We start from the raw sequence: 576,716 nt of genomic DNA, 5'->3' as shown, positions 1-576,716 counted from the left end.
AGCCCAGTCTGCCCTGCATCCCCATAACACAGCTCACACTGCCCTGTGTCCCCATAACACAGCTCACACTGCCCTGTGTCTCCATAATACAGCTCACACTGCCCTGCGTCCCCATAACACACCTCACACTGCCCTGCATCTCCATAACACAGCTCACACAGCCCTATGTCTACATAACACAGCTCACACTGCCCTGCGTCCCCATAACACAGCTCACACGGCCCTGTGTCCCCATAACACAGCACACACTGTCCTATGTCTCCATAACACAGCTCACACTGACCTCCATTCCCATAACACAGCTCACACTGCCCTGCATCTCCATAACACTGCACACACTGCTCTATGTCTCCATAACACAGCACACACTGTCCTGCATCCCCATAACACAGCTCACACTGCCCTGTGTCCCCATCACCCAGCTCACAGTGCCCTGTGTCCCCATCACCCAGCTCACACTGCCCTGTGTCCCCATCACACAGCTGAAACTGATCTGTGTTCCCATAACACAGCTCACACTGCCCTGCATCTCCATAACACAGCTCACACTGCCCTGTGTCCCCATCACCCAGCTCACACTGCCCTGTGTCCCCATTACACAGCCCAGTCTGCCCTGCATCCCCATAACACAGCTCACACTGCCCTGTGTCCCCATAACACAGCTCACACTGCCCTGTGTCTCCATAATACAGCTCACACTGCCCTGCGTCCCCATAACACACCTCACACTGCCCTGCATCTCCATAACACAGCTCACACGGCCCTATGTCTACATAACACAGCTCACACTGCCCTGCGTCCCCATAACACAGCTCACACGGCCCTGTGTCCCCATAACACAGCACACACTGTCCTATGTCTCCATAACACAGCTCACACTGACCTGCATTCCCATAACACAGCTCACACTGCCCTGCATCTCCATAACACTGCACACACTGCTCTATGTCTCCATAACACAGCACACACTGTCCTGCATCCCCATAACACGGCTCACACTGCCCTGTGTCCCCATCACCCAGCTCACAGTGCCCTGTGTCCCCATCACCCAGCTCACACTGCCCTGTGTCCCCATCACACAGCTGAAACTGATCTGTGTTCCCATAACACAGCTCACACTGCCCTGCATCTCCATAACACAGCTCACACTGCCCTGTGTCCCCATCACCCAGCTCACACTGCCCTGTGTCCCCATCACACAGCTTAAACTGATCTGTGTTCCCATAACACAGCTCACACTGCCCTGCATCTCCATAACACAGCTCACACTGCCCTGCGTCCCCATAACACAGCTCACACTGCACTGTGACCCCATATCACGGCTCACAGGCCCAGTCTCCCCATTACACAGCCCACTCTGCCCTGTGTCCCCATAACACAGCTCACACTTCCCTGTTTCTTCATCACACAGCACTGATTACCCTGTGTCTTCATAACACAGCTCACACTGCACTCGGTTCCCATAACACAGCTCACACTGACATGTGTCCCCATCACATTGCTCACACTGCCCTGCATCTCCATAACACAGCTCACATTGCCCTGTGTCCCCATAACACATCTTACACTGCCCTCTGTCCCCATAACACTGTTCACACAGCCCTGTGTCCCCATAACACAGCTCACACTGCCCTGTGTCCCCATAACACAGCTGACACTGCACTCTGTCCCCATAACACAGCTCACACTGCCCTGCGTCCCCATAACACAGCACACACTGCCCTCTGTCCCCATAACACAGCTCACACTGCCCTGCATCTCCATAACACAGCTCACATTGTCCTGTGACCCCATAACACATCTTACACTGACGTCTGTCCCCATAACACTGTTCACACAGACCTGTGTCCCCATAACACAGCTTAAACTGATCTGTGTTCCCATAACACAGCTCACACTGCCCTGCATCTCCACAACACAACTCACACGGCCCTATGTCTACATAACACAGCTCACACTGCCTTGCGTTCCCATCACACAGCTCACACTGCCCTGTGTCCCCATTACACAGCCCAGTCTGCCCTGCATCCCCATAACACAGCTCACACTGCCCTGTGTCCTCATAACACAGCTCACACTGCCCTGTGTCTCCATAATACAGCTCACACTGCCCTGCGTCCCCATAACACACCTCACACTGCCCTGCATCTCCATAACACAGCTCACACGGCCCTATGTCTACATAACACAGCTCACACTGCCCTGCGTCCCCATAACACAGCTCACACTGCCCTGTGTCTCCATAACACAGCTCACACTGACCTGCATTCCCATAACACAGCTCACACTGCCCTGCATCTCCATAACACTGCACACACTGCTCTATGTCTCCATAACACAGCACACACTGTCCTGCATCCCCATAACACAGCTCACACTGCCCTGTGTCCCCATCACCCAGCTCACACTGCCCTGTGTCCCCATCACCCAGCTCACACTGCCCTGTGTCCCCATCGCCCAGCTCACACTGCCCTGTGTCCCCATCACACAGCTTAAACTGATCTGTGTTCCCATAACACAGCTCACACTGCCCTGCATCTCCATAACACAGCTCACACTGCCCTGTGTCCCCATCACCCAGCTCACACTGCCCTGTGTCCCCATCACACAGCTTAAACTGATCTGTGTTCCCACAACACAGCTCACACTGCCCTGCGTCCCCATAACACAGCTCACACGGCCCTATGTCGCCATACCACGGCTCACAGGCCCAGCCTCCCCATTACACAGCCCACTCTGCCCTGTGTCCCCATAACACAGCTCACACTGCACTCGGTTCCCATAACACAGCTCACACTGACATGTGTCCCCATCACATTGCTCACACTGCCCTGCATCTCCATAACAGCACACACTGCCCTGTTTCCCAACAACACAGCTAACACTGCCCTACGTTTCTATACCGCAGCTCACACTGCCCTGTGTTCCCATCACACAGCATACACTGCCCGGCATCCCCATAACACAGCTCACACGGCCCTGTATCCCATAACGCAGCTCACACTGCCCTGCATCTCCATAACACAGCTCACACTGCCCTGTGCCTCCATAAAACAGCTCACGCTGCCCTGCGTCCCCAAAACACAGCTCACACCGTCCTGTGTCTCCATAATACAGCTCACACTGCCCTGCGTCCCCATAACACAGCTCACACTGCCCTGCGTCTCCATAACACAGCTCACACTGTCCTGTGTCTCCATAACACAGCTCACGCTGCCCTGCGTCCCCAAAGCACAGCTCACACTGTCCTGTGTCTCCATAATACAGCTCACACTGCCCTGCGTCCCCATAACACAGCTCACACTGCCCTGCGTCTCCATAACACAGCTCACACTGCCCTGTGTCCCCATAACACAGCACTGATTGCCCTGTGTCTTCATAACACAGCTCACACTGCACTCGGTTCCCATAACACAGCTCACACTGACCTGTGTCCCCATCACATAGCTCACACTGCCCTGTGTCCGCATAACACAACTCACACTGCCCTGCTTTATCATAACACAACTCACACTGCCCTGTGTCCCCATAACACAGCTCACACAGCCCTGTGTCCCCATAACACAGCTCACACTGCCCTTGGCCCCATAACACAGTTCACACAGCCCTGCATCTTCATAACACAGCTCACACTGCCCTGAGTCCCCATAACACAGCTCACTCTGTCCTGAGTCCCCATAACACAGCTCACACTGCCCTACATTCCCATAACGCATCTTACACTGCCCTGTGTTCCCATCACACAGCATACACTGCCCGAAATACCCATAACACAGCTCACACGGCCCTGTATCCCCATAACACAGCTCACACTGCCCTGTGTCCCATAACACAGCACACACTGCCCTGTGTCCCTATAACACAGCTCACGCTGCCCTGTGTCTCCATAACACAGCTCACACTGCCCTCTGTCCCCATAACACAGCACATACTGCCCTGTGTCCCTATAACACAGCTCACACTGCCCTGTGTCTACATAACACAGCTCACACTGCCCTGCATCCCCATAACACAGCTCACACGGCCCAGTGTCCTCATAACACAGCTCACACTGCGCTGCGTCTCCATAACACAGCTCACACTGCCCTGAATTCCCATAACACAGCTCACACTGCCCTGTATCCCCATAACACAGCTCACAATGCCCTTTTTCTCCATAACACATCTCACACTGCCCTGTGTCCCCATAACACAGCACATACTGCCCTGTGTTCGTATAACACAGCTCACACTGCCCTGCGTTCCCATAACACAGCTCACACTGCCCTGCGTCCCCATAACACAGCTCAAACTGCCCTGCATCCCCATAACACAGCTCACACTGCCCAGTGTCCTCATAACACAGCTCACACTGCGCTGTGTCCCCATAACATAGCACTCACTGCCCTGTGTCCCCATAACACAGCTCACACGGCCCTATGTCCCCATAACGCAGCTCGCACTGCTCTGTGTCCCCATAACATAGCACTCACTGCCCTGTGTCCCCATAACACAGCTCACACTGCCCTGTGTCCCCATAACACAGCTCACAATGCCCTGTGACCCCATAACGCAGCTCACACTGCCCTGTGTCCCCATAACACAGCTCACACTGCCCTGTGCCTTCATAACACAGCTCACACTCCCTTGCGTTCCCATAACACAGCTCACACTGCCCTGTGTCCCCATAACACAGCTCACACTGCCCTGTGTCCCCATAACACAGCTCACACTGCCCTATGTCCCCATAACGCAGCACTCACTGCCCTGTGTCCCCATAACACAGCTCACACGGCCCTATGTCCCCATAACGCAGATCAGACTGACATGTGTCTCCATAACACAGCTCACACTGCCCTGTGTCTCCAAATCACAGCACACACTGCTCTGTGTCCCCATAACACAGCTCATATTGCCGTGTCTCCATAACACAGCTCACACTGCCCTGTGTCCCCATAACACAGCTCACACTGCCCTGCATCTCCATAACACAGCTCACACTGCCCTGTGTCCCCATAACACAGCTCACAATGCCCTTTTTCTCCATAACACATCTCACACTGCCCTGTGTCCCCATAACACAACACATACTGCCCTGTGTCGCTATAACACAGCTCACACTGCCCTGTGTCTCCATAACACAGCTCACACTGCCCTGCGTCTCCGTAACATAGCACACACTGCTCTGTGTCCCCATCACAAAGCCCACTCTGCCCTGTGTCCCCATAACACAGCTCACACTGCCCTGTGTCTCCATAACACAGCTCACACTGCCCTGCGTCTCCATAACTTGGAAAAAATGCTCTGTGTCCCCATCACACAGCCCACTCTGCCCTGTGTCCCCATAACACAGCACACACTGCCCTGTGTCTCCATAACACTGCTCACACGGCCCTGTGTCCCCATAACACAGCTCATGCTGCTCTGTGTCCCCATAACATGGCACACACTGCCCTGTGTCTCCATAACACAGCTCACACTGCTCTGTGTCCCCATAACACGGCACACGCTGCCCTGTGTCCCCATAACACTGCTCACACTGCCCTGTCTCCCTATAACACAGCTCACACTGCCCTGTGTCCCCATAACACAGACCATTACACAGGCAATGAAGCAATGGTAGGTTGACAGAACCTTGGGTCACAAAGGATGTGGAACATCTAGTCAAGAAGAACAAGGTCGCTTGCTTAAGATTGAGGAGGCAAGGATCAGACAGGGCTTTAGAGGGTGACGAGGTAACCAGGAAGGAACTGAAGAATGGACTTTGGAGAGCTAGAAGGGGGCATGAAAAAGGTTTAGCAGGTAGGATTAAGGAAAATCCTAAGACATTCTACACTTATGTGAGGGACAAGAGGACGACCAGAGTGAGGGTAAGGCCGCTTAGGGATAGTGGTGCGAACTTGTGCCTGGAGTCGGAGGAAGTAGGAGTGGTCCTTAATGAATACTTTGCTTCAGTATTCACTACTGAGAGGTGCCTTGACGTTTCTGTGTGAAAGAGGCTGATATGCTGGTCCAGATTGATGTTTGGAAGGAGGATGTGCTGAAAACTTTGAAAAACATAAAGACAAATAAACCGCCTGGACCAGACGGGATATATCCAAGGTAACTACAGGAAACAAGGGAAGAGACTGTTGTGCCTTTGGCAATGATCTTTGCACCCTCACTGTCCACTGGAGTCGTACCAGATGATTGGAGGGTGGCAAATATTATTCCGTTGTTTAAGAAAAGGAATAGCGATAATTTTGGGAATTACAGATCAGTCAGTTTTACGTTAATGGTGGCCAAATTATTGAAGAGGATTCTGAGAGACAGGATTTATGATTACTTGGAAAAGCATAGTTTGATTGGAGATAGTCAGCATGGCTTTGTGAGGGGCAGGTCATGCTTCACAAACCTTATTGAAGTCTTTGAGGAGCACATTGATGGAGGTAGAGCAGTGGATGTGGAGTATATGGTTGATAAGGTTCCCCATTGTAGACTCAGTTAGAAAGTAAGGAGGCATGAGAATGCATGGAAACCTATCTGCCTGGATACAGAATTGGTTGGCCCATAGAAGACAAAGGGTGGTGATAGATGGAAAATATTTAGCCTGAAGGTTGGTGACCAGTGGTGTTCCACAAGGGTCAGTTCTGGGACCTCTGATCTTTGTGATTTTTATAAATAGAACATACAGCAGTCCAGCACAGTACAGGCCCTTCAGCCATCAATGTTGCACCGACCTGTGGAATCAATCTGAAGCCTATCTATCCTACACTATTCCATTCTTGTCCACATGCCTACCCAATGACCATTTAAATGCCCTTAAAATTAGCGAGTCTACTACTGTTGCAGGCAGTGCATTCCACGGCCCTACTACTCTCTGAGTAAAGAAACTACCTCTGACATCTGTCCTATATCTACCACCCCTCAATTTAAAACTATGTCCCCTTGTACTAGCCATCACCACCCGAGGAAAAAGGCTTCACTGTCCACCCTATCTAATTCTCCGATTATCTTATATGTCTCAATTAAGTCGCCTCTCAACCTTCTTCTCTGTAATGAAAATAGTCTCACATCTCCCATCCTTCCCTCCATACCAGACAGCATTCGAGTAAATCTCCTCTCAACCCTTTCCAAAGCTTTCACATCCTTCCTATAATGTGGTGATCAGATCTGTGGCTGCACCAGAGTTTTGTACAGCTGCAGCATGATCTCATGGTTCTGAAATTCAATCCCTCTACCGATAAGTGCTAACACACCATGTGACTTCTTAACAACCATAACAACCTGGATGGCAACTTTCAAGGAATTATGTATCTGGACACAGATCTCTTTGCTCACCTACTCTACCAAGAATCAAACTATTAGTCCAGTACTCTGCATTCCTGTTACTCCAAACTGAATCACCTCACATTTTTCCGCATTAAATTCCATTTACCACCTCTCAGCCCAGCTCTGCAACTTATCTATGTCTCTCTGTAACCTATAACATTCTTTGTCATTATCCACAACTCCACTGACCTTAGTGTCATCCACAAAATCCTCTATATCTTTGGAACTATTCGGAGGCTCATAGACAACTCCTAATTGGGTAACCTCTCCTTTCCTGTTTCTAATCTCAGCCCATACTACCTCAGTAGATGAGTCCCCAAATGTTATTTCTGCCACCATAATTTTGTCCTTGACTAACAGTGCTACACCTCTCCCTCTTTTATCATTTTCTCTGTTCTTACTGAAACATCTAAATCCCAGGACCATTCCTGTCCCTGCTTTATCCATCTCTCTGAAATGGCCACAACATTGAAATCTCAGGTACCAACCCATGCTGCAAGTTCACCCACCTTACTCCGGATGCTCCTGGCGTTAAAGTCGACATGCTTCAAACCAACTCCTTGCTTGCCGGTGCCTTTTTGAAACCTTAGTTCTGACTTCACTACTCTCATCCTCCGTATACTCTAACTACAATTTCAGTTCCCATCCCCCTGCTGAATTAGTTTAAACCCATCCGAAGAGCATTAACAAATTTCTCCCCCAGGTTATTGGTACCCCTTTGGTTCAGGTGAAGGCCATCCTGTTTGTAGAGGTTCCACCTACCCCAGAAAGGGCCCCAATTATCCAGGAATCCAAAACCCTCCCTCCTGCACCATCCCTGTAGCCGCGTGTTCAATTCCTCTTTCTCCATACCCTCACCTTGCTAGCACGTGGCACAGACAACAAACCAGAGATAACAACTCTGCTTGTTCTAGCTCTAAGCTTCCACTCTAGCTCCCTGAATTTCTGCCTTAAATTCCCATCCTTTCTCCTCCTTCTGTCATTGGTGCCTATGTGGACCACGGCTTGGGGCTGCTTCCCCTCCATTCAAGGATCCTGAAAACACGATCAGAGACATCACAAAACCTGGCACCTGGGACACAACACACCAACTGTGAGTCTCTCTTGTTCCCACAGAACCTCCTCTCTGTCCCCCTAACTATGGAGTCCCCGATAACTAATGCTCTTTTCCTCTTCCACCTTCCCAACTGAGCAACAGGGACAGACTCTGTGCCCCATGGCTTACCCCTGATAAGCTTATGCTGTCCCCCCCAACAGTATCCAAAATGGCATAGTATTTGTCGAGGGGAACGTCCACACAGGATCCCTGCACTGCCTGCCAGTTCTCTTTCCGTCCCCTGATGGTAACCTTCTTCTTTTACCTGAGGCATGACTACCTTCCTGTAACTCCTCTCAATAACCCCCTCTGCCTCCTGAATGATCCAAATTTCATCCAGCTCCAGCTCTCGTTCCCTAACGTGGTTTTCGAGGAGCTGGAGGTGGGTGCACTTCCCACAGATGCAGTCAGTAGGAACAGTAGTGGTGACCCTTACCTCCCACATTCTGCAGGAGGAACATTCAACTGCCCTAACCTCCATTCCCACTATTCTAAATTTCCAACGAGACTCCCGGAAAACCAAAACAAAAAGAAACCAGTCACCTTAACAATCCAGTGCACAGAACCCTGTTTTCTTTGGTTAAGGGAGGAGGATGGGTGGGAGACTGTACCCAAGTCGTGTTTCGGGTAAAGCAACCACCCAAGTATAAAGCCTCACTTACCCAGCATTCCCGTGTCCGCTCCTGCTCAGTGTGTGCTCCAGCTATACATGAGGTAAACCTTCATAGCTTTTAAAATTGACCTTCCTGTCGGGCCTCTGGTCCTCGTTGTCACCCCTCCCACTCCAACTGCCGCCCAAAAAAGTGAAGAACTGACTTGGATGAGGAAGTGGAAGGGTGGGTTAGTTCGTTTTCTGATGGTTGGTGGAGAGGTAGATAGTGCGGAGGAGTGTTGTAGGTCGCAATGGGACATTGACAGGATGCAGAGCTGGGCTGGTAAGTGGCAGATGGAGTTGCAACCTGGAAAAGTGTGGAAGGTCAAATTTGAATGCAGAATACAGGGTTAAAGGCAGGATTATTGGTAGAGTGGAGGAACAGAGGGATCTTGGGTCCATGTCCTTAGATCCCTCAAAGTTACCCCTATGGTTGATAGGGTTGTTAAGAAGGCGTTTGGTGTGTTGGCTTTCATTAGCAGGGGGACTGAGTTTAAGAGCCATGCGGTTATGCTGCAGCTCTATAGAGGCCTGGTTAGACCACACTTGGAATATTGTTCTGGTCGACTCATTATTGGAAGGATGTGGAAGCTTTAGAGAGAGTACAGAGGAGATTTACCAGGATGTTGCCGGGACTGGAGGGCATGTCTCATGAAGAAAGGTTGAGGGAGCTAGGGGTTTTCTCAATGGAGCGAAGAAGGATGAGGGATGGCTTGATTGAGGTGTACAAGATGATGAGAGGCACAGATAGAGTGGATAACCAGAGACTTTTTCCCAAGGTGAAAATGTCTTATCACGAGGGGGCACAATTTTAAGGTAACTGGCGGAAGGTTTAGGGGAGATGTCAGAGGTAGGTTCTTTACACAGAAAGTGGTGGGTGTATGGAATGCACTGCCAGCGGTGGTAGTAGAGTCAGATACATTAGGGACATTTAAGCGACTCTTGGATAGGCACATGATTGATAGTAAAATGAAGGGTATGTAGGTTCGTCTGATCTTAGAGTAGGATAAAATGCCAGCTGGACAGTGAGGGCCGAAGGGGATGTACTTGCTGTACTGTTCTATGTTCTATCTCTTCATCTTCCTTCTCAGAGACTGCTTTCCCAGCTCTTCAGAGCTCATTACATCTCCCTCTTTGCCTGTTCGAATTGTGCTAGGAATATGCAGAATACTCCCTTTGAACTGTACTCCAAACTGCCTTCTCCCCAGACTGATTCAAGCGTTGAAACGTCACCTTCAGCAGGTCGACCAGGTGCTCCATGGTGGCCCTGGTGGAAGAATGGGCTGAAGTTTACCTCCTTTGGTTTCAGTCAGGGAATTGCATAAGAAAGTCATCAACCAATGGTTGCAGAAGATAACCTTTGGCTCCCAGTAACCTTGTAAGGCATCCAGCCCTTGACAAGGAACAGGAATATGAGAGTTCTCAAGGAGGTGGACATCATGGCAGCTTTCAAGGTACCTGGCACAGGCTTCGAAGATGACTTGTACGTTGATGGGGTGAAATCCTTTTCAGTTCATTAAGCCATCATGTTGGGATATGGTGCTCTCATTGCAAAGTGTGTGCGGTCCATGTCATCTGGGGAACCAGCTATGTTGGGAAAGGCACTGCCCAGGCTGCAGCACTGATCTCATCACAGGGAAATGAAATGAAACAACATGATCTGACACAAATTGGATTGGTAACAGCCTTGTAAAATTTGGGTGTTGAAAGTTGTGAGATCCCACTCTAGGCTTCTGTGGATCTTTGAAAGCAGCTACTTATATTAAAGTTGCAAGTTCCAGTCCAGCAGGTGGCATAGTCTGTGAAAGTGTCCAGGTACACCCTCAGTGTGTGGTTTCACTCTGTCAAACATGCCTGGAGGGAATGGCATTGCAGACATTAGATGCTAGGCCTCTTGTACCTCCTCCACATCCTGCAACTTCTTCATGTGAGGGCTGTTTGGAATCTGCTGGAAGTTGCTATTGGTCCTGGCCTTGCCAGCGTACCTGTTTCTTGTCAATGTCTCTGCACCATTGTTGCATTGCAGAGCAACAGTGACAGTAATCCCTGCTGTGGCTGGATGCTGTGACTAAGCCTGTGGAATTCACTACCACAGACACCTTAAAATATTGTAGGAAGGAATTGGATATAGCAATTGTGGCTGGAGATATCAAAGGACATAAGGAGGCACCATGGCTCAGTAATTAGCACTGCTGCCTCAGCGCCAAGGTCCTGGGTTCAATTCCAGCCTCAGACGACTGTCTGTGTGGAGTTTGCACATTCTCCCTGTGTCTGCGTGGGTTTCCTCCCACAGTCCAAAGATTAGATGGTTTGATCATGTTAATTTACCATAGTGTCCAGGGATGGCTCGGCTGTCTCCCTTGACATGACTGAGGATTATGAGATTTGGCCATTTGGTTGATGCATATACAATGTGTTTGCCACATTAAGTGTTATGATATGCTGCAGGCATGAGATTGACACTGCATGGTGCCATACGGTAATATATCCATTGCCTTGACTGATCACTGCTGACAATTTTGACAGCCTTCCTGGCTAAGCAGCAAAGCAAGGCAAGGCCAAGATGTTGAGAGCTTCCAAGAAGGTGCAGAGTCAATGACTGGTAAGTAAACAAGCAAGGAGCTTGAGGTGGAACCTGGTCACATCCATGGCATGGAAAGTGAGGGGTATCCAGTATGCATGCGTCCAGTGAGTGGGGGTTAGGGTGCGAGGAAATCAGACGAGGGCTTAGGGTATGTAGCGAGAAATGGTAGATCCATTGATCTAGTGGCTCTTGGGAGTCAGGGAGTGAGGGATGTCAGTTCAGATCTGATCGGCAGGGGAGGTGGGTCAGGATCTTGGAAAGTCAGGAGATGTCAGGTCAGGTCAAGTGGTGGTAGTGGTGGAGTCCAGACAGGCTCTGGGGCAGGGTTGAGGTGGAGTTGCAGGACAGATTGGGGACCTGCAGGGTATGTGTAAGGTGTCTGGGATGGAATATGGCCTACGGGGAATCAGTTGGGAACTGTGTGGCAGTTGAAGGGATGGGGAAGCTGAGAGACTGTCAGGTCCATGGGTGGATGGAGGTGAGTCAGGTCATGGGGGTACTGGGTGTTTGTGGGACTTCGGGAGGTATGGTGTCAGATGCATGAGAGACAGTAGGGTACCAAGTGGATGAGAGAGATATAAAGTGTCTGGAGCACGAGGGATTAAGAGTGCCCAGTGAATTGACAAGATTGCCAGACTGCTGAGGGTGAGATAAAGGTGACAGGCAAGTGGCAAGATAGGGTGGGTTAGGTGAGTGGAGGTACAAGTGCCAGTTTGGTGGAGTCATGGTGGCAGGTTTAAGTGAGTGAGAGCTGAGGTTAGGTTTGAGGATGTGGCACTCAGGGCTATCATTACTTGTCTAGTTGGGCGTTGTGTCATAGGGATTGGGGAGGGATATTGGGGAAGGGGGACTGCTGTAGGGATTGTCAGATTAGGTCTAGCCAGGAGGAGTGTTAATGGGATTGGGTGAGGGTGTCAGTTCAGATCAGGGAGAGCAGTCAGAGATGCTGAATTGGAGGGGGAGGTGGTGCAGTTAAGGGTAGTCAGAGAGAGGATCAGGTCAGTGGGTTGTTGAGGGTCATATTGGGGAGGATGTTCCCTCTGAGGGGAAAGGGTATTGTTAAGTGTCCATGCAATTTTGTGAGAGGTGTTGGATTGAATCAAGGAACAAGGTAGGAGTTTGGTTGACCATGCAAGGAGGTCAAAGGGTAGTCTGTGGGATATGGGGGAAAGAGGGTGGGGGGGGGTGATGGTCACTGGTAAATCAAGAGTCAGTTTAGTGGTTGACCAGGAGTTACAGTAAGTCTTAATTCTGCAAACCTTTTCTGGCTAACTTCAGGTAAATCAGTTAGAACACTTCAAAGTCTCTGACTTTAACTCAAATTTGGGGCTTTATCAAAGGCTCCAAGTGCCAATAAATTATTCATTGGATATTTAAACTCCTCAGACTATTCCAGCGAAGTTATATTGGGATATCTGCATGGTACTGACATGCTACTCCAGCCACACTGCTGCAATGGTTATCCTCTCCTGGTAGATCTGGGCTAATGTACTTGACGTAAAACAGCAACTGGGAGTGTAGTGGTATTTAGTATTTTCTGGGATTATCTTGTAGAATTTAATAGAGTGATTATAAAACCCATATTAGTAACAGTTTTTCCTGAGCCTTGAGGTGACCTACCTTTTACTCCCCCTCAGTGAGTGCCGGTTTCATATTCAGCTTCTTATCCATTTTCCTGAAGCCCTGCAGCACAATTGCTTCCTAAATATCTTTCCAGCACATGGCTGATTCTTTTAAATGTGCTGGAGGGATCTTAAAGTTGCACAGGAAGTGGAGTATAAAATAGGAATGTTCTGCTACTGTTATACAGCACATTGGTAAGACCATATCCAGAGTACTGCAATGAAAACAGAAATTGCTGGAGAAACTCAGCAGGTCTAGCAGCATCTACGGAGAGCAGACAGAACTGAAGAAGGGTTATTGGACCCAAAACATTAATTCTGTTTTCTCTCCATTGATGTTGCCAGACCTGCTGAGTTTCTCCAGAGATTTCTATTTTTGTTCTTTAAGTCCAGCATTCGCAGATTTTTGTTTTATTCCAGAGTATTGTGTGCTATTTTGGTCACTTTATTTAAAAATAATATAAATGTATTAAGAGCAATTTAGAGAAAGTTCATTGAACTAAATCCTGGCATTGAGTGGATTATCTTATGGGGAAATGTTAGACAAGTTGCAGTTGAATTCATTAGAAATTAGAAGAAATTGGAAAGAGATCACTTCAAAATCTATATGATTCTGGGGTATTTGACCAGATAGATGCTGGGAGGATGTTTTCCTTTGTGGGAGATTAGAATTAATGATCCCAGTTTAAAAATTAGGAGTCTCAGATTTAAGGTAAAATAAGAGAACTGCTTTCTCTCAGAGTAGATCTCTCTATTCCCAGAAAATGGTGCACATGGGTTAATTGAATTTTTTAATGGCAGAGATAGATAAATGGTTGGAGTTCAAGGCTATGTAGACAGGCTGAGGCTACAATTAGATTGACTGTGGTTTTATTAAACAATGGAGCAGCTTAAGGGACCTGCCCTGCTCCTAATTTTTGTTTGTACATTCCTATCCAGATTTCTGCATTAAATTAGAAAGCTAATCAGCTCATGCACACAAACTACTCAAAAATATTACAGATCAAGAAGTAGATACTTTTGATTAGTTATTGAAGCTGCATATGTTGTGCTTTTTATCTTCATTCTCAAGATTTAGGCATTTTTTGGCCAGGCCAGCATTGATTGTCCATCCCCAATTACCCTTGTGAATGTGGTGGTGAGCTGCCTTCTTAAACTCTGCTGCCTCTGTGTTGTTAGGCGATAGTTCGAGGGTTCTAACACAGTGATGTGGAAGGAGCGATCAATGACAATTCTGAACAATGTCTTCAAGAGGATTGTGGAGGTGATGGTGTTCCCGTGCACCTTCTGACCTTAGTCTTTCAGAATACTGATGTGTTTTTAAGGATGCTTAGGAAAGACCATAGCGAGGAAAAGCAGGTTTTAGGTTGATTGGTAGGATGTTAGAAAGTAAGGCTATGAATACTTTCCTTTAAGTTTTACTAAATTTTCCTACACCTACAGATTACTGAATCATACAACAGTGCTTCTAAAAAGATCTAGATTTGTTCCTGAAAAAGCAGAACACATACAGTTGTAAATTGTGGGATGCAAAAGAGTTCTGCTTGAACACCTTAGGGAATTCAGGAATGATTTCCTGGAGATTTTGTTAAAGTGGGCCTTTTCATTTCCTTATTTTAATTTACTGGGTGACTGTACAATTAGGGAACTGAGTCAGTTGTGTAGGTACAACATATCTGAGTAGGGCAGGCTTGATGAATGGATTTTTATCTATCCTTATCTCATGTGTTTGGATACCAAGGATTTGGATATTTATTTTCTTCATCTGTGGCCTTATTCAGTACTGATGTCGACTTTAATCACCTATGCATCTGCACACCAAGGTCAGTTTTTAAAATATTACCATCATCCTGTCACTATTCTTATTTCCAAAACATATTGTTTTGCATGTCTCTATTTTGATTTCCATTACCATCCATCTTGCCATCTGATCTGTGCCATTCTGCAGTTTTTCATAATCGTGACAAAATCTTACCACCTCACAAACGATGTCATCTGCAAATTTCAGTCCCATACCCTTGATTTCCAAATCAAAATATTTATATCTTAAGAAAATTAGAATGAGACCAACATGAATTTCTAAGGAGCGACACTCACATTTCCAATCCAAGGAATTTCCTTTCATTTTGCATTCTTTCCTCCCACCATCTCTCTACTCAATGTAGTATCACAACAAATCAGCTTGAGAAATATTTTTGAATTTCACGTCATCAGTTTCATCATTAAACACTTCCATGTTCTATACATCAAAGGCTGACAGTAAGACAAAGCCTCTCCTAGTCAAAAGGTATGGTGCTGGAAAAGAGCAGCCGGTGAGGCAGCATCTGAGGAGCAGGAAAGTCGACATTTAGTGCATTAGCTCTTCATTAGGACGATGGAGAGCTTATGCTTGAAGTATCAATTCTCCTACTGCGAGGACGCTGCCTGACCAGCTGTGCTTTTCCAGCACCACACCTTTTAATTCTGATCTCCAGCATCTGTAGTCCTCACTTTTCGAAATGCAGAACTCCAATGATACTGGTGTGAAATTGTGTGCCAATTAATGCTGAGTTATTCTTGTAAACTCTTACCCACATCCTACTGCTATGTGACTTTCCAAACTAATTTTATTTGGGTTGCTTCTAACTGACAGAAGGTGCAGACTTTTGTTCTCTTAATATCAGCTTCAAAAATAAACATTATTTACAAAAATCTTCCCTACTGTGCCACCTTGTCTCTCGCCATCTGTTTGTTTCTAATAATAAATTATCTTGTTCATTTTGATTTGTTGCACCACAATCTGGAATGAATGATTCGGATCAATAACTTTGTTCATCTTCGTTTCAGAGGTTGTACCTTGAACAATCTTTGCATTCTGAAACAGAGTTCATTCTGATCGTAGCCACTTGCACAAACATTTGAGATGTGGGAAGCTATTTGTGACCGTGATTGACAATTGTACTGCAACACGATGACAACAGCCCACATCCAACAGTTGGGATATGCCTGATTGATTCATTTCCTTTGATAGTGCTGCCCCACAATTGATTCCAGTTACTGGATTTGCTGTCTGACTCTTCCAGCCCTGATTCCATGGCTTCAATAACAGTGTCTTTTCCAAAGCCATGATTTGGAGATGCCGGTGTTGGACTGGGGTGTACAAAGTTAAAAATCACGCAACACCAGGTTGTAGTTCAACAGGTTTAATTGGAAGCACTCTAGCTTACGGAGCATCGCACTACCACCTGATGAAGGAGCGATGTTCCGAAAGGTAATGTGCTTCCAATTAAACCTGTTGGGCTGTAACCTGGTGTTGTGTGATTTTTAACTTTTCCAAAGCCAACTTATTCCTCAGCAAGCTGCTAATTGCTTGCATTCTACAAGGTGGGGTGTGTTCCCTATATATCTGACACTAGACTCCTGACCCAACAGCTCTACCCAGAATTCAACAATGGCAGGAGATTCCCAGGAGAGCATGGGCATCATTTTGGGATGTCCTCAATTATCCCTGAGGAGGTTAAACATATTGGATGACTCATAGGAGTCCCTGGCTTGTAACTGACGAAAGTGAAGGAGCTTTGTTTGGTTAGTAGAGTGGACAGCTTTGGTCGTTTTGTTTAAGGAAGGATGTAAATACATTAGATACAATTCAAAGAATGTCCCTTGAGGCTGCTCTGCAATTGGATAAGATCTTAGCTAATCTGATTGCTGACTCAACTCTATATGCCAACCCCCATACCCTTTGACTTTGTTGTGACACAATCGATCAACCATTTTCTTAAAATTATTCAATGATACCACACCCCACCATCTTGACTGCTGACCGGGGAAGAGAATTCCAAAGGCTTGTGACTCTCGTAGAATCAGGAAACTTCACGTGGTAGGGAAGGAGAGATCCCATTCAGAGTGAGACACAGCCCGAGTGAGTAGATAGTTCAGGGAATTTGAGGCAATGTGGTGTTGTCTAGATCCTCCTTAACAAGTTAGACAACTCTGACCAGAATATTATGAATGAATTTGCTCAGGTGTCCTACGATACCGAAGGAGTCAAATCAATACAAACACAAGCCCATGCCAATGCAAAATAGTCCCAACTTTATTAGGAACAAAGTTACAACAATATTTAATACTAAACACACTATCTCCAATCTTATTTGGCCTATTAAGGTTCCAATACTTCCCGTGTCTCTTGCACATTTATGCAGTCACTCTCTCTCTCTGGCTCTGTCTCTGGGTCTGCAAAGCTGCTTTCTTCCTCTATCTCTGGATGGTCAGCTGATCTCTGCCTGTTGCCATGCAGGTCTCCTCGGAAGGCCTGAGGCGATTCATGTGAGAGGTTTGCAGGTGAACCCTGGTTTTATACCTTTTAGATGGTTTTCTATATTTCTGGCCAATCAGGGAGACACACCTAATAGTTTGAAGTAGTGCCAATCATTTAGATGGCATGCTGCTGTTAGTTACTTTGTGTACCAAAGATGCCTTTCCATCTGCTCTGTCCTTGGTTTTGTGGATAAATTGTTGGGGTTATGACTGTCCAGGATAACTACTGCCTTTGACATTATTCTGATGTGATTAGCACCTAGTTGCTGGCTTGCACCAATTCTGGTGTGTGGGTCTTTGTGATTTCAGAGTCTTACTTGACCAATATACTCAGCATCCCATGCTGTTTGGTCAAGTTAGCAATCTATCTGCGCTTTTTTTTTGGCTCATAGTTTGTAAGTTTTTTTTCAAACAGGATAAGTTGAAGTCAGGATGAGGAGCCCAGCACAAAAGAGTGATGTCACATTCATTAATGATAGCTACTAATTTGATGAAAGATTACTTTCAAATTGAAAGTAAATATGGAAAATATTTACAGACTACAAATTAAAACACCATATTGAAATTTTCAAACAGATTAAGAACTAAGTACTTAAGATAGAGAGGCCAGGTGATGTGTTGCTACTGAATGATGTGGGAGCTGTGGTTCCTAGTGACTATATCTGTAACAATCTTGGTTGCTTGAGGAATTCCGGCTCAGGGTTGATGAGCTGGAGTCTGTGCTTCAAACACTGCGAAACATCAAGGAGGGAGACAATTACCTGGATGCTGTGTTTCAGGAGACAGTCACATCACTTCGATTAAATACCTCAAATTCAGCCTGTTGTCAGGGACAGGACTGTATCACTACGAGCGAGGCAAGAAGAGGGATCCAGGAGGTAGTGCTGGAGGAGCCTCAGCCCTTGAGCTTGTCTAAAAGGTTTGAGATTCGTGGTCCCTGTGTGGAATCTGTAGGGAGGATGAGCAAACTGACCACAGCACCACAGTGCCAGGAGACATTCAAGACGTGGGAGAAAAGCACTCAATTTCTATTTGAATGGCTTTCTGGGCTATTTCAGGGCTCAGCAACAGTAAACCACATTTAATGTGACCCTGAGCTGACCTTGAGGAACCATGAGGGAAAGAGCTGGAATCGTTCACAACAATTCTTCAGATCAGTACAAGAGCTTAAAGATTAAATTGAGAGAACAAGCTGCATAAGCTTGGCAGGTATTCACTTGAGTTTATAAGATTGATGGCTGATCTAATCTCAGTGGTTAAAATGTTAAATGTGTTTGATATGATCAATGCAGAAAAACTGTATCCTCTGATGGGATACTCGAGAATCTTAAAATTCACACTAGGTTATTCCGGAGGGAAATTGGAAAGCGCTTTTTCATGAGAAGGGAGTAGTAATCTGTAATTCTTTCCCACAAAACACTGTGTTTACAGAGATAATTGGAACTTTCGTGACTAAGATCAATAGATATCAACTGATGGGGAACAATAGAGAAGTAAATGGAGTTCAATTATAGATCAATTATGATCTAATTGAATGGTGAAACATCAAGGCACTGAATAGTTTATTTGTGTTACTGTGTTCCATGAATTAAAACACACTAACTTGATTACCTTTGCTGTAATTCTTTTGTTGCTTGCTAATATAGAGTCATAAAGATCAGGTTGTAAGTTCGCTCGCTGAGCTGGTTGGTTTGTTCTCAGACATTTCATCACTATGTTGGGTAACATTGTCAGTGAGCCTCCGATGAAGCGCTGGTGTTCTGTCCTGTTTGCTATTGACATGCCTTAGTCTGTTAAGGTACAGGAATTCCTGTCTGTGTCTCTGTTTGGCTTGTCCTAGAATGGATGTGGGGTCCCAGTTGAAGTAGGGACCTTCTTCATCTATATGTAAGGATACTTGTGATAGCTGATCATGACTTTGGGGGCTAGTTGGTGCTCGTATATCCTGGTGGCTAGTTTCCTACCTGTCTGTCTGATGTAGTGCTTGTTGCAGTCCTTGCCGGGTATTTGTATATGACGTTCATTCTGCTGGTTGTTGGTATAGGGTCCTTTGGGTTCATCAGTAGCTATTTCAGTGTGTTGGTAGGTTCGTGGGCTACCATGACGCCAAGAGATCGGAGTACTCTGGTAGTCATTTCCAAGATGTCTTTGATGTATAAAGTTAAAAATCACACAACACCAGGTTATAGTCCAACAGGTTTAACTGGAAGCACACTAGCTTTCGGAGCGACATATTGTTCAACATATTGTCTAGCTATCACCCATTGTTAACAGCTAACCCGAGAATGCAACTTTAAAAAAAAGGTTTTGTGATTTACACATGAAGTCAGTGAAACTATCATGATATTCTAACAGATGAAAGGCTTAACAGACAATCAATTTTTCAATGTATAATTTCAGTTACATCACACTGTAAATTTTTGCTATAAATTCTGTGTTATGATCGAACCCTCCACAATCACCTGATGAAGGACCGTCGCTCTGAAAGCTAGTGTGCTTCCAATTAAACCTGGTGTTGTGTGATTTTTAACTTTGTACACCCCAGTCCAACACCGGCATCTCCAAATCTTTGATGTATGGTAGTGTGGCTAGAGTCTCTGGGCATGTTGTGTCTTCCTGTTTGGATTTGTTGTTTAAGAATTGGTGGGACTGTGTTTATTGGGTATCTGCTGTTCTTGAATATGCTGTATAGGTATTTTTCTTCTGCTGCTCATAGTTTCTGGGTGCTGCAGTGTGTTGTGGCCCATTTAAATAATATCCTGATGGAGCTCTGTTTGTGGATGTTGGGATGATTGCTTCTGTAGTTAATTATCTGGTCTGTGTGTGTTGCTTCCCTGTAGATGCTGGTCCACAGTTCTCCATTGACTGTTCTTTCCACTGTAACATCGAGGAAGGGGAGTCTGTTGTTTGCTTCCTCTTTGCTGAAATTTATGCAGGTAAGGATGTTGTTAATGATACTGTAGATTTCATCGAATTTGTTCCATTTTGTGATGACAAAGATGTCATCCACATAGTGGACACAAAGCTTGGGTTGGGTTGTGGGGAGGGCTGTTCATACTAGCCTCTGTATTACTGCTTCTGCTAAGAATCCTGATATTGGTGATCCCATGGATGACCTGTTGATTTGTTTGTAGGTCTTGTCATTGAAGGTCATAAAGATCTACAGCAAAGAAAAAGGCCATTCGATCCATCGAGTCTGCATCAGTCAAAAACAACACTCTATCTATTCTAATCGCATTTCCAGCTCTTAGCCTATAGCCTTGTATGCCTTGGCATCACAAATGCACACTTAAAACTTACATGCTATAAGGGTTTCCATCCCTCCCACCTTTGCAGGTAATGAGATCCAGATTCCCATCACTTTCTGAGTTGAAACCAGTTCCCTAATTTCCCTTCAAAACTTACTACCCTTAACTTTGAATCAATGTCCCTGGTCATTGATCCCTCCACCAAGGGGGACTGTTTTTTTCTGTCTAACCAGTCCATGTCTCTCATCATTGCAATTATAACCCACCTCAATCTGGTCTGCTGTAAGAAAACAACGCCAGTCTATCCAATCTCTTTATAATTAGAACTCTCTAACCCAGAAAACATCCTGGTCAAATCTCCTCTGTACTCTGTCCAGTGCTATCACATCCGTCCTATAATGTGGATTCCAGAACTGAACACAATACTCTACACTAACACATACTACAGTTCCAGCATAACCCCCCTGCCTGTTAACTCTATGCCTCTGTGCCATTGCAACAACTGCATGTAAAAGACACAGGTTCGATTAGCTTAGTACAGTAATGTTCATTTTTGTTTTTGTGAGTTTAATTTGATGTCATGGAGCATAACAAATTGGTAAAGAAACTGCTGTTCATAACAGTAAGACAAACAAACAACTTCCTCTAATATTTAGCATCAGGAATCAAGTTGTTTAAAAATAGCAACATCCTCTGTCTTCCTGTTTATTAAACACAGATCCTTTGATCAGCAGGTTTATGTTTATCCAGCATGTTTTTCGGCCAACATAAAAGATTGTTTCCATTTGGTATTTTCTTTGATAGTCTTGGTAAAATAATCAGAAAATCTAGAAGGTTCCAGGACAGAAATGAGGCATTAAGTCTCTCCAGTACGATGCAATGTTTTCTTCATGTAAGCCTCATTGCATTCTTTAGCTCACTCCCTATACATTTTCATTAATTTTTCACTGGTCAGAAAAACTTACCGTTCCCTTTCCACATTCACGCACTGCTGAAGATGACCATTAACTATTGACCCCAGGGAGAGAGTGGAAGTAAATAGAGTTGATTCTTACAAATACAATTCAGATTACTTTCTTTTAGAAAATAACGTTTTGAGACAAGGTACAAGCCAAATTGAGACATATATGATGAGTGTATTGTGCTTGCAAGGAACAGGTGACTTCCGTCCCATGGTTCCTAATCTCTCCATCTCACTGAGGTTTTCTTTGCTCATAACTTCTCTGTTGGAGACAAATTGGAATAGATAATTGCCCTGATTTGTCAGGAACTCAATGATCATTATATCATGCTGCCATCAAGTTAGTTGAAAGCAAATAAATGGAACTTGGCTTTTTTTCATTAATCAATTCCTGTGTTTCTATCTATTGTTTAATAAAGCTGCACCTGAACATTAAAAAATTGAATTGCTTTGATAAACTGAAAAGACTGAAATCAAAATTACAGTGAGAACTATTTAGATTTGAAATTTTCACAAAGACATTTGATCTCCAATGTTATATTGGGTTGATCTCAAACTACAAGTTCTTGTGTCATTGTGCAAGAATCCCTGTGGTTATCAACAAAGCTTGACCTTAAAATCATCAAAACTCATGGAAACAATCCAGAATGAAATTGCTCAATCATAACAACATGCTCTCAAATCACCAGTTTCAGTTCATGCTAAGAGAATAAAGAATTGGTGAGGCTCATGATATGATATCCAGAAATGGAACTGTTACCATTAACAGGCAGCATGTCAGATTTGTAATGCTTGAACATCAGAGAAGCTTCAGGTAAACTGCAGAATCTTGCTTATGAATGGGCTCATGGCAGTGCAGATCAGCAAATAGAATAAATACACAATTTTACATTTCAGTTTAAAATCCTAAAAGGCTCACACAGAAATTCTCTTCCCCAAACATTTCTTGGCAGGTTTATCTTACAAGAATGACCAGGATTCCTGCATCAAACCAGTTTGTTATCGTCACCAATGGGTTCAGTTGTAACAATGTGAACAGCTTTTTGAAGATCAGAGTTTGTGCTGTGGATGGAAATGAGGACATACAGAGGAACCATTTGCGGACATTGGGAGAATGTGCAAATTCCACACAGACAAACACCCAAGGGTGGAATTGAACCTGGGTCCCTGGTGCTGTGAGGCAGCAGTGTTAACCACTGAACCACTGTGCCACCCCACTTTTCTGATTTACAGATACAGTAATAAACCAGAGATGGCCAGATTATAAATTTTTAAGAGGCTCTATTTGCCTGTTCCACGGTTGAGTTGGATGTTAACATTCTTTGACCCTAAATTTGACAGAACTCTGATTGGTGCATGTGAGGTGATTCTGGCAAAGCTACAGCCATGCAGTGTGGACAAGTCTGAGAAATGTAACTTCTCAAATGGAGAACAGCAGAAAGCTCTTTGGTTTTATGGCCACGCTCCTCCTTTGATTAAAACTATCAAAACGGTACAGTCAGCAGTTACTAAACACCTTCCATATCCACCCATGACATAGTTGCCAACTTTTACAGACTTTTTCTGCATGGTTACTTTTGCCACAAAGCCCAGTGGCTACAACAGCATTTATAATTTATGTATAAATGCTGTTATATAATTTATGATTTATAATTTATATATATAATTTATATATAATGCTGCATATAATTTCTAAGGTGGCACGGTGGCTCAGTGGTTAGCACTGCTGCCTCATAGCATGAGAGTGCCAGGTTCGATTCCAGCCTCGGGCGACTGTGTGGAGTTTGCACATTCTCCCCGTGTCTGCGGGGGTTTCCTCTGGGTATTCCTGTTTCCTCCCACAGTCCAAAAATGTGCAGGTCAGGTAAATTGGCCATTCTAAATTGCCCATAGTGTTAGGTGCATTAGTCAGAGGGAAATGGGTCTGGGTGGGTTACTCTTCGGAGGGTCGGTGTGGACTTGTTGGGCCGAAGGGCGTGTTTCCACACTGTAGGGAATCTAATCTAATCTATAAACGTTCTTTAATTCATGCCAATCACACAATCTGGAAATGGTTTTACAAGGTATATTAAATGGCAAGGTGTTATGAAAATAATACAGCCTGATTCCCAGGCTCTGACTACCTTGAGAGCCTGCTTTGACCTAAGAAAACAGCACAACGTGTTTCCAATCCATGGATCAAACAGCTCCAGACCTCTATACGATCAAGTAGCTGCTGAAGCCCTCCTTCACAGAGAAAGACTTTGTGCTGAAGGGGAAATTGGTTGCATTCCCAGTCAGTAATTAACCATACTCTGGAAAGGGCCATCTTTCCATTACAAAAAGACAATTGGCCACGTACAGGTCAGGAAGCACCAGTCCAGCAGCAAAGTGCAAGCTAAGGCAATGGGACAAACCTGCATGTATAAAACCTTGACTTTTTGGTGAAGCCACACTTTTTGATGTTTGCCCTGTTTATAATTTCTTCTGCTTTTTCTTTCACTCTCCACGCAAACCCAAAAATGGGCAATCTTTGATTGCAATATCTGGGCTGTTGGCAAGTAGTCACCATGATCCTTTTTCTCATTCAAACATAGAAACAACTTTAGGATTTCCCTGTAATTTATTACTGCTATAAAATTTTCAAATTAAACACAAAGATATTGGCCAGTTAAATAATTTTAAAATATTCCAACTGCATGGCAGAGCCACCTGGTGTTTGTGAAGCATTTTGGAACATTACTATGAAAGGAAAAATAAAGGATGATATAAATGCAACTATTCCTTTCATTCTTGGTTGATGGTATTTTGGACACAGCTACTTTGTTGAGGTTGCACAGCTGCAGAGTAGCCATTCAATGCAAAATGTTTAAATATATTTGGACAGATTCCTGTTATTGTGCATCTGAATAGTGAGCAGCATAAGACTACTGGCCTGACTGAGACCATCTATCTGGTTGTGGGTATAATGTCTCAGTGTGGATTCAGGGAATAGAAAGTATGTGCAGTTCTCAAGAAGACAAATCTTTCACATAGGAACCTATGCATTAAGATATTTCAGCATCAGCTTGAGAACAGAGTGAAGTTATTTGCTGCAGTGATGTTCCTGACACTTTAATGTAACTGTAAGGTTTTTAATTCAGTTAATTAAATTTTGAATAAAATGTCATAAATTATTAAATGAAACTAACAATTGTCCAATACCTTTTTGAAATCACAGAGTTGTTAAAATACAGAAGGAGGCCGTTCAGCCCTTTGTCTCTGCACCCTCTCTGAGCATTTTAATTTACTGTCAATCTCCTGCCTTTTCTCTATCACCTCGTATATTATTTTAGTTAAACTATCACCTAATTCTGTCTTGAATGTCTCAATTGAACCTTCTTCCAACACACTGTCAGATATCCTAACTACTCACTGTGTAAAAAAAAAATCTCGGCCCACATTTCAAAATACTATAAATTGTGCTATCCTTATGTGGTCTGGCCTTGCTGTGATTCCAGATGGACAGCAACATGATTGAACTCCTCTCCACAATGGCTTAGCAAGTCACTCAGTTGTACTAAGCTTTGACAGCAAAGGTAATTTAATGTAAATCTAAATGGTTCACCTGGAATTGACCTCAGTCTTGGAAATGACAACCATGCACAACTTGCCCAGTTGACCATGCAAAGTCTTCTACATTTCCATCTAGAGATTTGTGCCAAGACTGGGAGTTTTGACCCATAGACCAGTCAAGCAAAACGCTGACATAGCCATACACAATTGCATCATACCTCAGCTTCCTCCATCATAATCCCACCACAGGTAGAAGGCAGCACAGTGATCATGAAGGAGCTCTCTGGCAGTTCTCAACTTTAACACTGAACCTTATCAAATCTCATGACATCAAGTCAAACTTGGCAAGAAAACCTCTTGCTGATGCCACCTTGTTAATTTCTTTAATTAATGTTTGTTCAGGTGACTGTTAATTTTGACCCTGTATATCACTCACCACCAAGGTTAAACTGACTGAACTATAATGGCTGGGTTTATCCTTACTTTCTTTTCTGAACAGTGGTGAAACATTTGCAATTCTCCAGTCCTCTAGAACCATTTCTGTATCTTAAAAAATTAAGATTACAGTCAGTGCCTGGACAATTTTCATCCTCTCTTCCCTCAACCACTTCAGATGCATCCCATCTGATCTGATGAACTTTTTGTTGAGTCAAGATTAGAGTGGTGCTGGAAAAGCACAGCAGGTCAGGCAGCATCCGAGAAGCAGGAAAATCGATGTTTCGGGCAAAAGCCCTTCATCAGGAATTAAGGTTCCTGATGAAGAGCTTTTGCTTGAAACATCAATGTCATAGGGAGACAAATAAAGCTTCATAGTCAGTTTTAACAATGGGCTTCATTTTCCTGGCCCCATGGAACCAAGTTCTCAGGAAGGTAGGGAAAAACCTGGTCAGGTTCCCCAAAACTGTTCGTCCACTGGTGGACTTGTTCTGCTGCTAGTGGGATCAGAAGCCCATTCCTCAAAGTTAGGTAACTAATAGCTCCAATTATGGCTTGTGACATTGGTGTGCCCCCACCTGATTACAGACAAAACCTGAATACTGCATGGAACAGCATAGCAGAGGGCTATCAAACAGTGAAAATCATTCCAGTGATAGGGTTTCTTCCCCCACATCGATGACTCTAACTCCTGTTGGCCTTTTTTATTTTAATGTGTTCAGCAAACATTAGAGTGCCTCCATTTTGTAGTGTCTTCATGCCTGCTTACCTTTTGTTGCACCTCCCTCTCCTTGTGGGGCCGCTGCTCATCTGGTCTCCTCACAAGGTCTCAACCATCTTCAGTTCAATGGTGAACATGCAAGTAGCTCATGTATTATTGCTGGTCTGTTAATCCGGATACCACGGTAATGGTCTGGGGACCTGGATTTGCTATGGCGGATTGTGGAGTTTAAATTCAATAAAAGTCTGGAATTAAGAGTCTAATGATGACAATGAATCCATTGTCAATTGTCAGGTTCACTAATGACCTTTAGGGAAGGAAACTGCCATCCATACCTTTTCTGGCCTACACATGACTCCAGATCCAAAGCAAAGTGGTTGACTCTTAACTGCCCTCTGGGCAATAAACGCTGGCCTAGCCAAGTGAACCCCTCATCCTGTGAACGAATGAAAAAAGCTGTGTAAAGTTGGTCTGAAACCATGTGTGAGTTCATGACCCACATCTGATATTGACATTGGGTTGTTATGTCTATGGAAAGATTTAGTCCATTTGAAATATTAACATCCTCTAATACTTCAGATGAAACAAAATGAAAATCAAGCAATTTTCTGGATCCATTCTCTGATGTTAGTAAGCTACAATAAGAAATAAGTACAAGGCCCAACTCAAATATTGAGACACATCATGTTCATTCTCTGTTGTAGGGGACTCTCACTGCAATTTATTCTTCAATTAACTGAATCTTATCCATTCTCATCCACAGCCTATTTCATATGCAAACGCTAACTATTCTGTAACTACAATGATGTGATTGTAGAGGTGAACCTAATTAATCCAATGACATCATTGAATATCCTCCTTCTGTTACAAAAAAAGGATAGACTTAGTTCTAATAAACATAAAGTTCACATATAATAAAAGTTGGGCATAAAATGAAAATGGAAAATGAAAAATCTTCCCATAGCTTACCGGAAAAGGCTGAATTGCTATTACAGACAACTGACAAACAGAATTTGATACTGAACCACATTAACACAGATGTATTAGCACAAAGCTCACTCAATGAGTAGATTTTAAAGGAAGGAGGAGAGAGTGGTGGGGAGAATTAAAGAAGTAATTCTGAATTTTAGGGCTCAGACAGATGAAGGCATAGCAACCAGTGATGGAATAATTAAAATCAAAGCCCATAACCAGAGCTCTTGGAAGGTTGTGGAACTGGGTAGGTTAGGAGATAGGGAGGGTAAGAGACTGTAAGTGAATTTGAACTCAAAGATGAGAATGTTAAAATCAAATTAGGCCAGTAGTCAATGTAGTCAATAAACACAACAACGATGGAGGAACTGGACTAGTGGGAGTTAGAATCCAAACAGCAGAGTTTTGGATGAGCTGTACTTTGTGACCATGACCAGCTTGGTATTAAAAGAACTGAGACTGGAAGTAATAAAAGATAGATATAATACAAAATCCCAGGCTGATTCCTGGGATGGCAGGAATGATGCATGAAAAAGACTGGATCAGTTAGGACTATATTCATTCGCGTTTAGAAGAATGAAGCGGGATATTACAAAAACCTATCAAATTGTAACAGAACAAGATGGTGCAAACACAGGAAGGAAGTTCCTGATGACCAGGTAGTCCAGAACCAAAGATCACAGTCTAAGAATATAGGGGAGGCCAGTTAGGACTGAGACGGAGAGAAATTCCTTTGCAAAGCAAGTTGAAAACCTTTGGAATTTTCTGCCACAGAAGATGTTTGAGGCCAAAACAATGAATGTCTTAAAGAAGGATTTGGGTTTAGTTCGTGGTGCTAAACGGATCCAAGGATATGGGTTGGAAGCAGCAACAGGGGACCACGTTTGATAATTGGCCATGAAAATATTGAAAGGTAGAGCAGGCCTGAAGGGTTGAGAAACCTTCCATTTTCTATGTTTCAATGGATGGGGATTTCAGCAGCAAATGAGCTGAGGCAGATATTAACTAAAGCACTGAAGTAGACTGTTTTGTTGATGGAGAGGATTCACTGATGGAAGCTTAGGGTCCAATAAGGATTTCAAGCAAACAGGTTCAGCCTTAGACAATATCCAGGAAATGGGATTTCAGTGATGGAGATTGTTGCAGCATCTGAAGACAATGGCTTCCACGTTTGAAATATTTATTTGGATGAACTGTCTGCTCATCAAATACTGAATGTCAGGCAAATAGCCCTAAAAATAGTGACCAAAGCCATCTTGATTCAGTCCCAACTATGATTTTTAAAAACCATCAGCTGATCTCAAAATCTCTGTCTTTCTCAGCTAGGAAGCCCAGCTTCAAATTCCACCTGCTCCACTGATGCGTGATAACATCACTGAACAGTATGATTAAACAATTTCCAACACCTCTACCTTCATTACATCTATGAGCAATGATGAGAAAACATATCTGATTGCTTCTGCAAGATTATTGCCCAGCCAGCCAGCTGATCTGATCAAAGCCCAATCTCTATGGTGCTTGTACCTTCTGCCCTGAATCAACCTTTGGCTCTGACTCTTGTCCAACAAACTCTAGCAGAGTCAACACTGGTGGGCCCCCTTAGGATGCAGGACTGTAATATTCAGGACTGTCATCTTATTCATAGATAACTCCAGGAATTTGTCTCCATCTCAGTCCTAAATGGCCTCCCCTATATTCTTAGACTGTGGTCTTTGGTTCTGGACTTCCTGGTCATCAGGAACATCCTTCTTGTGTCTGCACCATCTTGTTCTGTTACAATTGCCGGTAACGCTGGCTGAATGTGGCAAACGAAACATAACCTGGTTTGAATGAAACCAAACAATTAATCTTTTTCAAATGTTATTGGCCTTTAGGTTGACAAGTGAAATTTAATTTAATTTAATCCAATGGCTAAAGAAACTTTTCTCCCTCCAAAGAATAAAATTAATCATAAATTCAGGTCAGGGTTTGAAGGCTACTAAAGAATGAATTGATTTTATTATCTTTTAATTAGTTATTCTTAGTCACATAGTGATTCATTTATATACCACTGGCACAAAATGCATAGGGCTTGATTCTCTATACAGGATACAGAGTGAGGAGCAATCAAGGATTACATGTAGCTTGGAGTTTGTCTCTGGTGAACTGCATTAGAAAGCCGCAGTGACTGATGTGCTTATGTTAATTTTTTTTTTCTTTTTAGCCGTGTTGCTGTGTCGTTGTGAATCTTGCAGAAAGATGATTTAACAACTGCAAATGCAAAGTGACCTGGACAATGATATTTTGACAATTATCAATACTGTGGACAGTGCAGTTCCAGATCATAATGAACTCACAATTCAATTCTGTCAGATTGAAACCTTAAGATGCTGTTTAGCAGCAAAAAAATGCATATTGCAAAGACAAATTGCTAGATAATAAATATACACATTTTTCATTAAATAAAGTAGAATAAATATAAGCAATCACATTTGTTTGGAAGGTCAGATTTTATCCGGAGGTTTAACTGTAAGGAAAAGGAGAAAAGGCAATCACAAGAATTGATAAATAAATCATTTTAAAGTGTGGAAGTGTATTTGGGTGATGCTACCAATTAGTCTAGAAAAGCAAATAACATTGATGCTGAAAACATGAAATAAAGTCAGAAAATAATCCACAAGCCTGACAGAATCTGTGGAGAGAGTTAACATTTCAAATCCAACATGACTTCATTTGAACCGAAAAAGAGGTAGAAATGTGATGTGTTTGATGTTGCTGGAAAAGTGGAAGGGTCAGGTATATCAAAAAGGTTGGTCATATGGGGAGAGAGAGCAGAAGAGATGAAGTCACAAGTATATCATGGAATAAGAGGCAAAGGGAATGACAATAGTTGCCAATAAAGAAACAAAGCATTGGTTAGAGTAAGTGTTAATGGCAGAATGAAAGCGAACTGTGTGCGAAAGCAAAAAAAAGGAAATAATATTCAAACCAGCATTTGAGGAAAAAACAAAATATAGACTTCACTTTATGAAGTTGTTGAGACCAGAAAGCTGTAAAATACCTGATCAGGAGATCAGGAGTTCTTCACTGCTAGGCTTCACTGGAACATTTCAACAGACTAAGGACAGATATGTAGACATGAGAATTGAAATTGCAAGCAATGAGAAGATCGGTGTTCCATGTGCTGGCTTTAATGGTTTCTGCCTTCATGCCTCAGTACAGAAAGCAACTACATTAGAAGTCAGATGGCTATTGAAGCCATAGTGTACAAGCTACAGTTTACAAATGCATTTGTAAAAAAGACAAAAGAAATTGCACATACTGTCATTTTCAAACGCAAGTTACTCAAAAAACATGGTCTATGAAGAATGATCACTTATTAATGAAAGTTCTTTGTTCATTCTTGTCTATCTCATGTTCCTCCATGTGCATTACATGCATAAACTTTAAGTGATTTCAGGGGTTCTAGTGGAATGCATATAGTTTGTTGTTGGCTGTTAATCTGGTATCTGCTTGCTCCTGGGATGATTTTGTTTCTACACAAAATGTCATTATAGTGGCAAGTGTTGCTGCTATAATATATGCTGATGTCAATCCCATTGTCTTGTTGGGAAACTTTGGGATTGATGGTCATTTATGTATTCAGTGCAGCTGGTGACATTACATTTCCATTGTAGCTATCTGCAGTGAAGCAGCAGTTTCTTCAGCTCGTTGTATTTCTCACAGTTGCATTGATATTGCTCGTCATTCACATGCACCATGTATAATCAAGATGACAACTTCACACAGGTCCCAAGTTACCAAGTGTGCTGACTTTTGATGATAGCGTTGAATATTTGCATTCTGACTGGCTCTCCAACTCTTTTTTTTCATTCATTAATGGGGTAAGGGCATTGCTGACTAGGTCAGCATTTAATATCCATCTATAGCTCACAGCTCGAGCAACGATTTGGCAATTTAATCAAAGTGAAATTTGACATTCTGTCATTTTCCACTGTGATTTTGACACTGACTGCTACCCATTTTTTCTATTGGAAAGGTCATTTGGATGCAGTATGACATTAGTTATTGGATTAAACTAATCAGTGCTTTCAACTGGTGTCATTCTCCGGTGTAGTTTTGCCATGTATACAATCTTTTAATGATGCCTTTGGTGATGTTTCCTCACACCTCAGCCTCTCTATTTGTTGGGGATAGTGCGGAGATGTGTATTGTACTGAATTTCCCAATCATTTACAACGCACCTGAATTCATCACTTTGAATTGAAGATCAATATCACTCAACACAATGACTTGAATGCAGTAATGACTGAAGTGTGCTTTTCTGGTATTTTACAATCTCACTGGTGGTCATGACATCAATCTAGTCTGAATAATAATTACAAACTGTACACAGGCTCAGCTGATCATCCATCTCATTGCTCAAGTTTAGCAAGTAGAGCATTTATTTTGCCTGTCTCAGACTGGACTGGACTCGTTGATGGTTTGCATGGATATGCTTCCCATCTCTTTTCTCATCTCCTTAGGTATAGTGGCTCTTCTTGCTTTGCACAAAATCTTGCCTTGGATAATCACTTCATCTCTATAAGTTAACATTCACTTATAGCAACAGATATCACTTGACTGTTTCTGGCCATTCTTTCATCATTGCTTTCTGCAGCACTTGGGAGGTTACATCCTTTGTTTGTCCAGGTTCCTTGTTTCACTCTTGGTTACATCAAGATTTTGCCATGAAGACTGGAAGAAGTTCCAACCTAATCTCAACTCACGTTTGATCTCCAATATTCAAGTCTAAATCATTTATATAAACCACAAACCCAGGCCATGCTAAATTTCTCATCATGTGAAAGGATATGCAGGCTAGATGGATTAGCCATGGGAAATGCAGGGTTACAGGAATAAGGTAGGAGGCTAGGTCTGGGTGGGTGCTCTTTGGAGGGTTGGTGTAGATTTGATGGGCCGAATTGCCTGCTTCTACATTATAGGAATTCTATGACTCTATGAAACAACAAAGGCCATAACACTGATCCCTGGACACAAGCTTCCAGTCAACAGAATACCCTCAACCATCACCTTCTACTTCCTGCCATTCAGCGAACTGTGGATCTAATTTGCTAAATTTCCCTTGATCCCTCTTACCTGCACTATCAGTTTCCTATGTAGACCCTGAACAAAAGCCTTGCTGAATTTCAAATAGACTGCATCAAATGCATTACCCTAATTACACATCTTGTCACCTTTTCAAAAAAAATCAATCAAGTTGGTCAGACATGACTCCCTTAACAGAACCATGTGACTGCTGTGCCCAGTTTTGGTTGCCCAGTTATTAGGACAATATTATTAAGCTGGAGAGAGTTCAGAAAATATTAACCAGAATGCTACTGGGTGTGGAAAGTTTGAGTTATAAAGAAAGTCTGGATAAGCTGGGACTTTTTTCACAGAAGTGAAGGAGGTTGAGAGGCAACCTGATAGAAGTTTATAAAATAATGAGAGGTATAATAAGGAGTTAATGAAAGTTGTCTTTTCCCTAGGATGTGGGATTTCATGACTAGGAGACATTTTTTAAAGGTGAGAGGAGACAATTTTAAAAATGGCATGAGAGGCAATTGTTTTACAAAAAGAGTGGTTTGTGTGTGGAATGAACTTCCTGAGGAAGTGATGGATACAGGTACAATTACAGCATTTAAAAAAACATTTGGATAACCACATGAATAGGAAAGGTTTGGAGGGATATGGACCAGGAGCAGGCAGATGGGATGAGACTAGTTTAGTTCGAGATTATGTTTGAAATAGACTGTTTGAACCGAAGGGTCTGTTTCCATACTGTGCGACACTATGATTCTTGTTTAATCCCCGCCTCTCCAAATCCACAATAACTCTCTCTTACAGAATTGGTTTCAATAGTTTCTCCACTACCTAGGTCAGACTGACTGACCTGCAGTGTCCTGGTTTTATCCCATCGTCCTTTCTTGAATAACGTACATATTGGCTATCCTCCAGCTCCCCTGCACCTCTCCTGTGGCTAGAGAGAAATTGAAAGTTTTTGCCAGCATCCTCGGTATTTCCTCTCTTGCCTCACTCAACAGCCTGGGATACATTTCTTCTGGCCCTGGAGATTTAGCTACTTTTAAACCTGATAGACCATGAAGAGCCTCTTCTCTGTCTTTGTTAATGTCTTTAATTATATCACAATCATTCTCCCTGAATTATATACCCATATCATCCCCCTTCACCAGTGAACACCAACACGCAATTGTTGTGATCCATGTTAGGACAAACAACATAGGCAAGACTAGGAAAGAGGACCTGTTTAGGGTTCTATCAGGAACTAGGAATCAAATTAAATAACAGATCCTCAAGGGTTATAATCTCCAGATTGCTGCCAGAGCCATGTGCAAATTGGCATAGGGGCATGAAAATAAGGGAAGTAAACACATGGCTAAAGGAGTAGTGTGGGAAAGAGGGGTTCCTTTTCATGGTGCACTGGTGTTACAAGATGGGGTTAACCCCTCTGCTAATTTAAACCAGCAACACAGGTAAGATTTAACCCATGCTGCAACCTGTTACAATTTGAGAGGCAAAGAACTATCCCAAAAGTCACTATTTAAAGTAAAAATTAACAACTTAATTCTTTAGGTCTAACAGAGAATATTAGCTAACAACTATTTACAATTCCTTTCTTTTAAACCTATCTTTTACCTCCCCCTTTACAATACTAGTTTAAAAAAATCCAGAATACAATTTACAAAATGAAACACATTTCAAAACCAGTCAGCTTTGCCAAGTTTCCTCGATAGATTTTTCCATCTGAATCTTCAGGATTTTGCTTCACAGGTCTTTGATAGATAAAGGTACCTTTTAGAGAGCCATTCTGCTGGCAATCTGTACTAGTTGGTGGCTTGCTGCTCTGGCTAACTGTCCAAAATGTCTGATATTTATACTCCGAAACATCCGGATCATTTCATTGGTTTTAATATTATCAAAATACTAAATTCAAACCTGATTGGAATTTGGTATCTTGAAGCATAATTTAAACTGATTGGCTGATTTTGAATTTGTTTTTGTCTCATAGCAACCCAGCTACTGCTAGCTGTTCAACCAAATATACATTTTAAAATTTCTAGTACTGTGTGTGCTTACTAAGTCCTTGCTAGCCTTTCAACTCTCTTAAAGGTACAGTACACCTCCAATTTCATAACACTGGCATCAGCATTGGAACAGGAGGGATCTGTGCCGTTGGGACGGTCTCTACATAGAACATAGAACATAGAACAATACAATACCTGAACCAAGCTGGGACAAGTGTTCTCGAGAAAAGGGTAAGCAGGGTGGTCACTAGGACTTTAAACTAGAAAGTGAGGGGGAGGGGTGGTAGCGGGCACAGCATAAAACTCCAATGGGAAGCAAAGCTGCAAGTTAACATCTGTGAGGGTGGATTCAACTGCATTGAAAAATATGAAAAAAAAATTAAACGAAAGGAGAACTCAGGAGAGGTTATTAAAGTCTCCATCAGACAAAACAGGACAAAGTGTTTGGGAAGGGTTAGGAATCAAACTTCAAACACATTGGATAAATGAATAACAATGAGAAGAGGGACGATTAGTACAGGACTGAAGGTGTTGTATCTGAATGTGCACTGTATATGAGTTAAGGTAAATGAGCTTGTGGCACAGATCGAAGTTGATAGGTATGATGTGGTGGGCATCATTGGGGCGTGGCTACAGGGGAATCAGGACTGGGAGCTAAATATCCAAGGATAGATATCCTATTGAAAAGACAGGCAGGTGGGCAGAGAGGGTGGGGTTGCCTTGCTAATGAAAATTGAAATTAAATCAATAGCAATAAATGAAGTAGGGTCAGCTGATGTAGAATCTGTGTGGGTAGAGGTGAGGAACTGCAAAGGTAAAAAACCATAATGGGGCCTCCAAACAAAGTCAGGATTTAGGGCATAACATACACAAAGAAATAGAAAAGACATACAAGAAAGGCAAGGTTACAGTGATCATGGGGGATTTCAACATGCAGGTGGACTGGGAAAATCAGGTGGTAGTGGATCACAAAGAAAGGAATTTGTGGAATGTCTATAACATGGCTGTTTGGAGAGGCTTGTGGTACAGGCCACTAGGGAACAGGCAAAACTGGATTTAATGTTGTGCAACGAGATAGAACATAGAACATAGAACAGTACAGCACAGAACAGGCCCTTCAGCCCACGATGTTGAGCCGGCCATTGATCCTCATGTAGCACCTTCAACTTTCTGTGACCATATGCATGTCCAGCAGTCTCTTAAATGTCCCCAATGACCTTGCTTCCACAACTGCTGCTGGCAACGCATTCCATGCGCTCACAACTCTCTGCGTAAAGAACCCGCCTCTGACATCCCCTCTGTACTTTCCTCCAACTAGCTTAAAACTATGACCCCTTGTGTTAGCCATTTCTGCCGTGGGAAATAGTAGACTTGATGAAGAAGCTTAAGGTGAAGGAACCCTTAGGAGGCAGTGACCATAATATGTTGGGATTTATTGTGCAGTTTGAGAGGGAGAAGGTGGAATCAAATATTACACTTGAATAAAGGCAACTACAGAGGCATGAGGGAGGAGCTGACCAGAATTGGCTGTAAGAAGAACCAAGGAGGAAAGACAGTGGGACAGCAATGGCAGGAATTTCTGTGAGTAATTCAAGAGATGCAGCAAAAATTCATCCTGAGGAAAAAGAAGTATGGTAAAGAGAGGATGAGGCAACCATAGCTGACAGGGCAAGTCAGGGACAGAAGAAAAGCAAAGGAAAAACATACAATGTGGCAAAGAGTAGTTGGAAGTCAGCGGATTGGAGGGAGTGCCATGCTACAAAGACCAACGGAAGACAATGAAGAAAGAAATAAGGAGGGAGAAGATTAAATATGAAGGGAAGCCAGCCAGTATTATTAGGAAAGATTGCATGGGTTTCTTTAGATATATAAAGGGCAAAAGAGAGGCTAAAGTGGACATTGAGCTGCTGGAAAATGATGCTGGAGAGATAGTAATGGGGGACAAAGAAATAGCTGAGGAACTGAATTAATACCTTGCATCAGTCTTCACAGTAGAAGACACTAGCAATATCCCAAAAGTTCAAGAGAACGTGGGGCAGAGATGAGTACAGAGACCATCACCAAGTAGAAGGTGCTAGAAAAACTGAAAGGTCTGAAAGTAGATAAATCACCTGGACCAGATGGGCCACACCTGAGAGTTCTGAAGGAGAGAGCTGAAGAGATAGTTGAGCCTTTAGTAGTGATTTCTCAGGGATCACTGCAGTCAGGGAGAATTCCAGAGGACTGGAAAATCATTAATGTAACCCCCTGTTTAAGAAGGGAGCAAGGCAAAAGACCGGAAATTATAGGCTGATTACCCTGACCTCAGTCATTGGTCAAATTTTGGAGTCCATTGTGAAGGGTGAGATTTCTGAATACTTGGAAGCGCAAGGTAAAATAGGACCAAATCAGCATGGTTTCCTCAAGGGGAGGTCATGCCTGACAAATCTGTTGGAACTCTTTGAGGAGATAATGAATAGGTTAGACCAAGGTGATCTAATGGATGTTATCTATATAGACTTCCAGAAGGCCTTTGATAAGGTGCCATACAGGAGGCTTCTGAGTAAGATAAGGTTAGAGGCCAGGTACTGGCATAGATAGAAGCTTAGCTGTCTGGCAGAAGGCAAAGAGTGGGGAGAAAAGGCTCCTTCTCAGGATAGAAGGTGGTGACTAGTGGTGTTCTCAAATGTCAGTGTTGGGACCACAAATTTTCACTTTATACATTAATGATCAGAATGAAGGAACTGAGGGCATTATGAACAAGTTTGCAGATGATACAAAGACAAGTGTAGTGGCTGGTAGTTTTGAGAAGGCGGGAAGGCTGCAGAAAGTTTTGGACAGGTTAGGAGAGTGGGCAAAAATGTGGCAGATGGAATACAAAGTGGGAAAGTGTGAAGTCATGCACTTTTGTGGAAAGAATAGAGGCATGGACTGTTTTCTAAATGGGGAGAAAATGCATAAATCTGAAGTGCAAAGGGACTTGGGAGTTCTAGTCCAGGATTCTCTTAAAGTAAACTTCAGGTTGAGTCAGTACTTAGGTAAGCATATAAAATGCTGTCATTCATCTTGAGAGGACTAGAATATAAAAGCAGGGATGTACTTCTGAAGCTTTATAAGGCTCTGGTCAGACCACATTTAAAATATTGTGAGCAACTTTGGGTCCCACACCGAAGGCCCTGGGGTGGTCCAGAGGAGGTTCACGAGAATGATCCTAGGAATGAAAGGCTTAACAAATGAGGAAAGTTTGAGGACTCTGGGAATATACCCTATGGAGGTTAGAAGGATGAGGGGGGATCTGATTGAAACTTTCAGAATACTGAACAGCCTGGGCAGAGTGGATGTTGGGAAGATGTTTCCAATAGTAGGGGAGACTAGGACCTGAGTGCATAGCCTAAGAAGAAAGGGAAGACCACTTAGAACAGAGATAAGGAGAAATTTCTTTAGCTAGAGAGAGGGGAATCTGTAGAATTCGTTGCCACAGAAGGCTGTGGAGGCCGGGTCATTGAGTATATATAAGATAGATAAGTTCTTGATTGCCAAGGGGATCAAAGGTTACAGGGAGAAAGCAGGAAAATGGAATTGAAAAACCTATCAGTTATGATTAAATAATCAGAGCAGACTCAATGGGCTGAATAACCGAATTTCTGATCCCATGTCTTATGGTCTTAAAATATTGATTGTACCCTACCTACTTTCTCCAGCTTCATCCACAAATTACCACTGTGGTCTTTAATTGTCTTACCATTACCCATATATCCTTTTACCATGAATGTATTTACAAAATGACCAATGCTGGGGGTACACTACAGGCCTCCCAACAGCCAGCAGGAGATAGAGGAGAGAATATGTGGAAAGATGTAAAAACAGCACGGTTGTTGTGGTGGGCGATTTTAACTTCCCCTTTATTGACTGGGACTCACTGTGTACTCAGGGCTTGGATGGAGCAGTATTTGGCACATTACATGAACCTTGGATGACCAGGGATATTATAACTGGAGTCAGAAAGAATAAGGAAGCATATGTAAGGGAAAAGAAAATGGGAACTGATGAAACCCTTGAAGTATATAAAGAAAGTAGGAAAGAACTTAAGCAAGGAATTAGAAGGGCTAAAAGGGGTCATAGAGTCATAGAGTTATAGAGATGTACAGCATGGAAACAGACCCTTCGGTCCAACCCGTCCATACCGACCAGATATCCCAACCCAATCTAGTCCCACCTGCCAGCACTCGGCCCATATCCCTCCAAACCCTTCCTATTCATATACCCATCCAAATGCCTCTTAAATGTTGCAATTATACCAGCCTCCACCACTTCCTCTGGCAGCTCATTCCATACATGTACCACCCACTGCGTGAAAAGGTTGCCCCTTAGGTCTCTTTTATATCTTTCCCCTCTTACCCTAAACCTATGCCCTCTAGTTCTGAACTCTCTGACCCAAGGGAAAAGACTTTGTCTATTTATCCTATCCATGCCCCTCATAATTTTGTAAACCTCTATAAGGTCACCCCTCAGCCTCCGACGCTCCAGGGAAAACAGCCCCAGCCTGTTCAGCCTCTCCCTGTAGCTCAGATCCTCCAACCCTGGCAACATCCTTGTAAATCTTTTCTGAACCCTTTCAAGTTTCACAACATCTTTCCGATAGGAAGGAGACCAGAATTGCACATAATATTCCAACAGTGGCCTAACCAATGTCCTGTACAGCCACAACACGACCTCCCAACTCCTGTACTCAATACTCTGACCAATAAAGGAAAGCATACCAAACGCCTTCTTCACTATCCTATCTACCTGCGATTCCACTTTCAAGGAGCTATGAACCTGCACTCCAAGGTCTCTTTGTTCAGCAACACTCACTAGGACCTTACCATTAAGTATATAAGTCCTGCTCAGATTTGCTTTCCCAAAATGCAGTACCTCACATTTATCTGAATTAAACTCCATCTGCCACTTCTCAGTCCATTGGCCCATCTGGTCCAGATCCTGTTGTAATCTGAGGTAACCCTCTTCACTGTCCACTACGTTTCCAATTTTGGTGTCATCTGCAAACTTACTAATTGTACCTCTTATGCTTGCATCCAAATCATTTATGAAAATGACAAAAGGTCGAGGGCCCAGCACCGATCCTTGTGGTACTCCACTGGTCACAGGCCTCCAGTCTGAAAAACAACCCTCCACCACCGCTGTCTTCTCCTTTGAGCCAGTTCTGTATCCAAATGGGGTCAGTTCTCCCTGTATTCCATGGGTCATGAAATGTCATTAACAAACAGGATTAAGGCGAATCCCAAGGCTGTTGTCCCACTGTTTCCGAAGCATAGCAGGAATAATCCTGGAAATTACAGGTCTGTGAGTCTCAGTTCGGTGGTAGGGAAATTATTAAAAAGGATTCTCAGACACAAGGTCTATAAGCATTTAGGAAAAAATGCACTTATTAATAATAGACAGCCTTGGTTTGTGTGACATTGTCTTAGAATCCCTACAATATGGAAGCAAGCCATTCGGCTCATCAAGTCAACACCCGACCTTCTGAAGAACATCCAACCCAGGCCCACCCTCATTCTATGCCTGTAACCCTACATTTACCGTGACTAATCTAACTAGCCTGTACATCCCTGAACACTGTGGACAATTTAGCATGGCCAATCCACCTGATATGTGCATCTTTGAACTGTGGGAGGAAACCAGAGTGCCCAGAGGAAACCCACACAGACATGGGAAGAATGTGCCAATACAGACAGTCACCTGAGGGAGGAATCAAACCCAGCTAGTGGTGCTGTGAAGCAGCAGTGCTAACCCCTGAGCCACCATACCACCCTGACTGCATCATTACACCAAGGAGAAGGTGCTAGAAAAGCTGAAAAATCTGAAGGCAAATAAATCACTCACATCTGATGGACTATATCCGAGGATTCTAAAGGAGGTATCTGAAGGAATTGGAAAGGATCACCATTAACATTGATCATTCAGGAATCACTGGAGTCTTTTTTTTTATTTCAAAAATATACTTTATTCATAAATGATTTGATGGTCTGTACATTGGATCATGCCATCCATATGTCCATATTTACAAACACAGATTCGACTTTATTCTTGTCCTTTACAATCCTGTGCATTTTTTCAATCTTGTATATATACATATATTTGGCTGAGGCATCAGCAGAGCCCAAAAAAACGTCTGTATGGGCCCCCTGTTCTTCTTTCGGCAGGCCGATCTTACACAGTGGTCTTTCCCCACCGCGCCTTGGCGGCAGCTGCCCCAAGCTTCAGCGCGTCCCTCAACACGTAGTCTTGGACCTTGGAATGTGCCAGTCTGCAACACTCGGTCGGGGTCAACTCCTTCAGCTGGAAGATCAACAGGTTTCGGACCGCCCAGAGAGCGTCCTTCACCGAGTTGATGATCCTCCAGGCGCAGTTAATGTTCGTCTCGGTGTGAGTCCCGGGGAACAGGCCGTAGAGCACGGAGTCCCGCGTCACGGCGCTGCTCGGGACGAACCTCGACAAGCACCACTGCATTCCTCTCCAGACTTCCTCTGCATAGGCACATTCCAGAAGGAGGTGTGTGACAGTCTCGTCCCCCCCGCAGCCACTTCGAGGGCAGCGTGCGGTGCGGCAGAGAGTCCGGGCGTGCATAAAGGATCTCACAGGCAGAGCCCTTCTCACCACCAGCCAAGCCACGTCTTGGTGCTTGTTGGAAAGTTCTGGCGATGAGGCATTCTGCCAAATGGCTTTGACAGTCTGCTCAGGGAACCGCTCGACAGGATCCGCCCTCTCCTTTTCCCGAAGGGTCTCAAGGACACTACGTGCTGACCACTTCCTGATGGACTTGTGGTCAAAGGTGTTTTTCCTCATAAATTTCTCCACGAAGGACAGGTGATACGGAACGGTCCAACTACTCGGAGCGTTCCGCGGCAGCGAGGCCAGGCCCATCCTTCGCAACACCGGGGACAGGTAGAACCTCAGTACGTAGTGACACTTGGTGTTTGCGTACCGGGGATCCACGCACAGCTTGATGCAGCAACACACAAAGGTGGCCATCAGGGTGAGGGTGGCATTGGGCGTGTTTTTTCCCCCATTGCACCGGTCTTTGTACATAGAGTCTCTTCGGACCCGGTCCATCTTTGATCTCCAAATGAATTGGAAGATGGCCCGGGTGACTGCGGCGGCACAGGTCCTGGGGATAGGCCAGACCTGTGCCACATATAGCAATACTGAGAGTACCTCACACCTGATGACCAGGTTTTTTCCCGCGATGGAGAGCGACCGTTGCCCCCATCTGCCTAGTTTCTGTCTCATCTTCCTGATCCGCTCCTCCCAGGTCTTGGCGCACGCCCCAGCCCCCCCGAACCAAATACCCAGCACCTTCAGGTGGTCAGTCCTGACGGTGAAGGGGATAGAGGATTGGTCGGCCCAGTTCCCGAAGAGCATGGCCTCGCTCTTGCCTCGGTTTACCTTGGCCCCCGAGGCCCGTTCGAACTGGTCGCAGATGCACACGAGTCTGTGCACGGACAGCGGATCTGAGCAGAAAACAGCGACGTCATCCATGTACAGGGAGGCCTTAACCTGCAGGCCCCCGCTGCCAGGAATAGTCACCCCTCTCAGGCTCGCATCCTTCCTGATGGATTCGGCAAATGGCTCTATGCAACACACAAACAAGGCGGGTGAGAGGGGGCATCCCTGCCTGACTCCAGATCTTACAGGGAAGCTATCTGATTCCCACCCATTGATTGAGACTGCACTGACAATGTTGGTGTAGAGCAGTCTGATCCAATTTCCGATTCCCTCCCCAAAGCCCATTTTGGAGAGGACATCCCTCATATATGTATGCGATATCCTGTCAAAGGCTTTCTCCTGGTCAAGGCTGATGAAGCAGGTGTCCACCCCCCTGTCCTGCACGTAGGCGATCGTATCCCTGAGGAGTGCGAGACTCTCAGAGATCTTCCTGCCCGGTACAGCACAGGTTTGGTCCGGGTGGATCACCGATCCCAGAGCAGACCTGACCCGGTTGGCGATGACCTTTGACAGGATTTTGTAGTCTGCATTTAACAGTGAGATCGGTCTCCAATTTCTAATTTCCTCCCTCTCCCCCTTCCGCTTGTAGACGAGGGTGATGATGCCTTTCCTCATGGATTCACTCATGGTACCTGCCCGGAGCATACTGACATACACCTCCAGCAGGTCCTGGCCGATCAAGTCCCAAAGAGCGGAATAAACCTCGACCGGTAAGCCGTCGCTTCCGGGAGTTTTATTCTTTTCGAAGGACTCGAGGGCCTTGGTCAGTTCATCCAGAGATAGCGGCTGGTCCAGCCTCTCTCGTGTTCCGTCATCTAGGACCTCCGTGATAGAGGACAGGAACGACTGGGAGGCCGCGCTGTCGGTCGGCTTCGAGTCATACAGGCTGGCGTAGAAGGATTTGCTGATCCTCATGACGTCAGCCTGAGATGACGTTACCGAGCCATCTTCTTTCTTCAGGCTGCTGAGCACGGAGCTCTCTTTGTGCACCTTCTGGAAGAAGAAACGTGAGCACGTCTCGTCCTGCTCCACCGAGCGGACCCTGGACCGGAAGATTATCCTGGAGGCCTCCGAGGCAAAGAGCGAGGCTTGCTGGCCCTTCACCTCCTTGAGGTCCTCCGTGACATCCACCCCCATCGTCTGCAGCAGGAGCAGGTTCTGCATACTTTCCTGGAGCTGGGACAGTTTTCCCCGCCTCTCTCTCGCCTCCTGGACACCTTTGAGGATAAAGAACCTCTTGATGTTCCCTTTTACCGTTTCCCACCAGTCCGCTGGAGACTCAAAGAGGGGCTTCACGGTTCTCCAACCTGCGTAATCCCTCTTGAGCTCTTCGATGTTTCCCGGGGTCAACAGCTTAGTGTTCAGTTTCCACGTTCCCTTGCCCGCCCGCTGTTCGTCCTGTAGGTGACAGTCGGCCAGCAGGAGGCAGTGGTCAGAGAAGAACACCGGCTTGACGTCGGTGGATCTGACCGAGAGCGTTCGGGACACAAACAGGTAATCACTGGAGTCAGGGAGGGATCCAGAGGCCTTGAAAATGGCTAATGTAACACTTCTGTTTAAGGGAGGGAGGTAGAAGAGAGGATGCCATAGGTTGGTTAGCCTGACCTTGGTCATTGGTAACGTTTTAGAGTCCATTATTAACAATGAAATTGCAGAGTATTTAAAAGTACATGGTAAAATAGGGCTGAATCAGTATGGTTTCCTCAAGGGGATGTCATCCCTGACAAATCTGTTGAATTCTTTGAGGAGGTAATGAGCAGGTTAGACAAAGGTGAGCCAGTGGATGCAATCTATGTAGATTTCCACCTTTTGATAAGGTACCACACAGGAGGCTGCTAAATAAGGTAAGATGGTGTTAAGGGCAAGATACTGGTCCAGATACAGGGTTGGCTGACTGGCAGAAGTCAAAAAATGGGGATAAGGGGGTCTTTTACAGGATGACAGTTCATTAATAGTGGAGTTCCACAGGTGTCCGAGTTGAGCCCACACCATTCACCTTATACATTAATGACCTAGAGAAAGGAACTGACAGCATTGCTGCTAAATTTGCAGACGACACAAAGATAGGTGGAGGGACGAGTAATGTTGCAGAGGTGAGGGGGCTGCAGAAGGATTTGTACAGGCCAAGAAGAAACAGATGGAATACAATGTAGAAAGGTGTGGGGTTATACATTTTGGTAGGAAGAATAGACAATTTCCTAAACAGGGAAAAGTTTCAGAAATCTGAAGTGCAAAAGCACTTGGGAGTCTTAGTACAGCATTCCCTGAAGGTTCAGTTTACAGTTAGGAAGTCAAATGCAATGTTGACATTCATTTCAAGCGAGCTAGAATGCAAGAACAAAGATGTATTGCTGAGACTGTATAAGGCTCTGGTCCCACTGCATTTGGAATATTGTGAGCAGTTTTGGGCCCTGTATCTAAGGAAAGATGAGTTGACATTGGAAGAGGTTCAGGGGAGGTTTACAAGAATGATCCCAGGGATGAGGGCCCTGGCATATAAGGAGTAGTTGAGGACTCTGGGTTTGTACTTGATGGAATTCAGAAGACTAAGGGGAATCTGATTGAAACTTAGAGAATACTGAGAGGCCTGGATAGAGTGGACATGGAGATGATGTTTCCACAAATATGAGAGACCAGGACCTGGGGCAGAGCCTCAGAGTGAACGACAACCATTTGGAACTGAGATGAGGAAGATTTTCCTTAGTGAGAGGGTTTTGAATCTGTTGGACCCATTGCCGCAGAGGGTTATGGAGGCCAAATCGTTGAGTGCATTTAAGACAAAGATAGATAGGTTCTTGATTAGCAAGGGGTTCACAGGTTACAGAGAGCAGGCAGGATAATAGGATTGAGATACTTAGCTATAATCAAATGGTAGAGCAGACTAAATGGGATGAATGGCCTAATTCTGCTCCTATATCTTATTGTTTTATGGCCTATGTGCTGGGAATGGTATTGTCATTATCTCTCCTCCTCACTTTGTTCTGTCAAATGGTCTTCCAGAATATATTGTTTGTACTTTAAAACCAAGCTTTTTAGAGAGTCATGTTAAATCTGTGTACTCACTGGCTGCTCTCTCATAACTGAGGGGACAGAAACCACACAAATCTTCCCTCCCGCATGACAACAATCAACAAGCAAACATTGAACCTGGACGAAGTATAAGAATTCAAGACTTTTTAATGAACACATGGGTTCATGCAAAGATGTGTCCAAACTCAATGCTCAACATGGTCACAAACAATAATCTTATAGCAAAACAAATGACACATTTAAGTTGTACACGACCAACTGTCCATCATACTGGAAGATACCTTAAATATCATGGAAAACATAATTATGCACCTACAACAAATGATGCACATCCATCTTGATGACAGACAGTACTCTGCAGAGTGAAGTTACACTGTCAAATTGTCTTAAAGTATAAAGCACAGGTACAGAATAGATTGAATATTATAGGGGTCTGAGTGGCATGGGTTATGGTGGGATTTCTGGCAGAATCAAACCAGAAGTCCGATGAGGCCGCTCTCGACATCAAGAGCATCTCGCTACATCTTTTGTGCTTTTATCTTGGAGCAATGTGAGTTTCTCATGAGGCAGTGGTGAGTTCCCAATGAAGGGGATAATTGCTTGTTTAATGCCTTATTAGGAGCCCATTTCCACATTAATATTCAGCATGTTACCTCAGAAAATACATCAAACAAACTAGACATTGAGAAGACTTGACACAGAAATCAGAGTGGAATTAGGCTCATTGCTTGCTCTGAAGGACCTCTATGTTGCTGAGCAACAAACAGTATCTCAGGCACGATCCACAAGCATTAGCCACATGCTCACTTCATCCACAGACAATGGTATTTGGCATTTGCAAAGCCCTCAGGACCATCATTGCATTTCTCCAATACACTGTCAGGCAGCTCACGAAATCCAGATTTGCATTGCAGGGCACACCAGTGACTCGCACTGAAAGGCTATAGCTGGGATTCTTTGAGCATACCATCAGAGACCCAGCTCAAGAATTGGACCAGACTGCATCTTAGGGCTGCTTTATTGATCTCTTACAACCCTCTCACTTTCTGCCAACCTGCAAGCTCACACCTTACATTCCATGCCCTGCCAAGCCAATTTGCATTGTCACACAATCAGGAAGCTTGCCTTGTTGGTCAGCAGCCCTCTGTCTAGTACATACATCTTGCTGTTATGACAGTGTGTGCTGTTGTCAATCTCACAGCAGCAGCATATGCCAAGCAGGTTATTTAGATGCAGAGTCTAGAGACAAGGGCAAAAAGGGTGTCAGCTGAAACCCCTTGCCCTGGGAACACTTTGTTCCTCTTGTTCCCACATGCTGGAGCAGGCTGTCAGCACAGATACTGATTCATGGAGCAATATGTAAGGCAATGCCTCATGCTGGAATGGTTACATTTGGAGCTAGAAAGGTCAAGCTGCCATGGTCTTATCAGATCATAGGGCTGTTCTGTCATTAGACAGAGGTGACTGGTGATGGTTTAACCTGAGGGTCACCGCGCCTCAAGCGAGGGGAATAGTTGAGAAGGAAAGTCCTTCTTGGTAACCTTAGCTGGTGTGCTCTGCATTGCAAACTAGCCATCCAACCAAGTGAGTGAACTAATCCCTCTTTGGAGGTAGACAGAGACAAAACTCACCAGGTATAAGGTGAAAAATTTGTTGTTTATAAAATATGTACAATGCATTGCCATCTATACACCCAAAGAGACTTTGATCATTTTTCTTCCTCTCCCTGTCACTGTGTGGTCACGTACTCTGTGGGGTGTAGCTGGGGTGGAGGGTGCCTGCATAACAATGAAACCCATTGGGCCTGGAGCTTTGGTTGGGTAACCCCAAGATCTGGATGAAACAGATGTGCCAAGGCTGACTTGCCAGATCCAAGTGGGCCTGCCCTGGTGTGAACTTCCAACGATTGCAGGAGGGCACACTGGGTGAAGGTGGGATTGGGGGACCAGAATTGCCCTGACAAGATTCTCCTGAGGGGGCCTGATTGTGGTCCCTCTTCCAGCTGGGTTCCTCTTGACACCATCCTGTCTCTGTGTGTGGAAGGGGTACCTGGAGTGGGCTCTGTCAACCTCTCTATGGAGGCAACATTACTCACTGTGTTGCCGCAGCCTCTGGCAAAGGGGACCAATGTTTCTGCTGCTCCAGGCCCTCCCTGTGTGTGTCCCTGATTACCCACACCACAAGCTCTTCTCCTAGTTGGGGCTGAGCAAGGGCCTGGTCTCCAGCATTCCTCTGAGTTCCAGCAGCATGGAGCATTTCTCCCTCTGCCAACTGCAGAGAGGTGGCAGTTCACCGGATACCCACAGTTTTGAGGCTGAACGCTCCCAATGAGGTAAGCTGGTGGGCGGTGCAGGATGCAGCCTTCCTAATGCTCCCTCGGAGACCACGTTTCCCTTGTCCACAGTGATCAAGGATGGAGCTGGTGGGCATGCTGGTAGCAGCTAAAAGACAAAAGAGAGAGAAGGGGTCACTGTCAGTAGTTCAAAATAATGTCTAATGAATGACACTGAGAGTGGGGTAACTGGGAGAGATGCAGTAACATGATGTCTGGTACTTATTGCTTGGTGGGACATGGATATTTTAACACTCTCATTGGTGGTGTGGGGAGGGATCCCGGTCTTCTCTTGCAAGGACTAAAATTCTCTCCTTGTATGGAATGAGGAAACTAATGTCAGGCACCCCTTCATCCATGGCTATCTCTGCTCTGTTATGAACTATCTACTCCTGCGATGACAACACTGAAGAAACTGAATAAGATGAAAGTTGGTGGTGCAGCTATTAGTCCTGGTACAGGAGGACACAAGGTGATTAGATTAGATTAGATTCCCTTTGTATGGAAACAGGCCTTTTGGCTCAACAAGTCCACACCAATCCTCTGAAGCATAACCCACCCCAACCCTATATTTACCACTGCCTAATGCACCTAACACCACACACAATTTAGCATGGCCAATTCACCTGATGTGCTAAGGTGTTCCAAGCAACTGAATAGGGCATGCAGAGTCAGAGCTATGGGAGGTCAGAATCGAGGTTGAGGGAGGGTAAAGGAAGATGTTGCAGGCAGAGCGTGAACATTGGTAGGAGATATTTGCAGTAGCACTGAACATGTGAGTAGGAGGTAGCAGGGAGGAGAGCATGGCACTTACTCCTGGGACCCTGCAGGCCATTGCTCTGCACTGCAGAGACAGCATACCAACATGGCTGGAAGCCTCAGACCAGGCTGCTATGGTCTGGTGGCTTGGCCACCTCTGCTAGTCCTTTGGAAAGAGAACTCCTGTCTTTTATGATACGCCCTCTCCCACGTCCTCCAGGTTCCTATTGGAGAATTGCAGCGTCATTTTCCCCTTCTCCAACATCGGCGAGGATTGTCCTTGGTCAAGCAGGGTAGTTTCAAAATACCAGTGCTCCCGCCTTTTAAAAATAGAGTCATAGAGATGTACAGCACGGAAACAGACCCTTCAGTCCAACCCGTCCATGCCGACCAGATATCCCAACCCAATCTAGTCCCACCTGCCAGCACAAGGCTCATATCCCTCCAAACCTTTCCTATTCACATATCCACCAAGTGCCTTTTAAATGTTGCAATTGTATTAACCTCTACCACTTCCTCTGGCACCTCATTCCATATGCGTACCACACTCTGCATGAAAATGTTGCCCCTTAGGTCTCTTTTATAACTTTCCCTTCTCACCTTAAACGTTTGCCCTCTAGTTCTGGACTCCCTGACCCCAGGGAAAGACATTGTCTATTTATCCTGTCCATGCCCCCCATGATTTTGTAAACTTCTATAAGGTCACCTCTCAGCCTCTGATGCTCCAGGGAAAGCAGCCCCAGCCTGTACAGCCTCTCCCTGTAGCTCATATCCTCCAACCCTGGCAACATCCTTGTAAATCTTTTCTGAATCCTTTTAAGTTTCACAACATCTTTCCGATAGGAAGGAGACCAGAATTGCACGCAATATTCCAACAGTGGCCTAACCAATGTCCTGTACAGCCGCAACATGACCTCCCAACTCTGACCAATAAAGGAAAGCATACCAAACTCCTCCTTCACTATCCTATCTACCTGTGACTCCACTTTCACGGAGCTATGCACCTACACTCCAAGGTCTCTTTGTTCAGCAACACTCCCTATGACCTTACCATTACGTGTATAAGTCCTGCTAAGATTTGCTTTCCCAAAATGCAGCACCTCACATTCATCTGAATTAAACTCCATCTGCCACTTCTCAGCCCATTGGCCCGTCTGATCAAGATCATGTTGTAATCTGAGGTAACCTTCTTTGCTGTCCACTACACCTCATCTGCAAATTTACTAACTACACCTCTTATGCTCACATTCAAATCACTTATATAAATGGTGAAAAGTAGAGGACCCAGCACCGATCCTTGTGGCATTCCACTGGTCATAGGCCTCCAATCTGAAAAACAACCCTCCACCACCACCCTCTGTCTTCTACCTTCAAACCAGTTCTGAATCCAAACGGCCAGTTCTCCCTGTATTCAGTGAGATCTAACCTTGCTCATCAGTCTCCCATGGGGAACGTTGTCGAACGCCTTACTGAAGTCCATATAGATCACGTCCACCACTTTAACCTCATCAATCCTTTTTGTTACTTCTTCAAAAAACACAATCAAGTTTATGAGACATGATTTCCCACACATAAAGCTGTGTTGACTATCCTAATCAGTCCTTGCCTTTCCAAATACATGTACATCCTGTCCCTCAGGATTCCCTCCAACAACTTGCCCACCACTGCCTCAGGCTCACTGGTCTATAGTTCCCTGGCTTGTCCTTATCACCCTTCTTAAACAGTGGCACCACTTTTGCAAACCTCCAGTCTTCCGGCACCTCACCTGTGACTATTGATGATACAAATATCTATGTAAGAGGCCCAGCAATCACTTCCCTAGCTTTCCACAGAGTTCTAGGGTACCCCTGATCAAGTCCTGGGGATTTATCTACTTTTATGCTTTTCAAGACATCCAGCTCATCCTCCTTTGTAATATGGACATTTTCAAGATGTCACCATCTATTTCCCTACAGTCTATATCTTCCATGTTCTTTTCCATAGTAAATACTGATAGCTGATGCTGGTCTTTTGGCGGATATTCACTGAGTGGTGAGTTATTCTGGGAACAGCATCTGGTAAGATGTGGTGAGAATTTGATGTAACAGATAATGAGGGATGGGGCATGTAGTTAATGAGAAAACCCAACTGTCCTCACAGTGAAAAGTTCTCAAAAACTCAGTGCAACTTCTGAGAACTGTTTCCATTCATTAAAGGGCAAAGAAGGACATATTATTACACAAATTAGTTAACAGATAAGTCATATATCACAATATTTGATGTTACAGTATAAAGGAACCTTTGTCACCTTTAGTCATTCTATATCTGCATAATGGGATCTACAGAATAGATACATTGCAGTGTGCAGTCATTGCAGCCATTTATGTGTAGTGTTTACAGTCATGTAACATAGTTAGAGTACAAATAAGCATAGACCAAGACTACCTGGAAGTCTGAAATATTGTAGCATTGCAAAACAGTGTTGTGAACAAATTTTAAGATATCTGACTCAACAAGAATTTGTGATATGTGGTTTATGGGCCAAGATTCAAAAATACCACTAGCAACCAGGAGAACAGACACTAGTGTATATCCTTGTTATGTATTCTGGTTTGTATATGTTAGGTATATGACATTGTCCCTTTAATAGATGAGCCACATGAGTACTGGTGCATCATCAGCCAGGTTGCAGGCTTGTTCAGACTTGTTTTGTGCTTTTACAGAGTGCCAGTTTGTAGAATAAAAACCTCCCTCCAGGACTGTAGCAAACAATGTGTATGTGCATTCTTTAGTTCTGACTGGAGCCTAATAACTGCTCAGTATAGAATAGGCCTGCATGCCAGTGGGAAGTGTAAGCCACGTCAGAGAAGGCTCAAGGATTCCTTGTAACTTACTTGGTTAATTTTGAAAACATTCCTTCTCTTAGGCGCCTCGTTTTAACTCCCAGTAGGTTTAAAAGGGAAACAATCAAAGCTCACGTAGATCTCATTTCCAGTTCAAACAGAACATTGAGCTCAGATGACATCATCAGAGCTTGACTTGCAAACTACAGAGGTCCCCACCAATTTAGTGCCTGAAGTCATAGAAATACACAACATAGAACAGCACGGCACAGCACAGGAATAGGTGTTTAGGCCCACAATGTTGTGCCTAACCTTGTCCCTTCTGCCTGACCTTGGTCCATATCCCTCCATTCCTGCGGATTCATGTGCTTATCAAAAAGTCCCTTAGATGCCCCTTTTGTATCTGCCATAAATCCTAGAGTGGAAAAACCCAGTATGAAACCTCTATAAAACCAAATCAAAATCACCTGGTTATATAACATAGTTAAAACACAAGTAACTGGAGAAGGGTAAGCCAGGTCAGGGAAGGCTCAAGGTTTTCTGTTGAATCATTTAGTTAATTTTGCCCATAAGAGGGAAGGCAGCAAGCAACGTTTATTTGGGGGGTGGTGGGGTAGCTCTTTTTTGTACTTTTTACACTGTCTTTTTCTTCATTGACTTTGCACTTGCACTTACATTCTCAATAAAATATCTTTCAAATTCTTAAATAACTACTGTAAACGATGTAATTCTTAAATGAGTGCCACAATTGATGTTGCCAAATGCGCATAAATACAAAATCCCATCCATGTAACTTTTATATCTAGTTTATTAGACCCCAGTAAAACATAAAGAATCTATCTGGGCATGATCTGCAACGTGATGGGCACCTTGACCATATGACTGACACAATGGCCAGTATTACTGGTGCAATGACCAGTGTTCCTGGTTTCAAGACCAGTATTCCCCTTTAGCCTCAATTCCCATGGTACAGGTCTTTGACTAGTTCAACACTATCGTTTTCCCATCTGGGATTGAAAATTGTTTTCAGCACCATTGAAGCAGGAAGGTAGTAGTGAATTGTCTCATCCTCCCCCACGACATCTGATTATTGCTACTTAATGCGAGAGCAAAAATCAAGCCAAAATTAATGAGAGGTTTAGAGGATAAAATTTCTTAATTAAGTAGCAAAAGGTTAAAAGTTGCAGCAACTGAAGCATGAACAGCTTGTGAACACAAACACTCAAGGGGAAACTGCTGATCTGCAGAAAAGCAATTTTTAGACCATGCATGATTAGTATTGATCATCAAGTCAGTCATTCAAGTCACGGAATATTGGACTAGAGCCTTTCTATATTCACTGTGATCGCAGTGAGTCAAGCTAATTACCTCGGCTGGAAATATCCCTGCGTTATGTTTGATGACTGTTAATGAAATCCTCAGAAGGACAGCAGAAAATGGATTGTGAGAACTGTAAGGGCATTGAATTTAAAAATTAGAAATAATAAGTATTAATACAGCACCATGTCTCACCCTCATGATAACTCAAAATGACTTATAGCTAATGAATTTTCGAAGTGTTATTTATACTATTACAGACATAAAGGACATAATCCTCCACTTCTGTGTCCAACAGAGGTGATCTTGATTTTCTTTTCAAACGTATTTCCCTTTTGAAATAAATCAGGGTTTGTTATCCCAAATCTTGTTTGTGAAGATCACTTTTAAAACAGTGCACTGCAATTTTTTAATGCAAGAGGTTTAGAATCATAGAATTCCAACCGTGCCGGAAGCAGACTACTCAGCCCATTGAGTCCACGCTGCCCCTCCGAAGAGCATCCCACCCCCTATCCCTGTAACTGGACATTTACCATGGCCAATGCCCCTAACATGTAAACCCCCGGACATTACAGGCAATTTAACATGGCAAACCACCTAACCTGCCCATCTTTGGATTGTGGGAGGAAACAGATGCCGAGACAGGGAGAATGTGCAAAGACAATTGTTCAAGGGTGGAATTGAACCCAGGACCCTTGCACTGTGAGGCAGTGGTGCGAATGCATGTGCCGTGCAATTACTGATGTATTCAAAACCCAGGAAGTGTGAGTGGACAGGAGGAACACAACTACACACTCCCACATAAGCTTACAAAGAAGTATGAAAGAAAAATGGAAAGGAAAGAAGGTACAATTATGAATTACATAAAAATCAAAGGTATTGGCATTAATTCTTGTAAAGCAGAGGCCAGTAAGTAAACGTTCCGTGAATTCTTACAGTTGACTGGTCTGACAGAATTCCTTTTCACAGGAATTTGGATGCAGGTGGATGCAGTTGAAGGCACAGCAATATGATTCTTGTAGGCTGGAATTAGTTTGCATTTTAGGGAAAATACAATATTCACCCTGGAAGCCAGGTTTTCAGAGAGTTTGGGACAAAAGGTCGGCTTTTAGCTAATATTAGAGCTGCTTGGCTGTTTTCTGCCCTGAAGATAAAAGCAGACTGAGAAAAAGAGGTCAAAGTTGTGTTCAGGCTCCTTGATGCAATCTTGGTGTTAAGGACTCCTACCATACCTCTGGAATTGAGTTATATTGCCCAAGTTTGAACCGAGGTTGTAGAAAGGTCAGGAGCTGAGTGGTCATGGCAGAACCGAATTGAGCGTCAGTGAGTAGGTTATTGCTCTGTTGATGACCTGTTTCATCATTTTCCTGGGTAGACTGCTGGGATTGTAATTCTCTGGTTTGGATTTGTCCTGCATTTGTGCATAGGAAAATCCTGGGCAATTTCTGACATTGTCAGGTAGATGTCAATGTTGTAACTGTACTGGAAGAGTTTGGCTCAAGGTGCAGCAAGTTTGGAGCACAAGTCTTCATTATTATTGTTGCAATGTTGTCATGGCCCAAAGTCTTTGCAGTATCCAGTCCCTTCAACTGTTCCTGTCTATCATGGGGAGTGAATCAAATTGACTGAAGAAATTTGCTGGAGACCTCTGAAGGAGGCCAAGATAGCAATAAGAAATAGGAACTTGGTTAGGCTGTTCGGCCCCTCAAGCTTGCTCCATCATTCAATAGGATCCGGCTGATCCAACTCATGTCAACTTTTCGGCCTTTACCCCATAACCCTTGATTTCTCTACTGATCAAGAACCTATCTATGTCAACCTTAATTATACTCAAGGACTCCTGCCCCCACAGCTGTATGCGACAAGGAACTCCAAAGATTTACAACTCTCCGATAGAAGACATTCCTCCTCACCTCAGTCCTAAATTGATGCCCTTTTATCCGAAGATTGTGCCCTCTGATCCTAGACTCTTCCATGAGGGGGATCATCCTCTCAGCATTTTCCTTGTCAAGCCTCTAATGAATCCACTCACCACGATTGTTGCAAATATTTCTACCTTATCTTGTGTGCTGATCTTCTGGAGTTTCTTATGATTGAAGATGGGGACACTTGTGAAACCTCTTCCTCCAGTGAGTTGATTAATTACCTGCCACTGTGCATGGCTGGATGTGGCAAGACTGCAATTCTTTACTTTCTTCCATTAGAAATTACTTAACCCTGTCTATCACTTGCTGCAGATGCTGTTTAATTTGCAAGTAGTGCTGAAGAGAACTTGGCCTTGTGTAGCTTCTTTGTCAGCCACTTTGTGAGCCTGAATGATAAACTTAAATTGTTTGTTAGTTTCTGGGATTTTCCATATTATTCATTGAGTGCTGCTCAATTGAAGAATCACTTCTAATGTTGGACCTTTGAGTTTTGCAAAATCAGGCTGCTTGACTACAGTCAAAAGCCTGCCTGTTGTGAACTGCAGAAGCTGTCTGGGCAAGCAGTTATTGCTCATCAGTAATGTTGACCAGAGGGCAGTTAAAAATGCTGTGAGCCTGGAGTCACACGTGGACCTGACCAGGTAAAGATGGCAGCTTCCTTCCCTAAAGGACCTGAGTAAACCAGATGTTTTTTCCAACAATCGAAAACAGCTTCAAGATCATCTTTAGATTCTTAATTTCAGATTATTATTGGATTCAAATTCCACCATCTGCCATTGTGGGATTCAAGTCCAGGTCCCCAGAATATTACCTGGATCCATAGATTAATAGTCAAGTTGAAAATATCACGAGGCCATTATCTCTCCAGGGGCTGCTCTCTCATTAAACAGAGAAGACTGGTGGTTGTTTAGCTTGAGGGTCCTTCATGGTAACCTCAACCATTGAGCCAACGCTGTTGTCAGCACTCTGCATCACCAACCAGTTACTGGATTAGTGGTGCTGGAAGAGCACAGCAGTTCAGGCAGCATCCAACGAGCAGTGAAATCAACGTTTCGGGCAAAAGCCCTTCATCAGGAACTTGCCCGAAACATCGATTTCGCTGCTCGTTGGATGCTGCCTGAACTGCTGTGCTCTTCCAGCACCACTAATCCAGTATTTGGTTTTCAGCATCTGCAGTCATTGTTTTTACCATCACCAACCAGTTGTCCAGACAACTGAGCTAACTGACCTTTGAAATATGTGATCAATATATTGGCCTCTGTCAAAAGTGAAAAAACATGTTCTGATCCTTCCAGTTCTGAAGAAGAGTCATACTGGACTCGAGACATTAACCATTTCTTTCTGTGCAGATGCTGCCAGACCTGCTGCATTTCTCCAACATTCTCTGTGTTTGTTTCAGATTTCAGCCGTATGTTGCTTTTATTTGAGTATTTAATTTACTGCTGTTTCAGAAATGCCCACCTTGAAAACTTCTGCTTGTCTCTCCAACAGGATTTCTATTCTAATCTATTGGCTTGTTCATCTCCATTATTTGCTATCTCCCTCCGACAGTTAGATAAAGTGTTTTTTTTAAACTTGCTTTCACCTCTTCAGTGATAGTCCAACTTACTTTGCAGGGATTCCGACTGAAGTTCCATCCTTCATGTTTCAAACCCACCCAGGAATACAGGAATTTCAGACACATACAAAACTCCTCAGACAGTTGTTTTGTGGCATCGTCTGTCCACACTCAGTGTCATACAGCCACATACACATAAGTCCATCTTTCTCTCCTGCAGCACCACCTCACACCATCTCAAAGCAGTTCCAGGCTTCATTTTCATTTCATTCTTTGTCTCATTTGATGCTTTCATAAGAAATGTTTCCTCTTCCTTTCAGGTGTTAAGGAACATAAGCTCCAAAACCTTAGCTGCTGAGGTCGCATAAGCTCCGTCTGGATCGCATTTGAAATATTGTGAGCAGTTTTGGGTCCCATGTCTAAGGAAAGATGTGCTGGCCTTGAAGGGGGATCCAGACAAGATCACAACAATTATCACAGGGATGAAGGCTTGTCATATGAGGAGCACCTGAGGATTTTGGGTCTGTGCTCTCTGGAATTTAGAAGGATGGGGAGGAAATCTGATTGCAAGTTTCAATCGCACGGTGGCACAGTGGTTAGCACTGCTGCCTCACAGCGCCAGAGACCTGAGTTCAATTCCCGCCTCAGGCGACTGACTGTGTGGAGTTTGCACGTTCTCCCCGTGTCTGCGTGGGTTTCCTCCGGGTGCTCCGGTTTCCTCCCACAGTCCAAAGATGTGCAGGTCAGGTGAATTGGCCTTGCTAAATTGTCCGTAGTGTTAGGTAAAAGGGGTGAATGTAGGGGAATAGGTGGGTTGCTCTTCAGCGGATCGGTGTGGACTTGTTGGGCCGAAGGGCCTGTTTCCACACTGTAAGTAATCTAATCTAAAAACAAGTTAGAGAATATTGAGAGGCCTGGATAGTGCTTTGGACCAGGCCAGACCCCACCCCCCAAACATTTTAAGAAAATTGCCCAGACCCTAACATTTCTAATTGTTTTAAGCAGATGTAAGGTGTATATTCCAGGAGTGATGCAGCAGGTCAAAGCACTCAGTTTTAAACAAAACAGTTTATTTTACAAACTACCAAATGAAACATGAACAAAAGAGAACATAATTTGAATAACTTAACCTATCTGAAAACCCAACCGACTCATCACAACTTAATAATGCTGTTTCAATTTCCTGCAACATCCCCATAAACACACCTCTTGACAAAAAAGGTAAATTTAAACCCAAGTTCTTGAGGAGAGACGTTAGAGAAAATCAGCATAGAACCTCTTTTCACAACCCTGCAGCTGTTTCTCTAGGTCCCCAGCTAAAAGATAAACCAGACTAGAAACATCCCTGAACTGGGAGAACTGGCCACTTCCCTTTCATTGTACAATGTTTGATAAAAAAAACCTAAAAGATCTTTCCCTGATTGTTGTCTTGGGCAGTATCTGTTAGCCATTAGCAAAGCCACTTATCCCTGACAAATCAGAACCTCTGCTTTTTACAACTCCTCTTGAAAAAAAACCAACAACATAATCTTGTTAAAGAAGCAACATCGTCACAATAGAGTGTATGTTTAGAAGATGTTTCCACTAGCAGGAGACACTAGGACCTGAGGGCACAGCCTCGGAGTGAGGGGATGATGCTTTCGAACAGAGTAGAGGAGGAATTTCTTCAATCAGAGGGTGGTTAATCTGTGGAAGTTATTGCTACAAAGGGCTGCAGAAACCAACTCATTGAGTGTCCTTAAGACAGAAGTAGACAGTTTCTTGATTTATAAGGAGCTGAAAATGTGTTGCTGGAAAAGCGCAGCAGGTCAGGCAGCATCCAAGGAACAGGAGAATCGATGTCTCGGGCATAAGACCTTCTTCAGGATTTATAAGGAGATCAAGGATTACATATCAACCATGATTGAATGGTAGAGCAGACTCGATGGATTGAATGACCTGATTGAGCAGATATGTTTTATGGTCTTATGTTCTAAGGGCACTGATGAATCGGTGAATCTTTCTTCCCCCGCCTTCCTTTCAACTTCATTTCCTTATCGAATTGCCCCTTTCATGTGTATAGACTACACTTTGTAACCTTGCCCTCTCTAATGTTGAAACATTTGTGTTCAGCAAAGAACTTAGCTTTATCTCGTTATGTTCTAACCTCAATGAATTTCATGCACAGCATGAAGCTTAGTTCTTCTGTCATCTTTGCCTCTGCACCCACTTCCTTGGACAAGAGTCCTCTCCATTCCACACTGACCCTTTCACTGTCTCCAATACTCGCCCCACCACCTGGACCCCTCTCTCTGGCCATTTATTGACACTTGATCTTTTCATTGAGAACCTTAGTCTCTCTGCACCCCTTACCTCACTCTAACCTGTCTCACTCTGAACTTGTTGCACCTTGTTCCCTCAGGTCCAGTACTGCCCTTGTTATTAAACCTGCTGGTAAGGGTGGTGCTTTTGTTGCATAGTGTGCTGATCTCCACCTGGCAGAGGCTGAGCACCAACTCTCGAACGCTTCCTGTTCTCTCCCCCAGATCACATTCCTAGCATTGATCATCAGGCTGAGGTTTCCAGAACAGTCACAAACCTCACCTCCCCTCTACAACTTCCTGTCTCATAGTCCCACAATCCCACACAGACTGCTTCTATCTCCTTCCCAAAATTCATAAATGGAACTGCCCAGGCAGACTCATTATTTCAGTCTGTCCTGCCCCACTGAAAGTAGTTTTTATATCTTGACTCTATTTTACCCCCTTGTTCAACCCCCTCCCACTTACATTAATGATTCTTCTGACACTTTATATTAGTTCACAAGTTCCAGTTTTCTGGTCAAAGCCAACTTCTCTTCTCCACTGATGTGCAAACCATGAAGCGCTTTAGGGAACATCTCCGGGACACCCGCACCAATCAACCCCAACGCCCTGTGGCCGAATATTTCAACTCTCCCCCTCACTCTGCCGAGGACATGCAGGTCCTGGGCCTCCTCCACTGCCACTCCCTCACCACCGGCACCTCATCGTGCACATCGGAACACTTCAACCCCAGAACATCAATGTGAACTTCACCAGTTTCCTCATTTTCCCTCCCCCCACCTTACCCCAGTTCCAACCTTCCAGCTCATCACCATCCTCATGACCTGTCCTACCTGCCAGTCTTCCTTCCCACCTATCCGCTCCACCCTCCTCTCCAACCTATCACCTTCACCCCCACCTCCATCTACCTATTGCACTCTCAGCTACCTCCTCCCCAGCCCCACCCCTCTCCCGTTTATCTCTCCACCCCGGAGCTCCCAGCCTCATTCCTGATGAAGGACTTTTGCCCGAAACGTCGATTTTCCTGCTCCTAGGATGCTGCCTGAACTGTTGTGCTTTTCCAGCATCACTCTAATCTTGACTCTGATCTCTAGCATCTGCAGTCCTCACTTTCGCCCAATCCCTGTACATGTCCATCTCCCCATCACAATAGTCTGAAGACTGACCTTGAAACCAGGCCAGAGCATCCCTCATCCACCACTATCCTCCTTCATCTGCCTGAGCTTGTCTCACTTTGAACAACATCTTCTGCAGCTTATTCAATTTTCTCCAAGTCAATAGTTGTGGCCATTGGTACCTGTATGGATTATAGTTATACCTGACTCTTTATGTAATATGTTGAACATTCTTTGTTCTAGTCCTGTGTGGACTCCCCCACACACAACCTTTCCATAAAATCAATGATGTCTTTGCTGCTGCTTTCCAGTCTCATCTGAACTGGAAAGTTTCACCAGTTTTGCTTCCAATTTTCATCCTTCACCTGGTCCACCTCTGACTCTTTCCTTCCCCTCTTTGCCTTCACTGTTTCCATTGCTGAGGATAGGCTGTCCACCAAAATCCATTGCTCCCACAGTCACCTCAACTACACCTCCTCACACCCTGCTTCCTGCAGGGATTCCATTCCATTCTCCCAGTTTTTCCATCTCCATGTTGTATCATTCTGATGATGCCATCTTCCACCAGCTGCCTCCATGACTTTCTTTTTCCTCAACGGTAGATTCCCCTCTGTTCGGATTGACAGGGCCTTTAGCTACATTTAACCCACTGCTCCACTTCAGCCATACCCAATTGTCTTCTCCCCAGAACAATTATAAGGTTCCCTTTCTCCTTATTTGAACTTCATTAGTCTCCACATTCAAAGGATTACCCTGAGCCATTTCTGCCAGTAGAATGCCACCACGAAACATGCATTCCCCTCTGTTCCACTACCAACATCCTGCAGGGAATATTCCCTCTGTAATACTCTAGTGAGATTAGATTAGATTAGATTAGATTACTTACAGTGTGGAAACAGGCCCTTCGGCCCAACAAGTCCACACTGCCCCGCCGAAGCGCAACCCACCCATACCCCTACATCTACCCCTTACCTAACACTACGGGCAATTTAGTATGGCCAATTCACCTGACCTGCACATCTTTGGAGTGTGGGAGGAAACCGGAGCACCCGGAGGAAACCCACGCAGACACGGGGAGAACGTGCAAACTCCACACAGAGAGTCGCCTGAGGCGGGAATTGAACCCGGGTCTCTGGCGCTGTGAGGCAGCAGTGCTAACCACTGTGCCACCGTGCCGCCCACCGTACTCCTCCATAACTCCAATTCTTCCTCATTCCTCCATGGCACTTCCCATGAAATTGCAGATGATATAATATCTTTCCTCCTTCACCTCCTCCATTCTCACTGTCCAAGGCCCCAAACACTCCTCCCATTTGGTGCAGCATTTTCCTTGTACTTCTTTCAATTTAATCTACTTCATTTGCTGCTTACAATGTGGCCTCCTTTACATTGGTGAGACCAAACATAGATTGGGTGACCACTTTGCAGGGCACCTCCACACTAAATGAAATACCCTGACCACCCAATTGCTTGCAATTCCAATAAACCACCATGCTAAAATTTCTGTCAGGGGATTACTGCCATATTCTAATGAAATACAACACAAACTTTAGAAACAAAAAACACCTCATTCTCCAGTGAGGCACTTTACAGTCCCAAGGGCCATTGAGTTCCACAACTTCAGAAAGTGACCGGATTAGCTGTGCTCACCATTATTCTTATTTTTAGTCCATCCCTGTGCTCACTCGCATAGCCTTGTCTTGTTTGTGTGTTGCCTACTTTGCTCTTAGTAGATAGGAAACCTTCTCTTTCTTTCATATCGTACTTTATACTCATTTTACATTTCTTTTTTTGATTTCTCCACCATTAAAAACCTTTTGCCTTTTGCACTGTGCCACAACATCATCTGCCCTTCTGCTCCTCCCCATCGCTGTCAAAAGTATGTGTAAAAGAAGATTTTCTAATGCCTTTCACTAGTGAAAAAGGGTCATACTTGACTCAAAACATTAATCTTTTTTTTCTCTCTATGGATGCTGCCAGACCTGCTGAATTTCTCCAGCATTCTCTGTGTTTGTTTCACACTTCCAACATCTGCATTATTTTGCTTTTATTCAAGTGTAATAAATTAAGCCAGGTAAATGAATATTCAACTCCTTGAATATTCAAACCAATTAAAGAAGCAATGCCAGTATTAAACAGTAACAAAATAATTACCGTTCAGTGTTCTGCATCCTTCAGGTGAAAAGGCCCTCAAAGTTTTTTAAAAACAATTCAACTGGAAAGAATGATCAATAACTAATACAGTAAACATTGTGGAAAATGGAAACATACCTCAGGAGGACGTAAACTGACTGATGAAATGAAGGATACATGACAGATGAAATTTAATGTAGAAAAATGTGAAGTGATACTGTTGTTGGAAATAATGAGGAGAGGCATTGTGAACCCATACTACAAGGAATGTAGTCTTTGAAGGCTACTGGGCATGTTGAGAAGACTGTTTAAATAAAGTGTATGGGACTTCTTAATTTATTAGAAGAGGCTGAGGGTGAAATGGTTTTAGATTAGATTCCCAACAGTGTGGAAACAGGCCCTTCAGCCCAACAAGTCCACATTGACCCTCCAAAGAGGCACGGCACGGTGGCACAATGGTTAGCACTGCTGCCTCACCGCGCCAGAGACCTGGGTTCAATTCCCGCCTCAGGTGACTCTTTGAGTGGAGTTTGCACATTCTCCCCGTGTCTGTGTGGGTGCTCCGGTTTCCTCCCACAATCCGAAAATGTGCAGGTTAGGTGAATTGGCCATGCTAAATTGCCCGTAATGTTAGGTGAAGGGGTAAATGTAGGGGAATGGGTCTGGGCAGGTTGCGCTTCGGCGGGTCGGTGTGGACTTGTTAGGCCGAAGGGCCTGTTTCCACACTGTAAGTAATCTCATAAAGAGCACTCACCCAGACTCATTTCTCAACATTTACCCCTGACTAATGCAATGGGCAATTTAGCATGGCCAATTCACCTGGCCTGCACATGTTTGGACAGTGGGAGGAAATCCACACGTACATAGGGGGAATGTGCAAACTCCATGCAGACGGTCGCTCAAGGCGGGAATCAAACCCGGGTCCCTGGTGCGGTGAGGCAGTAGTGCTAACCACTGGGACAAAATGCCACCCCTGTTCTGTTCTTTAAACTTTCTTAAAGCATTAGGATTATATTTAGGATCCAATCGATTGGAGACTGTGGTCTTATTCGCCTGCACAATCTTCCTGGAGGCAGGCAGTATATATTGTAAAGTTGTGTTCACCAACAAATCAGGGGCAGGAGATGCACTGCAGTGATAGAGATCAGAGAATATGAGGTGATGGCTGGTGGTGCCAGTCCCATTGTAAAGGTCCTATATTCCACCGCTTCCACGCACTGACCCAAAGCTTGGATCTCTTGCTCATAGTTTGTCAGCAAGGCAATAATCGGTTCCAGCACCGTTTTGACTTTTTTCATGGAGCTTTGCAAACTCTGTGAGTAGATGCTGCTGCTACACCAAACGTAAAGGCGCTGCCATGGAAGTCGAAGCAGCAGCTGCGGGTCCACCCAACACAGTAGGGGAGTGGTCTGCCTGCTGCACTCCCCTAGCTCCCTTCCCTTCATTTCAACTCCAAAACTTCCAAATCCTAATTTGAAGGGGTTCTAGTGGTCTACCTATTTTAGACAAAAGAATTTCTTCAGTGGCGATTAAAGGGGGATGGGTAGGAGCCCACCCTGTCTGGAGTATGGCACAGAGGCCAACACAGCAGACTTCTCAGACTGCCGCCATCTTGAATCCAGACTGCTCATTTGTTATCTCAAAATTAAAATGTCATGCTGATCCTATTGCATAATGACTACCTACCCTTCCGTCTTTTGTTTGTGGATGAGCTGTAGATAAAGTACGAGAGTAGTCAGGAGTGGTTGCGAGGGTTGTTTGGTGCCTCTAGCCCCTCAGCAAGATAATAGACTCTTCAATAAATGGTTGCTAACTACTGAAATGAATGTATTGACCAATTGCCCAACGTTGCTGGGTGCATTGCACTATGGGCAGCACGGTGGCACAGTGGTTAGCACTGCTGCGCCAGAGTGCCGAGACCCGGGTTCTATTTCCGCTTCAGGCAATGTTGTGGAGTTTTGCACATTCTCCCTGTGTCTGCATCGATTTCCTCCGAGTGCAGGAAGATATGCCAAACATTTCTAAAACATTTGTGAGGCCTCATGTACTGTATTCGAATGTGGGCAACACACTTTTGGATAGATGCCCAGATCTTTGAAAGGTTGATGAAGAGATTAATCAGAATGATTTGAGGGATGAGGGAAGTCATTGTTCTGGAGGGAATCTAGGATTGTTCTGAGAGCAGAGATGACAATGAGGATATTTGATAGAGGTGCTCAAAATCACAAATTTCTCCGAAATTTGCTGCCAGCACCCTTGTGAAATCACCAATTTATCCCTTCATCTGGATTAGTCACCTGATAAAACATGTATAAAAACATTGGTTTAGATTTTCCATTTTACTACCAGAACACAGGACAGTGAATTAACTTGGTTAATTCATTTCCATTTTTAATGCATGTTTTGCACCCTCAATGTTCCCTTGCTGGAAATCTCGAAGTGACAGGGGCCATTCGAAGACTCACATTCACTTCCATCATTCTCGCTCCTGACATTTTCAAGACTGCCCAACACGAAGTGCAATCAGAATGGAAAATCCAGCATTTGTCTCTGATATTCTTCCTAGCATTTGGGTACCACACAAATCTGTTTTACTGTTTCCTTGAGTTTGTCAATCCCAGAGTCCTTTATGAATTCTGTCATCACTCTCATTCCATGTTGTGAGGTAGCCACCTACCACTGGCCAGTAAGAAGTTATTTAACACTTAATTCTTCTCAGAAAGTGCAATATTTGCTCAATCATCGGGGGCATGTTAAAAGAAAACTTAGATCAGAACTCTTTAGCAATCCAGACAATGATTTGTAATCATCTCATTTTCAAGTGAACCTAACTGCTCATTCATCGATTTTCTGGTCTCAAAAACCACAAGATTTATTTTACATTGAAAACCAATATCTTATTGTGTCTTTATCTGAATTTTGGTTTGATAATTGGTGTAAACAGTCTGTCATTAAAATGAAAGACTCCAACCCATAAAGAGAATGTGACAGAAGGCCAAGCTCAGACAAGGCCATATTCTTCAACATGGCAATGGAATTTCTGAGAATCCAAAATTACATCTATAAAGACCACATCTTTTTACTGTTTTTTAATTTATGGATTGTAGAAAATGATAATTGCTTTAACCAAGAAAACTGTGTATGGAAATGTTGCAGTTTTAAAACAATTTACTGGAACTCGTTGTAAGTTGTATTTACACTGTTGCTTTAGCACTGTATGTGATCTGGTCAGCTTTGCCCAAAGACAGTTTGCAATAGTTTTTTTTCAATCATGTGCGAACAATGTGGCAGCACAAAGCCTCAGACTATTTTTAAAAAGTTCTCTCTCTGTCCTGGCAGAGAATTAACAAAAAATTAGATGATAGCTAGCTAGCTATTCTTAATCACCATGTGCCAATCAGCTGCTGCCTATAACTAGGGACTGAGAGGTTGAACCATTGGTTTGTCAACCACCCTGCATCTTCAGTAAAGAACTGAAAGGACTTGGAACAAAAAAAGATCAGAGATCAGATGGGCTTGGAAGAAACTAAAGGACACCTCGTTGAATCTTGTGGATTGGTGTTATTGAACTATGTTCCCTCATGTTTTTTTTCCCTCTCCCCCCAAAATATCTGCTTTTTTGTTGTACCTGTCTGCACATGCATGTAGGAGCTTAAGGGACAGTTAAAGTTACAGTGTTATAAAATTATCATCATATTTTGTTTACTAGAAATTAGAATTGTTTTATTTGTAATGTTCACTTGTTCACTGATTTTCTTTTATTTTCTCATTGTCACATGTATTGAGATACAGTGAAAAGTATTGTTTTACATGCTATCCAGGCAAATCATAACTTACATAAGTACATCAGCAGAATAGAACAGAATGCAGAATATAGTGTTACAGCAACAGAGAAGATGCAGAGAGAGATCAACTTTAATATATGAGAGGTCAATTTAAAAGTCTGATAACAGCAGGGAAGAAACTGATTTTGGTTCATGTTTCCAAACTTCTGTATCTTCTGCCTGATGGAAGAGAGTATAACCGAGTGGAAGGGTCTTTTATTATGTTGGCTGCTTTCCCAAGAAAGTATTGACAGAGTCAATGGATAGAAGGCTGGTTTGTGTGATGGACTGTACTCCATTCACAACTCTCTGTAATTGCTTGTAATAGACAGAGCTGTTGCCATACCAAGCTGTGATGCATCTGGATAGGATGTTTTGTATGGCGTATCCATAAAACTTCATTGTGGACATGCTGAATTTCCTTAGCCTTTCTTAACCGGAGCACCAATTTTGGATAGATCCGGACAGACTGTTGGTAAGCTTTACTCCTAGGAATTTGAAGATCTTGACCATCTCCACCTCAACATGATTAGTACAGATAGGGCTGCCCACAGGAAAGAAGAAAGAGGTGTCTTTTGTTGTCATGGCGATGCTGATGAAGGGGGCTGTGGAGATGGATCTCAAGATAATCTGAGGTGCTAGAAGCTGGAGAAGGTGTGGAAGTGATGTGGAATGAGTGACATGACGATTATATCCAACATTTTTCTGCCCATGGATCTTTAATACCGCCAAAAGTTCCTCTTCAAGCAAAGGCAACTGGGATTGGTGGAAGGAGTTGCTTCATTTAAATTGGATCTCTGTAGCAGGTACAGCAGCTGGTGAGAAACAGACCAGGCTTCTGCTATAATATAAGGTTTAGACTTGCAGCACTATGTGAAGGATACTATATTAGTTTATTCCAGCATACAAAGTTAGACTAACTTTGATGGGCTTTGTTGTAGACATGTTTGTCTTATTCTGGTGAGTGTTATACAGATGCACAGAAAGAGGTGATAACTGTACATCTCCATTGTCAGAAGTTAAAACCATTTCAGGCAACCACAGGACTACAGGTGTTTTGAACAATGCTTTCAATGAAACTAAATATAGTTTAATGTACCATTTCAAATTTAACAAGCAGTAAACATGGATCTCGGGCTGTCAGATCTTCAATCACCTAAAGCTAGCTATTTCCATAGCACATCAGATTTGTGTGGGTAAGCCCTCATATCAGAGGCAATGGTTGAATTAAATTATCACTAGACTGTTTATCCAGAGACCAGATAAAGTTCTATGGACCTGGGTTCAAATCCTACCACGGCAGATGGTGGAATTTGAATCCAATAAAATCTAGAATTTAGACTCTAATGATGGTCATGAATTCACTGTTGATTGTCAGGAGAAATCCATCTGGTTCACTAATATTCTTTAGGAAAGAAATCTGTCATCCTCACCTGGCCTGGCCTACGTGTGACTCCACACCCATAGAAATGTTGTCACTCTTAACTGCCCGCTGGGCAATTAGGGATGAGCAATAAATGCTGGCCCAGCCAGTGCTGCTCACATCCTATAAATGAATGAAAAGGAAGATAAGACCTCTGTCACAGGAATGTAGGAATCCTCTAACTGGAGCTAAGAGGTATTGGGTCAGCTCTGACAGGCAAGAACGTTTTGGTCAGCCTGAGAGTTAGAAGTTTCAGATTGTGGTCATTAACTCTCAGCAGAACTGGCAAAGGGTCTAGGAGGGATATTGACTAGGCTTGGGACCAGACAGCCTTTCCTGTAAAGGTAATACGTGATAGAAGCAGATGTGAGATATATTCAGCCACTTCTACTGGACTCCCATCCTGGGTAGATGCAGAGCAATGGCAGGAAGGGGAAGGCATCAACAGCAGCAAGTAAGCTAGTCCCCAGCTGAGCAGGCTAAGGAAGGGTGCTGAATGCAGTGGCAGCAGGATCCTACCTCAAACCAGGGTCAATCATAGGCCAGACTTGTCAGAACCATATCCAGGTGTTGAAGAACCAGTGTCAACAAAGACTATGGCCATTAAGGGACACAGTTATTGATCTATGTGTCATGTTGCACACAAGCTGCAACCAATTGGAGTCAGATGACACCTAATGCCAGTGGCAGTGAAAATTACCACTGTGTTGAACTGCTGGCTCCTTTCAGGGGTCCTCTAGGGATAGTTATAGGGTCCTCTAATACCCAAACGCCAGATACTATGCCACCTGAGATCACCCATGTCACCACATGCCCCTCATCAGCCCAATACACTCATGTACCGGCCCATGCCATTCAAATCCCCATGCCACCCCATGTGACCTGCATGCTCCCAGGTATCCTGGCTGGCCAGCCACCCAATATGCACTGTGTATAGTCCATAGCATCTATACAATAGCAATGGGAAATATTACATAATCACTGAGCAAATTAATCTGCTAACAATTTGATAAAACTTTGAATTCAAAGACACTACCAAGTGTCAAAGAACAAAAAACCCTACTCCTTTACAAGAAACAACTGTAATCCTTTAAGTGCCTTTTTGTTTTACAAACAAACAAAATCCCACAAATGTTTTGAAACCCAGCCAGGCATTCATAAAGGAAATAAGTGTCATATCTAAAGTTTCCAGTTACATTACCTGAAATTTGCACAACAGATAGTCTCCTTTTTCCACTTGAAAGCAGAGTGCCTGTCAATTCACGGAGACAAGGAACTGAGTAAAATGTTTCTTTCAATTTTAAAAATCAGGTTTTTAAACAGATAAAGCTGTCAGTAAACTTAAATCACAGCATAGCCATGACAGGCAGAAGTTGACAGGACTTTCCTTTCACATTTTAGTGCATAGTGACACTTTTGACATTTGGAAAGTTGCAATGATGCATGACAACAATTATGCAATGCTGATTAATGTAAGGGTTAACTTGACCTTTGTGAAAAATCCCTATGATGGATCATTGCTTTAAAACACAGTTAAATTATAATGAAGTGTCTAATAGTGACATTTGAATGTGTCAAGCCATTTATAATAACCTTTCAAAATGTCCCTGGCTCCTCTGCAGTCTTCCCCCATCAGTCACAATTATTCAAGGAATTACATTTTTTTTTCAGGTCTGACAGAGACTGTACCAGCACATGAAAATACATTTCTCCTGCAGTTCCATTAATGGGGACCACAACTTTAACAAGGTGTATACGTGTTTCAACCAAGGCTTTTCCAAGACAGCACAATATGGTGTAGGGTTGAGAAGGTAAAGGAAAATCTCTATTTCGGCCAAAAACTACAAAATTTCATGGCTTAGGCATTTCTGCATTTCGATGCTTTTTCTTTTGACTTCTTGGAAATGTGTCAATTTTATGATTAATCCATCTCCTCTTTGGAGGCCTCAGATCATTCAGTTACTATAATTTTTTATTCCACCTGGACTAGATTGCATTTTAGCTTGAAGTTTGCCCTTCTCCAGTTAAATATTTTAACAAGTGAATGTATATTTTACTGTTCCATAACAGCACTGAAGGGGGGTGATAAACCGCCCCGTGTTTACCGTGGAGCAAGGCCCACATCGGGAGAGCCAGCAGTATCCATTTTTAAAGCAAACAATATTCATTTTAAAACAGCAGCTGCCAGCCCGACCACATGATCGGGAGAAGGGGGCCCAAAGACAGATCCGAATACACACCGGACCAGACACTAGTCAGGACTCCAGACAATGGTCATGACTCACAGATCGAAACCCACCTTATAATCTCGTCAAGGTTCCAACTGACACACACCCATAACCTGATCATGCAAAACAGTCCTACACAAAAGGCAAACACCAAACGAACAGGATGAATCTAACAGACACTTTGGAAGTAACAAAGGGGGGTGCTAGCCTCCAGCCCTCACGGAGAGACAAGCAGATAGCACCCGGACCCATTTACGTAAAGATAAACAGCACACCTTTTGTGTATGCTGCCAACTCTCCGAGGACGGCAGGAAGCTGGACATTCACACATACTCCAGCCATGATTGCCACCATTCACACTCATTCATACCCAATCTCCTACATCCTGACTCATGAAGTATATAACTTGTAACATCGCGCGGGGAACGGGAGAGCAATCGAGATTCGGACCTCGGTTGGTCTCCGCCAGCGTTAAACACTTTAATAAAATTACCAATTGTCGAACCGCACTCTGGGCTCGGACTGAGATCATTTCATCCGCGCTAACAATTGGGGGCTCGTCCGGGATGATGACGGCTGCTGGATCTCTGCGAAGGCTCTGGGTGAGTATCTTTACTCTTTTACCTCTCCCGTAAAAGTTCCCCAGAGCCCCGCAAGGGACTCTGCTGCCGGCCGTTATCCGAACCTGTGAACAGAGTGGGTCCGGCAGTCAGGTAACGATAGAGTACTCTGTAAGAGTATGTGTGTGTGTGTGTGTGTGTGAGTTATCCTCCGCGGGTGGGCGATTGGGATTGCGAAGCACTGGTAAAGGTGTGCATGAGACCGTTTTGATTTTCGTTTACTGTCATTTATTGTTGACGTGTTCTCGTAACTGATGGACTGAATTTCCCTGGACCGACGAATTTAGGCATGAGACCCCGACAGACTGACCCCCTGTGTAAAACACCGACAAACAAAGCCTTCCTGGAAAACCTCTGCGGTGGGAGTTTAGGGGATCCCATTGTATGTTGAGCCCGGTTTTTATTTTGGCACCATTCCTTGAGTCTGCGGTAGGGTCTGGAAGGCCTACGCGTGCGACAAGACGGGAAGTCCTCCAAACCAGCCCGACGAGCGGGGCCTCTGGGCCAAGCTTTCGCCCATTGCCTCCACAGTCCCGGGTGGTGGCCTCTGTGGGATTAGCGAGGAGAGGTCTGAGTTCACGCCCCCCCCCCCCCCCACACACACACACACACGGGCCCCTGGTTCACGCCCGGTGCTGGCGGGTACACACGGCCGCTGAACTTCAGACGGTGAGAGAAAGACTCACGGGGTTTTTTTTTAGGTTGCGTGCCCTGGTACAGGCCCGCGCCTCACCCTTTTTATTTCATTTTTTTTAGTGGTCTGCGCTCACGTCGTTCCTCCCCCTTGCACACGGGCCCCTGGTTCACGCCTGGTGTTCGCTGGGCACGCACGGTCATTGCGCGTTAGGCAGTGAGAGTGAGACTCACAGTAACCCGGGGTCGCGCGATCAGGTATCCACACGCGCCCCGTTTGTACCTAACCCACACCTGCCTTCGTCGACCCGGGGGCTAGGGTCCGATTTCAGGGAGTGGGCTCCCCGACTGGGAGGTGAATAAGTTAGCGCCAGTTAAATCTCTTGCGCTCCCATGCTGGTAGTGTTATTATTTCTAAGTCTTCTTTCCATTAGGCCCGCTGTGCCCCCCCCCGCATGGCAGGCAATTTAGAATGGGGGCCAGAAGGCTCCCTTACTTGTTTCATAGCCGACGAGAATAAAAAGGTCATCAAGGCTATGCTCCGATCGGGCTGGCGGCCCGCCGACCCACTGGATGCCCAGCGGGAGTGGTGGGTCCATCGGAAAAGGGATAGATACGAGAAAGCCTGCATTCTTGTGCTTCAGGCACGTGTTAGACTCGCTAGCAAGGTCCAACTATACGTGCAAGATAAGCAGAAACAGGCCTCAGAACACATCGAAGCCCAGGCGCTTGCCAACCGTACGATCCTACTGACATTATCTGAGCCTCCAAGCGCCCCGCCGTCCCCCACCTGGGACTGGGAGGGGCTCGTGGACAATACAGGCCCCCGGGAATCACATGCGAGTCTAGCTCGCGCCGCCCCGGTTAAAGTTGAATATACCCCCGGGGGTGGGGAGAAGGGGAAACCAGCATCCCAAACCCACAACCCCCGCCTTAAAATGACATATGTCTCCTTAACCCCGGGTGATACCATGAAACTCCTGGACAGGCTCCCCACCCTCAAGCCCCGCCCCAACAATGCTGAATTTTGGCAGAGGCTTAGGGAGAGGCAGATTTGCCACAACCTCCACAATAGGGACGTGGCCGGTCTGGTCCGGACCAAACTCCCGGAGAACCTGTGGTCCAGGTTCCGACCTGTGCACCAGAATGGGTCCTGGTGCGCCGACCTCAGCGACAGCCGTCGCGAACAGGAGGCCGCCCTTGCGGACTTTAAGGCCGATGTCAGCGAGGCTCTCCGCCACACGCCGGTCGACTGGAACGCCATTGTGGCCGTCACCCAGAAACCCGGCGAGGGTGCTCAGGAATATGGGGCCCGTAAGTTCGAGGCCTTCCAGGCGCATAGCGGGATCCCCGATGCTGACAGGCAGAACCCCGCATTTATCCAACTATATAAGGACGGGTTAGGCCCCACACACCAGGCTGTCCTCTGGACAGGCCTGGTACCCTCCGTCTCTTTCACGGAGCTCGAGAATTGGGCCATGTCCCTCGATAACCAAGCCCCGGCCACCGTTGCGACACTTTCGACACCCTGCTACCGCTGCAGACAGACGGGTCACTACAAGTCTAACTGCCCGCTCTCCTTCCGACGCCCCGGAAACCCCGACTTGGGAGAGGGCAGCCCCGGCCAGGGCAGGGAAAGCCCGGGTCAGCACCAGGGCCGTTCCCCATCGCGGCATGCCCACCGTTGGCGCCCCTCACACGAACAAGGAACAAGGAACCCAGCGAACAAGGAACCCCCAAGCAGGGAACCAACGGCGACCCACGGCCGCAAAAACCCCACGAACCCCGCAGCCCTAGCCTGAAGCCTTCCCCCCCCCCCCCCCGACTGGGACCAGCTCAGTCGCGGGCAGCGGCTTGAGCTCTTACAGCTACTCGCCCGGCGTAAGGACTGAGTAGCGTCGGCCCCCGCCGAGGGAGCCGACCCCCGTATCTGGGTTTCTGCATCGCTTGGGGGCCGCCAATGCAACATTTTGATAGATACGGGGGCGTCAGTCTCCCTCACCGACCTCGACCTCCCTTCCATCTATCACTCCATTTCCATCACGGGGGTTGGGGGAAGCTCGGTTGTGGCCCGCCGTAGCGAGGCCATCCTTCTGGAGATCGATGACATTCTACTCCCCGTCCACTCCTGGGTTTGCCCGAACTTGGAAGGGACGATCCTGGGCATTGACCTGCTGGGCGAACTGGGAGCGGTGGTGGACGCGTTCTACCGGCGCCTCCTATGGATGTCCCGCAAATCCCATAAGAGCGCCCTTGAGCGTAGATGGGTCCCCACTAGATCGGTCGCTGCACTCGCGCCCTGCGTCCCTATCACCCGGGACTGAACCGGAGACGGTGCCTTTGGAACAGTCTGCCAGTTGGTCCCGGAGGTCTGGGCCACGAGCAAGCAGGACTGTGGCTTTGTCCGTTCCCTTCCCGAGCGGATACTCGGACCTGTACACCCCCCGCACCGACAGTACCTGATCAAACCCGAGGAGATCATTGTGGCCGAACTCACCAGCCACGGTGTCTTGTGACCCGCGGTGTCCACTACCAACTCCCCCATATGGCCAGTCCGTAAGTCGGATGGGAGCTATCGGCTCACCATCGATTATACGGTACTCAACCGGGTCACACCTAAAGAGCACCCCATTGTTGCCAGCCCGTCCACCATCTTTAACGGCCTAGAGCCTTCCCACCGGGTCTTTACGGTCCTGGACGTGGCAAACGGCTTCTGGTCCATCCCGCTGCACTGTGACTCTCAGGACAAGTTTGCCTTCACGCTGCGAGACAGGCAATACACATGGACCCGGCTGCCACAAGGCTTTCACAACAGCCCCAACGTTTTCCACAGGGTCATGAGTCGGACCCTCGAGGAAATGCGACCTATCCCCTTACTCTAGCACCCTTTTACAGTACGTGGATGACCTCCTGATCGCGTCCACGGACGCGCGCTCACACCTGGTAGCCCTGACCACTGTCCTGCGCACCCTCGCCTGGGCAGGTTTTAGAATCAGCCCCACAAAGGCCCAGATCGGCCTGGCCACAGTCTGATACCTGGGCCACGACATTAGCCAGGGTAGCAAGACCCTGCCTCCCGATGGTAAACCGGCCATCGCCGACATGTCACGGCCGGACACGGTCAGGGGTATCCGCCGCGTTATGGGCCTTTTCAACTACTGCCGCTCCTTCATAGTGCATTTCGCCACCATCGCTGAGCCCTTCCAGCGCCTGGTGAAGGGGGGTAGGCCCGGGGCAGAGAGGGTGGAGTGGGGCCCCGAGCAAGATGATGCCTACTACAAGCTAAAAGCCCACCTCCTCAGTGCCCCGGCCCTGCGCCTTCCAGACCTCTCTAAGCCCTTTCATGTCTTTCATAGCCTGGAAGTTGGGTTCCATCGCGCCGTGGTCTCCCAACTCTCCGGGGACCGCATGAAGCCCGTAGGTTACTACTCTACTAAGGAGTCCCTGGTCGTGAGGGGGATGCACCGCTGCGTGGCCGCACTTGACTGCGCCGCGTGGGCGGTCTGTGTGTGCGAGCCGGTCACCATGTCCGGTCAGATCATCCTGCACACCGGACACACTATAGTGGAGCTCCTGAATACAGGATGCCTCCGAACCATCTCTGACGCCCGTAGGGCAACCTGGGAGGCAGTCCTCCTCCCCCGGGACCATTCCATTAGAATAGTTAGGGACACGGGAATGAACCCCGCAGATGGGATTATAACTGTAGGGGAACCTCACCACTGCCAAGCCGTCATGGATTCGGCTGAGGAGGACTACGTTGCCGATAGTCCTATCTCGGACCCCGACCTGGTCCTATACGTTGACGGCTCACGCCGGTTGGTTGAGGATTCCTACCGGACGGGTTGGGCAGTGGTCGACGACACGGGGGCCACCCGAGAACAGGGGACATGAGACGGCGATACCTCAGCCCAAGTCGCAGAGCTGGTCGCCCTCACGGCAGCGCTCCGCATGGGAGCGGGCAAGCGGGTGAATATTTTCACCGACAGCCAGTACGCTTTTGGGGTAGTCCATGACTACATGACAGCATGGAGCCACCGGGGTTTTGTCACGGCCAGCGGCGGCCAGATAAAACACGAGAACACAGTCCGTGACTTAGTGGCGGCAGCGCGCCTTCCCCGCTCGCCGCCGTTGTAAAAATCAAGGCGCACCAGCGGGCCACCACCGCCGAACAGTTAGAGAACCATTGGGCTGACCAGGCCGCCAAAGCTGCCGCAGGTCCCCCTCTACCCCCCGTACGCGCTGCGCCTGTGAATGAAGTCCGGCACGTTAACTTCCTGGACGTCCAGAATGGCGCTCAGCCTGAGGAAAGGGAAGACTGGAGGGCAAGGGGCGCGATCCCCGACCCCGATGGGGTATGGCACCGCAAAGGCAAGGTAGTGGCCCCCGCAGCAATCAGAACAACCCTGATACAACTACATCACGAGCCTGACGTGCCAAGCACTGCCGCCGGTGCATTGCCTGCGCCCAACATAACCCAGGGAGGCCCTTGCGCATTCCTATGGCCCACCAACCACGGCCCAAGGGGCCCTGGGAGAACCTCCAGGTCGACTTCACAGGACCCTTGCCCGCCAGCCGCAGCAAGAAGTACTGCCTGGTCATAGTCGACCACTTCACACGCTGGGTAGAGGCTTTCCCAACACGGGACTGCACACCAGCCACTGTGGCCAGAATTCTGGCATTCGACATCTTTCCGCGATGGGGGGTCCCCCTCCAGATTGACTCAGACCAGGGAACACATTTCATGGGACGCGCGATGAAACTGGCCTGCTGCCTCCTGGGTATCAGGCAGTGCTTCCATGTCCCCTTCCACCCCCAGAGTTCGGGCATGGTCGAACGCATGAACCGGACCCTCAAAGTGGCGATGGCCGAGACCGGTCAGGGCTGGGTGGACGTCCTGTGCTGCATTCTGATGCACCTTAGAGCCACCCGGGGCCGTTCCACTGGCCTCACTCCCTTCAAACTAATGACGGGCAGGGTCATGCGACTACCCGAGACCGTCATCGAAGGGGGTGAGGACATGGCCCCACTTAGGGATAGGATGGCCCATTACATCAGACAGCTAGACGCACAGTTGCGGGCCCTCAGACAGACCGCCTGCGATCAACAGGACATCAGGGACCAAACGAAACAGCAGCAACAACCGCCTCCCCAACCCCTCCCGGGCGTTGGGGACAAAGTCCTGGTCCAGGCCGCCCCCGACCGGCCCGGCTTCGCCCCTCAGTGACTGGGGCCGCACGAGATCATCCTCACCAGCGACACCTGCGCCTGCATCGATATGAAGGGGAAGGGCAGGTGGAAACATTGGTCCCAACTTAAACCTTTCCCCCAGGGCCCGACTGGACGGACGACAAAGACTTAGTCTGTGGTCCCCGTCCCTAACCACACGGGGCCAATGTGTGGAGTGGCCGGAACATCGGCCCAGCCACCTGACTGGCAGCCACCACCGACTTATTCCCCTGCTCATCCGCACTCCCTCGACACGCCTGATGAGATTTTAACATTTTCTCCCCTGACAGCAACAGTGGTCCGGAGGAGGTTGGCGGGGGGGGGGGGGGGAGGGGGCCGCAGAACACATGTACGTTTACCGATCATACACCCTGACGAGGGTGTCTCTCTCTCTCTCTCCCTTTCTCTTTTCTTTCACAGATCATGTCCCACCGGTGCACCGTCCTCCACCTCCTCCTCGCCATAGGACTTGTACCCTATTCCTCCGGAGCTTCAGACAACTTCTACCGCCATGGCGTTGCCTTCAACTCATCCAGTGCCATCTGCATCCCTGCGAGGGATAAGCCTGACGAGGTTGACACATTTTTTAACGCCTGGCTGGAGGTCCTCCCGGACATACAGACAATCTGCCTACTCTGCACGTCGGGGCGCGCCCCACAACCAACCTGCCTACGACGTGCAGAGGCTATGGACCTGGGGGGGGGGGCATGTTCGGAACGATGTGCGCTATGCCAGACGACCTCACTTCGGCCCCGGCCTTCGACGCATTCGCGATGCGGGACCTGTCCGTTTGCGGTTACTATGAACCTCCGTGATTTCTCTGTATTTGTGTTTCTCGCCCCCCCCAACCACACCACCAACAACCACGACTCCCGAGATACTACCATGCCCCTCTCTGAGGCCGGGGCCCACGGGGGGACCGGTATTATGGGAGGAGGGGGAAGTCCTTTATCATAACGTCCGACACAAGGTCGTGCCTGTGCTGGTCAATATATCGGGCATCCGGGTACCGGAATATTGCACAGCACAGGTACGCAGCCTATACACCATGATGGGAACAGAGGTGATAGAGAGGGCTATAGATGCCATGGGGGCAACCCACTATCGAACCGACATACACAACACACAATGACACAGACGGGACATTATCAGTGACACCCTCACAGGACTCAACACAGGAACATCCGTGGTAAACACCCTAGATATCCAGGGCCTTAACGAGAAAATCGAACAGCTAAAAGGGGTGATGAGAGACCTGTTAGCGAGATCCCTCACACACCAGGCAGAACAGGCATTTCTGGGGGAAGACGGAGCACACCTTCAGCTCGACGGCATTGCAGTCCTGGAGACACATGCCCACACCATCAACCGCCTTATTGATCAGGAAAGGGAGAATACGGCTCACATTCAGGAGGGGCAGCTGTGCCATGCGTATGGTCTGTGGATGGTAGCCCAGATCCGACACAACCTGGATCAGATACAAAGGGGGGAGGTGCCCGACTGGATCGATAGCACCAAACTGGCCTCACTCGCAGGATGCTCCGGGCCACTTGATAGCCGGACCCTGAAGGGAATGACCCGGGTGTACCCGGTGATTCCCAACTGTGAGGTCAGTGAGGCAACGGGAGTCGGGATGGTCCTCCTGATCCCAGTGGTCACCCCAGGGTCTGGGCCATTTCCCCTGTTCCACATCGAAAACATTGGAGTAATACGGGAAAACACCTCCCTCAAATATATTTTGCCACACGACAAAGCCATCTCCTGAGACGCCGCAGTGTACGGGGTGCCGCTTGCAGGCTGCAAACAGCGAGGGGCAATCACAATCTGCCCCCACCCCTTACGGCGGAGTGAAACAGCGGAATGCGGGTTCAACCGTACACAGGGCTGCACCCTTGAGATCGAACCCACGGGCCCCCACTTCACTAGGGTGGGGTATGGTGGTAGGGGACAATATTGTATCTCTACCCTTGAAATGTCCTTCTGGTTCAACGGACTGCAATGCCCCATTCCCCAGCACGAGTTCTGCTTCACCCCTAGGCGCCAAGTGACGATTGGACAAGCCCATATCTCGGAGGTCCAACGTCGGGACCCCGAGTCTATACAGGCCGCCGACGAATTCAGGAACACCCTTAGGGAGTACCAGGAGCCCGGACAAGCCCCCATCCCACATTTGGCCGAGGTCTTGCGGGAACTTAGGACACGGGTGGGACACTCAGTAAAGCTATACCATCAATTACAAGCCCATATCAACGACCTAGAGGAGGATGCAGAGACAACTCTGCAGACCCAGGGCTGGGCCCAGAGGGTTTGGAACTGGGGCCTAAATGTCAACATACACCCCTGGGTCAGAATCATCTCCCATGTCACCGTGGGGGTACAGTTACTGGTAGCTCTGGCGTGGCTCCTGGTGGCATGTCACTCATGCCGCCAACATAAGAAACGAAAGGCCAGAAAGGCCATGCTTCACGCCATGGACTCCTGGCGAGCAATCAGACACCACGAGCTCACGGGGCTCAAACTAATGTAACCATCTCCCGGGACTATCCAAAGGCCCCATGACTGCAGCATGACGGCCGGCGGAATGTACCGGGCAGGGTAACAGCTTTTAAGATGTCGGCTTCGGGGGTGTGGACGTGGCCAACCTCTTGCCGAAAGGGGGGACTGAAGGGGGGTGATAAACCGCCCCGTGTTTACCATGGAGCAAGGCCCACATCGGGAGAGCCAGCAGTATCCATTTTAAAGCAAACAGTATTCATTCTAAAACAGCAGCTGCCAGCCCGACCACATGATTGGGAGAAGGGGGCCCAAAGACAGATCCGAATACACACCGGACCAGACACTAGTCAGGACTCCAGACAATGGTCATGACTCACAGATCGAAACCCACCTTATAATCTCGTCAAGGTTCCAACTGACACACACCCATAACCTGATCATGCAAAACAGTCCTACACAAAAGGCAAACACCAAACGAACAGGATGAATCTAACAGACACTTTGGAAGTAACAAAGGGGGGTGCTAGCCTCCAGCCCTCACGGAGAGACAAGCAGATAGCACCCGGACCCATTTACGTAAAGGTAAACAGCACACCTTTTGTGTATGCTGCTGACTCTCCGAGGACGGCAGGAAGCTGGACATTCACACATACTCCAGCCATGATTGCCACCATTCACACTCATTCATACCCAATCTCCTACATCCTGACTCATGAATTATATAACTTGTAACATCGCGCGGGGAACGGAAGAGCGATCGAGATTCGGACCTCGGTTGGTCTCCGCCAGCGTTAAACACTTTAATAAAGTTACCGATTGTCGAACCGCACTCTGGGCTCGGACTGAGATCACTTCATCCGCGCTAACAGCACTAAACCTGATAATATTGTTTTCACTGGTCATAAATGTTTTCTCACATATTTGAAACATGTTCCAATTGCCCCATTTCTTTCCCCAGAAGTAGATGGTCTGTTTCTTCAGTAGTCTGCAAACACTACTTGATCTTGAACACCTTTCAGGAATTTTCACCCTACCTTTGCCAGTTCACTTTAAGATAAATGAATTCCCCAACTATCACTACTCTATGGGTCTTGCACCATTCTGTAATTTGTCTGAAAATACATTTCCCTATAGCCTTCCTCTTGCTTGATAGCCTATAATATGTAACTCATTACATAATAGCTGATTTATTCTTCCATAATTCTAACCAAATGGACTCTGTCTTTGGTCCTTCAATTATAACATTGTTATCATGTTCTATAATAGCTTTTTGGCTGCACTGTTATCCGCCCTCATGCAAAATTATGCATCGCCATTCACCTTCATAAACTCTTATATCCCCTAAGCCAAACTATAGCACTTTCATGCCAATGAAATTGTATGGAGACAAAAATACTGCGGATGCTGGATTCCAGTGTAGACAAGCGAGGCTGGAAGAATGCAGCAAACCATGCAGCATCAGGAGGTAGAGAAGTCAATGTTTCAGATGTAACCCTTCTTCAGGACTGGGGGAAGGCGTAGTGTGAGCTGCAGATAAAGGGGTGGGGGGTGCAGGGTGGTGAGGTGAGGATAGGTGAAGACAGGTAGAGGGTATGATCTAGTTGGTCGATGGGAGGAATGAATCTGGTTGGTGGTTGGAAGGAAGGGTTGATCAGAGGAATGGAAGGGAAAGGGAGGAGCTGGGAAGGGAGTTAGATTATAGGCTGCCCAAGTGGAATCTGGTGTTGTTCCTCCAATTTGCTGTTTGATTCATTGTGGCAATGGATGAGGCCAAGAATGGTCATGTTGGAAAGGGAGTGGGAAGGGGAATTAAAATCGACGGTGACTAGGAGGTCAGCTGGAGGGTCCAGCTGAGATACTTGGCAAAAAATGCCCTTAGTTTATGTTTGGTATCCCTGATGTAGAGAAGACCACACTGCGTGCACTGAGTACAGTAAACTAGGTTGGAGGAGAGGCGGGTGAAACTCTGTCTCACCTGGAAGGACTGTTTGGGGCCCTGGACGGAGGGGAGGGGCATGTGTGCCATCAAGTTTTGCATCTTTTCTGGTTGCAGGGGAAGGCACCTGGGGGTTTGGGGAGGTTGGTGGGGAGAGTGGTGCGAACCAAAGATTGGCGAAGGGAACAGTCTTTGCAGAAGGCGGAGAGGGGTGGGAAGGGGAAGATGTTCTTCGTGGTCCAGGTCTAGTTGGAGTTGGCAAAAGTGTTTAAGGATAAAGCATTGGATACAGAGACTTGTGGGGTGGTAGGTGAGAACAAGGGGGACCCTGCCTTTATTGTATAGAACCAGTAAACGTTATGGTGACATTAGGATGTGTAAAAACATGCTTTAAAAAAGTCATTATCTAACAACTTGCCATTGTATTGAAAAAGTCCTTTCATTACAGGGCAATAAAAATGTCAATCATCTGCTTTTAAAGTATTAATAGCAGAAACTGTACACACAGTTTATTTTGGAGTTTAGGTGCTCAAACACATTCATTCTCAGCCAATAATGCATACCAAAGCTTTATGAGACATTGCAAATCAATGAACATGAGCAGAGCTTGGCATGGGGACATAAGGGAACATAGAGAGTGGAGCATGGCCTGGTTAGGTAGGGGTAGGGAGGGGATGCATGAGGGGCATGGATGGAGCCTGGAGCCTTACTTTTTTTTAATTATAACTGGGATGGTATCCAGCAGCACTGAAGCGAGCCTTTTAAACAATACACCTCAATCTTAAACAGTCTACCCAGAGGCTACGACTAATCTTTTACTGTGGTTGACTGGCATGATTACAACTCCCACCCCATAATCCGACCACCATCACCACCACTGGCAATGAAGGTCTGTTTTGCTGGTACTTTCCCCTGAACTGCGTGTACAAAATTGAAAATTTTCACTTTTGCCATGCAATCCAAAAATGAAAATTCAGGCCAGTAAGTTCGCATCCATACCTCTGAGTTAGATTTCTGTTCTTATGACTTTATCATAGTCTCACATGACAATTTGTGCTTGCAGCTAACCAATCTAGTTCAGTATGCACCATTAATTTACACATAAACAAACTCCAAAGCAATTTTTGTCTGCTTCTCATTTCATCTCCCCCATCCTATCCTAATTCATCCAACTTATGAACTAGATTTTACTGCAGTGTTATTTTCCTCTGTCATTTCTTTTTGCACCTTGTTTCTCCTTTTTAATATTTCAACACAGTCCCCAGATCCTGCTAAACTAATTGGAGCCCACCATAATCACTAACTAAACTTCTAGCAATCAGACTGGTGCTAGGTTTGTTAAAGTGCAGTCCATCCACTGTTAGCTGATCCTTCCTGCTCTAAAAATAACCTCAATGCCCAAGACCTTCCTCCTGTACCATTTCTTTAGTTTTTATATGCACCAAACAAAGAAATAGTGTTGTCAGTGGTCCTCAAGGAGACCATGGCTTTGAACATTCCACAGGCAACAGCAGTTTTATCCAGGTCAGCTCGCACATTATTCTGAATTTCCTAATTCTACAGGATCAGCAATGTGAGAAGGTTGTATAATTCCACTAAATTACAGGAAGTGATTGATGTCAGTCATATGGCTTCGATGCATAGTCAGCAGAAGAGCAGAGCTAAAAGTGACAAGACCACGAATACCAGGAAAAAGGCTGTGGGTAGTGAGAAGTGATCATATGACCCAGGCAGGAAGGAGATTGTTCACAGACAATGAGAGAAAATAATGGTGCATTTGACACAATATTTCATTTCGCAACTAATGAAATGTCGGCTTGAACTGCAGATTAAATCATGACAAGCCCGTGATGCAGAGTAGCTATATGGTATAGACTTTGGTTTTGTGTTGTCAGCTGTATGGAAGCTGCTGTATTAGTACTTTTGTAGGTTGAATACATAATTAAAGCACACAATACAAGTGATAATGGACAAATTAATTATTTGCAACAATGAGCACATACCTGGAGGTTCTTGTTCATTCAGGCTGTGATAAAGTTTTGAAAACAATAAATGTTGGAGATCACAACGTCCATGGAGATAGAGCAAGGTAAGCTTGAGTCTAGATCACTCTTCATCAGAGCTGAAGCAAAATGTGGAGGGGACAGTTTGGAGGGGGAGGGTATTGGGGACTGGGGGTAGTGGGTGTAGGGTGCCAGTGAAGAAAACATCTTGATAGTTCAGATTAAATAATCAGAATGTGAGAATGGTAGAACAATAGAATGTCACCGGCCAGACCTGAAAGGACAGTAACTGGGATATCAAGCTAAAAGAAAGGGAAGAAATGTTCACAATTTTAAAGGTGTTGAACTCAATATTAAGTCCAAAAGGCTGTAAAGTACCTAGTCTGAAGATGAGATGTTGTTCTTCCAGTTTGTGCTGTGATTTACTGGAACACTGCAGCATGCTGAGGATAGATATGTGGGCATGTGAGCAGGATGCTGTGTTAAAATGACTGGCTATGGGAAGATCGGGGTCCTACATTCCACCCTGGACCCCATCTTGTCAGTTATTAAGTCTTGTTTAGTTGCCTGCTCCCAATTCTGCCTTGGCATCCTACATCTTATCTTTGAATTATTTGGGTATTTTTGAATAGTGAAAACACCTCATTTTACTTAGTATGAGTTAAAATCACATGGTCCCAAGTATCGGTGGTATCCGAAGGGGGATACCCACTGGATAATTTTGTCCCAATTGGATAAAAATGTGTCCCTGTCAGTGGAATCAGGATGCTGTGGTTATTGATTAGTGTGGACCTGTGCCTAAGAAAACCTGAAACTAGCTTGAATTACAGACCTTCACTGAATTCTTCATAACTCTCAGGATAATCCTACAGCCTCTGTGCACCAGCACCATAACAGGCCATATGCATTATATAGGCCAGAAGCCTAAAATTTTCTACACAACAAAGTCCCATAAGTCACATTGTAATAATGACCTTATAATCTGGTTTTGCGGTACTAATTAAGGAATAAATATTGGCAAAAAATAACTTGCATTTACTTCCTGTATATAGCATCTTCAACATAACATAATGACTCAGGGCACTGCGCTGCAGAAGGGGATATTAGAGATGGTACTTAAACATTTGGTTAAGAGTTTGTAGAAGTGTCTTAAAGTACGAAAGAGAGATGGAGAGGTTAAAGAAAGAAATTCTAGAGTTTGGGCCACAGGCAGCTGAAGGCACGGCTACCGATAGTGAAGTGATTAAAATTGGGAATGTTGAAACAAACCAGAATTAGAAGAGGGTAGCTAGCTCAGATGGTTGTAGTGTTGGCAGGAAATTACTGAGATCGGGAAAGGCAAGGTCATGCAGGGACTGGCAAGCAAGAATGAAAATTTTAAAATCAAAGTGTTACTAAACTGGGAAACAATGCAAATCAACAAGTACATGGGTAATAGGTGAATAGCACAAGTTAGCATACAGGCAGCAGAATTTTGGATTGATATAAATTTATTGAACATTTGTGGCTGCTAGGAGTAGTCCACTTTTAAGTAATAAACACAAAATGAGGGAGTCGGCATAATGTGAGCTATGGCATAAAGTAATATTATGATCCAGGGAGAAGGATAGAATCAGTAGCTAGGAAACAAAACTAACAAAAATCTAATAACATCAACAGCCTCTGTTTTAAGGACTCAATGTTGTAGCGATTTTTGCTCCTCCTCTATGCAGAGAGCTCTGTTCCAGTTGCCTGGCTCCCAGTTTTTTTTTAGATTAGATTAGATTACCTACAGTGTGGAAACAGGCTCTTCGCCCCAACAAGTCCACACTGCCCCGCCGAAGCGCAACCCACCCATACCCCTACGTCTACCCCTTACCTACACTACGGACAATTTAGGATGGCCAAGTCACCTGACCTGCACGTTTTTGGACTGTGGGAGGAAACCGGAGCACACCCACGCAGACACGGGGAGAATGTGCAAACTCCACACAGTCAGTCGCCTGAGGCGGGAATTGAACCCGGGTCTCTGGCGCTGTGAGGCAGCAGTGCTAACCACTGTGCCACCATGCCGCCCATAAATCCTTTTCTCAATCTCCTCCACTTCTGCACAACCCTCTTAAGGAATCATCAAAGTAGGCAGCACAAAGGAAACAAATTTGTTCAGCATGCTGCAGCCAGTTCTGAAAAAGCTTTCCAATTAGTTCCATTCCTCTGTACTGTAATAAGTCAGCAGAGGCTGGTATTCAGTAACCAAGTCACCCTTTATTTACACGTGCATAGTACTTGACACTCCGGTTCAGCTTCCTCAGAGCCAGCTCTCCGAGTGAAAGGACCCTCTGACACTCCTGTTTATATCTGTCAGCTAAGGCTCCCTGATTGGACCAGGTTAACAGCCCCACTCAGGGAGCTCATATACTCTGGCTGACCTTATTACAGTTACGCCATGTACTTCCCCTATTTCACAACAATTTCTTTCTCCTTAGGTATAAAGTTAATTCCTTTGTGAATGTTTCTACTGAATCTGTTTCTATCCACATTTCAGGCAATGGTCACAACAACTTCCTCCTCTCCCATCATCTTAATTTGCAAGATGTTTAAAATCTATGTTCGTTTGTTATTGACTCTCTCCTTAAAGGAATACTCATCAAAAATTCTCATAATTTTCAGCACCTCCATTGAATCTTCCACAACCTTCTCTATTTTAAGGAGATCAATCCAAACATTTTATTCCTCACCCTTCTGTGAAGAGCCTTGGTAAATTAGCCTGCATTATAAGCTCACATTATAAATTGAAGTTGTTGTAGTGTATACAAAATTTACAGACAATATTGAAGATATAGGGCTAATTTTCACTCACCAGCTCGGTAGTAATCTGATGTAGTGGAACACCTGCCTATTGTCGAGCCCACACAATTCTCATCCCATTAATTAATTTGTGATACTCATAGTATCACAAACTACTAATAAGCCAATGCATCTTTGCAAGAAACAGCTTCCGTCAGTGTAAAACTTTCAGTGGAAGATCATAACTAGATTGCTTCTTCATCTTTTACCATGTACACCAGTTTCCTGTTTTTTTTCCCCAGTGTATATTGCTTTACATTATGTCCATCGCTTTGCCACAATTCCAGTGCACACTGGTTAGCATCTGATAATACATGGTGATTGGGACAAGTCTTGTAATGTACGTAGTCTGAGTTCATGTACCCACTGCCTCAAAGTCAAAAAGATTGATATATATTCAAAATATATTTTTTGTTTAAATATAGTGGTTGTGAGAGGTATTATGGTGTCGTTGTTGTGTTCCAATCTCTGGGTCAAAAGATCAGAGAAAATTACTTGCAGATGCTGGAGTCTGTACTAAAAATAACAAATGCTGGAGGTCACAGCAACTCATACAGCATCTATGGAGAGACAGCAAGCTAACGTTTCAAGTCTAGATGACTAATAAGTGTCATTTATACTCGAAACATTAGCTTTCTCTAACTCCATGGATGCCATCTGACCCGCCCACACCTCCAACATTTGTTGTTTTCAGTCTGGGTCAAAAGATCTGGGTTCATGGAGAAAGCAAGGACTGCAGATGCTGGAGATCAGACTCGAAAGGTGTGGCGCTGGAAAAGCACAGCAGGTCAGACAGCATCTGAGGAGAGTTGATGTTTCAGGCATAAGCCCTTCATCAGGAATGTTTAGGTTTCCTGGTGACATTTCCAAACAGGTTTCTTTTTCACAGCATTTGGGAGATCTTCACAGGTTATCTTCTTGGCTGGGAAATAGTGGTTAGAATAGAAGCCTAGAAGAGGAAGGGAGAAAACTAGCAAGGTTAGATATTAAAGGAGACATATTTCAAATGCCCTGAATTGGAATTTTGTTTAATATTACTACACTGACTTTTATCAAGTTGGATTTGCTGGTTGTGCCCTGAGTGGTAACCGTAATTTCAAATGCAAATGAGATTGATTAATTTTAGAAAAATGCAAGATAAAGTATATGAAATATTTCAGACAAGATGTGGTAACTTGGACGAAAAAGATGACTTTGGACTTACATTTCCCTCTGCTGACAGTTTTCTTTGCCTCATTTCTGGGTATGCTGTAGCCTGATGATTAGAAATTGATCACTGGGATTACTCAGCGATTCAATTGCTGTTGTGTCATGTGACTACCAGGATGGTGGAAGATAAAGTGGAGCAATATTATTCTATTTTTGTTTAATAATTCCTCTGTTTAGTCTTTTAATGATAACAATTCAGAACAAGTCTCCACAAGCAAATTTTCTGTACCTGTCTGCAATATCAAAACCAAACTCTGTTATGTATGGTCAGTATTTCACAGATACCCATGGGTTCTGATCTGAGCTAATGTTCTTTAATTAAAATCAGCAGAGTGAGGTGTTTTGTTTCCTTGGATCTGATTGCTAGCAGCATGCTCAGTAACTACCAGAGTAGATTAGATTCCCTACAGTGCGGAAACAGGCCCTTTGGCCCAACAAGTCCACACCGACCGTCCAAAGAGTAACTCACTCAGACAGATTCCCCTACAGTTACCCCTGACTAATGCACATAACAATACGAGCAACTTATCATGGGCAATTCACCTAACCTGCACATCTTTGGACTGTGGGAGGGAACCAGAGCATTTGGAAGAAACCCACGCAGACACAGGGAGAATGTGCAAACTTTGCACAGACAGTTGCCCAAGGCAGGAATTGAACCCAAGCCCCTGGCACTGTGAGGCAGCAGTGCTAACCACTGAGCCACTGTGCTGCCCTAAAGCCAGGTGAAGGAATAACTCAGTCTCTCATCTAAATATTAATTAATATAATGGAATTAAGGATCTGTTTAAGAAGGGTGGTAAGGAAAAGCCAGGGAACTATAGACCAGTGAGACCATTGGTGATGGGCAGGTTGTTGGAGGGAATCCTGAGGGACAGGATGTACATGTATCTGGAAAGGCAAGGACTGATTAGGGATAGTCAACATGGCTTTGTGCATGGGAAATCATGTCTCACAAACTTGATTGAGTTTTTTGAAGAAGTAACAAAGAGGATTGATGAGGACAGATGTGATCTATATGGACTTCAGTAAGGCATTCGACAAGGTTCCCCATGGGAGACTGATTAGCCAAGGTTAGATCTCACGGAATACAGGGAGAACTAGCCATTTGGATACAGAACTGGCTCAAAGGTAGAAGACAGAGGGTGGTGGTGGAAGGTTGTTCTTTAGACTGGAGGCCTGTGACCAGTGGAGTGCCACAAGGATCAGTGCTGGGTTCACTACTTCTTGTCATTTATATAAATGATTTGGATGTGAGTAAAAGAGGTATAATTCTTACGCTTGAAGCCTGAGCGACACGGTGGCTCAGTGGTTAGTACTGCTACCTCACAGCGCTAGGGACCTGGGTTCAATTCCCACCTAAGGCAATTGTCTGTGTGGCGTTTGCACATTGTCTGCGTGGATTTCCTCCGGGTGCTCCGATTTCCTTCCACAGTCCAAAGATGGTCAGGTTAGGTGAATTGGCCATGCTAAATTGCCTGTAGTTTTAGGTGAAGGGGTAAATGTAGGCGAATGGGTTTGGGTGGGTTGCAGTCCGGCGTGTCGGTGTGGACTTGTTGGGCCAAAGGGCCTGTTTCCACACTGTAAGTAATCTAATCTAATCATGACACCAAAATTGGAGGTGTAGTGGACAGCAAAGAAGGTTACTGCAGATTACAACAGGATGTGGACCAGATGGACTAATGGGCTAAGAAATGGCAGATGGAGTTTAATTCAGATAAATGTGAGGTGCTGCATTTTGGGAAAGTAAATCTTAGCAGGACTTATACACTTAATGGTAAGGTCCTAGGGAATTTTGCTGAACAAAGAAATCTTGGAGTGCAGGTTGATAGCTCCTTGAAAGTGGAATCGTAGGTAGATGGGATCGTGAAGAAGGCATTTGGTATGCTTTTGCTTATTGGTCAGAGTATTGAGTACAGGAGTTGGGAGGTCATGTTGCGGCTGTACAGGACATTGGTTAGACCACTGTTGGAATATTGCGTGCAATTCTGGTCTCCTTCCTATTGGAAAGATGTTGTGAAACTTGATAGGGTTCAGAAAAGATTTACAAGGATGTTGCCAGGGTTGGAGGATTTGAGCTATAGGGAGAAGCTAAACATGCTGGGGCTGTTTTCCCTGGAGCGTCAGAGGCTGAGGGTAGGGGGCATGGATAGGATAAATAGACAAAGTCTTTTCCCTGGGGTCGGGGAGTCCAGAACTAGAGGGCATAGGTTTAGGGTGAGAGGGGAAAGATAGAAAAGAGACCTAAGGGGTAACTTTTTCACGCAAAGGGTAGCACATGTATGGAATGAGCTGACAGAGGAAGTGGTGGAGGCTAGTACAATTGCAACATTTGAAAGTCATTTGGATGGATATATGAGTAGGAAGGGTTTGGAGGGATATGGGCCAGGTGCTGGCAGGTGGGACTAGATTGGGTTGGGATATCTGGTCAGCATGGACGGGTTAGACCGAAGGGTCTGTTTCCATGCTGTACATCTCTATGACTCTCTGGCTCTATCTGCTCAATTTTTAACCTTCTGGTTGATCCTTATTATGAGATTTATGTATCACCAGTATTGAAATGGGTAGCACTCCCACTTGTGAATCAGTAAGTTTTAATAGAGTCCTGTAATATAAATACTGTGGAGAGAGAGTGATGCCAATAGCTTGGATTCAATTTCAGCAGTAGCTGAGGTTACAAAGAAGAATATTTTTTCAACCTCTCCTGAGCAATGAACAACTAATATGTTAAGCGTTGGAATAAATCTTTAATCATCACTGTTGAGGGGACCTTTCGGTTAGTGACACCGGTGGGGGTGGGGGTGTGGGGGTGTGTGTGTGTGGGGGGGAAGGGGGGCGAGGGGGGCAAGGCAGCTGGCAGTCAATCAAATTTGAATGAATGACTGGATGATTCAAAATGGAAGTTGGGTATGTCAAGGCTTTAAGTATGTTATTTCCCACTACTGTTGGTCTGTTTGCTGGATGCCGGATTCAAGAGCAACTAGGGATGGCCAAAAATTCCCAGGCAGCAATGCCCATGTCCCATGAGTGAATAAACTAAAAATAACTTTCTGTTACCTTTAAGTAGTTAGTCCATCTCAACAGTTTGCACACTTTCCATCCACCATCATGGGAAATGGGGTGATGGTCAGTAAACTGTTCTGTGCCACAATTTCTGACACATAAGAATACTCTTGTTGCTCTCAGATGGCAAACTGAGGATCAGAAAACCAGATAAGCTTTAACTAATGCCTTTTCCATCAATAATGCCTTTTCCATCAACTTTCCTGGTTGAACTTTGACATTATAGTAAAGTACCACTCAAGCTTGTTTGATTTTGTTAAACATAGAGCCATCAAGTCATCCAACACGGACAAAGTGTCTTTGGTCCAACTTGTACATACCAACCAGTTTTCCTAAACTGAACTAGTCCCATTAGCTCATGTTTTATCCCCAAATCCCTGTAAACTTTTCCTATCCATGTAGCTGTCCAAATGCCTTTACAATGTTGCAATTGTACCTGCCTCTAGCACTTCCTTTGGCAGCTGATACCATATGCGTACAACCTTTGTGTGAAAATGATTTGGAGTATTCTAACAGATGAAAGGCTTAACAGACAATCAATTTTTCAATATATAATTTCAGTTACATCACACTGTAAACTTGTGCTATAAATTCTGTGTTAGGATTGAGCCCTCCACTATCAGCTGATAAAAGAGCGTCACTCCGAAAGCTAGTGTGTTTCCAATTAAACCTGTTGGACTATAATCTGGTGTTGTGTGATTTTTAACTTTGTGTGAAAAAGTTGTCCTTCAGGTCCCTTTTCAATCCTCCCCCTCCTACCTTAAATCTGTGCCCTCTAGTTTTGGACTTTGCTACTCTGGGGAAAAGACCTTGGCAATTCACCTTATCTATGCCTCTCACAATTTTATCAACCTCCACAAGGTCATTGGGTTGGAGGGAACAGGAGAGAATAGGAACAGCTGAGGGGATGCAGTCATTCTCTTGCCATTACAAAGGCCGTACACTGAAACAGAATAGGGGGTGGGGTGGAGTACTGTTTGCAACACAGCTGCATAACATAGTTGATCAAAATGTTGTTGGCTAATCTCTGTATAACTGTGAGCACAATTTCCACTTGGAATTTCTATTTTCTGTCAGAAAGACCAATGAATGTCAAATAAGGTTAATTTTTCATTCTCACAAACTGCTGGATCCTGATACCATGGTAACAGTTAATGTTAATGGACCTCAAAGCAGCTTTAATCCCAGGAGTCAGAAACAAGTTCAGTCCTCTGATTGGTGAAGCCATCTCAATATGACGCTTGGTCTGCAGTCGAATGAAGAAATAAATGGCATGGAAGAAGTGGAGTCATCTATACGCCAGCACCTTAAATACAAATTAGTATTCTGTCAATAAATCACTTTAAGCCCTTAAGAAAAATGCAAATTTTACCATGAAAAGAATACAAAAGAAGTGACTGGTGTGCATACAAATGTAATTTATTCTCAATCACGTGTGAAATCCATTAATCAAGAGCTTTATCTCTATTTCTAAGTAATTATTTTGAAGAACTAATTTCTTCAGGAGTTTATTAAACATTTTATACTGGAATAATTAATGTTTAACTATAGCAGCTGCCCTCCCCACCAACACCTCTCTCCCCACTCCCCTCACCACCAACCTGGCATCAACCACTTCCCATCATTCATAGGTGTTAATTACAAAGGAAATACTTACCATGTATCAAACATGTTGATTACTCCAGACAGTTCAATAAATTCTTCCACTGTATTTGGCCATTGAAAAGTGAGAGTGGAATTCAATGCAACATGGGTTGATTGGGATGAGGAGCAAAAGAAGTATTGCAGGAAAAGCTGGGAAACCCATGAAAGAGAAAGGAGTGGAAGGATGCTCTGACATATGAAAATCAAAAGACTTTGGGTCGGTGAAGGCTCATGTGAAGCATCAACACCGGTGTATGCCTCTTTAGCCAAGTGATCTAGTTCCATGCAGTTAGCTGTATGAAATTAAGATTGAAAAAAAAATACAAATAGATACAAACATGTGGAATGGGCATATAAGTGACAAATAAATTTAATGTAGATAATTGTGAGGTGGTTTAATTTGATGGGAAGGAGAAGGAGGCCTCAGTGGGGTAAGTTGAAGTATAAAGGGATGTAGGGCCACAGAATAGCAAATTGTTCAAAATGGCATTGGATGTAAATTTTCAGGACTGAAAAAATTAAAAGCTTAAAAGATTAAATTAAAAATTAGCAAGATGGAGACCCAAAATGGTGCTGAAATTCTTCTGGCCATTCAGTGAGGTCCATTGTACTCTTGGAAGGATATCAGAGCAGGCATTTCCATGCACACAACAGCAGCATGTACAGTTTATAGATCATGATATCACTCAGTTTCACTCAGGTATTATAGCACAGAAGGATGCCATTTGGTCCAATTAATTTCACCAGCTTTCTACAGAAATTCTGCCCTATTTTTCTGCTCTTTCCTCATAATCTGGCATGTTCATTTCCTCTCAAGTTCCTCACCCCCTCATCAAAATTCCCACCAAAGGCAGCAAGTTCCAGGCCATTATCACTTATATTATATCCACCTCCATGCATCTCTTTCTCACATTTTAAATCTGTTCTTGTCAGCTACTAGGAACAGGTTTACTTTGCCTCCCTTATCTAAACCTGTTTTAAGTTTGGACACCTCTATCAATCTCCCCCTCAATCTCCTTTGCTCCAAGAATAACTGAGCTTCTCCAAGCCAACCTTGTAACCAAAATCCCTCATTGCTGGAACCATCTTTGTTAAATCTCTTTTGTGCCCTGTGAAGAACCCTCACTTCATCTTGCCTAAAGTATAGTGGCCCAGAAATAGATGGATTAGACCTTACTGTGGCTTAAATCAGATATAACTGATTCAGCATATCTTCACTGCTTTTGTACTGGATTCAGCCACTAGTATACATTTTCTTCTTACATTTTAGTTATCTGAATTTTCTGAGTTGAGGGAGACGGTGGAAAAGTTAGAACTGTTCTTATTGGATCAGAAAAGTCAAGAGATTACCTAATAAGAAGTTTTCAAGATGTAGTTTTAGTTGAGTGTAGAGATAAAGCAATTTCCTCTGGTGAGTGGGGCAAAAAGTGAGATCATATATTTCATATCTTGAATACTGTTGATTAGAGAGACATGTTGCTGAAGCTTCTGTCTCACATTCATCACAAAAAATTCAAGAATGCCAAATTTCAGACCATCATAATAATTGCAGGTGGAAAGATTATTGATTGGTTGACAAGTTTGGAAAAAGATCCGGAAAAAATGAGAATAGTATTTTTTTCACCTAGAAGGTTCTTAGGATTTTGAATGCTTTACCTGAAAAAAAGAAATTGGACAGATAATTGCAGAAGAGGAGATTACAGAATTACAAAAGATAGAAGTGGCACAAAGCAAAACAGCTCTTTTGAAGAGGCCTCGTTGTCTTTTATTGAGCTTAAGGTTTTTAGGAAGTGTAGTTTACTTCCAATTGTAACCCTTACATTCATTTTTTTCTTAATTTCTTCCATCTTCTTTTGAGAACCAATATTTCTGCTCAATGTTCCTCATTTCTACTGGGCACATAGCATTTCTTGAACTCTGGCAGTGATGTAATGTTAATGTAATGTTAATGATGTAATAGTGAAATAAAACTAATCAGCTCTGACTTTTCATCCAGAGAACATCAACAGTACTTATAGTTTCTCCAGATGTAATTGACTGCAATAACATTTATAAGGATCAGCTTTGCTCAGCTGGTGACACAGTCAATTCTGAACTAGCTCTACATTGTATAAACATTTGTTTGGTTTTCTGTGAAATTCTTATCACACTCAAGGTTAATTAGCAACTACTATCAATTGTGGGATCACATCTAATGTTGAACACTGCTTTACATTTGGTTGTTTTTCTGCCTACCTCACAAATTAGTAATTTGATATATGAATTTTTGTGGTGATGTGATGTCAGATTTCCATGAATGATTATTGTACATGACCTTATAGGTAAGTTGTGATCTTTTCAGGACTCAGCTTGACTCCATAAATTGTGTAAAGTACCTGTATTCGGATGTACTAACATCTGGCCAACTTTATGGTGCATTGCTCTCAATTCCAGCTTTCTTGGTTCTCTCCCTGGCTTCAAGCCAATGGTGGTCATGATTTTCCTCAACTACGTCACAGTTTTGGATAAGCTAACTACTCTTTTGCACCCTGTCCACCTTCTATTAAAACATAGCCTGTTCATTTTAGGGCCAAAAGATAAATGCAGGAGTTTACAATGACTGAAGAGTATTTTAATGTTGTCAACAGTGAAAGTTCCTCATAAAGCTTCACTTTTCAGTATCTGTTTCTGGCCTCAAGTTTGCTGAACACTTCTACCACTGCTAGTATTTGAATGGGTTAATGATTTTTCTATATTGCATAAGATCTTTGAAATTTAGGAAAATTCTGAGCTTTCGTTTGGCTCCTGCCTCACCACAAATGGAACTTACCCATTTTGTGGGCTCTATCAATTCTTTTTCTTTCAATTCTTGGAGTTATTTTTCTATCTTTCCTTTCAATTTGATCAGTACTTTATGTGGATATGAATAATTGGTTTCTTCTTTGGATCAATTGTGATATGGTACTCACACCTTTAAAGCATCCAACTGTCAGGGTAAAACTGTCTATAGGCATTCTTGCTTCTGATTGGAGGATGCACTGATGGGAAGGTGATGGCCTAGTGGTATTATCCTTGGACTATCAACCCAGATGATGTCTGGGGACCTGGTTCAAATCCTGTCACAGAAGCTGGTGGAATTTGAATTCAATAAAAATATCTGGAATTAGAAGTCTAATGACAACCATGAATCCATTGTTGGAAAAACCCATCTTGTTCACTAATGCCCTTTAGGGAAGAAAACTGCCATCCTTAACTGGTCTGGCTTACTTGTGACTCCAGACACATGGCAAAATAGGGATGGGCAATAAATGCTACCTAGTCAGTGACACCCTTGTGAATGAATAAAGAGTTCTACCTTCAACCCTCAATGACATATCCTTCATTTTATTGTTGACTCTCATGGCTGCAACTCTTTACAATTGTTCATCTACAGGATAGCAAGATTATCTCTTTCAGCAATGTTCACACTGTCTGTGTATCCCTCTGTTTTGGATTGTTCCTGATTGTTGTATCTCATTTCCTCTGTATGCAGAATGTCATTCTGTGGTTTAGAGCATCTTATTTTAGTATCTATTTTCCTTCAAAATTTCAGTAATGATCTTCTGTTATAGACTGAGCAGGATCATGTTATTGTGTATCTGTGCTCTCACATCAATCTTCAGATTTAGTTTTCATTTTCTTTCTGATTCAAATGTCTGTCTAAATTTCTTTTCTTTGGGATGTATCACATCCACACATTTTGTGCAGTTGCATTCTTCCAATGCTTATTTTGTCTACAAACTCACCATCAACCAAAAACATGGATATTTTGGTTTCTTATTCTGCTTGTGGTAACGTGATCATTTTTAAAATTTGTTCTTTCCATACTTTTCAAGTGATTGGGCTTTCTAGAAGATCTGTGGTTTGTTCTGTTTGTAAGACATTTCTTTATGTCTATGAACAAATATGGTTGTTCACAGATCTTTCTCTCTGAATGGTGTGAATTCCTTTGCTGTTTCACTACATTGACCTTGCTACCTTTCTCTCGGCTAAATTTAAAATTAACTTTTTGGGAGTCAGCATCTCAGTTCTATTTGTGGCTTCATGTGGACTAGTAGCTTGTGGTATTGATTGTCTTTTCCAATGAGACATGTTTGTACGCTAGGCTGTACAGAGCAACAAAATGAGCTATTTTACCAACTACTTATCCATTTCCAGGAATTTACACTTGCTGGCTACATTGTTTAGTTTTGTTGAGAAATTACCAATGGGCTCACTTGGTTCCTGACTCAGGCTGTGAAATTTGTCTTGATGGACCTGCTGAGTTGATTTTTTTCCTGGAGGTATGCACTGAACCTCTCAAAAATGTCTTTTAGGATTTCACTATGATCTTCACTGATCTCTTGGTGACTAAACTCATCTAACATTCTGGAAAATCTCAGCAGGTCTGGCAGCATCTGTAAGGAGAGAAAAGAGCTGACGTTTTGAGTCTAACTGACCCTCCGTACAGATGCTGCCAGACCTGCTGAGATTTTCCAGCATTTTCTCTTTTGGTTTCAGATTCCAGCATCGCAGTAATTTGCTTTTATCATCTAATATTCTGTCCATAAATGTAGTTCACCATTTCCTCTCCACAAATATTTTAGAAAACTTCTAATATCAGTGCTTCTCAAAGCTTTGACTTCTGGCAAAAAGCACTTCACAACCAGTAAAACTGAAAAATAAAGGTACTGGAGCTCCACGTTTTGGTATTCAAGCTGAGCAGTATCATTTCCTAGTTGTAATGTCACATCATCAGGAAGCTGTTCTTCATACAAGTCACTCAGCTGCTCTAATTCAGGTTGACTTTTTTTTCTGAATTGAATTCAGCATTGTCATAACTGAAAACTTTTACTTACAGACACACTTGTTGCCACCCTGTTGTATCTTGCGGTTGCCAGAAGTTGTACTTAAGGAAGATATTCCTGGGAATACATCCACGGAAGTTATTTGAGTGGATCACCTTATTGGAATTGTACTATAGACCCCGCAATAGTCAGTGGGAAATTGAGAAACAAATTTGTAAGAGGAACTCAGTTATCTGTAACAATAATAGGGCGGTTTTGGTAGGGGATTTTAACTTTCTAGACATGGACTGGAGCTGCCATAGTGTTAAGGGCTTGGATGAAGAGGAATTTGTGAAATGCGTACGAGAAAATTTTCTGATTTAGCGAGTGGATGTACCTATTAGGAAAGGTGCAAAACCTAACCTAGTCTTGGGAAATAAGGCAGGGCAGGTGACTGAAGTTTGGGGCCAATGACCATAATTCTATTAGTTTTAAAATGGTGATGGAAAATGATAGGCTGGACCTAAAAGTTGAAGCTCTAAATTGAAGGAAAGCCAATGTTGATGATATTGGGCAAGAACTTTCATAAGTTGACTGTGAGCGGATATTCGCAGGTAAATGGACGGTTGAAAATTGGGAAGCCTTCAAAAATGAAATAACCAGAGTCCAAAGGCAGTATGTCCCTGTTTGGGTGAAGGGCAAGGCTGGTAGGTATAGGCAATGCTGGATGACTAGAGAAATTGAGGTTTTTATCAAGAAAAAGTAAGCATATGTCAAGTATGGACAGCAGAGATTAAGTGAATCCTTAGAAGAGTATAAAGGCAGTAGGAGTGGACTGAAGAGGGAAATCAGGAGGGTAAAAAGGGGATACAAGATAGTTTTGGGGTTAAGGAAAATCCAAAGGGAATCTACAAATATATTTAAGGACAAAAGGGTAACTCGGGAGAGAAAACAGTCCCTTAAAGATCACCAAGGTAACCTATGTGTGGAACCATGAATATTTTGCAACAATATTTACTGTGGAGAATGATATGGAAAATTAAGAATGTAGGGAAATAAATAGCAACATTTTGAAAAATGTCCACATTGCAGAGCAGGAGGTGCTGAATATCTTAAAAAGCGTAAAGGTGGATAAATCCCTGGGACCTGACCAGGTGTACCATAGAATTTTGCGGGAAGCTAGGGAAATGATTGCTGGCCCTCTTGCTGAGATACTTGTATCACTGATAGCCGCAGGTGACGTGCTGGAGGTTGGCTAACATGGTGCCATTATTTAACAAAGATGGTGAGGAAAATCCAGGGAACTATAGACCAGTGAGCCTAACATCAGTCATGGATAAGTGGATGTAAGCTTGCTCGCTGAGCTGGAAGGTTTGTTTTCAGATGTTTCGTCACCATACTAGGTAACATCATCAGTGAGCATCCGGTGAAGCACTGGTGTTAGTGACCTGCTTTCTATTTATGTGTTTAGGTTTCCTTGGGTTGGTGATGCCATTTCCTGTGGTGATGTCATATCCTGTTCTTTTTCTCAGGCTGTGGTAAATGGGGTCCAATGGTATGTAACTTGTTGGAGGGAATCCTGAGTGATAGGATTTACGTGTCTTTGGAAAGGCGAGGACTGATTAGGGACAGTCAACATGGCTTTGTGGATGGGAAATTGTGTCTCACTAAAATGATTTGAGTTTTTTTGAAGAAGTAAAAAAGAGCACTGATGAAGGCAGAGTGGTGGATGTGATCTGCATGGACTTCAGGAAGGCATTCAACAAGGTTCCTCATGGTAGACTGATTAGAAGGTGGAATACAGGGAATATGAGCCATTTGGATACAGGACTGATTCAAAGGTAGGAGGCAGAGGATGGTGATGGAGTTTTACTTTTCAGACTGGAGACCTGTGACCAGTGGTATGCCACAAGGATCAATGCTGGGTACAATGCTTTTCATCATTTATATAAATGATTTGGATGTGAACATAGGAGGTGGAGTATTAAGTTTGCAGATGACACCAAAATTGCAGGTGTAGTTGAAAGCAAAGAAGGTTAACTCAGAGTACAATGGGATCTTGTTCAGATTGGCCAGTGGGCTGGGAAGTGGCAGATGGAATTTAATTTAGATAAGTGTGAGGTGCTGCATTTTGGAAGGGCAAATCAGGAAAAGGCAAATCAGGGCAGGACTTATATAGTTAACGCTGAAAATGTGTTGCTGGAAAAGCGCAGCAGGTCAGGCAGCATCCAAGGAACAGGAGAATCGACGTTTCGGGCATAAGCCCTTCTTCAGGAATGCCCGAAACGTCGATTCTCCTGTTCCTTGGATGCTGCCTGACCTGCTGCGCTTTTCCAGCAACACATTTTCAGCTCTGATCTCCAGCATCTGCAATCCTCATTTTCTCCTCCTTATATAGTTAACGATAAGGTCATGGGGAGTGTTGAACAAAGAGACCTTGGAGTGCAAAGTTCCTTGACAGTGAGTCACAGTTAGATAGGATAGTGAAGGTGTTTAGTATGCTTGCCTTTATTGGTTAGTGCATTGAGTTGGAAGGTCACTATGTGGCTGTAAGTGACATTAGTTAGGCCACTTTTGGAATAATGTGTGCAATTCTGGTCTCCCTGCTATATGAAGGATGCTGTGAAGCTTGAAAGGGTTCTGAAAAGATTTACAAGGATGTTACCAGGGTTGGGGTTGTCAGGAAGAAGCTGAATAGGCTGGGGCTGTTTTCTCCAGAGTGGTGGAGGAGTCCAATATTAGATGGCATGTGTTTAAGGTAGAGGGGTAAGATTGAAAAGGAACCTGAAGGGCAACTTTTTCATAGAGAATGATGTGTGTATGAAATGAGCTGCCAGAGGAAGTGGTGGAGGCTGATACAATGACAACATTTAAAGGGCATTTGGATGGGTATATGAATGTGAAGAGTTTAGATGGAAATGTGCCAAATGGCACTAGACTTGTCTAAGATATCTGGTTGACATGGACGAGTTGAACCAAAAGATCTGTTTCCATGCAGTACACCTCTGTGACTCTAAGTCCCAAATAGTTAGACATTTCCCCAGAGACATTATTGATATTGAATATTTCTCCATGTGCTGTGTGATCATAAGATCCCTACCGTGTGTTCCAGGAAGCAAGTCCACACCGCACCACCCCACCCCCCCCCCCGCAAACCTGTTGAGGATCCCACCAAATCCATTGCACTACCTTTTCCCTGCACCTCTGCATGTCTTGTGGGTAATTCCAATAGTCAGCACATCCCTGGACACTATGGGCAATTAATGGCTAACCCATAGGGCATCATGGTGACTCAGTGGTTAGCACTGCTGCCTCATAGTGCTAGGGACCCAGGTTCAATTCCAGCCTTGGGCGACTGTGTGGAGTTTGCACACTCTGTGTCTACGTGGGTTTCCTCCCATGGTCCAAAGATGTGCAGGCCAGGTGAATTGGCTATTCTGGATTGCCCATAGTGTTAGGTGCATTAGTCAAAGGGGAAATGGGTCTGGGTGGGTTACTCTTCAGAGGGTCAGTGTGGACTTGTTGGGCCAAAGGGCCTGTTTCCACACTATAGGGAATCTAATCTAATCCACCAACGACAGTGTTGTTTTGATACGGTGGTAGTGATCTGCTATTCTGGATACGTGCACCTAGCTAACTTATTTCTAAATCCTTTTGGAATCACTTATTCTGATGTATTATTGATCAGTCCAACAATCATTTCTTTCCCAAGGATGATATTTTTATCAATAAGAAGAAAAAAATGTTGAAAGAGAATTTGTTATCATACAGAATACTACCCCAGAATACTAACATTCACCCTCTGCTGGGGACAATCTGGAACGACTGGAACCAGATTCCCCCTCCCCCAGAGGGGACAATGCTGATCCATCTTCCCCTGGGAGACAATCCCAATCTCCATCCCTGACAGGACAATCCAGATACCCCTCCCCCGGGAAAATAATCCATATTCCCCTCTCCCTGGGGGACAATCCAGATTCTCCTCCCCCACTGGGGTCACTCCTGAAAATCTGCTCCCCTCAGAAATCACCCTCCTTCCCTGGAGAAACAATCCAGAAGCCCCCTCTCCCGGGAAAACAATCCAGATTCCGCTTCTCCCGGGGGGACAATCTTGATCCATCGTCCCATGGGGGACAATCCCAGTTCACCTCTCCTAGGAGGACAATCCAGATCTCCCCCTCCTTCACCACACCACCCCCCCATGGGGACAATTCACATACCCCTCCCCCTATGGGGACAACCTAGATACCCCTGCCCCCATGGGGACAATCCAGACACCCCTCACCCACCCCCATGGGGACAATTCAGATACCCCTGCCCCCATGGGGACAATCCAGACACCCCTCACCCACCCCCATGGGGACAATTCAGATACCCCTGCCCCCATGGGGACAATTCAGATACCCCTCTCCCACCCCCCATGGGGACAATTCAGATACCCCTCTCCCACCCCCCATGGGGACAATTCAGATACCCCTCTCCCACCCCCCATGGGGACAATTCAGATACCCCTCTCCCACCCCCCATGGGGACAATTCAGATACCCCTCTCCCACCCCCCATGGGGACAATTCAGATACCCCTCTCCCACCCCCCATGGGGACAATTCAGATACCCCTCTCCCACCCCCCATGGGGACAATTCAGATACCCCTCTCCCACCCCCCATGGGGACAATTCAGATACCCCTCTCCCACCCCCCATGGGGACAATTCAGATACCCCTCTCCTACCCCCCAGAACAATCCAGATCCCCTTCCCCTGGGGAACACTCCTGAAAACACCCTCCTCCCCAGGGAACATTCCAGATTTCCCCCTCCCATCCCCATCCCAGGAACAATCCAGAATTTCCCCCTCCCGCTCAGGGAACAATCTCGGCCGCCCCTGCCCCCGAGAACAGTCCAGACGCCCCCTCCCCCCACTACCACCCCGCAGCCCCGCCCACTCCGATCCGGGTCCTGGCGGCAGCTCCGCGGCTGCGCAGTGCACGCTGCTTATTGTGCTGGCTTTGGCCATGGCCGCCGAGATGAGCTCTGAGGTTCCCGAACCGGTGGCTCTGACAGCACCGAGTAACCCTGTGACACCTGGACCCGGGCAGGTGAGGGTGATCGGAGCAGTGCCTGCCCGCGGAGGGAAGCGGCGCTCGGGGTAAGACCTTTAAACGTACCCCCGGCTTCAGCTCCATTTAAACCCAGGAGCGGGCATAGCGGCGGTAACTGAGGGATTGGTGCTGGAGTAACCAGGGGAGGAGCCAGGGTAACTAGAGGTGGAGCTAATGTAACTAGAGGCGGAGCCAGTGTAACTAGAGGTGAAGGTTAAGGGAACCAAACCCATGTTGACCAGTGAGGGCCCTGGTAACTATGGGCGGGACGAGCCTGGGTAACTCGTGGGGGGCCATGGTAACGAGGGCGGGCCTATGATAACTTGGGTGGTGCTGGGTAACTAAGGGAGGAGCCAGGGTAACTGGGGGGCGGGGCTTCAGCGATTGGTGCGGTGCTGGTAAAGAGGTTCGAAGGGCTGGTAACCAAGGGTGGTTCAAGTCAATGGGAAGGGCCTGGCAATGTGGGTATGTTCAGGTTTGATGCAAGTGTCTGGGGTGTTTGGTAAGTGGGCCCATAACCAAGTGGGATATGAGAGTGTCTGTGGAAAGGAGCCAGGGTCATTGGACTAGTATTATGGATAAGGTAAAAGTATTATGGATAGTTAAGGTTAACTGAGAGAGGAGTCACAGTGGTTACAGCTGCAGTAGGATTATATCTTGTAGATGGAACGTTGAGGCAACCTGTTTGGAAAGGGACGTTTGGTGACTAGTTGGACACTTTGTAAGGGACATCAAGGTTCAACAACAAGACTGTGAGAAGTAGAGTGGTAACCACAAGGTGGGCCCTGTTATTGAACAAAAGTAAATAAGTTCTGTTATCTCTGATCCCTTTCCTTAGATTGGAAGTTTGTGTATGGCATTCCATTACTAAGGGAAAGTGAAAGGGGAAAACCAAGGAATGATAGAACATTTAGTTGATAGTGGATAAGGGAATGCCTATTAATAATATTCATTTGGATTCCTCGGTTACATTTGTTAATGCCCTCCATAAGGAACTGAAACATTAAAGTTGAAACTCATGAAATTGAAAGCAAATTATTGATCTGGTTAGAAATTTGGTTTAGTGGCCAGAGGCAGAGAATATGGATAATAGGGCAGGTACTTTTATTATTAGAATGCAGTGTTTCCCAAAGATCAATAAAAAGCCACACATCTAAATTTGTCAATGATGTAAAGGTAGGTGGCATTCCAAGCAATGTACATAGTACCAAATTATTACAAGAGGTATTGATAAATTAAGTGTAGGGGAAAAGCTGTAGACAAATATGATTTAATCTATTTAGATCTAAAATTGGTGAAGAGAATCATTTTGAAATTGTGAAAAGGTTAAAAACAGTAGAGGTCCAAAAGGAACTGGGAATCCAAGTATATATGCTATTAAGTCATCACAATAATGAATAAAACTAATGATACACTGGTTTTTCTAACTATAGGACTAGAATTACAATGGGCTAAAAATTATGCTTCATCTATATAAAACCCCATGTTGTGGAGGTGCTAGTGTTAGACTGGGGTGGACAAAATTAAAAATCTCACAACACCACGTTATATCCAACAGGTTTATTTGGAAGTACTAGCTTTCAGAGCACTGCTCCTTCATCAAGTAACTAGTGGGGCTGGATCATAAGGTACAGGAGTTGTAGCAAAAGATCACTGTGTCATGCAATTGAAACAATATATTGAACAAACCTGTTAAATCTTTCATCTTTTAGAATGGGTTGCAGGTTTCATTTGTGGTTCTGGAAAAACACAGCTGGTCAGGCAGCATCCAAGAAGCAGGAGAATCGAAGTTTCAAGCATAAGCTCTTCATCAGGAACATTCCTCATGAAGAGCTTATGCTCAAAACGTCGACTCTCTTACTCTTTGGATACTGCCTGACCGGCTGTGCTTTTCCAGCACCACACTTTTTGACTCTGATTTCCAGCATCTGCAGTCTTCACTTTCTCTCTGCAGGTTTCAGTTCATTCATATGTAAAACCCAGAACTTCTTTTAAGTCACATTCTCGAGATAACTTAAGGTTTTGTAGAAAAAAGTCACAGCTTAGCCACTGTATTAAACGCATAAGGCTAGAGTCTGTCTGTATCCCAATCTTGAGTCAGACTGGTTCTATTTATAAATTCTGACTTTGGAAAATGTTATACGTATTGACTGCCTGTGGGTTGTGTGCCTTTTGAGCAAAAGTAGGATGCATTTGCAAATACAATTCTGTAAATGCTAATTCACCCCATGGGTGTCTGTGTGTGTCTGTGTGTGTGTGCGCGCGCTGCAGTGGGGTCACCTGTAGTGTGACATGAACCCAAGGTCCCGGTTGAGGCCATCCTCATGAGTACCAAATTTGGCTATCAGCCTCTGCTCGCCAAATCTGTGCTGTTGCATATCCTGAAGTCCGCCTTGGAGGATGATCACCCAAAAATCCGAGGCCAAATGTCCTGACCGCTGAAGTGTTCCCCCACTGGGAACAATCCCTGTCTGGCGATTGTTGTGCGGTATCCATTCATTCGTTGTTGTAGCATCTGCTTGGTCTCACCAATCTATCATGCCTCAGGGCATTCTTGCCTACAGCATATGAGATATACAAAGTTGGCCGAGTCACATGAGTACCTGACTTGTATATGGTGGGTGCTGTCCCCATGTGTAGTGGTGGTGTCCGGATTGACATTCTGACATGCCTTGCAGCGGTTGCCATGACAAGTTTGTACGGTGTTGTGGTCGATGTTGTTCTGATGGCCGGGCAGTTTGCTGCGAGCATTAGTCTATTTAAGATTTGGTGGTTTTTTTCAAAAGGCGAAAAGTGGAGGCTTAGGGAAGGTCTTGGGAAGGTGCTCACCGTCATCGGTAATGTGTTGCCGGCTGTGGAGAACATGGTGTAGTTTCTCTGCTCCCAGGAAGTACTGGACAACGAAGGGTACCTTATCGGTTGCATCCCATGTCTGTCTCCTGAGGAGGTCATTGCAGTTTCTCACTGACTCAAGATTGGCATTCGGATTAATCCCACACTTTAATACATTGTCTGAGCTGAGATGTCATTTTTTTTATTAAACCTTAAATTATCTTCAGAATGTGACTTAAAAGAAGTTCTGGGGTTTGCATATTAATGAACTGAAACATGCAACCCGTTCTAAAAGATGAAAGACTTACCGTATATAATCAGGTAAAAGTTGATCTTGTATAAAAGTCAACCCCTTAATTTTGGCCATATGTTTCATGTTTACAGCCCCTCAAAACTAGTGCCTGTGTAATAGTCGGCCCTACAAACTGAACCTTTAAAAATGGTCTAAACAATTCAACTTTTACACAAGTATATACGGTAACAGCATTCTAGGTTTGTTCAATATATTGTTTCTATTGCATGACACTGTGAACTTTTGCTATAAATTCTGCGTCTTGTGATCCTGCCCCACTAGTTACCTGATGAAGGAGCAGTGCTCTGAAAGTTAGTACTTCCAAATAACCTGGTGTTGTGATTTTTAATTATACAGAACCCAGTCAAGACCACATCTGAGGGATGGTGAGCTGGTCTAGATGCCATACTGTAAGAAGAGTAGACAGTGTAAAAAATTATTTTAATAAATTTGTTTGGACATGTTATGACACTCCTCCATTACAGATGGGACTTGATCTTGGACATTCTGGCACAGAGGCAGGGGCACTACCACTGTATGACAAAACTGTTAAGGAAGTGTTGACCAGAATGGTACCTGAATTGCTAGGGTTAAATTATGGGAGAAAAAGTAGGGCTGTATCAGTTGAAATTTAGATGTAAGCGATGACTTCATCAAAGTTTTTAAATTATTAAAACAAACAAATTGTATGGATATAGAGAAACTGTTTTCACTAATTGGCAATTCTCGGGCAAGAAGGTGTATTTAAAAAATTAGAGCCAAATGTTTCAAGTCTAAAATAAGAAATACCACTGTTCAAAAATATGTTTTATTTGCAGATTTTAAGAGAGATAAAATGAATAGGAAGGTAACCAAGCAAATTCAGTGACTAGAACCAATTTTATTTTAGCCACAAGTCATTGAGGCAACTTATAAATAAGGTACAGTCAAACTAACAAAAGATCCATCGTTATTTATGTTTTGAATTCGCATCTCATTACAGGAGAAAGGGTTGCTGATCGGTTGTCAAATGACTAATTTTCTGAGTTTTTCCCATGAAGAAAGCAATGGGGAACAGTAGACTCCTAGGTCATTCATAAGCTTTTTGTTTTGCAGAGATTGAGTACATTATGAATATGCAATTAATAAGATCAACTGATTATCTTAAATTAGTGGCAGGATTGTTCAACAAGTGTTTCCCAATTGCATCTTACAGTAGGTGTTTTGTCTTGAGTTTTGCAACTGTCATTTGGTGAGTATTGTTTATATCTAATTATGAACAACTAAATTGCCACTTTATTCGCTCAACTAATTGCTACAATACGTACCTGGCATTACACTTTCAATATATTGTCCGTTTGAATGGTTGGAAGGTTGGACTGGTGGCAACATCCTGTTACAGGAAAATATCTCTTACATAGTTGAAGCTAAACTTTTTGAGCATTTACCCTTGAGCATTAATGAGCTCCCTTTTTCTCCTGTTGTATGAGTTGTTCAAAATTGATGGTTGGAAATTTGGCATTCTTCCACTTGTCCTTTTTCATTGCAAGACAAAAATCTTTGGCAACATGTCTATTTTCGATCATGGTATTTAATTTCTGAATATGTTGAATTCTCATTTGACTCCATTGACAAAGTGCATGTCATTTAAGAAGCAGTATTTTATTTTGAAGTACTCAATATGTGAGGTTTACAGGGATGATGTATTCCTCACCCAGGTTTTAGCTTTGTTCTGGAAGTTTGCTGGTTACCTAATGAGCATTTTTCCATTCATTCATACATTAACTGTAATTAATTTCACACTGTTTTGTGTTTTTGTGGAAGGATGCTGCTGTCCTGTCAAGTGTCATGCTTTTGTTCTTGTAGTGAGTTTGTTTTTGAGTTACAGAATGTGCTTCACTCCAAGTATTACTGATATTCCATAATTGATTTGAAAGATTTATTTCCATATTTACTTCTGCTAAGTTTGTGCTGTCATGTGTTTAGGAAAAACAACCACAATTTTAGAGCTAAAGATTTCTCAATACTCTGTACAAGAAAACTGAGTTCCATACATATGAAATCCATTATCTTTTCACCTTTGAATCTCTTCAGTGACCTGCACCCAGGGATTAACAGTCATTCTAATGATTTTACTGCTATGCATTAAGTGTCGCCAGGTGTTCTGTTCCATCATTTTAGGAAGATTGAGACTGTCAAAGGGATTGTAGTTTTGACCGACTCAAATGGCTATCAAGATTTTAAAAATATCTCAAAGTAATAAGGTACAGGATAAAAATCATTCATGTCCTATCCTGTTGAAACTCTTTTTGTCTATTAACAATATCTCTGACGCTATCGCAGAAATGGTATTGAATTCTGTGCCCCTTAGAAACCCATGAAACTGAATATTTTGGATAGTTCGTTTTACATTGAATGTGCAAGCTCATGTACTTTGTGCGAGAGAGTCAAACATCCTGAAAGGGAGCCTGTGAGCAGACAGTGCTTTATTTTTCTTGTATGTTTGTCTTGGGCATTTTTGTGCTTCAGAATTAACGTGCTTCCCTGTGCTTTGAGTAATCACTTTTTTTAAAATTTACGGGATGATGGCCTTGCTGGCTAGGCAGCATTTATTGCCCATGTCTAATTGCCTAGAGGGCAGTTAGGAGTCAACCATGTTTCTGTGGGTCTGGAATCACATTCAGACCAGATCAGGTAAGGATTTCAGTTTCCTTCCCTAAAGCACATTAGTGAACCAGATGGGTTTTTCCAACAATCGGCAATGGATTCATGGGCAGATTCATGGTCATCATTAAACTTTTAATTCCAGATTTTTTTTATTGAATTCAAATTCCACCATTTGCCATGATAGGACTCGAACCCAGGTTCCCCAGAATATCTACTGGGTCTCTGGTTAACAGTCCAATGATAATATTACTAGGCCATTCCTTGCTGTAGTATATTCTTTTTGTGACCTGTAGAAAGCACGTGGGTGAGAATAATTGGTTTAGTTTTAACAAAATCAGCTTTTTGCACAAGTATTTTATTAAGCTTTGTTTTTCATCACTTTTGTCATCCAGCCTTTTGAGCACATTGAGCTGCTGTCTTGAACCACTGGTGAAGTTATAGCAACACTGCTGTGAGAGAGAAAGTTCAAGGATTTTGACAGCGGTGTAGTTACCAGTCAGGATGGCATGTAACTTGGAGAGGAGCTTGCTAGTTGGGTTTAGAAGATGCTGTTTGGAGAGTCCTTGCAAGTTATTGCAACTATGTTATGGAGGACAAACACAGGCACTCAAAATAGAATGGGCCAGTAGGTGAATTTATTTTCAATATTCCCAAAAAGCCTGGGAAAATTCAAACATGGGGCCAGTCAGTCAGAGAAAATTTGCTGGTAGAATGGGCAATATTGGTGAGGAGGGGCTCTTCCTATCATGTGTTCGGTTCTCTCTCATGCTTACTGAAATAGGTTCATAGTGAGCCTTTTGCTGGGATGCATTTTTATCAAGGAATCTAGGACTGGGAGACATCGTCAGGAATTGAGTCTATTAGGTTGTCATGAGGATGTGGGATGTGGTGAGCTGGTAGTGTGTCAGTGTGAAAATGTTGCTAAAGGGAGAGAGTGAGGAATGTGATTGCAAGGAAATGGAGGAGCAATGCAGTGATTTCAGTGAAGAAAAGTCTATTGGAGGGGTGAGGGTGGTATTGCAGAAGTCTTCAAAGAGGGGAATGCTGCAAGCCTGTGGAGGAGATACATGGTCTGTCAAGCTTGATTGACTGTGTCATGAAACTTGAAAGGGTTCAGAAAAGATCACTTCCCTAGTTTCTCACAGAGTTCTACGGTACACCTGATTAGATCCTGGGGATTTATCCACTTTTATGCATTTCAAGACATCCAGCACTACTACTTCTGTAATATGGACATTTTTCAAGATGTCACCATCTATTTCCCTACATTCTATATCTTCCATGTCCTTTTCCACAGTAAGCACTGATGCAAAATACTTGTTTAGTATCTTCCTCCATCCCATGTGGCTCCACACAAAGGCTGTCATGCTGATCTTTGAGGGGCCCTATTCTCTCCCTTGTTACCCTTTTGTTGTTAATGTATTTGTAAAATCCCTTTGGATTCTCCTTAATCCTATTTGCCAAAGCTATCTCATGTCCCCTTTTTGTCCTCTATATTTCCCCCTTAAGTATACTCCTACTGCCTTTATACTCTTATAAGTATTCACTCAATCTATCCTGTCTATATCTAACATGATATGTTTCCTTCTTTTTCTTAACTAAACCCTCAATTTCTTTAATCATCCAGCATTCCCTACACCTACCAGCCTTTCCTTTCACCCTTTCAGGAATATACTGTCTGTGGACTCTTGTTATCTCATTTCTGAAGGCTTCCATTTTCCAGCCGTCCCTTTACCTGAGAACATCTGCCCCCAATCAGCTTTTGAAAGTTGTTGCCTAATACCGAATTCTTCTAATTCTACTCCTACATGAGTCCAGATACTGTATATCAACACGTACAGGAATTATTGTTGTTTCATGACTGCACCATCTGATAGGATGAGATAAGAATGAATACGGAGCTCATGAAAATCAAAGCATTCCTCTTGAAAACATCTCAAGAAGAATTCTCAAAAAAAAACTGTGCCCTAGTACACACTACTATCACTTTGCATCAGTGGTGAAAGTGGTAAATGTTTAAGGTGGCAAGTGGGGAAAAGGCAGGGGATTGGCATTAACTTAAAATGCTGATAGCTAGTGAAAACGTGATAGTCAGAATTGCTTCCTTTTGCATTGTAACAATTCTGAGATATGTTCAAGTGGCTGTTATGTCCTGGATGTTTTAAAGCTTCTTGAATCTTGCTGCACTCATCCAGGCAAGTAGAAAGTTTTCCATCACACTCCTTAATAGTGCCCAGGTTTGAGAGTTAGGCAATTGGTTATTTATTGAAGTGTTCCAAATCTCTGATCTACTCTTGTACTCTAAAAATATTTGTAATACTAGCCCAATTAAGTTCCTGGCCATGCGTAACTCATAAGATGTTGTTGGTGGGGGATTCCGTGATGGCGATGCCTTTTAATGTAATATTGCCTCGGTTAGATACACTCTTGTTGAAGGTGGTCTTTGCTTGGCACTTGTATGATGTGTATGTTCCTTGCCATTGTTCAGGACTTGCTGGATTAGGCATGGACTGTTGCAGGTTTTGAGGAGTTGCAAGTGGTGTTGAAAGATTACAAATATGAATGAATGTTCCCTCTTCTGACCTTGGAAATAAAGTTATTGAAGGAACTGAAGGTGTTAAAGCCTTCGAGACTACTCTGAATAAACTCCGAAAGTGTTATGTTGGGGCTGAAATAATAGAAATAATTGTGGTGTAGGGACTTGTCCCTTCCAATACCTATTGATTTGGATTTTGTTAAAAGATATTAACAGAGTAAGCAAATGAGATAAGATGTGGGAAATGAAGTATAACGTGAAAAATGTGAAATTGTTTGTTTGTCAGGAAGTTTAAAAAAGTACATTATTAAATGGTGGGAGAATGCACAGGGATATAATTGTCCTTGTACATGAATTGTAAAAGGTTAGTATGCAGAAAAACCAATAGAATTTATTGTGAGGGAATTGAATGCAAAAATAGGGGACTGTTTCAGCTATACAGGGGACCTTTTAAGGAAGGATGTGATTGTGCAGAATTAGTTTTTTTTAGATTCCCTACAGTGTGGAAACAGGCCCTGCGGCTCAACAAGTCCACACCTACCCTCTGAAGAGTAACCCACCCAGACCATTTCCCTCTGACTAATGCACCGAACAGTATGGGCAGTTTAGCATGGCCAATTCACCTGACCTGCACATTTTTTGGACTGTGGGAGGAAACTGGAGCATCCAGAGGAAACCCACGCAGATACAGGGAGAATGTGCAAACTCCACACAGATTGTTGCCCGAGGCTGAAATCAAACCTGGGATGCTGGTGCTGTGAGGCAGCAGTGCATACCGCTGAGCTCACTGTGCTACCCAAAAGGTTTGGAAAGGGTTACGAAACTAGTACCTGAAATGGTCGACTAATGATGAAAAATCAGATAGACTTAGCTTATTTCTGCTGGAGTTCAGAAGAGTAAGGGGTGACTTGACTGAAACATGAAATCTTGACAGGTTAGATGTGGAAAGGATAGTACCTCTTATGAGAGAGCTTGGAGTTAGGTGTCACTGTTCAAAAATCGCTCAATTAAAACAAAGATAAAATGATACATTTTCTGAAGATTGAAAGTTTTTGAACTCTCTTGAGAGGCCTTGAATATTTTTAAAGCAGAGTTAGATTAGATTACTTACAGTGTGGAAACAGGCCCTTCGGCCCAACAAGTCCACACCACCCCGCCGAAGCACAACCCACCCATACCCCTACATTTACCCCTTACCTAACACTACGGGCAATTTAGCACGGCCAATTCACCTGACCACATCTTTGGACTGTGGGAGGAAACCGGAGCACCTGGAGGAAACCCACGCAGACACGGGAGAATGTGCAAACTCCACACAGACAGTCACTCAAGGTGGGAATTAAACCCGGGTCTCTGGTGCTGTGAGGCAGCTGTGCTAACCACCGTGCCACCCTCTAGATTCCTGTTAATCAAGGAGGTGAAAGTTTAGTAGGAATTTGAGGTTACAAGCAGATCGGCTATTATCTTATTAAATGGTGTAGCAAGCTTGAGATGTCAAATGGTCTCCTCCTCCATTGATAATTTGTATAAATAAATACTACTTGATGTCACACTTAGGGTGTATCTAGTAGAGTTGATGATGGGGAGCCAGTAAATGTGGTTTATTTTGACTTTGAAAAGGCTTTCAAAAAAATCCCACATGAGTGTGTATGTGTGTGTAAAATTAAAGCACATGGGATTGGGGTTAGTTTATTGAGAGGGATAGCAAACGATTGGTAGACAGGGAACAGAGTAGGAATGTAAAACGTCTTTTTCAGAATGGCAGGCTGTGACTAGTGGAGTACTGCAGGGGTCAGTGTTAGGACAAAGAAGGCATTTAGCATGCTTGCCTTCATTGCTCAGATCTTTGACTATAGGAATGAGGCAACATGTTGACGTTGTACTAGATGTTGGTGAGGCCTCTTCTAGAGTACTGTATGCAGTTCTGGGCGCCGTGCTATAGGAAGGATATTATTAAATTGGAAAAGGTTCAGAAAAGATTGACAAGAATGTTTCTGGGAATGGAGGGTTTGTGTTATAAAAATAGACTGGTATGTAGGTGGTTGAGGGGTGACTTTATAGAATTTATAAAATCACAAAGAGCATAGAAAAGATGAATAGCCAAGGATCTTTACCTTAAGATGGGGGAAGTTCAAAACTTATAAATAAGGTGCAAGGACAAAGTTTAAAAAAAAAACTTCCACAGAAACGGACTCTACAAACACATAAAGGACAAAAGAGCAATTAGGGAGAGAATAGGATTCCTTAAAGATCAGTAAGACATCCTATGTATGGAACGGCAGGAGATGGGGGAGATACTAAATGAGTATTTTGCATCAGTGTTTACTGTGGAGAAGGATATGGAAGATAAAGAATGTTGGGAAATAAATAACGACATTTTGATAAATGTCCATATTACAGACGAGGTGGTGCTAGATATCTTAAAATACATAAAGGTGAATAAATCCCTGGGACCTGACCAGGTGCACCCTAGCACTCTGTGGGAAGCTAGGGAAGTGATTGCTGGCCCCTTGGGTGGCACGGTGGCACAGTGGTTAGCACTGCTGCCTCACAGTGCCAGAGACCGTGGTTCAATTCCTGCCTCAGGCGACTGTCTGTGTGGAGTTTGTACATTCTCCCTGTGTCTGCGTGGGTTTCCTCCGGGTGCTCTGGTTTCCTCCCACGGTACAAAAATGTGCAGGTTAGGTGAATTGCCCATGCTAAATTGCCCATAGTGTTAGGTAAAGGGGTAAATGTTGGGGAATGGGTCTGAGTGGGTTGTGCTTCGATGGGTCGGTGTGGACTTGTTGGGCCGAAGGGCCTGTTTCCACACTAAGTAATCTAACCAATCATCAATAGCCACAGATGAGGTGCCAGAAAATGGAAGTGCCACTATTTAAAAAAGATGGTGAGGAAAAGCCAGGGAACTAAAGACCTGTCAGCCTGATGTCGGTGGTTGGCAAGCTGTTGGAGGGAATCCTGAGGAACAGAATTTACATGTATTTGGAAAGGCAAGGACTGATTAGGGATAGTCAGCATGGCTTTGTGCATGGGAAATCATGTCTCTCTAATTTGATTGAGTTTTTTGAAGAATTAACAAAGAGGGTTGATGTGATATGTAGGGACTTCTGTAAGGCATTTGATAAGGTTCCTCACGATAGACTGGTTAGCAAGGTTGGATCACATGGAATATGCCTTGAATGTAGAAGACAGGGTGGTGGTGGAGGATTGCTTTTCAGATTGGAGAACTGTGACCAGCGGTTTGCTACAAGGATTGTTGCTGGGTCCACTGCTTTTCATCATTTATATAAATGATTTGGATGTGAACATAGGAGGTATGATTAGTAAGTTTGCAGATGACACCAAAATTAGAGGGTTAGTGGACAATGAAGAAGGTTACCTCAGTATAAAGGAACCTTGATCAGTTGGGCCAATGGGCAGAGGAATAGCAGATGGAACTTAATTTAGATAAATGTGAGCTGCTGCATTTTGGAAAGGCAAATCAGGGCAGGACTTATAGACTGGGGAAAAAGTGAGGACAGCAGATGCTGGAGAATCAGAGTCGAAGAGTGTGGTGCTGGAAAAGCACAACAGGTCAGGCAGCACCCGAGGAGCAGGAGAGTCGATGTTTTAAAGACCTTGGAGTACAAATTCACAGTTCCTTGAAAGTTGAGTCACAGGTAGATAGAGTAGTGAAGAAGGTGTTTGGTCAGCTTGCTTTTATTGTCACTGCATTGAGTGTAGGAGTTGGGAGGTCATGTTATGGCTGTACAGGATGTAGGTTAGGCCACTTTTGGAATATTGCATTCAATTCTGGTCTCCCTGTTATAGGATGTTGTGAAACTTGGAAGAGTTCAGAAAAGGTTTACAAGGCTGTCAGGATTGGAGAGGCTGAATAGGCTTGGGACTATTTTCCCTGGACTATCTGATCTGAGGGATGATCTTATAGCAGTTTATAAAATCATGAAGGGCATGGATAGGGTAAATAGACAAGGTCTTTTCCCTGGCGTGGGAGTCCAAAAGTAGAGGACATAGGTTTAAGGTGAGAGGGGAAAGATTTAAGAAGGAGCTAATGCCAACTTTTTACGCAGAGGGTTGTGGGTGGATGGAATGAGTTGCTTGAGGAAGTGGTGGAATAAGGTACAATTACATCATTTTAAAAGGCATATGGATGATTATGTGAATAGAAGGGTTTAGAGGGATATGGGCCAAATGCTGGCAAAGATTAATTTAGGATGTCTGGTTGGCATGGATGGGTTGGATCGAAGGGTCTGTTTTCAAACTGTATAACTCTATGACAGTTGTTAAGTTAACTGGCCGATAGTTATGTGCTATTTTCTGTCTCCCTCCCACTATTTGACAGTTTTCTGATTATCTGGGAATATTCCAGAATCAAAGGAGTCTTGAAAGATTACTACCAATGCCTCACTGTCTGTGTAGCTGCTGCTTTTGTAAGCCTGGTCTACAACTCATCCCATCCAGGAGACTAATCGACCCTTAACCCCATTAGTTTCATGAGCTTTTTTTTCTCATATTAGGTATTGTTTATTCTCTCGCCACTGCCCTGTCCTTAGGGCCCCTTGATGATTTTTTAACTTTTGGAATGCTGTTACTGTCCCCTAAATGAAAACTAATTGGTAATAGTTATTCTTCTTTGCCATTTCTTGGTTCCCCAATATTATTTTCCTGACCTTGTAATCTCAGGGTCCATCTTCATTTTGGCCCCTCTCTCTCATATGTAAAGAAGCTCTTGCAATATAATTTGCTGGTTTGACTTCATTGTATATTTCTACCTTTTCTGTGATGTTTAGTTGATTTTTGAAATTTTTGCAATGTTCTGGTTTATCAATTAACTTTATCACATTGTTTGTTTTCTCTTTCAATTTGGTAGCAACCCCTTGGTCAACAATGGTTGTCTTATGTCCTTCATAGAATCCTTATTCAGGGAACAGTTCTACTTTGAGTGATAGAATAATGAAATTCTCTTCGACAAATGGCAGTTTATGGTAGGTCAATTGTATGATTTAAATCTGAACACGATAGTTTTTGTTATCCAGGAAAATAGGGCAAAAGCTGGTGTGTGAAGTCAGTTTGCAGGCCAACTATGATCTTTATATTAGTGGAATACACTTGATGGACTAAATAGCCTCATCCTGATACTATACCTTCTCATTTGCTGAGAAATTAATCACTGATGTTTTCCTGCAGTAGAGCATTTGAAATTCTGCACAAAGCATTCAGAGGATGGTAAATGTCTGGTTGTGGGCTATTCCTGTACATATGTTCTGTCATGTTAATAGATCGGAACCCAGTATTACTTAATGTCATAACTGGGGTGAGTACGCATGTAGTCATGCCCAATGTTTCACAAGTCTCACAATGTATAAAGCCCCAATTGCTCAGCTTGGTAGTCTAATTTGCCTGACTGACTGCTATCCAAGGCAAAAGGTTTTGTCATTTACAGCAAATATTTCCAGCTATTGTAATGCAACAAGTCACAGAGAAAATGTAGGATTTCAAATTTACTACTACCCGCCATAAAATATACCCTCTTTAAACCCCTAAATATGTACTCGTCATTCATGATTAGGACTGAAAATGATTGGTTTGACACCAATATTATGGATGGAAATAGGGGAAGCAAAATTTTGAAGCTCAAAGTGCAGATTTCAATGATGAATTAAATCATGTTCCTCTTGACTTCAGCACTGATAACACAATGCTATTCGTCAAGTGATAGTTAGTCTTCACTTCGATTGTTGATGTTGTAGACCTAGGCCTTTTCTTATTAGAATGCTTTCTTTTATTTTCCTTTCGTTTTTTTTCCCAACATTGAGGAGGAGAAAAATATTGATTCTTTCAGCTCGCACCCTCTGGCTGTCTCTACTCTCTTTGTATGTGCAACTTTGATTGAGCTGCAGTTTATAAACTGAGCATGATCAGGCAGAACGTCTTTAGTGTAAAAAAGTCTCTTTACCTTTCTGTATTTCTGATTATGCTTTGGGAAAAGAACTGTTTTCAAAACCAAAGTTTGCTGAAGAATTACTGCAATTTATAAAATCAGGTAACCTGACTTTAAGTATTGTTTACACTGCTAATGGTCCAGGTAATTTGAAGATGATCTGGAGCCAAGGGCTGTGTACAAATAGAAATTCAGCTGGCAATGAGGAGCTGATTGGTCTGTGGACTAGTGACCAGTTATTGATTATGAAGGTCTTCTCCCTGCTGATAATTATGGGATCGGTTCCCAGGTAGCTGAAATGTTTGGGGCTATGATCAGGTTAGGAGAAGCCATCAAGGACATGATCTGTCTCTGTTTTCTGTAGTATAAAAACACTTTAAGTCTACAGTTGCTATTAGCTGTGACTTTTAATTAATTTTAAAGATTTTTATAAGTGTGAACCAGACACCCTATGTCTCCTGCAAATAAGTGAAAGCGTGTGGAGAAGGAAGATCATAAAGCAGCATTCTGATAAGCATAAGAATCATCTCAGCGCATTCTGGGAACAGAGACCATTGCATGGCTTTCCCAATCTCTCTGTGCCCATGGCACCTATGCTATTTTCCTTTTGTGTCTATCGATATGTGTGAAAAGGGGAGTTTATAAGGTGGGTTAAAGTTTTAACCAAGTGAGTAAAATGCTGACAGTTCATAATTGTCTACCTGTGGCTTGAGTCTGTTGATTACATTTGATAATTTTTGTTAAGTACAGTAACCTGGTTTGTGCTTTCTGTCAACCTGGATCTAAAAGACAGATCAATTCAAGAATTCTTCATGCTCTCAGCAATCTTCAACTTCTGTGATAATGCAAGGACTAGGATTGTACTGAGGTGGTGTGTAACAAAGTTTGGGGGCTTATCTGAGATTTATTTGAGACAGAAGTAACAAGGATTTCGGGTGTGGTTTTGTTAAGTAACACAGGTGAAAAATAACACCATGTTCTGTACTGCATTTAAGACATGACACTGGTAAGAGCAAAGGCTTTCCTGCAGTTGGCACAGTTGTTCCCGTCACTGTTAAGAGGACTTTCAAAGACCAGGTTGATTGAATTGGTGGGTAAACTGGAGGTGGAATTGCATAACATAGCTAAAAAGGCAAGGACAATTGAGGACATGCATGGCACTTGAGGTTAGAGGAGATGTGAAAGAGGCTAGGTATCCTGTCGTGAAACATCAAAGCCGGATGATATTCCGTCGTAGGTGAGGCAGTGAAGAAATGAGGCTAGCAGGAATAGAAAAGAGAATTAAGGGAATGGAAATGAGCAAACTAGAATTTGAACTGCAAGAGGGAGGAGGTTTCAGAAGATGCAAGTTGAAACAGAAGGCATCGGATATTGATTCAGGCCCTGGAGTGAAAATTCAAATTATAAATTTAAGTCCAAGAAGGAGAGGTTTAAGTATGCACGGGTGGTACCAAAATTTGAGCAAAAGGATGTGGAAGCATGGAGTCATTTGAGAAAATTGAGAGACAAATTAATTGGAGGAAAAAGAGGACTGGACATTGCTCATGCAGAGTAAGTTGACAAGGAACAGCACAGGAAGTGTATGCTTCACTTACAGAGGAGGTTGCCTAGGATTACAGCATTATAAAGAAAACAGTATTGGCTGCATTAGATTTAGTGCCTGAGGCATACAGGCAACAGTTCTAGAATTTAAGGGAGTGGGCTGGGCAAAAGTATATTGACTTTGAAATAGTTAAACAAAGTAATTTTGACAGGCAGATGTGACCACTAGTAGCTGAAATTGCAAATGAAGCTCTTAAGAGAATAATCTCTCTCAAATTTACTATTTGCATAATAAGCACCCTTTATCACTGCCTGTCTAGCAGCTACAACCCTTTGGTCCTCAATAATGACTGACAATTATTAACTGAATTCCGACAACTGGAACCTTTTTATCACCCTTCTCATAACTTTGAAAGAAGTAGAAAATGGGGAGTGAAATAAATGTGAATAGCTAAGGTAAGGAATGTATAGCTGGGAATGTCCCAAGGCCCCCTCATTTTAGAAGGAAAGTACGAAGGGTAGAGATGAAAATTGGAAGCTGAGGTGTTTCCATTGTAGCAAGATGGGTCATGTTCATTCTGGAACTTGAGAGGGAAACTCTGGGTAGGGGTGCATAATGGAACTGGTGTGAAAAGGCAATGCAGAAATATGAGTATCAGATGAAGGTTAAAAAATACTGAGTACAGAAGAAGTACAGAAGGGTAGGTGAGAGATATAAAGGATTTTTATCAAAGGGGAAAATAATTCCTTTTCCTTTTAAAGGAAGCATCCAAACCCATAACAGGGGCTACTCAAACTTTCTTGCTGGAAAACAAGTAATTTTCTCTGGGGAGCAATGTAATCCAAAGTGTGAGTAAATAGGGTAGATGGAGCATATATCCAGATCGAATGTACAAAGTCTAATTGGAACATGACTTGTCTGAACTCCATGGTGTGAAAGTGTAATGGGAATGAGAATGTATATAGAGTATAAGCAGGCAGGGAAAGAGTTAAGTTCTGAGTTTTGTGAAACAAGGGGTTCAGCTGAGCATGACTCAGATCAGTTAAGAACTTACAGTTAACAATGGGCTACTGGAGGCAAGGGTAATGTGTTAACAAGGCGGAAAAGCATTCATTATGTAGAACCATTTAACAATATTGGAAGCATTCAGTGTGTAAGGTCAGTTAATGAGGTGCAAAGTATTCATTATGTGAAGCCGCTTAAGGTTAAGAAGACTCATTATGTAACAGCAGCTGGCTTAATCTTTACTATCAATGCTCACTGATTGTAACGGTCACCCAATCAATAAGTATGTTGCTTAACCTGGATGCTCTTACCTGTAAAATGACTGTAATTCACTAAGAAACTGCTGTTCCAAGGAAGACCGCAAACTCGTGTCTCTGTGCACATGGGCAATCGTTCTCTCTCCATCCAGGGCCTGGAATAAAGATGAAGGAGGTAAATCTATACAGTGTCTCTAAGTGTTTTGCTTTGACTGAGGGGGGGGTAAATGGGACAACAATATTGACGTAGTCGGCAGGATCCAAACGGATAGTCACGATCAGACTGTGTTAGCAGCTGTCTGGAGCATTGGTGTCTTGAAATGGATGGGCCCACAAGGTAAGATTTTAAATTTTGGTCCCTTTCGATATTCTTATATGCCAGGAATGGTCCCCTCGCTTGATTGCTCTCTATTCTCTGGATTCCTTGAATGGTAATTCGTTCAGTCGAGAGACACAGTTTCACAAGCACGCTAGCAGGCAGAGGTTCGAGTCTTCTGTGCTGCATTGGGGGGAGGGGGGTGTGATTGAGGTTAGAGTCCTTCGCGTGGGACTGGGGTTCGAGTCCCCTGAGGTGGGTTTGATTTGAGGTTTAAGTTCTCCGCACTGTGCTACAGTTTGAACTCTGTGTTTAAGCGAGGCTTAAGCTCTCTCTGTTTCCTTGGGGTTTGAGCCTCCGTGAGGAGTCAAGTGAGAAAGGAGTTAAAAGTCCTCGAGTGGAGAAATTTGAGGCTCTGCGAGTCTTTGTTCAGGGATGGAGAGTGTGGCTTGGATTGCCATGTGGCCTGCTGCAAGGGCTTTCTCGTTTTAGAAGTGTAATTTCAGTGAGAGGATGGAAAAATATAAATAAAAGAGAAATGCTAAAATTAGGGTTGTACTAATACTTGGGTCAAAAAAGGCAGTTTCAATGTAAATTGTGCCATGCTGTGAGTGTTCGATGTTTAAATATTTTGGTTTGTTAAAATACTGGTTCAGAAAATCCCCTTAAGTAACTGTTTTGCCTTATTAGAATCAGAATCTCAATTCAGTGTGTTTTTTGGGCTATGTAATGGGTCAGATTTTGTTTTTACTTTGAAATTGTACAACATTATGTCCTTCTTAAATTTATCAAACTTGTCACCTGAAAGCAAATTGATCGAGTGCCTTGAGCCCCTGATTTGATTGAAATTCTACCATGCCTGTTTAAAAAAAACTGTTGGGTCAGTGGTCCTGCTTTAGCCAGATGAGAATATTGTATTAAAAAAATCTTTGTGTTTTTAATGCAGAGCATTCACAAAAAGAAGAGTGCATTTTAGTTTTGATGTTTAAGATTGTAGAGGATATTAGAACTGGAGGCTGAGCTGTTTCAGTTCTGTTAATTATTGGTAAGACTTCATTGGTCCCCTTCATATTGCAAATTCAAAGAATGTTGATCTCTCCCAAAGTTGACACTGTAATTCTGACTCTTTTATTTGGGAAGCTTCATTTGGAGAACATTATTATAAAATACTCTGCACTTGTTTCCCACGAATACTTGAGATCTAAATCTGAACTGAAACTGCCTCTTGAATTGCTAAAGTGCAGGAAACATTTTGTTTTCTTGCTGTTCCAGACTTCTGAAATACTTTTTCTGACAGCTATCACATTAGCTAAAAATTAATTTGTTAAAGGAAAGTAATTTTTGAATAACCTGAATGGGGGACCCCCGACGGTTTGGTTTTAGCACCATTGTTGTTGATAATTGACTGAATTGTTTAGGCAGTACAATATAGAAGTTTATGGATTGTATGGAACTTAATAATGTCATAAATATTGAGCAGAGTAACAGTTTTCAAGACGACTGAGAATGTTGAAATAGGCAGACACAACTTAGCGTAGTTAAATGTGTGACTGTCTTCATACTGATAACCACCTTGGCAAGGAAGAAATGAGAGAAGAAATGCAGAGATACTTTCAGCAGCTAACATCGTTTCTAGAGTTTCTCCATTTACAGGTAAAGCATGCCTTCGGACCACTGCCTCCTCAAACTGATCCAACGGATTCAATCAGCACGCCAGTTGTAGAGATGTACAGCACGGAAACAGACCCTTCAGTCCAACCCGTCCATGCCGACCAGGTATCCCAACCCAATCTAGTCCCACTTGCCAGCACCCAGCCCATATCCCTCCAAACCCATCCAAATGCCTTTTAAATGTTGCAATTGTGCCATTTTCTCTGGCAGATCGTTCAACACACGTACCACCCTCTTTGTGAAAAAGTTACCCCTTAGGTCGCTCTTATATCTTTCCCCTCTCACCCTAAATCTATGCCCTCTGGTTCTGGACTCCCCCACCCCAGGGAAAAGACTTTGTCTATTTATCCGATCCATACCCCTCATAATTTTATAAACCTCTATAAGATTAACCTTCAGCCTCTGGTGCTCCAGGGAAAACACCCCCAGCCTGTTCAGCCTCTCCCTATAGCTTAAATCCTCCAACCCTGGCAACATCCTTGTAAATCTTTTCTGAACCCTTTCAAGAGTGGCACAGTGGTTAGCACTGCTGCCTTACAGCGCCAGAGACCCGGGTTCAATTCCGACTGTGTGGAGTTCGCACATTCTCCCCGTGTCTGCGTGGGTTTCCTCCGGATGCTCCGGTTTCCTCCCACAGTCCAAAAATGTGCGGGTGAGGTGAATTGGCCATGCTAAATTGCCCATAGTGTTAGGTGAAGGGATAAATGTAGGGGAATGGGTCTGGGTGGGTTGCGCTTCGGCGGGTCGAAGGGCCTGTTTCCACACTGTAAGTAATCTAATCTAATCTAAAGTTTCACAACATCTTTCCGATAGGAAAGAGACCATAATTGCACACAATATTCCAACAGTGGCCCTCCAGCTCAGCACTGTCCTCGTGACCTGTCCTACCTGTCAATCTCCCTTCCCACCTATCTGCTCCACCCTCCTCTCTCTCTGACCTATCACCTCCATCACCACCCCCATTCACCTATTGTACTCCTTGCTACCTTCTCCCCGACACCCTCCCCCCCCCCCCCCCAGCCCAATTTATCTCTCCACCCTGGAGGCTTCCTGCCTCTACTGCTGATGAAGGACTTTTGCCCGAAACGTCGATTTTCCTGCTCCTTGGATGCTGCCTGACCTGCTGTGCTTTTCCAGCACCACTCTGATCTAATCTCTGGTTTCCAGCATCTGCAGTCCTCACTTTTGCCTAACCAATGTCCTATGCAGCCGCAACATGACCTCCCAACTCCTGTACTCGATATTCTGACCAATAAAGGAAAGCATACCAAACGCCGCCTTCACTATCCTATCTACCTGCGACTCCACTTTCAAGGAACTATGAACCTGCACTCCAAGGTCTCTTTGTTCAGCAACACTCCCTAGGACCTTACCATTAAGTGTATAAGTCCTGCTAAGATTTGCTTTCCCAAAATGCAGCACCTTGCATTTATCTGAATTAAACTCCACCTGCCACTTCTCAGCCCATTGGCCCAGCTGATCAAGAACCCCTGTTGGAATCTGAGATAACCTTCTTCGCTGTCCACTACACCTCCAATTTTGGTGTCATCAGCAAATTTACTAACTGTACCTCTTGTGCTCTAATCCAAATCATTTATATAAATGACGAAAAGTAGAGGTAAAGCACCGATCCTTGTGGCACTCCACTGGTCACAGGCCTCCAGTCTGAAAAGCAACCCTCCACCGCCATCCTCTGTCTTCTACCTTTGAGCCAATTCTGTTTCCAAATAGCTAGTTCTCCCTGTATTCCGTGAGATCTAACCTTGCTAACCAGTCTCCCATGGGGAACTTTGTCGAACGCCTTACTGAAGTCCATATAGATCACATCTACTGCTCTGCCCCCATCAGCCCATTTTGTTAATTCTTCAAAAAACTCAATCAAGTTTGTGAGACATGATTTCCCACACACAAAGCCATGTTGACTATCCCTAGTCAGTCCTTGCCTTTCCAAATACATGTACGTCCTGTCCCTCAGGATTCCCTCCAACAACTTGTCCACCACCGAGGTCAGGCTCACTGGTCTATAGTTCCCTGGCTTGTCCTTACCGCCCTTCTTAAACAGTGGCACCATGTTAACGAACCTCCAGTCTTCCAGCACCTCACCTGTGACTATCGATGATACAAATATCTCAGCAAGAGGCCCAGCAATCATTTCTCTAGCTTCCCACAGAGTTCTAGGGTAAACCTGATCAGGTCCTGGGGATTTATCCACCTTTGAGTTTCAAGACATCCAACAATTCCTCCTCTGTAATATGGATATTTTTCAAGGTGTCACTATGTATTTCCCTACAGTCTATCTTCCATATCCTTTTCCACAGTAAATACTGATGCAAAATACTCATTTAGTATCTTCCCCCATTTTCTGCAGCTCCAAAAAAGGCCGCAGGTCTTTGAGGGGCCCTATTGTCTCCCTAGTTACTCTTTTGTCCTTGATGTATTTGTAAAAACCCTTTGGATTTTCCTCAATTCTATTTGCCAAAGCTGTTTCATGTCCCCTTTTTGTCCTGCTGATTTCCCTCTGAAGTATACTCCTACTGCCTTTATACTCTTCACTCAATCTATCCTGTCTATACCTGACATATGCTTCTTTCTTTTCCTTAACTAAACCCTTAATTTCTTTAGTCATCCAGCATTCCCTAGACCTAACCAGCTTTTCCTTTCACCCTAACAAGAATATACTTTCTCTGGACTCTCGTTATCTCATTTCTGAAAGCTTCCCATTTTCCAATTTAAGGGATATGAAGGTTCATTGATCAACCTAACATCAGAACAGTCAGTTGGCTTTGTTACATTTAACAGCAGAGCGGGAGCTGAAGCAGCCAAGAATGCTGCGTTCACCGTGCCTGCTGCTGCACGCTCAGATGTGCTGGTATCCTCTATCTGAAGCATCTCCAGAACGATGGAAGTCTCGTCAGTTTTGTGGAGTATTTAACTGCCCTTATCCAAGAATTCAGATTTCTCTGTGGGGTGATGCACCAGGACAGACTGAATTTTGTTGTCAGGTTGGACTTTATTGAAGGAGATTTTCGATAACTGGCTTGTTTCCACTTAATTTGGAGGGGATGGAGTAGTCACTAAGGACTGTGGATTTAAGAACTTTTACTGTGAATTTTTTTCTACATGGGAGGATTCTTCAAATTTTGGTTATTACAAAAAGTAATTTTTGTTGTTATAATCATTGTATGCTGTGTGTCAATAACTTGCTGTTTTATACAAGCTGGTAGTGCCATCTTGGTGGTTATCATGAAATGATAAAAGGAGGGAATGTGAATGTGTATAGGGTATGAGTAGGTAGGGAAAGAGAACTTTTGAGAAACAAGAGGTTCAACTGAGCTTCACTCTGATCAGATAAGAACAGTGGGGTGCTGGAGGCAAGGGTAATGGGTTAACAAGGTGGAAAAGCATTCATTATGTAGAGCCATTTAACAATATTGGAAGCATTCAGTATGGAATAGTAGTAGAGGAAAGTTAAGAAATTACCCATGGATAGAGTTGATTTATTCCTGGTGAATGATCGAGCCTATAACCACAAAGTCCAGTTCAAGGTAAAATGATGGAATAGTTTCCAAAACAGGTTTTCATATTTTTTTCATTGTGACCTGAGCAATGGCTAAACAAAGTCCATCACCTGGGGTTCACGGTAGTAATACAGCAAGCAGGTACCTAACATTTTATTTAAGAATGAAGACCGTTCAAAAGAAATGTTTGGCATGTTTTTATTAATTGAGGCTCAGGAAGTAGCTCCAGAGTTAAATGAGTTGGTACAGATAGTTCATACTGAATGTGAAACTGTTGGAATTCCAAAGTGTTTTTATTATCAAAAGCATTGTTCTGAAGTGAAGACATCCTTTAGACCCCCAGATGAAGAACAAAATACAGTAACCTCTTCCATGCTTTCTCTCAATCTGCTAAAAGATAGGTAAATTGGGGAATTCTGTACATTCTTTTAAAAACCTTTTGTATTGACTCTGATTAGGTTTCCTGAAGGAGAATAGCTCCTACCCTAAATGTCACTCGCACTGATAACTAGAATTAGAATTACAATCTTATAGTATAGAAACAGGCCATTCAGTCCAACAAGATTACTTTAAGTGCTTGAAGCTGCAAGCGCACGTTTGCTTGTTGAATTGGCCTTCAACTTTTCAAAAACTGCTTGGCATTTGTCACTTTATACTACCTTTGATTTTTTTTTGTCAGCAGCATAGCTACGGTATTGAAGTTTGGTGCAATATCTTGGTAGACCCCACACATATCCAAAATCATCATTTCCCATTTGTTGTGGAAATGGGGAATTGTGCTACTGCTTCTACTTCTGCAGTCCTGGGTAGTATGCATCCTTAACTAACTAAGTATCCTAAGCAGGCCACTTAAGCTTACTGCGCTCATTCTTCATGAAATTTGACTAGTAGGTTAGCTGACCAAATTTCCTGCAAGAGGGCTTCCAGTTGTTCTAATTGCATTTTCCTGTGTGACTCTGTACACTCAGATGATCTAGATACATGACACAATTCAATAAACCTATCACAATCTGCTCATCAGCTATGAAAGGTGGCTGGGGCATTTTACAGTCCAAGTGATATGACATTGGTATAAAATATCTGCACCTATGAATGTGTAGATTCCTTTGCACAGGTAAAGGGGGAGGACCTCTACCAGTACCCCTTGAATAAATCCTGGTAACATAAACTGTTTACCTACTCTGTCAGTACAATATTCCAGCCAGGATATCCAGCTATGATCACTGTGTTAGTATTTTAGTAGTCAGTATAGGGCTTTGTGGTGCCATCCAGCTTGGGCATGAGCGCACCTGGAGGTTATAGCTGTTGCTGTCAGACTTTATTAATTGGTGCTTCAGCACATATGTGGTTAATCTCCTCTTGAATCTTGGATAGCGTCTTGGCTGCTCTGCATCTAAATGAGCAAATAAAGAGTCTAAGTTTGCTAGTATTTCTGTATTGGTAAGCCAGGTAGTAGCATGTTCACAGTGCGCCTCGCCAATGTCTCCCTCCAAGTCATCCCTGCTGCTCCCCACATTCTCTAGCATGGTGGCAGTGAGTCAAACTTCTGGCTGTCTGTCCCCTTCTCGATGCTTGTATTGCTTTATCTTGTTGACGTGTCAGAGTATTTGCTTTTTTCCCCAGTCTGGGGTCTCAGTCAGATAATTCACTTCCAAGCTTCTTGGTCACTCTGTATGGGCTACTGAACCTGGACTTAAAGGGTTCACCTATTGTTGGTAGAAGCACTAACACACAGTCTCCTGGCTGAAAGGTTTGGACTGTGGCGTGTTTATCAGACTTTCATTTCATCACTGAGTTTTGGTCAATCACAGGTCAATCCTGACATGGGGTCAACCTCACATGACCAATCATGCTGGAAATGTGAGGATCCCAATGAAGCCCAAATTTCAGGGTACTGCCTGTTTAAGTCTGTGAAAATGAAGTGCCACAAAAGAATTAGGTTTTATGATAGAATTAGGTTTTATTGTCACATGTACTCAAGTACAGAAGGACACTGAAAAGCCTACTATGCTGCCTGTCATGACACCATCTTAAGTACCTGGGTATAAATCTTAGCGACAAAAATAGGAATCAAGAGGAAAAAATGTTGCATTGCCGTGGTGATTCATTGTATGAGTTAGAAATAAGACATAGTCAAAAAGGTGAACATTACAGTCAGATAAACATCACAGATATGATGTGGAGGTGTGGTGTTGGAATGGGAAGAACAAAGTAAAAAAATCACATAATGCCAGGTTACAGTCCAACAGGTTTATTTGGAAGTACAAGCTTTTGGAGCGCTGCTTTTTCAGGATGCTAGATTAGGTTTGTTCAATATATCACATCAGTGTATGACACTCTGATCTTTTACTATAAATTCTGTGTCCTATGATCCTATTCCAGCTACCTGATGAAGGAGCAGTGCTCTGAAACCTTGTACTTCCGAATAAATTCGTTGGACTATAATCTGGTGTTGTGATTTTTAACTTAGATAAATATTACATTGTGGTTGATCAATGCAGGGGCTTTCACGTGTGGTCTGACTGGCCTTGCAAGCCGCTGACTGCCTGTGCTGGACCCCAGTCCAACAACCATCCCAGCTACGTTCCATGCCTCCAGCCCGCTCCACTTTTGGCTCTCAGCTGCTGCACATTAACGTCAGCAGTTTGTCTCCGGTTGTGGCTATACACCTTTCTCGATCACCAGCTTTCAGTCTTGATTCAAGGGTGTGGTGCTAGAAAACCACAACAGGTCAGGCAGCATCTAAGGAGCAGGAGAATCGATGTTTCTGGCATAAGCCCTTCATTCCTGATGAAACGCTTATGCCCGAAACATTGATTCTCTTGCTCCTCGGATGCTGCCTGACCTGTTGTGCTTTTCCAGCACCACACTCTCGACTCTGATCGCCAGCATCTGCAGTCTCTCTTTCTTCCTGAAAGCTTGTGATACCATCCTCTAGAAACCCAAAGGGCCACGATGTTTTGGTGCTGAAAATCACAGTCCAGTATGAGGATGATAACAAGGCACTAGAGCAGAAATAGGAAGAAAATCTCAAGTATACACCTTGGATCAGTGATGACAGAATTGACTGGAGCTGAAATACTTTGGCTGTGCACTGATCGCAAGAAGCTAATAGCCATAGCTTATTTTACAGCCTCATGAGATTCATAAAAATTCAAAGATGCAAATCACTTGCCTAGCGGATCTCATGATTAATGATATTGCTGATGGTTGAAATGTTGCAGGTCTTTATTACCAGGTAAGACGGTGAGAAATAATTGAAGATTGTTGTGCTGGAAAAACACAGCTGATCAGGGAGCATCCAAGGAGCAGGAGATTCAATGTTTCGAGCATAAACCCTCTTTCCTGATGAAGGGCCTATGCCTGAAATATCGACTCTCCTGCTCCTTGAAGCTGCCTGACTGGCTGTGCTTTTCCAGCACCACACTCTCCAATGTGGGGCAAAGACAATTGAAGTCATCCAAAGATGACTTGTGGGCGGCACGGTGGCACAGTGGTTAGCACTGCTGCCTCACAGCGCCAGAGACCCGGGTTCAATTCCCGCCTCAGGCAACTGACTGTGTGGAGTTTGCACATTCTCCCCGTGTCTGCGTGGGTTTCCTCCGGGTGCTCCGGTTTCCTCCCACAATCATAAAGATGTGCAGGTCAGGTGAATTGGCCATCCTAAATTGCCCATAGTGTAGGTAAGGGGTAGATGTAGGGTTATGGGTGGGTTGCGCTTCGGCGGGGCGGTGTGGACTTGTTGGGCCGAAGGGCCTGTTTCCACACTGTAAGTAATCTAATCTAAAAGTAATCTAATCTAAAACTCTGATCTCCAGCATCTGCAGTCCTCACTTTCTCCAAGCTGAGAAATAATCACCCAGCTCATAGCTGGCAATGGCTAACACTGGCCCTCTGTGCAGGGGTACAGTGTTTTGTCTGAGGTAAGGTGGTGTATGCATTTACATGGGATGCAAATATGGTGGCCAATTCAATGTGGTATCTAACCCCAGTCCTCTGCTCATCATTGATGAGATTTCGCTAATAGAAGTATGTCCCCAGCATTGACAAGTAAGATAAAAACTTTGTGTTGGAAAATAGCCTCTTTGATTACGAAGTAGTAAGTGATACTTTCCTCAGGCAAGTAAATTTTGAGTGCTTTCCCTGAAGGTTACTCTGCAATAGATAGGAGCAATATTGGGCCACTTTAACTGCTGTGCCACTGCTGAAAAGAAATAAGGAAAGCTTCTACCTCTGCCACCTCAGACTAAGAGATTCAGTATGCAAACTGAGTTGTTGCCTCTAAGCTATTGAAGTCTTCAGTAACGATCCTTCTCCTCAGCTGAAGCTGTCTTAGTTTTAACTTCCTTTCGTGTCATTTCTCTCCTCTCCTCTTCATCCCACCCCTCTGTTTCTTTCTTGTTTCGTTTCTTTTTTTTCATTAATTTCTAATATCTTCAGCTCCAATTTTAATCTGTTTCCACTACTTTATCTGCTTCATTGCCCTCTGTTTCCATCTATTTAAAACTTCAGGTTTTTTGGTGTTACGGCTCTCTCTTTTATAAATTTTGTTTTAAAACTGGGTACTAGGAACTGTGAGCTGAAGATGACATTGGGCTTGTATGAAAAGGAAAACAGACCAAATAAGCTGTTGTTTATTTGTGATACCAGGCCTTAAAGTTAATTGCAGGCTGGTTCCTGATTAGATGGTTCTGCAGATGCTTTGTCATTACTGTGTTTGTTTGTCTGTCTTTTGTGTGAATGGGGCTGAAAACTAAAGTTAAACAAAAAAAACCCACGGATTCTGGAGGTCAGAAGTAAAAGACAAGAATTGCTGGAAAAACTCAGCAGGTCTGGCAGCATGTGTGGAGAGAAAGCAGAGTCGATGTTTTAGGTCGAGGTGTTTAGAACTGATTGTAGCTAGAAAAAGATTAGTATATATATTGAAGATAGAGCGCGGGGAGGAATAAACTATAGGTGGAGATGGAGCCCGGAGAGAGAGACAGAGAGAAACAGTTGGGCAGACGAAGGAGTGGGTAAAGGTCTAAGAATAAATAGCTGCTAAAGGGGACCAATTATGGTAGACAATGGGTTGTTTGTGGTAGCCTCCTCTAGCTTATCTCTCCATGCTTCAGGCTCACTGCCTTTATTCCTGATGAAGGGCCTTTGCCCGAAACGTTGATTTCGCTGCTTGTTGGATGCTGCCTGAACTGCTGTGCTCTTCCAGCACCACTAATCCAGTGTTTGTGGTAGCAGTCCATGTGATGACAAGGCCTGGCGTGTGAAGGGTCAGGGAAGGACTGCAGTGCTCCAGTGAAGCTCAGTGTAAGCTGGAAGAACGGCACTTCATTTTCTGCTGGGAACCTTGCAGCCTTCTGGATGTGATTTCAAGCTCAACAATTTTCAGACTTGAGGCACCTTCTCCTCTGTCCTTACCCCCAAACCCCATACACCAGGCCTTGTCATCACATGGACTGCCACTGGAAATGACCTATCATCAGCTACTGAAGGTCCCTATTAGCAGCTATTTGTACTCCCAAGGTGACCTTTGAAGTCAAATTCTAACTCTGCTTTCTCTCCAGGGATGCTATCTGACCCATTGAATTTTTCCAGCAATTTTGGTTTCTGTTTGTGAAAACTAAAGCTGTTCAGTTTAAAACATAATCAATTAAATTTGTTGTTTAATTTTTGCTCTTCTAGAATTATTGTTATGGAGTCATCGAGATGTACAGCATGGAAACAGACCCTTTGGTTCAACTCGTCCATGCTGACCAGATATCCTAAGTAAATCTAGTCTCATTTGCCAGCACTTGGTCCATATCCCTCTAGACCTTTCTTATTCATGTACCCATCCAGATGTCTTTCAAATGCTTTAATTGTTGTTGTGCATACAATGCTAAGATTTTTTGTTTCAGCTACAAACCAGTGTCTGGAATTCATTATTCCGAGTCTGGGATAGATTATTCTGAAGTCTAGTTAGGGACTATTGGGGTCAATTCTGAGGGTCTCTGAAGTTTTTAATTTTTACTGTGTTTGCGCATAGAGGTAGAAAGGCCGATTTTAGTTTGGCTCTTCGTCTCTATGTCGTAACACTGGCTTTTGGGTGAAATTCTAATCCAAAAGCCTTGCTAAATTATTTTAACCGTTTAAATCCTCGAAAGTACATTTACCAATTCTGCTAGGAACATTTTAGCTTTGAATATAGATGTTTCTATATTGTAGTAATGTAAACTCAAAACAATGTTTTCCTTTGAAATTGGTTTCAAAGTGACAATTGATGAGAATTATTTTGTTTTGTATGTGGATTAAAATCACAGGAAGAGCCCCAAATTTGTTTCAGTTAGACCCGGGTGAAGTTCTTAATTTGTATTGATTTAAGACAGCGTACCCCAAACTGTTAAGCCCCTGGGTGATGAGGACTAAATGTGAGAAGAATTAGTAAAAGAACGCACATACACATATACACACAGATTAGAAATAAGGGGTGTTTCCAGAAAGGTGAAACTTTAAAAAAAGGATGGATGGGTCAGTCACTATTGTTTATGAATGGCAGACTATTAAATTTTATGGTTGCTGCAAGTGGAGGCTCCCCGAAACATTGATTTTGGTAGTTGGGCAGCTGATTTTTGACCTTGGTTTTGTAGGCCGATTGATGTTCCTTTGTCTTGAGCCTAAGAGTTCTGCACCTCTTCTCAGTGCTTACAAGTCAGAGTATGTTGGATACTCTCCATTTGCCTGGATGAGTGTAGCTCCAACAACAATTTAAGCTGGACACCATGTAGGATATTGTTGCATGCTTAATTGACAGCCCATCCACCAACTTTCCCTTCACACCAGTGTACAGTGGCAGCAGTGTGTACCAGTTATAAGATGTCACCAAGGTTCCTCCAACAGTACTTTCCAAATTTGTTACCTCTACCAGCCAGAAAGATAAGGGCAACAGATGCATGTGGAGCAGTACCAGTAGTAAATTTTCTGCCGAATCACATGCACTATATTGCTGTTCCTTGACTATTTGAGTCCCTTTCTAACAGTAGTATGGATGTTCCTACACTCCAAAGACTGCAGCTTTTCAAGAAGGCAAACTTATCACCTTCTGTCAAGGTCACTTTTGGATGGACAATAAATGCTGCCCTAGCCAGTGACATCCACCATCCAATGAAGGAGCGAAAAGAATACTTCTGACTTTAGACCGACCGTGAAGGAGAAACATCCTATCTACACCAACTCTGTCACGTCCTGTAAGAACTTTGCAAGTTTCAGTTTGCACTGCCTTGATTCCCAAAGTGACAGTTAAAATCTCATTTCATGAAAGCAGAATTTGACTTTGCAGGTAGGTTTCAATGCAGAGAAGTATGAGATGATGCATTTTGGTAGGAAGAATATTAAGGACATAAGAAATGGGAGCAGAAGTAGGTCATTCTGTCCCTCAAACCTGCTCTGCCATTTAATAAGATCTTGGCTGATCTTTTTGTGGACTCAGTTCTGCTTACCTACCACCTCGTCATAACCTTTAATTTCTTTACTGTTCAAAAATCTATCCTTACCTTAAAAACATGCAATGTGGTAGCCTGAATTGCTTTACTGGGTACGGAATTCCACAGATTCACAACACTTTGGGTGAAGAAATACTGCTTCAACCCAGTCTTAAAGCTGCTTCCCCTGATTTTGAGGCTATAACCCCTAGTTCTAGTTTCACCTGCTTTTTATCTGTTCCCTTCATAACTTTATATGTTTCTAAAAGATCCTCACTTATTCTTCTAAATTCCAATGAGTACAGTCCCAGTCTACTCAATCTGTCCATATAAGCCAACTTTCCTGAACTCTGAAATCAACCTGGTGAATCTCCTCTACACCCCTCCACTGCCAGTACATTCTTTCTCAAGTAAGGAGTACTCCAGGCAGGTGTGGCCTCACCAGCACCCTATAAGGCTGCAGCATAACCTCCCTAATTTTAAACACCATCTCTCTAGCAAGCAAGGACAATATTCCACTTGCTGTCTTAATTACCTGCTGCACCTGCAAACCAATCTTTTGTGATTCATGTTTGAGGATTCATGCTGCAATTTTTCACTATTTACAATAAATAATAGTCAATTCTGCAATTACTCCTATGAAATTGGGTAACTTCACATTTACCAACATTGCACTCCATCTGCCAGACCCTTGCCCATTTACAACCTACTTCTATCTCTCTGCAGACTTTGCTCTACCACTCATGTTGGTGTCATCTGTGAACTTTGACACACTACCCAACTCAAAATCATCTATATAAATTGTAAACAATTGCATTCCTAACACTGATCCCGAGGCACATAATTAGCCAATGATCTCCAACCAGTAAATCACCCACTTATCCCCACTATTGACTTTGTTAGTTAGTTATCCATGCTAATACGTGACTCATAATGCTGTGAACCTTTATCTTATGCAGCAGCCTTTTGTGCGGCATCTGATCGAATGCCGCCATGCAATTCAGATACACCACATCCACTAGCTCCCCATTGTCCACCGCACACTGTGTGGAGTTTGCACATTCTCCCTCTGCCTGCATGGGTTTCCTCTGGGTGCTCCGGTTTCGTCCCACAGACCAAAGATGTACAGGCCAAGTGAATTGGCGCGCTAAATTGTCCATTTTGCTCGGTGTGTTAGTCAGGAGGAAATGGGTCTGGGTGGGTTACTCTTCAGAGGGTCGGTGTGGACTGGTTGGGCTGAAGGGCCTGTTTCCGCACTGTGGGGAATCTTTTTTAAAAAATTCAGTAAATTAGTTAAACATGACCTATCATGTAGCCATGTTGCATCTGCCCAATGAGTCAATTTCTACACCGGATGCCTCATTAATTCTTCCTTGATAGATTTGAGGATCTTCCCCACTACATTGGGTTAAACTAATGGGCCTATAATTACCCACTTGTTGTCCACCTTTTTTTTAAACAGTGGTGTCATATTTAGTGTTTTCCAATCTGACGGAACCGCTCTAGAGTCCATCAAAATTTGGCCAATTACCACGAGCACATTTGCTATTTCCCCACCTCTTTTAGTACCCTGGGACGCATTTCATCAGGGCCAGGAGACTAATCTACCTTTAGCCTCATTTGCTTGCCTGACACAACCTCTTTAGTGATGATTGTTTCTAGATCTTCACTTGCCATAACCTCTTTGACATCAATTACTTGTCAATGGCATGTTATTTGTCTCTTTTACTGTGAAGGCCATCACAAAATACCTGTTCAATCCCTTGGCCATATTCTCATTTCCCTTCCTTTAAAGGGTCAATGTTTCCATTGGCCACTATTTTTTTTTTGTTTTCCATAGAATCCCTACAGTATGGAAACAGGCCCTTTTGCCCCACAAATCCACACCAATCCTCCGAAGAGTAACCCACCCCCCCCACCCTATATCCACCCCTGACATTAATACACCTAACCTACGCATCCCTGAACACTATTGGTCATGCTAAATTGTCCATTCACCTAACCTGCAAACTTTTGCTGTCTGTTTTCATATTCTGAGCTAGTTTACTTAATAATCTCTTGCCTTTCCTTATAGCTTTTCTCATGACTTTCTGTTGACCTTTCAAGATTTCCCAATCTTTACTTTGCATAAATTAGTCATTTCCATACATAATTCCATTATTGTTACCAATCTGATTTACCATAGAAGTGAGATAATGCTCATATGTAAGCTGGAGAACTGTTATGATATTTAGCTGCTACAGTTGAAATTTCTTTACTTTAATTGCTTCTACTGTTAAATTACTTGTTTGGACAAATGATGAAAAACCTCCAAATCCAGATAAATGCAACTTGTTTTTAAGTGCCCGAGTGTGTGTAGGTTTCTAAATTTGAAGGTTGCAACAAGAAAGAGATTTGCAGCTTTAACAGATGCCACTTGGACTCCAAGGTAGCTGATGTAGTATAGATATATGTATCCCACTGTGTATCTATTCCAGAAACCTCATTTGGTGCATCTTTCAAGATACTAAGAAATGATGTGGTGCCAATCTATAGAAAAAGTACAAAAAATAACTGTTATTTTGCACCCTCTGGTGGTTGGACAAGCACTAACATTAGTGGAACCATGCAGCAGCTCCAGAACCTGTCAGTTCTCTGTTTGGGATACCCAAGTAAACCTGTTTTCTAAACAAATTTCCAAACTCCAAGTAAAAAAAAAATTTCAGAAAATGGTTTGAATCACAATTGACATTTCAATTTGTAGTTGATAAATTTGGTAACCAAGTTTAATTTTTTTTTGCATCCACTGAATTATAGCCAGTAGTGATGAAAAAGATTGATTCTCTATCTATGCAGAATAAATCTGTGGCCTGTTAATCTTGACATTTTGCTGTAATTCTGATGTCAGAAGCGAAAGGCCTATTCTGTTCATTGATCTTTGCATTAACTAGTCTTCTCTTCAATTTATCAAAATCTTGGCAGCCAGTGCACAATCATGTCCCTGCTTAACGAAAGTCACCTTCTGAGCTTGCTTCATGTTTGCTGACAGTGCACTATCTCAAATATGACTTTTATACATTGCAACAATGAGAGCTTTGCTAAATAAAAATATAATCTGCGTTTTTCAGGTATGTGGTTTTTGATTTGGTTGGGATCAGAAATCAAATTAAAGAGGAAAAGCTGTTCTTAGATTTGTATTGTATGCTGGGGACCAGGATCATGAAGTAAAGGTCAAATTATTGATTTTTGCCAGGAATGAACAAAATCTGTGCTTGGCATGTAAACCTACTTCGAAATCAGTATAACTGAAATGGAATTTTAATGGACTCATCAGCATTCTGGTAGTAATGTTCAGAATTGTGCTCCTGAACTGGCTGCACGCAGACTCAAGCGTTTCCGGTACAGCTACAATGCTGCCATCTACCTGACATTGTAAAATTGCCCAGATATAGCTGTTTGCAAAAAAAAAAGGATAAATCCAATCCAGTGAAATACCACCCCATCACTATACGCTCAATTATCAGTTAAGTGATGGAAGGTGTCAATGATAGTGCTATTGAGGAGCAGCGTCATCACATTGATTGTGACATTGATTCCTAGTTCCAGATGCCACTGCCATATACAGACCTTGGAGGGCTGCACAGTTGGAAAGAAAATTAGATGCTGTTGAATAGTACTTGCTAATCAATAAACTGTTTCTTGACATTCAATTTGGAAGCTTTGTTTATTTTACTGTGGCACAATGATGTCTGGAATTGCTGGAGATCAGAGTTGAGTGTGTTGCTGGAAAAGCACAGCCAGTCAGGCAGCCTACGAGGAGCAGGAAAACCGATGGCTCCAACCTGAAACACTGATTTTCCTGCTGCTTGGAGTTATCTGACCTGCTGTGCTTTTCTAGCAATACACTCTCAACTCTACTTTACTGGGACCACTGGGCTTAAGACCTCATCACAGTCCTGGTCAAAATGTGGACAAAAGAGTTGAATTCCAGAAGTGAGTGAAAGAATTCCCTTCCCAGCAAGGCAGCATTTGACCTGAATGTGGCACTATGGAAATTAAGTAAAATTGAAGATAATGGGGATGAAGTGGAAAACTCTACACTGTTTGGAATCATACCGTGCATAAAGAAAAATGGTTGTGACTGTTAGAGACCAAACAACCCCCCCCCCCCCCCCCCAACACACACACACACACACACACACACACACACACACACACATTCCCCCACCCCTACTGTTTTATCAATGGTCTTCACTTCTTCATAAAATTAGAAGTGGGGATATATGTTAATTTCAGTGTTTGGTTCTATTTGTAACTTTTTAGCTAACGTTTTTTTTATTAGTTCACTAGATATGGGTCAGCATTTTACTGTCCATTCCAATTGCTAAGACACATGGTGGAGCTTTCTGCCTTATCCAGTCCTTATGTTACGTACAATGCTGCTAGGAAGGAAGTTTCATGATTTTGATCTCTCAACAGTAAAGGAGCAGCTATTATAGTTCTAGGTCAGGATGATGTATGGCTTGATATATGGAGGAGAATGTGTAGGAGTTTGATGCATTTAGGCAAGACTAATTCTAGAGCGAATTATACAATGAACGGAAGAGCCTTGGGAACAGTTGATGGGCAGAGAGATCTGGGAGTGCACGTCCATTGTACCCTGAATGGGATAGGTGGATAGAGTGGTTAAGAAGGCATTTAGTATGCTTGCCTTCATTGGACGGGGTATTGAGTATAAGAGCTGGCAAGTCATGTTAACATTGTACAATACATTGGTTCGGCTGCATTTAGAATACTGTGTACAGTTTTGGTCACCACATTATCAAAAGGATGTGGACGCTTTGGAGAGGGTGCAGAGAAGGTTTATGAGGATGTTGCCTGGTATGGAAGGTGCTAGCTATGAAGAAAGGTTGAGCAGGTTAGGTTTATTTTCATGAGGAAAAAGGAGATTGAAGTTGAGGTTTACAAAATCATGAAGGGTATAGACAGGGTGGATAGAGACAAGCTTTTTCCCAGGGTGAAGGATTCAATAATGAGAGGTCACGCTTTGAAGGTGAGAGGTGGAAGGTGTAAGGGGATACATGCGGCAAGTACTTCACACAGAGGGTGGTGGGCGTTTGGAACGCGTTACCAGCAGAGGTGGTAGAGGCAGGCATGGTAGATTCATTTAAGATGCGTCTGGACAGATGCATGAGTAGGTGGGGAGCAGAGGGATACAGATGCTTAGGAATTGACCGAGAGGTTTAGACAGTACATTTGGACCAGCTCAGGCTTGGAGGCCGAAGGGCCTGTTCCTGACTGTAAATTTTCTTTGTTCTTCATTGTTCTTTAAGATGGCAGAGATCATGGATTTGGATTATGCTGACAAAAGAGCCTTAGTAACTTACTGCATCTTTTAGATGGTTCACAATGCTGTCACTGTTTGAGGGATAGGTGTGTTGATCAAGCAGGCTGCTTTGCCCTGAATCGTTTGTGGTATTTGGGTATTGTCCTGAATACCTGAATGATAAAATGCAGAATATGTTGGAGAATCAACATTGGTTGACAGTTATACCTTCTCACTGATGCTCAATTTCAGTTCAGCCAATGCCACTTCTCCCCTGATCTCATTACGACCAATAATAACTTGGACAAAATGAGTTGAAATCTGGAAATGAGGTGAGGGCGACTGCTCATGATTTTGAGGCAATATTTGACCAAGTGCAATATCAAGGAACCCTAGCAAATGGATTCAGTGGGAATTAAAACTCTCTGCTGGTTGGAGTAAAATTTCACACAAAGGAAGATGGTATTAAGAAGTGGGTTTCTGAAACCCAGGAATTAAATGAAATGCATGTTCAACTATGTTAAAGCCAAATTTCTTTCTCTTGCTTTCTTTTGGATTTTTTCTCTCTCTCCCATTCTTTCTGTTTCTTTTTCTTTTTTTCTTGCTCTCACTCTTTCATTTCACTGTCTCTCTCTGGGACCTTTGTGCTTTTTCTCAAGTATAGTTCTCCAAATTAGTTTGTGCTGACCGTGTGGTTTGGTCTCATGCGGTGTGGGAATCTGGTTTATGAATAGTATTCTCGGCAAACTATGTTCCTGATGAAGGGCTTTTGCCTGAAACGTTGATTCTCCTGCTGTTCGGATGCTGCCTGACCTGCTGTGCTTTTCCAGCACCACTCTCTTGACTCTGATTGCCAGCATCTGCAGTCCTCACTTTCTTTAAAAGTGTCAACTGAACATTTAATGACACTAATGTCATTACATGCATTTAACAGTTCAAGTTATATGGATAATTTAGGTTTTTAAACACTTTATTTGGCATTATAAAAATTATCAAACGTTTGAATATCTAATATCTATAATCCTATTTTATGTGAAAGGATTCCAAGTTTGTGAATATGTTATTTCTTCTTTTTTTCCAGTACACATTCAGACTGTGGATTATTTTTCAAGACTAGTATTTTAAATAATAGAATTGAACATGATTATTTTAAGATCACATTATCTGGTCAATGATTTAAAAAACGTTTTTCTGTTGGGGGTCTTGTTTGGTGTTTGTGCTCATGATGCTGAAGGTTTGAGAACTGTTGGTTATTTCATTACTTGTATTTAAAATGTTTTATTGAAATGTGCAACAGATTTTCATTGCCTTGTAAGTAATTGATTTTTTAAAACTGTAGAATGTTAATTTACTCATGCTTCTCCAAGCATGACCTCTTTAAAATGCTGAACATGGCAAAGTGCAAGCTGGTGGACAAAATCATAATCACTTGCTAAGTTTTCATTGCTCTATTAGGGGGGGGAAAAAGTGCAAGGTCAGAGTGGAGCTGTTTGCTGTTGCAGGATTTTACTACTATTCACAACTCTTCAGGTACTGAAGCAGTCTGTGCTTGCATGCTGCAAAACCAGGATAACATTCAGGTTTGGGCTGATAAGTGGCATGCAACATTCATGCAGTAACAGCAGTAGCAGTCTCCAACAAATTACCGTTGCTGAATTTCTTGCCTTCACTATCCTGGGTGCTATCATTGACAATGATGGTACATATCCATTCAAGCCTGTCAGCCTGCTTTGATCCCTTGCAATTCCCACTGTTTAAACAGTCCCTGGCAGATCCCATCGCCCTCACTCGACACTCATCCCTGGAACATCTGAATAACAAGGATATCTACATCTGGCTTCTACTCATTGACTATAGCTTTGCCTTCAACATTATAATTCCAATCAAACTACTCTCCAAACTCTGAGTCCTATATCTCTGCTGCTGCCTTTACCTCTGGATCATTGACTTTCTGACTCACAGACGGCAATCAGTGAGAACAGGCAACAGCACCTCCTCCACGACAATCCTCAACACCAGTGAACCGCAAGGCTGTGTACTAAGCCCCTTTCTATGCTCCCTGCGTACTCATAACCTTGTGGCTAAATTGCATTCTAATGCCATCTACAAGTTTGCTGACAATACCATCGTTGTAGGTTGGATCTCAAACAATACCGAAACAAAATACAGGAAAGAGAGAGAGTGTATGGTGGTTTGGTGTAAACATAAAAATCTGTCATCTTCAATGGCAACAAAATGAAAGAGCTGGTCATTGACATCAGGAAGCAAGGTGGAGGGCAGCTCCTCTGTACGTCAATGAAGATGGTCAAGAGCATCAAGCTCTTAGGAGAGATGATCGCCAACAATCTGACCCACATTAATGCAACGATCAAGAAAAAACAACAATGCCGTTACCTCCTCAGAACGCTAAGGAAATTTGGCATGTCCATAAAGACTGCGAACAATTTTTACAGATGCTTTGTAGAAAGTATTCTATCTGGGTCCATCATGGCCTGGTATGGTAACTGTTCTGGATTAGTGGTGCTGGAAGAGCACAGCAGTTCAGGCAGCATCCGAGGAGCAGCGAAATCAATGTTTTGGGCAAAAGCCCTTCATCAGGAATAAAGGCAGTGCACCTGAAGCGTGGAGAGATAAGCTAGAGGAGAGTGGGGGTGGGGAGAAAGTAGCGTAGAGTACAATAGGTGAGTGGGGAGGGGATGAAGGTGATAGGTCAGAGAGGAGAGGGTGGAGTGGATAGGTGGAAAAGAAGATAGGCAGGACAAGTCATGGGACAGTGCTGAGCTGGAAGTTTGGAACTGGGGTGAGGTGGGGGAAGGGGAAATGAGGAAACTGTTGAAGTCCACATTGACGCCCTGGGGTTGAAGTGTTCTGAGGCAGAAGATGAGGTGTTCTTCCTCCAGGCGTCCGGTGGTGAGGGAGGCCCAGGACCTCCATGTCCTCAGCAGAGTGGGAGGGGGGAGTTGAAATGTTGGGCCACAGGGCAGTGTGGTTGATTGGTGCGAGTGTCCCGGAGATGTTCCCTAAAGTGCTCTGCTAGGAGGTGCCCAGTCTCCCGATGCGGTCTCCTCTCCATTGGGGAGCAACAGATACAATAAATGATATTAGTGGATGTGCAAGTAAAACTTTTGGATGTGGAAGGCTCCTTTAGGACCTTGGATAGAGGTGAGGGAGGAGGTGTGGGCGCAGGTTTTACAGTTCCTGCAGTGGCAGGGGAAAGTGCCAGGATGGGAGGGTGGATTGTAGAGGGCCTTGGACCTGACCAGGTAGTCACGGAGGGAACGGTCTTTGCGGAAGGCGGAAAGGGGTGGGGAGGGAAATATATCCTTGGTGGTGGGGTCTTGTTGGAGGTGGCGGAAATGTCGGTGATTTGGTTTATGCGAAGGTTGGTAGGGTGGAAGGTGAGCATCACGGGCGTTCTGTCCTTGTTACGGTTGGAGGGGTGGGGTCTGAGGGCGGAGGTGCGGGATGTGGACGAGATGCGTTGGAGGGCATCTTTAACCATGTGGGAAGGGAAATTGTGGTCTCTAAAGAAGGAGGCCATCTGGTGTGTTCTGTGGTGGAACTGGTCCTCCTGGGAGCAGATGCGGCGGAGGCGGAGGAATTGGGAATACGGGATGGCATTTTTGCAGCAGATAGGGTGGGAAGAGGTATAATCCAGGTAGCTGTGGGAGTCGGTGGGTTTGTAAAAAATGTCAGTGTCAAGTCGGTCATCATTAATGGAGATGGAGAGGTCCAGGAAGGGGAGGAAGGTGTCAGAGATGGTCCAGGTAAATTTAAGGTCAGGGTGGAATGTGTTGGGGAAGTGTCTGGACTTGTCCTACCAGCCTATCTTCTTTTCTACCTATCCACTCCACCCTCTCCTCTCTGACCTATCACCTTCATCCCCTCCCCCACTCACCCATTGTACTCTATGCTACTTTCTCCCCACCCCCACCCTCCTCTCGCCTATCTCTCCACGCTTCAGGCTCACTGCCTTTATTCCTGATGAAGGGCTTTTGCCCTAAACATCGATTTCGAAGCTCCTTGGATGCTGCCTGAACTGCTGTGCTCTTCCAGCACCACTAATCCAAAATCTGGTTTCCGGCATCTGCAGTCATTGTTTTTACCTCCATGGTAACTGTTCCGCGTAGAACCATAAGAAACTGCAAGAGTTGTGAACACAGCCAAGTCCATCTCACAAACCAGCCTTCCATCCATTGACTCCATCTATACTTCTTGCTGCCTCGGAAAGGCAGCCAACTTAATCAAAGATTCCTCCCACCCCTGTTATAGAGTCTTTCAACCTCTTCTGTCAGGCAGAAGATACAGAAGCTTAAAGACACGCAACAACAGATTCAAGAACAGCTTCTTCTCTACTGTCATTAGACTTCTGAATGCACCTTGCAAATTTTGAATTTAATGTTGACCACGCTCATTGTGCACTTTCTCTGGTACCATAACATTGTATTCCTCACTCTGTTCTTTTACGCTATGTACTTTGTATGGTAAGATCCGCCTGTACTGCATGCAAAATAAAACTTTTCACTATCTAGATATATGTAGTAACCATAATAAATCAAATCAAAAATTGACTAGAAACATATTGGGATCCAGGTACTTTAATTGCAGGAGCAGGGCAGAGCTGTGAATTCTACAGTGGATTCAACTCTCCTTCTGATTTCAAAAAACCTATCCACCATCTACAGATCATAAGTCAGCAGTATGATAGAATGCATTAGATGAGTGCAGCTCCAAAACTCTTATGAAACTTAACATTCAAAATAAAGCAACCTGCACTGCAAACATTCGGTCGCTCTACCAATTGCAGTGTTATGCAACACTTACAAGAAGCAGCTAATCACCAAAGCTGCTTTGGTGCCTTCCAATCGTATGATCTGTTACTATGTAGGAAAGCAAGGGAGCAGGTCACTAGGAACAGCATCACGTGCAAGTTTTTCTTCAAGCCATAAAGCTTGAAACCCACACAGACATGGGGAGAACATGCAAACTCAACATACAGTCGCCTGAAGCCAGAATCCAATATACCAGATAGGTGATTCCAGTCCTGGAATATGCTAGCTCTGTCTGGGATCCTTATAGGGCAAGAGATGCAAAGACAATTGAAGTCATCCAAAGATGACTTGTGGGCGGCATGGTGGCACAGTAGTTAGCACTGCTGCCTCACAGCGCCAGAGACCCGGGTTCAATTCCCGCCTCAGGCGACTGACTGTGTGGAGTTTGCACGTTCTCCCCGTGTCTGCGTGGGTTTCCTCCGGGTGCTCCGGTTTCCTCCCACAGTCACAAAAATGTGCAGGCCAGGTGAATTGGCCATGCTAAATTGCCCGTAGCGTTAAGTAAGGGGTAAATGTAGGGGTATGCGTGGGTTGCGCTTCGACGGGTCGGTGTGGACTTGTTGGGCCGAAAGGCCTGTTTCCACACTGTAATGTACTGTAATCTAATCTAATATAATCTAATCTAAACTTGCTGCGGGGTTCTGCATGAATCACTATGGGAAATACTCAAGTGTCACATCCCGTGATTGAATATTTGGAATGGGAAACACTACAGTAAAGGAGGAAGACAACTGGATTCTTCATGTTACTTAAAGGCTGTGGTGAATTGACAGAAGAAAGTACTTGGTGTCCTTCAGCAATGTCATAATACAAAGTAGTCATCTGCACAAACTGCAAAGACCACCGCTTTTCAAGACAGCGGATTGATAATCTTCTTACAAGGACAAATCCAAATTGAAACCAGCTGCCAAAGAAAATAGTCTCCGCCATATTACTTGAAACCTTTATGGCCTGCCTCTAGATTATTTCAATTTAAAAATTTCATTTCAGGATTACAATTTTGGCAGGTCATACCTGCTATCTATAGGAACTTTGGCAGAATGTGGATATTTATCTGTGATGCTGACGCAACTAAAGCAAGACCATAGACTACAGTGGCTCAAAAGGTTGGTTCATCACCAAATTCTTAAGGGCAGTTTTGTCTGTGGTGTCCACTTTCCATGAACAAATTGCAAAACTTACAAATGTCACATGCGTGCTCAATGGCTACAAAAATCACACTCATGTAAAACATATTTCTATTTGCATTTATTTAGAGTTTTGACATTTCTCAGTTCAAGATATGTTATGTTCGCTGAAATATGCGTTTCAAATTGAGAACATTAAGCCTGGCATGACTGAAATTGCACAGTGAGAAATGGTAACAATAGTATAAAATGGCAATTTTTTTACCACTTCATTCATTGGATGAAGGTGTTGCTGGCTAGGCAGCATTTATTGCCCATCCCTAATTACCCAGAGGGCAGTTAAGAGTCAACCACGTTGTTGTGGGTCTGGGGTCACATGTAATGCTCTTTAGGGAAGGAAACTGCCACCCTTACCTGGTCTGGCCTACATGTGACTCCAGACCCACAACAATGTGGTTGACTTTCAATAATTAGGGATGGGCAGTAAATGCTACCAAGCCAGTGATGCTTTCATCCTGTGAATGAATTAAAAAAAAAGTGTAAAATGGCATTTCTGTTATCTATCCAATACCTGGTGATTAGGTATGTTGCAAGTTTTTGCTTTATTTATTAAAGATCAAAAATGTTGATTAAAATATATTTTTCCTTAGACTGGAATTTGATGATGAAGATGGAGAAGGGCCTAGCAAATTTTCAAGGTAAGTGAATTGAAATTTGGGGCTTTGAAGTATTTTCCATGCATTGACTGATGCTCATTGCTACTTACATTTTGGCCAGTATTACTTTTATTTGTTTTAAAATAGCAAGTTCTGTTTTATATGACATAGCCTCTTTTGTCACAAACACTGAGTCATTTGAATAAAATAAAAGTGTAATGATTGTTAATACATAATGATTTGCCAAACTTTTGGCAATATTCCTCAGCAGCATTTGGGTGGTTAAACTAGCACATTTGTCTATAGTTTGAGCTCCTGAAATGAAATTCCATAATCAAGAAAGTCGAAAGAATCTGCAGCATGGTAAATGATGAAGAAATGATTTAGTAAACCTCAAAGTGGCATCACGTGAAAGACAATGATTACTCTAAATCAGAAGAAATGTGATGACTTAAAAGTTGGGAATGTGGGCTGCTGATGACCCCTAAATTGTCAGATTAGCATTCATTTCTATTTATCCCTCAGTTCCTTTTTTCTGGGGAAGGTCACTTTTTGCCTACCTCATCAATCCTGAAGATGAAAATTTGCACTTGCACAATAAGTGATTCACAGTAGTGGATGATGAGTGAATGCAGGGGAAAAAAAAGGATTGGAATAAAGACAGAAAAAGATTTATGAAAACAGATAGAGAAACCTTGGAGCATGTTGAAAATGGCAATCTTGGTTGTTCTCTTGAGTATTAACAAAAATCTTAATTGATGAACAATAGCAGTTTTCATTTATAGAACATTTGTATCATTCTAAACTGACCCAGGACGACTCAGGAGCAATGTCAAGCAAAATTTGACACTGATGTATAGAACAAAATGTTAGTCTGAGTGGTCAAGGAGGAAAGATTTAAGGAGTGGAGTAGTGCTGTGGAGAGGACGAGAGAGGCAGTCCCAAAGATGCACAGGTATTTGAAAGCATGACTGCCAGTAGTGGAGTGATGAAAACTGAATTACATTAGAGACCAAAATTGGAACAATCCAGAGGCAGTGGAGGGGTGTAGGTCTGGAGACGTTAAGGAGAGGTGAGGTCATGAAGGAACTGAAAAGCAAACGTAAGACTTTTAAAACGCTAGGAGCTGTGTGGATCAGTGAGTGTAGGGGTGAAGGGTGAATGGGGTTGAAAAAAGTGATGCTGGAAAAGCACAGCAGGCCAGGCAGCATTCGAGGAGCAGGAGAATTGACGTTTCGGGCATAAGCCCTTCTTCAGGAAGTGAAGGGTGAATGGGGCATGATTTGAGTTTAGGGGATTGGCCAAGTTTTGGATGAGCTGAAGTTGTAGAAGGTGCAGGGTAGAATCCAGATAAGGAATCAAGCCTTACGGGTAACAAAGACATGGCTGAGAGATTTAGTGGCAGATGAGCAAACAAAGTGGCAGAGGCAGAGATGGGTGATGTTATGGAGGTGGAAATAGATATTCTTGGTGATTGGAAAGTATGTGAAGCTGGAAGCCTAGTTTGAAGTCCAGTAATATGCCAGGGTTACAATCGATGCGGAAAGATAGCCCATGTCAGTCATGAAAGAATGAGCTTGGTTTGCAGACTAAAAACTTAGCTTCCATGCTTCCAATATTTATTTGGTGAAATTTTTTGCTGACCCAGTACAGGATGTCAAGTAAACAGTATGTCATATCCAAGGTATTTGTGCCACAGGGAGTATACGTGGAACTCATGTATGTTCAAATGACATCACCAAAAAGCAACATGTAGATGAGAGAGAGGAGGGAACTAGGGGCACTTCCTTGGAAATCCCACACATACTGGTGTGGAAGCAGGTTAGGTTTATTCCCCTTTTTGTTTCCTTGTAATGATTTTGTTTCCTTGTACAGAATTCCCTGTAATGATTTTCCTTCTTACTTCCACACGGTATTTTCCTGCTACGTGCTTTCCTTCAGCAATATTATAAGATGTAAGAGTAGATGTAGGCCATTTGGCCCATCAAGTCTCCTCCACCGTTCAGTGAGATCATGTCCGATCTGATTGTCCTCAATTCCACTTTTCTACCATATCTCCACAACCTTTGATTTCCCTACTGATTATATCCAAGGCTGACATAGGCAGATTTTTGGTTAATAACTAAGCCTTGAAAGCCCTGTGTGATTTTAAAAAAAATTCTGAAGATTCACTACCTTCTCAGTAGAGAGACAAAAACACCCTTCTCATCTCTGTTTTGAATGAGCAGACCCGTACTCTGATATTATGCCCTCTGGGCCCAAACTGGCCTTTGGAGAAATGACCAGTCTTCATCTACCCTGTCAAGTTCGTAATGAATTTTGTATGTTTCAATAAGGTCTCCTCTCATTCTTCTAAACTCCCAACAAGTCCAGGCCCAACTTACTCAACCTCTGCTCATCATAAAATTCCTCTATACTCTGAATCAAACTAGTGAATCTTATATGGATTGGTCCTATGCCAGTATATCTATCCTTAGATAAGGGAATCAAAACTATTCACAGTATTCCAGGTGTGGTTTGACTAGTGCCTTTTACAGTTTTAGCAAGACCTACCTATTTTTATTCTCTATTCCCTTTAAAATACATGCCAACACCCCATTGGCCTTGCTGCTGAACTTGGATGCTCGTGTTTTATGATTCATGCACAAGGACCCCCAATTCATTGTCATCTCCAGTTCTTGCCTACCCATCTATCTTTGTGCCATCTGCAAACTTGGCTACTGTGCATTCAATTCCCTCATCCAAGTCACTAAGCTGTATTGTAAATAATTTTGGCCCCAGCGATTCTTGAGATATTCCAGTAGTGACAACTTGCCATCCTGAAAATACCCCGTTTATTGCAACTGTCTGTCTTCTATTGGTTAACCATTCTGTATCCATGCTGATATACTACCCCAGCATCACAGACTGCACCACGCATAGTAGCCTTATGCATGGTACCTTATCAAATGCCTTTTGGAGATCCAAAATATTAAGTATGTTGGTTCTGCTTTATCCATTTTGTTTGTTTTTTCCTCTAAGAACTGTAATAAATTTATCTGACATGATTTCTCATTTATGATGTTATGCTGATTCTGATTATATCTTGTTTTATTAATGGTGTGCTACATATCCTTGATAGTCAACTCACATGTTTTCCCAGCAACAGATGCTAAGACAACTTGCTCATTCATTGATTTTTCTTGTCATCCTTTTTTCTGAAAGAGTATTACATTGGCGGTTTTCTAATCTTTGGGATTTTCCCCGAATCTTACAGGACTGTTACAAGATTACGAAGAGTGCATGTACTGTCGCTGTAGCTACTTCCTTTAAAAAAAAGGGATGCAATTAACAAGGTCCGGGGTACTTGCTATTCCTTACCCGGATTAGTTTCCCAATTTTACTTTTGAATAATATTGAGGGAGATGATGGCCTGGTTCTATTATTGCAAGACTGTTAATCCAGTGACCCAGGTAATACTCTGGAGACCTGTATTCAAAACCGTCCACATGATGAAATTTGAATTCAATACAAATCTGAAATTAAGAGTCTACTGATGCCCATGAAGCTGTTGTTGTTTGTTGGAAAAACCCATCTGGTTCACTCATTTCCTTTAGGGAAGGAAACTACCACCATTACCTGGTCTGACCTATATGTGCCTCCATACTTAAAATAATATGGTTTATTTTAACTGTTCTCTGGGCAATAGGGATGTGCAATAAGTAATGGTGTAGCCAGTCATGCCCACATCCCATGAATGAGTAAGAAAAAAATCTCCCCCACCGCTTTTAGCCTCTTGATTGTGTAGTATTTTTAGAATGTTATTAATGTCTTCAACTGTTAAGTATTTATTTATTCAACTTTCTGCCATTTCCTGGTTGCCCAATATTATTTCCCCAGCGTGGTTCTCAAAGGGGCCTGTCATTACTTTGGCCTCTTTTATTTTCCCCTCTTAATACACCTTAAATAAGCTCTTACTATACGTTTCTAGATTATTTGCTAGTTTGTCTTTATTGTTTTTTCCCCCTTTTTATTATTTTTCGATCATCTTTTGTTGGATTATAAAGCTTTCCCATCCCTCTGCTTTAGCACTAAAAATATTGTATGTTTTTTTCTTTCAACTTAATATAATCCTTAAACTTTCTTAGTTAATCATCATTTTATCCATTTCCTAGCGTCCTTCTTTCTTAATGGAATATATTTGTTTTTGAGTCACAAACTATTTTCTAGATCATCTGCCATGGTTTCTCAACTGTGGTTTCTGCTAAACTTCTTTTTTGGTTTGCTCCCACCCCTATCCCTATGTGTATATATATCCTTATTTAAGTTTACCACAGCTGTTTCTGACCCACGTTTCTCTCTAAAGCTAAATTCTACCATTTTATGATCCCTGTTAACCAGGGGATTTCTTATTCTTGATCATTATTAAACCTACTTTATTACATGTAGCCAGATCCAAAATAGCTTGATCATTAGTTGGGTCCGCAACATTTTGTTCCAGAATTTGTCCCTAATACCGTCTAAAGTCTTCCTTATGACTACCTATGCCAATTTTAATTTTGCCAAGAAGATTTAAATTATCCATGATAAGATTACTGCCGTTTTTTACATGACCTCATTACCTCATAGTCTATTCTCAGTTACTGTTAGAAGGCCTCTCGACTACTCCTGCCAGTGTCTTCTCTCCCTTTTTTTAAAACTCTACGCATTTTGATTCTACATCATTGGAACTTGATTATTTTTAGCCATCATACTTATTCGGTCTTGTACGAGCGGAGCTATCCCATTCTTCCTTCCTTCCTGCCTGCCGTTTTGAAAAGTTACATACCCCTGAAAATTTAGTTCTGATCTTTGATATCTTTGGAAATATCTCTTATTGATATCTATTAGTCACTTCCATTAATCTTTACTTATGCCATTAGCTAACTTAGTTTGTGTCAAATGCTATACACATTTAAGTAAAATGGCTTCCATTTTGCCTTTTTATCGATTTTTATTCCCCCTTTGCCCCTATTAGTTGGAGTAATTTTTATGCTTGTATGCTTTGTCCCTCCCTGTCCCAATCTGGGTATCATTATCAGAGCAGTTGCCCTATAATACTGCCAAATCCTTTTGCTTTGTTCACCTAGCTATCTTCCCTTCTGAGGAGGTCCCTATTTAGAACCCTAGTTATTCGATTTGGCTAGACGCCAACCCTAACACAGTTCAGTTAAAGCCTGTCCAACCGAAGCACCTAGGAACGGCATGGTGGCTCAGTGGTTAGCACTGCTGCCTCAGTGCCAGGGTTGCAGGTTCACTTCCAGCTTCGGGCAGCTGTCTGTGTGGGTTTCGCCAGGTGCTCCGGTTTTCTCCCACAGTCCAAAGATGTGCAAGTTGGATGGATGGACTTGCTAAGTTACCTGTAGTGTTCAGGGCTGTGTGGGTTAGGTGTGTTAGCCATGGGAAATGCAGGATTACAGGGTAGGTTAAGGGGATAGGGTCTGGGTGGGATGCTCTTTGGAGGTTTGTTGTGGACTTGTTGGGCCAAATGGCCTATTCACACATTGTGGGGATTCTATATTTCTATACCTCCCTTCTAGCCCAAAACTGATACCTGTGCACCATGATATGAAACCTATTCCTCCCACATCAAGCTTTAAGCCACACGTTTAACTCATTTATTTACCCTGAGTGAGTTTGTCCGTGATTCCGTTGGTATCCTGAATTTATTACCTTTTGAGTTTCTACTTTTAGCTCCTAACTGTTCAAAATTTTTCCAGTCTGATCAATATTTCTGATACTAACAATAATGTTACCAATGACATTTGAAACCATGCAAACTCCATCCCTCATCCTGACAACCATCTGAAGCTGAGCCAGATCATTGACAACCTTGGTATCATATTTGACCTGAAGACTATCTCTAGGATTGTCTAATTCCATGTTCATAATGTTACCTAGCTCCATGGTAGTCTCAGTTCATCTGAAACTCTCACTTCAGCATTTGTTACCACATGACCTGATTTTTTTCCAATGTACTTTAGGTAAGCCTCCCACATGCTACCCTCTGTAAACTTAAGGTATCCCAAGGCTCTGTAACTATTAATTCCCTAACTTGCACCAAGTCCTGTCGCTTCTGTGCTTGGTGACTTACATTGGCTTCTGGTTAAGAATTTAAATTCTTATTCTTATTTGCGAATCCCTCGGTGACCTCACTATATCTATAATCTCGTCTAACCTATCAACTCCTGAAATATTTGTGATCATATCTGTTTTTTTGACTGTCTCTGATTTTCACCCTTCCACTCTGGGTGGTCATGATTTCAGTTTCTTGACCATTCTGCAATTCACACCCAAAACTGTTCCTGGCTTGAACTCCTGTCTTGAACTCTTTCTTTCACTATGATACTTTTTAAAACCTACCATTTTGTTTAAACTTTTAGTGATCTGACCTAAATCTCATGTGACTCAATGTCAAACTTTGCTTTATAGCACTCCTGTGAATTGTTGCGGGTGGTTGCTACTTTTACAAACGCTAAGTAAATGCAAGTCTTAGATTATAATAGAATATGCATTCACTGCATGATGATGTTAAAGGCTTGCACATGAAGGACAGTGGAAGTGGTGGTGTAGTAGTAATGTCAGTGGACTAGTGGTGCAGAGACTCCTATTCTGGGCTATGGCACATAGCACAATCCCACAATAGCAGAGAGTAAATTTGAATTCATTACAATCCTGTTTGAATAGCTGGTCTAATGGTGATCAAGTAACTATTGTCAATTGTCATAAAACACATCTGGTGCACTAATGTCCTTTTTAAAGAAGAAAATCTGTTATTCCCACCTTCTCTGAACTACATGTTACTCCAGACCCAGAACAATGTGGGTGGCTTGTAACTGATCTCTGAAAAGACCTAGAGAGTCAATCAATTCAATGAAGCCACATCCCATCAAGAATAAAGAAAAAAAAAAGAACATTTGATTCCATGACCAAATGCAGCAAGACATAGCCAATATCAGTTTTGGCTGAGAAATGGCAAGCAGCATTCATACCACACCGGTGTCAGGTAATGACCTTCTGCAACAAAACATATCCAGAAACATTCACTCTTTCTATCAGCTGCTCAGTAGCAACAGTGTCTACCATCTACAAAATGCATTGCAGAAATTTACAAAGGCTCCATAGACAACACCTTCCAAACACATAATCACTATCACCTAGTAGCACAAGAGCAGTGGATACCTAAAAACACCACCATCTGTGAGCTTCCCTCCAAGCCACTGACCATCCTCATTTATAATTATAGCACTATTCCTTCAGTGTCACCAGGTCAAAATCCTGGCATTCCCACGCTAATGGCATTGTGGGCCAAGGTCTAGATTAGAGTGGTGCTGGAAAAACACAGCGGTCAGGCAGCATCCGAGGAGCAAGAAAATCAACGTTTCGGGCAAAAGCCCTTCAAAAGGATGCCTACCTTGAAGAAGTTCTCTCCTCTCTACAAGAATGTCAGTGAGTTTCTCTCTCACTGCAACCCCCAGGTCATCTCCTCTGCCCTGAAGCTCTTCAACCATTGTGGGTCAAGAAGGGCACTCCACCACCATCTTCTCAAGGGGCAACTTGAGATGGGCAATAAATGCTGGCCCAGCCTATGATGCCCATGTCCCTTAAGTAAACAAAAAAGGTTTCATTGGAGAAGATGCCAGTAGAAACCTAATGTGCTTCAACAAGATTAACATTATGTAAATCCAAGGATCTGTTCCTACAGTTGTTCTCCAATTACCTTTTCAGTTTTTTTATTATGGATTCGTTCTAGTGGATGTATGGTACATTTGACATATGCATGGATATAGTAAATGAGTAATCCACTTAAATGGATGAGATCTAAATAGAGAATATTTTTCTTCTTTGCCCCCCCATTTGTATTGTTAGCAAATTTGCTCAGTGTTCAGTGAGCAGCTCTGGGAAAACTCTGGGACATGGGTTTGAATTTTTTAACTCTTTCCCCTCTCCTGGCCCCCAAACCTCTTGGAGTGTGCTCAGATATAATGGATGTGCATTAGTAAAATCAGATAGCACTGAAGAGAGCACCATATCAATCCTTACTTGCTTCTACTGGAATTTTACCAATATCAGGGTAGAGTTTGAGGCGGCCTGGCTGTTCTTGGACAAATTTAGGACCTTAAGTGGCCATTTAAGTGACTTCTGCTGGACTTAATAAAATGATGGCAGGGAATGGGGTCTATGCCATATGGTGAGACCTGACAATGGGGTGGTGTGGTCACTAGCCTCCCTTGTGGCCAAAAGCCTCCTGTGAAACTGTAATCCTGCTACTGTTTGTTTCCCCGTTGTGCTTCCAAATGCACCTTCCCCACTGCTTTTATTGGGGCCACTCCCTCCCATTCCTTGTATCAGCCTCCAGTACTGTTGCTCCTGATGAAGGGCTTATGCTCGAAATGTTGATTCTCCTGCTTCTCGGATGCTACCTGATCGGCTGTGCTTTTCCAGTCTTTGACTCGGATCTCCAGCATCTGCAGTCCTCACTTTCTTCTAATGGATAAGCTGCAATCCCAGCTTCCTAAGACCAGTGAACTGGTTGCCATCTGATTGGCTTAAAGGTTTCATAGGCAGGATTCCTCCCACATCAGCATAGAGGTCTTATCCTGAGTAAGTTAGTGGCTTGATGAAGATTCCTGCCATGTGGATCTGGACTCTGTCTTGATTTTTATACTGGAAGTGCTATTGACTTTGCTTTCAACTCTGGCTATAGTTAATAAAGTATAACAGTTCTAATTTTTCTGATTGTAATTAGGTCTGAAATGAAACTATACTACATTATTGTTCTAATTAAAAGTGCTAACTACTTCACGCAGTCAGGGTATTTAAAGCAGTCTTGCATGTTTTTGAATCCGTGGAATTGCTGTAAAGTGGGATGTTTCAATAGTTTTTCCACCATACCATGTACTGGTTTCTGGATCAACAAGCAATTTGCTTCCAGCTCTTTCCATATCTTGCTAAATAGTTCATCAGAAGGATCACATAAGCAACCCTGATTATATGTTTTAAAAATGTTTAGATTAATTTAGTTCAACAGATTACATTTTATTTTTCTATGCCCTTTGTAACCATAATGTGACTGTGTATTGATTATATATCTTTCCATCGTGGCATTGATCAGAGGTTGGTTTCTAATTCTAAGAATTAGATAGTTGAACGTATTATTTTGTGTCATTTTTATTCTTACTAATATTCAATATACATTTTGGTTTTGGTTCATTTTGAGTTGATTACCTTTTTGTTTCTCTAGGTATGCAGATCCCCGATGATAAAGAAAAATGTACAAGGTAGGAGTAACTCTGATGGGTTTAGCAACGAGACAAATCAAGTCGTTTCATCCTCTGCCCACAAAGCCGACTTACTGTCTCTAGTGTATAGAGTTGATTTTGTTTCCAAGTTATATGACCTCAGTGCTGATGACCAGGAAAACTAGACAGGTAGGGACGAGCAAAAAGCAGCCAAAACAATGCTATCATCTGCTTTTAAATCTTGTTGGAGTCAACAATGTTAATAAATAAAAATGTAGCAATTATTTTTACATGGAAAGTAACGATAACTTATATTAATTGGAAAGATAGGTGCAGTAACCGTTGTAGAATTTTCTAAATCATACAGCATTAGCAATTGCAAGCTACAAATGTAATAATTATATGAATTGAATTACCTTTGATATACCAATTACCAATGGAACCTGATTAATGTTCCTTTAAAGAGTAAAGATGTATGGTACCATTTTTGTTTCTGAAAATATTATAGCTTGAAGAATTTAGATAGGTAGTCTGACTTGTTGGCTGAGTTTGGTGTTGAATCAGACCTTTTGGAAGACGCAGTGACATTTTTCATAAGGTATGATAGTATTTATTGTTATTTTATTTGATGTGTAACATCTTGGTTAAAACACAGACAACAGCAGAACTCCAGAGGTGAAGTGAGAGTGACTGGACTGCTCTTGGCAACAAGGCAACACACAACTGTGCATGGCATTAAGGAGCCTTGGCAAAAGAGAAGTCAATGGGAATCGGGAGCTTTGGGGGAAGCCTTCATTAGTCGGAGTTATACTTAGCACAAATGAATATGGTGGGTGTTGCCGGTTGTCAATCATCTCAGCTCCAGAACATCACTGCAGTACTTCTTCAGAATAGTAGCCATGTCTAATTGTCTTCAGCTGATTCTTCACTGACCACCTCTCCATCAACATGGACCAAATTATGTATGTTTGTTAGTGATTATACAATACTCGGCACTGTTTGCAACTCCTCAGGTGCTGAAGCAGTCTGTGTTCTTGTGCAGCAAGTCCTGGATAATGTAAGCCTTGGGCTGATAAGTGGCAAGTAACATTTACATCACACAAGTGCCAAGGCACTAATCATCTACAACTTGAGAGAATCCAACTATCGCATCTTTATGTTTAATGGCATTACCATGGCTGAATGTTTCAGTATTAACTTTTTAAAAAATTCTGTTGTGGGACATGAGTATCACTGGCTGGCTAGCATTTATTACCTGCCCTGGATACCCTTGAGAATGGGATGATGGGCTGCCTTCTTGAACTATTACAGTCTATGTGCTGTTAGGGAGAGAATTCCCAGAATTTTGACCCAGTGACAGTGAAGGAACGGTGATCTATTTCCGAGTCCTGATGGAAAGTTCTAACCTAAAAATGTTGACTCACCTGTTCCTCAGATGCTGCTTGACCTGCTGTGCTTTTTCCAGCTCCACACTTTATCGACTCTGACTTTCCAGCATATGCAGGATGGTGAGTGGCTTGGAGAGGAACTTGAAGGTGATGGTGTTCCTATGTATATGCTACCCTTGTCCTTTCAACACCTGGAAGGTGCTGCCTAAGCAATTTCTGCAGTGCATCTTGTATAAAGTATACACTGCTGCTACTGAGCGTCAGTGGTGGAGGGAGTGGATGCTTGTGGATGTGGTGCCAATCAAGTGGGCTGCTTTGTTCTGAATGGTGTCAAGATATTTGAGTGTTTTTGGAGCTGAACTCGTCTAGGCAACTCGTCTAGGCAATCACAGTCCTGATTGTGTCTTCTACCTTGGTAGAGTTTACCATTGGCCAAAAACTGAACTAGACCAGGCATATAAATACAGTGACTACAAGAATTAAGTCAGGTACTAGACATTCATTGGTGAGTAACTTACCTCTTGACTCCCCAGAGCTTTTCCATCATTCAAATGCACAAATCAGGAGAGTGATGGCGTATTGCCTGGAAGAATGCAGTTCTACACCAATCAGGGCAAAACAGTTACTTGGTTGGTATCCCATCCAGCATCTTCAGCACTCAATTCCTCCATCAATGATGGATAGTGGTAACTGGATGCAGGATGCAATGTAGAAAATCATTTTGTTTCCTTGAAAGCACCTTTCAAATAGTGACCTCTACCGCCTAGAACAGCAAGGGCAACAATTGCATAGGCGTACCATCCTACAAGTTCCTTTCTAAGTAGTACACCATCCTGACTTGGAAATATATCGCTATTACTTCATTGTCACTGGATCAAGATCCTGGCACTTCATTACTAACACCACTGAGTGTAAATGCATTAAATAGACTGCAATGGTTCAACCAAGGCAGCACTTCACTATCTTCTCAAGGGTATTAGTGATGGGCAATAAATGCAACCTAGCCAGTGATGCCTACATCATGTGAACAACTTTTTAAAATCCTGTAAGTTTTAGTGTATTGCATTGACAGTATTTTTTGAATTGAACATAATAACGTTCTAACCTTTTGGTGATTAAATTGAATTGAAAAGCTCCAAGAATGGCATTCTTTGCTGAAGATTCCAGATAACCACATTTAATTCATCCTCATGAAGCAGTCATTAGCACACCTGGCATTGTTTCAAACTGTATGGCTTCAAGGCATACACTCAAAGGCATGAGTACGCAGACTAGGCTGACTTTTCAGTCACAGTACCTACTTACTTCTGCATTGCCAAAATCGCTTTGACTGTTAAACTAAACTGAAATGTTGTCTGCCATTCACTATGATTCAGGTGATACTATTAGAAGAGAACCAGTGTGTTTTTCTGATGGGGAACATTGCTCCCTTAAACTGTTGCATCAAAAGCAGATTCATTTGTAATTATTCTTCCTGTTTTTGTGAGATTTTGCTGTGCATAGTTTTTTTTCACCTGTTCAACAGTAGTGTATTTGTAGCTATTCATTGTGTGTGCAGATGTTTGAATTGTTATGTTTTGTTTCCGTCCTTGCATGATGTCTCTGAGCAAGTTTTCATTTTGTAAATTCTCTAATTGCTTTAATTTTTGCAGTGATTTATATTACTAAAAATAGATTCATTATGTGTATACAAGGTGCAGTGAATGGCTGAATTGGATACAAAATGCACCTATGAATTATAAGCTTTGTTCCCATCAATGGGAACAATCACAGTACATACTCATTCTATTCACTTGAAGGCAGTCTTGTTTGCCATAGAATAATGGTATAAAAATCAAGACATGTCATTTTAAAATATCCAAGAACTTGCTATGGTGGAAGGCCAGTATCATGTAAACTAGTTTAGCAAATTGTTGAAAAAATGGAAGCGTATGTAATGTGTGATGAGAGAGCTCATTTGTCAGCATTTGTGCAAACTGGAATAAGTTGCATGTGCAAAATTATGAAAGTCAATAATTGTTTTTAAATTATGTTATTTACATGCTTCATTTGTATAGGGAATTAGGCATTATGAAGTAAGTACAATACAAAATAGAATAATGCAAATACTATTATTTTGAATAAGTTGATGACTTAAATTTGGTTACACAATTTTGTGACGTGCTTTCCTTATTCAAAAATAAATCAACTTCGTGCTCTGTTACAATTTTTGAGACATTCTCACAAGCTCCCTGGCACAAATAACTGTCATTTGCATACTTCTTGCTGTTTGCATTTTGCACTAAGTTGGTACTACCAAATACCTATCTGTACCTATCTATTATTTCATCTCTTTAGTATTTACAAGACATGCATACTGGCCAACATGCACTACACATTCATTTGTTGGCATTGATAAACTTTCCAGTAAGACAAATGGATGGTAAATTAAAAAGAAACTGGTTCATTGGTTATGAGAAGCAAAATAAATGTAGAACACTTCAATTAGTCTATACTTTCTGTAAAAGTACAACATAGCAAAGAGAGGACTATATTATTTTGACTAGCAAATGCAATACACATTTTTTGCTTTATTTCCATATGGGTTTGCTTCTCACTGGGAGAACTAAATTCCTAGGTCAAGACCTGCTTTCTAGCAAACTATTAGACCTGATTGAGGGTCGGTCTAATGTTTCTTTGTTCGTTATTTTGTTAATTTTTAATGTCAACGAAAGTTCGCTCTGGCAACTACCCTAATAGCTCTGATGAATTAAAATATCTCCACCAAGATAGAAGTGAATGATGACTGTAATGTCAGAAACTGACCTTCATTGTTTGAAGCATGGTAATTGAAATGTTTTACCTGAATTCAATATATTAAAGTCCTTTGTCATGCAAGCACCTGGACCATTTGGCTCATCAAGCCTATCCCAACCTTAAATAATGTTATGGCTGGTCTGCCCCAACTCCCCTTTTGTGCCAGTTCTTTCTAGCCCTCAGCGCTCTGATATTTAAAAAAAAATCTGTCCATCTCCTCTTCAAATATCTTATGATCTAGCTTCCTTAATCCTCTGGGGTAGAGATTTCCAGCCATTCACTATTCCTTTGCAGAAGCAATTCAATTGCATTTCGGTTGTAGTTTGGTATACCCTTATTCTGTAACTGTGTTCCCTAGTTTAAGATTCCCTGACTAATATAAACTTTTCAACATCTACCCCATCAATCCCCCTCAGAATCTTGTTTGTTTCAATAAGATTACCTCTCATTCTTCTGGACCCTAACAAATAAATAAATAAGGACCGAGTCTGTTTAGCCATGATTAATAAGTCACTCCTTCCAATCTAGTAAACCTCTTCTGAAGTACATTCAGTGCCAGTGCATCCTTTTTTGGGGGAGACAATGGTCTGGGCACCAGGATTCAAATCCTGCCAGGCAGATCATGGAATTTGAATTGAATAAAAGTCTGGAAGAAAGAATCTAATGGTGACTATGAAATCATTGCCAATTATCAGAAAAACCCATCTGATTCACTAATGTCATTGAGGGAAGAAAGCTGCCATCCTTACCTGGTCTGGCTTACATGTGACTCCAAACCCACGGCAATATCGTTGACTCCAAAACCATTATCATCTTAATTACTTGCTGCACCTCCATCCTAATGTGTTTTACATGCAAAAGGGCATTCAGATCACACTGTACTACACCTTTTTGAATATTTTTCCTGCCAAAGTGAACAAAAATCGCAATTTCCTACATTAAATTTCATCCCACTCATTCAACCTGTCTGTATTGCCTTTTAGATTCCTTATGTCCTTATTATGACATGCTCTTCCACCTATTCTTGTATTAGATAATTTGGATACATTACACTCTGTCCTCTCTTTGAAGGCCATAGTATAGATAGTTCATAATTGAGGCCCTTAGTTTGATCTTAATTGCACTCCACTAGTTGTATCTTTCCAACTTTAAAAAGACTGTCAATCCCAATTCTGTCTTGTGTGGTAACCCAAACCTCAATCCATACTCTAATGTGTCACCCCAATAGTATGAGCTTCTGTTTTGTGAAATAATCTTTTATTTGGAACCTTATCGAATACCTCTGGAAATTCAAAGATGTTATATCTACTGGCTTCCCTATATCAGCTATGCTTGTTATTATCCACAAAGAACATTCACCCATTTCCCTTTCACAAAACCACATTTGATTATATTAGGCCTTCCTAAATTCCTATTTCTTCCTTGGTAATGGAGTCTTCTGTTTCCCCATCAACTGATGTTAGGCTAACTGGCCCATAGTTTTCTGCTTTTTATCGCACTCCCTTCTTGAGCAAAAGCATTACATTAATTGTTTTCCAATTTGTTGGAGCGCTCTCAGAATTGACCAATACTTCCATGATCTCTGGAATGACTTATTTTAAAATTCTTGGATGCAGGCTTTCAGGTCCCGGCAACTTGTCGCTTTTAGCCCCATTAGTTTGTCAAATGCCTTGCCCCTTGTTATACAGACTGTTAGGAGATTTTTTTTCTCCTCTTAGCTCCTTACTTATCTGTTATTTCTGAGATATTTATAGTCTCCTCCATGAAGACCAATACAAAATACTGGTTTAAATTATCTGCCATTTCCTTGATCCCCATTAATAATTATCCAATTATATCCTTCAAGGGTCCCATACTACACTCTCTTAATATATCCATAGCGCTCTTGCTGTTTGATTTTATATTTCTTGTAAATTTGCTCTCATAATCAATTTACTCCTTCATCAGTCATCCATTGTTACAAGTAAATGTCCAGTCATCTGGCCTGCCATTAGTTTTTGTTGTTTTGTATTCCTCTGTTTCTGAATGGATACTCTTACTGTCCACACTTCATGGACACATGGGTGGATCATTTTTCTCATTGATTCCTTCTTTTTGCCTGGAAAAAATTTTAGCTGTTATTATCCACAAAGAACATTCACCCATTTCCCTTTCACAAAACCACATTTGATTATATTAGGCCTTAGGCCTTTAACTGTTATGGAATATGTGCTTAAGAGTCTACCACTAAATTTCACTGATCTTCACCTTCGTCTATTTTCTGAACCTGCTCTGGACAACTCTTTCTTAGTCATTCCCTTTATATATTTTGAGGACACTGGTTTGAGATCTGAATTGCTCTTGCCCAAACTGAATTTAAAATTCTACCACATTGGTGATTACTACCCCCTAAAGGTTCTTTTTACTAAAAGACTTCTTATTAACCCATCTCATCATACATTATTTGATCAACATTGCCTGTCCCCTAGCAGGTCCTACAATGTACTGTGGAAAGAAGCAATTGTGGGCGGCATGGTGGCACAGTGGTTAGCACTGCTGCCTCACAGCACCAGAGACCCGGGTTCAATTCCCGCCTCAGGCGACTGACTGTGTGGAGTTTGCACGTTCTCCCCGTGTCTGCGTGGGTTAACTCCGGGTGCTCCGGTTTCCTCCCACAGTCCAAAGATGTGCAAGTCAGGTGAATTGGCCGTGCTAAATTGCCCCTAGTGATAGGTAAGGGGTAAATGTAGGGGTATGGGTGAGTTGCACTTCAGCGGGTCGGTGTGGACTTGTTGGGCCGAAGGGCCTGTTTCCACACTGTAATGTAATCTAATCTAATCTAAATTCCTGATTCACTCTACAAATTCATTTTCCTTGTTACCCTTGCCTACCTGCTTTGTCCAGTTAATATACAGATTAAATCAGCCATGATAGATGTCATGCCTTCCTATGGACAAATATTATTTCCTGATTTATAATTTGTCCTACAATAAGGCAACTCTTTTAGGGCTTGTAGATGACTGTCACCCGTGACTTCATTCCCTGGCTATTCCTTATTTCTGACTTCTCGATCTTCGTCATCCAGCAGTCATGTCTCTATGTTAGCTAGCAAATCGTATTCATTCATTTCTATTTGTGCTGCCAACTCAATTTGTTCAGAAATGCTGCTTGCATTCAACTTTGACTTTTCACTATTCTTACTCTGGTGCTAATTTCTGCTGTGCTCTTTTGCGTTTGTTTTCTACACTTCATTATTGTTTGTCTTTTCACTACCTTTCATCTCTGCTGTCTGTTTTTTTTTAAACCTTCTTTTCAATTGAATCATTCTCCCCCCAATAATTCAATTGAATCCCAATATACAGCCTTTATATGTCATTTGCCAGAACGCTGTCCCCAACTTTGTTGAAATGAAGCCCATCCTAATGAAGCAGCTTTCTCTCTCCCCAGTACTGTTGTCAGTGTCTCATTGGACCCCATTTCATCCCCACCAAGTTTCAAACCACACATTTTTCTCTCTAATGTTATTATGTTATTCTCTAGCAGGAAAAAACAGAGTAGATATACAAACTATTTCCATTGGTTGGAGATTCTAGAACTAGGGGCATAGTCTGAGAATTGGGGCTAGACCATTCAAGAGAGATGTTAGGATGTACATCTGCACAGAGATTTGGAACTCTGTATCACAAATGACCGTTGTTACTTTTAAATCTGAGATTTGTTTTCTTAAGCAAAGATATTAAGGGATATGGACAAATGGCAGGTATATGGAGTTAGGCCACAGATCAGACACAATCTTATTAAATGGAGGAATGTGCTTGAAGGGCTGAATGGCCTATTACACTACCCCAGTTTGCATGTGGCTCAGGTAGTCACCTGGAGTTTGTTACGTTTGTGGTTCTTCAATTTAGCCCCAGATATAATCCCTCTGCAGAACTTCTTTAATAATCCTACTTATTGTCATTGGTATCACTTTAAGTTCCTCTCTAGCCCAAAAGCATTGTTCTGATCCTTGGCACTTAGTAGGCAGCACAGCCTTTGGGATTATCTGTCTTGGCTGCACCAAATTGTTGCTGTATTTCCCTACCTGTGGTCTCTTATCTCTCCTCCTCCCACAAATTGCATGGTGCTTTGTATTCTGGTGCTGTGGTCAATGTGGATATCCCTGGCCCATCTGAGCTCTTGTCCACATTATTCTGTATCCCCATCTCTCTGCCTCAGTCACAGCTTCCTGTCACTGACCACAGACGTCCCAGATTTGACTTAATTAATTTAATGGCGTGACTGTCTCCTGAAACAGTGACTAGGTACCTCACTCCAGCTCAATAACTCTGAACCCAAGTTCCCAGAGAAGCCGATGCTTGTGCAGATGTGTTCACTGTATATGCACTAGTGTTGACCAGATACCATATACTACAGCTGTGACACATCACCTGCCAAGCTGTCTTTATTTAATTAATTAGGATGTTAAATATTTTAAGTGAATATCTTAATTTTACTCTTCAGTTGTAATGTTTCTTGATTTAAATTGGTTGACCAATCAAAAGTGACACAGAGGAAATACCTACCAATCACCTATTAACTTTTAGCTCTGACATGCAGAAACAGGTTATAGGCACTCTTGGTTTTTATCTACCACCGCCACTGTCCTTCTCATGCAACTGGGCTCTTCTGTTTATGATGCTACTGTCCCCATGTTATCTTGTGCTGTGAGAAAAGCCCTGGCCCTTTCTCCAGCTTTATATGAAACTGCTGTGCCCATGCACTCCTACTCGCTCTTCTACTCTGATTTTTGCTGCTTTTGCACTCTGTTTCAGGTGATGCTAACCTGCACACTCTTGGCTGATTCATAGCTGAGAGCTTCAGTTCCTGCTTTCTCTCCCCCACTGTTTCAGAAGCTGCTCTTCCTCCTCTCTCCTGCTCTTTTATGAAACTGCTGACCCTGCTGTGTCTGTGTTTCAGAAGCTGCTATCCCATGCTGTCGTGGCTGTTGAGAAGCTACTATCCCGACTCTCTCCTGCTCTTTATGAAATTGCTGTCCCCACTCTGTTTCACCTTGTTCTCCTTAACTTTTGAGAGATTACTTTAATTGTCGTATTATGAATAGCTATTTCACTATGACTGCTGTGTAACAAAATAATTATGGCACCTTTTCCATATCAGAATAGTCAGAAGTCCTGAAATATTGCAATGTCACTGGAAATAATTTATTGACTGCTAACTAGAATTGTTTTGTTTTTATAATTTTCCTCAAGTTTATCAGTATTATAATTAATATTTTGTTATAATCTGCAGAGAGAACCACAGTGAAATTGAAAGAAGGCGTCGAAACAAGATGACTGCCTACATCACAGAATTGTCGGACATGGTGCCAACATGCAGTGCTTTAGCACGTAAACCTGATAAACTGACCATTCTACGGATGGCTGTGTCACATATGAAGTCGTTAAGGGGGACAGGAAATACTTCCACTGATGGTGCCTATAAGCCTTCATTTCTAACAGAAAAGGTTTGTGTTCAGATTAGAAGTTTTATTAAAAGTTATTTGGTGAATCCTGAAAATGTTAAGGAGATAGCATTTACTTTTCAGGCGTTTTGAATTATTTCACCTACATCTATTTAACTAAGCATAATGTAGATTTAGTGTGGAATGTTTTTCAATTTGTTGAGTTGGAATTACATTTAGTACTCTCTTATGTAGTGATAACAGTGGAAAACCAAGAAAGTTCTTTGTTTCCATTCTTGGAGGACTGGGGGATCCAATTTGAGCAATGGTATCAAGTATGCAGAAAGTTGGGATGTGTAAATAGGGATGCTCAATCATAGCTATAGAGTGTAACATTGGCCAAGACAGTTGTAATCCTGTGAGAGGAGCAGAAACTAGGATGGAGAGATTTGAACAATGTGTTTAGAAGACTTTGGTATGTAGCTGGGAGACAATGAAACATATAAATTGTGCATCTACTGCTGAGGTGGCCTAAATGGTGACATTCTCCCAGGAAAAGAAAATTCCTTACAGAAAAGGAGGCTCTGCACTGCTGTCGTGTGTCTGTTTTCTCCATAAAATGCTAATTTGTGTTTCATCTTAATCATCCATTTTAGCTTCAGTTACTTATTTGCTTGGTATTCTTTGTCATCACTCTGAACTCGAGGTGCAAAAATGAAAACTTCTCTTCGGCTTTTCGAAGGATACTGAGAAGGAAAATCCTTACACTGAGAAATCCTGACTGCAGAAAAACATACTAGTGCAGCACACATTTCCAGTTAAACTCTGCTCCCACCTTTGATCGGAGTCTGACAAAGAAGCCCACCAAATTGATGTGCTATTGTGTAATTTGCTCAGCTAGATGGTTTAACAGACCTCAAGGGAAAGAGCTTTAATATTGGAAAAGATATATCTTTTGTTATGATTTCTGTAATCAACTAAACAGCAATTCATGTTTTTTTTAAACTAATGAAAATCAAGCAACAATAATTTCTAATGTGTGGCTACCTTGTTGAATGCTCCTCTCAAATAGCTCCAAATAACCTGAGCAACTAATTTTTATTGGTCATGTTCTATAGTGGAATTTTCTTTGGGAAAGCTAAAGTATATAAAGTCATTGTTTTGTAGTTGTCAGATGTTCATACGGGGTTTGGAAAAAGATAGATTAAAAGAAGCTGCATTGATCTTCTGAAATCTTGAACACTAAAAACACCAACATACAGACTAGCCAAAGAATTCCATCAAAAGCTAAAACACCTAATTGAAGATTCACGCCACTCCATTCATTCCATCCAAGAATTCCTGAATGCCATCAAAGACACCAAGATAGAGGACTAAATAATGATCTTCTTTGACGTTACAGCCTTATCACATCCTAGTCATTACTAGGAAAAACAGGATCACAAACACCAGACAGCACCAACTTCATCAGAAAAGACAACATCACACTACAGCACCGAAGAATTACAAAAAGCACAAGTAAAATATCTACAACATTTTCAAGAAAAACGGGTACCCAATAAACACAATCTGCTGATTCCTCAGAAACAAACCCAAACAAGCAGACACAACGCAACCAAAAGCTATAGCCACATTACCCTACATCAAAGAAATGTCAGAAATGACTTCCAGACTACTCGGACCCCTTGGCATTATGGTAGCCCACAAACCTACCAACATACTTAAACAGCGACTAATGAACCTAAAGGATCCATGAGGTATTACCAAACAAACTAACGTTATTTACAAGATGCCATGCAAGAACTGTAAAAAAAAACACTACATCGGATAAACTAGCAGGAAACTTGCCACCAGGATACATGAACACTAACTAGCCACCAAAAGATACTACCCACTCTCTCTAGTTTCCATAGATACAGACAAAGGAGGACACCACTTTGACTGGGACAACGCACACATCCTCAGACAGGTGATTAGATTAGATTAGATTAGATTACATTACAGTGTGGAAACAGGCCCTTCGGCCCAGCAAGTCCACACCAACCCGCCGAAGCGCAACCCACCCATACTCCTACATTTACCCCTTACTTAACACTACGGGCAATTTAGTATGGCCAATTCACCTGATCCTGCACATCTTTGGACTGTGGGAGGAAACCGGAGAGCACCCGGAGGAAACCCACACAGACACGGGGAGAATGTGCAAACTCCAAACTCAGTCACTTGAGGTGGGAATTGAACCCGGGTCTCTGGCGCTGTGAGGCAGCAGTGATGCAAAGACAAGCACGAGAATTCTTAGAGACATGGCATTCTAACCAGAACTCCATCAATAAACACTCAATTTGGATTTAATCTACCTTCCCTTGAAAAAAAGAACCGGAAATGACATCACCCACCTTCAGAAACCAAGACCTAGAAATAGAGAGGGGGGACATACCATCAGCCCTTCACCGGAGACTCTCACTGATGATGTTACCTAGTATGGTGACGAAATGTCTGAAAACAAACCTTCAAACTCAGCGAGCTAACTTACAAACTTATCAACCTGAGCTACAAATCTTCTCAAAAATCGCTAACACAGCTTAGTCTTAAAATGCAGGGAAGAAAAACGACAAAGCAGTGGTGAAAAACAAGTTGGTGAATGAGATAACAACCAAAAAAGAAGCTACTGTCAATGACCCAGATGCCCCTGTTGGCAAAATCTTGAGCATCCCTAAGAATAACAGAATGCCCCATTGTCATGGCATCCGATCACCTATGAAGGTGGATGTTGGTGTCAACCTTAATATTAGCCAAATGTCAGATGTCCTGAATAAAACTAATTCTGTTAAGTCGCACTGTAATCTTGAATATCATAAACAAAAGGAGAAAGTGAGGACTGATCTCCATCTTTCAGCTGGAGGTCAGAGCTGAAAAATGTGTTGCTGGAAAAGTGCAGCAGGTCAGGCAGCATCCAAGGAGCAGGAGAATCGACGTTTCGGGCATAAGCCCTTCTAGTGCTTCCAAATAGACCTGTTGGACTATAACCTGGTCTTGTGATTTTTAACTTTGTCCACCCAGTCCAACACTGGCTCCGCCATGTCATGGTGCTGTGTTGGAGCTGTTTTTAATATGTTGTCAATAAAAATGTTTGTGTCCTATTTAACCTGTGGTAACTTTGAATAATTTGTGTTTATGTTTACCCTTCATTTATTGGTATAGCTGTGATTATACAAGCTTAGTACTGAAAGTAAAGTGCTTTAACATGCATAACTTCAAGAAGGAAGTAAGAACTGCAGATGCTGGAGATCCGAGTCGAAAAGTGTGGTGCTGGAGAAGTACAGCCAGTCAGGCAGCATTTGAGGAGCATAATCTCTTCATCAGGAGCTTATGGTTGAAACGTCAACTCTCCTCCTTGGATGCTGCCTGACTGGTTGTGCTTTTCTAGCACCACACTCTTTGTTGACGATACATAACTTCAAGTGCAGTTTTAGGAGGATTATCATTGGTACTACAGAGTCTTTGAGAGCACTTTTACCATTGCTCAATAATGGCCCTTCTGCTTGAATAATAATATTTTTTGTAAGTGAGAGTTATGAAAGCATATGGAGTCTTACGGTTGTGGAATTGAGGATAGAAGCAGGGAAGTTATGCTGAACCAATGTAAAGCTTTGGTTACACCATACCTAGAATACGGTGCCCAGTTCCGGACTGCACGAGGAAGGATGTCAGAATTCTTGAGAGAGTGCAGAAAATATTTAGTCGAAAGGTTCCATGGATGAAGGATTCTAGCTACAAAGTTGGGTTGGAAAAGCTGGGACTGTACTCTTGAGAACAAAAGAGAATGAAAGGTACTGTGGTAAATTGATGTGTTTATTGATGTTGTTCCGGTTTTGAATCCTGGCTAAATAGAGACATGCACAGGAATTCCTAGAGGCTTGGCATTCATACTGGAACTCCATCAATAAACACATCGGTTTGGACCCCATTTGCCAACCTCTGAGAAAAAGAACCGGAAATATCACCCACCTTAAGAGACTGAGCTAATAAATAGAAAGCAGGACGTAATACCAGCACTTCATCGGAGGCTTACTGATGATGTTACCTAGCATGGTGATAAAACACCTGAAAACAAACCTTCCAACTCAGCGAGCAAACTTGCAACATGGTTTTCGAAGTGTTTCAAAGATAAATAGTTTGAATGCATTTTGCTGTTCGTCATAACCCCTACAAACTGAACACCACAAGTGTTGCTTCTACATGACGTTTGTTTTAAAGCAAAAGTTAATAAAGTAATCTGTCAAGTAGCTGTTGAATAGAAGCACATGGGGAGAGTGTCATTCTTGAGTAAAGAGTGCCACACAACTGGCAACTGATATAATATAGATTGGAGAATTCTAATTACAGATTTCATATAAGGACATAGAAAATATGTTGAACTGTGACTTGAACATGACAAGAAAGAGCTGGAGTACATCATACACCCCTAGACCATGCTCTGCCATTCATTTACATCATGGCTGACTTTACTATGCTTCGATCCTGTTCCTTTATCCCCTTAGTGCCTATCAATCAGAGGCTTGAAAATGCTCAAGCATCCACAAGCCTCTGAAATAGATCATTCTTAAGATTTGTAAATCTCGCGATGAAGAAGTTTCTCTTGGGCGGCACGGTGGCACAGTGGTTAGCAGAGCCAGAGACCCAGGTTCGATTCCCGCCTCAGGCAACTGTCTGTGTGGAGTTTGCACATTCTCCCCATGTCTGCGTGGGTTTCCTCCCACAGTCCAAAAATGTGCAGGTTAGGTGAATTGACCATGCTAAATTGCCCGTAGTGTTAGGTGAAGGGGTAAATGTAGGGGAATGGGTCAGGGTGGATTGCTGTTCGGAGGGTCAGTGTGGACTTGTTGGGCTGAAGGGCCTTCCACACTGTAAGTGATCTGATCTAATCTAATCTTAATCTCAATCAGAAATGATTTGCCACTTGTTCAAGGACTATGACTCTCATTTCTGGACTCCGTAGTCAGTGGAATGAGCCACCTCTGAAAATTACTGAAAAATTTTATATGTTTGAATGCGGTCACTTCTCAATCCTCTAAGCTGCAGAGAATATTGGCCCATTCTACTCAGTCTTTCCTCCTAGGACAACCTTCTCATTCCAGGATTGAATTTGGTGTTTCTCTTAGTCTGCAAATGAGGGAGAATAAGTTATTAGTTCTTTATGGTAGATCTTCATTGAAATGTCTAAACTAAACAACCCGCATGGTACAGTGAAATGTGATTCTGAATTTTAACTTACATATTTTCCCTTCTCTTTCAGGAGTTGAAACATTTGATTTTGGAGGCAGCAGATGGATTCCTTTTTGTAGCTGCAGCTGAGACCGGAAGAATCATCTATGTTTCAGACTCTGTTACACCTGTTTTAAATCATCCACAATCTGAATGGTTTGGAAGTACCTTGTATGATCAGGTTCATCCGGATGATGTCGAGAAACTGAGAGAGCAGCTGTCTACATCAGAAAGTTCCATGACCGGTATGTATTTGCTTGGTAATGAAAATCTGGTATGTCAGAGGTTGCTTGAAAGTAGCTAAGTATTAGAACTGCCTTGTCATCTATCAAAGTAGTTCTGCGTTTGACCAATAAATACCTGCATGATTATAAATATCACTCAACTTTTAGAAATTTGCTGTTATATTTAACTAATCTAATAAATGAAATGACTGAGAATGGGTTACATTTGAATTTTGATTACACGTTGATTCACAATACACAAGTTCACAAAGGTCTTTCACAACAAAGAGGGTGAATAAGTTTTGGGTGAATCACAGAAGGATGGACAGATTTCAGCACAAAAGGAAGACATTCACCTTATTGTGTTTGTGCTAGTGAAGAAAGCCAATCCACATCTAATCCCTTCTTCTGCCATCATCCTACAGGTTAAAACACTGCACGTGTGCATTCAAGTTTGTTTTTAAATGCAATTAAGGGTTTTGTTTCTCCTTCCCTTTTCATTAGTTGGTTGTAGATCCACCACTGGACAAAATTATTCCTCAACCCTGCTCAAATTATCCACCACTTACGTCAAATCTCTGAATCCATGGTACCATTCCTTAGGTTATTGGTCTCTCTGTTTAGGGAAATGGGTCTTTCCTATACAATGTAACCCTGCCATCATAATTTTATGCATCTCAAATAAATCTCCACTTGGTTTTCAAAGAAAGCAAACCCAATGGGAACAATCTCTCAACCCCACATTAGTTTGAATGCCTCCATCCAATGTCTTTTCAACCTTCTCTTGTCAGAGGAGGTCAACTCCAACTGGTAGTGTATATCCATCTATCTGAAGCTGCTTATTCCTGGATTCTCTTAAATCTTCTTTGTGCTGTCTCTGAACCTTCATATTCTATTTAAAATATGGTGCCCGAATTGAATACAGTACTTCAGTTGAGGTTGAACCTACATTTTATAAAATTTTATGACAACTTCCTTGCTATTGTACTGTGAGGTGCTATTTGTAAAGTCCAGGGTGTCTCTTCCTCAACATCTCCTGCCACCAGTTTAGCACACAAATTTCCAGATATCTCTGCTCCACCACCCTTTAGAATGATTTGATATTGACTTTCCTCATTCATTCAACAAAAGTAAATCACTAAATTTTCTTAAACATGTGCCTGTGCTTCACCGACCTGTCTGTCCTCTTGAAGCCTATTACAATCCTCCTTACAGTTGACGGTACTTGCAAGTTTTGTGTAACCTGCTAAGTTTGAAATATTACCTTATGCACACACAACTGGGTCAATAATATTCATTAGGAAAAGCAGGACTTCTTCGAGGAAACTTCATTCAGACCTCCACACTTGTCCAAATGACAGTTAACTTTGTCTTGGATTATTGGTTCTAAAAGTATTTCCACAACCAAAGTTAAATTAACTGGTTTCTATTTGTAAGGTTTATCCATAGGCTGTATATATTGTCACTATAACTGCATATTGTGCACTCACCACCTAAATAGCCACACGGCCTGTGATGTTAGTGCCAGTGACTCAGCATCGAGATGTTTACGTTAAGGAATACCAAGTGGTGTGAGGGTTGCAAGACATCCTTGGACATCAGTAGCACAATATGTGTGCGTATGGGTGGTACTTGTTTCCAGCTCTAGGTGCACATTTAATTATGTTAGCGGTGCTGATTTCCTCTATTAATGCAGTGGCAGGAAAATCTTTGTAGCATTTACAATTTTCTAGTCTTCTGGCACCACCCTGGTAAGTAATCAAACATGCTGTTTCCTTAGTCAATCTTTTGCTGTGTTTATAAATGTTATTTGTGTTTTTCTTGATTTTACTTTCATGCTGTTTTATTTTCTAATTTCCTTTTTAATATTGCCCTTTTGCTTTGACTACTGTTTTAAGCCTGTAGACTCTAGTTAGGCAGTTTGTTACTGATGTTACATATGATTATTTGTGCTGCTTAAATTGATACTATTTTTGCTGAAGTTTTAATCCACCCCTTCAGACTCATATCCTCAGGATTATCGCTAATAAAAACAAGTTGCATTCTGTGAGGTTTTCCTCATAAACATTTAGGTTTTTTGTTTCATATCTTGGAATCATCTTCAAAAGAAAAATGGCCTTTTGGAGGAGAGATGACAAAGCTAAAGACAGAAGATTTATATCGATATAATGTGTTTCATGAATTCAGGACATCCCAAAGTGTTTAAAGTCAGTGAAGTACTTTTGAAGTGCAGTCACAGTTGTAATGTAGGGAAGTTGTCCATCGAGTTGCATAGGTGATGGGGAGGGGGCTAAACCCAACAAACGCAGGCCCGCCAATAGAATATCAGTAGTGAGATGACTTTAAGTAAAGTAATTGGGAACAAAATCAGGTGGCACTTGTTAAAGTGTGAAGTCATAACAAAAGGAAATATTGGTTGTGAAGATAAATTGTTTTTGATTAACTTGATTGATTTATTTAAATAAATAAGAGGATTGCCGGCATTCATTTGGGTTAATGTGTTTATGAATGTCCAAAAAGTATTTGATGTAGTGCCACAATAGACCTATTAGCAAATTGTAGCTCTTGGGGTTAAAGGGTCATCAGCAGTATGGAAACAGAATGCCGCCGCCTTCCCTGTTCTCCATGGCAAAAGGAACCATATTAGCTTTGTCTCCAAGTAGAAATGCAAATCAATTATCTTTAATTGCCATCTCCCTCTTCTGACAAGCAAAAGGACAGTTTGCAACACAACAGTTTACAACTTGATGTTCATTATATGTTACTGGGAGCTTAGAATATTCAGTGTCTATTCATTGTAGACTATTTTTTATAGAATCCCTACAGAATGGAAACAGGCCCTTTGGCTCAACATGTCCACACTGACCCTCCGAAGAGTAACCCACCCAAACTCATTCCCCTACCCTATTATTCTGCATTCTGCACCTAACCTACACATCCCTGAACACTATGGGCAATTTAGCGTGGCTAATTCACCTAACCTGCACATCTTTAGGATTGTGGGAGGAACTGGAGCACCTGGAGGAAATCCACGCAGACATTGGGAGAATGTGCAAACTCCACAAAGACAATTGCCCAAAGCTGGAATCGAACCTGGCTACCTGGTACTGTGAGGCAGCAGTGCTAACCATTGAGCCACCGTGCCACCCCAGATACCTAAGAATTGCTGCAATTTGTTTTCAAGCATAAATATCATGTAGCTCCCTCTCAATAAAACAATCTCAGTCCTTTGATCTCTAACAACTAAACAAACCCCAGGTGTACTGTCAGGCTGACTCCAACGCAGAGCACATGGTTTCTTCTGTGCACCCTACATTTGAAAATAAAGTCTGAAAACATCATAAACTTAGGAATCTTCCATGTTTTATTTATCAGTTTGTGATATACTGGAGAAGCTGATGTTTAGAGCAAAAAGGCCTAAGAAAAGATTTGACAGAGGAATTCAATATTATGAGCAGAATTCTGTGCCCAAGAGCTTTGTGGATGTTTTGGGATATAAAATAAGACATTTTGAATAGTTTGCGGGAGAGCATCAAAGAGCACCAACAACTACAGACTGTCAGTTGAATAGCTCTCTGAAAGGTATCTATCCATAAGAAAAGTTGTGTAGCAGAAGACCGAAGAGAAGACAACACAGACAAGTACAGAGGAAAATCTACAAAGGAGAATTGAAAAGGCTGGCTGGTTTTGAAGTTTAATTTTTTTCCTAAATCTTAATCGAGGTTTTTTTATCTGACTAGTATTGTAGAGTGGGAGGTAAAAGATAGGTTTAAGAGAAAGGAGTTGTAAATAGCTGTTGTTTTAATGATCTCTTTTGGATTTAAATAATAAAATTGTTAATTTTAATTTAAATAGATCTGGGATCGTTCTTTGCCTCTTGAAACTTAACAGATTGCGCACAAGGTGAGCTTTAACTCTGTGTGTCAGGGTTAAGTTAGCAGAGGGGTTTACCTCATGTCGTAACAGTAGTAGAGTCAGATACATTTGGGACAACTAAGTGACTCTTGGATAGGCACATGGAAATTAGTACAATGAAGGGTATGTTGGTTAGTTTGATGTCAGTGTAGGATAAAAGGCCAGCACAACATGGAGGACTGAAGCGCCTATACTGTACTGTGCTGTATTATTTTATGTTCTATTTAAAAGAATTTAAGATCACTGTTTATTTCCCAGTTGAACTATCAGACTTTACCCTTTGAGTAAGACTACCATGGAACTGGCTTTGAGATAAGTGGTTCAGTGTCCTTGGAACATAAAAGGCCTTACACACAAACAAAATAGTGCAGATGCTGGAAGTCTGAAATAGAAACAGAAGATGCTGGAAGTCTCTGCAGGCCAGTCAACATCTGTTGAGAGAAATGGATATTTTGATATTAGAGGTTTACACCTTCACTAAAAAAAGCACAATTTCAGAGCTTAAAATTAAGAAAAGAATTGAGTTGGAATTTGAAAGAATTTGTGTTGAATTAGGTGATTGTACTTGTGAATCCAGCTTCAAAGCTCAGGAACATGAGACTGTGACATGACCTCTATTTTAGCCTCTTTGTTCTAAAACAGTTGAAATAACATAGTGCAGAGCATGTGCAAGGTCCTTATAAGGAAATGGATGCTTTCCTTTTTTTTAAGCTGGCAGTGAGTTTTGCTGGTGGAGTGTGATGAGTAGCTCTAGAACATAGAGAAGGCCAAACAGGAAAAATACTCCTATCAGAGTAAGCTGATGAACCTTTAAGTTATTTAATTAAATGACAGCTGTGTTACTTTATAATATAACCAGGAGGTGGCACTGGCTAGTCACACATTTATTTTTTATTCTTAGTGCAGGCAAGGTTATCATTTAACATTATCCCTAGGTTGAATTAAGTATATCGTATATAAAACAAGTCTCCTTAATGCCATTTCTGGGCAGAGATAATAATTTCATAAAAGGCTTGACTAGGAAACAAGCTTTATGTAGAAAAATCTATGGAACCGGCAAAAATTCAGCTTGAAAGTACAGAAACTGAGAATATTATAAAAATAAATGTGTAGGTTATTCCAGTTGTAGACTAAATGAATAATAGCTTTATGGACACAGTAGCCAATCTTCTACAGAACAATGTATTCCTCATCACATGAAAGCATGCTACCAGGAATGGAGGATTTTAGTAAAAATAGGCTGGGACTTCTTACATTGCAATGTAAGAGGTTGAGTGCGTGACCTTACAGAGATTTACAAAATCATAAAGGGCATAGATAAGGTGAATAGTAAAGGTCTTTTCCCTCAGTTGGTGGAGTTCAAAACTAGGACGCATATTTTTAAGGTGAAAGGAGAAAGAACACGAGGGGCAACTTTTTATTCAGAATGCTTGGTGTGTGAAATGAATTGCCAGATGAAGTGGCAGATGCAAGTACAGTTATAACCTTTCAAAGACATTTGGATAAATATGTGAATAGGAAAGGTTTGCAGGGATTCAGGCCAAATGCAGACGGGTGGGACTGGTTTAGTTTGGAATATTTGGTTGGCATGGATGAGTTGTGCCAAAGGGTCTGTTTGCATTTTATATGACTGAATGACTCTGCGACTCTAAATAATATATAATTCTGGCTTTCTGTAATAAATTAGTTAATAATATTGTTATGGACCAGGTCAGGTCCCCTCAAAATATTTTAAGAAGGTAGCCTAGACCCTAACTTTTTCTTATTTTTAAAGGCAGATGTGAAGTGAGTGTTCCAGGTATGATACAACTGGTCAACCACTTGGCTTTAAGTAAAACAGAATTTATTTAAATGCGACAATTGAAACAAGAACAAAAGAAAACAGAATTTTGAGTAACTTAATTATTGGAAAACTTAACTGATCCGATAAAGTAATTATTATTAATTAACTGTTCCAATATAGTAACATCCCATAAATGCACCCCTTGGCATAAAGGTAAATTCAAACACAGATTCTGACAGGCAGGAGGAGACAACATCCAGAGAGAGATCTCAGAAAGTCAGAGAAATCTTCTACTGAAGCTTGCAACACTTCCGGACTATAACATCTTGTGACTGCTTACAGCTAAAAAATTCAAAATCCTGATGTGGGAGAACGGGTCACTTCCCTTCCATTGTTAAACTCCCTAGACTCCTCAGCACCTCTGCCGTACAACCTCTCTTCAAAAAAAAAGGATAAAATAACCTTGTTAAAGTGACAGCTTCATCACAATACGTTCCATTTTATTGTCAGATGTGTTTGTGTTTGAATATTAATCTTTTCAAAGACTTCTCTCCTGGAAGAATCAAATAGCATATATATTTGTGACAATAACTGGCCTTGAGTTGTTTGTTTTCTTGGTAAAAATAAACATGATATTATAACTTATGAATTACCTAGGGAAGAGTGATACTTTGTGTTACAGCAAGTAATTATTAATTAATTCAATACCATTGGTTTAGAAATTGGAATTGCTGTAATTTCAGCAGTGTTAGTTGCGACTTAGTTCATAACACCTTTGTCCTTACGCCTGAAGGTTGTGGGTGCAACTTCATGACTGTAATACATCCCATGACATAAAGAGCAGGGAATCTACTCCTGGTGTCCTTGCTATACCTGTCATTCAAATAATGTCACAGCAACAGATTATTTGGTCATTGTCAGATTGCTGTTTATAGGAGTGTGACTCAGGACAAATTAGCTGTATTTTAACAGAGACCACACTTTGAAAATATTTCAGTGGTTGTAAAATGCCTTGAGATATACATTGACCCCAAAAAAATGCCATATAAATGCTATCCTTTTCTCAGTGGTGAATCTTACTTTCATTTTAATATTACTTTCAAGAGGGAACTGTGATGATGCTGTCACTTTAAAAAGGTTATTTTGTCCTTGGATTTTTTTTTGAAGAGCAGTCATAATTGCAGAGGTGCCGAAGCATCTAGTTTAACAATGGAAAGGGAGTGGTCAGTTCTCCCAGTTCAAGTTTTTCTAGTTTGTTTTTAGCTGCAGCAGTCACAAGATGTGAGAGTCCAGAGGACTTGCAAGCTTCAGTAAAGAATTCCTCTGACTTTCTCCTGAAATCTCTTTGGATGTTGGCCCCTGCTACCTGTCAGAATCTGTGCTTGAATTTACCTTAATGCCAAAGGGTGTATTAATGGGATGTTACTCTGTTGGAACAGTTCTTTAGTTAAGTTGCTGTATTGGATCAGTTAAGTTTTCCAATAGTTATTACGAATTCCACTTTTTGTTTGTGTTTCAGCTGTAGTGTTTAATAAATTCTGGTTTGCTTAAAGTTGAGTGCTTTGACTAGTTGTGTCACACCTTGAACACCCACTTCACATTTGCCCTTAAAAATAAGAAAAAGTTCGGATCTAGGCTACCTTAAAATATTTTAAGGGGGTCTGGCCTAGTCCAGTACATGTGTCCAGCTTTTAAAGGAACTGCATGTTTTGTTTGCATGGAAGTTCCAGGATTGGCACAGGAAGTTCTCTTGGTAAGTTCATACAATTTGAACTTTATCTTTAAGCATCAGTTGGGTAAGGGTAGGAAGGTCTTTGTCTACTTATAACTGTTTTTGGTCTGATTGTTGTTGTGTAATTTCTGTTTCTTAAAAGGAGTTGGATTTATTGGATTTAGTTTTGAAAGGAGATTTGTGACATTTGATCAATGAGCATTTAAGCACAGAGCTTGGACTGCCAGCCTGCAACCTGTGGTCTTAAAAGAAGTGGTTGCAAAGACATTGGAGGCATTATAAAGTCATATAAGTCATAGAGGCACAGAGAAAGGCCCTTCAGCTTGTCAAAAACAAGCACTGAACTATTCTAATCTCATTTTCCAGCCTTGGCCTACAGCCTTCTATCCTCTGACATCACAAGTGCACACTTATCTGCTGGTTAAATATTATGAGAATTTCTGCCTCTACCACCCTTGCAGGCAGTGAGTTCCAGATTTCTTCCTAGTAAAAACATTTTACCTGACATCCCCTGTAAACTTGTTGCCCCTGTTCATTGTTCCCTCCACCATCTATCTATGGCCTCTGTTATTTTATACATCTCAATCGTCCCCCTCATGCTCCTTTTCTCAAAGAGAACAAGCAGAGTCTATCCAATCTTCCTTGATAGCCAAAAATCTCCAGATCAGGCAACATCCTGGTAAATCTCTTTGCAACCTCTCAAGTGCAATCACATCTTCCCTATAATGTGGACTCCAGACTCTCAACACTCTAGCTTCGGCTTCACCAACATTTTATATAGATCACCCATTATTTCCCTGTTCTTAAATTCTGTCCTGGTTAATAAAGGCAAATATCCCATGTATTTATCTACTTTATCTACCTGCCCCAATATCTCAAAGGACTGGTGAACATGCACACCAAGGTCCCTCTGGTTGATGCTTCTCAGGGTACATGCTTCATCATGTATTACCTTGTCGTCTTTGTTCTGTACAAATGCATCGGCTTGCATTTATCTGGATTGAATTCCATTTGCCATTGATTAGCCTGTCCATATGAGGCTATCCTCCTCACTATTTACCACCCTTAACACCCACCACCCCCTCCCCCCCCACCAATTGCATGTCATCTGCAAACTTACTGATCTATTCTCCTACATTCACGTCTAAATCACTTATATGTACCACAAACAGCATGGGTCACAATACTGATCCCTGCAGATCCCCACTAGGCACAAGCTTCCAGTCACAAAAACACCTCACAACAATCACTCTCTGCTTCATGCAAGTTACCAAATTCTAGATCTAATTAGCCAAATTTACTTGGAACTCGTGGGCTTTTAACTACTGGGCATTACCTTCATCCACTCACCTGGTCAACTCTTTGAAAAAGCCAACCAAGTTGGTCAGACGTGATCTCCCCTTTAGCAAAATCATTCTGATTGTTCTTGACTAATCCCTGCTGCCTAAAGTGCAGATTAATTGTAGAGTTGTAGAGTCAAACTGAACATAAACAGGACCTTCAGTCCAACTCATCCATGTTGACCAGGTTTCTCACACTAAACTAGTACCATTTCCCTGTGTTTGGCCCATGTCTCTCTAAGCCTTTCCTATGCATGTACTACCTAAATATCTTTTAAATGTTGTAATTGTATCTGCTTCCACCACTTCCTCTATCAGCTCTTTCCACATATGAATTACCTTTTGTGTGAAAATGTTGCTCCTCCGGTTTCTTTTAAATCTTTCTCCTGAAAATTATGTCTTCTAGCTTTGAACTCCCCTAGTCTAAGGAAAAAACCTTTGCAATTCACCTTATCTATGCCCTTTCGACTTTGTAAACCACTATAAGGTCACCCCTCAATCTTCTATGCTCCAGTGGAAAAAAGTCCCAGACTATCCAGCCTCTCCTTACACTGAAGTCTTCCAATCCCTGTAATATCCTTGTAAATTTTTCTGCACCCTCTCCAATTTAATAATATCCTTCCAATAGCATGGTGACCAGAACTGGGTACACCGTACTCCAATTTGGCCTTAAATTCCCAACTCCTATAGCTTAATGGTCTGAGCAATAAAAGCAGGTGTACCAAATCCTGTCTACCTGCGATGCAACTTTCAAGGAACAATGTACCTGAACTCCTAGATCTCTCTGTTTGACAACACTCATCAGGGCGCTGCCATTAACTGTGTAAGTCCTGACCTTGTTCGTGCTACCAAAATTCGACATTTTGCATTTATCTGAATTGAACTCCATCTGCCACTCCCCAGCTCAGGGCCCAATTGATCAAGATCCCTTTGTACTCTTAGATAACCTTCCTCACTGTCTACTATATCACCAATTTTGCTGTCATCCGCAAACTTACTAACCATGCTTCTGATAGTTTCTTAAATTCCCACAGTGTGGAAACAGGCCATTTGGCCCAACAAATCCACACTGACTCTCTGAAGAATATCGCACTTAGGCCGCTTTCCCTAGTCTATAACTCTACGTTTCCTCTAACCAGTGCCCCTAACCTACACATCCCTGAACACTACGGGTAATTTTGCCAATTCACCTAACCTTCACATTTTTGGATTGTGGGAGGAAACCGGAACACCCGGAGGAAACCCACGCAGACACTGGGAGAATGTGCAAACTCCACACAGGCAGTCACCCAAGGTTGGAATTGAACCCTGGTCCTTGGCGCTGTGAGGCAGCAGTGCTAACCACTGAACCACCGTGCCGCCCTCTGTTTCCCTACCACTAAGGTTACACTGACTGACTTGTAGTTTCCTGGTTTATTCCTGTTCTCTTCTTGAATAAATGTACTATATAGACTATTCTTCAGTCCTTTGGCATCTCTCCTATGGCCTCATTTCATACAGTGAGCTACTCTTAAAGCCTGCCAGATCACTCAGAATCTCCTCTCTGTCTATGCTAATTTCTTTATTTGTATCACAGACCTTCTCCCTGATTTCTATACCTATATCATTCCTCTCACCAGTGAATACCAACACATTCAAGTATTCATCTAGAACCCTATCTATGTCCTCTGGCTTCAAGCGCAAATTATCACTGTTGCCCTTAATGGACGCTACCCTTTCTCTAGTTATACCTTTCCCCTAGTTATCAGCTATTAAGTTACAATCGTCCAAACTTTCTTAGAGTCTGGAGGGATGCCAGTGATTGGAAAATAACAAATATAATTCTTCTTTTCTGGAAAGGTGCATGACAGAAAGCAAGAAACTATAGGCCAATTAGCCTAACATTTATCACCAGGAAATTGCTAGAATTAGTATTCAGGAGTTGTGTCTTAATGAGAGTATGCAGAGTCAACATGGTTTTGGGAAAGGGAAATCATGTTTAATGAATTTATTAGACTTAATTGTGTGATTATAAAATAAGGTTGACAAAGAAGGATCTGTAGATGTAGCGTGCTTGGATTTCCAAAGGTATTTGATGATGTACTTTGGAAGAGCTATACAAGTAACATATCTCAGAGGCTACTGCTCGAGTTAAGAACTGATAGTGTAAATAACGTATTAACATGAATATTAACAAGGATTAGCTGGTTAACAGGAAGCAGAGTACAGGTATAAATGGACCTTTTTTTAAAGGTTGTCATGCTGTAACTAGTGGGGTTGAAAAGGAATAAATAGTGGTGCCTCAATTATGTCAATCTCTTTGGATGAAGGGACCAAATATATGGTGGCTAAATTTTCTGATAACAACAAACTAGGTAAGAGTTTAAGCTGTTAGATGATAGGCAATCTGCATCCCTTTGCAGAATCTTTGAGTGAATGGGCAAATATTTGGTATATGGGGTACAATGTAGGCTAATGTGAATTTGTCTGCTTTGTCAGTAAAAATAAAAAGCAGTAAAGTACTTAAATAGAGTGACATTACAGAACTTGGAGGTACAGAGGAATCTGAGTGTTCTGGTAAGTGAATCACAAAATGTTACTAGTCAGGAAGGAAGTGATTAGTAAGGCAAATGGAAAACTTTTATTGCAAGCTGAGTGGAATATAAAAGTTGGGATGTGCTGCAGCCGTACAGGATCTTAGTAAGATCACATCTGGAGTCTTGTGTACAGTTTTGAACTCTTTACTTGAGAAAGGATGTAAGCAGTTCTGCCAGAGTGCTTTAAGTTCATTTCTGTGATGCAATGTGTATCTTACTATACTGGAGCCAAAAAGCCAATGGAGAGCTGCAGACCAATGTTTACGGGAAAGCCACATACACTGACCAGATACTCAACTGCAGGCGCAATCATCCCAATGCCCACAAATGGAACTGCATCAGGACATTATTTAAATGAGCCACAATACACTGCAGCACTCAGGAGTTACGAGAAGCTGAGGAGAAACACATTCAATGTATTCAGGAACAATGGATAACCGATACGCGCAGTCTGCCGATTCCTACACAACAGACCTAAGCAAGTAGACACAACACGTCAGAGACTCTAGCCATCCTGTCATGCATTAAAAACATTTCGGAGATGACGACCAGACTACTCAAGCCCTTAGGCATCGTGGTAGCCCACAAACCTACCACCACACTGAAACAGCTCCTGATGAATTTAAAGGACCCTGTACCAACAGCCAGCAGAATGAACGTCCTATACAAAATGCCCCGCAAGGACTAAAACAGACATCACATTGAATATCGGGCAGGAAACTAGCCACCAGGTTACATAAGCACCAACTCACTACCAAAAGACATGATCAACTATCACTAGTATTCATACACACAGATGAAGACGGACACCAGTTCAACTGGGACATTACATCCATCTTAGGACAGACCAAACAAAGACACGTACTAGAATTCTGTTAACAAGCATATTGATTTGAACTCTATTTACCCACCCCTCAGAAAAAGAACTGGGAGTGCTATCACCCACCACAACAGAGCAAGACAAATAGCAAGTGGGCTAGAACACCAGTGCTTCGTCAGAGGCTCACTGATTATGTTACTTAGCATGGTGACAAAACGTCTGAGAACAAGTCAACCAGTTCAGTGAGCAAGCTTACAACCTGAGCTACAAATCTTCTCCAAATTCTCATGCATTCTATATTGCTGGGATAGGAGTTCCACATGGGAAAAGTAAAAAGAAATTATACTTGTTGAGTTCATGTCCTACATACAGCTGTTTGGTCTTCTATGATTTGCCCTCTGTGGATTAAAGTTCATCTATACTGCTGCTATCCAAACATAGTCTAAAATATATTCACCTATCAGTCCTGTGCTTCTTGATGTTAGAGGTTCCACCTGAAACAATGGCGTGACTTTAAAGTTTTCAACTTGTTTTCCAATCCTTCTATGATCAATCTCTGTAACCACCTACAGCCTTCCAAGATATGCATACCCCGCCCAATTCTGGCATCTCGCAGATCCTCCTTTTAAATTCTGTACTGTTGGTGACAATGCCTTCGAGTACCCAAAGTCCAAGTTCAGGTATTCCATCACTAATTCTCACTCTCGCTCTCTCTCTCCTTAAAAAATCCATGGCATTTGATTATCTGTCCTAATGCGTCCTTACATGGCTTAGTTACATGAGAAGTGCTTTTGGAGCTTTTGCTGCGCAAAGCGACGTATATACATAATAGATATTCTTGCGTGCTGCTTTGATCAACTTACAAATGTTTTATGATATTTAAAGAAAGTTTAATGCTATAATGAAGTGAAAATGTAAAGTAATGCATTTGTTTATTTAGGTTTATCACAGCTCTTAATGCAATTTAACTACCAAAAAGTAAAATGGTGATATTTTTGGCTAAAGCTGACTGTTTGCAAATTTGTTGTTTTTATCTTTGAAAAATCAGCAGCTGGAAGTAAATCAGGTTCATTATAATTTTTCCAAATTGTTAATTACAATTTTTTATTCCGTCTGCTTTAATAATTTCACTTCACTATCTTTATGATGTAATTGTGTATTTATTAGTAGGAAATGAAGAGGTGAAGAGCAGCACGGTGCCTTATTAGTCCTTGTGAGTTGAGTACTGGAGCAGGAGTTTTAATCTGACTCGAGATGAAGGAACCCTGGAATCCATGGAAAATGTGACCTAGCTTTTTTACCTTTACATTTGTAGTAATTGAAGTTCTTTTTTAACTATTGAATAACTATTAGAAATTGCAGTTAAAACAACGAGCAATTAACCTAAAAGGTTTTAAGGGTTAAATTTTGCAAAGCTAAGCTCCAAAAGCCCCTTCGAGAATGAGGCTGGGAAAATATTAAGGAATTGAATAAATACTTTGCATCACTCTTCAATGTAGAAGGCACTATAAAAGCATTTGAAAATTTATTACATTTTCAAGAGGCAAAAGGAAACGAGGAAATAAACATAATCTGCTAGAGAAAATGTTTTAGGGAAACTAGTGACCGAAAATCCTTTGGAGCTGATGGGATGCAACCTAGCACATTAAAAGAAGGAGCTACAGGGATAGTGTATGCACTAATAATAATTTTCCAGGAACCTTTAGATTTTAGAAAAGCCTCAGAAGATTGGAAAACTGCTAATGAAAGCCTTTATTTAAGAATGAAAGGAGGCAAAAGAAGGTACCTACAGGTTAGTTAGCTTAACTTCTCATTAGAAAAATGTTACAGTCTATTACAAAGAATGTAATAGCAGAGTGTTTAGAAATACGTAATATGATCAAACAGTGTCAGTATGCCTTTGAGGGGAAGTCCTGCCTGTCAACTTTACTGGAACACTTTGAGGAGGTAACTAGCAGGATAGATAAAGGGCAAGTAGTGGATGTACTCTATTTGAATTTTCAAAAGGTGTTTGAGAAGGTACTATGGGCTAGGCTATGTATTGAAATGAACCTAAAGTCATTGAGATGTACAACACGGAAACAGACCCTTCGGTCCAACCCATCCGTGCTGACCAGGTATCCTAACCTAATCTAGTCCCATTTGCCAGCACTTGGCCCATACCCCTCTTAAACCCTCTCTATCATCTACCCATCGAGATGCCTTTTAAATGTTGCAATTGTACCAGCCTGCACCACTTCCTCTGACAGCTCTTTCCATACACTCACTATCCTCTGCGTAAAAATGTTGCCCCATAGGTCCCTTTTATATTTTCCCCCTCTCACCCTAAACCTATGTCCTCTAGTTCTGGACTCCCTCACCCCAAGGAAAAGACTTTGTCTATGCCCCTCATAATTTCATAAATCTCTATAAGGTCACTACTCAGTCTTTGCCGCTCCAGGGAAAAAAGCCCCACCCTATCCCTATAGCTCAAATCCTCCAACCCTGGCAACATGCTTGTAAATCTTTTCTGACCCCTTTCAAGTTTCACAACATGCTTCCCATCTGATCAAGATCCTGTTGCACTCTGAGGTAACCTCCTTTGCTGTCCACTAATTTTGGTGTCATCTACAAACTTACTAACTATACCTTCTATGTTCATATCCAAATCATTTACATAAATGATTAAAAGTAGTGGACCCAGCACCAATCCTTGTGGCACTCTGTTGGTCACAGATCTCCAGTCTGGAAAAACAACCCTCCACCACCACCCTCTGCCTTCTTCCTCTGTGCCAGTCCTGTATCCAAATGGCTAGTTCTCCCTGTATTCCATGTGATCTAACCTTGTTAACCAGTCTCTCATGTGGAACCTTGTCGAGCACCTTATTGAAATCCATATAGATCACGTCCAGCGCTCTGCCCTCATCAATCCTCTTTGTTACTTTTACAATAAAACTCAATCAAGTTTGAGAGACATGATTTCCCGCGCATAAAGCCACATTGACTATCCCTAATTAGTGATTGCCTTTCCAAATACATGAACATTGTGTCCCTCAGGATTCCTTCCAACAACTTGCCCACCCGTCAGGCCCACTGGTCTATAGTTCCCTGGCTTGTCCTTTCCTTACCACCTTTCTTACACAGTGGCACCATGTAAGCGAACCTCCAGTCTTCTGACACCGCACATGTGACTATCGATGATATAAATATCTCAACAAGGGGCCCAACAATCACTTCCCTAGCTTCGCACAGAGTTCTGGAGTACACCTGATCACGTCCTGGGGATTTATCCACCTTTTATGTGTTTCAAGACATCTACCATTCCTCCTCTGTAATATGGGCATTTTTCAAGATGTCACCATCTATTTCCCTACATTCTATATCTTCCATATCCTTTTCCACAGTAAATACTGTTGCAAAGTACTTGTTTAGTATGCCCCCCCATCTCATGCGACTCCACACAAAGACTGCCTTGCTGATCTTTGAGGGGTCGTATGTACTCCCTAGTTACCCTTTTGTCCTTAATGTATTTGTAAAAACCCTTGGGATTCTCCTTAACCTTACTTGCCAAAGCTATCTCATGTCCCCTTTTTGCCCTCCTGATTTCCCTCTTAAGTATACTCCTCCTGCCTTTATACTCTTCTAAGGATTCACTTGATCTATCCAGTCTATACCTGACATATGCTTCCTTCTTTTTATTAACCAAACCTTCAATTTCTCTAGTCATCCAGCATTCCCTATACCTACCAGCCTTTCCTTTCACCCTGACAGGAATATACTGTCTCTGAATTCTTGTTATCTCATTTCTGAAGGCTTTCCATTTTCCAGCAGTCCCTTTACCTGAGAACATCTGCACCCAATCAGCTTTTGAAATACCATCAAAATTAGCCTTCCTTCAATTCAAAACTTCAACTGTTAGATCTGGTCAATCCTTTGGCATTATTATTGTTGCTGGCCCCAAAGTGCTCCCCCACTGACACCTCAGTCACCTGCCCTGCCAAGAGTAGGTCAAGTTTTGCACCTTCTCTAGTAGGTACATTCACACACTGAATCAGAAAATGTTCTTGTGCACACTTAACAAATTCCTCTCCATCTAAACTGTGGCAGTCCCAGTCTGTTTGGAAAGTTAAAATCCCATACCATAACCACCCTATTATTTTTACAGATAACTGAAATATCTTTACAAATCTGTTTCAGAATTTCCCACTGATTTATTAGGGGGTTTAATAAAGTGATGGAGGTAGTATATTAGCATGGGTACATGATTGAATAACTAATAGAAGACAGAGTTGGGTTAAGGAAGCCATTTTTAGGATAGAAACCTGTAATTAGCAGTATGCCACAGGGACTGGTGCTGGGGGCACACTTGTTTACAATATATATTAATGACTTGGATGAGGATAGCAAGTGTATTACAGCCAAGATGGGAAGGCAAGTGGTGAGGATGATGCAAAGAATCAGCAGAGGGACTTCGATGATGTTATGGACTTTAAGAAATAATTCATCCATTTTGTCATGAAGAGAAGTTGAGACAGAGATTCTGAGCAGTCTGTTCCAAGTCAATAAAGTAAACAGTTTGTGAGGCCTTGGGTTTTTTTATAACTTGAAGCAATAGAAGCGGCATGTATGGGTGGAGTCAAGCTCCTATAGAATCACAATTTTAGTTTAATTTTCAGTAGTTGCTGGGTTCTTGAAGCTATTCCTCTCTCTATTACAGCTATAAGCTTGGGTTCTCTTCCTGCTGCCAGAATTGCATGTTAGACTGTCTGTTTATTGGACTTGCCTATTCAAGGGTGTTACCTATTATTGGAACAGTTGCTGTTTAGTAGTTAAATTATCTATTATTCTGCTAATGTCTCCAGTAAAGTTACATTATTCCAATTCTTTATTCTTTGGTTCGTATTTAAACTACAGGGTAAGAATAAAGTGTGGTAGAATAAAGTTTTGCTTCAAGTCTGGTAGTCTGACTAATTGAATTGTATCCAGAATACAATGTCTTACAATTGCCTTTAAAATTAAGAAAAGATTGGGGCCTCGGCCATCTTTTTCAAACACTTTGAGGGGGTTTGGTATGGTCCATTACAGGATATAGACAGGCTAAGTGAGTGGGCAGATAAAAAAGGGCGAATGGAATATAGTGTCGAGAAACATGACGTTATGGAATTTAGCAGGAAAAATAGAAAAAGATTTAAATGGAAAAGACTACAGAATACAGGTCGCCACTGAAGATGTTACCTAGCCAGGTAATGAAACATCTGGATATGAAACCAAAGCTCAGCGAGCAAACCTACACCCTAAACCTCAACCTGAGCTACAAACCTTCACAAACCTTGCACTACAGAATGCTTTGGAGCAGAGGGATTTGAGAATCCGCATCCATGAATCACAAAAAGCTAGCATCCAAGTTGTGGTTAATGGGAAGGACAAATTTCAATAAGGCATTTGATAAGGCTCCCCATGATAGGCTACTGCACAAAATACAGAGGATTGGGATTGAGACGATTTGATGGTTTAGATCAGAAATTGGCTAGCTGAAAGAAGAGGGTGGTGGTTGATGGGAAATGTTCATCTTGGAGTTCAGTTACTAGTGGTGTACTGCAGGGTTCTGTTTTGGGTCCATTGCTGTTTGTCATTTTTATAAATGATCTGGATGAGGGCGTAGAAGGATGGGTTAGTAAATTTGTGGATGACGCTATGGTTGGTACAGTTGTGGATAGCTTTGAAGGATGTTGTAGGTTACAGAGAGACATAGATAAGCTGCAGAGCTGGGCTGAGAAGTGACAAATGGAGTTTAATGCAGAAAAGTGTGAGGTGATTCACTTTGGAAGGAGTAACAAGAATTCAGAGTACTGGGTGAATGGTAAGATTCTTGGTAGTGTAGATGAGCAGAGAGATCTCTGTGTCCATGCACATTGATCCCTCAAAGTTGCCACCCAGGTTGATAGGCTGTTAAGAAGGCATATGGTGTAATACCTTTTATTGGTAGAGGGATCGAGTTTTGGAACTACGAGGTCATGCTGCACCAAACAAAACTCTGGATAGGCATATGGACGAGAATTGAATCGTGTAGGTTAGGTGGGCTTCAGATTGGTTTCACAGGGCGGTGCAACATGGAAAGCTGAAGGGCATGTACTGTGCTGTAATGTTCTATGTTCTAAATGAAATATTGGTCTTTAGGGAGTAGGGAGGTTTTGCTAAAATTGTACAAGAGACTAATCAAATCTCAAACAAAAGCTGAAGTTGTTGGAGAAACTTGCAGGTCTGGCAACATCTATGGAGAGAAAACAGTGTTATCATAGAGGCAAAAGTGAGGACTGCAGATGCTGGAAACCAGAATTTAGATAAGAGTGATGCTGGAAAAGCACAGCAGGTCAGGCAGCAACCGAGGAGCAGGAAAATCAACGTTTCGGGCAAAAGCCCTTCATCAGGAATGTTCTAAATGAAATGTTGGTCTTCATCATTTCTGATGAAGGGCTTTTGCCCGAAATGTCAATTTTCCTGCTCCTCGGATACTGCCTGACCTGCCGTGTTTCTCCAGCACCACTCTAATCTAAACAAGTGTTATCATAGTCTGTGGTCTCCACTGGAAACTCTGTACAGTTTTGGGCACCTAATATAAGGAAAGGTATACTGACATTGCAGCAGCTCAGAGAAATTTCATTAGGCTGACGCATCACCGCATCAAAAGATGAAAATATTGACCATATCATTTTTTAAAATTGTGGTATTAGCCTTGGTGCTCAAGTTTTTAGAGTTAAGCTTGGGTCCACACAGGTGAGAATGTTATCATTTAGCCATGACTGTTAGTAGTTAACTTCTTATTAAATTAGTTCAAGAATGTCTGTGCCATTGTCAGTGACTCTTCATTTGGAGGTTTGCCTTTGTGACAGTGTGTGAAAGCATCGTTTTCTAGTGCGTCTTCTAGACGTTACTCTTGAGGATGAAGTCAGTGAGTTCTCCTTATTGACCTTGGGATGGTACAGATTCTGCACTGACAAAACTATAAGATTTTTGTAACTATAAGCCAGGTGAATGCAGTCCTGCAGTCGTGTTGTGGAACTGGCAGGACCTGTTCTTGTTTTGGATGCACACTAAGCCAAGTTTAAAAAGAAAGAAATCTTATTGATGGTCTTCAGCTGCCCCTTAAATTTTTGCTTGTTTAACTGAAAGGTAGTCTGGAAAGTCAATGTTCTTACTTTCCAAAGTGGGATGCTTTTACAGATATTAGTTCCTTTGTTATATGCAAGGGACCTAACATCCATTTAAGGCAACTGATATGAGAGACATTTTGGGCAGATTTAGCGTATAGGACAAGTTCCTGAATTTGGGTCTTTTTGCATCATTTTAGAAACTTTGTAGGTATTGCTAAAATTGCTAATATTATCTTCTTAATATGTGGGTGATAAAGAATCTGTCGTGTATAATGGTCAGAAAATGGTGTAATTTATTAATGAAGTCAGAGATCTCGCTGTTTATTCAAGTCATTTTCTTCAACCAGCCTAATTTTCTTTACTTAATAAACATTTAATTTTCAAGATGGTAATAACATTTACTCTGAAAATTCAGAGTGAGCTTTGTTAAGTTGCTAGTTTCGTACAAGGCTTTTAAACTTCTACAAGCTATATTCTGACAACTTTTGCAATGCGAGACGATTGTAGATTATTTCCACAGCTTAAATGCAGGAGCTAACCTGATTGTCACCTCCTCAAACAAAAACAAAGGTGATCGATGAGGATAGAGCAGTGCATGTTATCTACATGGATTTTAATAAGGCTTTTGACAAGGTCTCTCATGATCAGCTCATTCAGAAGATCACGATGCATGCATCCATGATGGCTTGGCTGCATGGATTCAGAATTGGCTTGTTCATAGAAGGCAGAGGGTAGTGATGGAAAGGTGCTTTTCTGGTTGGAGGTCTATGAGTAGTGGTGCTCCGCAGAGATCTGTACTGGGTCATTTGCAATATATATTATTGACTTCGAAAAAAATGTAGATGGGTGGGCTAGTAAGTTTGTAGATGATACAAACATCTGTAGAGTTGTGTAGAAGGTTGTTAAAGGACACAGTGGGATATAATATCATAACACATAGGAGTGGAAGTAGGCCCATCGGGTCCACTCTGCCATTTAATCATGACTGCTGGCCATTTCAACTCCACTTACCCACACTCTCCCTGTAACCCTTCCTTGCGAGATCAAGAATTGATCAATCTCTGCTTTTTGAAGACATTTTACATCCCAGCCTCCACTGCGTTCCGTGGCAATGAATTCCATAGGCCACCATTCTCTGGTTGAAGAAATGTCTCCTCATTTCTGTTGTAAATTGACCTCCTCTAATTCTAAGGCAATGCTCACGGGTTCTAGTCTCCTGCCTAACAGAAACAACTCCCTGCGTCCACCCTTTCTAAGCCATTTATTATCTTATAAGTCTCTATTAGATCTCCCCTCAACCTTCTGAACTCTATTGAATATGATCCCAGGATCCTCAGGCATTCATCATATGTTTGGCCTGCAATTCCAGGGATCATCCTTGTGAATCTCCACTGAACATGCTCCAGTGTAGTATGTCCTTCCTGAGGTGTGGAACCCAAAATTGGACACAGTATTCTAAATGGGGCCTAACTGGAGCTTTATAAAGTCTCAGAAGCACGTTGCTGCTTTTATATTCCAACCCTTTTGAGATAAGTGACAACATTACATTTGCTTTCTTAACCACAGACTCAACCTGCAAGTTAACCTTTAGAGAATCCTGGATTAGCACTCCCAGATCCCTTTGTACTTTGGCTTTATGAATTTTCTCACTGTTTAGAAAATAGTCCATGCCTGTATTCGTTTTTCCTAAGTACAAAACCTCATATTTGCTCACATTGAATTCATCAGCCATTTCTTGGACAACACTCCTAAACTGTCTAAATCTTTCTGCAGCCTCTCCACTGCCTGAGTACTGCTTGTTTGTCCACCTAACTTCATATCGTCAGCAAACTTCACCAGAGTGCACCCAGTCTCTTCATTCAGATCATTAATATGTAAAGTGAACAGCTGCGGCCCCAGCACTGAACCCTGCGGGATGCCAATTGTCACCAGCTGTCATTCCAAAAAAGAATCTGTTACCCCAACCCTCTGCCTTCTGTCAGAGAGCCAATCCTCAATCCATGCCAGTAGCTCACCTCAAAAACCATGGGCCCTCACCTTACTCAGCAGCCTTCCGTGAGGCACCTTATCAAAGGCCTTTTGGAAGTCTAAATAGATAAGATCCACTGGATTTCTCTGGTCTAACCTACTTGTTACCTCTTCAGAGAATTCTAACAGTTTTATCATGCATGATCTTCCCTTACTAAATCCATGTTGACTTGTTCTAATCCGACTGTGCCCTTCCAAGAATTTAGATATTTCATTCTTAAGAATGGATTCTAGAACTTTATCGACAACCGAGGTTAGGCTAATCGGCCTATAATTTTCCATCTTTTGTGTTGATCCTTTCTTGAACAAGGGGTATACAACAGTGATTTTCCAATCATCTGGGACTTTCACTGACTCCAGTGACTTTTGAAAGATTACAACCAATGCCTCCAACCAATCACAACTATTTCCTCAGCCACCTTCCTCCAAACTCTAGGACGTAGCCCATAGAGGCCAGGAAATTTATCAATTTTTAGACCTTTTTAGCTTTTTTAGTACTTCCTGTTTTGTAATGGCCACCATACTTAACTGTACCCCTTGACTCTCCTCAATTACCCCCGGAAACTTCTGCCATTGTTGCTGTACTAACTTCCCCGCTAGGCTCTGCTTCCAGTCGATCTTCATCATTTCCTTTCTCATGCCCCTTTAATTGCCTTTGTTTAACTGTAACACCATTACATCAGATTATGCCTTCTCTCTTTCAAACTGCAGACTGAATTCTAACACATTATGATCGCTGCCTTCTAAGTGTTCCCTTATGTTAAGATCTTTTGATATAGATCAATTACAGATATGGGTGGAGAAATGGCAGGTGATTTTTGATCTGGCTAAGTGTGAAGTGCTGCAATTTGGGAGATCAAATGTTAAAGAAAAGTATACAGTTAATGCCAGGTACCTGAGCAGCACTGATTTACACAGGAATCTTGGAGTTCAAGTCCATAGCTCCCTGAAAGTGGCTGCACAAGTAAATAGGGTGGTAAAGAAGGCATATGGCATGCTTGCCTTTATTGGTCAGGCTATTGAGTACAAGAGTCAGGATGTCATGTTGCAGCTTTATAAGACTCTGGTTAGGCTACACTTGGAGTATTGCATTCAATTCTGGTTGCCACATTACAGGAAGGATGTGGAGGCTTCAGAAAATATGCAGAAGAGATTTACCAGATGTTGTCAGGATTAGAGGGAATGAGCTATAAGGAGAGGCTAGAAAAACTAGTGTTGTTTCCTCTGGAGGGGAGACTCGATAGAAGTATATAAAATTTATGAAATGCACAGATAAGGTTAATTGTCAGAATTGTTTTCCCAGAGTTGAAATACCTAAAACTAGGGTCATTTAAGGTGAGAGGGGGAAAGTTCAAAGGAAATGTATGGTTTTGTTTTTTTACACAGAGTGGTAGGAGTCTGGAATGTGGTGCCAGGGGTGGTGGTAGAGGCAGGTGTGATAGAGGCATTTAAGAGATTTTTAGATAAGCAGATGAACTTGCAAGGAATTAAGGGATATGGACCAAGAGCAGGCAGAAAGGAGTAGTTTAATGTTCAGCACAACATGTCGGCCGAAGTGCCCCCTCCTGTGCTGTATTACTCTATGTTCTAGTCCTAGCACCTTTTGTTGAATGTGGTCAATATGTTTTTATAGTTTGAAAAATCAAATTCAGTATTAAATTATAATTTCAATTGCGTTCATACTGAACACAATTACTGAACTTATGTACTTTGGACATGGAAACATGGACCAAGGATGTTTGCAGGTATTTCTGATGTGAATAACCTGAGGTCTTTTGACACTTAAATTACATTTGTTTGTTTTAACTGGAATTCATTGGTTGCTATAAAGTTGTTTACAGCCAGCATATTTTTAAATATTTACAGATCTAGCTTGAGTTTGTTGTGTTTAAGTGTCTTCCATATACTTTTGATTTCTTTTAACTTGATTTACATGGTACGTCATTGCATCTAACCAGAATTGTAGTCTGACCTTTTCTAAATTCTTTACAGATGTCCTTTACAAATCAGTCATTGCTTTCATAATTAATGCAGGCGTTTTTTTTTTGAAAACCATCTGCTTCAACTTTAATTATTGGTAGTGCTTATTTTCCAATTTGGGGGGAACAGTACTATTTTGAGTTTTAAATATTTGAAGTATTTTTCCATCTCACCTGACCTACCAACTAATGAACCTATTAATTGTGTGTTCTTTATTTTCTGCCTGTTCTTCTTTATAATGGTAACTTAAACTTAATCTAATACCTTTTTAATATCATGTGGTAGAAAATACTTTAAGGCTAATGCCTTGGTGTTTCTGGTAATGAAGTCTGGTTTATTGAGGCATTCTGCATACTTCTGTTGTCTGAAAGACTTTTAACTGGAATGAACCAGCATTGACTAATACTAGTGTATTGTGTTTTGTGGGTCAAACCAGTTGAGTTTTGATGACTTATCCTTGCTAGCCCAGTTCAAAGCAAGCTTTTAACCTTGGCTATTGCTTTCAGAACCAGCTTACATGACCCTCCATTATACTGGAAATTACAGAGAGGGAAGGAGCATCACATCAAGGACAATCACTGTGTTGTTTATTCTGTTTTCCAAACTGGAGCTTGTCAAATTTCTCTTTAATGGTAAAATTCAAGGTCATCTGTACAAGTGCAGACAGAAGACCAAATGATCCATGGGATCACTTCTGCATCTAGACCTGTACCTGTAAATTAAGAAGCAACACAGTGTATCTGAGTGATGCAGGTTGTAGTATTGGAATGATATCCTGAAGGTCTGCTTGAGTTCCAGACCTGTCTCAAAACTAAATTAAAATATCTGTGACTTTGCAGTTAGCAAGAGTGGCCTTCTTTTTATCATTTTCCATGCATCTTGTCTGAAACGGCAAATTTGTGAATGAGCAATGTTGTACCTGAGTGCAGTCAACTGGTGACACAAGCCCTATCTGTTGGTTGAGACAGACTGATCTGACGGTAATCTCCATATCCTTACTGTTAATCTGCCATCGTATAGAAAACATTTTAGTTACAAATGAGAACTACCGTATATTCAATACGTTACCTGAAGAGTAATGAAATAAATTTGTTCTGTGTGATCTGATGCAGTTTGTTCATTTGCATGTGGCTGAACTACAGCATAATATACTGGCTAGTGTTGGCAGTAGAACTGTTATTATTGTGACTTCTAATACTTTGTTTTGGTAAATGATACTTGTTATATATTTCTTGACAAGTGGCTTAACTTGCTGAAAATTAGATCTGACATTCTGAATGTACTGGGTTGAGGGTGCTGCAGCTACATCTTTCTGCCTACCAGTAGTCTGACTTTTGTCTTACCAGGCAATGATACAATAATTTGAAAAGCATATTAGGCAAGGAATGCTCACTTACTTTTGATTTGGTGTCCCAGTCCCTATTTACTGGAGTCCTGCTCTGTCTGACTTAGTCAATTGCAGTGGTCTAAATGGCAGGTTGAAATGGTAAAATTATTGGCTGCATCTCACTCCAGTCTGCCCCAAATTGACCCTGCTCTACTAGGTCCTTGTTCTAATGGTGTATTGGGTTGCATTATTTCTTTGAACATCCACATCTTCCATCAGACCGTTGTCTGTGTATACTTATCGTCTGCCTTTTAAATTGCTGTTTTATTTCACATATGCACCAAAACTTCCATCAAGCTGTTCTAAGTTTATGGGGTTATCAATTAGCACTTTGTTTTGGGGTGGAGTGGGAGTTAGAGGTTGCATACAGTAAGCTCCAGGTTTGTTTATTTAGACAAAAAGGCACTTCTGTCTTCCACTTCTAATTAGTTTAGCTCACTTTTGAGATTACGCTCCTTGTTGTGAAAATCTGACAAGAAAATGGTTAAGTAAGTCCAGAGCAGAGTAGTGTTGTATATTGATGTAAAGGCCGTAATTAATTAGGGGAGGACATAAAAGGGTTAATGAAACTTGTAAAGCATCAGTGATTGTCATACTTGATTTTGGTTTTTATGGAAGCAATATAAACCTAATGGACATGGTTCAAATAAAGAGCTGCGGGACATATAACTAAGGATCTGGTAAGCGCTAGTGCATTCAAGTACTTTGACACAACATGCAGGTTGATGAAGAGGAGATATAGTGGTGTAGGTTTTTTGATTGAGAGCATATTTCCCATGTATTAGGGGAATATACCTATTGTAAAGAGGCTTTTTTTCTCTCTCTTTCCATCTGACATCTGTGCCTCTCCCATAGGCTTGCTAAATTCAGCTATGTTCTCTGTTATTGAATAAAGCCCACTAGGAGCTGGGTGGTAAGATTGTCACTGCTAAACTTTCATGCAAAGAATCTTTTATAATAAACTGAAGAGACTTTTTTCAATCTGGACAGAACTTTATCTTGGCTTACTTTGCAAGTAAAACTGTGTTGTATGCTGCTGCATGCATGCTTATTTTGGGAAATTTAATAATACTGAGACTACCATGGCTATAGTATCTGATTTTACTTCAGTCTCCCTAAATATGTATCTCAGTAGTATAAGTTGTGATCCTGTTCTGTTGTACTGTTCTTTTACTGAAGTTACAAAACTTTCTTCTTATGATCAAGTTGATTGTGTCATTGTTCAAAAATTAAAATAATTCGAACATAATTTACTTATCTGATTTTAATTTTTGAGCGTAGCAAACTTTTAACCTGAATGCCGCACTCAGTTTTTTAAAATTGAAGCATTGATTTAGATATTGATTCTGTTTAATTTCTTCAAATATCTGTTATTTATTATAGCCAATCAACAACAGCAAGAGGCAATAAAATTGTGCCAACAGTTTTTTAAAACCTTTGATGCTATTTTACTATTTCAATTGGATCAATATATTCACTTTAAAATAATAATTCTGGAAACACAATTGCTTAGAATAAGGATTAAAATTATTCTTTGTGTTTTAGAAATGTTGAATAGGTGTTTTTTCTGCACAAACAGGTTCTGTCTTTGAAATGAGTTTTACATCAGTCCCGGAGCTTCGCCGTTGCTTTACCTGGGGTTTCAGCTCATTTTGAATGGTCAGTGAGTGTTGGTGTGTGAGAACTGTATTATGGCTGCAGTACTGTCCACTCAGCTCCTGTGGAATTTAACCACTCAGTGCTGCCATTTTGACAAGAGCAATATAGGGAGCAAGAATCAATCCATTACTTGTATATCAAGCAAGTGTTTTTAAAATGCTGGATATGTAGTTTCACAAATATTTCACTCAAGGGTCTGGTACCTTTCAATATCTGTATGGCATGTATATTTAACCTCTTACCAGTAACAATGCATGACTTTGCTTTGAGATTCTGCTGCATTGTAGTGGTGGAGCTGTGAAACTTCACCTGTAGCCAAACTCTATCAAACAAACTTGCTGGTCCTGACCTATTGCACACAGCACATGAGATGTTTTCTAATTTTACAGCAAATGTTCAAAATCTGAAAAGTAATGATTCCTTGGATACATCCATAGTTATGCATTGGTAACTTAAACTGTTTCATTGTTTCCCTTAAGTTAAGTATGCTTACTAAGGTTGAAACTTGAAAGTTATTAGATTAGCAATAATACGATGGATGCAGGTGGATTCAGAGAGTGTGTAAGTTAAGCAAGTGATGTGCTATACAACTAATAAGACCTATAATATTTTATTCCATTTCAGAACTCAAATGCAAGGAAAAGCCTGGATTCTCTTAATTCCCATATGTGTAATGCTATCATTTGGCAGTGGGTAGATAGCGTGGGTCTTAATCAATGTCTGCTGTGAAAATAAATTGCATGCAATACAAACAGCTCTGTCAGTATTCCTGTCTGTGGGATGCTTGTAAGTATTTGACTTGTAAGCTGCTAAAAGTTAGAAACTGAAGGTCAATTGGAGTCATATGTTAGGGATAGGAAAAAACAATGTGCACTTTTAATGTAAGGACTGCCTATTTCCTGTTATCTTCCTTTCAACAAGAACAATTTGAAGCAATTGACGAAAAATAATCATCTGTTTATTGACCCGTATCTCTGCTGCTTTGATAATTTCTTTGTGGTATGGGGAATCCAGAGTTCCGAAACAAAAGATTGAAACTGAGAAATATGTGTTTAAACCTTTTTAAGAATACATACTAAAGGGAAAACCCCAAATTAGAGTGAGTTATTGATTAATAATGTAATATAAATTGGAGGTTAATGTAAATATCCTGCACATTGGCTGTGTAAGCACAATAGCCAAATTAATTGCAACCTGAAATATCTCAAATTTCATCTTCAAGGAACACGTGAGGACTTCGTCATTTATTTAGCTCTTATAGATGTTACATGCTTGTTGTTATAATGTTATTATTTAGATAAATGTGAGGTGATGCATTTTGGAAAGGCATATCGGGGATTTTCTCTCTACCCAGTAGAGAGTAAAAAATAAAAAGATGTATCTTCAAAGTGATGCAATGGAACTAACTGGGGAGCAAGATTTCATTTGTGAAAATTTTACTGTAACAAACGAAATAAAATTAGAATTGAAAAGTTGGCTCACAGTGAAACGGTACACAGCTTGGGAAAAGAAAATCTCTACACAATGCTTTGAGCACATCTTGAATTACAGAGCAATCCAAAAATCTCTCAAAGTTCTTCGACTGAGATCAACCATTCCTCGCTGACCTGAATCCTCCATCACCACCCACTGTGCTCATACAAAGTCTTTCTGATGTCATTATCAGCAGCAGGTCACTCTTTAAATAAGCCCTTGCTCCTTAAATATTCAAGGTTCAATTTTTTCTGTTCTTTTTAAGAAATATAAATGTCTATAAGGTCATCCCTCTGCCTCTGATGTTCCAGGGAAAATAGCCCCAGTCAGTTCAGCCGCTCCCTATAACTCAAACCCTGTAACCTAGGCAGCATCCTCGTAAATCTTTTCTGAATCCTTGCAAGTTTTACAACATCCTTCCTGTAACAGAGACCAGAATTGCACGCAATATTCCAATAATGGCCGAACCGATGTCCTGTACAGCTGCAACATGACCTCCCAACTTCTACACTCACCAATGAAGGCAAGCAAAGCAAACACCTTCTTCACTATCCTGTGAGTCCACTTTCAAGGAACTATGAACCTGCACTCAAGGGCTCTTTGTTTAACCACATCTTGAATTACAGGACCTTACCATTAAGTGTATAAGTCCATCCTTGATTTGCCTTTCCAAAGTGCAACACCTCACATTTATCTAAATTAAACTCCATCTGCCACTCCTCAACCAATTGGCCTATCTAATCAAGATCTCATTGTAGTCTGAGGTAATCTTCTTTACTGTCCACTGCACCTTCAACTTTGGTGTCATCTGCAAACTTACTAATCTTACCTTCTATGTTCACATCCAAATCATTTATATAAATGTCAAAAAGCAGTGGAGCCAGCATGGACTCTTGTGGCACACCACTGGTCACTGGTCTCCAGTCTGAAAAATAACCTTCTACCATCACCCTCTGTCTTTCTACCTTTGGGGCCAGTTCTATTTAAAAAATGGCTAGTTCTTCCACAATTCCATGTGATCTAATCTTGCAAACTAGTCTATCATGAAGAATCTTGTCGAACGCCTTACTGAAGTCCATACAGCTCATGTCCACTGCTCTGCCCTCATCAATTCTCTTCATTAACTTGATTTGAGTTTTTTGAAAAAGTAGTGAGACATTCAGCTGCTTTACCTGACTCTCTCATTTAGCAAGATCATGGCCTAATTCCACTTTCCTGTTGGCCCACTGTACCCTTTGATTCCATTGTCAGTTTAGAATCTCTCTTAAATCAGCTTTAACATATTCAGTTATCTTTCCTCCACTGGTCTCAAGGCAAAAGAAGTCCACTGACCAATAGCCCCTTGAGAGGAAAATGTTTCCTCATCTCTATCTTAAATGGGACACCTTATTTTTAAATGGAGTCCTCTAATTCTAGTCTCCCCGCGACGTGGAGGCATCCTGTCAGTTCCCCTCAGCTTCTTTTATGTTTCAGTAGGATCACGTCTCATTCTTTCAAACTGCAATGTTTACGGGATCCTGTCAAACTTTTTCTCCTGTGATAACTCCATTGCTGGGCTCCAGGCAAGAGAATCTTGAGTAATGCATAAGTGTTTTATAATTCTCAATGAATCTCAATGAATAAAGGAAGGGATGGCAAAATGATCATGTCAATGGACTAATAATCTACAACCCCAGGCTTTTATTCTGACAGTATAGATTTAAATACCCCGATGCCAGATAGCAAAATATGAATTCAAAAAATATCTGAAATTAAAAGTGAGTGTAAAGGTGACCAATGTAACCACTGTTGATCATTGCCAAAACACATTTTGGTTCACTAATCTCCTTTATGGAAGGAACAGCAAAATACGTTGATGGAGGGGATGTTGAGGAGACGATGCCTCCATGTCTCGCCTGATCTTAACGCTTCTAAAGGAAGAAGGTTCTGGATATGTAAAATGCTGTTAAAGAAGACTTGGCTTGTTGCTATACTGCATCCTGCTTATGATGCACATTGCTGCCAATTGTGCTGATGGTAAATTCAGTGGAATTTTAAGATGGCAAAGTGAATTGAATAAGTTAAATTTGGGCTTCTACGATGATGGTGAGTTCAGAACGAGGCTGAGATGGATCATCCATTCAGTACTTCTGGTTACACATGCATCATCTTTGGCTTTTGCACTGTTGTGTTTAGCTTCCCCATCATATTCAAGATGGTAGTGGCGGACTAAGCATTGTCCAGGCTTCTGTGCCCAGGGCTTGTCCACTCCATCTGCATCTACTTTTTGTTTTTTTTCTTTTCACATTTTCTTTTTTTTAGTTTTTGCTTCTACTTGCCTTCTGGGGAGAGCTCAGTCATGGTGGCAGCAGTGGCATCATTGAGGAAGGCGGTAGGAAGGTGGCTTCACTGGGGTCCAGAACATGGTGGCAGCAGCTGATGAGCCCTGTAATGGGACTCTAGGCAGCGGCACCAAGGAGACTGAGCCTGGAGCTACACTGCCAGATGGTGAGCTCAGAGCGGGATTCTAGTGGATGGCAAGGAGGAGGCGACTGGCAGATTAGTGAGCACAGCACTCAGTCTCAGCTGCTACGTTGGTGGAAGCATCATAGCAAGCTAGGCCCAGAGGTGAAAGATTGCACCGAAGGAATGGTGATATCAACATCTGGGTCTATCACTGGTGCCAGCGAAGCAGTGGTGGAAGGGTTATGGACTCTCTAAGCGTATTTTTATTATTCATAAAGTATTCAAAATGGTACTGGAATCACAGTGATAGTGGAAGCTTTTTACTGTATTTTTCACTGTAAAATACACATGACAATAAAATCATTCATTCACTGAAAAATGGGAGGATTGTGGCATCTTCTCTTCTCATTTAATTATCTATTATTATTCATGGTTGAATAGGGCAGGACAATAGAGCATTGAGATGATCCATTGGTTATGCAACGTATCATGTGCTGCTTTTGATGTTTCGTGTTTGTCTGGTCCAATGTTCTAACATCACCAGGTTGTCACCCTTATTTTAGGAGAGTCTTGTGCTTCTCCATGTATGTTCTCTTGCATTCTTCATTGAAACAGAATTGATCCCCTCGCTTGATGGAGAAGATAATGCTTTTTCTCATGGACTGTAATTCTCTTATTTTCCATCTGTGCTTTCCTGTTCCTTTAGTTTTAAATTTCATTGATTAAGCAACTAGACTATGGGATCAAGCATTCAGGAAGTCCTACATGTGCTGTTGTTTTTCTTGCACTTTTCCGTGTTGGCAAATAGGACTAGATTAGGTTAGGATATCTAGTCAGCATGGACAAGCTGGAAGGAAGGGTCTGTTTCTGTGCTGTACATCTCTGACTCTCTGACTCTTTTGAAGAGCACTCCAATTACTAACACTTCCCTGCTTTTTCCGAATTTCGATGTGATTTTTTTCAGCTATTTATTCAAATTCCTTTTGAAGGTTAATGTTGAATTCACTACCTTACCAAGTAATGCATTCCAGTTCCTAACAACTCATTGTATGAAAAGGTTTTTCTTTATGTTGCTCTTGTTCTTTTGCCAAGTGTTCAATCTTGTTATTAATCCTTCAGTCATTGGAAATAGGTTTTATATGTTTACTGTTTTACTGTCTAAACTATAAATCAACAAATATAAAAAAGAGGAGAAGCATGATTTATGGGCCTAATTTGTAAACTTTGACCACATGCAAAACACTGAGGTCCATGAGCTTCACTGAGCGATCTCCCTCCATCCCCAAAATACGCTGTTTGCACCTACATAACATTGTCGAACCTTGTATGTCATTGAAATGCTTACCAATACTTTTGTTAGCTCCATACTCAACGATTCAGATGCTTTCCTGATTGACCTTCAGTCATCCAAAACTCTGCTGCCCCTATCAACTCACACAAGTTCAATCTGTCTATGCTCGTGTGTTCACTCGCTTAATGTTCCTATGTTTAAGAAGGGAAACAGATAATCCAAAGTAATTACAGGCCAGTGAGCCAGTGGTGGGGAAGCTGTTCAGTGGAAGGTTGTTGGACCCAAAAGGTTAACTCTGATTTCTCTTTATTGTTGCTGCTAGACCTACTGAGCTTTTCCAGCAATTTCTGTTTTTGTTTCTGAGACACAGCAATTAAATAGGCACAGGTTTTTGAGGCAGGAGGAGATTAGAGTTTGGATGAGTATGTGGAGAGTTTTGAAGACAAGGATAAGAGTTTTCATTTTTTTCTGGAATAGCCTTCTTACTAATTTTCTTCAACTTATGCTCCCTAGACAATTGGACCTTTGATTCCGGAAGATTTGTTGCATATTCCTCAGTCAATACAAACACAAAGTAATCATTTAGCTTCTTTGCCACTTCTCTATTCCCTTTTATAAATTAGGTACATTTGCTGACACCTGCACATACACTTTGCACCACTTAAATGCATGTGCGGTTAGACAGATTTATGTTCAGGTATAATCTGGATCGCCCTTCCTGCATCCTCATCGCCCTCACTCATGTCCCAGACCTCACTCCACCATCCACATTTCCCCCACCAGTGGCCATATTTCCTATAGCACATTCACTCTGCTCCCATCCCCGCCAACGTCATTCCTTCCCACGTATATGCTGATTGAAGTCAATGATGGTAATTGTTTCACCTGTGCTACATGCTTCTCTATCTGCCTGATTAATACCACATTGCCACTGCTATTAGCTGGCTTATAAATAACTCTGACAAATATCTGCTGTCTTTTACCGTTTGAGTTTTACTCAAACAGATTCCACACATTGGTCTTCCAGTCTGAGATCCACCTTTACAATTGCACACATCTCATCTCATTATCAGTGCAACACCACCTTCTATTCTTGTCTGTCTTTCCTAAATGTAACATTTGTTGGATGCTCAATTCTCATTCTGGTCACCATACAGCCGTGATTATCTAATAGCAGTTATACCTAGCCATTCACCTCTGTTTGTGTCTTTTAAATGGTGATTGTTAGCAGTCCTCAGTCAAGGGAGACCCAGTGCAGTAAGTCAAGATCAGGGGCTTGGACAGAGTCAGTCAGCCACATGGTGTGGCCAGAGTCAGAATCCTGTTCTCATATTGGTGAGTAGCTGAATGTCAGGCAGCCCAACACCCATTTTGGCTCTTTCTGCTCTTTGGTGGGCTATTTTCTCTTGGATGAGAGATGCAGAGGGATTGAAAGAGTTGAAAATGGGTGTCACATCTACTAATGCTGGTGCAGAGGAGGGAAAGGATGGTGAGTTGTCCGGCAGGGTTGGTCGAGAGTGAGTTAGTGAACCAAGATATCATTTTTAATGGTGAAAAGTGGTAGAACATGAGCCTTGATGGGAGTTGGGTGCAGCAGCAGAGATAAAATAAGAGTAGGGTAATGGAGAGAAGAGTATTTATTACATTGGTGGACCTGACCTCCTCATATTAATGGGAATTCTTCCAGATAGCTGAGACCACATTGATGTGGATGGCAACCTTGGCCAAGGTGGGCAGGATCTGGTGTCATGGCTGGCCCAAGGGAATGAGGATAGCCCTCCCCTGCATCACATAGTCCACCATAACCTCCAAGTCTCTATCCACAAAGTGAAGTCAATTCCCCTGACATGATTGAGGCGAATGTCAGTTAATGAGCAGGGCAGCTCTTAACTGATTGTGTTTGACCACGTGTACAATGGTTTTTAAAAATGGAGGGGCACCAGGGATGATATTCTATTCAGTGATATCCCAACAGTGGTGAGTTCCTCTGGGTATGGTGTGTGGTAGAATCCTGGCTAGCATTGGTTGAGAGAGTTGGCTGATAGTTTGTTTGGTTAAGGAGGTATGTTTTGGACGATATGCTAAGAAATCTTGCTAGACTTCACAGCAAGAAACCTTCTGTGGTACCTGATAAAATTGACGCAGTCAAAATATGACAAATTTGAGCCTATTGTGTCTTCCTTGAAAATAATTGTGAGCATGTACTGTATTGATGATACATTTTATGCGTTTGCATATGTTCACCATCCCCAACAACTCAGATTAAAAATCTTTTATAAATACCTTTGTGGCCTCACCTTGTCCTATCCCTGTAACCACTTCCAACGTTACCTTCTCTTTCCTTCAACCTGTGTCTTTTTTCCGTGTTGAGTTGATGAGCTTTGAGACAGGGGCAACTTTTTCACACAGAGGGTGGTACGTGTATGGAATGAGCTGCCAGAGGAAGTGGTGAAGGTTGGTACAATTGCAACATTTAAAAGGCATTTAGATGGGTATATGAATAGGAAGGGTTTGGAGGGATGTGGACCGGGCACTGGCAGGTGGGACTAGATTGGGTTGGGATAACTGGTCAGATGGAAGGGTTGGACCGAAGGATCTGTTTCCGTGCTGTACACCTCTATGACTCTATGATCCCTCTTCATTTAAGGCACAGTCATAATGAGTTAATATTAAACAAGGAAAAGTTACTTTAAAGGGCAGGAGGATTGTGTGATGTGCTGCAGAAGCGTGTGTTTCTTGAAACCTCCTGTTGCATCTGCAGTAAAATTTTAAGGCCAGTTGGAGGCTAATTGCAATCAGAGCAAACTGGGTCATAAGGGCATTTTGGCATTTCCCCTTCTGGGTAATGTTCTCCTTGGATTGGGTGCATTGGCTCATTTTCTGTTTTTGTGTGTGGCTTCTGGGGTATATCTCCTTCGATATGTTCACAATGTGTTGTGAGCGTGTCTGTCTATGTCTTCAGTATTGTTGTTGTGTGACCTAAATGTGTTTGCTGTTGATGGTTACACTTGTTAACATGTTTGATGTTTTCTTATCTCTGACAAATGCTTGTCCCTGTTTCTTTATTGTGATAAGTCTTCTGGGTATTTGTGTTTGTAAGTCTGAATGCTGTGTTCTGGCTGTTTGTGTGTAATTTCATAGTAATTAGTTTGTTGCTGTCTGAATGTGTCTATTATAGCTCTGCTATTTGTTTTTATTCCCATACTTTTCATACTAATCTACCTTTTTGTGTGGCATGTTGTGATTATTCTGATCCCAAATAGACTGGCTCTTTAAAACAGTAAGGTGTATTTGGCAGCTTGCCACCACCTTCTCAAGGATTGTTAATGTGGGCAATCAATACAAACCTTGCCGTCAATGCTAATGTCCCATTTCAAAACGATGCCCTGACATAATATGAGGCTAATTCGATTCCTTTTTCTTTTGGCTTTTCCCATGTGACATAGGGGTTTGTCATAGTGCTGGTTGATCGCATTTTCAGCTATTTTGGATTTGGTGGGTGGTTTATAGCTGATGCCTTCCTCCCTTCCCATTTGTCTAGACTGGGGACCAGCACTGATTTACAATAGCTTGCTTGTGCTGGTAGTTGGGTTAATTTAATGTTGATTGCAAAAGCAAAAATGGTTGATACTGAAAATCTGGAATAAAAACAAAATTCTAGAAAAACTGAACAGGTCTAGTGGCATTGTGGAGAGAATCAGAGTTAGAATCATAGAATCCCTGCAATGTGGAGGCAGGCCATTTGGCTTATCAAGTCAGTACTGACCCTCTGAAGAGCATCCCACCCAGACCAATCTCCCCAATCTATCCTTGTAACCCTGCATTTCCCATGACTGATCCACCTAGTTTGCACATCATTGGACTGTGGGAGGGAACTAGAGCACCTAGAGGAAACCTGCGCAGACATGGGAGAATGTGCAAACTCCACACACACCTAAGGCTGGAATTGAACCCGGGTCCTTGACACTGTGAGGTAGCGGTGCTAACCACTAAGCCACCATGCTGCCGTTATGTTTCCCATGTTAATGGTTTCTTTGCCGATTTTTGACATCATTTCCTGTTTTTATTTGCGACTAATAATGTTGCCTTGCAGAGGTTAATGAAACGTTTGAGAGATAACATTCTCTATGCATAGATGTGCATTGAGTCTACAGCATATAAACAGATCATATGCCCAGTTGGTCAGTGCCAATGTTTTGACTCTACTAAATCCTCCCTCAGCCTCTTTATCTAAATCCAATGTCACAACCTTCTATTAATTCTTCTTCATGCGTTTATCTTTGTTTCCATTCAAATTATCTATAGTATTCACCTCAACTCTCAATTCCCCATCTTACCATTTTTTGACTAAATGATTTTTTTCTTTAATTCACCCTGGGTTTATTTAGTGATTATTTTAGAGTGATAGCCTCCAGTTTGGCTGACATCACCTCCCCATATGCCAAATCCCCTGTTCCACAGTACAGATACATTTATTTTGTCAGTTTTTATATCATCTTTGTGAATCATTTGATATCTTTTCCAAAGCTCCTATATCCCATTTCATAATATAGAGATCAGAATTATGCATAGTGGAATTTCAGTCAAGTTTTACATAAATTATCTTATTTTTAATCATATCCATCTATATCCTGAGTTGGGAGAATGCTATAGGGAACAATGATATGAATTTAATTGATGAAGGAACGAAATACTAAGAACCTCATACCAAAAGCATTCATATGTAAGACAGCATCTAAATCTGCAATCAATTTGATTTAAGGGAATCAAATTTAAATTAGCTAGATAAAGGATTAAAGATGGATGGAAGTGCATTAAAGTCTATTACAGGTTGTACATCCCTCAATTGGCACATTCTGTCCTTACACCCACAGATTTTCTAGTTTTCTGAAGAATACACAGTGGTTCTAGCATTTTGCAATGTAGCAAATAAGATTTCTAGGCATTTCTCTGTTATAGAGGCAGTTAAAGGTACAGAAGTACAGTAAGGAGTAAACAAAGGAATGATGTAAAAATGCTGTGCTACCAGATTAGGAAGTCACTACATGTACGCATCCATATTTAGATAATGAATAATAACAAGGGGATAGTAAAGTAAAAATAGACACACAACATATGTAGATAGTTATTTAAGTAAATTGATGCTATGATGGTAACACCCAAAATCTATTACTACAATGCCTGTGCTATTTCGGAAATTATAATTTACAAGTGGTTATCTAAGAGTTTTGATTTTATTTAAAATCAAGCTCTATCTGCGGTTAAAGAGCTATTGGAATCATAGCAGGGAATATTGGTCACTAAGAATTTCTTAGAACTCATGTTCCAGAAGGTGATCACAGTGCATCCACAGATTTCAGTAAAGTAGTAAGTTGGTGACCATTCGGCAGGGTATGAAGAGACAGCCAAAGCCTGAATCATTTGGAAATGTGGCACTTTCAAACTAGTTTCCACAGCTGAAAACCAGTTAACGTGGTAATACATCGAGCAAAAGCTTGAGTATTTCTACTATTGGACAAATGGTTGAACTTTTGGGGTGAGGTGGTACATTGCACTTTGGGACCAGTGTTGAGGAGTAATTTGGCAGGGAGATGGCATCAAGATGAAACGTCAGGGAGGGAAAGTAGGGTGTACAGAGGGCTGGATGAGTCATGTAGCAATAGCATAAAGGGTAGTTCAGATTTTGGATGAATTAGACAGGGTGCAAATAAGGCTCTGGAGTGCATTTAAGTAAATGCACATAGCATTGTAAATAAGGTTGGTGTGACACTGGCAGATGTTACCACATAGGACTGTGATATACTAGTAATGGTGGAGACCTGGCTCGAAAAATGTGAGGATAAGAATGCAATAGTTGTGACTACGTTGGGCTGAATCTTTGGAGGTGTGGCGATTTTGTCTTTATCCTGCTCTTGAGCTGCACCTTTAAAAATAACTCCGCTTCTGTCAGGGGAAGTAGTTTTGGTGATGAATTCTATGTGTTGTTAAAGTTTGTAGAAAATCTCTAGCCACAGAGCAGACAGGGTGGCACGATGGCTGAGTGGTCAGCACAGCTGCCTCATAGTGCTAGGGATCCGGATTCAATTCCACCCTTGGGTGACTGTCTGTGTGGAGTTTGCACGTTGTCCCCATGTCTGTGTGGGTTTCTTTCGCGTGCTCCAATTTCCTCCCTCAGGCCAAAGATCTGCCGGTTAGGTGGAGTGGCCAATTTACATTGCTCCTAGTGCCCAGTGATGTGCAGACTAGGTGGATTAACATGGGGAAAATGTGTGGGTACAAGGGTAGGATGGGGTTGTGGGGATATCTGGTTTGGATGTTTTTGGGGAGTCAGTGTGGATCTGGTAGGCCAAATGGTCTGCTTTCTCACTGTAACAACTGCAAAAGTAAGTCAACGTAAAGAGATTCTTTATTTGCTGTAAATACCATGTCCCATTCAGCTCATTGACTGTAAGTAGTGTTGGTGAATCTGTCAAAGTGACTCTTGAGAAAGTGGTTATGAACTGTTGGCTTGAACCATGTTGTGAAGAGCACTGTTAATTTGGGAATTTTTGGACTTTGACCTGGAGATAATAAAGAAACAATGATGTATGTTCAAGTCAGGATGATAATGTGACTTGGAAAGGAACTTAGACAGTTGAAGGTAGTTCCATCTTTTTTTTTAACTGTTCTGACAGTGGATCATCGACCTGAAATGTTATCTGTGTTTCTCTCCACAGTGATTGTCTGATCTGACAAGTACTTCCAGCAATTTTGATTTTAGTTGTGCGATAATACTTGTTTTGTGAAAATTACTGCCACCTCTTTCAACAGTCCTGTTCTGAATTTTCCCTGTAACTCCAACCGCATTCAAAAAGCTGCCAGCATCACTGGAAAATTTGCGTTTTGTCTGAAGTTACATTTGTGGTTCTGGCAGTGAACTTTCTCTAGTGACATGGGAAATTCACAGTGGAGTAAATGATGAAAACAATGGTTTTGAACCCTGAACCTAATTAAGGTTAGATCTCCCGGAATGCAGGGAGAATTAACCATTTGGATACAGAACTGGCTCAAACGTAGATGACAGAAAGTGGTGGTGGGGGGTTGTTTTTCCGATAGAAGCCTGTGACCAGTGGAGTGCCACAAGGATCGGTGCTGGGTCCTCTACTTTTTGTCATTTACATAAATGATTTGGATGCGAGCATTAGAGGTTAGTAAGTTTGCAGATGACACTAAAGTTGGAGGTGTAGTGGACAGCGAAGAGGGTTACTTCAGATTACAAAAGGATTTTGACCAAATGGGCCAATGGGCCGAGAAGTGGCAGGTGGAGTTTAGTTCAGGTTAATGCGAGGTGCTGCATTTTGGGAAAGCAAATCTTAGCAGGACTTATACACTTCATGGTAAGGTCCTAGGGAGTGTTGCTGAACAAAGAGACCTTGGAGTGCAGGTTCATAGCTCCTTGAAAGTAGAGTCACATGTAGATAGGAAAGTGAAGAAGGCGTTTGGTATGCTTTCCTTTATGGGTCAAAATATTGAGTACAGGAGTTGGGAGGTCATGTGACAGCTGTACAGGACATTGGATAGACCACTGTTGGAATATTGCGTGCAATTCTGGTCTCCTTCCTATCGGAAAGATGTTGTGAAACTTGAAAGGGTTCAGAAAAGATTTACAAGGATGTTGCCAGGGTTGGAGGATTTGAGCTATAGGGAGAGGCTGAACAGGCTGGGGCTGTTTTCCCTGGAGCGTCGGAGGCTGAGGGGTGACCTTATAGAGGTTTACAAAATTATGAGGGGCATGGATAGGGTAAATAGGCAAAGTATTTTCCATGGCGTCTGGAATCCAGATCCAGAGGGCATAGGCTTAGGGTGAGAGGGGAAAGATATAAAAAAGACCTAAGGGGCAACTTTTTCAGACAGAGGGTGGTACGTGTATGGAATGAGTTGTCAGAGGAAGTGTTGGAGGCTGGTACGATTGCAACATTTAAGAGGCATTTGGATAGGTATATGAATAGGAAGGGTTTGGAGGGATATGGGCCAGGTGTTGGCAGGTGTGGCTGGGTTGGACTGGGATATCTGGTCGGCATGGATGGGTTGGACTGAAGGGCCTGTTTCCATGCTGTACATCTCTATGACTCTAAGAGCTTTCAGAATAAATTAGCTGGTGTAGTAAGTGGGAGAAAGTGAGGGCCGCAGATGCTGGAGATCGGAGTCGAGAGTGTGTTGCTGGGAAAGCGCAGCAGGTCAGGCAGCATCCGAGGAGCAGGAGAATCGATGTTTCAGGCATAAGCCCTTCATCAAGAATGAGGCATTTCATCCATCCACCTTATATAAACATCCATAAAGAACTGTGAAGTTTAATGAGCACAATATTTTCTTTTAGAATCAGTGTTACCTGTGCCCAGTTAGTTTATCTTTTAAGACACACTACATTGGAGAAGTGTAGGATATTTTCTGGTTGGAACAATTAGGAAGGTGCAAAATGTGTTTATCATTTGAGAGTTTGATTTAAATGCAACAAAAAATATATGAGCACAAAGTTGCTGTAACAAAAACCATAATGGGGTACACTTCAAAATTTCCTGCTTTAGTAAAATCTGGACTATTGTTTTTCAAGAGAATTATGTACGATCTTGTATTTTTAATCCCTGCCAAAAAATTAGGATAGTAGCCCATTGCCCAAAAGAATCATATTGTTGCTAGAAAAAAAAATTATTTTCAAGTAATAAACTGTAGTAAATTAGCATGTAGTTAGTCTGTTTAAGGATGGCATCAAAACTTGATGCTCAAATACAGAAAGTATATAATAGCATGCTGGTTTTATAACAGGTCTCCTACTAATGGGAGGGAGAGCCCTGGGAACAGGAGTGGCCATATTCAAGCTGTTCATATTCAATTTGATGTGAAACTCTTTGCTCAAGTTTGCTTTCATGCTCTTACCTTCTGCAGCTGGATAAATAAATAACAAGAAATGAAAAGAGAGAACTGCTAATGTTAAAACTCTGAAATAAAGCCAGAATAGACAAAATAGACATTGAAGACAGCACAACTGTAAGACTATATGCTTCTGTAAGCAATGTGTTTTTACTCATTCCCATCAACTTTGCATATTTTTGAGGTGCAACCTCTGAAATGTTACCAATAAAAACTTTAAAAATGTATTTTGTACTTCTTTCAAGTCATTTGAAAGCCTATGGGTAATGAGAAATTCTGTTACATGTGGAAGAATTTTAAGTATTTTTCACACAATTATACTTGTTTAAATGTAATGATAAAATCAAAGGTGATTTTAATTAGATGGTTTTCTATGTGTCTATCAGTCACTGAATTTAAATATTCTATGTTAACTTACATTTTTTAAAGTTCTCACACAGGGCATACAATGAATTGTAAAAGCTATTTTCAAATATGTTGGAAAAACAGATAAATATATAATTTGCAACAGAGTAATCATAGTTACTCAGAAAAATTGGGACTTATCGTTGAGAAAATCATATAGATGTGTGTTAGGATATCTTCTCACTTCTCTCTAGAATCTTAGAATGTCGGGCTTTGGAGGCACAAATTGCTTGGCAAATCCCTTAGAGGTTGTGAAAGTTATGGAATTTTAAGTTTTGAAAGAAACCAAGGGCTTGAAGACAAAAGAAAAAGTTATCAAAAGTATTCAAGCATGCACTAACAACAGTACACTCAATAACTTGGGGAAAGACTGCTAGTCATTTCACAGCGATGCAGTGAGGATAAGATGGATGCTTGGTCACAGAAGGAGGTATTCAGAAGGCTTCCCAAAATGCTGGTGAATGAGGTGTGTTTAAAAAGGGATGAGTCTTTGTAGGGGAGGTACATGTTGTAGATTTAAGGATTAAGGGTTGAAAATGATTTTTTTAATTCATTCATGAGATGTGAGTGTTGCTGGCTGGCACCCCAAGTTGCCCTTCAGAAAGTGGTGGTGAGCTTGTTTTTTGAACCACTGCCGTCCCTGTAGAAAAACTCCCAATGCTGATTCAGGTTCCAGGTGTTTGATGGTATACATTGCTGCTACTGAGTGTTTATGGTGGAGGCAGTGAATTTGTGATAGTGTGGCCAGGAAAGCAGGCTTCTTGAGCATTGTTTGAGATGCACTCATCAAGACAAGTAAGGAGCATTCCATCACACTCCTACATTGTACCTTGTAAATGGTGGACAGGCTATAGAAAATCAACACTGCAGTTACTCAGTGCAGCACTCTTTACCTCTGATGCTTTTTTAGTTCATATGTGGGGCTTGGATGTTGCTAGTTGTGCTAGCATTTATTGCCATCCCTAGTTACCTTCTTGAAGTCCATGTGTTCTAGGTACACCTATGAAGCTGTGAGGGAGGACATTCCAGGGTTTTGACCCATTGATGCTGAAAGAATGGCAATATATTTCCTAGGCAGGATGATGAGTGGGTTGGAGGGGAACTTGATGGTATTCCCATGTATCTGCAAATCCTTGTCATGGTCAAATGGTATTAAAAGTAGACTATTAATCTAGAAGACCCAGATAATGTTCTGGGGACCCAAGTTCAAATCCTATCATGGCAGATAGAATTTAACAGAAAAAAGAAACCGGAATTAAGGCTCTAATGATTACCATGAGACTCCAGAGCCACACCAATGTAATTGACTCTAACTGCCCCCTGATTAATTAGTAATGGGCAATAAGTGCTGGCTTAGCCAGAGATGCCCACAGCCTGTGAGTGAATGAAAGGGAAATTTGATGGTGATAGCTATAGGGTAGAAAGTGCTGTGTAAAAAATCTTTGGTGAATTTCTGCCATGCATCTCGTTGATGGTACGTACTGCTGCTACTGAGTGTTGGTAATGGCGGACTTTGTACTCAATGGACAAGCTTTGGGGAGCCAAGAAGTGAGTTACTAACGCAGTATGGTTAGTCTAGTTCGGTTTCTGGTTAATGGTAACTCCCCAGGATATTGATAGTGAGAGATTCAGTGATGGTAACACCATTTAATTTCAGGGGGCAGTGGTTAGATAATTTTTGATTGGAGATGATCATTGCCTGCATTTGCAAGGCACAAATATTACTTATTACTTGTCAGCCCAAGCCTGGATATCGTCCAGATCTTGCTGCATTTGCACAAGGACTGCTGAATAGTGTTGAACATTGTGCAATCACCGGCAAACATCCCCACTTCTGATCTGATCTACACAGAACATTACAGCGCTGTACAGACCCTTTGGCCCTCTGTTACACCAACCTGTGAAACCAATCTGAAGCTCATCTCACCTACACTATTCCATTCCTGTCCATATGCCTATCCAATGACCATTTAAATGCCCTTAAAGTTGGCGAGTCTACTACTGACATATGTCTGCAGACCCAATATGATTGACATTAACTGCTCTTAGAAATGGCAGAAATGGGTACTGCAGATACTGGAGATTAGAGACAAGATTAGGGTGGTGCTGGAAAAGCACAGGAGGTCAGGCAGCATCCAAGGAGCAGGAAAATCGATATTTCGGACAAAAGCCCTTCATCATCTCATTCCTGATGAAGGGCTTTTGCCTGAAATGTTGATTTTCATGCTCCTTGGATGCTGCCTGACCTGCTGTGCTTTTCCAGCACCACCCTAATTTTGCCCTTCAAAATGGTCTATCAAACCATTCAATTGTGACACTCGCTACAAAGTCTCAAAAAAGACATGAACAGTAATGTAATTAGTTTATTATCTGAGGGCCACAATGACAGGAGAACTTAGCCCCATGGAGTGCTCCTCCTGTAATATATGGGAAATCAGGAATGCTTCCAGTATCTAGTAGCAGGAAGTATGTTCAGCTGCAGCTCCTGATTTGTTGCATGAAGCGCTGAAGCTGTGAATGGACTCAATGGAACATGTGTAATGCTGAGAATATTGTGGATAGCATATTTGGTGAGCTGGTCACATGACAAGGGCTGCACAGATAGCAATGTATTGAGTGACTGCCAGGAAGACTAGTAAACTTAGACAGGCAGTGCAGAATCTACTGTGGCCATTCCCTTCTCAAACCAATATACTGTTCTGAATACTGTTGGAGGGGCTGGCCTTTCAGGGGAAATAACAGCAGCAGCCATATCAGTGGAACCTCAGCTGGTTCCATTGTACAGCAGGGAGGGCAAAAGCATAGGTGAACATTAGTGTTAGGGTACTGTATTGTCAGGAGCACAGATAGGCATTTCTGTGGCCATAAGTGAAACTCCAGATTAGGGGTCTTGTTTCCACATATCATGGTCAAGGGTGTCTCTCAGTGGGCCCAGGATATTCTGAAAGGGAAGGGTGAGCAGCCAGAGGTCATGACTTAGGCATAAAGAAAGATGGGTTTCTGCAAAGGCAATTTAAGGAGTTAGGTAGGAAGTTGCAAAATAGGATCTCTAGGGATGTAATGTTGGGATTACTCCATGTATCACATGCTCGTGAGGCCGAAAGTAGAAAGGTAATACAGTTGAATACATGGCTAAAGAGCTGGTGTCAGAGGGAGGGCTTCGGATATCTGGATTTTTGGGATCTCTTCCATGGCAAATGGGACCTGTACCTAAATTGCATGGACACCGACATTCTTGCAGGGAGGTTTGCTGGCACCACTTGGGACGGTTTAAACTAGTGTGTCAGGAGGTGGGAACCAGAGCATGTGAAGTGATTGAGGAGAAGGCGGAGGTTAAGTCAAGTAAGTTATAGGAAGAATAGGCAGGACCAGGTTAATGAACAGCATGGAACTAGTGGTGTGAAGTGCATTTATTTTAATGCAAAGAGTATTATAGGTAAAGCAGATTAGCTCAGACTCTAGATTAGTACATGGGACCACAACATGGTGGCCATTACAAAAACTTGGTTGAGAGAAGCACAAAACTGAGGAGCAGGAAAATCAAGCAGTAAAAGCCCGAAATGTCAATTTTCCTGCTCCTCGAATGCTGCCTCAATTGCTGTGCTTTTCTAGCACCACTCTAATCTAGAATCTGGTTTCCAGCATCTGCAGTCCTTGTTTTTACCTAGAAGGGCAGTGTTCAGATATTTGATGTGAGTTAGAGAGAGGTATAAGAGTGGTGGGGGAATCGCATTACTGATGAAGGAGAATATCACAGTTGTACGAAGAGTTGGACTAATTGTTGATCCTTGATTGAAGGTGCTAACCTGTGGGAAGGCTAATGACAACAGTATTAGGCAGGAACTGGGGGAATTAGGAGGGGGTAGCTGTTTGAGACTAAATCTACACATTAAAAGTGGGAATCTTTTAAAGGCAGTTGATCAGGGACATGTATGTTCCTGTAACGATAAAATTTAAAGATGGCAAGATTGGGGAACCTGGATGTCAAGTGATATTGAAAGTCTAGTCAAAGCAAAATGAAACATATGTAAGTTTCAGTAAACCGAAATCAAACAAGGCACCTGAGTATGAAGGAAGCAGAAAAAAAAAGACAAATTAGGAGGGCTAGAAGGTGACGTGAAATATCCTTAGCAGGTAGGATTAAGAAGAATACCAAGGCAATTTATACAGATATTGGGAGCAAGAGGGTAGCTAGGGGAAGAACAAGTCCATGCAAGAACAAAGAAGGGAATTTACATTGGAGCCAGAGGACGTTAATGAGGCCCTAAATGAGCACTTTACAGTGGTATTGACCAAGGACATTTTGCTGGAAAGGGTTAATGTTAAGAAGGAGGATGTGCTGAAAATTTTGAAGAACATAAGGATAGACAAGTCCCCTGGGCCAGACAGGATATACCCAAGGTTACTACAGGAAGTGAGGGAAAAGATTGCTGCGCCTTTAGCGATGATCTTTGCACCCTCACTGTCCACTGGAGTAGTGCCAGATGATTGGAAGGTGGAGAATGTTATTCCCTTATTCGAGAAGGGCAATGCGGATAATCCTGGGAATTACAGACTAGTCAGTCTTACAACTGTGGTGGACAAATTATTAAAGAGGATTCTGAGGATTTATGATTACTTGGAAAAGCATAGTTTGATTGGAGATAATCAGCACAGCATTGTGAGGGGCAGGTCATGCCTCACAAGCCTTACTGAGTGCTTTGAGGATGAGACAAAAGCCATTGATGAAGATAGACCAGTGGATGTTGTGTACAATGTGAGTGGGTTTTAGCAATGTGTTTAGTAAGGTTCCCCATGGTAGGCTCAATCAGAAAATAAGGAGGCACGGTATACAGGAAGATATGGCTGTCTGGATACAGAATTGACTGACCCATAGAAGACAGAGGATGGTAGTAGATGGGAAGTATTCAGCCTGGAGCTGTGATGTTCCACAGGGATCTGTTCTGGGACTTCTGCTCTTTGTGATTTTTATAAATGACTTGGATGAGGAAGTGGAAGGGTGGGTTAGTTTGCCAATGACATGGAGGTTGGTGGCTTGGTGGACAGTGTGGAGGGCTGTTGTAGGTTGCAACGCGACATTGACAGGATGCAGAGATGGGCTGAGAAATAGCAGATGGAGTTCATCCTGGAAAAGTGTGAAGTGATTCAATTTGGAAGGTTGAATTTGCATGCAGATTACAGGGTTAAAGGCAGGATTCTTGGCAATGTGGAGGAACAGAGGGATCTTGAGGTCCATGTCCACAGATGCCTCAAAGTTGCCACCCAAGTTGATAGGGTTGTTAAGAAGACATACGGTATGTTGGTTTTATTAGCAAGTGGATTGAGTTTAAGAACCATGAGGTTATGCTGCAGCTGTGTAGCATCCTGGTTAGACCACACTTGGAATACTGTGTTCAGTTCTGGTTGCCTCATTATAGGAAGGATGTGGAAGCCTTAGAGAGAGTGCAGAGGAGATTTGCCAGAATACTGCCTGGACTTGAAGGCATGCCTTATAAAGAAAGGTTAAGGGAGCTAAGGCTTTTCTCATTGGAGCGAAGAAAGGTGAGAAGTGACTTGATAGAGGTGTACAAGATGATGAGAGACATAGATTGAATGATTAGTCAGAGACTTTTTCCCAAGGCAGAAATGGCTATCACAAGGGGTCATAATTTTGAAGTGATTGGAGGAAGGTTTAGGAGAGATGTCAGAGGTAGGTTCTTTACACAGAGAGTGATGGGTGCATGGAATGTACTGGCAGTGGTGGTAGTAGAGCAAGATGTATTAGGAACCTTTTAGGTGATTCTTGGATAGGCACATGGAGGATAGTAAAGTGAAGGGTACGTAGGTTAGTTTGATCTTAGAGTCGGATAAAAGGTCGGCCCAACATCAAGATTCGAAAGGTCTGGACTGTGCTGTGCTGTTCTGTTCTGAAAGGGACAATGGTCAGATTAACAAGGGCATATTGACATTCTGGGTCATATTGTTGTTAAGGAGGAGATATTGAGTGTCATGAAAAACATTAAAGTAGATTAGTCCCTAGGGCCTGATGGGATCTCTTCAAGGATACAGAAGAAATCAATGGAAGAGATTACTGGGGCCTTAACAGATCTTTGTGTCCTCTTCAGCCACAGGTGAGGTTCCAAAAAGACTGGAGAATAATATGTTGTTTCTTTGTTCACATAGAACAGCAAGGTTAATCCAAGAAATTTTAGGCTAGTGAGCGTTATATCAGTGGTAGATTTACTCACATTTGGAGAAGATTGGACTTATTAGGGATAACATGCTTTATGCATTGTTAAGTCTTGATTGAGTTTTTTTGAGGAAGTAATGAAGATGATTGAAATAGGGCAGTGGATGTTGTCTACATGGCCCTTACCAAAGCATTTGACAAGCTCCCTCATGGTAGACTGGTCCAGAAGATTAAGTCCATGGTGAGTTGGCAAGTTGGGTACAAAATTGGCTTGGCCATAAAAGACAGAGTGTAGTTGTGGAGGGGTGTCTTTCTGACTGGAAGTCTGTAACGAGTGGTGTTCTGCAACTATCAGTGCTGGGGCCTCTGATGTTTGTAATATAAATATGACTTGGATGAAAATGGTTTGTAGGTTTGCAGATGACATAAAAATTTGTGAACCTGTGAATAGTGAGGAAGATTATCAAATGATACAACAGGATATAGACCACTTGGAAAGTTGGGTGGTGTAATGGCACATGGAGTTTAATCTGGACAAGTGTGAGGTGATGCATTTTGGGAGGTCAAATGCAAAAGGAAAGTATACAGTAAATGTCAAGACCCTTAGGAAATTAAAATGCAGAGGTCTTGGGGTACAAGTCCATACCTCTCTGGAAATAGCAGCACAAGTAGTATACAGTAGAAGGTATACAGCGAGCTTGCCTTCATCAGTTGAGGCATTGAGTATAAAAGTTGACAAGTCATGTTTCAACTGTATAAAACTTTAGTTCGGCCACAGTTCTCACAAGAAGGATGTGGAGGCTTTAGAGATGGTGCAAAGGAAGTTTAACAGGATGTTGACTGGATTGGGGTGTATTAGCTTGGAAAGGTTGAACAAACTTGGATTGTTTTTGCTCGAATGTTAGAGGCTGAGGGGGCAACCTGATAGAAGTATATCAAATAATGAGGTATGGATATGGTGGATTGTCAGATTCTTTTTCCCAGGGTGACAATGTTAAATACTAGGGACATAAGTTTAAGGTGAGAGGAAAAGCGTTTAAAGGAGATGTGCAAGGAAAGATTGTTTATACACAGTGTGGTAAATGCCTGGAATGTGCTGCCAGAGGAGTTGGTAGAAGCAGAGATGATAGCAATGTTTACGAAGCACTTAGAGGGATATGAACCATGTTCAGGCAGATGGGATTAGTTTAGAATGGCATCATTCTTGACACAGACATGTTGGGCCAAAGGACTTTTTCCTGTGCTGTACTTTTTTTTATGCTCTAAAGACAAACTACCTGGCATTGATTTGGGTAATGGAAATGTCGTTGGGAAAAACAACCCTGCTGACCCTAAGAAGGCTTCCTGACTAATACTGGGGGTTAGTGACAGAATTGGGAGAATGACTTCACAGGCTAGTCAAGCTATCCAGGTACCATCATCACCATCACTATCCCTGTATATGTCCTCTGACCAGGACAGATGCAGCAGATGTGACAACATAATGGAACACAGTTGGGAGAAAGCTTCAGGAGTCCTCAACATTGATTCAGCATACCATCGAGTCTCATCCAAACATGGGCAAATAAATCTTGTGCAGATGACCACATCTCATCCTCCAATGGCTGTTTAATCAGTGTTCCTCTACTTTAAACACTATCTGGAGGAACCACTGAGGGTGGCAAACTCTCAGTGGGGAATTTCGATGTCCACCACCAGGAGTGGCTCAGCAGTGGCAACACTGATTAAGTTGGTTGAGTCCTAAAGGACATAGCTGTTGGACTGAGCCTCCACAGATGGTGAGGGAACAAATAAGAGAGAAATTCATACTAGATCTCATCCTCCCCAATCTGCCAAGTCAGATGCATCTGTCCATAACATTATCAGTAAGAGTGTTCTTACAGTTCCACTATTTATATGGCTAGTCCAGCTAAGTTTGTGGTCATTGGCAAGCCCCAAAATGTTGATACTGATGGATATAATAATGACAATACAGTGAAAGTTTAATGACAATGCAGATTTCTTGTTGGAGATGGTCATGGCCTGGTACTCTGTGCCGTGAATGTTACTTGTCACTTGTCAGCTCAAACTTGGGTATTGTCCATATCTTCCTATATTTGGACAAGGAATGCTTTGGTACCTGAGTAGGAGTGAGTGGTGCTGGTGCAGTCATCAGTGAACAAATCCACTTTAATGGAGGGAAGATCAATGAGGAAGCAACTGGAAACGGTTGTAGTTAGGACACTATTCTAAGGAGATGTCCAGAAGCTGAGATGACTAATCTCCAGTAACTACAGCCATCTTTCTGTGAACTCTGACTCCAATCAATGGAGAGTTTTCCCCTGATTCTCACTGAGTCTAGCTTTGCTTAGGCTCCTTGATACCATACTCAGTCAAGGGTAGTAATGGTCAGATGGCAGGAAGAGAGGTCCTAATCTGATTTTTAAAATAAAAACTACTATTTTGTTTACATTTGTATTTAAATAGACTCGTGCCAGGTTTTAACACACAGAATCAGCAAGTTCATTGTTCCCAAAGATTTATAGCACTTTGGGCAAAAGTAAACTCCTCACCTTCTGGAATGTGGCATTCCTTGCATTCTATAAACATGTCAGCAAGTAGATGAGATGTCTACATCAGCTTGTCATGAACAAAAGAGACCATCAAAACCCATTATTGCTTAACTTTGTTAGTTTACACAGTTATCTGCTATAAAATACAATGACTTCTCATGCGGGAGTATCAAAATTTTAAGTCAAAAGTGTCTCAATTATAGAATATAGAACATAGAACAATACAGTGCAGAACAGGCCCTTCGGCCCTCGATGTTGCGCCATCCCATGAACTATTTTCAGCTCATCCCCCTACACTATCCCATCATCATCCATGTGCTTATCCAAAGATTGTTTAAATCTCCCTAACGTGGCTGAGTTAACTACATTGGCAGGTAGGGCATTCCATGCCCTTACCACTCTCTGAGTAAAGAACCTGTCTCTGACATTTGTCTTAAATCTATCACCCCTCAATTTGTAGTTATGTCCCCTTATACAAGCTGACATCATCATCCTAGGAAAAAGATTTTCACTGTCTACCCTATCTAATGCTCTGGTCATTTTGTATGTCTCTATCAAATCCCCTCTTAGCCTCCTTCTTTCCAATGAGAACAGACCCAAGTCTCTCGGCCTTTCCTCGTAAGATCTTCCCTCCAGACCAGGCAACATCCTGGTAAATCTCCTCTGCACCTTTTCCAATGCTTCCACATCCTTCTATGACTAAAACTGCTGGTTTGTTCAAATCACCATTTAATTATCCAGCTTTGACTTTTGTTTGTTCATCTGGTTATAACACGAGAACAGTAAGCATTTCCAGGCTTGCTAAAATTAAAACTCAAAATTCCCCCTCTGTTAAAGAGATTTGTGTTTCACTTGCAGAGTGAACCAATTCATCTTAAACAACTACTATCAATCATCAGCAATTTGATTGTATCTTACTCCCATGAAAGTACCTTCAGTGCACAGCCAACTGAACGATGACCTCTGGAAATTTACTTACTGGACTTTTGAATTCATGTGAAATAAAACTCTAATATCTTTGATTTTATGTCATTTGTAACTTCTCTCTTTTTTTTTCTTTTTCCTTCGATGTACGTTTGTACGTGACTTTGTTGTGAAGACTGAGTGTTGGATAAGGAAGTATAATTTTTTATTTTGTTCAAACCTTGTAACCGATTACAAACCTAGTTTGTAATTAGACTCGACTGAAATCTACGGTTTAAATTCTGCAGATGTCAGTCTGACAAGGAATGCCTGAGAGGAGTCAAGTTTGGAGGTGAAAGTATTTAGATGAATGTTCAGCTGCACAATTGCCTCATCTATGAAGGTAGGCTGGAGTTGGTCTTTGGGATTGAGCAGAGATGTGATCAGATCTCTCCCTCAGTTGAATCGAATGCTAAGATTACTAACAGTCTTGATTCAATCTAAGAAGAATCCAGGAAGGACTTGGATTTGGTTGTGGTGCTATGGATATTGTGGTGGGAGCTTAAATCCAAGGTCCTAGAAATTACAGATGTATTCAGAATTAAATACAGAGAAATTGTTTGGTAATGGTGTGCCAGCAGAGAGAATAAAATGGGTGTTATACATGTAGAATCTGATTCACAGATGAGGAAATGGAGAAGAGTTGAAATTATATGTCTTGGGAGACTTTGGACATAACATCATGTTGGCAAGAATAGAGCATTTTCTGTAGATGCTGTGGCTATGTTTGGGCAGATAAGAGTGAAACAAGTTGGCTGTCTCATTGAGCCAGACTGTAGGAGAAGAGATTTTGAAAGAATGGTTGAGTCAACAGTTCCAAAGGTTGCAAAGGTATGAAGATGACAAGAAGACTTGGTTACAGTCCCTGTGAATACCATTGAGAGACATCAGTTTTAGTTTGTAATAGTATAGAATGTTCTTCTCCCATATGGCTGGATATTCTGTAGAAATTAGCAGCCGAAGTAGAAGTGTTAGTAATGATATGGACAGATACTTGTTTGGTAAACTTGTGCATAAGAAAATGGTTGTTCAAATGTTAAGTTTGGTTAAGATTTCTCCATGGCTGTCAAATCTGGACAATAACTGATGGAAAGCCTTTGAAATGTGTACATTTAAAAGAATACGGAGAATATCTTGGAAACACAGAGTAGACAATGAGAATGTCCAAGGGAGAATTCATTCCAGAACAGGCATGATAGTCATCATTGAAAGCTAAATGTGTTATTTTGGCCACCTGATAAGGCCCGACAATACACAGAACCTTTTACTGGGAGGCCTCATCAATGGTAAAAGTACAGGAAGACCAAGAGTTTTTTTTTTGGACAATCAGCATCAAGGAATGGGCAAACAAGAGTTATCAGAAGGCAGTGGATGCATATGATACAGAAAGTGGCACAACATTGCATCTGACACTTGACAAGAGGAACAAAGCTGAAAAAATGGTATTGGTGTATGTGCCAAATACAGATAGAGGAAATAAAATATGTTCAGGTTTACTACAGGAACAGAACCAAGAGACAACATAATCCATTCCTATTCCTATTTCTTTCTACCACTGGCCATTTTGTGCACATTTTTCTCCTCCTCATCACATTCTCATTTTATCCTGTTTCCATTGGCTCTCAAATGAGTTAACCAGATCCCGTCCCTTGTGCAGTGGTTAAAGAATTACACTAATTGTAGCTGAAATTTCTGGTAACTGATCTTCTGCATGTTTACTTTCAAGTATATTCAGTTTTTATTTTATGAACTAGGACATTGTATTGTACAGGGGAAAAGGGTAATGATAATTTCCTTTAAATCAAAGCAAGGTGATTCATTGGCTAACCTGTTAGTTAATTCTTGGCTCCTGGTTTTTCACACTTCTGTCTGTAGCATGGCAGCATTGTACTATCTCCATAAAGAAGAACAATCATTCATAAAAGATAAAGTTGCAGTACTGTATTTAATTTATAAAATATTTAGTTCTTCTAACTTTGAAGTGCTTCGTGACACTGTTGAGTTGAAACTTGAGTTTGCTGAGCTAACCTCATGATTAACCCGCTTCATCCTATTAACCAAGAGCTGCACGTGGACATAGTGAAAGGTGAGAGGAGTTGAATGTTCAACAGTTGTCTTTAGTTTAGTGTGAAATATATTTCTTCATATTTGTACGAAGACTGCTTTGACTATGAACTCTAAATATCTTTGAGGAAAAAAAAAATCTGTTCGATGGAAGGCATGTGTTTTGTAGTGACAATCAGGAAATGAGAAGACCTGCTGTAACTGTCAAAACATTGCTTGATTAGAATTTTACTTTTAAGTGGTCATTTAGTATAAAACCATAGTAGGTATTTTCATTACACCAAAGTACCTATCAGGAATATCACATTGAGAGGTAAGTACAATTTATGTAATATTGCTTGAATATTTTGAGGGTAATTGTGTTCACTGTTGTGGTTTTCCACCAGTTATATTGCTTGAATGCAAGATTGTCTCTCGGTAGTTTGTATTACGTAAAACAAGCAATATGTATCACTTAATTATACTGAGCAATATGAAGTTGGTCTTTATCATAATTTTAGACATGAACCATTAGATATTTATCAAAATTTGTCTTTGGTTTTACTGCATTTTGGCAGGGTAGTAAGACAGCCAACAAACCTGGACAGGTTTAAATCAGGAGTCCGTGGAGTTGTTTGACAGTAGAAATATCTTTCGAAGTTAACCAGCAGCTAGAATTGAGACTTCTTTGAATTTGAAGCATTCAGCATAAATTAATAGGTTTAAAGATGATTCAATAATCAACAAAAAAGCTTTTTACTGCATATAAAACCTTTTTAGTAAGTGCTTGCTACATTGTGACTTGATCAGCAGAGATGTGCAGATCATAATTTCACAGGATGGATTCATTATCTGAAGGAATAAACTTTATTCGTTATGTTTCAGCCATTGCACCTCAGTCCGAGAGGAATTGTTGAACATTTGTGACCACATGACCATGCTGGTCACATGCTTGAGTCTCAGTAATTGCAAATATGATGAGTGTCACTGATTCTAAATCTAAAGCTGAATGTCAGAGCCCCACATAAAGGCAGACTGTTGCAAATTTAGAAGAAGCTAAGCTCTCCACTTATTTGGATGGGTGCAGTGCTATCAGCCCTCAAAGTTTGACATCATCCAGGAAAAGTAGGCTGATTGATTGGCAACCTATCCACCACCTTCAGCATTCGCTCCTTTCAATTTCATAAGATGCACTGTATTAACCATGAAGACCCCTTAGACAGTACCTTCCAAAGCCATCACCTCTGCCATCTAGAAGGAAAAGGGCAGCAAATGCTTTGGAACATCATCACCTACAACTTCCCCTCCAAGCTACACACTGACCTGACTTGGAACACTCTACCATTTCTTCATTGTCACTGAGTCAAAATACTGGAACTCCCCTCTAACAGCACTTTGGATGTTCTTGCACCCTAAGGACTGTCATGTCAAGAAAGAGGTTTGCTATCATCTACTCCAAGGTAACGAGGAGTGGGCAGTAAATGCTGACCTCGCCAGATATACTCTCATCACTTTAATGAATAAGAAAAAAGAAAAATAAGGAGAAGATAAAGGAAAAAAAGAAAAGAAAAATATGCACTGGCAAATTCATTAATATTGTCTTGTGATCTCATGTCTAATATCAAAGTTTTGTGCAGGACATCATCTTATTGCTTTATTGAAGTATTACGCACATTGAATAGCGGGGGTTTCATGAGGTCAGTACTTTGTTTGTTTGTTCATAATGACCATGCTAGTTCCCTTGCATTTTTGCTATGTGCTGCTCTGCTATTAATCTTCTATTTTTAGACAAATAATTTCTCTGTTCTTGGTTTTTTGTCTCACATTCATGGAATAATTGTTCTCTATCTTCATGTTGAGTAAATATGAGTTTTTAATTGGTGATACAACTTCTGTGCAAAGAAATGTTCTTTTAAAGTTGTGCACGACAGAAGGAGGTCATTTAAAAGTTATCCAATTATATCATTCCTCTACTCCTTCTCTGTAATCCTGCAGATGTCTTTTCCTTTCAAGTATAAAAGTAGCTTATCTATACTGTTTATTACAAGAAAGCAGCAAAGTGTTTTGACATGAAGGGGTTAATTCCATGATTACTGTTGAATCACTCAGCCAATGGGCTGTTATTTATGTATGAACCCATGTACTGACAGCCTGTTGGACTATGACAGCAAAGTTCACATTAGCACACTTCCAGCAAGGACCATGAGATAGTAATCAGGGTTGAAATATACTTCTCAATACCCACCACTTGATGGTGCTTGTCCTATTTACCTGTTAATATCATCAGTTTAATATCATCAGTTACAACTTGGGGATTGCCATGAGTGATGAAGTTCTAAGGCTTTGAATGGAAATTCTGGACAACCTTCAACTTGAGAACTGACCAAGGAACTGTGGCTATTTGCTCTGTAGTGGAACATGAGGAATAGATGATACAACATTTATGGTCATCCAAGTCACCCATAGACTGAACCCCTGAACTGAACAATCCATTCCTAACATCATTGCATTCATTCATACTGTCTCAGCTGAAGGGTTTGAATAAATTGTTATCCCCACGTTGTATTTTAACTGCTTCCCATCCATAAGATAGTCATACATTAGTGATTTCCTATTTATGACTAAAGTGAAGAGGAATTTCTTCTCTCAGGGAGTTGTTAATATGTGAAGTTCATTGGTTTTAAGAGCAGTGGACCATTCATTGATTGTAATCAAGACAGAGATCAACAAATTTATAATTTACAATAACAGTAACTTGTATTTCTTTAGTGCCTTTAATGTAGTGAAACATTTCAAGGTGTTTCAATAGCATTATAAAATCAGTATGACACTCAGCCACATAAATCAAATAATCAAAGGTTTGGTCAAAGTGATAGGGTTTGACAGGCAGAGAGACATAAGGAGGGAATTCTAGAGCTTGAGGCCCAGTCAACTGAATCATGGCCATCATTGGTAGTCCAGTTACAAATGGGAATGCAGAGGAGGTCAGAATTAGATGGACGTAGGCTTATTAGGCTGTGGAGTAGGAGGAAGTATGGGGTAGGAGGGCCCTATTTATGGCGTAGTGATTGTCTCCCTTCCCCTGGACCGAGCGCCCTGGGGCCACATGTTCCAGCGGTGTGTTATTACAACTGTGAACAGGTCGATCAGAAAAATAGGTTAAATAAAAAACAAAAAAATACAGGGGTAGGGAGGGGAGAGGGTGAAACCATGGAAAGATTTGAAAACAATGATGAGAATTTTAAAATCAAAATATTGCCTGACCAGGAGCCAGTGTACATCATTGAGCACTGGGGTGTTAGGGGAGCAGGAATTACTGAAAGTTAAAACATGGGTAGCAGGTTTTGAGTGGCCCTCAATTTTAAATAGATAGAATGTAGGAGAACAACCTGAAGTGCATTGGGATAGTTGAGAATACAAGAGGGTCGAGGGTTAGGGAGCAAGAAGGTAAGTATAGTTGAGGTCGCAATCAAATCAGCCATGATCTTAGTGAATGACTGAACAAGCTCACAAGGCTGAATGGCCTGTTCCTATTCTTTTTGTTCTTATGTCACAAGGAAACTCTTCCTTACCCAGCAAATAGTTGGAATCTGACGTACACTACCTGAGAGTATGACGGGGCAGATATTGTTCAACAAAGTAAGCAGGTATTAAGGGTAAAGCAGGGTAGAATTACAGCAAATTGCATGGATGCATTTCAGAGGAAGCTAATGAAATATGTCTGGAAGAAGTTTGCATAAAGGCATCCTGATAGCGTTAGATGAATGAAAGTAGAAAAAAAAGTGTGTGTACAGCAGAAAGGCAGACAGAGGCCAGTTGGGTTGAATCAGACATGTCTGTGCTGTAAGTTGTTTATTTGTAATTTTCTGCAGTTCCAGATAATTTCCAGATTGGTCTAAAGTGCAGCTCACCATGAATGGTCTCATTCTCTAACTAAGATCACTAGGATGATCAATGTGTGTGAAATAGCAAATCTTGTGGATTTTCCAGAAGGAGTAACTAATCTGTTATCATGTTATCCCAACCGTGTATCTGGAGAGATATTTTAAAACTATTTCAAAATAACTACAGTTTGTGAGTGAAGAAAAGTCATATTATTTATCTTGCATGCTTTGTTTGAATTCAAGCCTGAAAAGAAAATCCACTTAGATCAATTTATTTTGGACTTCAATCAAGAAGAAATGATTTATTCAAGCCTCCTAGCATTTCATACCATTGCTAAACAGTTACTGTGTATGTATAGTACATGTGAACTATCATGTAAAATGTCAGTGATCCTGATTCAGCTGTTGTTTACTTTTACCTTAGAATAAGTATCTGTAAAATCTGCTTAATTCTTTTGATTGTGAATATCTTTTCTGAAAAGGAGCAGCAAGACACTATTGACTGGCTATATTACTTCCTAGTCTCTCCAATGTACTGGTGTTAAATTTCCCGTGTTATTCCATTATTTCTGAATCAACATCAAATGCTTGGTTTTCATCTTTCCCAAAGGCATTGTCACTTTTTCTGCTTTAAAATATGTTGCTGATATTTTCTTTAGAAGTGGAAAGTTTTTGGTTTGATTTCATGGTATACTGCAGTGGTATTCTGTGGTTTTGCTGGGTGACTCTTCACGAAGAGTTCCTTTGATTTGATTCCTGAAAAAACAGAGATGGAATGCATCTTTTTGGGTGAGGGAAACTTTATATTTGCCTTAATGTATGTTTTAAAGAGATACTAACAATGTACTGCAGAACAGAATCACTATAATTTACAGTGGTTGAGAAAGTATAATTCTCTATCCCTAGAGCTAAATGCTGACTAATGCAAGTTGATCGACACTAATTACTGTATTTATGATGCTATACATACTTCTGCATAGGAAATGTACCACTTCAATCCATATTCAAAACAACAAGACATTGACTATCGGTCTCAATTTTTGTGCTCAAGTCTTGGAAAGATACTTGAACTCACAGTGATATGACTGAACTTTGAGAGTGCTGCCCATTGAGCCATTGCTGACATTTGACACATCACAAATTTTTATTGAATAATAAGCTGTCATAAACTTGCAATTTTCTTGTTTTGGCTTTCAGGCGTCTCCTAATTTTGTCATAAATTTGCAGATTGCAGTAGGAAAAGTAAAGAAGGCAGGAAAAAAAATCAAAGAATGAGAATGAACAAAATAAAAAGAAAAGAGCAAGATTTTCTTTGACTCAGGATGTGGCATCTTAACTGGGCCAGTATTTATTGTCTGTCTCTAGTTGAGAAGGTGGTGGTGAGCTGCCTTCTTGAACTACTGCAGTTCACTTGAAGTGCATGCACACTTCTGCTGGGAAGGGGGTCCAGGATTTTGTCCCAGCGATACTCCAGGAATGGGGATATATTTCCGAGTCAGGATGGTGAACAGTTTAGAGGGAACTTGCAGATGGTGGTATTCCCATGTATTTGCTGCCCTAGTCCTTCAAGATGGTAGTGATGATGTGTTTAAAATGGCACTGTTGAAGGAGTCTTAGTGAATTTTTGCAGTGGATCTTGTAGATGGTACATGCTGTGTAACCTGGGTGTCAATGGTGGTGTGAGTGAATATTTTTGTATGTGGCTTCAATCAGGCACGCTGCTTTGTCCTTGATGGTGTCAAGCTTTTGGAGCATTGTTGGAGCTGTACTCATCCAGACAAGTGGGGAGTATTCCACCATACTACTGGTTTGTGCCTGGTGGATAGGCTTTGGGAAGTGAGAAGGTGAGTTACTTGCTACAAAACCCCTAGCTGCTTATTTGTTCTTATAGCCGCAGTATTTATATGGCAAGTCCAGTTCAGCTTCTGGTCAATGCTAATTCCTAGGATGTTGATAGAGATGGAGGAAGGTGGTTAAAAATGAAAATTCCATTGAATGTCAAGAGGCGATGGTTAGATTCTCTTGCGTTGGATATGGTCATTGCTTTGCACTTGTCAGCCCAAACCTGGATATTGTACAGGGCTTGCTGCATTTGGATGTTGACTGCTTCAGTACCTGAGGAATCACAAATAGTGCTGAACATTGTGCAATCATCACCTGAATCTTATGGACTCAACATTTGCTCAGGCTCCTTGATACCAAGGGCAGTCACTTTCAGCTCAACTCTAGTATTCAGTTTTTTAAAATCTGTGTTTGGGCCAATGAATTGGCCATGCTAAATTGCCCGTAGTGTTAGGTAAAGGGGTAAATGTAGGGGAATGGGTGGGTTGCGCTTCGGCGGGTCGGTGTGGACTTGTTGGGCCGAAGGGCCTGTTTCCACACTGTAAGTAATCTAATCTAATCTAATCTAATCAATGTCAGGTGCTCTGTGCCTTTGGCAAAATGTTGCTGAAAAAGAATGAAAGTGGATAGGCAAAGCCGAGCATTAAAAGAGAGTATGGGGTGAATTACAAAAATTATTTATTCCTGTTTGGCACAAGAATCCAAAGAACAGTGGCCAAATCATGGCTTATGAGGGAAGTTAGAGGTAGTATTAAATGCAAAAAAAGACATACTAGGATTGGGAACAATTTAGAAGTCAAAAAGGAGAGTAAGCTTGAGGGGAATATAAGAACTGACTGTGTAGATGTTTCAGTATGTAGAATTATATAAAGAGAAAAAGATTGGTGAATGCTAATGTAGATCCCTTTCGGTCAGAAATGGGGGAAGTTTATAATGGGGAGCAAAGAAATGGCCAACACATTAAATTCATACTTTGCTTCTGTCTTCATAAAGGAAGACACAAATAATTTTCCAGAAATGAAACTGGGAATACCCGGTTTAGTGAGAGGGAGGAATGAAGCCAATCTGTATTAGTAGATAAATGGTTTTGGAGAAACTATGGGATTGAAGACTGATAAATACCTAGGGTTGATAATCTGCACCCCAGAGTAATTAGACCGTGGCCCAAGAAATAGTGAATTCATTGGTGATTCTCTTCAAGATTCTTTAGACCCTGGAACTGTCCTTGCAGGTTGGAGGGTAGCTAATGTAACCCCACCATTTGAAAAGGGAAGCTGAGAAAAAATGGGGACTTATAGACCAATGAGTCTGACTTCAGGAGTGGGGAAGATGCTAGAACCTATTATCAATGATTTTGTAGCAGAGCACTTAGAAAATCTGAGAGAATCAGACACAGCATGGATTTACAAAAGAAGTCATGCTTTGTGGTTTTACTGGATTTCTTGGAGGATGTAATTAGTAGGAATGATCGGAATAATCAGTGGATCTGGTGTATTCAGACTTCCAGAATGCTTTCGACAAAGTCCAAAGACTGAAGAGATTAATGTGTAAAATTGGAATTGTGGGTAATGTATTGAGATGGATGGAAGGTTATTTAGCATACAGGAAACAAGCATGGGAATAAATGAGTCTTTTTTTGAATGGTAGGAATTGTATGGCAAGGATCAGTGCTGGTACCCCAGCTATTTACATTATATGTCAATGATTTAGATGAGGGAAGTGTAATATCTCAAAGTTTACAGAGGACACAAAGTTGGGAGAAAGGGTGAGCTCTGAGGGGGATGCAAAGATGTTGGCTGAGTGGGCAAATGCATTACAGATGCAAAATAATGTGGATGAATGCCAAAAAATAAGAAGGCTGTAAATTGAGGGACGGAATGTTCAATGAGAACTGGGTGTCCTCTTGCACCAATTGTTGAAAGTAAGCATGCAAGTGCAGCAGACAGTAAAGAAGGGAAAATGTATGTTGGCTTTTTTAGTGAGAAGATTGGAGTACAGGAACAAGGATGTCTTTCTGCAGTTATACAGGGCTTGGTGAGGCCACACCTGGAATACTGTGTGTACTTTTGCTCTCGTTATCTTGTTCTTGCTATAGAGGGAGTGTAGCACAGGTTTACCAAATTGATTCCTGGGATGGCAGGACTGATGCCTGAAGAGCGAGTAAGTCAGTTAGGATTGTATTCACTGGAATTTCACAGAATGAGGAGGAATCTCATAGAAACCTATACAATTCTAACAGGATGAGATAGGTTAAATGCAAGGCAGCAGAGGAGTCCAGAACCGGGGGTCATAGTTTAAGGATAAGGGTAAACAATCTAGGAATAAGATGAAAAGAAATTTCTTCACCCAGAGAGGTAGTTGAGGCCAAGACATTGCGTTTTCAAGAAGGAAGTGGATATAGATCTTTTAGTGAAAGGGATTAATGTGTATGGAGGGGAAGGTAGCATTAAGGTATTGAGCTTGGCAATCAGTCATGATCATGAATGATAGAGCAGGCTCATGGGGTTGAATGGGTTAGAGTGGAATGATGAAGGGCTTTTGCCCAAAACATCAATTTTCCTGCACCTCGGATGCTGCCTGACCTGTTGTCCTTTTCCAGCACCACTCTAATCTTGACTCTGATCTCCAGCATCTGCAGACCTCACTTTTGCCTCATGGGTTAGAATGATTTATTCCTGTTCCTATTTTCCATATTCTGTGTAACATTCTCCAAGTTTCTAGATTCATAGTCTAGTGATAATATTACTGGCTTATTGCCTCTCTTGCACTTATGGACATAGAAATGCTTTTTATTTGATTTTTCTTTTATACTGTTTGGTTGTTGATGGAGAAAGATGTTGCGGCAGATAACAAATGCAGTTAATTGCTAATTAAATAATGTCTTACTGAAGTCCATATAGATCACACCGACTGCTCTGCCCTCATCAGTCCTCTTTGTTATTTCTTAAAAAAAAACTCAATCAAGTTAGTTCATGTGCGTATCTAAACGTCCCTACCATATCTGCTAGTAGATTAGATTAGATTACTTACAGTGTGGAAACAGGCCCTTCGGCCCAACAAGTCCACATCGCCCCGCCGAAGCACAACCCACCCATACCCCTACATCTACCCCTTACCTAACACTATGGGCAATTTAGCATGGCCAATTCACCTGACCTGCACATCTTTGGACTGTGGGAGGAAACCGGAGCACCTGGAGGAAACCCACGCAGACACAGGGAGAATGTGCAAACTCCACACAGTCAGTCGCCTGAGGCAGGAATTGAACCCAGGTCTCTGGCGCTGTGAGGCAGCAGTGCTAACCACTGTGCCACCGTGCCGCACTGTCTCCACCAGGCAGATAGAATTTATCAGATTATATCATTACATGAAAATGTAGGTGGTTGAATTAGTAAATTTGCAGTCGTGGATAATGTAGAAGATTGTCAAAAGACACAGCAGGATATAGATCAGTTGCAGATATGGGTGGAGAAAAGGCAAATGGAGTTTATTCCGGCTAAGTATGAGATGTTGCAATTTGGGAGATCAAATGTTAAGGGAAAGTGTACAGTTACTGGCATGACCCTGTACATGGATCTTGGGATTCCCTAAAAGTGACCATGCTAGTAGATAGGATGGTAGCAAAAACATATGACATGCTTGCCTTTATTGGTTGAGCATTGAGTGCAAGAGTCAGGATGTCATGTTGCGGCTTTACAAGGCTTTGGTTAGGCCTTGGGGTATTGCATTCAGTTCTGGTTGCCACATTACAGGAAGGATGTGGAAGCTTTAGAGAGGGTGTAGAAGAGGTTTACAAAGATGCTGCCTGGATTAGAGGCTCTGAGCTATAAAAACAGACTAGAAAAACTCTGGTTGTTTTCTCTGGACCAGTGGAGGCTGAGGGGAGGCTTGATATAAATCTATAAAATAAAGAGATACATAGATAGGGTTGATGGTCAGAATCCTTTTTCCAGAGTTGAAATGTCTAATACTGGAGGGCACACATTTAAGATGAGAGGAAAAAAGTTTAAAGAAGACATGAGTGGCAATTGTTTTACATAGAGAGTGGTTAGGAGTCTGGAACACACTGCCAGAGGCGATGGTGGAGACAGATATGATAGGGACGTTTCGATAAGCACGTGAACTAACTTGATTGAGTTTTGTTTTGAAAAAATAACAAAGAAAATTGATGAGGGCAGAGCAGTCGATGTGATCTATATGGACTTCAGTAAGACATTCGACAAGGTTCCTTATAGTAGACTGGTTAACAAGGTTAGATCACATGGAATACAGGGAGAACTAGCAATTTGGATACAGAACTGGTGGAAGGTAGAAGACAGATTGCATTTTTGCATTTCTTGCGGTTGCAGGGGAAGGTGCCGGGAGTGGAGGTTGGGTTGGTGGGGGGTGTGGACCTGACGAGGAAGTCACGGAGGGAGTGGTCTTTTCGGAACGCTGATAGGGGAGGGGAGCGAAATATGTCCCTGGTGGTGGGTTCCGATTGGAGGTGGCGGAAATGACGGCGGATGATATGCTGGACATGGAGGTTGGTGGGGTGGTAGGTGAGGACTAGTGGGGTTCTGTCCTGGTGGCGGTTGGAGGGGTGGGGCTCAAGGGTGGAGGAGCAGGAAGTGGAAGAGATGCGGTGGAGGGCATCATCGACTACGTCTGGGGGGACATTGCGGTCCTTGAAGAAGGAGGCCATCTGGGTGGTATGGTTTTGGAACTGGTCCTCCTGGGAGCAGATGCGGCGGAGACGAAGGAATTGGGAATATGGGATGGCGTTTTTACAGGGGGCAGGGTGGGAGGAGGTGTAGTCTAGGTAGCTGTGGGAGTGGTCGGTTTATAGTAACCGCAAGAAATGCAAAACTTGCGCCCACACCACCCCCCTTACTTCCCTCCAAGGCTCCAAGGGACACTTCCATATCCGCCACAAATTCACCTGCACCTCCACACACATCATTTACTGCATCCGCTGCACCCGATGTGGCCTCCTTTATATTGGGGAGACAGGCCACCTACTTGCGGAACATTTCAGAGAACACCTCTGGGACACCCGGACCAACCAACCCAACTACCCTGTAGCCCAACCCTTCAACTCCCCCTCCCACTCCACAAAGAACATGCAGGTCCTTGGACTCCTCCATCGCCAGACCATGGCAACACGACGGTTGGAGGAAGAGCGCCTCATCTTCTGCCTGGGAACCCTCCAACCACAAGGGATGAAGTCAGATTTCTCCAGTTTCCTCATTTCCTCTCCCCCCACCTTGTCTCAGTCAAATCCCTCGAACTCAGCACCGCCTTCCTAACCTGCAATCTTCTTCCTGACCTCTCCACCCCCACCCCACTCTGGCCTATCACCCTCACCTTGACCTCCCTCCACCTATCGCATTCCCAATGCCCCTCCCCCAAGTCCCTCCTCCCTACCTTTTATCTTAGCTTGCTGGACCCACCCTCCTCATTCCTGAAAAAGGGCTTATGCCCGAAACGTCGATTCTCCTGTTCCTTCGATGCTGCCTGACCTGCTGCGCTTTTCCAGCAACACGTTTTCAGCTTTGATCTCCAGCATCTGCAGTCCTCACTTTCTTCCCATATAATATATATAAAAATTACTTGGATTTGAACATACAAGGTTTTGTTAGTAATTTTGCAGATGACACCAAAATTGGAGGTATGGTGGACAACGAAGAAGGTTACCTTAGAGTGCAACAGGACTATGATGAATGGATTGAGGGGTGCTAGACTGAGTTTAATTTCGATAAGTGTGAGGTGCTGCATTTTGGAAAGGCAAATCAGGATTGTATTTCGGTATGGAGGCCTCTGACCAGTGATGTGCCACAAGGACCTGTCTGGATCCACTGCTTTTTGTCATTTATATAAATGATTTGAATGTGAACATAAAAGGTATAGTTTGTAAGTTTGCAGATGACACCAAAGTTGAAGGTGAAGTGGACAGTAAATAAGATTACCTCAGACTACAATGGGATCTTGATCAGTTGACTGAGGAGTGGCAGATGGAGTTTAATTTCGATAAATGTGAGGTGTTGCATTTTAGAAAGGCAAATCAAGGATTGACTTATACATTTAATAGTAAGGTGGTGGGGAGTGTTGCTGAACAAAGAGACCTTGGAGTGCAAGTTCATATTTCCTTGAAAGTGGAGTCACAGATAGGATAGTGAAGAAGGTGTTTGCTATGCTTTCCTTTATTGGTTAGTGCATTGAGCATAGGAGCTTGGAGGTCATGTTGCAGCTGTACAGGACATTGGTTAAGCCACTTTTGGAATACTGCGTGCAATCCTGGTCTTCCTGCTATAGGAAGGAGGTTGTGAAATATGAAAGGGTTCAGAAAAGATTTACAAGGATGTTGCTAACGTTAGACAGTTTGAACTATAGGGAGGGGCTGAATAGGCTGGGGCTTTTTTTCCTGGAGTGTCAGAGGTTGAGGGGTGAGTTTTGTAGAGGTTTATAAAATCATGAGGGGCATGGATAGGGTAAATAGGCAAGGTCTTTTCACTGGGGTGGGGGTGTCTGAAAATTGAGGGTATAGATTTAAGGTGAGAGGGAAGGGAAGAGACCTGGGGGCAGCTTTTTCATGCAGAGGGTGGTGCATGTACGGAATGAGCTGCCAGAAGAACTGGTGGAATCTGGTACAATTACAACATTTAAAAGTCATCTGGGTGTGTGTATGAGTAGGAAGGGTTTAGAGGGAAATGGGCCAAATGCTGGAAAATGGGACGAGATTAGATTAGGATATCTGGTCAGCATGGACCAAAGGGTCTGTTTCCATGTTGTGCAACTCTATGACTCTTTATAATATGCAAGGAATGGAAAGATACGGGCTAAGGCAGGCAGAAGGGATTAGTTTAATTTGGCATCATGTTTGGCACAACATCGTGGGCCGAAGGGTCCATTCCTGTACTGTACTTTGCTATGGTCTTTGGGTAATCCAATTATTTTATTGGATAATGCAGCAGAGAGACAAAGCCAGAGATTGTAATTAGATTCTTATAAAACTTATTGTGGGTCATTTCAAATTTACAGTAATGTAGAATCATTGACTCATACAGTACAGAAGAGACCCTTTGACTCATTGAGTCAGCAATGACAAAAATTACTCTAATTCCACACTATTTCCACCTTCCGGCATTCAGCCTATAGCTGTGAATGTTACATTTATTTCAAGTGCTCATCAATATGCTTTTTAAGTGCTGTGAGGTTTCCTGTGTCAAACTACCTTCTCAGGCAGTGCATCCCAAATTCCTACCACCCTCCAAAATGACGAGATTTTCCTCAAACCACCTCTAAACTATCTTATCTTCAACTTGATCCTCATGAAGGGTAAAGTGCTCTTATTTGTACTATTATTCATATCGAAACCTAAAATGACTTTTAGTTTGAAGTGTATTCTCATTTTTTCATATGAAAGACTTTGGGTTTACTAAATGGGGCGTTTAGAGTTTTATATGGAGTTGAATCAGTAAGCATTATAATCTCTAATGCATGTGTTGGGCTTAAACCACATCCTGAAGTTTGAACTCTTGATGCGTCTTAATTGTGATTTGTCTCTCACCTTGACTGTACTCTTTCATATACTTTATCTTTCAACATCTGATACCTGCCCCACTATTTAGTTTAAAGCCATCTCAATTTCCCTTGTTATGCCGTTTGCAAGAACAGTGGCCCCAGCATTGTTCAGGTGTAGACAATAAAATGATTCAACTCCCTACTTTCCTAGTACTGTTACCAGTGGCCCATGAACCAGAACCTCACTTCTCACACTTTAATCATGTATTCATCTCTCTTTAAATTTATGTATCTTTTCCCAATTTGCACTCAGTTTAGGTACTAATCCAGAGATTATAACATGCTTTTTAATTTAGTGCCTATGCAGAACCTCTTTCCTAGTTCTGTGTTTGTTGTTTGATCCTACATGGACAATGATTACTGGACCCTCCCTCTCCCATTGCAATTTCCTTTCCAATCCTGAGCAGTTGTCCCATTCCTGAAGAAGGGCTCATGCCCGAAACGTCGATTCTCCTGCTCCTTGGATGCTGCCTGACCTGCTGCGCTTTTCCAGCAACACATTTTCAGCTCTGATCTCCAGCATCTGCAGTCCTGACTTTCTCCCAGTTGTCCCAAACCCTGACATTGGGAGGCAACACAACTATGTGGATTCTCAGTCTTTGCTGCAGAGAGACAATGTCAATCCTTCTCATTCTACCACCAGTAATTTTGATTTCTTTCTTTATTTCTTCCCCCCCCCTCCCTTACCATCACTTGAATGGCTACTTGTACCATGGTCAGTTTGCTTATCTAGCTTGCAGCCTTCACTCTCAGTCAAACAGGCTGTGAGAATCTCATACCTATTAGGCATTTGCAAAAACTGACACTCGGCACTTCTGCTGTCTGGGTGTCTTTACTTGCCAGGTCACATTGGTCTGTAGCCAGGGACGGAATAATCAGACTTCACTGTTTCAAGTACTGTGACTGGCTCCTGGTGTGAGAATCCAGGTAACCTTCCCCTCCATAATGTGTTGCAGACTGTATTCAACCTTCAGTTCAGAAACTTTGGCCTGAAACTGCTTGAACTTTAAACCTCTAATGAGGAAATTTTGCAGATCAGTACTATGCATCAAAGAAATATTAAACCGACACTCTGCCTGGCAATTCATTAATGTGATTATTGAACATTACTGCCAGATTTTGAAGGAATTTGATTCAAATCTTGGCCAGCATTTGTACTTCAGCAAATGCTACTTAAACAACAGATTAATTGGCCATTGATCTGATTGCTGTTTGGAGGATGCTCTTGGCACCGAACCCCTCTCCTAAGAATAACTCTGTTTCTCCACCACAAGTCACTGTGTTTAAAAGCAGTTGTTTTGAAATATTTCAATCTGTTGTAGGAAGAATGTTGTGGAACTTGAAAGGGTTCAGAAAAGATTTACAAGGATGTTGCAAGGAGTGGAGGGTTTGAGCTATAGAGAGAGGTTGAAGGGACCTAAGGGACACTTTTTTCATGCAGAGGGTGATGCATGTGTGTAATAAGTTGCCAGCTGCTTTACTTACAACATTTAAAAGACATCTGCTTGCAGCCATTTGTAATAATAATGGACCACCAAACCTGAATAGGTCTACTTAGAGAGGACATGGGTAAGAGACATGGTCGCTGCAAGATCAGGTCCAAGATCTGTAAAGTTTGGGTAGGTGCAACCATCCTGAACAATGCCACCCATAGCTTCAGGCCAAATTCAGCTGTGTGCTGTAATACTAAGTACGTTAGATCACCTGATGAATGGCTTATGCCCAAAACATCGACCCTACTGCTCTGGGATGCTGTCTGACCTGCTGTGCTTTTCCAGCACCACACATTTTGACACCATCCAGATGGCCAAGTAACGAATGTGGATGCATTGAGCTGCCTCCCACAGGCCGATACACTACTGGTGGGACTGCCACTGGAAGAGTCTGTACTAGTCCTAAGGTTTCTGGACACAGCTGACACTATCTTACTTTGGACGCAGAAAGACCTGATCCTAGCAAAACTGAAACAGCTAATGGTAATGGGGAAACCATAGAGCTGTCACAACCAGAACTGAAACCTTTTTGGACCTGGAGAGAGCAGATCACAGTAGATGACAATATGTTATGGGGAGCAAGAGTGATTGTCCCAAGCAAAAATTGCTGCCAGATACTGGCTAAACTCCATTAAGGTCATTCAGGGGTTTCCAAAACGAAGATGTTGGCAAGAAGCTATGTCTGGTGGCCAGAATTGGATGCAGACATAGCCATATTGGTGGGGCAGTATCCAAAGTGCCAACAAAGACAGAACTAACCAGGTAAATCCTGGACTCTGTTACACATTGATTGTGCAGGCCCTTTCGTGGGCACAATGTTCTTAGTCACTGTAAGCTCCCACTCAAAGTGATTGGATGTGCATAGAGTTCATTCATCAAGATGGGGACAACAATAGAAAAACTGCATTTTTTTGAAATACATGGACTTTGTGTTGGTCACAGCTAATGTTGATGTCATCTAGTGCATACCCTGTGCAATGTAATTCTGTATGGCTCTAAGTCTTTTTGATCTGTACATCCTTGCTTACCATGATCTGCCTGAATGCTGATAAACAAAGCTTTTCACTGTACTTTGGTACATGTGACAATAAATAAAACGATCAGTCTGAGTATTTCCAAAAGTCAAATGCCATTTGACATATAACGACAGCTTCATGCCAACTACCATCCAATGTCTGGTAGAAAGAGCAATCCAAACTTTGAATGCACACTTAAAGAAACTGACTACAGCTTCACTAGAAAACAAACGGTCCCTGTTCTTATTTGATTATAGGACCACCCGTCCTGCAATTACAAGGATAGCTCCAGCAGAGTTTCTAATGGGGAGAAGACTCCACACCAGATTAAACTTGATCTTCCTGGACATAGGGTGGACTGTGAAATGACATCGACAAGACTCTGCTAAGTGAGAGACAGTTTGCTTCATGGGATGAAATTTAGTGTAGGAGCCACGGGAGTAACCCTGTCTGGGTAAGAGACATAGTCGCTGCAAGATCAGGTCCAAGGTGTATAAAGTTTGGGTAGGTGCAACCATCCTGAACAAGCACATTGGCCGTCCGAAAGCTACGATGCAGGAGCAAAATGTGCCCAGCTCCTCAGAACAGTCGGAAAGGGTGTAGGATGTTCTGGGCACAAGAGACAAGCTAATGTGCCTTACGTACAGCCCATGTTCGAGGTGGAGTCTGAGGAAACTGACCTGGTGCTAAAACACCCCAGGCGGTGCTACAAGAAAAAGAACTGCTGATGTCCTTGGACTCGAGGGGGAGGGATGGAGTGAGTTATTTCTGTTAGGGATTAGGTGGGACAGAGATGGTGTAAGGGGTGTGGGGGGAGTGGAATTGCACCTTGATTAAGATGAGCATCACAGCAGTAGTCGGAGATGAAATAACTGAAAGATCATCCAGTGGGTGGAGCTAAGAAATAAGGGGATGGTGATGTTATTGGGATTGTACTATAGGCCTCCAAATAGTCAATGGGAATTAGAGGAACAACTGCAGGGAGTTTGGTGAGACTTGCAGGAGCAATATTAGAAGATTTTAATTTTCCTAACATAGACTGGGACTGCTGGAGTGTTAAGTTGGGCTTAGTTGCGGTGGAATTTGTTAAATGTGTTCAGAAAGTTTTGTCAAGCAGTATATTGAGGGTTCTATCCAGGAAGGGGAAAACTTGACCTACTCTTGGGAAATAGGGCAGGACAGGTGATGGAGGTAACAGTGGGGGGGAGCACTTTGGGAGCCAGTGACCGTAGTTCTATTAATTTTAAGATAGTTAGGAAGAGAGACAAAACTGTTCCAGAGGTTCAAGTTCTAAATTGGGGCAACGCAAACTTTGATGGAATTAGACAGGAGCATACAGGGTTGATTAGAGTAGTTTGTTTGCATGCAAAGGGACCTCTTGCAAGTGGGAGGCCTTTAAAAGTGCAATAGCTAGAGCTCGGGGTCTATATGTTCTTGTGAGGGTGAAGGGCAAGGTTGGCAAGAATAGGGAACCCTGAATCTCCAGAGATATTGAGGCTTTAACCAGAAAAAAAGAGGAGGTGTGGCTCAGGTAAAGGCAGCTGGGATCAAGGGAATCCCTGGAAGTATGCAGCGAATACAGGAGTTGATTGAAGAAAAAAATCAGGAGGATGAAAAGGGGACACGAGATAGCCTTGGCTGAGAAGATTAGGGTGAATCCAAAGAGGTACTTTAAGTATATTAAAGGAAAAAGAAAAAAACTAGAGAGAGGATAGGGCGCCTCAAGGACCAAAGTTTACATTTATGTGTAGAATCGCAGGGGATGGACGAGGTTCTCAAATAACATCTCTTCTCTGTGTTTACTGTGGAGAAAGACATGATAACTTGGGAACTTGGGGACGTTAGTGGTGCTTTCTTAGGGACCGTTCATATCACAGTATAGGAGGTGTTGCATGTATTAGAATGTATGAAGGTGAATAAATCTCCTGGTCCTGACCAGATATATCTAAGAACACTGCGAGAGGCTAGAGAAGAAATTGCAGGGGCCTGGCTGATATTTTTGCATCATTGTTAGCCACTGGTGAGGTTTCAGAAGACTGGCGGGTAGCGACTGTTGTGCTATTATTCAAGAAGGTTTACATAGGAAAGCCTGGGAATTCGAGACCACTAAGCTCAATATCTGTGGTAAATAAGAGACTTGAGAAAATTCTAAAGGATAAGATGTTCATGCATTTGGAAAGATAGGGTTTGTTTAAGAGTAGTCAGCATGGCTTTGTGAGTGGGAGATCATGCTTCACAAATTTGTTTGAATTCTTTTATGAAGTGACCAGGATTTCATTAAAGCCTTTGATAAGGTTCCACATGGTAGGCTGCTCTGGGAGGTTAGATTGCGGGGAATCCAGGGCACACTGGCAAGTTAGATACAAAATTGGCTTGATGGTAGGAAGCAGAGGTAATAGTAGGAGGATGTTTGTCAGACTGCAGGCCTATGATTAGTGAAGTGTCTCAGGGATTGATGCTGGGCCCATTACTATTTGTTATCTATATCAATGATTGGGATGAGAATGTACAAGTTGAGAGTGTGGCGCTGGAAAAGCACAGCAGGTCAGCAACATCCAGGAAGCAGGAGAATCGATATTTTGGTCATAAGCTCTTCATCAGGAATAGCAGGAGATTCGATGTTTCGGACACTTCATCTTATTTCCCTGTGATGAAGTTTATGCTGCACACTTAACAATAGCTTTGCCATCATAGCTGGGCTCCCTCAGGTGCAGAGCACTTTGAACCTGTCCAATGACTATGTTGACAGTGGCATCTCATAGCCGAGAGTATGATGCTGGAAAAGCACAGCAGATCAGGCAGCATCTGAAAAGCAGGAGAATCAACATTTCGGGCATAAGCCCTTCATCAGCCTCCCCAGATGCTGCCTGACCTGCTGTGCTTTTCCAGCAGCACACACTCGACTTGTACGTTCTCATCCAAATCATTTTATATAAATGGAGTCACAGGTAGACAGGGCAGTGAAGAAGGCTTTTGGCACACTGGCCTTCATTAGTCAGGGAGTTGAGAATAGCAGTTGGGAAGTAATGTTGCAGTTGTACAGGATGTTGGTGAGGCTGCATTTTGAGTATTATGTCCAGTTTTGCTCACCTTGTTATCGGATGGATCTTATTAAACTGGAAAGAGTGCAGAAGAAATTTACAAGGATGTTGCCTGGACTCAATGGTCTGAGCTATAGGGGAAGGTTGGACAAGCTAGGACTTTTTTTCCTTTTAGAGTATAGGAGACTGAGGGGGATCTTATACAAATATGTAAGACCATGAGAGGCATGGATAGGATGAATGCATTCAATCTTTTTCCCAGGATTGGGCATTGAAGATTATAGGGAATCAGTTTAAGGTGAGAGGAGAAATAATAAAAGGGAACGTTTTTACACAGTGTGGTGCACATATGGAAGGAACTGGCAGCGGAAGTCATTGAGGTGGGCACATTAACAACATTTAAAAGGCATTTGGACAAGTACATGAAGAGGAAAGTATTGGAAAGATGTGGGTCAAATGCAGAGAAATTGGGTTAGTATGGATGGGCATTCTGGTCATCATGGACCAGTTTGGGTCATAGAGTCTGTGTCCTTGCTGTTGGACTCTAGGACTCTAATACAATGTTGTAAAATAGGCGTAGATGTAATGGCTGAATTCATTAGTGACTATTTATAAGTTGAAAATTTTTTGATCTGAAGCCTCAGCCTCCCATTTTGAAAGACATTTATTTAGAAGTTTTAAATTGCTAATGTAAACCATTTTAGCAAATTACATACGTCATTAAGATTTTGAAAATTGAAACTGGACTAAGCCAGTTTTGACTAATGTAAAAGCAAGATACTATGAATATAGACAATCTAAAACGAGTGTAGAACAGGTCACAGAACCAGAATCATTGACTCTGTTTTTCTCTATGTTGCTGCCTGAGCAGCTGAGTGTTTCCAGCATTTTATATTGTTGCTTTATGGCCAGTGCTTGAATTATGTATATTGAGTTCTTTTTACATAGAAATTTGAGATTGTTACAATCTCTTACTTATACTTTCTCAGCACTGCGAAGCCAATCAAAAAAATGTGTGAATATATCCAATACTATGGAATATATAAGCACACCAATGGTTCCCACAGATTGAGGTTGATGAAATCATGTGGGATTTTGGGATTATTAACCAAACTGCCTTTTCTTACTGTTATAAGTGTTTTTCCTTCCATAAAAATATCTGTTTATGGTTGAAGTATTCTGACATGATAATTATGGGTAAATCCAGTAGTTGTGTGAACACTTCATGTGCAATGGCTACACATGAAGCGGGAATGGCTGTCCTGGCTACTTTACTAATTTCCAATGGATGTAAGCTTGAGCTCATTGAAATCTCTATTGCATCTATCCAAATGCATGGCAAGTCCCATTTGCCTAACGCTCACTTGTCCTACATGGACTCTGGATTCATCAATGCATTAGAATCATAGAGGCCTGCAGCATAGATAAAGACCCTTTGGCTCATTGTATCCACATTGATCAACAACATCCACTTAACTATTGTAATCTCAATTTCCAGCACTTGGCCCATAGCCTAGTATGTCTTTCATTCCATAATGGCGTGGTATAGCAACAGCTTTGATCAGGACCATAAGAAACTACAAAGTTGTGTGCACAGTCCAGACCATCACGCAAGCCAACCTCCCATCCATGGACTTTGTTTTCACCTCATTGCTGTGGAAAGGCTGCCAACATCATCAAAGACTCCACCCACCCTGGTGTTGCTATCTTCCAACCCCTTCCATCAGGCAGAAAGTACAAATGTTTGAGCACACGCGCACCAACAGAATCAAGAACAGCTTCCTCCCCGCTGTTAGACTGCTAATGGACCTCTCTAACTTCAAATAATGTTGATCTTGCTTTGCGCAGCTCCTGTGCAGCCATAAGCTCCTATGCCTCACTCTGTCTAAGCATTCTATGAACTGTGTGTCCATGTTTGCTATGATCTGCCTGTACTGCTTGCAAAAGAAAACTTTTTACTGTACTTAGATATATTTGACTACAATAAATCAAATCAAAGTGCACATCTCCATATTTCTTAACTGCTATGAAGGTTTCTGCCTCTACCACCCTTACAGGAGTGAGTCCAGATTCCCATTACCCTCTATGTGAAAAGGTTTTTCCTCACATCTCCTCTAAACCTTTACCTTAAATCTATGGCCTCGGTCATTAATCAAGAGAAAGTTTCTTCCTGTCTACCCTATCTGTGCTCCTCCTAATTTTACACATCTCAATCATGTTCTCTCTTAATCTCTTCTCTTGTAATCTCTTCCATTGTATTCACTTGCCTGGAAAACAACCCCAGTCTACCAATCTCTCTTCATAGATGACTTGATTTTAAAATTCTTATCCCTTTTTTTCAAGTCATTCCACGGCCTCATCCATTCTTACCTCTGTTAATTCTTCCAGTAGCTACTCTCCTTTGAGGTCTCATGATTGCTTGCACATCTGATTTTAGATGCTCCACTTTTGATGGCATGCTTCAGCTATCTTGGCCATAGGCTTTGAAACTCCTTCCCTAAACGTGTCCACCTCAATCATCTTTGAAATGTTCGATGTTTTCAATTAAACTTTTGACCATTTACCTTAGTATCACCTGACATGAGTTAAATTTTGTTTGAAAAAGCACCTATGAAATGCTTTCCTACTGTAAGTGCAGCTGTTGGAATCCACATTAAGATGTTGAAAGCCATCTCCATCTCTCAGTCCCTATGGGTCTGGCTCTACAAAGGGTAGATCCATATTCCACATGAACCTCAATCTGAAAACACTCTGCAGTAATCTTCATTTAGTCTCATTTATTTTTGTTTCCTCTTAAAACACAGGCCGTATACTGGATCTCAAGACTGGGACAGTTAAAAAAGAAGGGCAACAGTCTTCAATGAGAATGTGCATGGGATCCAGACGCTCTTTTATTTGTAGAATGAGGTAAGGACACAGGCTAAGGCTAAGAACATGAACTGAGCTTTTCCTCTTAGCTTTTTACATAATTAAACAATAAACCTTGTAGTTATTGTGCATAGATTCTAAATGAAATTATTCTTTTCAAATGAAATATTAGTGTTTATTCCTGTTTATATGTATGTATAATTGCAAACTGTTGTGGATTTGCTTCGTTAAATAGCTTTGATCTATGAAAGTTTCTAAGAAAAAGCTGATACAAATAACATTCATACAAACAGGGATTCAAGTTGGGTCAAACTAATCTCTCGTTCTCACACTTAATCAGATTTTTTTATTCCTTGATTTTTAAAATTGGTTTGGAGTACTACATTTTCAGGTGAATTTTTGTAGTAGCTTTTGATTAGGTGTAACAAATTCTGGCTATCTAGTGGCTTTCAATTCAAGGAACATAGCACTTAGAAGCAAGAATAAGCCCTTTGAGCCTGATCTGTCATCAATAAGATCAAGGCTGATCCGATTGCAGTCTCCATTCCATTTAGCTGTCTGCCCTTCATGCCCTTTGACTCCCTTCCCTAATCCAACTTCCACTGCTTTCTAGGCAGGTGAATAGAAGAAAGTGAGGATTACAGATGCTGAAGATCAGAGTCGAGTATGTGGTGCTGGAAAAGCACAGCAGGTTAGGCAACATCCGAGGAGCAGGAGAATTGAAGTTTCGGGCCAACAACCCACTTGTGGAAAATGTTTCTCCTCACTTGGTCTTAAGACCAAGGCTGCTTATTTTTAAACTGTGTCCCCTAATTCTAATCTCCTCAACAAAATGCAACCCAGTATCCACTGGGCAGTCCCTTTAGGCTATTGTATGTTTCAGCAAGCTCATCCCTGTTTCTTCTAAACTCCTAACAACCTGTCCAGCCTTGCACCGGAAAATAGCTCTTCATTCCAGTAATGGGCCATTAGGAACAGGAAATAAGGAGCTCACATCCCATAACTGAGATAAAAGGAAAGTGGTGTACAATTTAAATTGAGAAGGATTTCAGAACTCGTTGGTACAAAATGACTTGTGTGTTCTGGCATATAAATCACATGTTAGTAAAGTTAACCTTCTCTCAAGTGCTTCTAATGCGTTATATACTTTTTCAGATCAGTCCAAAACTGTACAGATTACTCCAGATGTAATCTCATCAAAGCCATCTTCAATTGCAGTAAATATCTCTACTTGTTAAACACTTGTTAAATTTATGTACAAGAGAGCTTAATTCAGGAGGTGAAAGTGAGTACTGTGGACATCAAGATTGCATTTGACTGAATGAGACATCAAGGGGCCCTGTCAAAACTGGAGCTGGTAGGAATCGGGACATAATCTCCGCTGGCTGGAGTCATATGTAGCATGTAGAAAGATGGTTGAGATTGTTGGAGGTCATCATCTCAGCTCCAGGGAATCTCTGTAAGATAATCAGGATGGTGTTCTCGGGCCACACATCCTGAGATACTTCATCAATGACCTCCCTTCTATCATGAGATCAGAAGTGGGGATATTTGCCGATGATTACACAATGTTCAGCACCATTTGCAACTCCTTAGATACATAACAGGCTAGGGCTGGCAAGCGGCAAGCAACAGGCTTGAGCGGCACGGTGGCACAGTGGTTAGCACTGCTGCCTCACAGCGCCAGAGACCCGGGTTCAATTCCCGCCTTAGGCGACTCTCTGTGTGGAGTTTGCACATTCTCCCCGTGTCTGCGTGGGTTTCCTCCGGGTGCTCCGGCTTCCTCCCACACTCCAAAGATGTGCAGGTCAGGTGAATTGGCCATGCTAAATTGCCCGTAGTGTTAGGTAAGGGGTAGATGTAGGGGTATGGGTGGGTTGCACTTCGGCGGGGCGGTGTGGACTTGTTGGGCCAAAGGGCCTGTTTCCACACTGTAAGTAATCTAATCTAATCTAATCTAATTCACACTACACAAAGAACAGGCAGTGGCCATCTCTAATAAGAGACAACCTAACCACCATCCTTGACAATCAGTGGCATTACCATCATCGAATCCCCTGCTATCAATCTTACACTTGGTACCTTGATGTGAAGGGCAGTGATTTTCATCTAACCTGTGGAATTCTGCTTTTTTGACATGTTTGGACCAAGGCTGCAATTAATTCAGGATCCCAGTGACCCTGGTGAAACCCAAACTAAGCGTATGAGCAACTTATGCTTTTGTAAGTGCTACTTGGTATCACCATCAACAATTTATGATTGACCAAAAACTAAACTGGAAGAACCATATAAACATAGTGGCTACAAGAGCAGGTCAGAGCCTAGGAATCTTGCAGAGACTAACTCATCACCTGCCTGCCCAAAGTCTGTCCACCATCTAATAAGGTATAAGTCAGACGTCTGATGGAATACTCCCCACTTGCCTGGATAGGTGCTGCTCCAACAACACTTAGGAAGCTTGACAATATCCAAACCAAAGCAGCAGGTTAATTGGCAAAACATTTTCAAATTTCCACTCTCTCCACTACCGATGTTCAGTAGCAGCACTGTGTAGTGCAGACTTTTACCAGAGCTCTTTAAACAGTACCTTCCACACCCAGGAATTTCTAGAAGGACAAGGGCAGTAGATACGTGGGAACGCCAATACCTCCAAGTTCCCCTCCAAGCCATTCACTATCCTATCTTGAAAATACATCATCGTTCCTTCACTATGACTGGGTCAAAATCCTGGAATTTCCTTCCCAAAATGGCACTGTGGTTCTATAGTACATGGGCTGCAACAGTTCAAGAAGATAGCTCACCACCACTTTTTCAAGAACAACTGGAGACAGGCAATAAGTGCTGGTCTAGCCAGCAAAGCTGAAGGCCCAAGAGTTAATTAAACAAAATATTGTTGTCTTAAATACTTACTGCTCCTGCTTACAAACTCTGTGATTCACATACCAGAACACTCAATTTCTCTGCACTACTATTTTCTGTAATCTCTATTTAAATAGCGTGTTGCTTTTATATTTCTATTTATTCTGTCATATGGGTTTAACAAGCTAGACTAGCATTACCTATTACCTTGGTTAAAGTGGAGGAAAGCTATTTTCTCGAATTGCTATCGTCCTTCTGATAAAGAGGCATCTGCAGTGATGGTGATAGGTGGCCATCAGCAGGTAATTTCCTTGCTTCTGTTTGACCAGATCTGATGAGGTTTGGAAACAATGCTCAGGGCTCCGAGTGTACCTCACACCTGACAATATCACTCTGCAGCCATCTCTGATGAGTCTGTCATCCCAGTGGAACAGGAAATGGTCATGGATGATGGTAGTGGTTTCTTGGATGTAGAGTGTATGGTATGATCATGGCATGCTGTAGTTTGACTGATCTGTGAAACAGCTGTTCCAATTTTGGCACAAGCTCCCAGATGTTGGTAAGGAGGACCAGAAGGATCAGTATCAACAAGCCTCAGTTTGGTGTTGTCATATCCCATGTCTAGGATTGTTCTAGGTACTATAGTCCATTCAGTTTCTTTCCTTTCCTTTGACTTTGTAGTAGTCTGCTAAGACTGAGTGACATGCTCAGCCATTTCAAAGGCAGTTAAAAATCAACCACATTATTGTGGGTCAGGAATCACATACACACCATACCACACCAAATAATGATACGATTTCATTTTCTAAAGGATATTAGTAACCAAATAGGTTTTTACAGCAATCGACAGTGGCTCTATGATCCCCATTAGATTAGCTTTTATTTCCAGATTTTAAAAAATTTAATTCAAGTTTCACCACCTGACATGGTGGGATTTGTACCCATTTCCCAAGAACATTAGCCTGGAATTCTAAATTACTTATCATAGAATCTCTGTAGATTCTATCTATTCTAGTGTGGAAAGAGGCTTTACAACCCATTGAATTTGCACCGACCCTCTGAAAAGCATCCAATCCAAACCCAAACCCAGACCCAGACCCAGCTCTGGCTCCCCACTCTATCCCAGTAACCTTGCATTTAACATAGCCAATCCACCTAACCCCTACATCTTTGGACTGTGGAAGGAAACCGGAACATCTGGAGGAAATCCATGCAGACACTGGGAGAACATGTAAATTCCACACAGACAGTCACCTGAGACTGGAATCGAACCTAGCTCTCTGGGGCTGTGAAGCAGCAGTGCTAACCACGGTGCCGTTTGAACTATAATATTACCTTAATATCACCACCGTTTTTCTGGCCAAAGTGTGTAAGTTCACATTATTCCTCATAATACTCGACTTGTCAAATTTTTGTTTGCTTTCTTAACCTGTCTACATCTTTTTCTAAAATCTTTCAATCACACATGATACGTTTTAAAATATCTAATTTAACCGCATTTTTGTTAGTCATCATCTATAATTCATTGAAGTTAGTTGCACGTACGTAAATATATTAACTTAGTACAACTATGCTAACTGAGATACTTTGACCTAGTGTGCAAGGAGACTTTGTTCGAGCAGTATACTTGTCCCCAGTATTCACTGTAATTCTGCTTATTACCTAATCACTTTCCATAAAGGCACTGACTCCATGATCAAGCACACCCTTAATTTGTTTCTAGTTTTATGATCCCAGCTGGGCTGGACAAGGTCCTAGAATGAAACCTAGCTTGATCAATTAGATGTTTAACTTATTTTTAGTTAGTTAACATGATAGTCACGGAAACATTTACACAGGATTGCATACTGTTCTTTAATAACAAAACACAACTGTATTACGTAAAATAAAAGGATCAAAGCATGCTGCATTCTAAGGTTCCACACACATTGTTCAGCATTGACTTCCACTTCTGGAAATCACTGTCACCCATGGACCTCAGAGGCATGTTTAGTTGGAAAGAAAATTAGAGGGATTGCTGCAAGTGACTTAGATAATAGAAATCGGTTCAGAAAGATCTTAACACTAAAAGCAAAACAAAATTGCACCCTGTTTCACAATTCTATCTCTCATAAAATCTCAAGCCAAAGAGATTACACTCCCACCATCATGTTTTGATTTAATTGACTCCTCCGCACTGCGGAGACAATTGTATGATTCCTTTTCGTATCTGCTGGCATGAACCTTTGTCAGTTCTAAAGCCTCAAACGTTTTCAATTCTAAAATCTTAAAAAATTTCTATACAAGTTCCCCCAGCTTAGAAATTTCACAGATTTGAAATAATTTCATGCAGAGCTGACTGGTTGCCCTGAACTGAACTAATTCTTGTGTTACCTCTGAGCTAAAGACTTTTGCTCTTCTGCTCTGAATTCAAAACAACATCAGTGGCTTTTGTTCTGTTTACTCTATCTGTCATAAGTTCATCAGGATAATCATTTTACCCATTAACACCATAGAGATTCTCCCAAGCTCTTGATTTCAATCCTGGGCTTTTTTCGTGTTGATATGTTTGGATCAGTGATCAAAACTGTCTTTCTGACCTTATAAAGAAACCCTCACAAACTGACCAAAGTCCCTCAGCCTAAATTTCAAAATTCAACTTTCAAAAATTATGATGAAATGTGTTATATACCTTTCATCCTACTACTCCAGTATTCTCAAATCCCCGATCTATATTATTTCTGACTTGTATGTTCTTGTGCCCTAGTCTCAAATTTGGAATCGCTCCACTACTCAGGCTCTCCTTATCTACTCCTTCAAGTAATGTATAAAACTCCATTTTTACTGGCTGGAATACTATTTTTACATTGATAGGTTCAGGGTCATAGGCTCAACTAGAGGGTGAGGCAAGCTGAGTTTTCCACAATCGTCTTTATAATTAGCCATCTTTGAATGTGGCACATCCTTCAGCGTTCCATGATTCCCTATCCCCTCCTTCAGTTATTCAGTAATCTGAAGTGTATATTGCCTGATATCAGCAGCTTTACCAATTGGCTTGATTGATGTAGGTTCAACATTGTGTCTGTATTTATTTCTGTCTAGGTCTTGCCAGCTATAATTAATCAAAGCTATAGATTAGGAATTGCCTTTTCGAAGTATTTCAAATGTAGGGAATTGTATCAAAATAAACCGATCTATCTAGTAAAGGAGCATTAACTTTCTTTGGTCTGTGTTGATGGCCAGGCATCACCTTGAGCCAAAGCATCAATGTTGACTAGGAGTTTGGGGAATCCAAGAAAATGGAAGAGTTGCCTGGATTTGCTATATTCTCAGAAGGTGATAAGATTTTATTCGAGGGAATAAACATCAATACCAGTTTGATACTTTTATAGAACATAGAACATAGAAAAGTACAGCACAGAACAGGCCCTTCGGGTCACGATGTTGTGCTGAGCATTATTCCTAATCTAAAATAAAATAACCTAACCTACGCACCCCTCAACTCGCTGGTGTCCATGTGCATGCCCAGCAGTCGCTTAAATGTCCTTAATGACTCTGCTTCCACCACCACCACTGGCAACGCATTCCATACATTCACAGCTCTCTCCGTAAAGAACCTATCTCTGAAATCTCCTTTATACCTTCCTTCTAATATCTTAAAACTATGACCCCTAGTGCCAATTAATCCTGCCCTGGATAAAAATCTCTGGCTATTGACTCTATCCATGCCTCTCATTACCTCAATTAGGTCACCTCTCTTCCTCCTCTCCAGAGAGAAAAGTTTGTGTTTAGTCAACCTCTCTTCATAAGACAAGCCCTCCAGTCCACGCAGCAGCCTGGTAAAACTTCTTTGCACCCTCTCCAAAACCTCTGTATCTTTCCTATATTAGGGTGACCAGAACTGGACACAATATTCCAAGTGTGGCCTCACCAAGGACTTGTAGAGCTGTAGCAAAACCTCGCAGCTCTTAAAACACGATCCCCCTTTAATGAAAGCCAAAACACTGTATGCTTTCTTAACAACTGTATCCACTTGGGTGGCAACTTTGAGGGATCTGTTCCTCCACACTGCCAAGAATCCTGTCTTTAATCCTATATTCAGCATTTAAGTTTAACCTTCTAAAATGCATCACTTTGCATTTATCCAGGTTGAACTTCATCTGCCATTTCTCAGCCCAGCTCTGCATCCTGTCTATGTCTATGTCGCAGTGCAGCCTGCAATAGCCCTCAATACTATCAACAGCACCTCTAACCTTTGTGTCATCTGCAAATTTACCAACCCTCCCCGTAACCTCCTCATCCAAGTCATTTATAAAAACTACAAAGAGCAGAAGCCCAAGAACAGAGCCCCGCGGGACACCACTCACCACTGACCTCCAGGCAGAATACTTTCCATCTACAACCACTCTCTGCCTTCTGTCAGCCAGTCAGTTCTGAATCCAGATAGCCAAATCTCCCTGTAACCCATACTTTCTGATTTGTGAATGAGCCTACCATGGGGAACCCTATCAAATGCATTGCTGAAGTCCATGTACACCACATCCGCTGCTCTATCTTCATTGACCTGTCTTGTCACCTCCTCAAAGAACTCAATAAGATTTGTGAGGCATGACCTGCCCCTCTCAAAGCCATGCTGACTGTTTTTAATCACCCTATGCTTTTCGAAATAGTCATAAATCCTATCCCTCAGAATTCCTTCCAAAATCTTGCTGACCACAGATGTAAAACTGACTGGTCTGTAATTGCCAGGGATTTCCGTATTCCCCTTCTTGAAAAGAGGAACAACATTCACCTCCCTCCAATCCTCCGGTACGACTCCTGGATAGTGAGGAGGCAAAGATCTTCGCAAGCGGCTTAGCAACTTCCTTTCTCGCTTCCCGGAGCAGCCTGGGATAAATCTGGTCTGGTCCTGGGACTTACCAATTTTAATATTCTCCAAAATTTCCAGCACATCAACTTCATCAGTCTTGATCTGGTCAAGCATGTATCCCAGTTCCTCAAAGTTCTCATTCACAAGGTCCCTTTCCTTAGTGAAAACCAAAGCATAAAAACTCATTTAGGGGTTCCCCTATCTGCACAAGCTCCTACTCTATCTCTGATCGGCCGTACCTTCTCCCTGATCATTCTTTTATTCCTCACGTAGGAGTAAAATACCTTTGGGTCTCCCTAATCCTTCTTGCCAAGCCTTTTTCATGCCCCCTCCTGGCTCTCCTCAGTGCATTTCTGAGCTCCTTTCTAGTAAGCCTGTAATCCTCTAAAGCTGTGCTAGATCCTTGCTTTCTCCACCCTATGTAAGCTGCCTTCTTCCTTTTGACAAGAAGCTCTTCTGTTCTCGTCATCCAAGACGCCTTAATCTTGCCCCTTCTTGCCTGTCTCAGAGGAAACATTTGTGCATCACACGCAACACTGCTCCTTAAATAGTCTCCACATGTCTGTTGTGCCTTTTCTGTGGAACAATTGCTCCCAATCTGTACTTCCCAATTCCTGTCTGATAGCATCATAATTTCCTTTTCCCCAATTAAATATCTTCCCTCGGTAACTGTTCCTTTCCCTCTCCAAGGCTATGGTAAATGTGAGGCAGTTGTGGTCACTCACCAAAGTGTTCTCCCACCGCGAGATCTGACACCTGTCCTAGCTCATTGCCGAGCACCAAATCCAAAATGGCCTCTTCCCTCATCGGCCTGTCAACCTTTGCTTTACTGATGGTTAGTATGACTAGATATGATATAAAATAGAACTGTGATCTAGGACATAGAGCAGAGGAAGCTGTTTAACACATACTTGTGAGGCTATGGAGTGCGCAGCCAAAGCCAGTGACTTTGAAGCATGTAAAGGTCAGAGCATGGCAGGCATTTATTGCCTGTGTTACGTGAGACAGAGAAATGCTGTGTGTCTCAGCTGGATTAGCATTGCATTGTTACATGTGATAATCTGCAACCCAGTATCAAAGAATGTGAATGTAGGGCACAAAAGCATAGACTAAATGTGGATACTATTTATGAAGGCATTGCTAAACTGCATCGAAATATATTGCTCGCATTGAGTAAGGGATGCAGATTAATGAGGATATAAGTTGTAAGATCTGTGTAAAGTGGGGTTGTAAGAAAGGTATGTAATCTAAGGTGGGTGTCCAACTCACCATGTTCCTATACTCCAAGCTCACCCCCATAATATGGAGGGTGAGTGGGCTCTGAAATGGGTAGTCTCCACACCATATATAAAGTTGTAATTAAAGACTAAATGAGTTTGTTAAAAGCTGTTTTGATGCTGATAATATGTTTCCCAAGTCACAGTATTGAAGGTGTGTGCAGTTGAGTGCAGGCTGTCTTATTTACAAAGTTGATGAAAAGGGTGAAAGGGAAGAAAGGTGAGGTATGATTTTCAGGGGTAATCTATGTACATCAGGGATGCTTTCCTGAAGACACTACCCTCTTCCTTTGCCGGCTGCAAAACCTTCTCCCACACTGGTGCTGGGACTAAATTTATTTCTGATATCTGGTCGGCATGGATGAATTGGACCTAAGGATCTGTTTCCATGCTGTATAATCTCTATAACTCTATGACCGCTCTCGACCAACCTCCATAAGCTTTCCAAATCCCCGACCCAATGCTCCTGATTTATTTGAGGCGAGAAACCATGTTGTTTTTTTGAAGGGTGTGTCTCCTGTATTGGCAGCACCATTGCTAAATTTGTAGCACTGATGGAGCTGCTGGTCAATTTGATTGAACATATCTATGTTCAAGATCTGGACAACATTCAGGCTTGGGCTAACCAGTCGCAAATAACATTCATGCCACACAAATGTCAGGCAATGATGATCTTCAATAAGAGACAGTCTAATCACTGCCCCTTATCATTCAATGTTGTTACCATCACTGAATCCCCACTATCACATTCTTGGGGTTACCATTGAGCCAAAACTCAACTGGACTCATCACAAAAACACAGTGGCTACAAGAGCAGGCCAGAGGCTAAAAATACTGTGGCAAGTAACACACCTCATCTTTTCTATAACAGGGAGACCAGAATTCATGAGTTGAAAAATGTGGTACTGGAAAAACACAGCAAGCCAGGTAGCATCCGAGGAGCAGGAGAATTGACGTTCGGGCATGAGTCCGTCTTCAGGAATTCCTGAATTCCTAGCCTGCTGTATTTTTCCAGCACCACATTTTTCAACTCTGGTACTCCAGCATCTGCAGTCCTCACTTTCTCCCAGACCAGAACTCATTAATCCTTCACTTGTCCTAGACAAGTTCCACCACAGAACACACCAGATGGCCTCCTCCTTTAAAAACTGCAATTTCCCCTCCCACGTGGTTGAAGATGCCCTCCAACGTATCTCATCCACGTCCTGGACCTCCGTCCTCAAACCCCACCTCTCCAACTGCAAGAAGGACAGAATCCCCCCAGTCCTCACCTTCCATCCTACCTCCGCATAAACCGCATCATCCGTCGACATTTCCACCACCTCCAAATGGACCCCACCACCAGGGATATATTTCCCTGCCCCCCACCATTGCCACTTTCCGCAAAGACAGTTTCCTCCGTGACTACGGTCCTCCTCTCCCCCCGCCCCCCCCGCCTCAACCACCACCACCCAAAAAAAGACAACTCACCCTTCCCTCCTGGTACCTTCCCCTGCCTCTGCACAAATTGCAAAACCTGCGTGCACATCTTCCCCCCTCTTTCTTCGCGCCCCCCCCCCCCCCCCCCCCCCCCTGCCATCCAAGGCCCCAAAGGAGCCTTCAAAGTTTCTCCTGCACATCCATCAATGTCATTTATTGTATCTGTTGCTCCCATTGCAGTCTCCTTTACATTGGGGATCCTGGATGCCTTCTCGCTGAGCGCTTTAGCCAACATCTCAGGGACAGCCGCACCAATCAACCCCACCATCCCGTGGCCCAGCATTTCAACTCCCCCTCCCGCTCTGCTGAGGACATGCAGGTCCTGGGCTTCCTCTACCGCCACTCCCTCAGCATCCAATGCCTGGAGGAAGAATGCTTCATCTTCCGTCTCAGAACACTTCAACCCCAGGGCATCAATGTGGACTTCACCAGTTTCCTCGTTTCCCCTCCCTCCACCTTACACCAGTTCCAATCTGTCAGTTCAGCATCATCCTTATGACCTGTCCTACCTGCCAATCTTCCTTCCCACCTATGCGCTCCACCCTCCTCTCTGACCTATCACCTTCATCCCCACCTCCATCCCCCTATTCTACTCTTGGCTACCTTTTCCCAAGCCTCCTCCCATTTAGCTCTCCACACCAGAGGCTCCCTACCTTTATTCCTGATGAAGGGCTTTTGCCCGCAATGTCGATTTTCCTGCTCCTCAGATGCTGCCTGGCCTGCTGTGTTTTTCCAGCACCACATTTTTCAACTCATGAATTCTGGTCTCCCTGTTATAGAAAAGCTGTGTTTTTCCAGCACCACTCTAATCCTCACTTTTGCCTAGACCACCTTCACTATCCTGTCTACTTGCGACTCTAAAGGAATAATGAACAAAGGTCTCTTTGCTCAGCAAAACTCCCGAGGCCCTTACCATTAATTTTATAGGTCTAGCCCGGATTTGTACAACGACAATGTAGCACCTCACATTTATCCACTTTCAAATATAGTAATTGGCTGGGTTGGATTTGTCCTGCTTTTTATGTACAGTGTTGGGAGATGCTGGACTGGAACAGCTTACTGTAACATTTTTGATAGGAAAACAAACTTTTATGGCATCTTTTGATTTGTAAGATATCTCAGCAAATGAAGCACTGCTTTAAAGTCTGGGCACTATTGTTCCCGGGCAACCACGTTCCCATGAATTGACAGTTGTGGGCAGCACTCAAGAAGCACTCCCTTCTCTTCGAGTATTTTTTTTTTCTGTCCTGCTTAAACAGACAGCTTAATGTCTTATCTAAAAAGTAACACACCCATTAGTGAATCACACCCACAGTACTACTCTGGGATGTTGGTCCAGATTGTATTCTCAAGTCACGCAGTGAAGTTTCAATACACAACTGTCTGACTGATCTGAGAATGATCACGATAACACTGTGCCTAAACCTCAATAGCACAATAAAGCTGTAAATGTTAGATAAAAATGCATAATATTTGTAGCACTTGGTGCTTTTAAATTCCTCCAGGTGAGAAGTGTGGAAACAAAAACAAAGTTAACCAGGCAGATGAAATCGAATTTTGATAAATGCAAGGTGCTGCATTTTGGAAAAGCAAATCAGAGCAGGACTTATACACTTCATGCTAATGTCTCTGTGAATGTTGCTGAACAAAGAGACCTTGGAGTACAGGTTCATAGTTCCTTAAAAGTGGAGTCGCAGGTAGATAGGGTAGTGAAGAAGGTGTTTGGTATGCTTTCCTTTATTGGTCAGAGTATTGAGTACAGGATTTGGGAGGTCATGTTGCACCTGTACAGGACATTGGTTCAGCCACTGTTGGAATATTGCGTGCAATTCTCGTCTCTTTCCTATCGGAAGGATGTTGTGAAACTCGAAAGGGTTCAGAAAAGATTTACAAGGATGTTGCCAGGGTTGGAGGATTTGAGCTATAGGGAGAGGTTGAATAGACTAGGCTGTTTTCCTTGGAGCCTCAGAGGCTGAGGGATGACGTTGTAGAGGTTTATAAAATCATGAGGGGCATGAGCAAGGTCAAAAGACAAGGTTCTTTCCCTGAGGTGGGGGAGTCCAGAACTACAGGGTACAGATTTAAGGTGAGAGGGGAAAGATATAAAAAGGACATAAGAGAAAACCTTTTCATGCAGAGGATGGTGCGTGTATAGAATGAGCTGCCAGAGGAAGTAGTGGAGGCTGGTACAATCACAACATTTAAAAAGCATCTGGATCGTTCATGAAAATGAAGGGTTTCGAGCGATTTGGGCCAAGTGCTGGCAAATGGGATTAGATTAAGTTAGGATGCCTGGTTGGCATAGATACATTGGACCAAAGGGTCTCTTTCCATGCAGTACATCTCTATGACTCTATGACATTGCAGACTTCCTTTAACTAGTGCATTTTTTTAACTTGGGGATTTTGCTTGGCTCCCACCATGGTGAGTTAAAAAGAATTTTATTTATTCAAATAAAGCTAGATTGCTTATCTGTAATTTTGGTCTGTGACTCAACCTCGTCATTTCACAAACTATTCCATTCTTCCTTTTAATCTCACATTTACTTTAACCCCGAAGATGAAAATGTCAGGTTTGGTTAGAAGTCTCAAAGTATAAAAGCCTACTGAGCACAAAGAACTTCCTAACAATATTCTGTCTCAAAATGTGATTCACTTGTTTTTAAACCTTAAAGAAAGCAAGGTGAGATTTGTGTGGCTCTCTATTCTGGCCTTTTTTCAACTGGTTGAAGGACAGTTCCAAAACCTTCCAGGACACTTTTGCAAGGTTGTTTGGTGCTGGCTATAATGTGGAAATGCTGCACACCACTGCCACTGTTCAAGGAGGGGGTGAATGTTTGGTGTATAGGATGGGCCAGGTACCAATCGAGTAGGCTGATTAGTTTTGGATGGTCTATAGAGCTTTTTATGTATTGGAGATGCAAATCAGCAAATGGAGAATATTCCATCACACTCCTGACTTTCACATTGGGGATTATAGACAGGCTTTGAGAAATAACTTGCTGCAGAATTCCCTGTCTTTGACCTGCTTTAGAGCCACACATGTGTGTGGTTGGTGGGGGGCGCGCTAATCCCAACCAATGCTAACCCCAACTAATGCTAACCCCCTTGGATTAGATTAGATTAGATTAGATTACTTACAGTGTGGAAACAGGCCCTTCGGCCCAACAAGTCCACACCGCCCCGCCGAAGCGTAACCCACCCATACCCCTACATCTACATTTACCCCTTACCTAACACTATGGGCAATTTAGCATGGCCAATTCACCTGACCTGCACATCTTTGGACTGTGGGAGGAAACCGGAGCACCCGGAGGAAACCCACGCAGACACGGGGAGAACGTGCAAACTCCACACAGTGAGTCGCCTGAGGTGGGAATTGAACCCGGGTCTCAGGCGCTGTGAGGCAGCAGTGCTAACCACTGTGCCACCGTGCCGCCCACAGATGTTGATGATGGAGTATTCAAGAATGATGTTAAACATCAAGGAGAGCTAGTTCAATTCTCTCTTGTTGGAGATTATCTTTCCATGGCTTCATCTTTTTGTGTGATCTTAATTTGTTTGTAGTTAGCATTTAACAGAAACATAGAGTTTTAATCCTAAAGTTCCCAGACTTAAACATGGTTTTAACAAGGTTTCCATTGGAAAAGCAGTGGACCTTAGTTAATTAACAAAGCAGCTGAAATTGGTTCCTCTGTAACTGGGACAGATAGACCTTTTGTATTAGGCTAGTGTAAAATGAATGTGACTTTGCACTTGAGTATTATTTAGAATGCTGAATATTGGATGATTTAGGGAAATAGTGTGTGAAACTTACATCTGAATGCTGAATTTTGGGTGATTAAGGAAGTTAGAAGAGGAAGAAAATAAGTTTTAAAACTTATCAGCCTTCAGGAATTGGTCGCTAGTTAGCAGTGCTGCCTTACAGCACCAGAGACCAGGGTTCGATTCCACCCTCAGGCATTTGTCTGTGTAGTGTTCGCACATTCTCCCCATGTCTGCCTGAGTTTCTCTGGGTGATCCAATTTTCTACTACAGTCCAAAGATGTGCAGGTTAGGTGGATTGGCCACGCTAAATTGCCCATTGTGTCCAGGGATGTGCAGGCTGATTGGATTAGGCATGGGAAATGTGGGGTTATGGGGATAGGTAGGAGGGTGAGTGTGGGTGGGATGTTGTTTGGAGAGTTGGTTTGGATTTGATGGGTTGAATGGCCTGCTTCCATTCTGTATGGCTTCTATGATTCTGTAATAACTAGCTTCTCCTTAGCAGAGTGACTTGTAGTATCATGTAAATGACCAAGATTTATTCATAAGGTTCACAACACTATGGCAACAGATCATTAAGGTTAATAAAATATAAAAAGTCATTAATACATAATTAAATAAAATAATTAAGCAATTAGAACACATCAAGGATGGTAGGATGAGTAATGTATCACAGCTGCAGCATGTGGTAACTTCTGGCTGCTGGTTAGATCAAGGACATACCAATCTACAGTAAACATTTGAAATTCTAGCAGCCTCAACTCAGAGTTTATAAGCTCAAGACTGAACAACTGAAACTGCAAGTCATCAGGGAAAACATTATTTTTGTTTTTATATACCAGAAGGTAGTCACAACTCTTATGAAACAGTCTTCTGATTTAGTCAGTTGTTAAGGCACAGGAGAATGGCAACATGTCTCACAGATGCTGCCAGACTTGCTGAGTTTCGACAGCAATTTCGGTTTTTATTTCAGATCTCTAGTGTCCGCAGTTCTTTGTTTAATTTAGCGTTTAACTTGCTGCCCCATCTCTTCCAATATGCCCATCTTGAAGAAGTTCTGCTCTGACAGGATTTCTGTTCTAACTTTTCTTCCTATTCTCCATCATTACTTTCACTTTTTCTCCTTGTATCTGACAAACCTACTCCTACAGCCATATCTCTTTTCTCAGTTACTGTGTCCGGCTCAGGATCACCCCACGTGGATTCTGACTGAAGCTTCATCCTTCATGTTTTAAATCCACCCAGGATCACAGATATCTCCGTGATGTTCAATGTTCCTCAGACAGCAATACATGCCACATCCTGAGATCCTGACTGAGTGCTATGCGCTACCATATGCACACTCTTGACCTTTCTCACTCCATCAGCACTGCCTCATGCTGACTCAGCTGCCCTGCCCCCACACCCCACTTTTGCTTAATTCTGCAGCCTATTTGATGCTCTAACAAGAAATGTTTTCTCCCTCTTTTTAGGCATTAAGGAATAAAAAATACAACAGCTCAAAGATAACCGCACCCCACCAGAACCTTCCTCCCCTCCCCTTTCCTCGGATTCCATCCCTTCTCCCAACCCCACCTCCTGTCGTGTATTTACTTTCCCTCCTGCTCTCTTATGCTGAGTGTTCTGTACTCAGCAAAGACCTTCGTTTTATCCCTCTGCACCCCCATCTCAATAGATTTTGTGCATGGCATGGCATTGAACACTTCTTCCATTACCTCCCACTCTGTGACCATTTCTTTGGACAGGAGTCCTCTTCTCTTCCCACAGATGCCTTCACCTGTCTCAAACATTTTCCCTCTGCCTGGACTCCTCTTTTTGGCTGTTTAGCTGCACTCTATTTGTTCATTGAGAACTGCCAAAGTGACACCAGTTGCCTTAATTTATCTCCTTCCCTCACCCACTCTTCGAGCCTATCTCCCCATGAACTGCCTGCTCTCTGTGCTCTCAGATCCAAGCCTGACTTTGTAATTGAGACTGCCAACAAGGGTGGTGTTGTTGTCTGTCTGGTGTAGACGTCTACATTGCAGAGGCTGAGTGCCAGCTCTCTGACACCTCTTCCCATATTCCCCACCATCGAGCATCAGGCCTTTGTGCCATGACTATCAACCTCATCTCATCTGGGAATTTCCCCTCAACACCCTCCAGCTTATGGTCCACCAACCCCATATAGCCCACTTCTCCATTTTTTCCCAGAATCCACAACAGGACTGCCCAGACAGACCCATTATTTCTGCCCTCTCCAATCCTACAGCCCCTTTTCCTATCTCGACTGGATTTTTTCTTGCCTTTTCCAGTCCATTCCCACCTCTATCCACAATTCTAATTGTATTTTACCTGTTTCAAAATTTCCATTTGTGAGCAACAGCCATTGCCTCTTCACTGTGGACATGCTGCAGTCCCTTTCCATGTGCATCCCTCATCAGAAAGATCTCGAAGCTCTCCACATCTTCCTGGAAAAAAGGCCTGATATCCCTGCATACTGCCACCCTTCTCCGTCTGGCCAAGCTCACTCACATTTTGAACAACTTCTCCTTTAACTCTTCTCACTTCCTTCACCTCAGGTGTGTCCATGGGTACCTGCATGGGCCCCAGTTATGCCTATCTCTTTGTGGGTATGTTGGACATTTCTTGTTCCAGTCCTACTCTAGCCCCCACCCACAACTCTTTCTCTGATATGTCGATATACGGGCTGCTTCCGCCTCTTGTTCTGACCTGGAAGCATTTATCAATTTCCAATTTCCATCCTGCCTTCACCCTCCTTCATCTGGTTCATCTCCAACTCCTCCCTTCCCTTCCTTAGCTTCTCTATTTCTATTTCTGCGGATAGGCTGGCTACCAATATCTACAAGCCCACTGACTTCCACAGTTACCTGAACTATATTTCATGAAGAAGGGCTCATGCCCGAAACGTCGATTCTCCTGCTCCTTTGATGCTGCCTGACCTGCTGCGCTTTTCCAGCAACACATTTTTCAGCTCTGATCTCCAGCATCTGCAGTCCTCACTTTCTCCTATATTTCCTCACACCCTGCTTCCTGTAAGGACTCCATCTCATTCTCCCAGGTTCTCCATTCTCGTAGCATCTGTTCTGATAATGCCACCTTCCGTTTTTTTCAACCGAGGATTCCCTATCACTGTGGTCAACAGGACCCTTAACTGTGTCCAGCCCATCTACCACTCTTCTGAGTTGACATCTTCTCTTCATTCCCTCAAAAGCAGTGGAGACCGCTGGTCCTCACTTAGTATCCCACCAGTCTCTTCATCCAAAGGTCTGTAAGCCACTGTTTCCGTCATCTCCAGCAGGGTGCCATGACCAGACAGACATTGCCCTCCCCTCCTTTGTCAGCATTCCAGAGGGATCGTTCCCTCCAAGACACTCTGGGCCATTCCTCCACCATTCCCAACATCCTCATCTCATCTAGTCTTCTGTACTTGCTGTTCATGATGTGGTCTGCTCTACACTGGGGTTATGAAATGTTGACTGTGATTGCTTTTGCAGTACACATTGGGTCATTTTTACAAATAGAAAATGAGCTTCCAGTTAATTGCTACTTCAACACACCACCATGTTCCCATACCAATATTTCTGTTAGTGTTCCAGTGAGTGTTAGCGCAAGTTCATAGAACAACATCCCATTTTCCATTTGGGGACCTGCAGCTTCTGGGACTCAACGTTGAGTTAGAGTCATAGAGATGTACAGCATGAAAACAGACCCTTCAGTCCAACCCGTCGATGCCGACCAGATATCCCAACCCAGTCTAGTCCCACCTGCCAGCACCCGGCCCATATCCCTCCAAACCCTTCCTATTCATATACCCATCCAAATGCCTCTTAAATGTTGCAATTGTACCAGCCTCCACCACTTCCTCTGGCAACTCATTCCATATCCGTACCATGCTCTGTGTGAAAATGTTGCCCCTTAGGTCTTTATAAAATCTTTCCCCTCTTACCCTAAATCTATGCCCTCTAGTTCTGGACTCCCCGACCCCAGAAAAAAGACTTTGCTTATTTACCCTATCCATGCCCCTCATAATTTTGTAAACCTCTATAAGGTCACCCCTCAGCCTCCAATGCTCCAGGGAAAACAGCCCCAGCCTGTTCAGCCTCTCCCTGTAGCTCAAATCCTCCAACCCTGGCAACATCTTTGTAAATCTTTTCTGGACCCTTTCATGTTTCACAACTTCTTTCCGATAGGAAGGAGACGAGAATTGCACGTAATATTCCAACAGTGGCCTATCTGATGTCCTGTATAGCCGCAACATGACCTCCCAACTCCTGTACTCAATACTCTGACCAATAAAAGAAAGCATACCAAACGCCTCCTTCACTATCTTATCCACCCCTGACTCCACTTTCAAGGAGCTATGAACTTGCACTCCAAGATCTCTTTGTTCTTTGCTCCCTTGGACCTTAGCATTATGTGTATAAGTCCTGTTAAGATTTGCTTTCCCAAAATGCAGCACCTCGCATTTATCTGAATTAAACTCCATCTGCCACTTCTCAGCGCATTGGCCCATCTGGTCCAGATCACGTTGTAATCTGAGGTAACCCTCTTCGCTGTCCACTACACCTCCAATTTAGGTGTCATTTGCAAACTTACTAACTGTACCTCTTATTATCGCATCCAAATCATTTAAGTAAATGACAAAAAGTAGAGGACCCAGCACCGATCCTTGTGGCACTCCACTGGTCACAGGCCTCCAGTCTGAAAAACAACCCTCCACCACCATCCTCTGTCTTCTATCTTTGAGCCAGTTCTGTATCCAAATGGCTAGTACTCCCTGTATTCCGTGAGATCTAACCTTGCTAATCAGTCTCCCATGGGGAACCTTGTCGAACGCCTTACTGAAGTCCATATAGATCACATCTACCACTCTGCCCTCATCAATCCTCTTTGTTACTTCTTCAAAAAACTCAATCAAGTTTGTGAGACATGATTTCCCACACACAAAGCCATGTTGACTATCCCTAATCAGTCCTTGCCTTTCCAAATACATGTACATCCTGTCCCTCAGGATTCCTCCCAACAACTTGCCCACCACCAACGTCAGGCTCACTGGTCTATAGTTCCCTGGCTAGTCCTTACCACCGTTCTTAAACAATGGCACCACATTAGCAAACCTCCAGTCTTCCAGGACCTCACCTGTGACTATCGATGATACAAATATCTCAGCAAGAGGCCCAGCAATCACTTCTCTAGCTTCCCACAGAGTTCTCGGGTACACCTGGTCAGGTCCTGGGGATTTATCCGCCTTTCCCTGTTGCAAGACATCCAGCATTACCTCCTCTGTAATCTGGACATTTTGCAAGATGTCACCATCTATTTCCCTACAATCTATATCTTCCATATCCTTTTCCACAGTAAATACTGATGCAAAATACTCATTTAGTATCTCCCCCATTTTCTGCGGTTCCACACAAAGGCCGTCTTGCTGATCTTTGAGGGCCCCTATTCTCTCCCTAGTTTCTCTTTTGTCCTTAATGTATTTGTAAAAACCCTTTGGATTCTCCTTACTTCTATTTGCCAAAGCTATCTCATGTCCCATTTTTGCTCTCCTGATTTCCCTCTTAAGTGTACTCCTACTGCCTTTATACTCTTCTAAGGATTCAGTCGATCTATCCTGTCTAGACCTGACATATGCTTCCTTCTTTCTCTTAACCAAACCCTCAATTTCTTTCGTCATCCAGCATTCCCTATCCCTACCAGCCTTCCCTTTCACCCTGACAGGAATATACTTTCTCTGGATTCTTGTTATCCCATTTCTGAAGGCTTCCCATTTTCCAGCCGTCCCTTTACCTGCGAACATCTGCCCCCAATCAGCTTTTGAAAGTTCTTGCCTAATACCGTCAAAATTGTCCTTTCTCCAATTTAGCACTTCAACTTTTAGATCTGGTATATCCTTTTCCATCACTATTTTAAAACTAATAGAATTATGGTCGCTGGCCCCAAAGTGTTCCCCCACTGACACCTCAGTCACCTGCCCTGCCTTATTTCCCAAGAGTAGGTCAAGTTTTGCACCTTCTCTAGTAGATACATCCACATAATGAATCAGAAAATTATCTTGTACGCACTTAAGAAATTCATCTCCATCTAAACCTTTACCACTATGGCAGTCCCAGTCTATGTTTGGAAAGTTAAAATCCCCTACCATAATTACCCTATTATTCTTACAGATAGCTGAGATGTCCTTACAAGTTTGTTTCTCAATTTCCCTCTGACTATTAGGGGGTTTATAATACAATCCCAATAACGTGATCATTCCTTTCTTATTTCTCAGTTCCACCCAAATAACTTTCCTGGATGTATTTCCAGGAATATCCTCCCTTATCACAGCTGTAATGCTATCCCTTATCAAAAATGCCACTCCCCCTCCTCTCTTGCCTCCTTTTCTGTCCTTCCTGTAGCATTTATATCCTGGAACATTAAGCTGCCAGTCCTGCCCATCCCTGAGCCATGTTTTTGTAATTGCTATGATATCCCAGTCCCATGTTCCTAACCATGCCCTGAGTTCATCTGCCTTCCCTGTTAGGCCCCTTGCATTGAAATAAATGCAGTTTAATTTATTAGTCCTACCTTGTCCCTGGTTGTCTTGACTGTTTGACTCGCTTCTGTTCTCAACTGTACCAGTCTCAGATCGATCTCTTTCCTCACTATCTCCCTGGGTCCCATCCCCCCACCTTACTAGTTTAAATCCTCCGGAGCGGCTCCAGCAAATCTCCCTGCCAGTATATTAGTCCCCTTCCAATTTAGGTGCAATCCATCCTTCGTGTACAGGCCACTTCTACCCCAGAAGTGATTCCAATGATCCAAAAATGTGAATCCTTCTCCCATACACCAGCTCCTCAGCCATGCATTCATCTGCTCATCCTCCTATTCCTGCCCTTTACTAGGTCATAGCACTGGGAATAATCCAGATATTACCAGTCTCGAGGACCTCCTTTTTAAATTCCTGCCTAACTCTCTCTGTAATCTCCCTTCAGAATCTCAATCTTTTTCCTTCCCCTGTCGTTGGTTCCAATGTGGGCAATGACCTCTTGCTGGCCCCTCTTCCCCGTGAGAACATTCTGCACCATCTCTGAAACTTCCTTGATCCTGGTACCAGGGAAACAACGCACCATTCTGCTTTTTCGCTGCTGGCCACAGAAACGTCTGTCTGTACCTCAGACTACAGAATCCCCGAACACAATTGATCTCTTGGAAGCCGATGTCCCCCTCGTTGCATTAGAGCTAGTCTCAATACCAGAAACTTGGCTGTTCGTGCTACTTTTCCCTCAGAATCCATCACCCCATACATTTTCCAAAACAGCTGCCTGTTTGAAATGGGTATATCCACAAAAGACTCCTGCCCTAGGTGCCTACCTCTCTTACCCTTCCTGGAGTTAACCCATCTATGTGACTGTATCTGAGACTTTCCCCCCTTCCTATAACTGCCATCCATCACATACTGCTGCTGTTGCAAATTCCTCATTGCTTCTAACTCTCTCCAACCGATCAATTCGATCTGATAACACTCGCATTCAACAGCATTTATGGCAGATATAATCCACAGTAACCCTTAAACTCTCTGTAAACTCCCACATCTGACAAGAAGTACATATCACTGTACTAATGGCCATTTTTGCTCCTTCACAATCTGCAGACCCAGAAAATAACACCGTCTTATTCCTCTACAAAACACTGCCCCAGGTTAAATTCGTAGTTATGGCTTATATTTTAAGTTTATTCAAGAAATATATCTCCAAAAACATATATAATCAAGAAAGAACCCACTCTACTCTCTACTGCAGCCTTTCTGTTGGACAGACTTAAAACAGCAATTAATGTATCTGATTCTGTGCTGTGAACTTCACCCAAACAGGTTCCTCCAAGGTTAGTTGTGAATTTCACTGTTTGTTAATTTTCCCAGACGCACTCTGATGTCCAGCGATACATGACTTCAAAACAGCAATGACAGTAACTGTGCAGGTTCTCTCTCTCTCTCTCCTGCACTGTCCTCACCATGTGCTCCCTTTGTCTGTTCTTCTCCCTTTTAAAACTGCTGTTGTTTTGACTTTTTTTCCAAAGTTCCAAAACAATGCAACAGCATATGAAACAAGAATTGCTGCTCCTGGAATTCAAGGAAACTACCTCCAGTGCCTAAAATACCTCTGAAAAGGTTCAATAGCTTTAGAGCCTGATTCTGTCCTTCCATTTTTTTTAGCCACTACCACTGTTATGGTATGGGTTACCTTTATACAGCCAACCCTTCTCACCTACTCTCAGACCTGTTACCACATGTGATTTGTTTTCAGTACAGATTATCCATTCTCTGCTATCCTCAGCTCTCATTATCGCTTATTCAGCTTCTCTTCTATCCTGGCCTGCCCATAATCTTGTTGGTTATCTACCCTTTTTATATTTTTCTCTCTCTCCTTTTGTCTCTCTTCTTTTCTTTTCTCTGTCTCTCTCACTCTCTCTCTCTCACACTCTCTGCTCCATCCCCACCATTTCGGTCACCTTTCTCTCCCCCATCCCAACCTTGTCTTCAACATAAGTATCAGCTTTTTTTTTAGCACTATCAGTTCTTGTCGAGAGTCACCAGAGTCAAAACATTAATCTGCTTTATTCTCACAGATGTTGTCAAACCTGCTGGGTTTTGCCAGCGATTTCTGTTTTTGTTGTGACTGTTGTTGAGGCAGGTAAGAACTTTGAGTCTAAGAGCTTGAATCTTTGCAAGTGTCCAAAAATTTGAAGTTCATTCAGTTTGTTTGGCTAATAGCATGAACTGCAGGGTGGGGTTTGAGCTAACTCGCTATGGCACATAGGTACAGAAACACCTTGTTATAGAGTGGGGAGCAAAAAGGAATGCAGTACAATAGGGGACAATATAATGAAGAGAATGAAAAATTCTATGCAGATTAAACATGGGCCTGGATGGTTCTGTTGCCTGAACTGCAGCAGGCTTTGGATCATCTGTTCAAAGTGAGAAGAGACAATCCTTTCATAGTGATGTCCATTTACATACCAATGAGAAAAAGCAGGAGAAAGAAGGAGGTTATGCATAGTCAGTATGAGGTGTTTGGTGCCAAATTAAGAAGCAGAGTCTCAAAGGTCATAATCTGTGGAATGTTAACTAAACCACATGCAAATTGGCACTGTACAAATCAGATTAGAGAGATGAATGCATGGCTCATAGACTTGTGTGGGCGAAGTGGGTTGCAGCTCATGGAACACTGGCAACATCTCTGACAAAAACAGGATCTGTGCTATTGGAATGGTCTGCATCTGAACGGTACTGGGGACCAAAGTTCTTGTGAATCACATAACCAAGGAAGTAAAGATTTCGAAATAAATAGTGAGGGCAAGGAATCAAATTTGGGAACTTAAATAAGGGCCGTTATGAGGGCAGAGAAGCAGAGCTGGCTAAACTGAACTCGCAAATCACTTTAGGGGATAGGTTATTGGAGATGTAATGGCAGACATATAAAGGGATATTTCAGAATACACAAAATAGAAACATTCCAACAAGAAAGAAAAAATCCAATGTGGCTAACGAAAAAAAGTTAAAGATAGTATCAAACGCTAAGCAAAAACATTTGATTTGTGCAAATACAGATGGCAGATCTTAAGATTGGACAGAATGTAAAAGCAGCAAAAATGACTAAAACATTAGTAAGGAGGGAAATGCTAAAGCATGATAACAACCTAACCAGATATATATGACCAGATTTTTAGTGACTCTATAGATACGTTATAAAAAAAGATAACAAACTGAGTGTTGGTCCTAGAAAAACAAGTCTGAAAATTCACCCCAGTGTCAGGGTGAGGGACATCTCTGACCAGTTTGAATGGATATTGGAGCAGGAGGGTGATGATCTAGTTGTGGTCCACACTGGGACAAAAAAACATAGGTAAGGCTAGGAAAGAGGACCTGTTTGGGGATTATCAGGCACGAGGAACAAAATTCAGGAACAGATCCTCAAGGGCTATAATCTCCAGATTACTACCCAACCCACATGCAAATTGGTTTAGGGATAAGAAAATTAGGGAAGTAAATATGTGGCTAAAGGAGTGGTGTGAGAAAGATGGCTTCCATTTCATGGGATATTGGCATCAGTTTTGGACAGGAGGGATCTGTATCATTTAGATGCTCTCCACCTGAATTGATCTGGAACCAGTGTTCTCACGAAAAGGATAAATAGGGTGGTCACTAGTACTTTAAACTAGTGAATTGGTGGGAAGGGAGGAGACCGGAAGTATACTGGTAAATAGAAAAGAAAGCAGCAGGTTAATATTTGTGCAAGAGGGTTTAACTACATCAGACTATGAAAGAAGTTAAAAGGAAGGAAAACTCAGGAGATGATATTAATGGAGTTGTTAAAATTCAAGAAGAGGGTATAAAAATTAGCATAAGGGCACTTTACCTGAATGCTCATAGCATTTGAAACAAACTAGATTAATAACGGCACAGATCATTCCGAATGAGTCCATTATGGAGGCATGGTTGCAGGATGGTCAGGACTGGGAATGAAATATCCAGCGGTATCAGACTGTTTGGGAAGACAGACAGACAGGAAGGTAAGGGAGGTGGTGTAGCTCTGATATTTAAGGATGACATCAGGGCAGTAGTGAGAGCTAATGTAGATGAGAATAAGGCTGAATCCATTTGGGTGGAAATTAGAAAGTCTAAGAAAAAGTCACTGATAGGGATAGTCTACAGGCCACCAAATATATCACATTGGGACAGACATTAAACAAAGAAATAACTAATACCTGTAAACATTGTATGACAATTATTATGGAGGATTGTAATCTTCATGTTGAATGGTCAAACCAGGTCGGTCAAGGCAGCCTTGAGGAGGAGTTCATTGAGTATATATTCATGATAGTTTTCTTGAACAGTATGTGGTGGAACCGATGAGGGAGCAAGCTATCCTAGATCGGATCCTGTGTAATGAGACAGGAATTATTAATGATCTTATAGTTAGGAATCCTCTAGGGATCTTAGAAGGAGTAATTACAGTATGGTTGAATTTAGAGTACTGATAGAAACTGAGAAGATAAAATCCAATACCAGGGTCCTGTGCTTAAACAAGGAGACTACAACAGGATGAGAGAGCAGTTGGCTAAGTAGACTAGAAGCTAAGACTTTATGGTGGGACGGTTGAGGAACAGTGGAGGACTTTCACAGCAATTTTTCAAAGTGCTTATCAAAAGTATATACCAGGGAAAAGGGAGAATCAGCCATGGATATCTAAGGAAATAAGGGAGGTTATCAAATTGAAAGAGAAGGCATCCAAAGTAGCAAGATCAGTGGAAAACTAGAAGAATGTGAAAGCTTAAAGGGCAACAGAAAGCCACAAAAAAGCGATAAGGAAAATTAAGATAGATTATGAGAATAAACTAGCTCACAATATAAAGACAGATAGCAAAAGTTTCTACAAATGTATGAAATGAAAAAGAGTGGCGAAGGTAAACATTTGTCCCTTAGAGGATGAGAAGAGACATTTAATAATGGGAAATGAAGAAATAGTGAACAGGTATTTTGCATGGGTCTTCACAGTGGAGGACACAAATAACATGCTAGTAATTGATGACAAGGAGACTAAGGTAGGTGAGGACCTGGAAACAATCATTTTTGTGAAAATGTTAGTTGGGCAAGCTAATAGAGCTAAAGGTTAGACATGTCTCCTGGCCCTGATGAAATGCATTCCAGAGTACTAAGAGATGGCAGGAGAAATAGTCAATGTGCATGGGGTAATTTTTTAAAATTCGCTGGGCTCAGGCACTTCCAGCAGATTGGAAAACAGCAAATATGAGGCAACTGTTTAAAAAAGGAGGTGGACAAAAGATAGAGAATTATTGGCCAGTTAGCTTAACTTCTGTATTGTTGCAAGTGCTTGGATCTAAATCAAGGAAGAAATAGCGTGACATCTAGATAGAAATTATCCCATTGGGCAGATGTACCAAGAAAGGCAGGTCATGTTTACCTAATTGACTGGAGTTCTATGAAGACATTACAATCGCGGTGGACAATGGGGACCCAGTAGATGTAGCGTATCTGGATTTCCAAACAGCATTCGACAAAGTGCCTCAGAAAATGCTGCTGCATAAGATAAAGGTGTGTGGTATTATAGGTAATGTATTAGCATGGATAGTGGATTGGTAAGTTAACAGGAATCAAAGAGTGGGGATAAGTGTTTTTCGGTTGGCAGTTAGTGACTACTGGTGTGCCTCGGATCAGTGTTGGGACTGCAATTGTTTATAATTTACTGAGATGATTTGGATTTGGAGACCACGTGTAGTATGTCAAAGTTTGCGGATGACACTAGGATGAGTGGTAGAGCTAAGTGTGCAGAGGACTCTGAAAGTTTGCAGAGGGATATAGATAGTTTGAGTGGGCAAAGGTCTGGCAGAAGGAGTACAATGTTGATAAATGTGAAAGTCATCTACTTTGGTAGGAATAACAACAAAAATAACTATTGAAAAGTTAAAAAATAAAATGCAGCATTGTGTTGTGCAGCTTAATCTTATTGTCCTTGTGCATGGATTGCTAGTCTGCCGTACTCAGTCGGGATCAACTCCTTGATTTGGAAGACCAAAAAGGATCACTCAGACCAAGGAGCATATATCACCTAGGTGATGGTTCTCCAGATGCAGTCAGTGTATGTCTCGGTGTGCAACCTGGGGAATAGATGAGAGCACAGAGTCCCAAGACATGGAGCTGCTCAGTACGAGACTTCTTTTGAAAAGGCACATTCCAGAAGGAGATGACAGTCCCAACCTCTCCCCTCCTTCCGCAGCCACTTCGAGGGCAGTGTGTGGTGGCGCAGGCTGACTGGGTGGATGTAAAGGATCGAACAGGTAGTGCCCTTCTCATCACATGCCAAACAATGGCTGTGCTTGTTGGAAAGTTCTGGTGATGAGGCAATATGCCAAATGACTTTGACAGGCTGCTCAGGGAACATTCCGACAGGACCCACCCTCTCCTTTTCCCACAGGGTCTCGAGGACGCTACATGCTGACCACTTCCTGATGGACTTATTGTCATAGGTGTTTTTCTTTGCAAATTTCTCCTTGAAGGACAGGTGATATGAAACTGTCCAACCACTTGGAGCATTCCGCAGCAGCAGAGGCAGCTCCATCCTTCGTAACACTGAGGATAGGTAGAACCTCAGTAGGTAGTGACACTTGTGTTTACTTGATGAAGCCACATACAAAGGTGGCCATCAGGATGAGGGCAACATTGGGTGTGTTCTCCCCCTTTATCCAGAATTTTGTGCATGGAGTCCCTGCACACCCTGCATCTTAGGCTTCCAGACGAAATGAAAGTTGGCTCAGGTGACTGAAACAGCTCAGGTTTGGAGGATGGGCCAGACTACGACAACAGAGAGTACCTCACACCTGATGACCATGGTTTTACCCACAATGAAGAGGGAGCAGTGCTTCCAAAGGAGCAGTTTCTGCTTCACTTTGGCAATGTGCTCCTCCCAAGATTTTGTGCACTATCCAGCCCCTCCAAACCATATTCCCAGCATATTCAAGTAATCTGCCCTAATGATGAAGGGAATGAAGGACCCTAAACAACATGGTCTTGCTTTTGCCTCGATTGACATTGGCTCCCAAGGCCAGTTTGAACTGGTTGCAGATGCTCATGATTCTGTGCACTGATAGTGGATCTGAGCAGAAAATGGTGATGTCATTCATCCATGTAAAACAGGCTTTGACCTGCTGGCCTCTGCTGCCTGGAATAGTCATCCCTCTCAGGCTCCCATCTTTCCTGATGGACTCAGCAAAGAACTATACAACAGAAAAACAAGAGACGGCAGTGTGGGCAGCCCTTCCTGACTCCGGGATCTGATTGGGAAGCCTTCTGATTCCAATCCATTGATTGAGACTGCACTAATGATGTTGATGGAGAGCAGTCGGATCTAATTGCAGATTCCCTCCCCGAAGCCCAGTTGGGAGAGTACATCCCACATGATTGTGTGCGATATCCTATCAAAGGCCTTTCTGCTGGTCCAGGCTGATAAGGCTAGTGTTCACCCCTCCTCCCTCTCCAAAAGAAAGCACCACAATTTTGTAAACCAAAATGCATCACTTCATGTTTCTTTTCTGTGTGAAATTTTATTTGTCATGTGTTTCTCCACTTCAACAGTCTGTCTACACCCTTCTAAGGTTTCTTGCTATCCTCATTGTTTAGTACATGTTTGAATACCATATCATTTGTGAATTTTGAAATTTTGCTCTTTTACCCAAATCCCGGACATTAATTTATATCAAAGTGAGCAGTGATCCTAATACTGATCTGTGGGGGACATTTCCAGTTTGAAAACTAGCCACTCACTGCTACTATACTGTCTCTAGTATAGGTTGTATCCATTCTTCCACTGCCTTTTCAGTGAAGGAACAGTAATGTTAAAGTAATCCAAAAAACATTTCGCTGCCCTACTCTCTCCTAATAGACCTACTGTATATGCTAATACTTTAACATTCTGCCTTTTAAAAAATACAACCAGAGTTGATTTTTTTTTTCTCTTCAAAGCTTCTATTTCAGTTCTGAGTTATTATAGTTGAGGATCCATTAAGTTTCTACTAACATGTTACGATTTTAAATTGGTGAATGGAATGTTTGAAATTAAAGTGGTCTTTTTACTCAAAGCCACCTGCTGAGAGTGCAACTAGATTGTAAGAGTTTGTGTAATCTTGTTTCATCGAGTAATTTATCAGTTAAGGATATGGTTTTTCTGTGATAAAGCAGCATTTCTGTTTAATATGTTGTTTTTGTTATAGAGTTGTTCAAGCAGTTCTATGACTAGAAATTGTCTGAATCTGAAATTAGATTAGATTAGATGCTCTTTGGCCCAACAAGTCCACACCGACCCGCCGAAGCGCAACCCACCCATACCCCGACATTTACCCCTTACCTAACACTACGGGCAATTTAGCATGGCCAATTCACCTGACCTGCATATCTTTGGACTGTGGGAAGAAACTGGAGCACCCGGAGGAAACCCACGCAGACACGGGGAGAATGTGCAAACTCCACACAGTCAGTCACCCGAGGCTGGAATTGAACCCGGGTCTCTGGCGCTGTGAGGCAGCAGTGCTAACCACTGTGCCACCGTGCCGCCCCTTGAAATGAAGTGTGGCAACATTACAGTAGATCAATTTGTGTTCTCTCTTTTGTATTGCACATTGGGTGACCGGGAAATGGCTCCATGGATTACAATTGCCATGATTATAACTTCTTAAAATTATAAGATCTCTGCAAAATGGGAAGAGACCATTTGGTCTGCGTGTTGGTGGTCACTGTTTGCACAAAGAATCAATAATGAATCTCAATGTGCCATTCTTTCCTCTTGCCCCTATATCTTCCTCTCTCTGACAATATTTTTCCCCTCTAAAATACACAACCAGTGCCTTTGACAAAGTACACCATTGTAATGGTTTAAATCCACTTTAAAATATTAATCTTCTCTGACAAACCCCTCTAAACATTTTAAAAAGAGACCTCTTCCCATTCAATTTAAATTGAAGCATGTTGTATGTTGTAACCAATAAAGGAAATGCTAAACATTGTATATTGTGTAATTTGACATAATTCTGCTGATGTATGATATAACCTTTTACAATAAACTTCATAGTAGGTTCATAACCTTAATTATGTAGTCTTGTTCTTGGGTTTTACAGATTCACCCTATCAATAAATCTGTTGATTTAACCTTGCAACATTGACTGCTTTCTGTGCCATCCTCCTGTTACTGAAACCCTTGTACTTGCCATTATCCATGTTTTGTTACTTAAAGTTTCTTCTTCATAGCTTTCTATTTCCAACTTCAACAACTCTAGTTTCTCTAAATTTCTGCTGCTTGTATTGCTCTGTGTCTCGCACACCCTGGCACTGTCTTCATTGATTTAGTCTTTAATCTGAATATCCTCACCACATTCCGATAAATTTGAAGCTTTATCCTTGTAAATACATTTATAGCTATGTCTTGCTTTCTTTCTGCAATCTTCCCCAGTCTCTAGTCTCTCCTGTCTGGTTGCTGGTCTTCTGGTCTTTTGCATGTTCTCTTTTGTGGTAGAATGTTCAGTTGCATTTGTCTGATATTTTGATTTGTGTTGATGTCTGCTTCTTTCCTGTTCAGTATACCTTTTAAAAATCTGATGCTTTTGATGAGATTGTCAGTCAATTCAAATGTGTTTCACACTTAGCATCTGTATATTCTGTGTCTAGTTATGAAACTATTTAATTTAAGAGCTCGATATAAAAAACATTTTTTGCTTGATAAGTGCACAGCAACTACCTTTATTATTCTTGCTGCAAACCATTTACTTTGTAGGACACAACCAGGTAAAGTTCTTATCATATCAAATTTTATTTCTTCAAAGGCATTGTATTACTAAGGGGAATTGACCTTTTATGTTGTGCTTAAGTTATAATCCTAGAATGCTGTCTAGACTGTAACAGTAACTTTGCAGTTCAGTCAATAGAAATTATAGTTTTTCAGACAGCTTAAAGTACAAAGCAGCGCCAATATTGAACATAACTGTAATGGATTTTTAAATGCAGGTGTGGAACCGCTCCTTTGGAACATATCTCATTGAGCAGGCTGACCATTCTACGCAAGAGATATAGGTGATACCCTAATCTATTTTAAATATGAAATATTAATTTTTTTTAGCTGCATGACAAGTTTTTTTAAATTATTCATTCATGGAATATGGGCATCATTGGCACGGGCAGCATTTATTTGCCTTGACAATAGTTAAGAGCAAATCTCTGTGGGTCTGGCATCACAAGTAGGTCAGACTCTGTAAGGATGGCAGATTTCCTACCCTAAATGAGCCAGATGACTATTTAATGACAATCAGCTATGGTTACCTGGTCACCAATATTCTACATTTTTATTGAAATTAAATTCCTTGAACAGTATGTAATGGAACCGATGAGAGAGCTAGTTATCCTAGATCTGGCCCTGTGCAATGAAACTGGAATAATTAATGATGTCATGGTTAGAGATCCTCTTGGAAGGAGCAATCACATATGGTTGAATTTAGTATACCAATGGAAAGTGCGAAGGTAAAATCCAACACCAGAATCCTGTTCTTAAACAAGGGAGACTACAGCAGGGTGAGGGAGGAGTTGGCTAAAGTAGACTAGAAGCAAAGACTTTATGGTCGGGCAGTTGATGAACAGTGGAGGACTTTGAAAGCAATTTTTCAAAATACTCAGCAAAAGAATATCCCAGTGAAAAGGAAAGACTGTAAGAAAAGGGATCGTCTACCATGGGTGTCTAAGGAAATAAAGGAGTCTACCAAATTGAAAGAGAAGACATAAAAAGTGGCTATGATCAGTGGGAAACTAGAAGATTGGAAAGCTTAAAGGTTAGCAGAAAGCCACTAAAAGAGCTATAAAGAAATAGATTATGAGAAAAAAAACTAGCTCGGAATATAAAGACAGATAGCGAAAGTTTTTATAAACATATTAAACAGAAAAGAGTGGCTGAGGTAAATGTTCGTCCTTTAGAGTCTGAGAAGGGGAATTTAGTAATGGGATATGCAGAAATAGCCGAGGTATCAAACAGGTATTTTGTGTCGGTCTTCACAGTGGAGGACATGCATAACATACCAGTAATTGATGACAAAGAGGTGAAGGTCACTGAGGACCTGGATACAATCATTGTCCTGAAAGAGGTCCTGTTGGGCCAGCTAATGGAGCTAAGGGTAGACCAGTCTCCTAGCCTTGATGGAATGCATCCGAGAGAGCCAAAACAGATGGCGGGAGAAATAGCAAATGCACTTGTGGTAATTTTCCAAAATTCACTGGACTGTGGGGCAGTTGCAGCAGATTAGAAAACAGCAAATGTGACACCATTATTTTAAAAAGGAGGTCAACAAAAGATGGGTAATTATAGATTGGTTAGCTTAACTTCTGTAGTGGGGAAAATGCTTGAGTCTATTATCAAGAAAGAAATAGTAAGGCATCTAGATAGAAGTTGTCCCATTGGGCAGATGCACAAAGCATTCATGGAGGGCAGGTCATGTTTAACTATTAGTGGACAGTAAGGAGGTAATAACTAAAGCCTGTAAGGAACTAGATAATTAAGTCAGCGTGACTAAGGGGAAGAGTAGGCAGGGAACAATTGTTGAACGCAATGGGACAAGTAGTCTGAGGTGCATTTGTTTTATTGCAACAAGTGTAGTAGGCAAGGCAAATGAACTTAAGGCTTGGATTAGTAACTGGGAGTATGATGTTATTGCTATTACTGAGACTTGGTTGAGGGAAGGGCATGACTGGCAACTAAATATCCCAGGATATAAATGCTTCAGGCGATATAGAGAGGGAAGTAAAAGGGGTGAAGGAGTTGCATTACTGGTCAGAGAGGATATCACAGCTATGCTGAAGGAGGGCACTATGGAGAACTCGAGCAGTGAGGCAATATGGACAGAACTCAGAAATAGGAAGGATGCAGTAACAATGTTGGGTCTGTACTACAAGCCTTCCAACAGTGAGCGTGAGATAGAGATACAAATATGTAGACAGAGTATGGAAAAACTAGCGGCAACAGTGTGGTAGTGATAGGAGATTTTAATTTTCACAACATTTACTGGGCTTCACTTAGTGTTAGAGTCTGATGGAACAGAATTTGTAAGGACCATAGAATCCCTATAAGTGTGGAGAGAGGCCCTTCAGCCCAACAAGTCCACACTGACCCTCCGGAGAGTATCCCAGCCAAATCCATTCTCCTATCCAATTACTCTACATTTACCCCTGACTAATGCATCTAACCTACACATCCCTGAACACTATGGACAATTTAGCATGGCCAATTCACCTAACCTGCACATCTTTGGATTGTGGGAGGAAACGGGAGCATCTGAAGGAAGCCCATGCTGACATAGGGAAAATACACAAACTCCATCCGAGGCTGTAATCGAACCCGGGTCCCCGGTGCTGTGAGGCAGCAGTGCTAACTACTGAGCCACCACGTGGCCCCGGACATCCATGAGGGTTTTCTAGAGCAGCATGTAAATAGTCCAACTCAGGAAGGGGCCATTTTGGACCTGGCGTTGGGGAATAAGCCCGGCCAGGTGTTGAAGTTTGAGTATGGGATTACTTTGAGAATAGTGATCACAATTCTGTAAGGTTTAGAATACTCATAGACAAAGATGAGAGTGGTCCTAAAGAAAGAGTGCTAAAATGGGGAAAGTGCAACTACTGCAAAATTCAACAGGAGCTGGGGAATATGGATTAAGAGCAGCTATTTGAAGATAAGTCCACATTTGTTATGTGGGAGGCTTTTAAAGAGAGGTTGATTAGAGTTCAGACAGACACGTCCCTGTGAAAATGAGGGATAGAAATGGCAAGATTAGGGAACCGTGGATGATGGGTGAAATTGTGAAACTAGCTAAGAGAAAAAAGGAAGAATATGTAAGGTCTAGGTGACTGAAAACAGACGAAGCTTTAGAAGAATATTGGGGAAGTAGAACCAATCTGAAATGACAAATTAAGAGTGCGAAAGCGGTCATGAGATATCTTTAGCAAACAGGGTTAAGGAAAATCCCAAAGCCTTTTATTCATATGTAAGGAGCAAGAGGGTACCAAGAGAAAGGGTTGACCCACTCAAGGACAAAGGAGCAAAGTTATGCGTGGAGTCAGAGAAAATGGGTGAGATTCTTAATTGGTATTCACTTTGCATTGGTATTCACTGAGGAGTGGGACATGGCAAATGTTGAGGTTAGGGATAGGCATAAAGAGGCAGGAAGTATTGTGTATTCTAAAAGGTATTAAGGCGGACAACTCCCCAGGTCCGAATGGGATCTGTCGCAGGTTACTGAGGGAAGTGAGTGACGAAATAGCTGGGGCCTTAACAGATATCTTTGCAGTGTCCTTGAACACGGGTGAGGTTCCGGAGGACTGGAGAATTGCTAATGTTGTCCCCCGTTTAAGAAGGATAGCAGGAATAAGCCAGGTAATTATAGACCAATGAGCCTGACGTCCGTGGTCGGGAAGCTGCTGCAGAAGCTACTAAGGGATATGCTCTATTTACATTTGGGTGAAAATGGGTTTATCAGTGATAGGAAACATGGTTTTGTGCAGGCAAGGTCATGTCTCACCAACTTAATAGAATTCTTTGAGGAAGTGACAGTGTTGATGAATGAGGGAAGGGCCATAGATGTCATATACATTGACTTCAGTAAGGCATTTGATAAAGTTCCCCATGGTAGGCTGATGGAGAAAGTGAAATCACATGGGGTCCAGGGTGTACTAGCTAAATGGGTAGAAAACTGGCTGGGCAGGAGGAGACAGAGTAGTAGTGGAAGGATGTTTCTCAAAATGGAGAACTGTGACCAGTGGTGTTCCACAGGGATCCATGTTGGGATAACTGTTGGTTATGATATACATAACTGATCTGGAAAAAGGTATAGGTGGTCTGATTAGCAAGTTTGCAGAGAATGGAGCAGAATATAGATAGATCAGAGAAATGGCAGATGGATTTCAATCTGGGCAAATGCAAGGTGATGTATTTTGGAAGATTCAGTTCAAGAGCGAACTACACGTTAAATGGTAAAGTCCTGGGGAATATTGATGTACAGAGAGATCTGGACGTTCAGGTTCATTGTAACCTGTAGGTGGCAACGCAGGTCAATAGTGTGGTCAAGAAGGCATATGGCATGCTTTCCTTCATTAGACAGGGTATTGAGTACAAGAGTTGGCAGATCATGTTATAATTGTGTAGGGCTTTGGTTCGGCCACATTTGGAATACTGCATAGTTCTGGCCGCCACATTAGCAGAAGGATGTGAATGCTTTGGAGAGGGTGCAGAGGAGATTCACCAGGATGTTGCCTGATCTGGAGGGTGCTAGCTGTGAAGAGAGGTTGAGTGGCTTAGGATTATTTTCATTAGAAAGACAGAGGTTGAGGTGGGACCTGATTGAGGTCTACAGAATCATGAGAGGTATAGACAGGGTGGGTAGCAAGAAGCTTTTTCCCACAGTGGGGCACTCAATTACTGGAAGTCATGAGTTCAGAGTGAGGGGGTAAAGCTTAAGGGAGGTATGCGTGGAAAGTTCTTTACGCAGAGTGTTGTGGGTTCCTGGATCGCATTGCCTGCGGAGGTGGTAGAGGCAGGCATGATAGCATCATTTAAGATGTATCAAACAGATACGTGAATGAGCAGAGAGCAAAGGGATACAGATCCTTAGGAAATAGGTGACAGGTTTAGATGGAAGATCTGGATCGGTGCAGACTTGGAGGGCCAAAGGGCCTGTTCCTGTGCTGTAATTTTCTTTATTCTTTGTTCTAATCTTTTAGAATTCTATGAAAGCATTACGAACATGGTGGACAACGGGTGCCCAGTAGATGTGGTGTATCTAGATTTCCAAAAGGCATTCAACAAGTTCCTGTACAAAAGGCTGCTGCATAAGATAAAGATGAAAGGTGTTACATGCAATGTATCGCATGGAAAGAGGATTGGTTAACCGACAGGAAACTAAGAGTGGGAATAACTGAGTGCTATTCTGGTTGGCAATCAGTGACTAGTGGTGTTCCCTAGGGATCAGTGTTGGAACTGCAATTATTCACAAATTATTTAGTTAAATCACACAACACCAGGTTACCGTTCAACAGGTTTATTTGGAAGTATTAGCTTTCGGCGCACTGCTCCTTCAGCAGGTAGCTGTGGAGTAGGTTCATAAGACACAGAATTTATAGCAAACGATGTGTCGTATGATCTTGCTCCACAGCTACCTGATAAAGGAGCAGTGCTCTTAAAGCTATTACTTAGAAATAAACCTGTTGGACTATAACCTGGTGTTGTGATTTTTTTTACTTTGTCCACCCCAGTCCAACACCGGCACCTTCACATCACAATTTACAGAGATGATTTGGAGTTGAGACCACACCACATGCAGTGTGCCAAAGTTTGCAGATGACACTGAGATGAGTGCTAGAGTAAAGTGTACAGAGGACTGTGAAACTTCGCAGGGAAAAGCACTAATACTTGAATGGTAAGAAATTACAGCATGCTGCTCTGCAGGGTGACCTGGATGTCCTTGAGTATGAATCAGAGGGGGTTGGTCTGCATGTGCAACAGGAAATTAAAAAGGCAAACGGAATTTTGCCCTTCATTGCAAATGCGATGAAGTTTGAAAGCAGAGAGATTATGTTGCAGTTGTATAGAGTGCTGGTGAGTCCACACCTGGAGTACTGCATGCAGTTTGTCTCCTTACTTGAGAAGGAATGTACTGGCACTAGAATGGGTGCAGAGGAGGTTCACTCGGTTGATTTAGAATTGCGGGGGTTGGCTTATGAGGAGAGACTGAATAGATTGTGATTATATTCATTGGAATTTAGAAGAATGAGGGAGGATCTTATAGAAGCATTTAATATTATGAAGGGAATAGATAAGATAGAAGTAGAGAGGATGTTTCCACTGGCTGGTGAAACTAGGACAAGAGGGCATAGCCTCAAAATAAGGGGGAGCAGATTTAGGACTGAATTGAGAAGGAACTTCTTCACCCTCAGGGTTGTGAATCTGTGGAATTCCCTGCCCGGTGAATTGGTTGAGCCTTGCTCATTGGATGTTTTTAAAGCAAAGATAGATAATTTTTTGAACAGTAAAGGAATTAAAGGTTATGGTGAGAGGGTGGGTGAGTGGAGCTGAGGCCACAAAAAGATCAGCCACGATCTTATTGAATGGTGGAGCAGGCTCGATGGGCCAGATGGCCTACTCCTGCTCCTAGCCCTTATGTTCACCATCTGCCATGGTGGGATTCAAACCCATGTTCCCAGTACATTAGTCTGAGAGTTTGGAATACCAGCCCAGTGGCATTACCACTATATGACCATCCTAAAAATGTATTTCATTTTTTTGTAACCCTTTTTATGTTCCTCTGTGATTAATGTTGTCAAGTTAACAATGAATGTGCCATTGATGTTTTCCTAGAAATGGCTTGGGACCTGTCAAGGAAGGAGAGTCTCAGTATTCAGTAGTGCACTGCACTGGATACATCAAAGCTTGGCCACCAGCAGGTAAATTAATTCAATGGTAATTTAGTGTCTCTTCCATTGCAGCAGTTAAAGCTTATTATTCTGCATGTGGTCCAAACAAAATGTTCTTGTACCCTTTGGTGACCAACTACCCATGAATACTGATGCTATAAAACCTGCATGCAGAAAGTCTGCTATCATGCTGTTTGCATTTTTTTCTTACTGGCTTCCACCACTTCCTATCCCCATATCATTACTTTTGATTTTCTCTGATGTCTTACTTGTAAACTTTTTTTTTAAAGCTAATCATTCTTTCTCTCCTTCTTGTAACTTTTCTACTTGAAAAGTTGTGCTATTTGTGGGAAGAGTTCAGTGGGGACAAGGAGGAGGAGTGGCAGCAGATCAAAACTTATTCTTCTCCCAATGCTGTACCTTAGACCCTAATCATTTCTGAGATATATAACTGAAAGATAATCTGTTTACATTTCTTTGTTACATTTGCTTATGTTTGTATAGGAATTCAAGAGAATGGAATGGCTTGCCTACTTTGGAACTAACAACCATGTTTGGAATTTCCAGATAATCTAGCATTTCCTATGAATGACCTCATGATGCACTTTGAACCTGTTCTTCCAGAAAGCACAAACCTGTATGCAGTAGCATCAGTTAATTTGTACTGAGCCATGCTAAGCTTTTTTGTAACAGTGTGGAATACTGATGGAATGTCAGAATTTATTCCCTGCTGATGTACTCAGAGACTGAATGCAAATTTTGGAACCGATTCTATGATGAAAAGAATGTGTTAAGACTGGTACAGACATTCTAATCCCACCCCACCCCAGCTCCAACCAATTTCAATCATTGTTAATTTGTGAAAATCCCACACTGTTCATGGTCTTGCACCTCTGGATTGCTTCATGCTCTAACTGGGTTCTTAAAGGTATAATAATTGATGTCTTAGAAAAACGTTGCAAGTTTTGGTTTGGTCTTAGTGCAGCATTGAAGGAATGTATTTTGTCAATATGTTTTTCTGTGCATTTAGGGAAGAGAACCCCTAACCTTATGAAAGGAGTAGTAGGAAGTAGTCTTGGTCAGTATCCCCCCTCTCAATAACATCACTGCAGTGACCTGTGTGTGCAATATGTCATTGCTTGTGGGATTTTACTGTGAATAAATTGTTGCACTTGCCCTAAATTACAGCAGTGACTACAATTCAAAAATACTTAAACCAGCTGTGAAAATATTCAGGTAATACTGAAGTCATGAAATGTTTGTTTTTAGTTCCCCATGCCAAAATTTGCCAATCAATTTAAATTAATGAAATTAAACTGTACTCGAAATGCTGTAACCTTCAAGGCTATGAACCAAATACCAGAAAATGGGATTAGAATGGATGGGCAGTTTATTCAACTGGGGGCAGATAGTGGGCCGAATGCCTCCTTTTTGTAATGTTGTTTTCTATGGTTTCTATCTTGGCAACTCTCCAGAACCCAGATTTGGATGGGGACACAAGAGGTGTGGTTAGTAGGTTTGTAAATGGCACCAAACATGGAGGTGTAAAGCAAAGAAGGTGACCTCCAGAGTACAATGGGAGCTTGATCAGATGGAGTGTAATTTAGATAAATGTGAGGTGCTGCATTTTGGAAGGGCAAATCAAGGCAGGACTTGTACACTTAATGCTAAGGTCCTGGGGAGTTTTGTTGAACAAAGAGACCTTGGAGTTCAGGTTCATAATTCCTTGAAAGTGGACTCATAGGTGGATAGGATAGTGAAGGTGGTATTTCGTATTGTTGCCTTTAGTGCATTGAGCATAGGAGTTGGGAGGTCATGTTGCGGCTGTACAGGACATTGGTAAGGCCTCTCTTGGAATATTGTGTGCAATTCTGGTCTCCTTCGTTTTGGAAAGATGTCGTGAAACTTGAAAGAGTTCAGAAAAGAGTTACAGAGGTGTTGCCAGGGTTGGAGGATTTGAGCTATAGAGAGAGGCTGAATATGCTGGGGCAATTTTCCCTGGAGCATTGGAGGCTGAGGGGTGACCTTATAGAGGTCTACACAGTCATGAGGGGCATGGATAGGGTAAATATACAAGGATTTTTCACTGGTGTGGGAGAGTTCAAAACTAGAGGGCATAAGTTTAAGATGAGAGAGGAAAGGTATTAAAGGAACCTAAGAGGCAGTTTTTCCATGTAGAGGGTGGGATGTGTATGGAATGAGCTGCCAGAAGAAGTGGTGGAGGCTGGTACAATTTTATCACTTAAAGGGCACCTGGATGGGTATCTAAATAAGAAGGCTTTAGAGGGATGGGGGCCAAGTGCTGACAAATAGGACTAGATTAATTTAGTATATCTGGTCGGCATGGATGAGTTGGACTGTCAGATTGGCACAGTGGCTCAGTCGTTAGCACTGCTGTCTCACAGCGCCAGGGACCTGGGTTCGATTTCAGCCTCGGGCAACTGTCTGTGTGGAGTTTGCACATTCTCCCCGTGTCTGTGTGGATTTCCTCCGGGTGCTCCAGTTTTCTTCCAGAGTCCAAAGATGTGCAGGTCAGATAAATTGCCCGTGGTGTTAGGTGTATTAGTCAGCGGGAAATGGGTCTGGGTGGGTTACTCTCCGGAGGTCGATGTGGGCTTGTTTCCACACTGTAAGAAATCTAATTTCTCGGGAATCTAATCTAGTCTGTTTCCATGCCGTATATATCTATGACTCTATGGCAATAACACTGAAAGTCCCCAAATTTAAGTTAGTTTTGTCTTCTTTACAAGAGATTCCAGTTCTTCACTTTCACAACCTTATCAAAACTCTATCACAGACTGCCATAAGGGCCTTGCGTGTCCTAGTATTTTAGTCCCCTTGCTCACCAGTCAGCATTCTCCTCTCATTCAGTGTGAATATTGTTTTCCCTTTACATTGGTATTTCTTTTGAATTGTCCTGATGAGTACAAAGTAAAAAGCTTCGACAGTATATCTTTTCTACAGCAATACTAATTTCGATACTTATTTTTCAAGTTACAAATGGCCCCATTATTTTCACAAAGTGTAACTTCTTATTCATATCTATGTTGAAATTAATTTGTCAGTTAAATGCCCATGTTGCAATGTGCAAAGAGGTCTTAAAGGATAACACAAGGGACAAAAGTTCTTGAATATCTGAAGAGATAAGATAAGCAAGACCTCTTCTTCATTTAGGTTAAATGGTGATTTAATGCAGTGTTTTTAAACTTTGAACAGTTTTGATAGAGTAGATTTAATTATTCATGAAACCAACATGTTCACCTCCTCACTTGAAGATTAATTCTCGCATGATGTGTTAACTTTTTTTTTGTTGAAGATGTTATTTTGGAAGCTGGAGAAGTTGAAGACTCTGCTTGAACATGTCCCTTCCTTGGTCCCTAATGGTAGAGTTGAGTTTGGGGTTGGTAATTATTTACTGTGTGATGTGGCAACCTGATGCAATTTAATTGAAGATGCTTACATTAACTGTCAGTTGTGCCTCCTTGCTTGCACTTCATCCCAAACCTGATTGCCATTTGAAACTGAAACTCTCCTTAGCTTTGATAGCAGTGGAAACCATTTTAACCAAACCAATATTGTCAAAGCTTTCCATCTCATATATGCAATGAACCATTTTATTTTAATTCCAACATAACTAACCTCAAACAATCCCGGTGTTTGTTTGGTTCCGCATCAATTTAATTTTTAATCAGTGGGCTAATCAAGGGTTACAGGAAAGTGTTTGTGAGGAATTTTAAATCAGCCATGATTCTATTTGAATGATGTAACAGGCTTGAGGAGCTGAATGACCTACTTCACTTTCTATTTCCTCATCTCTTATGGCGCGTAAAGAGCTCAGCAAAATTTTCTACCAGCTTTTGTTTGACCTCTCATTACTTAACCTCTTCCATATTTTCAGGAGATTGAGGTCAGTACACACCCTTTATTCAGGACAGAAAATTCTTGTTTCTGAAGTGCATAGAGTTAATTTTCCAGTGTTGGGTAAACTTTAAATTGTAGTAAATTTGACAATGACTTATTAGTAATGCCTACAAGCATCCAGTCTTTTATGAATTTTAACTTCAAGTCACTTCAGTTACATCTCTGTAATAGCCTGTAGAGATCATTAATGATGTCATGTATGAATTAATCTAGATATTGCAGTCCTTTGTTGAATCTTGCCCTTTCAAGAATTTTATTAATTGAGGCTTGAAATAATTGTTGAAGGCTTTCATACCTCTTCACATTTGTCTGATGTTTCATTTGTCTCATGACAAGCAATAACATAATAGAAAGATAGAAAATAGAAGCCAGAATAGGCTCATCAAGCTTGCTCTGCCATTCAATATGATTACGGCTGATCATCCAATTTTGACCTGATGGGCTGAACAGCCTCTTCTGTACTGTATGATTCTGTAACTCAGTTGGTTCAGTCAGTAGTGGTGCTAGTGGGCGGCACGGTGGCACAGTGGTTAGCACTGCTGCCTCACAGCACCAGAGACTCCGGTTCAATTCCCGCCTCAGGCGACTGACTGTGTGGAGTTTGCACGTTCTCCCCGTGTCTGCGTGGGTTTCCTCCGGGTGCTCCGGTTTCCTCCCACACTCCAAAGATGTGCAGGTCAGGTGAATTGGCCATGCTAAATTGCCCGTAGTGTTAGGTAAGGGGTAGATGTAGATGTAGGGGTAAGGGTGGGTTACGCTTCGGCGGGGTGGTGTGGACTTGTTGGGCCGAAGGGCCTGTTTCCACACTGTAAGTAATCTAATCTAATCTAATCTAATCTAATAAAGTCATTGTTAGTGATGGACATCCTCACTGCTTCTACCAGCTCGCATACTAGTCTTCCTGCAGAGGCTTTGGTGTACTGGCATTGTTGTTAGGCCATAATCACACTGCTGGGAGTGTGTCATAGACCCCCAAAGAGTCACCAGGCAATTGAAAGGCAAATATTTAGACAATTCACTGAGTTGCGTAAAAACATTAAAAAGAGATGTCAAATTTCCCAACTTTAATTGGGATAAAACAAAAACAGAAATTGCTGGAAAAACTCAGCAGGTCTGACAGCATTTGTATAGAGAAAGCAAAGTTAACATTTTAGGTCCAATGACCCTGCTTCAAAACAATTCTGATCAAGAGTCACTGGACTCAAAAAAAAAATTAACCCTGCTTTAAAGATCTCTCAAACCTGCTGAGTTTTGCCAGCAATTTGATTGGATTTATTGTTGTCACATGTAGCGAAGTACAGTGAAAAGTTTTGTTTTGCGTTCAATACTGGCAGTTCATGACATACATGGAGTCCATGGATGGGAGATTGCCTGCGTGATGGTCTGGGCTGTGTTCACAACTGACTAGTTTCTTACGGTCCTGGGCAAAGGGGTGATGCACCCAGATAGAATGCTTTCTATAGTGTATTTGTAAAGGTTGGTGAAGGTTCTTATGAATATGCTGAATTTTCTAAGTCTCCTGAGGAAAAAGAGGTGTTAATGTGCCTTCTTGACTGTTGCATCAACATGGCTGGTCTAGCACAGATTGTTCGTTATCATCACTCCCAGGAACTTGATGCTGTCAACCCTCTCCACCTCAGCTCCATTGATGTAGACAGGGGTGTGTCCTCTTCCATTCTTCCTGAATTTCTGTTTTTGTTTCAGATCTCCAGCATCTGTACTTACTTATTTTGTTTTTTTTTAGATTCACCAGGATGTTGCCTGGGATGGAATAGTTTTGCTATGAAGAAGGCTGGATAAGCCAAGATTGTTCTGTTTGGATCAGGGAAGGTTGAGGGGGACTTGATAAGTGAATAACATAATGAGGTTCATGGACAGGGTGAATATAATGCAGCTGTTCCCTTTAGACAAAGGGCAAATAACAAAGGGCATAATTTTAAGGTGAAAGGCAGAAGATTTAGATGGAATTTTAGGAAAAGTATTTTGACCCAGTGGATGGTGGGGGTCTGTGGAATGCATTGTCTGAGAGAGTAGGTGAGGTGGGTAACCTCACAACATTTAAAAATTACTTGGATGAACACTTGAAATGTCATAACATTCAAGGTTATGGACTTAACGCTGAAAGGTAGGACTGGTGTAGTTTGAGTGTAGCTTTGCCACTACAAATTTGATGGGTAGAAGAGCCACTACTGTAATATATCATTCCAGGGAAAAACTTGCCTTCCCTGTCACAGATGCATCCATCCATGTAGACAAAGTTCCATCTTCACTTTGAGTTTATGCTGTTGTGTGGTATATGTCACTATTGCTGCCTTAAATGCAGTAGACTTCGAACAGATCCAGCAACTTAAAACTGGGCATCCCTGAGGCACTGAGAGTTTCAGCAGTAGCAGCAGCAGAGTTATATCCAACATAGTCTATAAATTCATGGACCAGCATAGCTCTCCCCTCTACCATTACTATCAAGTCATGAAATCAACTGTGGTCAATGAAGGGTGTAGGAGAGCATGCCAGGAGCAGCAGAAAGCATATCAAAAATTGAGGTATCAACTTGGTGAAGCTGCAACACAGGGCTCCTTATGAGCCAAAAAACAATTGTGGAATTGCAATACTCAACTAAGCAATTCCACAATCAGTGAACAGATCCAAGATCTGCAGTCCTGCCAGATTCAATCCTGAATGATGAATTGTTAAAACAGCTCCCTGTTGGAGGCTGCATCAATAAACATACATAAAAGAACAAAGAGTAGACCACTCGGCTCTTTAATCTTGCTCTGCCATTCGATAAAATCTGGTCTGATTTTAACCTTAACTCTACATTCCTGCATATCCCTGATAATCTTTCATTCCTTTGATAATACAGACCACCTCTGACTTAAAACTATTTAATAATTCTGCATCCACTGACTTTTGAGGAAAGGGTTTCCAAGGACTCTCGACTCTCAGAAAAAAAGTCTCCTCATCTCTGTCTTAAGCAGGCGACCCTTTATTTTTAAACTATGACTCCAGGTTCTAGATTCTCCTGCAGGAAGATTGACGACATCCATCTGGCAAAGTTCCCTCAGGATCTTATGTAGCCTTTCCTCATAAAGCAAACCTTCTCTGAACATCCCTCCATAAATACAGTGACCAGTTCTGTACAAATTACTCCAAATGCAGTCTCTCAAATGTGTTGAATAACTGAAGCATAATATCCCTGCTCTGCATTAAATTCCCCTCACAATAATACATTCTATCAGTTTTCTCGATTACTTGCTGTAGCTGCAAACTAACCTGCAATTCATGCACTAGGACACCCACATCTCTATATCTCAGATCATTTAAATCATATGTTTTTTTCCTTTCTGCCAAAATGGACAATTTTACACTTTCCCCACTCTGTACTCCATTTGCCACATCTTTGCCCACTCATTTAACCTATCAATATGTCTTTGTAGGCTCCTTGAATCCATCACTTTCCTATCTATCTTTGAGTTATAGAAACATAGCAAATTTAGCTACCATACCTTTGGTTCCCTCATCTAAATTTATGTAAACTGAAAGAGTTGAGGTCCTAGCACTCGTGGCATCCTGCCAGCCGAATAAAGACCAATTTACTGCTACACTTTGTATCCTGTTAGCCAGCCAATCTTCTATTCATGCCAGTATGTTACAGCCAACATCATGAGTTTTTTTTTCTCTCGTTAACTTTAATATGTGGCACCTTATCAAGCATTATGGAAATCCTAAATACATTGTGCTCCCATTATCTACAGCACACGTTAAAAGAACTTGAATAAATTACACAACACCATGTTATAGTCCACAGGTTTATTTGTTAGCATTTTGCTTTCGAAGTGCTGCTTTGTTGTCACAACCATGTGATGAAGAAGCAGCATTTCGAACGCTAATGATTCCAAATAAACCTATTGGACTATAACCTGGTGTTGTGTGATTTTTAACTTTGTCCACCCTAGTCCACCACTGGCACCTCCAAAACTTGTATAAATTATTTCAGCATGATTTCCCTTTAACAAAATCATGTTGGTTCTGCCTGATTACATTCAACTTATCCAAGTGATCCATTATAATGTCTTCGAGAATATGCTGGAATCTATTATTTATGATGAATGTTAAGCTCACGAGCCTATAGTTTACTGTTTTCTGCCTCTCTTTTTGAATGAAGGGGTTATGTCAGCTATTTTCCAATCTAAAGGAACCTTGGCTTTGAATTAAATGTTTGGAAATGCCAAACCAAGTAGCTTGTTAGATACTTCTTCTAAGACTTTAGGATTAAATGGACCAAAGGCAGTTATGTACAGAGGAACCTGGTTATCTGGCATTTGATTAATTGAATTTTGGATCATCTGAACGAGATGACTAGGTCCCGATATGTGGCTAACTGTTATCCGGCATCAATTATCCAGCATTCAATTAACTGAACGAAGTGGTCCCTGCCTGTGTCCTTCGGATAATCGAGGTTCTTCGGTATAAGAGTAGGGAGGTCTGACTGCAATCGTATGAAGTGCTGTACTGTGAGCGGCTTATTTAAGAAAATAAATAATTTCAGTTTAGAGACAGTTCACTAGGATGATCTCAGGTATGGAAGAATTGTCTTCCATGAGCAAAGACTAAACAGGCTGGAATTCTACTACTTGGAGTTCAGAAGAATGAGAGTTAATCTCATTAAATATATAAGATTTTTAATGGGTGTGACAGAGTAAATGCTGAGAGGATGATAGGGCCAGAGAGTAGGGTCTCGGAATAAAGGTTGAAAATGTGTTGCTGGAAAAGCGCAGCAGGTCAGGCCGCATCCAAGGAGCAGGAGAATCGACGTTTCGGGCATGAGCCCTTCTTCCTGAAGAAGGGCTCATGCCCAAAATGTCGATTCTTCTGCTCCTTGGATGCTGCCTGACCTGCTGCGCTTTTCCAGCAACACATTTTCAGCTCTGATCTCCACCATCTGCAGTCCTCACTTACTCTCAGAATAAAGAGGCACCATTTTAAGACCGAGATAAGGAGGAATTTCTTCTCTCAGAAGATTGAGTGTCTTTGGAACTTCTTTCCACGGAGAGTTGTGGGGGCAGAGTCCTTGTGTAACTTCAAGGCAGAGTCTTGATCAGTCTGAGAATAAAAGGTGGTGTGGAAAAGACAGGAAAGTAGCCTTAAGGAATGTTGGAGTGTTATGATCCTATTCAATGGCAAAACAAGCTCAAGGAACCAAACGGCCTACTCCGGTTTCTATATATTAAAGTCTTAGTACCTGAAGATGCGCAAGCAGGAGAATCGATGTTTTGGGCGTAAGCCCAAAACATCGATTCTCCTGCTCCTTGGATGTTTGCCTGACCAGCTGTGCTTTTCCAGCACCCACACTAGTTTCTGGGAGACCACAACTGTTTTGATGTGGGCACATTGACAGATATAAAATAACACTTACTGCAGTTGCCTGTGAGGAAATGCTGTTGTATATCAGTAAGATTAACATAATTCTTCCCAGCTTCTTCAACCTGCAGCTTCCTATGTCAATATAACAGGGTCATTAGTCACTACGGAAGGAAACTGAGCTAACGCCTGACAAAAAGCAGGAAGCACCTTACTTATTAGCCTTCTATTGCAGACTTCAAAAGAGTTATTCATTCTGTGCGATCTGAGGGTATTCTGCTTTAGAAAACAAAGGGCTCGATATGATTTTGTTTTGTTACTCTTTATCAGTCATGAGATAAAAATTCATTCTTGATGAAAAATACATTTTTCATTTAATTTCTAAAGACTAGGAAGAGAGGGTTAATTTTCTATCTTGGATAATACTATAAGTACTTTGTAGTTTTACTTGCTTTGTAAGTCATGAAATCTTTCTTGCTTTAATCTCTTAATGACATTAACTTAATTAACTCATTTTTCCACTAATATTTCTAAATTAGATTTGAAGCATCTTTTCCCCTTTTTTCCCTCTCTTCTCTTCATGTTATTTTCTCTCTTGCTTTTGATTGCATTTGCCAGATCCTGAATCAGAAGATGAAAAACATCACATAGGTGGCATCTACTACTCCTTCACTCTGTCACAATCACCGTGAAAGCCAGTTTATTTCTATGCACAAAATGATTCAGTAAACATTAGTCATTCATGAAATTTGCAGGTGAGACTCTCTACCAAGCAGAGCATTGTTGCACTCAGAATTTTGCCAGAGAATGATTGATGATAACTAGTTAATGCAATGTATTCAGTGTGTGAATGAAGATGGTTAACGTGCTTTCCACTTTGCTGTGCTTATTTGCCCGTCATTTTCAGCCTATACTGTTAGCTACCAGCAATGTGAAAAAGAAAGCCAGATGTGTAAGGCTCTTCCCAACAGTACAGAGCCTGCCTATAGGGAAGTCCCCAGTTGTGCCTTCTCATGCGATAGGCAGAGACTGGGTTTTTTTATGGCCCCAGGCTAAAGGTACAGAGGAACTCTGAGGAAGGCTGGATGCAGTGTATAAGCCAACCATTATTTTGACGCACCCTGATACCCTGAACTCTCAGCTATGGGCAGATGCTTCCACTGTCTTGTGGATGCCTTGGGAAAGCTGAATGTTAAGGGAGTAAACCCTGACAAGAAAATTCTTGAGTGGAGTTTAAAGGTGTCTAAATATGTAACTTTTCTGGCAATTCTTGCAACCAAGCCTGTGCGAAACTTAATATTTTGCATTCCTTTGGACCAACTGGGGAGGTGAAAAAGGGGACTTTGACTTTTGGCAGCCCGGAATCTCTATAAAATGTGCCAGGCTTGTGTTTGAAAATAGATGTTTGCGTTGTCTTTAGGACACTCCAGCTTTGAGTCATATAGTGGCATCCACTACTCCTTCACTCTGTCGCAATCACAGTTGAAGCCAATTCATTTCTGTGCACAAAATGTGCACGGAAACAGACCCTTTGGTTCAACTTACTCATGCTGACCAGATATTCCAATCTGACCTAGTCCCATTTATCAGCAGTTGGCCCATATCTTTCTATTCATGTACCCATCCAGATGCCTTTTAAATATAGTAATTTGTCAGCTTTGATGGGGAAGCAATGGCCTAGTGGTATTATCACTGAGCTATTAATCCAGCGACCAGGTAGTGTTCTGGAGACCTGGGTTCGAATCACATCATGGCAAAATGTGGAATTTGAATTCAAAAATATCTAATGACTACTATAAGTCCATTGCCAATTGTCAGAAAAACCCAGCTGGTTCACTCATTGTCCTTTAGGGAAGGAAACTGCCATTCTTACCTGGTCTGGCCTACATGTGACTCCAGACCCACAACAAAGTGCCTCTGGGCAATTAGGGATAGGCAATAAATGCTGCTTAGCCAGTGATACCCTCATCCTATTAAAGAACAAAGAAAAAAGGAAGCCTCCACCACTTCCTCTGGTGGCTTATTTCCATACACACATTGCCCTCTGCATGAACAAGTTGCCCCTCAGGTCCCCTTCTTAAATCTTTCCCTTTCCACCTTAAACCTAATTTTGGACTCCCCTACCCTGGCAAAAAAGATGATTCACCCTGCCATGCTCCTCATGATTTTATAAACCTTTACGAGGTCACCTCTCTGCCTCCAAAGCTCCAAGAAAAATACCCCTGTCTATTCAGTTTCTCTCTATAGTTCAAATCCTTTAATCACCGAAACATCCTTTTCTGAATCCTTTCAAGTTTAACAACATCCTGTCCTGTACAGCCGCAACATGATGTCATAACTTCTCAAAATGCTGACTAGTAAAAGCCAAGAGTGCCATATGCCGCTGCCTTCACCCTGTCTAGCTGCAACTCTATTTTGCAAGGAACTCTCACCTGCACCCCACAATGTCTCTGTTCGTGTTTTCAGGATCCTTAAGGAGGAGGGAGAGAAGCCCCAAGTTGTGGTCCAGATAGGCACCAACAACATAGATAGGAAAAGGAATGGGGATGTCAGACAAAAATTCAGGGAGCTAGGGTGGAAACTTATAGCTAGAACAAAGAGTTGTTATCTCTGGTTTGTTACCCATGTCACGTACTAGCGAGACTCAGAATAGGGAGAGAAAGCATTTGAACATGTGGTTACAGGGATGGTGCAGGAGGGAGGGATTCCGATACCTGGATAATTGGGGCTCATTCTGGGATAGGTGGCACCTCTACAAACAGGATGGTCTACACCTGAACCAGAGGGGTACTATTATTGTGGGGGTGCGGGGAGATATTTGCTAATGCTCTTCGGGTGGGTTTAAGCTAATTCAGCAGGGGATAAAAACCTGAATTGTAGCTCCAGTACACAGGAGGTTGAGAGTAGTGAGTTCATGAATAAGGTTTTAAGGTCGTAGGAGTATGCCGGCAAGCAGGAAGGTGGTTTGAAGTATCCACTTCAAAGCCAAGGGCATCTGGAATAAGGTGGGTGAACTTGCAGCATAGGTTGGTACCTTGGATGTCAATGTTGTGGCCATTTCAGAGACATGGGTAGAACAGGGACAGTAATGATTTGTTGCAGTTTCCAGGGTTTAAATGTTTTGGTAAGATCAGAAAAGGTAGTAAAAGAAGGGGATGTGTGGCATTGTTAGTCAAGGACAGAGTTACGGTGGCAGAAAGGATGTTTGATGAATTCTCATTCACTGAGGTAGTATGGGCTGAGGTTAGAAACAAGAAAGGAGAGGTCACCCTGTTGGGTGTTTTCTGTAGGCCTCCAAAACATTGCAGAGATTAGATTAGATTCCCTACAGTATTAAATAGGCCGTTTGAACCAACAAGTCCATACCAACCCTCTGAACAGTAACCCATCCAGACCCATTCCCTCAACCTATATTTACCCCTGACTAATTCACCTAACATTCTGGGCAGTTTAGCATGGCCAGTTCACCTGACCTGCACATCTTGAATTGTGAGAGGAAACCAGAGTACCAGAGGAAACCCATGCAGACACAGGGAGAATGTGCAAATTCCACACAGACAGTCGCCCGAGGCGGGAATCGAACTCTGGTGCCTGGCACTGTAAGGCAACAATGCTAACCACTGAGGAAAGGATTGCAAAGTTTATTTTGGATAGGATTGAAAGTAACAGGGTAGTTGTTATGGCGGACTTTAATTTTCCAAATATTGACTGGAAATGCTATAGTTCGGGTACTTTAGATGGGTCAGTTTTTGTCTAATGTGTGCGGGAGGGTTTCCTGACAAGTATATAGACATACCAACAACGGGCAAGGCCACATTGGATTTGGTACTGGGTAATAAACCAGGCCAGATATTAGATTTAGAGATAGGTGAGCACTTTGGTGATAGTGACCACAATTCAGTTAACTTTACTTTAGCGATGGAAAGGGATAGGTATACACTGAAGGGCAAAAGTTATAGCTGGGGAACGGAAATTATGATGCAGTTAGTCAAGATTTAGGATGCATAGGATGGGGAAGGAAACTGCAGGGGATGGGCACAATTGAAATGTGGAGTTTGTTCAAGGAATAGCTACTGCGTGTCCTTGATAAGTTTGTACCTGTCAGGCAGGGAGCAGTGATCGAGTGAGAGAGCCGTGGTTTACTAAAGAAATTGAATTCCTTGCCAAGAGGAAAAAGGAGGCTTATCTAAAGATGAGACGTGAAGGCTCAGTTAGGGCTCTTGAGCGTTCCAAGTTAATCAAGAAGGACCTAAAGAGAGCGCGGAGAGGAACCAGGAAGGAACATGAGAAGTCATTGGCAGGTAAGATCAAGGAAAACCCTAAAGCTTTCTATAAGTATATCACGAATAAAAGAATGACGGGAGTAAGATTAGGGCCTGTCAAGGACAGTAGTGGGAAGTTGTGCATGGAGTCCGAAGAGAGGCGCTCAATGAATATTTTTTGTCAGTATTCACCCAGAAAAAAGACAATGTTGTCAAGGAGAATACTGAGACACAGGCTATTAGATGAGATGGGATTGAGGTTCAAATTCTGGAAAGTGTGAAAACAGATAAGTCCCCTGGGCTGCATGGGATTTATCCTAGGATTCTCTGGGATGCAAGGGAGGAGTTGGCAAGCCTTTGGCATCATTGTCTTTATTCTGAATTAGTGGTTCTGGAAGAGCACAGCAGTTCAGGCAGCATTATGTCATCATTGTCTACAGGAATAGTGCCAGAGAACTGGAGGATTGCAAATATTGTCCCCTTGTTCAAGAAGGGTAGTAGAGCCAACTCTGGTCATTATAGACCAGTGAGCCTTACTTCTGTTGTGGGCAGTTTTGGAAAGGATTATAAGAGAGAGGATTTATAATCATCCAGAAAGGAATAATTGGGTTAGGGATAGTTAACATGGTTTTGTGAACAGTAGGTCATGTCTCACAAACCTTATTGAGTTCTTTGAGAAGGTGACCAAACAGGGGGATGAGGGTAAAGCAGTTGGTATGGTGTATATGGATTTCAGTAAAGCATTTGATAAACTTCTCCACAGTAGTCTGTTGCACAAAATACGGGGTTATGGGATTGAGGGTGATTTAGCTGTTTGGATCAGAAATTGGTTAGCTGAAAGAAGAGGTGGCAGTTAATGGAAAATGGTTCATTTGGAAATTCAGTTACTAGTGGTGTACTGCAAGGACCTGTTTTGGATCCACTGCTGTTTGTCATTTTTATAATGATCTAGATGGGGGCGTAGAAGGATGGGTTAGTAAATTTGCAGATGATACTAAAGTCGGCAGAGGTGTGGACAGTGCGGAAGGCTGCTGCTGGTTACAGAGGGACAGAGATAAGCTGCAGGAGGATGGCAAATGGAGTTTAATGCAGAAAAGTGTGAGGTGATTCACTTTGGAAGGAATAACAGGAATGCAGAGTACTGGGCTAATGGTAAGATTCTTGGTAGTATAAATGAGCAGAGAGATCTTGGTGTCCACGTGCATAGATCCCTGAAAGTTGCCATCCAGGCTGATTATTGGTGTTAAGGTGTACGGTGTGTTAGCTTTTATTGGTAGAGGTATTGAGTTTCGGAACCATGAGGTCATGCTGCAGCTGTATAAAACTCTGGTCAGGCCACACTTGGAGGATGGTGTATCGCTCTGGTTGCCGTGTTTTAGGAAGGATTAGAAGCATTGGAAAGGGTTCACAGGAGATTTACCAGGATGTTGCCTGCTATGGAGGGAAGGTCTTCTGAGGAAAGGCTGAGGGACTTGAGACTGTTTTCATTAGAGAGAAGAAGGTTAAGAGGTGACTTAATAGAGGCATACAAGATGATCAGCAGATTAGATAGGGTGGAGAGCCTTTTTCCTTGGTTGGTGATGGCCAGCACAAGGGGACATAGTTTTAAATTGAGGGTGATAGATATAGGACAGGTGTCAGAGGTAGGTTCTTTACTCAGAAAGTAGTAAGGGTGAGGAATGCCCTGCCCTGTTTTGGACTCACCAACATTAAGGGTATTTGAATGGTCATTTAATAAACATATGAATGATAATGGAATAGTGTAGGTTAGGTGGGCTTTAGATTGGTTTCACAGGTCAGCTCAACATTGAGGGGCCAAAGGGCCTGTACTGTTCTATGTTCTAGGTCTCTTTGTTCAGCAACCCTCTCCAGGGGCCTACCATTAACTGTATCAGTCCTGCACTGGTTTGCCTCCCCAAATCTAAATTAAACTTCATTGTAAGTTAGACCAGTTACAGGGATAATCCTGAATTAATTGATGTAAAGGTCACTTGCTAAACTCTGTTGCTAATGGTGGGATTGACCGTTGTGTCCCACTGTTAATCACCATCTCCCCATCAACTCAGACATCCATGAAGCATTAAGGTGCTGATGTGCCATGATCTGTTTGCTTCAACAATACTTGGAGCTTACAGTGTCAGTTTAACAGGGGGATGGAATCCATGGCAGCAGGCAAACAAATAAACTTGATCCTCTCAGTCTGGTAGCTACATGAACATGCTGAAAATTATCAGTGTTTTTTGACCCTACTCCAGGAGCAACAGACTCCAATGTTGCCTTATCTTATTCGATCTTACCCATCAATTTGCCATATAAAGAAAATATTGAGCAGCTTTAAAAAGTGGCAACTTTTCTGTTCAAACTTAAATATAATTGCTTCTGCCCACATGGTTAAAAATCTTGGCAGGATCGAAGAAGCAAATGTGTAGTGGTCACCTTTATTCACCACATTTCTTTTGCAGTTGAAAGACAGAGAACCAGATTAAGGGTACAATCTGTTAAAACTGAAGTGCAGTTTCCCAGGAAACAGGTAGATGATTGCTGGATTTTTTTTTATGTTAATAAAGATTGACCGAGTGGGTTAAATCAGGAAATACTTATACAGTTGAACAGAACACTTAAGAAATTCACTTTTAAAATAGTTAACTTTGAAATTTGTTAATTAAATTGAGTAAGGTTGCTGGCATGTCATGTGTTGCAGTTGTAGTACATGGGAGCTAGTGCTGCCAGTGCAATTTACAGTTACCGTGCTTGAAGTATGTGTTGGCTGCTTGAGGGACTTAGTCTCAGAGTTGATGAGCTGGAGTCTGAGCTGTGGACACTGACACATCAGGAAGGAGGAGAAGTATCTGAACAATATATTTCACCCATTAACTTAATTACCTCAAATTTGACCCAAGGTAAGGGACTGAGTGAGACAGGTGTGGCCTTCCAGAATTTAGTTTGAAGAAGCCTCAGCCATTGCCCTTCTCCAGTAGGTCTGAGGTTCTTGGAGGAGAAAGTGAGGACTTCAGATGCTGGAGATCAGAGCTGAAAATGTGTTGCTGGAAAAGCGCAGCAGGTCAGGCAGCATCCAAGGAGCAGGAGAATCGACGTTTCGGGCATGAGCCCTTCTTCAGGAATTTCCAGAAGAAGGGCTCATGCCTGAAACGTCGATTCTCCTGCTCCTTGGATGCTGCCTGACCTGCTGCGCTTTTCCAGCAACACATTTTCAGCTCTGAGGTTCTTGCTCCCAATGTAGACGATGGCTCAGATGGAGGCTCCTCCAGACAAATATCTGGATTCCCATACCTGTCTCACTTGCAAGGAGCATGAGTGAAGTGACCATACCACTATGGTAGAGTGACGTTTAAATGCAGAGGGAAATGAGAAATGTAGCAGAAATAAGGTATAGCGTAGTTGGGGGAATATGTCACAGAATCACAGAAGCTTTACATTGCAGGAAGAGGCCATTTAGCCCATTATGTCTGTATTGTCTCTTCAAAAAAGCATTGTTACCTACTGCCAATCTCCTGTTTCTGTTCCCCACAACTTTGCACGTTATTTTGAGCCAAGCAATCATCTAATGGCCTGTTGAATGCATATCCCCCAGTTTCCCATTACTGTCAAACCAGGGGATCAACTCTGGTTCATTAAATGACAGATCAGAGCTCAAGGAGCTGAGCAGCTTTCTACTCATAATTTGCATGTTCATCCTCCTCCTGTCACATTAGCTGCTTCTTCCTCCTTTGCCAACCTATGGAGTCATAGTTCTGCAGTATGGAGACAGGTCCTTCAGCCCAAATTGGTTCATGCCAACCAAAATGTCCATCCACTCTAACCCCATTTCCTGGCACTTAGCCCATATCCTTCTAAACGTTTCCTTTCCATGTATTTGTCCAACTACCTTTTAAATGTTAATATTCCTGCCTCAACCACTTCCACTGGCAGCTCAATCCATATGTATACCACCCTCTGTGTTTTAAAAAAAAATGCCCCTCAGTTTCCCTTTTATTCTTTCCCCTCTAACCGTAAACTGATGCCCTCTAGTCCTCAATTCCCCAACCCAGGAAAAAAGGCTGAGTGCATTCAGAGTCTAGAGTGTATTGCTGCAAAAGCACAACAGGTCAGGCAGCATTCAAGGAGCAGGAGAATCGGCGTTTCAGGCATAAGCCCTTCATCAGGAGTGAGGCTTGTGGGTCAGGGCTGAGAGGTAAATGGGAAGGGTTGGGGTTTAGGGGAAGCAATACAGTCATAGAGATGTAAAGCATAGAAACAGACCCTTTGGTCCAACCCGTCCATGCCGACCACATATCCCAACCCAATCTAGTCTCACCTGCCAGCACCCGGCCCATATCCCTCCAAACCCATCCTATTCATATACCCATCCAAATGCCTCTTAAATGTTGCATTTGTACCAGCCTCCACCACTACTTCTGGCAGCTCATTCCATACACGTACCACCCTCTGCATGAAAAAGTTGCCCCTTGGGTCTCTTTTATATCTTTCTCCTCTCACCCTAAACCTATGCCCTCTCGTTCTGGACTCCCTGACCCCAGGGAAAAGACTTTGCCTGTTTACCCTATCTATGCCCCTCATAATTTTATAAACCTCTATAAGGTCATCCCTCAGCCTCCGACGCTCCAGGGCAAACAGCCCCAGCCTGTACAGTCTCTCCCTATAGCTCAGATCCTCCAACCCTGGCAACATCTTTGTAAATCTTTTCTGAACCCTTTCATGTTTCACAACATCTTTCCAACAGGAAGGCGACCGTAATTGCACGCAATATTGCAACAGTGGCCTAACCAATGTCCTGTACAGCCGCAACATGACCTCCCAACTCCTGTACTCAATACTTTGACCAATAAAAGAAAGCATATCAAACGCCTTCTTCACTATCCTATCTACCTGCGACTTCATCCGCCACTTCTCAGCCCATTGGCCCATCTGGTCAAGATCCTGTTGTAATCTGAGGTAACCCTCTTCGCTGTCCACTACACCTCCAATTTTGGTGTCATCTGCAAACTTACTAACTGTATCTCTTATGCTCGCATCCAAGTCATTTATGTAAGTGACAAAACGTAGAGGGCCCAGCAACGATCCTTGTGGCACTCCACTGGTCACAGGCCTCCAGTCTAAAAAACAACCCTCCACCATCACCCTCTGTCTTCTACCTTTGAGCCAGTTCTGTGTCCAAATGGCTAGTTCTCCCTGTATTCTGTGAGATCTAACCTTGCTAATCAGTTTCCCACGGGGAACCTTGTTGAACTCCTTACTGAAGTCCATATAGATCACCTCTACTGATCTGCCCTCATCAATCTTCTTTGTTACATCTTCAAAAAACTCAATCAAGTTTGTGAGACATGATTTCCCACACACAAAACCATGTTGACTATCCCTAATCAGTCCTTGCCTTTCCAAATAAATGTACGTCCTGTCCCTCAGGATCCCCTCCAATAACTTGCCCACCACCGAGGTCAGGCTCACTGGTCTATAGTTCCCTGGCTTGTCCTTACCACCCTTCTTAAACAGTGGCACCACGTTTGTCAACCTCCAGTCTTCCTCACCTGTGATATCGATGATACAAATATCTCAGCAAGAGGCCCAGCAATCACCTCTCTAGCTTCCCACAGAGTTCTCGGGTACATCTGATCAGGTCCTGGGGATTTATCCCCCTTTACCCATTTCAAGACATCCAGCACTTGCTCCTCTGTAATATGGACATTTTGCAAGATGTCGCCATCTATTTCCCTACAGTCTATATCTTCCATATCCTTTTCCACAGTAAATACTAGGTGGATGAAGGTGAGAGACAAAGTGATAGGTCAGAGGGGGGAGTGATGAACAGGTCCGGAGGGCGGTGTCGAGTTGGAGGCTTGGGACTGGGATAATGTTGGGGGAGGGGAAATGAGGAAGCTGTTGAAATCCACATTTATCCCGTTTGGTTGCAGGGTCCCAAGGCGGAATATGCGGCGTTCCTCCTCCAGGCGTCAGGTGGTAACGGTTTGGCGGTGGAGGAGGCCTAGGACCTGCATGTTCTTCACAGAGTGGGAGGAGGGGTTTGTGGATGCAGGTGTCCTCGAGATGTTCTCTGAAACGATCTGCAAGAATGCGTCCTGTCTCCCCAATTTAGAGGAGGCCACACCAGGTGCAATGGATGCAGTAGGTGACATTGGTAGAGGTGCAGGTAAATTTCTGACTGATGTGGAAGGATCCCTTGAGGCCTTCACTGAGTACCTTCACCTTATCAATGGCTCTCATGATCCTATATGCTTCTTTAAGATACCCCCCCACTTCGCGTCTCCTGCACTCTATAAGAAAAAAGTTGCAGCTTGTCCAACGTCTCCTTATGACTCAGACCATTGAGCCCTGGCAACATCCTTGTATATTTTTCTGCACTCTTTCCAGTATAATAACATGCTTCCTATAGCAAGGTGACCAAAACTGAACGCAATACTCCAAGAGCGGCCTCACCAACATCCTGTACAATTGCAACAAAACTTCCCAACTGCTATTCTCAATGCCTCGACTAATGAAGACCAGTGTGCCAAAAGCCTAATTCACTGCCCTGTCTACATGTGACTCCACTTTCAGAGAACCATGCATCTGAACTCCAAGATCCTTCTGTTCCATTACACTCCTTATGGACCTACCATTCACCATGAAACTTCTATCTTGATTTGACTTTCCAAAACACAAGAACTCACACTTATCTATATTAAACTCCATTTGCCATTTTTCAGCCAGCTTCTGCAGCTGATCAAGGTCTTGCTGCAATTTCTGATAAGCTTCGTCACTATTTTAGTGTCATCTGCAAACTTACTATCCTCAGGTTCCGTTTGCACATTCTCCGAGTGCTCCAGCTTCCTCCCACAGTCCAAAAATATGCAGCTTAGATAGGTTAGTCACGGGAAATGCAGAAATACAGGGATAGAGTAGGGGAGTGCTCTTCGGAGGATTGGTGTGGACTCAATGGGCCAAATGACCTGCTTCCATACTGTAGGGATTGTATGATTCTATGAAAAAAAAAGTGCTTCAAGCAGGTTTCCTTCTGATGGAGGTGGTGGGTGGGGGCTGGAGACAAAAACAAAGGAAACTAAGAAATGAAAAACATGGGGGATTTTGATCTGCAGTTGTTCAAATCCATGTTGAGTCTGAAGATAGTAAAGCGGTTAACCAGATTATGAGATGCTGCTTCTCAAGCCTATTTTGAGGCTCACTAGAACAGAGCAGCAAACAAAGAAGAGCAATGTTAGTGTGAGTGCAAAGTGGAGAAATAAAATGACATTGAGGTCATACTTACTTATTGTGTGTGTGTTCTACAATGTGTGGGGGTGGGGGGGGGGGGGGGGGGAGCGGGGTGCGGGGTGTCACTCCACTGAGGAGATGGTCACTCAGTCTATATTTGTCCTCGCATCTATCCAGGGCACTGGTTTATGAATAGTGAGTGTAGTAGACTAGTTTGAAAAAAGTTGTGTGTTGCTGGAAAAGCACAGCAGGCCAGGCAGCATCTGAGGAGCAGGAGGATCGACGGTTCGGGTATAAGGGGCTTTTGGGGGCGGCATGGTGGCTCAGTGGTTAGCACTGCTACCTCACAGCACCAGGGTCCCAGGTTCGATTCCAACCGCGACTGACTGTGTGGAGTTTGCACATTCTCCCCATGTCTGTGTGGGTTTCCTCCAGGTGCTCCAATTTCCTCCCACCATCCAAAGATGTGCTGGTCAGGTGAATTGGCCATGCTGAAATTGCCCATAGTGTTGGACGCATTAGTCAGAGGGAAATGGGTCTGGGTGGGTTACTCGTCGGAGGGTCAGTGTGACTGGTTAGGTCGAAGGGCCTGTTTCCTCATGTCGGAAATCTTTTTTAAAAAAAGCCCTTTATCACTTATGCCCGAAATGTCAATTCTCCTGCTGCTCGGATGCTGCCTGATCTGCTGTGCTTTTCCAGCGCCACGCTCTCAAGTCTGATCTCCAGCATCTATATTCCTCACTTTCTCCTAGTTTAAAAGAGGTACTTGTAAATTGCTGCTTCACCTGTAAGGAATTTTTGAAGTCTTGGATGATAAGGAGTTAGGAGAAAAAAAGATAGGGGTTACCCTCCTCCTCTATTTGCACGGCAAGATGCAGTGAGAAGTGGATAGGGTGTTGGGGATGACTGAAGAGAGGACCAGAAAATCTGAGGGAACAGTCCCTTCAGAATGATGATTTTGGTGGTGTTATGCAGGAGGTGGCAGAAATTACATGAAAAAATCTGATAACAGTGGAAGCTGGTGAGGTAGACGATGAAGACAAGAGGAACCCTATCATGGTGCTGGGAGGGAGGATAAAGCATGAGAGTAGATGTGCAGGAAATATGACAGATGTGATTGAGAACCCTCTCAAATACAGTATAGTGTTGGGGAGGAATGCAGGTCCTTGGCTGACAAAAACAGAAGACAACTTTGAGACACTATTATAGAAGGATCTATCATCAGAACTTCTACTTTCTCCTCCTACACTGAATCTACTGTGAAAGTGATTATTGGAAATAGGTAAGTTATTTGTTAAATTTCTCCCAAGTGCATGCATTGTCTTATTAGTATTCCAAATTTAGTCTTGATTATACTTTGGGTGCACAAATAGTCACTTGGTACTACTTGAGTATTGCTGAGAAAAGAGGCATGCTATTGAAGCTTCTTATTGAGCGTCATGCCACATTTTAAAGGGAGCAACAATCAGCACCCAAATTTGTGTTCACTTCTAGGGTTTATTTCCAAATGTGTTAATACTACTAAAGCGAGCAAGGACTTGTCCTCTGCAAGCAAAAGAAATGCCTTCATGCACTGTGACTTCTAATTGAATTAAACAAAAAGCATTGGACACACTGATGTACCCTTCACATCAAAGCCTCGACCAATGAAGCATTTTTTTTCATGCAATTAAACTTAGTGATAAGACTTTCTGTAAACAAATTATATTTTGGAATTCTTAATAGAAATCAGTCAGACAATTATTTTTCTTTTTGTCTTGGCCTTACCTCTTCAAGTTATTTTTAAGAAAATGCACATTCATAATTTTTTTTACTATGAAATTTCTCTGAAAATAAGTTTTGAAATTTATCTTCGAGCATGTTAATCACTTGAAAAAGCAAACTGATATGATATTAACTGTGAAAATATTTTCCTTTTCACTATCCAAGATATGCATTTCATTCAATACTGATCACTTAAACTGAAATATTAAAAGAAAAACAGCTGTGAAATCTCCTTCTCTCTTTCCTGTACTTGGATGTACTGTTTGACGTGGGAAAAAAAGAATTAACCAAAACATTTTTCCTCTAAGAGTTGGCTATCACCATCTGCAGCTGCTACTGTAGTTTCAGGAGTGTAGAAAAAGTGACCATAGTCACACATTGGGGTTTACAAACAGATTAGGTATCTGTCCATTCATTCTCAATGGCCCTTTTTAAAAGCAATTGTTAAATTTGCATTAATTTAAAATGAGCATATTTGGAATGTTGAAAACTGGCCTTCAGTAATTTGATGCTGCACATGCAGCATGTTGTCTCCAGATGCTGCTTTAATAAGTAGTCATGGACTTAAAGCAAAATGATGAAGAGCAACAAGCTTGGTGAGATAAAACAAGCAGTGAGCTTCAAAAGGTGTGGGGTCCCCAACAAGAACAGCTCTGTGACTTCAGGTAGTCAACTTCCATATTTGGGTTTCCAGATGCATTTTGTAAATCTTATTCAAAATAAAGTGTAGATGTATGGATTGAAAGCAATTTCATGTTATGGGTAAGAATTGCAATCTCCCTAGAATTTAGATCACCAGAACATGGTTTCATATTCATTTTTCAGGTTCATTGTCATCAGTTTCTCCTGTAAATTGTATGAATGCTCTATATTTATTTTCCCAGTAATGTAGTCAAAGGATGTAGCAACAATACCTGATTGTGACATAGTTCATAAATATTCAGCTTTTCCACATAAACTTTGCCAACTTGATTGATGGGGACCAACTGGGTGAGATGTAACCAGATACAATTTGTTAATCTGCTTTATAGTAGTTGTTATGATCAAATTTTCTTAATACTATATACAGAACATACCCACATTTAATAATTCAAAAAAAATTAATGCCATAATAGGGGACATTTTAGTTGAAATGGGTGGCGCTGGAAAAGCGGAGCAGGTCAGGCAGCCCCCAAGGAGCAGGAGAGTTGACATTTCGGGCATTTTACTTGACCGAAACAAGATGGCTCTTTTGAACTACCTACCAGTGTCTGAAAGATGTAGAGGTGCCGGTGTTGGACTGGGATGGACAAGGTCAAAAGTCACACAGCGCCAGGTTACAGTGATTTCAAATTTTAACCTATTGGATAATAACATGATGTCGTGTGACTTTTGACAATGTTTCAAAACCCTGATATCATTCTCTTCAACAAGCCTCACAGCCTTTTTGACTTTTTCATTCCAAAATCCCTGCCCATTTTTTTTTCTATTTATAAATATAATCCTCTGTTCAGGAACAGACCAGGAATAATTGATTTCCAATACAATGAGTGTATTTTTTTTATGTTTGAGTAACCTTGTCAACCTGATAAGTTTGTAAACTTTTAATTTCTGGGGAAAACAATTTTATTATAACTAGGTATGCCTTATTTCTAAAAGGTAAAAAAAAGTCCAAAAAAATTTATTTTGAATTATTTTAACATTCTGAAATATATCACACTCTTGTGCTGCAAGACCCTAGGAATAGACAAAGTAATATTCAAACCAGCCAATGTTACTGAGCTATAAAGAATTTAGATTACCACAAAGAATGTTAGAGAAACTCAGCAGATCTGTCAACATCTGTGGAGAGAGAAACAGAGTTAATGATTTGTATCTGGAGTTCTGAAGAAATCATACCATACCGTCCCCAGAATGCTTGTGTTTCTAGCATCTGCAGTATTTTGTTTTTGATTCAAGGATGTAGATGAAATGCAAGCAGCATAAAGGCAGATGAGTGGCTGATCAATAGATCATACAACTTATTGCTGGCCATGTGAGTAGCTGATTTATGAACTGCAGAAGCCCTTCTTAGATTTTATCTACATCCAGCTTCGGATCAGCTAAGAATTTGGGAAATTGAAACCTATTTTATTGCTATCATTTACTCAGCTCCCCCAAGCCACTGATTCCATTCTCATCCATCATTAACGTCAAGTTGAACTATGCTATTTCTCTGACCCTGAGCTGAACTTCTGATGACATATCCCCAAAAAGGCTTCCAAAATGCTTTATAAACTTGAGCTTGTCCAAAAGTCTGCTGTCTGTTCTAAATTGTGTTCACACATTGTCTCTATGCTTCCTGGCCAGCATTGATTTCCAAGATAAAAATAAACAGGCTAAAGAGATTCCGCAGGTCTGGCAGAAGGTGTGGAGAGGTAACATTTTGAGTTCAATTCAGGTTCCTGGATTTTTGAACCAAGCTATAGCTTGCCTGTCCTATTGTTTTCTTTGGCTTCCTGTCAAATTTTGAATAATTTGCAAGCCCAAAAAACGCATGGAATGTTTTACCACATTACATTTACAACATAAATATGAATTGATATAAACACATTGTCTATATACTGTACAACTCATTCCTGTGCTCTCCAGATGCACCAGATCAAATTGTACAAAGGTTCTGAAACAAGCAAAAGCAGAAATTCCTTCAGAACTCTGAGGAAACAGCACAAGACTCAAAACACCTACCATCTCTCTCTCTCTACAAATGTAAGACCTGTTGAGTTTCTCCTGCAATTTCTGTTTTTGTTGTTACAAAACTCCAGCATCTGCAGTTCTTGGTTTTATTGTACAAAAGGTTTGCAGCTTTACAATCCAGGCTCAGAGTCAGCTCTGAGAGTATCATATCTAGCTGCATATCATTTTTAACTCTGAAAGCTGAATCTCTGGACAAGTTGTGTTTACAAATACAAATGCATGTATCATTCAGTCATAATTTAAAAGCTGCTTGGTTGTTTCCTGGACTGAAAAAATCTGAAGAATAATGAACTAAGTAGAAATGAGGCACATGAAACAATTTCAGAAATGAAGGAATCAAATACTTAGAATTCAAAGGGAAAAGATAGGTATTTATTTTCTATAATTTGTTCTTCACCTCTTACCCAGTGACATAATTAAATTTCAGCATCCAAATCAAGAATAACAGGGGAGCTGTAGACATTTTTTCCAGCATATCTCAATGTCAGTTTAACCAGTTAAGCAAATTGTCAAAATTCCAAGGTTAGCACTGGAATGCAATAATTTTAATAGAAATATATAAGTTCTTGCCAAGTGCTTCTATGATGATCAGAAAGTTGTTTTTTGGAACAGAAAATGTTATTTATAAGCAACCATTTATCCTGAAATTTAATTGATTGATTAGGTGTTGTGATTAGGATGTTGAATTGGAATGTACTATACATTACCCAGTAAATCTGGATGGGTTGCACATGGAGAGACTGGATTTGTGTGTTTATGGAAATTTGACGCCTTTGCATGCTCTTTCTGTCTATGTTTAGTAATGATGAATTGTAGATGAAATTGTCTAAATTTAATTATCGTACTAAATATACACCATACCAAAAAAAACAGCTAAACCCTATAATAGACCATCTGTCATTGATAAATAGTTGCAGGCAGTTATTACATAACGATGCAACAGATGTCTGTTACACTGCTATCCTTTGTAGGAATTTGGACAAATATTTCAGTTATGGGTCACTCAGACCAAGGGTGATACACCAGCCAATTGTGCTGTGTCCGTAGTAATACAGATTGTTTTTGCAACTCATAAACTTGAAAGTAATTGAACTGCCAAGTTATTTTTTTTAAAAATCATGGCTAATCATTGCTAATCTTGGGTAATACTGGTTTTAATCACCTATTTAGTTTAAAACAATATTGCACTCATCATCTAAAGAATCTTTAATTTGATTATTATGAATGCACACAATTATATATAAAAACTCAAACTGAATGATTTATTGTGAAGAATTGTTCTATGTTCCTGGAACTTGATTCGAAAGTTAACTACCTTACTATGTTTCTAATTTTCAAGCCGCCATATTGCTAGAAAGTCAGAATTTTTTAAATTCAAAGTTTCTTTGACTATTGTGCTTCATTCCCTAATGTGTTAATTTAGTTTTACATAATTCATTAATGACTGTTTTCTGTTGAATATTAACCCACATTAACCAAAATTTATCTTTTTTTACATTTATGTTTAACTTCTCTGTTCTGCTTTGTTATAGCTAATCTCTGTGATCCACCCAGCCTGACCTGGTATCTTTCTGTCTGACTAATTAGCTCTGAATAGTGCTTAACATTTAGCAATTCTAGGTCTGTAGCTAGTCACTCAGCGGCTATGTGATTTGTGGTGCCACCTCTTGGGTGAGATATTAAATCAAGGTGGGCCAAAAACATTTCTTGTCAGTATTTTGAAGAAGTCATCCCTGGTACTTGACCAATATTTAACTTCTAATCAATATCACAAACATAGATTATCTGCTCAGTATCTAGTTGCTGTTTGTGGTACCTTGCTAGAAGCAAGTTGATTGCTGTTTCCTGTATTACAATAGTAACTAACCTTCACAAGTACTTCATTGTCTGTGAAGCACTGTGGATGTCCTGAGGCCTGGAAAGCACTTTATCATTGTAAGACTATTATTACCACGATATCCGTTTGTCCCTTAACTAACTTAATCATAGTGAAAATTCTGCTTTTAACTCCTCTGTTCTATTCTTTTCTAATATTAACCACTTTTGTTAAAGTTTAAAATTTTGAAAATTTAAGCTCCCTTTCTAATGTGCCAATCCACTTTTGCAAGTCTTCCTTGCACTTTCAGCAGTATACCCACACATTACCTCAACAGTTTTCCCTTCAATTGGATCCCAAAACTGCACACGGTATTCCATAGTCTTAGTTTTATAGGTAATTTCTTTTTTTTTAAATTGATGTATTTTCCAATCACCTTGTTACTAGAGATGTTATTACACAGCTGTGGAGCAGGTGGGATTTGAACCTGAGCCTCCCGATCCAGGGGTAGGGACACTGTATCGCAAGATGGCCCTAGTAAGGTTTTATATGGATTGATCTTTTTTTTTCTCCTGTACATCTTACCATAAAACTTTGCTCCCATTGGTTTTATTTGGGTTTATCCAGTTATTAATTTCCCGTGAATGTATAACTCCAAAATCCCACTGCTCTACCTCATCACTCAGTCTCTTTCCATTCAAAGTATAAATGTTACTTTTTTAGAATATGTTACTGCATGTTTCTTGACTTTATGCTATATTCTCTATCTTGCATTCTTCATTTTGTTTCTACTCCTTAGAGTGGCATGGTGGCTCAGTGGATAGCACTGCATCTTCACAGCGCCAGGGACCCTGGTTCGATTCCAGCATCGGGTGACTGTCTGTGTGGACTTTGTACATTCTCCCTGTGTCTGCGCGGGTTTCCTCCCACAATCTGAAGATGTGTAGACTGGGTGAATTGGCCATGCTCAATTTCCCGATGTGTAGGTTAGGTGCATTAATCAAGGGTAAATGTATAGTATAGGGGAATGGGTCTTGCTTCATACTCTATTCTTTTACATCACATATCAGCTTTATAGTACTCTCTGCACTGCTTCCAGATTGTGAAGGTTTGATGGCCTAGTGGTATTATCACTAGACTATTAATCCAGAGACCTGGATAATGTCTGGGGACTTTGATTTGAATCCAGCCTTGGTAGATGATGGAATTTGAATTCAATAACAATCTGGAATTTAGAGTCTAATGATGACTGTTGTTAATTATTGGAAAAACCCATTTGGTTCACTCCTGTGCTTTACGGAAGGAAACTACCACCCTTACCTGGTCTGGTCTACCTGTGACTCCAGACAATCAGTAGTTGACTCTTGCCTGTCCTCTGGGCAAATTAGGGATGGTCAATAGGTGATGACCTAGCCAGTGATGCCCACATACTGTGATTAAAGTTTTTAAAAATGTTGATCTCATGCTGTGTTACTACAATACTAGTAAGTGGTTAGCTGATAAGTTACTGCTTCAATGTTCTAATTCTGTAATTTTGCTAATTTCCACTGCATCGTGACTTCACACTTGGAGTTCTCAGCCTACTCACTCAGCTAGATTTCTTCCCATTTCACATATCACTTGATGACACCATTTAGTGAGCACCTGTATAATCTGTTTCTCATCCAGTGTGCAGCAGTTTTATGTTACTCATGTTCAGTTTCACATATCATTGTTCATATTACATACATATTTGATTTTAACTCAATTTGTATATTAGCAGTTATTTCATTGATTGTTCCAATTTTATACTTATAGAATCTTACTGTATAAAAGGGGTCACTCCAATCAGTTGTATTTCCTTGTAGTCCTCCAGGTTTTCTTTTGCAAGTCACTTTTGAATTTGCCTCCCAACACCGTTCAAGCAATGAATTCCATATTGTAATAACTCACTGTGAAGTTTTTCATTCATTTGCTAATTAATTTCATCCACAACCTCTAGCTACTTGTCCTTTTTCCCTGTGGCATAGCATGGCAGACTTCATTGATAGAAAAGGCTTCCATTCAGTAAATGTACAAGTCATGTGTGATCATCAGTGCCAAATCTTAGAGGTCTCTGCAAAATAATCTGGGAGCTATCATGATGCCTATATCCTTGATCATTTTCAGGTTCTTGCTTCATTTCAGAATGCCTTACAAAAATGTTTGCTGGGAAATAAGGTGTAGTCTCTTCAACCACAGCCCCTGCCTAAGGCCAATCTTAGATAAACTGCAGCCTGTTCTTCCTCTAGGACCTCCTGTACGTGAGGTTCCAATGTTTGTATCAGCCATCTTCCAAGGATGATGGTGAGAATATTGAGCAGGTGGAACGTTGTCCATGACATGTGATTCTCACACACTGAACAGTGACAAGATGTTATGCTACAGTGAGCATTAGGCAAAGTTTAGTACTCCCTCAGACAGGGTTCTAAAATGAGATGGCGCAAAGCTATGGAGCTTCTATAGGTTTATTCTTCTTGTTGCAAATACTTTGACAGACAATACATGCAATGACGTTATGAAGCAGGACATAAAAGAGACCTAAGGGGCAACTTTTTCACTCAGAGGGTGGTATGTGTATGGAATGAGCTGCCAGAGGATGTGGTGGAGGCTGGTACAATTGCAACATTTAAGAGGCATTTGGATGGATATATGAATAGGAAGGGTTTGGAGGGATATGGGCCAGGTGCTGGCAGGTGGGAGTAGATTGGGTTGGGATATCTGGTTGGCATGGACAGGTTGGACCGAAGGGTCTGTTTCCATGCTGAACATCTCTATGACTCTATGACTAACAAAGGTGAGCTTGTGTTTGTAATGAAATGTCAACTATGTGCCCTCAGAAATATCCTTTCCCATGACTACGTTTTCTGTGAAGGACTATTCTTGGCTGGCAGCAATTAACTTGGTGCACAGCTGAGCTTTAATCGCTGTGACACCTGGAAGGTCCCAGCAGCAGCAAGTACCCACTGGGGTGGTGAGTGCATGACTGCATGAGCATAGTGCCATAGGGACTTGGTGAATACATAATGCAGTGAGCAGGAGGGAATTCTGTGAAATAACTTAAATAGAGCTCACAGAGTGAAACCCTCCATGAAACTCCCCAAACTTGACAATCCACTGACTTTTTATATCTCTGTGTCTCTATGACTTTGTCTCTATAGTTACATCATGATTCTAAGGCTTTCCAGACTTCCAGTGGACAATGCTTTTATTTTCACTGCGAAGTCATCTTTAGATGCTGTTTGAGGAAGGCTCACTAAACCTGAGAGGTTAACTCTGATTTCTCTCCATAGATGCTGCCAGACCTGCTGAGTCTTTCCTGCAATTTCTGTTTTGGTTTCAGATGTTGTTTGCTGGTTTATTATCACAGACTAGTTGGATCCCCATAATCTTATTAACAAACAAACAAGGAACAAGAGGAGGCCACTTGACCTTCAAGCTTGCTCTGCCATTCAATAAGAGCATGGCTGACCTGCTTTTAACCTTAATTCTACATTCTTTCTAGTGGAGACCAACAAAATATCTATTCAATCCATCTGCCATCTCTGGATCCTCCATTGCCAATTCCCCAGATTTTATATAGGACTCTTTTTAAATGTCTGAAGAAATTTTCCAATCTACTTCTATATTTTTGGCCAACTTTCTCTCATAGTCAGAGTCATCCATCCTGGAAACTTGTCTGGATGGTCCAACTTGTCCATGCAAACCAAGTTTCCCAAACTAAACTAGCTCCACTTGTCTGCATCTGGCCCATATCCCTCTACACCTTTCCTATTCATGTGCCTGTTACTCCAGGTCTCTCTGTTACTCAGTTTCAAGCAGCCACAAATTGGTAGGGCAGAGGGGGAATCTGATGTCACCTAAGGTGCACATCTGCTAAGTAGCTGGCACCAGCCATATTGAGGACAAACAGCTTGGTTAAGGAAGTGGGTTAGACCCCTGCTTTATACTGTCAAACACCTGAGCCCTGCATGTCCCTCTTGCTGCCCATACAAATGTGGCAGATGGTACATGCTGCTCGCCATGTTGGATTCCCTACCTCTCCACCAACCATACCGTCTTTCTGACCATTTCACTTGAACTAATCATTCTTTTGTCCTTAAAAATCTTTTAGTTTTTTTTATTCTATCCCATATTCTAACCTCTTTCTATTAATTCATGGAATGTGGACATCGCTGGCCAGGCCCATCCCTACCTGCCCAGTGATAATACCATTAAGCCATTGCTTCCCCACCTGCCACATATCCTGACACAATTATATGTCTATTGATATTAATTGACTTTCTTCAATTAACAACAGATGGTAGGTTGGACCCTTAGAATTTTACTTATTTTTTGAAACATGCCCACTTGGAGCTTTCTAGAATACCGCTTCACATGTTTGCCACTGCGTCTCTATTGTCCTATCCCTGAATCTAAATTGCCAGTTCACTAGCTCTGCTTTCAAATGCTAATAATTGCCCTTGTTTAATCCCCCTCGATTGTGTTAGTATCATCTTTAATTAACAGTGCCACTCCTCTACCCTTTCCTAACTTCCAGTCCTTTCTAAATGTCTCATGGTCTTCTATAATCAGGTCCCAGTAAGGTCAATTGCAGCCATGTCTCTGTTATGGCACTAGATCATACTTCATTATCTCAATTCGTACTACTTCCTAATTCTTGTTTTGAATGCTAGTGTATTAAAACACAGCATCTTATGTTTTGACCTTTTGTTTTTTTAATGTCTACTTTTATCTGTTGATTTACTCTTCGACAATGATGGGACAAAGAATATCGATCTGTTTATCATTTCTCAAAATAATTCTTTGCTCTGTTGCATTTTCCCCATTTTTTGATTCATCACAACTTCCTAAATTTGGGCCCTTGCCCCCATTTATTGAGTTTAAAAGTCGCTGTAAATCATTAATTCTGCGGTTCATAATAGCCCCAGTCCCAGTGCTGCTTAGTTGTGGACCATCCCAACAGCATTGATCGTACTTTCCCCAGTATTGGTGCAGTGCCCCACAATCAGGAACCCCTTCTCTTATACCAGTCTTTAAGCCACACATTCATCTCTCTACAGAAAACAAAAATGCTGGAAACTTCAGCAGGTCAGGCAGCAACATCCATGGGGAGAGAGCAAGCTAACATTTTGAGTCTGGATCACTTATCATCAGAGCTGAAGTGAAGTGTGAAGGGACAGCATTTATGCTATAGTTCTGTGGGTGGGGGGGAGCAGGGGTTGGTGGAGGTGGAGGTGGTGGTAGGGGTAGTAGGTATAGCGTGTTGGTGGAGAAAAGACGTTGGTGGTTTATATTGCCAGGGCTGCCACTGACCTCATTACCTCTGGGAATCTTCCCTCCACTGCTTCCACCCTAGTGGACTCCCAATCCCAGACAGCCCACTGCCACCTCCTTCCCAAAATCCAGAAACCAGACTGTCAGGGTAGACCCATCATATCAGCCTGTTCCTGCCCAACTGAGCTAATTTCCTCCTACCTTGACTCCATCCTCTCTCCAGATGCCTTCCACCTACATCCACAATTCGTCTGATGCCCTCCATCCTATTGACAATTCCCAATTCCCTGGCCCTAACCACCTCCTGTTCACTATGGATGTGCAATCCCTCCATATATACATTCCCCACCAGGATGGTCTGGGCACTCTTGGCTTCTTCCTCAACCAGAATCCTGAATACTCCCCATCTACCACCACTCTCCTCCACCTGGCTGAACTTGTTCTCTCACTGAACAATTTCTCCTTTAATTCATCGCAATTCTGCCAAGTCAAAAGAGTAGCTATGGGCACACACATGGTCCCAGTTATGCCTTCACCTTTATGAGTTACGAAGAACAATCCTTGTTCCAGCCTTACACTGGCCCCCTCCCACAACTTTTTTTTGCAGTACATCGATGACTGCTTCGGTGCCGCTTCATGCTCCCGCCAGGAGCTTGAAAACTTCATTCATTTTGTCTCCAATTTCCACCTCTATAATTTCCACATTGTTCGTTTCTGACACTTCCTTTCTTTCATTGACCCCTCTATCTCATTTTGGGGAAAAAACTGTCCACTGCCATGGCAGTCACACCCCACATCCTGCAAAGACTCCATCTTATTCTCCCAGTTCCTTTTCCTCCGTCTCATCTGTTCAACTGATGCCACCTTCCAAAACAGCGCTGCTGACGTGGCTTGCTTCTTCCATGACTGTGTTTTCCAACCCAGTGTGGTTGACCATGCCGTTAACCACATCCGACCTATCATCCGTGCTTCCTCCCTTCCCTTCCCTTCCCATCACTCTCAACAGTGTGACTGGGTTCCCTCGCCCTCACTTTTCATCACACCAGCCTCCGTATTCAAAGGATCATTCTCCGCAATTTCAGACAACACAAGCAGGACGTCACCACCAAATCCATCTTCCCCTCACTCCACCACCACCAACACCACACGCCCATCTCCACAGCACCTTCACGTGTAACTGCAGAAACTGCAGCACCTGCCCCTTTATCTCCTCCCAGCTCACCATCCAAGAGCCTAAACATCTGTTCGACTGATACCACCCTCTCTAAAGCATCTCTAAAGCTATGTAGAACAGTTGATCTTCTGTAATTACACCGGCACCACTCCCCACCTCTTCCTCCGCTACATTGATGACTGCATTGGCGCCACCTCGTGCTCCCGTGAGGAGGTTGAGCAATTCATCAACTTCACCAACACATTCCACCCTGACCTTAAGTAGGTAATGTGATAACAAGATCTGTTGTGTGGGTTTGGGGGCTAGAACATGGAAGAGTTCAGGCCCTAAAATTATTGATCTGGACGGTTGCAAGGTCCCCAAGTGGAAAATGAGGTGGTGTTCTTCCAGCTTGCACTGAGCTTTGCTGAAACACTACAGCAAGGCTAAGACAGATTGTTGGCCTGGGAACAGGGTGGTATGTTAAAGTGGCAGGCAAATGGAAGCTCAGGTGTTCAGAATATAGCTGTTCTGCAAAGCTGTCACCCAGTCTACTCTTTGTTTCCCCAATGCCCTCAATTTTCTCATTGACTAGCTGTGCCTCACCCTGTTGTATCTTCTCACCTACTCATGCACAATGACTGTTCATAGTCTTGTAGGATTGTCCATTTTAACTTAGCCTATATATAAAATATAGCTTACACCATCAGTATACTATTATGATCCTTGTAGAGATGGATAACCTTTTACAAATCAAGGAATCCTCACCATACCAACAGAAATCATCAAAAACAAAATTTCACTTTTAAAAATAATTTTACTGTAACAAACCAACAAAGATCACTAATTAATGAGCTGCTGATATTTTGTATAAAAAATATACATTTTTGTTTAACTAATTGAACACCAAACCTACACTGTAAACATTTACAAGTACTTGCATCACTTGGTGCAAATGTGGTACCATATGCCATCTCGCAATCTTTCCAAGTTAGTCTCCAGTATTAAGGATCTCTCACTTTACTCACTTGGTGGATTTGGCACTCGAGTTTCTTTCATCAGCCGTCAGATTCTATCTGTGAGACTTAGTCACTGCTGACATTGATCAGGTGCATGTCTATGAACCATTTCTCATTGTCCTCTTCTGATACCATTGCTTTTTAAAGTCAAAAAGTGAGGCACTGGAAAAGCACAGTGGGTCAGGCAGCATCCAAGGAGCAGGAGAGTTGACATTTCGAGCATAAGGTCTTCATCAGGAATGTGGAAGGGGGAGATGCCCAAGGGGGCTGAGAGATAAATGGGAGGGGGTGAGATTTGGGAGAAGGTAGTTAAGAATACGAGTGATAGATGAAGGTGGGGGGGTGATGGTGATAGATGGGAGCAAAGGGTGGAGCAGATAGGTGGGAAGGAAGATGCATAGGTAGGACAGTTCAACAAGGTTGGAGGGTTGGATCTGGGATGAGGTGGGGGGAGGGGACTTGAGGAAACTGGTGAAATCGACATTGATTCAGTGTGGTTGGAGGGTCCCAAGGCAGGAACAGGTGGTTAGGATTTGACAGTGGAGGAGGCCTAGGACTTGTATGTCCTTGGCAGAGTGGGAGAGGTGGAAGTGGTTGGTTGCAGTTACACTGGTACTATTCCCCACTTTTTCCTCCACTACATTGATGATTGTATTGGTGCCACCTTGTGCTCCCATGAGAAGGTTGAACAGTTCATCAACTTCACAAACACCTTCCACCCTGATCTCAGTTCACCTGGAACATCTCAGACACCTCCCTCCCTTTTTTGGACCTCTCCATCTCCTTTTCCATGAACCGACTCAACGCGAACATCTACTTCAAGCCCACAGACACCCACAGCTATCTGGACTACCCCTCCACCCACTCCCACTCCTGTAAAAATGCTTTCCCTTACTCCCAATTCCTCTGCTTCCAGAGCATCTGTTACCAGGAGGACCAATTCCACCATAGACATCCCAGATGGCCTCCTACTTCAATGACTACACTTTCCCCTTCCACATGATCAACAATTCCCTCCAGTACATCTCCTCCACTTCATGCACCTCCGCCCTTGAACCCCACCCTCTAACCGCCACAAGGATAGAACATCCCTGGACCCCACCCCACCAACCTCCAGGTACAACAGATCATCCTCCACCATTTCCACCACCTACAGTCAGACCCTACTACCAGAGATATATTTCCCTCCCCGCCTCTTTCAGCGTTCGGGAAAGACCATTCCCTCCACGACTCCCTCGTTAGGTCCACAACTACCTGCCAACACACCCTCCACCCCAGGTACCTTCCTTTGCCACCACAAGAGAGTGTGCCCACACTCACCCTCTCCTCTCAATCCAAGGACCCAAAGGTTCCTTCCACATCTGGCAGAGATTTTCCTGCACATCTGGACGACTCATCTATTGCGTCTATTGCCCTCAATGTAGTTTCCTCCACATAGGTGAGACAGGATGCCAACTTGTGGAACCTTTCAGAGAACATCGCCAGGATGCACGCACTAAACAACTCCACCGCCCTGTGCCTGACTACTTTGACTCCCCTCCCTCTCCGCCAAGGACATGCAAGTCCTGGGCCGCCTCCATCGCCAAATCCTAACGACCTGACAACTGGAGGAAGAATACCTCATCTTTCTCCGTGGGACCCACCAACCACACTGATGTTGGTTTCCCATCACCAGTTTCCCATCTCCCCTTTCCCCACTCATCCTAGATCCAACCCTCTGACTCGGCACCGCCATCTTGAACTGTCCTACCTGTCCATCTCCCTTCCCACCTATCTGCTCCACCCTCCACTCCAATCTATCACCATCACCCCTCGCCTTCATCTACCTATTGCATTCTGAGCTACCTTCCCCCCCAGCCCCAACCCCTCCCATTTGCCTCTCTCACACACACACGCAAACACACACATACACACATTCCTGATGAAGAGCTTATGCTCGAAATGTTGACTGTCCTGCTCCTCGGATGTTGTCTGACCAGCTGTCTTTTTCCAGCGCCTCATGTTTTGACTGATCTCCAGCATCTGCAGTCCTCACTTTCTCCTGATACCATAGCTTTGCAGAGTTCCTTCCCAAGTGACCAACTCTCAGAGCTGGTTCTCTTACACATTCACCTCATTAGCATTTCTGGATTTGATTTCCCCTGAGCTTTCTTGCATGTGGCTTCACTAAGAGTTTCTGGAAGTCATATTGTCTTCTAGCTGCCAAACGAGAAACAGGTCATCACTGTGCTTCGCTTGCTTGCCCTAATAGGACTTCCATGTTCTGAACTGTGACTCTTTAAACCAGCTAGCACAAAACAGGCTGCAACCTATCACTATCCCAATAACATTTCATCTCCATACCAACCTCAGCCAGTGTCGAACTTCTCAGAACCTAAGAACTTCACTTCTGCTTTGGACTAAAGGGGACATGTCGCTAAAACAAAATATCAATTTTTCTTCATAGGGGCAAGAATCATTGCAATATAAAAATCATTCGTAATAAATAGAGCTTTAGAGGAATAAGGGCCAAAGTCAGGCAAATGGGACTAGTTTAGTTTGGAAAACTTGATTGGCATGGACAAGTTGGATCAGAGGGGCTGTTTCTATGCTGTATGACTCTATAGCTTTGTGATAAACAGATTACGTTATCAGCAAATATGAGGTCATCCATTTTGATTCCAAAAAGGACAGCCTAGAAAACATGTAGGGAGTGTTGGTCAATTTATTGTACAACAGCTCCCTGGTTCTGACACTGGGCTTATGTGGTGTAGTGAAAAACACAGAAGGCAGATGCTTCAGAGACAAAGGACACTCTGGTTTTATTAAAACAAGTAAAATTGAGAATATATGTATTCCCTGACAAGAAAATGAATATTTTAAAAAAACAGAATGCTGTACATCAAGAGAAATGAGTCTTGTCTGACAGCTGCAAACAGCCCAGTAAATCCTTGCAGCCCTGACTTGGTACAATGGGTTTTAAATTTCAGAGAGCTGTTATTTACTGGGTGACAAGGGAGAAAAGAGAGAGCGACGAAACGTGAATCCCGGGGTCCTATCCTGTCCCCCTTCCCTGGGGAGTACCTTGTATCATTGGCCCCGAAGCCCACCCTTCCTAACCTGTCTGACTGAGCTGGGACAGAGGGTCTTGATGACTTTATGTTCACCCCCAAAGTGGCTTCTGTTGGTTTATTTGGTGCTGGATGTTGCTGGCGCTGTGCCCAGTCTGTTTCTTGGCTCTCCAGTCACTTCTCGTCAGTACATGGGGGTTTGTGGATGAGAAGATCACTCACTGTTCTTTTCCTGAGCCTGTGACTGGCTGTGGCTGATTCTCTTGATGCTGGCTGGATCCCTTGCTGAACAACCCCAGATTAGGGTTCCTCAGTTATGCTGAATGTCTGTTTCCCTTATCTCCCGTCAAATCTGGTTTTGATCACTGAGCTGTTGTTCCTCTTCTCCAGGCTGAATGAGCTTCCTGTGTATTAGTTAAGATGTGAATGGTTCTCCAATTAGTGAGTGAATTTATTCCTCTTAGATGTATGTAGGTTAAGGTGTTGCTGATAGTGTGAAGGCCTTTCCATTCAAGGCAAACAGGTTTGCATGTTGTACAATGGTGTGGAATGTTCTGTATCTCTGCGGGTGAGCAAATGACTAAAAGTTGAATGGTTTCACAATTTTGTAGGCTCCAGAATGTCACTCTTGTTTGCTGCGCAGGCTGGTGGTCATTGTCTTTTAGCTGAGACATTTGTGGGGGTCTGCCCTTAGCTTTATAAGCTAAACCCCGGTTCCAGGCAGCTGTCCCTAGGCTTGTATATTGCCTAGGACTGGATTAGTGGTGATGGAAGAGCACAGCAGTTCAGGCAGCATCCAACGAGCAGCGAAATCGACGTTTTGGACAAAAGCCCTTCATCAGGAACTTTTACCTTGTATATTGCCTAGTCTGTCTGAGCCAGAGAGCTCAGTGACTGTTAGTTCAAATGTGGACTCCACAAACTCCTGTCCCATGTTCAGAGGGTTTTATTCCAGGGTATTTGATGGGAACTTTTGTCTCACCTTACAGACAAAGCAGGTTTGGCAGCATCTGTGGAGAGTAAACAGTGTTAATGTTTCAAGAGCAGTGGCCCTTCTTCAGAAGCAGACCCTTCTTTTTGTTTCAGATCTCTAGCATCCATAATTCTTTGTTTTATTTTAGCCCAGGGAACTGGCTAACTGATGAAAAGACAATAAGACCATAAGACATAGGAACAGAAATTATGCCATTCAGCCCATCAAGTCTGCTCTGCCATTCACTCATGTCTGATAAGTTTCTTAATCCCATTCTCCTGCTTCCTCCCCATAACCCTTGGTCCCCGAGATACTCAAGAACCTATCTATCTTAGTCTTAAATACACTCGATGACCTGGCTCCACAGCCTTCTGTGGCAGTGAATTCCATAGATTCCCCGCTCTCTGGCTGAAGAGGTTTCTCCTTATTTCTGTTCTATAAGGTCTTCCCTTCACTCTAAGGCTATGCCCTTGAGTCCTTGTCTCTCTTATCAATGGAAACATCTTCCCAACATCTCTTGCCAGGCTATTCAGTATTCTGTATGTTTTAATTAGATTCTTCCCCCACACCCCCCACGTCCTTCTAAACTCCATCAAGTATAAACCTCAAATGTTCCTCACATGTTAAGCTTTTCATTCCTGGGACCATTCTCGTCAACCTCCCCTGGACAGGCTGCAAGGCCAGTACATCCTTCCTGAGATATGGGGCCCAAAACTGCACAATACTGCAAATGTGGTCTGATCAGAGCTTTATGGAGCCTCAAAAGTGCATCCCTGCTTTTATATTCAAGTCCTCTCTAAATAAATACCATCAATGCAATAGGCTTCCTAACTACTCACTCAACCTGCAAGTTTACCTTGAGAGAATCCGGGACTAGAATTCCCAAGTCTCTTTGCACTTTGGACTTCTGATTTTTCTCCCTGTTTAGAAAATATTCTTTGCCTGTATTCTTCCTATCAAATTGCATGACCTCACACTTTCCCATATTGTACTCCATGTGCCACTTTTTTTCTCCACTCTGTCCAAGTCCTTCTGCAGCATCCCTCCCTCTCAACCTCCCTATCCCTCTACCTACCAAACGTAGCCAGAATGCCCTCAGTTCCTTCATCTAAATTGTTAATGTATAAAGTGAAGAATTGTGGTCCCAACGCTGAGCTTTGCAGAACACCACTTGTCACCGACTGCCATCCTGAAATGGACCCTTTTATCCTCACTCTCTACTTTCTGCTAGACAGCCAGGTTTCTATCTATGCTAGTACCTTGCCTCTGACCCTATGGGCTCTTATTTTAATCAGTAGCCTCCTGTGTGGCACCTTTTCAAAGATGTTCTTGAAGTCCGGGTAGATAACATCCATTGTCTCTCCTTAATCTAATCTGCTCATTACTTCCTCAAAGAATTCTAGCAGATTTGTCAGGCAAAATGTCCCCTTGATGAAACCATGCTGACTTTGTCATTTTTTACTGTATCTTTCACAATGGATTTCAGGATCTTGCCACGACTGAGGGTGAGCTGATCAGTTTGTAATTTTCTGTCTTTTGACGTACTCCCTTTTTAAGCAGAGGTGTGACGTTAGCGATTTTTCCCATCCCGATTCTAGCAATTCCTGAAAGATCACCACTAACACCTCCACTATCTTTTCAGCTTTCCCCCTCAGATTCTGGGGTGTAGTCCATCTGGTCCAGGTGATTTATCCGTCTTCAGGCCATTCTGTTTTTCTGGCACTTTCTCCTTGGTGATGGCCACCATACTCAGCTCTGCCCCCTCAATCTTGTGAATTTTTGGGATTATACTCATGTCTTCCACCATGAAGACTGACATGAAGTGATGATTCAGTTCCTCAGCCATTTTCTTATTCCCCATTACTATCTCTCCAGTGTTATTTTCCAGTGGCCCAATGTCCAACTTTACCTCTCTTTTGCTCTTTATTTATCTAAAGAAACCGTACAGTCTTTGATATTACTGGCTAGTTTACCCTTAGATTTAATCTTCTCCCGCCTTACTTTTCTGTTGCCCTCTGTTGGTCTTTGTAAGCTTCCCAATCCCCTGACTTTCAACTGTGCTTCGCCACATTATATGCTTTCTGTTTTGCTTTTATGCTATCCCTGACTTCCCTCCTAGTCAGCCATGGTTGCCTCATCCTCCCTGTAAACATGCTTCTTTTTTATTCAGGATGTACCTCTGCTGTGTCTCCTGAATTACTCCTCAGAACTCTAACTTAGCCTTTCCTACACATCTTTTCTATTTCCTGGTGTATCTTGCGCCCTGGCTCCTAACTACTATTTAGAGGCCTGAGCATAACACCAACTATGGCTTTTTTACCTTTGCAATTCCTCAATTCTACTCACACAGCTTCTACACTATCTCTCCCTACTTTGTTTCTTAATATTGATTTAATTTCATTTCGTACTAATAAGGCAACCCCACCCCCTCTACCCACCTGAAAATGTGTTGCTGGAAAAGCGCAGCAGGTCAGGCAGCATCCAAGGAGCAGGAGAATCGATGTTTCGGGCATGAGCCCTTCTTCAGGAATGAGGAAAGTGTGCCAAGCAGGCAAAGATAAAAGGTAGGGAGGAGGGACTTGGGGGAGGGGCATTGGAAATGCAATAGGTGGAAGGAGGTTAAGGTGAGGGTGATAGACTGGAGTGGGGATGGGGGCGGAGAGGTCAGGAAGAAGATTGCAGGTTAGGAAGATGGTGCTGAGTTAGAGGGTTGGGACTGAGAAAAGGTAGGGGGAGGGGAAATGAGGAAACTGGAGAAATCTGAGTTCATCCCTTGTGGTTGGAGGGTTCCAAGGCGGAAGATGAGGCGCTCTTCCTCCAACCGTCGTGTTGCTATGGTCAGGCGATGGAGAAGTCCAAGGACCTGCATGTCCTTGGTGGAGTGGGAGGGGGAGTTGAAGTGTTGAGTCACGAGGTGGTTGGGTGGGTTGATCAGGGTGTCCCAGAGTTGTTCTCTGAAACGTTCCGCAAGTAGGCGGCCTGTCTCCCCAATATAGAGGAGGCCACATCGGGTGCAGCGGATGCAGTAAATGATGTGTGTGGAGGTGCAGGTGAATTTGTGGTGGATATGGAAGGATCCCTTGGGGCCTTGGAGGGAGGTAAGGGGGGAAGTGTGGGCGCAAGTTTTGCATTTCTTGCGGTTGCAGGGGGAAGGTGCCGGGAGTGGAGGTTGGGTTGGTGGGGGGTGTGGACCTGACATGGGAGTCACGGAGGGAGTGGTCTTTTTGGAACACTGATAGGAGAGGGGAGGGAAATATATCCCTGGCAGTGGGGTTCGTTTGGAGGTGGCGGAAATGACAACGGATGATACGATATATATGGAGGTAGGTGGGGTGGTAGGTGAGGACCAGTGGGGTTCTGTCCTGGTGGCGATTGGAGCGGCGGGCCTCAAGGGCGGAGGAGCGGGAAGTGGAGGAGATGCAGTGGAGAGCATTATCGATCACATCCGGGGGGAAATTGCGGTCTTTGAAGAAGGAGGCCATCTGGGTTATTCGGTATTGGAACTGGTCCTCCTGGGAGCAGTTGTGGCGGAGACGAAGGAATTGGGAATATGGGGGCAGGGTGGAAGGAGGTGTAGTCTAGGGCAGAGTGGGAGGACGCAGCGCCAATACAATCTCACTCTGAACAACTTCTCTTTCCAATCCTCCCACTTCCTCCAAATCAAAGGAGTCCACACCTCCCACCAACCCAACCTCCACTCCCGGCACCTTCCCCTGCAACCGCAAGAAATGCAAAACTTGTGCCCACACCTCCCCTCACCCCACCTCCCTCCAAGGCCCCAAAAGATCCTTCCATATCCACCACAAATTCACCTTGTACCTCCACACATCATTTACTGCATCCAATGTGGCCTCCTCTATATTGGGGAGACAGGCCACCTACTTGCAGAACGTTTCAGTGAACACGTCTGGAACACCCGGGCCAACCCACCCAACCACCCCGTGGCTCAACACTTCAACTCCCCCTCCCACTCCATCAAGGACATGCAGGTCCTTGGATTCCTCCATCGCCAGACCTTAGCAACATGACGGCTGGAGGAAGAGTGCCTCATCTTCCGCCTAGGAACCCTCCAGCACAAGGGCTGAACTCAAATTTCTCCAGTTTCCTCATTTCCCCTCCCCCCACCTTATCTCAGTCCCAACCCTCGAACTCAGCACCATCTTCCTAACCTGCAATCTTCTTCCTGACCTCTCCGCCCCACCCCACTCTGGCCTATCACCCTCACCTTAACCTCCTTCCACCTATCGCATTTTCAACGCCCCTCCCCCAAGTCCTTCCTGCCTAACTTTTATCTTAGCCTGCTTGGTACACTTTCCTCATTCCTGAAGAAAGGCTCTCATGCCCGAAACGTCGATTCTCCTGCTCCTTGGATGCTACCTGACCTGCTGCGCTTTTCCAGCAAGACATTTTCAGCTCTGATCTCCAGCATCTGCAGTCCCCACTTTTTCCCTCTACCCACCTGCCTATCTTTTTGACCCTTCAGAGACCTCTTGCGGTTGTTGTCATTGGAATGGTTGAAACGGAGACAAAGAAACTGGGAGAATGAAATGGGGTCCTTACAGGAAGCAGGGTGTGAGGATGTATAGTTGTGGTAGCTGTGGGAGTCAGTGGATTTGTAGTGGATATTGAGGCACCTGGGTAGGACTGGATCAAGGAATGTTCCACATACTTCACAAATTGACAGGAATAACTGGGGCTCATATGGATGTCCATAGCCATATCTTTGGTCTGAAGAAAGCGAGAACCTTTTTCCACTCATTGGGGGGTTTAGAACTGGTGAGGAAGATTGTCTAAAAATTACAGACATGTGTCTCAGGAGTGCAGTTGAGAAACACTTATGCATGCAATTGTTACTTGAAGTTTGGAACTGTTTTCCCCATATGATAATTGATACAATTAACCAAAACTATTTGGTGATATGGGATGAATGACTATGGGAGTTGATTCACACATCAGTCATGATCTTATTGTGTGGCAGAACAATGGCTTCTCATTATTTTCTGTGTTGCTACTTCTATGGTGTGATTTGACTATATACACATTGTATAATTTATCTACTCACATTCCAGTGCTTAATTATTTCCATATTTCACATGTCTGTGTTGATCGAGCAGTTTCTGTATAGTGCACAAAGAGGCCATTTGACCCTCCAAAAAGCATCCCACCCAGACCCAGCTCCCCCAACCTTTACCCATAACCCTGCATTTTCCATTGCTAATCTGTCTAGCCTGCGCATCCCTGGACACTATGGACAATTCAGCATGGCCAATCCACCCAACTTGTACATCTTTGGACTGAGAGAGGAAACCAGAGCACACAGCAGAAACCCATGCAGACACAGGGAGATGTGCAAGTTCCATACACATAGTCGTTTGAGGCTGGATTCCAACTTGGGACCCTGGCACTGTGAAGTGGCAGTATTAACCACTCAGCCACAATGCCACCCTGCATTTTCTTTCCTGTTTGATCACAAGACTATTTGTAAACATTTGATTGCCATTATTTTTACTTAGTTCCCAAGCCACTTAGTGTTTTGATACTTTAAGTCATTACTAAGATTAAAATATAGAAAAGGGATCCTGAATTGCTGACCTTAAGCTGTTAGAATCAACATTTCAAATATTCTTGGGTTTTATTTTTGTTTTCTGTCTCTATAAGTGCTATTTTGAGCAGTTTAACTTATTGCTGAAATGGACTGCATGGATATTTACTGGTCCTTGAAACATGTGCAAATTGTTAAGGAAGCCATAGAATTATGTTTTTTCTCTAATTCTCTCTCCATTTGATCTCCCTTGGCCCACCACAAATATTCTACTTTACATCACTGGAAAAAAAAACTTAAAGAATTCAGATTTTTAAAAAAATATCCCCTTACGCTTGAAAGGAATTTATTTCCTTTTGCTAATGGAAATAAATCAGCAAAGAATGTTGACTAATTAAACTCAACCAAGAAATGTTTAGTTTGGTGATCTGTTTGTGTGCTATGGCCAGAATGAAATAATAATGCATACATCAATGTTTATTTAAAGTTCCTATTTCTCATGACTTTTATTTTAAATACTCGTGTTTAAAAAATACTTCTTATCCTATCATAAAAACATTTAAACTTCCCCAGTTGGACTGGATCCAAAATGAACTAAGCATTAGGGTCAGGTTTTATAAGGGTTGGGGAGGCAAGACAACAGCAGGATTGTCTCCAGTTTCCTGCTTCCAGGCTGTTTTGAATGGGTCAAATCGGTGGGGGTTGAGCTGCGTCTTCGCTACCTGCCTACATGTTGAGAGCATCCTGTTGGGAAACCTAAAGGATCTATGGAGCTCATTCTTCCGATACTGACTGAAATTTTCCAGTTGGTAGCAGGTCACCTGCTGGGGCTGAGATCTGGCCAGACTGAAAGGCCACCACTTTCTTCTACAATTTCACCTCCAACTATATAGAAACGATTGATAGAAGGCATCTATTGTGGCCAGTAACCATCCTCTGTTGGGATCCTCAATTTGCAAAAAATTGCTAGAGTCCTACTGCTGGCAATTCCAGGTTTCTGTCCTACAGTTCAGCCTGGTTTGGGTTTGCTGCCCTGGAATGAAAATTTAATTTCAGAACTCCTATGTTCATGAAGCATTCTTTAATTAATATGGCTGATGAATTTTTAAGAAAATATCAAATTGATACTTGATTCGTATGTATGGAGATAAGAAACTTTGAAATTGTCATGCTTGAAGTTCGAACATCCTTTAAATGGAAGAACAAACCTTATTATTTGTCTCTCAATTTTTGTTGATAAGTAAAAGCAATGTATATTTATGCAGTACACTTGAATACAGAAACGTTTCATAAGGTACTTGACAGGCAAAAGTTCATATACAGCCAAAGGAAGGTAGGAGGTGGTAGCATAGTTGTAACATCTCCTGGATGACTAAAACCCAGACCAATGTTTTGGGGATGTTATTGAATCCCACATGATGGATAGTAAAATATGAATTTAATAAAATGTGGCATTAAAAATTAACCTCTTAATGATTGTTGTAAAATCCCGTCTGGTTCACTCATGTCCTATAGGGAAGCAAATCTGTCAACTTACCTAGTTTAGCCTCCACAGCATTATGGCCGACTCTTAACAATCACAGATGGGCAATAAATCTGAGCAAGGTAAAAACAATAACTGCAGATGCTGAAAACCAAATACTGGATTAGTGGTGCTGGAAGAGCACAGCAGTTCAGGCAGCATCCAACGAGCAGCGAAATCGCTGAACTGCTGTGCTCTTCCAGCACCACTAATCCAATAAATCTGAGCAATCCAGCAACATCCTCATCCCAAGAACAAATTTAAAAAGGTATGAGGGCAGGTCAATAAAAGCTCAGTTAAGAATTGTCCTAAATCCTATTCCATTGTAATTCAATCCCCTCCCCCACCTTTGTCATTACACTGCCCCCCTGACAGGCTTTGCCTGTAAATTAGTAATTGGACCAGAAACCCAGGCAGTTAAATGGGTGATGGAATTGGACCATTTAATGGTGGGGAGAGAAAGACTCGCACTGAGAATTCCAGGACTTCCTGTTTTGATCGTTAAGGAAGGCCTCCAATGGTGAGTTGAAGAAAACCAAAAATGTGAGGCCAAAGCTGGAGAAATGTAGAGTTCTCAAGAGAGTTGTGGAACTGCTAATAGGGTTGAATCTAATTACCTCCAGTTAAGCCAGGCCTGAACAATGCAGCCCCAACAAAACGACCTTTTTCACTGCTTGTTTTATCTATAAATAATTCTGGCCTGGATAATTACATGCATCATTTTTTATTTACATAAACTATGAGCTCCGTCTGCATGGTTCAGCAAAATAGTATTTAAACACTGTGTAATTGTTTCCATTTAGTTAAAAAAACTGTGTTCAGTTTCTTTTCATCTTCTTGAATTGTACTGACTACTTTTGCAAATGCTCTCTAATTTCTTTATATTTGAATACTTCTGGTAGGTTGCTTGATACGACAATAGGTACGCACTTTGGCTTTGGCTTTGACCTATGAAAGTGAATGCATATGATGCATTACTTCTGATTGGTTTTACATCTTGGATATTACAATTTTAATGTTTTGTTATTTAAATGCTCTGTGCAGTGGTGTTCAGAAACAGCCTAGTATCTTTTTATGATCCATCCTGTGAAACTCCTGTTAATTCCTCCTTCTTTATGCTCCTGTGCAAAGCTGAATTCAAGTTGGTAAAAGCTGGCCTGGAAGACTTAAAGACTAGATCCCCATTGGTGAATTTTGTCTCAACAGAGAGCAGTTTTAATCTAATGTCTTCTCTAAGGTGCATCATTGCTGCTAGCCAGATTTCTCTGCCTTTCCGTTAGTGAATGTTCTTCGAACCCCAGACTGTTATGGTCTATAGTGCCTCATTGCCTCGATCCAACCACATCTCAACCCCGCCCCCCACCCACCCCACCCACCTTCCCTCCCCCCCCCCCCCCCCCCCCCACCAACCCCTTCCCCACCATGCCACCCATTCTTCCAAACACTTTGATCCACTGTCTTTGAGACCATGTGTATTCACTGTAGCTCAACTTCGTTTTTGGTGGCGTCTGTGTCTTCAGCTGCAATGACTGCACACAGTATTTTGCTCTGTAATACCTCTGTCTTCCTCTCGAATACCCTTTTTATTACCAAGTAATTGGACCAGGCTTCTGGTTGACCTTGAAACCCTTCTGTGAGCATTATTTTTGTTCATTTTTTAAAAATTATATATGTAAGGAAATATTTTATAGATGATTACTGACCCACCACACGTTGGCCTTGCAAAGGCCCATATGATGTCCAACTGCAATGGTGCATACCTGAACTGCATCACTACTGGAGCAGTGGTTGCCAGTAATCATGTTTTGCTACTTTATTTGACAAACACAACATATCCCAATGCATTTTAGGCTGGAAAGTTACTCTGCTGCATTAACAATTCAGAGATTTTCACTACATTGGGTTAACCTGTTTGGTATCTTGAACAAAATGGACAGTTTCAGAGGGTTCAATGAGAAAATAAAGTGATAATGCAAGTCCTGAAGTTTCTTAATAATAATAACACGGTGACCTCTTCTTTGTTTGACAGGAATGACCCTTCCAGAGGAGGAATCAGATGGTGGACAAAGCAGTAAATTTTGCCTTGTTGCAATTGGACGCCTTCAGGTACCTTAGTACTTATTGAGGAGAATCATATGGTTATATCTTTTCCCCAATGCAAGGTACAAACTTCTTACCAATTCTGCTTTATTTCAGATCACTGCAAGAGAAGGAAAATGTTAAAATTATATGTAACTTTACAAAATTAATATTTAATTTGCATGAAGCAAACTTGCATTTAACAACCACAACTGAAGAACCGAGCAAAGATTTTGAGAATGTAAAAGAATTGGGGAGCCTCATTTAAAGGGATGACAGTGGACAGGCAATAGTGATGTTTTAAAGAATGCATAGAGGAACTGCGACACTTGTTCATCACTGGCACAAAAAGAAAACAGGAAACTTAACCCAGCAATGGCTAACAAGGGAAATTAGGGATAGTATTAGATCTAAGGAAGGAGCATATAAATTGGCCAACAAGAGCAGCATACCTGAGCATTGGGAGCAGTTTAAACTTCAACAAAGGAGGACAGAGGGATTGATTAAGAGGTGGTAAATAGAATACAACAGTAAGCTTGCAGGGAATGTATAAACTAATTATAAAAGCCTCTATAAATATGTAAAGAGAAAAAGGTAAGTGAAGTCCAATGTTGGACCCTTGTGATCAAAAACAAGGGAAATTATAGTGGGAACAGAGAGTTGGCAGACCAATTCAGAATATATTTTGGTTCTGTCTTCACAAAGGAGGACATGATTAACATCCCAAAAATGTTGGAGAACACAGGGTCTGGTGAGAGGGAGGAACTGAAGGAAATCAGTATGAGTATGGAAATGGTGTTGGAGAAACTGATGGGATTACAGGCTGATAAATCCCCTGGGCTTGATAATCTCCATCATGGAGTAGTTAAGACTATGTCCTAGGAATAGTGAATGCATGATAGTCATCTTTCAAGATTCTGGAACAGTTCCAATGGATTGGAAGGTAACTGATGTAATTCCACTGTTTTACAAAATGGCGTAGATATAAAACAGTGATTATAGACTAGGTAAAAACGATGACAGCAGATGCTGGAAACTAGATTCTAGATTAGAGTGGTGCTGAAAAAGCACAGCAGTTCAGGCAGCATCCGAGGAGCAGTAAAATCGATGTTTCGGGCAAAAGCCCTTCATCAGGAATACAGGCAGAGAGCCTGAAGGGTGGAGAGATAAATGAGAGGAGGGTGGGGGTGGGGAGAAAGTAGCATAGAGTACAATAGGTGAGTGCGGGTGGGGATGAAGGTGATAGGTCAGGGAGGAGGGTGGAGTGGATAGGTGGAAAAGAAGATAGGCAGGTAGGACAAGTCATGGGGACAGTGCTGAGCTGGAAGTTTGGAACTGGGATGAGGTGGGGAAGGGGAAATGAGGAAACTGTTGTAGTCCACATTGATGCCCTGGAGTTGAAGTGTTCCGAGGCGGAAGATGAGGCGTTCTTCCTCCAGGCATCGGGTGATGAGGGAGTGGTGGTGGAGGAGGCCCAGGACCTCCATGTCCTCGGCAGAGTGGGAGGGGGAGTTGAAATGTTGGGTCACAGGGCGGTGTGGTTGATTGGTGCGGGTGTCCCAGAGATGTTCCCTAAAGCGCTCTGCTAGAAGGCGCCCAGTCTCCCCAATGTAGAGGAGACCACATCGGGGGCAACAGATACAATAAGTGATATCGGTGGATGTGCAGGTGAAACTTTGATGGATGTGGAAGGCTTCTTCAGGTGGAGGTGAGGGAGGAGGTGTAGGCGCAGGTTTTGCAATTCCTGCAGTGGCAGGGGAAGGCTTCAGGATGGGAGGGTGGATTGTAGGGGGCGTGGACCTGACCAGGTAGTCACAGAGGGAATGGTCTTTGCGGAAGGCAGAAAGGGTTGGGGAGGGAAATACATCCCTGTGGTGGGGTCCGTTTGGAGGTGGCAGAAATGTCAGCGGATGATTTGGTTTATGCGAAGGTTGGCAGGGTGGAAGGTGAACACCAGGGGCGTTCTGTCCTTGTTATGGTTGGAGGGGTGGGGTCTGAGGGCGGAGGTGTGGGATGTGGACGAGATGCGTTGGAGGGCATTTTTAACCACATGGGAAGGGAAATTGCGGTCTCTAAAGAAGGAGGCCATCTCGTGTGTTCTGTGGTGATTATAGACTGACATTAGTAGCAGGGAAATGCTGGAGTTCATTATTAAAGAATTGATAGCAGACCACTTGGATAATAGTGACAGGACTGAATAGAGCCAGCATGGATTTGCAAAAATGAAATTATGCTTGACAAATCTGTTGGAATGTTTCAAGGATGTAAGTAGTAGAGTTCATAAGGGGGAATTTATGTGGTTGACTTGGACTTTCAAAAAGCTTTCTGTAAGGTCCCACATAAGAGATTAGAATATAAAATTAAAGTGCATAGGATTAGGTGTAGCATACTGACATGGACAGAAAAATAGCTGCAGAGAGGAAACAAAGCCTAGGAGTAAGCTGCATTTTCAGAGGCAGCAGTAATCAGCGGTTGGACCCGGCTATCACAAGACTATGATGATGAAGTAGAATTAGGCCATTCTGCCTGTCAAGTTTCCTCTGCCATTCAATCATGGCCAATTTGTTTCTTAATTCTGTTCTCCTGCCTTTTCTTCATAATCTTTGATCCCCTTACTAATCTCGAACCAATCAATGTCTGTCTTAAATACACTCAATGACTTGGTCTCCACAGCCCTGTGTGACAATGAGTTCCATAGAGTAACCAACTTCTGGCTGAAGAAACTCCCCTACATCTCAGATAAAAAGGGTCATTCCTTCACTGTGAGGCTGTGCGCTCAGAACCTAGTGTTTCCTCCTAGTGAAAACATCTTCTCAATGTCCACTCTATTCAGGGCTCTCAGTATTCTGTAAGTTTCAATGAGATCACCCCTCTCCCTTCTAAGCTCCATCAAGTACAGACTCCTCAACTGTTCCTCATACAACAACACCTTCATTTCTGTGATCATTCTTTGAACCTTCACTGGAATTCTCTCCAAAGCACACCCTTCATTAGACATGGGGCCTAAAACTGTTCACAAAATTCCAAATACCGTCTGATTAGAGCCTTATACAGCCTCAGCAATACAGCCTCAGCTCTTGAATTCTAGCCCTCTTGAAATGAATGCTAACATCGCCTTTACCTTCCTAACTGCCAACTGAACCTGCATATTGACCTGGAGAATTCTGAACTAAGACTCTTAACTCTCTTTGTGATTCAGATTTGTGCAGTCTTTCCCCATTTAGAAAATAATTTATGCCTCTATTGTTCCTCTCAAAGTGCATAACCTCACACTTTCCCACATTGTATTCCACCTGCCACTTCTTTGCCCACTTTTCTAGTCTGTCCAAGTTCTTCTGCAGCCACCTTGTTTCCTCAATACTCTATTCCTCTGCCTATCTTGGCCTCAGTTCTTTTGTCCAGACTGTTAATGTATAATGTGAATAGTTGTCCCGACACTGACATCTGCAGAACTCTATTAGTTGCTGGCTGCCATTCTGATAAAGACTCCTTTATCCCTACTTTGTGCCTTCTGTCAGTCAGCCGTCCAATCCTCTATCTAGACCAGTACCTTGGTCCTAATACCATGGGCTGTTACCTCATTTAGAAGCTTCCTGTCCATTACCTTGTCAAAGGCCTTCTGGAAATCCAAATGGGTCATGTCCACTGGCTCTCCTTTGTCTCACTTGCTCATTACTTGCTCGAAGAATCCTAACAGATTTGTCAGGCATGACCTTTACATGATGAAACCATGCTGACTCAGCCCTATTTTAGCATGCACTTCCAAGTACTCTGCAAACTCAGTGGATTCTAAAATTTTAATCAGCAAGCACAGTCAGGCTAAGTAGCCTATAATTTCCTGTCTTCTGCCTCTCTCCTTTCTTAAACAGGGCTGTTACATTCGCAGTTTTCCAGTCTTTTGGGACCATCCGTGACTCCAGTGACTCCTGAAAGATCACCTTACAATCTCTTCAGCTATTTCCCACAAAACTCGGGTATAATCCATCTGGTCTGGACTAACAGAAGTTTCAGCTTCCACAGCACCTTCTTAGTGATGGCCATTATACTGATCTCTGTTCCCAGACTTCCTTGAAGTGCTAGTATGCTGCTGATGTCTTCTTCTATTAAAAGCGATGCAAAGTTCACTTCCTCACCATTTCTTTATTCCCTATTGTTACTTCTCCATTCTCATTTTCCACTGCTCCAATGTCCACTCTTGCCCCCCTCTTATCTTTTGATATCTACAAAAGTTCTTGCTAAATGTTTTATATAATACCAGCTGTCATATTTCATCTTCTCCTTCCTTATTGCTTATTTAGTTATTGTTGGATTTTTAATAGCTTCCCAATAAACTTCACCACCTTGTATGTTTTTTTTCTATTGGCTTTTATGCTGTTCCTGATTTCACTTGACTGCCATGGTTGCCATGTCCTCCCCTTAGTCTATTTCTTTTTCCTTGGGATACATGTCTGCTGTGCCTTTCAAATTACTCCCAGAATCTCCTGCCATTGCTGCTTCACCATTTTCATTCCATGGCTTCCTTTCCAATCAACTCTGGTGAGCTCCTCGCTCATGTCTTTGTAGTTACCTTTACAGATCATTCCTCTCGAACACAATGGTTGCATTCTTGTGCAACCCCTTGTTATAGAAAATCCATGCTTTAGAAACAACACTTAGTGTTGGTGATGTAATCGTGTTACAGCCAACACATGTTTTAAAAGTTCACGCTTTAGAAACAATGCCCCAATTTGTCAATCGTGTTCTACCAAATCAGAGATAATGAAATGTGTGTTACGACAGAACCACCTGTACTCAATTGTAATATCGTAACATTTCAATCAAGCTTCTGCTTCTCAAAATATAGGGTGAATTCAGTGGTGTCTACCACAAGCTGCTCCAAAAAACCATCTTGTAGACATTGCATGAATTCCTTTTCGTGGGATCTGCTACAAACCTGATTTTCCCAGTCCACCTTCATTTTGAAGTCTCTCATGAATATTGTATTGGTGCCTTTCTTACATGTTTTTCTATCTCCTGATAGGAGGCCTGTGCACAACTCCCACCAGAGTCAGTCTTTCTTTGTGGTTCCTCAATTCTACTCTTTTATATTCTACACCCTCCAACTCTATATCACTTCTTGTCATTAATTTAATTTTGTTTCTTACTAACAAGGCAACTCCGCCCTCACTGCCCACCTGCGTGTCATTTTGATAGCATGTATATTCTTGAATATTTAGTTCCCAGCCTTGATCCCCTTGCAGCCGTGTCCCTGTGATACCCACAACATTGTACCTGCTTATTTCAATCTGCGCTCCAAGTTTTTTTCTCCTTATTTTGTATGCTGCAAACATTTAAATATAAAACTCTCAGTCCTGCATTGATGGCTCCCTACTCAGTAGTCTCGACATCTGCTCTGCTGAAGTTAGATTCCTGACCCTTCTCAAACTCTCTGTCCTATTACTTGTTCTGGAAATTTTGACCTCTGCTGAGCACGCTCACCCTGAGCTTAGTTTAAATTTAGTTTAAAGCCCTATACACAGGCTTTGTTGTGCAATCTGCCAGGATGCTTGTCCCAGCATGATTCAGTTGGAAACCATCCCTTCGGAGTAGTTCCCTTCTTTCCGAGTACTGGCACTAATATCCCATGAATTCAAACCCATTTCTCCCATACCAGTCTTTGAGCAATGCATTTAGCTCTTTAGTCTAGTTTTTTGGCAATTAGCTTAGGTTTAGGTAGTAACTCAGAGATTTTGCTTCTGCTTTTTTTAATTTGGACCCTGTCTGCTCATATTCCCTTAGCAGAATGTCTTTAGTTGTCCTACTTGTATCATTTGTACCTACATAGACCATGACAACTGGATCGTTTCCTTCCCACCCCAAGTTCCTCTGCAGCCCAGGTGAGATATCCTGAACCAGGGCACCAGGAAGGCAATGCAGCCTTCAAGACTCTCAGTCCTGGTCACAAAGAACAGCGTCTATTCCCTTGACTATACTATCGCCTAATTACAACTATAGTTTTCTTTTCTCCTCCTCTTTTAAATGGCTCCATGTACCATTGTGCTATGGTCAACTTACTCATCCTACCCACAGCCCCACCCTCATCCACACAGGGAGCAAGGACCCCAAACCTGTTGGATACCTCCGGAGCCCATCAACCTGCCTTACTCGTAGTCTCACCCCGCATTGCCCGGTTCTGCCTCCTACCCAAGATTCGCAAACCTGACTGGCCTGGCAGACCTTTTGTCTTAGCTGCTCCTGCCCCACCAAACCCATCTACATATACCTTGATACTGTCCTATCCCCATGTCCAGGAACTCCCTACCTACGTTTGGGACACTACCCATGCCCTCCAGCTCCTCCATGACTTACTCTTCCCTGGCCCCAACCACCTCATCTTCACCATGGACATTCAGTCCCTATACATGATGAAGGCCTCCAAGCCCTATGTTTCTTCCTCTCCCGGTGTCCCCATCAATACCCTTCCACTGACATTTTTATTTGTTTGGCTGAACTTGTCCTCACCTTCAATAATTTCTCCTTTTGAATCCTCCCACTTCCTCCAGACCAAAGGAGTAGCCACGGGCACCCGCATGGGCCCCAGCTATGCCTGTCTCTTCTACATGGAACAGTCCATCTTGCGCAGTTACACCGGCACCATTCCCCACCTTTTCCTCCGCTACATTGATGACTGCATCAGCACCACCTTGTGCTCCCACAAAGAGGTTGAACAGTTAATCAATTTCACCAACACATTCCACCCCAATCTTAAGTTTACCTGGACCATCTCAGACACCTCCCTCCCCTTCCTGGACCCCTCCATCTCCATCAACGGCGACCAACTCAAACCATTTCTTACAAACCCACCGACTCCCACAGCTACCTGGACTACACCTCCTTCCACCCTGCCTCCTGTAAAAACGCTATCCCTTATTCCCATTTCCTCCGCCTCCGCCGTATCTGCACCTCTGCCCTCCAACCCCAACAAGGACAGAACCCGCCATTTCTGCCACCTACAAACAGACCCTACCACCACAGGTATATTTCCCTCCCCACTCCTATCTGCGTTCCATGAAGACCATTCCTTTTGTGACTCTTTTGTCAGGTACATGCCCTGCACCATCACACCCTCCCCTGCCACTGCAAGAATTGCAAAACCTGCGCCCACACCTCCCTCCCCTCACCTCTGTCCAAGGTCCCAAAGGAGCCTTCCACATCCATCAGAGATTTACCTACACCTCCACACATGTCATTTACTGATCCGTTGCTCCCGATGCGGTCTCTTCTACGTTGGGGAGACAGGGCATCTACTTGCAGAACACTTCAGAGAACATCTCCTGGATGCACACACGAAATAACCCCGCCAGAGTTAGAGTCTTAAAGGCGGCTTTGGAAAAGCACAGCAGGTCAGGCAGCGCCCGAAGAGCAAGAGAGTCGATGTTTTGGGCATAAGCCCTTCATCAGGAATGGCTTAGGAATTGAATAAATCTTAGTCACTTCCCGGATCCTCCCCCAAATAACTAGCTTCTCCTGTAGCACAGTAAGAAATAATTTCTGAAAGAATTTAGGAAAAATAAATGCAACAGAACACCTCTTTCCCTTCCTCCCCTGAACTTCCTTAATCACTTAATTGCCACACTCTATTGCAAGTCCGCACTAACTTGGCTAGTTTTATATTGTTACGACATGGCAGTGAATCCTACTGTTTATTCAACTAAACACCCAGTAAGGCTCACCTCGCCTTGTAATCTGTTAAAATACAAGTGAGAGAACTCCCAAGTTCTTCTTTTTAAGAAAAAAGTATCAATTTATTCTTGAACTCGAAAAGTGAACATTAAACAACTATTCACAACTCTAAGCCCTCCTTTCTCTTAACTGCTTATTACCAGCCTCCAACTCAATAACAATATACTGTTCCAGTAAAACACTTATAAAATTATATCAACTTAATTTCAAAACCATACAGCGGCTTTCATCTTCGATGTCTTTCTTCTTCCGGCTGAAGATCTCCCTGGGTCGTCATCTTTCTTCTTACTGTGAAGATGTTTCATACGAAAAGGTACCTTTGATGGAGAGAGTATTTCAACGTCTTGGGTCTTTCTCTTTCGATGGCAGTTGCTCTGTCTGATTTTCAAAATGCCTGCCTTTTATTTAATATCACCAACATCAGATCATCTCATTGGTTTGAAGTTGGCAAAACAATAAATTCAAACTCGATTGGGTTTTAGTATCCTGGGGCATAATTTAAACTGGTTAAATTCAAATAGTTGTCAAAACTATAACCAACTCTGATATCTATTTCACAGCCAAATTTTACATTTTTTTCAATTTTCTAGTACTCTGAAACTGCCCTTATAAGCTCTCTGTGCAGAACAGCTTTCACTCTCTCTTAAAGGTATAGTACACGCCTTCAACTTCATAACAAATAGGCTGCTGAGACAAAAGGCCTTTCTGAGTCGTTTAATGAGGATCCAGTCGGACACCTCAGTGAGGTAGCATGGCTATAAATTGACCCCCATATTCCTGGAATTATCGTAAAAGTTGTAGATTTTAAGTGTCCCTATTTACTTCTCTTTGAGACCACGTTGACAAAAATATGTACAGGTTTCTGTACCTAACAAAGAATTACTATTTATTTCATGTAATTAGATTGTAGCTGCAGGTAAACAATTATGAATTGTTAGCATATAATTTTGCTACTTATAACTCTAACACCTTTGTACACGTATGGTGTGCACACACACACACACACACACGCACTCGCTCACTAATCCTAACCTGATCACAGGGATTATAGACAGATGGAAAAATAGGGAAGTGGTTCAGTTATTTCTGTTCACGAAGATCGCTGAGGATGATTGTTGTTATGACCTTATACTGATCAGAACACTGCTTCTGAGTAATCCCTTTCCATACTTTCACTAGTTTGTGAGAGGCATAAGGTGGCTGGTTCACTTATGAAAGGCTTCTGATGTTGTACTAAGTTACCACTTATAACAACTGCTGAATGAAAGATATATTGGTTTTCTTCAGTCTTAAAGTGGCATTTTCTGCAGAGAATAGAGAGAGCTCCTGAGTTGCTGGTGGTCCGAATGCTTCTATGTATGTTGTTCATATCCCTGCGCTGTTCTGTTAGCCAAGAACGAATCAAATGGTTGTTGGCAGGCAGAAGTCCTTAATCAGCGATAACTGGTCGCTAGTCCATATTTAGTTTCTTGTTGTGAACCAAAACTTTGTACACAAATCCTTGGCTCCAGCTTGTTTACAGACTTGTTCTCCTGGTTCACAAACAGCCACATAAATGATGCTTACAATGAGCGTCAGGCTATTTGCATTCAAACATGCAGCAACCCTTCAGTCTTTTGTTTTTGAAACTTCTTTCCTCAATAGAAACAAACTGTCTTTACACCAGTTTTAGCTGGTTGTTCATTAAACTAACTTTTCACTGGAAACCTGGTTTAAACCCTGCTTTTGGCTGACAACTCAATAATTTAAGTGCTAAATTTCAGTTAAAAATTTAAACTTTCTTACTCAACAACTACACACTCAGTCGTAAGTCAAACTGTGTTTGCTGACTGAATTTCTATGTTTCTAAGACAAAAGCCCTTTCTGACTCACTTATGAGAATCCAGTTTCAGCTGGCTCTTAAGAAAGCTGTTCTTTCATTGAAAGCTTTGTAATATCTAGCTTAAAACTGGCAACTACAGAACTCCAAGTACATGAGGTGTTTCAATTAGATTAGATTCCCTACAGTATGGAAGCAGGCCCTTCGGCCTAACAAGTCCACACCAACCCTCCATCCAGAACCCATTCCCCTGCCCTATATTTACCCCTGACAAATGCACCTAACACTATGGGCAATTTAGCGTGGCCAGTTCACCTGACTTGTACATCTTTGGATTGTGGGAGGAAACTGGAGCACCCAGAGAAAACCTAGGCAAACACTGGGAAAATGAACAAACTCCACACAGACAGTTGCCCAAGGCGGGAATTGAACTCTGGTCCCTAGCGCTGTGAGGCAGCATTGCTAACCACTGACTGCAATGCGGTCAAAGTAGCACATTACACTCGAACCAGGTAGGGCTTGAACCTACAATCTTCCGATCTGATGTCACACGCCTTATCCATTATCCCATTGGCCCAGTACCCCACTGTAGTTTGCTAACTAGAAACTAAATTAGATTTGTGCAAAATAAAAATTGAGATTTTATTACCTAATAACTACACATACTCTTTGTCTAAGTTGATATCTTGACCTTTTTTGCAAAGTGGCTAGCATTGGTTAGGCCACTTTTGGAATACTGCGTGCAATTCTGGTCTCCTTCCTATTGGAAACATGTTGTGAAACTTGAAAGGGTTCAGAAAAGATTTACAAGGATGTTGCCAGGATTGGAGGATTTGAGCTATAGGGAGAGGCTGAACAGGCTAGGACTGTTTTCCCTGGAGCGTCGGAGGTTGAGGGGTAACCTTATAGAGGTTTACAAAATTATGAGGGGTATGGATAGGATAAATAGACAAAGTCTTTTCCCTGGGGTCGGGGAGTCCAGAACTAGAGGGCATAGGTTTAGGGTGAGAGGGGAAAGATATAAAAGACACCCAAAGGGGAACGTTTTCATGCAGAGGGTGGTACGATTATGGAATGAGCTGCCAGAGGAAGTGGTGGAGGTTGGTACAATTGCAACATTTAAAAGGCGTTTGGATGTGTATATGAATAGGAAGGGTTTGGAGGGATATGGGCCGGGCGCTGGCCGGTGGGACTAGATTGGGTTGGGATATCTGGTCGGTATGGACAGGTTGGACCAAAGGGTCTGTTTCCGTGCTGTACATCTATGACTCTATATTAGAGTATGCAAATCTTGCTAGTCATGATGAGATGACACATGCAATGCACAAAATTGGTATCTAATCTATGAAAGGATATACATGTCTTGAAGGCAGCAAAGTGGATGAAAATTTTATCTTCTGAGTTTTTGAACAGTTTGACTGACCCTCCACTTCTCAGTTCTCTGTCTCTCGACTGATCTGATCCACTGTCTCCACCCACAGGCAAGGAGACAGGTCCCAAATCCATCCTGAGGAATGAAATGCACACTGTTGGCACCAGCTAATGAAGAGCTTATGCTTACAATGTCGACTCTTCTGCTCTTCGATTGCTGCCTAGCCAGCTGTGCATTTCCAGTGCCACACCTTTTGACTCTGATCCACATTAGTTTCCAAGTAGTCTTGTATAATTATTTTGCAATTAATGTTGTAGCCTGGAGCTATGAACAATCATTATAGAGGTTACAATTTCTTTACATCACATGACTGACCAAGACATTCCCTGGTTCTAACTGCTTACCATTGTTATATGTTGGAAGGATTTACACATTGATACTCCCATCAGTTTGGCTGCAGCATGACACACCTCTGGCTGTCAGGTCATGCAGTGGGGCTTAAACCCAAAGCTTTTGACTCAGGCAGAGCACCTACCACTGTGTCACATGACCTCCTTGTTAGGCTGATACTTCTGGAATTTAGGAAACTAAGTGGTGATCATAGTGCAACTATAACATTTTTTGGAAATTGGACATTGTTTTTCCTGGGTAGACATTGTTGAACTAGGAAGCAAAGTCTTAGATAAGGAATGAATCATTTAAGAATGAGAGATAACCAACTTTCTTCAGTTAAAATGTTATGAATCGTTGGAATTTTCTATCCTTGAGAGTTGATCCTATTCAGTTGATGCATCTACTCAAAATTGAGATGGATAGATTTTTTTGACTGGGGAAAATGGGGATTTGGGTATTTCACAGAAAAATGGAATTGAGTTCCAAGATTACCCCAGTCATTGAATGTTAGAGCAGACTCAGGCCATAAGGCTATTCCTGCTCCTTTTTGGTATCATTTTAGTCAAATAGAGCCAAGAGGTGAAAATGGATGTACAAAGTTTGTTTTGAGAAAAACAACTGTAAAATCACACTAACCATTGCAGCAATCATAATATTGATTTTTCAATAAATGATAGTGTATTGAAAAGAGGAGCAATTTGGGAATAAAATGATAGTTAGCCAATCCAAGTCTTAGGTGTCAGAGACACGCTTGTTAAAGGGGATGGAAGCTCAGAAAGATAGGATTTGTATGATATTTGACAATTCTGTGCATAACAAATAAAATGTTTCTGAGGCACTGTGCCATCACATTTAAAGAAAAGAAATTATCAACAAATAAGGAGGAAGTTTTGATTATAAAAGATTAAAATTTCTTTGTCACATAGTTGTTTGCTATGTTGTGAATAACCACAATGCAGTGCTGTCTAAATAATTTTGGACTTCTAAAATGTTTTTCTTCAAAGTTGCAAATTGGCTTTAATGAAATTTGTCAAAGTTTATTGTTTTCTTAAATATCGAGGTTCTCAGATGCGGTTGGTTCTAAATTAAAAACAGAATCCAACTTTTCAGAAATCCTAGAATCATTTTGTTGTGCAATTAATTAAGAAGCAAGTTCCACTAATCATTTAAGCATTACGTTGTAATTGGGAATGGTTACTGCCTTGTTCTGTTAGAAGTAGCGGATTTTTAGCATAGAATTATGCAATACACCATATTCAAGCAATCAAGCCTTTGCAGGCTCTTTGAAAGAGCTATCTGATTAGTCCCAGTTCTGTTTTTTGTTCCTTTAGCACTGCCAAATCTCCCATTCTAAAGGAGATATCTAATTCTATTTCTAACATTGCTATTAAAAGTTATTTCACTACCCTCTTCGGAATTTTACTCTTGACCATAATATTTCACTAAGAAGGTTCTCCTCCAACCCTAGAATTTATCAATTGCCATGAATCTGGATTTTCTGGTTAATAACTCCCCTCCCATTAAAAGCCGACAAGTTTTTTTTTGCTAACAACTCTATCCAGCTCCCTCTTTCTCAATTGTTTCTGTTTTAGGGAGAATTTCTTAGCAATTTTAGGGAGAATTTCTTAGCAATTGGTATCACTGCTTTATGAATAATACTCCAACTGAGGTTTAACTGATGATTTATAAACTTGTTCTTTTAGTTTTCGTGTGTTTGTACTCACTGCCTGTGTTTATAAGGCCCAGGATACCAAATGCCTGATCTAGGTTTGTGAACTCTCCTGTGTCCCTATTCCAGCACACTCATTAAAATTATGCCATTAATTTACTCTTTCTCTTCGGAGAAAATGAGGACTGAAGAAGAGTTATGCCCGAAACATCGACTGTCTTCTCCTCAGATGGTGCCTGACTTGCTGTGCCTTTTTCAGCGCCATGCTTTATCACCTCTTCCTCTTCCAAAAGATGTCATTTAACATTTGTCTACATTGAATTTCACCTGCTCATTTCACCAGTCTGTGGCATCCTAAATTGCTTTTCAAAAATGTCTTCCTCTGAGCTCATCACAATTCCAAAACTTGTCATCTGTAAATGTTGAAATTATATATTCTGTTGATGTAGTTGATGCCAAGCCTAATACTTAACACCAAGCCGGGAGGACATCTCTGCATTCTTTTGTCCCATCGGAAATATGGCCATTCACATCTTTTCTGATCTGCCTGTCCTTGGCTGCTTGGATTCATGCTGCCCTTATAAAGTCGTAGAGTCAGAGATGTACAGCTTGGAAACAGACCTTTCGGTCTAACTCATCCATGCCAACCAGATATGCCACCCAATCTAGACCCATTGGCCAGCACTTGGCCATATCCCTCTAAACCCTTGCTATTCATATACCCATCCAGATGTCTTTTAAATGTTGCAATCGTACCACTTCCTCTGGTTTCCATACACGCATCACACTGCGTGAAAAAGTTGCCCCTGAGGTACCTTTTATATCTTTCCCCTCTCAGTCCTTGCCTTTCCAAATGTATATAAATCCTGTCCCTCAGGCTTCCCTCCAACAATTTGCCCACCATCGGCATCAGGCTCACTGATGTATAGTTCCTTGGCTTGTCCTTACTACTGTTCTTAAACAGTGGCACCACATTAGCCAACCTTCAGTCTTCTGGCACCTCACCTGTGACTATCGATAATGCAAATATCTCAGCAAGAGGCCCAGCAATCACTTCCCTAGCTTCCCACAGAGTTCTCGGGTACATCTGATCAGGTCCTGGGAATTTATCCACCTTTATGCGTTTCAAGACATCCAGCACTTCCTCCACCGCAGCACGGACATTTTTCAATATGTCACCATCTATTTTCCCTACATTCTATATCTTCCATGTCCCTCTCCACAGTAAGCACTGATGCAAAATATTCATTCAATATCTTGCCCATCTCTTGTGACTTCACACAAAGGCTGTCTTGTTGATCTTCTCTCCCTAGTTACCCTTTGGTCCCTAATGTATTTGTAAAAATCCTTTGGATTCTCTTTAACCCTATTTGCAAAAGCTCTCTCATGTCCCCTTTTTGCCCTCCTGATTTCCCCCTTAAGTATACTCCTACTGCCGATATACTTTTCTAATGATTCTCTTGATCTATCCTGTCTATACCTGACATATGCTTCCTTCTTTTTCTTAACCAAACCGTCAGTTTCTTTAGTCATCCAGCATTCCCTATACCTACCAGCCTTTGTATTCATCCTAACAGGGATATACTGTCTCTGGACTCCCGTTATCTCATTTTTGAAGGCTTCACATTTTTCAGCTGTCCCTTTACCTGCAAATATCTGCACCCAATCAGCTTTTGAAAGTTCTTGCCTAATACCATCAAAATTGGTCTTACTCCAATTTATGACTTCAACGATTAGATCTGGTCTATCCTTTTCCATCACCAGTTTAAAATGAATAGAATTATGGTCACTGACCCCAAAATGCTTCCCCACTGACACCTCAGTCACCTGCCCTGCCTTATTTCCCAAGAGTAAATCAAGTTTTGCACCATTATCACATCTACATAGAACATAGAACAGTACAGCACAGAACAGGCCCTTCAGCCCACGATGTTGTGCTGACCACTGATCCTCATGTATGCACCCTCAAATTTCTGTGACCATATGCATGTCCAGTAGTCTCTTAAATGTCCCCAATGACCTTGCTTCCACAACTGCTGCTGACAACGCATTCCATGCTCTCACAACTCTCTGTGTAATGAACCCGCCTCTGACATCCCCTCTATACTTTCCTCCAACCAGCTTAAAACTATGACCCCTCGTATTAGTCATTTCTGCCCTGGGAAATAGTCTCTGGCTATCGACTCTATCTATGCCTCTCATTATCTTGTATACCTCAATTAGGTCCCCTCTCCTCCTCCTTTTCTCCAATGAAAAAAGTCCGAGCTCAGTCAACCTCTCTTCATAAGCTAAGCCCTCCAGTCCAGGCAGCATCCTGGTAAACCTCCTCTGAACCCTCTCCAAAGCATCCACATCTTTTCTATAATAGGGCGACCAGAACTGGACGCAGTATTCCAAGTGCGGTCTAACCAAAGTTTTATTGAGCTGCAACAAGATCTCACAACTCTTAAACTCAATCCCCCTGGTAATGAAAGCCAAAGTACCATATGCTTTCTTAACAACCCTGTCCACTTGGGTGGCCATTTTAAGAGATCTATGTACCTGCACACCAAGATCCCTCTGTTCCTCCACACTGCCAAGAATCCTATCCTTAATCCTGTACTCAGCTTTCAAATTCGACCTTCCAAAATGCATCACCTCACATTTATCAAATTGAACTCCATCTGCCACCTCTCAGCCCATCTCTGCATCCTGTCAATGTCCTGCTGCAGCCTATAACAGCCCTCTATACTGTCAATGACACCTCCAACCTTTGTGTCATATGCAAACTTGCTGACCCATCCTTCAATCCCCTCATCCAAGTCATTAATAAAAATTACAAACAGTCGAGGCCCAAGGAAAGAGCCCTGTGGAACACCACTCACCACAGACTTCCAGGCAGAATATTTTCCTTCTGCTACCACTTGCTGTCTTCTGTTGGCCAGCCAATTCTGTATCCAGACAGCTATGTTCCCCTGTATCCCATTCCTCCTGTCCTTCTGAATGAGCCTACCAAGGGGAACCTTATCAAATGCCTTGCTGAAGTCCATATACACCACATCCATAGCTCGACCCTCATCAACTTTTCTAGTCACAGCCTCAAAGAACTCGATAAGGTTTGTGAGGCATGACGTGCCCCTCACAAAGCTATGTTGACTGCATTTAATCAAGCCATGCTCTTCCAGATGGTCATAAATCCTATCCCTCAGAATCCTTTCTTATACCTTGCAGACGACAGCCGTGAGACTTACTGGTCTGTAATTGCCGGGGATTTCCCTATTTCCTTTCTTGCAGAGAGGAATTAATTTGTCTCTCTCCAGTCCTCAGGTACGACTCCAGTGGAGAGCGAGGATGCAAAGATCTTCGCAAGTGGCGAAGCAATTGCATTTCTCGTTTCCCAAAGCAGCCGAGGACAAATCTGGTCCGGGCCTGGCGACTTGTCAATCTTAATGTTTGACAAAATTTTCAGCACATCAGCTTCCTCTACTTCTATCCATTCCAGCATGCACACCTGCTCTTCAAAGGTTTCATTCACTACACAGTTCGTTTCTTTCGTAAAGACAGAAGCAAAAAGCTCATTTAGGGCTTCCCCTAACTCCTCAGACTCCACACACAAGTTCCCTATGCTATCCCTGATCGGCCCTACTCTTTCTTTGACCATTCTCTTATTCCTCACATAAGTGCAAAATGCCTTTGTGTTCTCCCTAATCCGTCCTGCCAAGCCTTTCTCGTGCCCCCTCCTGGCTCTCCTGAGACCATTTTTAAGCTCCTTCCTCGCCTGCCTGTAATCCTCTAGAGCTGAGCTTGACCCTAGCTTCCTCCACCTTATGTAAGCTACCTTTTTCTTTTTGACGAGAAGCTCCACCGCTCTCGTCATCCAAGGTTCCTTTATCTTACCCCTTCTTGCCTGTCTCAGAGGGACATATTTATTCATCACTTGCAACAACTGTTCCTTAAACAGTCTCCACATGTCTATAGTCCCTTTACCATGGAACAATTGCTCCCAATCCATGCTTCCGAACTCATGTCTAATCGCATCATAGTTTCCTCTTCCCCAATTAAATATCCTACCATTTTGCCTAATCCTCTCCTTCTCCATAGTTATGTAGAATGTGAGGCAGTTGTGGTCACTGTCAGCAAAATGCTCTCCCACCACAGGATCTGATACCTGCCCTGGCTCGTTTCTGAGCACCAAGTCTAGAATGGCCTCTCCCCTCGTCGGCCTGTCAACGTACTGAGTTAGGAAACCCTCCTGAACACACGTTACAAAAACAGCTCCATTCAAATCTTCTGCTCGAAGGAGGTTCCAATCAATATTGGAAAGTTAAAGTCACCCATTACAACAACCCTACTACGTCCACACTTTTCCAAAATCTGCCGACCTATGCCTTCTTCCATCTCCCTGCTGCTATTGGGGGGCCTGTAGTAAACCCCTAACGAGGTGACTGCTCCCTTGCTGTTCCTAATTTCCACCCAGACTGACTCGGTAGGCAGATCTTCCTCGACAATGGAAGCTTCTGTAGCTGTGATACCCTCTCTAATTAGTAGTGCTACACCCCCTCCTCTTTTTTTTTTTCCCCCCCTCCCTATTCTTTTTAAATGCTCTAAACCCTGGAACATCCAGCAACCATTCCTGCCCCTGAGAAACCCATGTCTCTGTTCTGGCCACAACATCATAACACCAGGTACTGATCCAAGTTCATCACTTTTATTTCTGATACTCCTTGCTTTAAAGCAAACACACTTTAACTGAACCCTTGGTTCCTTCCCAGAAAAATCCTTCCCACTAGCTGGTCTACCTCTTGCTATTGCCTCATCTGCATCAACTCTCACCTCCGGTATACAACTCAGGTTCCCACGCCCCTGCCATACTAGTTTAAACCTACTGAATCAGAAAATGCTCTTGTCAACTTTTAACAAATTCCTCTCCATCTAAACCATTAACACTATGGCAGTCCCAGTCTATGTTTGGAAAGTTAAAATCCCCTACACAACCACCCTATTATTCTTACAGATAGCTGAGATCTCCTTACAAATTTGTTTCTGAATTTCCCTCTGACTATTAGGGGGTCTATAATACAATCCAAATAAGGTGACCATCCCTTTCTTACTTCTCACTTCCACCCAAATAACTTCCCTGGATGTATTTCCGGGAATATCCTCCCTCAGCACAGCTGTAATGCTATCCCTTATCAAAAACGCCACTCCCCCTCCTCTGTTGCCTCCCTTTCTATCCTTCCTATAGCATTTGTATCCTGGAACATGAAGCTGCCAGTCCTGCCCATCCCTGAGCCATGTTTCTATAATTGCCATGATAACCCAGTCCCATGTTCCTAACTATGCCCTGAGTTCATCTGCCTTCCCTGTTAAGCCTCTTGCATTGAAATAAATGCAGGATAATTTATCAGTTCTACCTTGGTCTCTGCTTTGTTCCTGCCTGCCCTGACTGTTTGACTCGCTCCTTTTCTCAACTGGACCAGTCTCGGGTTGATCTCTTTCCTCAGTATCTCCCTGCCTGCCCCTCCCACCTCAGGAGTTTAAATTCTCCTGAACAGCTCTACCAAATCTCCCTGCCAGTATATTAATCCTCTTCCAATTCAGGTGCAATCCATCCTCCTTGTACAGGTCACTTCTACACCAGAAAAGATTCCAGTGATCCAAAAATGTGAATCCTTCTCCCCTGCACCCGCTCCTCAGCCACGCATTCATCTGCTCTATCCTCCTATTCCTGCCCTCTCTAGCTCGAGCAATGGGAGTAATTCAGATATTACTACCCTCGAGGACCTCCTTTTAAAATTCCTGCCTAACTTTCTATATTCTCCCTTCAGAATCCCATCCTTTTCCTTTCCTATGTCGTTGGCTCCAATGTGTACAATGGCTTCCTGCTGGTCCCTCTCCCCTTTGAGAACATTCTGTACCCTCTCTGTGACATCCTTGATCCTAGCACCAGGGAGGCAACACACTGTTCTGATTTTTCGCTGCTGGCTACAGAAACATTTGTCTAAGTCTTTGACTAGGAAGTCCCCTAACACAATCGATCGCGTGGAATCCAACATACCCCTCATTATATTAGACTCTGTCTCGATATCAGAAACTTGGCTGTTCGTGCTACATTCCCCTGAAAGTCTATTATCCCCTACATTTTCCATGGTTCTATTTTTCTTAGTAGTCATTATGTGGTACTTTATCAAATGCCCAGTGCAACTCAGTAAATAGATAAGTAAAGTTAAGGAATGTAAAAAAATTCTCAGTAATCTGCCTGTGCAGTTTTCTAAATAGTTGTTTTTAATTCTTTCTGTTGCTGTCAAATGTAGGTCTAAATTGTAGTCAACGCTAATTAATACCAATACTGACCATTTCATGTCAGGCTGGATGTTGCCCACAAGATCAGGTGTACACCAGAACCTTAGCTCTAGCCGCAAATAAAATCATCAGATTTTAGATTAGTGATTTGTATCCATGCATGACCTAGGGGTTCAGCTTCGTCCTTGTTTAAAAGGGAAATAGTTAATGAAAGCGAAATATTCGTTGTCTGTTCATAAACATGAACTTAGCTGGTAAAAACTATTACAACCGGTAAGAGAGAAGCAGGAGCAATTGCAAATTATAAGCTCATATGTTAAAGTGGGTACTTGCACTGAAAGTGCAGTGGGGCTTTTACTTCTCCTAATCTACTGGGACTTTTGTACACCCATCAACTTTTTTTTGTTAATCTTGAGGAAATGAATTAAAATGAGTTTCCAACAGACCAATCAGAACCGAGTTTCCCAAAATATACTTTAATGATCATTCCTCCCAATTCAGAATATTTTCAAAATATTCTATTTTAAATAACTGCAGATCTCTCAGTTCTTCTCCTCACAATCCAGTCTGACAATTCTGCTCTCATCACTCTCCTCTCTTACCCTCCTCAATTCAGCTTAACAACCTTTTTTGTTGCCCCCACAGTTGAAGAGAACATACTTTTTCTGTTAATCTAGTTAATGCTGTGATCTTCCTCTGTTTCCTTCCCTTCTAAGTGCTGTACCTGGATTCTCCCGTCTCCATGGAATACTGCTCCCCCACTGCTTATGTTTTCTGTTGTGATGGCAATCCATTCATGCTGCTGCATACGGCAGAAATTTCTGATATTGCAGGGCTTCCTACCAACTGTGCACAGCAGCATGCAACCACTCAAAACGTCGCAAGATAAGAGTTCTGGGAGGTTGTCTGATGAAATGGAAAAGAACCCGGACTGTATGGAACATTCTCTTCAAAGTCCCTACTGTCTACATTTAACACACATAGTGAACTTGTATGAAGTTGTCCTTCAAATGTCTTAATCTTCTAGAAACTGCGCTCAGTGGTTAATCTTTCAGTTTCAGGAGAATAGTTGTGAAAGGGAGGTGCTTCCATGCAAAATGCAACATTACTTATTTTCTTTTACTTTCTTTAATATGTTTTTGCGAGTTCAATTAACAGTTTTGTGTAATCTTATTTTTATTTATATTTGATGTTGTTACCCCCAATCTGGCGACGTGGCGTCGTTATCTGCTTGATTTGATTATATTTTGTGCTCATATGTTTTAATTATATCACCTATTGTACTACTTGCCACTGGTGACATATTTTGTTGCAAGTTCTGCAGTTCACTCAATTATTTTCTAGCATGAAAACCAGCTACACCATGTGCTTTTAATCTCCTTTTTCAAAAGCTTCTTTGACCCCTAAAGCAGCTGCCAGTTCAGATTTTTGTAAGTTCCTGTGGATCTATAATTGCACACAAACTGAAAAGTAATCCAGCAAAATTGAAATCAAATTTATTAATTAACTTTTGGATGGCCCTGCAAATCTTATTGTATCAGAACGTCCTGTACATGACGTTCCTGTGCGACAGTTTGCTGAACAAAGGACAACCAGTGTTGTTGAGTGTGAGCTTGTGTTGACTTTATCCTCTAGCCTATTTTAATTTATGGTTAGCCTTCAAATTTGTTCTGATGCTGAACACTGCACCAATTCAAGACACTCACCAAGTTCTCCGCTAATACTTTCTTAGAACCAGTCTCTAAGAGGTAGAGTAAAGCACCCTGAAGTGAACCTGGGAATTTATTTAATTCCTTTTAAAAAAAAATTTCCCAGCTGTTTTCCCTTCTCTCCTGTAGAGTGGTCCTTTTACCTTATCCACATTCCTTTTCTGACCTGTGAGCCCGGACAGCCAGCACTGATAGTCAAGCCCAATCTTCTCCTCGCCAATGTCCATATGACAGCACTTTCCAATAGCATTACTGGACAGCACATGAGCAAGAAGTTGTTTGTTTATTTCTTCCTTAGTCCTGGAATGTTAAGGCTGCTTTAACTGTAGCCACAACCAAGTCTAAGAATAGAATCTACGACAATTCTGAGCAGTATTGTTTATCCTTAGGCTGTCTGCTTGTTGTCTAAGTCATCAATATTGTCATTTCTTTATTTGGAGATGCCAGTGTTGGACTGGGGTGTACAAAGTTAAAATCACACAACACCAGGTTATAGGAGAAAGTGAGGACTGCAGATGCTGGAGATCAGAAATCTGCATTCATCTCTTGTGGTTGGAGGGTTCCTAGGTGGAAGATCCGCCTAGGAACCCTCCAACCACAAGGGATGAATGCAGATTTTTCCAGCTTTCTCATTTCCCCTCCCCCCACCTTTTCTCAGACTCAGCACTGCCTTCTTGACCTGCAATATTCTTCCCGACCTCTCCGTCCCCACCCCCTCTCCAGCCTATCACCCTCACCTTAACCTCCTTCCACCTATCGTATTCCCAACACCCGTCCCCCAAGTCCCTCCTCCCTACCTTTTATCTTCGCCTGCTTGGCACACCCTCCTCATTCCTGAAGAAGGGCTTATGCCCGAAACATCGATTCTCCTGTTCCTTTGATGCTGCCTGACCTGCTGCGCTTTTCCAGCAACACATTTTTAAACACCAGGTTATAATCCAGCAGGTTTAATTGGAAGCACACTAGCTTTCAGATCAATGCTTCTTCATCAAGTGATGGTGGATAGTGAAACAAAGGTTAAAAAAAGGAGTCCACAGTCTATACGCTCTTGATCTCAGCAGTCACATCCTCAGGTACTTAATGAAGACTTAACCACCTCTTCCAAAGAAATGACACTAGCTTTCGGAGTGACGCTTCTTCATCAGGTGATAGTGGAGGGCTCTATCCTAACACACAGAATTTATAGCAAAACATTACAGTGTGATGTAACTGAAATTATACATGGAAAAATTAATTGTCTGTTAAGCCTTTCACCTGTTAGAATACAGTGATAGTTTCACTACTTTCATGTCTAAATCACAAAACTTTTTTAAAAAACGTTGCATTCTCTGGTTAGCTGTGAACAATGGTGATAGCTAGACAATGTGTTGAAGGTATTGGCCCCCTGTGTTCTCTGTCAACTGCATGCATTCATGGAGAACTCTGAGCTCAAAAACTGCATGAATTTATGTAGAACTCTGTTATCTCACTTTTTAGATTAGAATCAATTTAAACATCAGGTCATAGACAGAGAACACAGGGGGCCAATACCTTCAACATATTGTCTCGCTGTCACCATTGTTAACAGCTAATCCGAGAATGCAACTTTTTTTAAAAAGGTTTTGTGATTTACACATGAAAGAAGTAAAACTATCATTGCATTCTAACAGATGAAAGCTTAATTTTTCAATGTATAATTTCAGTAACATCACGCTGTAATGTTTTGCTATAAATCTGTGTTAGGATTGAGCCCTCCACTATCACCTGATGAAGGAGCGTCACTCCGAAAGCTTGTGTCATTTCTTTGTCAGAGGTGGTTAAGTCTTCATTAAGTACCTGAGGATGTGACAGCTGAGATCAGGAGCGTATAGACTGTGGACTCCTTTTTTACCTTTGTTTCACATATCATTGAAGCAATAATTTATTTCACAAATAAGGGGTCATTTTAATTACTGCTGCATGCCTACCATTAAATTCCCAATGTATAAACCCAGAACAATGAAATGTTATAAATGTGTGAAAAGCTGTAAGTCAGTGATCTACCTTGAATAAAAGTTTCCGTATTTGTGATTTTAGAAAATAATTGTAAATTCACTAAGAAGTATTCCATAGAAGTTGAAGTAGGAAGTCCCAGTAAACCACAACAGGTTCAATAATTTAATTATTTATTCACTTTAAACATTAATTCTCTTTTAATGTTTAATTTTAAAGCATTTTGGAACTGTAGATGTACCACATTTACAATGTTTTCTTGTTTTATATTTATACCATTGATTGAACCCACTTGTTTCATTCACTTCTTAAGTGAGACATTAACTATTGGATGTTCTAATATTGATACCAGTTGTCTGAGTGTTGTCATGAAGGTAAACTGTATTTCCAAATGTGGAATTTTAATACAAAATTTCTTTTATTTTTTAATATAAATCAAGATTATTGATTTTAGCATTTCAATGTCTTTTGTTAAGGCGTCTAATTTATGTGCAGGACAAGGTGAATAATGGAAAAAAATGAGTAATTTTATAGTCCATGCCTGTGTCATGTATGCTCATACCATGTGTAACATGGGTTAGATCTACACTGTGCAGTCTTAGAATGTAATGCGATGTCTTTATCATTTCCTATTCTAGCTAGTCTGACCAAGATTGCCAAATAATTCTGATAATTTTATGATTTATTATCCACCAGTACTGGGTTGAACCTGACCATATTCCTTTACAGAGGACTTTATTCAGCATAAAGAGGCAGTCAGGACAGATTTGAAACTCTGCACCTGTCGATTACCTTTCATCCTTTTTATAAGCATCTGCTCAAAGTTGATAAAATTTGGAGCTGGACAAAACACAGCAGCACAGGAGCAGAGGAGTCAAAGTTACAACATCTGCAGTCCTCGCTATCTCCATGTTTAGATTGCTGTTGTTGATGTTTGACAGTTGTTTACCAGAGTATTCATCAAGAAACAAAAATGGCAGTTCAATAAGATCTCTCCCATGTGGTATCTGGTTTCTCAGAATCCTCCAGAAGAAACCTCGGGGAGCAACACAATAAGATTTTGTATTTGTAGTTTCCTGTTTTCAAGCATTTAGAAATGTCTGAGGATTGTCTCCCTGAGACAGATTGTGGGCTAAGCCACAAGGAATTAGATTCTTTTGAACAAATTATGTACTGTCGTCTTCATAAAATGTTCATTACAGCATTTGTAGTCTGGAGTCCAGCACATATCCCACATGTGAAATCATGCAGCATTCACTGTTTGTTACACTTATAGTTCACTAATCTGTCAAGAGTAAATTAGATTTTTTTTTGTTTTTCTGCTACTCTTATATTTCCATTTTGGTTCCTCCTTTCTGTTAATTGCCAGTACTAATTTTGTTAGGTAAGGGTGATAAGGGTTATAAAATCAAGATGGGTTGATGGAGGCAAGATACCAATCAGTAGTTGAATTATGAAACAAGATGGAGGGATTGAGTGGCCTCTTGCTCTTTCTATCATCCTTCCCAAGCATCATCATCCTTCCAATCACAATGTGAGTCATAGAGTCATAGAGATGTATAGCATGGAAACAGACCCTTCAGTCCAACTTGTCCATGCCGACCAGATATCCCAACCCAATCTAGTCCCACCTGTCAGCATCCAGGCCCATTCTCTCCAAATCCTTCCTATTCATATATCCATCCAAATGCCTCTTAAATGTTGCAATTATACCAGCCTCCTCCACATCCTCTGGCAGCTCATTCCATTCACGTACCAGCCTCTGCGTGAAAAAGTTGCCCCTTAGGTCTCTTTTATATCTTTCCCCTCTCACCCTAAACGTATGCCCTCTAGTTCTGGACTCCCCGACCCCAGGGAAAAGACTTTGTCTATTTATCCTATCCATGCCCCTCATAATTTTGTAAACCTCTATAAGGTCACCCCTCAGCCTCTGACGCTCCAGGGAAAACAGCCCCAGCCTGTTCAGCCTCTCCCTGTAGCTCAGATCCTCCAACCCTGGCAACATCCTTGTAATTCTTTTCTGAACCCTTTCAAGTTTCACAACATCTTTCCGATAGGAAGGAGACCAGAATTGCATGCAATATTCCAACAGTGGCCTAACCAATATCCTGTACAGCCGCAACATGACTTCCCAACTCCTGGAAAGCATACTAAACACCTCCTTCACTATCCTATCTACCTGCAATTCCACTTTCAAGGAGCTATGAACCTGCACTCCAAGGTCTCTTTGTTCAGCAACACTCCCTAGCACCTTACCATTAAGTGTATAAGTCCTGCTAAGATTTGCTTTCCCAAAATGCAGCTACCTCGCATTTATCTGAATTAAACTCCATCTGCCACTTCTCAGTCAATCGGCCCATCTGGTCCAGATCCTGTTGTAATCTGAGGTAACCCTTTTTTGCTGTCCACTGCACTTCCAATTTTGGTGTTATCTGTAAACTTACTAACTGTACCTCTTATGCTTGCATCCAAATCATTTATGTAAATGATAAAAAGGTAGAGGACCCAGCACCGAACCTTGTGGCACTCCACTGGTCACAGGCCTCCAGTCTGAAGGACAACCCTTTACCACCATCCTCTGTCTTCTACCTTTGAGCCAGTTCTGTATCCAAATAGCTAGTTCTCCCTGTATGCCAGGAGATCTAACCTTGCTAATCAGTCTCCCATGGGGAACCTTGTCGAACACCTTACTGAAGTCCATATAGATCACATCTACTGCTCTGCCTCATCAATCTTCTTTGTTACTTCTTCAAAAAATCAATCAAGCTTGTGAGACATGATTTCCCACGCACAAAGCCATGTGGACTATCCCGAATCAGTCCTTGCCTTTCCAAATACATATATATCCTGTCCCTCAGGATTGCCTCCAACAACTTGTCCACCACCGAGGTCAGGCTCACCGGTCTATAGTTCCCTGGCTTGTCTTTACCACCTTTCTTAAATAGTGGCACCACGTTAGCCAACCACCAGTCTGCCGGCACCTCACCTGTGACTATCGATGATACAAATATCTCAGCAGGAGGATTTATCCATTTTTAACCATTTCAAGACATCTTCTGCGGCTCCACACAAAGGCCACCTTGCTGATCTTTGAGGGGCCCTATTCTCTCCCTAGTTTCTCTTTTGTCCTTGATGTATTTGTAAAAACCCTTTGGATTCTCCTTAATTCTCTTTGCCAAAGCTATCTCATGTCCCCTTTTTGCCCTCCTGATTTCCATCTTAAGTATATTCCTACTTTCTTTATACACTTCTAAGGATCACTCGATCTATCCTGTCTATACCTGACATATGCTTCCTTCTTTTTCTTAACCAAACCCTCAATTTCATTAGTCATCCAGCATTCCCTATACCAACCAGCCTTCCCTTTCACCTTGACAGGAATATACTTTCTCTGGATTCTTGTTATCTCATTTCTGAAGGCTTCCCATTTTCCAGCCGTCCTTTTACCTGCGAACATCTGCCTCCAATCAGCTTTCGAAAGTATTTGCCTAATACCACCAAGAGAGGATTCTGGGTAATCCAAGATGGAGGATCGGAAATTTTTCTGGCTATAAGAGCTGCTCCTTTTTTTTTGAGGTAGTTTAGATGTTGGAGGTGATTTCCTCGAATTCCAGGAGCTGCAATTACTGTTTTATATGCTGTTGTATTTTTTTTTAGATTAGATTACTTTACAGTGTGGAAACAGGCCCTTCGGCCCAACAAGTCCACACCGACCCGCCGAAGTGCAACCCACCCATACCCCTACATCTACCCCTTACTTAACGCTACGGGCAATTTAGCATGGCCAATTCACCTGACCTGCACATCTTTGGACTGTGGGAGGAAACCGGAGCACCTGGAGGAAACCCACACAGACACAGGGAGAATGTGCAAACTCCACACAGCCAGTCGCCTGAGGCAGGAATTGAACCCGAGTCTCTGGCGCTGTGAGGCAGCAGTGCTAACCACTGTGCCACCGTGCCGCCGTATTTTGGAACTTTGGGGAAAAAAAAGTGCAACAAACTAGACAAACCATTACTGTCACTTCTTAGTGCTATTTGAGGAAAGGAGGAGGAAGATACTTATAATTAATTCTGATATACTTTCTAAGGTAACCAGCTCGCCAGTGTGCATGGATATGAATGGTCTTGCCATTCCCACAGAATTCCTGTCGAGGCATAATTCGGATGGACTCTTTACATTTGTGGATCATAGGTGCATCACAGTCATTGGCTATCAGCCACAGGTAAGTTCCTTGCTCATCTATTTGCAGGTTCATTTGAGGATCTCATTATTGGTTGAAGGACTTTTCATGTAAGTGTAATACCTGAAATTTCAGCTACATTTTACGCAAATGTAATGCATCATGAGGACCTCATGAACAGATTTCAATTAATAACCAGATCCAGTAGAAAATCATGGCTCTGGAAAAATTACACTCTGTAATTTCAATAAAAGACCAAGTTTCTGTGTTTTTTGAATTTGCTGAGTAGTAAATCACTGTATTGCTTTGAACGTTAGACAAATCATGTCATCAAGGATGTTAGCAAAAACAAGTATCAATGAGCCAGATGCAGATAACAGTCAACAAAACACTAGCTCTAGTTAATTTTAATCAAGCAACCAAAAAAAAAGCTACAAATGATTCAATTTTTTCAGTTGGAGAAATTTCAGAAGTGTAGATTTCTCCAAGTGGATTATAACATACTGATCATCCTTAATCTTTTCAAAGCTGCAATATGTGCATATAATATTGGATCAGTCATCTGTTCCTGAGCAATTCTTTTGAACTGTGTTTTGCTGTTGACTTAAGCAAGGATAAAGCCAAAAATAATTGTGGCTAATATCATATGTTAGAACATCTCAAATATTTTTGTTTTTTGTGGAAAACTAACTTTTCGGAAAGGAACCAGCTTTTAGCTGACTCTATTTCTGCAGCTAACTCTGTTTCTCCAGCTGTTTTTGCATTATTCAAAATGCTTAAAATGTTTGAGGACCTATAACAGCAAAAACAACTGGATTTATGTAGTTCCTTCAGCATAATGAGACTTTCCAAGGTAGTGCAGAGTATGTGCACCCAGAGGACAATTATGTCAGCAGTTGACAAAAATCAGTAAGTCCTAATCAGACCAAAGGATATTGATTAGTCGCATCTAGAAAGATGGTTCCTATTGTCAATTACTGAAGTTCACAGAGAAACCATGAAGCTGCAATTTGTTCACGGACCCCTGACACATGCTTGGATAGTGCTGAGGAAAGGTTTAAGGGTCATGGAGATCCAGAATGCACTAAATGTAAATACTGTATTTACTTCAGATGACTTCTGTGCCAACATTCTTTCAGTTGTTTTGTAATGAATGATATTATTCTGCTATCTATAGAAGTTTACCTCTGATCCCCACAGAATTGTCCAGCACAGAATGAGACAAGGCCGAATTTGTCCTGTTCTCCTTTTCTTTTCTCTTAGCCACAAATGCTTCCTTTTCTAGTATTTAGCAACTCACTGTATGAAAGGAAAATCTAAGCTCCACCCTCCCCAATCAATGTATATTTTTTTCCAAAAACCTGAGGATCACTTCTCATCTGAATTCTTCCATATGTCTCCTTGAAGAGAGCGGAGTGACTGAAGGTCAACCTGTTCAACAAAAAGTGAAATAAAAACAGATTACTGGAGAAACTCAACAGGTCTGGCAGCATCCGCAGACAGAAAACAGTTAACATTTCGAGTCCAGTGATCTTTCGACAGAACAGATTAAAACTGATATTGCTTATTAAGTGCTCACAATGCTTTTTTCTTATGAATTTCCAGAAGATTACTAAAATCTACTTGAAGATTCAACTGTATAAAAGACAGTTCCTATCTGTTTGTTATTTTTTAATGGTTCTTATTGAGATTACATGTAAATTTTATAACTGCCAGCCTCATTTTAACAAAAGGGACTTTAATATTCATAACTGAACTCATCAGAAAAGCTGTATTTCTTGACAGCATTGAGACTAACAGAATGTGCCCCTGTTAGGACAATCAAGAACTTAGGGGCACTGTTTAAAAATACAGGATCGTCCAATAAAAATGGGGCTGAGGAGGAATGTCTTTTCTCAGAAGATGATTAATCTATAGAATACTTTTGCAGAGAGGACATTAAAGTCTGGGTTATTGAATATATTCAGAGCTGAGCTCGACAGATATTTGACTTACAAGAGAGTTAAGAAAGTAGAGTTAAGCCACAATCAGATCAGCCGTGACCCGATAGAATGGCAGATCTGGCTCAGTGGGCTGAATGGCATGTTTCTAATCATATTTCTTAAATTTTTTTATTTTAGTTGAGAGACTATATTGGGAGTATAGTATAAATACAGTGACTGTAATGCACACCGAATGCTTCAACCTTATTTTAAAGTTGTGGGAAAGAAACCTGTATTATGGCATAAGATCACTGTATCTCTTCTAAATGTTAGTTACTTGATAAACGTATGTTTGATTTTATGACAGATTAATCCCTTAAGATTTAAAATCTTTGAATTTCAAGACTGAGAGCTTTTCTCACCTATCAAATGTAAGTGAGGGCTGTATTAAATTTTTCAGCTATATTTTCATCTTTGTGCAGCTCCTCTGGTCTGTGAAAGATGAGTGACTTATGAAGATGGTAAGGGAATATGAAGGGGAACAGAAGGGGTGAGGTACGTGAATAGACAGGGTGTGGGTCGTGTATGAGGGAGCCTGGAGGTAGGTGAGGGTATATGAGTTGGCATGAGGGATCATGCCAACTGAGTAATTTGAGGAACGAAAGCTAGAGGAACAGTTCTAAACTAAATGGAATAAAGCCATGCCACTTTCCTATTTCTGTGGCTGCCTTCACTCTCCTGGGTTAGAAGACTCAACATTATCTGGTTCCTGTTTCCAAGGGCAAAAATCAGGTCTGATTGTCCCCTTAAATTGAAGCGATTCTACTGAGTCAGAAAATTCCCAACTCAAACTGTCAGTCTCAGTAGCGAAAATCTGGTCTACTGTATTCCATGTAACTCAGTATTGAATCGAGCAGTTCTAATTTATAGTCCAGCAAGGCTTCCAAGGCAAGAGAAGATATTAAAGCTTCAGGGAAATGGCGATCTGGGTTAAATTGAAAATCATTTATCAGGCTGTCTACTCCAAAGCGTGAGCAAAAGTGAACACCAGTTAAAGCACAACCTTTGAATACAATTAACCACCCAATTAAATATAATCAGTAAGAATGAAACCACTTGCAAGCTTGGCTTACCACTGTGAGATAAATAATCTAGTTCTGTCGACTTAAATACTTTTTATTCATCTTCTCTTATCAGGAGCTACTGGGAAAGGATATTGTCGAGTTTTGCCATCCCGAAGATCAAAGCCACGTGCGAGACAGTTTTCAGCAGGTATTTACAGCATTGAATGACACAGCAGCAGGCTCTGATAATTTTTCATGCATTTTTTAATGAATTTTCTATACTCATCTTAATTCTTTAAACATAAACAGTCTTGATTTGATGCTGTGAAGTGCAAAGACATCTATTATTTTCCATTTAAAGGATGACTTTATGATGACATTTCTAGTTTATTCTAGTAACCGCTTGTAAATCAGGATGTGGAAAGGTGAGTGAAACTTGATGAAATTACAATCATGAGGAAAGCGGTACCACATAAACTGATGGAACTGTGGACTGACAAGTCTCTGAGTCTGATGGACTTTATCCTGGGCTCATAAAACAGATGACTGAGGAGCTGTTAGAACTGTTGGTGTTTAATTTTCCAAAATTCTTTCAATTTCGGAAAGGCTCTGTCAGACTGGATAGTAGCAAATGTAATCCTATTGAAAAAGGTCAGAGGCAGGAAACTATAAACCAATTAGCTTTATGTCTCATTGTAAGGGTGTTAGAATCCATCATTAGAGATTTGAGCTGCATGTATAGAAAATCTCATGGTAACTAGAGTCAGTGTAATTTTGTCAAGGGGAATTTGTGGTTAACCAATGTTTAGGGGTTCTTTTTGAAGGCATTAAATTAGGTTAGATAAGATTAGATTACTTAAAGTGTGGAAACAGGCCCTTCGACCCAACAAGTCCACACCGACCCTCCGAAGAGCAACCTTCCCAGACCCATTTCCCCTACGTTTACCCCTTCACCTAACACTGCAAGCAATTTAGCATGGCCAGTTCACCTAACCTGCACATTTTTGGACTGTGGGAGGAAACCCACGGAGAATGTGCAAACTCCACACAGATAGTTGCCTGAGGTGGGAATTGAACCCGGGTCTCTGGCGCTGTGAGGCAGCAGTGCTAACTAGTGTGCCACCGTGCCGCATTATACCTGGTATAGATAAAGGGGAGCTTAGAGATCTATTATACTTGGATTTTTAGAAGGTATTTGATAAGAACTGTGTGGGAAGCTAGGGAAATGATTGCTGGGCCCCTTACTGAGATATTTGTGTCATCGATAGTCATAGGTGAAGTGCCAGAAGACTAGAGGTTGGCTAACGTGGTGCCTTCGCTTAAGAAGAGTGGTAAGGACAAGCCAGAGATCTATAGACCAGTGAGCCTGATATCATGGTGGACAAGTTGTTGCAGGAAATCCTGAGGGACAGGATGTACATGTTTTTGGAAAGACAAGGACTGATTTAGGATAGTCAACATGGCTTTGTGCATGGGAAGTCATGTCTCACAAACTTGATTGAGTTTTTTGAAGAAGTAACAAAGAGGATTGATGAGGGCATAGCGGTGGAAAGTGATCTGTATGGACTTCAGTAAGGCGTTCGACAAGGTTCCCCATGGGAGACTGATTAGCAAGGTTAGATCTCCTGGAACACAGGGAGAACTAGCCATTTGGATACAGAACTGGCTCAAAGGTAGAAGACAGAAGGTGGTGGTGGAGGGTTGTTTTTCAGACTGGAGGCCTGTGACCAGTGGAGTGCCACAAGGATCGGTGCTGGGTCCGGTACTTTTTGTCATTTACACAAATGATTTGGATGCGAGCATAAAGGGTTAGTAAGTTTGTAGATTACATCAAAATTGGAGGTGTAGTGGACAGCGAAGAAGATTACCTCAGACTACAATAGGATCTTGATCAGATGGGCCACTGGGCTGAGAAGTGGCAGATGAAGTTTAATTTAGATAAATTTGTGGTGCTGTATTTTAGGAAAGCAAATCTTAGTAGGACTTATACACTTAACAGTAAGGTCCTAGGGTGTGTTGCTGAACAAAGATAGCTTGGAGTGCAGGTTCATAGTTCCTTGAAAGTGGAGTTGCAAATAGATAAGATAGTGAAGGCGGCATTTGGTATGCTTTCTTTTATTGGTCAGAGTATTGAGTACAGGAATTGGGAGGTCATATTGCGGCTGTACAGTACATGGGTTAGGCCACTGTTGGAATATTGCGTGCAATTCTGGTCTTCTTCCTATCGGAAAGATGTTGTGAAACTTGAAAGGCTTCAGAAATATTTAGAATGATGTTGCCAGGGTTGGAGGATTTGAGCTACAGGAGAGGTTGAATAGGCTGGGGCTGTTTTCCCTGGGCATCGGAGACTGAGGGGTGACCTTACAGAGGTTTATAAAATTATGAGGGGCATGGGTAGGATAAATGGACAAAGTCTTTTCCCTGGGGTCGGGAAGTCCGGAACTAGAGGGCATAGGTTTAGGGTGAGAGGGGAAAGATATGAGAGACCTAAGGGGCAAACTTTTTCATGCAGAAGGTGGTACGTGTATGGAATGAGCTGCCAGAGGAAGTGGTGGAGGCTGGTACAATTGCAACATTTAAAAGACATTTGGATGGGTATATGAATAGGAAGGCTTTGGAGGGCAGGTGGGACTGGGTTGGGATATCTGGTTGGCATGGACAAGTTGGACCGAAGGGTCTGTTTCCGTGCTGTACATCTCTATGACTCTCTGACTCTAAGATACCACATTATTGTGGAAAATCAGAGCTCGTGGAATAGAGGTAGCACGGTTAAAGATTGGCACTTTGGGTGGTAGAAGACTGAGTATACATAAATGGTTCTTCTTCTGATTGGTAGGAATTGACAAGCGGAGTCTTGCAAGGATGTGTGTTGGGTCTCAACTTGCAGTTTGCATCGATGTCTTAAATGAGAGGATTAAAGGCCAGGAATCTAAACTCTCATACAACACCAAGATAGGAAAATATCTTGTGAAGAAGATATAAGGAAGTTGCAGATGGATAAAGATAGGTTGATTGAGTGGGCAAAAATCTGGTATATGGAGCATAATGTGTAAAAATGTGAAATAGTTCATTTTGGCAAGAAGAATGAAAGAACAGAAAGAACAGGATAGGAACTGCAGAATTCCAAGCTGCGGAGGGGTTTTTGTGTTCTGTTGCATGCCTGCAGGTTTAGTATGTAATCAGAAAGGCTAATGGGATGCTATCCTTTATTAAGAGAAGAGCTAAAGACAAAAGTAAAGATGTTATGATTAGATTAGATTCCCTACATAATGGAAACAAGCCCTTCAGCCCAACAAGTCCACACCGACCTTCCGAAGAATAACCCACGCAGACCCATTTCCCTCTGACTAATGCACCTAACACTATGGGCAATTTCGCATGGCCAATTCACCTAACCGGCACATCTTTGGATTGTGGGAGGAAGTCAGAGCACCTGGAGGAAACCCACGCAGACACGGGGAGAACGTGCAAACTCCACGCAGACAGTCTCCCAAGGCTGGAATCGAACATGGGACCCTGGAGCTGTGAGGCAGCAGTGCTAACCACTGAGCCACTGGTTCAGTTATACAGGAAATTAGTGAGACCACAGCAAAAAAACTGTGGACAATTTTGGTCACCTTATTTAAGGAAGAATTTAAATGGATTGAGGTGGTTCAGGGGTGCTTTACTCGATTTGATACCTGGAATGAGCAGTTGATGAATGAGGTGCGGTTCAATAGGCTGGGCATGCTTTCACAGGAGTTTAGAAGAGTTAGAGATGACTTGATTGAAGTGTGCAAGTTCCTGAATGGTCTTGATAGGATGTGCCAGAAGAAAGGGTGCTGTTCCAAAATTAGGGGTTGTTCTTCCAAGACAGAGCTGAAGACAACTTTTTACTTTGGGGGTTTTGGGACTTTAGAACTCAATGCATCAGAAGCAGTGGAGTCATTGAATATTTTTAAGATAGAGGTGGATAAGTTCTGATGAAGAGTCATCTAAGACTCGAAACATTAGCTTGCTTTCTTTCTATGAGTGCTATCTGACCTGCTGTGATCTCCACCATTTTTTGATAGCCGGGGTAATTAAGGGTTATTGGGAGTTGGTGTGAATGTGGAAGTTGAAACACAAGCAGATCAGCCAAGATCTTATTGAATGGTGACGCAGGCCCGTGGGGCTGAACGGTCAATTCTGCTCCTATTAGTATGTTCGTATATGAGCACCATGACTGTGCACATAAATATGTACCCCAATGCACATTTTATGTAAAGAATTCCATGAGAACTAGGCTTTGAAATAACTTATTTGATTATGCAAAATAAAGTATGAATATTTTAACTAAAGATCCACCATTAGCTGCTTGCATCTCAAATTGAGCATGTATACAAACTAACATTAATCTCCAAATTGATGAAAAGTTATTTATGTCCAACATCAAAAATCGAGGAAAATCTCACTTAGTTATTGCAGAATGTAAGATTTCAAAAGGTATACAGTTCAATGCCTTTCTAAGCCTCATTTATAATTGGCTTGGGTTGGTGTAGCTAAGCCATATGAGAAAGGAAACTAGCTTGAAGCTTCTTCGAAGCTACTTCGAGTATCCTAGAGATAATAAAGAATACTGGGAGGAATTAAGTACCACTGTCAGGGCTAAGGAAGTAGAATTAGATAAACTAATGGAGATAAAGACACATTGATCCCCCTGGCCCTGATGGCTTGGCATCCTCTGAGTCAAAAAGGAATTAGAGATAGTAGATGTATTGGTTGGAATTTTACAAAAATTCTCAGATTCTGGAGAAGTACCAGAGAATTGGAAAATGCCATTGTCACATTCCAATTCCAAAAGAGATGGAGGCAAAAAGTAGGTAACTGTAGGCCGATTAGTCAACCATTTAATGTTGGACAAATGTTGGAATCGATTATTGGGGAAGTAATAACAGCACATCTAAAAGGTGATTAATCAAATCAAGTAGAGTCAACGTGGCTTCATGAAAAGGGGAAAAAAAAGTCTTATGAATTCCACGAGGAATCCTCAACTAGAGTGGATAGAGGGGAACCAGTAAATGCATTGTATTGTACTCTCAGAAGGTGTTTAAAAAGTACTTAACAAAGGATTAAGTCATAAGAGTCCACAGTATTGAGGTAGTATATTGGCATGGGTAGAGAATTGGCTCATGGGTAGGAAATAGCCATTGGGGATAAAGGGTTCTTTTTCAGGTTGGCAACCTGTAACCAGCGGGGTTCAACAGGGTTTAGTGCTGGAACTACAACTGTTTACAATATCTGGATGTAGGTTTGCTCGCTGATCTGGAAGGTTCATTTTTAGATGTTTCGTCACCATGCTAGGTAACATCTTCCATGAAGCCATTCAGAGGCTCACTGAAGATGTTACCCAGTATGGTGACAAAATGTCTGAACATGAACCTACAGCAAGCAAACCTACATCCAGAACCTCAACCTGAACTACAAATCTTCTCAAAATGTGCTTACAATATATATTAATGACTTGGATAAATAAATCAAGTGTGGCTTGACCACTATTAGAAATGTGAAGTTGTTCATTTTGGAAGGAAGAACAAAATAAGTCCTTTTAAATGAAGAAAAACTACAGAAAGCTACAACATAAAGGGACTTGGGGACACTTGTGCACGAAACACGTGCAGCAGGTAATCAGAAAGTCTCATGAACTATTGGCTCTTATTTCAAGGGGTTTGAAGAATAAGAGTAGAGAAGTCTTACTGCATCTGTGCAAGGTGCTGATGAGGCTAGATCTGCAGTACCATGAGTGATACTGGTCTCCTTATTTAAGAAAAGATTGGAGTCACTAGGTTCAGTAAGATGATCCCTTATGAGGAGGGATTGTTCTAATGAGCAAAGGCTAAGCAGGTTTGGACTGTACTCACTGGAGTTTAGATGAATGCAAAATGATCTTGTTGATATATGGAGAGGTTACTTCAGGACCAGACAAAGATAAATGAAAGGATGTTGCTAGACCAGTCTCAGAGCAGCATCTGGATGTCTGACAATGTGGATGTGCTGCTGTGAGGTTCATGCAAGGTAACATTTAGTATTAGGACATTGTTGTTCAGGATGTTGGTGAGGCCACTTCTGGAATACTTTGCCCCATTCTGGTTGCCTTATTATAGGAAGGAAATTATTAAACCGGAGAGGGTTCAGAAAAAAATCATCAGGATATTGCTGGGAATGGAAGGTTTGAGTTACAAAAGTAGGCTGAATAGGGTGGGATTTTTTTCTTTGTTGGAGTTTGAGGGGTGACCTTATAGAGATTTATAAAATCATGAGGGGTATAGATTAGGTGAATGACAGGCATCTTTTCCCAAGGGGCAAGGAATTCAAGACTAGGGGCATATTTATGAGGTGAGAGAAGAAAGATTTAAAGACATGAGGGGCAACTGTTTTATAGAGAAAGTGTTTGTGTGGAATGAACTTCCAGAGGAAATGGTGGCTGAGGGTACAGTTAAAATGTTTACAAGGTATTTGGATAAGTACATGAATAAGAAATGTTTGGAAGGATATGGGCCAAGCACAGGCTAGTGGGACTAGTTTAGTTTGGGAAACTTGTTTGGCATGGGCAGGTTGGTCCGAAGGGTCTGTTTCCATGCTGTGTGACTCTGACTCTTGAGTTTTAAGCAAGAAAAAGGTGGGAGTTACTGGGAGAAGTAACAAAGGGAATGCCAGTGATAGGTGGAAGGCAAGAAAGGTGAAATGGCAAAAGGGATGAATGGTGCAAGGACAAATGGAGTGTACTGGATCAAATCAAGAAACAAAAGATGCTAATGGAGGAGATGTGAATGGCAGAATAGGGAACAGATGCCATCTGAAAGCAAAAAGAACCAAAGAAAATAAAATACGGAATGAATGAAAAACAAAATAATTACATGCAGTGATTACGTTTGAAATTACTCCATGCTGGATCTAGAAGGCTAAAAAATTCTCAATCAAAAGTTGAAGTGCTGTGTCTAGAACTTACTCTGAACTTCTTTGGAACACTACAGAATACTGAAGACAGAGTTGGTTTGGTTTGGGACTGGTGTGGGGAATTAAATTCAAAGGTGACCAAAATCTTGGCGTCATGTTTGCAAAGACTGAATGTTCTGCATGTCACTCTGTATCAAATCAATCTTCGTCTGGCCTCATCACACTACAGGAGACAACTTCATCAGTAGTGAATACTGTATGCTAAATTGAAGTAAGTACAATTCCATTGCTGGGATTTTTGTTTTTGATTCATTCATGGGATGTGTGCATTGCTGGCCAGGCCAGCATTTCTTTGCCCAGCCTGGTTGTCCTTGAGAAGGTGATGGTGAGCTGCTTTCTTCAGCTGCTGCAGTCCATCTGGTGCAGGCAAAACCACAATGCTGTGGTACACCACTGGTCACAGGCTTCCAGTCACACAAATAACCTTCAACCATCAGCCTCTGTTAGTTTGACGTGTGTCTACTTCAATGGCAGGAGCATCCAGAATAAGGTGGGTGAACTTGCAGTATGGGTTTGATACCTGGGATTTCGATGTGGCCATTTCGGAGACATGGGTCGAGCAGGGACATGAATGGTTATTGCATGTTCCAGAGTTTAGATGTTTCAGTAAGAAAAAGAAAATGATATGTTGGTGGGGTGGGGTTGGTTGGGGAGGGCGGCAGTGGTGACATCATTGTTACTGAAGGTCAGTATTGCGGATGCAGAAAGGACTCATCTACTGAGCTGAGATTAGAAACAGGACAGGAGAGGTCTCCTTGTTGGCAGTTTTCTATAGACCTCCGAATAGTTCCAAAGATGTAGTTGATAGCTTTGCAAAGATGATCCTTGATAGGAGCGAGAGTGACAGGGTAATTGTTTTGGGGGACTCCAACTTTTCAAATATTGACTGGGAATGCTATAGTTCATGTATCTTAGATGGGTCAGTTTTTGTCCAATATGTGCAGGATGACTTCCTGACACAATATGTAGACTGGCCAAAAAGGATTTGGTGCTTGGTAATCAACTCAGCCATGTGTTAGATTTGGAGGTAGGTGAGCACATTGGTAATAGTGACCACAATTCAGTTATGTTTTCTTTAGCGATGGAAAGGGAAAAGTATATACTGCAGGGCAAGAGTTATAGCTGGGGAAAAGGCAATTATGATGTGATTAGGCAAAATTTAGGATGCATAGGATGAGAAAGGAAACTGCAGGGGATGGGCACAATTGAAATGTGGAGCTTATTCAAGGACCAGCTACTGTGGATCTTTGATAAGTTTGTACCTGTCAGGCAGAGAGGAAGTTGTCGAGCGCGGAAGCTGTAGTTTACTAAGGAAGTTGAATCTCTTGTCAATAGGAAGAAGAAGGCTTATGTTAAGATGAGATGTGATGGCTCAGTTAGGGAGAGTTACAAGTTAGCCAGGAAAGACCGAAAAAGAGAGCGAAGAAGAGCCAGGAGGGGAAATTGTTGGTGGATAGAATCAAGGAAAACCCTAAAGCTTTCTATAGATAGATCAGAAATAAAAGAACGGTGAGAGTAAGATTAAGGCCAATCAAGGACAGTAGTGGGAAGGTGTGCGTGGAGTCAGAGAATCTGGGAAGCGCTAAATGAATACTTTTCATCAGTATTCACACTTGAAAAGACAATGTTGTCGAGGAGAATACTGAGATACAGGCTACTAGACTAGATCGGTTCACAGGAGGAGGTGTTAGCAATTCTGGAAAGTGTAAAAATAGATGTGTCCCCTGGGCCAGATGGAATTGATCCTAGGATTCTCTGGGAAGCCAGGGAGGAGATTACCGAGCCTTTGGCTTTGATCTTTATGTTGTCATTGTCTCCAGGAATAGTGCCAGCAAACTGGAGGACAACAAATGTTGTTCCCCTTATTCAAGAAGGGGAGTAGAAACAACTCTGGTATATATAGACCAGCGACAGGAGAGGTCTCCTGGTTGTGGGTAAACTGTTGGAAAGGATTATAAAAGATAGGATTTATAGACATCTAGAGGGGAATAAGTTGATTAGGGATAGTCAACACGATTTTGTGAAGGGTAAGTTGTACCTCACAAACCTTATTTGTGAGGTACCATCTCTTTGAGAAGGTGACCAAACAGGTGAATGAGGGTAAAGCGGTTGATGTGGTTTATATGGATTTCAGTAAGGCATTTGATAAGGTACCCCATGGTAGGGAATTGCACAAAATGCAGAGGCTTGGGATTGAGGGTGATTTAATGGTTTGGATCAGAAATTGGCTAGCTGAAAGAAGACAGAGGGTGGTGGCTGATGGGGAATATTCATCCTCGAGTTCAGTTACTAGTGGTGTACTGCAAGGATCTGTTTTTGGGCCAGTGTTGCTTGTCATTTTTATAGATGACTTGGGTGAGGGCATAGAGGATGGGTTAGTAGATTTGTGGGTGACACTAATGTCAGTAGAGTTATGAATAGTGACGAAGGATGTTGTAGGTTACAGAGGGATACAGATAAGTTGCAGAGCTGGGCTGAGAGGTGGCAAATGGAGTTCAATGCGGAAAAGTTTGGAAGGAATAAAGGAGTGCATAGTACTGGGCTAATGGTAAGATTCTTGGTAGTGTAGATGAGCAGAGAGATCTCAGTGTCCATGAAAGTTGATAGGGTTGTTAAGAAGGCATAGCTTTTATTGGTAGAGGGAATTGAATTTCTGAACCATGAAGTCATGCTGCAGCTGTACAAAACTCTGGTGCGGCTGCACTTGAAGCATTGCATACAGTTCTGGTCACTGCATTATAAGAAGGTTGTGGAAGCTTTGGAAAGGGTTCAGGGGACATTTAATCGGATGTTGCCTGGTATGGAGGTAAGATCTTATCAGGAAAGGCTGAGGGACTTGAGGCTATTTTCAATCAAATTTGTTCGACAGACTGTCCCCCTGAACAAGCCATGTTTACCTTTGATTAATTCTTATTCCTCTAAGTGGGAATAAATTTCAAAAGTTTCACTATGACTGTCATTTGACTTGCTGGCCTGTAGTTCCCTGGTTTATTTGTACCACTCTCTTCCTGAATAATGGTACAAAATCAGCTGTCTTCAAAACCTCTGGCATCTCTCCCATATGTAGACAAGATTTGAAAATTGATGTCGAGCCCCTGCAATCTCCATCCTTGCTTCCCACAGCAACCCTGTGATACATCTCATCTTAGCCTGGGGATTTATTTATCTTCAAGAGAGTCTATCAAAATGGTGTTAAGCTTCTTGAGTGTTGTTGAGCCACACTCATCCGGGCAACACATTTCTGACTTGTGTCTTGTAGTTATTGGACAGGCTCCAGGGAGTCAGGAGATTAGTTTCTCGCTGCAGGATTCCTAATCTCTGTTCTGCTCTTATAGTCTCTGTATTTATATGGTTGGTTTATTTCAGTTTGGTCTTACCTTGGTCTTAGCTAAGGCTGTCTTACTGTGAGGTACTCACTGTGTCTCTCCCTCAGTTACCAAAAAAGTATCAGTACAGTTTTTTGCTTTTGCCTGAACTGGAAAATTTATCATTTTTTTCCCCCAATTTCCAGTGATCTCTTGTCTCCACATAGCCCATCTCAGATGTTTCTCATCGCCATGTTAACTATTCTGTCTCCATTTTAGAGGACAAGCTGTCAACTACTTTGCATAGTTACTTTGAAGTTTGAAAACATGTACTAACAGATTCAAGAACATTTTCTTCCCCACTGTTATCAGACTTCTGAACTTCCTTTGATATATGATAGAGTTGATCTTTCTTTGCACCTTCTCTAAAGCTGTAACACTATGTTTTGCATTCTGTTCTGTTACCCTGATGTACTTTCTTGAAGGTATGATTTGCCTGGATAACATGCAAAACAATACTTTTCACTGTATCTGAGTACAGGTGATAATAATCAAATCTCACATGATGCTTCACATTAGGAGTCTCTTGCATTCCCACAGTTTTTCTATTTCAGATGTTAACTATATAATCTTCCATACTGTTTCTTCTTTTTTCTTCTGTAACAAGACATCTTCCCACCACACTTGACAATATCTGTTTCATTTCTGCTTACATTCCTCTGCTCTCTCTCATGAAAGGGTTCCTCTCGTTTCCACTATTCAATCCTTCAGCATTCAAAGGCACAACCTATCTGTGGCCAGTGGAGTGCCACAAGGATCGGTGCTGGGCCCTCTACTTTTTGTCATTTACATAAATGATTTGGATGCGAGCATAAGAGGTAGTTAGTAAGTTTGCCGATGACACCAAAATTGGAGGTGTAATGGACAGCAAAAAAGGGTTACCTCAGATTACAACAGGATCTAGACGAGATGGGCCAATGCGCTGAGAAGTGGCAGATGGAGTTTAATTCAGATAAATGCGAGGTGCTGCATTTTGGGAAAGCAAATCTTAGCAGGACTTATACACTTAATGGTAAGGTCCTAGGGAGTGTTGCTGAACAAAGAGACCTTGGAGTGCAGGTTCATAGCTATTTGAAAGTGGAGTCACAGGTAGGTAGGATAGTGAAGAAGGCGTTTGGTATGCTTTCCTTTATTGGTCAGAGTATTGAGTATAGGAGTTGGGAGGTCATGTTGCGGCTGTACAGGACATTGGTTAGGCCACTGTTTGAATATTGCATGCAATTCTGGTCTCCTTCCTATCGGAAAGATTAGATTAGATTACTTAGTGTGGAAACAGGCCCTTCGGCCCAACAAGTCCACACCGACCCGCCGAAGCGCAACCCACCCAGACCCATTCCCCTACACCTAACACTACGGGCAATTTAGCATGGCCAATTTACCAGACCTGCACATTTTTGGACTGTGGGAGGAAACCGGAGCACCCGGAGGAAACCCACGCAGACACGGGGAGAATGTGCAAACTCCACACAGTCAGTCGCCTGAGGCGGGAATTGAACCCGGGTCTCTGGCGCTGTGAGGCAGCAGTGCTAACCACTGTGCCACCGTGCCGCCCAAGATGTTGTGAAACTTGAAAGGGTTCAGAAAAGATTTACAAGGATGTTGCCAGGGTTGGAGGATCTGAGCTACAGGGAGAGGCTGAACAGGCTGGGGCTGTTTTCCCTGGAGCGTCGGAGGCTGAGGGGTGACCTTATAGAGGTTTACAAAATTATGAGGGGCATGGATAGGATAAATAGACAAAGTCTTTTCCCTGGGGTCGGGGAGTCCAGAACTAGAGGGCATAGGTTTAGGGTGAGAGGGGAAAGATATAAAAGAGACCTAAGGGGCAACGTTTTCACGCAGTGAGTGGTACATGTATGAAATGAGCTGCCAGAGGATGTTGTGGAGGCTGGTACAATTGCAACATTTAAGAGGCATTTGGATGGTATATGAATTGGAAGGGTTTGGAGGGATATGGGCCTGGGTGCTGGCAGGTGGGACTACATTGGATTGGGATATCTGGTCGGCATGGACAGGTTGGACTGAAGGGTCTGTTTCCATACTGTACATCTCTATGTCTCTATCTGATTTTTGTACTGGTGGCCTCATCCCTTCCTGGTCAGGCAGATGGAACTCATCATATGTGGCTCCTGTGCCGCATAGGTCACACCAAGAGGCTTTCCAGGTTATGGTCCCCCCCCATACCCATCCCCTTTGGGCCATGCTGCCATATGCAGGGCACTTCCCCCTTCCCCAATTCCTTTCCTGGCCAAAGTATTTTCCAGTGGTTCACTTGCTTAATTTTCTTTCTTTCTTACTCTGCTTGCTGCTCCTTTAATCAGAAGTTGTTTCTGTGCAGCATTTAAGGGGTGGTATGGTGGCTCAGTAGTTAGCACTGCTGCCTCACAGCACCAGGGACCCAGGTTCGATTCTGGCCTTGGGCGACTGCCTGTGTGGAGTTTGCATAATCTCAAAGATGTGCAGTTTATGTGAATTGACCATGCTAAATTGCCCATAGTGTTCCGGGATGTGTAGATTAGATGCATTAGTCAGGAGTAAATGTTGAGTAATAGGGTATGGGGAATGGGTCTGGGTGGATTACTCTTTGGAGGGTTGGTGTGAACTTGTTGGGCCAAATGGCCTGTTTCCACACTGTAGAGATTCTATGATTTACACAGATGCTGCCAGAACTGTTGAATCTTCTCACTATTTCCTGTTTTTATTTCAGTTTTCCAATATTTGTGGTATTTTGATTTTATATTTGAAAATACGATTTAAAAAATATTTTCATTTCACGCTATATTATTCTGTGCCTGCATTGTATAAGTGAACTAAAGTTTTTACTTGTCTGTAACATTCTTTTTGACATGTCTTATAATTATCAAAGGCATCACTGCTTCTCTGGTGGAATCTTTTTTTCTCCCTCCCGCAGTAATGTAAACATTGACCTAATTTCAAACAACTCTTTTCGCACAGAATTTCTTATGAGCTGCTTAGATTGCAAAAAATGCTAGAAAAATTCTTTACTTTGGAATGTGGTTTCTTTACAGTACTGTTCCTTGCAAATGTTCCACCTCGTGCTGCAATGTGATTATAATTGTGAGGGGTAAATGTTGAAACAGGATACATTTCTTTGTCTTATATCTGTATTTATAATTGGAAATATTTAATTAAAACCATTTGCATATGTAACACACCTGAGTATTCTCCCAACTGTTGTGTAATGCAACAGATACATTTTATATGCAAGAATTTAAATTAGTTGTTGCCTCAGAGCACTGATGCATGGGCCAGGTTATTGAGTTGTTATTGTGTCACAAATTGCTTTTTATCATGCTTTTTTGCTTGTGGGAATCTTTTTCTAAAAGTTCAACAGATTGGGTTATTGATTTTTATCTTTTACAACAACATGATTGCATTCTCCAATCAGCTGGAGGAACCACGTGGCAAGTGGAGTGTTGTAACTACAGGTGACACTACAGTACTGCAGATGGTGCTGTTGACAGTACTTGCACTCTCAGTTAGATTTCTCATGTATTAAAAGGCACGCCATTAGAGAAAAGTATTTGTCGATGGACTTAAAAATTCTCATTAGTGACTCTGTCCTGTTTCAACCACCACATCTGTCTGACTTTTGCCACAATTGTCTGCTCATTTAGGGTATATCTCCTGTGACAACTGACTCATCTTATGATTTTGTGCTGGTATAATTAACATTCTTTTATTCAATACTATTATGTATCTATCCAAAGATGTACATTCAGCCAACTACTGTTCCACTTAGCAAAATCTTTTTGCTGGAAGTTCGGGACAAGAGTGTGCAACTCCTTATTAGAAGAAACCACTCCAGTCATGAACTGCCCTGGTTCAATTGTATTCTTTTTGTATGTTATAGAGAACGCTTGGGGCTATCTAGTACATCAATCCTCAAATAATCCATCAGTTTTTTTTTCATTGATTCACGGCATGCAGCTTGGTGGCTCAACCTTACTGGCAATTTAACTTCTGATTATCTTAATGCAAATACATGTCCCATGCCACTCATGAGCAGCCAACACTTGGATTAAGGACTAATGCCTCTCTTACCTACTTCATAGTGCAACTGAGTTTTGCATACCCTAGAAGAGGAAGACCGGAATATCATGAGGAAAATTTAAGTGTTTAATTTTGAATTGGGCAGATAGCTTCCATTTGACTGATTTTTTTTTTTTCTGGAGGAGATGAACATTCCTGTTTTCCTGCATATGTTATAATCTCACGTTTCAGTGAAAGAAAATCTTTACATGTAACATGGCACCTCCAGCAGTACTTCTGCACCATAATATTTTAAACCTGTATCTTTAAGGTTTTTCCTAAGCACCCACCAATGATAATATGAGTAACGTCATTGCTTAGCTCTGGGAGTAACACTGTAGGTCAGTGTTTATTTTTACTAACATTACAATATAATGAGAAGACAAACTTTTGTGAATCTGAGTTTAGCCTGTTAGTTTTGAGAGAATGTATCCTTTCGTCTGAAGCCAATAAAATTGTTTTTGATCTCTAAGCTGTTTGTGTTATCAGGGATTTGATAATGTTTTCAGAAAAATGAGGCTATTAAAACTAGTGCAGATCTGGTTTTGAACCTGTGAGCATCATGCACAGGTTTCCTTCCCAAGGAGAGATAAAGACATGAGCTGCAGTGGGAAACTTGGGCCTGTGTGTCATACCCAGCGCCAAAAATAACATCGAGACTATATCATTAGTTCCAGGGCTTGTTTTATCTATCATGTAATCGGAAGCCCCAGATTTGGATACTTGTATGAACTCTGTATCCTTTGCGACTCTTGATAGGGTGGGGCATATGTTACTGTTGAAAGGAGGGTGTTGGTTGTGACCTGAAAAGAAGAAAGCTTTTTCAAGGATTTAATCACTACTGTCTAAACAAAAGCAAATCCATTATGTAATCCATCTGGAGAGTAGGTATTTGAGTAAAATAGATAAAACAGTGGAGCTAACATTTTCTCCTTAAATGGACCTGATTTGGATAAGTAATCTTTTTCTTATTTATTTGTGGATGTTACCTTGAGAATATGATGGGCTGCCCTCTTGATTTTGACCCAGTGACACTGAAGGAACGGTGATGTATTTCCAAGTTAGAATAGTGAGGCATTTAGAGGGGAACTTGCAGTTGGTGGTATTCCCCATGTATCTGCTGCCCACGTTGCTTCTCGATGGTAGTAATTGTGAATTTGGACCGTGCTGTATGAGGAGACTTGGTGAATTTTTGCATTGCAAATTGTAGATAGGCACACTGCTCCTGAGCATCGGAGGTTGAGGGAGTGTATGTTTGTAGGTAATTGTCCCAATCAAGCAGGCAGCTTTATCCTGGTTGGTGTCAAGTTTCTTGATTATTGTTGGAGCTGCACTCATTCTGGCAACTGGACAGTATTTCATCACACTCCTGACTTGTGTCTTGTAAATGGTGGACAAGTTTTGGGAAATCCAGAGATGAATTACTCACTGCAGTATTCCGAGCCTCTGACCTGCTCTTTGTAGCCACAGTATTTGTATGGCTAAACCAGTTCAGGTTTTGGTTAATGGCAACCCCCAAGATGTGATGCTGGGCAATTCAGGAATCGTAATAGTTTTTTTAATATCAGTGGATGGTGTTTAGATTCTCTCTTCATCATTACCTGACATTTGTATGGCGTAAATGTTACCTGTCAGCCCAAGCCTAGATATTGAGCACGAACTGCTGTGTTTGGACATGAACTGCTTCAGTATCTGAGGAGCTGTAAATGGTACTGAACATTATGTATTCATCAGCAAATCTTGCCTAATTCTGACCTGTGGAGAGTTAATTGATGAAGCAGCTGAAGGTGTCTGAAATACTGAAAACTCTGAAATTTAGCTGTTTTGTCTTTGAACCAAGACTATAATCAGGTCAGGAAATGAATGAAATATTAACAGAAATTGCTGGAAAATCTAAGCAGGTCTGGCATCGTCTGTGGAGAGAAATCAGAGTTAATGTTTCAGATCCAGTGATCCTTCTTTAGAACAGAGTGGCCTTGGTAGAATCTAAATTGCTTTTCTGTTAGAAGTTTATTGCTGAGCAGGTGCTGCATGATAGCACTGTGGATCAGCCTTTGCTTCATTTTTTCTGGTGATCAAGAGCAGACTGATGGGGCAGTAATTGGCCAGGTTGAATTTGTCCTGTGTTTTGTGTACAAGACATATTTGGGCAATTTTCCACATTGCTGGGTAGATGTCAATGTTGTAGCTGTGCTGGAACAGGTTGATTAGATGCACAGCAAGTTCTGGAACAGATGTCTTTGATGCTATTGCTAGAATGTTGTTAGAGTCTTTGCACAATCTAGTGCCTTCATTTATTTTTTGATTATCATGTGGAGTAAATCAGTATTGAGTACACAAGTTGGGAGGTCATGTTGCGGTTGTACAGGACATTGGTTAGGCCACTGTTGGAGTATTGCCTGCAATTCTGGTCTTCTTCCTGTTGGAAAGATGTTGTGAAACTTGAAAAGGTTCAGAAAAGATTTACAAGGATGTTGCCAGGGTTGGAGGATTTGAGCTATAGGGAGAGCTGAACAGGCTGGGGCTGGTTTCCCTGGAGCGTCGGAGGCTGAGGGGTGACCTTATAGAGGTTTACAAAATTATGAGAGGCATGGATAGGATAAATAGACAAAGTCTTTTCCCTGGGGTTGGGGAATCCAGAACTAGAGGGCATAGGTTTAGGGTGAGAGTGGAAAGATATAAAAGAGACGTAAGGGGCAACGTTTTCAAGCAGAGGGTGGTACGTGTATGGAATGAGCTGCCAGAGGAAGTGGTGGAGGCTGGTAGAATTGCAACATTTAACAGGCATTTGGGTGGGTATATGAATAGGAAGGGTTTGAAGGGAATGGGCCTGGGTGCTGGCAGGTGGGACTAGATTGGGTTGGGATATATGGTCGGCATGGACGGGTTGGACCGAAGGGTCTGTTTCTGTGCTGTACATCTCTATGACTCTATGACTAAGTTGGCTGAAGACTGACTCATGCAATGGACCACTAGAAGGGACCAAGATTGATCATCTCCTTGGCAATTGTTTCAGCTTTATCATTTGTACTAATGTACTAATGTCCCTTTATTGAGGATGCCAATATTTGTCGAGCCTCCTCTTCCAGTGAGCTCTTCAATTGTCCACCACCATTCATGACTGGATATCACAGGCTGCAGAGCTTAGGTCTGATCTAGTGTGGAATTGTGGGATAACTTAGCTCTTACTATCACTTGCTGCTTATACTGTTTGGCTCACTAGTCATCTTATGATGTATCTTTACCAGGTTGGCACTCATTTTTGGGTATAGCCCTCTTGTACTTTTCATTGAACCAGGGTTGATCCTGTGGCTAAATGGCAATGATAGTGTGGGAGATATCAAGACATGAGTTTGTAGATTGTGTTAAGAATACATTTCAGCTGTGTGCAGCGCTGTTTGGATGCCCAGTCTTCAAGTGCTAGATCTGTGCAAAATCTATTCTATTTAGCATGCCGACACTGTTGCACAACATGATATAGGACATCGTCAATGTAAAAACAGAGCTCCATAATCATCATCTCCACAAAACCAATGTAGTAGTCACTCCTATCAATACTGCCAGAGACAGATGCATCAGCAGAAGGGAGATTGCTGAGGATAAAGTCAAGTATGCTTTTTCCTTCAAGTCCATTCTGAAGAAGGATCACTGGACTTGAAACATTGACTCTGCGTTTTTTTCACAAATACTGCCAGACCTGCTGAGTTTCTCTAGCAATTTCTGTTTTTATATCTTTGTTGGTTCCCTCACCACTTGTGGCAGCATGGGCTAGCAGCTGTTCTCTTTAGGAGTCAGTCAGCAAAGGTGTTGCCAACTGATACTTAGTTTTGGATAATGAATTCACCACCCCCACCCCAGAGAACATTCAGCACCCATGCCACACTTATTGTTTCTTCCAAGTGGCGTTCAGTATGGAATAGAACTGATCCATCAGCTGAGCAGAATATGAAATGTTATAACAGGATATTTTCTTACCTATATATGACCTAATGCCAGGACACTTCATAGGGTCCAGAGTCAATGTTGAAGACTCTTAGAGCATCTCCTGCTATATACAGCTGTGCTGCCACCTCTGCAGAGTCTGACTTGGATGTTGATGGTGTTGTCTGGTCGTTGTCTGATCGTTGTCTGAAAGGAATGATGGTGTGAGTATGACTATGTTGAGCAGTTACTTGACTAGTCTGTGAGACAGTGCTCTCAATTTTGGCACTCGCCCAGAGATATTAGTAAGGCGGACTTAGCAGAGACAACAGGACTAAGTTGGCAGTTGACGACTTAGGTTGATGCCAGATTTTGAGACCCTTCAGCTGTTTGGTATAATTGAGTGGCTTTCTAGGCCATTTCAGAGGACAGTTAAGACTCCACCATGTCATCATCGGTCTAGAGTTTAGGCAGACCAGATAAGAACAAAAGATTTCTTTCCCTAAACTACACAAGTGGACTAGGTGGGTTTTTATAAGAATGGTTTTATGGTCTTTTAATTCCAAATTTTGTTAAATTGAAATTCCATCATCCATCTTGATAGGATTCAAACCTGAATTGCTAGAACTTTTCTTTGGTCTAGATTACTAATCCAACAACAATGTCATTGTACTGTCCCCTACTCCAGTTTTTGTGCTTAAGCACCATTTTGAAATCCCACTGAAACTTCACTGTAGTTTCCCTGAGTTCTATATGCATGCGCTAACCAGACATTTGGCTGACCTTCTGAGTTTCCTTACAGAGCAGGCATCTTGTGTATGCTTTACATTTGACATGATCGCAATTCTTAAAATTTACTTTGTAATTTTCAACTCCTTCTCTGGGTTCTCCCTCACATCTCTGTAGCTTTCTTCAATCCTGGCAGTCTCTCTGCAGTCCTCTAATTCTGCTCCTGTACATTGCAAACTCTCATTGTTCCAACATTGGTGGCTCTACTTTAACTGTTTAGCTTCAACTCCGCCATTTCCACCAACTTCAAACGGGCCCCACCACCAGATATATGTTTCCCTCCCCACCCCTATCTGCTTTCCATAATGTCCGTTCCCTCCACGACTATTTCGTCAAGTCCACGCCCCCTGGCAACCCACCCTCCCCTCCCAGTGCCTTCCCCTGCCACATCAGGAATTGCAAAACCTGCACCCATACCTCCTCCCTCACCTCCATCCAAGGCCCCAAAGGAGCCATCCACATTCGTCAAAGTTTTGCCTGCACATGTCATTTACTGTATTTGTTGCTCCCGATGCGGTCCCCTCTACACTGGGGAAGCAAGATGCCTACTTGCAGAACGCTTCAGAGAATATCTCTGGGACACCCGCACCAACCAACCCCACCGACCCATGGCCGAAAGCTTCAACTCCCCCTTCCATTCTGCCGAGGACATGCAGGTCCTGGGCCTCCTCCATTGCCACTCCCTTACCACCAGATGCCTGGAGGAAAAACCCCTCATCTTCCACCTCGGGACCCTCCAACCTCATGGCATCAATGTGGATTTCACCAGTTTCCTCATTTCCCCTCCCCCACCGTACCCCAGTTCCAACCTTCCAGCTCAGCACCATCTTCATCCCATCTGTCCATCTTCCTTCCCATCTATCCACTCCACCCTCCCCTCTGACCTATCACCTTTACCCCCACCTCCATCCACCTATTGGACTCTCAGCTACCTTCTCCCCACCCCCACTCCTCTCCCATTTATCCCTCCAGCCCCGAGGCTCCTAGCCTCATTCCTGATGAATGGCTTTTTGCCAAAATGTTGACTTTCCTGCTCCTCGGATGCTGCCTGACTGACTGTACTTTTCCAGCACCACACTCTTGGTTTTAACTGTTTAGTTCCAAGTTCTGGAATTTCTTCTTCAATCGACCCTATGTTTTTTTTTCTTTCACTCTTTGAAGAAAACTAATTTCTTGGACCCACCTTTTGTGTATCTGTCCTAATCTCTCCTTACTTGGCTACTATTTGATAATGTTGCAGTGTTGTTACTTGAGATGCTGACTGTTTTTTTGAGGCACCTCTCAAGTCATACGTCTTGCTGTGTGGCAGTTGGCCTCCTTATGCCAAACTTTGGGAAGGAGATCTCACGGATACAAATTGATTTCTGGCGACGGACTCAACATGGACATCTACTTCAAACCCACTGACGCCCACAACTACCTGGACTACACCTCTTTCCACACCCCCGTCCTGTAAAAACGCTATCCCTTAATCTCAATTCCTTCACCTCCACCGTATCCATTCCCAGGAGGAGCAATTACACTCCAGAACATCCCAGATGGCCTCCTAGTTCAAGGACTGCAATTGCCCTCCCACGTGGTCAACAATGCCCTCCAGCGCAAATCCTCCACTTCCTGCCCCTCCACCTTGAACCCTAACCTTCCAAACGCAACAAGGATGGAACACCCCTGGTCCTCACCTTCCACCCCACCAATCTCCAGATACAATGCATCATTCTCTGCCATTTCTGCCACCTACAGATAGACCCATCCACCAGAGAGATATTTCCCTCTCCACCCCTATCAGCACTCTACAGAGATCATTCCCTCTGCAAATACCTTGTTAGGTCCATGCTGCTCCACCCTCCACTGCCGGTACCTTCCCTTGCCACTGCAGGAGGCGCCCACACCTCCTCCCTCACCTCCATCCAAGGCTCCAAAGGAACCTTCCACATCTGACAGAGATTTTTCTGCACGTCCAAATACCTCATGTACTATGTGTTGTTCTCGACGTGTCCTGTCTCTCCAATGTGGAGGGGACTACAAACTTGTGGAACATTTCAGAGAATATTTCTGGGACACAAGTACCAAACAATCCCACTGCCATGTGGCCGAACACTTCAACTGCTCCTTCCACTCTGCCAAGGACGTGCAAGTCCTGGGCCTTCTCCACTACCAAATCTTAACCACCCAACACCTTGAGGAAGAACACCTCATCTTCTGTCTTGGGACAGTCCAACCACATGGCATCAATGTCTATTTCACCAGATTCCTCATTTGCCCTGCTCCCCACTTCATCCCAGATCCAACCCTCCAACTCGGCACCACCCTCTTGAACTGTTCTACCTGTCCATCTTCCTTCCCACCTATCTGCTCTGAGCTATCACCATCACCCCCCACCTGCCTTCCAAGCTACCTTCCCCCTCTCCCCACCACATTCCTGATGAAGACCTTATGCTCAAAACATTGATTCTTCTGCTCCTCAGATGCTGCCTGCCGCTATGCTTTTCGAGCACCACACTTTTTGACTCTGATCTCCAGTCCTCACTTTCTCCTTTCCATGATATACCGTCTCTCTTTGGTGCAGTGCAGGTTTTGCCTCAAATGCTCTCCTTCAAGACAACTACCAGCCTCTGTCATGGCTGGCTTTAGTGTCTGGGATCCACTTCTACTCCTACTAACTTTAATTGGGCAGAAATCCCATCTCTGCTCTAAGTAAGTGCTCATGCCCCAAAAGTTTAGACTTTGGATACTTTCTCACCAGACTTGGGTTTCTGGCACAAAAACAGATCCAGATTGTATGTCCTGCCTCTGAGGCAAAAGTACTGCCCCTGGTGTCTCGGGCAGTCGTTGTGATGGCAGTAATATTTCTAACGGATGATCCCACCTGATGTTGTTACTGGGGACGTCAAGTCCCAGACAGGAGTCTGTCTTGATGGATCATATTTTGATTCATTTTGTTTATTTTGAAGTGGTCTTATGCTGAAATATAGGCGGTCTGTGCCGCAGCTTCTGCTTTAACAATAAAACACAAGTTTTTGAAAAAATGAAATGAACATAAAATAAATAAACCACTTGTAATACAAATTCAAATATTTTTAAACATACAGTAGAAGTAGAATCCTATTAGTAAACACACCTTCATTAATGGAAAAGAAGCTAACTGCTTTTATATTGAACCCAAAACACCGCCTGGTACAATACAGAAAACACCACTTATATAGCATTCACACCCAAAGTCCTCTATCAAACATCTCGGATGCTTAAGTCACTTATGACTTAGCGTTTTCGACTGAAATTGCAGATGGCTTTTTTGTGGAGTCGTCATACACCTGTGCTTCATTGTACTCAGCTTTAAGTATATCTTAAGGTTTTATCAGAACACATCTGGTTTGGGGCTAACTCAAAATCCTCACATTAAGGTAACGTAGTTTCCTATATATCCTACACTTCTCAGGAGCACTTTTTGCTCTATACAGCTATCTTATTCCTACGACTTCACAGGAATGCTCCACTTACAGTAAAAATTGAAACTGAAAAGTCTCCGAATCTAAGCAATGGGTGTGATCCATCAGCTTAAAAAAAGGTCCAGAAATCTCTTTCAATCCTCAAGGCACCATTATTTACTTTGACGGGTCACACAACAATCTAAAATAAATGAAAAAATTAATTAGTGATGCACACAATCCCATTCACTCTAAAGCCAGTCTTCAAACACTGTTTTAAAAGAAATCACTATGCTACAGTTAAGTGTCAACTTCAGGTGCATAGAAACCCACCAGGTACGAACTCAAACCAGAAATCCAAACTTACTATAAATAGTATTAAAATTAGATATGAAGCCCACATTTTACATCACAATAGTGATTATCACAATTTCCTGTCATTAGGAAATATCTATAGGTGTGGAGCTAGAAATGCACAGCAGGTCCAATAACATCCAAGGAGCAGGAAACCCCATGGAGGGGGAGGGGGTTGAGGCTAGTGATAGGTGGATAGGGGTTACTGTTATTGGTCAGTGAGAAGGGTGGAATGGATAGTTGAATGGGAAGATGGACAGGTTAGATCAGGAGGGGGGGGCTAGACATGGGATAAGGCTGGTGGTGAAGGGATTTTGAAATTGGTGAAGTCAGTATTGAGGCCGTTGGGCTGTAAGGACTCCATGCGAAATATCAGGTGTTCCTCCAGTTTACATTTAGCCTCAGTCTGACAGTGGAGGATGCAAAGAATGGACATGTTGCTGAGGGAGTGGGAGGGGGAATTAAAATGGATGGCAACTGGAAGGCTGGGTTGATTGATACATGCAGAACGCAGACACTCCATGAACCCATCCCCAAGTCAGCATTTGGGCTCCCCAGTATATAAAAGACCACATTGGGAGCAACGGATGCAATAGATCAGGATAGGAAAAGTTTGCTGGTTTAAGTTTCTTTTTTTAAGCAGACTGATATTAAAATCTGTTCCAAACATAATTGCAATGTCTCTGTTAAACCACAGAAGGTTGTTTACAGCAACGGTTGTTATTGTCTAACAAAACCCATATGTATTTTGAAATAGTGCTGTGCTGTGCATAGTTCCTGAGTCACAGAGGTTGTTGATACAGCTATTCTGGCAATTCTCATTCCTTCCATTGTGGAATGTGATGGTATCATGTGTTACTCATGTACTCAATTGTCTAATGTTTAAGATCAACCTTTCCACACATTCATGTAAGGTCATTTGCATGGATGGTGATATTGCAAGATTGAGTTTGAAGGCAGGTACACTGGCCTCCTTAGGGCACGAGCTTTGGCATCTGTCTGAATTATTTCCAGTACATGCAGTAATAAGACAAGGGAGTACTCAATGAAAGGCAAGATACAAGTACACTCATTGGAGCAGAGCAATCTTGAGGTGCTTGGCCACGGACTGGGTTAATAGGGTGGTTAAGAAGGCAAACAGGACACATGCAATTATCAATTGTATCAGTTGCAGCATAGACTATAGAACAGGGAGGTTATGTTAGAGCTGTACAGGACTTTGGTAGGCTGTAGCTGGCGTAGTGTGTGCAGTTCTAGTCACTACATGATAGGAAGGAAGTAATTGCTCTGGAGGAGGGGTGCAGAGGAGACACAACAGGATGTTACTTGGGTTGGAGCACTTTCGCCATGAAGAGAGGTTGGATAGACATGGTCTTTTCCCAGGTTGGGGGAGTCCAGAACTAGAGAGTATAGGTGAGAGAGGAAAGATTTAAAAGTGACATAAGGGGCAACTTTTTCATGCAGTGGCTGGTGCGTGTATGGAACGAGCTGCCAGAGGAAGTGGTGGGCGCTGGTACAATTTCAACATTTAAAAGGCATCTGGCTAGGTATATGAATAGGAAGGGCTTAGAGGGATATGGGGCAAATGTCAGCAAATAGAACTAGATTAATTTAGGATATCTGGTCAGCATGGACAAGTTGGAACGAAGGGTCTGTTTCCATGCTGTACATCTCTGTAACTCTATGCTTGTCATCTTTATCTTCTCTGGAGCAGAGAAGGTTGGGGGTGGGTGGGGTGACCTCATAGATGTGTACAAAATTGAGGGGCATGAATAGGGTGAATACAAAGCAGTTGTTCCTCTAAGCTGAATTGTTAATATCGAGGCAGCAGAATTGTGAGGTTAAAGACAGGAGATTTAGTGGGGACTTGAGGAGGAAAAAAAGCCTATACCTAGTGGATGATAGAGTCCAGAATACACTGAAGGACTGTGATATATTTCAAAGTCAGAATGATGTGTGGCTTTGAGTGGAACTTGTTGGAGATGCAATTGCTGCCTGTGCTCCTCTGGTGATTGAAAGATGCTGTCTAAAGAGCCTACATGAGTTGTTACAGTGCACTATAGAAGGTACATACTTCTGCTGCTGTCAGTGTGTGTGGTGGTGGAGCAAATGAATTAGATGGGGTGACTCTTTGTCCTGGATGATGTCGAACTTCTTGAGTGTTGATTCTATCACACTCCTGACATGCACCTCAAAGTGGTAGACTGGCACTTAGGAGACAAGATGCGAGTTACTTAGTACAGAATTTTTGATCAACTGTTGTAGCATGGCATTTGTGTGGCTGGTCCAGTTCAGGTTCAGTCAATGATAACCTCCAGGATGTTAGCAGTGGGTTATTTACCAATAGTAATGCCAAGCAGCAATAGTTAAATTCTCCCATGTTAGAGAAGTGGTCATTGCCTGGCACAAGTGTGATGCAAATGTGATTTGTCACTTATCAGTCTAGATGTTATCCAGGTCCTGCTGCATGTGGTAAAGGACTGTTTCAGCATGTGGGGAATTGCAAATACTGCTGACATTGTGCAACTATCATTCAAACATAGAAGCAAGAAGAAGGCCATTTACCCCTTGAACCTGCTCCACTATTCAATATGACTGTGGCTGATCCTACACTCACCCTTCCATATCCCTTGAGCCACAAGAACAATATCTACCTCCTCCTTGAAAACACATAACGTTTTGGCCTCAGCCACTTCCTATGTTAGTGAGTTCCACAGACTCACCACTTTCTGGGTGATGAAATTTATCCTGATCTCAGTCCTAAAGCATGTACCCCTTATCCTTAAACTATGACTCCTGGTTCTTGGCTCCTCCACCATTGGAGCTGAAAATGTGTTGCTGGAAAAGCGCAGCAGGTCAGGCAGCATCCAAGGAACAGGAGAATCGACGTTTTGGGCATAAGCCCTTCTTCAGGAATAAGGAAAGTGTGTCCATCAGGATAAGATAAAAGGTGGGGAGGAGGGACTTGGGGGAGGGGCGTTGGAAATGCGATAGGTGGAAGGAGGTCAAGGTGAGGGTGATAGGTCGGAGTGGGGTGGGGGCGGAGAGGTCAGGAAGAAGATTGCAGGTTAGGAAGGCGGTGCTGTGTTCGAGGGAATTGACTGAGACAAAGTGGGGGGAGGAGAAATGAGGAAACTGGAGAAATCTGAGTTCAAATTTCTCAGATTTCTCCAGTTTCCTCATTTCCCCTCCCCCCACCTTGTCTCAGTCAATTCCCTCGAACACAGCACCGCCTTCCTAACCTGCAATATTCTTCCTGACCTCTCCGCCCCCACCCCACTCCGGCCTATCACCCTCACCTTGACCTCCTTCCACCTATCGCATTTCCAACGCCCCTCCCCCAAGTCCCTCCTCCCCACCTTTTATCTTATCCTGATGGACACACTTTCCTTATTCCTGAAGAAGGGCTTATGCCCAAAACGTCGATTCTCCTGTTCCTTGGATGCTGCCTGACCTGCTGCGCTTTTCCAGCAACACATTTTCAGCTCTGATCTCCAGCATCTGCAGTCCTCACTTTCTCCTCCTCCACCATTGGAAGCATCCTTCCTACAACCAAAGTCCTGTTAAATTTTCTAGGTTTCTATGGGACCCTTCCTCATTCTCCCAGACTCCAGTGAATAAAATTCTAACAGACTCGATCTCTCTTTGTTCCTTTCCTGCCATCCCAAGAAACAATTTGGTAAACCCTCACTGCCCTCCCTATATAGCAAAGATATTCTTCCTCAGAGAAGGAGATCAAAACAGCATACTCTATTCCAGGTGTAGCCTCAACAATGACCTGTATAAATGCAGCAAGATATCCTTGTACCTGTACTTGAGTCCTGTTGCCATGAAGACCAATATATGGTTTGCCACCTTGACTATCTGCTGCACCTACTCCCTCACTTTCAGCAATTGGTACACAAGGACATACATGTCCTTTCAAGTTACAGCCATTTAAGTAATAGTCCAAGATGTAGATGGACAACTAATTATGTATTGAACAATCCTGGGTTGGAGAGTTCTTGTAACTGATCTTCCTTTAGAAAGTGTGCGTATTTGGCTGCATGTAAGGATGGGATTAGAATTTTGAGTATGATGCCCCCTCAAATAGTCAGTTTATATTCACTATCTGAACTCCACATGAATAATGATTATGTAGGAAAATTAGTGTCTATAGGAAAACAACACATACGGACCAGATACTGAACTATAGAAACAATCATCCCAACACACACAAACGGAGCTACAATAGAACATCATTTCAATGAGCCACCACACACAGCAACACAGAGCAGAGGAAAATCACACATACAACGTATTCAAAAAGAATAGGTACCCAATGAACATAGTCCACCGATTTCTCAGCAACAAACCAAACGAGCAGACAAAACCCGCCCAGAAACCCTAGCCACTCTCCCCTACATGAAAGACGTCTCAGAAATGACTGCCAGACTATTTAGACCTTTTGGCATCATGCTAGCCCACAAACCCACCAACACACTAAAACAGCAGCTAATGAACTTTAAAGACCCTATACAGACAAGCAAACTGAACGTCATTTATAAAATACCTTACAAGAACTGTAACAAACACTGCATTGGACAAACTGGCAGAAAATCAGCCACCAGGATACTAGCCACAACAGTCATGACTCTCTCTGACTAGTATCCTTACATACAGATGAGGAAGGACACCACTTCGACTGGGACAACACATCCATCCTAGAACAAGCCAAACAGAGATGTACATGAGAATTCCTAGAAGCATAGCATTCCAACCTGAACTTTATCAGCAAACACATTGACTTAGATCCCATTTACCACCCTCTGAGAAAAAGAACAGGAGATGACATCACCACCCCCAAGGAATCCTAAACACATAAATAGAAAGCGGGCCAATGCACAAGCGTTTCACAGGAAGCTCACTGATGATGTTACTTAGTAGGGTGACGAAAAATCTGAAAGCCAACTTTCCAACTCAGCGAGCAAGCTTACATCCAGAACCTCAACTTGAGCTACAAATCTTCTCAAAACACTTAAGAAAACTGCTAGATGTATCAATAAAAGGTTTAGAGTTTCAAATGTAAGAAAATTTACACAAAATATGAGTTGCAAGTTTTGATTTGAACTTGCAATCACCCTTTGGATTCCTCTGGACATCATATTAAACTACAGGACTTTCAATTGTTGGGAAGCCTCTCTTAAAGCTGGTACTGGCCTTGGAGACAGTTTACAAAATCTTTTGTATATTCGAGTGACCTTGATACAATTAAATGTCTTTTCCACTGTTGAGTCTGTTATCTCAGGAGTGATGAACTGCCTTGTAGACCTGTCATTTGGGCATGTAGGTGTATGCCTTCCCATGATAAACAACACTCCCTTTCCTATTCCTGTGTTTTCCATTGTATGATATTGTAGTTTTGTGTTAGCCATGTTTGCATTACCTTCGCCCGTTCTAATGTGGTGAGGACACTCATTTGTTTTGCTTGCTAAAGGGCTTATCAGTGATTGGCTGGCTGGCTTATGGTGCAGAATGATGCCATAATGCAGCTTCAGTTCTGCACCAGTTGAGGTCAGCATGAAGGCCCTATCTTCTCCAAGTCATCCCTTACTTGAAGTGTGGTGACCTCAGGTTAAACTACTAGTCATCTCTGTCTAATGAGAAAGCTGCCTTTGGTCCTCTGGGACTATGGCAACTTCACATATGTGGTTTAACTTAAACTAACCAGGAGTCTTTCTGTTGCTGATCAGAAAGTGCCACGTACCAGGTAATCCACAGTTGAACACGTTGAATGGTAAATAAAGGGCTTAGCATGTTATATAACCAGTCTTTCTGGACAATAGACAATAGGTGCAGGAGTAGGCCATTCTGCCCTTGGACCCTGCACCACCATTCAATATGATCATGGCTGATCATCCTTAATCAGTATCCTGTTCCTGCCTTATCTCCATAACCCTTGATTCCACTATCTTTGAGAGCTCTCTCCAACTCTTTCTTAAATGAATCCAGAGACTGGACCTCCACTGCCCTCTGGGGCAGAGCATTCCACACAGCCACCACTCTCTGGGTGAAGAAGTTTCTCCTCATCTCTGTCCTAAATGGTCCACCCCGTATTTTTAAGCTGGGTCCTCTGGTTCGGCACTCGCCCATCAGCGGAAACATGTTTCCTGCCTCCAGACTGTCCAATCCTTTAATCTTATATGTCTCAATCAGATCCCCTCTCACTCTTCTAAACTCAAGCCCAGTCGCTCCAGTCTTTCAGCGTAAGGTAGTCCTGCCATTCCAGGAATTGACCTCGTGAACCTACGCTGCACTCCCTCAATAGCCAGAATGTCTTTCCTCAAATTTGGAGACCAGACCTGCACAGAGAACCTCTTTGCTTCTATACTCAATCCCTCTTGTTATGAAGGCCAGCATGCTATTAGCCTTCTTCACTACCTGTTGTACCTGCATGCTTACCTTCATTGACTGGTGTACAAGAACACCCAGATCTCTTTGTACTGCCCCTTTACCTAAATTGATTCATTTAGGTAGTAATCTGCCTTCCTGTTCTTCCCACCAAAGTGGATAACCATACATTTATCCACACTAAACTGCATCTGCCATGCATCTGACCACTCACCTAACCTGTCCAGGTCACCCTGTAATCTCCTAACATCCTCCTCACATTTCACCCTGCCACCCAGCTTAGTGTCATCAGCAAATTTGCTAATGTTACTACTAATACCATCTTCTATATCATTAATATATATTGTAAAAAGCTGCGGTCCCAGCCCTGATCCCTGCGGTATCCCACTGGTCACTGCCTGCCATTCCGAAATGGAACCGTTTTGTCACTACTCTTTGTTTCCTGTCAGCCAACCAACTTTCAATCCAAGTTAGTACTTTGCCCCAATACCATGCGCCCTAATTTTGCTCACTAACCTCCTATGTGGGATTTTATCAAAAGCTTTCTGAAAGTCCAGGTACATTACATCTATTGGATCTCCCTCGTCCATCTTCAGAATTACATCCTCAAAGCATTCCAGAAGATTAGTCAAGCATGATTTCCCCTTCATAAATCCATGCTGACTCTGATCTATCCTGTTACTACTATCCAGATGTGTCGTAATTTCATTCTTTATAATAGACTCCAGCATCTTTCCCACCACTGAAGTCAGACTAACTGGTCTATATTTTCTGCTTTCTCTCTCCCACCTTTTTTTAAAAAGTGGTACAACATTAGCCACTCTCCAATCCGCAGGAACTGATAACCAATCTATTGAACTCTGTAAAATAATCACCAATGCATCCACGATTTCCCGAGCCACCTCCTTCAGTACCCTGGGATGTAGACCATCAGGCCCCGGGGACTTATCAACCTTCAGACCTAACAGTCTCTCCAACACCAATTCCTGGCAAATATAAATTCCCTTCAGTTCAGGTCCTTCAGCCACTGTTACCTCAAGGAGATTGCTTGTGTCTTCCCCAATGAACACACATCTGAAGTACCAATTCAATTCTTCTGCCATTTCTTTGTTCCCCATAATATATTCCCCTGTTTCTGTCTTCAAGGGCCCAATTTTAGTCTGAACCTTTCACATACCTAAAAAAGCTTTTACTATCCTCCTTTATATTTTTGGCCAGTTTACCTTCGTACCTCATTTTTTCTCTGCGTATTTCCTTCTTAGTAATCCTCTGTTGTTCTTTAAAAGCTTTCCAGTCCTCTGTTTTCCCACTTATCTTTGCTATGTTATACTTTTTCTCTTTTAACTTTATATGTTTCTTAACTTCCCTCGTCAGCCACGGCCACCCATGCCTCCTCCTGGGATCTATCTTCCTTTTTGGACTGAACTGATCCTGCATCTTGTGCATTATACACAGAAATATCTGCCATTGTTCCTCCATTGTCATCCCTGCTAAGGTATTGCACCATTGAACTTTGGCTAGCTCCTCCCTCATAGCTCCATAGTTCCCTTTATTCAACAGAAATATTGTCACTTCCGATTGTACCCTCTCCCTCTCAAATTGCAGATTGAAGCTTATTGTATTATGGTCACTACTTCCTAATGGCTCCTTCACTTCGAGGTCCCTGACCAATTCTGGTTCGTTGCACAATACCAGATCCAGAATTGCCTTCTCCCTGGTAGGCAGCTGTTCTAAGAATCCATCTCGGAGGCACTCCACAAAGTCTCTTTCTTGAGGTCCAATACCATCCTGATTCTCCCAGTCTACCTGCATGTTGAAATCCCCCATAATAACTGTAGTAACATCTTTGCGACAGGCCAATTTCAGCTCCTGATTCAACTTGCATCCGACATCCAGACAATTGGAGCAACCTGAAAAAAAATTATTGCAACTAAAAAGGCTAGTGATGACTGCATAGATTCAGATCAAAAGCACAAGTCATCCCAACAGTGACAGACAGGAAAAAAAATTCTAATCTGTGCTACTTGTTCCATATGGTAATGACTTTCCTGATATATACACTCTTCATCCAGTCCACGTGTGTGACCACCTGGAAGAGAAAACCAGACCGAAAATCCAAACTTAATTTTGGATGAAACATTTGAAAAATTTAACTATGGTTCCACAATGTGATTAAACCTAGTCCAGGAAGTTGCTTTGGTCTCGGTAATTGCTGAAACACCGAGTTTTTGTTTGGAGGTGATCTTCCCCCTAGCCAGAACCAGGTCCTGTCTCACTTTCAGGAAGTTACTGATTCAGATTCCACTATGCCAGTTGGCAATTTGTTCCAATGATCAACTATTCTCTTGCAGGAATAACAATTCCCTGATAACCTAACCAGGATTTGGCTTCCAGATATAACATTATAATCTGTGCTCATTCAAAACCTATTGAAATGGAACAAACTGTCGACTGAAACATGATTTAATTGCTTCACGTAAATCTTCAGTCAGATTTCCACCTGTGTCTCAAAAGTATAGAAACCTGGCTGTGTTAGTCCATCTTAATAACTGAGATACTCACGCTGGGAACTTGTGAAGTAGGCCTAGACTGTGCCCTTTCCAAAGCCTCACTATCACCCACAGTATGAGGATACTTAATACCAAAACGACTGAGTTCAATATTCCTATTGATTCCAAAGCAGGGTATTGTACAAGCAAAGTCCATGTAATCTCAGTCATACGTTTTTGTCTAAGTTCATATTCTGCATTGTCCATTAGTTCATATCCATTTATCTTGGAATAAGCTGCATATATGTAATAATTGTTTTCTTTTCTCAAGGTTGTGAAATTGAAAGGGCAGGTGCTGTCAGTGATGTACCGTTTCCGAACAAAAAGCAGAGATTGGTTGTGGATAAGGACAAGCAGTTTTACTTTTCAGAATCCCTATTCCGATGAAATTGAATATATTATCTGCACCAACACCAATGTAAAGTAAGTGTCTGTAGTTAAGTGGTATGTTTTGTTTTGATGTAGCCAAGTTAGAATCGTATAAAGTGAACTAAAATATAGAATATCCTTTATTGTTATGTGTTCTCCACTGTAGAAGTACAGTGATAGCTTTTACAATGTCCGCACTATCTCAGCTACAAGGACCGAGGTACAACTTTTGGATGCAAAAGAGAAATAAAAAGTAGTTGTCAATTTAGTGTTTTTAAAAAAAAGGTTAGAAATAAGAGGAGCAGCTCAGCGCAGGGTGCCCACACATTACCTGACCACCTGCAACAGACCCCAGACTCCAGTCCATCAGCCATTCCTGCTCCACTCCAAGCCTCCGGTCCACTCCATACTGGCACTCAGCTGATCCCAGGTAAGTTCCAGGACTGCCTCACCTGTGCCAGACACCACTGAGGACTCGCTGCCTGCGCACTGCTCCAGAACTTTCAGTCCTCGTGTTAAGCTGGGACTTGCTGACCATGTGCTGCTCTGGGACTTGCTGCCCAGTCTGCTTTGGGGCTGCTTCCCAGCACACTGCTTCAGGACTCACTGTTCCTGGGCTCACCGCCCCCACACCGTTCCTGGGCTCACTGCCTCAACACCATTCCTGGGCTCACTGTCCCCCTCACTGTTCCTGGGCTCACTGTCCCCCACACCGTTCCTGGGCTCACTGCCCCAGCACTGTTCCTGGGCTCACTGTCCCCCACACCGTTCCTGGGCTCACTGCCCCAGCACTGTTCCTGGGCTCGCTGTCCCCCACACCGTTCCTGGGCTCACTGCCCCAGCACTGTTCCTGGGCTCGCTGTCCCCCACACCGTTCCTGGGCTCGCTGTCCCCCACACCGTTCCTGGGCTCACTGCCCCACACCGTTCCTGGGCTCGCTGTCCCCCTCACCGTTCCTGGGCTCGCTGTCCCCCTCACCGTTCCTGGGCTCGCTGTCCCCCTCACCGTTCCTGGGCTCGCTGTCCCCCTCACCGTTCCTGGGCTCGCTGTCCCCCTCACCGTTCCTGGGCTCGCTGTCCCCCTCACCGTTCCTGGGCTCGCTGTCCCCCTCACCGTTCCTGGGCTCGCTGTCCCCCTCACCGTTCCTGGGCTCGCTGCCCCCCTCACCGTTCCTGGGCTCGCTGCCCCCCTCACCGTTCCTGGGCTCGCTGCCCCCCTCACCGTTCCTGGGCTCGCTGCCCCAGCACCGTTCCTGGGCTCGCTGTCCCCCTCACCGTTCCTGGGCTCGCTGTCCCCCTCACCGTTCCTGGGCTCGCTGTCCCCCTCACCGTTCCTGGGCTCGCTGTCCCCCTCACCGTTCCTGGGCTCGCTGTCCCCCTCACCGTTCCTGGGCTCGCTGTCCCCCTCACCGTTCCTGGGCTCGCTGTCCCCCTCACTGTTCCTGGGCTCGCTGCCCCCCTCACTGTTCCTGGGCTCACTGCCCCCCTCACCGTTCCTGGGCTCACTGTCCCCAACATCGTTCCTGGGCTCGCTGCCCCCTTACTGCATTGGGTCCTGCTGACTGCGCTACTCTCAGGCTGCTGCTCTTCATGCTGCTCCAGGACTCGCTGTCCACTCTTGCCACTGCTCCAGGAGTTGCTTTCCGTGCTGTCCTGGGACTCACTGCCTGCACTGTACTGGGATTCCCTTTCTCCTGCTGCTGCAGCAGGACTCGCTGCCCGCACTGTTCTGGGACTCGCTGTCTACTCCTGCTGCTGCACCAGGATCCACCCCCAGGGCTATAGGGAAAGAAAAAGAAAAGATGCTGAGTCCACTACTTCTCATCATTCATATAAATGATTTGGATGTGAGCATATGAGGTATAGTTAGTAAGTTTGCAGATGACACCAAAATTGGAGGTGTAGTGGACAGCGAAGAAGGTTACCTCAGATTACAACAGGATCTTGATCAGATGGGCCAATGAGCTGAGGAGTGGCAGATGGAGTTTAATTCAGATAAATGCGAGGTGCTGCATTTTGGGAAAGCAAATCTTAGCAGGACTTATACACTCAATGGTAAGGTCCTAGGGAGTGTTGCTGAACAAAGAGACCTTGGAGTGCAGGTTCATAGCTCCTTGAAAGTGGAGTCGCAGGTAGATAGGATAGTGAAGAAGGCATTTGGTATACTTTCCTTTATTGGTCTGAGTATTGAGTACAGGAGTTGGGAGGTCATGTTGCAGCTGCACAGGACACTGGTTAGGCCACTGTTGGAATATTGCATGCAATTCTGGCCTCCTTTCTACTGGAAAGATGTTGTGAAACTTGAAAGGGTTCAGAAGCGATTTATAAGGATGTTGCCAGGGTTTGAAGGATTTGAGCTATAGGGAGAGGTTGAATAGGCTAGAGCTGTTTTCCCTGGAGCATAGGAGGCTGAGAGGTGACCTTATAGAGGTTTATAAAATCATGAGGGGCATGGATAGGGTAAATAAACAAAGTATTTTCCCTGGGAGGGTGGAGTCCAGAACTAGAGGGTGAGAGGGGAAAGATATAAAAGAGACCTACAGGGCAACCTTTTCACGCAGTGGGTGGTACAGGTATGGAATGAGGTGCCAGAGGAAGTGGTGGAGGCTAATATAAATGCAACATTTAAAAGGCATCTGGATGGGTATATGAATCGGAAGGATTTGGAGGGATATGGGCCGGGTGCTGGCAAGTGGGACTAGATTGGGTTGGGATATGAACAAGTTGTTTCCATGCTGTATGTCTTTGACTCTATAAAAGGGGAAAAGAAAAGAAAACCAACAGGTGAAGCAGAGGAGCTCTGGTAGGAGCATCTTACTCTGCCGCCATTTTGCTTCTCTGTGTGTAATATATTTAAACTCTTTTAATCATACACATGGTAGTCAATTTTCTTTTTAGTGATTTACATGAGAATAGTCTTATTCATAATGCGATAAAAATAGAAAATATTACAAATGTTCAATTTGTCTTCCAGATCTAAGATGAGAGGAACAAAGCTAACATTGACAATCTTTTATCAGATCTGAGAATGTTTGGTTGTTGGAGTAGTTTATGTACAAGACAGGAAAAGGCGGAATGGGCCAAGGAATAAAAAGGAGGATCTATGATTGGGTAACAGACAGGAGAGATTAGAGGGTAAAAGGACAGTAGGTCATGGCAACATCAAGTAAAGAAACAAATGTTTTGCTGGTGGTTGTGATCATCACCATGTGGGACTGGGGGTCCAGACCATCACCATACAGCAGTGTGGGTTATGGCAATCATCACCTGGCACTGAGTAGAGTGACCATCATAGGTGGTCAGACAAGTAGATCGATTTTTTTTTTATCCATAATTTATTTTGCAGAAAAATGAGGATTGTTTGTCGAAATTCAAATGGCTTTTCTATGTAGCAAAGAATGGACTGTCGGAGCATCCTCTCACTTTGAACACTCTAAGCAGTGTCTTTGAACTTGATTTATATAGTTTAGAAAATTTTCTGACTACAGATGCTGAATATTATAAGCTAAATTCTGGAGACAATAAGATTTCCTGTTTCCAGCTGGAATGTACTGTATTTTACATTTGTTTATAACAAACCTGTTCCCATCTGCATTTTTGAAGCTTAAAATGCATACTTACTACATTTTCTCATAGGTTAATAAGAAGTGAATGACTTTGGATGTTTAACAGTACCCATTGACTAACCAATAGGACTAGTTTTTCATCCTTTACTGCTTTTCAAGTGCTGCTTCATTGACTTTTCCCTTCCAGATCCACCCCACCCCCAAAACACAAAAGGGCAGAAATGCTGGAATGGCCTTGCCACTGAGGTGCCCCTTACTTCGTATAATTATTTTTGAGAAGTCCACTTTTGTCTTAAATATTATACAAATGCAGTACAAGTATAGTATTTCAATGTTGTTAATACATAAACCACAACATAGATCAGTTTCTTTCCATACAGTACATTGCCTAATAATACTTATTATTACACATCTATTTTTTGTAAAAATTACTATTTTTTAAAATATTTATAATGAACATTCTCTGATGCCTGCAAAAAAGGGGTTTTATACAATTTCCAGTGAGTACTCTGACAAGAGGCTTTAGGCTGTGGCCTTTCCTCACTGAGGCTTTTCAGTAGTTGCTGCATACTTTAGCATATTCCTTAGCACATAGCCCTGGACTTTGGAGTGTGTCAGTCTTCCACACTCTGTCCTTGACAGCTCTTTACACTGCAAGACCAGCACATTGCAGGCAACCCAGAGAGCTGCTTTCACCAAGCTGATGGTCCTTCAGCTGCAGTTGAGGCTTATGTCATTTGTATCTATGGGAACAGTCCACAGTATACAGAGCCCTACATTACAGTTCATGATAAGCTTCAATAAAAACCACTTTCTTCCTGTTATTGAAAATTTGAATAAAGTCATGGCTCAATATTTATGTTTGCACCAAGTTATGGCCTGTTTCCATAGGATTTGGGTTTCACTGAATGGAAGCCCACTCTACCACTGTATCATCGTCCCTGCTCTCCAATCAACACTTGTTCTTCATCTGCAGTCCCATTTGTGCAGTTCATTCTTATGTATGTTTTTCTTTTCACTCTGAGACTGGAGCTCTGCTTTTATTTCTGTTTTTATTCTGCATCTGTATGTATTACTATTTCATTAGTTTACACTGAGGAAATTCAGCATGTTCATTAATGTCCCATCGACATTTATTAATGCACACTAGAAAGCATTGTATCTGGATGCATCATGGCTTGGTACAGCAACTGTCCATAACGAAAGTTATGAACACAGCTCAGACCATCAAGTAAGCCAACCTCCAATCCCTTGTCCCCATCTAGACTTCTAACTGCCTCAGAAAGGCAGCCATTATCATCAATGAACCTTTCCAGCCTGGTTCTAATCTCTGCTAACCTCTTCCATCAGGCAGAAGATACAAAATGTACTGACAGGTTCAAGAACAGCTTCTCCCCCGCTATTATTAGACTTCTGAGTGAACCTCTCAAATTTTAAGTCTAATGTTGATCTTCCTTTTTGTGTATCTTCTTTGCAGCCGTAACTTTGTACTTCTCGCTCTGTTCAATCACAATCACCCTATGATCTTTGTATGTTATGATCTGTCTGTACTGCACGCAAAGCAAAACATTAAACTTTTCACTATGCTTAGGTACATGTGACAAGAAATTAAATTAATGAAACTGTAATTGGTCTGCCTGTTCTACAATTAACAATTCTTTCACTTTGTTTCCCACAAATGATTACCAATTTACATTCTTAATTTCAACGTCTTTTCAATTTACAGAAGATACTATGTGGCTCATGAGCTGAGATTTTCTTTATTTTTAAAATTTTTGTCCTACAGAGTACATGACCTGGAAATTAACATTTATCCGACTCATCCTATGTTCTGTACCAGAATTTAAACAGGATAGTTTCACCGGCATCTGGAAAACTGCCCAGGTATTTCTTGTCCACAAAAAGCAGGACAAATTGAACCTTGCCACCCAGCACCCCATGAGTCTGCTCTCAATCAGCAGCAAAGTAGTAGCAGGGCTTGTTGACAGTGCCTTACTTTCCATACAATCAGCCACTCAATGCGAGTTTATTGCAGCGTTGGTCCAAACATGGACAAAAGAGCTGAACTTAAACAGGAGGTAAGAGTGACTGCTCTAATATCAAACAAAAATTTGACTGAATGTAACACTAAGGGGCAAAATTGGATTTGGTGAGAATCAGGAGAAACCTCTCCACTGGTTTGGATCATACTATTTTCAAAGGAATATGGTTTGGTTGTTGGAGGTCAGTCTTTTCAGTCCCAAACCTTGCTGCACAAGTTCTTCAGGGTTGTGTCCTAGGTCCAACAATCCTCAGCTGTTTCATTAGTGGCCTTCCCTCCATCATAAGGTCAAATCTGGGATGTTTTCTGATAACTGCACAATGTTGAGCACCATTCCCTACTCCTTTGATACTGAAGCAGTCCTTTTTCATATGCAATAAGATCTGGTCAAAAACTAGGCTTGAGCCAGATGTGCAGGTTACAGGAATTAGCCATGCTAAATTTCCAATAGTGTTCGGGGATGTGTTGGTCAGGGATTAGTATAGGATAATAGGTTAGGGGACTGGATCTGGATGGGTTACTCTATGGTAGGCCGGTGTGGACTTGTTAGGCCGAAGGGCCTGTTTCCACGCTGTAGGGATTCTATGAGCTGACAAGTGGTAAGTAGCATTCGTACTAGGCAAGTATTATCTCAACAAGAGAATTCAGCCAGCTCTCCTTAACATTCAACCATCTCTCCTTAAAATTCAGTGGCATTACCATCGCTGCATTCCCCACTATCAACATCCTGGAGGGTACAAGTAATTGAAAACTGAACAAGACCAGCCATAAACTTGCAGTATTTATAAGAGCAGGTCGAGACTAGGAATCCTTCACCTCCTGACTCCCAAAAGCCTGTCCACAATCTACTAGACACAAATCAGGTGTGTGATGAAATGCTGTCCACATACCTGGCTGAAAGTGGCTCCACCAGCAATCAAGATTCCTGACACCATCCAGGTGCCCATTTGTTTGGCACTATTCACCATCTTCAGCATTCATGCTGTCCTTCACCCATGCACAGAGCATTTACAAGATGCACTACAGCAACTTGCCCACGCTTTTTCAACAGTATCTCCCATGTCTTTACCAAACAGAAGGATGAGAGCTGCCAGTATATGGAAACACCACAACTTGCGAGTTCCCTCCAAGCCCCACACCGTCCTGATTTGGAACTATATTGCTGTTCACACTTGTTCAAAATCCTGAAACTCCCATCCTAACAGTATTACTGATGTACCCACAGCATGTGGCCACAGTGGTTCAAGCAGCTTCCCAAGGGCTGCTCGTAATGAACAGAAAGTATTGGACTAGCTGGAAAATCTTGCAACACATAAAAGAATAATATAAAAGAATGGACCCTTGAAATAAAGATGTCCAATAAAGATAAAGGATGGGACCAACAAATCAGGTGAACTGTGGATGTCAAGAGGTATACAGGATTTGATAAGGAGAAAAAAAGAAGCTTATGGCAGAAGTCCTGGTGGAGGACAGAATGTGCAAGTGGATACTTAAAAAGGAAAGGAGGAGGGCAAAAAGGGGCATGAAAGGAAAATGGCAGGTGAAATCAGGGAAAATCTAAAGTTATTTTACAAGTGCATTAGAATAAAAGGATAACTACGCTATTAATGAACACAGCGTGTATGGAGTCAGAGCACATAGGTACATCTCTAAATGAAAATTGTGTCAGTGTCCACAAGTGAGAGGGGATACATGGAAGTGTAAATTATCAGGGAAAAGGACTGTTAAGTACTTTAAGAAATGAGCACAGACTCCCAGCCGTCCTGCTCTCCGATGTCTGCTCCCTGGACAGCACCTGACTGCAGCAGGTACCTCAGTGTAAGTTCAGAGACTGCTCGTCCTTGTTTTCATGGAAGTGTGGCTCAGCGACAGAGTTCCAGGCACCGCCATCCAGCTCGACGGGCTTGCCTTGTTTCAGGCCGACATGTAGTAAGGCTTGGGGTGGGGGGGGAGCTGCCAGCAAGGACTCCATGCTAGTCTCCAGTTACTGCTCATCAATGGTGGAGTCTGCGAGTATTAGATGCTGACCATTTTTGCCACGGGAATTCACACCGTCCTTATAGTCAGGGTGTATATTCCTCCCAGTGCTAATGCTAAGGAGGCACTCTGTAAACTTAATGGAGCAATGAGCGGATTGCAGAATGCACACCTTGATGGGTGTTTATTGTTGCTGGATATTTCATGACAATCTCAAGGCTGTGCTCCCTAAGTTCCATCAGCATGTGGACTTTGCAATGAGAGGGGAGAACATGCTGGATCTGGTTTATTCGAACATCCCCAACGCATCCAGGGCAGAGTTCCGGCCCCACCTTGCCTCCTCAGACCACCTCTCTGTTATATAGACCACTCATCAGACGTATCAAACTGGTTCAGAAGCAGGTGGAAACCTGGCCGGCAGGAGCCATTTCTGCTCTTCAAGCTTGTTTTGAGCACACTGACTGGCGCGTGTTCAGGAAGGCAGCAACCGATTCCATCGACTTAGAGGAGTACATGGTGTCAGGGACTTGCTACATTAGCAAGTGTATTGATGACATCACTGTGTCCAAAACCACCACTTCTCACCCCAACCAGAAGCCGTAGATGATCACAATATGCTGCTGAAGCCCCATGATTCTACCTTCAGAGCAGGTGACAAGGTGGCCTTAACAACAGCGAGGGCCAACCTATACCAGGCCATCAAAGAGGCAAAGCGTGCACACGCATAGAGAATACACAGCCACTTTCAGGACAGCGGCAATGCATGGAGCATGTGGAAGGGCATCCAGGTCATCACCAACCACAGAACAGCATCGCCTGCTTGTGCTGGTGATGCCTCCCTCCCAGATGAACAACCTCTATGTACGGGTTTGAGGCACGAAATGACCTGGCAGCAAAGTCCTCCACCACCCCCCACCCTGGTCCCAATCACGAGGTGGTGTGTCTCACTGTGGCCGACGTGAGGAAACCCCGACGCAGAGTCAACCCACAAAAGCTGCTGGACCAGATAACATCTCTGGCAGTGCTCAGAGGATGCTCTGACGTACTGGTGGATGTTCTCACGGACATCTTCAATATCTCCCTGAGCTACGCCATAGTTCCAAACGTCCTTCAAGGCCAGTACCCCCATTGTCCCCATGATGAAGAAGTCTTCATTATCCTGAGTCAATGACCATCGCCCAGTTGTACCCATCATCATGAAGTGCTTCGAGAGGTTCATGATGAGGCATATAAAGACCTTGCGCCCCACCCCCCCACCTCCACTGGACACCCTGCTGTTTGCTTACGACCCAACCGCTCGACAGATGATGCCATTTCCACCGTCCTCCATCTGGGCCCTCGCCCACCTGGAGAAGAAGGACAGTTAGGTCAGATTACTGACATAGACTTCAGATCTGCATTGAACACTATCATTCCTCAGCACCTGATTGGAAGCTGAGTCTGTGGGGCGTAAATACCTCCATTTGTAACTGGATCCTAGACTTCCTGACTGGGAGACCTCAGTCAGTCCGGATTGGGAACAGCATCTCCAACACCGTTACACTGAGCATGGGGGCCCCTCCCCCAGGGCTGTGTGCTCAGTCCACCGCTGTTCACCTGCTGACACACCACAGCTCAAATCATATCATTGAGTTTGCTGATGATACAACTGTCTCATCAGCAGGAACGACGAGTTGGTATACAGAGAGGAGCTGCAGCAGCTAACAGACCAGGTGCAGAGTCAACAACCTGTGGACAAGACGAAAGAGATAGTTGTTGACTTCAGGGTGGGCACAGAGTGACCACTTTCCGCTGGACATCGACGGCTCCCCCGTGGAGATCGTGAAAAGCACCAAATTTCTTCGTGTACACCTGGCAGAGAATCTCACCTGGTCCCTCAACACCAGCTCCACAGCCAAGAATGTCCAGCAGCGTCTCTACTTTCTGCACATGCTGAGGAAAGCCCATCGCCCCCCCCATCCTCACCACAGTCTACAGAGGGATCATTGAGAGTACCCTGAGCTGCCACATCACTGCCTGGTTCGGGATTTGCACCGTCTCGGATTGTAAGACCCTCCAATGGATAGTGAGGAGGGCCGAGAAGATCATTGGGGTCTCTCTCCCCTCTATTACTGACATTTATACCACACGCTGCATCCGAAAGGCTAAGAGCATTGTGGAAGACCCCACACACCCCTCACTCAAACTCTTTTCCCTCCTGCCATCTGGAGCATTCGATCTCTCACAGTCAGACTGTGCAACAGTTTCTTCCCCCAAGTCATCAGGCTCCCTAACGTAGTATGATCAAATTCTTTCCCATCTGAAATTCTTTGCACAACGTCAAATTGCTACTAGAAAAATGTCTATTATTTATCATTCTTCTATTACACTATAACTTGTGTGATTTGCACTTCTTATGCACTTTTTGCTGCATACGATTGTGTAGTTTGTGCTGTCCATGTAGCACCTTGGTCCTGGAGGAACACTGTCTCATTTTTACTGTAACAGTTGTATATGGTAGAAATAACAAATAAAAAGCCATTCTACTCTACTCCAAGAAGTCCTGAGTGAACCAGGAAGCTTAAAAGCAGATAAATCTCCAAACTGGGGAGAAATGTATTCCAGGTTGTTGAGTGAGGCAAGGAATGAAATAGCAGGACTACTGGCAATACTTGTCAATTCCTATCTGGCCACAGAAGAGGTGCTGGAGGACTGGAAGACTACTTTTGAGGTACTGTTATTCAAGAGGGAAGTAAGGGATAAAACAGAAAACTACAAGTCAGTCAGTTTCATGTCAGTGGTGGGAAATCTATTGGAAGCAATTCCAAGGGATAGAATTAATTTGCACTTGGAGAGGCCAGGATTAATCAAAAACAGTCAACATGGTTTGTTTAGGGCAAGTAAAGTCTGACCACCTTGACTGAAGTTTTTGAAGAGGTGACCAGCTGTGTAGATTAGGACACTGCATTTGACATGGTCTACTTGGACTTTAGCAAGGCTTTTGATAAAGTCCTGCATGGGAGATTCATAGGAAAGCTAGGAACCCATTGAATTCAAGGCAATTGGCTAATGGATCCAGAATTTGCTGAGTAGCTGGAAGCAAATTTAAATAGTTGAGGGTATTTTTGTGACTGGTAGACTATCCAGTGGGGATCTGTAAGGATCAATGTTGTGGCCCTTGCTGTTTGTGATATATCTAAACAATTTAGAGTTGTATGTAGGAGGGCTAGTAAGTAAGTTTACAGATGATATGAAAATTAATGGGATGATAAATAGTGAGAAGGAAAGCCTTAGATAAAAAGAGAATATAGATGGACTGGTCAGATGGGCTGATCAGTGGCAAATGGAATTCAATCCAGATAAATGGGAGTTGATGCACTTAGGCAGGACAAACAAGACAAGAGAATACATGATGAGCAGTAGGATCCTGGGAACCAATAAGGATCAGAGGGAACTTTGTGTGCATGCCCACTGGTTATTTAAAATAGGGAGACGGGGAAATAAAGTATGTAAGAAGGCATATGGGATACTTGATTTTATTCGCCAAAGTATAGAGTTTCAGAACAGGGAGGTTATACTGGAACTGTATAAAACAATTGTGTGCAGTTCTGGAGGGCTGTGATTGCACTGGACAGGGTGCAGAGGAGATTTACCAAGAAGTTGCCTGGGCTGGAAAGTTTTAGTTATGAAGAGAGATTGGACAGATTAGGCCAAATGCCCTTTTTCCGTGCTGTAGCCCTGTATGACTTTATCATTCTAATGAGAAACATTAACAGTCCAGGCTCAAATGTATCTTGGTGGTAGGAGGTAATGGGACATTCAAGAAAATAAAACATACTCATGATCTGCGTCACCAAGTTTATCTCAATGTACTGTCCTGTCCTATCAACCTGACCTCACTTGCTACTTTGTTCCGGTGAATTTATGTGATCAGATTCTATCAGAATACTTTCTTTAAGCTGTAATCATCCCCCATGTGTCTTAGAATTGTTTTGTCCAAAAAATAGTGACCATGACCTTTTGAAGTTAATTTAGATTATGGGAACAGTTCAGCTTGTGTAAGAACACTAACATAACCAACACAATATTATGCGTGGAGCTAATTTTAGTTTATTTAGTCTGTTTGATCTTGATTTGAGAATTGTTTAATTATAGTTGGAGAAACATTTTAACAGTTTCTATGATTGCCAATCCTTGTGAAACCTTGTTGCATATCACTATGGAAAGGTAAGTAATGCAAACAAACTTTAGAAAGAGTATGACTCCCTGTGCATGTTCTTAACTTATTCCCAGTAAACTTATAAGCTTTTTAAAAATATTTAATTAGAATATTACATAACTTGTTTCTTTCAAATAACTTTTGGGTAATTAGGATTTTGTTGGCTCCTGCCTAGTCATCCAACTCCCTGCTCCTGATGACTAACGTAGCATAGCACTGTGTCAGGATTGTGGTTATTACTGCATGCCTTTCGCAACATTTGACAGAACAGAGTTTCAAAATAACCTCCTTGGAATATTACCATATATTACATGTGGCATAGTGTTTTCAAGGAAACTGTATGATGGGATTATTTTAATTGATTTACTTAAATTTGTGACTCAGTGCAGATTGACATTTTGGCTTGAGTCAAGCATATTACAGTTCTTTAAAGTTCTGTACTCTATCAAATGGAAAATAAATACATTTTCTGTTTGTTTTTGAAAGAAATCTTCTAATAGACTTTTCATGCATTTGCTTCTGACTAGTTTGAGAACTGGAATGAGCTGTTTGGTATATGATTCTTATACTTGGCTTCTGCTTCTTGGCAAATCCTTACACCTATCGCTTGAGCCTTCTGCTTTTCAGTAAGAACAGAACTGGGTATTTCCAGACCTGAGACCCATACATCCAGGACTAGGTTAGTTTCCCAGTTCTGCACTGGGAGATCGTTGTGTTTTCTAAATGGTGAACATTATGGCCAGGGGAATTTTGTCAGTTATCTGGAGATACCCAATATGAAGGACTACTTCAGACACTTGAGAATGCATGAAAATTAATTCTGTGAATTTCCAAGGGCTGGGTTGCTCTTCCCTTGCTGTTTATTTTCATGTTGAACTCGATCTCTCTCTTTTTTTCTCTCTCTCTCTCTCTCTCACACACACATTCACTCACACTCTCACACCCACTCTCAGTCACTTTCTGACTCTCTCTCACCCTCACACGCTGTTACACTCTTTCTCACTCTCACTCACACTCTCGCTCTCTTACTCTCTCTCACTCACTGTCACACACTCTCACTCTCACTCTCTCATTCACTCACGCTCTCTCTCTCACTTGCCCACTCTTGCTCAGTCTCTCTCGCTTGCTTTCTCTTAATCGATCACTGACTGTGTTTGACTCGCTCACTCACACTCTCTCCCTCTCACTCACTCACCCACTCTTGGTCAGTCTCTCACTCACACTCTCTCTCGCTCTCACTGACGCTCTCTCTTGCTTTCTCTCTCTCGCTCTCTCTTGCTTTCTCTCTCTCACTCTCTCTCTCACTCTCTCATTCTATCTCTCGCTCACTCTCTGTTGGTGTCTCATAATTTCACGCTCTCTCACACTCACTCACTCACTTTCTTGCTCACTTACTCACACATTCACCCACTCTCACCCACTCAATCTCACTCGCTCTCTCACTCTCTCACTCTTACTTACCCTCTCACTCTCACTGTCTCTCTTTCTCACTCTCTCTCTCACACACACTCTCACTCTCACTCTCTCACGTACTCTGACACACTCTCTCACACTCTCAACTCTCCCTCGCCCACGCTCTCTCACTTTCTCTCTCTCTCCCTCTCTCTCCCTCTCTCTCCCTCTCTCTCCCTCTCTCTCCCTCTCTCTCCCTCTCTCTCCCTCTCTCTCCCTCTCTCTCCCTCTCTCTCCCTCTCACTCCCACTCACTCTGTCATCCCCTCTCTCTCGCCCACTCATGCTCGCTCTCTCTCTCACTCTCACACTTTCACTCATTCTCTCACTCTCAATTTCTCTCACTCATTCTGTCTCTCACTCTCACTCATTCTCTCTCACTCATTCTCTCTCATTCACTCCTACTCACACCCACTCTCACTCACTCTTACACTCACTCACATTGCACCATGGGTGGCACGGTGGGTCAGTGGTTAGCACAGCTGCCTCACAGCGCCAGGGACCTGGGTTCCATTCCAGCCTCAGGTGACTGTCAGTGTGGAGTTTGCACATTCTCCCCGTGTCCACGTGTATTTCCTCTGGGTGCTCTGGTTTCCTCCCGCAATCCAAATATGTGCAGGTCAGGTGAATTGGCCATGCTAAATTGTCCAAGTTGTTCGGGAATGTGAAGGTTAGGCGCATTAGTCAGGGGTAAATAAAGAGTAGCGGAATGGGCCTGGGTGGGTTGCTCTTCGGAGTGTCATTCTGGACTTGTTGTGTCGAAGGGCCTGTTTCCACACTGTAGGGATTCTATGATTCTATTGATTTCTTGCCATGAATTACTTCATTGTATTGCCTATGCCCATTTTTTTCAGTTTTCCACCTCTGCAAACCTTACGTTTAATTTGATAAACTTGAGCTTATCCAAAGCTCTGTTCATAAATTGATTAACACCAACTACAATTTAGTCATCACTATTATGCTCGCTGCTCTACATTTTTGAAAATATGCATCTTTGTGTTCATGTCCCTTGATAACATTATCCCTCCCTATCTCTGCCGTACCCTACAGCCTAACAATCCTCCACGCATTACCTCAATTCTGTTTCTTTGTGTATCCCTGGTTTCCTTCACCCCTGTATTGGTAGTGATGCCTTCAGTTAACTAAACCATTCGCAGTGGAATTGCCTCCCTTGCCTCTCCATTGCTCTGTTTCTTTCCTGCTTTTGGCATTCCATAAAATATGTCGCTGTCACCTCTCCTACAACTTAATGTAGTTTGGCATGAAATTTTCTCTGAAACATGCCTTGAGCTGTTTTACTACAATATAAAGCACTAGATCAAAGCAAGTTGGTGCAGTTCCCTTTATTCTTCTCTGTTATACTTTATTACTCTGCAATTTCCTTCTCTCTTTATCATTTTGCTTTTCGAGTCTCTGTTTATATTTCTATAACCTTTCATTGCTTCAGGTCATTGTTATTCTCACAATCTTTGCCTACTGTGTTGACTTCCTTCAGTTCAATTTCCTGCAATAATTTCCCTCAATGGGAGCAAAGCCAAAGCAATGGGGGCCTTGGCAGGATAAAGCAGGTGGAACCAAAACTGGACAAAATACTGTGGAGGAAGCCAATGTCAGGGCAGAGAGGAATTGACGTGTCGACATGCACAGTGTCTTAATGTCAGCTTCACTTTTACTCTTCACATGAACCCTCAGGGTTTGAGTGGAATGGCTTCTCTAGCCAATCAAGTGCCGGACTCTGATGGTGGAATAGAATATATTGCACATAAACCATTCTTTCTCACCAGTTCATGTGGTCCTTTATTCTTTATTTGTGCTTTTTCCCATTACTATCCTCTGAATAACCCCCTGTTCCCTTTTCCCTGAAACACTGAACTAGTCTCCCAATAATTGTACAAATACCAGTGACGAGCTGAAAATGTGTTGCTGGAAAAGCGCAGCAGGTCAGGCAGCATCCAAGGAACAGGAGAATCGACGTTTTGGGCATCAGCCCTTCAGTCCTCTGCAGTCCTCACTTTCTCCTCAAATCCCAGTGACCTAAACCACTACCTGTGGTCATGGTTTCCACATTCTGAGCACTCTCTGGCTAAAAAAAAAAGTTCTTCTGAATTTCTTATTTGATTTCTTACTGACTGTTTCATATTAAAATAAATACCATTGTTCTTTTTCTGTTAATGGAGCCATAATTCTTGATGTCTACTATATCAAGTTTTAAAGACCTATGATGTCACCCTCCACTTTCTTTTGAAGAGAATACAATGTTCACAACCATTTCTAGATCTCAAGCCCAGAGTAGCAGTCAGGACACTTGCCAGGGATACCTTCACAGAGGTGGCCCATTAAGAGGCTCCCTGACCCACTGCAGGAGGAAATTATGTCGGCACCTGATGTTGACAGGAGCTCTGGAGAGGGATTCCAATTAGTAAAATTAAAAACCGCAGTTGCAATGCCATCCTGTGGTTGGGAGGTCCAACTAAAGAACACTCCCAATGGGAGTAGCCCAGTGATGGTTACAGCGTTGGTGGTTGAGAGGAGTGTCGAAGATCTCATAGTGTCCTCATTCCAGTCCACTAGCAACTTACCTCCAAGCACCTGTGGACTCTGTGTTTAGTAGGGGGCCGACCTGCTGCCACGACGATCCAGGCAGCCTAGAAATAGGCTGCTAACTAAGCATATTGGCCGCTTGCTTATCAGATGATACCCCTCAGGGAAGGTGACCCAGAGGTGTGTCAGCATTGACCCAACACCACGTTTTGTGCATTTCCTCCTGGTCTCACCTTTAATCCTATCTACCACCAAGGGACTGTGGAAATTCCACTGGGTGATTCTATGCTGTCGAGGCTGTGCTGTTGAGGTCCCCTCAGACTACTGTCAGTGGAACATCTTTGAACTGATGAAAATGCCCACTCATGTGTTCTTGGTTTTTCTGTGACAATTCATTAATAAGTCGTACTTGTTAAATGAGGTATAACTGGGTGTTCAATGTTGAACTGAATTCATTCTACTGAATGAAAATGAAAGGATAATTTTATATTTGCTCGATGTCTCATATGATGAGACATGATAGCACTAAGTTAAAAATCACACACAACACCAGGTTATAGTCCAACAAGTTATTTTAGAAGTACAAGCTTTCGGAGTACAAACACGATTATAGGGCAGAGAATTTATAGTAAAGGTCAAAGTGTTGTACAAATGATGCAATGTATTGAACAAACCTAAATTTGCTAGAGTTCTTGAGAAGATTTGTATCTCAGGTTGTGGATGAAGTTGTAGATTCGTTCACTGAGCTGTATGTTTTTCTGGTAATGTTTTGTCACCTCGCAGCATGACATCATCAGTACGTCTTTGATAAGATGGAGGTGGTCTGTCCCGCCTGGTATTTATGTGTCTCTGTTTGTTGGTACTTCCAGTTCTGTATCTGTGTGGTTTGTATACAGGGTCCAGTTCAATGTGTCTATTGATTAAGTTCCAGTTGGAGTGCCAGGCTTCAAGGAATTCTCTGGCGTGTCTCTGTTTTGCCTCTGCTAGGATGGTTACATCATCCCAGTTGAATTTGTGTCCTTTGTCGTCTGTGTGGTTGGAAATTAGGGAGTACTGGGCAAGTCGGGCAGTGACAAGCTGATGTTCATGCACTTGTTTGGTCAATATTCTTTCTGTTTGTCCTATGTAGTATTTTCACAGTCTTTTCAGAGTATCTTGTAGATAATGTTGTTCCTGTTGGATATGTGTGTCGGGTCTTTAACTTTGTGAGGGGCTGGTGGAAGGTGTTTACTAAGATTCCCACAGTTCTGAATAGTCAGGTAGCTATCTCTGATATGTCTTTGATGTATGGTATGGTCCCTATCGTGTCTGGTTGTATAGTGTTTTCCTTTTTGGATTTGTCCCGTAAATACTGGAGGACAGTGCTGTTGGGGTACCCATGGGTGTGACAGAGTATATATACCTATGAGAGAGTGTGTGTATAAGTATGGGGGTGTTGTGTGTACTTGTGTATGAGAGAGGGTCTGTGTGAGAGTGTGAGTATGATTGTGTGTAAGAGAGTGTGTGTTTGTGTATCTGGGGTCACCTGTAGTTGCTTTTTGAACAAATAGAATGCATCTGTAAATACAACTCTCCACTACACTATACACACGCTCTCTCCCTCTCTCACATGCATGCACGCTCTCTCTCACACACACACACTCACTCACACTCTGTCTGTCTGCCTGTCTCTTTTACAGACAATAACACTCACTCTCATACAGATCTCTCTCATACATACGGTCTCTCAGACACTTTTTCCCCCCCCCCCCACCCCCCCCAACACACACACACACATACATGCAGTCATTGTTTTTACCACACACATACATATCAAGGCCCAGCCAAACATACACAAGCACACTCACACATACACCCTCTCACAGGCATATATTCCATTACACTTCCCCCTCCCCCAACCCCCCCCCCCACAGACACGCACACACACACTATCAAGCATGCATACATGCACACTCACACACACTCTCCTTCTCCCCCACACACACAGACTCTCACTTACACTTTCTTTGTCTTTCTTACATGCATATACACACACATATATATGTCATGGGGTGAATTTGCATTTGCAGGTGCAATTTATTTTGTTTAAGAAGCGCACTATCTATAGGCAGTCAGTCCATGTGATATTTTATTTTAAAATTCCCACTTTGAAAATAGAACCAGTCTGAGATAGATTAATCTCACATCTTTAATGCATTGTCTGAGTTGCAATGTCACCTTTTTTTAATGAAACCTTAAATTATCTTGCGACTGTGACTTGAAAGAAGTTCTGGGGTTTACACAGACATGAATGAATCGAAACTTGCATCCCCATTCTAAGTGATTAAAGACTTAACAACAATCTAGGTTTGTTCAATACATTGCATCAGTTGTATGACACTTCAATATTTTACTATAAATTCTATGTCCTCTGATCCTGCCCTACTAGCTACCTGATGAAGGGGCAGTGCTTTGAAAGCTTATTCTTCCAAACAAACCTGTTGGACTATAACAGGGTGTTATGTGATTTATTAACTTTGTTCACCCAGTCCAACATCAGCACTCCACACTTTGATAGCAATAGATTAGAATTATTATTATTGCATGTCTTTTGCAACACATTGACAGAATGGAATTTCAAAATAGCCTTCTTGGATTATTATCATATACTACAAATGGTATAGTATTTTCAAGGAAACTGTATGAGGAATTATTTTAATTGATTGACTTAAATTTGTAATTCAGTGCAGATTGACTCTGACTCTGGCTTTAAAACAAAAATTCCTAAGGTTTGTTTATAATATTTTAGCCTCTACCTTACTCCCTTGTGTCAGACTCAATTACTTTCTTGCTTACCTGTAAAATTTAACCATGGACAGTGAAGGAATGTCGGGCTTTATATTTCCTGGCTCGCAGTCAGGGAGAATACTTCGGCATGATTGTCTTGCTTGATTACATCATTGCTTTGACCTTGTCAACAGATTGAAACTGGAATGGGAAGATCTGGGCTACAGCTCCCTTGACCTACTTTAGGACTGTTTTCATCAAGGCTAGTGTTATGTAGAACAGTACAGCTTAGTACAGACAGCTTCTTCATTGTTTACCACCTAGTATACTACAATACATAAATATGCTGGGAAAATGTGCCAGCCTCTATAATGGTATTTCTGAACCGATTTAACCTGCTAATTCTCCAATGTGTTTTCACCACAAACAAGAAACAAATCAGCTGTGCGATGCAGTCCTCTCCACTTTCTCGATGTGCACAACCCCAACAATGCTTAAACTGGACATCACCCATGAAAAGCACCCTGTTTGATTCTCACCCCATTTGCCACCTTAAACACTACCAGGGCAGAGTGGCAACAGTATATGCTATCTCCACAATGCATTGCTGTAACTCATCAAGCCTCCTTTGATAGTTCTTTACAAACCTGCCACTTGTAGCTCCAGGTAAGGCAAGTGCAGCAAACACAGGGGAACAACAGGACCTGCATATTAATATGAAGTTATTCAATTAAGTGATTTTGATAAGAGTTATAATTAAAAATCTCTCAGCTGAGATGTTAATTTATATTGCATATTTTACTGAAATGTAGTTAGAGACATTTCTAATAGATTTTCTGAAAAATTGTTAAGGAATTCAAATTTGAGACCAGATATAAAAGAAGAATGCAATATTTTAATAGTGTGCTGGTTTGTGATTATTGTTACAGCTGTTACAGGGGGCGGGGGAAGTAGTAATCATATAGAAGTTAGGTTTTGACTAGAAGAGATAGTGTTTCTTCATTTGTAAAGATCTGCAGCCCCAGTTCTGCCCTTGGAAGTGCAGGTACTTATACTGAGTGCTGTTGTGACTTGTTTTTTCCCAATGTGTTTATATTCTATGTTCTAGGCAACTCCAGCAGCAGCAACAAGCTGAGCTTGAAGTGGGTTCAAGAGAAGGTCTACCTTCCTATGACCCTTCCCAGGTAATAGATACAAAGAATTTATACAAGCAATACTTCAAAGTTGACCTAGCCCATGGCATGACGCTGTATACTTAAGCAGATGATGCACAGTTATACAATTCAACATGTTGAACAATCACATAAAAAATATATTCTAGGCAAATGAAAGTCTGCATTACTGAAAGAATTGGTGGCTATAGTAGATTTCATAAAACTATTTATTTTACAAGGTGCCCGTTGCAACTGTATCTGCTGGTGTCCAAGAACATGGAAAGTCAATTGATAAAACTGACCCGCTGTTTTCTCAGGACAGAGACCCCAGATTCACAGATATCTACACTGGTATTTCTCCTGGTAAGTTGACTTATGATGAAAGCAAGATACTGCAAATGATGGAGATCTGAAGTAAAAACTGGAAGTGCTTGCGGAACTCAGAACATCTGGCAGCATCTGTAAAGAGAAACAGAGTTAACATTCTGAGTCAAGTATGACTCTGAAGAAAAGTAACTGGACTCAAAACATTAACTCTGTTTGTCTCTCCACAGATGCTGCCAAATTTGCTGAGTTTTTTTCCAGCAATTTCTGTTTTTAAGTTGAATTATGAAGTTTGTGTCAATGATAGCTGAAATGTTTTAACAGCCATAAACCGAAAACACAAAACAAGCATCAATTAAAACTTCATAGTTGCGTTCAAACAGAAAACCAAAATGTTACAAACTGTCTTCCTTCTTAAAAGCTATTTTTTATTTTTCTAAAGGAATGCTCCTTAAAATTACCTGCTGTAAAAAGCAGACAAGGATGTTTTTCAAAATTTCAAACATTAAACCTGTACAATTTGTTCAAAGAAGTAGAACTTTGGTATTTGTTAAATAACAATTATCGAAAATTGCCCATTTCTACTCTACAATTTATTTTTCAAACCTGTGGTCAAAGTGTCATCAGCTAGATCTGTGACTTTCAGTTATGTCTTCAAATAAAGCAGACATAATAGAAGTTTAGGGAATACTTAATTAAAGTATGTTAACTTCGTTGTAAGCTTGTGGAACAAAGAATTCAGTTTTTCAAAGTAAACGTCTGCTCTTGGAAATGCATTGTAATCCTGAATATAATTTATCCCTGTCTGTTTGTGTTTATTTACTTGATAGTCAAGCATGTTTGTCTTCCATTGGTGACTCATAAATCACTGACAGCAATTCTGAGCTGTTTGAGAATTCATGGAAAAGCAGTTCCAGACTCTTGGATCTTGTGTTGTCTATGTTTACATTTTTTTTTGTCTGTTGTTGGTATTGTGACTTCCAAATAGAAGACTTTAACGGCTGCTGCAGAAGGATCAAGAGTTGCAAAAATTACAGAGTCAAGCTTCTGCTGTTCCAACATTTCTCATCAGCATGAAGAAGTTCAGAAAATGTTAATATAAATTGAAAGACTGATTCCCAAAGATAGCCTAGACATATGATGGTATATACTGGCATCAGTGTTGTGCCTCCTTATGTATCGCTGTTGAAGTTTATAGTCTGGCATTCATCAGGACAGACACAAGAATGCTAAGTTTCAAAGGTGGTAATATTTATACTGCATAGAGAAAAGGTGCTGGTTTATCAGGAAGTCAAGTCTGATTGGTCAAAGCATTGCCAAATACTTGAAAGAATTATTGTTACCTAAGCTTTTGTTTAATGGCACAATTTCTGCAAAAGACAAATCCCTGCACCATTTCTGAATTCTCCCTTTGAAATTTGGCATTCTTATGTCTGTCCTGAAGTGTGCAGGAGGGAATGGTTCGACAGCATGTCTCTCCTTTTCAGCAATACTTAAGTTCTGTAATATCAAGTAGCTTCCGTTATGTCCTTGACATGTCCTAAAGCATTTCAGAACTACAACTTAGATTCGAATTGCAACAATTACCTGTAACAAAATGCACAGAATAAGATCCCAGAAATAGGTCCTGGGGTAAATAGCCAGTTAATCTATGTTTTATTTGATGCCTTTGGAGGGAGGAATGATGTAGGCCTGGACCAATTCTAGTGTTCTGCCAAGAATCGTTTACATTCACTTGAATAGATAGAAAATGCTTTGGACTAAATTATGTTCCGGAAAACAGCCTCTTCAGCAATTCATCAATCCCTATAAATGAACTAAACTGTCAGCTAGGTGTGGCTCGAGATGTAAATTGTGACAATAACTCCCCACCACCTGATCAAGTGATACCAATTCAATCAGGCTAATATCAACCAGCTAATATCTATGTAATCTTACACTTCATACTGAATGCTACTGATATATGCTACACTGGTACTGTCACTGGACTGTTTATTTGAAAACCCAAGCTTTTGGAGCCTTACTCCTCCTGGTGTGAGTGAGAGAGGGAGACCTTAGACACAGAATTTATAAATAAAAGATCAAAGGATCTTACAACTGATGCAAATGAATCAAACACACCTAAGATGGCTGTTAAATCTTTAATCAGTTATCAGTATAAAACAGATGACATCTCAGGTCAGACAATGTATTTTAGGCAGGAGGTCTTGTTTAGAGTCTGTCTGTGTCCTAACCTGGAGTCAGTCTGGTTTTATCTCCAAAGTAGGAATTTATAAATTGCACATCGACTGTCTACAAATTTTTGAACAAAATAGAATGTTTCTGCAAATACACACACACCTACGGGATGAATTTGTGTGTGTGTGTGTGTGTGTGTGTGTGTGAAGAAGAAGAGTGTATGTGTGTGTATGGGAGAGAGAGTTTGTGTATTTGTGAGAGGGTGTATTGTGTGGTGGGCTCACCTGTAGTGCGACATGAACCCCAGATCCCAGTTCAGGCAGTTTTCATGGGTACCAAACCTGGCCATCAGCCTCTGCTTGGCAACTCTGCGTTGTTGTCTATCCCAAGGTCCACCTTGGAGGACGTTTAGCTGAAGATCCGAGGCCGAATGTCCTTGACTGCTGAAATGCTCCCCCACTGGAAGGGAACCTCCCTGTCTGGCGATTGTTGCACAGTGTCCGTTCTTCTGTTGTTGTAGTGACTGCGTGAATTTGCCAATATACCAAGCCTCAGGGCATCCTTGCTTGCAGCTTATGAGATAGACAACATTGGCCAAGTCAAATGAGTATCTGCCATGCATGAGGTGTTGTCCCCATGTGTAATGATAGTTTCCATGTCGATGCTCTGACAGGTCTTGCAGAGGCTGCCCTTAAAGGGTTGTATGGTGCTATGGTCAATGTTATCCTAAAGGTTGGGTAGTTTGCTGCGAACAATAGTCTGTTAAGGTATGGCCCCTGTTTAAAGGTGAGAAGAGGAGGTCTAGGGAAGGTCTTGGCAACGTGCTCACTGTCATCGATGATGTGTTGCAGGCTATAAAGAACATGGTGTAGTCTGTCTGTTCCTGGGAAGTACTGGACATTGAGGGGTACCCTATTGATCGCATCCCATTTCTGTCTTCTGAGCAGGTCATTACGGTTTTCGCTGTGGCATGTCAGAACTGGCAATTGATGGGTTGAGCATTGTATCCCATTTAAATGAAAGTCTTCTGTAGTGTTCCTGGTTGTTCAGTTATTGGTACACTTCCTTGCAGTAATCTATTCTATTCTGTTGCGTTCTTCTCATCTGAATAGATCCTGTGAATGTGTAGGGCTTGTTCATAGAGGATGGTTTTTAAAATATGTTTAGAGCGGAAGTTCGAGAAGTGCAGCATTGTAAAGTTACTTGTCGGCTTGCAGTAGAGTGAGGTATTGAGGTGTTCATCCTTGATGGAGATGCATGTGTCCAAGAGTGAGACTGATTCTAAAGAGTAGCCCATGGTCATTCTAATGGTGGGATGAAACTTGTTGATATCGCTATGTAATTGTTTCAGTAATTCCTTGCCATGAGTCCAAAGGAAGAAAATATCTTCAATATATCTGGTGTTATAGTGTTGGTCGGAGGTCCTGTGCAGCAAACAAGTCTGGTTCGAACTTGTGCATGAGAATGTTGGTATTATTGGGGTGCAAATTTGGTCCCCATGGCTGTTCCGTTTGACTTTGCCATCACACCTCTCGCAATCTCCTCTATTATCTCTTCACAGCAGGAACCATAGCCTTGAAATTGACATAGAATCCATATCTTAGCTTACCCACATGACACACCGGTACAGTTCCGAGACACTGCCAAGCAGGCGAGGCAATAGAACCACACCATCTGCATACATACGAAGAACGAGAAGCTAGAGAAACATGGCATCACCACCAGCAGTAGCCAGGCCTCTCCGGCACCACAGTTGAAAACAGTATCACCACGGGGAAATCAATAGTCAACTTATCTGACCACATCCTCCAACCAGATGAGATTGAAGTTCTCAGTCAAGGGCACAATTTCTGCCCCGCCACCAAAATGGGCCCCATTGGTCTTGCGGCAGATGCAGAGGAATTCATCAGATGAATGAGGCTTCGAGAATTCTTCCAAGATGTCAGCAGTAAGACAACCAGTGAACCAGAACAGTTGACAGAAGTATCTCTGGTGGATCGACCAAAGGAGGAATCAATTTGGACCCCTCTGGAGGGCTGTTGCCTTGGGCTGAGCATGTATACTCAAACCATCAGGAAATGCGTGAACGCCAGATTCATCAGCCGCACTCCCAAGGTAGAGCAGTATGTCACCTGATCACAGTGCAACACCAACCATGCTCTCAAAACCAATCGCAACATTGTCGTCAAACTAGCAGACAAAGGAGGAGCAATCATCATACAGAATAGAACAGATTACTGTAAGGAAGTGTACCAGAACTGAACAACCAGGAACACTACAGGCCGATCTGACCAAAGAACATACCCGTGAAGTCAACAGATTGATCAAGACTTTTGATGCAGTCGTTCAGAGTACCCTATGCACTCTCATCCCACACACTTCTCATGTAGCGGACTTGTACTGTCTTCACACCTGGACATCCCATCGTATCAGGCAATGGGACCCTGTGTAAGGACCTCTCTGGGTGTGTCAACCCATTGTACAGGGAATCCCCAGCTTCTGTCATGACACTACAGATTTCTTACAGGAACTCAGCACCCACGGACCATTGAAACAGGAACATTCCTCGTCACAGTGGATGTTTCCTCACTGTATACCAGCAACACCCACATTGGCATCATCATGGCAACAGCCTCAGTCCACAAGTCCTACAACTGCCAAATTCCAAGCACCATCCGACAACTCATCTGCTTCATCCTCGACCCCACTATCTTCCCCTCCGACAATCAATTCTTCTTCCAGACACACAGAACAGCCATGGGGTCAAATTTGCACCCCAATATGCCATAATTTTCATGCACAAGTTCAAACAAGACTTCTTTGCTGCACAAGATCTCCAACCAATACTATACATCAGATACATTGATGACATTTTCTTCCTTTGAACTCATGGCAAGGAATCACTGAAAAACCTTCATAGTTATATCCACAAGTTTCATCCCACCTTCATACTTACCATGGACTATTCTTTCAAATCAGTCTCATTCTTGGACACAGGCATCTCCATCAAGGATGGGCACCTCAGTACATCGCTCGACTGCAAGCTAATGGATAACCTCATGATGCTGCATTCCTCGAGCTTCCGCTCTAAGCATATTAAAAAAGTCATCCCCTACCAATAAGCCCTGTGCATACACAGGATCTGTTCGTACAAGGAGGAATGCACTGGACTCCTGAAGGTGCTGAAGGACGCCCACGTAAGAATGGGATACAATGTTCAACTCATCGATCGCCAGTTTCGAAGTGCTATAGCAAAAAACCAGAATGACCTTCTCGTAAGACCGACAAGGATACGACCAATAGAGTACCCTTCGTTGCACAGGGGAGGCGGCAAGAATGTGCGTGTTTATCAGCCTCTGCTCGGTAACTCTGCATTGTTTCTATCCCAAAGTCTGCCTCGAAAGACATTTACCTGAAGATCCAGTGGGGGAGCACTTCAGCGGTAAAGGACATTTGGCCTTGGATCTTCTGGTAAATGTCCTCCGAGGCGAAGGTTAATAGACGTATTCAGTGAGGATGGCCTCAACCGGGATCTTGAGTTCATGTTGCACTACAGGTGACGCAATCACACTATACATTCTCCCATGCACACTCCTCCCCCCCCCCCACACACACACGTATGCACACTCCCTCTCCCACATGCAAGCGTATACATTCTCTCCCCCTCTCCCATAAACACACACACACTCCTTCTCCTTTTTTTCCCACACACACACACTCTCCCTCTCTCTCTCTCTCTGATTCGCACGTGAGCACACACACACACACACACACACACACACACAAAACACTACATATTCAGGAACAATGAGTACACGATAAGCGCAGTCCGCTGATTCCTAAGCAACAGACCTAAACAAGAAGACACAACACGTCCTTGTTCTTTTATGTTCTAATGAGTGCAGGTCTAATCTACTCAACTTCTCTTCATAATATAGCTCTCCATACCTGGTATCAGTTTAGTTGAACTTCTCTGGATTACCTCCAATGCCATTGAATAATGGGCGAAAACCTACTCTTGGGATTCCATTTATGGTCTGACAAGTGCCTTGTACAGTTTCAACAAAACCCCTGTGCTGTAAACTGCCCATTTTGTCCCAAGCTGAAAGGAGTTGGGCGCTCAAGGATCGCTGATCAACACCTCTAGTTGGATATAATGCTCATTTGAAATACTCTGCAGTGGTGATAGTTTTTGAGATGGGAAGAGCATTGAGGAAACCATTATGATGTTGACTTTCATATAGTATTAGTAAATTTCATCAACAGATTAGTCTGGCAGGAAAGGGAGAATAGCTGGAACTCAAACGTCAGTATGGTTCATTTTCACTGGAATGTGGGTGAGAACTTGCAATTGGTTTCTACTGACAAAATTCTTGAGTTAAAATGGAGTATCTTACAGCCAATTAAATGCTTGCGATGTGTGGTTACTGGTGCAATTTTGAAAATCCCAGAAATCAAGATACCGCAAAAAAGAAGTGGCTGAACTGACAAATTAAACTTTATTGATGTTGTTAAATGTATATTAAACTGAAATGTCAGCCTAAATTTCTCTGAAGTAGAACTTGAGTTCACAGACTTCAGACTCAGATGCCAGAGTGCTTCCACTGAGTATTGTCTGAAGCCAACTTCCTGTATCAATATATATTAGGACCTAAGAAATAGGAGCAGGAATAGTCCATCTGGCCCCTCCAGCCTGATCCACCATTCAGTAAGATCATGGCTGATCTTTTCATACACTCAAGTCCACTTACCTGCCCACTCACTATAACCCTTAATTCCTTTAATGCTTAATTCCATAATTCCTTAATTTCTTGACTATTAAAATAACCCTTAATTCCTTTATGTTAGGAAACTACTTATAGGAATACAGTCCTCTTAACACTAGTGACTATGCAGCACCTCTCTTTTCTGTGTCTCCCGGATCCCCACCTAAACTGCAGAACAACTTTCTACTTTACTATTCATGACTTTCTTTGCTTCCCAATTGCTATGGGCATTATTATTTAATTTAAAATAACATTTACAAAAATAAAGGATGGTTGTCTGGCTTCAAAATAGGGATAGAAAGACATCTGAACCCGAGGCTGACTATTCTAAATAATCTAATACAGGGAGACTACAGCTTGGGTCTTAACTTCTCATGGCATTTCACTCAACCTGATAATGTCTTGCACCTCCCATTCAATTAAAATTGTCATATTTTTATTGTCACATCTAGTTACTCAAAGTTGAGTTACAATAAATCAGATCTAAATAATTAGCAAACTCTCAAAAAGTGAGTCGAAAAATACCAGTGTGAAGTTGTTAAGTGTAGGAAATCCAGAAATTGTAAATTAGCTGGTCAGCAGGCATTAGCCAGTCAAAAATATTAAGAAACTGACACTTGTACCATTTATCATCGTTGAGAGTATGGTGCTGGAAAAACACAGCAGGTCAGGTAGCACCTGAGGAGCAGGAGGACTGATGACTGGCTTATGCCTGAAATGTTGATTCTCCTGCTCCTTGGATGCACCCTGACCTGCTGTGCTTTTCCAGCACCACACTGTCAACTCAGATCTCCAGAGTCTGCAGTCCTCGCTTTCTCCTACTTTGTACCACTTAGAAAAACTCAACATTCTGGTCTCCCTCCTTTAGGAAGGATGTTGTGAAACTTGAAAGAGTGCAGAAAAGATTCACAAGGATGTTGCCAGTATTGGACAATTTGAGCTATGTGGAGAGGCTGAATAGTCTGTGGCTATTTTCTCTGGAATGTCAATAGCTGAAGGGTGACCTTATAGAAGTTTATAAAAGCATGAAGGACGTGGATAGAGAGAATAGCAAAAGTCTTCTTCCCAGAATAGGGGAGTTCAAAACTAGAGAGAATAGACTTAAGGTGAGAGGGAAAGATTTACAAGGGACCTCAGTGTCAGCTTTTTTATGCAGAGGGTGGTGTGTGCACGTACTGAGCTGCCAGAGGAAGTGTGGGGCCGGGTGCAATAACAACATTTAGAATAGATAGACACATGAATAGAAGGGTGTAGAGAGATATGGACCAAATGCTGGTAAATGGGACTAGATTAATTCAGGATACCTGGTCAGCACGGGTGAGTTGGACCAGAGGGTGTGTGTTGTTTCTGTGCTGTACAACTCTATGACTTGATTGTTATGACATTATGCCTGAAGCATCTAAGGAGAGAGAAACTGAGCTAACTTAGAAATCACAGCAGGTCAGGCAGCATCCACAGAGAGAGAGAGAAAGCTAACATATCGAGTCTAGGTGACTCTTCAGCAGAGCTGACGTGAAGTGTGGAGGGGGCAACATGTATGCAATAGTTGGAGGTGGTTGGGGGTGGGTTAGGGGGTAAAGTGCCAAGGGAGAAAGGATGTTGATAATGCAGATTAAGTGATTGGAATATGAGATTGGCAGAACAATGGTGTGTCTAAGTACCAGACTGGAAAGAACAGATGTTCCCACTGGAGTGGGGAGAGGGGGTGAGGACATGGTGACAGAATGCAACAAGTAAAGCTAAAAGAAAGGGAAGGAATGGGAGTTGGTTCACAATGTGAAGATGTTGAACTCAACATTGAGCCCAGAAGTTGTAAAGTGCCTAGTTTGAAGATCTGCTCCTCAGATTTGTGCTGTGATTCGCTAGAGTATTGCAGCCTGCTAAGGACAGACACGTGCGCATGCGAGCAGGATGCTGTGTTAAAATGACTGGCTACTGGAAGGTCGGGAGCGTGCTTGCGCACTGACCAGAGACATCTTGCAGAGTGGTCACCCAGTCTGTTTTTGGTTTCTCCACCGTGGGCGGCACGGTGGCACAGTGTCTCACAGCGCCAGAGACCCGGGTTCAATTCCCGCCTCAGGCGACTGACTGTGTGGAGTTTGCACGTTCTCCCCGTGTCTGCGTGGGTTTCCTCCGGGTGCTCCGGTTTCCTCCCACAGTCCAAAGATGTGCAGGTCAGGTGAATTGGCCATGCTAAATTGCCCGTAGTGTTAGGTAAGGGGTAGATGTAGGGGTATGGGTGGGTTACGCTTCGGCGGGGCGTTGTGGACTTGTTGGGCAGAAGGGCCTGTTTCCACACTGTAAGTAATCTAAAGTAATCTAATCTAATCTAATATGAAAGTAGGCTAAGCTAACTTTTCAGGTCAGTGACCTTCCATCACAGCATGCAGCCGATCATTTATTTCTTAGATTTCAGATGAACTATGTGAGGGAGAAAGGAATGTCTGGTAGGATGAGAAAGACAAGGAAGGAGGAGGTTTTTGTGTCACGTAAATAGGTTTTGTGCTGAGTGGCTTGTAACGTAAATTGTAACCATTCTATCTAAAACACTGTTCGAGAAAAATAATGATCCACCAATTTTCCCTTAATAACTGAAATTTCTAATTTCCAAATTATGTTTTAAAAATGTAGAGTTAGTTATTTCACATCAACATGATTCAATTTTGCTACTGAATGTTATTTTTTATTAGATTAGATTAGATTAGATTACTTACAGTGTGGAAACAGGCCCTTCGGCCCAACAAGTCCACACCGCCCCGCCGAAGCGCAACCCACCCATACCCCTACATCTACCCTTACCTAACACTACGGGCAATTTAGCATGGCCAATTCACCTGACCTGCACATCTTTGGAGTGTGGGAGGAAACCGGAGCACCCGGAGGAAACCCACGCAGACACGGAGAGAACGTGCAAACTCCACACAGAGAGTCGCCTGAGGCGGGAATTGAACCTGGGTCTCTGGCGCTGTGAGGCAGCAGTGCTAACCACTGTGCCACCGTGCCGCCGTGCCACTGTTAGTTTCAGCTGTTTTCTTCTTTGAACAGTTTGAGTTACCACGCACATCTGTAGAATATGAGTAGGTTGCCAAATTTGTCAGCATGCATCAGTAGGTTTCTCTGAGTTAAAGTGTGTATTGCATTAACCTGCATGTATCATCATCTTTTCCAAAAAGCTTTGACGCATCCAAGAGATTGGACTCGCAAACTATTATTACAAGTTTCACCTCTAAAATATTAAAAGCTACTTTTCTTTGCCACCTTTTGCCCAAGTTTTATATTGACATTTAGTTGGAATTTGTGATTAACAAGTTTGGGTTTCTTTTGACCTTTAGAAGGCAAAACAAAAAAGATGTCAAAATTGAGAATGGATTTCTTATCCTCACTTTACTCGAAAAGTTGAAGAGGATTTCAGTTTTTTTATGCAAATGATAAATAACACAGGATTCAATTGAATGTTTGTGGTTTTTAGTGATTAACTATTGATTTGGTTAATGACAGTTCCCTTTATCAAAACGCCTCCAGTTTGAGTTAGAAAACAATCCCCCTGAGAAAGACAATGAAGCATTTGTGTTGTATTATATTTGAAAACTATCTAATTGTAATTTTGCTTCAATCAGTTGTTTTTAGTTTAATAAAGACAATCTAGGTCAGAAAATTCATAATCTTACACTTTTGGTTTTGATGCCCATTTTCTGAAAATAGGTGAATTGCCTAGTTTCTGAAATGGACCCAGAAGAAGTCAGGAATGTAGTGGCAGAAGAGCCAATGATTGAAAACAAGCAAGAGATAGCTCAAGTTCAATGTTCTCAACTCTCCTCCCATCAAAGTTGCCAGACCATGCCTTTGTTCCAGTACTATCAGAACAAGACCAAAATAAGGCAGGCGTTGGAAATCGGAAATAAAAAGTAGCAAATGTCTTAAGCTCTTGTAGATGAGGCAGCATCTGAAATGATAGCTCTGTTTCCTAAAACTGCTACCTAAGTGACTGTGTCTTTGCAGTATTTCTGTTTTCCGAATAATACTACCAGATCTTGGTGACTTCCACTGTATCCCCAATCGCTTTGAGTGACATCAAACCATCGGGTCAGCCAAACAGACCCATTTTCTCCATTTTGCATCTGACACTCAGAAACATAGAAAGTAAAAGCAGAAGCAGGAGAAGGCCATTGGCCATTTGAGCCTGCTCCACTATTCAGTAGGCTGATCATCCAACTTTGGACCATGTTCCCACTTTCTCCTAGGACCCTTTGATCCCTTTCGTCCTAAGAATTAATACTAACTCCTTCTTGAAAACTTTCAATGTTTTGGCCTGAAATGTTTTTGTGACAGAGAATTCCACAACCTCTCCATTGGATGTAGAGATTTCTCATCTCAGTGCTAAATGGCTAAACCAGTGTTCTTAGACTCCCCAGACATCGAGAATATCCTTCCTGCATTTATCCTTTCTAGTCCTGATAGAACTTTAGAATAGATTTCTATGAGACTCTTTCCCCCCCTGCCCCCCATTCTTTTAAACTCCAGTCTATATAGTCCTAACCAATCAGTCTGTCCTCATATGTCGTGCAGTCCTGCATCCCAGGAATCAATCTACTGCATCTTCATTGTACTTCCACCATCCTTCCTCAGATAAGAAGAGCAAAACTGTGTACAGTATTCCAGGTGTGGTTGCACTTCTAGGCCCTGTATAATTGTAGCAAGGCATCCCTGCTCCTGTACTTGAAATCTCTCGCAATGAAAGCCAACATATTATTTACCTTCACTGCCTGCTGCACCTGCCTGCTTACTTTCAATGACTGGTGGACAAGGACACCCAAGTCTTGTTGCACCTCCCCCTTTCCCAATCTATCACCATTCAGATAATAATCTGCATTCAAGTTTTTGCCACTAAAGTGGATAACTTCACAGTTGTCCACATTATATTTCATCTGTTTTGCATTTGCCCACTCACTCAACTTGTACAAATCACACTGAAGCATCTACCTCACAGCTCAATCTTGTGCCCAGATTGTGTCATCTGCAAGCTTAGAGTTCCCTCATCTACATTATTTATTTATGTTGTGAATACCTGGGCTCTTGGCACTTATCCCTCTGTTTGCCCACTAGTCACTGCCTCTCACTCAGAAAAAGAGTAGTTTATTCTTGGTCCTTGCTCTCTGTCTGTCAACCAGTTCTCTATCCGTGTTAGTACACTATCCACCATCTCCCCCCGCACCCCCCCCCCCCCAACCCTAATCCCATGTGCTTAAATTTTAAAATGTTAGTCTCTTGTTAGGAATTTATTTAAAGCCTTCTGAAAATCCAAGGAAGATACATTCACTGGACTCCATGTTGTAATCCTCAAAATATTCCAGATTTGTCAGGCATGATTTCCCTTTTATAACTCTGTCCAATCCTGGCATTTTGTTTCCAAGTACTGTGCTATTAAATGTTTAATAATGGAACCGAGCATTTTCCCCACTACAGATGTCAGGCTAACTCTCTCTCCCTCCTTTTCTTAAATAGGAGTGTAACATGAACTATCCTCCAATCCTAGGAATGGTCCCAGAGTATAGAATCTTGAAAGATGGCTGTCAATGCTACTTCTAGGGCCACTTCCTTAAGTACCCTAAGATGTAGATTTATCAAGGGGATATTGGGGATTAAGTGTCAATTCCCCAAACAGCATTTCCCCAGTAATATTGATATCCTTCAGTTCCTCTCTCTGACTAGACTGTGATTTTGAGATATTGTTTGTGTCCAGCTTTGTGAAGACATAACCAAAACACATAGTAATTGGTCTGCCATCTCTTTGTTGCCGATTATAACTTGCCTTGTTTCTGACTGTAAATCAGAGGTGCATGACAGACAACCTTATTGAAACATACAAGATTCTTAGAGCACTTGACAGGGTAGATGCAGAAAGGTGATTTCCTTTTGTGAGAGGGTCTCAGATCAGAGGAGATCATCTCAGAATAAGATGTCACATATGTAAGGCAAAGTGAGGAAGGATTTCTTCTTTGAGAGGTTTTGAATCTGTGGATTTCAAAGGCTGTCGAAGCTGGTTCAATAATATATTCAAGGCTGAGATAGACAACTTTTTAATCAGTAAGGGAATCAAAGGTTATGTTTTGTTTTTCTTTATTTTTATGTCATAAACATATATTCTGTTGTTCAAGAATATCAGTGTCCTCATGTGAATATATTTCAGTCACTTAACACCATGAGAAACAACTGCAAAAAATAAACGTGATCTGTTGGGTACATTTCAGTCTGGAATCTGATTTGTCCAGTGTCACCATCATAACTGCAAAGGAAGTTTGGGATTTTATAAGATTAAAAGAAAAGGTCTATAAAGTTGCCAACATACCAGTAGTTCTGAGGATTGAGATGTTTCTTAAAATACAGCAAAGGAGGACCAAAAAACTAATCAGCAAAGGGAGAATAGACTATGAATACAGTCTAGCAAAAACCATAAAATGGAGTATAAAAGCTTATTTAGGTACATTAAAAGGAAATGTTTGACTAAAATGAAAATAGGTCCATTACAAGCAAAGTCAGAAGATGTACAAGAAGGACGGATTGCACCTAAATTGGAAGGGGACTAATATAGTAACAAAGGAATTTGCTAGAACTGCGGAGGATTTAAACTAGGTGGGGTGGGTGGGGTGGGGGGGTGGAGAAAGGGAAGATGTTAGTGGTGGTGGGACCCAGGGAGGTAGTGAGGAAAGAGATCAATCTGAGACCGGTACAGTTGAGAACAGAAGCGAGTCAAACAGTCAGGGCAGGGAGGGACAAAGTAGGACTAATAAATTAAACTATATTTATTTTAATGCAAGGGGCCTAACAGGGAAGGCAGATGAACTCAGGGCATGGTTAGGAACATGGCACTGGGATATCACAGCAATTACAGAAACATGGCTCAGGGATGGGCAGGACTGGCAGCTTAATGTTCCAGGATACAAATGCTACAGGAAGGATAGAAAGGGAGACAAGAGAGGAGGGGGAGTGGTATTTTTGATAAGGGATAGCATTACAGCTGTGCTGAGGGAGGATATTCCTGGAAATATATCCAGGAAAGTTATTTGTGTGGAACTGAGAAATAAGAAAGGGATGATCACCTTATTGGGATTGTATTATAGACCCCCTAATAGTCAGAGGGAAATTGAGAAACAAACTTGTAAGGAGATCTCAGCTATCTGTAAGAATAATAGGGTAGTTATGGTAGGGGATCTTAACTTTCCAAACATAGACTGGGACTGCCGTAGTGTTAAAGGTTTAGATGGAGAGGAATTTGTTAAGTGCGTACAAGACAATTTTCTGATTCATTATGTGGATGTACCTACTAGAGAAGGTGCAAAACTTGAACTACTCTTGGGAAATAAGGCAGGGCAGGTGACTTAGGTGTCAGTGGGGAAGCACTTCGGGGCCAGCGACCATAATTCTATTAGTTTTAAAATAGTGATGGAAAAAGATAGACCAGATCTAAAAGTTGAAGTGCTAAATTGGAGAAAGGCCAATTTTGACGGTATTAGGCAAGAACTTTCAAAAGCTGATTGGGGGCAGATGTTTGCAGGTAAAGGGACGGCTGGAAAATGGGAAGCCTTCAGAAATAAGATAATGAGAATCCAGAAAAAGTATATTCCTGTCAGGGTGAAAGGAAAGGCTGGTAGGTATTGGGAATGTTGGATGACAAAAGAAATTGAGGGTTTGGTTAATAAAAGGAAGGAAGCATATGTCAGGTATAGACAGGATAGATCGAGTGAATCCTTAGAAGAGTATAAAGAAAGTAGGAGTATACTTAAGAGGGAAATCAGGAGGGCAAAACGGGGACATGAGATAGCTTTGGCAAATAGAATTAAGGAGAATCCAAAGGGTTTTTACAAATACATTAAGGACAAAAGGGTAACTAGGGAGATAATAGGGCCCCTCAAAGATCAGCAAGGCAGCCTTTGTGTAGAGCTGCAGAAAGTGGGGAAGATACTAAATGAGTATTTTGCATCAGTATTTGCTGTGGAAAAGGATATGGAAGATATAGACTGTAGGGAAATAGATGGTGACATCTTGCAAAATGTCCAGATTACAGAGGAGGAAGTGCTGGATGTCTTGAAACGGGTACAGGTGGATAAATCCCCAGAACCTGATCAGATATACCTGAGAACTCTGTGGAAAGCTAGAGAAGTGATTGCTGGGCCTCTTGCTGAGATATTTGTATCATTTTTAGTCACAGGTGAGGTGCTGGAAGACTGAAGGTTGGCAAACGTGGTGCCACTGTTTAAGAAGGGTGGTAAGAACAAGCCAGGGAACTATAGACCAGTGAGCCTAACCTCGGTGGTGGGCAAGTTTTTGGAGGGAATCCTGAGGGACAGGATTTACATGTATTTGGAAAGGCAAAGACTGAATAGGGATAGTCAGCATGGCTTGATTGAATTTTTTGAAGAAGTAACAAAGAGGATTGATGAGGGCAGAGCAGTAGATGTGATCTATATGCAGTAAGGCATTCAACAAGGTTCCCCATGGGAGACTGGTTAGCAAGGTTAGATCTCATGGAATACAGGGAGAACTAGCTATTTGGATACAGAACTGGCTCAAAGGTAGAAGACAGAGGGTGGTGGTAGAGGGTTGTTTTTCAGACTGGAGGCCTGTGACCAGTGGAGTGCCACAAGGATTGGTGCTGGGTCCTCTACTTTTTGTTAGTTACATAAATGATTTGGATGCGATAGTTAGTACAGTTAGTAAGTTTACAGATGACACCAAAATTGGAGGTGTAGTGGACAACGAAGAGGGTTACCTCAGATTACAACAGGATCTTGACCAGATGCGCCAATGGGCTGAGAAGTGGCAGATGGAGTTTAATTCAGATAAATGCGAGGTACTGCACTTTGGGAAAGCAAATCTTAGCAGGACTTATACACTTAATGGTAAGGTCCTAGGGAGTGTTGCTGAACAAAGAGATCTTGGAGTGCAGATTCATAGCTCCTTGAAAGTGGAGTCACAGCTAGATAGGATAGTGAAGGCAGCGTTTGGTATGCTTTCCTTTATTGGTCAGAGTATTGAGTACAGGAGTTGGGAGGTCATGTTGCAGCTGTACAGGACATTGGTTAGGCCACTGATGGAATATTGCGTGCAATTCTGGTCTCCTTCCTATCGGAAAGATGTTGTGAAACTTGAAAGAGTTCAGAAAAGATTTACAAGGATGTTGCCAGGATTGGAGGATTTGAGCTATAGGGAGAGTCTGAACAGGCTGGGGCTGGTTTCCCTGGACTGTCGGAACTGAGGGGTGACCTTATAGAGGTATACAAAATTATGAGGGGCATGGATAGGGTAAATAGGCAAAGTCTTTTCCCTGGGGTTGGGGAGTCCAGAACTAGAAGGCATAGGTTTAGGGTGTGTGGGGAAAAATATAAAAGAGACCTAAGGGGCAACCTTTTCACACAGAGGGTGGTACATATATGGAATGAGCTGCCAGAGGAAGTGGTGGAGGCTGGTACAATTGCAACATTTAAGAGGCATTTGGATGGGTGTATGAATACATTTATTCTTATATTGTAAAGATAAAGGGGCAATTGTCTTACCAGACTGTAGGCCTACTCTCTCATTATTTGTTTTCTTATTCACTTGTGGGATGTGGGCGTCGCTGGCTGGCCAGCAATAATGGCCCAGCCCGAGTTGCCCTTGAGAAGGTGGTGGTGAACTGCCTTCTTGAGCGCTGCAGTCCACATTGACCCACAATGCCCTTAGGAAAGGAATTCCAGGACTTTGGCCCAGCGATATTGAAGGAGCAGCAAAATATTTCCAAGTCAGAATGCTGAGTCCTTTGGAGGGGAACTTGCAGCATTTCCCATATATCTGCTGCCCCTGTCGTTCTAGATAGAAGTTGCTGTGGGTTTGGAAGATGCTGTCTGAGGATCTTTGATGAATTTCTGTGTTGCATCTTGCAGATAACAGTCTTGCTTCTGACCATCGGTGGAAGGAGTGAATGCTTGTAGGTGTAGTGCTAATCAAGCAGGCTGCATTGTTCTAGGTGGCTTCAAACTTCTTGAGTGTTGTTGAAGCTACACTGAAACAGGCAAATCGGAAGGAATACATTACTCTCCTGAGTTGTGCCTTCTAGATGAGAGATAGAGTAAATCCTTAGAGTATAAATGCATAGGAGTATGTTTAAGAGGAAAATCAAGAGGGCAAAAAGGAGACACTAGATAGCTTTGGCAAATGGGGTTAAGGAGAATCCAAAGGGATTTTCTAACTACATTAAGGACAAAAAGATAACTAGGGAGAGAAAAGGACCCCTCCAAGATCAGCAAGGCAGCCTATATTTGGAACTACAGGAGATGGAGATACTAAACGAGTATTTTGTATCATTTTTGCATTATGGAGAAGGACTTGGAAGATATAGAATGTGGAGAAATAGATGATGATATCTTTAAAACTGCCCATATTACAGAGGAGGTGGTGCTGGATGTCTTAAAATGCATAATGGTGGATAAATCCCAGGACCTGAGCACATGTACCCTAGAACACTGTGGGAAGGTAGGGAAGTGACTGCTTGAGCCCCTTGCTGACATATTTGTATCATTGATAATCCCAGGTGAGGTGCTGGAAGACTGGAGGTTGGCTAACGTGGTGCCACTATTTAAGAAGGGTGGTAAGGAAAAGCTAGGGAACTATAGACTGGTGAGCCTGACATTGGTGGTGAGCAAGTTGTTGGAGGAAATCCTGAGGGACAGGATTTACATGTATTTGGAACCAGAACTCTATGAACAAACACATTGAGTTAGACCCCATCTACCACCCCCTGAGAAAAGGAACATGAAGTGACTTCACTGCAGGAAATGACATCACCAACCCAAACATATAAATAGAAAGCAGGAAGTTTCAGCATTGTTTCACTGAAGATGTTACCCAGTAAGGTAATGAAACATCTGGAAATGAACCTTTCAGCTCAGCAAGCAAACCTACATCCGAAATGTGTTTGGAAAGTCAGGGACTGATTAGGGATAACCAACATGGCTTTGTGTGTAGGGAAATCATGTCTCAAGAACTTGATTGAGTTTTTTGAAGAAGTAATGAAAAGGATTGATGAGGGCAGAGCAGTGGATGTGATCTGTATGGACTTCAGTAAGGCGTTCAACAAGGTTCCTCATGGTAGACTAGTTAGCAAGGGTAGATCTCATGGGATACAAGGAGAACTAGCCATTTGGATACAAAATTGGCTCAAAGGTAGAAGATGGAGGGTTGCCTTTCAGACTGGAGGCCTGTGACCAGCGCTGTGCCACAAGGATTGGTGCTGGTCCACTAATTTTCATCATTTATATTAATGATTTGGATGTGAACGTTCAAGGTATAGTTAGTAAGTTTGCAGATGACACCAGATTTGGAGGTGTAGCAGATAGCGAAGAAGGTTACCTCAGAATACAACGGGATCTTGATCAGATGGGCTAATGAATGGCAGATGGAGTTTAATTTAGATAAATGTGAGGTACTGCGTTTGGAAAGATAAATCAGGGCAGGACTTAGACATGTAATGGTAAAGTTCTGGGGAGTGTTGCTGGACAAAGAGACCTTTGAGTGAAGGTTCATAGTTACTTGAAAGTGGAACCTCAGGTAGAGAGGGTAATGAAGAAGGTGTTTGGTATGCTTTCCCTTATTGGTCAGAGCATTGAGTTGGGAAGTCACGTTGTGGCTGTACAGGACATTGGTTAGGCCACTTTTGGAATATTGTGTGAAATCCTGCTCTCCCTCCTATCGGAAGGATGTTGTGAAACTTGAAAGGGTTTAGAAAAGCTTTACAAAGATGTTGCCAGGGTTGGAGGATTTGAGCTATAGGGAGAGGCTGAATATACTGGGGCTGTTTTCCCTGGAGTTTCTGAGGCTGAGAGGTGACCTGTTAGGGGCTTATAAACTCATGAGGGGCATGGATAGGATAAATAGACAAAGTATTTTCCCTGGGCTGGGGGACTCCAGAACTAGAGGGCATAGGTTTAGGGTGAGAGGGGAAAGATATAAAAGGGACCTAGGGGCAATATTTTCACATCAAGGGTAGTGTGTATGTGTAATAAGGAAGTGGTGGGAGACTGGTACAATTACAACATTTAAAAGGCATGCAGGTGGGTACATGAATCAGGAGGGTTTAGAGGGATATGGGCCAAAGGCTGGCAAATGGGGCTATTTATTTAGGATATCTGGTTGGCATGGACAAGTTGGTCCAAAGAGTCTGTTTCCATGCTGTACATTTCTGTGACTCTATAACAGGCTTTAGGGAGTCAGGAGTGAGGTACTCACTGCAGTATTCTTAACATGTTCTTGTAACCAGTGTATTTATATGGTGAGCCCAGTTGAGATGCTGGTCAATGGTAAACCCTAGAATGTTGATCATGGGGATTGAGTGATGGTAACACCATTGAATGTGATGAGATGGTGACTAGATTGTCTCTTACTAGTAATGGACATTGCCTGGCATTTGTGTGGCACAAATGTTAGTTGCCACTTGTCAGCCCAAGCTAGGATATTATCCAGGTTTTGTTGTATTTGAATTTAGACTGCAACAGTATCTGAGGAGTCGCAAATGGTAGTGAACATTGTGTAATCATTGGCAAATATCCCCACCTCTGACCTTACAATAGAAGCAGGTCATTAATGAAGTAGCTGTCACTCGAGAGGTGAGTGGTGATAGTTTAACTGAGCTTCAATTCAAATTTCCCTTCCATGTTCTGCTCTACTCCTCGGAGGTAACTGCACTTTGCACAAATCGTCCTCATTAAGTTAAATGGCGTGTTTGTAGGATTGTATGTCAAAGTCAGCTGGTGCTGCCATGTGGGGCATATTTATCCATAAGCTAATTTTAGGTTGAAAACGAATTTCACTTCTGTTCAAGGTTTCTTGTAATCATTCAAACAAATTCATTTTGTGCATGATATACATCCAGGAAGGCCTTTTCTGGTTTTAAATTGAGAACGTAATTAACAAATTAATGTTTGAATGTCTTAAAAACAGCTGAAATGTTTCTTTTATTGGAATCTGTATGTATTGTTAGTGTGCTAGTAGTGGTATTTGCTCACAGTAACTTATGTAGTTCGTGTTCTGCCAGTAACTTTCGTTCCGAAGAAGGGTCACTGGACCTGAAACATTAACTCTGATTTCTCTCCACGGATGTTGCCTGACCTGTTGAGTTTTTCCAGCAATTTATGTTTTTGTGAAAAGATAGGTGTATATCAGATGGAAATTCTCCTCGATGCAGATATTGCCAGAATTCCAGTTGAAGGTTATTTTAAGCATCTATTCCTCTGTCACTTTCTGGACATTCTTCATTAAGTTTCTACTGATGGTGCCTCTAAATTGAATGTGTCAAGTATTGCTCACGTATTTTTCAAGCATTATGATTTAGTTTGGCGAACATATAGGACACTACTTCTGGCATAACTTTGGGAACAGGGACTGGATTTCCTTATAAGACCTCAGCCGTCCTTTGGCTGGAAGCTGGGGATCAGGATCCCTGGCTGCTCTTGAGTTCTGCTGCTGAAGCCAGTTTTAAAGTTTCTTGCGCAAGTGGAAAAAGTGGAGGAAATGTTATTAAATGCTAACCTTTAAAGCAATGTGGGTGAAATTCCTTGTTTCCATTGCATTTTAATCATTACTCTTTGGCAGTATTTCAACCACTTTCATGTTTTTTGTTTGTTATTACAATTTTTGTTTGACTGGATTGGAATGAGATATACAGGGTCATCAGTTCTGATATCCATGTAGGTACAAATTTTAAAGTCTTTCTGATGGCTGATTAAATTAGTTTTATTCTCAAACACAGCTAAGAGCTGTAAAAGAGAAGCAAAGCAAAGATTGATCTGGAAGGAGAATTTCCAACATCATATCCAGCAACAGCACAAAAGGTTTAAAACTCCCACCTATCGCAATCTGCAGCATCCTTGCCCAGAGTTGGACAGCCTGGAGTTATTTTCTTCTGAGTGCAGGTTCACTGTCCCCACAGATTGCTGGCCAACAGCTGGGAAAGCCAATAACAGTCTGAAGCGGTACCATGAAGATCCAGGTTCACTTTGTTAATTGACCCGGTTTTTTGCTTGATTACCTGTTCCCTCCAACCTCCCCGCTTCCAGTTAATGTCAGAGTCATGTCTACGATCACGAGTTTTTAATTCTGATTTTTATTTTGTATAGATCAGAAGATGTGATCTGGAACAGTGAAAATGAAGTGCTGTGCAATACCTCACTTTTTCACCTCTGTTTTCAAAAGAAGTGTTAATGATCATTTATATTTTAGAACATAGAACATTACTGCACGTTAACAGGCCCTTCAGCCCTCAATGTTGCACCGACCTGTGAAACCAATCTGAAGCCCATCTATCCTACACGATTCCATTCTCGTCCATATGCCTATCTAATGATCATTTAAATGCCCTTAAAGTTGGCAAGTCTACTACTGTTGTAGGCAGTGCGTTCCATGCCCCTGCTACTCTCTGAGTAAAGAACCTACCTCTGACATCTGTCCTTTATCTATCACCACTCAATTTAAAGCTTTGTCCCCTTGTGCTAGCCATCGCCATCTGAGGAAAAAGGCTCTCACTATCCAGCCTATCTGACCCTCTGATTATCTTACATTTCTCAATTAAGTCACATCTCAACCCTCTCTCTAACGAAAACAGCCTCAAGTCCTTCAGCCTTTCCACATAAGACCTTGCCTCCATACCAGACAACATCCTAGTAAATCTCCTCTGAGCCCTTTCCAAAGCTTCCACATCCTTCTGATAATGCAGTGACCAGAACTGTACGTAACTCCAAGTGCGGTCGCACCAGAGTTTTGTACAGATGCAGCATGACTTCACGGCTCCAAAGCTCAATCCTCTCCCAATAAAAGCTAACAACCCTATCAACCTGGGTGGCAAATTTTAAGGATCTATGTACCTGAACACCAAGATCTCTATGCTCATCTACTCTACCAAGAATCTTACCATTAGCCCAGTTCTGTTTATTCCTGATGCTCCTTCCAAAGTGAATCGCCTCACACTTTTCTGCATTGAACTCCATTTGCCAACTCTCAGCCCAGCTCTGCAATTTATCTATGTCCCTCTGTAATCTCCAACATCCTTCATTACTATCCACAACACTACCAACCTTCTATGCCCTCACCCAGGTCATTTATAAAAAAGACAAATAGTAGTAGACCCTCCAGGATGAATATTTCCCATCAAGCACCGCCCACTATCTTCTTTCAGCTGTAGATTTATAATCCAAACTACTAAATCACCCTCAATCCCATGCCTCCATATTTTGTTCAATAGTCTACCATAGGGAACCTTATCAAATGCCTTACTGAAATCCATATAGACTACATCAAATGCTTTACCCTTATCCATTTGCTTGGTCACCTCAAAGAACTCAATAAAGTTTGTGAGGCACTACCTGCCCTTCATAAAACTGTGTTGACTATCCCCAATCAACTTATCCCTTTCTAGATGATTATAAACCCTATCTCTTATAACCCTTTCCAACACTTTACCTACAACCAAAGTAAGGCTCACTGGTCTATAATTACCAGGGATGTCTCAACTCTCCTTCAACATGGGAACAACATTTGCTATCCCCCAGTCTTCTGGCACTATTCCTGTAGACAATGCCGACATAAGGACTAAAGCCAAAGGTTTGGCAATCTCCTCCCTGGCTTTCCAGAGAATCCTAGGATAAATCCCATCTGGCCTAGGAGACTTATCTTTTTTTTACAGGTTCAAAAACAACAGCAATGGTTCTCCTTCAAGATCTTTCGCTCCACACTCGCAGCCATGCGCCGACACAGTCTACAGTCAGCCCTGCCTCAGCTGAGGGCCACACTTTCTCAGAATTGCACAGGACCCCTTCTGTACTATATTATCAGGAGAATTCATACTCTCAACAAACAGTATTTTAACACCATCTCAAACATCAAAAACTGTAAGTACAACAAACTCTTATCTACCCATCTCTATAACCAACACTCCTCAAACATTCCAGAAGATTCCCCCGCTCTTCGGAACTGCTTGGAACCCCCATTCCCTCAACACCACACCCACTCCAGTTACAGGCTCCGCCCCCACTCCCACCTCCACACCTACACTAGGTCCTAAATCCCAGCCCTGCTGAGTTTTCACCATTTCCCCTGACCTCCCCCTCACTGAGGACAAACGATCAGTCCTCAGCAAAGGCCTCACCTTTATCCCCCTCCGTCCACACATCAATGAATTTAATACACGCTGTGACGTCGAACACTTCTTCTGCCTCCGAGCTTACTTTTACAATCAGGACTCCCGCCCACCTTCCGAGGACCCCTTTGCCCCCCTCCAGCACACTCCATCCACCTGGACACCCCGTGCTGGCCTATTCCCCGCCCTCGACCTCTTCATTTCCAACTGCCATTAACCGCCTCAACCTGTTTACCCCCCTCCCCCACTCCACCCTCTCGCCCTCACAACGCACAGCCCTCCACTTCCTCTGCTCCAAACCCAACCTCACTATCAAACCAGCGGATAAATGGGTGGCAGTGGTATTTTGGTGCACTGACTTCTACACTGCTGAAGCCAGACAGCAACTTGAAGACACCTCCTCCTACTGCCCCCTCGACCATGACACCAACCCCAGTCACCAAACCATCATCTCCCAGACCATACAGAACCTCATCATCTCAGGACATCTCCCGCCCATGGCTTCCAACCTCATTGTCCGGGAACCCCACTCCGCCTGATTCTGCCTCCTTCCCAAGATCTGCAAGCCTGACCACCCTGGCCGACCCATTGTCTCAGCCTGCTCCTGCCCCACCGAACTCATCTCTACCTACCTCGACACTGTCCTATCCCCCCCAGTCCAGGAACTCCCCACATACATTCGAGACGCCACGCACGTCCTCTACCTCCTCCAAGACTTCTGTTCCCCGGCCCCAATGCCTCATCTTCACCATGGATATCCAATCCCCTACACCTCCATCCAACATGACCAGGGCCTCCAAGCCCTCCGTTTTTTCCTCTCCTGACATCCCCAACAATACCCTTCCACCGACACTGTCATTCATATGGCTGAACTTGTCCTCACCCTTAACAATTTCTCTTTCGAATCCTCCCACTTCCTCCAGACCAAAGAGGTAGCCATGGGCACCCGTATGGGCCCCAGCTGTGCCTGTCTCTTTGTTGGTGACGTAGAACAGTCGATCTTCCATAGTTACACCGGCACCACTCCCCACCTCTTCCTCCGCTACATTGATGACTGCATTGGCGCCACCTCATGCTCCCACGAGGAGGTTGGGCAATTCATCAACTTCACCAACACATTCCACCCCAACCTTAAATTCACTTGGACCATCTCTGACACTTCCCTCCCCTTCCTGGACCTCTCCATCTCCATTAATGACGACTGACTTGACACTGACATTTTTTACAAACCCACTGACTCCCACAGCTACCTGGATTATACCTCTTCCCACCCTACCTCCTGCAAAAATGCCATCCCGTATTCCCAATTCCTCCGCCATATCTGCTCCCAGGAGGGCCAATTCCACCATAGAACACACCAGATGGCCTCCTTCTTTAGGTACCGCAATTTCCCTTCCCACGTGGTTAAAGATGCCCTCCAATGCATCTCGTCCACATCCTGACCCTCCGCCCTCAAGCCCCACCCCTCCAACTGTAACAAATACAGAAACCCCCTGGTGTTCACCTTCCAACCTTCGCATAAACCACACCATCCAACTACATTTCCGCCACCTCCAAATGGACCCCACTTCCAGGGATATATTTCCGTCCCCACCCATTTCCACTTTCCGCAAAGACCATTCCCTCCGTGACTACCTGGTCAGGTCCATGCCCCCCAACAACCCACCCTCCCTTCCTGGCACTTTCCCCTGCCACCGCAGGAATTGCAAAACCTGCGCCCCACCTCTTCCCTCACCTCCATCCAATGCCCCAAAGGAGCCTTCCACATCCATCAAAGTTTTACCTTCACATCCACCAATATCATTTATTGTATCCGTTGCTCCCATGCAGTCTCCTCTACATTGGGGTGGCTGTGGCCCAACATTTCAACTCCCCCTCCGACTCTGCCGAGGACATGCAGGTCCTGGGCCTCCTCCACCGCCGCTCCCTCACCACCCGGCCCCTGGAGGAAGAACGCTTCATCTTCCACCTCTGAACCCTTCAACCCCATGGCATCAATGTAGAGTTCACCAGTTTCCTCATTTCCCCTTCCCCACCTCATCCCAGCTCCAGCCTTCCAGCTCAGCACCACCCTCCTGACTGGTCCTACCTGCCCATTTTCCTTTCCACCTATCCACTCCACCCTCCTCTCTGACCTATCACCTTCATCCCCACCCCCATTCACCCATTTTACTCTTTGCTACCTTCTCCCACCCTCCTCTCTGACCTATCACCTCTATCCCCACCCCCATGCACTTTTTGTACTCTATGCTACTTTCTCCCCACCCCCACCCCCCTCTCATTTATCTCTCCACTCTGCAGGCACCCTGCCTCTATTCCTGATGAAGGGCTTCTGCCTGAACCATTGATTTTACTGCTCCTCAGATGCTGCCTGACCTGCTGTGCTTTTCCAGCACCACTCTGATCTAGACCCTTATCTATTTTTTACACTTGCCAGAATTGCTAACTCCTCTTTGTGAACTCCAATCCCATCTCATCTAGTAACCTGTATCTCAGTATTCTTCTCGACAACATTGTCTTTTTAAAGTGAGAATACTGACAAAAAGTATTCATTTAGCACTTCCCCTTTCTCCTCTGACTCCACACACAACTTCCCACTACTATCCTTGATTGGCCCTAATCTAACTCTCGTCATTCTTTTATTCCCAATATACCTATATAAAGCTTAGGGTTTTCCTTGATGCTATCCACCAATGACTTCTCATATCCCCATCTAGCTCTTCTTAGCTCTCTCTTTATGTCTTTCCTGGCTAACTTACAACTCTCAAGTGCCCTAACTGAGCCATCACATCTCATCCCAACATAAGCCTCTTTCTTCCTCTTGACAAGAGATTCAATTTCCTTAGTAAATCACGGCTCCCTTGCTCAACAACTCCCTCTCTGCCTGGCAGGTATAAATTTATCAAGGATCCGCAGTAGCTGTTTCTTGAATAAGCTCCACATTTCAAATGTGCCCATCCCCGGCAGTTTCATTCCCATCCTATGCATCCTAAAACTTGCCTAATTGCATTTTAATAGCCTTTCCCCCAGCTATAACTCTTGCCCTGCAGTATATACCTACCCCTTTCCATTGCTAAATTATGGTCACTGTCACCAAAGTGCTTACCTACCTCCAAATCTAACACCTGGCCTGGTTCGTTACCCAGTACCAAATCTAATGTGGCCTCACCCATTGTTGGCCTGTCTACATATTGTGTCAGGAAACCCTTCTGCACACATTAGACAAAAACTGACCCATCTAAAATACTCGGACTATAGTATTCCCAGTCAATATTTGGAAAGTTAAAGACCCCACAATAACAACTACCCTGTCACTCTCGCTCCTATCAAGGATCATCTTTCCAATCCTTTCCTCTACATCTTTGGAACTATTCGGAGGCCTATAGAAAACTCCAAACAGGGTGACCGCTCCTTCCCTGTTTCTAACCTCAGCTCATACTACCTTAGTAGAGAAGTCCTCAAAGGTCATTTCTACAACCGTAATACTGTCCTTGACTAATCATGCCACATTGTTTACCGTTTTCTCCGTTCTTACTGAAATACCTCAACCCCAGAACCTGCAATAACCATTCCTGTCCCTGCTCTATCCATGTCTCTGAAATGGCCACAACATCGAAGTCCCAGCTCCTAACCCATGCTGCAACTTCATTCACCTTATTCCAGATGCTTCTAGAGTTGAAGTAGACACATTTCAAACCAACTTCTTGCTTGCCCGTGCCTTGTTGAGACCTTGAAACCTTTGTTCTGACTTCTCTCCTCTTATCCTCCCGTATATTGTAACTACAGTTTAGATTCCCATCCCCCTGCTGAATTAGTTTAAACCCACCCAAATATCCTCCCCTAGATATTGGTACCCCTCTGGTTCTGTTTGTAGAGGTCCCACCTACCCCAGAAAGAGCCCCAATTATCCAGGAATCCAAAACCCTCCTTCCTGCAACATCCCTGTAAGCACATGTTCAACTCCTCTCTCTCCCTATTCCTCACCTCGCTAGTATGTGGGACGGGCAACAAACCAGAGATAACAATTCTGTTTATTTTCTCAGCTTCCACCGTAGCACCCAGAATTTCTGCCTTAAATCCCCATCCCTTTTTCTACCTACGTTGTTTGGTGCCTATGTGGACATCGACTTAGGACTGCTCACCTTCCCCACCCCACCACCACAAGGATCACAAAACACGATCAGAGACATCGTTAACCCTGGCACCTGGGAGGCAACACACCAACCGCGAGTCTCTCTCGTTCCCACAGTACCTCCTATATGTCCCCCTAACTATGGAGTCCCCAATGATTAATGCTGTGTTCCTCTTCCCCCTTCCCTTCTGAGCAACAGGGACAGGCTCTGTGCCAGAGACCTGTCCCCCATTGCTCACCCCTGATAAGTCATCCCCCCCCAACACTATCCAAAATGGTATACTTGTTATTGAGGGGAACGGCCACAGGGGATCCCTGTGGTTCACTTTCCGTCCCCTGATGTTAACCCATCTACTTCCTCCTTTTACCTGAGGTGTGACTATCTCCCTGTAACTCCTCTCAATAACACACTCCATCTTCCGAATGATCCAAAGTTCATCCAGTTCCAATTTCAGTTCCCTATTGCATTTTCGAGGCGCTGGAGTTGGGTGCACTCCGAACAGATGCAGTCAGCAGGGATACTAATGGTGACCCTTACCTCCCACATTCTACAGGAGGGACATTCAATTGCCCGAACCTCCATTCCCACTATTCTAAATGTCCAATGAAACTCCTGAAAAACTAAAACAAAAATAAAGAAACCAGTCACCTTATTAATCTGGCGCACACAACCTTTTGTTTTGGTTAGAGGAGGAGGACGGGTGGGAGACATTACCCGAGCAGTGTTCCGGGGAAAGCAACCACCCAAATATAAGCCCTGTGTCCGCTCCTGATTAGTGTGAACTCCACCTTTTCCTTTTTAGAAATCCATTTGGCTGATATGTGTTTTAAATCAACCAAACTGACATCATCTGATTTTCAGTAGAACGACTGACAAAGGGCAATCAGTTTTCCTGTGGTACCGATCCTTTTGTACTTTGGTCACGCAGTAACAATCCCCATAGTTTGTTACTCATGCAGTGGAGCATGCACTTTCTTTTCCAAAAATGGCTGAATAATAAATTGAGAAACTTACAACTTACAAGCGCATTGCAAGGAATAATGTTTAAATAACTAACTGTGAAAGAAGCAGTTTTTTTAATAGCAAACCTATATTATATTAGGCACCCCAGGAAAGTAAAATTTAACATGTAATGTTGAGTTTAGAATAAACTAGCATTTAAGAAACTGGAGCCTCACTCTCTTGATGCTTTAATGTGGGATTTTAATAAATACACCAGGACATCTTTGTTTTAAAAATAGGGTTAAGAGTAACATATATTTTCCCTTGCACAAATCCAATTAACAGATATATGTTTTAAATCAACCAATCACAGGTACTGTTCTTGAATCTTCTTACATTAGAACACCTTACGTTCAAATTGAATTATTATTTGTAAAGACATGAAATAATTTCAGATTTAATAAATCTCTAGTAAAATGTGTAACTATTGGATTAACAGTTAAGACACTGGCATCTACGCAACAATGTGGAAAATTGCTAAGTATGTCCTGTACATAGAAAGTAGGACAAATCCAACCCAGGAGAAAGTGAGGACTGCAGATGCTGGAGATCAGAGCTGAAAAATGTGTTGCTGGAAAAGCGGAGCAGACCAGGCAGCATCCCTCTGCTCCTTGGATGCTGCCTGATTCTCCTGCTCCTTGGATGCTGCCTGATTCTCCTGCTCCTTGGATGCTGCCTGATTCTCCTGCTCCTTGGATGCTGCCTGATTCTCCTGCTCCTTGGATGCTGCCTGATTCTCCTGCTCCTTGAATGCTGCCTGACCTGCTGCACTTTTCCAGCAACTCATTTTTCAAATCTAACCCAGCCAATTATCACCCTGTCAGTCTACTGTTGAACACCATTAAAGTGATGAAAGGTGTCATTAACAGTACTATTAAGCAGCACCTGCTCAGTGACACCCAGTTTGGGTTTCGCCAGAGCCACTCAGCTCCTGATCTCATTACAGCCTTGATTCAATTCCAGAGATGAGGTAAGCTGCATTCGACTGCGTGTAGCAGCAAGGAGCCCTAACAAACCTTGAATCGATGGGTACCGGGGGCAAACTTTCCAGTGGTTAGAGTCATACCTAACACATAGGAAGATGGTCATGGTTGTTGGAGGCCAGTCATCTCAGCTCCAGGACATCTCTGCAGGAATTCCTCAGGCTAATGTCCTCAGCCCAACTATCTTCAACTGCTTCTTCAATTACCTTCCTTTTATCATAAGGTCAGAAGTGGTGATGTTCGCAAATGATTGCACAATGTTGAGCACAATTTGAGAAACCTCAGACACTGAAGCAGCCTATGTCCAAATGCAACAAGATTTAGACAATATCCAGGCTTGGGCTGACAAGTGGCAAGTAAAATTGGCGCCACACAAATGCCAGGCTACCACCGTCATCAATAAGAGACAATCTAACTATCACGCCTTGATATTCAGTGGTGTTACCATCACTGCGTCCCCCATAATCAACATCCTTGGAGTTGTCATTGATCAGAAACTAGACTTACCGCATAAATGCCGTGGCTATAAGAGCAGGTCAGAGGCTAGGAATACTGTACCGAGTAACGCACATGCTGACTCCTGAAACCCTGCCCACCATGCATGATGGAATACTCCCCATTTGCTTAGATGAGTGCAGTCCAACAACACTCAAGAAGCTTGACATCATCCAGAACAAAGCAGCCACTTGATTGGCGCCACAACCACAAGCATCCACTCCCTCCACTACTGTTGCTCAGTCACAGCAGTACGTACTATCTACAAGATGCATTGCAGAAATTCACCAACGATCCTCAGATAGCACCTTCCAAACACATGACCACATCCATCTAGAAGGACAAGGGCAGCAGATATATGGGAACACCACTGCCTTCAAGTTCCCCTCCAAGCTATTCACCATCCTGATTTGGAGGTACATCCTTCACTGTTGCTGGGTCCAAATCCTGGAATTCCCTCCCTAATGGAATTATGGTCAACCCACAGCAGGTAGACTGCAGCAGTTCAAGAAGGCAGCTCACCACCACTTTCTTGAGGGCAACGAGGGACAGGCTAAAAATGCTGGCCAGCCAGCAACACTCTCATTCCACAAAATCGATACACTTTTTAAAAAAGAAATTAGTAAGAATCACAACATTCAAATTGCAGTTTTTTATTTACATACATTTTCCATTGTTACGATCCCTATTGAGACTACCAAATTTGATAGTGAAAGGCAGAGTCTAGCTTGAACAGTTCTTCATAATACTCTCTCCAGTGAGGAATAGCGCACCACCCCACCCTCCCCAAATGCTTGGATCTCAGCAGGTAATCCCTTAAGTACTTAGACTATAGATAATTTCAACAGAACCCTCCTCTTGATAAAATGAACATGACCATGTAAAAACAATACATTGGTCTACCAGAAAGACACAAGACCTTATGGCAACATTCTCGGTCTAAACACTGACACCTACTTGCCTCCATCATCGGTTATCAAGGGAGATATACGTACCATATACAACAAAGACAGAAATTGCCAGAAAAGCCCAGAGATGACTTCACAGATGCTACCAGACATGCTGAGCTTTTCCAGCAATTTCTGTTTTCCTTTCTGATTTCCATCATCCACAGTTCTTTCGGTTTTTACACGCCAGAGAGACGCCCATATCACCTGGGCCGAAGCAGATTCTGACGACTGCTTGATCCATCACTGCCTCATCCAATCTACTTCTCTGTCAGCCTGGCTCCAAACAATGGAGACAAGAGAAGCAATGCTACAAGAAAATTATCATCTAAGGCAGCCCATCTAAATCAGCATGTCACTAACAATCTCCAGCAACCACACACAATAGTGTGCCCATGGTGCCTCAATGACCTGAAAGTTTGCCATAACAGCCATCTGTACCAGGGAACACCACATGCAATCTTTCTAGCCACTGACATTGATAAGAGAGTTGGTAAATTGCGTGAGATCAGCCGTAAGGATGTAAAGATCAAGAAGTCCAATTCTTGAAATGAGTGTTGACTGACAAAGTGAGAATCTCTTTGGTGAGCTCTGAGAGGTTTATTTGCATGCATTGGCGTGCCTTAACATCTCATTATTAGTTTATCTCATCTCATTTACCCATATATACTTGTGTAAAAGTCAAATTTTTAAGACTATTTTTAAAGGTTCAATTTATAAGGTCGATTATTACATGGGCACTAGTTTTGAGGAGCTGAAGTTCATGCTGCAGTTTGAAATACCATATTATTGGCAGAAGTCGATTTGATCGGTCAACTAATCCTGAGTAAAGAAGAAAAACAATGAATTACGGTAAAGGTAATTACCGGATAAAAGCAAGAGAAACAATAGTAAATTACTGATAGTAAATTTTACTTAGATGCTGTTACGAAAATTTAACATGTCAAAGATTCAGTGAAATCCTTTAAAATCACACTGTTCAACATCATCATGGCCTGATATAATGGCACCCTTAAAATGAAACATTTATTAAATGTTGACTATTTAAGCGTCTTGAACTTTCCCGCCAAATTCTTCCATTTCTCTCCCATTTACTCTCCTATGTTATGAACTTCAGTAACATTCACAAATTTGTCAAAGAATCAAAGATATATGTAGCTAATATGTCTCAATTTTATTTGGATATAATGGCACCACTAAAATGATTAACTTTTTAACGATATTAACTTTTGGACGTGTAGTGAATAAAGTGCGGTAAGTAATGATAGACTTAGTACTGATCTGAATGAATGAATAAATCAAAACCAAGTAAACCAAGTGGGCTAAGGAGATGAATGAATGGACGACGGACGATACAATAAACAAAGCGATGAGTAGAGTTACCGGTATGAATGAATGAATGCAATTTTGTTCAAGTGGGTTAAAGGGAACGTGCAGTTTTTTTTTGTAAGAGGTTTATAAAGCAATATAGCAGTATAGTAGGCTCGACGTTCACAAGAGATATATGGGAAATACAAGATACTTTGGCCAAAAATAACATGTCGACGTTTACGTGAGTATACCTGTATACAGTATATGCAGTTTCCCATTCTCTCACCCACTGGATAAGAAACAAAATGAAAGTCAAAGTGCTTACCACTTGCTCCTCTGACCTTAGTAGTGGATATTAGTTGCCAACATCTCAGGACACCCCCACCCCCATCACAGGCGTTGGCAGTTGGACACCTCCCAGCATCACTGCATCATGGCACATCTGCAGTTGACTTGCAATGTGGTCTGCACATCAGTGCTACACATTGGACCTCTCAGTGCAATGCTGCTCCAAACACACCTTGTTCACAGGGACAGACATCAAACTCATGGATTAGACCAGGGTGCATCTCAGTGCTGTTACCTTTCAGTCTTAGTGCATCTTAGTGCCATCCTTGCCTTTTAGTGCTTTGACATGTCAGCCAGAATTTACAGTTTCACACTGCCTCTGTGTTGCCTTGCCTTTTAGCACAGATGGAAAGCCAAGCAGTTGGTTTTAGTTGTTTGTAATCATCAGTCACAGTGCTGTGTCAGTCTCACACCTACATTGGTGCCAGCAGCATGCATGGCAAATTCAGTGCATGTGTATCAATCACATAGCCATGTCTGAAAGTGTAAGGAAGAAAATCTCAGTCAAGTTAAGGGAGGTACCTTTCAGTAAGGGGATCCAGCACAACAAGTCAAGGCAATCTCCAACATCAGTCCGGGGCTTGAACATGATCAGTTGTTCACTTGGGGCATCCAGGGTGAGGGTGTTCACGCCTCTCCAGTCTGGAGCGTGGGTACGGTAAGCACTGTGGATCCAATGCAGTCCATGGAGTTAAACGATAAAGTATTTGGCAAGCTGCCAAAAATCAGACAGGAATCTGGTCAGTCATGAGTTGAGGCTGTCTGTCTAAGTTGATGAAGGGGCTGGGCCATTGTCAGTCTGAGGGTCAGTTTACGAAAAGTCAATAGGGGATCACTGGGGCCACTCCTGCAGGAAGGAAGTTGGGGAACTTAGTTTTGGGGTTTTGAAGCAGTGTTCTGGGGTACAGGGGGGGATAACAGTTGTGAAGTAGGGGCCAACTCAACATATTAAGTGAGGAAGATGTTTGGGTATGCAAAGGAAAGGGCTGAGATGCATAGGCAATATCTAGTGGCCTGGAAACATTGGCCCTAGTTGTCAAAGTGGCAAGCACCTTCCAAGGTCCCACAGCCTATAAACGGTTCACTCACTTCATACCTTGGGCCATTAAACATGGTGTGAATATATTTACAATGAAATTTCACCCATGTGTCCTCAGATGGTTGACATCTTCCATTCCTTCCTATAATGTGTCACTGCAGTCCCGGGCTCCACAGCTGGGCAAGAAGGAGCCTGTCCTAGCAGTGGATTCTATTTGCTTTGGAGTTTTGGCCAGGCTAGTCTGGGGCATTTGTGACTGGAGGTTTTCGAAATGGTGAGTGTGTCCTGGCCAGAGGCAGGTTTACCCTCATTAGCTCGAACCCCCACAGGGCTGACGTTAGCAAGCAAGATGGTTTTGGAACACCTAGCCACCTCTGGAGTGTCATGAGTGGAGATCTGGAGGCCTGTATTTGATATGTCATCCAGATGGGTGTCTACTGGTATAGTCCTGTCTCCTCATGAGCAACAGGCACCTGGAATGAGGTCAGTGCCTCTCCCTTTTGCCTTGCTGTTGGCACTAAACAACAGCAGTAAGAGAGATGGAGTGCAGATCTGTGCTTATATCCCGCAGACTCTGAGTGTGCTGGACCTGACTCCCCCTAGCAGCCACTAACCCATCCATGGAGCAAGCAGATACTCACATGCCAAAGACAGTATACTGTAAACAGCATTAGTGGAGTGCTCCAATCTTTGAATCAGTTTGCTTGATGCCTTCAATAAAACTCCAGCTGTGCCTGCTTGCTCCTGTGTTGCTTGAGCGTTTAAATTGTCAGTACACAGAGGTTTTGGAATCACCGTGAATGGTTGTGGTTCTTACTGGCCAAGGTCCGGATCCTGTCCTCATAGGACACCTCACCATCCACCTTGACCTTCTTGGCCCTATTATGGAGAGTTTTCCCCTGAAATGAGACAAAAGTAAAGAATTGAGTGTGATGAAAATGCTGACACAATGCTGGTGTAATTGGGGAAGAGCTGGTGGTTTGTCCTGAGTGAGTGAGTGAGTAGGTAGTGCAGAGAGTGTGGAGGGTTAATAGTGTAGTGGTATTGAGTGGCTGATGGCGAGTGAGGTAGAATGTTGCAGAATGGTGAGAGGAGTGGACCATGAGCCTTGTGAATTATGCAGTAATAGGCATAGAGTGAGTAATGGAGAGAAAATTGTGACACTTAGCTTTACAAAGCACCAAAGGTTATTGGCCTTCTTGCAGCATTGCTGGCCTTTATCTGGAGTGTGGAAACTGCACTGATGAGGTGGCAATGTCTGACCAGGGTGGGAGGGTCTGGTGACATGGAATCTTCTGCCAGCCTTGAGGGATGAGTACTGCCCTCTTCCACATCATTCCATTCACCAGAATTTCCTAATCCTCTCAGCAAAGCAAGATGCCAATATCCTTTTGTTCACCATGCCTGGGAGGCTGAGGGCACTTGACTATTTGCACAACTGCAATTTAACTATGGCATTGGAACCTGGAATCCCAGGAGCTCCCACCAATTAGACAGTTTGATGAGTGGGATATAGCAACTGAAATGGTTGACAATTATGAGTTGATTCATAAATCAAAGTTTGACTTCTGACAGAGGATAGAAATTGAGGAAAAGAAGAATCCTCAGTAGATCTCAATGAAGGTAATAAAGATAGTTTACCACAGGATAAAAAGGAAACTGATGAAGTGGAAAGAGAAGTTAAAAAGCTGTGTTGTTTTCACTACAATGAAGCAGACCACATGAAGTTACGGTGTTGGTGGTTTAGAAAAAGACAGGGAAGATAGATTATAGGGAAACAGGATAAGCCAGAGAATTTTGTAAAAAGAAAACACAGTGGAGGCTGAAAAGTTGCACCAGAGTGTACAACCTGGTTGAAGGTTAGTTGAAAACGAAGTGCCAGATCATCTTAAACCATTTACCTGCGAAAGTAAGGTTTACTTGCATATGCCAAGAGGCGAAGGTAAAGGAATCATAGTATTAAGAGATATGGGATCATGTCAATCCTTGATGTTGATGGATGAGGAGATGTGTAATTCAAAAGACTATCGCCAGAAAAAGTGCGAGTACAGGTAATTCTTCTATACGCTATGATTGTGTTCTTGTGCAGCCCTGCATTATAGAAAAATTGCACTTTAGAAACAGAGCTTAAAGTGTTATCACATTCCAGCTAACACATGTTTTAAAAGTTTGCGCTTTATAAACAGTGACCCAATTCATCCATCTCATTACAGTGCATTCACATTAACAAAACTCGCATTATAGCAGAACGACCTTTATGTGGAATTCGTGGTGAGGCGAGAAGTGTTCCCTCATGTCGAGTGAGATTGGAGTTAAAAAATGGAGAATTGGTGGTAGGAATATAGGAGAACGTCTTGGCTCCAGGAATACAATTTGTTCTTGTTTATGATTATAGCTGAGTCACAAGTAGGGGTGCTGCCTACTATGGTTGAAAAGCCAGTAGAAAATCAGGCAACTGAGGCATTACAGGAAGTGTGCCCATGGACTTCTCCTGATTGTGTGGTAACAAGGTCACAAAGCCACCAGCTGAAACAGGAGGAAAAATCAATTATAGATAAGTAAGTTGACGTAGAATTAACAGAGACCATGTTTGATTGAATGGTTGAGACAAAACAAGAACAGCTGGAGGAGAAATTTTTAGCTCCAAGAAATTAACTGAGTTACAACTGAGAAGACAAACAACTGAAACAATTATATCAAAAGACGTATGCAGAATCTGAGTGTATTCTCAAATATTACTATCTAAAAAAATGATGTCTTGATGAGGAAATGGAGACCATCACATATTCAAGAAGATGAGAAATGGGCAGAAGTTCATCAAGTTGTATTGTCAGTGGGTTATAGAAAGGAGGTAGTTTGGGTAGCACATGAATTACCAGAGGGAGGTCACTTAGGGGAACAAAAAACTCAAGCTAAAATGCAAACATCAATTTTACTGGCCTGGATTTCATAAGGATGTAGTTGAATTTTACCAGAGGTGTCATACTTGTCAGGCTATTAGCAAACCTCAGGCAATAATAAAACCAGCATGTTTAATATCCATTCCTGTATTTGAGGAATCTTTTACAAGAGTCTTAATTGATTGTGTGGGACCCTACCTAAAACAAAAGGTTGGAATCAGTATTTGTTAGCAATATTGGATGTGTCCACTAGATTTCCAGAGGCCATCCCATTGCACAATATCACAGCTAAAAGGATTGTCGAAGTGTTACTCAAATTTTTCACTAGATACCCACAGAAATACAGTCAGATCAAGGGTCAAATTTTACATCAATTTATTCAAGGATGTTATGGATAGTTTAGGAATAAAACAATTCAAATCCACAGTGTACCATTCAGAATCGCAAGGAGCGTTAGAAAGGTGGCATTGAAAGTTAAAGACCATGTTAAGGATTTATAGTCAAGTCAATCCAGACAGCTGGGATTATAAGATACCATTTGTATGTTTTGCCATGAGGAATGCGCCAAATGAATTGACCAAATTCAGTCTATTTGAATTAGTTTTTTGGCATGAGCTGAGAGGACCACTGAAATTACTTAAGGAGAAATTGGTGAGCCAGAATTCAGAGACCACATACTTGGACTGTGTGTCAAATTTTAGGGAACAATTAAATAGAGCAGGGGAATTAGCTAGACAGCATTTAAACCTATCACAGCATACAATGAAACAGGAAGCCGACAACAAATCAAAATCTCACACTTTTGTTCACGAAATAAAGCGTTAGTGTTACTTCCAGTGATAGGTGAACCTTTAAAAGCAGGATTTAGTGGCCCTTTAACAAGTTGAAAGGAGATTGAGTTAGGTGAATTATTTGATAAGGATGATTTGGAGGTGCTAGTGTTGGACTGGGGTGCACAAAGTTAAAAATCACACAATACCAGGTTATAGTCCAACAGGTTTATTTGGAAGCACTAGCGTTTGGAGCACTGCTCCTATACTCCACAATCACCTGATTGAAGGAGCAATACTGTGAAAGCTAGTGCTTCCAAATAAACCTGTTGGACTATAACCTGGTGTTATTTGGTAAGGGCTAGATAGAAAGAAATCTCACAGTATGTCATGTGAATATGCTGAAAAGGCATTTTGACAAGGAAGGAAAGCAAAAGGAAAATGTGTTACTAGTATAACACAGACTGAAGAACCAAATTCAGAGGATTGTGAGTTGGACATTCCTCAATAAAATTGGACAATGAGGACATTCTCAAAAATTGTGATAAACTATTGAATTGCCTTCCAGAGGAAAATCTAAATAACCTGAAAGTTATTGCTATTGCATAGGGAGATATGTGGGAAGAAGCTGAGAAATATTAATCTAATGATACATTATGTAGATATAGGAAATGCTTAACCCTCTAAAGCTGGCATAGCTTCAAAAAGAGATTGAACACATGCTTCAAAGGCAACATAATCGCAGTGAGCTGCAGCAACTGGAGCTCACCCACTACTGGGGGCAAAACCAGATGGTATCCAACAGGTATGTATAGACTATCCACAAAGTCAATGCAGTTACAAAGTCTGATTCATATCCGATTCCATATTTGGAAAACTGTGTTGAGAACGTGGCACAAGCAACTTATATTTTGAAGTTGGACTTACTCAAAGGATATTAGTAGGTACCTTTGTCAGAAACAGCAAAAGCAGCTTCAGCTTTTGTAACACTGAATGTGCTATGCCAATTTAAAGTCATGCCATTCGGTATGAAAAATACGCCAGCTCCATTTCAAAGACTAACCAATCTTTGCAGAAAATTTCAGTGGACAGAGAAATGTCAGAAACTGTGTTAACCACTGCCCACGTGTTAGCCACACCTAATTATGCAATGTCAATTTGGCTATTGATGCGAGTGATGTAGGTGTTGGTACTGTACTCTTCTAAGAAGACAGCGAGAAGATTGAAAGACCTATTGGATATTTCTCCAGAAACTTGAATATTCAACAACAGAAATATTCTACACATGAGAAGGAGACCTTCTGCTAGTGTTGGCATTACAACATTTCCACATTTATATTGCCAGTAATGTGTCTGAGACAATTATATACACTGATCATAACCCATTAAAGTTTTTGGAGAAATTTAAGGACAAAAATTAGAAGGAACTTATTATTGCAACCATTCAATTTGAAAATTATACACTGGCAGGAGGAGGATGAAAATAAAGAAGCATTCATTGGCAGGAGTAAATGGATTGAAATTGAATGTAGTAGTGAACGTTTGTTTGCATGCTTAGAGTCAATGTAATACATATGTGTTGTCGTGTATTAACAGAGTAAGACTAAGGGGTTTAAAATGAAGCTATCTTTGTATAGTGATGGTTTTTTTAAGGGGGAGTGGTGTGACGATGCTGTCATTTTAAAAAGGTTATTTTGTCCTTTTTCTCAAGAGAGTTCTAAAGACAAAGGTGCTGAACAGTCTAGAAACTGCATAGGGAAGTGGAAGGGGAGTGGCCAGTTCTCCCAGTTCAGGGTTTGTTTTAGCTGTTTTTAGCTGCAGCTGTCACAAGATGTGAGAGTCCAGGGGATTTGCAAGATTCACTAAATAACTCTTCTGAAATCCCTCTGGAAGTTGTTCGCTCCTGCCTGTAAGAATCTGTGTTTGAATTTATCTTTTTGCCAAGGGGTGTTTATGGGATGTTACTGGACTGAAACGGCTAATTAGTTAAGGTGCTGTACTAGGTCGGTTAAGTTTTCCAATAGTTACGTTATTATAAATTCTGTTTTCTTTTGTTTGTGTTTCAACTTAAGTGAATTCTGTTTTGTTTGACCAGCTGCATCACACCTGGAATATCCACTTCACATCCACCTTTAAAAATAAGAAAAAGTTAGGGTCTAGGCTATCTTCTTGAAATATTTTGAGGGGGTCTGGCCTGGTCCATAACAGATGCCATAGTGGTATAGTGAATAGATAATGTCACAGGCAGCAGTTTTTGGAAGGTAGAGTGAGACATTTCGTCCCTCGTGGAAGGAAATCCTCCTTGAAACTCTCACTTAGCTATTTCCAGTACAATTTAATTCGTTGTGACTGGTTTAACAAAAACGAGGTTGAAGATCAAAAAGTGTAAGCACCAAACTTTTGCAGATGGGAAACTTCATCACACCTGAAGAGAAAAGCAGCAGTCTTACAGGCCTCAAAAGAAACATTACAGCATAAAACTTGTGTCGTATAGAAAAAATGGTGGATTCAAAAGCACAGAAGATCTGACAACTCACAGACATCAATGCCATTGCAGTTTCTTCAGCGCTGACAAGGCAATATTCTGTGTAACTATGAAAGAAAATCCAATATGATATTTTATACTAATAAATATAAAGTGACCGATACATGTCAGAAAATATAAGATGTAACTGAACAATTAACAAAAGTGAATTATTGAGCCTAATAGTTGATAGTTGACTTTGTGAATGGATTTTAACAACAAAGTAAAATGCAGCAACTAGAAGATTCAATCATAGCAGTTAAACACTAGTAAAAATACATGGGGCGGGGCGGGGGGGGTGTGGGGGGTGGGGGGGCGGTGATACATATTGAAGCACCGCTTTGAAGGTACCCATTTTGAAACTTGAGAGAGATTTGGCTGCATGCAGCATAACAGATGTGTTCCCCACTGAGACATTGTGTTCAATTCTGGTTATTAAGCCACAAAAACATTGCAAAGCATTGAAGAGAAATGTGGTAGGACTGATCCCAAGTGTAAAGTCAGGGGACTATGAGGAGCATGTCAGGAAGATTTAACTCCACAATCTAAAAGGAATGTGGTTACGCATACAAATGTCAGCACTAGAGTTTTACTTCATGCTAATCCAGGAAATCAATGTCAGTGATATTTGAGCCTGAAGGTCAATTGAGTTGGGATGAATTTTTATGCTGAAAACATGTAAATGTTTGGAACAGGTTTGATGTGGGTGATGCTGGCATTTGTTGCACATTTCTAATTGCCTTTGAATGTAGTGACTTGCATGTCTATTTCAGGGTGCAGTTAGGAAACAACCACATTGTTGTGGGACCACAGTCAAGTGTAAACCAGATCGAGTAAAGTTGGCAGATTTCCTTCTTTAGAGGACATTAGAGAACACTTGAGTTTTTACTCAGAAACAGAGAAACTAAAAGCAGGTGTAGGCCATTAAGTCCTTCAAACCTGCTCCACCATTCAGTATAATCATAGAAGATCCTCTATCTTATTGCCATAGAACAATACAGTAATGTACAGTACTAGCACTTTGGCCCTTGATGTTTTTATCCTATTCTAGAGCAAACTAACCTACATACCCTTCATTTTACTATCATCCATGTGCCAATCCAAGGGTCACTTAAATGTCCCTGATGTATCTGACCCTCCTACCCTTGCTGACAGTGCACTCTATACACCCACCACTCTCTGTGTAAAGAACCTACCTCTAACATCTCCCTAAACCTTCCTCCAATCACTTTAAAACTATGCCCCTTCATGATAGCCATTTCTGCCTGGGAAAAAGTCTCTGGCTATCCACTCTATAAATGCTGGTCATCATCTTGTACATCTCTATCAAGTTATTTCTCATCTTTCTTTGTTCCAATGAGAAAAGTCCTATCTCCCTCAACCTTTTTTCTTAAGACATACCCTCCAGTCTAAGCAGCATCCTGGTAAATCTCCTCTGCACCCTCTCTAAAGCTTCCACATCCTTCCTATATTGAGGCAATCAGAACTGAGTACAATATTCCAAGTATGGTCTAACCAGGGCTTTATAGAGATGTAGCATAACCTCATGGTTCTTTAACTCAATCCCCCTGCTAAAGAAAGCCAACACACCATATGCCTTCTTAACAACCCAATCAACTTGGGTGTCTACTTTGAGAGATCTATGGACATGAACCCCAAGATCCCTCTGTTCCTCCACACTGCCAAGAATCTTGCCTTTAACCCTGTAATCTGCATTCAAATTTGACCATCCAAAATGAATCACTTCACACTTTTCCAGGTTGAACTCCATCTACCACTTCTCACCCCAGCTCTGCATCCTGTTAATGTCCCATTGCAACCGACAACAGCCCTCCATGCTATCCACAACTCCACCAACCTTCATGTCTTTGACAAACTTACTAACCCACCCTTCCACTTCCTCATCCAACTCATTTATAAAAATCACAAAGAACAAAAATCCCAGAACAGATCCCTACAGAACACCACTGGTCACCAAGCTCCAAGCAGAATACTTTCCATCTACCACCACCCTTTGTCTTCTATGCACCAGCCAATTCTGTATCCAGACAGCCAAAATTCCCTGTATCCCATGCCTCCTTACTTTTTGAATGAGTCTACCATGGGGAACCTTATCAAATGCCTTGCTAAAATTCATATACACCACATCCACTGCTCTACCTTCATCAATGTGTTATGTCACATCCTCAAAGAATTCAATAAGGTTTGTGAGGCATGACCTGCCCCTCACAAAGCCATGCTAACTATCTCTAAATAATCATGAATCCTGTCTCTCATAATCCTCTCCAATTATTTGCCCAACGCTGACGTAAGACTGACTAGTCTGTAATTCCCAGGCTTATCCTTATTCCCTTTCTTGAACAAGAGAATGACATTTACCACCCTCCAATCATCTGGTACTACTCCAGTGGACAGTGAGGATGCAAAAATCATCACCAACGGTATAGCAATCTCTTCCCTCGCTTCCCATAGTAACCTAGGGTATATCCCACCTAGCCCAGGGGACTGATCCAACTTCAGGTTTTTCAAAATTTCTAGCACATCCTCTTCCTCAACATCAACCTGTTCGAGCATATCAGTCTCTTTCACAATGTCTTACAACAAGCAAAGTCCATCTCACTCGCAACTACTGAAGCAAAGTATTCCTTCAGGACCTCCCCTATCTCCTTCAACTCCAGGCACAGGTTCTCTCCACTATCCCTGATCAACCCTACCCTCCCTCTGAGCACCCCCTTGTTCCTCACATAAATGTAGAATGCCTTGGGATTTTCTTTAATCCTACCCACCAAGGCTTTTTCATGTCCCCTTCTACCTCTTCTATGTCCATTCTTCAGTTCCTTTCTGACTACCTTGTAACCCTCTAGAGCATTGTCTGATCTTTGCTTCCTCAACCTTAAGTCAGCTTCCTGACTAGATGTTCCACATCTCTTGTCATCTAAGGTTCCTTCACCCTACCATCCCTTCCTCACCTCAATGGGACAAACCTATCCAGCACTCGCAGCAAGTGCTTCCAAAACAACCTCCACATTTCTGTCATGCATTTCCCTGAGAATGTCTGTTCCCAATTTATTCTCCACAGTTCCTGCCTATTGGCATTGTAATTTCCTCTTCCCCAATTACAGAGGAGCCTTGATTACCCAAAGGAGATAGGCGGACAGTATTTCGTTCAGATAATTGATTATTCGGATAACTGATTCAATGCCTCTCCTCTGGGACTCTGAGTTTACTGAAGTTTCCTTTTTCCTCACTCTGCCTGCCTTGCTCCCTCTCTCTGTTTCAGGGTTTGTTTCTGAGCAGAGACACGCAGTTGTGTGTAAGGGACTTTTCAATAAGCTAAAGTCGCTTTTAATCATTATAAACAAAAGAAGTGATCAATGTTGGTAACACCTTTTTGATGTAATGTGTCCATCGGATAATCCGAAATTTGGATAATTTATATTCAGATAGTCGAGGTTCCTCTGTAAATACTTAGCCATACCATCTGCTACTATCCCTCTCCGTGACTACAGTAAAGGTCAGGGAGTTGTGATCACCATCACTGAAGTGCTCTCCTACCAAGAGATCTGACACCTGACCTGGTTTGTTGCCAAGCACTAAATCCAATATGGCCTCCCCTCTAGTTAGTCTATCTCCATATTGAGTCAGGAATCAGCTCCATCCAAACTATTTGCACGAATTAGTGAAGTTGAAGTCACCCATGACAGCAACCTTGTTACTTCTGCAGCTTTTCAAAATCTGCCTCCCAATCTGCTGCTCCATGTCTCTGTTGCAATTGGGGATTCTATAGAAAACTCACAATAAAGTGACTGCTTCTTTCCTGTTTCTGGCCTCCATCCATACTGACTCAGTAAACAAACCCTCCTTGACAACCTCTCTTTCTGCAGATTAGCAATGCCACTCCCTACCTCTTCTACCTATCTCCCTATTCCTTTTGAAACATCTAAACTCCAGAACATCCAACAACCATTCCTGCTCCTGTGATATCCAAGTCTCCGTAATGGCCACAACATCTTAGCTCCAAGTACTGATCCATGCTCCATGTTCGTTACCCTTATTCCTTATACTACTAGTGTTAAAATAGACACACTTCAACCCATGACACTGAATACATCTTTGCCCAATCAACTGTCTATCCTTCCTCACAGACTCACTATATGCTGTATCTGCCTGTTCACCAGCTAACCCATCCTCTGAAAAATAGCTCTGGGTCCTATTCCCCTGCCAAATTAACTTAAACCTTCCCGAAGAACTCTAGCAAACCTCCCGCCCAAGATATTGGTGCCCCTCCAGTTCAGGTACAACCCATCCTCCTTGTAAAGGTCCCACATTCCCCAGAAGGTATCCCAATGATCCATATATCTGAAGCCCTCCCTCCTACACCAGCCCTGCAGCCATGTGTTCAGCTACAATCGCTCTCTGTTCCTAGCCTCACTAGCCCGTGGCACCAGTAGCAATCCTGAGATTACTACTGCTCATCCTGCCTTCTAGTTTCTAACGTAACTCACTATATTCGCTTTTCAGGTCCTCCTCTCTTTCCTCACTATATCATTGGTACCGATGTGTACCACGGATTCTGTCTGCTCACCCTCCTGTCGACTCAAACCGAGACATCCCTCAGGATGCACTCAGGAGGTAACATACCATCCGTAACCACAGAATCTCCTGTCCGTTCCTCTCTCGATTAAATCCCCTATCACTATTGCTCTCCTAGTCTGCCCTCCTTCCCTTTTAAGCCACAGAGCCAGACTCAGTGCCAGAGACCTGACTGCTGTGGCTCTCCTCTGGTAGTTTGTCCCCCAAACAGTATCCAAAACGGTATACTTATTATTGAGGGGAACGGCCACTGGGGATCCCTGCACTGACTGCCTCTTCCTGACAGTCACCCAGTTACCTTTATCCAGTAACTTAGGTGTGACTACCTCCCTCAACCTCCTCTCTATCACCCCCTCAGCCTCCCAAGTGATCCAAAGTTCATCCAGCTCCAGCTTCAGTTCCCTAAGGCTGTCTGTGGTGAGCTGGGGTTGGGTGCTCTTCTCATAGGTGAAGTCAGCAGGGACACCAGTGGTGACCCTTACCTCCCACATCCTGCAAGAGGAGCATGCAACTGCCCTAGCCTCCATCTCCTCTGCTCCAAATTGCCAAAAGAGATTTAAAGAAAAAAAATTACCTTACCAACCCTCCACACAGAGTCTTTTTTATTGGTTTCAGGAGGATGGGTCGGAGACACTGTACATGTACTGTATCGGGTTTAGCCACTGCCCGAATATATTAGTTCACTTACCCAGCAGTCCCCACATCCCCTACTGCTCCTGTTCAGCCCTCGCTCTGCTGATTTACGATATAAGTATTTTAAGTTCAAACTTACCTTCCTGGCTGCCCCCCTGCTCACGCTCTCTCAACTCCCGCTGCTGAAGTGAAGCAACTGGAGCTAATGGACCCATATTCCTGGGCTTTCTTCCCATTTTCCTTGATGCTTTTAAAATCTGAAAATATCCACCTCGCTCTTGAATATAATCAATAATAACAGTTAATACTTGTCATAGTCACCATAGACTCTCAGAATCCCTGCAGTGCAGATAGAGGCTAATTAGGCCTATTGTGTCTGTGCCAACTCTCTGAAGGCCATTCCACCAAGACTACCCCCATCCTATCCCCGTAGTGCCGTATTTCTCAAGGCTAATCCACATAACATACACATCCATGGTCACTACAGGGCAGTTTAACATGGCTAAGACAGAAAGTGAGGAGTGCAGATGCTGGAGAGTCACAGCCCAAAAGTGTGGTGCTGTAAAAGTACAATAGGTCAGGCACCATCTGAGAACCAGGAAAATCGACCTTTCAGGCATAAGCCCTTCATCAGGAATGTGGAGGGGGGAAGGGAAGAAGGGGATTCCTCACCCAGGGAAGTAGTTGAAAACTCAGGTAAGTGGAGCTGAGTCCACAAAAAGATTGGCCAAGATCATATTAAGTGGCGGAGCAGGCTCGAGGGGCCAAACGGCCTCCTTCTGTACCTAGTTCTTATGTTCCAAAGGGGCTGAGAGATAAGTAGAGGGTGAGGGTGGAGGGAAAGTAGCTGGGAAGGCGATAAGTGGATGCAGGTGGGGGTGGTGATCCTGCTAGGTGGGTGCGGAGGGTGGAGCAATAGGTCAGAAGGAAGATGGCCAGGTAGGACAGATGAGGAGGGCGGTGCCAAGTTAGAAGGTTTGGATCTGGGATGAGGTAGGGGGAGGAGAGATTTGGAAACTGGTGAAGTCGACGTTGATACCGTGTGGTTGAAGGGTCCCAAGGCGGAAGATGAGGCGTTCTTCCTCCAGTCATTGGGTGGCTTGAATTTGGTGGTGGAGGTGACCCTGGACTTACATGTGCTTCCACTCCCTCTGTGACTCCCTCGTTAGGTTCGTCCCCCCCACCAACCCAGCCTCCACTCCTGGCACCTTCCCCTGCCACTGTAACAGGTGTAAAACATGTGCCCACACCTCCCCCTTCACCTCCATCCAAGACCCCAAAGGATCTTTTCACATCCGGCAGGGATTTTGCTGCACATCCACCCACCTCATCTACTGTGTCCGTTGCTCTCGATGTGGTCTCCTCTACATTGTGAAGACATAACACCAACTTACGGAGCCGTTCAGGGAACATGTCTGGAACACACTAACCCAACAAACCCATCGCCCTGTGGCTGACCACTTCAACAAATGGGGAGTTTGGGGGGTGCTGGTAGAAGGGTAGGTGGGATGGTGATAGGTGGATACAGGTAGGGGTTATAGTGTTTGGTCAGTGGGAGGGGTGGAGTGGATAGATAAGTAGAAAGAAGGGCAGGTTGGGTCAGATCAGGGAGGTGAGGAGGAAGCAGAGGGCTGGACATGGGATAAGGCTGGGGGTGGAGGGATTTTGAAGCTGGTGAAATCAATATTGAGGCCATTGGGCTGTAAACACCCCAGGTGAAACATCAGGTGTTGTTCTTGCAGTTTACGTTTGGCCTCAGTCTGACAGTGCAGGAAGCCATGTAGTGGGGGGGGTGGTGGTAATTAAATGGATGGCAATCAGAAGATCAGGTTAGTTGATGGCATGCAGAATGCAGATGCTGTACAGACTGAACCCCAAGTCCGCATTTCGTCTCCCCGATATAGAGAGACCACATTGGGAGCAAAGGACATAATAGATCAGGTTGGATGATGTGCAGGTGAATCTCTGCCAGATCAGGGCTGTGGACGGAGGTGAGAGTGGAGGTGTAGAGGCAAGTGTTTACACCTCTTACGGTTTCAGGGAAAGGTACCGGGTGTGGTGGAGAAGTTGGTGGAGAGTAGACGAGGGATCACAAAATGAATGGTCCCTGCAGAAAGCGGACAAGAGTAGGGAAGGTAGTGAGCTACTTTGAACTTGTTCAGTTTATTTATTGTAGGTAGGGAGGGAGTGAATTCCAGATTGTAAACCAACAACACTGAAAGAATGGCAATACTTTTCCAAGTCAAGATGGTGAGTAGTTTGGAGGGGAATTTGGAGGTGGTGGTGTTCTATATGCTGCTGCTTGTCTCTCAAGATGATGGTGGTCGTGGGTTTGGAAGGTATTGTCCTTGGTGAATTTTTGCAATGTATCTTGTAGATGGCGCACACTGATACTACTGAGTATTGGTGATGGCGAGAGTGAATGTTTGTGGATGTGATGCCTGTCTAGCAAATTGCTGTGTCCTGGATGGTGTCAGACTTCTAGAGTGTCGTTGGAACTGCTGTCCAGTCAAGTGGGGAGTACTCCATCACACTCCTGATGTGTGCCTTGTAGATTGTGGATAGGCTTTGAGCACTGAAGAGATGAGTTATTTGCTACAGGATTCCAAATATCTGAGCTGCTCTTGTTGCCACTGTATTGAAATGGCTAGTCCTGTTCAGTTTCTGATAACCCCCAGAACATTGTTAATGGGGAATTCAGTGATGCCATTGAATGTCAAGGAATGCCATAGATTCCCTCCTGTTGGAGATGATTGTCTGGCACTTGTGTGTGGTGCAAATATTATTTGGACCCTCTTGTGTTGCAGTAGTCATGTGCCTGCCTCTGTACCAGGAAGCCTGGGTTCAAGTCCCACCTGCTCCAGAGGTGTGCACTAAGATCTCTGAATATGTTTAATTAGAAAAATAGGTTAAAAGATAAAATTACTTATCACTTGTCAGCCCAAACCTGGATATTGGTTAGAGATTTTTAAAAATCTGCAGATACTGGAATCCAAAGCAGACAAACAGGAGGCTGGAGGAACACAGCAAGGTAGGCAGCATCAGGGGGTGGCAAAGTCGATGTTTCGGGTTGAGACCCTTCTTCAGGACTGGGGAGGGGGAGGGGAGCTCAGACATAAATAGAGGGAGGCGAATGGGGCTGGGGAAAAGGAAGGTGGGATAGCAATCAAGTAGATGCAGGAAGGGGGTTGTTGTGATAGATCAGTGGGAAGCGTGGAGCAGATAGATGGGAAGGAAAATAGGCAGGTAAGGTCAGATCAAAGAAGCTGGAAGGAGAGTAAGGACTGGACATGGGATGAGGTTGGAGGTGGGGAGTCAGTGAAGCAGGAGGTAGAATGGAAGAGAGGAGGCAGGGCTGGAAGGGGAGCTAGGGGATGGGTAGAAAGATAATTTGAAATTGGAGAACTCAATGTTAAATCCTCTGAGCTGGAGGCTACCCAGGTGAAAGATGAGTTGTTGTTCCTCCAGTTTGTGGTCTGATTCACTGTGGCAATAGTGGAGGCCAAGGATGGGCATGTCAGAGTGGGCGTGGGAAGGGGCAATTGAAATGGGTAGTGGCCAGGGAGTGAGGCTGGCCATTTCGGGACTGGAAAAGACACTCGATGAGACGGTCACCTTGTCCACGTTTGGTCTCCCTGATGTAGAGAAGACCATGTCGGGAGCACCGGATGCAGTAGACTAGGTTGGAAGAGATACAGGTGAGCCTCTGTCTCACATGGAAGTACAGTTTGGGGCCCTTGATGGAGGTGAGGGAAGTGGTGTATGGGTTCCCTTTGCCAACCAAGGAATGGTGAAGGGAATGGTCCTTGTGGAAGGCAGAGAGGGGTGGGAGGGTAGGCTGTAATTGGAGTCTGATATTATCTAAATCTAGCTGTATTTGAACATGAACTGCTTCATAATCACAGGTTCTGTAGCACACATCTTCAATACTTTTGTCAGAACGTTGTCAGAGTCCATAGCTTTTATGGTACCCAGTATCTCCAGCCATTTCTTGGAATGAATAAAGTTGCTGAAGCTCCTGCGATGCTGGAGACCTCTGGAGGAGGCCAAGATAGATCATTCACTTGGCACTTGCGGCTGAAGGTTGTTGTAAATGCTTCAGCTTTATCTTTTGCACTGATGTTCTGGTACTTCCATTGTTGAGGGTAGGGATACTTGTGGAGCTGAATCCAGTAGTGAGTTGTTAGATTGTCCACTGCTGTTCACGTCTGGATGTGGAAGATCTGTAGAGCTGGTGGTTTTGGAATTGCTTAGCTTAGTCAATTGCTAGCTGTTCATGCAGTTTGGCATACAAGTAGTCCTCTTTTACCATTTCACCAGGCTAACAAGTCATTTTTTAGTATGCCTTGTGCTGCTCCTTTTACACTACATTGAACCGGCTTGATAGTAACAATAGAATGGAAGATATCCCAGGCTCTGAGGTTACACATTGTGTTGCAGTACAATTCTACTGCTGCTGATGGCTCACAGTGCCTCATGGATGCCCAGTTTTGAGTTGCTAGATCTGTCTGATGTCTGTCCCATTTCGTATGGGTGATAGTGCCATACAGCATAATGCAGGGTATTCTCAATGTGAGTCAAGCCTTCATAAGGACTGTATGGCCAACTGAATCTATTTTTACACAGTACCAAGTTTGGCAAATTAATTTAAGATGCTCTTGATTCACATTTGGATCCCTGACATGTGTTTGCTGTTCTATAGAGATTTGGTGTCAGATATCAATTTCACAACTTCTGTTTAGCTGCTATATAGCAATAGGTTTTCTAAAATTACACTCAGACTTACGTTAACTAAACAGTCTATGACCAACTTTTTAATCTAGATGCCACCCTAATTGTACTAATACAGGTGAAAAGAAGACAATGTCTACAGCATCATCTGCAGGAAGCCAACAGATCTACTCACAAGGAGGTTCATTCCAGCCTGGGCGAACAGGACAAACATTCAGGTAAATTCATGGCAAGACTGGATGGTATGTATTTCATGCAACGATTAAAGGTGCTGATTAACACATGGGGATGTGGTGTTATTGCTGACACAGAGCCAAGTTTGAGGGGGGGGGGACATGACTGACAGTTCAATATTCTGTGTTAAGGAATCTCCAGGTGAAATGATTGCAGGGGGGTGTAAAAGATCAGGTTGTGTCCTATTGTTGGACAAGAAGTGAAGTCCTGCAGTAAGAAGAGGCAATATCTTACAAGGTATCTCAATGACGCCATGTGTATAGAACTTAAAACGAATCACTTTGCTGGGTGTGTACGATGTTATCTCAGGCAGGCAAGGAGAGAGAGTTAGGCAAATTCAGAGAAGTGTGAAAATAGTAGAGTAATATTAGAAGAGGATTTTGACTTCCTCAACAAGGGCAGACGATGCTCTTTGGTCTGCCCAAAACTTGTTGGTCTTCCAGAGCAAGGAGTTGACCTCGACTGAGTGTTGCAGACTGGTACATTCCAAGGTCCAGGACTATAAGTTTTTTTTAAAGCTTTTTAAAAAAATCTTTAAAACTTACTAAAAATATTTGAAAAATTAACAAACAGTGAAATTCACAGCTGACTTTGGAGGAACATGTGTAGGAGAGCTCACAACACTGGAGCAGTGAGGTGCATTGTTTTAAGTGTATCTTGCTGTTCTTTTTCTCTGTAAATCTACAATAGTGAGTACAGTGGGTTCTTTTTTGATTATAAGTTTTATTGAGATCTGTCTCTTACTAATTTTTAAAAATACAGGGCATGGGAGGTATTGAATGTGGGGAAGTAGATGGTGACATCGTGAAAACTACCCATATTACAGAGGAGAAGGTGCTGGATGTCTTAAAACAAAGGTGGATAAATGCCCAGGACCTGATCAGGTGTACCCTAGAACTCTGTGGGAAGCTAGGGAATTAATTGCTGGACCCCTTGCTGAAATTTTTGTATCATTGATAGTCACAGGAAGACTAGAAGTTGGCTAACGTAGTGCCATTATTTAAGAAAGGTGGTAAGAAAAGCCAGGGAACTATCGACCAATGAACCTGACATCAGAGGTGGGCAGTTTGTTGGAGAGAATCCTGAAGGATAGGATTTTCATGTATTTGGAAAGGCAAGGACTGATTAGAGATAGTCAGCAGGGATAGTCAACATGGCTTTGTGCATGGGAAATTATGTCTCTCAAACATGATTGAATTTTTTGAAGAAGTAATGAAGAGGATTGATGAGAGCAGAGTGGTGGATGTGATCTGTATAGGCTTTAGTAAGGCATTCAACAAGGTTCCTCATGGTAGACTGGTTAGCAAGGTTTGCTGTTCATGGAATACAAGGAGAACTGTCCATTTGGATACAGGGTAGCCAAGCAGGAGGTTGGAAGAGCACAGCAAGCCAGGCAGCATCAGGTGGTGGAGAAGTCAACGTTTTGGGTGTTTCCCTTCCTCAGGACTAGTTCTGGGTGTAAGGGGTGCTGCAGATAAAGGGGGTGGCAGGGGCAGGGTGGTGAAGAGGTGAAGGCAGGTACAGAGTATGACCTGCATGGTCAATGGGAGGAATGAATCTGGCAGGTGGCAGGGAGGAATGGAAGGGAGGTGGGGGGTGGGGGGGGAGGGGTGCAGGAAGAGAGTCGGTGGGGGTGGGGGGTGGGAAAGGAGATTATTTGAAATTGGAAAACTGTGTTCAGGCTTCTGGGCTGTAGGCTGCCCAGGTGGATGATGAGGTGTGTCCCTCCAATTTGCCATTTAGTTCATTCTGGCAATGGAGGAGGTCAAGGATTGGCATATCGGAAAGGGAGTGGGAAAGAGAATTAAAATGAGCAGTGACTGGGTGGTCTGGTTGGCCCCTGCGAGCCTGGCTGAGATGTTCGGTGTACCATTCCCTAAGTTTACATTTGATCTCCCTGATGTAGAGAAGACAACACAGGAGCACCTGATGCAGTAAACTAGGTTGGAGGCGAGGCAGGTTAATCTCTGTCTCACCTGGAAGGACAGTTTGGGGCCCTTGGATGGAGGTGAGGGCTGGTGTGCCAGCAGGTTTTGCATCTTTTCCGGTTGCAGGGAAAGATACCTAGGTGTTCAGGGGGTGTTGGTGGGGAGAGTGGTGTGAACCATGGCCTAGCGAAGGGAACGGTCCTTGCGGATGGCAGAGAGGGGTGGGGAGGAGAAGAACTTGGTGGTGGGCGGAAGTGTTTAAGAATGATGCTTTGGATGCGGAGGCTGGTGAGGTAGTAGGTGACGACATGGTGGTAGGTGACTTTTGCCCTTATTGTGTTTGAAGGGGGGGTTTAGAGCAGTGGAGCAAGGAATGGAAGTAGTGTGGTGGAGAGCTGTCTGGATGACAGGGGGCAAAAGCAGGTTGTTCGAAATAGATGGACATCTGGGATACTTGGGAGTGGAATGTCTCTTCGTCCCAAGCAGATGTGGCAGAGGTGGAGGAATTGGGAGAACGGGATGGAATTCTTGCAGGATACGGGGTGGGAGGAGGTATAGTCTGGGTATTTATGGGAGACTGTGGGTTTATAGTAAATGTCCGTCTGGAGACCTTTGCCAGAGATGGAAATGGAGAGGTCAAGAAAGGGAAGGGAAGTGTCAGAGATGGACCAAGTGAATTTGGGGATGGGGGTGGAAGTTGTGGGTGAAGTCGATGAACTGCTCCAGTTCAGTGTGGGTTCAGGAAGCTACACCACTTCAACATCGATGTAACAGCGGAAGAGTTGGGACAGAGTGCCTGTGAAGGAACTGAAGAGGGACTGTTCGAAATAGCTAACAAAGAGGCAGGCATAACTGGGGCCCATTCAGGTGGCCACGGCCACCTCCTGGATTTGGAGGAAATGGGAGGAATTAAAGGAAAAGGGTGAGGACCAATTCAGCGAGGCGGAGGAGGGTATTGGTGGAAGGGGACTGGATACGTCTGTTGGAGGGGAAGAATCAGAGAGCCTGGAGGAAATCCATGTATAACGATTGCATGTCCATAGTGAAGATAAAGTGCTGGGGTCCAGGGAACTGGAAGTTACTGAAGAGGTGGAGGGCATGGTTGGTGGAAAGTGCCTGAACCAAGGGGGAGAGGATTAGAGTACTTACCGTGTGGAAATAGGCCCTTCGGCCCAACAAGTCCACACTGACCTGCCAAAGCGCAACCCACCCAGACCCATTCCCCTACATTTACCCCTTCACCTAACACTAGGGGCAATTTAGCATGGCCAACTCAGCTAACCTGCACATCTTTGGACTGTGGGAGGAAACCGGAGAACCCGGAGGAAACCCACGCAGGCACAGGGAGAATGTGCAAACTCCATACAGTCAGTCACCTGAGGCAGGAATTGAACCTGGGTCTCTGCTGCTGTGAGGCAGCAGTGCTAACCACTGTGCCACCGTGCCGCCCACGGATGGAGTCGAGATAGCAATGAGATGAGTTCGGTGGGGCAGGAGATTGCCGAGATGGTGGGTCAGCCGGAGTAGTTGGGCTTGTGGATCATGGGGAGCAGGTAGAACCGGGCAGTACAGGGGCCTATGAGATTGGAGGCAGTGTAGGGGAAATCACCGGACGCAATGAGGGCACGGACAATGTGATTGATTTTGGCCTGATGGGTCACGGTGGGATCATGGGCAAGGGGGAGGTAGGACATGGTGTTGGAGGGTTGGCGTTCGGCCTCTGCGGAATAGAGGTCTATTGTCCAGACTACCACGGCCCTGCCCTTGTCAGCAGGTTTGGTGGTGAACCGAGAGTTGGTGTGGAGAGAGTGGAGTGCTGCATGTTCGGTGAGGGGGGGTGGAAAAATTGAGGTGGTTGGTAGTCAGCAATGAAGAGGTCTAGGGCAGGTACAAGGCCAGTAGGGAATGACCAAGTGGAGGGGGAAGGTTGAGGTGGGAGAAGGGGTCCTCAGGGAGGTTGGGAGTTTTTGTCAAAGAAGAAGGCAAGGAGGTGGAGGTGGCAGAAGAAGAGTTCTACGTCGTGGCACGTGTGGAATTCATTGTGGTGGGGGGGGCACAAATGTGAGCCCCTTACTGAGGACACACCATTCAGCCTCAGAGGATTCGAGGTTGCTAGGGGAGGGGAAGTGGCGGGGGGGGAGGATAGTGAATGTGTGGCAAGGCTCAGCAGTGGGATACTGAACTGGCTCAACAATAATAGACAGTGTGATGGTGGAGGGTTGCTCTCCAGACTGGAGGCCTGTGACCAGCGGTGTGCCACAGGATCAGTGCTGGGTCCACTGCTTTTCATTATTTATATAAAAGATTTGAATGTGAACGTAGGAGGTACAGATAGTAAATTTGCAAATGACACCAAAATTGGAGGTATAGTGAAGAAAGTTACCTCAGTACAACAGATTGATCAGATGGGCCAATGGGCTGAGGAGTGGCAGATGGAGTTTAATTTAGAAAAAATGAGAGGTACTGCATTTTGGACAGGCAAATCAGGGCAGGACTTATACACTTAATGGTAAGGTCCTGGGGAGTGTTGCTGAACAAAGAGACCTTGGAGTACAGGTTCATAGTTCCTTGAAAGTAGAGTCGCCAGTAGATAGGATCGTGAAGAAGGCATTTGGTATACTTTCCTTTATTGGTCACGTTATTGAGTAAAGGAGTTGGGAGGTCATCTTGCAGCTGTATAGGTCATTGGTTAGGCCACTTTTGGAATATTGCATGCAATTCTGGTCTCCTTCCTATCGGAAGGATGTTGTGAAACTTGAAAGGGTTCAGAAAAGATTTACAAGGATGTTGCCAGGTTTGGAGGGTTTGAGTTATAGGGAGAGGCTGAACAGGCTGGGGCCATTTTCCTTGGAGCTTAGGAGGCTGAGGGGTGACCTTATAAATGTTTGTAAATTCATGAGGGGCATGGATAGGGTAAATAGATATGGTCTTTTTTCCTGGGATGGGTGAATCCAGAACTAGAGGACATAAGTTTAGAGTGTGATAGGAAAGATTTAAAAGGGGCGTAAAGGCAACTTTGTCACGCAGAGGGTGCTGTGTGTATGGAATGAGCTGCATCAAGATGGGTATATGGAAGGGTTTAGAGGGATATAGGCCAAGTGCTGGCAAATGGGACTAGATTAATTTAGGATATGTGGATGGCATGGAAGAGTTGGACCGAAGGGTCTGTTTCTCTATGACTGTATATGCTGAGGGACACACTAAAGCTTGGGGCAGCTGCTGCCACAGGCAGTGGGTAAAGACTGCCATCTAAGGTCTTTCGACCAAAGTTCAGTTAACAGACTCACCTGATGTCTCAAATATGTGTAAATATTCCCATGTGTAAGGAAGAAATGTCTTGGATTTGTTTGTTCTCCCTATGTAAGGACTGTACAGAATCGAACTACTGTAGTATCGATATAAGTATATGAAGATATTTTATGAGTAAAGTGTATTTTTGAAATAAAAAAATGTTAGTGTAGTCTACATGGATTTGAGAAAGGTTTTTGAGAAGGTTTTGCATTGGCAGGTTGGTTAAGGAGTTAAGAGCCTGTGGGTTCCAGGGCAATATAACAAATTAGATGCAAAATATGGCAGGAAGCAGAGAGTGAAGATTGAAGAGTGTTTTCCGACTAGAAACCTGTGGTCTCACCCTGATAATGTAAACACATGGATGAGGTGTGTTCTTAAAAATACAATTTATTTTTAAGATATTTTGAGGAAGCCTTTTTTTCACTGTTTATGACTCATCAAGTGCTGAATGATGTGTTGTGTAAGAAAGATAAGCATTTGCTTATTTCAGTGGATCCAGTAAAAGATTCTGGAATAAGTTGTGAACACTCTTAAAAATCCAATAGCTGACCAGCAACCTTGACTGTCTGAAGATCATTTTCATTTTGGAACATACATAAAGAGACCTCGTATTGATTGAATTTTATTTTTCTATAATGTGGAAGTCAATTATGGTCGTAAATTCATTATTGAAGTTTTCATCAAAATTACCTATAAACATCACTTTCCTTCAACCTCCTGTATATTTTAAGTACAATACATGTAAAAGAGTAATTATTTCTCAACTGGCCTTATTGATGTTAGGTATTGTTTCAAAGTTAGTAGTTCCAAAGTTGCTTGTGTGCTGGTTACACTAAGCCTCACTTACCCATTACTGACTCGCTTCATGACTATATCAGTTCCCTTCTGGTTACCATTTTAAAATTCTCAAAATTATTTTCCAATCCCTCTATAGGCATCATTCTCCCAAATCAGGTCCATCCCTAAAAGCCTTCCAAGATCTCCGTTCTCTTCCATTTCTAGCCTCTTGTATATTCCTAACTTAACTTTTCACCAGTAATGACAAGAGGGTTGGTTAGCTCAGTTGGCTAGATAGCTGGTTTGCAATGCAGAGTTATGCCAACAGCAGTGGTTCAGTTGCTGCACTGGCAGAGGTTATCATGATGGACTTTCCTTTTCAGCCACTCCCCTCTCCTGAGGCAGGAGGACCACCAAACCACTCCCAATCATTCCTGTCAAAGGAAACAGTAGGATGATGACAACTTTCTCCTTCCTTCAATTTTTACCTTTATCTTTACTTTCACTTGACAAGGCTTAAGCACAAGAAGTTTGAATTCCCTTCATGAACCTCTCCACCTCTTACATTCCTCTTTTTTAATACCTACTGCCTTGAGGCTTTTCTCAACTGGCTTAATATTTCCTAATATAGATTTCAAATTTTCTGATGAAGGGCATATGCCTGAAACATTGACTCTCCTGCTCCTCGGATGCTGTCTGACCTGCTGTGCTTTTCCAGCACTACACACTCGACCATGATTTCAAATTTTTTCTGATAACACTCCTGTGCAGTGCCTTGGGTTGTTATATTGCATTAAAGACACTGTGTAAATGAATGATTTTGACGACATGGTTAGTTGTTTGGTAACAGATTTGTGATCCTGTCTATTCAGCACATCAATGGTACCCGGTGGAAACATCATTCAGCAAACATCCTCAGCAGGCCAGATTTTAGCCCAGATATCTCGCCAATCAAATGCGAATCAGGTCTCTGCAACATCCTGGACTGGGAGTCGACCACCTTTCCCGGGGCAGGTGCTGTATCACATTTTTGATGGATAAGTTTTAAATAGTTGGTTTCTGAACGACAAACTAGGATATGATTACATGTGCAGTTCATGATTTATACTGAAAGCTCGATTATGTTTAGTTTATTATCACATAATTTGTAGACTATTTTTAAATTGTGAATTATGGGTTTACTTTCTTTATAGTGAATTCTGGTCCAGCATTACCATCAGTAATGCTGTTAATGGAACTAAATGCCCTGACCTTCTGCCGGATATATGTTGTGTTTTAAATCGTTATAGCACTTCAGCCCAGGTTTGCAAAAAGAAAACACTGTCACCATGATTTAAAATTCAATGGATAAGTATCATTTCTTGAGATATTTCCACACTTGTTGATTCATGTAATGGGAGATGGATGTTCATTTTGCAGTCTTGAATGTAAATTTTGTCCTGAAGGTGTGGGCAATGTTGGGAAGATTGCATTTTATTGCCATCATCAAAAGTCAAGCACTTAGTCAGAATATAAAAGTCATATTGAATTAACAGGAGCAGATTATCTTTCCTGAAGAACATGAGACAACCAGCTGTAGTAATGCAACATCCTTCCATTGAAGTGTTAGGAGAAGTGAGTTTGAATTTGGTGCATGGAGCAACAGCCAGAATATTTAATTCTCCTGTATAGATTCCTTGACGGCTTCCTGTGCAATAAGATATTGAAGCTTGGTGTTAGTTTCTGTGTTGAAAATGTGTTGCTGGAAAAGCGCAGCAGGTCAGGCAGCATCAAAGGAGCAGGAGAATCGACATTTTGGGCATGAGCCCTTCTTCAGGAATGAGGAAAGTGATGTTTCCTCATTCCTGAAGAAGGGCTCATGCCCGAAACGTCGATTCTCCTGCTCCTTGGATGCTGCCTGACCTGCTGCGCTTTTCCAGCAACACATTTTCAGCTCTGATCTCCAGCATCTGCAGTCCTCACTTTCTCCTCGTTAGTTTCTGTGTTGCCTACATTTGAACAAAGTGCACTTTTTCTTTCCCTTCTGTATAAACTTTTAACATAATGGACTATAACTTACAGAAATCAATGACATTCCAGCAAGGAAGCACAAAGCATCCACTCACTAACCTGTCTGTGACCTAGTCCCAGATCGAGGCCAGGTTTATATAATATTGACAATGGGTGCTCCATACCTCTAGAGGTGCAAAGGACAGGCACACCCCCTGTTACTACCTGCAATACTCTGCCATTCCAAGAACATTGTCTGAGCCCTTTGGACAGGATTAAAAGAAGAAAACATCATCATCTCTTAAAAGGAATAGATAAGACAATGAAGTAACACAGTTGCATTTATTTAAAATCCTTCACAGCCTCAGGAACTTCCAAACACCAATAAAATGAATGAAACCCAATACAAATAGATGTGAGATAATACATGCTGGGATAAACAATAGGGAGAGCATTCTGAGTGGGTAAGTAAACAAAGTCATCACATAGCACCATTACAAAATCACTTAGAGTTGCACCACAGGTTACCAAGCCATGGAAAATATCAAGCAGCTAAGCTTTATTTCGGGAGGGATCTGGAGAATGTTATGCTAAACCTCTTTTGAACTTTGGTTGTTTTCTGGTCACCAAATTAAAAAAAGGATATGAATTACTGGAGACATGCCGAGAAGATTTACAGGAGTGATACTAGAAAACTGTGGGTATGCACATAAAGAAAGGATTGACCGTTTGGGTCTTTTATTTCTTGGAAAAGGAAGGCTGAGCGGTGACCTAATAAATCTCTTCAAAATAACGAAAGCCCTGTCCAGCAGAGAGGTAGCCAACCATTACCATCACAGTCACTCGAAAATGAAGAAAAAACAGTGGCTCAGTTTTCAACACCCGTGTTCAATTCCAGCTGTCTGGGTGGAGTTTGCACATTTTCCATGTGTCTGTCTGTTTCATCCTGTGCAGGTTAGGTAGATTGGCCAGGGTAAATGTGGAATTATGGGGATAAGTGGGAGGTGGGTTGAGGGTGGGGATGCTGTTCAGAGGGTTAGTGCTGACTCAGTGGGCCAAATGGCCCCTCTCTGCACTGTAGGGATACTATGAATCTATGATAACATTAATAATACTCAGTATAAATGCAAATTTATTCAGTCGCATATGTATATGGCTAATATGTATAATGCATTGAATCTTACATGGGATAAAGTAGCATTTTTCTTGAGTCACCATGAGCAGCACCATGCTGTGTATTTCTGAGCTAAACCTGTAACTGGCACCGTTCCCTAACCAAGAAACGATTAAGCACTGAATGAACTCAGTGTCCATGGACATTAGCATCCAATATGTGTCTGTTTAAGAACCATCTGGCACATCCATAATCATTTAGACAATGCTTCTTAACTTCAGATCTGCACCTTGGTCTTTACCAGCAACTACCTTTGTAATGCAGCAACAAAGACTCTGCACTCAAGAGACATGTGTCCAGCTTAAGGACTGAACCAGGTTGTACCTCCAGACTCTTCACTTGCTGCCATAGTGCTCAATCACTCGGAACCTACCTGCCTTGCATTGACGTTCTGCACTTTGCCACTTTCAGTCAGAAACGCATGGCTAATAATACTCTTGCTTTGCATTGCTGTTCAGCATAGACACAAAGGAAACAATATTGACATGGTTGACCACAGGTCTATGGGCTGTCAGGCCTCAAGACTCAGCCTTCACTCGGGTTCCCAGCACAATAAATCAAGAGCGTGCTCTCATGCCATGGCTTGAAAACAGTCAGTCAGTCAATCAGATAGCCACTCGAGGTGGCCATGAGTAAGTATGCTGTCTACACAAGAGATGAGGAGCTGAATGTTGGCCAGTCTGCCATCTATCTTGAGTCTCTCTGCCCTTTTGTGGGCTCTTTTCCTCCTGGAATGAAAGAGAAGCAGGCATGAAGGGAGGTGAAATTTGTTAGCACAGCTCAGAGCATGCAGGGTTACTGGTGTTGTGAGATTGGGATAGGTAAGTGACAAAGGTGTGGAAGGCATTAGTGAAAGTTGTAGAGGCCAAGCCTTGATGGGAGGTTGGTACACTAGCAGAGCGAGTGTGAGCTATCAGAGAGAAGATGGTGGAACTTGCCCAAGTGGAGTGAAGAAGGGCATTAACCTTCTTCCTACAGTGTTTTGCATTCTTTTAGAAGGCGGAGACTGCCTTATCCCAGGTAACATCCTCAGTGCAGGAGAAAGTGGGGACTGCAGCTGCTGGAGATCAGAGCTGAAAATGTGTTGCTGGAAAAGTCAGCAGGTCAGGTAGTATCCTAGGAGCAGGAGATAGCGACACGACGGCTAGAGGAAGAGTGCCTCACCTTCCGCCTAGGAACCTCCAACCACAAGGGATGAACTCAGATTTCTCCGGTTTCCTCATTTCCCCTCCCCCCACCTTGTCTCAGTCCCAACCCTCGAACTCAACACCGCCTTCCTAACCTGCAATATTCTTCCTGACCTCTCCGCCCCCACCCCACTCCGGCCTATCACCCTCACCTTATCACCCTCACCGTAACCTCCTTCCACCTATTGCATTTCCAACGCCTCTCCCCCAAGTCCCTCCTCCCTACCTTTTATCTTATCCTGATGGACACACTTTCCTCATTCCTGAAGAAGGGCTTATGCCCGAAACGTCGATTCTCCTGTTCCTTGGATGCTGCCTGACCTGCTGTGCATATTCAGCATCATCCTCAGAGCAGGCTGGCATTCTCTGGTGATGTCACCTTCATTGCTAAAGCTGGGAAAGAGGACAGCCTAGCTCTACCATCCCAGGTCCCTGCCTCACGCGAGCCACCAATTTCCCCTCTGCTATGTTCAGGGCTAAAGTCAGGAACTGTGCAGGGCACCTCCGCACCGGCAGTGATTGTCCGGGTGGATGAAGGTCTATTAGAGATGGCGCAGGTGCAAAGGAAGCTGGTGAACTACGGAGTATCTGCTGAGTGGCAAGTTGTTTTAGGAACAGTACAAAGAAACCAGAATTGGATGTGAGAGAAGTCATAGGGTTGTTGATGAGGCAAGCTTGGAAAGATACAGCAAAAAACCTGATGAATTTAAACTTAGCAGAAAGAATATAAGATTCACTGATAAGATTTAAAAATCACTCTGAAAGCCTGAACTGAACATTGAGCAATGGCTCTGCAATAAGCGCCAATCAGCTGTAAAGTTCCAGTTACATCAATGTCTGTTACTGCTGCATTTTACTGAATTCTTTAGCAAGTTAATTCATGTGAGCTTGATATGTGTTTTCTTCTCCTCCTCATTTTTTTGAAAATAATTTGAAACAAAACTGCAGAAAGAATATTGAAGGATTTTCTTTGGGTAAAATCTATATTTAAATGCTTCATTTTTCATTTAGAGAGGACTCAAGCAAAATTAATTACAAGATGCATGCTTTCTTCTGTTTGTACTAAGAATTCTTTAGAAAGCCTACATAAAGGTTGTTTATTTTTCTCCTTTCAAGTTCCAATGCATGCTATCCCTCATTCAATAACAGAATTTATGTTTCTTTCTTTTACCAACTAATTTACAAAAAAAAATTAAAAGATTAAATTAGGCTATTTTTTGACCATACATTTCATTTTCTTATTTTACTTAGGTCTAGCTCAGAGAGGTGAGCGTACATGATTCACATTTAAAAAATTACATTTATATCACTTGTGCTTTATTTAGTTTCTGCTTAGAATTTTTGCACAATCAATGCTTAAGAAAAAGAATTAATTATGCACATGTGCCAGTTACATCCAGTGCGTCCTGTCACCTAGTCATAAAATTACCAAAGAAATAATAAAAATAACAACTTTCTGTATTTTATCTCCTTGGACACAGAACTAGAATTCTGTCATGACCCAGTGCAGTAACAAGCTAAAACTCAAATACCATGCACTTTAACATGGTTCAGAAGCCCAAAGCACTTTGCAAAGTAATTAAAGTGCATTTTAATTTTGTCAAGTCTCATTTAATTGTTTTTTGAAAAAAAAATGTTCAGAATATGTCAAAAATCACACAGCAGTCCAACAGTTTTATTTGAAACCGCAAGCTTTCAAAGCCCACTCCTTCCACAGGCAGCTGGTGAGAGAGAATACATCGGACACAGAATTTATAAGTAAACAATCAAAGGATCATACAACTTATGCAAATGTATTGAACAAACCTAGATGGCTATTAAGTCTTTAATCAGTTAGAATGGAGGCGCAGGTTTTGGTTGATTAATATGTAAATCCCAGAATTTCTTTAAAGTCACTGCCCCAAGATAACTTCAGGTTTTATCAGAATAAAGGTGACACCTCTGGTCAGAAATTGTATTTTAGATGTGAGGCCATGTTTCAAGTCTGTTTGTATCTGTCAGACTGGTTTTATTTCCAAAGTAAGAATTTCTAAAATGCCACTGACTGACTGTGTACAGATCATGTGCTTTTTGAATGAAATAGAATGTATCTGCAAATACAAATCTGTAAATGCAAATTTACCCCATAAATTTGTGCGTGAGTGAGTGTAAGTGAGTGCGTGCGTGTGTCCATGCATGTGTGTGAGAGTGTATAGTATGGTGGGATGACCTGTATGTGGCCTGAACCCAAAATCCCAGTTGAGGCTGTCCTCATGGATACCTATCCTGAACCTCTGTTCGGCAACTCTGTGTTGTTGCGTGTCCCAACATCCATCTTGAAGGCGTTTCCCGAAGATCCGAGGCTGAATGTCCTTGACCACTTTATACATAAAGGTACAAGATATAAAAGCAAGGAAATGATGCCAAATGTTTATTATTGCTGGTCAGGTCTCAGCTGGAATATTGTGTCCAATTGTAGGCACCACACTTTAGAGGGACTTTTAGATTCTGGGACTGGGTGCGGAGAATATTGACTACAACAATGCCACAGACTGTTGCTTACGCTTGGAGAAACCAGAGAAACTGGGGTCATTCTCCATAGAGCAGAAAAAGTCTATCATGAAATATTTGGGAGGAATTTCCAATGGCATGAGGTTGATAACCAGGCCGAGATCAGAATTTTTTATGTAGCTAATTGAAAAACACTACCCAAAAGAAAGGTTGCTGCAATTGCAAAAGTAACTTGTATCAATACTTAAAATGAATCAAAAAAATTCACGGTTACAGGGGTGCAGGCAAGTGAGAGTAAACTGAATAATTCTAATTAATGAGCCACATTCTCACAGCGTTCCAAATGGTTTATGCTTGTGCTTTGATTCTATGAATGTTAGCATTACCCCCCTGAATTGTGCACCTAGTCGTGAGTGAGCGAGAGTGTATGTGGGTGTGTGCCTGTACCTATATGCACCTATTATGTATATGAGGCAAGTTAGCTCAGTTAGCTGAACAGCAGGTTTACGAAACAGAGTGACATCAACAGCATGGACTCAATTCCATATACTGGCTCAGGTTACCATTACGTGATCACTTTGTCCTTCGCCTGAGGCATACTGAACCTCGGATATATCTCATCACTTGTGAGAGAGATCTACTGTAGACAAAATGGCCCTTCAGCCCATCATGGCTGTGCTTGTCAAAAACAATGACCGAACTATTCCAATCCCATTTTCCAGTCTTGTATGCCTTGGTATTGCAAGTACACACTTAAATAGTTCTTAAATGTTTAGAGGATTTCTGCTTCGACCACCCTACCAGATTTCTCACCACCCTCTGAGTGAAAAGTTTTTTCCTCACATATCCTCAAAACCTTCAGCCCTTTACTTTAAATCTGTGCCCCTGGTCTTTGATCCCTCAATGAAGGAGCGAAGTTTCTTCCTGTCCACCCTAACTATACCCCTCACAATTTTATACATCTCAATCATGTCGCCTCTCGATCTCCTCTGTTTTAAGGAAAGCATCCCCATTCTGTCCAACCTCTCCATAACTGAAACTCTTAGGCGAGCCCAGGCAACATCCTGGTCAATCTCCCTTGCACCCTTCCCAGTGTAATCACATCCCTCCTACAGAACTGGACATAGTACTCTAACTGTGGCATTCATACCCAGGAGATGAGTGTTGCAGTACCTCCTTGCACCAATAAACATGCAAGGAAGAAGAATGAAAGAAAAGAGTTTATAATTCTGAATAACTTATAAATTATTTCATGTGCTTTCTAGAGTCTGGAAAGTTAATGTCCAAAGAGGATCCTTTCATTTGTAGGGACTTAAATTCAGACGGGTTTGTACAGCCAAGGCAGGAGTTATAGAATTTCTTTTAAAATTTATCAAGTCACAGCAGTTGAAGTTTGCATTTCGAAATTGTTCCTCTCTTCAGCTGAATATATATTTTTTTCTTCTAGAATAAGGTTTTAAGGAAGTTTACTTGGACCTGAACTTGGCTTGGTTTTAACCTGAAACCAGGCTGTTGTGTTAACAGCTTGTTAGATTCTAGGTAGGCTGAGCTAATGTTTCAAAAATATATAAGGGAAGCTTCTCAAAAAAAAAGGTTTTTGGTCATATGATGGATCCATTAAGGAGTCAGTTTCAACTTAACAATTAGTTTCTATATCTCTGGGCAAGGAGCAATTATTCATATTAGGAAATAGATAGGGCTATTACCACAGCCATAACTAAAACAAGACAATTTTCTATACCCCCTAGTCAACAACCATGCTCAATGTATGAGATAATTGATGGGCTGTAGCCCCTTTGCAGATGGTTTTGAGTTGTCAAACCTGTTGGACTATAACCTGGTGTTGTGTGATTTTTAACTCTATATTTGTAAGTTATTGTTGATTGCTTTCAGTGTTTTGCATGAATTTTGAGAGGACTCTTTATCTCCAGCCCCCTGCTAGGGAGTTATAATTGTTTTGTGTACCTTTGTATTTGTTGACTGCAATTTCTACACAATATAAGATGTAGTCCAATTTAATATAAAAGATTTCAAAAAGATGTCTTGTCTAACCTCTGACCTGGGAATTGCTGATTGGAGTTTGCAGAATTTGTAGTCAGCTTGCATCTTATGATTGGCTGCAGCCATGCTTTAGTCCATTTCAAAAATTAAACAAGGAAATATAGCTTTAAAATACTATGATCTCTTTCATGTCTACTTGACATTACATGGGCGAAGCATCCAATTTCTGCCAGAAGGAGAAAGTGAGGACTGCAGTTGCTGGGGATCATAGTTGAGTGTGTGGTGCTGGAAAAGCACAACAGGTCAGGCAGCGTCCAAGCCCTTCATCAGGAATATGCCTGAAATGTCAATTCTCCTGCTCCTCGGATGCTGCCTGACCTGTTGTGCTTTTCCAGCACCACACACTCAATTTCTGCCAGAATGCTGTTTCCAAATAAATTTAATCCAGTCCATCTGAAGGTGTTATCAGTGACCCAAGCAGAGAGTCTAACAAAAAAATATCTACTCTTCTTGTGCAAAAATAAGTGGAGTTTTTTTCTTAGTATATACCTATAAGAATCTTTTAAACTTTTTTCTACTTTAGAGCTACTATATAATTGCAATGATGTGGAGGTGCCAGTGTTGGACCCGGGTAGACAAAGTTAAAAATCACATAACATCAGGTTATAGTCCAACAGGTTTATTTGGAAGTACAAGCTTTCGCAGCACCGCTCCTTCATCAGGAGCTCCAAAAGCTTGTACCTCCGAATAAACCTATTGGACTATAACCTGGTGTTGTGTGATTTTTAACTCATAATTTGCAAGTTCTTGTTGATTTGCTTTCGATGTATTTTCTTTTGACAGGACTACTTTTGCAACATAGTTTGATTATATATGCACATCTTTAATAAATAATAAAATTTATGTAGCTTGGAATGTAACTGAGTGATGTCAGTGAGGTTGTTCATTTGAAATGTACCAAATGATTTTTAAACTGAAGAGTGGCACGGTGGCTCAGTGGTTAGCACTGCTGCGTCACAGCACCAGGGACCCAGGTTCAATTCCAGCCTCAAGCCACTGTCTATGTGGAGTTTGCACAGTCAACTCGTGTCTGCGTGAGGTTGCTCCAGTTTCCTCCCACAGTCCAAAGATGCAGAGGTTAGGTGAATTGGCCGTGCTAAATTGCCCATAGTGTTCAGGGATGCCTAAGTTAGGTGTTAGTTCGGGGTAAATATAGGGGAATGGGTCTGGGTGGGTTACTCTTCAGAGGGTCAGTGTGCATTTGTTGGGCTGAATAGCCTGTTTCCACGCTATAGGGATTCTATAAAAATGACTGAAAAGAAATTTGGTTCCAGAAAGTTCTCTGGCATGAGGTCAGTTCACTGAGTCTTTGGGTGGCTGTTGGTCACAATATATGTTTCAGCAGACATTTGAACCTAGTGCCTTTTGCCACTTCTGAGTTTAATGTACATGGAAACCGTCTCAGATAACATAGAAAAGATGTTTCCACTTTCAGATTTTGTTGGGAGCAGAGGCCAAGCCAAGAAGAAGAGCTCATTTACTTTTTTTAAGTATTTCAAAATGTGTCATTGCTTCAACTGATTTTTTTTGAAAACATTGGAACACATAATGTTTTAGTTCATGTAAAAAGAATGCTTTGGTTTCAGAAGGTTTGCTTCTCAGATTCATGAACAGAGACTACTTTATGAAGCTGAATATAGGAGCTTATTCGTAATGTTACCATATGAGGCCTGCTCTAACGATTTGGAGAGATAAATTATAAACTGGGGAATTTAACTTCAATTAATTAAAAAATATGAAATAAAAAGCTAATAGTTTTGATATGAAACAACTGGATTCTCATAAAATGCCTTCTGATCTACTAATTTCCTCTAGTGAAGGAATCTGGCTGATATGTGACTCCAGACCTCAGTATGTGGTTGACGATAGTTGTCCTCTGAATTAACCTGACAAGTCACTCGTTTACATCAAATCACTAAAATAGAGCATAAGAATTGCAATTAAATTATTCACTGCTTCAACGTGAGCATTAGCAACTGGCCTGGTCTACAGTGGAAAATTCCCCTTAACATTTGGGGATATATGCCAAAATTTGGAGAGCCATCCACAAACAAGTCAAGCAACAGCCAGACATAACTATACTCACTGAATAATACTTTTCAGCCAATGTCCTGAATTCTGTACCATTCTCTCAGTGTATCCAATCCCACCAGAAGTGGTAGCACAAGGATGTACTGTAAAAATGGCAGAAACCTAAACACTGAACAGACACCATGAGGTCTCATGGCATCAGGTCAAAGGTTTTAAGGAAACCTACTGTTTTTTTCACTTACCACAATGCAAACCCCCTCTCCACGACTACCACCACTACTGATGATTCATTGCTTGCATTGACTTGACTGAAACATCAAGGGTACAAAGAGCACAGAATATATTCTGGATCAGGAACATCAATGACTACCATGAAAAGTGGCTTAGCAGCACTACTACTTGCTGAACTGGTCATGTCCTGGAGAACATAGCTGCCAGTCTGGACCTGTAGCAGGTAGCAAAGAGGGGGAAGAACCAAGTTCTTGACCTAGTCCTTAAAAATTTCTGTTTTGCAGATCATTAACCCATATCAGTGTTGGTTAAGGAGACCACTGCATGGTCCTTGTGAAAATGAACTTCTCTCTTCATGTCCAAAGCTCATGGCTCCGCATATTCCTTCCACTATTGTATTCAAGCCAAGGGATCAATCATGGTTAAATGAGAAGTGTAGAAGAGCTTGCTGGAACTACCACCAGGCATATCTAAGGATGTAGTAGCAACTTGGTGAACCAAAGAATTGATCACATGTATTCCAGACCACACAAGCTAAGCTGCCAAAAACAGTAAATCAGATAAAAGCTTTGCAGTCCTTCCACATATAATAATGAATCACAGTGGATAATTCAACAGCTAACAGAAAGGGGAGATTGCATAAATATCCCCATCCTCATTGATGGTGTGGTTCACTTATGAGTCCACAAGATTAAGCTGAAATGTATAACAGTCATGTTCAGCTGGAAGTGCTGAGTGGTTAATCCATCTTGGCCTCCTCCTAAAATCCCCAGTTTGACAGATATCAAAATTCTGTCAACTCGATTCATATGACATTGAGACATGGCTGCAGAATTAGTACTGAAGATTCCAGGACTGGCTACACTTCTGGTCAAGCTGTTTTCCAATACAGGTGCAACACTACTACACAACAGTGTAGCTATTAGACTGGCTGTGTCCTTTCCACCAAAAAGAGGACGTGTTGGTCCAGCGAGAATAATGCTCTTGATATCAGGGCAACATTTGACTGAGAATGACATGAAGGAATCCTTAGAAAATGAAAGACAATGTATATTGGGGAAAACTGTCAACTGGATGGAGTCATGCTTGGCACAAAGAACAATAATTGTCGTTATTAGAGGTGAAGGATCTCAGCCTCAGGATATCACCATGAGTTCCTAAGTGGTTTCAGCTACTTTGTCAATGACCTTCCCTCTGCAATAGGCCCTTTAACCCTTCAAGCCTTCTTATTCATTTGATAAGATCTAATTTTGACATAGATTTCATGTCTATCCCTGTAATGGTGGCATAGTGGTAAGCCTGTAGTCGAGAGTCCTAGACCAATGATAGGGAGACTCTGGTTTACTACCTCGACCACGGAAACTGGTGGAATTGAAATTTGATTAATTACTAAACTAAATCAATAAATCTTGAATTGAAAGATAGTCATTGATTCTTCATTGCCATAAAAACCTCATTGATTCCCTATCCTTCATGCTGTCTTTCTCTAATCTGGTCTGCAAGTGACTCACAGCAATGCAGTCGTCTCAGTTGTCCTCTGAAAAGACCTAGCAAGCCACTCATTTTGAGAGTAATTTGCAATGATTTGACAACGATGCTGACATCCCATGAAAGAATAACTTAAAAATTGTTGAAATAGAAGAAATTTTCTCCAGAATCAGATCTTTCACAACCTTAATGTATTTGACCCCAAATTAAGCCATATATTTGCACATCAAACATAAAACACTAAAAGTAAAACCTTAAATTATCAGGCTTAGCTTCTCTGCTGCGGAATCCTCAATGCTGTTTTTTTAAACCTCTTAACTGGTCCAATGCATTGCAAGCCAGTCTTGTCCTTCATAAAATTGAGTTTATCCACGATGCTGCCTATATCCTCAGTCACACCAAATTCCATTCTCTCATCACTCCAGTGTTCTGAGATCCACACTGGCAACCAGTTAATCAGTACCTCTATTTTGCAATTCTCATTCTTGTTCTAAAATTGCTTCATTCCTTAATCAGATCAGAGTCAGCAAAGTGGTGGAATGCCCACCTGACACCTTTCTGCCTGATTAAAGACCCCTCATCTGCCTCCAAACTTGTTATTGTAAACACCTTGGTCAGATCATCACTCAGTGTTTGACAATCAAAAGTAAAAGCCATGTTTATGCAAGATTTTATCCAATGTAGCATACAAAATTGGCCCATGTAGGTGAGTAGCAGCATTTCCAGAAGGTCAACAGCTCTATACTCCTTGGAGTGGATGCAGATTTGGTATGATAGTTAACACTTGATACTAGGAATCAAAACCTTACTTTATCTCTTTGCAATTCCATTGATGTCAGTCTAAAATATCAAATCTGCCTCCTTTATTTGAATTGTAAAGCTGATTTACTTTGTAGAATACAAATGATTGAACAAAAATAGCAATTTTGGATTTTTATAAGTTTTTGTTGCCATATGCTTCAATTGACACAGATCAACAAAAGACAACTATCTTGAAGAATGGAAAGAATATTCACACCCAATTTTACTTCCTTTCATTCACATTCTAGCTAGGAAACTGATCTATGTTTTAATTCCCAGCTGAGAACTTGGAAGTTTTAGCTAGCCTAAATATCTGATGGGAACACTCTTCCAAGGAGCAGAATTGTGCCAGATGATCACAGCATTTATCACGACTGAACTCCAGTTACTGAAACCTATTGTACAGGGGATCTCCAGCTTCTGTCGTGACACTACGGATTTCTTACAGAAACTCAGCATCCACAGACCAGTCGAACCGGGAACATTCCTCGTCACAATGGACGTTTACGCACTCTACAACAGCATCCCCCACAATGATGGCATCACAGCAACAGCCTCAGTACTCAACACCAACAACTGCCAGTCTTCAAACACCATCCTACAGCTCATCTGCTTTATCCTCGATCACAACGTCTTCACCTTTGACAACCAGTTCTTCATCCAGGCACATAGAACAGCCATGGGGACACAATTTGCACCCCAATATGCCAACATTTTTATGCACGGGTTCGAACAAGACTTCTTCTCTATGCAGGATCTCCAACCAACATTGTACACCAAGTACATTGATGACATTTTCTTCCTCTGGACCCACGGCGAGGAGTCACTGATAAAATTACACAGTGACATTCATAAGTTTCATCCCACCATCAAACTCACCATGGACTACTCTCGACTATCTGTCTCATTCTTGGACACATGCGTCTCCATCAAGGATGGACACCTCAGCACCACACTCTACCGCAAACCCACAGACAACCTTACAATGCTACACTTCTCCAGCTTCCCCCCAAAACATATTAAAACAGCCATTCCCTATGGACAAGCCCTACGCATACACCAGAACTTCTCAGATGAGGAGGAACGTGAACGGACACCTGGAAGTACTCAAGGATGCCCTCACAAGAACAACTCATCGACTGCCAGTTCCGACGTGCCACAGCAAGGAACCGTAATGACCTCCTCAGGAGACAGACACGTGCTGCGACTGACAGGGTACCCTTCGTTGTTCAATACTTCCCAGGAGCTGAAAAATTACGCCATGTTCTTCGTGACCTGCAACACATTATCAATGACGATGAGCACCTCACCAAGACCTTCCCCACACCTCCACTACTTGCCTTTAAACAACCGCCAAACCTCAAACAGATCATTGTTCGTAGCAAGCTGCCCGGCTCTCAGGACAACTCCATACAACCCTGTCACGGTGGACGCTGCAAGACGTGTCAGATTGTGGACATAGATACCACTATGTGTGGGAACACATCCCACCTTGTACATGGCAGGTACTCGTGACTCAGCCAACATTGTCTATCTCACACGCTGCAGGCAAGGATGCCTTGAGGCATGGTACATTGGGGAAACCGAGCAAAGGCTATGACAATGGATGAATGGGCACCGCACAACAATCAACAGACAAGAGGGTTCCCTCCCAGTGGGGGAACACTTCAGTGGTCCAGGACATTCAGCCTCGGACCTTTGGGTGACCATCCTTCAAGGTGGACTTCGGGACAGGCAGCAGAGAAAAGTGGCCAAGCAGAGGCTGATAGCTAAGTTCGGTACCCATAGGGAGGGCCTCAACTGGGAGCTTGGGTTCATGTCACATTACAGGTGATCACCATTGCACTACACACACACACACAGATATTCCTACACACACACTCCCACATACACATGGACACAGACGCGCACACAGACACCCACACACACCCTTATAGACGCACACACTCCCACACTCTCGCATGCACCCCTTCACAGACTTAAGACACTCTGCACTCACTACACACACACACACACACACACTTTCTCACACTCACAACCCTCACCCCAGACAGACAGACACACACACACAGACAAAGACCACATGCACACATATATTTTGTGCGGTGAATTTGTACTTGCAGAGTTACATTGTACTTTGCTCATAAACTGCATGCATTCATGTAGAACTCTGAGCTCAAAAACTGCATGAATTTATTTAAAACTCTGTTATCTCACTTTTTAGATTAGAATCAATCTAAACATCATGGCATAGACAGAGAACACAGGGGGCCAACACCTTCAACATATTGTCTAGCTATCACCATTGTTAACAGTTAACCCGAGAATGCAACTTTAAAAAAAATGTTTTGTGATTTACACATGAAAGAAGTGAAACTATCACTGTATTCTAACAGATGAAAGGCTTAACAGACAATCAATTTTTCAATGTATAATTTCAGTTTAATCACACTATAAATTTTTGCTATAAATTCTGTGTTACGATCGAACCCTCCACAATCACCTGATGACGAAGCGTCGCTCCGAAAGCTAATGTGCTTCCAATTCAACCTGTAGGACTATAACCTGGTGTTGTGTGATTTTTAACTTTGTATACCCCAGTCCAACACCGGCATCTCCAAATCAGAACTCCAATTAGTCAGTGTGTCTAAGCCCAAACAGGGCTTAGTGATCATACTGTACTGTAATATAACCATTTAAGACCTGAAGTGAACTGTGTTGTAGAATTTTCAGCATATTTATTACAGCAAGATTTTTCTATGAAAGACAAAAATCTCTTGAAAGATCACATCCGACCTTAGAGGCCAGATTGCGGCCATTTTAATGATTGGAGCTCTGAACTCCAGCCAGCCCAGCAAATTACATGCACCAATTGCTGAGTGAACAAAATCAGTGCTAATTGTACATAGTATGATTGGAAAGAGACAAATATCTTTCCATTTAGATAAACATGAACATACTACTTACTGGACTAAATTATCCCAACCACAAAAAATGCATGATCAATACTCATTCTTTCGTGAATTGTTTAGGCATATGACATATAACTTGATTGTGCAATTACATGAGGTATTTACTCTACATAAACTGTTTTGATTAAATGTAATGAATGTAAATAGGGCCCATTTCATTAAAGTGAAAAGCTATAATGAATGACTGACATCAGGTTTCAATGAAAAAACCTGTTGAAATACTGCTTACGTAAGTTGACACTTAGCGCTGTTGTATTTATGTTTTCTAGATATCTATATAAGGAAACTATGGTTAAATGTATCTACCAAAACATTAGGGACAAATTTCACAATTGCTTTCTCAGCTTTCTAAGCCTCTTTTTTTTTCTACTGTATGCTCACATATGTTTTGCATTAAAGTATTTCCTTACACAGAATAAATGATCTGTATTAGTGTACTCATGGGTAAAACATGCTTGACAATAAATACCTACATGATTAAGAGAGAGAACAATCCTATGGTAATGACATCTTACCAGATGTCAGCTTCTTTCCTCCGTGAACTTTTCAGATCAATAAGTGTGATAGCTACTTGATGTAAAGACAAGGTATGTGAGCTTGATGAGCAATTCAACATATGATGGTGTACTGTGCAGGGCTGTGCCACCAGCACAATCTAGCTCCATTCATTAATCAAATATTCAGGAAAGATGGGAGAGGGGAAGTGGTAGAATACTTAATGAAGTAATTTTAGCAAGAAAACTCTCATACCAGTTCAAACAAGGTTTGAACTTCAGTACTGGGTTCAGTTTGACAATTGATGTTCGATCAAAATATAATTCTTAATACAATAGATATCTCATGCCTTCTGTTTGATATCAGTAATAAAGCGGGAGCAATATGGCAATAATAAGACAGGTTCAGTAACCTAAATTATTACCATCAAGGTTGCAGAATTTTTTTTCTAAGGAGTACATGATTTCAACCAATTTTGTAAAAATCGTAGTAAGTATCACAACCTTATTTACATACAAAAATGAACATTCCAATTACTGGCTCTTTAATGGTACATGAAAAGAACCAATGTATGGAATATTTTCATGCTAAACTCATTTAACAATTTATTTAAATATACGTATGACCCATATCCAGCACAATTGCCAAAGTGGGTGTAACATAAAAAGTTACTTCTAACTAACGATTCATATTTACTAAAGAAAATAAAAACTCTCTCTCGACTGGAGGCCAATACATATCAATTTTCCTATATTGATGTACTCACTATGTAACGTATCCTTTCTCAGCCAGACCCATGTCTATTGTAGCTTTATGTAATATTATTCAAGCAACTAATTCAACTTCTGTGAAGACTAGAATTTGAAATTAATTTTGGAGCCGATCTGAATAAATACTCAATTAGGTATTTAGCACATCAGATTGGAAGGCCTTCACGTTGCTTCTACCTTGGAACAATTTAGAAATACGTCTCTAGGGTAGAAAAAATCTCAAAATCACACTCAACCTTTTAAAGATCCTGCTCAAAAACACTAAGCTTTTTCCCAATCATTTCATTTTTTTTTCCTTACTGTTGTAATGAAAGCAAAACATTTATCAAAAAAGACCTCTGATCTCCACTTTATTGAAACAGATTGGTACCTCTGTCATAAGCAGGCATGATGATGCCACAAGCTGTCAGAATTCCAATGACTAAGTTCCCTCCCTTCCTTCCTTCCTTGCAATCAGGTCAGCTTGGGAAACGTTTGGTGGAGGAACCTCAGCTGGGCTAGGATGTGTCACAGGACTTAGCAAAAATACACTGCTACCTGCATTAATCCTAGTTTCCCACACTAGGCCCTAGCCTGAAGGTACTTCAGGTGCTCATTCAAGTACTTTTTAAAGGTTGTGAGTTTTCCCACCTCAAATACCCTGCCAGCAGTCCATTCCTTACTCCAACCACCCTCTGGGTTAAAACGATTTTCCTCAAATTCCCTGTAAACCTTATGCCTTTCATTTGAAAGTTATGCCTCTTCCTTATTGACCCTTGTTATTAACAAAATCAGAAACTGATGTAAGAACTCAGCAGATCGGGCAGCATATGTGGAAAGAAAGCAGAGTTAATGTTTCCAGGCCAGTGACACTTGAAGTTCTGAAAAAGAGTCACTGGACCTAAAATATTAAATCTGCTCTCACTCCACAAATCTGAGTTGTTCCAGAAATTTTTGATTTCCAGCATCTACAGTTCTTTGGTTTCTTGTTGTCGTTAATTTCAGTTACTTTCATAAATTGGTGATTGTTGACCAGTGTGAATCTGAAGTTAGCTCACCAAGTGTGTTCCAATTATGACCCTGTTCTCAGCTGAGGTCGGTATTCTGACCTCAGGGCACTAAAAATATACAGAATATAAATCAAGAAATAATGGCATAAGAAATTGCAATAAATATCGGTGGTATTAATCGTCAGTTAAATTGGGCAAATCAAATTGACAAAGGTAGCCTTGAGGCCAAGTTCATAGAAATTATTCATGACAGTTTCTTAAGACAATCATTGTGAAATCAACCAGGAAGAAAGGATATTTTAGATGTGGATATGCAATACTAAGGTTTAATTGTTTATCCCATGGTAAGGAGTCCTCTAGAGAACACTGACCATAACATGCACTTCCAGTTTGAGGTTGAGAAGTCTGGGTCTGAAATAAGTTTCTTAATCTTAAAGAATAGTATTGCAAAGGTATGGAGACAGGGTAGCTCATGTGGAAAGGGAAAAATAGATTTAAAAATAAGGCAATAGAGAAGCAGGAACAAACAAAAAAAACTGCAGGTGCTGAAATCCAAAGTAGACAGGCAGGAGGCTGGAAGACCACAGCAAGCCAGGCAGCATCAGGAGGTGGAAAAGTCGACATTTCGGGTGTAACCCTTCTTCAGGACTGGGGGTGGGTATGGGGCAAACTGCAGATAAAGGGAGTGGCGGGAGCAGTGTGGTGAAGTGGAGATAGGTGAGGACAGGCAGAGGGTACGACCTGTTTGGTCAATGGGAGGAATGAGCCAGTTGGTGGAAGGGTGGTAGAGGGTCTGGGAAGAGAGTCGATGGATAGGATGGGAGGTTATTTGAAATTGGAGAATTCAATGTTAAGTCCTCTCGGCTGTAGGCTGCCCACGCAGAAGATGAGGCGTTGTTCCTCTAATTTGCGGTGTGGTTTGCTGTGGCAGTGAAGGAGCCAAGGATGTTCTTGTCAGAAAGGGAGTGGTTAGGGGAATTAAATTGGCCAGTGAATAGGAGGTCCGGTCAGCCCCTGCGGGCCCAGCTGAAATGCCTAGCGTACCATTCCCTGAGTTTACATTTGGTCTCCCCAATGTAGAGAAGATCACATTGGGAACACCTGATGTAGTAAACTAGGTTGGAGGACAGGCAAATAAACCTCTGTCTCACCCAGAAGGATTGTTTGGGGCCCTGGATGGAGGTGAGGGGTGTGGTCTGCCATCAGGTTTTGCATCTTTTCGGTTGCAGGGGAAGCTACCTGGCAGTCAGGGGGGAGTTGATGGGGAGAGTGACTCAAACCAAGAACTGTAAAAGGGAAGGGTTCTTGAGGAAGGCAGAGAGAGGTGGGAAGGGAACGATGTTCTTGGTGATGGGATCTGGTTGGAGTTGGTGGAAGTGTTTAAGGATGATGCATTGGATGTGGAGACTGGTGAGGTGGTAGGTGAGGACAAGGGGGTGTCTTTATTGCATTAGGGGGTGTGGTTTAGAATAGTGGAACAGGGAATGGAGATGGTGCAGTGGAGGATAGAGAAGCAGCGGCAGGCTTGTAAAGTAATATTTCAGAACCCCCAGCAAAGGAGTTTTCCATTCAGAATTCTGAATTAATAAAAACTGTGGAAAGCTGAACCATCCAAATATAATTGAAGAAGTTGAGGATGGTATCAAATTAAAGGGCTTACAATGTCACAATAAGAGAGATAGTAAAATATAAGAGTACGCTAGCAAGAAATATAAAACAAGCAGGAAAGTTTCTACAATCAGATTAAAAAAAAGAGAATACTAAATTGAATATTGCTCCCTCAAATTTGGGACTGGAGAATTAATTTTCAAAAGGCAAAAAGTTTATTCAACTTAATTGAGGATGTAACTAGCTGGATGGAAAAAGACCAGTATGTAGAGTATTTGGATTTCCAAAATGAATCAATAAGGTACCACATAAAGAGTTACCATTGAAGATAAGTGTTAAGTTTAATCTGTTAGCATGTATAAAGCAGTTGCTAGCTAACAGGAATAAATGAGCGATTTTCAGGTTGGCAGAGTGGAACTAGCAGGGTGCCACAGGGATCAGTCTGGGGCCTCAGCTGTTTGCAGTGTTTATTAGTGATTCGATTGAAGGGATGCATTGTAGCCTGATTTGCTGACGACACAGAATTGGGTGGGAAAGCTAGTTAATTAGAAAAACATAAAGAGTCTGCAAAGGGCATATGAATTGCTTAAGAGAGAGCAAAGGTTTTACAGATGGACTGTAAGGTGAGACAATATGAGATTATCCATTATGTAAGAAGGATAGAAAACTGAAGTATTATTTAATAGAGAGAGACCACAAAATGCTATAGTTAACAAGGAATTGGATACCCTTATTCATAAATCACAAAAAGGTAGCATGTGTATGGCGAGGAATGAGGCAGGCAGATAACATTTTGGCTTCTATTGCAAATGTTTGCTGTACAAAAGTTGGCAAGTTTTTCTGCAAACGTGCTTATTGTTAGTGAGACATTATTTAAAGTACAACATCCAGTTATGGTCTCCTTTTTATAAGAAGGGATGTATTTGCATTGGAGGCAGTTCAGACCAGATTCACTAATCTGACTTCTGGGATGAAGGGGTTATCTTATGAGGAAAGATTGAGCAAATGAGAGGTCACCCATTTCAGATGGAGCTGAGCAGTTGTTGTAAGATTGAAGACTGAGTTAGATAGAATTTTGCTCTAAAAATCGGTCAAGAATTATTAGGACCCAGAATGGTAGGTAGGAAAATGGAGTTAGCGCATGTTCAAATTAGTCGTGATTTTATTGAGTGTCAGAGCGGGCTCAAGGGCTGAAAGGCTCCTGCTTTTATTTCTCCTGTCTTCAGTTCAGTCCCTGTGTATTGGTGAAGGATGGTGAAAGTACAATACAAGAGGTATGAAAAGGCATGTAGCCAAAAAGAACTGGAAAATTAAAACACCTGTATGGGTTTCATTCATAAAAAGAGGTAAATTGTAAGCTATGAAAATATTGGACAAAGAACTAGTTTAGAGCATATTAGCTGTCTAAAGGAATACACAAAAAGAAAAAATGATACTGAAGAGGATTTAATACCTGAAACAGTCTGTCCAACAAAAATAATAATAAGTTTATGAAAAATATGCTTTGTTAAAAATGGGATTGAAAATTCTTATGTTGTAATGTTAATGATCTTATTTAGGTTATTTTAAATAATGTAAATTGATATTAAAATTAGAACACGGGAATTCAATTCCAGTCGATGTTGGCACGTAGGTATCAGCCACGCATATTGTTTAGATATTATTAAAGAACTGCACTCTGATATGTACAATTCATATTATTTTCATCTTGTTGGCATTACATTATCTAGCTTTGCTAAGATTTCAATGTATATTTATGTATTGAATGTCTGCTGTTTAGAGTGCAAGCTTTTTCTTAGACTTAAGGTAATTGCACATTAAAAATATCATTATCTCTTGCAGCAAGTAACCTCTCAGTCCAGTAAGGCTCAATCACCACCTTTTGCCATAGGATCAAGTCACACATTCCCAGCAGACCCATCTACTTTCAGTCCCCTGTCCAGTCCTGTGTCTACATCTTCACCAGGAGGACCTTCTTATACCAGTCTGGCAAATCGATCCACTGGTTTTGGTAAGAATACCTAATTGTAACCAGCAAGATAATTCAGTCAGCGTCTTCCCAGATTAATAGATTATTGTGTTACATTAGTATGTGCTGAAGACATGTATTTAACATAAGTCAAATTTCAGCTGCACTTCTCTACAATTGTTCTTGGACCTTTGTGTAGGAGAGGGATGCTAAATATGCTATTCAGGCACAGAATTATTTTCTGTTCCTGATTACAAATAGCTGATAGACTGTGCTGTATATTTGCATGTGCTGAATCCGACTCCCATTTCCATTTTAGTCTTTAGTCATTTTCAGCTTGATAATGAATTTTACCAAAGTCTTTTTCTCCTCATTGAAGTCCTTAATATTTCCTTGTTATATATTTGTACTGTGTCAAGAGTTATGTTACCACTGTAGATTATTATTGCCAACGCAATTTAACAATTAGATGAGAACCAACTAAATCCCTGTGAGTCAGACAACATACAACAACAGATCAGGGCCAAATGGCCTACTCAGGTTTTCTATGCTTCTGTGGATCTTTAGGTGAAAGGGATTAAAATATCAGGGGAGAAAGCAGGAACAGGGGGCTGAGTTGGACCATCAGTTGTGATCATATTGAATAACAGAGCAGGTTTGAAGGGCAAATAGCCTACTTCTGCTCCTGTTTTCTATATAGAACATCTTTAACATACTTCTGTTAAGTGTGCCTTGAGATTTATCATAAAACAAAGGATGGCATTAAGATGTATAAGGAGATACGAGTCAATCGCAGTTTTTAAGGAGCCTTTTAAAGGGGGAAAGCAAGGTAGAGAGGAATGAGGTAGAGGAAAAGTATTCCAAAGCTTGGCACCCAGCCACAAAGTGGAGCGCTTTTTATCTTCCACACTCCTTTTCACCATCTGTGGCCAGTGTGATGGACCATTTCCTCTCACTTTCTCAATGATGCATACATCTTTTGTTGCTGTGTCTCCACTCTCTGCCACTTCACTGTAAAATGCATTCCTTTACCCTGCTATTCTTAATTCCTCCTTCCTTTTTTTTAAAGTGAGGACACACTGGTAGATGGGTGGCAATGGGTTGAAGATGAATACTGCAATTGAATATAGATGAAGTAAGGAAGCAAGAGTTGGTGATGGTCAGAATTGAGATTACAGAAGGGAGTTGAAAGGATTATTGCTTGGACATTCTTGTTGTGAAGTCAAAAATCAAAAGTTAAACACACCTCACTGCAATCACAGGAGGGAAGAAGGAAGAAAAGAAATAAAAGGAACCTAATTCCACATTTATAGAACACTGCGTGACTCAAAAACTCAAAGGACACTTTACAACAAATGAAGTAGTGTCAATTTTGTAATGTGAGAAGCCAGTTTTTGTATGACAATGTCATAAACAGTCATCTGTTTTAGTGATGTTGATTGAATCACAGGTTTGTTACAGAGAAAAGAAGACATTTCTTCACCCAAAGAGTTGTGAGCCTGTGGAATTCATTGCCACAGGAAGTAATTGATGCCAAAACATTGAAATTGTATTCAATGGGTGACTAGATCTAGCACCTGGGGAGAAAGCAGGATTATGCTGTTGAGTTGGACAATCAGCCATGATCGTGATGAATGGCAGAGCAGGCTCGGAGGGCCAAATGGCCTAGTCCTGCTCTTGTCTTCTATATTTCTATATTACAGTGCATTTGGTCCGTTCTGTCAAGTACACAGGAGTAAAAATGCTTCAACTATATTGGACTCCATGAGACTGCACCTGGAGTATCATGCGCAGTTCTGGTCCCCTTGCCTGAGCAAATACATACTTGCTCTAAAGTGAATGCACTGGAGGTTCACTGGACCAACTGCTGGGATTGTGGATCTATCCTATGCAAACAAATTGAGGAGACTGGGCTTATATTCTGTCTGGAGCAAGATTTACCTACTTTTAAGCACGTCAGTCCACTCAAAATCTCCTCTCTCTCTGTATGCTAATTTCTTTAATTGTATCACAGACCTTCTCTCTGATTTGTTTACCCAGATTGTTCCCCTCCTTGGTGTACGCTGACCCAAAGTATTCATTTGGAACTCTACCTACATCCTCTCATTCCATACACGCATTACCAATGTGGTCCTTAATGGGCCCTACTCTTTCCCTTGTTATACTTTAACCCTTAATATACCGATAAAAGATCTGAGAAATTTGCTTTAATTTATTTGCCAGTATCCTTTCATATCCTCCTCTATCTCTCCAAATCGATCTTTTAAGTTCCCTCTTGCACATTCTGTATTCTTCTAGCGCTTCTGCCATTTTGACCCCTACCATATGCCTTCCTTTTTCTCTCACTCCATTGCTGCATGTCCCTCTACACAGGGTTCACAGGATTTGATAGCCCCACCCTTTGTCTTTATTGGAACATATTGGCCCTGTACTCTCCATATTTCCTTCTTGATTTAATCCACTGTTCTGAGATAGATTTACCTGAAAGTTGCTACTCCCTCTCCACTCTGGCTAAATCATCTTTGATTTTAGACCCATCCTTACCCTTTCCCATAATAACCTTGAATCTTCTTTGTGGAGAAAGTAAGACTACAGATGTTGGTGATCAGAGTCGAAGAGTGTGGTGCTGGAAAAGCACAGCCAGTCAGGCAGCATCCGAGAAGCAGGAGAGTCGAAGTTTTGAGCATAAGCCCTTCATCAGGAATGAGGCTACACTGGATTACTAAAAAGTTTATTATCATAATAAGGTTATTTTGTTCATGCTGAAGATCAGAGGAAGCATGATAACATTGCTGGGCACCTCTTGCGTAGCATTGAATAGAAGTCAGCTGTCCATTGAGCTGAGAGCATAAGCCCTTCATCAGCTTTATTCTTCATGAAAGGTAAGGGAAAGGGTAAGGATGGGCCTAAAATCAAAGATGATTTAGCCAGAGTGGAGAGGGAGCAGCAACTTTCAGGTAAATCTGTCTCAGAACAGTGGGATTAAATCAAGAAGGAAATATGTTCCAATAAAGACAAAGGGTGGGGCTATTAAATCCTGTGAACCCTGTGTAGAGGGACATACAGCAATGGATTGAGAGAAAAAGGAAGGCATATAGCAGGGGTCAAAATGGCAGAAGCCCTAGAACTTGAATCTTCTTTGTGCCAAGAGAGAACAACACCAACCTCCTCAACCTAATGTTGATGCTATATTTCCTCATCACTAAGACTACTCTTGCAAATCACATCCTTCCTAAAATGTCATGACCAGAATTGGATCCTTGTTATTTCCTTCCATCACCATGAAGGTCCTGCCTTCTCAACCTTGCCCCTTTCCTGAGACATGGAGTCTCTCAGGTTAAACCTACCACCTTGCTCTAATGAGAGAGCAGCGCTATGGTCCTCTGGTACCGTGGCAACTTTACCTTTACCAGAGTTTTGTAAAGTTTCAATGAACCATCCCTGATCTTATACACAAGTATTAAGTACTGAAGCTCAAGATTCCCAGCTGCAGTGCCAACAACTGGTAGTACCCTATTGCTTTCAAAATCTATACATGTGATGTCTCTGTCCATGCATATGTTTTAGATCTGTGTCATGATGTATATAATGTCTCGCTCTATTTTTTCAGCAAAGAGTGCATCACCTCACGCTTCTCCGAATTAAATCTCATCTGTCATTCTTCTGCCTATTCTGTTAGTCTATCTGTGGTTCCTTACAGTCAACTGGTAATAAGCTCAGTGTTTACCCTACTTCCAAGATTGGTATCAACAGCAAATTTTGAAATTTTACTCTGAATTACAATATCCAAGTGATTTGCATCAATCAAAAATGTTTTGACTCTACCACTGACTCTTGAAGCATACCGCTGACTGCCATAATTCAATCTGGTAAAATCGTTATTTATCATGACTCATTGTTTTCTGCCCTTACGCCAATGTTTTATCCAATCTGGCATTGATCCTCCGGTTCCACAGGCCTCAGTTTGTTAACTAGTTCCAAAGAATATAGTCTCAATTTTCAATTTTAACTCCCAAACCTATATATTGCAACCTCCTTGAAATAAAGGTTGATGTTTTATAAACTTCTTTGAAGCCTGTTTGTTAGCTTTTGGAGATTTCTGTATGCTTCTCTGATCCTACTCAGTTCCTGTTTTCTCACTGCTGCCTTATTTTTCTTGGGTCCTGAGTAGATGATGTTACACTTTCCAAACATTGAATTCCATCTGCCACAGTTTTGGCTGCACCTAGACTATTAATATCATTTTACAACTTTTTTCTCCAATCTGAACTACTTGCTGTGCCAGCTAACTCAGTGGATATGTAGCCCTCTATACTTAAACCACTTATATAAAGTTCAATCAGTTGGATCCAGGTGAACATGTGCCACTGATCTTTTCATTTACAGCTAAATACGTATGACTCACTGAGCTACAGAGGCAGATTATTAAAACATTTATTATAATGTTGTTTTGTTCATGCTGAAGATTGGAGGAAGCGAGTTTTGAGAAGATTTGTAGCTCAGGTTGATGTTCTGGATGTAGGTTTTCTCTCTGAGGTGGAAGGTTCATTTCCAGACGTTTCGTCACCCTACTAGGTAACATCTTCAGTGGGCCTCCAAGCGAAGCACTACTGATAATTCCTGTTTTCTGTTTATATGTTTGGGTTTCTTTGGATTGCAAAGAAGGATGCATGATAAAATTGCTGAGCACCTCTTGTTAAATAGGACTGCGTAGCATTGAATAGAAGTCAGCTCTTCATTGAGCTGAGAGCATTGAGGTTGACTACCATCAGTCGTATCACAATAACACAATAGGTTTACTATTCATTTATTTAGATGAAAATACATTTGAACAATTTTGAGTAGCAAACGGAACAACGTACAAGATGCTAAGTACAAAGACAACATGGTTGACTGATCCTGCTCTGCTCTTGTAACAGGATTGACTGGTATAGCACCTTTAACATTATAAACTAGTAACTCTTCAAACTTCTATTTGGTGTCTTCACAATCCATCCCAGCCCCACCCCTCCCCCCCACCCCATGAGACAGCATGCAATGTTTTCCATTGGCATATTCAAAGGGACAGTTGAAGGTGAAGAGAAATACAGAAAGGAGTTCAGGAAAACAATTTACTTTGATAGGTTCTGCTGAAGGACACCATTCAGCTAATTTTATTTTGTCCTTGCAGAATCCCAACCCTGTGGGTCTTCCCATTTCAGCATTGTGTTTCCTAAATGAATGTAGGATCCTGACCTCAATCACTCTGGCTGCCAACCCTTTCCAGTGATTTAATCCTCTCCATGTAATCAAATACTTCCTGTGCCTGCATAAATTGATGTCTCTGACCTGAGACTTATTACTCTACTGCAAAGGTTTTGTGACACATCTACCACTTTTTGTCGTGAAGAACACTAGCTTATCAAGTCCTCTCTCTAACAATGATGCTCAAACCTGGTCTGTTCCATACTGACTTAGAGTCCATTATAGCAAGAGGATTAAATCTGGATGCCACCTGGACCAGATGCTAAACATCAGAATAAACCCTGGGAATTTTAACTAAACTAAATTCAAAATACTATCCTATTCACCTTGATCATTGTTGTCTCAAGCTGTTAAATATATTAAAATGCACAAAATTGTTCCTGGGCCATAACTTTTCAGCAAATTTGTTCATAATTTGGCTGATGGATTTGTGTATCTAACCTTACAGGTTGATAGTAAAGAAGCAGACAGAGCAATGGCAAATAGAATTAAACTTGGATCATTGTGAGGTCATCAATTTGGTTATAAGGGGAGGATAGATCAAAGTGGACTCTGAATGCTGAGAAACCAAGAAGTTTGCAGTAGCAAAGAGATTTGGAAGTCCACCTGCTCAAGGGAAATTAGGGATGGGCATTAAATGAGTTTTCCACAACAGTCATATCCCATGAGCAAATATATAAAAAAATTTGCCCAGATTTTCCACTGGCTCAACTGTCGGTATTACAGCATAGAGGGAAGTTGTACATAAGGACCCTGCAGAATCTCCATTGTAATACTCTTCAAAGGAATTGCCTGGGAAATTGAGTATTTCGCTTAGTAATTCCACTATTCCTGGAAACCTTTGAAAGTCTCCATTTAAATCGGATACTTCAGCTGATACCAGTGAACTTAGATAAAATAGTTACTCAGGAAAATTTTTAGAGAATTAAAATTGCATAGTGTAACTCCTGAGTAACAATTACACTGACCTGATACTAACCTCACACACCACCGCTGCTCCCCCCCCCCCGATCCTGGCCCTGCGTACCAATGGATCCAACCTCACATCTGACCCACTAGTTCTGACCCAACCAGACACCCCCACTCCCAACCCCCAAAATTCTGGAACAGTCTTTTTCCCCTCCTAGTTCCAACCTGAACTCTTTGACCTCAGACACGTCCTTTGCCTCCACTGGATCCTTCCTAGTTGGCATCGACTTACCCATCAGGTACCTTACCCTCCCAGCATTCTAACATCCCAATTATCTGATGTACTTAGGATTTGAGAACAGCTGTCAAAGTGTCCGTCAGGACCTTTATAATTCAGAGTATGGCAGCTGACTGCAGTGAAAAGGGGGCCTTCCTCTGACAGTTCTGTGTTGTAAGAGAACATCAGAATGGAAGTATGGCTCCATATTTATGAGGGAGTCCTGAGTGGAATATCCTGCCAGAAGTTTGGAGCTACCTGCTTTTGTTAAGGATGTGAGTACAATTATAACATTTAAAAGATGTTTGGATAGGTAAATGAATAAGAAGGGTTTGGAGGAATATGGGTCAGGAGCAGGCAGGTGGGACAAACTTAATTTAGGATTATGTTTGGCGTGGACTGCTTGGACGGAAGAATGTGTTTCCATGCTAAATGACTCTATAAGAAGGGACTGAGTGGGAAACTGCATGAGGTTGCCAGGAAACCCAGCCCAGTAATAGCTGTGCATGTGGTTAAAGACAATCAAATTGGCTGATGGAACTGCTTGTTATCTTCTAAAGGAGCAGAAACCCAAAGAGATAGCAATTGTGCTTTAGCTAAATGAAACGTTAGTCAAGTCACTTCTGGAGTTTGGGTTCAGTTTTGGTCACTAAGGCTCAAGTAGGATATACAGAGGGGGTATTGGGCAAATTCACCAGAACAATAATGGTGTTCAGTTATGAGGCCAGCTTTCATAACTATGGCTTATGTTGCTGCAGATTAGAAAGTTGAGATGTGCCCTAATCAGTGCACATAAAATGATAAGGGTTCAGTAGGGTCGATACAAAAACTTGTAAACTCTGATAATAGAATCCAAAATAGAGTGAAATTAAAGAAAGGCCAATCGTGAATGAAATCAGGGATTTTCTTTCACTCAAAATCGTAGTGAAAATCTGGAACTTGGTCTTCCTCTCCTCAGATAAAATATCTGTCCTTGGGGAATCTAAAACTCCAGACTTGTATTTTTTTTATTTTCATGGATAGGATGTTTGGTGTTCTAGATTACCAGTCAAATGGCATAACCAGTACATCACTGCCTCCTATAGATTTACCACAATACTGTATATTGTAATACCAATTACAATCCAGTGATAAGGCTAGTAATCCAGAAACTGAGGTTAATGCTCTGCGGACCCGGTTTTAAATCCTACATGGTATCTGATGAAATTTAACTTCAGTTAATAAGCCTGGAATAAGAAGGTTGTCTCAATGACGATCATTAAACCACCACTGATTGTTACAAAATCCTGCCTGATTCGCTAATGTCCTTTAGGGAAGGAAATCTCCTACCCAGATGTGACTCCAGATCTAAAACATTTAGCTGAACTTTTAACTGACCTCTGAAATAGTTAGGTGAGCCATCTAAGGGCAAATAGGGATAGGTAAAAAAAGCTGACCTTGCCAGTGATGGTGACATCCCATAACAGAGAGAAGGACCGAACTTACAATCAGACAGTAGTCTTCAATACTTACTTTAACTACATGTACCTAAAGACTGTTCTCTACCTTCTTCTTGCCTGCTTCATGGTCTCACATTTTGGCTGCTTCGTTACTCGAGGTCTCAGGGGTTTGTATATTCTAGAATCATACAACCTCTACAGTGTTGAAGGAGACCATTTAACTCATTGAGTCTGCACCGACCCTCGGAACAGCATTTAACCCAGACCCAGCACCCCCCACTGGTTCCTCCCTTGGTAACTCCCTTGTGCTTTATCAGCCCACTGTTTTCCAACACAAGCAAATTTGACAGATACTTCAGACGAGAGTCACGCCCCTGAGCCCCACTAGATGATGCTTAAAAAAGGGTTGACCACCATGGCAACAAGTTATCATTTCACAAGACAGAAACCTGCCAAAAAAAATCTAAAATTCAAATTCCAATTCTGGTTGAATATACATCTGAAGTAATTTAAGCAGAATGGCGTGTTACAAAGTTCTGCACAGACAACAACTGATCATAGGCTGTGTTGGATACAAACTGTGCAATGTATTGTCTAAAATATTAATTCATAATTTCATTGATAGGACATGTATGTATTCATATTTTGAACTTTTTGCAAAGAACACTTTTTAAGGCAAAAGTCACTGGCTACAGCAACAGTGTTGCATTTGCAAAGAATAAGCTGTTTAGATGGAGACAGTCTTTCAAAGGGCATGATCTAGTTTGTCAGTGTTTAAGAAAATGATTTTAAGCATAGACAATCAGAGAGAACGTGCCACAGACTTAGCCCACTCTCTCTTCCTCTGAGGTTATCTTGTCTAAGAGTTGAAAATGCATTGGAAGGTCTTGACACCAAAGTGGCAAGTTTTCAAAATTATCTGAATTTGCACCTCTGTCTCCAGTAAAAGAAAATGTAACCAGCCTTAACTGATCCAGGAAGAAACTCCAGTCCCAATGGCTTCCCAAGACTTTGGCTACAGACCTAATTGAACAATTCGTGAATAATGAAGCAGCTAAAATATGAAACCACAAACTGTGACTAAATCTTTTTTTCTTAATTTACTGTTGCTTCCATACTGCAGAGTTGTATTTTATTCAGTCTTGGAGGCGATTATATATATGTTATTTTTCAAGAAGGGTAATTCGATATTTTTGCATATTTGAAATGATTTGGATAAAGGACGCGGAAAAAAGATTTTAGATCCTGAAAATATTGAATTCAGTATTGAGTCCTAAAAGGCTACAGGCTCCCCAAGCCGAAAACAAGACACTGTTATTCTAGCTTGCACCAAGCCTTGCTGGAGAACTGCAACAAACCTAAGACCTAAATGTTGGCCTTACAGTAGTGAGCAGGCACCTGGAAGCTTGGGGTCATTCTTGCAGATTAAATGTAGGTATTCTGTAAAGTGGTCGCCAGTCTAAGTAGTTTTGTAGTATAGTCACTGTTGGAAAAAAGACTGGCAAATTACATAGTGTAATGGACAATGTAATAATGATCTGTTTTTCACTTGTTGGTTGAGGGATAAATATTTTTCAACTTTCTCTCAATGCCTGCTAAAATGTTGGCCCAGATTATATTATGCGGAGGTGCTGGTGTTAGTCTGGGTTGGACAGGGTCAAAAATCATATGACACCTGTTATGGCCCAAAAGGTTTATTTGAAAACACAAGCTTTCAGAACCTCACTCCTCTTTCAGGTGCTAGTGAGAGAGGGAGACCTTAGACACAGAATTCATAAGTAAAAGATCAAAGGGTCATACAGCTAATGCAAATGAATTGAACACATCTAAGGTGGCTATTAAGACTTCATGATCAGTTAGAATGGAGGTGCAGGTTTCGATTGATTAATATGCAAATCCCAGAATTATTTCAAGTCACTGGCCCTACATAACTTAAGATTTTATCAGTATTGTATGCTCAAACCTTTAGAATGAGGCTTGAATTCATTATTTATAAAGCGGTGTGAATCTGACACTTCCACAAAAAAGTCTCAATGCATTTCACGAAGGTCCAGAAAAACTTAACACTGAGGCAAAAACAGAGCTTAGATTAGAGTGGTGCTGGAAAAGCACAGCAGGTCAGGCAGCATCCGAGGAGCAGGAAAATCGATGCTTCGGGCAAAAGCCCTTAATCAGGAACTGTTAGTCAATGGAGAGATTTGGGTATGCATTCCAAAGCACACTGAACTAGTTACTTAAGGTTACAATCACTTATCCAAGAGCAAAAAGAAAAAGTAATGCATTCAAAGCAAAATTGAGTATTTGTTGGTTTGTCATGCTCAAAGAAAAGTATAGAGCAAGGTTGAGGTAAGACGATATGGTCAGAGTAGAGCCGAGGATAGGATCAGGTAATGCTTGGTTCATAAAAGAAGCAAATCTGAGGGACCAAATTATCTTTCTCATTTTCTACTTGATATTCTCATATCTCTTAATGGATTAGTAAAACATTTGTTTTAAAAAAAGTAATAGAATAAGTACAGCCTGGATCACATGGCAAAAATAGTCCGATTGAGCCATGTTTGAAAACTCCCCTGACTCAACTGCCGTACAGTCAGTCCCTGATAAACAACTGTCTGACCTACAAACATTTGTACTTACAAGGCTGTAATCTTTAAAGATCCAATATCCAAACATTTCCTGTATTTAAGAATTGCTTTATGTTGTCCTGCATTGTGTTCCTACTTTTATACGAATTGACTTTTATACGAACAGACTCAAGAACAGAACCTGTTCACAACCCAGAGACTGCCTGTATATTTCTTTTTCACAAATATGTGCGACACCGTGTGTATCAGGTAGTTCTGATAAAACAGATTCAAGGGAAGGCCTTTTATTTAGATTAGATTAGACTACATTAGATTACTTACAGTGTGGAAACAGGCCCTTCGGCCCAACAAGTCCACACCAACCTGCCGAAGCATATACTACCCAGACCCATACTCCTACACTTAGCCCTTCACCTAACACTACGGGCAATTTAGCACGGCCAATTCACCTAACCTGCACATTTTTGGATTGTGGGAGGAAACCGGAGCACCCGGAGGAAACCCACGCAGACACGGGGAGAATGTGCAAACTCCACACAGAGAGTCGCCTGAGGCTTTTCACATCACCAGCTGTCGTATCATAAGTTTAAAGGTGTAGTCTAAAATTTAATGAATGGGTGAGTGTGTAGGTGGATGGATAAGTGGCTAGGGTGAGTGAGGTAGACAAATGGAGGGTTGGATAAGGCAGAAAGTGGGTAAATGGATAGTCAGGTCGGACAAGTCAAGGAGGCAGTAACTGAGCTGGAAGTTTGAAACTAGGATGAGGTGGGGGAAGGGGAAATGAGGAAGCTGTTGAAGTCCACATTGATGCCCTGGGGTTGAAGTTTTCCGAGGCGGAAGATGAGGCGTTCTTCCTCCAGGCGTCTGGTGGTGAGGGAGCGGCGGTGAAGGAGGCCTAGGGCCTCCATGTCCTCGGCAGAGTGGGAGGGGGAGTTGAAATGTTGGGCCACGGGGCGGTTTGGTTGATTGGTGCGGGTGTCTCGGAGATGTTCCCTAAAGCGCTCTGCAAGGAGGCGCCCAGTCTCCCCAATGTAGAGGAGACCACATCGGGAGCAACGGATACAATAAATGATATTGGTGGATATGCAGGTGAAACTTTGATGGATGTGGAAGGCTCTTTTAGGGCCTTGGATAGAGGTGAGGGAGGAGGTGTGGGCACAGGTTTTACAGTTCCTGCGGTGGCAGGGGAAAGTGCCAGAATGGGAGGGTGGGTCGTAAGGGGCTGTGGACCTGACCAGGTAGTCACGGAGGGAACGGTCTTTGCGGAAGGCGGAAAGGGGTAGGGAGGGAAATATATCCCTGGTGGTGGGGTCTTTTTGGAGGTGGCGGAAATGTCGGCGGATGATTTGGTTGATGCGAAGGTTTGTAGGGTGGAAGGTGAGCACCAGGGGCGTTCTGTCCTTGTTACGGTTGGAGGGGTGGGGTCTGAGGGCGGAGGTGCGGGATGTGGACGAGATGCGTTGGAGGGCATCTTTAACCACGTGGGAAGGGAAATTGCGGTCTCTAAAGAAGGAGGCCATCTGGTATGTCCTATGGTGGAACTGGTCCTCCTGGGAGCAGATACGGCAGAGGCGGAGAAATTGGGAATACGGGATGGCATTTTTGCAAGAGATAGGGTGGGAAGAGGTGTAATCCAGGTAGCTATGGGAGTCAGTGGGTTTGTAAAAAATGTCAGTGTCAAGTCGGTCGTCACTAATGGAGATGGAGAGGTCCAGGAAGGGGAGCGAGGTGTCAGAGATAGTCCAGGTAAATTTAAGGTCAGGGTGGAATGTGTTGGTGAAGTTGATGAATTGCTCAACCTCCTCGCGGGAGCACGAGGTGGCGCCAATGCAGTCATCAATGTAGCGGAGGAAGAGGTGGGGAGTGGTACCGGTGTAATTACGGAAGATCAACTGTTCTACATAGCCAACAAAGAGACAGGCATAGCTGGGGCCCATACGTGTGCCCATGGCTACGCCTTTGGTCTGGAGGAAGTGGGAGGATTCAAAGGAGAAATTGTTAAGGGTGAGGACTAGTTCGGCCAAACGAATGAGTGTGTCAGTGGAAGGGTACTGTTGGGGACGTCTGGAGAGGAAAAAACGGAGGGCTTGGAGGCCCTGGTCATGGCGAATGGAGGTGTAGAGGGATTGGATATCCATGGCGAAGATAAGGCGTTGGGGGCCAGGGAAACGGAAGTCTTGGAGGAGGTGGAGGGCGTGGGTGGTGTCTCGAACGTATGTGGGGAGTTCCTAGACGAGGGGGGATAGGACAGTGTCAAGGTAGGTAGAGATGAGTTCAGTGGGGCAGGAGCATGCTGAGACAATGGGTCGGCCAGGGTGGTCAGGCTTGTGGATCTTGGGAAGGAGGTAGAACCGGGCAGTGCGGGGTTCCCGGACTATGAGGTTGGAAGCTGTGGGTGGGAGATCTCCTGAGGTGATGAGGTTCTGTATGGTCTGGGAGATGATGGTTTGGTGATGGGGGGTGGGGTCATGGTCGAGGGGGCAGTAGGAAGAGGTGTCCTCGAGTTGGCATTTGGCTTCAGCGGTGTAGAGGTCAGTGCGCCAGACTACCACTGCGCCCCCTTTATCCGCTGGCTTGATGGTGAGGTTGGGATTGGAGCAGAGGGATTGGAGGGCTGCGTGTTGTGAGGGTGAGAGGTTGGAGTGGGGGACGGGGGACGACACGTTGAGGCGGTTAATGTCCCGGCGGCAGTTGGAAATGAAGAGGTCGAGGGCAGGTAATAGGCCAGCGCGGGGTGTCCAGGTGGATGCAGTGTGTTGGAGGTGGGCGAAGGGGTCCTCGGAAGGTGGGCGGGAGTCCTGATTGTGAAAGTAAGCTCGGAGGCGGAGGCGATGGAAGAATTGTTCGATGTCACGTCGTGTATTAAATTCATTGATGCGTGGTTGGAGGGGGATGAAGGTGAGTCCTTTGCTGAGGACTGATCGTTCGTCCTCAGTGAGTGGGAGGTCTGGGGGGATGGTGAAAACTCGGCAGGGCTGGGAGCTGGGATCTGTTGTGGGTGTGGAGCTGGGAGTGGGGTCGGAGCCAGTACCTGGAGTGGGTGTGATGGTGGGGGGAATGGGGGTGGAGGCATGAGCAGGGGTAATGTTCCCCTCGGGGTTCTGGGGGGTGGGGATAGTGACAGTGGGGTCTGTGGGGGCCGTCCTTCACCGCCGCTCCCTCACCACCAGACGCCTGGAGGAAGAACGCCTCATCTTCCGCCTCGGAACACTTCAACCCCAGGGCATCAATGTTGACTTCAACAGCTTCCTCATTTCCCCTTCCCCCACCTCATCCTAGTTTCAAACTTCCAGCTCAGTTACTGCCTCCTTGACTTGTCCGACCTGCCTATCTTCTTTTCCACCTATCCACTCCACCCTCTCTTCCTTGACCTATCACCTTCATCTCCTCCCCCACTCACCCATTGTACTCTATGCTACTCTCTCCCCACCCCCACCCTCCTCTAGCTTATCTCCCCACGCTTCAGGCTCACTGCCTTTATTCCTGATGAAGGGCTTTTGCCCAAAACGTTGATTTCGCTGCTCGTTGGATGCTGCCTGAACTGCTGTGCTCTTCCAGCACCACTAATCCAGTATTTGATTTTCAGCATCTGCAGTCGTTGTTTTTACCTAAATGGATAGTCAGGTCAGACAATAATCAGGTTGGAGTAGAGTTGAATGTTCGAGGAGGTTAATGGGTTGAGGGGAGTAGTTAGGTTTGATTGGGAGGATAATTGGGTTTTGTTCAGGAGGATAGACAGGTGTAGTTGGCCTGCAAGGTTGGTCAAGGTGGTAGTCAGAGGGTTGAAGGAGTAATTGGGGAGTTAGTTGTGGAGTTACCCGGATAATAGACTAGATTTTAATGTGTCAAAATGTGTGGTGCTGGAAAAGCACAGCCAGTCAGGCAGCATCCAAGGAGCTGGGGAATCAACATTTTGAGCATAAGCCCTTCGTCAGGATGCTTGAAACATCGATTCTCCTGCTCCTCGGATGCTGCCTGACCGGCTGTGCTTTCCCAGCACCACACTCTTTGACTCTGATCTCCAGCATCTGCAGTCCTCACTTGCCCCTAGGTTTGAATGTATCTAACGTTTGCTGGAAACCACCCAGTTAAGTATCACGGGGCTGTCCAAAGTTTTCAAATCTAACTCCAAGTCGTAGACTTTAGCAGAAGGTTCAGGGAGCAGAGAAATGGTCTTATAAGATGAAATTTCTTCCACAATTCCAATATATGTCTGGACACGGTTAGATTTAGCCTAAGTTTAGGTACTGCTATAAAGTGTAAGTTGACCCCCGCCCCCCCCCACCAAAATCTAAAACTAAAATAATCAAAGAGGAGCACCTCGCCCTCTAATCTGTAAACAGAGTGTACAAAACAGCAACCTCTAATGCTCAAATAAATTAAATCCATATCACTCACTTTAACATTAACAAGTAACAATTTATTTATCTAACTCTAACAGTGAACAAATTAACTTAACTATTAACAAACTGAATAAATCCTTTCTTGCTATTAACTATGCTTGACTGAAACAAGATTCTAAGGGTATGCTGTTGCAATAAATACATTCCCACTCATATAACAAAGATAGAATTTAGTCTTTCAAAATTACATCTAGGTTATGTGTCTTTTGGAATGTTCTGGGCCTTCTCCGTCAAATCTTTTATCAGGAATGCCTTCTCCGTCATTGGTACCATTGTTATTTAGATGGTGCTTTCTCCAAGACATAGATGAAGCTGTGAGAGCTAGTGATTCTCTCTTAAGAGCTGAGGACCATTAGCTCTGGCAGATGGCAGCTGGCTCTGAGGTCCCTTCTTTTATACCCTTGATGACGTATCAATATTTCTTACAATAGCATTGGTCCATATTGTCAAAACCATCAGATTTAAATTTAATAGGTTTTTGGTATCTTAAGTGCCTGGTTCAAATTGATTGGTTAAATTCAAAACTCTGTTGTCTTGGTAAAAACTGCTGCTTGGCCTGCCAACTGTATGGTCTTTCAATTCAAATGTTTCAGTTCGGGCTCTCTGTGTAATCGCAGGCTCTAAAGCTGCTTGACATAGACATCAGTTTTAAGTCTGTAAGCACAGAAAAGGCCCCATCTTTTTAAAGGGACCACACAATGCTTTCCCCATTTTACAATTTTACAAACACTGATTTCTAACTTCCTGACTCCCAATTTACAACTTGCAACAGTACACTGTCAATCTTCCTTTCTCCTTCATCTGTTGTTTTTGGACAGAATATCATTCACAGTGGTGTATTTGACTAAAAACTGAGGTTGCCTTGGTAATATTGATTAACTGTGTGAATGGCCTTGAGATTGAAAAGCAGGGAATAAGTTCTTAAATCAGTTTCAGTGGATGCATTCAAAAAGCTATAAATTCCTAAGTGCAAAATGTCAGCACAAGTAAAATAACAATATATTACTGAAAGCCAGATATTAAGAACAAAGAACAAAGAAAATTAAGCACAGGAACAGGCCCTTCAGCCCTCCAAGCCTGCGCCGATCTAGTCCTCTATCTAAACCTGTGCCTATTTTCTCAGGATCTGTATCCCTCTGTTCCCTGCCCATTCATGTATCTGTCTAGATACATCTTAAATAACACAATCATGCCTGCCTCTACCAACTCCGCTGGCAACGCATTCCAGGCCCCCACCACCCTCTGCGTAAAGAACTTTCCATGCATATCTCCCACAAACATTTCCCATCTCAATTTGAACTCGAACTCGTGACCCCTAGTAATTGAATTCTGCATATGAGGAAAAAACCTCTTGCTATCTACCGTGTCTATACGTGTCATGATTTTGTAGACCTCAATCAAGTTCCCCCCTCAACCACTGTCTTTCTAATGAAAATAATCCTAATCTATTTAACCTCTCTTCAAAGCTAGTGCCCTCCATACCAGGCAACATCCTGGTGAATCTCCTCTGCACCCTTTCCAAAGCATCCACATCCTTTTGGTAATGTGACGATCAGAACTGTACGCAGTATTCAAATGCAGCCACAACAAAGTCCTATACAACTGTAACATGACCATATACAACGTAACTCTTGTACTCAATACCTTGCCCAAAGAGGGAAAGCATGCTGTATGCCTTCTTGACCACTTTACTGACCTGCATTGCCACCTTCAGGGAGCAATGGATCTGAACACCCAAATCTCTCTGTAGGTCAATTTTCCCCAAGACTGTTCCATTTGCTGTATAGCTCGCTCTTGAATTGGATCTTTCAAATGCATCACCTCACATTTGCCCTGATTGAACTCTATCTGCCATTTTTTTTAGAACATTAGAACATTACAGCGCAGTACAGGCCCTTCGGCCCTCGATGTTGCGCCGACCTGTCATACCAATCTGAAACCCATCTAACCTACATTACTCCATGTACGTCCATATGCTTGTCCAATGACAACTTAAATGTACTTAAAGTTGGTGAATCTACTACCGCTGCAGGCAAAGCATTCCATACCCTTACTACTCTCTGAGTAAAGAAACTACCTCTGACATCTGTCCTATATCTATCACCCCTCAATTTAAAGCTATGCCCCCTCGTGCTCGCCGTCACCATTCTTGGAAAAAGGCTCTCCCTGTCCACCCTATCTAACCCTCTGATTATCTTATATGTCTCTATTAAGTCACCTCTCAACCTTCTCTCTAACGAAAACAGCCTCAAGTCCCTCAGCCTTTCCTTGTAAGACCTTCCCTCCATACCAGGCAACATCCTAGTAAATCTCCTCTGCACCCTTTCCAAAGCTTCCCCATCCTCCTTATAATGCGGTGACCAGAACTGTACACAGTTTGTACAGCTGTAGCGTAACCTCATGGTTCCGGAACTCGATCACTCTATTAATAAAAGCTAAAACACTGTATGCCTTCTTAACAACCCTGTCAACCTGGGTGGCAACTTTCAAGGATCTGTGTATCTGGACAACGAGATCTCTCTGCTCATCTACACTACCAAGAATCTTACCATTAGCCCAGTACTTTACATTCCAGTTACTCCGACCAAAGTGAATCACCTCACACTTGTCCACATTAAACTCCATTTGCCACCTCTCAGCCCAGCTCTGCAGCTTATCTATGTCTCTCTGTAACCTACAACATCCTTCATTGTTATTCACAACTCCCACTGACCTTAGTGTCATCTGCAAATTTACTAACCCATCCTTCTACGCCCTCATCCAGGTCGTTTATAAAAATGACGAACAGCAGTGGACCCAGCACTGACTCTTGCGATACACCACTGGTAACTGGTCTCCAGGATGAACATTTCCCATCAACCACCACCCTCTGTCTTCTTTCAGCAAGCCAATTACTGATCCAAACTGCTGTATCTCCCACAATCCCTTTCCTCCGCATTTTGTACAATAGCCTACTGTGGGGAACCTTATCGAACGCCTTGCTGAAATCCATATACACCACATCAACCGGTTTACTCTCATCTACCTGTTTGGTCACCTTCTCAAAGAACTCAATAAGGTTTGTGAGGCATGACCTACCCTTCACAAAACCGTGCTGACTATCCCTAATCAAATTATTCTTTTCTAGATGATTATAAATCCTATCTCTTATAACCTTTTCCAACACTTTACCAACAACTGAAGTAAGGCTCACTGGTCTATAATTACCAGGGTTGTCTCTACTCCCCTTCTTGAACAGGGGAACCACATTTGCTATCCTCCAGTCTTCTGGCACTATTCCTGTAGACAATGACGATTTAAAGATCAATGCCAAAGGCTTGGCAATCTCCTCCCTGGCTTCCCAGAGGATCCTAGGATAAATCCCATCTGGCCCAGGGGACTTATCTGTTTTCACACTCTGCAGAATTTCTAATTCTTCCTTGTGAACCTCAATCCCACCTAGTCTAGTAGCCTGTATCTCAGTAATCTCCTCGACAACATTGTAATTTTCTAGAGTGAATACTGTTGAAAAATATTCATATAGTGCTTCCCCTATCTCCTCTGACTCCACACACAACTTCCCACTACTATCCTTGATTGGCCTTAATCTTACACTTGTCATTCTTTTATTCCTTAAGTACCTATGGAAAGCCTTAGGGTTTACCCTGATCCTATTCGTCAACAACTTCTCATGTCTCCTCCTGGCTCTTCTGAGCTCTCTCTTTAGGTCTTTCCTGGCTACCTTGTAACCCTCAAGCGCCCTAACTGAGCCTTCACATCTCATCCTAACATAAGCCTTCTTCTTCCTCTTGACCAGAGATTCCACATCCTTTGTAAACCACGGCTCCCACGCTCCACAGCTTCCTCCTTGCCTGACAGGTACATATCTAGGACACACAGGAGCTTTTCCTTGAATAAGCTCCACATGTCTAATGTGCCTATCCCCTGAAGTTTCCTTCCCCATCCTATGCTTCCTAAATCTTGCCTAATCGCATCGTAATTGCCTTTCCCCCAGCTGTAACTCTTGCCCAGTGGTGTACACCTATCCCTTTCTATCACTAAAGTAAACATACCAGAATTGTGAGCGCTATCACCAAAGTGCTCACCTACTTCCAAGTCTAACACCTGGCCGGGCTCATTACCCAGCACCAAATCTAATGTGGCTTCGCCCCTTGTTGGCCTGTCTATATACTGTGCCAGGAAGCCCTCCAGCACACACTGGACAAAAACTGACCCATCTATAGTACTCGTACTATAGTGTTCCCAGTCAATATTTGGAAAGTTGAAGTCCCCCATGACACCTACCCTGTCTCTCTCACTCCTCTCGAGAATCCTCTTTGCTATCCTTTCCTCTACATCTCTGGAACTATTCGGAGGCCTGTAGAAATCTCCCAACAGGATGACCTCTCCTTTCCTGTTTCTAACTTCAGCCCATACTACCTCAGTTGATGAGTCCCCAAACATCCTTTCTGCAACTGCAATACTGTCCTTGACCAACAATGCCGCACCTCCCCCTATTTTACCACCTTCTGTGTTCTTACTGAAACATCTAAATCCTGGAACCTGCAACAACTATTCCTGTCCCTGCTCTATCCATGTCTCCGAAATGGCCACAACATCGAAGTCCCAGGTACCAACCCATGCTGCAAGTTCACCCACCTCATTCCGGATGCTCCTGGCATTGAAGTAGACACACTACAAACCAACTTTTTGCTTGCCGGTGCCATCTTGCGTCCCTAAAACTTGATTTTGGGCCTCCCTACTCTCAACCTTTTCTACTCTCGAACTACAATTTTTGTTCCCATCCCCCTTCTGGATTAGTTTAAACCCACCCCAATAGCCTTAGCGAATTTCCCCCCCAGGAGATTGGTACCCCTCCAGTTGAGATGAAGACCATCCTGCTTGGAGAGGTCCCACCTACCCCAGAAAGAGCCCCAATTATCTAAGAATCCAAAACCCTCCCTCCTGCACCATCCCTGTCGCCACGTGTTCAACTCCTCTCTCTGCCTATTCCTTGCCTCACTAGCACGTGGCACGGGCAACAAACCAGAGGCAACAACTCTGTTCATCCTAGCTCTAAGCTTCCATCCCAGCTCCCTGAATTTCTGCCTTAAATCCCCATCTCTCTTCCTACCTATGTCGTTGGTGCCTATGTGGACCACGACTTGGGGCTGCTCCCCCTCTCCCTTAAGGATCCCAAAAACACATTCAGAGGCATCACGAACCCTGGCACCTGGGAGGCAACACACCAACCGCGAGTCTCTGCCCAACTCTCCAATCTATCTATTTTCTGCTCTATTCTCTGACAGTCCCCTTCACTATCTGCTACTCCACCAATCTTATTGTCATCTACAAAGCTTGCTAATCAGACAACTGATATTTTCCTCCAAATCATTTATATATATCACAAACAACAGTGGAACACTACGGGTCACAGGTCTCCATTTTGAATAACTCTCTTCTACTACTACTACTCTTTGTCTCCTGTTGCCCAGCCAGTTCTCTATCCATCTAGCTAGAACACCCTGGACCCCATTCGACTTCAGTTTATCAAACGCCTTACTGAAGTCCATGTATGTGACATCTACAGCCCTTCTCCCATCAATCAACTTTGTCACCTCCTCAAAGAATTCTATTAGGTTTGTTAGACATGACCTTCCCTGCTACAAAGCCATGCTGCCCATTACTGATAAGCCCATTTTCTTCCAAATGGGAATAGATCCAATCCCTCAGTATCTTCTCCAGTAGCTTCCCTACCATTGATATCAGGCTCACTGGTCTATAATTACCTGGATTATTCCTTCCTACTCTTCTTAAACAAGGGGACAACATTAGCAATTCTCCAACTCTCCAGGAACTCACCCGTGTTCAAGGATGCTGCAAAGATATCTGTTAAAGCCCCAACACTTCCTCTCTTGTTTCCCTCAGCAACCTGGGATAGATTCCATCCAGACCTGCGGGCTTGTCCACCTTAATGCCTTTTAGAATACCCAGCACTTCCTCCTTCCTTATGTTGACATGACCTAGTGTGCTCAAAGATCTATCCCTAACCTCAATATCCGTCATGTCCCTCTCCTCGGTGAATACCAATATAAAGTACTCATTAAGAATCTCACCCATTTTCTCTGACTCCATGCATAACTTCCCTCCTTTGTCCTTGAGTGGGCCAACCCTTTCTCTAGTTACTGTCTTGTTCCTTATATATGAATAAAAGGTTTTGGGCTTTTCTTTAACACTGTTTGCTAAAGATATCTCATGACCCTTTTTAACCCTCTTAATTCCTTGTTTCAGATTGGTCGTACATTCCCAATATTCTTCCAAAGCTTTGTCTATCTTCAGTCGCCCAGACCTCATGTATGCTTCCTTTTTCCTCTTAGCTAGTCTCACAATTTCACCTGTCATCCATGGTTCCCTAACCTTGCCATTTCGATTCCGCATGTTCACAGGAATGTACCTCTCTTGAACTCCAATCAACCTCTCTTTATATTGACAGTACAATACTGGTGGGTCAGAAACACATTGTGAAATTGGCATTCCCACCTCATATTGCCCCAGTTACTCCTCATAGGAACAGACAGACATGATTCCAAGCAGGAGTAGGTCATTCAGCATCTCTGACCTGCTCCATCATTCAATAAGACCATTGCTGATCTGCTTGGGACTTTAAATGTGAATTCCTGCCTCCCCCTGATAACTTACCCCTCTTCCCAATCCCCCCACACTTGTTTACCTCTCCCTTAAAAACATTCAAAGACTCCCATAGCCTTTTCAAGAAGACAATTCCAAACACTCCCAACCTCCATGGAAGTAATTTTAACCCATCTGTTTTAAATGGGCAGCCCCTGATTTTTGAACGGTAACTTCTACTTCTAGCCATAAGAGAATACAGCCTCTCCACATCTACTTTACCCAGGATCTTGTGTGTTGCATTTGTTACAACACAGACAGCCAACCAACCTTTCTGCCTCTATATGAGCAACATAGTAAAGTTAAATAGTCAAAGACTCCCAGATAGTCACTGAATGATTCCCATTCAGAGTCTTGAATAACTTGTCCCAAGCTTTGTGAATAATTAATTTTAGACACCATTTTATATCTTAAACAAAAGATGTAGCTATTTATTAAATGTACAATAACTTTAGCAGAGAGGTCAGTAAACAACACAGTGAGGTTATTAATGTCTATGCTTTTAACCCAAAACATTTGTTTTCAGCTCCCATTCACACAAAAGACAGGCAGACAGATAGACAAACAAACATAGTTAAGGAGTAAGCAAAAGAAAATAAACGTGGAATTTTTGACAGCTTTTCTGAAATGTTAATCAAGGTCACCTTCTCTGTTCACCCAGCTAAAGGCAGCAATATTTCTAAGTAAGGTTTCTATTCTTTGATTTTCCGGAAGCTGGTGTATCAGGTTGAGAACAGAGCTTTTCAAATTTTAATGTCTTCTCAGCATCAGCCCAAAAGTATCTCTCAGAAAACATAGTTTTTAAAAAAACTTTGGTTCCACCATGATCGACTCCATCCCAGTCATCAATTATGGTTCAGCAACTTCTACCTGCTTGAACATAGGGTATCTTCCAGACTTTTCAGAACCAATTTCCAGATAGTGACCTCATTAATAGCCAGTTCTGCTATCTGTTTAAACACAAATCTTTTTCTAATTTTGCTGTGTCTGTTTGAACCTTTTTAATCAAGGCTCAGCCTGCAGTTAGCCTCCAGGCCTGGCCTTACAAACAAGCAAAGCTTGTTTAGTCTGTTCTTTTCCTTTTACCACATCTGTCCCAATATCCCCCTGTCATTTCAAGGTCTTAATTCAAAATTGATAAATTCAAAAATGACGAAAAATCAGCAAGGCTTATAACACAATTGAATCGCCTCTTACCTCTCTAAACTCCAGCATAGATAGACCTATCTTATCCCAACAATTCCTCATGGGACTACCCATTCCAGACATTAGTTCAATAAACTTTCTCTGAACTGTGTCCAAATGCATTTACATCCATCTTTAAATAAGAGGGACCAGTACTGTACATGGTTCTGTACCGTGTATAACTGAGAATAATTTTCCCACTTTTGTGTTTAATTCCCTTTGTGATAAATATTATTAGCTTTCCTAATTATTAATATACTAACCACATCCCTCTGCACTCCAGAGTTCTGCAATCTCTCACCATTTATATATTATGTTTTTTTATTCTTCCTGCCAAAATAAACAATTTCACACTTTCCCATGTTTTATACCATTTGCCATTCAGTTAAGCCATCCAAAATATCTGTGTCCTTATATCCTCTTCACAACTTACTTTCCTAGTTACCTTTGTGTCATCAAGGCATTGTCAATCATACCTTCTGACCCTTCATCCAAATAACTTATTTAAATTTTAAACATGTGACATCCCATCCTTGATCCCTATGGCACACTATTTGCTGCATCTTTATATCCATAAAAGATCCTTTCTGCCTCCTGAAGTCAGAACTAAGTACTACGATCTAAAAGTATGGGTTTCTATTTCCTGCAATGACATTTGTTTTCCAAACACTTTCTGCAAATCTACTTATGGTGTATCCAACTGTTCCCCTTTATTCATGGCACATGTTATATCCTCAAAGTGCTCCTGTAGATGGGTCAAGCATGATTTCCCTTCTCCAAAGCCAAGTTGACTTTGCCTGATTACCTTGAACTTCTCCAAGTACCTTGCTGTACCTTTCTTAATCATAGTTCTTAATGTTTCCCCTATAAGGCGTTTGGCACCCTTCCTTCATTATTCAGTATATTGGGTGCAGGAGTTGGTTGCAGCCATACAGGACATTGGTGAGGCCACTTTTAGAGTACTGTGTTCAATTCTGATCTCCCAGATTTTACAAGGATGTTGCCAGGATTGGAGCATTGGAGCTACAGGAAGAAGTTCAATAGAATTTTTTTTTCCCTGGAGTGTCAGAGGCTGAAGTTATTGAAGTTTTAAAAATCATGAGGGGCATGGGTAGGGTGAATAGCCAAGTTCTTTTTCTCAGGGTAGGGGAGTCCAAAACTAGATGACATAGATTTAGAATGAGATAGGAAAGTTTTAAAGGACTACCACTTGAGTACTTTAAAGACAGTTTTTATTCTCATTCTGGACTTTTAAACTCTGTATTCGCATGCTGGTCATTTCTTTTGGCTATTTCAATTCTCTAACAACACTTAAAGAATCTGAACCGAGGTACCCTTACGTAAGATGGTGCCAAGAGGCAACATAACAAACTTTTCATTGCACTGATTTGAGTGCGTGTGACAATAAAGGCTATTTTAATCTATTTAAAAGGGACCTAAGGAACAACTTTTTCCACACAGAGATTGGTTCAAGAAAGGAGGTGGAGGCTGGTACAATTACAACATTAAGGCATCTGCATGGATACATGAATAGGAAGAGTTTAGAGGGATAGAGACCAAATGCTGGCAAATGAGACTAGGTCAGGTTAGGAGATATGGTTGGTGTGGATGATTTGGACCAAAGCTGTATAATACTGCAACTCCATGACAGCTTGTAGTTTCCTGTTTTCTGTCTCCCTCCTTTTTAAATAAAATATTTAGGTTTGCTGACTTCCAATCTAATCCTCCTGAATCAAGATAGTTTTAGTGAATTAAAACCAATGCATCTATTGTCTCAGTAGCCCCTTCTAAAACTCTAGGATGAAGTCCATCTGTACTGTGGGCATTTGTAGATTCTCAACCTAAAAATCTATTTATTATCACTTTTCTGATGATTGTGGTTTTTCTGAGTTTCTCCCTCTCTTCCACTTTCTGATTTATTGCTACTTTTGAGGTGTTACTCATTTCTGCCATTGTGAAGAATGATACAAAATATATGAACTCAGCCACCATTTCCTTATTTCCAATTATTAATTCTCCAGTCTTACTTTCTATAGTAGCAGAGTTCGCACCGTGAACACTTCTTGTCTTCAAATAGAATCATACAGGTACACAGCACAGAAACGGACCTTTTTGTCCAACTCGTCCATGCTAACCAGATATCCCACCCCATCTAGTCGTCAAATGCAAGCACCCGGCCCATATCCCTCCAAACCCTTCCTATTCATATGCCCATCCAATGCCTTTTAAATTTTGCAATTGTATTAGCCTCCACCACTTCCTCTGGCAACTCATTCCATACACGCAGCACCCTCTGCATGAAAAAGTTGCCCCTTAAGTCTCTTTTATATCTTTCCCCTCTCACCCTCAACTTATGCCCTATAATTCTGGACTTCCCCACCCCAGGGAAAAGACCTTGTCTATTTACCCAATCCATGCCCCTCATGATTTTGTAAACCTCTAAGGTCACCCCTCAGCCTCCGATGCTCCAGGGAAAACAGCTCCACCCTATTCAACCTCTCCCTATAGCTCAAATCCTCCAATCTTTGTAAATCTTTTACGGACCCTTTCAAGTTTCACAACATCCTTCCAATAGGCCGGAGACCAGAATTGCACGCAATATTCCAAAAGTGGCCTAACCAATGTCCTATACACCACAACATGACCTCCCAACTCCAGTACTCAATACTCTGACCAATAAAGGAAAGGATACCAAATGCTTTCTTCACTATCCTATCTACCTGCAACTCTACTTTCAAGGAACTATGAACCTGCACTCCAAGGTTTCTTTGTTCGGCAACACTCCCCAGGACCTTACCATGAAGAGTATAAGTCCTGCTAAGATTTGCTTTCCCAAAATGCAACACCTCACATTTATCTAAATTAAACTCCATCTGCCACTCCTCAGCTCATTGGCCCATTTCATCAAGATCCTGTTGTAATCTGAGGTAACCTTCTTCACTGTCCACTACACCTCCAATTTAGGTGTCATCTGCAAACTTACTTACTATATCTCCTGTGTTCACATCCAAATCATTTATATAGATGGTGAAAAGTAGTGGACCCAAACTCATCCTGTTTGGTTTTATATTTCTGGCTAGCTTTCTATCATAGACTAATTTTCCCTCTGTATTAATATTTTAGTTCTTTGCTTTTTATTTTAACCTTCTGTCTTTTGACCTTTCATTTTTTTTCGCAATCTATTTTCTCACTATGAACATTGCAAACTGAGCATACAATTCAGTCTGATCATGTTCGCCAGATTGTCATCATGAAATTTTTAATATTTTCAAAATTCATTTTCTGCCAGCTATTAGGCTACAAAGCGTATAATGATGTCCCTTCTTTACAGCATTACTCCACATTTTTATAGTCCATAGCGCCTTTATTACCATTCCAAAAAGTGTCAACCATGTGAAAGCAAGATGTTTCAACCAGTTGTGTAGTTAGTAATATGTCATTACCTTTTGACCTCCAGCAGTTACTTAAAAAATACTGATCCCAGATGTCCATCTATACCAATCTTTCCACCTTGCCAAACTTGCCTCCCTGCTGGATCAGAGCTTCTATTTCAATAACTGCACAACTCCCTTTAGAGTGAGTTTACAGGAGCACTTCTATCAGTATTTGGCATTACTACAGTGTATCGAAAACATACCTAAAGTCAGTTCAACTGGGAGAATGCTGACAGCAGTTAATGACTTTGAGATGCTAAAGTTTTATTCCAAGTATTTTTGACCAGCAGCCAGAAGAGCCTGCATTCATTTTATAGTTCACTAAGAATGCTACAAAAACAAGTTTTCATTTTTTTGTTTCTCATTTTTGAAGTTTACTTGTTTGAAGTAATGATATGGATAAAACCTTTCAAACACTGCATAATGAGAAAATGAGGTCTCGCAATCTGCTCAGGGTTGCTTAGGGATAAGTCCCAATTACTTTAGGTCAACCACTGATATTTCTGTTATTCTCCCCTCAGTCCCAGAGGTTCTGGGAAATTATTTGGGAGTATGTGCAAATGAAATTCCTGTGAATGAGATTTTGCATGCCCAACTGCATAATCACCATTGACAATTTAAAACTTTTTTTTGTATAATCATTTTAGTGCGATAAGAGAGTGCTACAAGCGAAAGCCATAACAGGCTGAAAGTGACAAACTCAAGTTTTGAGTATTTCATAATGGGCCTAGTGTTGGGCAAAAGAATCATATTCTGAATGATTCATATAGTATGATTGCACTTTCTTTCAACCAAGCAATTCATTGAATGTATGTGTGCATATTTCCCATTGTGCTTGAGCCAGCTCTTTGAAACAGCTATCCAATTAGATCCATTTTCTCACTCTTTCCACAGTGAGCTGCAAAATTCTTACTTTCAAATCTGCATCTGATTCAATTTTAGCTGATATTGTTAACCGTTCTCACTTCAAATGCTGGCCATCTGTCCATCAAATCTGCCTTCATCAACCTTCTCCTGAAGAAATCCTTGACTGGTCTGCTTTTCTCAATCTATTTCTTTCTTCTCCAAAGTGTTTGACCAGATTATTCCCTTCAAATATGGGCCATATTTCTTGGAGTTCTATGATTGAATTCTTCCAATTTGGTTTCTTCTCCTGCCACAGTACCAAACCTGCATTTTCACAGTTATAAGTATACAACTGACAAAAGTAAGCTGTTCCTTCCTTTTCCTTCTCAACCTTTCTGCATCTTTTGACACAGTTGACCGTACCATTTTCTTCCAGTTCCCCTCCACCACCATCAACCTGATTGGGGATATTGCTTGGTTCCATTCTTATCTATCTAATCATAAGGGATTATCTATAAGTGGCATCACTTTCTACTCACAGCATTATCTCTAGTGTTCCCAGAGATCTGCTTTTGTCCTGCCCCATTTCTCATCTGTACACAACTACTGGCTGATATCGTCTAAAGGGAGACAGTGAGGTCTGCAGATGCTGGAGATCAGAGTTGTGAGTGTGTTGCTGGAAAAGCACAGTAGATCTGGCAGCATCCAAGGTACAGGAAAATCTGATGAAGGGCTCCGGCCCTGAAACGTCGATTTTTCCTGCTGCTTGGATGCTGCCTGACCTGCTGTGCTTTTCCAGCAACACAGTCTCAACTCTGATATCGTCTACAACCATAGTGTCAGTTTTCATGTGTTTGCTAGCGACATCCAGCTCTGCCTCACCACGACCTCTCTTGATTTCCCCCACCGTCACTAGGTTGTCAGGTTTCTTGTCCAATAACCAGTAACAGATGAACAGCGATCAGCTGGATGTTAGGCATTGTTTTTGTCTGCACCACAAACTTGGGGTGCCCTAGCCACAAGCTTAATCCCTCTCTCAGAAGCTGTTTTAGGCTGAACCAGACTGTTCACATCTTTGGTTTCATATTTGTTCCTGGTTTCAGTTTCCTGCCACATATCTACCAAGATTAAAAACCCCAATTCCCACCTCCCTAACATTTTATGCTATCACCCCTCTGTTCATTCATTTTGCTACTAAAATCTCATCTGTGCATTTCTACCTCTAGATTTGACTATTCCAATGGGTAGCAGATCACCTTCTCAAGCTGTATCCTCCATAGATTTGAGGTTATCCCAAAATTCTGATAACCACATCTTTACCCTCTCCAAGTACTCTTTGCCCAGCATTTCTATGCTCACTAACATACATTCCCAGTAAAGCAACATCCTGATTCTTCCATGTTTCAAATCTCTCTGTGAACTTGTCCTGTTAGGTCTGTGGTCCCAAAAACCCTACTCTTTTCACTCCGGTCTCTTTAGCATTTCCCACCATCCAAAGATTTTAATATTCAATTATTGATGACTGAGCTAACAGCTCTGAAATTCCCTCACTAAACCTCCACTTCTCAGCATTGCTGCTCCCTCCTTTACTACACCCCTTACAAAGTACCTCTTAGACTAAGCTTTTGAATACCTTCCTAAGTATGTAATATACGATCAAACTTTGCTTTGCAATGCTCCTTCGGACAACTCAGTATGTTAAAGCTGACCTAGAGATAGATACAAATTATTTTTGTTATTGCATTCTCAAAAAAGTTATTATTTAATCTGCCTCTCTTGCCCAGGCATGCAATAAAGACAAGTCAGAGTATTGTCTAGAAACTGTAAAGGAGCAATGGAATTTAACATTCCACGTTTGAAATTCAGTAAAAGATAGTGAGCAGATATGGAAAAAAAAGCATAATGGAATGTTGGCCTTTATCTTATCCCAGCTTGCATACAAAGATGTGGAATTTATGTTACAGCTGTAAAAAGCTCTGATTAGTCTGCATCTGGAGATGTGTGCACCGCCCCTCTGGAAGTATGCGTGACTTGGAGGGTGTGCGATGCCAAATCACCAAACCAGAAGGGTATGTTATAGTTATTTTCACCAACCTGTTTGGACATTTTTGGACACACAATGGGTGCAGGTCAAACTTGAATCTGGGCCTTCTGGCCTAGAGTTAGGGACACTACCTCTGTGCCACAAGAGCTCTAAGTGTCATGTTATAAGGGCAGGATAAATAAAGAGGTCTGTGTACTGTTTGGCATAGAACATTATAAGATGATCGAACCGAGCTGTTTTAAAATGATGAAAGGCTTGATAGAGTAAACAGTGAGTAGTAAAGAAAGAACATAGGAACAGGAGTAGGCCATTCAGGCCCATGATGTATCATTAAGGGCGGCATGGTGGCTCAGTGGTTAGCACTGCTGCCTCACAGCACCAGGGACCCGGGTTCAATTCCTGCCTTAGGTGACTCTCTGTGTGGAGTTTGCACATTCTCCCCGTGTCTGCATGGGTTTCTTCCGGGTGCTCTGGTTTCTTCCCACAATCCAAAAGATGTTTGGGTCAGGTGAGTTGGCCATGCTAAATTGCCAATAGTGTTAGGTGCATTAGCCGGGAATAAATATAGGGTAGGGGAATGGATCTGGATGGGTTATTCTTCACAGGGTCGGTGTGAACTTGTTGGATCAAAAGACCTGTTTCCATACTGTAGGGAATCCAGTCTAACCTAATGGAGTCTGCCCTGATGTTCAATACAATAATGGCTGTTCGAATATTTCAATGTCTTTACTCACCCCATCCCCCAAACCCTCTATGTGACTATTAACCAGAAATCTATCCATGTGTACCTTTAACATTCTCAAAGATTGAGCCGCCACAGCCCTCCTTTGGAGGAAATTCCAAAAGTTCACTGTCCTCTGAGTAAAATAATTTCTCCTCATCTTCGTCCTATTGAGAGAGCAGCCTTTCTGGTCTGGTAAGAGTATTGTGATTTTATTTTTCCCTGAAATAGCATTCTCATTATTTTAAATTGAGCTCCTAATTCTAGACTCTCCAACCAAGGGAAACATCTTATCTGCATCTATCCTATCTATCCCTTTCAGTATTTTGTAAGTTTCAATGAGGTCACCTCTCATTCTCCAAAACTCTAGAGAACACAGGCCCAATTTGCCCAATCTCTCCTCATTGGACAGTCTTGCCATGCCAAAAATAAGTCTGCTAAACCTTAATTGCACTCCCGCTATGGCAACACCTTTCCTGAGATATGGAGAGCAAACACTCACACAGCTTTCCAGGTGCTGTCTAACTATGTTCCTTTACAATTGCAGCAAGTTTTCACTACTCTTACACTCCAATCCTCTTCCAGGAAAAGCTAACATTTCAATAGCCTTCCTAATAGCTTGTTACCCCTTTATGTCAGCCTTCAGTGACTTAATAAAGACAAAGTCCCCTTTGCACATTTTTCAACCTCATCATTTAAGAAATACTCTGCCTACCTGTTTCTCCTACAAAGTGGATAGCCTCACATGTTTTGCATATGACATTCCTTCTGCCATATTCTTCCCCTTTACTAAGCCTGTCCAAATGCTTCTGAAGCCACTGTACACCTTCCTTACAGCACACATTCCCACTTAGCTCTGTACCATCTACTAATTTGGAAATACTACATTCAGTTCCCATCTCAAAATCATTGATAGATATTGTGAACAGCTGAAGTCCAAGGATTGATCTTCATGGTATCACACTATATACACTTGAAATGCAGGAATGATCCACTTATTCCCATTTTCTGTTTTCTGTGTGTTGGCAAATTATTGATCCATGCTGCTTTACTACCTCCTAGCCTATGTTCTTTAATCTTTCTAATCAGCCTTCTTTGGGGTCTTTATCAAAAGCCTTTCAAAAATCTAACTATGCTACATTCATTGGCTCTCTCTTCTCAATTTTGTTAGTAATAGCTTCAAAAGACTCGCAGCAAGTTTATCAAACACTGTTTCCTATTTGCAAATCCATGTTGATCATGTCCAATTAGATTATCAACCAGGGGACTTAACAGCCTTCAGACCTAACAGTCTATCCGACACCATTTCCTGCCTAATATAAACTCCCTTCAGTTCATCCATTACCCTAAGTCGTTCAGACACTGTTACATCTGGGAGATTGCTTGTGTCTTCCCCAATGAAGACAGATCCAAAGTACCTGTTCGACTCTTCTGACATTTCCTTGTTCCCCATAATAAATTCACCCGTTTCTGTCTTCAAGGACCCAGTTTTAGTCTTAACCTTTTTTTTTCTTTTTGCATATCTAAAAAGGCTTTTACTATTCTCCTTTACATTTTTGGCCAGTTTGCCTTTGTGCCTCATTTCTTCTCCACATATTGCATTTTTAGTTATCCTCTGTTGCTCTTTAAAGGTTTCCCAGTCCTCCAGCTTCCCGCTGATCTTTGCTATGTTATACTTCTCTTTTATCTTTATACAGTCCTTGACCTCCCTCATCAGCCACGGCCGTCCCTGCCTCCCCTTAGGATCTTTCTTCCCTCTTTGGAATGAACTGATCCTGCACCTTCTGCATTATATCCAGAAATACCTGCCATTGTTGTTCCACTGCCATCCCTGCTCAGGTATTGAACCATTGAATTTTGGCCAGCTCCTCCCTCATAGCTCCATAGTTCCCTTTGTTCAATTGCAATACTGATACTTCCAGTTTTCCCTTCTCCCTCTCAAATTGCAGATTAAAACTTATCATATTATGGTCACTACCTCCTAATGGGTCCTTTACTTTGAGGTCCCTGATCAAATCCGGTTCATTGCACAATGCCAGATCCAGAATTGCCTTCTTCCTAGTAGACTCCAGTACAAGCTGTTCTAAGAAACCATCTCAGAGGCACTCCACAACCTCCCTTTCTTGGGGTCCAGTACCATCCTGATTCTCCCAGTCTACCTGAATGTTGAAATCCCCCATAATAACTGCAGTAACACCTTTGCAATAGACCTCCTTATTCAACTTACACTCTACATCCACACTACTGTTTGGGGGCCTTTAGATAACTCCCATTAGGGTCTTTCTACCCTTAGAATTTCTCAGCTCTATCCATACTGACTCTACATCTCCTGATTCTATGTCCCCTCTCACAAGGGACTGAATATCATTCCTCACCAACAGGGCCACCCCACCCCCTCTGCCCGTCGGTCTGTATAGCACGTATAGCCTTGAATATTCATTTTCCAGGCCCAGTCCACTTGAAGCCACGTGTCTCTGTTATCCTCACAACATTGTACCTTCCAATTTCCAACTGAGCCTCAAGCTCATCCACCTTATTTCTTATGCTTCGTGCATTCATATATAATATTTTTAATTTGTTGCTCCCCTCACCCTATCAATCCCTATTTCATTTGACCATACTGTATGATTCTTTCTTGAGTTTTCTGCTCCGTTGTTTCTGTTGTCTTTCTTAACTTCTCTTATTCTGACTTTCCCTTTAACTTCCTCTTTGAATTTACAGTGTGCACACCCTCCCCCCCCCCCCCCCCCCCACTACTTAGTTTAAACACACCTGTGTAGTGGCAAACAAATATTTTCACAACCACTGATATAAGGCTAAAAGGTCAGTAGTTCTTTGTTTTCTCTCTTGCTCCCTTCTTAAATACTGGGATGACATTGCTACTTTCCAGTCTGCAGGAATCATTTCAGAATATATAGAATTTTGAAGATAATTATCATTGCATGGTCTATATCTATCGCTACCGTTTTCAACACACTGGGATGCACAACAGTGAATCTGGCTGCTGCTCAAGATCCAAAGCACTGAGCTGAAGCTCATGTAGCCAGTGACATTTCCTTCCAATGTGTTTGGGACATATGAGATGTTCATGACTTTACAGACACTGCAGAATGTCCTCTCTATTTGGCCTTGCTGACCTGCCATCCTATAACTCTAACAACTATTCATTTCCCTTGGAATAAGTATGGACTTGCTACAAAAACTCCCCTGAAAAGAGAAAAAATGTCTAAAGATTTAAAATAAATGAATTATCCAACTTTAAAAATTAGAAATACTGAATAAACCTACTCACCAATTAACTGCTTTCCCTGAATTCATGACATCACGCTGACGATGGTCTCATTGCAGATAAACTGTTCAATCCAGGCTTTGTTCCCTCTCTTGTTAGCCACCACTATGGAGGCTTTATTTCTTGCAGGAAACCTTAATTAAAGCACCTCTTTCCCCCCCCTTCCCCCCCGCCTCAAATTCCCACTTTAACCCAAAATTTCAGTTACTCACTCTGTCTCAATCTCACTCTAACAAAGTCTGTCTCACTCTGACTCTGCAGTTTACTCCTCAAAGTGCAAGATAAATGAAAATATTTTAAAATTAGAACTTATGCTGTTCACAAGTGATGTTGGGAAATGCTTCACACCAAAGATAGAACAAATCCAGAAATCTTCCCTAAAACTGACGACTGAGGGCAATTGCAACTGATAGATTTGGGTAATGGAACAAGTCAGGTAGATGGAGTTCAGATACCAATTAACCATGTTTGGATTGAATGGTGGAACAGGTTTGAGAGACGGATTGGCTTCCCGCTCTTCCCCTGATGAAAGCGAATGAAAATCTTCAGTTGCTGAAGCGATGGCTATATGCAAGGCAAAAGCATAGGCCGAAATGAAGAGTCAGACCCTACTTGCCACCTTTCTAATTAAGGCAAAGGCATCATTTTTTAAGATGACATGCAAAGTGTGAGAGCATCTCAATGGCAAAGTCAGGGTAGATCTCAAGTGATTTGTCTGAACTGTTGGTGTCATAAGCCCACAATATTAGAAAAATACCCAGTTTGCCTTCCTGAAAGAAAACAAAATACTTTCAACATTTACCTTTATATTCCATTATATGTCTTACTTTATGTAGGGTTCAGACTTTATTCTAATAATTTTCTCCACCAATTCCAATGCTCCTTTTAGCCACTTTTCCCACTTATCTCTTCCCCTCTAAACCTGTTATTGATTTCTTCACTTGCTCTTCTCTTTCAAACGATGTTTTTCTTTTCCCCAGTTTACACTCTCTTTTTACTCATGGGTTTTATTGTAAGTGTATATAATGGGAGTATTTAAAAAAAAAAGAGGCTGCCTGATTGATTTACTCCAGCAAATATTGCCACAGCTCACCCAGCCTCCTTCAACAGCCCTTTCTAAACACACAACCTCGCACCAAGAAAAACAAGGGCAGCTGACATGTGGGAGCATCGCACCCTGCAGTGACTCTATCCTGACTTGAACTTTATTGCTGTTTCTTCTTGCTGTGTCGAAAATCTCGAACTCTGTTCCTAACAGCACTGTGGGTCTACCTACAGCAAATCGACTGCAGCAGGTCAGGAAGGCAGCTCACTGCTACTTTCTCTAGAACTGCACAATAAATGTTGGCCCAGTAATTGATGCCAATGTCCCATCAAAGAATTTTTTAAATCCTTTCCCAGTTATTGCAGAATGCCAGACCTCCTAGAGAGGTGTTTTCTCTGGACTCTTGTATTCATGTTTATTGAAGTGTATGTGAATTCAGGAAGTGGGTTATTATGATCAGTTAATTATTCTGTCTGCTTCCCTTTGTTCCTGCCCGTGTAGAATAACTTTGCACACAGCCAAATCTGTAGCAGTACAATTATTTTGATGCTGGTCCCTGGTAACGAAAAATGTCCTCAATGATGTAGTTGTATTTGATACTTGTTATCTATAGCAGAATACTAAGTAAGGCTCTTCTACGGCTATGTTAGTTACTATTACAAGAGAATGAGACTTGATTGTAGATTTCAGGGTTAATTGGTCCTCTGCAAGCCAGACATCCTCCAAGTGAAAATATTGTGTCTGTCACATTTCTGTCCAAGTTTGCCTGTGACCCTTTTCAGTGACCAATGCACTTAGCTGTTCTAACTTTCAGTTAGGTATGCCACTTATCTGAAAATGCTGATTGATGCCCATTCTGCTCACTAAAAAGACATAGCTATTTATTTTTATGTTGAGAAAGTTCATTTGTTCCTGTGTAAATGTCATGGAACTCAGGCCATGGACAGTCCATCTGCTTCACCTCACCAGATTCACCCTGTGAAAATAGAGGCACTCTGAAGGATAAGGAAATTAGAGATTTTTGTTTAAGTGTTGTTATACCCCTCTGACATTCCCAGTCTGAAGGCAAGCAGAAGTAATCTATCGTTAGTAACATAAACAGAAGATGATAGAAAAACTAAAGGTCAGTTAGCATCTTTTGAGAGTAAAACAAGTTCACAGGACACATTTCTAAGATCCAGCAGAGAGGAGGCTAGTGCGTCCTGAATTTGCTGTTGCAGCCAGCACAGTTCCAACCTCAAACTATTTTGAGAAAGGATGGGCTGGGGACTGAACAGCTACCCTCCTGAAAAGAGGTGACTAGCCAATAAAGTAAATTGAAAGACACGTCCCTTGTGCCAATGAATTTTCCAATCAGCCAACAGGTCCCTGAGGCAGTGAAACATGAGAGCTAACTTTCAATTTTACAGCTGTTGCAGATTGCATTAGGGAACAGTAATTTTTGTTGAAAAAATTATCAATCATTATTTTGTTCATGATTAATGGACAGAATATTAAGATTTTTGTCCAGCAGCTCCACTTATTTGGTGGAAATATTGAATAAGTGGAACTGCTGACTGCAGTAGAATGAGGACCCCAGGGACCAGTACTCCAATAAATCAAAGAAAAAATATAGAAATTGCTGGAAAAACTCAGCAGGTTTGACTTTATCTGTGGAGACCGACAGAGTTAACATTTCGGGTCAATGGGCTGATCTGTGGAAGGGTTACTTGACCAGAAACGCTAACTTTGATTTCTCTCCATAGATGCTGCCAGACCTGCTGACCTCTACTTTAGCCAGTACTCCAATAACATGTTTAAACTATCCCTACACCACCCCCTCAGAACTGCCAACCCATGATAGTCTCAGCTGTGGCCACAAGCCTAACAGCTTTGGTCTTTTTCCATTTTGTACATTTTAAAGAAGAGTTCAGAGGGTACCTCAGGTTGGAGGCACAGTCTCTTCTGCAGATTTTAACAACTCCCACCTCAAATGGACTGCTGTTATTATATTGTTGGACACCCATTGAAGGACAGCAAGCAAATTGACTGCCGACATGCCTGGCACTTTAAGAATCCCAACAGGGTCCTACTTCCAAGTGCTGAGGTCAAAAGGTTGTAAAGTGACCAATCAAAAGATGAGGTGCTGTATCTCATTGGTACTCATTGTAACACTACAGGAAACAAAGGACAGAGAGGTCCAAGTGTGAGAAAGGTGGAGAATTAAAATGGCACGAGGCTAGAAGCTGCACGTCAGCATTGCAACATCTTTCAAACTGGATAACTTACCACATGAAATATATCCCAGACTGCTAAGGGAGCAAATAACAGGCTGTGTTCATTTAGCCAATACTGTTTGCTTTACAGGCACATTGCTGGGGGAAATTGGAGGATTACCATTCTCTAAAAAAGAACAAAGGGAAAATGACAGGCCAGACCACCTAACCTCAGACGTGGAGAAATTATTGGAAAAAATTCTGAAAGACAGCATCTGTCATTGAAGAGCCGTGAATTGTTCAAGGGCAGTGATCGTGCATTTGTTCAGGGAACGTCAATTTTAACTCGATAGAATAAGGAGGGGTAATGAAGGTAATATGTTTGTGTAGACCAGATGCATTTTAGGATCTATAAGGCAGATTGGTCAGCAAGTTAAATACTCATGGCATCCAGAGGAAAATGGCAAGTTGGATACAAAATTGCCTCAGTGGAGACAAAAGACAAAAGATTATGGTTTTATGTCTGGATGGCATTTCCAATCAGTTTCCACAGCACAGAGGTCTTTGCTGAATGTAGATTATATCAATGATTTAGACCCAGATGTAGAGACATGACAAAAATATTTGCAGATGATTTGAAAATTAGCTGCTAAATTGTTAATGAGGAAAGGAGCAGGTGGACAGAAAATTGTCAAATGGAAGTTAAGAAATATGAAGTAATGCGTTATGGAGGACAAATAAGGCAAGAGAATATACAATAACTGATGAGAGCTGTAAAGAAATGGAGAGACTTTGGATTGTATGGTGATAGATCTCTAAAGGTAGCAGGGCAAGTGTATAAGAGTCCAGATGGCCCCTTTAATAGTTGATGCTTGAAGTCTGAATACTCTAGAGTTGTTGCATTAAAACTGTATAAGCACCACTAGAGTATAGGGTACAATTCTTACCAATGCATTATAAGAAGGATGTGATTGTGCTCAGTCAGATACAGAGAAAGATTAGAGTGGTGCTGGAAAAGCACAGCAGGTCAGGCAGCATCTGAGGAGCAGGAACATTGATGTTTCGGGCAAAGTCCCTTCGTCAGGAATAAGGCTGGGAGCCTTGGGGGTGGAGAGATAAGTGGGAGGGGGGTAGAGCTGGGAGGAAGGGAGCTGAAAGTGCAATAGGTGAATGGAGGTGGGGGGTAAAGGTGATGGGCTAGAGAGGAGGGGGGAGCAGATAGGTGGGAAGGAAGATTGTCATGTAGGACAGGTCATGAAGATGGTACAGAGCTTAGATTAGATTAGATTACTTACAGTGTGGAAACAGGTCTTTCGGCCCAACAAGTCCACACCGACCCACCGAAGTGCAACCCACCCAGACCCATTACCCTACATTTACCCCTTTACCTAACACTGTGGGCAATTTAGCATGGCCAATTCACCTAACCCGCACATGTTTGGACTGTGGGAAGAAACTGGAGCACCCAGAGGAAACCCACACAGACACGGGGAGAATGTGCAAACTCCACACAGTCAGTCGCCTGAGGCGGGAATTGAACCCAGGTCTCTGGCGCTATGAGGCAGCAGTGCTAACCACTGTGCCACTGTGAAACTGGGGTAAGGGGGGGGGAGGGGAAATGAGGAAACTGGTAAAGTCCACATTGATGCCATGGGGTTGGAGGGTCCCGAGGTGAAAGATGAGGTGTTCTTCCTCCAGGTGTCGGGTGGTGAGGGAGTGGCAGTGGGTGAGGCCCAGGACATGCATGTCCTCAGCAGAGTGGGAGGGGGAGTTGAAATGTTCGGCCACGGGGCAGTGGGGTTGATTGGTGCAGGTGCCCCGGAGATGATCTCTGAAGTGTTCTGCGAGAAGGCATCTGGTGTCCCCAATGTAGAGCAGACCTCATCGGGAGTAACGGATACAATGAATGACATATGTGGAAGTGCAGGTGAAATTTTGATGGATGCGGATGGCTCCTTTCGGGCCTTGGACAGAGGTGAGGGGGGAGGTGTGGGCGCAGGTTTTGCAATTCCTGCAGTGGCAGGGGAGCATGCCAGGAGGGGAGGGTGGGCTATGGGGGTGTGTGGACCTGACCAGGTAGTACAGATGGAATGGTCTTTGTGGAAAGCGGATAGGAGTGGGGAGGGAAATATATCCCTGTTGGTGGGGTCCGTTTGAAGATGGCAGAAATGTTGGCGGATGATGGAATGTATATGGAGTTTGGTGGGGTGGAATCTCCAGCATCTGCAGCACCCACTTCTGCCCAGATAGAGGAATTCATGGGATGTTTCTAGGAATCAAGATTTTTAGCTATGAGGTATGATTGAATATATAAGGTATATTTTCTTTGAGACTGGAAGGTCAATTAGAGTTAATGTAAGTGTATGATATTGACCCAGATCTTCCAGATGATCTCTGAAGTGTTCTGCGAGAAGGCATCTGGTGTCCCCAATGTAGAGCAGACCTCATCGGGAGTAACGGATACAATGAATGACATATGTGGAAGTGCAGGTGAAATTTTGATGGATGCGGATGGCTCCTTTCGGGCCTTGGACAGAGGTGAGGGGGGAGGTGTGGGCGCAGGTTTTGCAATTCCTGCAGTGGCAGGGGAGCATGCCAGGAGGGGAGGGTGGGCTATGGGGGTGTGTGGACCTGACCAGGTAGTACAGATGGAAACTCTGGGTTTAATATTGCATGTTTCCACCAGTTGTATTTTCAGTGGATAGGCAAGCAATTTGGCTGGGTGACAAGCACGCCACCTTCCCACCCACCCCAAGCTCATATCCTTAAAACAGGCAGTGAGCAAGCACCAAAATCAGCAGCCTGCCAACTGAGTGTAAATAAATAAGGGCCAATTGGCATTATTAAAAGCCAAGCTTTGTCTGGAATGGGCAGAGCTAGGCAGGACATTTTTTTTTAAAGTTTATAAAATGGTAGAAAGAAAAGTTGAGTACTTTCTCCAGGGGATCTCTTTGCAGTTGGGAAATCCACTGAATTCAGTCGCCTCCCTGTCTTCCTTCCCAGCAACCTGCTCTGAAAACTCCCTCTCAGTACGTCTTCTCAGCTACCCCTGTTTCCAAGCTTTTCGAACCCTTCTTGACTCAAATTCCCAGAACTCCTTCACTCTATGTTCCATAATCTTTGTGGATATAGCTGCAATATTAACAGTGGTTAGGAGATAATGAGGACCACAGATGCTGGAGAATCAGAGTTGATAAAGTGTGGTGCTGGGGGAAAAAACACAGCAGGTCAGGCATCATCCGAGGAGCGGGAGAGTTGATGTTTCAGGCAGGACTCTTTATCAGGACATGGGAGTGGGAAGGGTCTGAGAAATAAATGGAGGGTTGTGTTGGAGCTAGGGTAAAGGTAGGTAAGTGGGATACTGATAGGTGGATGCAGGTAGGAGGTGATTGTGATGAAGGACATGTCATTGGGAGACTGGGAAGGGCAGTTGAAATAGATGGCCACCAGAAGGTGGGGTTGGTTGGTGCATGTGGACCAGAAATGTTTCCTGAACCGTTCCATGAGTTTGTGCTCGGTCTTTCCGGTGTAGAGGAGACCACATCGAGAGCAATGAATGCAGTAAATGAGGTTCAAGGATATGCAAGGAAGTGCCTGCTGGATTTGGAATGATCCTTTGGGGCCATGGATGGAGGTGAGGGGACAGGTGTGGGTGCAGGTTTTGCAACTCTTGCAGCGGCAAGGGGAAGATTCCAGGTGTGGAGAAGGGGTTGGTGGGGAGTGTGGACCCAATGAGGGATTTGCAGAGGGAACAGTCCCTGCAGAATGGGTTGGGGAGGGAAATATATTTTTGGTGGTGAAGTGTGACTGCAGGTGGTGAAAATGGCGGAGGATGATGCGCTGGATTTGGAGATTAGTGGGAGGGAATGTGAGGACCAGGGAGATTCTATTCTTGTGGTTGTGAGGACTGAGGTTTGAGGTTGGAGGTGCAGGAAATGGAGGAGATGCAATTGAGAGCGTTGTTGATCACGGGAGGGAACATTATAGTCCTTGAAGTAGGAGGACGCCTGGGATTTCCTGGAGTGGAATGGATCATCCTGGGAGTAGATGCAGTGAAGGCAAAGCAATTGGGAGTAAGGGATCACATACTGACAGGGGATGGGGGTGGGGGCTGCGGGGTTGAGAGGTAGTCCAGGTAGCTGTGGGAGTCAGTGGATTTGAAGTATATGTCCATGTTGAGTTAGTTATCTGGAGACAAAGAGGTCTTGGAAGGAGACGGAGATGTTGGAGATCATCCAGGTGAATTTGAGGTCAGGGTGAAAGGTGTCGGCATAGCTGATGAACTGTTCAAACTCGTCAGGAGAGCACAAGACAGCACTGATACAGTCATCAATGTACAACATAGAACATAGAAAAGTGCAGCACAGAACAGGCCCTTCAGCCCACAATGTTGTGCCGAGGATTATTCCTAATCTAAAATAAGATAACCTAACCTATACACCCCTCACTTCACTGGTGTCTATGTGCATGTCCAGCAGTCGCTTAAATGTCTGTAATGACTCTGCTTCCACCATAACCGCTAGCAACGCATTCCATGAATTCACAACTCTCTGAGTGAAGAACCTTCCTCTGACATCTCCTTTATACCTTCCTCCTAATATCTTAAAACTGTCACCCGTCGTACCAGTCAATCCTGCCCTGGAGAAAAGTCTCTGGCTATTGACTCTATCCTTGCCTCTCATTACCTTGTATTCCTCGATCAGGTCACCTCTCTTCTTCCTTCTCTCCAGAGAGAAAAGTCCGAGCTTAGCCTCTTTATAAGGTAAGCCCCCCCGCCCCCCCCCCCCCCCCCCCCCCCCCCCCCCCCCCCACCTCCCCTAGTCCAGCCAGCCAGCATCCTGGTAAACCTTCTTTGCACCCTCTCCTAAAGCCTCTGTACCTTTCCTATAATACGACGAGCCGAACTGGACCCAATATTCCAAGTGTGGTCTTGTAGAGCTGCAGCAAAACCTCGCGGATCTTAAACTCGATCCCCCTGTTAATGAAAGCCAAAACGCCATATGCTTTCTTAACAACCCTATCCACTAGGGTGGCAACTTTGTGGGATCTATGTACTTGAACACCAAGATCCCTCTGTTCCTCCCCACTGCCAAGAATCCTGTCTTTAATCCTATATTCAGCATTCGAGTTTGACCTTCCAAAATGCATCACTTCGCATTTATCCAAATTAACCTCCATCTGCCATTTCTCAGCCCAGCTCTGCATCCTGTCTAAGTCGCGCTGCAACCTACAATAGCTCTCGATACTATCAGCAGCACTTCCAACCTTTGTATCATTGGCAAATGTACTAACCCACCCCTCAACCTCCTCATCCAAGTCATTTATAAAAACTACAAAGAGCAGGGGCCCAAGAACAGAGCCCTGTGAGACCCCATTCCACACTGACCTCCAGGCAGAATACTTTCCATCTACAGCCACTCTCTGCCTTCTGTCAGCCAATTACTTCCGAATCCAGATAGCCAAATCTCCCAGTATCCCATACCTCCTGATTTTATGAATGAGCCTACCATGGGGAACCTTATCAAATGCTTTGCTGAAGTCCGTATACACCACATCCACTGCTTGACCTTCGTCGACCTGTCTCATCACCTCCTCAAAGAACTCAATAAGATTTGTGAAGCATGAGCTGCCCCTCTCAAAGCCATGCTGGCTGCCTTTAATAACGCTATGCTTTTCCAAATATGCATAAATCCTTATCCCTCAGAATTCTTTTCAAAACTTTGCTGACCACAGATGTAAGACTGACTGGTCTGTAATTGCCAGGGATTTCCCTATTCCCCTTCTTGAAAAGAGGAACAACATTCGCCTCCTTCCAGTCCCACGGACAGTGAGGAAGGAAAGATCTTCGCCAGCGGCTTAGCAATCTCCTTTCTTACTTCTCGGAGCAGCCTGAGATAAGTCTGGTCTGGCCTTGGGGACTTATCAATTTAATGTTTGCCAAAATTTCCAGTACATCAACTTCATCAATCTTGATCTGTTCAAGCCTGTTTCCCAGCTCCTCAAATTTCTCATTCACAACAAGGTCCCTTTCCTTCGTAAAAACTGAAGCAAAAAGCTCATTTAGGGCTTCCCCTATCCGCACACAAGTTCCCTAAGTTAACCCTGACCGGCCCTACCTTCTCCCTGGTCATTCTCTGATTTGTCACCCATGAGTAAAATACCTTTGGGTTCTCCCTAATCCTTCGTGCCAAGTCTTTTTCATGTTCCCTCCTGGCTCTCCTCAGTCCATTTCTGAGCTCCTTTCTAATAAGCCTGTAATCCTCTAAAACTGTGCTAGATCCTGCCTTCTTCCTTGTGACAAGAAGCTCCTCTATTCTCATCATCCAAGGTTCCTTAATCTTACCCCTTTTTACCTGTCTCAGAGGAACAAATACGTGCATCACTTGCAACAACTGCTCCTTAAACAGTCTCCACATGTCTGTTGTGCTCTTTCTGTGAAACAGTTGCTCCCAATCTGTACTTCCCAACTCCTGTCTGTAAGCATCATAATTTCCTTTTCCCCAATTAAATATCCTCCCTTAGTAACTGCTCCTTTCCCTCTCCAAGGCTATGGTAAATGTGAGGCAGTTGTGGTCAGTGTCACCAAAGTGTTCTCCTTCCACAAGATCTGACACCTGTTCGGGCTCATTGCTGGACACCAAATCCAAATTGGCCTCTCCCCTCGTCAGTCTGTCTATATACTGAGTAAGGAAACCCTCCTGAACACACCTGACAAAAACGGCTCCATCCAAACCATCTGCACTAAGGAGGTACCAGTCAATACTGGGAAAGTTGATATCCCCCATAACAACAACCCTGCTACATCCAAAATCTGACAGCCTATGAGTTCTTCAATTTCCCTATTGCTGTCAGGGGGGTTTGTAGAAAATCCCCAATGAGGTAGCTGCTCCCTTGCTGTTCCTAACTTCTACCCACACTGACTCAATAGATAGACCTTGGTTAGGCCACTGTTGGAATATTGCATGCAGTTCTGGTCTCCTGCCTATCGGAAAGATGTTGTGAAACTTGAAAGGGTTCAGAACAGATTTACAAGGATGTTGCGAGGGTTGGAGGATTTGAGCTATAGAGAGATGCTGAACTGGCTGGGGCTGTTTTCCCTGGAGCTTTGGAGGCTGAGGGGTGACCTTTATAGAGGTTTACAAAATTATGAGGGGTATGGATAGGATGAATAGACAAAGTCCTTTCCCTGGCGTCGGGGAGTCCAGAACTAGAGGGCATAGGTTTAGGGTGAGAGGAGAAAGATATAAAAGAGACCTAAGGGGCAACTTTTTCACGCAGAGGATGGTACGTGTATGGAATGAGCTGCCAGAGGAAGTGGTGGAGGCTGGTACAATTGCAACATTTAAGAGGCATTTGGATGGGTATATGAATAGGAAGGGTTTGGAGGGATATGGGCCGGATGCTGGCAGGTGGGACTAGATTGGGTTGGGATATCTGGTCGGCATGGACAGGTCGGACCGAAGGGTCTGTTTCCATGCTGTATATCTCTATGACAACCTTCATTTCTGTAGCTGTGATGCACTCTCTGATTAGCAAAATTACACCTCCTCCTCGTTTTCCACCATCCCTGTTCTTTTTAAAAGTTCTAAACCCTTGAACATCTAGCAACTGTTCCTGCTCCCGTGAAACCCACATCTCTGTTATGGCCACAACATCATAGTCCCAAGTACTGATCCATGCTCTAAGTTCATCGTTGTTATTTCTGGTACTCCTTGCGTTAAAGCAGACAAACTTCAACCAATCCCTTTGTTTCATGGCGTGAGAAATCTTCCCAACAGATTCGCTACATCCCGTCACTGCCCCATCTACATCTAACCCCCCTCTCAGATATGTAGCTCTGGTACCCCCCCCCCCCCCCCCCCACTCTTGCCAAACTAATTTAAACCCTCACGAACCATGCGAGAAAATCTTCCACCAGGATGTTTATGCCCTTCCAGTTCAGGTGCAACCCGTCCTTCATGTACAGGTCCAACCTTCCCCAGAAGACATCCCAGTGGTCTAAGTATCTGAAGCCCTCCCTCCTGCACCTGATGTGGCATAGGAAAAGGTGGGGATTTGTGCCAGTGTAGTTGTAGAAGTGGAACTGTTCCATGTATCCTACGAAGATCCCAATCACGTCCCATCTACCTTGGCCCCAGCCTCAGCACCCCCCCATTTAGTTCTCAGCCCCGTTTCCCCTCCCCAGTCCTAATGAAGGGCCATGCCCAAAACATCAACTCCCCTGCTTGTCAAATGCTGCCTGCTGTGCTTTTCCAGCGCCATTCTTTATCAACTCTGCAATACTAGCAGTGCCCGGTACTGAGCATGTGCTGGACTGTCACAAGAGAACCGTGCTTCTCAGTGCCTCACAGCAGCGGAGCGGGCTTTGTCTCTGGCTATTCAGAGACCTGAAGATCTGGGCCATTGTGAGGGCCCTAGGTAAAGTGGATAGGAAGAATCTATTCTTTTGTTGCCAGAGACAGCAATATCTAGGGGCACAGATTGCAAGTAATTGATAGAAAGGTTAGTCAGGAGCTGAGACCACACTATTCACCCAGAACGTGGTGAAGATTTAGATTCATTTTATTTAAATTTTGGAAGTCAAACACAGATTTGGTGTCTGCTCTACGTAAGGGTAACTCATTCATTTTGACTCTCCACTTTGCCCCAGACAGTTTGTCTGTCCCTGGCACCTGTAATGTTCTATCAAAGCTCAATGTAAGCTTGAGAAACAGCGTCTTATCTTGAAACAGGTCACTTTTATGTCTTTCAAACTCTACAATGAATTCAACAATCTGAGATTATAACCTCTGCACTCCCATTTAGTTGCCTTTGCTCATTTTTTGTTTTCAGGTACCTCCCCATCATGGTTCATTCGAAACTCTAGGCACACCACACCTTTGTTTATTATTGTCCCTTGGCCTCTCCTGCTTTCCGGTTTATCACAGATCTTCCCTTTTCTCTCCACCCCCTCCCAAATAATTCACCCCTTTCACTGCTTTGTGTTTGTGTAAATCACACACTATTTTCAATTCTGATTAAAGTCATAGATCTGGAGTGTTAACTCTATTCTTTTCTCTATGGATGCTGCCAGGCCTGCTGAGTACTTGCAGCATTTTCTGGTTTTATTTCAAACCTCGAACACCACAATATTTTGCTTCTGTTAATCGATCCTTGGGTCTCCTTTGGAAATCAGAATGCTCAGGCACAAAATGCAAGCATAGCAGGGTAGCCCCAGTGCGTTTATATCAGCTTTAAAACATATCAGTTAAACTCCCATGGTTTGAACAAAATGTTGAATACCAGTTTTGAATTCCTTGCCAGGCAACTTGATTTCTTGACATGATCATGCTTCACTTCCTGTGGTAAATAGATTTTTACAATTTCACAGATTATTTACTCCTCAGAATTGTTTGGATGTATTCTTTACAAACTGTAGTTTGTTACAACATGCCCAGAAATGTAATGTGTTAAACCCTATTATGCATTAGTATCATAAATAAATTGGATGAAAACTGTAATTATCAAATCATGCATTCTCTGAGTGAATGATCAGAGAATATCTCTGCAAAGAAATAAACCAGAGAATTATAGGTCTTTGGTATTTGGATAAATTACACAGTGATATGCAAATAAACACAGTGAATTGAATCTTTGGACATCTAGGAATAAATCTACACACCAATAATTTTAATATTTAACAATCTTACACTACTACTCTCTTCCTCAAATGTAGGCTTACCTCTGCTGGATTTGTCTGAATTGCTTTGTGTTCAAATGGATTATCTTAAATTTGTATCAGTAATATTTGCTCATAACTTGAATATCTCTTTCGGTATGTTCAGTCCTCGTACTCAAGTGATCAGAGATGATTTTAAAAAGAGCCAACTTAGTGTTGCAAACTCATGAAGCATTTCAATGTAGGAGACACATAGTTAGCCCATCATTCCTGATTGATCCGTTAAAAAGGTCTTTGAATTACTCCCAATACCCTGGCCTTTGCCAGTCAGCCTGAATGTTTTTCCTGTCAAGTTTTTATGCAGTTCCCTTTTGAAAATCACTGTAGAATCTCTTTCCATCACTATTTCAGGAATGATGTTTGTGATGATGCTGTCACTTTGAGATTATTTTTCCTGGTTTTTGAAATGAGGTGATAAGGCAGAGCCATCTCTGGGGTCTCTAAAAGAGTTGGAAGTTTCAGTGAATGTCTCCTAGCTGCTGTTCTTTCTGAATTTTCTCTTGATGTTTTTTCCCCTCCTGGATTGGAGAATGTCTGAATTTGCCTTTTTGCCAAGGGGTGAGTTTATGGGATGTTACTGTATCTATGGTTCTGTTTAGTTTTTCAATAGTTAAGTTAATCTAAATTCCTCTTTCTTTTGTTTGTATTTTCACTACAGTGTTTAAATGAGTTGTCTTGCTTAACGTCAAGTAGTTTAACCAGTCGCTTCGAATTTGGAACACACACTTCACATCTACTTTTAAAATAAGAAAAAGTTAGGATCTACGCTACCTTCTTCAAATATTTTGAGGGGGTCTGATGTGGTCCATAACACATTGCATTAAAAATCACTACAAGTTCAGTTGTGGCTTAACTCATGATTTTATAAAGGTTTAGTTTGCTTGCTCTGTGCCTCCATTTTTACATTCAAGCATTCCATATTTTTTTTTCTGATCAGTCTTGTCAACTTATATATAGAACTCCTACAGTGTGGAAATAGGCCCTTCGGCACACCACGTCCACACCAACCCTCTGAAGATTAACACACCCAGACCCTATTACTCTACATGTACCCCTGACTAATTCACTTTAGCCACATATCCCTCAACACTATGGGCAATTTAGCATGGCCAATTCGCCTAACTTGCACATCTTTGGATTTTGAGAGGAAACCGGAAGAGACCCACACAGATACAAGGAAAATGTGCAAACTCACACAGATAGCTGCCGGAGGCTGGAATCGAACCCAGGTCCCTGGCGCTGTGAGGCAGCAGTGCTAACCACTGAGCCACCATGCTGCCCCAACTTTCATCCTGCAAGCTTCAAAGATTTATGTTAACCTCCAGACTTCTATTGCTTCATCCCTTTTAAAATTGAACTGTCGAAAGGCTAAAAGACATTACTGATAGGAGCATTCGATTTGGGAAAGTTACATGTATTTTCATTAGATATTTCATTCTTGCACATTCGTTCAAGCAGTGCAAACAAATAGGATATCTGTCACCAGATAGAAAAAGCAATCATAGGTTTGCTGTCCCTTTTAATAATGTAAACTGGGGATTGTCAGTTTGATCAAATGACATTTCCCCATTCTTTGTAAATTCATTGCACTGTTGGCATTCATGCCAACAATCATCTGTTGCAAGTAAACACAAAAAAGTTTGCTTTTTCCTCACTGGAAATCCATCTGACGTTTAAAGTGTTTTAAAATGTGACCTTTCAAATACGACCCACTTTTGGCACACTTTACAGTTTTCTCACCAGTGCTCAACTTGGGTTCCATCAGGGCCATTGTGTCTTGATGATATTGTTTTGATCTGAATAGGGAAAACGAGATTCATTCCAAAGGTAAAGAGAGGTGACTATGAATGTCCTTGACATCAAAGCAGCATTTGATCAATTCTGGCATCAAGGTGTACTAGCAAATTTAAAGTTAATAGAAAAATCAAAAATGAAAAACTCTCCATTGGTTGGAGTGAGACTTAGTCCAAAGGAAGATGGTTGTGATTGTAGGAGTCCAATCATCTCGATTCTCAGTCCAGGAGTTCCTCAGGGCAGTGTCTTCAGTGCAGCTATCTTCAGCAACTTCATCAATTACCCTGCCCTCCATGATAAGATTCGATGTAGGAATGCTTGCTGAGGAATCTCACTGATGTTTGTTCGATGCTCAGCTCCATTCTCAACTCACCAGATGATGACCATTGTTTATTTGCAAGGGGAATAAACTATAACAATAGGGAAGTTTTGCTGCAGTTGTACAGGGTATTTTTGAGACCACTGTTCGTTTTGGAAGGCAGAGCAAAAGAATGAAGTATTAAATGGAGAAAACTGCAGAAAGCTGCAACACAAAGAGACTTGTACATGAAACAGAATACAGGTACGGCAGGAAATCAGAATGGAATGTTAGTGCTTCGTTCAAGAGTCTTGGAGTACAAGAATGTGAAAGTCTTACTGCAACTGTACAAGATCCTGGTGAGACAGCACTATGAGCAGTTTTAGCCCCTTTATTTAAGGAAAGATGTCATTGAATTGGAGACAATCCAGAGAATGTTAACTAGAATGATGCCTGGTATGGAGGGATTGTCTTATGAGCAAAGGTTAAACAGATTGGGGCTCTACTTACTGGAATTTGAAAGAATGAGTGGTGATCTCATTGAAACATATAAGGTTCTTAAGAGGCTTGACAGGATAAATAGTGTTTCTTGACGTGGGAGAGCTAGGACCAGAGGACATTCAGAGAATAAAGGTGGTGCTGATTTAAGACTGAGCAGAGAGGGAATTTCTTTTTTCAAATTATTGAGAGTCTTTGGAACTCCTTACCACAGAGAGATGTGGGGCAAAGTCCTTGTGTTATTTTAGAGTAAGATACATAGATTAATCTAAAGAATTAAGAGCTCTAGGGAAATTGCAGGAAGGTAGATGTTTAGGATTTATGTTTTAGAGCTACATTTCTCACCTCCAACTGCATTTGAAATTCCATCATATTGTGATCACTTTTGCATATTGGATTCTTTACGATATGGATATTAATCCTATCTAATTACACGTTACTGAGTCTAAACTGACCCGTTCCCTGGTTCCCTAAAATGTCCCGTATACACACTATGAATTCATCCTCTAAGGCTACCTTGGCCAGTTTAATTTGTTCAATCTACATAAAGCTAAAAATCACATGTGATTCTTGCAGCCCCCACTTACAATTTCTTTTTTTTATTAACATATAGTCTGTTCTAAGTATAGCCACTATTGGCAAAAGTTTGGTATTAGTTACTGTCCCACCAGTGACTTATTCCCTTTGCTGATTCATAATCAAACTGATTTCAGTTGAGTTCATTTACTGCTCAATAACTTTCAGACAGTGTTAGGAAAAGCACAGTTTATTCTGCACCATAATTTGTTTTCTTTAAAATCTTGTTGAGTCTGTGTTATGAAGTATGTTAGAGCATCAGAATGTTTTTCACCTGGAATTAGAAAGTGTCTTATTTCTTTTGTGAAATTCAGTCGTCTAGTCCCTAAGATTTGGAGCTTCCTCTCTGTATCTCTCTACTTCTTTCATCCATTAATATTCTGCTTAAGACCTTCCTTATTAATGAAGTTTTTAGTGATCAGACTAAATATTTATATTTTAACATAAATATTCTTGTGAAGTATTTTATTATTTTGCAGGTTCAGTATAAGTGCTTGTTGTTGTAGTATGCACAGGAATTATTAAAAGGGCAAAGAAAATGTGATGCAACGTTTTAAGCTCTTCCTGTCTTCTTAGTAACTTGATATTATCCTTGGCATTGCCCTATTTCTGATTGAGGAGAGAATGCAGAACAACACAAGTGTCCCCCGTATCCATGGGTGATACATTCCAAGACCGACTGCAGATGCCTGAAACCACAGATAGGAGTGAACCCTATCATTTAAATGGGAAATTTACCTCCTTGGCAGCCCCCTGGAATTATTTATGGTATATTCCATGTAATATTTTCAAGCCATGGTAAATTGCGGAAACAGAATTCACAGATACAGGGGTTCGACTGTACTTAATTTCGTTGTCAGGAGAAAAATCATGTGACTCATGTGAGATAAACAAAATGGAAAACTCTTAACAGACATATTACCTTCTGATGTTATTCATTTGGCTGACTGCCTTATTTTTTGCAACACCCAATGTATCATTAAAGATTTTCCACCTTTATCTTTCTAGGTTCATGAGGTGTAGATTTTAATACTAAGTTTTTATATGTATGGGTGTTTTTTATGAGAGGGGAGGCACATTGTTCAGATATCTTGTGAAATGTAAACTTTTTCAACACTTGGTAAAGGAAATGCTGGCAGGAGAAGGGGACACTGGGTCACTGAATGAGGCTCTGGTCAAGAAAAAGGAGGCATTTATCAAGTATAGTCAGCTGGGATCAAGTGTATCTCTTGAGGAGTATAGTAGGTATAGGAGTTCACTTAAGAGCAACATCAGAAAGGCAGAAAGGGAACATGAAACAGCTTTGGCAGATAAGGTTAAGGAGAATCCAAAGAGATCCTACAAGTATGTTAACCACAAAGAGTAACTAGGGGGATATAAGACCTCTTAAAGATGAATGAGGCCATCTACGTGTAGAACCACAAGAGATGGATGAGATTCACGTCGGTATTTACCATGGAGAAAGACATGGAAGCTACAGAACTCAGGGAAATAAATACTGATGTCTTGAAAAGAGTTTGCATTACAAAAGTGAAGGTGCTGGAGGTCTTAAAACTCATAAAGGATGATAAATCCCAAGGACCTGATCAAGTGTATTCCAGGACATGGTAGAAAGCTAGGGAAGAAATTGCGGAGCCCAAAGCAGAGATATTTCTATTATCGACAGTCATGTGTGTGGTGCTGGCAGACTGGAGGTTGGCTGATGTTGTGCTATTATTTAAGAAAAAAGGATTTTCCTGCAAGGAGAAGCCTGGGAACTATAGACTGGTGAGCCTGATGTCAGTGGTGCGGGAGTTGTTGGAGGTCTGAGAGACAGGAAAATATGAATTTGGAAACATGATTAGGAATAGTCATCATGGCTTTGTGCTTGGGAAGTTCTGTCTCACAAACCTGATTGGGTTTCTTGAAGAGGTGACAAAGAAGATAGATAAAGGCAGAGCGGTAGACGTTGTCTACATGGGCTTTAGGAAGGCCTTCGACAAGATTCTGCAAGGTAGACTGGTTAGTAAGGTGGGATCCAGGGAGACCTCGCAATTGGAGACAGAATTGGCTTGACAGTGGGAATCAGAGGGTAGTGGTGAGTGTATGTTCTGGAGGCATGTGACCAGTGCTGTATTGCAAGGCCCTGTGCTGGGTCCACTGTTGTTTGTCATTTGTACAAATGATTTGGGTGCAAATATAGGAGATTTGGTTTGCATATGATATCAAAATTGGTGGTACAGTAGTCAGTGAAGAAGGTTATCTATGAGTACAATGGGATCTTGATGAACTGAGCGAGTGGCACCAGGAATAGTAGGTGGAGTTTAATTTACATAAATGTGAGATTTTGCATTATGGTAAGACAAATCAGGACACGACTGACGCAGTTAATGGTCGGATTCTGGGGCATGTTGTCAAACAAAGAATCCGAGGGGTGCAGGTATATAGTTCCTTCAAAGTGGCATCACTAGAAAGGGTGCAAAAAAGATTTACAAGGATGTTACTGAGATTGGAGGATTTGAGTTATAAGGAGAGGCTGGATAGGCTGGGACTCTTTTTCCTGGAGTGTAGGAGGCTGAGGAATGACCTTATAGAGGTTTATAAAATCAGGAGGGGAATAGCCAATGTCTTTTCCCCAGGGTAGGGGAGTCTAAAACCAGAGGGCATGGGTTTAAAGTGAAAGAGGCAAGACTTATAAGAAACCTGAGGGGCACACGGAGGGTGGTCCATGTGTGGAATGAGCTGTCAAAGGAAATGGTGGAACTGGGTACGACTGCAGCATTCAAAAGACATTTGATCAGGTACATTTCATAGGAAAGGTTTAGAGGGAACAAAAACAAAATACTGCTGGAAAAGCTCAGCAAGTCTGGCAGCATCTGTGGAGAGAAATCAGAGTTAACGTTTCAGGTAAATTGACCCTTCTTCAGAACCCTTTGGGTTCCTTCAGGAGTCTCTTTGGGTCAGTGGACTCAAAACATTAATTCTGATTTCACTTGCTGAGCTCGTCCAGCAATATCTGTTTCTAGTTTCTGATTTCCAGCTTTCGCAGGTCTTTTGGTTTTTATGGAGGTTTAGAGGGATATGGGCCAAAAGCAGGTAAATGTGACTGGTATAATTTTGGAAACCTGGTTGGCATGGATGAGTTGGGCGAAGGGTCTGTTTCTGTGCTGAACAACTCTGTGACTCTATGACAAAGTTATCAATAGCCTTGAAGCAATACTGCTCCATCAAAATGCCACAAGTACACTGATCCCTGCAACATCTTTTTGATATAATGCTTATGTGTAATGGACTTTGCTGAATTAAGAGGCTTTGAATGCTTTTTGTTTTGTTCTTATTGATTGAATTGGACTGAGCTGAAGAATTTATTTGTTTTGAAGTTGAATGAGTTTGACTGGTGTCTCAGCTAAATTAATTGTTCGTCATGTTAGGTCATGTTGGAAATACGAAGGAAGAAGTATTTGGTTTTGGTACCATATGTCATCAAAGCATTTCAAAATATTTAATTAAATTAATTACTTGTGGCTGACAGTGACAGTGGAGGAACTGCAGTCACTGTTTTATTGATGTGAAAATTGAGAAATATAAGTTGCATAATTACATCAGTCTGTTAACCAAAGAGAAAACTAAATACAGGTATAGTCCTGTGAAGTCACTGAATTCCTTAGTAGCCTTGTCCCAATCCCATGCTAAATATTTAGGAACATGTACCTTGAAATAAGTACAGTGGACAGAGGGGAGGTGATGGCCTTATGGTTCAACAGGAAGTTAGGAAAGCTAATGGAATGTTGCCCTTCATTGCTAAAGGGATTGAGTTTAAAAGCAGGGAGATTATGTTGCAGCTGTACAGGGTGCTGGTGAGGCCACACCTGGAGTACTGCGTGCAGTTTTGGTCTCCTTACTTTAGAGAGGAAGTACTGGCACTGAAGGGGGTGCAGAGGAGGTTCACTAGGTTGATTCTGGAGTTGAGGGAGTTGGTTTATGAGAACAGGCTGAGTAGACTAGGATTATATTCCTTGGAATTCAGAAGAATGAAGGAGGTTCTTATAGAAACATATAAAAATATTGAAGGGAATAGGTAAGATGGACATAGAAAAGATGTTTCCACTGGCAGGTGAAACTAGAACAAGAGGGCATAGCCTCAAAATAAGGGGAAGCAGATTTAGGACTGAATTTCACCCAGAGGGTTATGAATCTGGGGAATTCCCTGCCCGGTGAAGTAGTTGATGCTACTTCAGTAAATGTTTTTAAAGCTAAGATAGATTTTTTTTTGAACAGTGAAGGAATTAGGGGATATAGTGAGAGGGTGGGTAAGTGGACTGAGGCCATGAAAAGATTGACCATGATCCTACTGAATGGTGGAGCAGGCTCGAAGGGCCAGACGGCCTTCTCCTGCTCCTAGTTCTTACGTTCTTATGTATTATCACTGGACTGTTAATCCAAAGATCTAGCTAACGTTCTGGGGATCTACCATGGCAGATGGTGGAATTTGAATTTAATAAAAATCTGTAATTGAAATATCTGATGATGTCTGTGAAGCCACTGCTGATTGGTTTGCTAATTTTTTGTTTTGGGAAGAAAACCATGAAATTGCGAAATAAAATCTAGAGATTCCAGTATTATATTATTGTAATGTGTCTTTAGAACAGCGCCTGGTAGCAAAAGAAAAGTTTTTAAAAAATAAAGGAAACTTAAATGTTGCATTCAAAAATCATTCTAAATAACTATCTATTGTTATACCAGAGTTCATTTCTCCCTATTCCAGTCTTTACAAAACATTTACTGTCCAGGAAAACCCATCCCTGTACTAGAGAAAAAACTAGTGTTGTAGCATTAGTGTAATGTCATTCTTGGCCTCAGAATGTACCAAACCCAAATAAATACTTTCAAAGTTAAGTTGCTGTTGTATGGGCAAACTCAGCAGTTAAATCTGTGCCTAGCAAGCAATGATATAAGAACAGAATGAGCAGTTCAGCCCCTTGAGTCATTCTGCCCTTCACTGAGATCAAAGCTGATCTATAGTGCTGCACTTTGCTCAAAAAATGGCTTTGATCATTTAGAGTCATACGCTTGGTCAAATCTTCAAATGGGACTTCAACTCTCAAACTGTGACTTGGATAAAAATGCTATTGACTGAGCCAAACTATCACTTGCCAGCTTTCCCAGTAAATCTAAGTTCTGAACTCCCATTTCTTGTTATTATCTGCTTATCTTTTCATGTTCTTCCTTCTCAAATACTGTTCTTTCTGAATAATTTTATAGCCTTTGCCTCAAGAGCCACCTTTCAGACTTCTACAAATTCCTTGTGTGAACACTTCTGCCCACCCTTCGTTATTTTAGTGAATGTTGCTTCTGAAAGTGCCACACAAGCAAAATATGAAAGATTTAACATAAATATTCACAAACAACACTAAAGCATACCTGAACATGTAGGAACATATCAGAGAACAATTTGCAAATACTACTAAAACTACAAACCCAGAATTGGAAACCAGCAGTCAGCTCCCATAAAGAACATGCATCTGTTTGTCTCACAGTTAAACCTCCCAAGCTGCTTTAGCTTCCTGAGGCATTTTCAACCAAACTTTGGCACCAAACCACGTAAGGAAACTTTAGGACAGATTACCATAGCTTGGTCAAAGAAGGAGATTTTAAGGAGTGGCTTAGGGGAAGAGACAGAGAGAGACAAAGTCACTGTCAGAGTAGGTCCTCAGCAGCTAAAAATACTGACAGCAGTGGTAAAGCAATTAAGATCAGGCTTGGAGATGAGGCTAAACTGTAGGTGTGCAGAAATCTCACAGGGCTGTAAGTTTACAAACATACAGAGGGGAAAAACTAACGAAGGATTTTAAGTTGCAATGACAGAAAAATCACAAATTTATAGTTGCAATGACAGAAGAATAACATGAAAGACGTATTTAAATGTACTGATGGTCAAAAGCTGGAAAATGGAATTAAAATATTTAGGTGGTTATTTTTGACCAGCACAGATGCAATGGGCTGAAAGGCCTTTTTCTGTGCTGTAGATTTCTCTAATTCTAGAATGTCTAAAGCTGATTCTACAGACAGAAAATATTGTATTGTAACAACTTGGTTTTTACCAGACTTAACTCAACAAAATCAATTTTCTAATTTTTTAAATTCGGAAAGGTTAAATACAGCTTGTTGTTTTAATGTTAAGTTGTTGAAAATTAAATCAGAGTGTAGCCATGGGAATTTAAAGCTACCCAAACAGGGAGCCACAGCTGAGACATGCCGAACACTAGTGCTGTTTACTTTCACAAATTTCTGAACCTTCAAAGCAATAGGTTGACCCTGGGATGTCAATCATTCAAAATTATCAGCATGGCTGGCAGCCTAGGAATCTTGTTAGGAAAAGGATTGCTTTTTTCTCATTTTGACCACCAACTGTCCTTGCTTAATTAAACTGTTGAAAAGATGACCAAACTGCAGCCCATGGTTCCAGCTCAGTAAGGAACCACATGGAATTCAGGTCGAGGTCATTGAACTTCAGCACTTTCTCTCTCTCTCTCTCTTTCTCACCCTTTCTGTCTGTCACACACAGAATGGACTCATTAGCCCTAGCATCCTGAAAACTAAAACATTTAACTGGTTTGAGAGTGATCTAATACCTACATTTAAATCCAGTTTTGTGTCTTATTTCTTTCCCATTATCCAAAGCACACGTGGCATTATCTGACCACACACTGAACGTTGTATTCTGCTTGTTCAGGTTTTTAATATATATAGTTTAAGTCAACTGGTTTATAATCATGCCTGGTGGGAGTGCTTTTCAATCCACTTTCTATTAAGAAAGCAGAATATGTGTATGTGATATTGCATTAGCCGCAGAAGCTTACCGTGTTACCATTCTATTTCATTTGACCATTACATATTGGATGATAAAGTTTGTATTAAAATAAAGAAAAATTAAAAAAAGAATTGGAACTCTTAAAATTATCCAATTCTTATTGGGAACATGTTTAATGAGGTTTTCTTAACTGGGGCCTGAGATTTTTAGGGCCCCACATTTAGCCTTGGGCCTTCATAGAATCATAGAATCTCTACAGTGTAGAAACAGGCCATTTGGCTCAATAAGTCCACCCGGATCCACCGAAGAGCAACCCACCCAGACCCATTCCCCTACCCTATTCCTCTACATTTACCCCGACTAATGCACCTAATCTACACATCCCTGAACACTAGGGACAATTTAATATGGCCAACTCACCTAACCCGCGCATCTTTTGGATTGTGGGAGGAAACTGGAGCATCCAGAGGAAACCCACGTGGACGTGGGAAGAATGTGCAAACTCTACACAGACAATCGCTTGAGGCTGGAATTGAACCAAGGTACCTGTCAGTGTGAGACAGCAGTGCTGCCCATTCGTCCATGTTGTCTTCCCATTAACCTTTTAGTCATCTTTGCCTGATCTCAGTTCCTAGTGTGACTGCTAGTTTTCTTCCTGGCAAACCCTTGGATGCTACGGATGTTTCTCACTACCATCTAGCAGCCAAACCCATCCCCTCAGTATTGTCCTCAACGTACTGTGAGAATAATGTCACAGTAAATTCATTAGCTTCAAAAAGGAAGCAGTTGTAAAGAAATGAACTACTCAGTTTGTTCATTGAGTTTTTAATTTGTTGTGGGTGAAAGCATTTTTGTGATAACTACTGTACATTTTCTAAAAATAGCCAGTATTTGTTTTTGATATGCATCAACATCTTGCCCACAGCTGAGAGTGGACAGAGTAGCGGACAGTTCCAGGGAAGGTCATCTGAAGGTTCAGCTGTATGGTCTCAGTGGCAAGGCCAGCATCATAATCAACAGGCAAGTGAACAGCATACACATCAACAACCAGGACAACCAGAGGTCTTTCAGGTGAGGGTCTGCATAAAGTTCATCTATTTCTGAAATTTCACTTATTTGCTTTACACTTTCTACTCACTCTAGTATTCAGACATAAATTAACCTATTGTGAAATTCTCACACAATTCGTGACAACCATAAAATCACATCATCATCATACAATTAATTTACTCCGAGCAGCATCACTGTCATCTGTTTTCATGACTTGCCCTTATGCCCAGTACTGCCCAATAATCAAGAGCCTTTTTCCGTCCCTTCAGATATTCAGTCAGCTGCAGCAGACGTGCAATAAGCCGAAAAATCAAAACCCTTTGGGTTCACTTGTGGGCTCCCAGCAGCATTTGGAAGGGGTGGGCACCTGCTGCGGGCTGTGCCCTGCTCTTGCTACCAACCCCCACCTGGGCCCTTGGTCTGTGTACTGGTCGAGGTTCTCAAATCCCGTTTTAAATACCATCTTCTGTATGGAATTATCCAGACCCCGCTGTGGGGTGATCCGTTGTTTCTCATTGGACCAAGCAGTTGGGCACAATTAGTAGTACGGAATTACGCTCATGTTTTTGAAATGCCTTGTGTTTCCACTCAAAAGTATGTCTCCACAAATGAGTTTAAGGTGACAGGAGAGAGGTTTAAAAAAGACATGGGGGCAATTTTTTTTTATGCATGTGGAATATACTTCCTGAGGCAGTGGTGGATTTGGCCACAGTTACAATGTTTAAAAGACAGGAAAGGTTTGGCGGGATGTAGACCAGGAGCAGGCAGGTGGGACTAGTTAGGGATTATGTTCAGCATGGAGTGGTTGGACCGAAGCTTCCATGATCTATGACTCTATATAAGAGCAAATGGAAAACCTGCCTTTATCCAGAGTAATCATGTAACATTTTAAATAGCAATTTTTTTTTAAAAGGATGTTTTCCAGTTTGATTCATACATTTGAAATTGGGTTTACTACAAAAAATGTTTTAAATCACTGCCAGTCCAACACCTGAGAGTAACCCAATTTTAATTGTCTGAAAATGCCTTGGAAAAAAAATATGAAATTATTTTCTATCAGGTAATCGTAGTCAGATCCATCGAATATTTTTAAAACAATTGGAACATTTTAAACATAACTACTAGTGTGCTTGCACCCAAATAATCAAACTTAGTTTTTGGAGATTTTATGAAGGAAAAAAATTGAGAGCAAGGAGTGGAAAGTGGGTGGTGTGGCATGGTGCATTGTTGCTGGAAAGTAATCCTGAGATCCAACGCATGTTCTAGAGCCCAAGTTTGAATCCCACCATGCCAGATGTTGGAATTTTAATTCAAACAAAAGTATCTAAAATTAAGAATCTAATGATGATCATGAAATTGTTGCTGATTATCATAAAATCCCATCTGGTCCAATTAGTGTCCTTTAGGGAAGGAAATTTGCACCTGTGCTGGCCTACATGTGACTCCAACCCACAGCAATGTCATTAACACCTAAATGCTTCCTGCCTAGCAAGCGACTCAGTTGTATGAAACATTAAAAGCCTCAAAAAAAGTAACAAAACCAATAGATCACCTGGCATCGACCTAGGCATTGGAAACTACAATGGCAAAATCAGCCATGTTGACCTTGCAAAGTCCTCTGGACTAACATCTGTGAGCCAGTGCCACAATTGGGAGAACCATCTCATGGATGGGTCAAGCATCAGCCTGACATATTCATTTTCACAGAATGGCCTTACAATTTCCCAGACAATGTGCTCACCATCCTGCCATTGAGATAGGACATATCCAACAGAGGTGGTGGCACAGTAGTATACAGTCAGGAGGAAGATGTTTAGTGTCCTAAATATTGACTCTGAACCTCATGAATTCCTATAACATGAAGTCATATATAGGCAAGGTAACATTCTATTGATTACTACATCCTTGACTGATGAAACAGTACTCCTCAATCTTCAACACCACTTAAAAGGACACACTAAGGTGGGCAGGAGCACAGAATGTATTCTGGATGGGGGAATTCAATGTTCATCATCAAGGTTCAGCAGCACTTACTGAGTTGATCGAGTCCTAAAGGACATAGCTGCTAGACTGGGTCTGCAATAGATAGTGGAGGAACCAACGAGAGACAAAACCATGTTTGACCTCATCCTCACCAATCTGCCTGATGCAGATGTTTATGGCAGTATTAATGAGAGTGACTACCACACAGTTCTTATGGGCACAAAGTCCCATCTTCACATTGAGAATACCCTCTGTTATGTGGAGTAGCACTACTACATTGTTCAATGGATAGATTTTGAACAGATCTACCAACTCAAGACTAGGTATTCATGAAGTGCTGTGGGCCATCGACAATAGCCAAAATGTATTCTAACACAAGCTACAACCTCAAGGCCTGCATATCTCCTCTCGACCATTACCATCCAGCCTGAGGATCAATTCTGATGCAATTAAAAGTGCCGAACAGCATGCAAGTGCAGCGTCAGGCAGAACAACAAATGAGGTGTCAACCTGGTGAAGCTGTAACACAGGGCTACTTGTATGTCAAACTGCATAAGGAGCAAGTGATAGACAGCTAAGTGATTCTATAATCAATGGATCAGATCAAAGCTCTACAATCCTGCCAATTCAAGGCTTGAATAGTGGTGGACAATTATACAATTTAGTGGCAAAGAAGGCTTCACAGACATCCCCATCCTTTATGATGGGGAGCCTAGTACATCAGTGTAAAATAAAAGGCTGAAGCATTTGTAACTATCTTCAGCCAAGCATGTGAAAGAGAATATGCATCTTGCCCTTCTCTGAATGTCCCCAGCATCACAGATTCCAATCTTCAGCCAATTCGATATCAAGAGCACCAGGACTTCATAACTTAGAACTGAACCACTGGTATGGGATTGCTTAGCTCAGTTTATCACTGATGCCAGTCTTCAGCCAATTGGATTCCTTCCACGTGACCTCAAAAAAATGGCTGATTAAGCTGAATCCTTCAAAAGCTATGTGCCCAAATTATATTCTGACAATAATAGGGAAGACAGTGCTCCAGAACTAGCCATACCCCCATTGAAACTGTTCAAGTTCCAGTACAGCTACAAGATTGGCATCTATCTGACACTGTGGAAAAATGCCCAGATATGACTCTTATACAAAAATCAGGATAATCCAACCAACATATATACTGCTGTTTCATTCTATTCTTGATCATCAAAAAAATGAAGAAAGGGGTTATCAACAGTGCTACACGCAGGACTTGGCAATAACCTGCTCACTGACACTCAGTTTGTGTTTTTCCAATACAACTCCACTCCTGACTTCATTACAGTCTTGGTTCAGATGTGGGAAAAATGCTGAATTCCAGGGGTGAGGTGGCTGACTGTGACCGAGTGTGGCATCAAGGAACTCCAGCAAAACGAGAGAGAGAGTTAGACTGAGAGGGAAACTCTGAGGGAAAACTCTTTCATGGTTGGAGTCATGCCGAGGACAAATGAAGATTGAAACAAAAACAGAAATTGCTGGAAAAGCTCAGCAGATCTAGCAGCGTTTGTGGAGAGAAATCAGAGTCAAAGTTTTGGGCCCAGTGGCCTTTCTTTAGAACAAATTAAGATCGTTCTGATTGTTAGAGGTCAGTCATCTCAGCTCCAGGACAACTCTGCAGGAGTTCCTCAGGGTAATGGACTAGGCCCGAACTTCTTCAGCAGCTTCACCTCTGACCTTTCCTCCATCATAAGGTCAGAAATGGGGATGTTCGCTGATGATTACACAATATACAGTACTATTTACAACTCAAATTCTGAAACAGAATCCAAATAGAGTAAGACCTGAACAGTATTATGCAGGGTTGGGCTGAAAAATGGCAAGTAACATTCATGCCTCATAAATGCCATCCAATGACCATCTCAGTAAGAGACAATATAACAATATTCAATGACATTACCATCATTGGATATCCCACTGTCAATATCCTGAGGTTACCATTGACCAGAAATAGAACTGGACTCACCATATAAATACAGTGGCTACAGCAGGTAAGAGATGAGGAATCCTGCAGTGAGTAACTCACCCCCTGACTCCCCAAAGCCTATTCAGTACCTACAAGGCACAAGTCAGGGTGTGAAGAAATACTTCCAACTTGCCCGGATGAGTGCATCTCCAACAACTCAAGAAGCTTGACACTATTAAAGCAGCCCACTTGATTGGCATCCACAAACATTTACTCCCTTTTCCACCACTGACTTTTCAGTTGCAGCAGTGTGTACTACCTGCAAGATGCACTGCATAACAACACCAAAGTTCATTAAACATCATTTTCAAAACTAATGACCACTGCCATCTAAACAATCCAGGGCAGCAAACATATAAGAACCCCCACCAATTGTAGTTTCCCTCCTAAGTCATTCACCATCTGACTTGGAAGCATATTACCATTCTTTCAGCGTCACGGGGACAAAAATTCTAGAACACCTTCTTTGACAGCATTCCGGATGTACCGATACCACATAGATGACATCAGTTCAAGATGCAGCTCACCATCACCTTTCCCTAGGCAGCTAGAGGTAGGTAATAAACACAGGCCCGGCCAGTCAAGTCCACACCCCCCTTCATTAATAAAATAAAATCTTCCAAAGATGATTTATTCACTGTGGGCCATTTTGGTGAGTGAGGTCGACTTCTAAAGGAAGATTTTCAAAATCAGCACAGACCTCACAAAAGTGTGAGTTGTTATACAATTTATACTCCAAAATTTGTGATCTTGTACACCGACATTGGACAAAAATGTTAGTTGTGCCTTCCACACCATCCAACGGCTTTTCATCTATATCGATTACATTTCTACATTTGTTAATCATTTTTAACTGCATCTCTAAGTTACATGCTTTTATTCCAGATGTTTTGTGGTAATATTTTCATAAAGCTTAATATTTGCATTATGAGAAAGCTTAATATTTTCTGCACGCGGATCTTTCAAGACTCTAAGCTGTAGTTGGTTTGTACTTGCAGGATATGTTGTCCATGCTTGGAGATCCAACACAGGGGACTGGCAATTACAACAATGAGGACTTTGCTGATCTCAGCATGTTCCCATCATTTTCTGAGTAAATGGCTAATAAGCTGGTGGTTGATCACTGAGAGGTGAGCATATAATTACAGAAGGAATTTTTGGCTTAAGGAATCCTTTTGAGAAAATTTGAGCCGTTTAAATAGAACCAAATGGATTCAATTCAGTAGCATTAGCAAACTATGTCACACATTCCAGGCAATGAATTGGGAAAACTAGAGCAAATGTATGCAGTGTAATGAATACCACAGTCTAACCAAACTTTATTAGATCATCCCCTTAACTTCATGAGGGGAAAAAAATTACCATAACCAGATGTTAGCAGTTAGGACACAAATATACGTGTCAAAAATGTAAACATGCTTAACAGTAGATATACACTGCCATAGAATTGGGCAACACAGAATAAAAAGGCCTGAGCGATGTGAACCAACAAAAGGAAGATTATAATCTGGTCTTCTTACATATTTGTTGAATAAGCAAATACTTTAAAGCTAAATTAAAAATGAAATATAACTATGATCTGAAGAAACATTCAACCAAAAGATATATATTAAACTGTACACTGTAGTTTTACAATGTCGTTGTTCAGTATGAGTGACCATTTTCTTCCTACATCTGATCCAATGTGTTCAAACACTCAATCTTCAGAGGTTTAAACATTGGATTATAGATCATCTCGCCAGCAAGTTCCAGCATGGTCCAGATCTCTTGAAAACTGAAGCCAGTCAAGTATCACCACTGGAGTATTTTCTGTCAATTTAAAAGAGGAACGTTCCTACTATCTTGACAGTGTAAATGTCAGAGAGGAAGGGAGGAACTATCAAAATCCTTCCCTTCTTTTCTGTTACCAAGCAGATCAATGCGAGTGTGCCATTCTGTATAATCCCGTGCCTCACCAGGGTTTTGCATTTTACTATTGGTTTAGATTGTATTAGACTGTTTATAATCAGTGTACTTCTACATGTTCCACGTTTATATTCATTATTAAAATTATAAATGTTGCAATTTGATGTTCAGATTCATGCCTTAATATTAATATCTTGTAGACACTATTACTCGTGTAACTTTTGCTGTGGTATGGGCAAGTCTTCAGTGTTGTGTCTTAGTCATTTATAACATGGACTATTCTTGTATTAGGTTTGTCAGTACCAATAGAACCAAGAAAACAGGAGGTGTTATTTGTAAAAATGGATCAAGTTAGGGAAGGCATTGGGTCCTACAGTGCTATACAATGGTATAAGATGTTGGTGCCTCTTAACCCATCATATTTAATTTGCAGAGGTTAGGTGATTATAATGTATACTAGTCCAAAATATGATGTAGAAACCAATATGAATTAACACAAATAACAGCTTAAAATGTCAAGAAACTGTCCTTTACTATACACCTATTTGTGTCCAAAAACATACCAGTCCCTGAAATGTACATGATTATTAATTTTGTGGTATAATTACATCATCGCAGTTACGGGTCTGGTGTGAAGCTAACAATACTCAATGCTGGGTTAGATTTCCAACCTTGTTTCTGTCTGGTAAATCTACAGGCACTTGAAAAGATTGTTTTAAGAACAATGAAAATTGTAATTATTGGTCTAAAACATACAATGACATTCCATGACAGCACATCTCCTGGCAGGGCTACCTATAAAGCCTCAGCAGCAGCTTTTAAAATCTTTTCTCTAATTTTGTTTAGATAGCACCACGGGTGTATGAAGGTACTATAGTTTGGTTCAGTTAGAACTTTATCAAATTATGTATAGAATAAATTGTCAAAGATAAATATCTCTGTTCATTCGAGATTAGCATCAAATGATCATAACTTCACTCCAGTATTGTTAAAAAAAATCTTTCTTTATTTGATTTGCAGAAACTTTAAAGATGTGGATTCAGTCTTTACTACTTTGCTGAACAATGCAGTACTTTTAAAATCTGCTGACCAAGGGAAGTGCCCTTTGCCAATTAAAATAAAATCTTTAACTTTCCTGTTTCCTAAGGTTAAACCTCAGGAAACAGGTCATAGAATCCAACAGAACAAAAGCAAAATGCTGCAGACTGTAAATCTGAAATAAAAACAGAAAGTGCTGGAGAAACTCAGCAAGTCTGGCAGCATCTGTGAAGAGAGGAAAACATAGTTAATGTTTTGAGTCATTTTTGGAGCAGTTAACTCTTTTTTTCTCTCCACAGATAAAGTCTAATAGAATAGCCCTCTAGTACTAGTAGTTAGCCAATGAATAAAGTTAACTGTACACAAAGTAACAGGGATAGAAGATAACTGAGAAATTATTTAGGGAGGTTGAGAGATTCAGCATAAGCTGATCCATATTCCTTCCAAGCTGGTGAGCTACCATTTATCAGTTTTATATAACCAAACTCTCCTAATGAAGTATTTTGATCACTTAAAATTATATATATTTGGGGTGATTGTGTCCCAACATGACATTCCCCTTGAAACATTTCCTTTCTATCCAACAAAGTAAAAGATAATTAAAACCAGAATAATATTAGGTTTTCATACTCTTGGTACAAATTTCTCATGATATCAATGAAGTAAACTCTCTCAAAGTAGTTCCTTTTGCTCACCAGTGTCAAAAGATACTCAGAATTCAGCTATGTACATTAGGGAAAAAAGATCTCTTTTTAAAAAAAGTTAGCATGCAGTGTGGAATTTATGTTAAATATTCTTTAGGTATCCTTGTTATATTTGAGTTATTTCCACCTTCGAGGCCCTCACAATAATATGCAGTCAAACCTGGGTGTACTCAACCTTTTGTTCAATTTGTAATGGAAATGCAATAATGAAGCTTTACTGTAGCACTGAAACAACAGTTGCATTTCTATAGTACCTTTAGCATAATATTAACAGACAGGGCAGTTCACAGAATCATTATTGAACAAAATTGTTGAGCAAAAACTTGCCAGAATATTTGGTCTTAAGAACAAGAAAGCTAGTGAAGCAGAGAGGTTTAGGGAGGGAATTGCAGAGGCCTGGGTTCAGGCAGCTGAAGGCACAGCTGCTGACGGTGGAACAATTGAAATCAAGGTTGAGCATTTGACGAGAATTGCTAGAGAACTCAGAACATTATAATACTGGAGAGGGTCATTAAAGATGGGGAGAGTCCAAGACCTTGAGGGGGAAATGAACGTAAAAATAATGATTTAAAATCAAGCCATTGCTTGCCCTGAAGCCATTGTAAATCAGTGAGGACCAATTTAATGGGGTCAGGCAGCACATAGTAATCAAGTAGCAATGGACTAGTAATTGTTGTATGAATTACTAATAGGACAGCACGGTGGCTCAGTAGTTAGTCCTGCTGTCTCACAGCGCCAGGGACCTGGATTTGATTCCACCGATGGGATCTGTCTTTGTGAAGTTTTCACATTCTCCCCATGTTTGTGTGGGTTTCCTTCCCTGTTCAGTGATGTGCAGGTTAGGTAGATTGGCCATTCTCAATTGCCCATCATGTCCAGGGTGTGCAGGCTAGGTGGATTAGCCATGGGAAAAGCAGGGTTATAGGGATGGGGTAGGTCTGGGTGGGATGCACTTTGGAGGGTTGGTGTGGACTCAATGGGCTGAATGGCCTATTTCCACACTGTAGAGATTCTATGATTCTATAATTAATTGCAATACCAATGAATACCTGCTTGTGGTTGGGAAGTTTGATGCTATCATCCCCTTTCACTGTCTTGAAGTTAGGGTCTAATAGATTTACACAAGTAGATGAAAACCTTTAGTGAATCTTAATGGGACAAGGTTCTTGGCTTAAACAAGATGTAGTTTGTTACACTAGAGCAATCAGGAACAACTTGCTGGGCGGCACAGTGGCACAGTGGTTAGCACTGCTACCTCACAGCGCCAGAGACCCGGGTTCAGTTCCCGCCTCAGGCGACTGACTGTGTGGAGTTTGCATGTTCTCCCCGTGTCTGCGTGGGTTTCCTCCGGGTGCTCCGGTTTCCTCCCACAGTCCAAAGATGTGCAGGTCAGGTGAATTGGCCATGCTAAACTGCCCGTAGTGTTAGGTAAGGGGTAAATGTAGGGGTGTGGGTGGGTTGCGCTTCGGCGGGTCAGTGTGGACTTGTTGGGCTGAAGGGCCTGTTTTCACACTGTAATGTAATCTAATCTAAAAAAAAACTTACATTAGTAAGCCGGACACTCAAACTGGGACGACAAAGAGACCTAGGATATAGGTTTTCTCTTTACAAAATCCTAAGTTTTTCTGTCTTTTCCCCAGATTGGATGGAGGTTTAATGCAGTCTCCAATATTAACTGTTTCAGAATCATGAGTCTAAACAAAGATGATCACATGGTCTAATGCAGCTGTTGGAGATCTACTTGAGTTAACAGTAAGCCTAAAACTATCAATTACAATTAAAATTAAAATCCATCTGGTTCACTCATTTCCTTTAGGGAAGGAAATCTGCTGTCTTTGATAATCTGTTTTACTTGTAACTCCAGATCCACAGCAATGATTAGATTCCCTACAGTATGGAAACAGGCCCTTAGGTCAAACAAGTCCACACCGACCTTCCGAAGAGTAACCCATCCAGACCCATTCTCCTACTCTATATTTATCCCTGACTAATGCACCTAACACTACGAGCAATTTAGCATGGCCAGTTCACCTAACCAGCACATCTTTGGACTGTGGGTGGAAACCGGAGCACCCGGAGGAAACTCACGCAGACACGGGGAGAATGTGCAAACTCCACACAGACAGTCACCCAAGGCTAGAATCAATGTGATTGACTCTTAGCTGTTCTCAAGGACAATTAGGCAAGAAACACCTACATCCCATTAGTACTGTTATTTTTTAAAAGTGCTGTAAAAGTGAAACCAAAATCAACCCAGCCCTTACAGCCATGTTATGGTTTCATTCTGTTTTCTAAGCTGCTCTAAACATAAGTAGTTTTGAGCAGTTAACCAGTTTAATCATCACTGTTTCTGAGTCTGCCCCAAATAGAGATGAGGGATCATGACAAAATCTGTGATTCTAAGACACTACTTACAACTGTGGCTTCTCCTTGATCAATCAGAAAGTACAAACAGTATAAACACCACATGGACCTAGTTAAGAGAACCAACACCCATAAAAGGACCTTTGCCTTAAAAGTGTGAAAGTAGAATAGTTTTATTATTGTTCTAAACATTCTTCTTGAATTTTATTAAAATGTTATTGTCAAGTTGACCCATGAAGTGTAGCAAATGTTAAATGTGACATATTAAAGACATCTAGTGTTCATGCTTCTGCTGGTTACCTTAGAAACAATGCAGAGATGAATAGTAAAGTGTAAATGTAAATAGTTGTATTAGATGTGCAGTGAACTTGCTGTTTTAGGAAATATTCTGTATTTTCAGCATTTTGTAAGTATTTTTGATGTAATTTCATGTAATGTAGCATTCTAATTTCTGCTAAAGTGCTGTTATTTTTGTACACTGCAATGCCATTTAACTTCATTTGAGGAAGAAATTTAGCTTCACTATTGGGTGAATATAATGTTTATCCAGTCAATGTAGTTGTAAATGTAATTGTGCAGAAAGGTTTTAGTATAGGAATAATTTGAATAACTATTTCTTTACAAGTGTAGAACTATTTTAATGGCGCAGTTTACTGTGACTAATTATTAACATTGAAATAAAATCCAACTTTGGGGAGTGTGAATTGGCCACCATTAACTTCAGTGGGAAGGAAGATCAAGTAGGAGTTTATAATGTCTGAGAGTGTAGAATGGGTGAAATATATAGCAATTTACACCACCAAACTTGGGTGTATTGTGTTTCAGTTATTTCTAATCATATTATTAAGACTGTATAGAAAAAACATTTGTACAAATTATTTGTTGGCCATTGAGGGCAATCCTTCTTCATTCCACAAAAGCTGTTTCAATAACATACCCGGCCAAATGTATAGAGCTCCTGGGCAAAATATGAAAACTGTAATCTTTCTCAGACAATTTTCTATTGTAAATGGATTCATAACCCAAATGCATATTACTATCTGAAATTATAATCAAGCTATTTTTAACAGTGATATTTATGTATATAGATTTTAACCTTCATTATTTAGTTTTTGATGCAACTAAAATTTGCCTATTAAAATGGCGCAAATTCACAGTTCTTAAATATTCAAATATGGTACTAGAGTGTGTGAAAGCTTAACACAAAGCCTTCCTTCTTTTACATCAGATGTTCAGTGATGAATTTCCCTGAGTCATCTGTTACAATAGCCCGTGGTTTTTCAATAAAACACATTTAAGATCATGAACCCTGTGTTTCAATGTAACCCTAATGGGGTTATCGAAGTATTTATGTTCATTGTGTTTCTCTGTAAAGGTTTAATTTGCAGTGTTTGGACAAAGCAAATTGGGTTTCATCTGTTATTAAAATTTATGGTGATTAAATAAATCTCTGATTATCTGCAGTTGTTCATATCATGTGATTTTGGATCATTGACAGAACACGCTAAAAATATCTGGAAGCAGAAGTTACAAATGTCATTTTTGTGGTGTATGTGTAATACTACTAATAAAATCAAATGAGTAGCATTTGTCTGTTTATTTGTTTTTGTGTACAGAAACTTGGTCATATTATTGTTGCATTCAACAGTATCCCATGGCTCAATACAAGATCTGGAGATTCCCTGCATGTTATGAAGGAGCCTGTTTCTCATTGCTAAGGCATCAGTTGAGATAATAGTTACTCACATGAATGTAACTCTTGTCAAAAGTTGCAGTGGTTTGTTTTTATGTATTTATTTCCAGCAGAGTGAAATATTGATGAAGCTGACCTTTTAGTTGTGTGAGAGTCAGAGGGCTACACACATGGAAGCAGATCAATATATTGAGTTGTCAACTGCTGGGGTTTATGTTATAGTTATAGTCTAAGATTGTCTTCTCCATTAAGTGTTTACTCTGCTGACCGTGCATCAAATACCAACTTTTCAAGTTGGGCTACTGAGAAGATTCACCCTTGAGTAATACTGTATAAACATTAGGATGTACATTTTAACATCTGTAACATTGCTAGTCGCTAAACTGAAGATTAGAGCATAACTACTGTCTTGTTCCTATTAAGGCCTCTGCTTACAATACCTTACTCCCTGGAAAGGGGTAGCGCTTGAAAAGCACAACAACTCAGGCAGCATCCAAGAAGTAGGAGAATCGATGTTTCAGGCATAAGCCCTTCATCAGAAATGTGCAGGGGGTGGGGGATGGTGTGCAGTTGAGAGATCAATAAGAGGGGAGTGGGACTGGGGGAAGGTAGCTGGGAAGGTGATAGGTAGATGCAGGGGGTGATGGTGATAGGTTGAGAGGAGGGTGGAGAGAACAGGTGGGAAGAAAGATGGACAGATAGGACAATTCAAGAGGGTGGTACCATATTGAGAGAGATTATTCTGGAGAGGCTTGTAATCTCTCAAATTTTGAAAGGTTCCAGTGATCTAATTGTATTTCAGATTATTTAATAGGTTAGATAGTGAGAAGTTGTTTCTTATGTTGGGAGCATTACCTTCAAATGTGAGCTTGGTCATTTCAGGATGATGTCAAGAAGTATTTCACTTAAAGGTCAATGGAAATGTGAAACACATTCTTCGCTAATTATCTCAACTCTGTCTATTCTATCTCATAACCAATTCACTACTTAGGCCAGTAAGATTCCTCCAAAGTATATGCACACTAATATTTTTTAATAAATGCCTTTAAGAGGTTCATATAAAAATATGTTCATCATTACTCCTTTAATGACAACACTAGTTACCATCTCAAAATATTCAATTAGTTTCTTTAAAAGTGACTTTCTCTTTACAAATCTGTACACACCCTCTGTGATTAGTTTACGTTTAGCCAATTGATGTCCTTAATTATAAATTCCGGTAACTCTCCCACAACAGATGCCAGAATAATGAGCCTATAATTTCCAAGATTATCACCCTACTCTCAAAAAATGGATTGTCTTTGGCAATTTTCCAACCCAAGGAAACAGTTTCTCAATCAGGAGAGACACCATTTCCAAGTTCCGTTCTAACTCACGCACCATTCTGATTTTAAAGTACATCACTGCTGTTTCAATCATGATTGGTCAAAACTCTGCAATGCTCTTACCTGATAATGCTTTCGGAGTACCTTCCCAAGAAAACTGCTGTGCTTCAGGAACATAAAGGGGTGGGCATTAAATGCTAGTATGTTCACTTCCTGAATACAGTTAGACTTAGTTTTGAATTTCAGTTTATACTAATTGTATTAGACATCATTATTTAAATGTGAGCGAGCTTCTGATTTATTCTGCCTATTTTAGTACAATTGTATGTTCATTCTAAACACTTAGAAGCATTTATTTAAAGACATTTTGAATTTGAAATTGTAAATGCAATTTCTTTAGAAAGTATTTGCTACATGAGAATTTAAGCAATAGTTTATTTTTAATTAACGTGCTTTGTTTAGTTAGTGATGAATAAAGAAAATGCTGTCCGTTCAGCCATGATATATGATATTTTGCCATTATTTCTATAATCTGACATCAAAAACATGTTAATCTTCAGCATTGGCTACCTGTCTGTAACAGTGGATGATACACTGCCCTTTCACCTCATGCACCTACTTTGCAGTTCAGTCTCAGCAGATAGGATGAATGTTTCCACTCCAGGCAGGTCATAAACTATTCGATATGTAGAAGTAAGCCAATGAGAACATGGAACCTGTAGAGTCCAATCAGACATTGACCCTTGCGCACAGTTATGAATCAGTCCTGAATGGGATGTTGAATAAAGACTGCAATAATGGGCAGTTGGCAGAAAGGAAACCATATTCATCTGAACTTGACAGAGAACCTGCTGTTTGCTGCCTCAGTGTGAACTCAAGGTTGCTGGCTGTAACTTTTAACCCAAGAGTTTGAGTGTTCCTGTGCAGCTTTGAAATGTTTCCTGTCCATTTTCCTGTGGTGTCTTATAAATCTTTGCGTCTTTGAAACAAATACAACCATTGACATTTTCCTTCTGACCCTGTTTCACTTAAACATTGTAATTGCTCATCATTCCCCACTGCCTCAAACACCACCACCATCACCCATACACACAGACACACAATGATGGCATTCAGTGTGCATTGTTGTGCATTTTAAGTGTGTGGGTGGTTGAAGATCAAAATAGTCTAAGGTAGATATACCAGATCAAGCTGATAATGTTCTTTCAGGAGGTGGTATCTCAAAATGATGGCAGAGGGCGTAGAATGTGAAGGTTGATGACTATCAAGGTTACAGCAGACAGGTCAATTTGTAACTCTAGAATGTGAAGGAAAGACGTACACATTATATGTGCTACATGAAGTTGTGTACTCCAATCAGGCTATTGTTTCCACCATAATTTCCTACTGCCTGGCTCTGACTTCACCCACCCTGAAATGCTGGTTCATTGCTTTCAACGACTAATGTACAGGGACACCCAGGTCTCACTGCACCTCCCCTTTTCCCATTCTACCCTCCCCAATTCCATGCAGCTTCTGCCTGTGCTTGCAAGCATGTTTGCTGTCTCTAATTCAGCCAGTTAGGACATTACACAAACGTTACCTGGAACCTGGAACAATGCTGACACTCTCTTTACTGAGCATGTTCTTCACCAGGAGAGTAAGTATGACAATCAGATACCAAATAAGCAATTACACTTTTCATGCACTCGGGACGCCCAAAGGTTGTTAAATTCAGTGAATTACATTTTAATTACACTCACATTTTGTTATGTAAAGATACACAGCTAACTTTGCACAAGACAAGCTTTTACATGTGACAGTGACCCATTAATTAGTTAGTGATATCAGTTGAGGGTCTCTGGGGAGAATTTGTTTGTTCTTCTTGCTCCTCTCTGAACAGTTGATGAGAGATCTTCCTCATCCCCCTGACAGAATAGATGGGAATGAATATTATCCCATTGTTTTAAAAGGAAGGTAGACAGAAACTATCAAATTATTGACTAGTTAACTTGACAACGGTGATGGGAAAATGCTACAGTCTCTTATAAAGGATATAATAGCAAAGCAGTTTAAAGATAGTGGCAAAAGAGGACACAACTTTAAGAAGTGCTTAACAAATCTAGACTTTTCTGTGGATTTAAATAGTCAGGTGAATAAGGGGGAGCCAGTGAATGTGGTTTACTTGGATTTTCAGCAAGCTGTCATTAAGGTCTCACATAAGAGGTTAATGTGGAAAATCAAAGCACATGGAATTGGCGTAGTGTATTGACATGGATTGAGAACTGGTTGGCAGATTAGAAACAAAACGTAGGAACAAATGGGTCTTTTTCCAAGTGTCAGGGGTGGTGTGGTACCACAGGGATCAGTGCTTGGACCCCACCTATTCACCATACATATTAATGATTTACATGAGGGAACTAAATGTAATATCTCGTACATTTTCAGATGACACAAAGCTGAATGGAAGGGTGAACTGTGAGGAAGAAGCAAATAATTGTTATTGGGACAAGTTAATTTCATGGGTAAATACATGGCCCATACTGTATAATGTGGTTAAATGTGAGATTATTCATCAAGTAAATGAACAGGAAGACAGATTATTGACTGAATGGCAATTGATTTGGGAAAAGGGCAGGTGTAGTGAGATCTGTGTGTCCTTGCATGCTAGTCATTGAAAGTAAGCATGCACGTGCAGCAGGTGGTAAACAAGGTAAATGGTATGTTGGCCTTCATATTTAGAGAATTTGAGTATAGGAATAGGGATGTCATGCGACAATTATATAGGGCCTTGGTAAGAAGGATGCTCTAGCTATGGAGGGTGTGCAACAAGGGTTTAACCAGACTAATTCCTGGGTTTGCACGACTGACATATGAGGAGAGACTGGATTGGTTAGGACAATGTTTACTTAAGTTTAGAAGAATTAAGGAGATGTCGGAGAAACCTATAAATTTCTAAAAGGATTACACAAAGCTAATGCAGGAAGAGTATGACCAGAGAGTTCAGAACCAGAGGGGCACAGTCTAAGTTAAGGAAGTGAACTTTTAAAGACAGAGAAGAGGAGAAATTTCTTCACCAGCAAATGGTAAGCCTTTAGAATTCTCTGCTACAGAAAGTGGTTGAGATCAAAACATTTAATGTTTTCAAGCAGAAGTTGAATAAAGCACTTCGGATTAAAGGGATCAAAGGATATTGGGAGAAAACAATAGCAGGTATTAAGTTGGATGACTAGCCATTATCTTACTGAAGGGCCAAATGGTCTACCCCGCTCCTATTTTCAATGTCTCCATGATGAGCTTCAGTTTAACATTTCACCTGAAATGTAGCTGTTCCAGCAATGTTACATTGTTGCTCAAGCAGCAGAGATTCTAATAAGAAGACACTAATGGACAGAATGCTGGATTGATATTGATTAAAAAACATATCTGATTCACTAATGTCAGTGAGGGAAGAAAATTTGCCATCTCTGCCTAGTCTGCCCTCCAAATGACTTCAGATCCGCAGCAGTACGATTGACTCTTAACTGGCTTTAAAGAACAATTATAGCTGGGTAACAAATGGTGACATTGCCATTGGCACTCTGATCCCATGAAAAAATGTAAATAAAAAAGAAGCATGGAGGCTATTGTGGGATTTGTGGCTCAACTGAGCATTTGAAGGATTTTGCTACAACTTGTTGGACGACCTTTCCTGACCCCTCCCCATCTCTAAACTGTCAGAATAATTGTTTGGGATTTGGTGCTGCATCAGCAGAAATTTCTCTCCACCTCAGTGTTGGGAAAACTAATAACTATGGGCTGAACGTTATGATATTTTGTCTGTTGTTTTCATGGTGGGTTTCTCCCCATGCAACCTTGCAGTTTACTTGCACTATCATCCTAAACTTATATCATTAAACTCAGTTAGCTTCACACAGTCAGGAAGGAGAGATCACATCCAGAGTGAGACACAGCCCAAGTGAGCAAATAGTTCAGGGAATGTGCAGCAGAATGGGAGTCTGGTACAAAGGGAAAGGGGTGCTTTTTGCTTACTTTTTTGATTCATTGTTTGTAAGGTTTTTTTTAACTTAATACATTGAAGCCCAGGTTGAGAGGCCCCACAAAGACTAATATCACAGGAAAATCATGAGTTTATTGGTTGGTAATAGCTAGTATTTGGCTACTTTCAGATTGACAATAAATAGAGGAAATATTTTGAGGATACAAGCTGGACTTTTTAAAAAATGAAATTGAGAACTAAGTAAATAAAATCGAGAAGCTTGGCCAGGTGGTGTGCTGTATGATGGGAGAGATGCTGGATCCCATGTGGTTCATGGTGACCATAACTGTAGCAAGTATTGGTTGCTTGATGAATACTGGCTCAGAGTTGATGAGTTGGAGTCTGAGTTTTGAACACTGAGACATATCAGGGATGGGGAGAACTACCTGGATGCTATGATTCAGGAGGCAGTCACATTCCCTAGATTAACTACCTTGAATTTGGTCACTGGTTAAGGACAAAAGTGTGTGACTAGGAGCAAGGCAGTTCGAGGGATCCAGGAGGTAGTGCTGAAGGAGCCTCAACCCTTCAGCTTGTCTGACCGATTTAAGATTCTTGCTCCCTGTGTGAATGAGAGGTGGGGGCTGGAGGGAGGATGAGCAAACTGACCATAGCACCATTCTGGGAGTCATTGAAGAGGGTTAGAAAAGAGAAATATAGTTGTAATTGGGGTGAATAATGTACAGTGGAGGGAATTAACACTTCTTTGTTGCTAAGATCAAGCGTCTGAAGGCTGTGTTGCCTGACTGGTATCTCATCTGAGCTGCAGAGGAACTTTGAGCAGGAGGGGAAAGATCCAGTTGCTGTGGCCCACTTAGAGACCTACTCTGGATAGAGGAATTATGAGCAGCTATGAGGAAAACTTGAAAACAGAATCAAAAAGGTAATAATCTCCAAATTACTACTTCAGCCAAAAGCAAATTAGGCACACCATGATTGAAGAGGTGAATGCATGGCTTAAAGGTTAGTGTAGGAGAACATCTTCAAGTTCATGACATTAGCACCATTGATTCCAAAGGACTCTTCAAGAAATGTCGATTCTCTTGCTCCTCGGATGCTGCCTGACCTGCTGGGCTTTTCCAGCACCACACTCTCGATTCTAGTGGAATATTGACCCTTACTTTGAGTGTTGGAGTATAAGAGCAGGGAAGTCTTATTGCCACTGTACAAGGTGGTGGTGAGACCACATCTGGAGGATTGTGAGCAGTTTTGGTCCACTTAGATATTTCATTAAAGTCAGTTCAGAAAAGGGTCACTAGAATGATTTCTGATGTGATGGGATTGTCTCATGAGCAAAGGCTAAAGCCTCTACCCACAGGAGTTTCGAGCAATGAGCGATAATCTCATTGAAACGTGTAAGATTCTTAAAGAGCTTGACAGGAAATACTGAGAGGATGATCCCCCTCATGGTAGAGCCCAGAACCAGAGGGCATAGTCTGAGAGTAAAGTGTTGTCAATTTAAAACTGAGATGAGGAGGAATTTATTTTCTCAAAGGATTTTGAGTCTTTGGAGCTCCTTGCCACAGAGAGCAGTGGGGCAGAGTCCTTGTGTATATTTAACATTGAGATAGATTCTTGATCAGTCAGGGAATCAAGGGTTCCAGGGACATTGAAAACAAGTGGACATGAGGAATGCCAGAGCAGCCATGATCTTATTGAATCATAGGCCAAACAGCCGAATCCTGTTCTTGGTCTTATTCACTCCTACCCCATTGTTGTGGTACCCCTCTTGTCCAATACTAGCCTGATTCTCTTGCTCACCATAGCCCGAAGATCTGATCACTGGCTGGCTATCCTGGCACTGAGTTACCCTTCATTGCCAACGTAGTCACACAGCAGCCACAAACCCACCCTGCTAGTAGCACATAGTTGACACAGCTGATAGTTTGTCTCACATAGCTCCATCTGCTTACCCCACTCTCTGTTTAGCCAGTAAGGCACAGCATTTACTTGTCCTTACCCACATCTCATCTTACCAACCTCTCTTTATCTCTACTATTTTTTTCCACAATGCCCACTTTTCTTTCAGTGTGTTATCAGTGTTCCAGCGAGGGGCCTTCACACTTAAAATGATTACCTTCTATTTGCAAACACCAAAGGTAAACAGAAAGCAAACAAACAGAAGCTGCCTGCTTTTCCCACAGTACAGATGATGCGCTTGCGTGTTGAAAAAAAACTCTTATCTTTCATTCAATGATTATTTGCAGCATTCACCTCATGTCTCCTAGAATTGGGTGTCCGTAAGTTCTGTCTGATGTAGTGATTCTGTCCAATGCTGCTGTGCTCTTTCATGTGCAAGGTGATGTTCCTCCTGTCCTCATTTTCTGCTCTTGTTCTCCCAGTCTGTCAGCATCCATCACACCCCCTCTTTCCCTCTCCTGTATGCACAAAACGGCATGCTAGAATGATCCAGCAAGCTGTGTCTGGAATATATTAGAGGGCCCCATCAGACCAGTCCAAACAGCAGATCCTCATGCTCAGCTGGCCAAGCATTGCTCCCACATGGCATTGTTTGCAATGTATCTGCACTCTGACTCAGTCAGGGCATTGCATAATGGAGTAATCAACCATGGTAGCAGTGCATAGCCCTTGCCCTCTGGTATTATAAAGCATCCAGCCCCTGAGTGCAGCAGGACGATAACAGTTCTCAGGGATGTAGAGGTCGTGACCGCTCTGGAGCTACTGGCTACAACCACAAGGAGTGTTAATGATGATCAGACACCACTTGGTCATTGATGGGTTGGAACCCTTTCCTGTTGAATTCAGTGACGTTGCAATGTAGCCCTCTCAGCATGATGTCAGTGTTGTCGATTTCACCTCTACATGTGTTTGAGTCTCTTTGGTTTCCATGCTAGTTTGCTGCTATTAATGGGTGGCACGGTGGCACAGTGGTTAGCACTGCTGCCTCACAGTGCCAGAGACCCGGGTTCAATTCCCGCCTCAGGCGACTCTCTGTGTGGAGTTTGCACATTCTCCCCGTGTCTGCGTGGGTTTCCTCCGGGTGCTCTAGTTTCCTCCCACGCTCCAAAGATGTGCAGGCCAGGTGAATTGGTCATGATAAATTGCCCGTAGTGTTAGGTAAGGGGTAGATGTAGATGTAGGGGTATGGGTGGGTTGTGCTTCGGCGGGGCGGTGTGGACTTGTTGGGCTGAAGGGCCTGTTTCCACACTGTAACTAATCTAATCTAATCTATTCCTGGATTTGCTGCCATGTTTGCTCCTCCTCCACTTCCTTTTACCTTCTTAACATAGTTGCCACTGTGCCAATAACACCCCTTGACCCACCACAGTGGGCAGTCCTGGTGAATAATTGACAACACCACTGACGGCTCTCATTAGAACTCCAGATTGGTGATCCTCAAATCTTTGACTGCTTGCAATAGACCTACAAAACTGACAGTAGTCCATCTCTAGTCTGAAGTAAAACAGACCCCACTAACCTTGACCATCCAAAATAGACAACTGACCCCATGCCCTAGACTGTGTGCAGATATTGCTCTGGACTGACTGTACCAGGACCCCTTGACTAACAACAGACCCCCTTGACTCAGCTAAGGACTTCTACTCACAGCCTTTGAGAACTGACCATTTTATTGAAGCATGTGCAGTGTGTTTGTACATTGCTGTAAATGTGAGATTAATGTATCGCAGAGCCATACAGCAAGATGTGCAGCTCCTTGACTGATCAGTGCTGTTACATAGCTTGGCTCTGTGTCTGCACCAAACAGCAATTCAAGGCAGATGTACTGTGAGCCTTGAAGCTCTGATTGAGGGACCAACATACTCAAAGGGGATGCTGTGGGCATCCAGGTGGATGCTAAGTGAGTGAGCACAAAGAGACTGAGGGGGGCAGCTGGGAACCTGCTCCTGTGTGAAAGTGTCCTGGCAGCAACAGCATTGAAAAGGTGGCAGTGCCCACCAAGTTGCAACATTGAAGTATAGAGCTATACTGTAAGTAGATGGGAGATGCGCCACAATGGACGACCGAGGCTGGCACATGTCAGATGCGACCCTCTTTGAACATGAGCTATGTGCCGTTGCTGCCCGTGAGACCCTGAGATCAGGTGTCCAAGATGGAGGAGCAAGGGGCAAGCAGAAGTCACCAGGTTCCCACTGGCAATTTCATATCAGGACTTCTGATGTCTTGTCTCTCTTCAGCGATTGGTAGGATAGGAATTTGCATATTAATGTGGCGAGACGTGCAATTAATGAGGCTGATAGCAAGCAATAATCCCAGTTCTTAAGCATCTTGCAACTCCCTAGCAAGAATCTCCTCTTGATATCTGGAGCTTAGTTGGAAAATATAATGAGTTGTTTCCAATGTTGATATTGACCTTACTCAACTTCACATGTGATTTTCCCAACTTTCTCGCCATAGCGCACGTCATTCACGCTCCCATCTGAATTCAGCCTATTCACTCGGTGTCACTAAATGTGTTCCTAACTATTGACTTCCTGGCTCTTTGGCAACTGTTTGAAACTAAGCCAAGCTATTCATCACATTCAGCTTCCAAACATATCTGTTCCCTCACTGAAACCAATTTCCACCCCTGCGTGGTTATCCAACTCTGCCCCACCTCAAAACTGTCTTTCTTTCCTATCTTACCTCTTGTTTTGACTATCCCGATGCTTGCTGTTCTCCCTTGTTCTACGATCTGTAAATAAAGCTGTTTAAAATCTCCACTATAATGTCCTATCTCACCTCTGTTCATGTATCACTTCCTTGGATCGTGGTTTCATGTCCTGCTTTTCACATTCCTCCACGGCCTCCTTATCTCTGTAATCATCATCAGCCCCAGAACCATCCAAAGTCTCTTTCAATTCCTCGAGTTTGTCTCTTGATCACTCAGCCATTGATGATCCATTGCAAGGATCTAAGGCTGGAATTCTTTTCCAAAATATTTTCTTACTTCCTCTTTAAGACACTTTTTAATCATCTGCGCTGTCTGTGGTGGTGTCAAAATGTTGTTTGTTAAAGATTGTGTGAATATCGTTGAGTTATTTTATGGTATTGAAGGTGATTTATAAGCCAATAAAATTGAGGAATGGCTTTGGTAAGTTCTGTGCAGAGATGACATTTCACTTATAGAGTCAAAGAGTCACAGAGATGTACAGCCTGGAAACAGACCCTTCGGTCCAACCTGTCCATGCCGACCAGATATCCCAACCCAATCTAGTCCCACCTGCCAGCACTTGGCCCATATCCCTCCAAACCCTTCCTATTCATATACCCATCCAGATGCCTTTTAAATGTTGCAATCGTAATAGCCTCCACCGTGGGCGGCACGGTGGCACAGTGGTTAGCACTGCTGCCTCGCAGCGCCGGAGACCCGGGTTCAATTCCCTGGGTGCTCCGGTTTCCTCCCACAGTCCAAAGATGTGCAGGCCAGGTGAATTGGCCATGCTAAATTGCCCGTAGTGTTAGGTAAGGGGTAGATGTAGATGTAGGGGTATGGGTGGGTTACGCTTCGGCGGGGCGGTGTGGACTTGTTGGGCCGAAGGGCCTGTTTCCACACTGTAAGTAATCTAATCTAATCTAATCACTTCCTCTGGCAGCGTATTCGAGCTGCCAGAGGAAGAGGTGGAGGCTGGTACAATTGCAACATTTATGCCCTCTAGTTCTCCCAGTATTCCATGAGATCTAACCTTGCTAACCAGTCTCCCATGGGGAACCTTGTCGAACGCCTTACTGAAGTCCATATAGATCACATCTACTGCTCTGCCCTCATCAATCCTCTTTGTTACTTCTTCAAAAAACTCAATCAAGTTTGTGAGACATGATTTCCCACACACAAAACCATGTTGACTATCCCTAATCAGTCCACTTGAAACTGAGGCAAACATAAAGTAGTGACTAATTAAAATACAGTATTCAGGACACAGTTTTTTTCATCCTGAAAGTGGTAAGAGTACAGATTCTGCTTTTTTAATGGGCTGTTTCAGCGTTATACATATTGTGAAGAAATAGCTAAACAAATCATTAAAAAGTTTCATTTTGACAGGATACAGTTTTTCACTTTGATTTGTGCCCAGTGTTAATTCTGTTTAGCAGCTCTGCACCTGGACATATTGTTGAATCTTGCCAAATGACTAATGATGGAATAGCTTTCACAAGTAACAGATTGCAGTGAGTTGTGTAGCTTTCGAGATGATTTAGTTGTACAAAGGCCACGCCATCTCCTGAAAGCTCTTCCGTTTCCTGTCACAGTGCGTTCAGGATTTGCTTCAGTGACTGAAAAGGAAGAAGAAGGTGAATGAACCTACTGGGGAGGACTGGCTTCTTGGAAAGTAACCAGAGGGGAGTTGCTGAGAGAATACAGCTCTGATGTCAACTGAATGACCGAGGTAACAATCCTGAACATAACCAGTTCCCGTGAGACTCAAAGATATTTCCTGCATTGGAAGGAGTTCAGACCGACAAAAGGAATGGATTTGTTTAAAATGCAGTCAGTGAAGAATATATTTAATGAGTAAATGACATTGAGAGCACCATCTAGTCTCAATGCTAACAAGTCACCTTGTGTAGTTCCTGTGATCAGAGCTTCTGTGGTTTGGGAAAAGCAGGAGATCACGTCAGCCCTTGAACCTGTTTCCACCGGGCAACAACTTTGTGGCTGATCTGGTGCCTAATTTGATACACCTGACTTTGATAGATTTTTGCCAAGGAATGTGGAATAATCTGATAATTAAAACTAGTAATTAACAATCATCTTTATTAGTAACGTAGACTAAAAGAAAAAGAGTGATTGATGAATTTTGCTCACAATACAATGTTAGATTGGAATATTATCTGTGAGGAGTATTCAAAAAGATATAGGCAGGTTAATTGAGTGGTTAGCAAGATGGTAGGTGGAGTGTAATATGGGAAATATTCACTTTGGCCAAAAGAACAGAACTATAGAAAAGTTTGGAATGGGATGAGATTGTGCCGGGAGTTGCAGTTCAGGGAAACTTGAGTGTATAAGGACAACTGAGGGGTGAACTTTATCAGAAATTCACAAGGTTCAATATTTTGAGTTTCATGAAGGGTTTCTCTGTGTGGGACTTAGCAAGACTTTGCACATTATTTTGCAAAACTGACCTCAGTACCTGTACACCATGCTCCCTATGGTACCCACTCAGCACTCTCTGTCTCGCCTCAGGCAGCAATACACCCTGCTAGGAACATCCCCAGATTCCTGGCACTGATGCCATATTTGGAGGAGGACTGTCAGAGACCAGGTACCAGCTCAGCGTATAGTAGGAGAGGAGCCTGTGGTGTCGACGGTTCAGAACTTCATTGAAATGTAGAAATAGACACAGGAGCAGCAGGTGGGCTTGTCGGGACACTGGGCAAACTGACGCAGTGGTTACAGAGCATTAACAGTGCTAATTGTACCCTGCTGCCTCTGTAATGCAGTGTCTCCGTTTGACTGCATGGGCAGGTTGGCATCGTCCATGAAGAGTCAGGTCCAGCCCTCTGATGGTCTGCTGGGTTTAAACACGGAGCTGCACTCTGTCTGTCTAGCCATTGGTGCTCAGCACCAACAGCAAGGCAAGAGGGTGACGAGGGACTCACTCCAGGTATCCCTTCCTCACAAAGAGACAGGAACTGTGCCAGGAGGCTTCTTGCCCGAGGAGGGGCACACACATAGGCCCCTCAGGACACTCCAGACATGACTGGGTTTTCCACGTCCATTCCCCACCCTCACCGACACACATCACACCTCCCCCCAGCCCTGTGGGTGTTCGAGCCAACAAGTGTAAACTGCCTCTGGTCAGGACACACTCACCATTTATAAAGCCTCTAGTCACAAATGCCCCAGACTAACCTGACCAAAACTCCAAGGCAAATCGAATCTACTGTCAAGCAGTCCCCCTCCCATCCAGCGGTAGAGTCTGGCACTGCACTAAGACATTATAGGAGGGAAAGGAAGGCGACAACCGTCTGAGGACGCATGGGTGAAACTTCATTATCAATACATTTCTACATCTGCAAATAAATGTTCACAGTTAATCATAAGTTGTGTGAACAAACGTCATTCCACCACAACAATAAGAATGAAGGAACACTGCCTGGTCTTTCTTTGTCGAGTGTGTGGTACTGGAAAAGCACAGCAGGTCAGGCAGCATCCAAGGAGCAGGAGAATTGATGTTTCAGGCAAGAACCCTTCATCAGGAATAGCCTAAACGTCAATTCTCCTACTCCTCGGATGCTGCCTGACCTGTTGTGCTTTTCCAGCAACACACACTCTCAACTCTGATGTCCAGCATCTGCAGTCCTTACTTCTTCCTGGTCTTTCTTGGCGCCACACCATGTTTAATAGCCCAAGGTATGAAGTGAGTGAACCACATAGAGGCTGTGGGACCTTGGAAGGTACTTGCCACTTTGGCAACCCAGATCAATGTTTCCAGTCCACATTCCAGGTGCCTACATTCCAGTAATAAGTAGGTTTGATTCCTGAATCTGCACTGATCTGGTGAAGAGAGCTCAGGATCAGGATCTGGACACCACACAGTAGATCATGGCCGAAAGATTACATACAGCATTTATTACATGCAGGTGTCTTTCACCTGGATTGTATGGGTGTCTGTTTAATGCTATTGCCCACTGAAGAGGCATGAATGTGCCTCACAGAACAAAACATTTTGCCCACCCACTCCAGGTGGGTGTTGTCAGTCATTTTCATCTCCATTGACCACTTGGTATTTGGATCAAGATAGAAGGAAATGGTGGTCATGTTTCACAGAGTGAGTCTGATCATCAGCTTCTCAGTCAGGGTGATCTCCAAATCTTCATATTCTCTTTTTATTCAACGTTCCCATCCGTGTTGTGTTGCTCCCCCACTCCCCCACTGTTCATTTCTGTACTTATCCCCTGATCCACAGTCATGTTAAATCACTGTGCCAGACAATGCATTGTCCCACCTCATTGAAGTCAGAGTAATGCTGTCAGGGACCCTCTGTCGGTGACCCCTCACCTGCATCACCTCTGACATTCCTCTGCTCTAGTGTCTTTCCCCATCCCCATGTTGAGTTATTCCCTTTCACAGTTGTTATCCCCTCTGTATCCCTGCTGTGGAGGTGCCGGTGTTGGACTAGGATGGACAAAGTCAGAAGTAACACAACACCAGGTTATAGTCCAACAGGCTTATTTTAAATCACAAGCTTTTGCACCTGATTAAGGAGCAGCACTCCGAAAACTTGTGATTTCAAGTAAACCTGTTAGACTATAACCTGGTGTCATGTGACTTTAGATTAGATTCCCTACAGTGTGGAAACAGGCCCTTCGGCCCAACAAGTCCACACCGACCCTCTGAAGATTAACCCACCCAGTCCCATTTCCCTCTGACTAATGCACCTAACATTATGGGCAATTCAGCATGGCCAATTCACCTGACCTGCATAACTTTGGACTGTGGGAGGAAACCGGAGCACCCGGAGGAAACCCATGCAGACACAGGGAGAGTGTGCAAACTCCACACAGACAGTCGCCCGAGGCTGGAATGGAACCTGGGACCCTGGTGCTGTGAGGCAGCAGTGCTAACCACTGAGCCACCGTGCCGCCACCTCTGCCTCTAATAACCCAGCATGGGTTCTACCTCTGACACCCATACTTCAGCTCCAAGCTTCCCTCCCGCAGCAGTGGCCCAATAGCCTTACCTTCAACCCTAGGACTGACATTGACCCACCCCTTGGATGACTCACCAAACTGTTGACTGATGGCCTCATTAGAAATATGTGGGGCAGGAATTCTCCAATCCACGATAGCTGGACACCTGGACTGGCAGAAGGTGATGTGCATTATTGACATTGTATTTGGAGTTGAAGACCCTATGGGATACACTGAGGAACATTTTAAGGTACCATGTACTGGGCCACAGTACATTCCAAGCCACAAAATGTTGTCTTGTAGCCTGTCTTCTTCACAAGGCTGTAGGCAATCTTACAGCTCGTCCACGCTGTTTCACATGTGTGTATTTTTGCTGCAACTTACAAGAACAAACTCATCTAATCAGCATTTTCTGAGGGTTTCACACATACAAACAATTGGAACAAATCTGGTAGTGTTTATAGCAGGTATCATTGACCATTGCACTTTGAGAATTGGAGCACAACAGTGTCATTAAGCAGCTGCTCTATTCAACACAGTGGGAAAAGAGGAAAAAGTGTTCTGATCTATTAAGTGAAGAAAAGAAAAATGCAAGAAACAGCAGCTCCAGGACATCAGGGGAGAGAATGGAGGAGAGGCCTGATGCTTTCATCAATAGCAGTAACATTGCATTGAAAATGTGCTTTAAATGCCAATAAACAAAACTTTTGTCACTTTAAAAATTCTTGCAGCCATGGTATTTTCTTTAAACGTTTTTGAAGAGCACAATGTGGGGTGACAGTCATAGAAGCTGTAAAGTGCAGATGGGGGCCATTCAGCCCATCGAGTCTGTACTGATCCTCTGAAGAACATCCCACCTAGACCTACTCCATCCCTGTAACTGTGCAATTAGCATAGCTAATCCACCGAGCCTACACATTGTGGGTTGTGGGAGGAAACTGGAGCACCCAATTGAAACCCACGCAGACACGGGGAGAATGTGCAAACTCCACAAGGACAATCACCCAGGGCTGGAATTAAACCTGGGTCCTGATGCTGTGAGGCAGCAGTGCTAACCACTGTGCCGCCCACAGTGTAATGGCATTGTACTGAGACTGGGTTAGTAATCTCGAGCCACAGGCTAATGTTTTGGGACTGGGTTTGAATCCACCGTGGCAGCTTGTGAAATTCAAATTCAACAAAAAGCAATTCCAGTGGCAACCACAAAACTCCTGTCACTTTTCATAAAACCCATGTTCTTCAGGGAAGGAAATCTGCCATCCTTACCTGATCTGGCCTCCATGTGACTCCAGACCCACAGCAATGTGAATAGTTCTTACCTGCCCTCTGGGCAATTAGAGATGCTGGCCCTGTCAATGGTGCCCATCCCATGAACAAATTAAGAACATATTAGCCTCTAGTCTTCTAAGGTTGATCTGCAGTGTTATGAAGCACAGTCACAGTGTGAATGTTTTAATCAATTTAAAATAAAAAGCAAGATGGTAGGAGAAGCAGGCTGACGCTTTATTCCTAATAAACCTCATAACATACTCAAATAGAAGGATGTTCACTTCAGTGAGCATTTGGAGATACATCAACTTGTTTTTTAACATCCAAAGCTCAGAAACATTTGCCGTGTGTATACACTGAAAGTATCTGTCGGTAGTTCAGTTAAGAGTAGATTTCTTTTATAAATATACATTAATTGATTGAGAGAAGATGAAATCTCTATTAAGCACAACTTAAACAAGTTTGGGTTTTCAACAAATTATTTCAGAAATTAATGAACTAAATAGTTAAATGCACCTCTGTCACCGTCACAGGCTCTGAGGAAGACAGCTGATGTACCTGTAAACTGTTGGTGAGAAAGATGTTTGGTTTTCAATGTTATTTCATAAAGAATATTCTCACTCACAATAGTGATTACAATTGAAGATGATTAGGGGCTTTTAGTCAGTTTTCTGATTAAACATCTCTGATACTCTGATGGAAGCTCAAAGCTTGGAGCATCAGCTGTGCATCTGTTGCCAGGCCATGTGCTGACCTTAATAACTCTAAATTAGATGGACTGCTGGTGGAATTGGACCTTCCTGTGAATGCAGATTTCCCAAGACCAGGATGCTATGCTAGGGATGCTATGGTTAGAAAATACCCTTAGTTACAGAAAAACATTGAAGTAACATATTTGATTGCTGTGAACAGCATTGAATTATATCAAATAGGAATCAGCCTTTTCTCTATTCAAAATACACTCCAAAGATTTGAACTGGTAAAATAAACGAGCACCAAGGGAGTGCTGCACTGTCAGAGGGTCAATACTGAGAGAGCACTGCACTGTTGAAGGGTCAGTACTGAGGGTGTGCAGTACAGTTAGAGAATCAGTACTGGGGGAAATGTTACACTGCCAGAGGGTCAGTACTGAGGGACTGCTGCACTGTCAGAGGGTCAGTACTGAGGGACTGCTGCAATGTTGGAGAGCCTGTACTGAGGCAATACTGCATTATTGGAGGGTTAGTGCTGAGGGAATGCAGTACTGAGGGAGTGCCACACTGACAGAGGGGCAATACTGAGGGAGTGCCGCACTGTCAGAAGGTCAGTAATGAGGGAGTGTTGTACTGTCAGAGAGTCAGTGCTGAGGGAGTGCCGCACTGTCGGAGGGGCAACACTGAGTGAGTGCCGCACTGTTAGAGGGTCAGTGCTGAGGGAGTGTCGCACTGTCAGAAGGTCAGTACTGAGCGAGTGCTGCATTGCTGCCTTTGAGGTGAGATGGTAATGTGCTTTCTCAAGTAAAAGATAACATGGCATTATTGGAAGAATTCTGGAATTATCCTGGCCAATATTTATTTCTGTACAAATATCTGAAAGTAGATGATCTGGTTATGAACATATTGCTGTTTGGGGACTCTTACTATTCAAAAATTAGCTCCCAGGTTACCCTACACTACAAAGTACTTATTTTGCAGTAAAGTGCTATGGGACGTGTGGTCTTAAAAGGTGCTTTATAAGTTCTCACTTTTAACATGACACATGCTATGAGAGAGGAGGTGAATTATTAAAACCAGTTCTGTTTCTCAGCTTATTAATGTGATAAACACTGATCAGAAAACTGAGCTTGATACCAGAGGGAGGCAGATGCAGCACTAATTATAAAACTTGACTCACTTGTAGTACAGGTCCTTATTGTCAGCCTGACATTACTGAACTTACTCCCAGTTTGCCTTTACTATTAAATATAAAGTAGTAAAGGAACTTAGTTTAGCCAGAACAAGAGAATTTACAATGTTCTGAAGCACTTTATAGCCACATTTTTTAAAAATGTAGTTAATCACAGAATTGCTACAGCACGAGACCATTTGGCCCATTGAGCTTACATCAGTTCTATTCCATTCTGCCAATCTCCAGCATTTTCCCTAATCCCTTATATAGAGTCATAGAGTCATAGAGATGTACAGCATGTTTAACAGACCCTTCGGTCCAACCTGTCCATGCCAACCAGATATCCCAACCCAATCTAGTCCCACCTGCCAGCACCCGGCCCATATCCCTCCAAACCCTTCCTATTCATATACCCATCCAAATGCCTTTTAAATGTTGTAATTGCACTAGCCTCCACCACTCCCTCTGGCAACTCATTCCATACATGTACCACCCTCTGTGTGAAAAAGTTGTCCCTTAGGTCTCTTTTATATCTTTCCCCTCTCACCCTAAATCTATGACCTCTAGTTCTGGACTCCCCGACCCCAGGGAAAAGATTTTGTCTATTTACCCTATCCATGCCCCTCATAATTTTGTAAACCTCTACAAGGTCACCCCTCAGTCTCCGACACTCCAGGGAAAACAGCCCCAGCCTGTTCAGCCTCCCCCTGTAGCTCAAATCCTCCAACCCTGGCAATATCCTTGTAAATCCTTTCTGAACCCTTTCAAGTTTCACAGCATCTTTCCGATAGGAAGGAGACCAGAATTGCATGCAATATTCCAACAGTGGCCTAACCAATATCTGTACAGCTGCAACACGACCTGCCAACTCCTGTACTCAATACTCCGACCAATAGAGGAAAGCATACCAAATGCCTTCATCACTATCCTATGTCCCTGCGACGCCACTTTCAAGGAGCTATGAACCTGTACTCCAAGGTCTATAAAATCTCCCTCGTTGACCAAGCTCATGGTTCTCTATGACAACATTTCCTTACGTGGCTTGGTGTTACCTTGAGATGTTTCATTTTATTAAAGGCAGATGTTGAAAGAAAATAGGACATTGTACCTACTATAATGTCTCCCAACTGACATTGAAGGCAGTGGGCACTGCCACTCACTGGGGCCAGTAACCCTCATTGACCCTCACTGGGCACTGATTCTCATTGGGCCAACTGTCCTTCACTGGGCAATGTTCCTCACTGGCTACTCACTTTCATTGGGCCAACTGTCCTTCACTGGTCACTGTCCCTCACTGGGACACTGCCCTCACTGGGACACTGCCCTCACTGGTCACTGTCCCTCACTGGGACACTGCCCTCACTGGTCACTGTCCCTCACTGCAATACTGCCCTCACTGGTCACTGTCCCTCACTGGGACACTGCCCTCACTGGGGCACTGTCCCTCACTGGTCACTGTCCCTCACTGGGACACTGCCCTCACTGGGGCACTGTCCCTCACTGGTCACTGTCCCTCACTGGGGCACTGCCGTCACTGGGGCACTAACCTCACTGGGGCACTGCCCTCACTGGGGCACTGTCCCTCACTGATCACTGTTCCTCACTGGGACACTGCCCTACTGGGGCACTGTCCCTCACTGGTCACTGTCCCTCACTGGGAAACTGCCCTCACTAGGGCACTGTCCCTCACTGGGACACTGCCCCCACTGGGGCACTGCCCTCACTGGGACACTGTCCCTCACTGGTCACTGTCCCTCACTGGGACACTGCCCTCACTGGGACACTGCCCTCACTGGGGCACTGTTCCTCACTGGGAAACTGCCCTCACTAGGGCACTGTCCCTCACTGGTCACTGTCCCTCACTGGGGCACTGCCCTCACTGGGGCACTGTTCCTCACTGGGAAACTGCCCTCACTAGGGCACTGTCCCTCACTGGGGCACTGCCCTCACTAGGGCACTGTCCCTCACTGGGGCACTGTCCCTCACTGGGACACTGTCCCTCACTGGTCACTGTCCCTCACTGGGGCACTGCCCTCACTGGGAAACTGCCCTCACTAGGGCACTGTCCCTCACTGGGACATTGCCCTCACTGGGGCACCGCCCTCACTGGGACACTGCCCTCACTGGGTCACTGTCTCTCACTGGTCACTGTCCCTCACTGGTCACTGTCCCTCACTGGACACTGTCCCTCACTGGGACACTGCCCTCACTGGTCACTGTCCCTCACTGGTCACTGTCCCTCACTGGGACACTGCCCTCACTGGTCACTGTCCCTCACTGATCACTGTCCCACACTGGGACACTGCCCTCACTGGTCACTGTCCCTCACTGGGACACTGCCCTCACAGGTCACTGTCCCACACTGATCACTGTCCCACACTGGGACACTGCCCTCACTGGGACACTGCCCTCACTGGGGCACTGTCCCTCATTGTGCACTGATCCTCAGTTGGCATGGGTGGATTTTCAATATTTTGTCCAACTGATCATTCTTCCTCTCCAAGCTTAGACGTTGTGTTATGACAGGCTACCTACTGCCATGGAATAGAGGGGAAAACATCAACAGCAAGCACAATCTTGAGTAGTGGATATGATTCCATTAATCAGGAACAGGAAACCTTGGCTAGTTTTGTTTCCTGTCCACGATTACAGCTCCCTCACCACTGGTTACAATGGGAATCACTGAATGAGGTCTGTGAGCCCACCAGCTGCTAATCTGAGTTCAGAGCAGTGAAACTTCTGGTGTTCTTGCTGAAAGAAGGATTGCCTTCGAAGACAGTACTGGGCAGTTGCTGAGCCACTAAAACAGGTGATGGACCATGGATCCTTGGAAACTGTTGCTAATGGAGGCAGAAGTACATTTTTTTTATTTTCTTAACCTATTTTGCTGCCACATGACTGTGGTTTTATACATATGAAGAGTACTTCACCCACAATGCTGTGCAGCACACACAAGGCCCTACTCAGGCTGCTGTGCTCAGTAGAGCCTCAAGTTGTGGCTGAGAGCTTCACTTTTCTTCTCTTTGAGAAACTCAGGAGCAGAGTACTTTAAATCAATATGTTGTTAAATCAGATTTGAAAACACGGTGGCACAGTGGTTAGCACTGCTGCCTCAAAGCGCCAGAGACCTGGGTTCAATTCCCGCTTCAGGCGACTGAAGCGCCTGAAGTGCTCTGGTTTCCTCCCCCAGTCCAAAGACGTGCAGGTCAGGTGAATTGGCCATTCTAAATTGCCCGTAGTGTTAGGTAAGGGGTAAATGTAGGGGTATGGGTGGGTTGCGCTTCGGCGGGTCGGTGTGGACTTGTTGGGCCGAAGGGCCTGTTTCCACACTGTAAGTAATCTAATCTAATTATATAAAAGATGCTTCAATTTTAAAGTCCAGTTGCACTACATAGTCAGCGCAAGATCTGATAACTTGAGTAGTTTCTACTACGGGTCAAACAGGAAACAAAAACAGTTCCCATAAAATAATTCAGAGAGCAAGCACAGATCATTCTGCATGAGGTGGAGCCGGGAATGGTCCAGGAATTTATAATACTGTTGTGATTATAATGGGGTTAGCCAGCTGGATCTCATGGAATATGAGTTCCCTGATTGGGGCTGTTAATCTGATCCAATCAGGAGTTTACAAAACCATCGATCAAATTGGTCTCATTCCATTTCTTCATATTATTTATGTTTATTTTATGTTTCTCCCCTTATACAATCAGGATTTTAAGATACTCTAAGGATCGTTGCAAAATTCATTATTGTGTAAAAGTTACAGCAACCAAATACATGTTGCAGTTCTGTCTCCTCAAGTACCCGATCCTGTTCAAATTCTCCTTCGTCTTTCTTTCCACCAACCCCCTGTATAATTTGCTC

At 42.5% G+C, this 576,716-nt stretch overlaps 1 protein-coding gene across 8 annotated transcripts; it reads left to right on the top strand.

Moving 5' to 3' along the window:
• The first annotated feature begins 100,153 nt into the window (after positions 1–100,153).
• On the top strand, positions 100,154–554,677 carry arnt2 (aryl-hydrocarbon receptor nuclear translocator 2). 8 transcript variants are annotated; one of them, XM_072564842.1, is made up of 20 exons: positions 100,156–100,323; positions 142,202–142,249; positions 154,913–154,930; positions 160,923–161,136; positions 166,370–166,583; positions 240,804–240,906; positions 271,651–271,716; positions 278,030–278,115; positions 325,735–325,811; positions 352,812–352,946; positions 356,024–356,098; positions 387,980–388,131; positions 407,725–407,800; positions 408,010–408,133; positions 457,725–457,824; positions 464,709–464,850; positions 485,965–486,133; positions 542,973–543,118; positions 548,078–548,209; positions 548,787–550,168. In XM_072564842.1, exons 1-19 carry the CDS (start codon positions 100,190–100,192, stop codon positions 548,174–548,176), a joined length of 2,178 nt encoding a protein of 725 aa, XP_072420943.1. In that variant the 5' UTR covers positions 100,156–100,189; the 3' UTR covers positions 548,177–548,209; positions 548,787–550,168. The 8 variants fall into 8 exon arrangements, with proteins under 8 accessions (XP_072420941.1, XP_072420942.1, XP_072420947.1 ...); XM_072564843.1 differs by having other exon boundaries at positions 550,005–550,118; XM_072564840.1 differs by lacking the exon at positions 485,965–486,133 and having other exon boundaries at positions 100,154–100,323; positions 550,005–554,677.
• Positions 554,678–576,716: the final 22,039 nt, after the last annotated feature.

Source organism: Chiloscyllium punctatum, chromosome 48, assembly GCF_047496795.1.
Source record: "Chiloscyllium punctatum isolate Juve2018m chromosome 48, sChiPun1.3, whole genome shotgun sequence".
NCBI classification, from domain to species: Eukaryota; Metazoa; Chordata; class Chondrichthyes; order Orectolobiformes; family Hemiscylliidae; genus Chiloscyllium; species Chiloscyllium punctatum.
This window is presented reverse-complemented; position numbering and strand designations above follow the sequence as displayed.

What these genes read in the sequence shown, in the direction of transcription:
- arnt2 (XM_072564840.1), top strand. Translation starts at nt 100,190, where the DNA reads ATGGCCGCCGAGATGAGCTCTGAGGTTCCCGAACCGGTGGCTCTGACA. An exon ending in CTACACTGGTATTTCTCCTG is followed by an intron (nt 408,134 to 457,724) that starts GTAAGTTGACTT and finishes GTACTAATACAG; the next exon opens with GTGAAAAGAAGACAATGTCT. An exon ending in CGAACAGGACAAACATTCAG is followed by an intron (nt 457,825 to 464,708) that starts GTAAATTCATGG and finishes CTGTCTATTCAG; the next exon opens with CACATCAATGGTACCCGGTG.